The 560,881-nt window shown below is 55.6% G+C and overlaps 11 protein-coding genes across 25 annotated transcripts; 6 read left to right on the top strand and 5 right to left on the bottom strand.

Annotated features, from left to right (window-relative positions):
• The first annotated feature begins 42,827 nt into the window (after window positions 1–42,827).
• Window positions 42,828–71,785, top strand: ADGRB2 (adhesion G protein-coupled receptor B2). 7 transcript variants are annotated; one of them, XM_071576825.1, is made up of 32 exons: window positions 42,828–43,070; window positions 49,920–50,715; window positions 54,523–54,606; window positions 55,840–56,004; window positions 57,137–57,301; window positions 58,443–58,607; window positions 59,324–59,488; window positions 59,565–59,666; window positions 60,071–60,177; window positions 60,927–61,121; window positions 61,211–61,279; window positions 61,395–61,503; window positions 61,576–61,722; window positions 62,820–62,895; window positions 62,966–63,068; window positions 63,414–63,457; window positions 64,985–65,111; window positions 65,660–65,763; window positions 66,043–66,145; window positions 66,403–66,553; window positions 66,806–66,875; window positions 66,987–67,053; window positions 67,172–67,257; window positions 67,818–67,916; window positions 68,720–68,891; window positions 68,961–69,056; window positions 69,231–69,270; window positions 69,398–70,056; window positions 70,356–70,391; window positions 70,706–70,810; window positions 70,953–71,006; window positions 71,125–71,785. In XM_071576825.1, exons 2-32 carry the CDS (start codon window positions 49,935–49,937, stop codon window positions 71,317–71,319), a joined length of 4,641 nt encoding a protein of 1,546 aa, XP_071432926.1. In that variant the 5' UTR covers window positions 42,828–43,070; window positions 49,920–49,934; the 3' UTR covers window positions 71,320–71,785. The 7 variants fall into 7 exon arrangements, with proteins under 7 accessions (XP_071432926.1, XP_071432923.1, XP_071432925.1 ...); XM_071576822.1 differs by lacking the exon at window positions 57,137–57,301; XM_071576824.1 differs by lacking the exon at window positions 58,443–58,607 and having other exon boundaries at window positions 59,327–59,488.
• Window positions 71,786–74,670: 2,885 nt separating this feature from the next.
• Window positions 74,671–96,949, top strand: COL16A1 (collagen type XVI alpha 1 chain). 5 transcript variants are annotated; one of them, XM_071576792.1, is made up of 71 exons: window positions 74,671–74,768; window positions 75,775–75,887; window positions 78,145–78,207; window positions 78,345–78,462; window positions 79,872–79,995; window positions 80,087–80,362; window positions 80,443–80,523; window positions 80,781–80,912; window positions 81,452–81,505; window positions 82,303–82,338; window positions 82,758–82,784; window positions 82,952–83,014; window positions 83,181–83,222; window positions 83,308–83,352; window positions 83,635–83,670; window positions 83,825–83,887; window positions 84,007–84,051; window positions 84,136–84,231; window positions 84,344–84,382; window positions 84,646–84,690; window positions 84,951–84,986; window positions 85,130–85,246; window positions 85,338–85,373; window positions 85,478–85,513; window positions 85,592–85,681; window positions 85,786–85,830; window positions 86,023–86,058; window positions 86,182–86,235; window positions 86,415–86,531; window positions 86,607–86,642; window positions 86,758–86,865; window positions 86,952–87,074; window positions 87,146–87,199; window positions 87,267–87,308; window positions 87,387–87,422; window positions 87,621–87,674; window positions 87,742–87,810; window positions 87,927–87,971; window positions 88,112–88,138; window positions 88,216–88,281; window positions 88,404–88,457; window positions 88,542–88,595; window positions 88,683–88,736; window positions 89,049–89,093; window positions 89,175–89,291; window positions 89,685–89,720; window positions 89,966–90,046; window positions 90,200–90,244; window positions 90,557–90,601; window positions 91,777–91,830; window positions 91,941–91,994; window positions 92,314–92,367; window positions 92,493–92,537; window positions 92,641–92,694; window positions 92,786–92,821; window positions 93,056–93,118; window positions 93,242–93,313; window positions 93,511–93,564; window positions 93,658–93,702; window positions 93,909–93,953; window positions 94,056–94,109; window positions 94,226–94,279; window positions 94,413–94,463; window positions 94,600–94,689; window positions 94,831–94,866; window positions 95,004–95,048; window positions 95,639–95,827; window positions 95,932–95,998; window positions 96,080–96,256; window positions 96,392–96,469; window positions 96,569–96,949. In XM_071576792.1, exons 2-71 carry the CDS (start codon window positions 75,812–75,814, stop codon window positions 96,769–96,771), a joined length of 4,839 nt encoding a protein of 1,612 aa, XP_071432893.1. In that variant the 5' UTR covers window positions 74,671–74,768; window positions 75,775–75,811; the 3' UTR covers window positions 96,772–96,949. The 5 variants fall into 5 exon arrangements, with proteins under 5 accessions (XP_071432893.1, XP_071432889.1, XP_071432891.1 ...); XM_071576788.1 differs by having other exon boundaries at window positions 85,783–85,830; XM_071576790.1 differs by lacking the exon at window positions 74,671–74,768 and adding an exon at window positions 74,853–74,923 and having other exon boundaries at window positions 85,783–85,830.
• Window positions 96,950–97,862: 913 nt separating this feature from the next.
• PEF1 (penta-EF-hand domain containing 1) lies at window positions 97,863–102,744 on the top strand. Of its 2 annotated transcripts, XM_071576882.1 has the most exons (5): window positions 97,863–97,909; window positions 98,272–98,452; window positions 99,042–99,197; window positions 99,698–99,841; window positions 101,602–102,744. In XM_071576882.1, the coding sequence occupies exons 1-5, from the start codon at window positions 97,892–97,894 to the stop codon at window positions 101,829–101,831; spliced, it is 729 nt and encodes a 242-aa protein (XP_071432983.1). In that variant the 5' UTR covers window positions 97,863–97,891; the 3' UTR covers window positions 101,832–102,744. The 2 variants fall into 2 exon arrangements, with proteins under 2 accessions (XP_071432983.1, XP_071432984.1); XM_071576883.1 differs by lacking the exon at window positions 99,698–99,841.
• A 2,619-nt stretch (window positions 102,745–105,363) lies between these two features.
• Window positions 105,364–114,247, bottom strand: TINAGL1 (tubulointerstitial nephritis antigen like 1). Its single transcript, XM_071576926.1, has 12 exons — window positions 114,182–114,247; window positions 113,469–113,800; window positions 112,654–112,717; window positions 110,786–110,878; window positions 110,577–110,691; window positions 109,515–109,638; window positions 109,243–109,393; window positions 108,095–108,278; window positions 107,776–107,821; window positions 107,190–107,313; window positions 106,722–106,767; window positions 105,364–106,579 (listed from the first exon to the last, which is right to left on the bottom strand). Exons 2-12 carry the CDS (start codon window positions 113,779–113,781, stop codon window positions 106,439–106,441), a joined length of 1,401 nt encoding a protein of 466 aa, XP_071433027.1. The 5' UTR covers window positions 113,782–113,800; window positions 114,182–114,247; the 3' UTR covers window positions 105,364–106,438.
• A 3,299-nt stretch (window positions 114,248–117,546) lies between these two features.
• On the bottom strand, window positions 117,547–135,325 carry KCNQ4 (potassium voltage-gated channel subfamily Q member 4). The gene is made up of 15 exons (XM_071576468.1): window positions 135,066–135,325; window positions 126,044–126,134; window positions 125,264–125,390; window positions 125,012–125,187; window positions 124,818–124,943; window positions 124,597–124,707; window positions 124,384–124,479; window positions 124,057–124,145; window positions 122,772–122,927; window positions 121,845–121,889; window positions 120,116–120,333; window positions 119,900–120,002; window positions 119,670–119,801; window positions 119,371–119,506; window positions 117,547–119,244 (listed from the first exon to the last, which is right to left on the bottom strand). The coding sequence occupies exons 1-15, from the start codon at window positions 135,323–135,325 to the stop codon at window positions 119,026–119,028; spliced, it is 2,085 nt and encodes a 694-aa protein (XP_071432569.1). The 3' UTR covers window positions 117,547–119,025.
• A 6,691-nt stretch (window positions 135,326–142,016) lies between these two features.
• On the bottom strand, window positions 142,017–271,500 carry NFYC (nuclear transcription factor Y subunit gamma). Of its 4 annotated transcripts, XM_071576486.1 has the most exons (11): window positions 271,496–271,500; window positions 168,403–168,467; window positions 160,217–160,329; window positions 156,475–156,546; window positions 154,415–154,528; window positions 153,378–153,473; window positions 148,681–148,854; window positions 147,626–147,784; window positions 144,257–144,364; window positions 143,549–143,608; window positions 142,017–142,880 (listed from the first exon to the last, which is right to left on the bottom strand). In XM_071576486.1, the coding sequence occupies exons 3-11, from the start codon at window positions 160,319–160,321 to the stop codon at window positions 142,761–142,763; spliced, it is 1,008 nt and encodes a 335-aa protein (XP_071432587.1). In that variant the 5' UTR covers window positions 160,322–160,329; window positions 168,403–168,467; window positions 271,496–271,500; the 3' UTR covers window positions 142,017–142,760. The 4 variants fall into 4 exon arrangements, with proteins under 4 accessions (XP_071432587.1, XP_071432586.1, XP_071432585.1 ...); XM_071576485.1 differs by lacking the exons at window positions 168,403–168,467; window positions 271,496–271,500 and adding an exon at window positions 176,354–176,519; XM_071576484.1 differs by lacking the exon at window positions 271,496–271,500 and having other exon boundaries at window positions 168,403–168,519.
• RIMS3 (regulating synaptic membrane exocytosis 3) lies at window positions 181,361–195,056 on the top strand. Its single transcript, XM_071576872.1, has 7 exons — window positions 181,361–181,444; window positions 191,160–191,510; window positions 193,348–193,489; window positions 193,594–193,706; window positions 193,820–193,921; window positions 194,016–194,155; window positions 194,525–195,056. The coding sequence occupies exons 2-7, from the start codon at window positions 191,207–191,209 to the stop codon at window positions 194,735–194,737; spliced, it is 1,014 nt and encodes a 337-aa protein (XP_071432973.1). The 5' UTR covers window positions 181,361–181,444; window positions 191,160–191,206; the 3' UTR covers window positions 194,738–195,056.
• On the bottom strand, window positions 206,155–224,768 carry SMAP2 (small ArfGAP2). The gene is made up of 10 exons (XM_071576482.1): window positions 224,602–224,768; window positions 213,060–213,193; window positions 212,404–212,489; window positions 211,307–211,385; window positions 210,610–210,696; window positions 210,034–210,112; window positions 209,507–209,607; window positions 208,991–209,156; window positions 208,168–208,487; window positions 206,155–207,232 (listed from the first exon to the last, which is right to left on the bottom strand). Exons 1-10 carry the CDS (start codon window positions 224,702–224,704, stop codon window positions 207,107–207,109), a joined length of 1,281 nt encoding a protein of 426 aa, XP_071432583.1. The 5' UTR covers window positions 224,705–224,768; the 3' UTR covers window positions 206,155–207,106.
• COL9A2 (collagen type IX alpha 2 chain) lies at window positions 225,806–242,281 on the top strand. The gene is made up of 32 exons (XM_071576481.1): window positions 225,806–225,945; window positions 227,980–228,054; window positions 228,856–228,891; window positions 228,986–229,048; window positions 230,250–230,303; window positions 230,813–230,848; window positions 230,981–231,004; window positions 231,150–231,203; window positions 231,481–231,534; window positions 231,679–231,726; window positions 231,840–231,896; window positions 232,907–232,960; window positions 233,247–233,300; window positions 233,935–233,988; window positions 234,157–234,210; window positions 234,291–234,344; window positions 234,541–234,594; window positions 234,806–234,859; window positions 235,085–235,138; window positions 235,254–235,298; window positions 235,419–235,472; window positions 235,771–235,824; window positions 235,895–235,948; window positions 236,887–236,958; window positions 237,039–237,074; window positions 237,229–237,273; window positions 237,423–237,455; window positions 237,712–237,858; window positions 238,382–238,436; window positions 238,790–238,978; window positions 239,139–239,216; window positions 240,895–242,281. Exons 1-32 carry the CDS (start codon window positions 225,874–225,876, stop codon window positions 241,098–241,100), a joined length of 2,073 nt encoding a protein of 690 aa, XP_071432582.1. The 5' UTR covers window positions 225,806–225,873; the 3' UTR covers window positions 241,101–242,281.
• On the bottom strand, window positions 266,941–559,935 carry CSMD2 (CUB and Sushi multiple domains 2). The gene is made up of 71 exons (XM_071576489.1): window positions 559,764–559,935; window positions 533,821–534,037; window positions 517,589–517,701; window positions 485,911–486,105; window positions 478,102–478,309; window positions 444,545–444,657; window positions 437,909–437,986; window positions 429,488–429,575; window positions 427,364–427,488; window positions 424,428–424,549; window positions 417,111–417,214; window positions 411,424–411,536; window positions 402,519–402,701; window positions 390,674–391,000; window positions 386,747–386,941; window positions 383,766–383,904; window positions 382,945–383,132; window positions 382,156–382,344; window positions 381,856–381,972; window positions 377,662–377,877; window positions 375,118–375,306; window positions 371,946–372,115; window positions 369,766–369,922; window positions 368,947–369,138; window positions 367,681–367,807; window positions 363,045–363,247; window positions 361,799–361,990; window positions 356,455–356,593; window positions 355,569–355,756; window positions 354,205–354,399; window positions 353,543–353,659; window positions 352,721–352,834; window positions 352,517–352,612; window positions 350,461–350,664; window positions 348,286–348,410; window positions 344,753–344,849; window positions 342,385–342,489; window positions 338,524–338,642; window positions 338,370–338,439; window positions 335,166–335,282; window positions 334,002–334,211; window positions 331,610–331,798; window positions 328,525–328,702; window positions 326,843–326,988; window positions 323,632–323,712; window positions 321,775–321,888; window positions 319,802–319,990; window positions 318,751–318,897; window positions 316,319–316,507; window positions 308,925–309,110; window positions 307,608–307,802; window positions 306,078–306,251; window positions 304,398–304,571; window positions 301,187–301,360; window positions 298,969–299,157; window positions 294,874–295,047; window positions 292,295–292,477; window positions 288,543–288,719; window positions 287,064–287,243; window positions 284,426–284,599; window positions 282,358–282,531; window positions 280,786–280,859; window positions 280,001–280,112; window positions 277,969–278,148; window positions 276,813–276,878; window positions 276,179–276,340; window positions 274,706–274,818; window positions 274,003–274,090; window positions 273,111–273,249; window positions 271,456–271,682; window positions 266,941–270,403 (listed from the first exon to the last, which is right to left on the bottom strand). Exons 1-70 carry the CDS (start codon window positions 559,918–559,920, stop codon window positions 271,523–271,525), a joined length of 10,794 nt encoding a protein of 3,597 aa, XP_071432590.1. The 5' UTR covers window positions 559,921–559,935; the 3' UTR covers window positions 266,941–270,403; window positions 271,456–271,522.
• Window positions 455,330–475,236, top strand: LOC139682496 (golgin subfamily A member 6-like protein 22). The gene is made up of 2 exons (XM_071576901.1): window positions 455,330–455,707; window positions 474,274–475,236. The coding sequence occupies exons 1-2, from the start codon at window positions 455,330–455,332 to the stop codon at window positions 475,234–475,236; spliced, it is 1,341 nt and encodes a 446-aa protein (XP_071433002.1).
• Window positions 559,936–560,881: the final 946 nt, after the last annotated feature.

Raw genomic sequence — 560,881 nt, 5'->3', positions numbered from 1 at the left:
CTGTACCAGGGTCCAGCATCACCTGTGCCAAGGTCTGGAGTCACCTGTGCCAGGGTCTGGAGTCACCCTTGCCAGGGTCCAGCATCACCTGCACCAGGGTCCAGCATCACCCACCCTCCCTCCAAGCCTTTTCAGGGTGTGGGTGCTCCAGCTGACCCGGGTGCTAGGGTTGCCCTTCTGCTGCTGGCTCAGGGCTCCCGGTGGGTTTTGGGGAGCAGAGAGTGGGATGTGACACCCCCCCTTTCCCCCCCCACTGCTCTGCATCCCACCAGTTCCCCAGTGGGAGCATCAGGCTGGTTTCCCTGGCACTGCCAGCCCCTGCACCGTTATTGTAGCAGCAATTACTGCTCTGTGCTGCCATCCAGATCACAGGGGCTTTGATCCGCCGTGTTTTCCTTTTTGCTGCCATTTCACATTCATTAACTGCACCATTTACTTACTTAAAACTTTGAAAAACACGCCAAAAGCTCCGGGTGTCGTTCAAAGGGTGGTTTCCCTAAAGGGACGGGTGGTGATGCCCTCCTGTGCCCTGGGAGATGGAGGGCAGAGGGGATGCAAACAGCTCCGGGCTGGGGGCAGAGAGGGCCGGGTGGTGTGTGATCCCTGCTGGCCCCGGGCTTGGGGATGCACTCACTGATCCCTTAATTAAGGCAGGAAGGAAGATGTGAGGATTCAGCCACCAGTCCCTAAATAACCCCCAGCAGAACTGCAGCCTCTGCCCCCCCGTGGGTGCCCAGGGTGGGGGCTCAGCCCTCTGCTCCCCCCTCTGCTCCCCCTCGTGATCCCCCCGCCCGCTGCCGCCGCTGGAAAAGGTTCCTTTAATCAGGGGTAATTTTATGCATCATTAATATCAGGCCTGATTATAAGGAGTGGAAGTTCAGCCGAGGGAAAGATGAAAGCAGGAGGTGGTCGCCCCTTCAGCCCTCGCCACGCTTGGGGAGGGGGCACGGGGGGTCTTTGGGGGGTCTCTGGTTGGTGTGGGTGCTTTGTGCTCAGCACCTCAGTGCCCCTCTGCCCGCTGTGCCCCCTGGCCAAGGGGTGCAGGATACCCCACCCTTTGGAACCCTTTGGCTGTGGGTGTTCACCGGGAGGTTGGGGACAAAGGGAGGCTCCTGATGCCAGAGGTGCCAGGGCTGGGGAGGGGATTTTGGGGAGCTCTGCAGAGCCCTGAGCAGCACAGACAGAGGGGATTATTCACTTCCTTCCTTAAGACTATTTTATGCATTAATGTGGAGCATCTCCTGCATCAAAGGAATCTCTTCCACAGGCGATGGATCAAACAGGGCCTGAAATCCCCAAATCCCTGTGGGTGTGGGGAGGAGCCAGCCATGCTCATCCCAGGATTTCCCGTGTCCCACACTGGCTCTTCCACAGGTGATTTGGGGCTGGATTTGGGGCTGGATTTGGGGCTGGACACTGAGCTGGGGCTTGGTCAGACCCCTGGGACCTGCCCTGGGGTGGGGGCTGTGACAGGGTGGGATTTCACCCCAATTTCATGTGGCTGCTCCACTCCCTGGGAGCGAATGCAAATGATTCCTTGGAGGATTCCTGACTCCTCTTCCTCTTCCTGACCTTCTCCTGCTTGTTTTCCCTTGGAGTGTGGGTACAGCTGTAAATTAGAGCCTCCATGAGGAAAACAACATCTGTTTACCCTCCTTGGATGTGCAGCTCATGAGGGGAGAAGGAGGAAAAGGCATCCAAATGCTGCCTCAATGGGTTATTTTTTATTTATCCCCTGGACAAAATTATCCCCAGCAACTCCTTGTGAGACTTCCCCTCTCCATCCCACCCTCTCGTTGCAGGAGACAGAGATGGAGAGGGAGAATTCTCATCATCTGAGGCTCTGAAGGAAAAACCCACCTCAGTTTTATCCCTTGGAAAGCACAGCATATAAAACCTGAATGCCAAAAGCACCTTTCATAGAATCATAGAATGGATTGGGTTGGAAGAGACCTCTGAGATCACCAAGTCCAACCCTTGATCCAACCCTACTGTGATCACCATGACTTGATCCAACCATGACTTGATCCAACCCTACTGTGATCACCAGCCCAGGGCACAGAGTGCCCTGGGCTGGTGATCACAGTGGGGTTGGATCAAGACATGTTGGATTCTCTGTCCCTGCTCACAGTGGGGTTGGATCAAGACATGTTGGATTCTCTGTCCCTGCTCACAGTGGGGTTGGATCAAGACATGTTGGATTCTCTGTCCCTGCTCACAGTGGGGTTGGATCAAGACATGTTGGATTCTCTGTCCCTGCTCACAGTGGGATTGGATCAAGACATGTTGGATTCTCTGTCCCTGCTCACAGTGGGGTTGGATCAAGACATGTTGGATTCTCTGTCCCTGGAGGTGTTTCAGAGGACACTCAGAGCCACATCCAGTCCCTTCTCCAGCCTCGTTGCTCTTCTCTGGCCCCGCTCCAGCCCCTCAATCTCTTGCCTGAACTGAGGGGCCCAGAACTGAACACAACACTCAAGGTGTGGCCTCCCCAATGCAGAGTCCAGGGGAAGGGTCACTGCCCTGGGCCTGCTGGCCACGCTGGTTTGGATCCAGGCCAGGATCCCATTGGCCTTCTTGGCCACCTGGGCACACTGGTGGCTCCTGTTGAGCTTCCTGTCCCTCAGTCCCCCCAGGTCCCTCTGCCTGGCTGCTCTCCAGCCACTCTGTGCCCAGCCTGGAGCGCTGCAGGGCTTGGGGTGGCCAAAGGGCAGGACCTGCACTTGGCCTTGTTGAACTTCATCCCATTGGGATCAGCCCATCCCTCAAGTCTCTCCAGATCCCTCTGCAGAGCCCTCCTGCCTGTCCAGGTCCTTCTCCACATCCCTCCAGCCTGTCCAGGTCCCTCTCCAGGTCCCTCCTTCCTTCCAGCAGGTCGACACTCCCTCCCAACTTGGTGTCAGCAGCAAATTTGCTGCTGATGGACTCAATCCCCTCATCTAAATCATCAGTAAAGGTGTTAAACAGGACTGGACCCAACACAGACCCCTGGGGACACCATTGGGGACTGATGGGCTGTGAATTTATGAGGGTTCACCCCAATAAAACGTGCCAGGAGAGGCTGCTGGGAGAGATCCCTGAATCCCGAGGGGGTGGATCCTGATGGAGAAGCAGGAAAGGTTCCTGCTGTGGGATCTCCCAGCGGAGCTCCCACATCCCAGCACAGCCGCGAGTCCCCTGGCGGGGAAGTGCTGATGAGCAGGAAATAAATTAGGGCTAATTGGATCAAAACATCTCAGTGGTTTTGTTTCCTCTCTGCCAGTCGGGGGGGGGGGGGGAGCTGCACAGCTGCTGCCTCCAGCTGTGGGGCAGGGGTGGCACGGGGGGACAAGGGTGGCACCAGAGGGACAGGGGTGGCACCAGGGGGGACAGGGTTGACACTGGGGGGAGAAGGGTGGCACCAGGGGCACAGGGGTGGCACCAGAGGGACAGGGGTGGCACCAGGGGGGACAGGGTTGACACTGGGGGGAGAAGGGTGGCACCAGGGGCACAGGGGTGGCACCAGGGGGGACAGGCATGGCACCAGGGGGACAGGGGTGGCACCAGGGGGGACAGCAGTGGCACCAGGGGGACAGGGGTGGCACCAGAGGGACAGGGGTGGCACCAGGGGGGACAAGGTTGACACTGGGGGGAGAAGGGTGGCACCAGGGGCACAGGAGTGACACCAGGGGGGACAGGGATGGCACCAGGGGGACAGGGGTGACACCAGGGGGGACAGAGATGGCACCAGGGGGACAGGGGTGGCACCAGGGGGGACAGCAGTGGCACCAGGGGGGACAGGGGTGGCACCAGAGGGACAGGGGTGGCACCAGGGGGACAGGGGTGGCATCAGAGGGACAGGGGTGGAACCAGGGAGGACAGGGGTGGCACCAGGGGAACAGGGGTGGCACCGGGGGGACAGGGGTGGCACCAGGGGGGACAGGGGTAGCACCAGGGGGACAGGGGTGGTACCAGGTGGGGACAGGACTGTGCCCACCATCACCAGGATGTGCCACAGCCATTGGTCCCACCCCGTGTAAGAGCCACGAGCTGCACAAGCTGCTCTGTAATGTCACATTAACCAACATTAATAGGTGCATGTTTAATTAAATCCCATCCCCTCCATCCCCCTCCCCATCCCCTTCCCTCGCCCTTTCCCCAGGATCCAACTCCGCTGCTCTTTAACTGCCAGCTCCAAACTTTGAGTAAAATGTAAGAAGCCCAAAGTTCCCCTCTAATATTGACTGTAATGAGATAAACTTAATTGAACAATTTTACGATGTCATACTCATTTCCCTTTTTAATTAGGTCCTTCTTCCATAACAACATGAATCCACAGGACTGTGAACTTCCATGAGTGGTTCGTTACCGGGAGCTGGAATGAACAGGAGGGTTTGGAGATGCTGAAGCAGCTCCTGGTCGGGGCTTTGAGGGAGGGAGTGATGCTTGGGGGGGTGAAATTCCAGTCTCCTGGTGCTGGGGGGGTGGCAGGAGGAGGGGAGGGACACCGAGCCCCTCATCTCTTGCTGCTGGATGCTCTCCCATGGCCACTGTTTCCCAATCAGGAATTAATTGCACTTAGCAACACAAACAACCTAATAAAATGGAAATAAAAATAAAATAAAGAGCAGGACAGATGGGCTGTGGCTTTGAGCAGCCTGGGAGTCTCCTGGCACTGGGATGGTGTGGATGGAGGGTCTGACAGCCCTGGGACAAGACCCCAGGTGAGAGGGGGGCTGTGCCCAGCCCCTTCCTGGCACCGTGAGGGTCGGGATGTCCAGAGCATCCCTTCACTGGGTGGTCCTGAATCCATGCTGGGAGTCACTGCCAGTGGGACCTGCTCAGGCACAGCCACTCTGTCAGGGACAGTATCAAAGCCACCGTTGGATGAGCCCTGTCTCAACCCTGCTGCAAAATTCCAGGGATTCAGCTTATTTTTCCAAGCCAGCATTTCAAAGGATTGACCAAAAGGGAGGAGAGAATGGCTGGGAATGGGGGGAAAGGAATCACAGCCTGACTGGGCACTGCCTGGGGGTCTGCTGTGGATCCTTGTGCTTCCCACGGGCTCTGGGTGGGGTGGGAGCCTCACCCACCACCCCCTGCAAGCCCCAAATTGGGGCATCCCAAACTCCGTGTGCCCTCCTTGCCCCGCGGTTGCTGCTTCGCTCCCTCGGGGTGTTTTGAAGGGAGAGCGAGCACTTAGTGCATTAACAGCGGCTGCTCCGCGCCCGCGGCCGGGCTGTAATTAATCATTTATACAGCTCTGGGACCCCTGGCAGCGGCGGGAGGCGCTAATTACACCTCGCCCGCTCCTCTCGCTCCCCGCCCGGCCGGCAGGGAAGGCTTGACAAGGTGATCAATGAGGGCTGCGGAGGGGGATGCGCCGAGGGCGGAGGGAATTAGAGCAGAAAAAGGGGCCTGGAGGAGGCAGCCCTACCTAATGGAGCAGGTTGGGGAAAAAAAGGGAATAAAAGCAGCGCCGTGGCCGCTGACCCCTCGCTGAGGGCACCCTCGGAGAGCAGGGTGGGAACAGCTTCACCTCGAGATGATCCAGGAACGCCAGAGCTGCATCTGCTGCCGGCCCCAAAGATGCTCCATGGACTCAGTTTGCCTTCCCAAAGCTTCCCTGCAGCTGGGGAGAGGGGGGAATAGCCAAAAAAACCCACTATGTGGGATTAGATTTACTGTCCAAGCAGTGTGAGGACTCCTGGGATGGGTTTGGGGGTTCTGGGGAGAGAGGGAGAGGAGCCACACAGGGGGCAGGTCCACATGGATGAGGTTTGAAATCGCTCCTCAGTCCCAGCCCAAAACATCATTACACAAAATCCCGTGGAAAAAAAAATCCCTGGTCCTTAAAAATGCAAATGACATGGAATGCTGAATGTCCTTGTTTGGCTGTAATTGCAGAATTCTTAGACTCAATCAGGCAAAGATAAACTGTGTTATTTAGGAGCAATTTGAAGGCAGACAGATTGAAAACAATGGGCCACATTCGGCTCTGGCAGCTCAGGAATGAAGGCAGAGCTCTGTGGGATCAGCTGGGCCCTGGGGGATTCATCCCCCTTGGATGGTGCCTGGAATCACTTCCAGAGGCAGAGCCTGTGGGATGCCCCTGCCTGCACACACCTGGGAATCTTCTTGGAGAACATCCTGAGCTGGGAGGGACCCACAAGGATCATCAAAGTCCAACTCCTGGCCCTGCACAGACACTCCTGAGAGTTCCATGGGAGTGTTGTCCAAACATTCCCCGAGCTCTGGCAGCTTTGGGGCCGTGCCCTCTGCCCTGGGGAGCCGGTTCCAGGGAATGTTTCCCTACAGAATTCCCAGGAATCTCCACATTTCTTGAACTTACAGCCTTGAAACTCCTAAATTGCCACAAACATTCTTCTGACTTGGAGGTGGAGGCGCAGCCTGGCCCAGCACATCCTGCTCCAGCATCCCAGAGGTTATGGAATACTTAGGGAAGAGCAGGCAGAGGGACTCAGGAGCTCCAGCAGGAGAAGGGCCAGTGGCTGGTGACTTAGAAAAGACAATTTCCTTGGTTTCTGTGCTGCAGATAAATCACTTTGGGGACCATCCCTGGCTGTCTCTGCCCTGCTGAGCTCCACACCAGCCACCACATCCAGGAGGGCAGTGCCCCAGCCCTGCTGGCACCACGTCCTGGTGCTGCCAGGGGGTGACAGCTCGGGGTGGCAGTGCCCCTCCTGCCTATAAATACACGTATTTTCCACTCTGCTCTCTGGGAAATGGAAGTTTTGTCTGGGTCATCCCCACCTGCATTGCAATAACAGAGCAGGGCAGAGCCTTCTCTGGGGGCTCAAATCCAGATGGAGATGTTGTTACCTGTGCTGTGCAGACCACTCCAGTGCCAAACACGGGCTGGGCACCCACCTTTCCTGGGTGCTTTCCCCTCTCTGGAAGCTCATCCTTCGTGGGAGCTCACCTTTCCTGGGTGATTTCCCCTCCCTGGAAGCTCATCCTTCCCTGGGTATTCACCTTCCCTGGGTGCTTTTCCTCCCCTGGGTGCTCACCTTTCCTTGGTGCTTTCCTCTTCCTGGAAGCTCATCCTTCCTGGGTGCTCATCTTCCCTGGGTGTTTTCCCTCCCCTGGGTGCTCACCTTTCCTGGGTGCTTTTCCTTCCCTGGGTGCTTTCCCCTCCCTGGAAGCTGATCCTTCCCTGGGTGCTCCCCTTTCCTGGGTGTTTTCCCTCCCCTGGAAGCTCATCCTTCCTGGGTGCTCACCTTTCCTGGGTGCTCACCTTTCTTGGATGTTTTCCCTCCCCTGGGCGCTCACCTTTCCTGGGTGCTCAACTTTCCTGAGTGCTCACCTTCCCTGGGTGCTTTCCCCTCCCTGGAAGCTCATCCTTCCCTGGGTATTCACCTTCCCTGGGTGCTTTTCCTCCCCTGGGTGCTCACCTTTCCTTGGTGCTTTCCTTTTCCTGGAAGCTCATCCTTCCTGGAAGCTCATCCTTCCTGGGTGCTTTCCCTTCCCTGGGTGCTTTCCCTTCCCTGGGTGCTCCCCTTTCCCGGGTGTTTTCCCTCCCCTGGAAGCTCATCCTTCCCTGGGTGCTCCCCTTTCCCGGGTGTTTTCCCTCCCCTGGAAGCTCATCCTTCCCTGGGTGCTCCCCTTTCCCGGGTGTTTTCCCTCCCCTGGAAGCTCATCCTTCCCTGGGTGCTCCCCTTTCCTGGCTACTCTCTCTTTCCTGGGTGCTCTCCCCTCTCCCAAAATGCCTATAAATGTCCCATAAATCCCAGCAATTCCAGCCTCCAGCCTTTGCCCAGCTTTGGGAAGCAGCTGTGCCAGGTGCTCTCTGGGGACTGGGAGGGCAGAGGAGCAGGAGGGACCACACAGCAATTCAGAACATGCCAGTAATTATTTTGGAACCCTCCCATTCCCCTTTCCATGCAGACCTACAAGGATGTAAACACGATTCCCTTTAAGCACAGCCTTCCTGGCCATCCATCACCCCATCCAGACTTTATTATGCTCCACTCTATATGTTATAAATTACATTTTAATGATAAATTCCGCACTCCCAATGCCAACTGCAGCCTCCTGGGGCAGGAAAAACAATAATAGATTTGTACAAAGTGAAATTGGGAAAATGCATATTTATGAGGTTGGACAGTTTTGGGGGGGAAAAAGGCAATTGTGCTCTGAAATATTTGTACTTATGAATTACTTCCTGTTTTTAAAAGGCCTCTGTGCTTCTCGTGCTCAAAATGCCAAGTCATTCCAGGTGAGGAGGGTGGGAAGTGCTGGCTGTGACTCCTGGGTGTTGGGATCCAGATGGGACTGGAGCGAAGCTGGTCCTTAATGGGATTTAATGGGATGAGAAAATCCCAGGGAATGTTCTGGCATCCCAGGATGATGGTGGCTGTGGGGCTGGGGGGGAAACAGGGAACCCCAAAACTTCATGTGCTGCAGCTGAGGTGTGGCTGGGGAAAATACCTGGAATTTGGGGAATAATGGGACAGTGATGGGGGAATGTGGGGGGGGGGCGAGATGGGGATGAGATGGGGGATGAGATGGGGATGAGATGGGGATGAGATGGGGGATGAGATGGGGATGAGATGGGGATGAGATGGGGGATGAGATGGGGGATGAGATGGGGATGAGATGGGGGATGAGATGGGGATGAGATGGGGATGAGATGGGGGATGAGATGGGGATGAGATGGGGATGAGATGGGGATGTGATGGGGCATGAAATGGGGGATGAGATGGGGGATGAGATGGGGATGAGATGGGGATGAGATGGGGGATGAGATGGGGATGAGATGGGGGATGAGATGGGGATGAAATGGGAGGATGTGATGGGGATGAGATGGGGATGAGATGGGAGGATGGGATGAGGATGAGATGGGGATGAGATGGGGATGTGATGGGGATGAAATGGGGATGTGATGAGGGATAAGATGGGAGGATGGGATGAGGATGAGATGGGGATGAGATGGGGATGTGATGGGGCATGAAATGGGGGGTGTGATGGGGGATGTGATAGGAAATGGGATGGGGATGTGATGGGGGGATGAAATGGGGGTTGAAATGGGGGATGTGATAGGGATGTGATAGGGATGTGATGGGGATGAGATGAGGGATGAGATTGGGATGTGATGGGGGATGAGATGGGGGGATATGACAGGGAATGGGATGGGGATGAGGTGTGGGGTGATGTGCTGTTTGTGTGTTTTGGAGCAGCAGTGGCTGCTGTGCAGCGAGGAAGAGGAGGATGAGCAGGAGGAAGTGCACATGGGGGCACCTGGTTGCCAGCACGATGGTCTGGTGGTGCCAGGGGGGCCGTGGCTGCCACAGAAGCAGGAGAGAGGGGGCCCTGCCAACCCCCTGTGCTGCCAAGTCGGCGCTTTTGTCTGCACATCCATTACTGGAGCAGCTTTTGACTCGAGCAGAGATCGTGTCTCTGGCCTTCAGCAAATGGGTTTTTCAAGGTGAACAGCTTTCTGCCAGAGCCAAAGCTTTTGGGAGCTTTTAAAAGAGCATCCTTTATTAGGCAGAGGCAGCTGGAGTCCCTAAGTGGGATCAGGGCCCTGTGGTGTGAACCCCTTGGCTCCTGCCTGGCAGCACCAGGAGGAAAGGGGGAAACAGCACTGGAGGAGAAAGAGGAGAGGGGCAGGAGGCAGGGAGGGTCCTGAGGGGTGCAGGGTGTACTCATGGAACTGCCCCACCCTGGGGTGTGTGATGCTGTGCAGGGAGGAGGGAGGCTGTGCATGACCTGGCTCTGGAGAGAGGTTTTTGGAGACTGGCAGAGGGGACATTCACTCCTGAGCAGGATCCTGGAGCAGCCTGGGGACTGTCAGAGCAAGGACAGCACGACCCAGGCTGCTGCTCCATTCCGAGCCCTGGCAGCACTGGGGGTGATGGAGAGGTGAGAACGAGCAGATCAAAAGGGCAGTGAGAGAAGGGAGGAGGGGCTGACGCGGGTGGTGACGGTGCCATCGGAGCCGCTTCCCCGATGCCCTGCGGGGACAGCCCCGTCCCGTCTCCATCGGGGGCTGAGCCGCCCACCCACCCCGGGCACGGCACAGGAGGGGCTTGTGCGGGAGCACCCGGATCGTTTATGCATGAGCGGCCCTTCAGCTCACGCACAAGTGCCCGATGAGCTCCCGCATGGCCACCCAAGCGATCCGTGCATGGCTGCCCGTCAGTTCACGCGTGGGTGCCCCACGCCCACCGAGAGCCCCCCGTGAGCGGCTGAGGGGGGTGTTGGCAGCCAGAGGAGGCTGGGCTGGGGCTGCAGCATCTGCAGCAGCTCAGGTGCTCCCTTGGGAGCTTTACTGCACTATCCCCCTTGGAATTCCAGGCCCTTTCTGGCTGTTCTGTGATCCTGGGAGGGAATAAAGGCAGCCCCTGGCAGTGCTGGGTAAGGGGTCAGGAACAGCTGCAGCTGGTGAGGATCTGGGATTTCTGGAGTCCGTGGGAAGCTGGGCAGGAACATTGTCACAGAGCACCTGGAATGCCCTGGGGAGGTGGGTGCAGGGGTTTCCCCTGGCACCATCAGACCTGGGGACACAGAGCTCGGAGCAAAGCAGCTGGGAAGGAGCAAATGGGCCCTGTTTGTGCATCAGGCCCAGCTCTGCCAGCAGCAAATGGTGTCCTGCAGGCAGGAGAGAGCCCAAAATGTGCCCAGGGATCCTCTGCCTCCGCTGCAGCACTCGGCCATGCTCCCATCATCCAGTTCCTTTGCCAGCTGTTGGGCACAGGAGGCACCTGGGGCCGTGCCAGGCGGGGTGACCCTTCTGTCATCCCTCCCCACCTCCCAGTGGGCTCAGCCCTGGCACAGCCTCCGTATTCCTGGTAGTTTTGGGAGCAGAAGGAGGGAGGGAGTGTGTGTGGTGAGCTCTGCTGTGCCTTCACTCCTCCTCTGCCACCCTGCCAGTGGCACTGTGAGTGCCAATGCCAGCAAATGGGAAGCTGTTCCCCTCTGCTTCTGGTCTGGCACCCCATGGAGGGGGCAAATGCAGGGAGAGGGTCCATGTCTGTCTCTGCCCCCTGGGTGCCATCAGCCCCTTGGTCCTGCCCAGCCACCGCTGCCAGGGGTCTCACGGGCAGGATGGCTGAGGTGACACAGGATGGGGATGGTGGCGCTGGGAGTGGTGGGCTCAGCATCCTGGCACCCCGAGGCTGGACCATGCCAGGCTCTGCCAAGCCGGGGAAAGTGGCAGCACCTGGCTGGCTATATTTAGGAGGAATGTAGGGCAGGCTGGAGCATCCCAGGCCATCGCCTTCCCGCAGCCGCCTGGCACAGCATGGCATGGCACGGACCATGGCACGTGAGGGATGGACGGGGGGCTGTGCAGGCAGAGGGTGCCCAGGGGGCTGCCCTGCCCCGAGCAGAGGGGGCTGCTGCCCATCTGTGTGTGCAGGCACGCTCTGGCCCTGGCCAGCTGGCCAAGTGCTCCAGACAGTTCCTCGGAAGGATTTGTGCCATAGCTGAGGGTCTGGGGGGCACCCACGGCAGAAGAGCCCCAGCTCCTGAGGGGTGCAGGGTGCTCCCCACCCCACAGCCCCCTGCCCCTGCTCCAGGGCTCTCTATGTGGCTGCCATGGTGCTGACACTGCTGCCAGCCTGGGCACATGGATCTCCTCTCAACAGAGGCCTTTGTTCTGCTGCACCAGAGATGTTTCATTCCCATTATCATCATTAGCATAAAAGTATAAAGAAAGGTGAAGGGAGAAAAATCTCTCTTGTCCCCTCATTCCCTGGATCTCTGCAGCACGGCAAGTGCAGCAAGAGGCATGAAGGAGCTGCCAGCCCAGTGTGGGAAGAGGAAATCCCACAGCATTTTGGTGACCAGGAGGTGCTGCAGGGCATTGCTGCCTGCAGGGCATCTCCCACCCTGTTGGTATCAGTCCTGTGCACTCCATGTGGACACACTGCCCTTGGCCAGCCACAGTGGGAGCTCTCAGCTGCATTCCAGTGGCTCCCAGCTCTCTGGGAAGCTGCTCTGACCTCGGGACCAGCCTCATCTGCATCCCTGTGCTCATCCCATCCCTGTGCCCATCCCATCCCTGTGCTCATCCCATCCCTGTGCCCATCCCATCCCTGTGCCCATCCCATCCCTGTGTCCGTACCCTCCCTGTGTCCGTACCCTCCCTGTGCTCATCCCATCCCTGTGCCCATCCCATCCCTGTGCCCATCCCATCCCTGTGTCCGTACCCTCCCTGTGTCCATCCCCATCCCTGTGCTCATCCCATCTCTGCTCACCCCCATTCCTGTGTCCATCCCATTCCTGTGCTCATCCCATCCCTGTGCCCATCCCATCCCTGTGCCCATCCCCATCCCTGTGCCCATCCCATCCCTGTGCCCATCCTATCCCTGTGTCCATCCCATCCCTGTGCCCATCCCATCCCTGTGCCCATCCCATCCCTGTGTCCATCCCATCCCTGCTGCCTCCATCAGCATGTGCTTTTGGCAGCTGAGCTTGCACAGCAAGGACTGATGTGGCCTTTGCTGCAGCTCAGCCTCACAACCTCTGCAGGCTCTTCATTCCCATTGTTTTCCTTGTGTTCTGCATGGCATGAAGTCCATTGTCTCCATATTCCTTTGTCACTCTGAGGGGGTCCTGGGCATCCACTGGCTTGGAATGGGGGGCTGTGACCTGGACTGTGGGGTGGGGGTGCTGTTGGACCCTGGGGATCACTCACCCAGGTGATTTCTGGGCTTTTCATGTGGGGACAATGGGAGGGAGAGGAGGGCGGCCAGAATGGCTGGAAAGTGCTGAGACCTGAGCTGGGCTTTGGATGGGAGACCTTTGCTGGGGCTTCTGGAAGCTGCAAACAGCTTCATCCTTGAAATTCCAGCGGAGGGATTTCCCCCCTTCTCCCATCCTCCCCCTCTGCAGGACCGGCCGCTGTGGAGTGGCCGACGCAGATGCTGCCGATTGGGGCATTAAATTTAAAGAGCTGATTAAGTGCAATGAAAACCGTGTCAGCTCGTTGGCAGCGAGGAGAATGCATCAGGGCTGCGGATTAGAGGCTGAGTGACGGCTGGGGATTGCAGGCAGGCAGCTGATCCATCAGCCCAGGGCTGGGAGAGGGAAGCTTTCCCAGTCCCAGCATCCCTGGGCATCCCATGGTCTCCTTCCCTGGGTGCTCATTTCTCCCTTGTTATTCTCCCCCTCTGAGCCTGGTGTTTTGGCCCAAACCCACTGGAAAAGCTCCAGGGGTGCCCAGCTCTGGGCAACAACCTTTCTCGAGCTCAAGCAGAAGAGCTGGGGTTGAATTTGGTTGCAAACATGCAGAACTCAGCCCGTGTTGAGCTCTCCCTCCTAACCAGGGGCTCTCCCAGCGCTGTGGCTGCTGCAGCTCCCTCCCCACGGGCTGCTGCAGGCGCTGATGGATTGTCACCACTTCACACCCTCCCCAGTCCCAGTTTCTCACACATCTCCGAGGCGGGAGTGGCGGCACCGGGACTGTGTGGGGAAAGCGGGGGACGGTGTGGGGTTCAGCCCCCACCCCCACCCATCCCCTGTGCTGGATCCAGCATGGAATTGCACATTCAACCACCTCCAGCTCCTTTCCTGCTTCATTCCCCACCTGGGAAATCAGGAGAACCAGAGGCTGCAGTGCCAGTGCCGGCCCATCCCATCCCAGGGGACTCTGCTCTGTGTGGTCAGAGTGTCCTGGGGACTGACCTGCCTTTGTTTTGGGTATAAATAAATGTAAAACGATCCTCTGTTCTTCGGGGGGCATCCAGCCTTTCCTCTCCTTCCCTTGGTTAATTAATTTAATGGTTTTATGATTGCAAAGAGATTAGCTGGGAGATATATAATCTATATATAGAGGTATAGAGGGGACTATAGATAGCACATAAAAGAGAGAACAACCCCCACTCCCCTTGGATTGGGAAGTTTTGAAGTGAAGGGAAGGCCTTGCCGGAGGACATTGATGGAGTGCCTGGATCCAGCCGGCTCACCACAAATCCTGGGAGATGCTGGCTGGGATTTAGCAGGGCTGGCAAGGAGGTGAGGGAGAGGAGGGTGGGAGTCCCAGAGTGCTGAGCTGGGCTTGCAGAGGCTGAGAGTGGTGCTGGATGAGCAGAGGGAGGGGAGGGTGGCCTGTCCTGCCCTTGGGAGAGCAGGACTGGTGTGTCTGCCCTGCAGCCCAGAGCACCCTCAGCCTCGGTGCTGCAGAGCCTGCAGTGTCCTGGGAGAACTGGAGATGCTCCTGCTCCACCTCACCTGGGCTTTGGCACCTCTGCCACCATCCCCACGATGTCCCCACTGTCACAGCGGTCGCTTTCCCCTCATCTCTACAGGTCAGGGACCTGAGGGAGCACAGGCAGGTGCATGTCCTAAAGGGACTTGTGCTGCATTTTTGGGATCAGGGGGATCAGCAAGGACACCCATGATGACCCTGGTGGGGGACGAGTCCCTTTGCAAGACTGTTGGCTCTTCCTCATCTCCTTCTCCACTTCCAGCTCAGCCCAGTGCCAGTGTTCAATGTTCCTGGCAGTGCTGTGACAAGCCTCATCCTCCTCCCACCTTGCAGACAGCCCTGATCCCTCTGCCTGTGCTGTCACCTGCTCCCTGGCAGCTCCCTTTGTGCAGGGAACAAAGCCAGGCTCCCAGAGAACACAAGTCTATCGCAGGATCGGCAGCTGTCACGGAGGGAACATCCAGGAGCATCCGCTGTCCCTTCCCACGGCGCAGGGGAGGGAGGGCGAGGGGGGCTGAGCCCACCAGCTCATGACAAGCTCTGGGCTGATGCCAGAGCTGGGGGTGATGCTCCTGCATTTAAATCCCCTTGGAGCACCATCACTCACCCCAGGGATGACCCTCCTCCAGGGTGGATGTGAACACCTTATCCTTGTGGCATCCACGTGTTGGTGGCTCTTTCTTTGGCTGCCAAGAATTTGCCTCCCTGGGGTGGAGTGAAACAGGGACTGCACTGGGATGGGTGGAAGGTCCCACCACCATCCCGGCTCTGGCGGTGCCCGGAGCCGGCGCCTGGATCTGTGGGCAGCTCCAGAGCAGTCACTGTGCATGTCACTGAGCTGGATGCCACTCTCATGTTGGAGTCTCTGGAGGCAGCGAGCTGTGGATTGACTTTGACAAACACGGCCCAGAAGCTGCGTCTTGGAGGATGCAAATTATTCAGCAGCTCCTGGGAGAAACACGCTCTGACAGCGCTGGGGGAAGGGGCTGCAACACCCTGTCACATCCCCTGCCAGCAACAGCTGCGCTGCTCCCCCGCCCCTGGCACCCTCCTGGCATCCAGAGGAGGGGGGGACAGGCCTGGGGGTCCCCAAAGGCAGGTGGGTGTGGAGCTGGGAGGGGACACGGGGGGTTTGGCCAAGCGATGGAGACCCACAAGCCTTTGGAATGGGCAGAAGGGCCATGGAATGTGTGTGCACCAAGGAGTCCATGTGCACGTGTGTGCATCCCCATCCGTGCCTGGGGAGACACCCAGAGCACCCCAGTTCATCCAGGTTCATCCCAGTTCATCCAGGTTCATCCCAGTTCATGCCAGTTCATCCAGGTTCATCCTGGTTCATCCCAGTTCATCCTGGTTCATCCCAGGATTGCATCTTGCTCCACAGAGCTGGGCTAGTGTGGGCTAAATCCCCAAGAGCCATTCAAGGCTGTGTTTGGAAACTGGCCAGGAGCTGATAATGAAGACCTGGAAGATGTCTCCTGGGATCGTGTTCCTGATGTGATTTGCCAGGTGCTGGGCAGGTGGATGTGCAGAAGAGCCCGTTGTCAGCTGAGACTCAATTCACACTCAGAAAATAAGCAGAGGCAAAGCCACTCCCAGCTGTGAGTCTGGGGCAGGAGCATCCCCAGGGCTGTCCCCAAGTGGGTGACACCTGGGATTGGACACCTCAGCCTTGTCCAGGGTGTTATGGACCCAAATAGCTGCAGTTTCCATGAAGAAATGCAGGTTTTGGGGCCAACCCCCACCCTGGCCCCAGGCAGACACATTTTGCCTCACTCCCATGTCCCACAGAATCCTTTGCAAACTCCAAGGATCAAGCATGCAAATCCTTAGGAGGAGAAGGGGAAACAAATGACAAGGGGAGAAGCTGTTTGGAGCCAATCCCTTTTGGAGGTGGCATTTAAGCAGATGGAGGAGTGGAGTGGTGCTGTCTGAGGAGGATGTGATGGAAATGTGAATATGGAGAGGATGCTCTGCCTGCCTGGTGGGAGCTGCTGCCCTCCAGGATCTTAATGAAACAACAACCTGTGGCCACTGACCCACAACCAGCTCCTTGTACAAACACTGCCAGCCCTTTGGGATGGCAGGAGCTGCTTTCAAGGCTCATTAAGTGGCTCGTGGGGCTCCCTCTGTTTCCCAGGAGGTAAATGGGAGCTGGACAGTGCTGGGGCTGCATCACCAGCCAGGCCTCTGCTGCCCTCACTGTGGCTCATGCTGGGAGCAGCCAGGGCACCTGGCACATGTGGCACATGGGTGCTGCCAGCTCTGTGCCAGGAACTGCTGCTGCCTCGTGCTGGGACAGCAAAGCAGCTCCTCTGTGTCTCTCATGGCTGGCCTGCACTCAGGAGGGACTCCTGTGCCAACCCCTCCACACAGCAAAGCTGGGTTTCCATTCCTGAGGGTTTGAATTAATATTTATCTATCACTGTCTTGTAATTAGGCCTCTCAGTGACGCTCCTGTACTCGGCTGGAGCAGCAAATGCAGATGAAGTGCGAGTGGAGGAGTGGGCTGGCTCGGGGATGTGTCTCGCCTCTAGATCGATACCAGGGCTTGGTTAAAATTTTCCATGATGCTTTTCCATGTGCTGCCATTCCTGCTGCTGCCTCGGGAAGGGGACACGTGGCAGGAGTGAGGGCTAGAGGGGGAGTTTCCCCTCCAGGTGTTTCCCCATGTTTTCGTGGCTCGGTGTCCTGCGGTGCCGGGCGGGGCCGGGATGAGCCGGGCAGGAGGGAGGATTCCTCTCGGATCTCTCTCCATGCTGCTTCCCATCTGCTGTATTATTTCAGCATTTAATTATTTACCACAGGCTGTGTGGGCAGCTGTACAGAGGCAGTTATTGCTTAATTGAGCCACTTGACTCCAGCACTGCCAAAATAATAACAGGAATGTAAAAAGGATCCCCCCTTGTTGGGCAGCCCGGAAAGTGGGGCAGCACCTTCCCAGGGCCAGAGCTGGGCATCCCAGGGAGGGTTGGAGTGCTCAGCACCCACATCCCACCTCACCCCTCACTCCAGCCAGTCAGGACTCCAAACCCAGCCCCAGGGGAGAGGGATGCCCCAGGGAGCAGTGCAGGAGTGTGGGTTGGGGTGCAGGGGGTGGCTGAGCAGGGATGCCCCAGCCAGGTGGGCTCAGGTGAGGGCAGTGCCCTGCCAAGGAGATGCCACCATCCATCTGCTGAGTATCCCATGCCTGGGGCTGGTCTGTCCCCAGCCAGTGCTGCTCTTCCCCAGCCACTAATGCAGAGCTCAGGGCTTCCCCTCCAGCTGAGGCTGGAAATGAGGTTTGCAGTGTTCTCCCATTTCCCAGAGGGAATCCAGCCCTGCACTTTCCCTGCCCCTGTGACCTCCCCATCTGTCACCAGGCTTGGTGTCCCCAGGACCCCCAGCCTCTCAAGCTGGCAGTAAAGCAGCTTCATCCATCTCTATTTCCAGAGAACAGAGAGCTCCGTGGATGAAAGCTTGGGATAATTGATATTATTATCGAATCCAGCAGGATGCAGATTGTCACAGAGCAAACATCTGCCTGCTGCTCCTCAGGGAGCCTGGGGGAGAGCAGAGGGAGAGGGGCCACCACTGCTGCTCCCAACTTCCCTGGGAGTGCTGATGGGAGTGAGGACGAAGTAAGGGAGACCCGAGTGTGTGTGTTGGGGTGTGCACACGTGTGTGTGTTTGGGGGAAGCTGTGCACTGCCTGCACCCCTGGGGTGTGGGATTTGCCATGGAGTGAGGTGGGTTGTCGTGTCCAGAGGCACAGAGGGAGCTCAGGATGGGGAGCTGGAGATGGCCAGACCCAGGGCCCACCACCAGCATTCCCCCCTGACACATTGGAAGGGGTGATTTATTGTCCTCCACAGGCTGGGAGTGCCTGGAGGAAACAGCTTTGCGTGTGTAAAGGACAGGAGCCATAAATATGCTCCGGGATGCTCCTTGCCCCGGAGCAGTGACTGAGAAGTGACGAGGCCGGGACTTGTGGCTTTGCTCAGCCCCATCAATCACTCGACTCTGCTTTGCAGCCTCCTCCTGGCATTCCTGGGCTGGGGAGTGGGATGGCTGCAGTGGAGGGGACAGCAGGGACAGTGGTGAGCCCTGGCTGCCAGAGCCAAGGGGCAGCTCAGCCCTGGTGGGTGTGGTGAGCCCAGAATGGGGCACTGAGAGGGCAGCCCAGTTAGGATCACCTGTTGAGGAGTTCATGGACCCCAAGGAGAGACCCTAATGGAGCAGCTGCAGGACTATATGAGTGGGTTTACACCCCACCCACAAGCCCAGCTGTGCCTCCTGAGGAAGAGGATGGAGGTGGAGGAGGTTCCTGCCCTGTCTGGGGAAAGCTGAGCACATGATGGGGAGCTCAGAGCGGTTGGGTTCCTGTGCTGAGACCCACGAGGCTTCTGTACAGCCAAACTGGGCCACCAAGATGGGTCACTGGGCCACCAGGATCTGAGGACACGACACAGCCAGGGGAGTGAGGAGGTGTGTGCCAGGAGCCAAGCTGTGGGCTGGGGGACAGCTCGGGGTCACTGAGCTGGGCTGTGCCACCCCAGGGTATCTCCAGAGCCACCCTTGAGGGAGACACGGCCGCGTTTGCAACTGGTTGGGAAGCAGCTGGTTGTGTGTGGAGCAATAAATTAATTAAACCCATCAAATAAACCAGCACAACAGCCCCAGTGGGATCCCCGCTAATGCAGTCGCTGGTTGCATGTAGGTATTAATACCCTGACAGGAGGGCTTTAATTATCAGCCTTTCAGCCTGGTTCTCTCCGCCCCGCCCGAGCCTCTCCCGCCGCGGGTTGCGCATCCCGCGGGAGCCGCCTGTCAGCTCGCATCGCTCTCCGGGAGCATCCCCGCTCCTCTCCCGGCCCTCCTCGGCCTGTCTCCCGCAGCCACGCTCTGCCGCTCCGCCGGGACCTCGGCAAGCGAGGATCAAACCGAATTAACGTGAAGCTCTTGCATAAAGATCCAGCCGAGCAAAGCGGTCCCCGCCCGATCCGGTGGCGCTGCCGTAACCCGGGGGCGGCGGGGGAAGAGCGCGCCGGGGAAAGGGGCCGGCGTGCTGTGGGTTTTGATAAAGTGTTGATAATCTTGGCTGCTGGAGGAGCTCGTGGGATCTCTGTTCAGGAAAAGGAGGAATTCGGGAGCTTCAGCAGCTCTGGTTGTCTTGGTGTAGAGAACGGGGAGGGTTTTGCCAGGCTGGCAATGGGAGTGGTGGCATCGAACTCCTGGCAACCAGGAGGAGGTGCCAGATCAAGGTGCAACAGGATTTTGCCTCTGTTGGGTCTCTTCATCCTCCCCTGGGCCCGAGTATGTGGCTGGTTCCCTCCTGGAGGGACTGGCCCTGTCTCTCCTGCCTGGAGCTTTGAGTCCTGGCAGGATGGGATCCAGAAGGACATGCTCAATTTAATGGGCTATTACAGGCTTAATAACACAGTCATTAAGAGTTTGGAAAATAAAAGAGGAAAGATAAACCAGTGCTGTGTGTAAAGGGAGAAGTGGCAAGAAGGAGCTGGGTGGGATTTGGTTAAATTTTGAAAGGGGCAAACTTGCCCCTGGGAAGGGAAGGGAAGAGAAGGGACGTGGGGTGTGGGGTGGGGGAGCAGCTTCAGTGCTGTTTTGGTGCAGAAGTGCCAGGAGTGCAGCTGGAATTTCCCAGCCCAAGGAGCTGCTGTTCTCCAAACCTGTATCAGGAGAAGTCATCCCAGTGGGAAGGGACACGGAGTTTGTCTCCCTGCCAAATCGTGCTCATTGCTCCCACACGCCAGCTTGTGCTGCTAATTGTCTTTTAATTGTAATGGAGCTGTAGTCAGCTGTGGTTTAATTAGCAGTGTACCTAATCCATGGAGCTGTGTGTGTGGCACTCATGGGACACCCCGTGATGGGGATGGGATCATCATGTGGGGAGGAAGTGGCAGGTCTGTGAGATGGGAAGTGCCAGGAATACTTGAGGAAAAGCTTCGGGATGGGGATGGAATGAGCAGGAGGAGGAGAAGCTCCTCTGTTGGGTTCTGGGAGAGACCAGAGGGGTTTCATCCTGGGGAAAACCCACACAAATCCCGGGAGGAATCATGCTGGGGTGTGCTCTGGCCCAGACAGGTGATGGGAGCAGGGAAGGAGCCTGGGTGGATCCCTTTGCACTGCTCAGCTGCCTCAGCTCATAATTCTGGGGCAGTTCCTGAGGCCATCCCTGGGACTGCAGTGCCAGAGGGAGTGCAGCTCCCCCAGCCCAGCCCCAGCTTCTCTCCACATTTCCCATCAACAGTTCGGACAGCACAGACCTGCAGTGCTTATAAATCAGGCTCCCATCCCTCCCCTGCCACCCCCGTGCCAGGCTGGGCTATTTCTGACTCGGGCACAGCAGGGTGGCAATAACCAGCCGGGCACTGGGGCCTTGGGTGCACAAAGAGGAGCCGTGGGTGCCATGGGCTGGGAGCCACGGACTGGGAGCAGTGGTGGCATGGGCAGAGGGAGGTTGGCAGCCATGAGAAGGGCTGTCACTCTGGGCAGTGGCAGCTCTGCCATTCACTGATGCCTCTCAGGCCCTGAGATGTTGGGTTGGTGTCTGTGGTGAGCCTTGGGAAAGACAAAATCTGCCTAAGCTGGAGGGGGCAATCCCAGCTGGTGGCATTTTCTCTGGGATGCTCCAGCTCTGACCCTGCTCCTTGTGGGACAGGACCAGGGACATCTTCCAATGTCAGAGAGGGCAGCCCAAACTGCTCCTTTCCTCAAAATCATTTTCTATTCCTTTCTCTAGTCCTTCTCTCACCCTTTCTCTGGTCCTTCTCTCACCCTTTCTCTAGTCCTTCTCTCCCCTTTCTCCAGTCCTTCTCTCCCCCTTTCTCCAGTCCTTCTCTCCCCTTTCTCCAGTCCTTCTCTCCCCCTTTCTCCAGTCCTTCTCTCACCCTTTCTCCAGTCCTTCTCTCACCCTTTCTCTAGTCCTTCTCTCCCCTTTCTCCAGTCCTTCTCTCACCCTTTCTCTAGTCCTTCTCTCACCCTTTCTCCAGTCCTTCTCTCACCCTTTCTCCAGTCCTTCTCTATTCCTTTCATGTTTTATGCTGGATAGTGGGAATGGAGAGGCTGTTCCCCTTTACCTGAAGTTTTTCCAGCCCAACTTCTTTACCAGCTGCCCCTTTGGGCAGCACTTTGGTGGGTGTGGGGCTGCTCGTGGGGTGCACCTGCCTGCTCTGAACCCCCCTGGCCATGGATCACCCACCTGGGATCTCACAGTACCCCAAACTCCATGGGTGGTGGGAGCCCTGACAGCAGCAGGCCCAGCTGGAGGATGGATGGATGGATTCCCTCAGGAGGGTCTCTCCCAGCAGCACATCTGCCCACAAAATAGTTGTCAGGGCTGCTTTGTGGGAGTCCGTATTTTCCCACCAATAAACTCCTGCCACAATTACCCCATTTTTTATCTTTATGGCCTCAGACGCTGTGGGAGATATTGGATCCATATCTGAGCAAAAGAGGACATGAAAAAGGCTCCTAAAAGCAGAGCAGATCAGTCAAGCTGGAGGGTGAAATACACCATTTTGATTATCATTCTGCAGGTAACCCAGCTGTAATTTATGGCCCTCAAACAGCTGCACGCCGTGTCTGGCTCAGAGCCCCGAGCTGGTGCCTTGGAGAGTGTGGCACTGGCATCACCCACAGCTCCTCGTTGTTCTGGGGGGCAAGGACAGCCCTGGGCACCCCCAGAAAGTCTCACAGCCTGGGCATGGCTGTGGGTGAGGAGCAACTTGGTTGTGCTCACCTGGAGGAAGGTGTCGAAGAGCAAAGTGAGAGGCAGCGACAGGGATGTTTTCCAGGAGCTTGGATGGATTTGCTGGAGCAAAGGAAGCCCTGCTGAGGGCATGACCTGTGTCCTTTGCCAGGGGGAATGCTCTCATCCCCCTGAATCCACCTGGGTGCCCAGGGTGCATTTCAGAGTGCCCAGGATGGTTTTTGGGCGGTGGGGCTGATGCCCAACCCTGCCTTGTGCTGCTGGGACCCACCCGATGCTCCTGTGCCAGGGGGACATTTATCCTGGGCTGGTTTATAGTCCTCCTCCATTGGCTGTGCTGCTCCAGGCGTTTGCCATCCCCGTCCTGCCCCCAGGTGATGTGTGGGCACAGCCCTGGCTGCGGCAGCTGCTGCGCTGGGTTATGATGTGTATTAAAAAAAAAGTCAATAGGAAAGGGCCAGGAGGGATGGCAGGGCCCATCCATCAGCCCTGAGGAGCCATCAGAGTGTCCAAGGCTTATCCCAGGGAGGGGACCATGGAGCTGGCTGGCAGCTCCTGGCTGGGGGGGGTTGTGTCCCACCTGGCTCACCCCTCTCCCTCGGCCATCTGTCACCCAGGGGAGGGGATGGCAGCAGGGCTGGGGTGAGGAGACAGGGATTTATGGAAGGGCTCAGCAGCAGGGCTGGGAGGTGGCCCTGGGAGAGATGCAGGAGTGGAGGATCCAGCAGCAGCTGGGAACTGATAGGGCAGAGTTGTGGGGGCTCCTGTAACTCAAAGGGTCTTGCACCCCCCAGTGCCCCCCCTTCTGCCACTGCCATGAAGTGTCTCCAGCAGAGCAGGGCAGAGCCCGTGGGGCTGTGCAGAGGGTGTGGGTTTGTCTTGGATATTGATGGATATTTGATGGATGGGGGCACTGTGACCTGGGGACAGGCTCAGGCCAGCCCTGGGTGCTGATGGTGAGGGGCTGCTGGATCAGCTCTGGGCTGCCCAGGGAGGAACAGGGAGCATTTTCCTTAATTATCCAGCAGAAATGTGGCATTGCAAGAGCTCAGGGACCTGATGGTGCCAATAGGGATGTCCCCATCTTGGTGGCTCTCACCTTGTGACTCTCCACTTGCTTCTGGAGGGGGACAGGGTGCTGTGGGGCATCACTGGGTGTTACTCTGTGTTACAGTGAGAGGGGATGGAGTTGGGAAAATCACACCCAGCTGGACACGGTGCCAGGAGGGCCCATCCCTGAGCGGGGCTGGCAGCTTGGCACTCCTGGCTTGTCCCAGATCCCACCCTGGGGATCTTGGAAGGTGTCCCTGAGCAGGTGGGAAGGAGCAGTGGGCAGCACCCCTGCCGTGCTCTGGAGGCGGGTGCTGTCACTTGGCATCAGTTAATGAGCACTTGCAGCATTATGGAAATTCGCTCTTACCCTGAGGAATCCGACAAGAGCAGGTGCCTTTTTTTGTCCCTTTCTCTTTTAATCTCACCATGAATAATCTTTTCTTTTTTCCTCTTTTCCCTTTCATTTAGCAGCAAAGCAGCTGGAAGATCACACTTTGCTGCTGAAATCCAACTGGGGCCTGTGGATTTCATAGATGGGCATTCCCTGGGTACCTGTGCCATGGGGGAGCCATGTGAGACCCCCTGCCCAGCCTTCTCCTCAGTCATGGTGCTTCACATCCCTCCCAGACCCTTTTGCTGCTGTCAGCACATGCTCATGAGCATCACAAAATTCTGGTGAAGATTTTTGGGCCTTCAGTATTTGGAACTCCAGTAAAACTTCTGGATGTTCCATCCCTGGGAGTGTCCAAGGCTGGGATGGACAGGACTAGTGGAAGGTGTCTCTTTCCAGGGCAAGGAGTGGAACAAAATCATTCTTAGTGTCCCTTCCAAACCATCCTGTGAAGAAACTGCAGTCCTGGCACCGATGGGCTCTGCCCTGGGGGTTTGTGTTGATCTGAGTGTTGATTCAATCCTCACAAACAGGGAAGGAAGAGACACTTGGCTTTGTACACACCCACCCCCTGGAAGTACTTCTTAGCTCCTTGTCTTAGTGATTATTCCCGGGATGAGAAGGCAGCTCTAAGACCTGGGAGGAAATGTGTCAGTCATTTAATGATTTTCTTGGTGGTTTTATCCCCCTCCCTTCAAATGAAAGTTGCCTAATGGTTCGTTTCGAAAAAAAATAATTGCCGCTGATTTCTCCAAATTGCAGAAAATGTATTAATGACACTTTTCAAGACAGAAATAACACAATTTGCATTTAAATGTGCCTAATCTTTGCAAACTCCACTTGGTATTTTCTTGTAGACACATAAAATACTGAGTGTTTCAGCACATGGAGAGGGCTCCGAAGCTCCAGAGCTGTGGCAGGAGCAGGTGCCTCAGAGCTGGGAATGGGGCTGGGAGGGTGGCAGGGGATGGCTCCTTTTGGATCTGTGGCACTGCCAGCACTGTGCAAACCATGCTGGGTTTACTCCTGCCCTGCCTGTGCTGCCAGGAGGGGAGCACAGCCCTGCTGAGCTGCCTCACTCATTAATAACCTGCCCCCTGGTTTTTATTGCTCTGCCTCGTTAGGGAGAGCCCACGGGAACAGTAACAGGATTTACCCAGAGGGACACGACTCCCCTGGGATGGGCAGCCCCAGGAGGGCATTAATGCCCCATCCTGCAGGGACAGTGAGGGGTGAGGGTGGTACTGAGGGGTCCTGTGCTGCTCCCTCGGGTTTGGGTGCCCACAAAGGCTGTGGGTGAGTGGGTGGAGGGGAGTTTGGGTCATCAGGTCCTTTTGCTGCCTTATCTCCTGATGGTGCCAGGAGAATTGGATGTGCAGGGCTGTGAGATGCTGCCCTGGCAGCAGGATGGGGGCACAGAGGGGCAGCTGTGCCTCCAGCCCTCACCCACCCTCTCCCCCACCGCGGCTGCAGCGCTTTAATTCCGCATTAGGCAGAAAAGCGCGTGGGTTTAGGAGATCAGAACGGGCTCAGAACTGTGGAAATTGGACTTTTCCCTGGCCTTGGCAGGGCAGAGGAGCTGGGAGCGAAATCCCCCCTGCAGCTTCAGCAGGAGATCAAGAGGAGTCAAGAAATCATGATGAATCCTTGGTGTAATCTCCCTCTTCCTGAGCGAGGATCGTTCCCAGCTCCTCCTGCAGTGGCTGCCTGTGGAATTCTGGGCTCTCCCAGCTGAGTGGGGACACTGAGGCACAGGGCAGGGCAGCACCAGCCCAGGCTCTGTTGAGGGATTTTCCGGTGGAACAGGGTTGTTCTGGCCCCTGGGATGCTTCCCTCCCACCCCTTGTTTCAGGATAAATGCGTTTATCTGGAGAGGCAAAAAATCCCTTTCATGCATGGAGAAAGAATTCTTCCCTAAAAACAGTGGCTGGTGGTGCCACAATTTGTGTCGTGTGGAGCTGAGGCTGCTCCCCCCACAAACAGGACCCTTTCTGGGGTCTGTTTTTTGGAATTTCAATGCTCTGCTGCTGGGAAACTGAAATTCCAGGTGGTCCAGGATGGATCTGTCTGGACAGCGGGAGGGTCCTGGGAGCCCCACCCACCCCAGGTATGCTCAGTGTGGTGCTTTACCCCAGAAGGAGCAGCGTTTTGGGTCGCTGGGTGTGCCTGGAATGCCGGGAATGCCGGAGTTCCCGCTGCATTCCCAGCCCCACACCCCGCACGGCTGCTCTGGGTGCCCCTCGGGGGTTTTAACTCGCCCGGTTGTACTTTATGTGCAGCTCACTCGGATCCTCCCCGGGGCCTCCGGCTCCATAAAAAGCAAACAGCTGCCCTAAAAACTCAAATGAGGAGGAAAGCACTCTGCTTTATTCCCTGCTCCATCCCCTCTCCTGCGGCTCCATCTCTCTCCAAGTGCTTTGGCTCTTTCCCTGTCTCTTCCCGGGGCTGGACGCTTTGCAGAACCCATGGAGAGGGAGAGGGAATTCCCGGAGCATCCCGGAGAATCCCACCCCCATCCAGCCCAGCCTGTACCCCCACCCTGGGGTCAGGACTCACCCCTGGGGTCCCCGTTCCTTGGGAGTGGAAGCACATGATGCCCCATCCACAATGGACTTCCATGATGTTCCCTGGAAAGGAGGTGGGAAGATGGGACTGGGATGCAACACCAGGATTTCTTATGGAGCCCCCGTGGCCTCGGCGTGTCCCCACCAAGGCCACGGCAGTGGGGGACCCCCACCAGCCCCTCTCTCCTCCTGAAGTTCTCCCTCCCCTCTCTCCCCTTGTGTTTTCCTTGCAAACGGCTTGCCTTTGAAATTCAAATGTTGCCGTAGCCCTTTCCTAACCCTCTGCAGGAATATCTCCCTTTTCATCTGAAAATAATTAACAAATGAACAAAACTCCTGTGTGAAATTAAAATTCATGCCCAGAGGTGACCTTTGAAGCCCAGCACTGCTGCTGGCTTGGGATGGGTTTTTATATTTTCCTTTCTTTTTTCTCACGCTCTCCCCTGCTTCAGAGGGCTCTTTTACACCTCCTTTTCCCTCTCTTTTTAACTGCAATAAATTGCATTCCTCCAGGGATGCTCTTCCTCCCACCTCAGCCTCCTCTCCAGTCCTGAGTGTCCCTGTGGACTCCCAAACTGCCGCCGGAGGGGGAACAGGCTCTGTGTGATGCTCCCCACGGGCACGGGGGGCACGGCGGGTCGGGTTTCTGTCGGATCAATAAGGTGATTAAATCCCCACCATCCGGCCGTGGCCAGGCTCCATCTGGCCAGCTGGCACCCGGACACAGGTCCAGGGTCAGCTGTCAGGGGAGGATAATTGTTTGTAATTGGTAACAAAGAGCTTCACAGCCAGAGCTCTGCCCTGGTGAGGGAACTTCCCGCGGGATGCCCTTGGGGATGGAGAAGTCTCACCGCTGCTCATTTTAACCTGATGCTCAAGCATTTGCCTCTCTTGGTGCTGGGATTCCCCAGGCTTTGTCCCTCTGCTCCTTCCTCTTGCCTGGTGGGATGGACTTTTCCTACATCCACCCATGCAGACATCGACCCAAAGTCCTTTTTTCTCACTGGAAATAGAGAGCCAAGAATGGTTCCAGGTGCAGCCTGGGGTGTTCTGGGGAGGTGTGTTCAACCCTTCTGTGTGCATGGAATCCTGGTCTCCTTGGTCTGGTCTTGCTTTGCATCCCAGTTGGGATGGATGGAGGGATGGAGGGATGGTCGGTCTGTACTACCCCAGTGCCTGTGATGGGGTTTGAGGATCAGAGAGGGCAGGAGAGAGCCAAGGAAGGGCTGATGAGGCCACTGGTGCCTGGTGGCTGTGCCAAAAGCAGGAGGAAAATGTCTTTCCTGGCATAGGAACAGGTTTTGCTGGCTTTGCCCTGGCATCCAGGTGGGTTTTGTCTACCCAGCAGGGGTGAGATTCCAGGATTGTTCCATGAGGATGCTCCTTTGGGGCTGGGCAGGGCTCTGGCTCCACCAGGAGTGTGTGGGTTCCCTTTGTCTCCTGTCCTTGAGCCCTGGCTGTGGGGAGCAGGGAACAAGCAGACCCCCAACCCCCCTGCAGAGGCACAGCCAGCTCTGTAATTAAGCCAAGTGGGAAAGGTTGCCATGGTACCAAAAGCAAAGAAATGAAACTGCACCTTTATTGCTGCTCCGGAGCCTCTGGGCATTCCCAGCCCCTCTGCCAGGGTGGTGGCATCTGTGGGGCACAAGGGACTCTGACATCCCCCTGCCTGCCCCTGGGCCCTGCCCCGTGTCTGTGGAGGGGCAGAGGCATCAGGATGGGGCAGCTGGGCCTGGGGCTGTGCCTTGTGTCTTCCACAGGGCTCTGGGGTTGTCCCAACGGGCTCCATCCTGCTTTGCCCATGTCCCTGCAGTGCCACGTGGCTTTGTCCCTGCCTGTGCCCCCTGGGCTGTTCTTGGCACAGTGCAGGCGGCTCTTGGGTTCTCTGAGGGGCTCATAAGGACCCCAGCTTGGGGGGACTTCCCCAGCACCCCAAACCTGCTGGGTGGTTGTATCCCCTGCACCCCAACATCCCTTCCTGTGCCTGCCCTGAGGGAAGTGGCTCCATCACATCCCGTTGTCCTGGCAACAGGCAAGGATGCTGCTGAGCCAGCCCTGGCTGACCCCTCTGGCTGTGGGGCCTGCCCTCACCCTGGAGTGTCCCCCCTGCTCCTGGATCTGAGGATCCTGCTGCTTTTCCCTGCCAGCCAGTGAGGGAAAGTGTTTCTCTTGCCTGGGCTGGTGGGGACTGTCCCCTCCTCACACCCCAGCTGGCTCCACACAGGGGACAGAGGTGAGTGGTGGCTTTCATGTCCCTTTGTCCTGCCCAGCTCCTGGGGTTGAGGAGCAAAACAGGGGAACGTGGGCACAGCCAGAAGCTCAGAGTGCTGGGTGTGATGAGCAGGACAAGTCTCAGCCATTCCCGTGTCTGTTTGGGATTCGTTTTTCCTGCCTCTGTCCCACATTCCGAGCCTGTTCCGTGCCCTTTCTCTGGCCTTGCGCTCCCGTTTGTGTTTCTGCTGTGACAAAAATAGCCCAAGAGGTGCTGAAATAGAATTAAGGATATGTAAATGCTGTTTGTGCTCGCCCTGTTGCCTCCTTCATTTCAGCAGGAAGGATGATTTTCTGCCAACCCCAGCCCGAGGAGGCGATTTTGGATCGGGGAATGCTGAGACACGGAGCTGTGCCTGGGGGTGAGGAGCTGGGCTGCCTGGAGTTGTGAACTCCCTTTGGCACCAGTGACCCTTTTCCCAGAAGCTCCTAGAAATACTGGTTTTCCACCCAAAATCTGCAAGTGCCACCAGGAGTTCCCTTTGGCCACCCTGAGGGGGGACACTGCAGCTCATTCCAAGGGATATTTTGCAGTCAGCATCTTCCCGGGAGGAGGCTGGGGAGAACCAGGCTCGGCCCTGAGGCGGAGGGTTGGACTTCTCGTGGAGGAAGAGCTTCCCAGCTCTGCTGATGGCTCCTCATGCGGCGAGGGGGGATATTTCGGGAGCGCTGCCACGAATCTCGGCTGCTTCGCGGCTGCCGAGGGGAAGGAATTAAGCACTTTGAGAAGCTGGCAAAGATCCCTCTGGGAGCCCTGCGGCGGCTTCTTCAAACCCGGCCTTTCCCTCCCTCCCATCACAACTTACAAGACGTGGCCGCTGTCGGTGCCAACACCAATCCCTGCTCTGCTCCACGCGCTGCCCAGCCCGGGTGGGCATTGCCCCTTCCCTGCACCGACCTGGGAGACCCCTAAACCCCTGTCAACAGCCACGGGCTCCCATCCCACCCCTTCTCCCTCCTTCTCCTCCTTCTCCCGGTCTGGCTTCTCCCCGTGGATCGTGCTGGGAAGGCTGGGAGGGCTCGGGGCTGTGGGTGTGAGCTCTGCCAGCCGGCGCAGATGATGTATTTGCTCACACAACAGCTCTGCTTCCCCCTCCAGATTTTGCCCTGGAAAAGTAGGGCGCAGCCACGCTGCCCACGTCTCCTCATGCCGCCCTCCCCTGGCATCTGCTGCTCCTCGTGCTGGGGAGGGGGAGCAGGGGGGTGGTGCAGCCCCCGAGGGGCTGGAATGCTCCAGGGGGTTGGATTTGGGATGAGAGCAGGGATCTGTTCACTCAAAATGTGGGCAGAGGGGCATCCTGTGGCAATGCCATCCTCAGTGTGCCAGGGTGTCCAGCTTGGGAAGGAGCATTGAGGCATCGCTGTGACCTTGGAGGTGTTTGCTCTGGATCCTCCCTGGCTGCCTCAGGACCTTGAGGAGCAGCAGGATGAGGTCCCAGCATGGCCAAGCACCCACCCACCCTCCAGCTCCGCACCAGGCAGTGCAAGGAGGCAGCAAAATCTGCATGTAAATGGGGATATTTAAAGCCGGAGCCGGGTGGGAAGCAAAGGAATCAGTTTCCCAAGTGGGAGGGCGGGGTGTTATTTTTATATATCACTGGATACGCAGCTCAAATCTGGCCCTGGGAGATGAAGGGGAAACGGGGCGGGTGGGGAAGGCAAATCTTGTCCCGGCACTTTGGCTCTGCAGTCGCCAGATCCAGAGAGTTGCCATGGCTGCCAGTCCCAGGCCATGCCACACAGTTTCCCTCTCCTGTCTGGGCCCGGATGGGGTGCCAGGAGGGCACAGGAACCTGTGTGTGCTCTGGCTCGTGTCCCATCAGGTCTGTGCCAGGGGCTGCCCTCGGCTCTGAGCATTCCCTGCACTCCAAACATCTCCAGCTCCTTCTGTGCCACAGCTGGCCCTGGCCTGGATCTGTGGGTGTCCCCACAGAGCTGTGGATGCTTCTCCAGCAGCACCGCTGGGTTTGGAGGTGGGCAGAGCCTCCTTTTGAGCTCAGTGTTAATTAAGAGGATCATTCAGAGCCACTAGTAGTGTAGTGTGTTGTCTTATAATAGTTGTGATTCTGTCCCTGTGCCAGCTTCCATTAGCAACAAAACCCACTTATCTTGTTCTTTCCTATCTCTTCCCTTTATATTTTTATCCTCCCCTCTCCCTGCAAGTCTCTCTCTCCTCTTTTTTCAACCCCAGCACCGCAGTAATAATTCTACCAGTCGTCATCTCGGTTGACAAAACACTGTTGATGTGACAGCTCCGAGCTATGAAATCTCCGTTACCGCTCGATAATTAATTTACTAATTGCGTGCGCTGCTTTGCCACAGAGCTCGGAGCCAGCTCCGGGGCTGGTGATGCCATCCTGACCTCGGGGTGCCCGGGGTGGTGCCCTCCCTGTGCTGGGGATCAGGGAGGGTGAGGGGATCTCCGTGGGGATGGTCCCCAGGTTGGTCCCCGCAGGAGGTTGGAGTTCAGGTGTGGTTCTCCTGGGGAATGGGGGGAACAGGATGGAGGGAAGGGCATGGGACTGGTGTGGGGTGCAGTGGGGCCATGGGGGAGGCTGGTGTGCCCCATTGCCCCTTGGGTTTATGCCCAGGTGAGCTGCCAGCATTGCCAGCCAAGCTTGAATGAGTCAACGTGTCATCTCCACCCTCTGTCTCACTGGAGAGGTTTCAAATCCGGTCCATCATTTGGAAAGGAAAAGCCCTTTTCTGGCTGTCTCCTGAATGGAAATATGGATATGTGTTTCACTCCGGTCCCAGGTGTGGGATGGGACCTGCCACTGCCTCTGCACAAGGTGAGGGGCAGGAGGTGTCCCCTAAATCTCTCCAGTACACCACAGCCAGCTGGTTTCCCATCCCATGTGTCCTGCACCACAGGAAGGTGTGATGGAGGGAGGGGGAAATTCTCCCTTCCTGCCCATCCCTTTCTAAACCAATTTAGAGACTGTCCTGCCCATCCCTGTGCAGGGAAACTGGGGCTTGGCAAAGCTGGTGCTTCCCACATGAGGATTTTAGTGGCTGTAAAATGTTTTGATTTTGTCTGATTGCAGGAGTCAAAATGAACAAAGTCTGCCGGAGCCGCCGGAGCCAAGTGACATCTCTCACTTCGACATCGCCACTTGTTCCATTCCTGGAGGGAAATGTTGGGTTTTGCTTTGTTTTGCTGATTTTTGTTGGTCGTTGGGTTTTTTTCCCCCTTTGTTGTCTCAGACTCCAGACGATGCTTTGTCATGTGGAGGAAAACTCCTCCATGTCTCTACTGGGAAAAATGGGGCAGGACCTTGGCCATGTCCTTCTGGGGAGCAGCACCTGGGGTTGAATTCCTCTCTTTGGAGTTAAATTCCTCTCTTTGGGGTTAAATTCCTCTCTTTGGGGTTAAATTCCTCTGTTGGGGGTTAAACACCTCTGTTTGAGGTTAAACCTTCCTGTTTGGGGTTGTGTGGGGAGGAGAGACCCCTCTGTGCTCCCCAACCCTCAGAGACTCTGCCACGGTGCCACGGGTTGGCATCAGGGATGGATGGCTCTGTCTTGGCCTCCAGGGAGGTGACACGTGCTGGGATCATTGCAAGGAAAGGGAAACTGAAGTTTGGGCAGGTGACCTGGAGGGCTCCTTGGTGTCCTGCCCCTGGGCATGGGGGTGCCTGGCTGGGACCAGGTGTCACTGCCACAGCACAGCGTGGCCATTTGATGGGGGGTTAAATGTCCTGTCCTGGTGCCAGGAACGTTCCAGGGCTGCCACCTCCTCACTGGGTAAATAAATACCGTCTGGCCTCCGCCGCCGCGGGGCTGGTGGCGTGGTAATTGCTTTTTGGGAGATGCAATTACCAGGCAATGTTGTGGAACGTGTCGCGCCCATGGACTGGCTCAATCTCCTGCCAGGACCCAGCCTGGCCGAGGGGCACGAGCTGGTGGCAGGTGGTGACATCCCTGAGGGCTTGAAGGGCATCACTGAGCTTTGGGTGCTGCTCATGGGGACCACAGCACTGACCCTGCCTCAGCTGGGCTCCCTCTGCCACACCCTGCCAGCCCCAGGGCCACATCCAGCTTTTCCATGGCCTTTCCCTCCCTCAGCAGCCAGACCCCCCCAACCCACCCTGCTTTAAACACTCTGCCTCTCCTCTTCGGAGGGCTCTGGGCAGGGGGTGGCACCACACCGTGTCCTGCTGTGCCATGTGGGCTCTGCCTGTGCTTATCACCCTCACCTAGAGCCTGGGAAACACTGATTTGTAATTTGGGATGGGAGGGGAGGGCAGGAGCGAGGGCAGGAGCGGCTGAAAGCCGAGGCTGTTTGGGTGCATGAGTGATGGTTTGGAAGCACCAAGCTGTGGCTCTCAGCAGCTTTTGAAGCTTCGGGAAATTTGTCTTTTTGACTCTGCAAGGTGCTCAGGCGGGGAGGGAAATGCATTACAAGTTGAAATGCTTTGAGAGCAGAGGGGAAGCGTTATGTGATTCAAGCCCCGTTCCTCCCAGGCGGAGGAACCCGGGCAACACAATGTATTGAATTCTCCACGTTCCTTCCCTCCTAGTGCCGTGTGTGACAATGTGCTTGTTCCTTCCGCAGCTCCTGGAGCTGAGAGCAGGACCTGGTGGCTGCAGCACCTGCTTCCCAAGCAGTCAGACAACCAGGAGGGCTTGGAGAGGCCAAGGGAACGTTGGGATGGGGCTGGGGGACAGCCCAGACTTCGGTCAAGTCCTGAACATCCTGATGGTTTCCAGCTTCCCCCCAGGTGGGCTTTGCCCCTATCTGAGGTGGGAAGGGACTTGAGAGGGGATGAGGGGCCGCATGCTGAGCATACTGAGCATGCTGATGCTCTCCTGGGCTCTGCCATGCCCATGGCACAGGGGGCTGTGGGGCTGCCCTCAGATGGGTACCAGGCTGGTGGGCTGGAGCTCACACAGCCCCACCAGGGAGCCTGAGAGCTCAGCAGGACGTGCGGGGAGGCGAAAATAGACTCAGTGTTGGTTCATTCCTGATAATAAATGGGAGCAAATTGCAAACAGTGGGTAAGTGACTGACAAACGCTGGTGTTTTAATGTCCCCACAAAAGACCCGTGTGTAAGTGGGACTTTGCATGAGTAATTCCATACATTTTTAATGGTGGGCCCTGGGGGAGAATCAATCACGAGACGCAGTTGAGTTTCCCTAATTCAGGGGAACACGAAGCAATTTGGTTTGATAAGGCAGCGCTGCGGAGGCTGCACGGAGCCTCGGGCTCCTCTCCCTCTGCCATCGGGGCTTCTCCCTGTGAAACATCCCTTTGGCAAAGCCCAGGAGGCTCTGTCCGGGCTGGGGGCTCACCAGGAAGGTTTCTCTGGCTGTTTTGGAGGAGTTTGGGCATGGAACAAACACGCTCAGCCTGGCCTTGGCTCATCCACACAACGGAGATGGGCGTGGAGGTGTTGGCCGTGGAAGAGAGATTGGCTTTGTGGCTGTGAGGGATGAGGTCGTGCCTTGGGATGTGGGGTCTCACCTGGGCACCGGTGTCCCTGCAGAGCTCTTGGGTTTTGGGAGCATCCCAGGGCTCCCCAGTGTGTCTCTCCTCAGCCTTCCTGCAGAATCTGGCACTGGGGAGAGACTGAGTTACAGGTGTGGCCAAGAACAGCTTTTTTGGGGAAAATTATTGTTACTCTGGGTGATCCCAGCTCCATCCACCTCCAGTGGCAGGGCACTTACCACACTTCAGCAGAGTTGGGTACCACCCGCCCTCCCACAACAGGAGGGTGGCACTTGGGGACCGATTTAGGGGAATCTCAGCCATTCTCTGTGACTCTGAGGGCTCCACGTGGCCCTGCGGGTCCCTTGGCGGAGATGGCAGGAGCCTTTTCCTCACAGGCAGGAGGTTTTTGTCATGGAGATGTGGCCCTGCAGGAGCCAAAGGCTAATGTGCTCCGGGGAGGTGCTAAAACTTGTGCCAGGGATACAGAGCACCTCATTTGCAGGGGTATTTTTTGTGCTGGAATGGAAGAAAGCAGCTGCTCTCTGTACAAACAAAATTAGGCCAAAGGAGGAAAGTAATTTTGTAAAAGAAATAGGGAGATGCAGGGGGAGATGGATAGGAGACAGATGAATAAACACAATCTACATAGAAACTGATAAAAATTCAATTTCTGCTCACACACGTCCTGGTCTCACTCACTCCCTTCCTCTCCTCCTCTCCACGCGCTCTCCGGCGTTGTCTGCAGCCCTCGTGCATCCATCTGGGGTGTGGGAGGCAAACACAATGATCCTCTTCTGTCTTCAACATGCTGCAGAAAATTCCCTCAATTATGGTGCTTTAATTTCCTTAACTCCAGCTTTATATTCAATATTTTTTCTTCTGGGCATGATCCTGCTTTTACTGCGGTGATTCCACAGAGCAGGGCTATGGAGTAGCTGGATGGGGATTTGGGAATGTAACTCCCTGGGATGAAGTGGGTTGGAAGGAACTGGCAGCTCCTGCAAGTGATCCGTGGTCCCTTTTCTCTCCCTCTATCCCTGTTCTCCCTGTGACCCCCCAGCTCCTGGAGCTGCAGGAGCACATGGAGCTCTCCTGGATGTTTTTTAGTGCTGTGTGTTTTAAAGAAAATAACTCTTTCAAAGTCCTCTTGGGGCTGACCCCCCTCCCACCTTCCCCTGCCCACACTTTCCACCTTCCTCTTTTCCCTATTCCCACTGCAGTATTCCAGGTCCAGCATCCAGCTGTGGATACACTCCAGGGCACTGCAAGGCCATGCCTGAAACTCAGTACACGCACATGGGGGACTCCTGAGTGTCCCCTGTAGTTGGGGACATGGGACACAGGGCTTTGTTCCCGCGTGGTCTGTCCCCACAGAGGGAGCGACGGCTCCGGGTGAGAGGGGCCGGATCGATGGGAGCAAAGCGAGAGCACTTTCCAGTCTGTTCAGAGGGCAATGGAGCGTGGAAACGGCTGTGCCAGGGGGAGAGGGGCACAGGGACTGCTGGGGCACAGGGACAGCCAGGGCTGAGCCCTCCTCGTGCCACACCCAGAGCTCCAGCGAGGGCAGACACAATCCTGCCCGGTGCTGAGCCCTCCTCGTGCCACACCCAGAGCTCCAGGGAGGGCAGACACAATCCTGCCCGGTGCTGAGCCCTCCTCGCGCCACACCCAGAGCTCCAGGGAGGGCAGACACAATCCTGTCCGGTGCTGAGCCCTCCTCACGCCACACCCAGAGCTCCAGGGAGGGCAGACACAATCCTGTCCAGTGCTGAGCCCTCCTCCTGCCACACCCAGAGCTCCAGGGAGGGCAGACACAATCCTGCCCGGTGCTGAGCCCTCCTCCTGCCACACCCAGAGCTCCAGGGAGGGCAGACACAATCCTGCCCGGTGCTGAGCCCTCCTCGTGCCACACCCAGAGCTCCAGGGAGGGCAGACACAATCCTGCCCGGTGCTGAGCCCTCCTCGCGCCACACCCAGAGCTCCAGGGAGGGCAGACACAATCCTGTCCGGTGCTGAGCCCTCCTCACGCCACACCCAGAGCTCCAGGGAGGGCAGACACAATCCTGCCCGGTGCTGAGCATCCCCATCCAAGCTCCTTCTGGAATACTGCGGTGGGAATAGGGAAAGGAGGAAGGTGGAAAGGGTGTCAGGGGATGGTGGGAGGGGGATCAGCCCCAAGAAGACTTTGAAAGAGTTATTTTCTTTAAAACACACAGCAAAAGGCACTAAATGCACTAAAATCATCCAGGAGAGCTCCCTGTGCTCCTGCAGCTCCAGGAGCTGGGGAGTCACAGGGAGAACAGGGATAAAGGCAGAGAAAAGGGACCACAGATCACTTGCAGGAGCTGCTGATTCCTTCCAATCCACTTCATCCCATGGAGTCACATTCCCAAATCCCCATCCAGCTACTCCGTAGCCCCACTCAATGGAATCACTGCAGGGTCATGCCCAGAAGGATCCCTCCTACCTGGGGCCATCCCGCTCGCCCTGGCACCTACTGCTTGCCAGGGAAAAATATTGAATATAAAGCTGGAGTCAAGGGAATTGGAAAACCCTCAAGCATCCTCATGGATGTGGGACTTGCATCATCTCCAGGAACACCTGCTAAGGGGGCACCCAGGAGTGGGTGCTCTGCTCTAGCTCCTGTTTCGGGCATTTGGGAGGCTCCATGCTCTGCATGGAGAGCTGGGAGAAGAGATAGAGGGTGCAGGGCACCCACATCCCCCTGCACACCCACATCCCCCTGCACACCCACGGCCCCCCTGCACACCCACAGCCCCCCTGCACACCCACGGGTGCGGGGGCTGAGCTGAGCTGCAGCCTGGTTTCCCTAGGAAACCAAGCAGAGCCCAAAATCCTGTGAGGAAGAGCTGGAGGGGCTCCAAAACGTGGCTGGAATAGCTCTGCACCCAGAGAGCCTCAGTGTCCCACCCGGTGCTCTGGGGACACTGAGACAGCGCTGGCAGTAACACTGGGGTGGCACTTGGGTGGCCTGGTGTGTGAGGGGCTGTGCTCAGCTGCACTGCAGGGGTTGGAGAAGAGGTTTTGGGGTGAAACAATTTTTTTGGGTGTCCCCCAGCACTCACAGGTGGCCAAGATGGGGCAGTGTTGGGGTGTCACCAGCTCTGCACTGGCCTGTCCCTGCCAGGGCCTTGTGTGGGATCAGAGATGCTCAAAACTCACCCAGAGCATCCCCTCCTGGGGCACAGGGATTCTGAGCTGTATTCCAGAGCCCCCAGCCCAGCCCAGCCTCCAACTCTGCTGCCCCAGGGGCTTCAGGGCATCTTTCCCTGGGAAGACCCCTTGGATGAGGGGAGGAAGAAGTGCATTTTTTCAGGGTTGATCCTTGGGAACCAGGCAGGTGTGTGAGGGAAGAGCTTCTCACAGGTGGCAGGGTCACACCCTCACCCTGCGTGCCACCTTCATGCCAGCCCTTCTTCACTTCCTTCTCCTCCTCCTCCTCTTCTCCACCTCCTCCTCCTCCTCCTCCTCTCCTCCTCCTCCTCTTCCACGGGCCTTTCACACACTGCCAAGAGAAGATGCATATACTGGGCTGCACGCTCCAAAAGTTGCCATACTCCCCTCTAGGCAATTAAAAGGAAGCTATTTCTCCTCAATCAGGCGTATTTGAATATGGAAATGATTTTTAATTACTCAGAGTCAATATCATTTTATCACTGAAATGTGTTTGAACGAGGTTCGCCGTATTTGCAGGGCGTTTAATAAGCTGAATGCAAATTCACCGCAATTCACGGGTCTTACGTGTCCTGATGAGCGAGGGAAGGTGCTGCCCTTTGGAAGTTTCATTCCCAAGCTGCTGACAGGGCAGGAAATGCCAGTCAACCCCTGCCCTGCTGGGCAAAGGCAGCAGGGGAGGCATGGCAGGGGCCACCAGCCCGGTGGGGACACAGGGACAGCGCTGCCATCCCCGTCTTGCCTGGCCCTGAACATGCCCGGGGTCAGCTCCACACGGAGCTGATGACAGCGTTAGATCTCCGGCTATTGTCTCCTGATTAATTTGCTAATTATGTTCTGCTTTAATCCAAGGGCCTGGCGGCAGTGTGGAAATGTCAGGCACTTGTTTATGCCCCGGGTTGCTGGCGGAGTGACAAAGGCAGGATCCCGGAGGAGTCGTGTGTAACCTGGCCCTGCTGGCACTGGCATCGCTGCCACGGCTCCCACCGGGCCAGGGCCGAGCTGCTGCCTCTGCCACCGCCTCTGCCACTGCCCCCCCACAGCCCTGGGCCTGCCCCTTTGCCTCAGTTTCCCCCTTGGAAGCTGAAAAGCCCTGGATCCATCTCCCTGCACATTCCAGGGTGGGGAGTGCTGGCACCGTGGCCTCAATGGCAACTGTCACCAGGACTGTGGGGCTGTCACCAGTGCTGGGTGAGTCCCCCCCTTCTTGTTGTGCAGGATTGGGGCTGCTCAGGCTGACCCAGAGCATTCTCTTCTGAGCAACAGGGGGTTTGGGTTTATTCCAGAGCCCCCAGCCTGGTGCAGTCTCTATCCCCATTTCCATGGGCACATTTTCCTCTGTGGCAGGCACTGGTTGTGGTCCCTGTGCCCCTGTAGGGTTGTCATAGAGGGTGCCAAGCACACAGCACCGCAGGAAAAGGTGAGCAGGACACCTTCCCTTGTCTCCCACACCATCCTGCATCCCAGTTCACATCTTACTGGGAGGCACTGCCCTGTGGGGGAGATGCCATCCCCTTGCTGACAGGTGGTGCCCGAGTGGTTCCCAACATCCACTCCCTGGGTTTTCCAGCTGCAAAAACCCACCAGGTGTTGGGGTTGGACCCTGAGCTCCTGCAGGACTGAGCAGGCCAGACCATCCCTTTGCTGCTGCAGCCGGGCTCTCTGCAGCCCTCATGTATATTAATCGAGATGAATATTTATGCAAAGTTCCTCTCCTCTTGAGCGGCTGCTCGAGTGCAGGCGAGATCTGGCCACTGCTGCCGGGCTGGGCAGTGAGATGGCTCTGCTGGATGGAGGTGGAAGGGAGCTGGGGGTGGGAGAGCTCCTTGCCAAGCTGCTCTGGCTCAGGGAGGATCTCCCAGCGTGTTGGGATCCAGAGGGTTTTATCCTTGCTGAGCCCTGGGATGGATCAGGTCTGCTTAGTGGTGCATGGAGACCTGGAGGTGAAAATCCTGCCCTTGTCCAAGCGATGCTGTGCTCATCTCTCAGTGCTGCAGGCCCAGGAGGCAGCTCAGCACCTCGCCAGGTAGAAACTCTCCAATTTCTCCCAGAAACTCTCCCTGTTGTCCTGAGTCCTTCATGTTGCCCTGCCTCGTGCCAAGGCATCATCTCTGCATTGGCACAGATGGACACGGATCAGCCTTGACCCATTCTTCAGTGCATAAAGAGCCTGGAAACAAAGAAAGGAAGATGCTGAGCTGAAATCCCTCTCCCTGGGCACAGTGACTGCATCCATAGGCCCGGGAGTCACTCGGGATGGGCTGTTGGCTGCGCTGCCATGGCAGCATCCTCAGTCCAGAGCAAACCCCAAAGTGAAATTTATTCCAGGGCTTATTCATATCCTTCCTCTCTTTCTCATCACTTGGGCTTCCCTTGCTCTTTTTCCTTGGCTTTTCTCCCTGCCACCAGTAGAAGAAAACTCCACGTGAAGGTCCCTGGGAGGGAGCAGTGACCGCGGGCAGCCAGCACGGAGACGCTCCCTCCATCCTGGTGATGGGACCGGGGAAAGCTCCTCCGCCGGCACTCGCTGCCTCTTCCCATCACAGCGGATTATCTTACAAACCAAATTTCCCTGTTTATCACTGTTTTTGTTTTTCCACAGGAGCAATTCACAGAGAGTTTATGGGAAGCGGTTCAGACAAGCGGCCGCCGTCACCGGCTGCTCCGGGGCTGTGCCCGCTCCTGTCTCACCCCGTGGTTACAGCCAAGGTGCTTCTGCTAAATCTTTCTGAAAAGATGCTGCTCTGTGCCCTGCCCAGGGGAGATGGTCCCTGGGGATTGGGCCCATCAGGAGCCACAGGAGTTTGGGGCCTGCTTCAGCATTCCCACATCCCCTTGCCCAGGAGCTGGACTCGACTCTTCCCTGAATCTTTACCCAGGGCTGCACACAGAGCAGCTGCCACCTCAGTGACTCTCCCTGTCCCTGATTTCTGTGCCAAATGGAGGGGAAATAAGAGCTCTCTGTTGGAAAGACAGCAGTGCTGGGTGCCTGGGGAGCCTCTGGCTGTCCCGGTGTGCCCATCCCCTGGGGCAGTGGGTGTCATTCACCGTGATGGCACCACCTGCATAACGATGGTGGTGGCACTGGGGACCTTGTGTCAGCCTGGCAGGTTATTATTGCCTTAATGGACAGGTCTATTTCCCATCCAGCCATAAAGCCCTGGTGTCACCACCTCTGCACGGGCGGGTCCTGCTCTAATTGCACCCTGAGAGATGCTCTGCTTGTGCCAAGCCCTGACCCTCCCACATCCACAGGCACTGGTGAGGCTGAGAGCCCTGAGAGGTGTTTTCCCCACATCCCAGCAGCTCACAGGGGTGAGGAGGATGATGGGGCTCTGAGACCTCAGCCTGGAGATGCTTTGCTTTGCCTGGGAGGGCCTACAGCACTTTGCAAAGCTGTGGCTGGGGTGCTGAGCAGCCTCTTGCCTTGCTTGGGGCGGGGGGTACAGCGGGGAACGGAGCTCACGCTGTGCCGGGGGAGGTTTGCAGGGATGCAGCAGCAACAAGCAGCTACAGAGAGCACCCAGTTGTCCTGGTAACAGTGGGTGCCTCCAGCTCCCACTGCTCAGCCCCCCACTGTCAGAGCCTCTCAGCTCCTCCTCACCGTGAGCAGGGTCCCACCTGGGACAGAGGAGACTTGGCATGGAGGTGACATGGAGGCTGGGAAGGACTGACTGGCTGGAGAGGCAGCAGCAGGCACAGGGGATGTTGGATGAACAGCCATGAGCCATGGCCAGGCCTGGTGGCAGGGGGATCTTGTAGGACAGTGATGTAAGCCAGGATGTGCCACAGCTGGCACTTGGGGCAGGGAAGAACCCACGAGCATCATATCCCACACCACATTCCCCACTGCATCCTTTATTCCATCCCACATCAGACCCTGCGTTGCATCCAGTGTCACATCCCACATCACATCCTGCATCTCATCCTGCATCGCATCCCACCTTGCATCCTGCCTTCCTCTCAGGGCAGTGGGAGCTGGTGCAATCAATGCCTTTGGAAATCTCTAACTCCCTCAGCCATGCAGACCTATTTGGCTGCAGGAACAAATATGGGAAGCAGGGAATGACCCAGGGAGCCGAGGGTTGGGGATGGTCCACCCGCAGAGCTGTGCTGAGCTGTGTTTACAGAGCCGGGTTTGGGAATATCCTCCAGCTCTGTTGGAGCTAATGCTGATTTTCTCCCTGGGATAAAGACCAGCCTGAAAAGCTGGTGTGCTTTCCTCCAGCCTTGACCCCGAGGGGATGAGTGTCTGTCTGGGATGCTGGATCAGGCATCCAGAGGCTGCAGGGGAGGACTGGGAAAAGGGAATGCCAGGGAGGGAAGGAGCTGCACTGCACAAAGGGCTTGGGTGGATACAATCCTGCACTTCCAGCAGTGCTGGGATGGATTAGGGCTGGTGCTGAGCCACAGATTCCCAGGGTGCTGAGCTGAGATCCCAGTGGTGCCTCCTGTTCTCTCCCTCTGTCACGCTCAGTCTGGATGGAGGGCAAGAACTGTGCACCCCCTGATGAGTACAGCACCCACAGCACCGGGCAGGATGTGTCCAGCAGGGCTGGAAGGCAGCAGTGGGAATGTGCTGCATTCCCAGCTGTGCTGCTCCCGCAGCGAGGCAGCCAGGCCATGCCGCATCCTGCTGAGCTCCTCCTGCACTGCTGGGGCTCGCTGTGACCCCGTCCCCTCCAAGCCAGAGCTCCCAGTGCTCCTGGTGAGTCCTGCCCCAGGCAGGGGTTGGGCTGCAGTGCTGGCAGCTCAGTCGCCCGTGGACCATCAAGACACTCAGGTTTATCCGATCTGTGCCTCGTCTTAACATGTGAAATCACAGCTCTGCAGCACCCCAGACACTCCTGTGGCTCTGGGGGTCCAACAGGCACCGTGTCACAGGCACAGGGGGTGTGACATCCCCATCTCTCAGTCCACCTGCACCCCCCAGCCCCTGCGCCCCTGCAGAACACGCCACGCCAAGGCCTGCACGTGTGTGCAGGTGGGGAGCACATGCAGAGGGAGCTGCCTGTCCACTGGCAGGGAGCACCTGCACCCCACAGAGCCCAGGGTAACACACACATGTGTGTGCACACCACAGCTCCCCACAACGTGCAGTCCCACACCTCCCTGAGCACACACAGACCCCCCATGTGCACCCCCAAACTGTGCACACACAGCCACAAACCTCACCTGAGCCTGCACGAACTGCCTCACGTGTGTGCAGTGGGCACACACCAACCACAGGCGTGTGCAGTGGGCACACACCAACCACAGGCGTGTGCAGCGGGAACACACCAACAACACGTGTGTGCAGGGGGCACACACCAACAACACGTGTGTGCAGTGGGCACACACCAACCACAGGCGTGTGCAGGGGGCACACACCAACCACAGGTGTGTGCAACGGGCACACACCAACCACACATGTGTTCAGGGGGCACACACCAACCACACGTGTGTGCAGGGGGCACACACCAACAACACGTGTGTGCAGGGGGCACACACCAACCACAGGCGTGTGCAGTGGGCACACACCAACCACAGGTGTGTGCAACGGGCACACACCAACCACACGTGTGTTCAGGGGGCACACACCAACCACACGTGTGTGCAGGGGGCACACACCAACCACACGTATGTCCAGCAGGCACACACCAACCACACGTGTGTGCAGGGGGCACACACCAACCACAGGCGTGTGCAGGGGGCACACACCAACCACACACGTGCACCCCGCACGCATCCCCCCCCAGCCAGAGCACACCACCATGTGCGTGTGCCCCCCACATCCACGGTGTGCGTGTGTATCACCCCCCTCCCCTCCTTCCCCGCTCGCCCCCCGCCGCGCCCCCAGCGCTGCAGCATCCCGGGGGTCACCTCCCCCCCGTCCGCCGCGCTGCTCCATCCCCGCTCCGGAGGCGGGGGCGGCGCGGGGTGCGGGGGGGTCCCCGCCGTGCCCGGTGCTGTCACACCGCCCCGCGCCCGGCGCATGCAGCAAGTGCCCGAGCGGCGCGCGCCGCCGCCGCCCCCGCGCCCCGCGCTCCCCCTCCCGCTCCCTCCCCACCGCATCCGCCGCCGCCGCCGCCGCCACCGGGGCCCGGCGCGCTGCGCGCCCGCTCGCGGCCCCGCTCCCGCTCCCTTCCCCGCTCCCTTCCCCGCTCCCGTTCCCGGCCCCGCTCCCGTCGCCGTCGCCGCGCTCCCCCGGGCGCGCCCGGGCACCGGCTGCCGCCGCCGCCGCCGCCGCTCGGGGATGGCCAGCCCGCTGCTCGCCGCGCCGCGCCGGGGCTACACGCGCTGCTAACGGAGCGCAGGTAAGCGCAGCGCCGCTGACCCCCTTCGCCGGTGCACCGACACCCCCCTCGTCTCCCCCGTGTACTCCCCCAACCTCTTTCTCGGTGCGACGGCTCCGCTCCCCCCCGGCGCGGCGCAGCGGGGGCGGCAGCTCGCCGCGGATGCGGGATGCGGGATGCGGGATGCGGGATGCGGCGGCCGGTGCTGCCGGTTGGCAGAGCCCCGGTTCCGCCGTGCCCACCCCCTCAGCTCACCCCGCTCGGGCTCCAACCCCGGCCAACTTTCCTGCCCCGGCGCCGGGGCTGCGGGAACGGGAGTTGCAGCGGCGCCGCGGTACCGGACGTGCCCGGTGCCCGAGACGGGCAGTGGCATCCGCGGGGCGGCCCCGGCCCTGCCGGGAAGTTGCGCGGGGCTGCGGCGGCGCGGAGGGCTCGGCACCGGGGCTGGCTGTGAGCGACGGCGTGCCCGGAGCTGCCGGTCCTTCCCCCGGGGGACTGCCGGTCACCCCTCCCGAGACTGCCGGTTCCCCTTCCTGCGGTTGCCGGTTCTCCCTCCGGGGGCTGCCGGTTTCCCCTCTCCCGGGGTTGTCGGTGCCCCCTTCCCGGGGAGCTGCCGGTCTCCCCCTGCGGCGCTGCCGGTCTCCCGCACCCCGGTACTGCCGGTGCCCGCCGGGGTACCGGTCCCCCCTCAGGATGTTTGTGCCCCCCGCGGGGTCCCGTTTCTCTCCCGGAGTGCCGATCCCTCCCCCATAAGCAGTGCCAGGGCTCCGGCAGCCCCACGGTGAAGGGGCTGCACGCGTGTCAGTGGGCACATGTGTGTTGCTGGGCACACGTGTGGCACCGCGGTGCTGTGGTGTGTCATCCAGCAAGGCCACGGGTGGGTGCCAGGCTGCCTGCTGGCATCTCTGCCAGCCCTGGTGTGGGCACATGCATGCTGCCAGCCTGGCACGCGTGGGCGCTCAGCAGGATGGTCGGTCACCCCTGGGTAGGGCCCTGGGGATTCGGCACATACCGGGGCATGTGGGCAGGTGTGTTGGCAGAGCCCCGGCAGTGAGTGGGTGGGTGGGTGGGTGGGTTTGCAGCTCTCCCCTGCGAGGGGCTTTGTTCAGTGCCACTATGGGGGGCTGTGGGGAGCCTCCATGCCACGACACCGGGGGACTGTGGCTGTGCAGGAGGGCACACGTGGGCACCCAGCGTGTGCCACCGGGCACGTGCGGCATGCAGGTGGCAACCTGATCTGGGGGCAAGCTGGGGAGCTGCATCCCTTCCCAGGGGACCTGCGAGCCCCGGGGTTCATGCCATGAGCGGTGCCACGTGTGCACACGCGTGTGCCTACGCCGGTCACTTGTTGAGGGCAGGGAGATTTTCTGCACCGTGGCTGCCCGGCTGGCGCTGGGGGCTCGCGGCAGCGCGGCGTGTGAACAGCCCTCTGCTTTTCTAGGTCATGTCACTGCTGGCTGTGCTGGCTGGCGCCTGGCAGCCGCCGGTGACGAGGGGAGGTGGCCCCGGGGTGGTCGGGGCTGGGCTGTGGCAGAGCGTCTGGTTGCGAGTTCGGGCTGATGGCTGGGGCACACGTGGAGCCCGTGGCGTGGGGCTGGCACTGAGCTGTGGCACTGGGATTGCTCCTGGTAGGCCAGGACAGCTGTTGGGGACTGTCCTCTTCTTGTCTTGGAGGCTGTGGCTGAGCAAGGGGGACTCGTGGGGGGATGCCCAGCTCTGTGTGCTCTCATCCATGAGAGGAGTGGAATGGCATGGCTGTTGTCACCGTCACTACCACTTGGCTGCCCTCTGGCCACCCTCACCAGGGAGGGTGGGTGCCCTGTCTCCCAACGGGGTTCCTTGGTGATGGCATGGACGGCAGCGGATGCTGGAGTTGGCTGTAGGGCAGTGCCAGCCCTGCTGTGCTGGAGCCCAGAGCCTGGCAGCAGCTCCTCTTCCAGGCCTGCCCAGTTGCTTGTCAAGCCTTGTCACCAGACCTTGCTTTGATCATGGAGTTTGCAAGGAGCCAGGATCCTACAAATGTGGTCTTTGCTGGAGAGAAAAAGGACACGGAGCTGGCACAGCGGGCGGTTTGCTCTCGGACTGGCAGCCCCGTGGCAGAGGTGCTCCAGCACCATCTGGGACACACTGCTGGCTCTTCCCGGCTCCCTCTGGCTTTTCTGGACCTCCAAGGACCTCTGGCAGTGCAGCTTTTCTGCCCAAAGTGACACCTCTGCTGTGCTGGAGATGGGGTTGGGGATTCTGGGCTCTTTGTGGTGAGTTCATGGCTGGTGGAGAGCTCTGCCCTGACACCAACCTGCTGCTCAGAGCCATGGAAATAGGTGGGACTTCCTTTGCCCAGGCTGTTCCTGTCACTGCCAAGACCACGTGTTCCAGCCTGGGCACTCTCCAAGCTGGGTGGGGGCTGCAAGGTGTCCCAATTGCCTGGAAGAAGATGATGCTTGGTTGGATGGATGGATGGATGGATGGATGCATGAACCATGGGATGAGCCACCAGCCACTCTCCTGTGATGCCTCAACACTTCTCCATGGGAATTTGGCCCTGCAAACTCATTTCCTACCACGGATCTGTCCTCTGATGGGGACAGGGCTGGCTCAGGGCCACCCAGCTTGGTTGCCAAATGTCAGAAGCTTTGTAGCTCCTCGGTGCTTACGAGAGCCATCACATCCCCCCTGCTCTCCTCCTGTCTGTTCCTTCTTGATGTCCTCCAAGAGCAGGAGGGAGCCAGGCCTCCTGTCATCCCCAGAGCACCTTTGGGGCTCTCAGCAGGGCTGGGTCTGGATGAGATGGTGGGTTACAAAAATATCCTCTCCTGGATGAGCAGACCTCCTGCTGCCACCGCTGTGACTCAGACCCCGATCTGGAGTCTCCTGGGGCTTCCAGCCTTCCACCCCTTTGCAGGATGGAGCTTGTGGAAAAGAGGGAGCCACATCCCAGTGACATGGAAACTACTTGGAAGAGGCTGTGGGAGAGCAGCAGCAACAGCCATGGTTGCTGTAGCCCCTGCAGGTGCCCTGCAGAGGAGGGGGGGCTTTGCCCCCAGGGACCCCCAGAGCTGTGGAGAGAGAGGCAGCACACGCTGTTTCCTGGCAGAGCATAATCCCTAATCCCGGTGGAGGTTTCTCTGTGCTGTCTCTCGGCCTTGCTTTTGGAGTGGAGTTTTACCAACAGCAGTTAAGTAAAATAAATAAAGAGGCCTGTGCGTGCCAGTGCTCGCGAGGCCGCGCCAGGGATTGGCAAAGCAGCACCATTAATTACAGCTCGGCACCGCTGCCAGCCTGCCGGCTCCAGGAGAGGCTGTGGCAGCACACCGGGGAGCCAGAGGGGCAGGGGAGACGTGGCAGCACCGAGGGGGGCAGCGTGGTCCTGCACACCAGGGGGATTGTGCCACAGCGGGTGGGAGGGAGCAGCACGGGCACCCTTCCCTGCCCACAGCCCACATGTGCACACGCGTGTGCGGGCACACACCTCAAAGGGAGCCGTGGGTTTGGGAGGCGAGGCTGGAGGCTGGGATGGCAGGGAAGCTCTTCCCAGGGATGCTCATGGAGCTAATTCCTTGGTGAAGGGGCTGTGCTGGTGCTGTCGAGGGTCCAGGACACCCCAGCTCGGTGCTGGGGGTCCCTGCTCCGGGTGGGCTGTGTATGGAGGTGCAACAGCAGCTTTGGAGTTCCTGGATGCCTTTGAACCACTAGGGAAGACCCTGGAGATTGGAGGGTCAGGGGTTCTCGCGGTGGGAAGAGCTAATTATGGTGCTCTGTGTGTCGGTGTCACCTCTGGGCAGGCAGGGATGTGATCCCATGGGATGGAGACACATGGCCATGCTGTGCCATTGGCCAGTCTGCTCCTCCCTGGCTGCTGTTCCTTCCAACAGAGAGTGAGGCAGTTCCCACTGTGGATAAACACCCGGGACTCACCGGCCCTGCCTTACCCTCATGTCTTTGTCCTGAGCATCCCTGTGTTAGGAATTCTCATGGATCATGTATTTTTCTCATGGATTGTGTATTTTCTACAGCCTATTAAGAGAACAGTCAGGTTAAAAACCGTGTCCCTCAAACCCCAAATCTCCTTTACTCTGCCATTAATCGTTTCTCAGATTATTAATGCCGAGGGTTTAGTGCTGCCCGTTTATCACTTTTTGGGGCTGGTTGTTATTCCTGACTTTGCCTGCCTGGAGTGGCACGATGGTCAGGAATTGGGAGGATGGAGCTGGACCAGAACCCAGCCAAGATCTCCGTTCAGGCGAAGCATCTTCAGGGAAACAACCTGTTTGTGCGTCGGGAGCGGGGCTGGGCTGGAGCGGTGCTGGTGCCGCGGCGAGGGAGAGCCGAGCGCCGGTCTCGGGTCCCGCCGTCACCGGAGCCGGGAGGGATGTGGTGGCAGTGATGGAGAGGGACTGTGCTCCGGGGACGTGGAGCCCGGGCTGGCGCTTCCGCCCGGTCGCTCCCAGCTCTGTGATGGCTCTTTAAAAGCTTTAATTAAAAACCCACCCCCTTCCCTGCGCCCGGGCGGGAACAAAGGCAGATGGAAGCGGCTGGAGCGGACGCCTGCGGCGGGCGAGCGTGCCAGCCTGTGCCCGCCGTGCTCCGGGTGCCATCCCCGTCCCCGGGGAGCAGCGTCTGCTCCCCAGCCAGGCAGTGGGTGCAGCAGGTCCCTGGGGCAGTGTCAGCTGTCCCCAGGGACCCAGCAGCGGTGTCAGGATGCGGTCACCGGTGCCGGGTGGTTCGTTCCGCATGGACCGAGGTCGTTTTGGAGGCAGAGAGGTGATGCCAGCAGGGCACTCTGACCAGGCTGGGCTCCCCCATCCCAGAGCACAAGGACAGTGACACTGCAGGGTGCGAGGTCCCCACTGTGGTGCTGGTTAGGGGTGACAGTGACCCCTCCTCGTATCACTCACCAGCTCCCGCCGGGTGACTCGGTGCCCCAGGTGTTAAATATCTCCTCGGCCCAGCGTGCAGCTCAGTGAAATATTTTCACTGCAGCAGCAGCAGCAGCTCGAGCGCTGCAGGGAGCGGGGCTGGTGCCGAGCGAGCTCTCTCAGGTTTGGTAGCAGCTCGACCAGGTGCCAGACTTGGGGCAGCTGCAGCCCCAGCAGATTTTGGGATGGGATGAGGCTTCTCATAACCCAGAACACCTGGATCATGCATGTGGGGAGCTCAGGGAGGTGAGGCATGGGCTGCCCTGCTGAGTTCATCCCCACTGAGCCTTCCAGCGGTCAGGAGAGGATGGATGGATGGATAGTGGTGCTGGAGCAGTGCTGCTCTCTGCTCCGAGGCGAGGGAAGCAAGCTCCATCTTGTGTCCCTGCCAGGCTGCGGGAGCCCAGCAGCTCGCTGCAGAGCAGCAGCGTGTCCCTGCCTGACCTCCTCCTCCTCCTCTTCCTTTTCCCCCTCCTCCTCCTCCTCTTCCTCATCCTCCTTGTCCTCCCCCATCCCAGCTCCCCCCGAGCAGTGGAGGGCTGGGACTCTTTGAGAGACTCCAGGTCCTTGGTGGCTGCTTGAGGACCCTCAGTGTGGGGCTCCCACTCTGGCTGCCCCTTGGTCCCTGCTGCTGTTGCTGTTGGAGTTCACTGCCATTGGGCCTCCTGTTGAATTCCCTGGGGTCTCTTGGGGGTGGAAATGACCACGGGAAAAAAGGGTTTTCTTTTGCCCCAGATCTCCCTGCATGCACTGGAGGATCCTGCCCATATCCAGCCTGGGCTGCTTCCGCTGGCTCCATCCCAACCCCTCTCTCCCCATGCCCACGTGCCGCTGGCAGGGGCCGGATGCCGGCACCGAGCCCCCACGCTGCCGGGGCGGCAGGAGCCAGCGCCAGCCTGTTGCAGGAGAGCTGGGATATTTTTAGCTCTCTAATGTGCCCATCGTGGCTCCAGCGTGGGCTTGGCCAAGGCTCCGTCTCCCCAATGAGCTGGGGGATGCCCTGGTACCACGGCCTCAGCCAGGGGTGATGTAGGAGCAGGAGATGTTGTTTGAGGATGGATTAGAGCATCCCCGTGTCATGCCAAGCGCTCGGCATCCCCGACACATGGCTGGGCGGAGGGGAGCAGGGACTTCAGTGTGTTTGGAATCAACCTCTGCCATGGCATTGATCCCTGTGACCACCTCCTGAATGTCCCCTGCTGTCCCCAGGGCTGTCCCCGTGCCACTGCTGCCCTGGGAAAGGCTGACCTGGCTGAGCGGTGCCGACACGTGCACGGCGGCCTCAGCCTCTGTTACAGCCGCGCTCGGGTCTCACTTAATAAGGCCACCACGTGCATTATTTTATTAATGAGGTATTAAAAAGCTATTCACGGTGATGCTCTGCACACCAGGCGTGATGTCCAAGAAATATGTACTCCTACAGTGACTGCTCGCCCTGTGCCTGGCTCTCAGGACAGGTGAGGGGACACCACACTGTTGGGGTGCCTGTGCACCCCCAGCACATCCCTCTGAGCTGCACCCTGTCCCCACAGTGCTCCAGGGCACCAGAAATAGCTCCAAGGGCTTTTATAGCCCTGTCTGGGCAGAAGCTGTTTGGTGGCTCCTTGCCCAGGTTGTGCTTGGCAGGCTCTGGTGGGTGAGCTGAGGGCATGGGGTCTGTGGAGGTGGCAGCTGGGTCTCTGCTCTGATGGTTTTGGGATGAAGGCCCCAGTCTGTGCTGTAGGATCCCCAGCCTGGGGACTCCTTGGCACAGCCTGCGGGATGGGTTGAGGGTCTCTGATGGCTGTCCCTGGCCTGCAAGGTGGCAGCTGGGGATGTGGAGCAGCTGAGGTGAATTTGGTCCACTTGCTGACCTCCCAAACCAGCTCCCCACTCCACTGGCAGAGCAGGGAGCCTGCAGCAGCCTGTGCCTGTTGCTGAGCCTCTGTCTGTCTGTCTGTCTGTCTCTCTGCAGGGCAAATGCCATAGGATGACCGCTGCTGGTCCCCTCTTACTGGCTGTGATTTCGTCTCTCCTGTGGCTCACGTGGGGCTTCGACCCAGCTCCCAGCGCCTGCTCCGCTCTGGCCTCTGGTGTCCTCTACGGCTCCTTCTCCCTCAAGGACCTCTTCCCCACCATCTCCTCCGGCTGCTCCTGGACCCTGGAGAACCCCGACCCCACCAAGTACTCGCTCTACCTCCGCTTCAACCGGGAGGAGCAGGTCTGCACCCACTTCTCTCCCATGGTGCTGCCACTCGACCACTACCTGGCCAACTACACGTGTGATCCCCGGGGCGAGGCCGCCAGCCCCCCGCCCTCCCGCCAGCGGCCCGAGGAGGAGGAGGAGGAGGAAGCCGAGCTGGAGCTGTGCGAGGACGCGGGGCCCTTCACCTTCCTCCACTTCGACAAGAACTTTGTGCAGCTGTGCCTGGCGGCCGAGCCGGAGGCAGCCCCTCGCCTGCTGGAGCCCCAGGCCCTGGAATTCCGCTTTGTGGAGGTGCTGCTCATCAACAACAACAACTCCAGCCAGTTCACCTGCAGCGTGCTGTGCCGCTGGCTCGAGGAGTGCCTGCAGGCACCCGGCGCCCACCGCTGTGGCTTCACCCACGCCGGCTGCAGCTGCCAGGCGGAGAGCCCGCCGGTGCCACGGCACAACGGCACCCGGCACGCGGCACGGGCGCCCACCCCGCCGCCCACCGAGCCCGACTGCTGCCCCACCGACCTGCATTCTGCGAATGCCAACGACATCGACCTGCCCGAGGTGCCACATGGTGAGTGTGCTCATGGATGGGGGAATCCTGGCCGGGCACACCCCATGGGGCAGGGGGTGTTGGTGTAAGTGGAGGAGGGAATTTATGAAATGGATAAATTGTACTTGTACGTGCCCCCTGGGGCTGGAGGGTGCCAGCTGGGCACTGCACATGGAGCAGGGAATCCATGCAGTGGGTGGGTGCTGTCTGAGCAGACTACTGGGGCAGGATGGTGCCAACTGGGTGCTGGGCATGGAGCTGGAGGTCATGCAATAGATGAATCCTGCCCCTGAATGCTATGCAGAGCTGGAGGGTGACAACTGGACGCTGTGCATGGAGCAGGAAAGCTGGTGCTGGAACAGGCAAGCTGTGCAATGGAAGAATCCTGCCCATGCATGCCACCTGAGGCAGGAGGTGCCAAAGGGACGCTGCACATGGAGCAGGCAATCCACACAAAGTGCAAATCCTCTGCCTGGCTCCATGTGCACCTCTCCAGAGCAATGCCCAGGCTTGATGGAGCTGCAGCTTGTTCTGCCCTTGCCACGGTCCAGCAGAGCCTGTTAGTGCCACTTGCCACCATGGTGGCCCCAGCTGAAGCCACAGCTGCCCTGGCACAGCCCATGTGGCTCCATGGCCTTGCTTGCTGCCTTCCCGGCACAGGGCCACGATTCCGGAGCAGGAGCCGACTCACTCTGCTTTGGTGGAGACATGGAAAACAATTTGCAGGTAAAATGACCCTTTCCCGTGGCAAATTACCCTTGACTGCTGCAGCCTGGGCGCTTGTTATTCCAGGCAGGATGTCACGGCACGGCAGCCGGGCTATTAACCAGGCGGAATGAGGCCATTTGCTCGTTACGGGATTGTAGGAGCCTCGAGTGAGGATAAAGCAGCTGCGCTCACCCACGTGCTGGGCACCGGGATCGGGCTGCCCATGGCAGGGGCCGCCTCGCCTGGGTGCTCCCTGTGCCCGTGGTGTCAAGTGCAGAGGGGTGATACGGGGATTTTGGGACACATCTGGCCAGATGTGCCATGCAGTGGCCGTGGGTGATGTGCAGGCAGGAGCAATCCCCAACTTAGCTGCGTGGGGTCTTTATCTGGCAGATTAGGTGGCAGGGCTGGGCTGTGGGTGTGCATATAATTTCATTGGGCTTTAGCATTTATTTCAGGAGCTAAATGTCATTATGGGCAGATCCCCCGAGTAAATCCCTGGTCCGTTACAGCTGCAGGGCTCTAAATCGCCTCATCCCAGGGGAGCTGCTTGAGCTGATTTCATTTTATAGTTTTTTTTTCTTTTTTTTCCTTTTAAACGCAGCTCCACACGGGTGATTAAGAGCTCAGTGCCGGGTTCAGGTGCCATCCCCAAGGTCAGCGTGGCTGACCCTCTGCCCAAGGGCTCTCCATGGCAAGGGGCTGCAGAGGGATGCAGGATGGGGTGGATAAGCTGGATGCTACTCCAGGGGGTTTGTCACACCCCACGGGTGGTTTGGTGGGGTTAGTCACGCCGAACGTGGCTCAGAGTGCTGGAGAGGGGGGTCCCTGCAGACCTGGCAGGGCACCACATGCCGCCTCTCCAGCTGCAACAGCAGCAGCGCAAACTCCCACTCCTTCTCCAAATTACATTTGACATTCAATTAAAGGCTGGAGCGCCCGGAGGTTCGATGTTATTGCGGTGCCAGAGCCGCAGGGGTGATGCACTGCCTCAGCCACCCCTCGTGCCACGCCACTACCACCGTCCCCCCCGGGCGCCCGCCGGCGTCACCGCGCTGGGCCGTGGGGCCGGAGCACAGAGCGCCCTTCATGCAGAGAGGGGGGGTCCCGGCCCCCACCTGGCCTCCCCCCGGCCCCCCGGGGTGGAGAATGGTCCCCTTTCAGGGGGACGGTGGCAGGCAGGGCCGGGGGGCTGAATGGCGCCTGTGAGCCGAGGCTTGGCGGGCGCCCAGCGCTGATCTCACTGGTTCTGCTCCGCCGCAGCGACGTGGGCGCTGGCGCCCACCCAGACCCTCCCCATGGCGCTGACCCCGGGGTCCCCGGCCCCCCACGTCATCCCCGCTGGGGTGGGGCTCTCCCACGGGTGTGGGAGGGTCGTGTGGGTGGGGAGCATGGATGGGTGTGGGAATGGGGATGGAACTTGGGTGCAGTCAACCACTTAACCCTAATGCTGCAGGCTCTGGGTGGGGGGATCCCTACTAGAGACCCTCAAAGGGTGACCCCTCTCTTCTGAGGTCCTTGGAGAGGGTATCCCCCCCAGAACCTGCCATGTCAAAGCCAAACAGTTCCAGTTTTTGGGTTCCTCTTGCCCCAAACCCATCACCCTTCTGGGATCAACCCCCAGGGAGGTAATGCCAGGACAAGGACACAGGTGGCCTTGGGATTCATCCTGAGATCCTCAAAAGGACATCCCTGAGGTCCCCAAAAGAGCACCCTGCCCTTGCCCCCAGCAGCTGTGCCATGGTGTGGGGTGCTGGGACCCCAGCACAGGATGGGGTGCGGTGCCAGGATGGGGTGCAGTGCCAGGGTTGGCCTCAGCCTCCCCACGGTGACAGCCGAGGATTTAGTGCTCTCCAAAGGAAATTGAATTTGGTGTCTCTGTCGAACACAGCCAGCGAGAACGGCCTCGTATATCCTGGGGATTTATGGCTTTCCCGCGGCGCTCGCTGTGCCGTGTGTAATTCTGTCCTGTCGCTCCCGGGAGTGGCGGTCCCGTGGGGAGCTCAGCCCCAGACAGACCCCCTGGGTGTCCCCTTGGCCTCTCCGGGTCCCCCTCTGTCTCCCATGGAGTGGGAACCCCATGCCATGGAGTGGGATGCCCATGGAGAGGATCCGAGTGTCCCTGTCTGCGCTGGCAGTGCCAGTGAGAGGCTCCGCAGGCAAAAGCTGTAAATGTGAGTCTGTCTTACAGCACATTAAGTGTCAGAGGAGCCTGTGCTCCCTGCTGGGGCTGGGGTGTCCCCGTTCTGTGTTCCAGTGGGAGTCACCTTGTGCCCCAAGCATGGCTGGGGTCTCCCTGCCAATGCCAGGTGTCCCCATGTCACCTCCTCTCTGTGCTCTGGGGACATTGCTGTGCTTGGCTGGCACTGCTAGGCAGCTCAGTGAGGTGCTTGTGCCATGCCTGGCTGCTCTGCTGCCTGTCACAGCAGCGGGGTGTCCATGGCATTTAGGGGGTCCTGTCCCTGAGGTGGCATCAGTGGTGCCCAGGGGATGCCCTGCTGTGTCCCATGGGCAGCAGTGGCTGTGCCGTGACTGTGGTGAATCTGTGGGGACTCACCAGCATCCTGCACCCAGGTTTGGGGACAAGGGACCCTGCTGGAGGACAGGAGGTGGCCTGGGGACTGTGGGGGAGGTTGGGGAAGGCGTCCCCCTGTGCCCGCAGCCGCATCCCCCGCCGAGCCCTCCACATGCCAGTTAATTTCACGCCAAGTGCTCTTGATGGATCACTTGTTATTTTTGGTGAGCCGAGCCATAAATTTGTGCCACCTCACTGCAGCAAGCTGATAAGTGGGGATGGGAGAGCACCTCTGCCTGGCATGGTGGGGGCATGGGCACCCCAGCTGCACCAGGAACGTGGCACTCGGGGCTGTGCTCCAGCTGCAGGCCCTGTGACAGGGGGTGACACTCCTGGGGGAGCCGTGACACGTGTCTGGGGGTCTGTGAGCATGCTCAGCCATGCTCAACCATCTCTTGCCCTCAGGGATGCCATGCAGTGCTCAGCGTGGGGCCAGACGTCCCTGTATCCCCCTGCAATGTCCCTTGACCCGTGGTGGCCTGTCCCCATCCCTTTCCCCATCCCTGTCCCCTGCCTGCTCTCACTGGAGCACTTCCCTCTTCCAGGCAATGCGGTCGAGGAGAACCAGAAGGTGAAGACCCAGTGGCCACGGTCAGCAGATGAACCAGGTGTCTACATGGCCCAGACAGGTACCAGCACTGCCCAGCATGGGGATGGGCAGGGGACACTGGTGACACTGGGCTCAGATACCTGGGCAGGGATGGCGGAGATGGAGCAAATCCCTTTAACTTCCTGCCCACGGACTGACTTAATTTGCTCCATTTATATATTTTTTCCTTTGCAGCTTCCTCCGAGGGTTGTAAAGCAAACAAAAATCCATTAATTGTTTCGTTCAAATGTATTTATTTGGCAAATCCATCTGGTTAATTTGAGTGTGCTGCTCCCCCCTCTGGTCCCCCTGATTTATGGTCAGAGGGCCCAGAGGTGAGTGGGAGATGGATGGGCCCCAGCTCTGCTCTGTGTGCTTGGCATACAGATCCCTTCCTGGGTACTCACAGGGGTCCTGCCCCCCTGGGACATCCTGGGCAGAGCTCTGGGTGACCCCAGTGGTGATTCAGTCTGAGCTGGGGGTCCCCGTGTGACACGGAGCAGCCACAGCACGTTGTCACTGCCGTGGGTGACACAGACCTGTGTCCTGCCTGTCTGCAGGACAAATTGTCCCCTTTGGAGCCCTCCTCCATATATCCCTGTTTTAATTTAAACGGATGGGCTCTGCTGTTGGCCTGTCCAAGAGCCTCAGAGACATCATCAACCTTAATAAGAGCTGGTTGTTGTAAATGTCAGTGTGTGATGGGGTGGGGAGAGGGAGCCGTGGCAGGCTGCCTGTGCTGCCCACGCTGCCTGTGCTGCCCACGCTGCCTGTGCTGCCCACACTGCCTGTCCTGCCCACACTGCCTGTCCTGCCCACGCTGCCTGTCCTGCCCACGCTGCCTGTGCTGCCCACGCTGCCTGTCCTGCCCACGCTGCCTGTGCTGCCCACGCTGCCTGCCCTGCCCGTGTTGCCTGTTCTGCCCGTGTTGCCTGTTCTGCCTGTTCTACCTATGTTGCCTTCCCTGTCCTTGCTGCCTACACTGCCCACTGTCCATGCTGCCTGCAGTGCCCGCTCTGCCTGTGCTGCCCATGCTGCCTGCACCACCTGGGGTGGATCCTCTCCTTCATGCCAGGTGCAATCCTGTGCCTCAATCCCTTCTCCAGGTGCAGCTGGGCCCAGAGGGCACCGTGGTTTCCTTCACCCCGCTGACAACCTGCGTGTCATCCCTACCACCTTATCCCTGCTCTCCCCAGTGCTGCCCAGCCCCTTTCCCATCCCCGTGGCACCATCCCCGTGCCCGCCAGGCTCTCAGGGTCGCTGTCTCCCACAGGGGACCCGGCGGCAGAGGAGTGGTCGCAGTGGAGCGTGTGCTCGCTGACGTGCGGGCAGGGCTCCCAGGTGCGCACGCGCTCCTGCGTGTCCTCCCCGTACGGGACGCTGTGCAGTGGGCTGCTCCGTGAGACACGCACCTGCAACAACACGGCCACCTGCCCAGGTACGGGGGGCACAGGGGCGCTGGGGGGCTGCACTGCTGCTGGGGGTCCCTCTGCATCAGGAGCGGGCAGGTGGGTGGGGACAGAGGGGACATGTGTTGCTTGGGCATCTCCAGGGCTCTTGGAGGTGCTGGGGTGGATGAGAAGGGAGTCTTGGTGTGGTTGTGGAAGCAGGTGGTGACCTCCTCATGCTGGGCTGTTCTGAGCTCTGTTGGCATCCCTCTGGACTTCCTGGCTGCTCGTGAGAAACTCTGTGTGGAGGCATCTGGAATGGGTGCCCTGCACCCTGTGTTCTGTCACCTGTGCTGATGCCAGGGACTTGCTTTGGGAGCAGGTTGGCTGGTGGCCCCTCTCTGTCCTCCCTCCTGGCTAACACAGGGCTTCCCCTGGATGTCCCTGAGGCTTCGTGCTGGGGAGAAAGGAAAGGCTGGAACCTGTGCCAGGGGTCTTGAGGCCTGGCCTGGTCTGCTGGGGGGTCCCCACTTGTGTGGGGTAAGAGGAGGCTGAGATGCTCAGGGCATTGAGGCAGGTCACAGGCAGGATGCTGAGGGTCTCACGTTGGTCCGTGGTGGTGTCTGTGCGTCTCTTGTGGGATATTGGGAATTGGAGGATTCTCAGGGCACTGCCCTGACCAAATCTGGGGTGTTTCAAGGGATTTGCATCCCTAACACACCCAGTACCCAGCTCCCCTCTGTATCAGGGAGTGCAGCACTCTTCCGGCTCTCCAAGGACATCAAAAGTCATGGAAGAGCATCCTTTAGGATGCTCATGTGCCTCGCTGATCCCTGCTCCTTTCCCAGGTTGCTCAGCCCCTGTAGGTGTGAGGGGCAGATCATGCTCGGTGTGTTGGCATGGGGTGTGGTGAGCCAGGCTGTGTGTGGGTCGGGACTGTGTGTGCCACCGGTGCCAGGACACCAAACAGGAGGCTGGAGCAGGGCAGGGAGTGGTGGTGGCACCACTGCTGGCTCAGGGACTTGGGATGATGACAGGGCAGGCGGTGCCAGGGACCATGCCCGGCTCTACCACAGAGCCTCGGGCAGTGCACGAGGGGTCTGCCACGGCCAGGACCCCTCAGAACTGTGAGGAGGAGGAGGAGGGTGAGCCCTGCAGCGGCGGCGCTGTGCTGTGTTGCAGTTGCCAGCACGTGGGAGGAGTGGTCCCCGTGGAGCCTGTGCTCGGTGACCTGCGGGCGAGGGGCCAGGACCAGGACGCGGCGCTGTGTGGCCTCGCGGCGCGGAGGGAACGCCTGCGAGGGCCCCGAGCTGCAGGCCAAGCCCTGCAATATCGTGCTCTGCCCGGGTCAGTACCTCCCTCTCCCCACGCTCCTTCTTCCCACTGAGAATGCCAGGAGGTGGCACCGGCCGAGTGCCAGAGCTGTGCTCCTGGCACGGCGCTTCGGCGCTGTGAGGGATGGGTGGCACCACCATGTGCCTGTGGGCACAGGGATGCTGTGACATGGGATGCGCCCTCCTGTCCCTGCTGGAAATCCGGGTGGAGAGATGGCTCCATCAACTGTGCCAGGGTCTCAAGCCCCTGGTGTGGGCAGGGGTCCAGCCTGAGGGTCATGGAGGAGCTGGCTCCTTCCATTCCTATCTGCTGCAACTGGCACTGTGGTGGCACAGGAACATTGTTGGGTACTGGGAGGTGGCAAATGGAGTCGGTTGCAGGATCTGTCCATGTGTGAGTGGCAGCACCAACCATCCCTTCCTCCCATGTGCCAGGACCAGCTGTGTTGGTGGCTGTGGGGTTTCTGTGGTGGTGGTCAGGGATGCCATGTCAGGGCTGGTGTCCCCTTGGGGACCCCACGTGCATCATGAGGTGGCTAGCAGGTAGTTCAGAGCAGGAGGAAGTGTGTGAGCTTAGGGTGTGCACAAGGGGCATCACCTCTGCAACAGCTCTGGCAGGGACTTGCCACACATGGCACATGGCTTTAGCCCCATGGAGATGCTGCTGGTGTTCATGGTCTTGTCAAGGGTGCTGGGTTTGGTGGAGAGTGATGCCAGGAGTGCTGGGTTTGGTGGAAAGCAATGTCCGGAGTACTGGGTTTGGTGAAGAGCGATGCCAGGAGTGCTGGGTTTGCCAGGAGTGCTGGGTTTGGCAGGAGTGATGCCGGCTTTGGCAGGACCAATGCCAGGGATGCTGGGTTTGGTTGGAGCAGTGCCAGGTCCCTGATGTGAGTGAGGCCGGTGTGGAGGTTCAGCCCCAGTGACAGCACCCCCATGGGGGGCAGGATGCAGCACTGGCTGTTGGGGTCAGCTTGGGATGAGCCGGCACATCCGTAGGTTGGACCCGTTGCACGGAGCATCCCGGTGTGCATCCCGGTGACCATCCCAGTGACCATCCCGGTGACCATCCTGGTGACCATCCCAGCGAGTCGGGGCCATGTGGCCGAGTGGCCACAGGCCAGTGGGAGCTGACGCCGCCCTCCTTGTCCCCGCAGTGGAAGGGCAGTGGCTGGAGTGGGGCGCCTGGAGCCGCTGCTCCGTCACCTGCGCCAACGGCACGCAGCAGCGCACGCGCAAGTGCAGCGTCTCGGCCCACGGCTGGGCCGAGTGCCGGGGGGCCCACGCCGACGCCCGGGAGTGCTCCAACCCCACCTGTCCCAGTAAGGCCCCGCGCGCTGGGGGGGAGCGGGGGGACGGCCACGCGTGGCACGGCACGGCACGGCACCCAGCACGCGGCACAGCCGTCCGGCCCTGCCGTGTCACCGCCAGTGACACGAGGATGCCGCCAGCCCCCTCCGCTGCGGGGGAGCAGGAGCCAAAGAGTGATGCCAGGGATCAGCAGCCACCCCTCTGGTGCTGGTTGCTCCCACCGGGCACGTCTCAGCTGGGAGTTCACCGTGTGCTCAGCCCTGGTCACGTTGGGGCATCTGTTGGTCCTGGGTGGCTGCGGGTCCTGCCGTGTAAGCACGTGTGAGCTCTCGCGTGTGCACATGGGCACCTGGTGGGGCTGGGGACGGCTCTGGGGGTGGGAGCACCAGGCAGCAGGGCAGTCAGACCACAGGATGGACCACAAGGTCCTCATCCTGTCCTTGGAGCCCCTCCTTGTCTTGTGGAAGGAGTGGTGGCATCGGTGGCAGACACAAAGGGAGGTGGTAGCTGCGCCATGGGTGCCTGTGGATGCTGGCAGGGAATGCCAGGCATCTGCACCAGGATGCCAGTCTTGTCTGACAGAGGCTTAATCACTGATCCGTGGATTTCACGCCCCACGGGGTTTCAATCCATGGTTCATGGGGCAGCATTGGTGTCCCTGTCCCTGTCCTGGCGGTGCCACTTGCTGTGCAGAGTCAGGTGTCCCACAGTGTCCCCTTCCTCACAGCAGAGAGCAAGTGGGGTCCCTGGAATCACTGGAGCCTCTGCTCCAAGACCTGTGACACCGGCTGGCAGCGCCGCTTCCGCATGTGCGAGGGCACCGGCATGCAGGGCTACCCCTGCGAGGGCACCGGCGAGGAGGTGAAGACTTGCAACGAGAAGAAGTGCCCAGGTATGGGGTACCCCACACCCCAGTGCTCATCACCCCATGTCTGGGCTGCTCCTGACCCCCTCTGTCCAACCCCCAGCCTACCACGAGATGTGCAAGGATGAGTATGGCATGCTGATGACCTGGAAGAAAACAGCTGCAGGGGAGATCATCTACAACAAATGTCCCCCCAATGCCACAGGTGAGCAGTGTGTGCCCCCAGACACCCCCACCCTGGTGCAGGGCTGGAGAAGGTGGGTGGCATCAGGGTGGAGCACCCCCAACCCCAGGGGTGGAGGGTGGCATTGGGGTCAAGCCACCTGGAGAAGAGCAGGGGGTGGCAGGTGGCATCAGGGTTGAGCATCCCCAAAACCCAGAGCATGGAAGGGGGTGGTGGGTGGCATTGGGGTCAAGCAGCCCCAAACCCCAGGGGCAGCAGGTGGCATCAGGCAGGAGCAACCCCAAATGCCAGAGGTGGTAGGTGGCATCAGGGTCGAGCACCCCCAAACCCTCCTGGCCCTGGAGCAGGACAGGGTGTGGCAGGTGGCATTGGGGTGCCAGGAATGTGGTTCCTGTGCCAGTCCCAACCCCAAATCTCCGGAACAGGGACTGCCAGCCGCCGGTGCCTGCTGAGCCCTCTCGGGGTGGCCTACTGGGGTGTGCCCAGCTTTGCCCGCTGCATCTCCCACGAGTACCGATATTTGCATCTCTCAGTAGGTGCCCGCTCTGGCGCGGCCCCCCTGCCCTCCCCTCCCTCTCCCTGGGGGTCTGCCCCATCCCTGGGATCCCAGCAGGTGCCTCGCTCTGCCAGCTGGGCACCTCGTGGGGAAACTGAGGCAGGGCTTCCTCTGGGGGAGCTGGGAAAGGGGATCCTGTCCTAGACCTGGGACGAGTCACACTCCTGTGTCCCTTGGGAAATGGCTCTTGGGATGGGAAGGGACCCCCAGGCCTCCATGGAATCCCCCAGACCACCATGGCCTGGGAATAGGAACCCTCTCCTGGAGCTGGGGAGGGAACTCTGGTCCAAGCTGTGTTCCCATGTCCTTAGAAAACAGCTCTTTGGATGGGAAGGATGCCCCCAGACCTCTGTGGATGCCCTCACACCCCTGTGAACACTCCCAGACCCCCCTGGGCTTGGAATAAACCTCCAATCCAGAGCTGAAGGGGGTCCATCATCCAAGTTGCACTCCTGTGTCCTTGGGAAACGGCTTTTGGGATGGGAAGGACAACGCCTAGATGTCCATAATAGTCCCAGAACCCCGTGAAACCCCCCCGACCTCTGTGGAACCCTCCCAGACCCCCGTGGAACCCCCAAAGCCCCCATGGAAGCCCCCAGACCCCCATGTCCCCAGTCACTGCAGTCACCACTGTGGGCTTTGGGCATGACGAGGTACCCGGGCACACACAGCGCTGCTGGGGGCGCTGGGGGCTGAGTGACACCGTTGTCCCCTCCCTGCACAAGCTGCGGGAGCACCTGGCGAAGGGGCATCGGCTGCTGGCAGGGGAGGGGATGTCGCAGGTGGTGCGGAGCTTGCTGGAGCTCATGGCCCGCAAGACCTACTACAGTGGCGACCTGCTCTTCTCCGTGGAGATCCTGCGCAACGTCACCGACACCTTCAAGAGGGCCACCTACATCCCGTCCTCCGAGGACGTGCAGGTAGCGGCGGGGGGACAGCAAGGGACGCCCCGGGGAGGTGGCGGCGGTCGGTCCCCGGACCCCGCCCCTGCTGAGCCCCATCCCCGCAGCGCTTCTTCCAGGTGGTGAGCTACATGGTGGCTGCGGAGAACCGGGACAAGTGGGAGGATGCCCAGCAGGTGAGGGGCACCAGGGGATGGGCAGAGGGTGGGCACAGCTGGGATGTCTCCACCGTGGGGATGTCCCTACCACAGATACATCCTGGTGGCTCCAGAGCTGTTCCATGTCCTGCAGGTCTCTCCTGGCTCTGTGCACCTGATGAAGGTGGTGGAGGACTTCATCCACCTGGTTGGAGAGGCACTGAATGCCTTCCAGAGCTCCCTCATTGTCACTGACAACCTGGGTGAGTGATGGGGTGGGTGGGGGATCCCGGGGGGCGTGGGGAGCTGGCAGTGACCCCGCTGTGCCCCACCAGTGACCAGCATCCAGCGGGAGCCTGTCTCTGCCGTGTCCAGCGACATCAACTTCCCCATGAAGGGCCGGCGGGGCATGAAGGATTGGGCCCGCAGCTCCGAGGACAAGCTCTTCATCCCCAGGGAGGTGCTGAGCCTCGCCTCTGCTGGTGAGCAGGCACACGTGTGTGCACGTGTGTGCAGGGGGTGCAGGGGTGTGAGCCTGAGGAGGGGTGGGAGTGGGCACAGGTGTGAACACGCCACATGTGCTGCTGTGCCCGTATTATGAGTGTGCACATCTGGGACAGGACATGTGTGTGAGACTGCACATGCACGAGTGCACATCTGGGAGTGGGTGTGAAGTGTGTGTGTGTGTGAGGGCACATCTGGGAGTGTGCAGGTGTCTACATGTATGAGCCTGCACATCTGGGAGTGTCCATATGTGTACACATGTGAGCCTGCACATGGGAGTGCTCATCTGGTGTTGTGCACATGTATGAGCTTGCACATCTGGGAGTGTGCATATGTAAGCATGTACATGGGAGTGCACATGTGTGAGCATGTGCATGGGAGTGCACATGTGTGAGTGCACACGTGTACACACGTGTGAGCATGTACATGGGAGTGCACATGTGTGAGTGCACATGTGTACACACGTGTGAGTATGTACATGGGAGTGCACATGTGTGAGTGCACACGTGTACACATGTGTGAGCATGTACATGGGAGTGCACATGTGTGAGTGCACACGTGTACACACGTGTGAGCATGTACATGGGAGTGCACATGTGTGAGTGCACACGTGTACACATGTGTGAACATGTGCATGGGAGTGCACATGTGTGAGTGCACACGTGTACACATGTGTGAACATGTGCATGGGAGTGCACATGTGTGAGTGCACATGTGTACACATGTGTGAGCCTGCTCATGAGAGTGCACATCTGAGAGTGTGCATTAATGTACATGTGTGAGCATGTACATGTGAGTGCACGTCTGGTGCTGTGTACATGTGTGAGTGCACATGGATCACGCACATGTGGCACAGCACACATTCACACATGTGTGAGAGCACATCTGGGAGCACATCTGGGAGAACGAGCACACCTGGGAGCGCACCTGTGTGAGTGTGCGGGCGTTGTGTCCGTGTGTGCCCTGTGTGTGTTGTGGGAGTGTGTCCCCGGTGTGTCCTTCACGCGTGTGGGGCACATGTGTGTGACCTCACATGTGTGTGGTGCTGAGCACACGCGTGTGCCTCTCTCTGCAGAAGCAGACGAGTCGTCGCAGTTTGTGATCGGGGCAGTGCTGTACCGCACGCTGGGGCTCATCCTGCCCCCACCCAGGTGAGTGGGGCTGCCCGCTGTGTCCCCCACTGTCCCCCAAACTGTCACAGCCCATGTCCCCCCCCTGCAGGGCCCCTCTGGCCGTCACCTCCAAGGTGCTGACGGTGACAGTGCGCCCGCCGACCAGGCCCATGGAGCCCCTCGTCCTGGTGGAGCTCTCCCACATCATCAATGTGAGTGTCCCCCTCCCTTGTCATCAACCTGAGTGTTCCTGTCCCTCACCATCAATGTAAATGTCTCCCTTCACGTCATCCATGTGAGTGTCCCTGTCCCACATCATCATCCTGAGTCTCCTCCTCCCACATCATCAACGATGTGAGTGTTACCCTTCCTCATCATCAGCCCTCCTGAGTCACCAACATGAGTGTCCCCTTCCCGTCCCACAACATCAGTGTGAGAGTCACCCTCATGTCCCATCACTGTGTCACCTCTTGGTCCCATGTGGGTCCTACCTGGAACTGAGAGCCAGGCAGGAGCAGGGCTGGGGGTGAAGCACTAACCTGTCCCTCTGTCCACAGGGAACATCCCACCCTCAGTGTGTCACCTGGGACTACTCGAGGACGTGAGTGAGGGACAGGGGGTCAGGGACACACCCTGGCTCGGTGATGGGGCTGGGCTGGCAGTGCTGGAGGCCTGGTGGGAGTGATGGAGAGCAGGGATGGGGAGCAGGGATGGGAGAAAGGACAGGCAGCAAGGTTGGGGGAGCAGGGCTGGGGAATAGGGATGGGAGCAAGGATGGGGGAGTGCAGGGCTGGGGAATAGGGATGGGAGCAGGGTTGGGGAACAAGGATGGGAGCAAGGACAGGCAGCAAGGATGGGGAGCAGGGATGGGGAATAGGGATGGGAGGAGGGTTGGGGAACAAGGATGGGAGCAAGGACAGGCAGCAAGGATGGGGAGTAGGGATGGGGAATAGGGATGGGAGGAGGGTTGGGGAACAAGGATGGGAGCAAGGACAGGCAGCAAGGATGGGGAGTAGGGATGGGGAAGTGCAGGGATGGGGAATAGGGATGGGAGCAGGGAGGGGGGAGCAGGGATGGTGAAGCAGGGATGGGGAATAGGGATGGGAAGCAGGAGTGGTCCCTTCCCACATCCAAGCACCACTGACATGGATGAGTTGAGCTCCCACGGGATCAATGTGGCCCCGGAGCTGCAGGAATGCCCGTGCCAGCCTGCCAGATGTGATTTGTTAGCACTGGCAGGAGCGAGGGAAAGTAGGCCATGGCAGGGGAGGGGGCAGAGCTGCGGGGTGGGGGGGCAGCAGTGCCAGCCCCCCTGCCCAGGTACCCGCAGGTGCTCTGCATTTTGGGGTCACTGGTTCCAGTACCCCCATGCTGATGGGGCGGTGGTGGTTATGATGAGTGTGGCAGGTGTAAGCCTGGCCCCAGGGATAGTTCCTAGATGTCCTACAAACCCAGTTCCTGGTTTTTCTGCTTTGCTGGGAGCTGTGGCTGCTCTGCCTGTGCATAGGCAGTGTCACCGCAGGGCACCCCCTCCCTGGTCCCTCATGGGGGGGCTTCCCGTGGTGGGAGGGGTCCCTGTGACAGGAGGGGTCCCAATGGCAGGAAGGATCACCATGGCGAGAGGGGTCCTCATGGCCAGAAGGTCCCCAAGGCGGGATGGTCCCCACGATGGAAGGGGTCCCCATGGAGGGAAACGTCCCCACAATGGAGAGGTGCTCCTGGAGGAAGGGGAGCCCACCTGGGAGAGGACACAGGTGCCAGGGGGGCTCCTGGGACCATCCCTGCCTGCTGCCCTTTCCATCCCCACCACCCCTCCTCCCAGGCCTGGCCCCAGCTCTGTATTCCTCACCCCCCCCCCCCCCCCCCCCCACCAGACCTGCGTGGAATGATTAAAACCGAAGCCTTTGTGTTGCACCACCCCCAGGAGGATCAGCCCAGGGCAGGCAGGGGCAGCCGAGCAGAGATGGCTTTGCCCCCCTCCACGGGCTTGAGGGGGTCACCTGGCAGTGCCCCCCATCTGCCTCTCCCCAGGAAGGGGCCAGCAAGGGGTTAACTCGGGAGAGGCGTGAGGGGCTGCGTGTGTTTGATTATTTCAAACTGCTCTCCCTCGCTCTCTGCCATTAATCAGGGATGCTGGCTTGGGAAACTGGGACACGGAGAGCTGCCAAACCCTGGAGACCCTCCCGGCACACACCAAATGCCGGTGCCGCCAGCTCGCCACCTTTGCCATCCTCGCCCAGCTGCCCAGAGACCTGGTAGGCGACACGATGGGGACAGGGATGAACCTGCTGGGGACACGAGATGTGGATGGGGGGTGATCCCCGGGCTGGGGTGCCTGACTGAGGTGGGGTGCTGAGGGAGGGTGGGGATGGGCAGGGACCATTGTCTGTACCCTGCTAGGATGGGGTGGGTGCTGCAGGGTGGGGGGTGTCTCCCACCACCCAGGGGGAGGGTTCTCCACACTCCAGGACCTCCCAGCACCCCGAGGGTGGGTTTGTGTGGGCAGGGGGCTGCTGTGGTTGATAGAGCTCGATATGGGGCATTGCTGTGAGCCAGGAGGGGAGGGGGCAGCCCTGGCCCCTGGCATCCCCACATCCCATTGCTATTCTGCCCATGTGCCCCGTCGGCATGGAGATGGGCACAAGTCCCCAGGAAGGCGCCTTGGCTGTGCCACCACTGTCACTGACCCCCTGTGACACCCGGGGGTCCCCAGCTGAGGGGTGTGGAGGGCCCAGCAGGGGTGAAGTAGTAGCCTGGGGGATGAGGGGCTGAGCTCTGCCACTCCCCCCTGGTTCCCCACCAGGCTATGGACCCCTCGGGCACCCCGTCGGTGCCACTGATGATCGGCTGCGCCGTGTCCTGCATGGCCTTGCTGACCCTGCTGGTGATCTACGCTGCCTTCTGGAGGTGACCCGGGGGCACCTGGGGACCTGAGGGGCACCTGGGGCTCGAGGCTATGTGGGGAGGGGGCAGCACAGGGAGGGCATGGCACCAGTAAAGGCTCAGCTTTGATGGGATTGAATGAAGCGTGGTGGGACAGGAATAACCCAGGTGGGAGAAGGTGCCTGGGCTGCCTGGTACTGTCCCTGCCCCAAAGATAGTGCCCACCCACTGGCAGCATGGGGGGATAAGGGACAGGGACAGGGGACAGGCTGGCACTCCTGTCCCACGCTGCTCTTGCTGCAGGTTCATCAAGTCGGAGCGTTCCATCATCCTGCTCAACTTCTGTGTCTCCATCCTGGCTTCCAACATCCTCATCCTTGTGGGCCAGTCTCAGATGCTCAGCAAGGTGGGTGTCACCACCCTGCCACCCTTGGGAGGTCCCCAGATGGGCATGGGGGCTGCGGTGGGGTCCGAGGCCAGTTGTCTCAGCCCTGCTGGCTCCCAGCAGCAGATTGGATTTGGATTAACTTGATCACAGGATTAAATCCTCTGCGCTGGTGGCTTTGTCACAAACCTCGTCGGGCATGGGAGTTTAACTGCCACGATGCCAGGCACGTGGCCATGTCCCCCTGACGTCCCCCTGATGTCCCCATGTCCCCACAGGGTGTGTGCACCATGACAGCTGCCTTCCTCCACTTCTTCTTCCTCTCATCCTTCTGCTGGGTGCTGACGGAGGCCTGGCAGTCCTACCTGGCGGTGATCGGCCGGATCCGGACACGCCTGGTCAGGAAGCGCTTCCTGTGCTTGGGATGGGGTAAGAGCCTGGGATGGGGTGGTGAGAGGCACCATGTGCCCCCTCCCTGGCATCCCCCAGGGTGATCAGAGGGGGAAACTGAGGCACAGTGGAGGAAAACAGGCCAAGCTGTCTTGGTGAGGCACCTCAGCCCACAGGGAGTGCCAGAAGGGCCCCATTGCTGTCCCCATGCTTGGGGGCTGGCACAGGGGTGATGCTGGGGGGACAGCAATGCCACCTCCCTGCAGCTCCAGCCTCGTGTGCCCTTTCCAGGGTTGCCAGCCCTCGTGGTCGCGGTCTCTGTTGGCTTCACACGGACCAAAGGCTACGGGACAGCGACCTAGTACGTGGGGACAGGGGGACCCGGGGCTGGGCACACGCTCTGGGCTGGCTCGGTGCTGGGAGCAGGGCACGGGGACAGGGCTGTCCCCTGACACGCCACGGTCCCCTGCAGCTGCTGGCTCTCCCTGGAGGGCGGTTTGCTCTACGCCTTCGTGGGACCTGCCGCTGTCATCGTGCTGGTGAGCTGCCCCCGAGCCTTGGACCCCCCCCAAAGGCCACCTGGGTGGGTGTGTGGCAGCCCCTGCTGCTTGGGGAGGGCTCCGTGCCAGCCCTGACCCCACACCACTCTCACCCAAGGTGAACATGCTGGTTGGTATCATCGTGTTCAACAAGCTCATGTCCCGCGATGGCATTTCAGATAAGTCCAAAAAGCAGCGAGCTGGGTAAGTGCCCTGAGCCCTGCACGGGTGTCCCTGGGGGCTGTGCCCCTCACCCTGCACCCTGCCCTGCCATGCCAGGGGCATGGCATGGGGGTCCTCTGGCATCAGGCTGAGGACGGGGCAGACTCATCACATCAGTGGGTGGTGGGGGCCAAGTCCGGGGTGACCACAGCCCCTTGTTAGGGGCTGCTGGAGGGGCAGTTGGGGGGCAACCACCCCCACTCTTTCCTGCCCGCCCCATCCCCTGCTGCTTGGCCACCCCCTCATCATTAACAACTGCTGCTGCCCTCGACTAACCCGGCGCTCTCTCTCTCTCTCTCTCTTGCTCTCTCTCTCTTTCTCTTTTCCTTCTCCCATTTGCTTTTTGCCTGTGTCTGTCCGTCCATCCATCCATCCATCCATCCATCCATCCATCCATCCATCCATCCATCCATCCATCCATCTGTCCACCCCCATGCTGCCATCCCCGCCATCCTGCCTTGCTCCCCGTGCCACCCCCGCCTGCATCCCCCCCGCGTGGCCCGGTCCTGGCCGCGGGGGCGCCGGGGGGGTGGTGGGCACAGCTCCAAGCCCCCCCCGTGTGGGAGCCTGCTGCTGAAATGCACCAAGTGCGGCGTGGTGTCCAGCGCGGCCATGACCTCCGCCACCGCCAGCAGTGCCATGTTAGTGCCCACCGCGCGCCCGCCGGGCCCCCCGCCCCGAGCACAGCCTGGGCACTGTGGGGGTGGGCTCTGGGCATCGGGTTGGGGGTCTCCCATGGGTTAAGGGTGAGGCTGTGTGCTCGGGGCGGCTCCGGCGTGGGGTGTGTGTCCCATCACGTCTGCATGGCATGGCTTCTGCAGGTCACGTCATTGCCAGGGTTGGGGCATGGGGGTGCTCTTCCCTGGGAGTGGGAAGGGCGTGAGGGGCACTGTGCTGTGGGGCATGGGCTCAGGAGTGTCCTCAGGACCCTCATCGTGGCACAGGAGCCCCCAAGGGGGCTGGGTGGGATGTGCTGGTGGGCTGGGCTGTGCCTGCTGCCACCCTGGCTGGCTGCAGTCCCCACTCCCAGGGGGTTTAGTCACAATAGAAGCAGCCCCAAAATTCACTGCTGAAAAAGAAAGAAATCCCTTTTCTGCTGTTCTGGTGGCTGTGGGAGGGTGATGGTGCCCCGTGTGTGCCCTCAGCACCCTCGCTGTGGCTGCGCTGCCTGTGTAGGGATAGGGACACAAATGGTGATGCTAATGGCTCAGCGTGGGGGGCTGGAGACCACAGACCCCTCACTCCTCAGTGCCCTGGGCACCCAGCCAGCACTGGGCTGGGGACACTGAGAAACAGGGGACAGCTGGGTCAGCCCCGGCCATGCTTGTGGGGCACGGGGCAAAGCTTGGGGGGCTGCTGTGGGGCAGGGGGGCAATGCCTGGGGGGCTGTCACAGGGCAGCCCAGCCCAGGGGGCTCACCCCGGCCCCTCTCTCCCTGCCCCAGGGCATCGCTGTGGAGCTCCTGCGTGGTCCTGCCTCTGCTGGCGCTGACCTGGATGTCGGCCGTGCTCGCCATGACCGACCGGCGCTCCATCCTCTTCCAGGTCCTCTTCGCAGTCTTCAACTCCGTCCAGGGCTTCGTCATCATCACCGTGCACGGGTTCCTGCGCCGAGAGGTGGGGCGGCCCCCAGGGGTGCCGGGGGACCCCCTGGCCACGGGGCCGTGACCGGCTCTGTCCCCGCAGGTCCAGGACGTGGTGAAGTGTCAGATGGGGGGGTGCAGGAGCGAGGAGAATGAAAACTCGCCCGACTCCTGCAAAAATGGGCAGGTGCAGATCCTGGTGAGTGCGGCTGAGCCGGCACCAGCACCGGCAGGGCTGTCACCCTGCTGGGGCAGGGACTCCTTGAGACCCCACTGCACCCTGTGCTGGCCAAGATGCTTCATTTCCCCTTCTCTCTCCCTCTCTTTCTCTCCTCTCTCTCTCGCTCTTTCCCCTCTTTCTGTATTTTTATAGACAGACTTTGAAAAGGACGTTGACCTGGCGTGCCAGACAGGTGAGGTGTCCCCTGTGCCCTGTGCTGGGGACAGGGATGTCACTGGGTCACACCTGGGACAGGCTGCATGTGCTTCCTCACCCTCTGGGGCTCCTGGAGCTGGCACTGACTCTCTCCATTCCCACAGTGCTGTTCAAGGAGGTGAACACCTGCAACCCTGCCACCATCACGGGCACCTTGTCCCGCATCTCCCTGGATGGGGACGAAGACCCCAAGCTCAACACCACCTCAGAGGGTGGCCTGGGCTTCTCCAGCCTGCCAGGGAACATCCCTCCTACCAGCATCCTGGTCCAGGTCCCCAAGATGACGCCCAACGTGGTGGCGGGTTTGGGTGAGCTCGGCGATGCGCCGGCACAGCAGCTCAGCCTGGAGGCGCCGGGTCCCGTGTACCTGTGCACGGAGAGCAGCCTGCGGCCCCTGGAGTACGGCTGGATCCGGGCCCCCGAGCCCCCCCGGGAGAGCGACTACATGATGCTGCCCCGCCGCACCAGCAGCCTCAAGCCCTTCCCGCGGGACGAGGGGACCCTCGGTCCCGGCGCCGACGAGGGGGTGCCCAGCGGGACAGGGCGCCCGGCGGCTGAAGGTGACACCTACCCCGGCTTCGTGGCCGTGGACCACGTCAATGTGAACTTGAACCAGCCCTACGGGACGGTGAAGGCTCCCTACGGCCTCCAGTTCAAGCAGCATCCCACGGTGCGGCAGATCCTGGCCTCGGAGCTGTCGGAGCGCAGCCGCACCATGCCCCGCACCGTCCCCGGCTCTGCCATGAAAGTGGGGTCCCTGGAGGTGAGCAGGGGGCTGGCATGGCCCGTGGACACGTGTGTGGGGAGGGACACGTGTGCAAGTGCATGTGAATGGCAGCATGAGTTACCCCTGTGCCCACTCCTTGGAATCCCACCCTCGGCTTGGGGTTGTGTGGTGGATGAGCTCCATGTCCCCCTCAGCTGAGAGCGACGTCTCCCCAGCTGGGCATGGTTTGGGGCTGGCATGAGCCCCTGACATTGCTCCCCCTCATCCTGGTCCTTAAAAGACCTTTCCCTTTTCTCCTCCTTCTCCTCCCCCTGCTCCTGCCTGTCCCCTGTCAGAGGAAGAGGTTGCGGTACTCTGACCTGGACTTTGAGGTAAGTCCCACCACGGCTACAGGTGTCACTGGTGCCCACTGTGGGGTCAGATGCCATCAGGGGGACTGGACCACCTTGTCCCTGTTCCTTTGGCCCCACTGGCAGCACCCAAGCTTGGAGGGGTTTTATACCACACAATAATGAGTGTTGGCTCTTGATTAAAACACCAGTGATGAACGTGGAGTGGGCTCTGCTGCTCATCCAGGATGCCCCAGGAAGGCAGGGTTGGGTGGCAGGAGAGGAGCAGGGGTGTGGGCTGTGCCAAGGGGTGCAGGGCCGTGCCGATGGCCGCAGGCTCTGCTCTCCCCCCGCAGAAGGTGATGCACACACGGAAGCGCCACTCTGAGCTCTACCACGAGCTCAACCAGAAGTTCCACACGCTGGACAGGTACCGGGCTCCGTCTGCCGGCTCCTCCAAGGTGAGGTCCTGGGGGTGCCCTCCTGCCCTGGTCTGCCCTTCTGCAACCTCTCCCTGCATGGATTTGGGCATCCCAGTGAGGATGGGGGAGACAGAGCATCCAGGGATGATGCAGGAGCTGAGCTCTCTGGGTTTTTCCACAGCGAGAAAAGCGGTGGAGCGTCTCATCGGGCGGGGGGGAGAAGAGCACAGCCAATGTAAGTGCCTTGAGCCCCTCCAGGGGGTCACCCCACCCCATCCTGGACAGGGCCAGAGGGTGGAGCGGGTGGCTGTGAATGTCCCTGGCCGCTTCCCACCGCTCTCCCTCGCCCCCAGGATGTGACCAGCCCCGAGAAGCAGCGGCCGCAGGCACCGGCCGCTCCGCCCAAGCCATGGAGCACGTTCAAGGCGATGACACTGGGCGCCCTGCCCAGCGCCCAGCGGGACCGGCTGGAGCTGTGCCGGGCGGACTGGGAGAGCCACTGCGCCGGCCTGGACGCGGCCGACGGCGACTTCCAGACGGAGGTGTGAGCCCTGTGCCCATCGCCGCCGCCTCCGGCCCGCGCGGGGCTGGATGTGCCGAGAACGCTGGATTTGCTCCGTCCTCCTCGGCGGCCGGGGGGTCCCTGCCCGGCCGGAGCCGTGTCCCCCCCGGGAGCGCCGCCGCCTCCCGCCCGTCCTCGCGCGGTTCCTCCTCCTGCCACCCCCGGCCGCGGGTGTGGAGGGGCTCCGCGCCCCCCGCCATGCTCCCCCACGATCACACCTGCACCCCCCGGCGCAGGACCGGCCGTCGAGGCCCTCAGACCTTCGTTCTTTTCTACCGGGATGTTTCTTCACGCCGTGCACCGTGTGCACGCGAGCGGCCGCCCCCCACCCCGGGCCCTCCCTCCCCGGGGCCCCGCGGCCGTCCCCTCCCAGCCCTCCCCACCGGCCCCACCCCACGGGGCAGGTGCTGTCGTTGTTGGAAATAAAAGTTCACTCTCTGTGGTGCCGTGGGGCCGCGGCCGCCGCCTCGTGCTTCGTGTCGGGGTCTGGCCGGGGAGGGTGATGCCATGGTCAGGGGCACTGTGCCCTCCCGGGGGTGTTCTTCCTGACTTTGCCAATAATTGCAGCCACATCCTCTTGCTCCGTTTTTTGGGAGCCACCACGCTCTGGGATCCCCCCACCCACCTCTGCTTGAGGGATGCAGGGCCTGCTCCAGCTCCCCTCCTCTCCTTCCCAGCCAAACACAGCCGCAAGAGGCAGCGTCAGGGTTTCCTGGGGCATCTGTTGGAAATTAGCAGCTTTTATTACTCATGGAGATGCCATATGCGGTGAGGGAACAGAGCCCGGGAGAGAGGCACAGGCTCGTGGTGTGTCCCAGCACAGGGGACGTGGGGACAGCCCCCAGTCCTGCCGGTCTGGGCAGTGACAGGGGACACTGGGGGAGTGGGAACACGACGGAGAGCTCTGGAGCCATTTTCCATCTGCAGTTCCATGTGAGCCAGGCTGTGTCCCCCCAGTGCCAAAAATGTGCAGTTTGGGGGGCGGAAATGATGGAGAAGGAGCTCCGAGGCTGCGCAGCCGCGGGGGTGGACAGAAGCTCTCGGGTGCTTCGCCCTTCACTTTTTGGGAAAGAAATCCCTCCAAAAGAGGAAAAACTGCAGCTTAAGCGCAGCAGAAACGAACGGCCCTGTGAGGCTGGAAAGAATGCCCGCAGGCACTTTCCTTCCCGGCTGGAACTCGGGGGGGTTGTGCCTGGATTGGTGCAGAAATTAATGCTGAAGCGCTGAAATCCTCACCGCAGGAATTCCCTCCTGTGTGTTGTCCAGCTGCCTGCGAGCCAGCGGGGTCCGGCCGGCGTCACCCCAACCCTCAGCCCCCGGTTTTGGGGGGCTCTCGGGGGACATGGGAAGCGGGGGAGCCCCACGGTAACACACCCGCCGCAGCTGCCGCGTGACGTTCGGGCTCGGAGGCAAATTGTCTCCAGCCCGAAAATTGTCGGGCTCTGCTCCGGCTCGTGTTTCTTGGCAGCCAGCGCGGCAGTTTCTTGGAAGCGCGGCGTGCCTCTGCTTTTTCCATGCTGGGTTGGTGGGCAGGGGCTACAGGATCCTGCTTTCCATCCCCCAGCTCGGCACCGCTCCAAGGGATGCCGGCGCAGAATGCTGGGGAGGCAGGATCCAGCCTCCTTCCCTCTGGAGATGCCGATCCCGTGCGCTGGAACAGCGATGGGAAGCAGGAGCTGCACAGAACAGTTCTCCACGCTGCTGCCACCCCTGTGCTTTTGGGGCTTTTGAGGTCCCTTCATGCCACTGGATTGGGGACAACCAACCCAGGGAAGCAGCCTGGGAAATGAGGGAACTGGGGCATGGGAAGGGCAGAGGGAAGGATGTGGCCCTCCCATATTCATTCACAGCCAAATCGAGGGGCCTGGGAGCTGCTGGTTGTGCAAGGGGTCTGGCTGGAGAAGAGGGGATGGGGCTGCCCTCCATCCCTGCTCCGCTGTGGGGCAGGATGTGGCTTTGGGGAGGGCTGTGGGGCCAGTTTTGGGGCCTTGCCCCCCACCCACAAGACACACAAACCCCACCAGTGCTCCCTGCACTGCTGGGTGGCCACAAACAAGGAACAGCTCGAGGTGAATAATCATCCAAAAACCAGGAATTGTAAAAGTTTTGTTGTATTTCGTTCCCACTTGCTTTAATTACCCTTAATTACCTCAGTAGGCATCTCGGGGGAGCGTGGAGTGCTCTGTCACCACGTCTGGGGCTGGCGGGTGAGTGACTGGCAGAGTCGAGCTGCTGGGTTTGCCCACGACAGCTTATTTACTGTCTCTGCCTAAACAGCAGTTGTTAATTAGCTGGTTTATGGAGATACATGTGTCCCTCACGCATTTGTAAAGCTGCAGCCTAAATAGATTCATCACAATTTGGGAGGAAAGCAGCTGAGCCAGGGCCTGGTGCCATGGTGGGCATCACTGGGAGCAGGGAGGCAGGGATGGGAGCCTGGGGATGCCAGTGGATGCTTGGAGTCCCCCTGACCCAAATTTTGTGTGGTATGGGCTTGTTCCTTGCTTCCCTCCCTGCCTTTTGGGGACCAGGGTGGCCTGGCATGCGTGGGCAGGGGATGATGGAGCAGAGCTGGGCAGCCAGGCCCTGGGGCAGCATTCCAGGCTGGCACATCCCAGCGGCGCAGAGCTGGATGCTGTGCAGTGGTGCTGGGAGCTGGGATGGGTGCCGGATCCCTCCAGGGCTTGGCGGGGCTCTGGGAAGTCAGCAGCTCTGCTGCCGGGGCCATGGGAGCAGCGGGAGGGATGGTGGCAGGGATCCCATCTCAGGGCTCTCACCCCAGGGACCTGGTGCTGAGCCAGACTGTCCCCAAGCCACCCCAGGGCACAGGGGATGGGCCACCAGCTCTGTGTCACAGTGGGGTCTGGCTGCCCCGATGCCTCAGGGTCTGCCCAGAGCTGCTCCATCGGGAGCCTGTGGAGGAGCATCCCTGAGAACCATTCCCAGAGGGGCACCTTCCTCCCACAGGCACAGACATTCTGGCCAGCCGTGCCACCACCGGTGCCAGCACCCAGGTCCCCTCCGGTCCCCGTGGGGAAGGAGAGCTGCTCCACTGAGCTGTCAGCCAAGGAACGGGCTTCATTCCCACCCCTGGGATTGGGGTGGCCCGCAGAGGGGTTCCCCTGCTCGGGGCGGGGGTCCAGCCCCCGGAGGGGCGGAAGGCGGGTGGGAGGGGGAAGGAGGCGCTGCCGGGGGAGGCACCCGGGGCGGAGGGGGAGGATGATGAGGAGGGCGGGGATGTAAAGGCGGGCGGCGGCGCGGGCCCCCCCGGCTTGGGGGGGTCGGGGGGCGGGCAGCGCTGGGGGGCGGCTCGGGCCCCCCCGAGGGAGGCGGGGAAGGCGGCGGGGGCGGCGCGGCGGCTCCCGGTGTCCCGCGGCGGAGTTCCCGGTGTCCCGCACCGTCCGGGCAGGCCCGTCCCCGCCGAGCCCCGCGCAGGTGAGCCCCGGCCAGCCCCGCACCGGCGGCGGGCAGAGCCCGACGGAGCCCGGCCCCGCAGCGGGGCGGGACGACGGGACGGGACGGGACGAACGGGGGATTCCCCATTAATTACCGGAGTTAATCCACCGCCCCGGGGCCGCGGGGACCCACCGGTGCGGAGGGTGCGGGGTAGGGAAGGCGGAGAGCGGGCGGGGGAAATGGGGAGCAGGGCGTGGAGTATTGGGGGGTTACAGGAGGGGGTGCAGGGGTGGGTGGGAGCAGAGGTGGGTGGGTGGGTGGGTGCAGGCTGTGTCAGACCGGGAAAGCCTGGAGGTGTAGAGTTTGTGGTTAGGGACAGCGGGGCAGGGTCGCAGGCAGGGATGAGAAGGGGGTGTGAGAGAGCCCAGTGCAGGCAGGACAGAGACGGGTCCCTGCTCACAAGGGTGCTGTGCATGGGATGAAGTTTTCAGGGATGCACGTCCCGCTCTGGCAGCAGCCGGGGGAGCCGCGTGTGTCTGTCTGTCTGTCTGTCCCGACTCCGTCTGTCTCCTCGCAGCCCGGCCTTGCCTCGTGGCAGGAAGCAGGAGGGAGGCCAGGTCGGGGTGACCTGCAGGGCCTGGGACACCCTGGGATCCGCTTGGGACTGGGAGATAAAACAGGAGGGAGCGAGACCTTCCTGCGGGGGGTTCATGCAGTAGGTGCCCAGTTCCACTCTGGGGAGCCTCAGTCTTCACGTCTCCGGATGTTTGGAGTGAATCCAGGTGCTGTGATTGGCCTGAAGCCCTGGATGCTGGGATGCTGGGGCTTGCCCTGTGTGCTTGGAGTGGGCGTGGAGCAGAGGGTGATCCAGCAGTGGATGGAGGGAGTCCACAATGACCCCCAAAATTTAACTGAGCCATGGGCAAGATGGTCAGCACCAACTCCATGCTGGTGGCTTTGCTGGCAGTATCCCAGTGTTGGCAACTGATGGGCTTGTGCCCACCATGTGCCCATCCCACTGCTGCCTAATGTCTCTCCCTTGCAGGCAGCTGTGTTGGCCCTGATCTGCTGCCACGGGCACCATGAGGGGTCTCTGGGCCCTCGTGCTCGCAGGGCTTGTCAGTGCCTGTGAGGGGAAGGAGCTGCCACCAGCAGAAGGTAAGGGGCACTGGGAGAGAGGGCTCGGGGTCCGTACAGGAGTGGCCACCTGGGCAGAGGAGAGAAGGGCTAGGTCAGATCTAGGAATGGCAGGGCAGAGGTGGCCAGAGACACCGTGGTCCCCACGTGCCAGCCCTGCAGTGGTGGCTGCAGACATGGGCTGAGCGCCACTGCCCGGGCTGTGGGGCTTTGCTCAGCCTCCTGTGTGGGCAGAGGGCCAGGCAGAGCTGAGAGAGCCTGGCCGTGGGGAGCCAGCCCAGGGACACCCCACCATCGCCCACACAGCCCTGGCCACACTTGTGGAGGGAAGGGCTTGGCCACACTCCGGCCACAGGACGCTTGGTGCCAGCTGGCAGCGACGGCAGCGGCGTCCGGCAGCACGTGGGGAGCCGGGGCTGGGCGGGAGTGAGTGGGGCAGGTGAGCCAGGAGCACTCAGGGCTGCTGTGATGGGGATGCACAGAACTCCCAGGGGAGCTTTGGCCTCCAGCTCTAAGTTGGGAAGAGGTTTGGCCATAACCCACTCCATGCTGGGAACTGGGACTGTCCATGTGCAGCAGGGGACAGAGGGACAGTGACCGAGCCCATGGGGGTCTCTGCTGGGGTATCCCTGGCCACGGGGTCACTGTGCCTGGGGACAATGACTGAGGCCATGGGGGTCTCTGCTGGGGTATCCCTGGCCATGGGATTGCTGTGCCTGGGAATGATGACCGAGCCCATGGGGGTCTCTGCCAGGGTATTCCTGGCCATGGGGTCACTGTGCCTGGGGATGATGACCGAGCCCATGGGGGTCTCTGCTGGGGTATCCCTGGCCACGGGGTCACTGTGCCTGGGGATGATGACCGAGCCCATGGGGGTCTCTGCTGGGGTATCCCTGGCCTCGGGGTTGCTGTTCCTGGGGATGATGACCGAGCCCATGGGGGTCTCTGCTGGGGTATCCTTGGCCACAGGGTCGCTGTGCCTGGGTCCGGTGTGGGATGAGCTTGAGGCGGATGCCGGGGAGGAGCTGCTGGCAGTGACGCTGTGGTTGCATCAGGCTTTGTGGGGGTGGAGCAGTGGCTCGTCTTGGGGGCCTGGGTTTGCCCATGGAAGGGACTCCGTAACTGGCACCAGCTCCTGCTGCCCAGCACAGCATGGCCTCCCATCTGCTGGCCTTTTCTTAGGGATATGAGGCTTGGACAGATGAGATTTTCCTTTAGGATCAGCACCAGGGCTGGGAGAAGCTTCAAAGGGATTGGACTGGGGTGATTTATGCTCTGCTTTCCATCTCTTGGCCTGCTGAGGATGATCTCAGTGCCAGCAGGAGGGAACTCTGCCCCTGGCCATGACATGCACAGCCCCTGCTGCTGCTGCTGCTGTCGGGGGTCCTCAGGGGGCAAGGGCACCTCCCCACACCACTGCTGACCCCATGGAGTGGCCAGCCTGGGGCAAAAGTGCTGTGGTGGTGCCTGAGGGCTCCTGGGCAGAGTTGGAGGTGGACAGTGGCATGGGGGATCAGAGATCCCCCCAGGGACAGTCAAGGAGTGAATTGTTGGTGGCCATCTCTGCTCCAGGGCTGGTGTGCATGGAGACAAAACAAACTCCTCTTTCTCTACCCCCTTGTTTACTCCTTTATCTCACACCTCCCAACATCTGGTGCATCCAGTGGAGGTGGATTGATGCTGCTAAAGCAGTAATTTATCAGAGCAAACAGCAAAACAGCAGCAGCATCCCCGTGATCGTGACTGACATGGCATTTCCTGTGGCTCAGCCTCTTTCTGTCCCCTGGCTGGACCCTCACACCTGTCCCCTGGGGCCCCCAGGGCTGAGCTGTCACCAGGATGGGACAGGAAGGCCAGAGGGCAGCTCTGGGTGCCATCTCCCCACTGTGGGTGTCCGTGGCACTCATCCAAGTTTCCTGATGCTGATTCCAGCTGTGGGACTGTTTGGAGGCAGAACACACAGGAACTGGAAAAAGCATTTCACCTGGTGAACTTGCTGTGGGAGGGGAAGGGGCTGGCTCTGAACTCACTGACTATCCCTTCCAAACTGCTCCTGGAAGGCTCCGGCTTCTCTCCTCGGGGCTCCCAGGAGCCAGCACTGTGTGGGAGTGGATCCCTGCTGGATCTGTGCTGCCCCATGGCTGCCAACAGCCTCGGGGGGCTGGGGCAAGCTCCTGGCAACACTCTGAGACCCTCTTGGGCTTGTGGAGCTCTGTGTGTTCCCACCCTGTGCCCCAGGGACGCTGCAGTGACAGGGACATGCTGATTTACCTTGCAGGGGAGCTGTGCCCGCAGCTCTGGGACGAGGATCTGGTTGGGGACAAGTATGAGAACATAACGGGTAAGGAAAGCCCCATTCTCCCTGCAGAGAGGGGTCCCTGAGCAGCCCTGACACCCTGGGGATGGGCTCTGTGCCCTGTCTGGGGGGCATCACCCCCTGCCAGGGCCGGGTCTCTCCTCGTCTGCTCTGCCTTGCAGGTTTTAACCTGATTAAAAGGTTCGAGCTGCTGAAGATCTCGTCCATCAAGAAGGTCCGGAGCCCTCGGGGGCTGGCGGTGCTGAGGCTGGGGGCAGTGCCCCTGGTCCAGCCCACACAGTGAGTGTGGGGGCTCGTGGGGTGGCCTTGGGTGACCCACGGGGTGGCTCCAGCTGACCAAAGCTTCTGCAGGCACCATCCCCGTGTGTTGTAAGGATGTTGAAGCTGGGTGGGCTTTGCCCTCAGCTCGTGCTGGGCACACCAGGCAGCTCCACGGTGCCCAGGGGGACACAGGGAGCCCTGGGGCTGCCCAAACACCTTCCTCCTAGAAAGTAAATCACGGGTTGTCGCAGCTCAGCTGGGTGGTGGCCAAACCTTACGCAACCAGGGCTCTGTGGCTGCTCTGTGGTTGTGCTTGGCAGGAGCTTGCGGGGTCTAGACAAGCTCAAAATGCTGCACAGCTCTGAGCAGGCATTGCTGTGTTTGGGGGGTCTCCTGGGGGAGGCACACGGGGACTGGCCCTCGTTCTCTCCATCTCTGGTGCTTCCTACCCAGCTGTGCCCGTGGCTGTGCCGCCCCACGGTGCCAGGGCTGGCAGGGATGCTGCAGCGTGGCAAGGTGGGCTCAGATCCACATCCCTGGGAGCTGTTCCTGGAGGAAGCTGCTGTGGTTTGCATGCCTGCCTCCTCCAGCCTGTCCCCATATTGCCCCAGGGCTGGCATGTAGCTATGCCGGGCACGGGGCTCTCCCAAGGAAGAAACCCAGCCTTGGCTCCTGAGCTGGGCAGCCAAATCCTTAGATGGCTTCAGAATGGCTCCAGGCTGATGTTGCTCTTGGCTGGGTGCCTGTGGCATCCCAGATCCAGGCCTGGGGAGTGCTGAGTGTGGGAATGGCCCTGGTACCCGCATTGTTAGCTCCAGGTGGGCACCTATGGGTGCCCATCTACCTCAGTGCCCAGCGAGGGTGTCTGCGTGTCCCCTGGAGAACAGAGGGGACCACCAGCTCTGTCCTGCTCCCCATCCCTTGGTCCAGCTCCAGAATGGTGGCTTGGAAAATTGCTGGCATGGAGCTGAGGCCGGAGCGGAGCAGAACCAGGAGCAAATATTTCCAGTGGTTTAGTGGGCTGTGGGTGAACTGGGCACAGTCTCACTGGGGAACTGCTGCTGCCATGGCTGCCATCCAGCCCACAGAGCACTGGGGGTTAGGGATGTATTTCCTGGCTTCCCAGGGGAAAATTTGACCTTGTGGGGATAAGTGCATGGCCCTGGGTGCTGGAGCCACCCCAGGAGGGCTGTGTTTGGGGGGCACAGTGTGGGGCAGGGATGGAGATGCTGCAGCTGGGGCAGAATCCACCACACTGGCATCTGGAATGCCACTGGTGGGGACAGACCCTGGCAGGATTCACAGGGGGCTCTTGGGGTGATGCTGCCACTGGCTGCCATATGGAGGGTGCTGCCACCAGCCTTGGTGCAAACTCCAGCACCAGAGCCCCGAGCAGGGCCTCGCCACCCTGATGTCTGTCCCCACAGGAAGGTGTTTCCCCACGGACTGCCCCCCACCTTCACCCTCATCTTCACCTTGCTGCTGAAGAAAAACAGCACTGGGGAGCACTGGTACCTCTTCCAGGTCACCGACCGGCAGGGATACCCACAGGTACAGCGCCAGGAATGCAGCGGGATGTGCCAGCAGCCCAGGCACGGCCAGAAGCTGTCCCTGAGCATGGTGTTGTCCCCTCTGTGCCCAGCTCTCCCTGTCTGTGCACGGCCCTGAGAAGAGCCTGGAGTTTCAGGCCAGGGCGCCGGGGGCCGCGTTCGTCAGCGCCGTGTTCACGGGCAAGGCCGTGGCATCGCTCTTCGACGGGCGGTGGCACAAGGTGGTGGTGGCCGTGCAGGGCCACGCTGTCTCCGTCCACCTTGACTGCTCCTCCATCTCCTCCAAGCCTCTGGCACCTCGGCAGGCACTGGCCCTGGAGGGAAACACCTTCCTGGGGCTGGATGCCGTACGTGGCACCCCGATCCGGGTGAGTGCCCGTGGGGTGAGGGCACCTCTGTCTGCAGTGCTGGAGCCACCCCTGACCTGCCACCCCCTGTCCTGCTGCAGTTTGACATCCAGCAAGCCCAGATCTACTGTGATGCCGAGCTGGCCAGGCAGGAGGGCTGCTGTGAGATCTCGGCCAGTGGGGTGAGTGCCCCCACCCCAGTCCCAGCTGGACCCTGGAATTGCCCTGTGCATGGTCAGGGTTATGCCCAGAGAGGAAACTGAGGCACAGTGAGGACATGTCTCTGTCCTGTGTGTCACCTCGTGGTGCCTGTCCCCATGGCCAGCACAGGGCACAGCGTGGGGTACATCCCCCTCCTGAGTCACATGAGGTACTCGGGCAGGGCTGGGGCTCCCAGCTCTGCCCTTGGCAGCTCCCCAAAATCTCTCCCTCCTTTTAGTGCCAGACAGAAGTGCCCAAGACCCGTCGGCAGGCGGAGCTGATGCAGAGCAGCAACCTCATCGAGATGGTGCCACAGCCCGAGGGCCGGGTGTACACCCGCTGCTTCTGCCTGGAGGAGCCGCTGGGCACCGTGAGCTCCAGTGTCCCCATCCCTGTCCTGGTCCCCATCCCTGTCCCCATCCCTGTCCTGGTCCCCATCCCGGTCCCCATCCTGGTCCCCGTCCCAGTCCCCATCCCTGTCCCTACTCCTGTCCCCATCCAGGTCCTCATCCCCATCCCAGTCTCCATCCCGGTCCCCATCCCAGTTCCCGTCCCAGCACAGGGTGCCCCCAGCCCCACGGTTGGGCAGTGGCACAGAAGCCATGCCGGGTTCCTGGTGCTGCTGACCTGGCAGCCACACAGATCCAGCCCCTGGAAAATCCCTGGCTCGTTTTTTCCACTGTGCCAGGCGAGGGAGGGAGCTGGTGGTGACCAGAGGCCTGGGAATGATGGAGGGGAGGGCTCCTGTGGTCCCACCACTGTCTGCTCTGGCTGAGATGGGTCTCATCCATGGGTGCCTCGGGCAGAATAACCCAGGATTCATGGAGAGAGAGCACCCAGGGGCGCACAGGTGGGGTAACCCAGGGGTGCAAGGGCAGGTAACCCCCAGGGGTGCTCTTCTCTCCACAGGAGCCAGCAAGAACCTCAGGGAGGACCAGCCTGAAGGAAGATGACAAGGGAAAGGTAAGGGGGAGTGGAAAGGGTGTCCCAGCCCGGCTATCCCAGTCCTGGCATGCTCAGCTCCACTCCCAGTGGTTCCATCCCATCCGCCCCCCAGGCTGTGTCTGCCCTGCAGCACTTGGGAACTTCCCGCTGCTGCCAGAGCTGCAGGGATGGAAGGGCAGAGCAGAAGTGGCTGCTCTGCTCCCCCGAGCAGGAATTGAGGCCCCACTTGCTCTCTGCTGCTGCTGCTGGAGTGATCCCAGCTATGGCCAAGGGCCTCTTTGTTCCCTGCGAGCGTCTCCGGAGCGCTGCCAGAGCTGGGAAGTGTCTCCTGTGCCTCATCCCTGCGTGTCTGTGTGATCCCTGTCCCACCACGGGCATTCAGCGCTGCTGATCCCAGTGGTGGCATCCTGCCAGGGAGCCCTGGGCTGGAGATCAGGTCCAGCAGGGTGGGCAGGGGCCCATGGGAGCACAGGGTCCTGCAGCCCCCTCCTGCTCATCCCTGATCCCATGGGAACAGGCTGGAGTGGCTGCGTTGGCATGGAGGAGCCGTGGACAAGCCACAAAGCCACGGGGAGGGCTGAGTTCCAGGCGGGCACCTCTTCCCCTCCCCGGGGAGGAAACACTCTGGGCTTTCCCTTCTCCATCCAGGGCATTCCCTGTGCCCATGGGCACTCCTGTGCAGCCCCTTGGGTTTAGGGTGCCCAGGGGAGCAGGGCAGTGGCCACAAGAGTGTGGGTGCCATGGGGAGGTGGGTGCTGTGGGGTTTGAGGTGCCAGTGTGGAGCTGGTCCAAGCCACCATCCCTCTCTCTTCCAGTGCCCACCCTGCTCGGCACAGATGGCATCAGCAAATGTAAGTGTGGCACTGGGCTGTTCTGGCAGAAGGTGGGGACCCCCACCCAGCCTGGCTGGGCTGTGAGCTGGGAATGGCAAAAGCCACCAGGGTGCTGGTTCAGGGGTGCCCCCCACCTCTCTACCATTGCCACCAGCCCCCCATGACCAACTGCTCCTCCTGGCCTGGGGCCCTGCAACATCTGGCTGTGGGGAAGGTCTCTGATCCCTTCCAGATGTGGCCCCACTCCTACAGCAACTGCTGGCTGGAGGTGTGGGGGGGGGTGGCAGGGGGATGGTGGGTGTTTGGGACCCCTTGTGCCTCATGGGGCTCCCGAGGTGGCACTTGGGGACAGGGTGTTGGGAGGTTGGAGGCTGTGCTGGGGTCTGGGCTCCCCTGACCTTGGAGGCCTCTGGGACACTTTTCTCCTCTTTCCCCAGGTCACACTTGGTCCCCCAGGTCCAAAGGTAAGTTTGTCACCCCTCAGTACACCCAGGGCCCACCCCCAGCAGGAATGTGACCATTTTGTACCTGGAGCATCCCTGCCTGGAGCCGTGGGGCCCTCTGAGGGCACACTGATGGCCATGGGGACACCTGTGCCCATTTTGTCACCCACTCCTCCCCTCTCTTGCAGGGCACCAAGGGCGAGCGTGGCTTCCCTGGCACCTCTGGCATCAAGGGGGAGAAGGGCGAGCATGTGAGTGCCCTGACCATGTCCTATGTGGGGACCCTCTTGTGGGGCTGCTCCCTGTGGGGTCCCTGGCACCCCCACTGCCCAGGGGGTGTTTCTGCCCCCCATGGCCCCCGACCCTTGGCCATGGTGGCTCAGGAAGAGCCCCTGAGCCGCCTCCCCCCCTCCACAGGGCGCTGACTGTGTGCGCACCCACCCTGGTGCCCCCGTGCAGGTGAGACCCCCCTGGTCCCTTGGGAAACCCCTCCCCATCTCTGCTGCCCCCCTTCATCCCACTCCCTCCTCCTCCTCCTCCCCAGTGCGCCGAGGGGCCGAGGGGTGAGAAGGGGCAGCGTGGAGAGGTGGTAAGTGATGCTTGGCCATGGGGACACGGCATGGGGACACTGTGGTGGTCCCCTAGAGTGGCATGTGTGCCCTGGGCTGGAATGTGGGGGGGTCCAGCCGAGGGTCCAGCTCTGTGGGTGGGTGATGGGGGCATGAAAGGAGCATTGGTAAGAGCAGGAGGGGACAAACCCACCCATGGGCACCTGCACGAGCCCATCAGTGGGTACCTGCACAAGCCCACCTTTGGGTGCCTGCTCAAGCCCACCCATGGGCACCCACTTTTTCCTGCTGTTCCCACACAGGGTCTCCCGGGGGCAGCTGGCACTGATGGGCAGAAGGTGAGTCCAGCCCACCTGTTGGTCCTGGTGCTGTAGCAGAGGCACCTGAACTGTACAGGATGGCAGCAGCGGTGCCAGGACCTGCTGGTGCCAAACTGGATAGTGTGGGTGATGGCAGGGGTGATGGCAGGGGTGACATTCATTTGTCCCACAGGGCCAGAAGGGCGAGAAGGGTGACGGGGGACTGCAGGGCAAGCCAGGGCGCCCAGGACGTGATGTGAGTAGTGCCAGGTGGTACCTGGGCACACCTTGGGCACCCCCTGGGCAGTGGGGTCCAGCTGCAGGACCCATGGGGTGCACACACAGGGCCTTCACACCCTGCTCCCCTCCTGGCAGGGCCGGCCCGGGGAGATCTGTGTGGTGGGCCCCAAGGGCCAGAAGGTAGGTGGGAGTTTGGGGGTGGGGAGGTGGGAGATGGGGCACCCGCTGGCAGCACCAGCAGTGACACCCAGCCTTGTCTTCCAGGGTGACCCTGGCCTTGTGGGACCCGAGGGGCTGGCTGGTGAGCCAGGACCCCCAGGGATGCCAGGCTCTCCCGGGATTGGCTTTCCAGGGAAGCCGGTAAGGTCCCTGTGCCAAGGGGCTGTGCCTGGATGGCATCCCCAGGTTGGCTCATGGGCAGTCAGAAAGGGTGAGGTGTTCCAAAGCTAACACTACCCTCTGTCCCTTACAGGGTGACCCTGGTGGCCCCCCAGGTCCGAAGGGAGAGAAGGTGAGTGGAGGGAAAGGGGTCCCCAGCTGCCCCTCACCACCCACGGGCAGCCCAGGGGGCAGGTGGGGACTGAGATGCCCATCTAAAGCTGGGTCTGCCACGGCTGAGCCAGTGCTGGCTGATGGAGCTGCCCCAAACTGGGTGGCCCAAGGACCTGGCCTGGGGGGCAGGAAACCCCCAAACAGGAGAAGGGTGTCCCAGGGGTGCCAAGGGCTGTGGTGTTTTCCTTTGCTGGGCTCAGGCTCTCCCATTTCTGGCTCCAGGGCATCTCAGGAGCTCCTGGACCCGGAGGAGCGCCGGGGACACCCGTGAGTAGCCACAGCCTGGAGCCAAATCCGGGGTCAGACACGGGTTTCTTGGCTCGAGGTCGGGGCTGTTTGGCCAGAGCAGTGGTGGGATCTGAGCCCAGGCACCAAAAGGGGTGTGGGAAAAGCAGTGGCCTCACTTGGGGCTGGGATCACCCAGTGCCACAGCTGGTGACCAGTTGGGGGTGCTGGGTGGCATTGCTGGGGCACACCTTGGCTTTGGGGCTCCCTGAAGCAGCCCTGTCCCCTCCTTCCTTCTGCAGGGTCCCCCTGGTGTTGTGGGGCTGAAAGGAGACAAGGTGGGTGCAGTGACAGGGTGGCCTGAGGGGGCCGTGCCATGGGCTGATGCTGGCACAGCCCCACCGTGGTGCCCATCCCTCACCTGGGGGCCACACTGAGGGCCCCCCAGCCTGGGCTGTGTCTCACTGTCCCCACCGGGCAGGGTGAGCCGTGTGAGGTGTGTCCCACTGTCACCGAGGGGGTGCTCAGTGCCATCGGGGTGCCCGGCAAACCAGGACCCAGGGGAGAGCCCGGAGCACCCGGCAAGGACGGGGTGTCGGTGAGTCCAAACCTGGGGGCTTGTGGGCTGGGGGGCAGAGCAGGGGCTCATCTCAGCATCCCTGATGTTCCCGCTGATTTCCCCTTCCCAGGACAGACCCGGCCCTTCAGGACCCAAAGGGGACAGGGTAGGTGACAAGGGGTGAACTGGCATGTTCTCACTCTGGGGACACCAAGCACATGCCAGCCCATGGTGGCAGCACCCGGCCCAGCTCCTGTGTTTCCTTCCCAGGGAGATCGTGGCATCCAGGGGATGAAAGGAGAGAAGGTGAGTGTCCAACCCTCTGTGTCACCCCCTGCTTGGCCCCTGCAGCCCCCTGAGCTGTGCCCTCTCCCACTCTGCCAGGGGGACTCGTGCCTCTCCTGTGATGCCCGTGTCCTCGCCGCGCTGCGCCAGCGTCCCACCGAGGGGTTTGAGGGTGAGCCGGGGCCGCCGGTGAGTGCCAGGGCTGAGCCCCCCATCCCATGCCAGGGGCACACCCTGGTCACCCCGGCGCTGAGGTGGGTGCCAGGGGTGTGACCGTGGTGGGTGTTCAGCAGAGTGACCTGGGGCTCCCCGGGCTGGCTGGGATCAAGGGGGAGAAGGTGAGTAACTCCCACATCCACCCCCTTTCCACATTGCTGGAAGGAGTGGGAATGGCTGGATCATCCCATCCCATCCCAGCCTTGGCTGCCCCTGCCCCTGCCCCTGCCCCTGCCCCTGCCCCTGCCCCTGGCCCTGTCCATGTCCCTGGCCCTGCCCCTGCCCATCCCTGCCCCTTCCCTTCTCTGTTTCAGGGGGACAGTGGCCAGCTGGGACCCACGGGCAGACCGGTGAGTGGGGGCACAGGTGGGCAGGGGGGTTTGGGGGCTCCAGGTTGGTGCTGGGAGCCCAGGGGGGCAGGAGCTGGGTGTTGGGGGCCATGGTGCCACCTCTGCTGTGGCTTTTTTCTGCAGGGCCTCCCAGGAGAGAAGGGTGATCCAGGTGTGCAGGGACTCAAAGGAGAGAAGGTGAGCCCTGCAATGGGGACCCCCAGGACCCCTCTCCCTCCCCTGTCCATGCCACCTGCCCAGCTGAGACCTGTGCAGCTCATTGCATGGGGCAGCCCTGAGATGGGCACAGCAGGGGGGGTGTGTGCCCCCCACTCTGGTCCCCAAAGCCACATTCCCAGCGGGATGTCCCTGTGCAGGGTGAGCCGTGCGGGCAGTGCCCTCCCACCCCACAGGCCCTCCAGGGGACAGGGACAGTGGTGGCTGTGCCAGGACCACCAGGAGAAAGGGGCCAGGGTGGCCCCCCGGGCAGAGCGGTGAGTGCCCCCCATGCCCACAGTACCCAGTCTGGGGGGGATGCTCCAGCCTGATCCATTCCTCCGTTTTCCCAGGGCAGACCAGGCGACACTGGACAGAAGGGACAGAAGGTGAGAGGGCCTGGGAGGGGGTCCCAGCAGGGCTGGTGGTGACAGAGGGCGCTGTGACCTCTGTGTGCCGTGTCCCTTCCCTCCCCATGCCAGCCCTGTCCCCTCTCTTTGCCAGGGGGACGCTGGCAGCCCCGGGGACCCGGGCACGCCGGGCATGGCTGGTGTGCCAGGGCTGTCGGGTGAGCCTGGAATCAGGGGTCCAGCTGGCCCTAAGGGCGAGAAGGTGAGTCCCCCACATTTTGGGGACCTGTGCCCTGTCACCATGGTGCCACCCACCCCTCCATCCCTCTGCCATCCCGTCCTCCACAGGGAGATGCCTGTGAGCCCGGTCCTGCTCCGCTTGGGGACATCTCAGGCATGGCTGGCATCCCAGGAAAACCCGGGGCCAAAGGGGACCAGGGCCCCCCGGGCATCGGCCAGCCAGGCAGACCCGTGAGTGCCCCTCCCCACGGCCACAGTGCCCCGTGGCATCGTGCCCTCGGGGTGACCCTGGTGTGTTTTAGGGCAAGCCGGGGCTGCCAGGGGTGCAGGGCCCCGCTGGGCCGAAGGGGCTGCAGGTGAGTGGGGTGCAGGGACTTGGGTTGGGGGTCCTGAGGGCACCTCACTGCCCCTCCATCTCCCCAGGGTGAGCCAGGACCGCGGGGGATCGGCCAGCCAGGACCACAGGTGGGTTTTGGGGTGCCTGTGCCATGCTGTGCCGTGCCAGGTTGCTCTGCCAGATCTCACAGTCTGTGTTTTTCCCAGGGAGACCCCGGGAGTACCGGACCCCCCGGGAGACCTGTGAGTAGCATTTTAGGGTGCCCAGTCCTGGGAGGTGGGGCAGCCACCAGCCCCCCATGTCCTGCAAGGGGGCGATCACCAGCTCTCTGTGTGGGCAGAGCCAGCTGGGTTGTGGCTGGACCTCCCTGGGGACAGTTGGTGTCCCCTCAGCTCACTGGGGAGCTGTCTGGCAGGACTAACACCCCCTCCTGCCTGCAGGGCCCCCCTGGACCTCAGGGACCCCCAGGGATGGCAGCAGAGAAAGGTGCCAAGGTAAGGGAGCATCCCCCAGCCCTCGGTGTCCTCCCTACCCCCTACTCCTCCTGTCCTTCCTCTGCAGGGATCTCCAGGGCCCAAAGGTGCCATGGGACCTCCTGGACCACCAGGGACCAGTGTCACAGGGCCACCGGTATGTCCTGCCCTCTGGGGTGGGCATTGCCACCACCCTGGCCCCTCAACCCTGGCTAAAAGCTGCTGTGCCACGGGTCGAGCCAGGGAGCTTCCTCACCTTCCTCTTCCTCACAGGGCCCCGAAGGGCAGCAGGGCCCCCCTGGGTCCAGTGGGCAGCCGGTACGTGCAGAGGGTGCCAGGGAGGGTCCATGCCCAGAGTGTGGGCAGTGCAGTGCTGAGTTGGTGCCCCCGTGCTCACTGTGGGTGGGGGGCACTGGGGGCCATGTGCTAATGCCCATCTCCATCTTTCCCCCTGGCAGGGGGAGAAGGGTGCCCGGGGAGAGAAGGTGAGTTGGGGTCCGGGTCGAGCTGTACCCCCTATGCCACCCCCTGCCCTCCCTGCCCTCACCTCCTCTCTCTGCAGGGAGACCCCGGGGAGTGCTCCTGCCCCCCCAGCCCCCGCCAGGACCCCAACTACACCGGGATGCCAGTAAGTGTTGTGAGTGCCCATGGGCACCACTGGCTCAGCTTCACTCCCAAGGGCACCCCCAACCTCCCTCAGTGCCCCCTGACTGGACGCTCTTCTGCTCCTTCCCCTTCTCTCATTCCCAGGGAGCCCCAGGACTGTGGACTGGCATGTCCTGGCAGCCACAGCCAGGCCCACAGGTGGGTGCTGCCCCTGCTGTGCTGCAGCCCCAGCCACCCCCACCTCACCCCCTGGCACTCTGACTGTGTTTTGGGGTCTTGCAGGGTCCCCCTGGAGCTCCCGGTCCCCCCGGCCCTCCCGGTGCCCCCGGTCGCCAGGTGGGTAATGGGAGACAGGAGATGGCAGCGAGACTGACCCTGCCCAGCTTTTAGCACAGGGTTTAAATACCATCTTCTTGGATTTAGGGAATGCCAGGACACAATGGTTTGCCAGGACTGCCTGGGCCAGCTGGAGACCTGGTAGGTGGTGACCATGCCCATGGCAGTGCCACCTGTGTCCAGAGTCCTGCTGCCCCATTGTGAGGACAGTCCCTCCCTCCCTCCCTCCCTCCTTCCATCCCTCCATCCTTCCCTCCCTCCCTTCCTCCCTCCTTCCATCCCTCCCTCCTTCCTTCCCTCCCTCTCTCCCTTCCTCCTGCCATCCCTCCTTCCATCCCTCCCTCCCTCCTTCCTTCCCTCCCTCCCTTTCTCCTGCCATCCTGCCATCCCTCCTGCCATCCCGCCATCCATCCCTCCATCTCTTCCCTCCCTCCATCCCTCCCTCTCTTCCAGGGGCCACTGGCCGTTGTGGCTGAGAGGAACATCGAGGTGCTGAAGGTGAGGGTGGGGATGGGTCACCCTCCTGCCCTGTGGGCCCCAAACACCTCAGGACACCCCTGACTTCCCTTTTCCTCCCAGACCCTCTGTGGGGACTGTGCCCAGCTCCAGGCAGCCTTGGAATCTCCCAGGGGTGTCGAGGGGGAGAAGGGCAATGGGGGCATGCCAGGTGCCCCCGGCAGTGAGAACTGTGCCCGCGTGAGTATTTCCACATCTTTGGGTGGGAATCTTGGGGCCCAAAATCCCCTGGTCTTGGAGGGGTGAGGTGAAGAGATGCTCCCAAGTCCCTGAGCATCGGATTGTGTGGCAGGAATGGGAAGCAACACGCTTTGGACATGCTCTGGGCATGCTTTGGGCACACTATGGCACACTGGGCACACTGGTTGTACTGGGAATGCTTGGCAGGCTCCCAGATACAACCCCACCTTCCCTAGAGGGGTTCCTGGGAGGATGACAGGTTGGTCCCATGCCAGTGTGGGCTGGAGCAGTGGGTGCTGAGCCCCTGAGGGATTGGGGTGTGGGGCTCTGAGTCCTGCTGTGCCCCCCAGCCCCTCAGGGTGATCTCTGGGTGACTCCTGGGTTTTCTTGCAGTGCTTTGCCCAGTTCCAGAGAGCGGAGGAGGCTCGGGTGAGTGAAGAGAGTGCCCCCCACCCTCTCCCTGCTCCTGGGCATGAGCTGGTATCCCAATCCAACCCCCTGGTTCCCAGGGTGCTGCAGGGATGGTCCCCACTGGGGACCTTGGACTGTACCCCCACTGTGGGAGCAGATGGGGCTTTGGGGAGCAGCGGCTGCTTTGGGGGGCTTGGCAGGGCTCAGCAGTGGGCTGTTGGCAGTGCCAGCCTGCAGTCCTGACCTGTCCCCACTCCCTGCAGGGTGACAGCCCTGACAGTGACTGTCCTGGTGATCCTGGGCTGCCAGGTGCCCCGGGCATCCCTGGTGAGAGAGGCGAGCAGGTGGGTGAGCCCAAATCCATCCATGGACCCCTCTGCCATCCCAGCCCTTCCCAGGGGCCATGGCTGGTCCCTCAGTGCCCCTTGGAGATGGCATGGGTCCAGGTCCCTGTGCCCCCTGCTGTGGTCACCCCTGACACTCCTGTGTCTCCCCAGGGCTCACCAGGACTGCGGGGACCCCCAGGACCACCCGGGCCCATCGTAAGTACCCCTGCCCGGGGTGAGGGGCTGCCAGGCTGCGTGGGCATCATGGTGTGGTCCTGGGGGGCTTGGAGGCCCTAAATGCAGGTTGCCAAGGGGGCTGACACCGTGCCCTGAGGCCGTGGTGATGGGCAGAGGGACGTGGCCGTGGCGAGGTGGAGGCAAGGCATGGCCTGGATGTCCCAGTCTGGAGGTGGAGGTGAAGGTGCTGCCATCCTGCAGATGGGGCAGGAGCTCTGGGGCACCCCGAGGGCTCAGCCCAGGCTCCTCCAGGCCTTTTCCAGGCTGTGACCCCCCTGTTTCTCCCCTCAGGGCCCCCCAGGCTTTCCTGGAACGCCGGGTGCCCCCGGACTGCCCGTAAGCACCCAGCACGGCTCTGCTCTGTGCCCTGTGTCGCTGCTGCTTGGGTTGGCTGTGCCCCTTGTCCCTGTCCCCACCAGAAGCAGCTGCAGCACAGCTGCCCCATTTCTCTTTCATGCCATCTCCATCCTTCCATCTCCATCTCCTCCATCCCAAAGCAGGGGGGTCTCGGTGGACCCAGATCTGGGTATGACCTTCCTGAGCGCAGGGATCTGGTGCTGGCACTCCCCAGATGTGGGGTCTCTTCATCACCATGGGACCTGGTTCAGCTCAGCGGTTCCTGGTGTGCCAGAGACCTGACACATGGCTTGGTGCCCCATCACAACTCCCACAGGATGGCCTGGGTGGCACCTGATGGCAGCTGCCCCCAGGGAAACCCCTCATGGGGACCAGGAGGATCCTCTTTGCAGCCAGTGCTGCCTCAGCTCATCCTCCTCTTCCTCCTTTGGTCCTTCCTCTGTGGTCATGAGACCTCCACAACCATCTCCATTTTGATCTTCATCTCCATTTTCATCCTCATCTCCATCTTCATCCCATGCTCGCTCCAGGCAGGAGCTGGTGGTGGGGCTGTGCTGGTGGCTCTCGGAGGATCTGACCCTCCTGCTCGTGTCCCCTCGTCCACTAATGTCACCATAACACCACGGTCTGTGTGGGGCTCTCTGGGGCTCTGTGGGTCGTTGCTCTGCCATGTGTCAGTGTGTCCTGTCCAGCCTGTGCCACCTTGGCACCACATCACCCCACTAACCCACCCCAGAGGTCCCATGGCACGGAGCCCAGGGGCTCTTAGGTGTTCCCTGGGAGGACGGGGGGCACCAGGCTGGAGCATGTCTTGGGTGCCAGGAATTGGGCACTCCACACAGCCCCACCAGGGCTGAGCTTTCCTTGGCCCCAGGGCTGCCTGTGAGTCCTGCTCACGTGTCACAGTGTGGGGGGCACAAGCAGCAGTGCCAGTGTCTGGGTCTGAGTGTACCCCCATGCTTGGGCACTGGAACAGATGCCCATAGCTGTGCCATGGGCAGAGGAAGCACAGCCAGATGCCAAATGGGGGTCCTGGCAGGCTGGTGGAGATCACAAACCCCATGGGCTGTGTCCAGGTCCTGCTGCCAGGTGGGCAAAGCCCTGGGCAGGGGTTGTAGGAGACCCCTGAAGCTCCTTTATTCTCCTCCCTGAAGGGTCTCCAAGGGGAACGTGGCCCTGCTGGGCTCGCTGGAGCCAAAGGGGAGCCGGTGAGTGGTGTGGGAGGAGGGGACAGGGAGGTCACTGGTGCCCTGTGGGCCTTGGGCACCTGGCTGGGGCATTGCAGGTGGCTCAACATCCTCCTCCTCCTCCTGCACAGGGACCTCCAGGACAGCCTGGCTATCCCGGTGCAACAGGGCCCCCTGGCCTTCCTGTGAGTACAGTGGGTTGCCAGGCAGCCTGTGCCAGCCCCCAGCCCCCTTGGGGGCCTCCATGTCCCTCCTGGTGCTCACTGGGGACCCCCTGTTGCTACTGGGGGGTCCCCAGTGGGCACCGAGCACCGTGTCCCTGCAGGGCTCATCCCTGTCCCATCCATCCAGTCCCATCCCACACATTCCCACTGCCCATTGTTCCTCCATGCCCCATTCATCTGTGCCCCATGCATGCCCTGTCTGTGCCCTCATCTCTCCTCTTCCATCTGCCATCCCTGCCCAATGCCCCACTTTGTCCCCTCCATCTCCTTCCTTGCCCAGGGCATCAAAGGCGAGCGAGGCTACGTGGGCCCCCCCGGGGAGAAAGGGGAGCTGGTGAGTTCCTGGGGGCTGCTCCAGGGGCAGAGGGGCTGGGGGCTCTCCCAGCTGCTCCCTCTCCTGGGCACAGGGGCTGAGCTCCCTCCAGCCACATCCATCTCACCCCATTCCTCCCTTCCCAGGGACCCCCTGGCGTGGATGGGCTCCCTGGTCCCACCGGGCCCGCGGTAGGTGCCCACCCTGACGGCTCCGGGGGGGCTGTGGGGACAGAGAGGGGACATTCTGGGTGCACTGGGGTGCTCCTCACCCCCTCATCCCATCATTCCACAGGGACCAAGGGGAGAGCGGGGGCTCCCGGGCAGCGCTGGCGAGAAGGGGGACCAGGTGAGCACCCCTGGGGGGCACAGGGACCCCCGGGACCCCCAGTGGGCAGGAGTGGCTGTCGGGGTCTGGCTCAGCTCTTGTCTCTCTGCAGGGTTTCCAGGGCCAGCCTGGCTTCCCAGGACCACCGGTGAGTACATCCCTCCAGCACAGCAGGATGGCCCTGGGAGGTGATGCCCAGCCCTGGCTGTGTGTCCCCATGTCCCCACGGGCTCAGGGAGGAGGATGGGGCATTCTGCCAGGGTATAAAGTGCAGGGAGCAGCCCAAGAGCAAACCTGTTCAACTGGGTTTGGGGACAGCAGGATGGGTGGGCTGGGCTCTGCTGCTGGGACCCCCCTCACTCAACACCCCTTTGCTCTTTAGGGTCCCCCTGGCTTCCCAGGCAAGGCTGGTCCAGCTGGGCCACCAGGGCCCATGGCTGAGAAGGTGAGTGTCATGGGTCAGTGCCACCAGGACGTGGCTGTGTGGTGGTACCAGTTGTCCCTTGGGCTGTGACTGGGTTTGGTGCCCAGCCCCAGCTGTGCCCATGACCACCTATGGCTCTCGCAGGGCAGCGAGGGCATGCGAGGCCCCACGGGGATGCCAGGACCCCCTGGACCCCCAGGACCTCCAGGAATCCAGGTAAGACCCTCCCTACATGTCACCCTTGGGGGCAGAGGGGCAGGATCACCCATATGATTCTCCTGGGAGTGCCACTGGCTGTTGCCATTCCACAGGGACCTGTTGCCGTGGCCTGGGGGCCCAGAGCAGGTCCCTCAGGGACCCCCAGAGCTCCTCAGTACAAACCACCCTCTGACACCACCACCTTGTCCCCACAGGGCCCTGCTGGATTGGAAGGACTGGATGGCAAGGATGGCAAGCCAGGACTACGGGTGAGGCTCTGGAGCTCTCCCAGGTGTTGAGGGGGAACAGCCACCCTGCAGCCCCCCCCAGGACACCCCCAACCCGTGTCTCTGTCTCTGCAGGGTGATCCAGGCCCCCCTGGGCCACCAGGGATGATGGGTCCTCCGGTGAGTGACAGCTTTCCTTGTCACCCCTCCCCAGTGCTCAGTGTCCCTGCAGCCAGGTCTGGGGGCTCCCCTGAGCTGGGACTGTCCCACTGTGTGTTCCTGGGGACACTGAGCCCCGGGGGCAGGATGGAGTCCCTGGTCAGGGTCACCTGCCTTGCTCTGCTGGTGGGAGCTGGGACTCCCACCCAGCTCTTTTCTTTCTCCAGGGCTTCAAGGGAAAGACGGGACATCCAGGTCTCCCAGGACCAAAGGTGAGCGATGGTGGCACTGGATGGTGTCATCCCCAGGGACCTGTGTCCTGGGCCTGGGGATCCAAGCACGGATCTGCCCACAATGTCTCTTCCTCCTTTTAGGGTGACTGTGGCAAACCTGGTCCCCCGGGGAGCACAGGTAGACCCGGAGCAGAGGTGAGTGAGGGGTGGGTGGGCATAGGACCCCTGAGCTGGCTGGGCACCAAGCAGCCACTCCTCACCCTGCCTTCATCCTCACCACCCTGCCTTCCTCATCACCCCATCTTCCTCAGGGTGATCCCGGGCCCATGGGACCCCAAGGCCGGCAGGGACCCCCAGGGCTCATCGTAAGTTGGACCTGCCCACCGTGGTGCACCAGGAGGGTGCCCATGGGGGCATCACAGCGGGGAATCCTTCCAGTGCAGGGAGTGGGGTCATCACCCATGACCCCCCAGCTGACACCCCTCTCTCTGCCCCCAGGGGCCCCCTGGCAGCCCAGGACAGCCGGGTCCTGCTGGCCTCGCTGGAGTGGTGAGTCCTGCAGCCCCAACCATGGCCCCAGCTGTGGCATTTGGGGCCGGGATGGGACTGGGTGGGTGCCATGGAAAGCTGATTTGAGGGTCCCCATCCTGCCCTGATTCCCATGTTCCCGGGTCTGTCCATGCAGGGGCAGAAGGGTGAGCGTGGATCCGTGGGGGAGCGAGGTCTGCCAGGGATGCCAGGGCAGCCGGGACCCCCAGGACACCCCGGACCACCGGTGAGTGCAGCGGGGCACAGGGGTGGCACAGACCTCTGTACCCCAGTGCAGGGGGGACCTCGAGGAGTGGGGACTGGTGGTCACTCTGTGGTCATCTCTGTGATGGTCACTGTCTCACACTGCCCCACTTTGGTCTCACAGGGGGAGCAAGGACCAGATGGACCTGTTGGGAAAGAGGTAGGAATGTGGACTTGGGCTTTCCTGGCCAGCTGGAACCACAGTTGGACCATGACATCCTCTAGCTTGGCCATGGTGTCCCCAGGGTGCCCATGGTGGGGACATGTCTGCCACCCTGCTCTTTTCTGTGTCCTCAGGGGCCTCCAGGAAAGCAGGGCATTGCAGGACCAGCTGGACAGAAGGTGAGGAGAGCCTGGCTGTGGCACCGTGCCCATCCTGACATCCCACAGCCACCCCAGAACCCCACAGCCATCCGGGCATCCCCCAGCCGCCCCAGAACCCCACAGCCATCCTGACACCCCACAGCCATCCTGGCACCCCACAACCATCGTAGAACCTCACAGCCATCCTGACATCCCAAAGCCATCCTGGCATCCCACAGCCACCCCAGAACCCCACAGCCACCCCAGAACCCCACAGCCACCCCAAAACCCCACAGCCACCCCAGAACCCCACAGCCATCCTGGCACCCCACAGCCATCCTGGCACCCCACAGCCACCCCGGCATCTCACAGCCACCCCAGAACCCCACAGCCACCCTGACATCCCACAGCCACCCCAGAACCCCACAGCCACCCTGACATCCCACAGCCACCCTGACATCCCACAGCCACCCTGGCATCCCACAGCCACCCCAGAACCCCTCAGCCACCCTGGCATCCCACAGCCACCCTGGCACCCCACAGCCACCCTGACACCCCACAGCCATCCCAGAGCCCCCCAGCCCAGCTGAGGTTCCCCGGGCTGAGCCCTGCCTCTCCCACCTCCGCAGGGAGATGCTGGATCCCCTGGCGAGAGAGGGTACCCCGGCGAGAAGGGCAGAGCCGGAATGCCCGGGGGGCCCGGGAAGAGCGGCTCCATGGGCCTCGTGGGGCCACGGGGACCCGCGGGAGAGAGGGGACCCCCTGGTTCTCCGGGCCCTGCGGGCACCCCCGGGCTGCCAGGACCCCCGGGGATGATGGTAAGGAGGGGTGGCCATGGTGGGGTGCAGGACCCCGTCCCCCATGGGGCGCGGTGGGCACGGCCCCTCGTGTGTCCCCTCGTGTGTCCCCTCTGTCCCCCTAGGGAGACGTGGTGAATTACGACGAGATCAAGAGGTTCATCCGGCAGGAGCTGAACAAGATGTTTGACGGTAACGGGGGGCGGTGGGCACGGTGAGACCCCCCTGGCACCTCGCCCTGCCCGTGGCACTGAGCTCGCCCTATGCCCGCAGAGCGCATGGCGTACTACACCTCCCGGCTGCACTTCCCGGTGGAGATGGTGGCATCGCCGGGCAGACCCGGACCCCCCGGGAAGGACGGGCTGCCCGGCCGGCCGGGACCCCCCGGCTCCCCGGGGTTGCCAGGGCAGATCGGCAGAGAGGGGCGGCAGGGCGTGCCAGGCATGCGGGGTAGGTGCTGTTCCCCAGGGCATTCCCGGGGTCCCCAGTTCATTCCCGGTGTCCCCAGGGTGTTCCGAACGTCCCCGGGTGTTGGGATGTTGCACTTGTGAGGGTCACACCCCTCTCCATCCCCGTCTCTTCCAGGTGAGCCAGGTGCCAAAGGAGAGAAGGGAGAGAAGGGTGTTGGGGTGATGGGGGACAGCGGCCCCCCTGGACCCCCAGGTGAGCCCCCTCCCTCCGCGTGGCCACCAGCCCCATGCCAGGGCTTGCTGCCACCCCTGCACTCTGCGCCACCTCCCTCTTTGTCTCCATCTCTCCCAGGTCCCCAAGGACCACCGGGCTACGGGAAGATGGGCCCCCCGGGCCCCGTGGGGCAGCAGGGCATCCCCGGCATTCCCGGCCCGCCCGGTGCCACGGGGCAGCCGGGCAAGACGGGGCACTGCAGCCCGGCGGAGTGCCTGGGGGCCGTGCCCATGGAGCAGCCCCTCTTCCAGCCCAAGAACGTCAAGGGGCCCTTCGGCTGAGGGTCCCCGCGCCCCCCGTGCCCCCGCCTTTGCTGTTAATATTGTTTTCTCCCCGCTGTGCCGGGGCCGTGCCCGTCCCGGGGGGCGGGAGCTGGGATTGGGATCGGGGATTGTACAGCTCCGTGGCCATCGGAGGGCAGGTGGATCCTGCCCCCACAAATACACCCGTTCTGGTGCCCCCGCGCCTCCTGCTGCCTCCGTGATGGGCCACTGATGGATCTCCGCCCTGTCCCCATCGCTGTCCCCATCCCTGTCCCCGTGGGATGCTGCTCTGTCAGACCTGAGGCCACCCCAGCTGGGGACATGGGTGAGCTCTCTGTGACCCTGGCACAGATGGATGAGGGGATCGGATCCTGCAGGAATCCCAACCCTGATCCCAGGAGATCCTGGCCCTGGCTGGGGGAAGTCCAGCTCAGCTTCTGAGCAATCCCAGGCGTGATCTGGGGGGATCCCAGCCCAGCTCCTGGCGAGACTCCAGCCCAGTTCCTGGGAATATCCCAGCTCTCATCCTAGCAGATCCCAGCCCTGATCCCAGGAGATGCCAGCTGTGATCTGGGGGGATTCCAGCACAGCTCCTGGAGGGATCCCAGCCCAGCTCCTGGGGATATCCCAGCCCTGATCCCAGGAGATGCCAGCTGTGATCTGGAGGGATTCCAGCACAGCTCCCAGGGAGATCTCTGCTATATTGGGATTCTCGCCTTGCTCTCAGGCTGCTCACAGCCCTGCTATTGGGCTGGTCCTGACCACGGCTGGAATCTCTGGGAATCCCAGGATGATCCCAGTCCTGCTCCTAGAGGGATCTCCGTCCTGCTCCCAGGGGAATCCCAACCCTGATATTGGCGGGTTGCCAGTACCACTCCCAGATGGATCCTGGCCCCAATCTCAGGCTAATCCCGGAGTCGCTCCCGCGGAACTCCAGCCTTGCTCCCGTGCAGCTCCCGATGCAATTTATCGGGACACGGTGGGCCCCACCACTCCCGGTCGGCGTTGCCGCCTTAAGGCTGTCCCCGCGCCCGCCCTTTCCCGCGCGTTCCGCTTTCCCTCTGCGCCGCGTCGCAGCCAATGGGCGCGGGGTCCGCCCCTGACGTCATCAGGGCGGGGCCGGGGCGGAGGGTTCGCTATGGCGTACCCGGGGCAGGTGGGACCGGGATCGGGACCGGGAACGGGATCGGAGACCGGGAACGGGATCGGGATCGGAATTGGGATCAGGATCAGGGATCGGGATCGGGGTCCGGGGTCGGGATCAGGGAGCGGCAGCGGGAGCGGCGACCAGGAACGGGACCGGAGACCGGAGCGGCATCAGGATTGGGAGCGGGATCGGGGACCGGAATCGGTGACCGGGAACGGGACCGGGACCGGCGCCAGACACCGGGGACCGGGGACGGGAGTCGGACCAGGGGCTGGTCCGGGACAGGGGGCAGGGCCAGCGGGGCGGGAGGAGCGGAGGGGATGCGGGGTCCGCCCGGTGCCCGCATCACACCGATTCTGTCCCCTCCCCAGGGCTTCCCCGGCGCAGGACCGGCCCCTCCGGGCGGCCCCTACCCCGGGGGTCCCTACGGCGGAGGCCCCTACGGGCAGCCCCCACCTGGTGGTCCCTACGGGCAGCCCCCGCCCGGGGGTCCCTATGGCAGCCCCTATGGTGGCCCCCAGCCCGGACCCTACGGAGGGGCGGCCCCGGGAGGTGAGTCCGAGGGTCTCGGGGGGGTCGGTGGGGTGCAGGGGACTCCCCAGCCCGGTCCCCACCGTGTGCCAGTCCCACTCCGTGCCAGGAGGGGTTGTCCCATCTGCCCCTTGCCCAGCTCAGCAAATTCAACAGTGTGAGTGAAATACAAAGTCCCAGTTTATTGTTTTAAAATCCCGGAGGAGGAGGAGGAGAAGGAGGTGAGAAGAGGAGGAGGAGAAAAAAGAGAAGGAAGAGGAGGAGGAGGAAGTGCCAGGAGGCCACAGCCCCAAACCAATAAAACTTTACACCCCACATCCGTCTCCTGGCACTGCCAGGTTTATGGGGCAGCACTGGAGGGAGTTCCTTGTCCCTCCCAGATCCCCACGAGGGTCAGATTTACAGCCCTTTCTCATCCCTCCGATGCTGTTTGCCAATCCCAGCCCTCCCTGCCCTGTTTTCCCAGGATCCTGCAGCTGTAAAACCCGCTTGGAGCAGAAGTGCTGACTGGCCCTGGCTGTTGGCACGTCCCTGTGAGCCACCCTTGGGCACAGAGCAGCCCGTGGCCTCTCCAAGGGGGTGCCACCACTGATGGCCTCTCCCCACGCAGGGAATGCCCCCCCAGGGGTGGACCCCGAGGCCTTCTCCTGGTTCCAGACGGTGGATTCCGATCACAGCGGGTTCATCTCCGTGAAGGAGCTGAAGCAGGCGCTGGTCAACAACAACTGGTCATCCTTCAACGATGACACCTGCCTGCTGATGATCAGTGAGTGTGGGATCCCCTTCCCCTCTCCCTGGTTTTAAGCTGGTTTCTTTGGGTCTGGGTGAAGCCCAGCCCTGTGGCATCCCCCTGTTCCCTGGGCATTGCTGCCCTGGGCAGCTGGAGACAGAGGTGGGCAAACCCAGTGGAGGAAACGAGTCAGGGACCCAAAATCCTACTTGGGAAAGGGAACCCCAGCTCTGCACAAGGCCAAGTGAGCCCCAGACCCCAGAGAGGCAGGGAAGAAAGAGAAGGAGAGCCCCAGTAATGTGGAGACACCCAGAGCTCACCCCACCATTGGGCTTTGGTGCCGTTTCTTACCAGCCTTGGGGGTGGACTGGTCCCAGTTGATCTCAGTCCCGGTGAGGGAGGGATTTTGGGGCTGGGGAGCTGTGGCACAGCTCCTGGGAGCTTCTGCAGCATTTCCACTCCTCACTGCCCTGCTCCTGCTCCTGCTCCTGCTCCTGCTCCTGCTCCTGCTCCTGCTCCTGCTCCCTCCTGCCCAGACATGTTCGACAAGACGCGGTCGGGCCGCATCGACGTGTACGGTTTCTCCGCCCTGCTGCGCTTCATCCAGCAGTGGAAGAGCCTCTTCCAGCAGTATGACAGGGACCAGTCAGGCTCCATCAGCTTCAGCGAGCTCCAGCAAGGTGGGCAAGGGGCAGGGATGCCAGCCTGGCCCATCCCCAGCATCCTCCATCTGCTCCAGGTTTATTTTCAGCCAGTCTTGGTGATTCCTCCTGGTGTGGTCCCTGCAGTTGGGCTGGGGGGGTCTGTGAGCTCCTGAGGTGCCTCCTGTGCATCCTGGGAATGCTGGGCTGGGGGTCTCTGAGCTCCTGGGGTGCCTCCTGTGCATCCTGGGAATGCTGGGCTGGGGGTGCATCCTGGGAATGCTGGGCTGGGGGGATCTGTGAGCTCCTGGGGTGCCTCCTGTGCATCCTGGGAATGCTGGGCTGGGGGTGCCTCCTGGGAATGCTGGGCTGGGGGTCTCTGAGCTCCTGGGGTGCCTCCTGTGCATCCTGGGAATGCTGTGCTGGGGGTACCTCCTGGGAATGCTGGGCTGGGGGTCTCTGAGCTCCTGGGGTGCCTCCTGTGCATCCTGGGAATGCTGTGCTGGGGGTACCTCCTGGGAATGCTGGGCTGGGGGTCTCTCAGCTCCTGGAGTGCCTCCTGTGCATCCTGGGAATGCTGTGCTGGGGGTCTCTCAGCTCCTGGAGTGCCTCCTGTGCATCCTGGCAATGCTGGGCTCTGGGTGCCTCCCGGGAATGCTGGGCTGGAGGGGTCTCTCAGCTCCTGGGGTGCCTCCTTTGCATTTCGGGAATGCTGGGCTGGGGGTGCCTCCTGGGAATGCTGGGCTGGGGGTCTCTCAGCTCCTGGGGTGCCTCCTTTGCATCCTGGGAATGCTGGGCTGGGGGTGCCTCCTGTGCATCTCGGGAATGCTGGGCTGGGGGTGCCTCCTGGGAATGCTGGGCTGGAGGGTCTCTGAGCTCCTGGGGTGCCTCCTGTGCATCCTGGGAATGCTGGGCTGGCTAAACTGGCTGTGGCAGAGCTGGCACTGAGCTTCCCACGGGACAGGAAGTGATGAGCTGCAGCAGGGCTGTGGCACAGACTTCCTTCCTTAAGGAAGCCCAGAATTCCTCCCCCAAAATGGTATGTGGCTCAAACCTGTTTTCTGGGAGGAGCTCTTGGGTGTGTGTGAGGGGAAAAATGTGTGGAATTTTTTCCCTGGTTTGATTCCTCCCTCTGGAGAGCCCTGCCCGTGCACACCCTCGATGGGAAGTGTGGGAAGTGGTGATGGGAATGAGAGATGGAGTGATAATGGGACCTACAGGCCCCATAGACCCCATAGAATCATAGAATGGATTGGGTTGGAAAAGACCTCCGAGGTCATCAAGTCCAACCCTTGATCCAATCCCACAGAATGCCCTGGACTGGTGATCACAGTAGGGTTGGATCAAGACCTGGTGGATTCTCACAGTGGGGTTGGATCAGGACATGGTGGATTCTCACAGTAGGGTTGGATCAAGACATGGTGGATTCTCACTCAGTGCCACATCCATAGAATCATAGAATGGATTGGGTTGGAAAAGACCTCTGAGATCATCAAGTCCAACCCTTGGTCCAACTCCAGTCCCTTTACAGATCATGGCACTCAGTGCCACGGCCAAGCTCAGCTGAAAAACCTCCAGGGATGGGGAATCCACCCCCTCTCTGGGCAGCCCATTCCAATGCTTGAGCACTCTCTCTGGGAAGGATTTTTTCTGCTCTCCAACTTAAATTTCCCCTGGCAGAGCTTAAGCTGAGCCCCACAGGGTGTGTGGGACGTGGGGTGTGTGCCAGCGGGCGAGGAGGACACAGCTGCTGTTTCTCCCATTGGGAAAGCTTTAATCCCTGTATTTCTTGCTCCCAGCTTTCTCCCAGATGGGCTACAACCTGAGTCCCCAGTTCAGCCAGCTGCTGCTGGCCCGGTATGCCCAGAGATCCCCCAATCCCAGCATCCAGCTGGACCGGTTCATCCACATCTGCATGCAGCTGCAGAGCCTCACCGACGCCTTCCGCGAGAAGGACACGGCGCTGGCGGGACACGTCCGGCTCGGCTACGAGGATTTCCTCACCATGGTGGTGACTCGGATGCTGTGACACCCCCTCCCTGAGGGCTGGGACATGGTTGAGCCCCCCCCGAGAGTTCCCCCAGAGCCAAATTTCCAGCCTGTTCCACCCGAGGAGCTCCAAGTCCTGTTGGGGCTCTCCTGGCTTTGATTCCTTGTCCCCACTCCTTGGCAGTGGGTGTCGCCACGCCAGACTGGACGTGGTGGGACAGCCAAACCAGGAGCCTGTGCCATGATGCCCAGGGAGCACTTAGATCCCTTGCCAGACCCAAATTCCAGCCTCATCCCTCTGCCTGGTGGGGTGTCTGCAGCAGAACATCCCATTTTGGGTATGAAATGCTGAGCCTTGGATTGGAAGCAGCAGGGAGGGGACAGGTGGGGACAAAGCTTGTCCCTCCTTCCCTCACAGGCTGCTCTGGAAGCACATCCAGCCCCTTGGCCATGCTGGGAATGCTTTCCTGGAGGGGCCTGAGCTGGAATGGGATGTGCTGCTGCAGCAGAACAGGATCATCCCCCCCACAACCCCTTCCAGCTGCCAATTTGTCTCTGCTCAAGCCAAATTCAGACCCAGTTTTGAGGTTATTTTTCCAGCTTTGGAATAAAAGGCAACATGCTCTGGTGCCACGTGGTCTGTGTGTGCAGGGGGCTCCAGGGGACACTGGGTGGCTCGTGTCACCCGCGGGGACAGGGGACACTCCTGTGCCTGTGTCCTGCTCCCAGCACTGGGTGAGATTTCCAGTCACTCCTTGGAAATTTCCTGGCAATCCACAGAAAATGAGAGGTTGGGATTTCTGAGCTGCAGGAAGATTCCACCGACGCCAAAGTTTTCTTCCCTGTGGTTCTCAATCGATATCCAGAGGATGAAGCTGGAATTTTTGCCATGAGGAATTTTGGAGATTTTTGAGATTGGAAGGAATTTTTCTGAAATAAATGGTTAAAAGGCTGAGGGTGGTGTGATCTGCTGCTTTCAGGAGGAAAGAGCCCCACCTGGGTGTTTTCCTTGACCTCGGTGTTTTCCAGCCCCGGGGCAGGACAGGCTGTTCTGGAGCATCCCTGGGCATTCCAGAAATATTTCTCCTGTGAGCATTCCAATGTTTTCTGCTGTCTCCTGTTGAGTCAGAGCTGCCCTTCCCTTTGGGGGGGGCAGAGGGAGTGGGGCTGTCCCCCTTCCCCCTGCATTGCCACATATATATTTATTTCTATATATTAATATATATTTCTATACATAACATATAAAAATATTTCTGTTATATAGGCTTGATATATGTTATGTGAAACATTTATATTTCTCTGTATTTCCATATAAAAAATACAAAGCACACCTGTATATAAAAAACATATAAATATTATGGTAAATTTCTTTATTTTTATATATATATAGAAATATATATAAAATGTCCAGAGGGGTCTGATACACAAACCCCACACTGTGCACACACACTGACATCCCTCTGTGGGACTGTACATGGATAATATACACATATAAATAATAATTTTAAAATTGTATACAGGAGGATGTTTACATTTATATATACACTTATATATACCCACAAGGGGGAGGTTTGGTCATGTGTGCACGGGCAGACACACAGACACCTGTGGATACATAAATACACAGCTATAAATTGATATATTTTATACATATTCAATATATATTCTCTATATTAAATATATATATTTTTATATATTAAATGTATTTTAAATACATCTATTAATTGTATGTTATACCTATTTAATATATATGAAAATTTATACATTATACGTTATATATTATATATTTTATATATACACATTATATATTATTATATTATATATATATTATATATACATTATATATTTATTATAAATATTTATTATATATACATTATATATAATATACATTATATATAATATATATTATATATAATATATTTTATATATAATATATATAATATAATATAATATATATAAATAATATATAATATATAAATATAAATATATATAATATATAAATATAAATATATGTAATATAATATATAAATATAAATATATATAATATAATATAATATAATGTAATATATATAAATAATATAATATATATTGTATATAATATATATTGTGTATATATATATAATACATATATAATACATATTATATAATATATAATGTATAATATATATAATATATGAATATAAATATAATATAATGTAATATAATATAAATATAAATATATATAATATATAATATAAATAATATAATATTATATAAAATATATAATGTAAATATATAATATATAATATAAATAATATAATATATAACATATATAATATATAACGTATAATATATATTATATATAAAAGTATATTTAATGTATAATTATTTACTTAAATAGATCTTTATATATGTTTTAAATATATATTAAATATATATCAAATATGCGTCTAAAATAGATATAAAATATATATTAAAGAGATATATATTAAATGTTTTGAAATATATATATTTAAAATATGTATAATAAATATGTATTTAAATATGTATATTTAAAATATACATATTTTATATGTATATTTTGTATATTTAAAATATACATATTTTAAATATGTATGTATTAAAATATATATTAAATATGTTTTGGATATATATGTTTAAACATATATTGAATAGATATCTAATATATTTTAATATATATTAAATATGTATATAAATATATAGTGTGTAACCGTGGGGTGTCGGTGCGCCTGCAGTTGCAGGAATCCACCACCAGGTGGGGCCGCACTCCACACTGTATATGTACACAGCGTAACAGGCATTTCTGTGTGTATATTTATATTCTATGAATTTCTATTTCTGTTTATTTATATTTATATTGTGGGGGGGGGTATCTCTGCATAGATATGTGCACACAAACTGAAATACACACACACACTCTCACACACTCACTGATGCCTCTGTGTGGTGGCACATCTCACTCTGGTGGCACACCTGGCCCTGGTGGCTGATGTGATTTCTGTGGTACCCATGGATGTGGTGGCATTCCTGGCCTTGGTGGCATTTCTGGCCCTGGTGGCAGCTGCAGTGACACACCTGGCTGTGGTGCTACACTTGCCCTGGGTGGCAGAGCTGGCCCTGGTGGCACAGCTAGCCCTGGTGACACCCCTGGCCGTGGTGGCACAGCTGGCCCTGGTGACACCCCTGGCCCTGGAGGCACAGCTGGCCTTGGTGATGCTCCTGGCCATGGTCACACAGCTGGCCCTGGTGACGCTCCTGGCCGTGGTGGCACAGCCGGCCCTGGTGGCACACCTGCCCCTGGTGACACCCCTGCCCCTGGTGACACAGCTGTCCCTGGTGACACCCCTGGCCGTGGTGGCAGCTCGGTGGCCGGAGCGGCTGCGCGTGCCCGTGGCGTGTCCAGTGCTGGCCGCGGCCACCGGAGCCGCAGGGGCGGAAGGAGCACAATGAGCGGAGCCTTATCTGACCCCCCCAGCCCTTCCCGAGGCCACCCTGGGCCCCCTTGCCCGGGGCCACTGCGGGTGAGCAGGGCCACGTGTCCCCTTCCCCGAGCACCAAGTCCACACCCCGGCTCTGAGGCGTCCATGAGTTTATTTACAAATAATAAAAAGCAAAATAAATACAAAAAGTCTTTAAAAGTACAGCCCTTGTGTTGGGGGTGCAGGGGGGGTTTGGGCTGTGCTGCTGCGGGGCCCCCAATTGTGGCCCCACCGGGACGGGGACACCACGGGGTTGAGCCTTCCCTTGCCCCCACTATCCCCAGGGGGGTGGCAGGGGCCATAGCACCATAGGGACAGGCTGGGGGGACGGTGGGGACCCCACCCTGGCAACAACACCCAGCCCTGGGGGCTCAGAGGACCCCCCAAAGGCTCCACTGGGTTATTCTACCCCTCCCTCCCACCCCACCCCGTGGCTCCAGGGCCGCCTGTCTGAGCCCGAACAAGGGGGAGAGATGGGTGGGCAGGAGTGTGGGGGTCCCACTGCGGGGAGGGGGCCCAGCCGCGGGTGGGGGCGCAGCTGCCTTTGAAGACCCTCCCGCCGCCACCGCAGCCCAGCCGAGCCCGGGCTGGGGGGATTAGCGGGAAAATCCCACGGGATACGGGAGCAGCCCCCGGGGGCACCCCCAGGCACGCCCCACTGCGCCCAGTCGCTGTGTCAGCACAGCGGGGTCACAGCCCCCGGCAAGGGGACCAGGGACAGCGCCAGCCCCCTGCCCGGCCCGGGGAGGGGAGTCCCACCCCACCAGGAGGGCATGGAGGGGATGGGGGTCCCACCCCACTGGGATGGCACGGAGGGGATGGGGGACCCACCCCACTGGGATGGCACGGAGGGGATGGGGGTCCCACCCCACTGGGAGGGCACGGAGGGGATGGGGGTCCCACCCCACTGGGAGGGCACGGAGGGGATGGGGGTCCCACCCCACTGGGAGGGCACAGAGGGGATGGGGGTCCCACCCCACCGAGAGGGCACAGAGGGGATGGGGGTCCCACCCCACCGAGAGGGCACAGAGGGGATGGGGGTCCCACCCCACTGGGAGGGCACGGGAGGGACGGAGGGGCTGTGGCGCCGGGCAGGGCCATGGTGGGCACAAGGACATGGACGGGGCTGGGGGGCCCCGGGGCAGGAGGGCCGTGGGCAGCAGGGGGCTCACTTGTGGGGCATGTCCTCCATGCTGACCCGGCCCCAGACCCCCACCACGAACGTCTCCACCTCGCACTCGTTGACGCCGCGGGCGATGCGGAAGTGGCCGTCCTCGCCCCACGCCGTGCCCCACGAGTTGGCCGCCGTCTGGAGGGGGGCACAGGACAGGGCTCAGCGCTGGGCACCCCACTGAAGCCCCCATTCATTCCCAAGGTGGATCCCACCCATGGACAGGGAAGCAGCAGCACCTCCATGACTGAGCCCCCCCAGACCCACACCGAACACTCACCCAGTATTTTTGGGTCTGGCCGTCAGGCAGCTGCTCTTCTCCCCACCTGCAGCAGGAGAGGACAGTGAGGGGGCACCCCCAGGCTGTGGGATCCCCCTCCCAGCCCCGTGGTGGGGGGATGCTGTGCTGACCCCTCTCATTTCCTGACCCCGACAGGTCCCCAGGGCCAGGCTGAGGGATTTACATCCGCTCTGGGGATGCAGGCAGGTATATTTAGCCATGGGAAGAGGAAGGAAGCAGCAGCCCAGGGCAGCCAGCCCTGCTCCCCTCCTCAGGGTCTGCCCCTCCAACCCTCCTCGCTCCCCTGAGGCTGCTGAGCACCTCAAACTCGTGTCACTTGTGGCACCCTCCTTCCCCTCTCCTGCTTCCTCTCTCTGTCCCAGGAAAGAGGACACTTCTCCCACCCAGACTGAACCTCTCTGCACCCCTCTAGCCCCCCCTGAGCCCCCCATGCCAACCCCCACCTACCCAGTGATTTTGACTGAGTGGGTTCCGTGTCTTTGGTGCTTTGGCCCCTTCCCCTCTGCCACTGGTGTGTGCCGATAGATCCCACTCTTGTACATGAAGAAATCCTCGTGCACCTCCAGGATGGCTGTGGGAAGGGGGAGAGGGTCTGGGGACACTGTCTCTGTCCCAAGGGATGATCTCCCCCTGCTCCACATCCCCCAGAGTGAAGGATGGAGGCGCCGGGGGCACAGGGCATCGCTCAGTGGGAGGGAAGGTGGCAGCCAGATCCTCCCCAGGGCAACGGAACAGCTCAGAGGAGGTTTAAAACAAAAAACAAAGTTAAACAAAACCAAGGTGCCGAGATGATGATTAAATCTCATGAGTTAATGAGCAACCAGTGCCTGCTGGAGTGGGCACTGTGAGGGGCACCAGGGCTGGGAGAGCATGGCACTACTTGGGCACACAGCTGAGCAGGGGGAGCAGGTGAGGGGGGTCCTGGCTCCCACCCCAGCCCCTCACCACAGGCAGAGTGGCTTTTCCTCCCACCTCACCCCCCCAGGTGTCTCAGCTCCCAGTTTTGGGGTGCACAGGTGGGGTATCCCCTTACCTTGCACGGGGCCATTCTCCAGCAGCTCCTTCATGATCTCCTTCTCCTGCAAGCACAGAGTGGGTGGTACCAGGGCTGGGACCCCCGGCCCTGCCCTCCCCACCCCTGGGGGATGCAGGCACAGGCGTTCCAGCACCCACACCGGTGCTGCCATGGAGATGCCGGGTGGAGGAGCCACTGCCCCGGGCGCTCAGCACTGGGATTTTCCCAGCTTCATTTCCAAACTTGGCTTTCCCAGGAAAACCACCTCGAGCTGAGCCCCTTCCCGCTGCCCCCACAGCAGAGGGCTGCTGCCTCGCCCAGGGCCCCGGGCACTCACGCTGGAGGAGAGGCGGTAGGGGGGGGTGGACTGGTAGATGTCGTTGGCGTGGGCACGTGGGTTGGGGCAGTGAGCCGTCGCCTGGCGCTTGCCCCGGCCCGTGGAGCGGCTGTGCATCATGCAGGGCTGCCCGCCCGGCCCGCTCGCCTGCCCCGTGAACGGGTAGCACTCGTCTGTCACCACCCTGCCACAGGGACGAGGGCATGAGGAGGGCAAGGGCTCCTCATGAACCCTCACCCTGACCCTCACTCCCATCCACATCCTAAACCCCACTCCCATCTCTATAGCAAACCATAATCCCATCCTCATCCCAACCCCAATCCCATCCTCATCCCAAACCTCAATCCCATCCTTGTCCCAAAACCCACTCCTATCCCCGTCCCAAATTCCAATCCCATTCTCATCCTAAATCCCACTCCTATCCCTGTCCCAAATCCCAATTCCATTCCCACCCTAAATTCCATTCCTATCCCAAACCCCAATCTCATCCCCACTCTGATCCCCACTCCCATCCCCACCACAGTCTCCACTTTCCATCCCCATCCCAAACCCCACTCTCCATTTAGCTGGGCTGGCAGCACTCAGTTCCCACTTGCCCCATCCAACCCCATCCCATCCCATCACATTGCATCCCATTCCATCCCATCCCACCCCATCCCATTGATCCCATTCCATCCCATCCCATCCCACCCCATCCCATTGATCCCATTCCATCCCATTGATCCCACCCCATCCCATTGATCCCACCCCACTCCACCCCATCCCATCCCACTTCATCCCATCCCATCCCATCCCACCCCATCCCATCCCATCCCACCCCATCCCATCCCATCTCATCCCATCTCATCCCATCCCATCTCACCCCATCCCATCCCATCCCATCTCACCCCATCCCATCCCATCTCATCCTATCCCATCCCATTCCATCCCATCCCATTCCATCCCATCCCACCCCATCCCATTGATCCCATTCCATCCCATCCCATCCCACCCCATCCCATTGATCCCATTCCATCCCATTGATCCCATCCCATCCCATCCCATCCCATCCCATCCCATCCCATCTCACCCCATCCCATCTCACCCCATGCCATCCCATCCCATCCCATCCCATCCCACCCCATCCCATCGATCCCACCCCACCTCACCCTCTCCTGCGGAGGTACCACCAGGCCCCGTCCAGCCTCCCTCCGCTGCAGCCGCGCTGGTTGCGGGTGTCACAGGACAGCAGGTTTTGGGGGGACAGGGCAGGGGTCATGTGTCCCATGGAGTGGATGGAGATGCGATCCGAGGCCACGGCTGGGAGCGAGATGGGGGACAGGGTGAGGCAGCCGCTCTGCCAGGCCCTGCCCTGCTCCCCAGCAGCAGGTTCAGTCTCTGTGCCCCCCGTTCCTCCCCATCCCTCCCTGTGCCCCCTCACCCGCCGTGGAGAAGGCCCAGGACCCAGCACAGTTCCCCTGGTCCAGCGGCCCGTGGATCATCCCGGGCCATTTCGCGGCGGCATCGAAGTGACGTGGCAGCACCTCGTTGGAGTCCATGTTCATCTGTGGAGCAGAGCCGAGGGGGGCTCAGCCCAGAGGGACCCCCACACCTCCCCCTGCCCCCCAGCCACCCCAGCACCTCCCAGGGCATCCTCTGAGCCGGGATCCCCAACCAGCATTAGTATCCCTGCGGGACACTCAGGAGAGGGACATCACCCTGCCCAAGGATGACCAGGATTTGGATGCCCTCTTGCCCACAGGAGCCAGACCCTCCAGTTTCCCCCAAATTTGGGCTCCACAGCCCCAGCAGCTCCTCATACAACAACAGCACCGAGTGGCCTGCCCCAGACCCCAGGGAGGGCCTCGGTGCCCACCCCAAGTGCACAGCTCTGGGTGACTCAGCCCCTCATTGTGGCCTCTGGCCGCTGCCTCCTGCCCAGCCTTTCCGCTCCGGAGGGGGCCGAGCGCGGCTCAGCCTTCCTGGGGAGGACACGCCACAACACCCGCCTTGTCCCGGGGCAGGAAGCGCCTCTAAAATTAAACCTCAGGCTCAAGACGGCAGTGCTGGGTGTGCACAGCGTGCGACTCGCGCTCCACCAGCACCCGCGGGACCCCCGGGTGATGCCCACCCCGAGTGGGGGCCGGGTTTGGGCGCAGGCAGGGGCACCCCACTCGCACAGCGCTGGCGCAGCCGGCTCTGCCGACTCAGCAGCTCCAGGGCCGGCTTTCCGATGGGAAACCAGCACGGAGGAGAGGGGGAAAAAACAACACTGGCAGCCCGGGGATTGTCCGGGGGAATTTGCTGAGCCGCTGTCTCCAAACACAAGGGCTGCCTGCGGCACGGCCCCTTCCCTGCCTGCCCCCGGGGGCAGAGCCCCTTCCCAGGGACGGGGACACTGCGGGGACATCACCAGCCAAGCGGATGGGGAATCACCGGGCCCAGCCGCGGGCCAGGCAGGGACAGCCCCTGGAGTGGCTCAGTGTCCTGTCCGTGGACTCACGTGCATCTCGTTCATGTTCATGACGGTGGGAGAGGGTCGGAAGGTGCCCAGGCGGTGCCGGATCCCGTCCTCCAGGGTCATGCCCCAGAACTGGCTGTAGTTGGTGGCTCTCCAGCTGCGTGGGAGGAGGGGGCACAGGTCAAGGGTACTCCAAAAAGCACTGAGGCGTGAAGCGTCCCTCTCCCATCCCCCCAGGGCCAGCTCCTTACCCATAATTGCCCCTGTTGACAGCGTCGATCAGCTCCCCATCCATCAGGCAGGCGTGGTCCTCGCACTGCCACTGCCCGCCGGGGCCGCAGGTGCTGCAGAGGGGACAGTCAGCATGTGAGGGACAGTGTCCCCAAGATGACCAGGGGTCCCTGGGTGGGAGCTGCCCCTGCCAAGCTGGGGTCCCGCTGCCATCATGGGCAGACAGTGAGGGGCCAGGGCTACTTCAGCACCAAGGTCTGGGGTCCCCACAGCTTGGCACCACAGAACAGGGTGAGACTGGGCCAGCAGCCATGGACAGCCCTCTGGGTGGCCCTGGGGGCTGTTCCTGCCTCCCCACCCCCACTGGAGCCCAGAGGGCAGACAGGCCACTGGACGGAAAATCAGCTGAAAAGCTGCCAGGGCTCCAGACACCAGAGAGGGGCTTGGATACCAGCCCAGGGAGGGGGGTCGGGGCTGGATGTCCCCCTGAGTGAGACACTCTGGCCAGGTTTGCCCTGCAGCACCACGGGGAGACCCTGGGCAGAGGGGGCCGGGGGGTGTGCCGGGTCCCCTGGGGAGCCCCGGGCTGTGCCCCCCCCCGTCCAGTGAGCAATGCTTGGCATGCTCCCTCCTGCCCAGATCTCCTGCACACTCTTCCCTTTTATGGAGCTGTGCGAGGCCGGAGCCCTGTCCTGCCAGACACCCCAATCCCAATCCCTCCTGCAGCACCTGTAACTCAGCTCTGCCTCCATCCCCATCCCCGAGCTCTCCCGGTGCTGCGTGGGGTCCCTTGGGAATTCCCATGGGAGCACCTCAGGGTGCCACCAGCTGGGTGCCCACAGCAGCACTCTCTGCTTCACCCCAGCATGAGCTTTGCCATCTGCCAGCCCCCCCAGGTCCCCCAGGATCCCCGCAGGGACAGGGCCTGGGGTGAAGTGCTGCAGGAATTCCTGTTCTCCAAGCACCAACTGCAGGGGAAGAGGGTTTGGAAGAACAGCCTCAACTCCCCCAAGCACTGGTGCGTCAGAGATGCCCCCCAGCAGCAGGGACCGGCCATCCAAGTGCATGGATTGGGGACCACCTTGACCTTCCCCGGGGCTCAGGGACACACTCCAGCCCCACGTGCCGCCACCCCGTGATGCCAAAGAAACCCCAGGCAGCGCCGGAGCTTCGGGGAGGGTCGGGCTGGCTTTTCACCTGCAGTGCGGCGCACACGCCTGCACACACATGTTCACACACGTGCTCCTGCCCTCGCACACGCCCCAGACGCAGCCTTTGATTTCCCTTATCTACCGCATCTCCCCGCCGGGTTCCCTCCTTGTCTCGGGCAGCTCTGCGCCTGCAGGTTCCCCTCTCCCCCCCACCTCCGGATGCCAGCAATTCCAGCGCTCCCAGATAAACCCCGCGATGCTCAAACAGCGAGCTCCGAGGAGGCAGCGGAGCCGGACTGTGGCCGCTCACACGGAGCCACCGCTGCCGCCAACATGTTCCATCAGGCTTGGGCGAGCTGGGCTCGGACCAGCGTGGCCAAACAGCACCCTGGCAGCAACCGGCCCGGCTGTGCCTTACCCCGCCAGAGGGAGGGCTCCCACGCAGGCATGCGCTGCAGCTTGGGAGCGGCTCAAGGCCCTCGGCTCTTGGCTCCGAGAATGCCACAGCAAAAGCATCTGGCAACAGGTTCCACCACCCAGCTCGGGCCCCGCACTTTGCCCAGCCCTGGTGATTGCAGGACCCCACAGGACCCCAGTGCCTTCCTCGGAGAAGGAAGCATGCCCGTGCCGTGCCAGTGGTACCCACAGGATCCCGACACCTTCCTCCAGGTGGGTGGCATGGCAGTGCCATGCAACAGGTGCCCACGTGACACGGGAAGAGGGAGCCACTCACTCACCACAGGTTGCAGTTCTCCCGGTACGTGGCTCCGGTGGGGTAGTTGAGTCCGGCACGGGCACAGCCTGGATGGGAGAGGGGAGAGCCCCACTGAGTGCCTGGCTGTGCCAGGGCTCCTGCCAGCACCCCAATTATCCAGAGGGTACATACCAAGGGGAAAATAAATGTGGTTCTTAAAGCCAGGCAGGTGCCCTGCTGCACCTTGGCACCCCCAAATCTGTGATGGGGGTCAGCTCGTGCCCCATGGCACAGGGTGGGAGCAGGGCTGGCTTGGTGCCCAGAGGGTTGACTGTGCACAGCCTGGTGGGACAGGGATAAAGGGGCTGGTTGTACCCGGGAGCTGGCTCTGCTCTGCAGGGACTTCTGAGAGAGAGCCTTGTGCTGTGTGGCGGGGGCTGCCCATTCCCCCTTCTTGTCCCGGGCTGCCCTGCCCACCGCAGCTGCCGGGAGGGTTAAGTCAGGGCCAGCATCTGCCTGCCCCAGACATGACCGAGCAAGCTGGGATAGAGTCCCCCTCACATCCCAGCTCTGCCCCACAGGCATGTGCTGCTGGAGCTGCCCCTCCGGGAACAGGCTGAGGGGTCACAGGCTGCTCCCATCCCTGTTTTTCTCAGAGTCCATCCCCACTCCGGACACTTTGTGTGAGTTCCTGCAGCCTCGAGGGGTCTGGAGGGGCTCTGCAGTAGGAGCAGGGCCATGAGGTGCCACATCCATCACCCCAAGGAGCACCAGCAGCATCACACAGCACATGGGGCACCCCAGAGCCATCCCCTGGCACCCACAGACCCCTACCCGGCTGGGCTGGGAGTGCCTCACCTTGGGCTTTGGGGAAGGGGGCCGGGATGCCCAGGCAGTATTCCCAGAAGTCGGGGCAGCAGTCAGAGACGGTGCGATTGCAGAAGAGGTCGCAGTAGCAGAGGGTGTCGTGATAGGGCACGGTGCAGGCGTCGTCGCGCCCGCGGCAACACACGTCCCCGCGCTGGCAGTAGGAGCCCCCGGCATCGTAGACCCCGTTCTCGTACAAGCCGGGGCCCAGCTCCCGGCGGGTGCGCACCCGGGAGCCCAGGGCTGCCAGGGCCACCAGCCAGAGGCACAGCAGCGCCCGCAGCGGGCTCATGTCCCCCGTCATGTCCCCACACCGGCAGCCACTGCAGAGGGAGGGCAGTGAGGGCACGGGGGTCCTGCGCTCTGCACCCTCCCCCAGGACGCTCAAAACATTCAGGTTTTATAACTCCACTTCTGGCCACAGAGTTGAGAGTCGCCACAGTCCCCGAAACACCATCTTCCCTCAAGTGCCCTCTCCTGGGCATCTCCTGGACCCCCGCCTTCCTTCCCTCCCTCCCTCCTGGTCCCGGTCCCGTTCACTTCTGCCCCGGCCATACCTGCCGCACCCGCCGCCAGCGGATCCCGAGGGAGGTGTGGGGGATCAGATCCGAGGGTCTCACGTGGAACTTAAGGGGCAGAACCCTCTCTGCTCTCCCCACTCCTTCCCTCCCACCCCGGTCCCCACCGCCCAGCCGGTCCCGTACCTGCCGCGCCCTCCTCTCCGTCTCCGCCGCCGCCGCGGCCCCGCCGCTCCTTTTAACCGCGCCCCGGCCGGGGGGGCGCCGGGGGAGGCGCCGGGGCAGCCGCGACCGGCCGGGGCGGAGCGGAGCGGGGCGGGGGTCGGGCCCGGGGCTGCCGGTGGGACGGACGGCAGAGCCCCGAACTCGTGCCCCCTCGCCCGGGGTCCCCGACGACACCTCCGTCCCCGCCGCGCCGGGGTCTCCCCGGATCCCGATCCCTTCCCTGTGCCCCCCGCCACTGCTCTCGCAAAATGGGGGGGCCCGGCTGTCCTGCCAGCACTCCCTGCTCCATCCAGGGGGTTCCCGGGGATCCATCCTGGGGGATTTCCCCACTCCGGGGCAAGGGATGTGGAGAGAAGGGGGAGAGAAGGGAGGGGGCTACGTGTCTCCCCTTTCCAGCAGTGTCAGCAGCGGGATACAAGCCAGACGGGGACACCCCATCACAGCCCAGGTCACAGAGTGGGTGGCACTTGGAGCCAGCTCCGTGTCCCCGCTGCCAGCACCCAGGCAGGTGCTCAGGGACCAGGGACGGGCAGGTCTTGGCCACCCCCCAGGCTTTGGTCCCCTCCGCAGCACCAGCACCTGCTGCGGGGCTTCAGCCGCCCGCCGCTGTCCCTGCCCCGCCAGCAGCATCTCCCGGCGCTGCCAAGGGATTCCTCGAAGATGCCTCACGGCAGCCAGGACGGGAGCACCGCGGGGGGAGCAGGGTTGCCTGGGTGGCTGCGGGAGACAGGCCAGAGCCCACGGGTGGAAGGCTCCTGGCTGAGCACACGGGAGGATGCTGCGGTCAAGGTGGGCTTCACCTCGTGTGTCCGTGCACCGGGAGCACCCAATCCCAGTGTCTGCCTGCTCCCTGGGACCCCAGGGTGCTCTGGGTGCTTTGAACGAGGGTCCTGCAGGAGCCCCATCTATGACCATCCTCTCCCTGGCTGCGTGGCCAGAGCTCTTGGAAGGGCCTTATCCTGTGAGCGTGTCCTTGGGCAGCCCCGAGGCCGGAGCGCCGCAGGAAGGAACTGCGTCCAGCCCAGAGCCCGACTGTCTCCAGGCACACTTGCTGTATGACTGGACTGAGAGGAATCCACAGTGAGTCACGAATTCCCCAAGACCCTCGGGAACAAAGCAAAGCCACTGGCACAAAGGACATCCCTGACCACTGCTGCCTGTCCTTGTTCCCCTGCCAGCTCAGAGGGCACTGTGAGGTGCTGTGTGAACAGCTGGCCCCTTCCCATCCCTGTGACCACCCTGTCCCCCCACCAGCTGATAAGAGCTGGTGTGTGGAGGCGGCAGCGGCGACAATCCAAGTGTTTGGAGCACCCCCTCACCCCTCCCTGGGCTGTGCTGTTCCTGCCAAGAGGGACACAGCCAGCTGGCACTGCGAGGTCACAGCTCCCTGTGTCCCTCTGACGCTGGCATCTCCCCTCACGTGTGTCCCCTTTCCGGGGAGGGGCATCCCCTGCACACGTGGGGCAGACGAGGTGGAGGGGGACAAAGTCCTGCCAGGGCACCTTGGGCCCGCGTGACTGCAGGAAGCAGAGCCAAGTGCCAGGGGCTGGCACACACACCTGCCCTGCCTTTGCCACCACCTCCAGCCACACTGGGGGAGGGAGCAGGTCCCAGGACCCCATCCCCACTGCACAGAACCATGGAAAGGTCCCACACCCAGGTGGGTTGTCCCCACAGAGCAGCATGACATGCACAGGCTCTGCTGAGCTGTGCCCTGTGCACCAAAGTGCCATCCCTGCAGGGTGCAGGGGGAGCACTGAGCCATGGCAGAGTGAAGACCCCACTGTTACATTCCTCCAAATGCACCCAGAAAACCACCCTTCTGGCTGGGAATGAAGGGAGAGGCTGGTGAAATGCCACTATGGTTTTCAGGGTGCTGTTGTGTCCTGGGTACTCTTCAAAACCAAAGCCCAGGGATTGTACCCCACACACCAGGCACTCTGTGGAATTGGGGTACTGGAGTCACCCCTAGACCCCTGTCCCAGCAGGCTGGGGCAGCTCTGGGGGCAACAGGACTGGCGTGGCTGGGACAGGGAGGTGCTGGTCCCTGCAGTGTTCCAAGAAGATCCAGGAGTGAATTTCTTGGCAAGAGGCAGCCAGGAAAGGCAGGACCGACCTGCAGCCAGCCCCGGCTTCCTCCCCAGGCAGCAGCACGGGAAGGGGCCAGCCCAGCCCCCTGACACTGCAGGCTGGGGGACATGTTTTCTGCAGGGTGCCAGCACACAAGGACGGGGTCATGGCTCTGCTGTCCCTGGATTATTTGGGTCTTCTGGGGAAGGAGGCTTGGAGTGGCCTCGGGGACACCACAGTGTCGTCCCTTTTGGGGGTGGGGGACACAATGTGATACTTCCAAAGATGCAGACAGGGCACAGCCCTTCCTGGGGCAGCAACCCTCCCCACAAGGTGCCAAAAGCAGGACACGGGGCCCTCTGCAGTGGCATCAGGCCCGCACCCCCCGGGCACGTGGCGTGATGGAGCTGGGGAGGGTGATGGAGGTGGAGCTGAGGCCGTGATCCCCTTTTGTGGGGGCTGCTGCAGCTCACGGGGAGCTCAGGGGGGTCAGGGAGGTGACCAGATGCCTCTGTCCCCTGGCTGGGCACTCGTGTCCCTTGGCCAGACACTGCCAGCCCCTGGCCGGACCCTCCCAGCCCCTAACAGGACACTGTCAGCCCCTGGCCAGACCCTCCCAGCCCCTGGCCGGACCCTCCCAGCCCCTGGCCGGACACTGCCGGCCCCTGACAGGACACTGCCAGTCCCTGGCCGGACCCTTCCAGCCCCGGCTGGACACTGCTGGCCCCTGACAGGACACTGCCAGTCCCTGGCTGGACCCTCCCAGCCCCTGGCCAGACACTGCCAGCCCCTGGCCGGACTCTCCCAGCCCCTGGCTGGACACTGCTGGCCCCTGACAGGACCCTTCCAGCCTCTGACAGGACCCCCCCCAGCCCCTGGCTGGACACTGCCAGCCCCTGGCCGGACCCTCCCAGTCCCTGGCCGGACACTGCCAGCCCCTGGCCGGACACTGCCAGCCCCTGGCCGCGGCTCAGCAGCAGGGCTGGAGTGCCACCTCTCGGGAGAGCCGGGAGACAGTCGGCAGCAGGCAGGCAGCCTCTACTCCAAATTTTAATGAAACAAATAAGTTAATAAGTTAATCAAGTGAGGTAACTACCGCTGGCTCGGGAGGTCTGCGGGGACCAGCCAGCCCCGGGGAGGGTCCTATGAGTTAGTTCCTGTGTGCGGCTGAGGGCAAAGCTGACACATGCACCCTCACCCCACGGCCGGGCACCCCTGGCACCCTCCCACCTCCTGCCCACCCACAGCACCCCACTGTTCCCACAGCCCGGGCTCCCCCGGGGCGAGGGAAGGGGATCAGGACGCTGCAGGAGCAAGGTGGGGGGCTTCAAGCAGCCCTGGCACAGCCCGTGCTGGCCACATGCACTAACGAGGCAAGGAAACGAGCAGGGTTGGGGTCCCCAATGCCCGGAGAGCAGGCACAGGGAGTTTGGGAAAACAGGATGCAAATCCCACACTCCAAAGCCCAAAGAGGGGCCACACTGCCAGCCCAGGACAGATCCTGGCACCGTGGGTGTCACCCCCCAGGACCCTCAGCTGTGCAGGATCAGCCACCAGCTCCAGCCTGGCAAACTTTGGCACAACCACAATCGCTTCCAGCCTGGCACAGCCAGACTGGAAACCAGTGCTGGGACTGGGATTTGGAACAGCACAAGGGCTGCCATGGCTCTGCTACAGGTGACATGCAAGGAGATCCCCCTGCCCCTACCAGGCAGTCCACCCCCATGCCCAGTCCATGCTGCCCAGGCCATGGGGAGGGCACAGGGCCACAGGGAGGGACAAACTGAGCACCGCAGGACCCTGAAGGGAGGGAATCCTCTAAGCAAGAGCAGGGGCTTGGACACAGAGGGAGGGATGCTCCTTGGGAACAGCTCCTGTGCCTGCATCCCTGCCTCCTCCACAGCCCCTGCCCAGCTTCACGGCTTCAGGGCCACCCTTGGGTGAAGGTTTTCCACCTGGCCCTGAGCCCCCAGGACACCCAGAGCCCCCACAGGCAGCAGGATCCAGCCCTGTGAGTTGGCAGGGGGGTTGCTTATTGCCTATGTCCCCTCAGGTTGCTCTTCCCGGGGGTGTTGCATATTAAGACATTATTGCATAAATATATATATATATCTTCTATATATATATTGCCCTGGGAGCATGCACGGGCAGGCAGAAGGCTCTGCTGTGCTTCTAGAGTGGTGCAGCCTGGTGAGGAGGGACAGAGCCCCACTCCCCAAACTGGGGGGTCCCCACTGCTGCCCTGACCCCGAGCAACAGGGGTAAAACCACACTGGGTTGTGCCCCCACCCCTCTGCTCAGCACTGGCAGCAGGAGGGAGGTGGGACCTTGCATAGCTGGTGGTGACCCCAGTTCAGTTCTGAGGGACCAGGCAGGACCCCCCTGGGGAGCTGGACATGTCCTGAGAGCTGGGACGGGGTACAAGCCAAACCCCAGGAGGCAGGGCCAGTTTGGAGCACTCCCCACCGTGGCTGGGGGTCACTCCAAGCCCCAGGAGCTGGGGGGTCCCATCCCCCAGGAAGGGCAGGAGCATCCCAGGAGTGTGGCCTGGCCATGCCACAGTGCCACGGGCTCCCACTGCACCCCCAGAGTGGGCACCCCGCTGCAGCCTTGCCCTTGCAGAGGAAGACTTGGTTCAAGTAACACGGCCAGGGACGTGGCTCGACAGGGCTGGCGATGCCACAGTGCTCCGGGATGCCATCCCACGTGGCACGATCCATCCCGCTGCCTCCCGCTCAGTCCATGTTGGCGCTGGCCGACCTGGAGATGTTGAGGGTCTGGGCAGAGGCCGAGATGTCCTCGTGGTCCACGGGGCTGTGGTAGTCGGAGGTGATGTCGGGCTCGCAGGGTGGCACCCGCACGGCAGCCAGGCTGAAGGAGTTCGTGGAGCCCTTGCGGAGGCACTGGGAGTAGAGGCCGAGCAGCAGGTCCAGCTTGTGCTCGATGGATTGCACCTGCAAGGTGGGCAGGGCAGAGCTGAGCTGGTGTTCCCTGCAGGAGGGGACATGAGAGTCCCGGTCCCCCCATCCCACAGTGCCAAAGGGACAGTGGCACATTCCCTGGGGGTGTCACCTCCTGACCTGCCGCTCCACTTTGACCACACGCCCCATCATGCTGAGCTCATCCACCAGCTCCATCTCCAGCGCCGGCTTCTCCCCCTTCTCTCGCACCTTCTTGTCCACTGTGAGGGCCCCTTTGCCCATGATCTGGTCCACACTGGCAGGGAGGGAAGAGACAGAGCCCGTCACTCCCGAGGGCATGTGAGACCACAACGCATGGGAATGGAGGTCTGGGAATGTGTCCCACCCATCAGGATGGGCCAGCACCTCATCTCACTGGGGGAGACCCAGAGAACCCCATCACCTCCAGGGCACCTCACCGTGTCTGCAGGCTCTTGATCCTGCCCAGCATGTCCAGGTGCCCGGCCGAGTACTGCTCGATGACATCCTTGACATCGTAGGGACGCAACGTCTCCTTGAACTTCCTTTTGGCCACCAGGAACTTCAGGATCCTGCAGGGACACCCGGGCTGACTGTGGGACACTGGGAGGGACAGGTGGTGCCTGGGGGCTCTGCACATGTTGGGGTCTGTGGGAGGGGATGGTCTCACCTGACAGCCCGGATCAGGGTCTTCACTGCTGGCATGATGTCCTCGAAAGTCAGGTCGCAGTGGGAGCCCTTCTCCTCGCCGCTGTCCTCTGGCGGGCAGTCAGCTGCGGGTGCCAAGGGCAGGTGGATGGCAGTGCCCCATGGCTGTCCCCTTGTGCCCCTCAAAGTGCCTGCAGCCCCCCAGTGTGTCCCAGACACCCCCAGTCCCAGCGCTCACCCTCAACGGGCGTGCGCGGCTTGAGCCTCAGCGACGCTCGGAAGCGCGTCCGGTCGTTGAAGCTCCAGCTCTTCTGCACCTTGGTGGGGCTGGAGGCCTCGGCCACGTCCTCGGTGCTGGGGGAGCGGTGCAGGGGCGGCCCCAGGTGGTGGCGGCCGCGGCTGCCCTGGCGCTGCGAGCTGCTCAGCCAGATGCGCTCCTTGAGCCCCATCTTGTTGCTGCGGGGGGACAGCGGGTGGGCACCAGGGGCGTGGGGATGGGGACGGTGGGCTCACACTGTGCCCACCGTGGTGGGGGTGGCCGTGCTGGGCTCATGGGGAGCCCGTGGCTCGAGATGGGCACGAGCCATGCCAGGAGCAGGCAGTACCACAGCAGGGGCAGCTCTGGGGTTTAACTCCTTTAAACACCACCTTTTTTTTACCCAGGAAGAGAAAAAGGAGGCGACAGACAGACAGGGGGAGCGGGGACAGACAGGTCTGGCACTGGGGGACATGTGGCAGAGCTACCGACAGAGCCCGGTGGGAACAGCCCTGGTCCTGCTCCACCCCCTCAGGTACAGGGTGTCCCGGGGTACCCGCCCAAGTCCCTTCATCCTCCTCCTCCTCCTCCTCCTCCTCCTCCTCCTCCAGGCTGCACCACCTAATCCAGGCTCTGCTCCCCAAACCAACCACTCCATTGGAATGGGGGGAAACACCAGGCATCCTTTATGTAGGACCTACACAAAACCACCACCTGATGCTGCCTTTTGCATGATCTGGGACCCGAAGCACAAGCTTGAGCCTCAGGAGCTCAGTGGAGGATTCCAAAGCCAGGGAGAACAAGGAGCAAATCCCACACATGCTGCAGGACAGACTCCATGGAACCCCAGCGTTTGGGGAGAGCCCTGGATTTCCTGGGCCAGGAGTCACAGGGCAAGGCAGGGGTACAGGCAGGGCAGAGGCAGGGGTAGAGCCCTTCCCCATGCAGGCTGCTGGTCTGGAGAAGGGGAATGGCTGTGTCCTGAGGGACCAGGACAGGGGTGGGATGGGGTCAGTCCAGGTGCATCAGTACGTTGGATTTGGCATCCCCACCCATGATGCATGATGGGGAAACTGAGGCAGGGCTGCTGTGGGAGTCAGGGGGGGACAGTGGGGAGAGACAGCGCAGCCCAAGCCATGCACAGACCCCCTGCCCTGCAGAAGGACGTCCCCTTCAGCCTCTCCCCCCTCTGCCTCAGTCCCCAACCCTCTCCACGCTGCAGTCCGCAGGCCCCCAGGCACGGAGCACCAGGCATGCATCCCGCTCTTCCCCGTCCCCTTCTCCGTCGGGACGGGCAGGCAGCCAGGGCAGGCAGGCAGCAAGGACACGGTACCTCCGTCTCCACGTGCCCCACGTCTGCAAGAGCCTCCTCTTACCACTAAAGATGGGGCTGGAGGGTCAGGGCAGAGACACAGGAGAGAAGAGAGTCAGCCATGGCCGGGGGGGAGCGGAGCATCCCGGGCCACATCCCCGACCCCCCGGGCACGTGGGCACAGGGGCCCGGAGTGCCACCTGAGCATCTCCCGCTGCTCCAGACCCGCAGTACCGCCCCTGCTGGGGAGGCAGGCTGTTTGTGTAGGTCCTGCATAAACACAGCGCCTGTCCGGGGCCGCGGCTCTGCCGAAAGGATTTGGTGCCGGGATGGTGGAGACCCCACAACCCCCGCGGGGGCTCTGCGGCCCCGGCCCCGCCCGCGCCGGGGCAGCGTTACCTGAGCCGTAAACACCTGTGCGGCTGCACGTCCTCCTCCTTCCAGCTTGGGTGGGGGGAACGGGGGCGCAGGAGGGTTGGGGGGAGGTGGGAGGGATGGAGAGGAGGAGGGTGAGCAGGACAGGGGAGGAGAGAGAGAAGATGAGATGTTATGAGAGGTGATGCTCGTGGAGGAGATGGGGGGCTCGGGCCCCCAGGGGGGTGCAGTCCTTGCCCTCCTCACCAGGACACTGAGCCCAGGCTGGTGCTGCCCCCGAGCCCACACTCACCTGGGGGCTGGTGGGGGCAGCAGGTGCCCCTCAGCCCTCCCTGGTTCATCCCCACCCTGTGCCAGATCTGGCAGCACAGGAGAAACTGAGGCACGGGGCCTCTGCCCACCTAACCCTGATGCTGGCCCAGGGCCCTGTGCCATGTCACTGTTCTGGGTGGTCTGCCAGCAGCCAGGGGGGCAGCTCAGCAGGGCTGCTCCCACTGCCATGGGCATGGGCAGTCCTTCTTACACTGTAGGCTCTGGGTTTTGCTGCTTGCCTGGCTCTGCAGCGAGGCCACGTGGCCCCATCCCGATGTCATGGCAGCGCTGCCTCTGCCAGGATATTTTCTGCCATGGTTTGTACCTCCATGCCAGTCCCAGTGCCATGACCACATAAAATAGGGGCAGTGAGGTGGAGGCTTCACGAAGACACAACAGTCCAGCCTGTCCCTGAGGACCAAAGGTGTCCCCTCTGGAGCTGCCAGCAGGGATCAGTGCTGGAAGCAGTGCCAGGAGCAGGAGGATGCCCAGAGGGGAGCAAGGCCAGTTTGTGGTGACGGGCACCACTGGGGTCCTGTCTGGCAGTGATGGGCACTGCAGTGGCATCACAGGAGGACACAGAGGAGCAGAGGAGACAGAGCAGAGATGGGGGAGAGCATGGGGGCTGCCCCCTCCTACCTTTCCCCTGCACACACATCCAGCCCGACGCCTTTCTGGGCAGGGGTGAAGGGGTGATAAGACCAAGGGGCTCTGTCGGGCAACCTTTTCACCTCTGAGTTCCTAAATCCTCCGTTGCGAACTCGGTGCAAATGCTCAAACATAAGGACCAGCTCTCTGAGGTTGGGGTGAAATAAAAACAAGGGTAAATTAAATTTTCCGAAGCAAATGGGATAAGCAAACAAAGGCTGAGCTGTGCCGGGTCCTCCTGAGTGCAAAACAAACCAAAACCAGGGCAGAACAGAAGAAAATGAAGTTTCTTAACAGCAGGATGAGGCATTTGGGGGTATTGGGGATGGGGAGCTGGGACTGAGTCCCACAAAGACCAGAGGTTGGACCTGTGCAGAGAGGAATGGGTCAGGCAGGGACAGGGGAACCTGCCACCACCAGATCCAGGAGTCTGGGCAGTGCTGGAATAGCCAGGAGGGGAAAGCTCAGATCCCACAGGGATTGAGTCTGGCCCCATCTCAACTTCCCACCGCGGGGGAAATGGCTCCTGGCACAGCAGGAGTGTCAGTGGAGCCCCCCAGGATCCCAGGGTCCATAGTGGTGCTTGAGAAGCTGGATCTCCTCAGTCAGGGACCTGAGAGACTTGCTGTTGAGGCTGTTAAGAGCCCTGTCTTTGGAAAAGTAAAAAATTGAACAGAAATAAAATGACTTTGTCCCTGCAAAGGAACACACAGGTGGAGCTGGGCAGGATGCACAGGCAGGGAAGGCAGAAGGGCAGGGATGAGGCACAGGGATGGCAGAACCTGGTGGGCTTGGGGTGCTGGGGACACACAGAGAGTCTGCAAAAGCTTTGGAGAATCTTTGATCCACCCAACAACACCCCAGGGGCCACGGGAGGGAGAAATCTGCAGGGGTGGGACGTGGGGCTCCCACTGGATCCCGCTGTGTCCATCTGGTCTGCACTCGGAGCCAGCTCCCTGCTGGCTGCAGCTCCACCACCCCAGCCACGGCTCCCTGTGGCCAGTGGCACCTTCCTGTTCCCCACGGTGCTGCTGGAGGAAGGCCATGGATGGGGTGAGAGGGCACGGGGTGGGATGAGTGCTGGGTGCTGTGAGGATGATGAGGATGGAGGAGGGTGTTGGACACTGCAGCAGGTGCTGCGCTCTGGCGATCCAGGGCTGAGGAAAGTGTCTGTGCTTCTCCACCCCACCAAGCCCTCAGGGGCTCCACATGGTCCCTCTTGGCTTCTCAGGCTGCTCATCCCTCAGAGACCCCCCTTGCCCCCTGCCCTGCCTACCTGAAGGCGGGCAGGAGGCTGTCATAGTAACACCACGTGGCCGTCAGGTATGCCCGGCTGACGTCGGTGGAGTAGAGGCGCCAGGCAGCCTGCAGGGAGAGAGAACCCGTGGGAAGGGGCATCACTGGGGAGCTGAGAGCCCCCTGCCAACCCCTCCATCCATCCTGGCCACCACAGGCAGAGTCCAGCCCAAAGGAGCCAGGTGTTGGACACAGGGTCAGGTGTTTGGGTGGTCCCTGCATCAGGCAGGGATGGGCAGAGGAGGTGAGGGGGACAGCAGAGCGTTCCTGGGAGGGGATGGGGCAGGACACACCAGCCCAGAGCTACCTGGATCAGGTTTGCTGCCGGAGTCCGTCTCTTCTCAAAGTGCTTCTGCCGATGCTGCTCCTGCACTTTGAGGGCGAAGCCGGAGCCCAGAATGCCCTGGGGACGGGAGGGGACGGCGCTGTGGGCGCTGGCAGAGGTTGGGACACACACAGGGGTGGGTTTGTCCCTTTTCTCCCCGATTTGTGCAGGGCAGGAGGAGCAGGGGCTACTCACGGCGGGCAGGGCGAAGAAGGAGATGCCGAGCAGGGCAAAGCCGGCCGCCAGCATCCGGCCCAGCCACGTCTGCGGCGCCTTGTCCCCGTAGCCGATGGTGGTGAGGGTGACCTGCCCGGGGGCACAGCAGGGGGAGGCCTGGAGGGAGCTCCCCCTCGGAGGCCCCTCCTCACCCTCCTCGTCCCCTCCCGGGGCTGGGGGGCCACAGAGGCCCAGCTTACCGTGCCCCACCACAGGGAGTCAGCGTAGGTGGCAAACTGCATGTTGGCATCTTTCTCAGCCAGGTAGACAAGGAAGGAGGCGAAGATGAGCACAAGGAAGCCGATGTACCAGGCGGTGATGAGCTCCTGCGGGGCAGGAGGGGTGAGAGGGGCTCGGGGGGGAGTGGGGGCTGTGCCAGGATGCTTCTCCTCACCTTGCTGTGGGCATAGACGACAGAGCCCAGCAGCTTCCAGGTGCCCCCGCGGCGGTCCATGCGCACCATGCGCAGGATCTGCAGGAAGCGCATGCTCCGCAGCGCCGACGTGGCGAAGATGTTGCCCTGGGTGCCGGCGGCGATGATGGCCACAGAGGCCACGAAGACAATGAAGTCTGGGAGAGGGCAGTGAGTCGGGTCAGGGGCGTGGGGCTGTCCCCAAATGCTGCCATCCCCAACCCCTCCCTGTACCTATAACGCAGAAGGGTTTCCTGGCGAAGCGGAAGCGTCCGCGCCAGCCCCGGTAGCGGCAGCAGCAGCCGGCGGCCCACACCCGGATGATGTACTCCATGCCAAACACCACGATCATGACGAACTCCTGATGGGGGAAAGGAGGGCCAGAAGAGTGAGGTGGGCATGGGGCACTCAGCTTTGGGGGGCACAAACTGAACCGGCGCCGAGGGCAGTGAGTGATGTCCCCCAAGGCCACCGGAGCCGCCCCAGGGGAATCAGGGCAGTGAGACGGGAGCCGCAGCCGTCGGGGCTGTCGGAGCATCCAGGCTCTCTGCCCTGCTCTGAGCTGGGTCCTTTTCCTCCACCGTCAGCATTGTCCTCCTACCTCTCGCACAAACAAGCCCCCGTTCTGCTTACTCGCAGGAAAGTCACAAGGACCTTCCCAATTTAGTCTCCATCACTCGGGAGAAGTCCTGTGTCAGCTCTTTCTGACAGTTTGGGGAAAAGTTGCCTTTTTTAGCCCCTCCTGCCCTGCCTTTTCCAGCCGTTGATGCCTCTCTGAAGCACAGAGGGATGGACCACCCTGAGCCATGGGGACACCCTCGGCGGGGACACCATCGGCAACGCCACCCTCAGCTTTGCCCCAGCGTGCCAGAGAGGCTGCCATCCTTGGATCATCAGTGACATCCAGGCTGGGAAAGGGTTGGAGGAGTCTTGTCCATGATCTCCTCTGAGTCTTACAGGGTGTAATGTGGGGAGGGGGAATTCAAGCACCAACCCTGCTTCTGTTTCACTTACCAGGATGAACAGGCACTCGTTGGCCAGTTTCTGGTGCTCCTGGATGGTGGAGAAGACAGACAGCACCAAGCAGCTGAAGACAAGGAGGAATCTGGAAAGAGAGTGTCAGTGAGGGCATCAGAGTGGTCAAGGGACCTCAGCCCATCACTCACTGTGTTCCCCACTCACAGCCTGAACCCCCCAGCCAAGACCTCCACAGCCGTGGCTGAGCCACTGGGGACACAGTTTGCCCCTAGATGGTGGCATGGAGCCACTGGAGAGCCTGGGAACAGCCATGGGGCTCAGTGCCAGGCTCCACCATGTCCCTGTAGGCTCTTAATTAAAGGCAGGGAGGGAGATGAGGAGTCCCACACCATGGAGGGTCCTGCTGCTGCAGAAAGGGGACTGGAGATTCTCTGGCCTGTCCCCAGCATCGCTGTCACTGTGGGACCTGCCAGGGACAGAGGGACCACTTGGGAACAGCCAACCCAGGGGAAGAGTCCCCAGGGAGCTGCTCTGGGGCTGCTCCTCCCTGAGCACTGGACTCAGGCAAAAGGGGCTTTGGCCCATTTAAAATAAGGAGGGGAGGGGGAAAGAAGGTAGACTCTGAAGCTGAAGCAAATGAAACTCCAAAAATACATTTTTTTCCCCTGATCCAGCTATTCTAAAAAAGGAAAGTGGAGGGCTTGTGCCACCGGCCCACGTGACAACAAAGGGCCACTGCTCTGCCAGAGCCGGCTCTGGGAACCCATGTCCCACTGGGCAGCACTGGGATGGCTTGGCTGGGGCTGGCAGTGGCTGGCAGTGGCCCTGGCACGCTGTCCCCAAGCTGGGGACAGCACTGTGTCCCCACAGTGGGGCTGGGGAGCAGCACCAAACTCGATGCCCAGCTTAGAAGGGACAGGCTGGTCCCCTTCCCCCAAAATGCTGCTGTAGATGGGACCAACAGCAAAAACACCCCAGGGGATGGGAAAAGTGCTGGATGCAGAGCGTGGAGGAGGGAGAGCTGGAGCCAGACACCAACAGGGACAAAGGGGCTGAGGGTGCCACAGTCTTGCCATCACTCTGCCCTCACTGCAGAGGACGATGCTCCTCTCCTGGGCACTCCCCATCCGCAAGGCAGAAGGTTGGAGCCAGTTCCTTGTTCCTCTGAATTATTAATTGGGGCTCTTTCCTCAGGCACAGCAGTTCTGGAATTAACCCCTCCTGGCACAGAAGTACCCCCGGGCTGTGTGCAGGGAGCACTGGGCACCAGGATGAGGAGGAAAACATGGCACCGAGTGGAGCCCTTGGCTTTGAGCATCATCAGCAATAAAGATTATCCAAGCAGGATTTAGCAGGGGCAGTTGCTATGGGGAGGACCTTTGCTAGGGCTGTTGCTATGGGGAGAGCCGTTGCTAGGGGGGACCGTTGCTAAGGCATTGTTATGGGGAGGGCCCATTGCTACAGCTGTTGCTATAAGGGGGCTGTTGCTAGGGCAGTTGCCATGGGGGGTGGTTGCTAGGGCGGTTGTTATGAGAGGGCGTTGCTAGGGTGGTTGCTATGAGAGGGCGTTGCTAGGGCGGTTGCTATCAGGGGGCCGTTGCTAGGACGGTTGCTAAGGCAGTTGCTATGGGGGGCCGTTGTTAGGGCCGTTGCTAAGGTAGTTGCTATGGGGGGCCCATTGCTAGGGCGGTTGCTAAGGTGGTTGCTATGGGGGGCCGTTGTTAGGGCCGTTGTTAAGGTGGTTGCTATGGGGGGGTCGTTGTTGGGGCCGTTGCTATGGGGGGTCGTTGTTAGGGCGGTTGCTAAGGTGGTTGCTATGGGGGGCCGTTGTTAGGGCCGTTGCTAAGGTGGTTGCTATGGGGGGTCGTTGTTGGGGCCGTTGCTATGGGGGGCACAGGCAATTCCACTGCCAGCAGAGCACAAAGCAGAGAAGGCAGAACTCTCCCAGCCTGCAAAGATTTGTGCCTCCTGCCTCACCCACGGGGCAGGGCGGGGGTCTCTGGGCACACGCTGAGCCCGCGGGCACCTGCTGTGGGTGGTCCTGACTCTGACACCGAGCCAGAGCCCCACGTGGCACTGCACTGGAAACCTGCCCCGCCAGGGAGGGGATTCCTCCCACTCTGCCCCCTCAGCATCCCACGGGGTTTGGTGAAGGATACAGGCATGAGAGGCCCCACGGGGCTGGCTGGGAAAGAAACTTCCTGGGAACACATCACCTGCTAGGAATTAACTTGCAAAGCCTGGGCAAACGCCCCGGCCCGGCTGCCGGCAGTGCCTAAGCGGCTTAGAGAAGGGTCAGATGCCTGAAGGCAGCGCGGGGAGCCAGGAACCGGCATTCCCGCGTTCCTCGGGGGCAGGAATGCTGCCCTCAGCAGCTCTGCCCCCCACCAAAGAGAGTACCCCACACTCTGTCAAACACCACGGGGTGCCCACAGTGCCAGGCTCACACCCCAATTCACTGCTCTTCCCACTCACCAAGTAAGGCTAAAAAACAAGGAACGCTGCCAGGGAAGTGGGGAGGGGGCAGAGGGAGTGGGATAGCACCGGGCAGGATCCTGCTCCAGGATCCCAGGGAATGGAGGATGAGGATTTTGAGCCTCTCCCCAGTAAACTTCCCATCTCCAGCCCTCTCCAGTCCCACACACCTCCCTGCCAGCCCATCCCACACAGGAGGGGATGTGCCACCAGCAGCGTGGGCACAGGACCCTCTGGCTGCTCCCCCCTGGCAGGAGCAGAGCCCGCCCACAGCAACGCTGCTCCCCAAAATGATAATTAAAACGCGGCAGGGGCCCAGCCCGGAGCAGGTGAATCTCCTCCCATTAATCTTCATTAGGGTGGATTTTGCCATATGCTGCTGCACGATCCCGAGGAACAGGTGAGCTGGGAAAGCTGCTGAGCTCAGGGGAAGCAGAGCCAAGTTGGGCCCTGGATGGTGAAGAGCAGCTCTGGGCACCAGTTGGCACCCACTGCCCACCCAAACACCCCAGTGTGGCCTGGGACAAGCTGTGCTGTGGCACCCGGTGCCAATGGACTGTGATCCTCGGAGCCTGGGCAGCAGGATGGGGATGGAACAGTCAGCCCAGCCGTGTCCCCCAGCACCCAGCCTTGGAAGGGGGTGACACCAGGTGCCCCGTGCCCCCGCAAGGACCCTGCTTTGCCCTCCCCTGAAGGGAAGCCCCGAGCAGGGGGCACAGGCAGTGCCCGGCGCTGACAGCCTGGCAATAACTCAGCGGAAGGAAAACACCACGTGCTGTAGGATAAACAGCTCAGCCATGGGATGAGCGAGCACACAGGCTCTGGGAATGGCACAGCTCCCTTCTCCAACCAAGCCTGGTCCCATCACGGTGCCCAGGCTGTGCCCTCCAGCTGTGCCACCTCTGGAAAGGGCTGTTCAGACCAAAACTGCCTGAGCCTGGCTCTGGTGGGAATGGGGCTGGTGTTTCACCCTCCAGGCTCCCCGTCCTGCGAGGTGCAGCTCCCCGAGCACCCTGTGCAGTTGTATAAACAGCGTGTCCCATAAATCCCCAGCCCTGGGCCCAGCAGCCCTTCAGCAGAGGTGGAGCAGGAGGCCTGGCTGCTCCCCGGGATATAAATAACCGGGGTGTAGCGGCCCTGTTTGTGCCCGTAACCATGGCAGGGTCCGTCCCACGCCGCGCAGAAGAGAAGCAGAAAAGCTCCAAGTGATTCCCCACGGTCAAGGAAACCGGAGCTGGAGCCAGGAGTCATCCAGCCCTGCTGCAGAACTGACACCACAGACCCCAGCACACACTCAGAGCCCTGGTTATCAGCACCAGGACCCAAAGGGTGATGCCCTCCTCACCCCCAGACCCAGAGGTGAGGCAGGACGGGCTGTTTCCAGTGCCCTGACAGGGGCTGGAAGCGGAGCTGGGATGCAGAGCTTGTCTTCAGGCTGCACCCCATGGCAGTGACCTGGCAGCACCCACAGCAGCAGGGTGATGTCCCCGTGACACCCCACAGCACACATGACCCCGTACCCCAAACACCTTTGGGAGCCAAATCCTGTCAATGGCACCATCCATCAGCCTGGCACGGCATGTGTTCTGTACCCCAGTGCCACCCACCCAGCACCCCCCAGGCCGCTGGCCCCGCAGTCCCCACGGGGAGCACGGTCACAAGGCTCCTGTGGACGGTGCCAAGACGCTCACACGGAGCAGCTGAGATAGTTTTGCTCTTGAATCATCTGGCAAGGAGCTGGGTTGGAGGGGGGAGAAGAAAGCAGAGTGTTTTCCAATGCACCTCTCGTGCCCTCTGGGCCTGGCACCCCAGAAGAGGGATCAGGGCTGGCACCCTCCTCTAGCACTTGGGGGGTCTGATGGGGCATTTGGGGCACAGGGGCATGAGTGGCCCCAAGAAGCTGAGGGAGGCTGGAGGGAGGGCAGCAGCACCATGGGCAGAGGGCACAGGTTTGGGTGCTCACACAGCCCAGTCTGACCCTCCCTCCAGGGATTGCTGCCAGGGGGCAAAGATCCAAAAGCTCTCCAGGGTGACAAAGTGCCCCTGCACCCCTTGGCAGTGATGCACAGCCTGGCAATGGGGGTCCCCCCATCCTCACCATTGGGGCACCCAAACTGGCACCTCCTGTGCTGAGGGGTCTGACAGGAGCAGCAAGAGGGAGAAAACCAAGAAGGAAAATCAATGCAGAGTTTCATGTTGCGCCGAAGCCGCTTAATTTTATGCGCCGGTGACACCACGTCGGGCTGGGGAAAAACGCTGTGCCGGCTCCTCTGCCCGCTGGCAGTGCCCCCACACCAGCTCCCCTTTCAAACCCGGGCAAGGTGAGTGGGGCTGGGCCTGGGGGCAGCGCCTCTGCTCGAAGGGCACGGGGGGCACAGCCCCCAGACTCCCTGGTGGTGTCCGTGGCACTGGGAGGGACACCAGTGACAGGAAGTTAAAACTCCGGAGTTTGAAATGAGGATTTTCTGAGCAGGCAGTGGAGAGTCAGGGCTGAGCTGGGATGGAGCAGTTTCCCTGCAAACCAGCCAGGGCTCAGCCCTCTGAGTGGTCCTGGGTGGGATGACACGGGCAGGGGTTCGGGCTGCTGTGGGCAGTGGCCCTGGTGGCATTCCCAGCATGGCAGGGAAGTGCTTTCCTGGTCTCCAAGGGATGTGACAAGGTAAGGGACACAACAGCAGGGGTGACAGACCCACAGTGCCCATCTCGACCCTCTGGAACAGACAAGGTGCCAGCACCCTGGGCCATGGCCAGCAGCTGGCCAGAGCACAGGGGACCCATCCCAGTCCCCTGTCCTGCTGTCCTGAGCCAGCTGGGATTTCCCACGGCCCCAAGGCACCCAGCCAGCCCTGAGCCAAGGAGAGCCTGTGCCTGGCATCACTCATCCAGTGCCAGCATTGCCCCGAGGCTCTGACAGGAGCTGCCACCCTTCTGTCCCCACAGCATCCATGGGGATCCAATGGCACCAAACACACAGCAAGGATGAGGATGGAGTTGCCAGCCCTCTCTGAGCTCTGTGCTCCTGTCCCCTCCGTGCCCCAGGCACAGGGTGACACTTCCACAAGGCAAATAAAACCCAGGCAAGGTGCCACCAACAGCACCAGGCAGGGGATGGGGCCTGGCAGGGGGGACACTGTTCTAGGTAGGGGATTGCAGTTGTTACTGGTGCTGCTGGCTCAGTCTTCCCTAATTTGCTCCAGGTTAAACTGTTCTGTATGAAAATGTTCCTCCAGGAATGGGAAAAGTGCTGAGCTGAGCTCCTGGTGCACCCAGCACTGGTTTCATAACCATCAGCACGAGCTCCCAGACCCCGGTTGGCACCGAGAGCCACTGGGGGGGGGGGGGGCCTGGTGGGTGAGGGGGACTTGCTGCAGGGATGAGCCACAATGGGCAGCAGGAAGAGCTGGAACTGGGCACCTGGAGAGCTGGTGGTGCAGCTTCAGGCTGCAGGACACCCCTTGGCAGGGCAGTGCCCGTTGCTGGGACAAGCAGTGGTGCCCGTGCCAAGGGCAGAAGCCACAGCAGGGAACAGCCTTCCCTTTTGCTAAAGAGGAGGAGATTGGAAAAAGAAGTTGATATTTTGCCTTCTGGTTCTAAAGCCTTTCATTTAATGCTCTGGGCTCACTCCTGGATTTGCTCCATAAGCTCCAGGGCTAGAAAGTCTCATTCCAAGCGGGCCAAGTGCAGCTTTGTGAGCCCGGCGAGCGCGTGGCTCTGGCTGTGCCATGGTGGTCAGCGAGGGGCTGGAGGGGCTGGGGGTGTCCAGCCACCACCACACACCTCAGAACCTTGGCTTGGCACCTGCCAGGCATCTGTGTCCACACCAGCCCCTCCCTGGAGCACGGGAGGGTACGGGAGCACCAGCACAGGGGCTCGGAGGGGCTGAGGGAGCCCAACAGTGTCCCCAAGCCCCCCCCAGCTCACCAGGCAGAGCTTTCAGCAGGCTCGGGGGCTGCAGAGATGGCGCAGCCACCAAATCGCCCACCCCGAGCAGGAGCCGGGACAAGAAGTTATTTGGGATCGATTTGCCGACAGAAAGAGGCTGAAGTTGGTCAATAAGCGGGATCGGCTCCGCCCGGCTCCGGGCTCCCAGCGCCGAAGCTGCTCCGGGGAGGGAAACGCGTCACTTCTCAGCGGGTATTTCCATTTTAGCAGTTTTCAGCCCTGTCTCGGAGCCAGCGAGGGGGGAGCAGCGCAGCCGGGACGCAGGGACAGCTCTGCCCCTATCACAGCCCCGACCTCGGGCCGGGGGCTCCATCCCCCCGCGCCTCAGTTACCCCCTAAGTGGGGGTAACACCTTCTTTCTCTTTTGTAAAAAAAAAAAAAAAAAAGGTATCGAGGCACACAAATCATCGCTGAGAACTTCAACACCACTGCAACAGCTTAGCAGCTCCCATCTGCTGTGGGAAAGGAGAAAAAAACCCACCACTTGGAAGAAGCCAGAAATGAGCAACACTACAGGAAAGGCTTCACAGAACAGATGTCCACACCTTGCACCCACTGCGGCGTCTTCCCACAGCCTTGGGGGGTCCCTGGCAGGGCTCTGCCCTGCAGCTGCCTCAGCCCGAAAATTAAGTCAGCAAGTGAACACAAACCCTCCCCAGCAAGGGCTGAAATCGTTTTGCTCCTGCTCTCGATGGCTGCTCATCTTGTGGGACAAAACCCATCACTCAAGGGCTGGAGCCAGGCCCGGCAGGGTGGCAGAGGAGGGTCTGGAGGGGCTTGGTGGGCTCTGCAAGAGGAGCTGTTTGGTCCCATGTGGTTATTCCTGGGGCAAAACGCTCAAATCACGAGGGTGATGTGGCGAAGGACACTGAGACATGCACATCCCAGCTGAGAGAGGGACAGGAGCATCTCTGTGCCACAGACGGCAGAAAGTCTGATTCCCTCCCCTGGCAGGGGCTTTGGCTGCCATCGCTGACTCCTTGCAGGAAAAGCTCTTCCAAGGGTGGTATTTTCCACGCCGGAACTCTGGCGGGAGCCCATTGCGGAGGTGTCGCAGGCGTTACAAATGGGCCCCAGGCTCCTCTCCCGGCTCCCCGGGGAGCTCAGGTGCCCTTTTATCCAGTGACAAATTCATCCTGCCAGCTCAATGTGCTAACTTAGGCAAGACCCATTTTCCTGCCTCTTAACGAGCTCCAGCTCACGCTCCCCGGGAACGACGCAGCGCCGCTCGGGAGGGGAGAGGGAAGGAGAAATGCTTTGGCTCCTGCTCACAGAGAGGGTCTGTGCCCACCCTGAACACACCTGGCACGCACGAGGCAAAGAGGGAAAGCAGCTCCTTTCGCCATGGCTGCAGCTGGGCAGGAGCAGTGATGTCCTGGCAGTGTCCTGGTGCTGTCCCAGCAGTGCCACCGGAGCACAGAGGGGATCATGGGTTGGAAAATCCAATTCAAGCCCCCAGCTCGGAGCCTCCCTCTCTCCCCGCAGCCTCTGAGTGGGTCATGGACACCCCAACTCTGCAGCCCCATTGCAGCCCCCTGAGCAAACAATCTCGAGGGGGTGAAGCTGCTCCCCAGCCCTGAGCTGAGCCTGCTTGTCTTGGAGAAGCTTCTGCTTGGCAAGAGCCATTGGATGCTCCAATCCAGCAAGGAAAGCTGGAGCAGCACCACAGTGCCTGGGAAAACACACCGAGCAGGGCAGGGAGCAGGTGGAGCATCCCGGGCTCCAGCCCTGGAGAGGGATGTTCCAGTGCTGGGGATCAGCAGTGACCCAGGAACGGGCACAGTTCTGGGGGTACAGTGGGACAAGAAACCCCCTGGGCCCCCATCCCACCCGGACACGGCTCCAGGGATGCTGGGCTGGCATTTCTGCCTTGTCCAAACTCTGCTACAGGTACACGACAGGACAGGGTTCCTGGTTCCACCCAGACCTGCTGGTCACCCCTCGGGGGTCTCCTCCCTTTCAGGATCTTCACAACCTTAGAGACCCCGGCCTGGGACAGCAGCAGAGAGGGACAGTGACCCGGGTCCCTGCGGTGCCACCGGGAAGGGGCTCCGGGCCACGGCGGGAACGGATCCATTCCCGGGGACAGGCTCAGCTCCTCACAACGGACCCGCTGCCACGACCCCGCCGAGGGGTTTGTCCCCGCGGTGGAGGATCCCCCATCGCGCTGCTCCCGTCGCACCGGGAGCGGCGGCAGGAGCAGGACCGGGAGCGGGAGTGGTGTCAGGAAAGGGATCGGGATCGGGAGCGGTGGCAGGAACGGGACCGAGAGCGGCGACAGGAACGGGATTGGGAGCGGGACCGGGAGTGGGACCGGGATAGGGACCGGGATCGGCAGCAGGACCGGGATCGGCAGCGGCAGCAGAAACGGGATCGGCAGCGGGACCGGGAGCGACCGGGAGCGGGATCGGGAGCGGCGGTGGGACCGGGACCCGGCGCGTCCCCTGCGCCGAACGCTCACGGTGGAGAAACTTCTTCAGTGGAGCCCGAGGGGACTTGCCGGGAGCGGCGGCTGCCCCGTGATGCTCTCGGCGCTTCTTCCCCCGGCAGCGCCCGGTCCCCGCCGCCCCACCGGCACCGGCCACCCCGGGGACCCCCAGCACGCCCCTCGGGGCGCACGGGACGCCCTCCCGGTACTCACATGAAGACGTGGTAGATGAAAGCCCAGCCGCGGGGCCGCTCCAGCACGTTGTAGAGGCAGTTCTGGAGGCGGCGGCGGCAGCAGCGCGGGGCCCCGGCGGGGCGGGGGGCGGCCCCGGGGCGCGGCCCCGCCAGCAGCCCCCGGCGGCGGGGCGGGGGCGGCGCAGGGGGGGTCCCGCTGCCGGCGCCGGGGCCGCCCGCGGGGGTCTCCGCGCCCTCGGTCCGCACCGCCGTCAGCGCCGCCCGCCGCTCCCCGGCCATGGCCGCCCCGCTCAGGCCGCCGCCCGCCGCATGGCCCCTCTGCCGCCGCGGGACCCCCGAGCCAGCCCGGGGCCGCTCCCGGGGCCACCTGCCTTTAGCTGCCCGCCGCCGCCGCCGGGCCCTCCCCCGCCGCCTCCCCCGCCGGCCCGGCCCGCCCCGCCGTACCTGGCCCCCGCCCCCGGGGCTCGGCGGGACGGGGCGGGCGGGCAAAGGGGAATGCGGCGCTCCCGGCGGTGGAGGGTCTGGGGGGTGACGGAGGAGTCGCTGTCACCCCCGGCACGGTGAGGGGACCCCACGGGCTCCCTGGGGACGGGGGGTGTCCTGCTGCCTGCTGGGCACGGCGTGTGGAGCATCCCGCGAGTGAGCGACGCACACGGCATTCCAACTGCTTCCCAAAGTGCATCCCAAAGTGCATCCCAGCTGCTTCCCAAAGTGCATCCCAAACTCTATCCCAGCTGCTTCCCAAAGTGCATCCCACACGGCATCCCAGCTGCTTCCCAAACTGCATCCCAGCTGCTTCCCAACCTGCATCCCAAACTGCATCCCAGCTGCTTCCCAAACTGCATTCCAAACTGCATCCCAGCTGCTTCCCAACCTGCTTCCCAAACTGCATCCCAAACTGCATCCCAGCTGCTTCCCAACCTGCATTCCAAACTGCATCCCAGCAGCTTCCCAAAGTGCATCCCAACCTGCATCCCAACCTGCATCCCAACCTGCATCACATCCCAAACCCCATCCTGACCAGCGGGCTGTGGAGAATCCCAGAGCGAGAGGGAGCCTCCCAACCCACACGGGATGGAGCATCTCTGGAGGAGATGGAGCATCCCACATCCTCACCCATCCATCCTCCACGGACTCAAGCCAGGCTCCAGGTTTTTCCCAGCCAACACCCACAGCCTTTGGCTCTCCCACCTCATTCCCCTCAGCTCCACACAACCTCCCAGCCCAGCAGGAAACTGAGTCAGGCTGCAGGGAACCCCCTTTCCAAGCAAGCCAGAGGTGAATGCCCCATCCTGGCTGCATCCATATGCTCTCACACCTTTGGAGACCCCTGATGCCCCCATCCCACCCTTCTGAGAGCCCAGGGCCTGTCCTGCTGGAGCAGAGAGCAGGTTGAGGGCTTTGGGCAGTGAATTATTTAACGTGGCAGTCAGAGATCCTGGCACAGTGTGGGCCCTGGTGAGCACTGCAGTACTTGGGAGGTCTCGGAATCACACACAATAAATAGACACTTGTATTTACTCAGCCATGGAGGAAATGGTGCTGTTAAATCCACCCTGAGCCAGCCCACAACCCCCTTCCCAGAATGCCATGAAAAGCCCACAAAGTGAGGAGGGATGAGAGTGGTGTCTGTGGAGGCTGAAATCCTTAAATCCAAACCAAATTCTCCCCGAGGTGTCACCTCCATGCTCCCCTCCCCTCCGAGTGCTCTCCAAGGGGGGACTCATCCCCCTGAGCACCCCCCAGCTCGTGTCACCCTCCTGGCAGAAGCTCCAGTGGGAGCACACCCTGACCTTCATCCTGCTGCGTTTTGTTCAGCGTATTCCCCTGCTCGGAGGTTTCGGTTTCACCTGGGATTGATTAAAGCCTCGGGGCTGTGCAGGGGGCAGGATTAAGGTGACCTGCGAAGGACTCGGACCAGGGTGGGCACTTTGCTTGGGGTGACCTGGGCCAGGTGGGAGTTGGGTTATTGCTGGGCTGGTGGGTCACTGCATGCAGTGGGCAGGTCCCATCCACACCTTATCACCTGCCCAAACCCTGGGAACTTCCATGGAGCCTGAAGCCAGGAGGTTTGGGAATGGAGCCAGGGAGTCTGAATCAACACAGCACCAACCCATCCATCAGAGCCCGTGGAGGTTTTGGGAAGCCCTGCAGGATTTGCTGCCTTTGCCCCCCACCTGCCCAGCTGTGGGGGTCCCACAGAGCCACTCGTGTTCCTCGCTCTGGTGAGATTTTAAGGAGGATTCTGGAGGTCAGGGGATGGTGAGGGGGAGGTCTGAGTGCTCAGAGCCTGCTGGCCCCCTTGGGATTGCAGCTCAAGTTCCTGGCACGGATTGGAGGGCAGGATTTGCATCTACAGGATTTCCAGTAAGTTTTGCAGGCCTGGAATGCAGCTGCAGAGCTGCGGGGTGGGGATTGGGGCCAGTGGGATGGGGGCAGTTCAGTCCCCTCACTGGGGCACAGGGATGGCAGCAAAGCCCCTGCCTGGCTCCCCAGACTGGGGGGATTTGGGTGTCCTGGGGGTGACATGGCAGAAGGGAGGATGTACCCAGCCCTTGTGTGCCAGGGAGTTTGGCTTGGGGGACCAGGGTGGGCAGAGCTGGGGGGCTACAGGGATCCCAGGGATGGCATTGGCCATGGGGTGAGCACTGGGGACAAACAGCAGTGGGGACAGCACAGGGGGAGCAGGAAGGGCTGCAAAGCACCTTCTTCTGCTGGAGGCTTGGCTTCATCCCAGGGCAATTAGCTCCTGGCTAATTGGGTGCTCACAGGCTCTGACAGAGTGGCTGGGACACCCTGGCCTGGTTGGGCTCCCTCCTTCCTCCTGCCCACCACGGGATGGGGAACCCTCCTGGCTCTGCTCTGCCCCAAACCAGGGTGAGCCCCTGGCTCTGCCCCTGCCCCAAGCTCTGCACCTCTGGGCTCTCCAGTTCACAGCCAGTTCCCTCCAGTGGCAGCAGGTCCCTGTGGAGATGGATCAGTCCCACAGAGGAGAAGAGCCAGAGCTGATCCCCAAGGGAACAGGGTTTGTCAGCACTGGCTGCAGGTGGTGAGCCCAGAGCCCGTGACAGGACAGTGCCTGTCCCTCCGTGCCCAGTGGCTCTCACACCTGGTGGCCCTCTGGGATCCTGGTCCCCATGGTGGCAGGGTGACCTTCACTGCAGTGAGTTTTCCTTGGAATAGGGTGGCCAGAGGCAGCAGCCCTGGGGAAGGACAGCTGTCAGCAGCCAACCCTGCAGTAAACCGAGCAGGGCAGTGCCCGGGTGCCAGTGCTTGCCCACATGAGGTTGTGCTGAGCTCATCACCCCGAGGAGAAACGGGATCTCAGAGCACTCCCAGGAAGGGAAGTGCTGCCTCCTCCTCAGCCTTCATCCCCCAGGTCCCTGGAGGTGTGACCAGCTCTGCCACCTTTGCACACCCACGTGTGGCACTCGTGTCACACACAGGTCTGGTGTCCCTCCCATGGGTGTCACAGCTCACTCAGCCTCTTGGGAAACTCATGTTTCCTTCTGCCACCCCACAGCCCCCTTACTGTGGGAGGCATCCACAGCCCTCCCAGCTCCCCAGCTCTGGGATAACAACCAAGGAGCCTGGCAGGGGCCAAGGCTCACCCTCTCCAAAGGTTCTGGGCCACCTTTGGGTTTGGAGACCTGCAGAGGTGACAGCAGGGAAGGTTCAGAGGGTCCTGTGGATGGAGGATGGTCCTGGTTTGGTGCTGAAGAATGAAATAAAATCATAGGACTGAAACTTTGAAGGACATCATGACCAAAAGGTAAATTTTGCCTGATTGAGGGTGATTTCAACAGCAAAAAAACCCTTGCATATGCTAATGAGCTTAATGAAGTAGATGCTACTACATACATGATTCTACTATTCAAGTCTTCCTCTAGACTGTGCTATATGTAAAGAGGAGGAGGAGGAGAGGATGAGGCTGTTCTAAATCCGTGGGTTTGTTCTTTAGGAGGAGAGGATTGGGCCATTCTGAATCCGTGGGTTTGTTCTTTAGCAGGAGAGGATTGGGCCATTCTGAATCCGTGGGTTTGTTCCTTAGGAGAGGATTGGGCCATTCTGAATCCATGGGTTTGTTCTTTAGGAGGGAGAGGATTGGGCCATTCTGAATCCATGGGTTTGTTCCTTAGGAGGGAGAGGATTGGGCCATTCTGAATCCATGGGTTTGTTCCTTAGGAGGGAGAGGATTGGGCCATTCTGAATCCATGGGTTTGTTCCTTAGGAGGGAGAGGATTGGGCCATTCTGAATCCATGGGTTTGTTCCTTAGGAGGGAGAGGATTGGGCCATTCTGAATCCATGGGTTTGTTCCTTAGGAGGAGAGGATTGGGCCATTCTGAATCCGTGGGTTTGTTCTTTAGGAGGGAGAGGATTGGGCCATTCTGAATCCATGGGTTTGTTCCTTAGGAGGGAGAGGATTGGGCCATTCTGAATCCGTGGGTTTGTTCTTTAGGAGAGGATTGGGCCATTCTGAATCCATGGGTTTGTTCTTTAGGAGAGGATTGGGCCATTCTGAATCCATGGGTTTGTTCCTTAGGAGGAGAGGATGAGGCTGTTCTAAATCCATGGGTTTGTTCCTTAGGAGGGAGAGGATTGGGCCATTCTGAATCCATGGGTTTGTTCTTTAGGAGGAGAGGATTGGGCCATTCTGAATCCATGGGTTTGTTCTTTAGGAGGAGAGGATTGGGCCATTCTGAATCTGTGGGTTTTGTTCCTTAGGAGAGGATTGGGCCATTCTGAATCCGTGGGTTTGTTCCTTAGGAGGGAGAGGATTGGGCCATTCTGAATCCATGGGTTAGTTCCTTAGGAGGAGAGGATTGGGCCATTCTGAATCCATGGGTTTTGTTCCTTAGGAGGGGATTGGGCCATTCTGAATCCATGGGTTTGTTCTTTAGGAGGGAGAGGATTGGGCCATTCTGAATCCATGGGTTTGTTCCTTAGGAGGAGAGGATTGGGCCATTCTGAATCCGTGGGTTTGTTCCTTAGGAGGGAGAGGATTGGGCCATTCTGAATCTGTGGGTTTGTTCTTTAGGAGGGAGAGGATTGGGCCATTCTGAATCCGTGGGTTTTGTTCCTTCAATAAACTCCATATTTGTAAAGCTGTGATCAAGAAGGAAAGTTCCTATTGAATATGACCAGACTTATTGTGCCTAATTAGATACAACATGGAATTCAGCCCAGCCACCCCCAGTTCTTCTGATCCCTTGGGACACAACAGGGTTTATTTTCAGCCAAATTTCATTCACTTAATGCAACAGCTGGAAACTCCTTTCAGGAGCAGCATCTCCCTCCCATTTTCTGTCCCTTAAGCAATTTATTCCCATTCAAATTTAACCTATTTCAGGCAAACCCAACTACTTTGTGTAAAGAGCTTTCCTTCAGCAGAGCCTCAGCAGCCACCTCTGCCTGGGGCTGATAAGGCAGTGCCTGTTCCAGCTGTCCGGCTCTTCCAGGTCTCTCTGCATCCTGACAAGCAGATTCCCGGCTCTTCTCCCAGGTGAGAGCCAAAAGGATGCTTTGCCAGAGATGTTTGGGAGGCGGTGGAGGGTGGTGGGGCAGGATGAGCTGCTGGGATCGGTGACAGTTTGGAGAGGAGCCAGAGGATGTGGCTGTTGGGAGAAGGGACCCCCAAGTCCCCAACTCCGGGGAAAGGCCCCTCCGAGCTCCATCCCGCTCCAGCCCTTCCCACGGGGGCCCTCTCGTGGCCGATCCCACGAACGGAGCTTTCCCGCAAGGTGCTTTCCCTCCCAGTCGCATCTTTTCCGTGCTCAGGGGATGCTCCTCCGCCCGGGCACAGCCCGGCCCTGCCCGCCCGCGGCTGCGGGACCGGCGGGGCGATGCTCCGGCCGCATCCCTCGCTCCGCCGGCTCCGGGAACGGCGGCATCGGGAAAACTTGGAAATAATCAGCAAACTGACGTTTCCAAAGCCCAGGAGGTGCCGGGAATGCTGCCGGGCTGGAACAACGAGGCCCAGATTCTGCAGCTGGCGGCAGCCAAATGCTGAGCTGGAGTTTTCCTTCCTCGGCAGCAGCTGCCCCCCCGTAGCTCCTGGCAAGGGGGGCACCTGTGCCAGGGGGAGCTTCTCACCCTGCACTTCTGGGCTTGGCACTGCCAGGGGAGCACCCAGAGGGGCCAGGCTGCCTTCAGCTGGGCACAGGTTACACCCCACGTGTCACAGCCTCATCTCCTCACTGTGAAACCACAGCAAACTGGGTGCTTGTGCCAGTGCTGGTGCTGTCCCTGCACAGCACCACTGAGCCTCACCTGGGCAAGGTGCCAACCGTGTCAGAGTGCTGGTGTTGGACTCACCCCCCACTCTGAGCCAAGACCCAAACTGGCAGCATTAACCCAGCAAACCTGGTCCCTGGAGACCCTCAGACCTGCCCCAAACTCCTCCTTGATTCTTCAGGGGCACACAGGACACAGAGCCTGCCTTGGACTCCATGGAATTAATCCCTGTAGGACATGGGCATGGAGCCCCCCTGGCTGTGGGAGGCACCCACAGCCCTCCCACCTCCCCACCTGTGGGATAACAACAGGGGCCAAGGCTCACCCTCCCCAGCACCTGCTCTGGTGACCTTTGGGGATGGAGACCTGCAGAGGTGACAGCAGGGAAGGCTCAGAGGGTCCTGTGGATGGAGGATGGCCCTGGTTTGGTGAAGAATGAAGACCCCAAAGGACCTTGGAGACAACTGGCAGGTGACTCTCCTGTCCCTGCTCCCAATGGGGGACACCTTCTTGGTGAGGTTTTGAGCCCCCCAAACCTTCTGGTCTCTGGGAACCAGCAGGAACAGAGGGAGGCACTTCCTGCCTGATTTCATGCACTTCACCCAACACCACTCCCTTGTCCAGGCAACCCTTGGCTTGTTTCACCACTCCAGGGGAATATTTCCAGGGATTCAGGCTGTCCCTGCTGGGCAGGTGCCTCCTGGGCTCTGGGTCCCACAAACAGCACACACAGGATCTGATAAAAGCAATTTATTTCCTTTTATGAAGCTTATATTACATGCATTGACCAAAGCCAGTACAACAGGTAACAGCAGGGCTGGGGTTTGTCCACATTCCATCAGTTTTTTCTGGAATAAAGAGGCCAAATTCAAGAATGTTTTGCCCTTAGAAAATACAATCATAATACAAGGAATGTTTTTTTGTTGTTTTCATTTTAATCACTCCTCCCCTACTCCCTGTATACAGACAATGCTCCAAAAGAGGAGGCAGGAGAGGAAAATCTACCACCCACACACTCCCCCCAAACACCCCTAAACCCACTGAGATGGGAGGACCAAAACTAGCTCTATCCAGAGGAAAAAAAATACAAACAGAACAGCAGGAATAGAGCTCTGACACAAACCAGGAGCAGTACTCTCAAAATCTTCCTAGAAACAGAAACATTTTACATGTTGTTCGATGAGATGCTACAAATTCCTTCTGCTCAGTTCTGTCTCAAGTTCTCTGGGTTTGAACAAGCAGCTGGATACACTGAAATATTGGTTTAAAAATAAAAATATTGCATTCTTGTCAGAGTCTGTTGGATATTTCCATACCCACCAGAGGAAGGTGTAGAGTGCACTGGAGACTGCAGCCTACTATAGGCTTACTACCAAGTGCAGGTCCACAGAGCAGGTGTAGTCACCAGACCAGGTGGTTTGGCAAATGTTAAGGTGGTTTGTGTTGGTTTCCACACAGAGAGGACTCCTGTGTCCCTGCTCAGTCCCCTGTCACCTGCGTGGCCTGGGCCTCCGAGCTCTGGTTGGTGGACTGGATGAACATGGGCTGGGTGATGTCCTGGCCTGCTGGCATTGTCACCTGCTGGATCTGGTACAGCTGCTGCAGAGACAGGATTTGGGAAAGGAGCCACTGTCAGTGCTCATCACACCCACAACAGCTCTGGAGGGCTGGGAACAGCATCTCTCAGGTGGCCCAAAAAAGCAAAATCAGACCAGAAGGTGCCACCAGAAATTTGCTGCTAAATTATAAAGTGATTCTGTGGATTCCTGAGGCCCAGACTGAGATCAGGCCAATTCTGCCCTGGCACAGCTGCCCAGAGAAGCTGTGGCTGCTCCATCCCTGGGAGTGTCCAAGGCCAGACTGGAACAACCAGGGATAGTGGAAGGTGTCCCTGACCATGGCAAGGGGTGGAACTGGATGGCCTTTAATATTCATTCCAACCCAACCCTTCCATGATTCCCTATTTTTTATGCAACAGGCAACAGCTTGATGTTGGGCATCCTAAACTGGTTAAGACTAAAATGGATCCCAGACAGAGTGTGAGGGACTGGATTAATTAACTGGGAGCAAAGGCAGCAGAATATGGAGAATCCACACAAATTAAGACAGGCACAACATTCCCTTATCCTGCTCCAGCTCAGGGCTTGGGAGCAGCAGCAGTGGGGCTTTATGTGGAGGAGCTGATTTGCAGGAACATGCAGATTTAGGACAGTGTTTCTGCCCCTGCACCTCTGAGGGTGCAGCACCAGCCAACCCCAAGCTCTTACCTGTCCATCTGTGAACTGGCTGAACTGCTGCTGCCCTTGCTGGACTTCTGTCTGCGTTATCTACGGGGACAAGAGCAGAGTGATCACTGACAGCCCTTCCCAGAGGGTCACAGCCCCACCACCAACACTCTGCTGCTGCCTCTGGAGAGCTTGTCAGGCTCTTCCACACTCCATCACCCCACCACGGGCACCACACGGCTCGTGCCCCTGACCACAGCCAGGCTGCTGCTCAAGAACCAGGGCACAGCATTCAGTGCTTCCAAACCAAACACAGCCATGTCCTCTCTGCCCTTCCCGAGGAGAACGTGCCCTCCAGGATCCCGAAAAGCAGCAGGAAGGCAGAGAAGGATCCCTCAGCCTCAACAAGGACAGGAGCCAACCTGCTGGTCCACGAGTTGCACCTTTCCTGAGAGGCTGCTCAGCTCCTCCCTCACCCAGGCAGAAGGAGCAGAAGTGAAGAGAAGGTTGATGAGCCCAAGTGTTACCTGCAACCAGCCCAGGGGCAGCGGGAGCTTTGTCCAGACACACACACACACTTGGCATGCACCTGGCACAGGTGGCACCTCCTTGCTTTTTAATTCTGACGAAGGAACAGGGAGGGATAGAAAGGCAGGAATCCTCCTAGCCCAAGAGTGGGTAACTCCCCTGGAACTGGCAGTGGAACACCAACACTTTACCATCAGGTGAGCCCTGCTGTGGAGTGCATACCTGCTGTGCATTGGCTGCAAGCGTCTGGATCTGCCCCTGGACTACCTGGGTGCCTGACACGGGTTGGGCTAAGCGGATATACTGCAGCTGGCCAGCATTCAACTGAACCTGGAGACAAGTGGAGGGGGCAGGGAAAGAAAATTAAACAGATAACTGTGTAACCTGAACACACACAAACTTGTCTTCTCGTTTCCACAACAGAAGTTGGAGTAATGGATGAGCCCCGGGAGCCTCAGGTGATTAACAGGTCCCGAGAGGAACCAGCAGAGACCCTGCCAAGGCAAGGACCAAGGGCACAGAACTCCTGGAGCACAACATTCCTGGTTTTTCCAGGATGGGAGGGGGCATCAGGGGCTAACACACACTAACTGCTCCATTTCTCAGAGCTCTGACAACACTTGTTTTGTGTTTTGGTTACAGGGACTGAGTTACTCCTTTGATGCCTCATTTCACATACAGAAACTCTTATGAGTTGGCTGCTCATGACACTCCCTTCATAGCCTGCCAAAAATGGCACAGAATATATGGGATTTTTTCACAAAATAAAGACAGCAGAGATGACAAAACCCTTTGGAAGCTTCTAATGCAACTCTCTGCCAATGTGTGTCAGCCCCCACCTGGCAAAGGCTGAGCCTCTCTGGGTCATGTGTGAGATTCCACCCCAAATTTATTCCCCACATCCCTGATCTCACAAGGCTGCATGTCTGGGGGTGTGGGATATGAAGGCAACATTATCATAACTGCTGATACAAACAGGTAACACTGTTAATTCACACCTGAGAGCAACAAAAAGGTCACAGTGTGACTGTTCCTACTGCTGGAATTTTCATTTTGTGTTATTTATCTTTACATTTAGATTCACAACCTTAATTACATCCAAAAAGTGTTTTGAGTTTTCTTCCTTTTAAGAAAGGCAAAGAAGAACAGAGGGAACACTTTAAAAACTGCTGACTGATAAAGGCTCAAGTGCCTGGAACGTGGTCTTGGCATTTGCACAAATGCCACTGACTTCACCAGCTGTGTCTAAAAGTTCCAATATTATTTCCAGAGCAAATAAACTCCCCACGAGCAACATTTCAATAAAGAATTTGTTTCTGCACTGAGATCTGAGATCATGTTTTCCATCCTGGGGCTTAGATTTTAACTACACAACTGGATGGGTGAGAGAGATTTGGGAAAAGTTCTTCCAGAAATGAGAGGCCTGATGAGGTCTGGCAAAGACACAGATTAAATTAAACACCAAGTTAATGTGGACAAACAAGGGCTTATCATTTAATTGATGGGTTAACTGAGAAAAACTGGAAGGAAGTGCATTGAAAAATAAAAAGTCACCTTTCCACAGGCAAACTGTGGTGGAAAAGCAGCAGAGTCCATGAGTAAGAGTCTCCCAACACTCCTGCAATGACACTTCCAGTTTGATGAGAGTTTCAAACTGTCGTATTTGGGTGATGAAAAGATTCTTTGCTGAACCTTCACAGATCAGGATCTATCAGAAGATGGTACTTACTATGCCAAGAGAGAAAGGAAACAAGGGGGAAATAAGAAAAGCACAGCAGGAAGAGCAGAACAGACAGGAGAGCAAGGACTGGAATTGTGTGAAACCAAAGTGATTTCCAGGCTGGGGAAAAAAACCTCTCCCATGTGGCTCCATGTTGTATTTTATTTCACTTGCTGGAAGCTCCTTCAGCACCAACTGTGGCTCTTCAAGTGGTCATGATTAAGAAGAATCCTCTTAATTACAGTCAAAGCAGTACCTCCCACAGGACAGAGCTGTGAACTGTGTCCCTGCTCCTCTGTTGATGTTCTGCAGCTTTGCAGTTGTCACAGATCCAGGTGCTCCCAAAGATGCCACACTGGCCCTTGGCAGCTTCTGTCTCACATCTGCAGCACAAGCAGCTTCTGAGGACAGTCACAGCTCCCTGTTCTTCCATAATTCCAGGAAAAAGGGAAGTGGAAGGATATTCTTGGTCAAAATCAGACCCTTATTACGACACCTCCAGTGTCTGTCTGAAAACATGGGGAAATTCCCACAGGATCCACCTGCAGAAGATTTTGGCCCCCTCAATTCTATTATACAAAGAATTCCTTCTCCTAACAGAGGTCCAGGCTCCTTCTTGTACTTCCAGCATTCCCTGGAGACAACTGGAAACAAGTCTGAGCTGTTTTACTGCTGCTGATCCAACATCCAGAGCTGGTGGAATGGATTCCCTCAGGCTGGAGATCTTCCCAGTGCTCTGAGGAACAAGTGTCTTGGAGAGACTTGCAGAAGGAAATGAAGAAGAAAAGAATGCAAAAGAGAGTTGTGGGGAATGCAGAGGAGATAAAAGGCTTCTTGGAGTAAAACAGCCCATTTGGCAACTTCTTTCTGCCCAACACCTTATGGCAGCAGGAACCAGCTGGAGATTCCAGAGATGAAAAGGATGCCTAAGCTGGAAAAATGTGGCAACTCCCCCAAGGCAAACCCTTTTCAAGATGCTCTGGCACAGCACCAGCGTTTGCCAGACACGCAGAGGGAAGTGCAGCCAATCCTGAAAGGCAAAACCTGTGTGAAAATCCAGTTTTGCCACAGCTGTGGGGACACAGCAGCAGAAATCAAAGTGAAATGTTTGGCTCTGTCACTGGGGTGACCTTTGGGTTCTGTAAACACAGAACTACGCTGGGTTTTCTCTTTTTTCTGTAAGAGGTGTGAAATTTTCCAGATGGGAACCAAAAGACCAGCTTTGTTGTGATTGTAAGTTACAAAGAGAAGGGAAAAGGACTTTTGTTGACTCATGTTGTTTCCCTAGGACACGTCAGGATGTTCCTGCTGATACTGGGTGCCCAAAATCCCATTTTTAAGCCACAGCAGGTCTGTGCTGATGGGAAAGTCAAGAGATTTCTTCTGGTTGTGCAAAGCCATTCCTCCAACCATCTCTAAGCACTTGCAGAAATGTTTCTTATAACATCAAAGTTTATTAATAACTCCCAGATGGCCCCTTTCCCACTCAGCCTGCCAGGTCATGACTTCAGATTGCAGAGGCAGAACCAAGTAAAGGCAAAAGAAATGAATTCTGCTTTATTGAAACCACACTGTAGCAAAGAACTAGGGTTTAGCCAGGAAATATTTTATTTATTGCTTCCTAATCATAACTATTTCACTCAGGGGAAGGTGTTTGGGGTGGGCAGTGAGTCTACACTGGATGGGTTGGATTTATATCCCCCTTCATGGCACACCTGGTTAGTTTTTCCTCTCCTAAGTGCAGGAAACACACCACTCAATCCAAACTTCCTCTCCCAGTTAAAAAAGCAAACATATCCAGCCTCATGCCAGAACACCAGCTCACAGTTTGCTCACAGGACTCTTGCACATTCCTGCTGGCCAAACCTTACCGGGATTTGCTGGATCTCCCCCGTGTTGGTGATGATCTGCTGCATGACTTGCATGGTCTGCCCAGTGCTGCTCTGAGCCTGCTGGCCCTGGCCCTGGGGCTGGGCCTGCACGATCTGCACCTGCTGCCCCTCTCCCACCTGCATGGTCACCGGGGTGGTCTGCAGGAAAAGCAGGCATGAGCACCCAGCCAGGGCTGGCACGGCTGGCACAGCCCCGAGACAGCCAGGCTGTGACAGACAGACCGGCCCCTACACCCCCTGCTGCTTGTCCTGGCTCAAACCACCACGGGGGGAGCTCAGAACATGAGGATGTGGATTTCTGGGCATGGCCAAAAACCACAATTGGGCCAGAGAAGGTGTGGCTGCCCCCCCTGAAGTGTTCCAGGCCAGGCTGGAGTAACCTGGTCTAGTGGAAGGTCACAGAATCCCAGACTGTTCTGAGTTGGGAGGGACCCACAAGGATCATCGAGTCCAACTCTTCAGTCAAGGGCCCACACTGGGGATTGAACCCATGACCTTGGCATTATTGCAACCAAGTTTTAACCAACTGTGGTGTCCCTGTCCATGGCACGGGGTGGCACTGGATGAGCTTTAAGGTTCACAGACTGAACAGTTAAGAATCACAGACCATTCTGAGTTGGGAGGGACCCACAAGGATCATCGAGTCCAACTCTTCAGTCAAAGGCCCACAGAGGGGATTGAACCCATGACCTTGGGCATTATTGCAACCAAGTTTTAACCAACTGTGGTGTCCCTGTCCATGGCAGGGGGTGGCACTGGATGAGTTTTAAGGTTCCTCCCAACCCAACCCATTCACAGAATCCCAGACTATTCTGAGTTGGAAGGGACCAAAAGGATCATCGAGTCCAACTCTTGGCCCACAGAGGGGATTGAACCCATGACCTTGGGCATTATTACAACCAAGTTTTAACCAACTGAGCTCATCTCACAGTTCCTCCCAACCCAACCCATTCCATGATCTCCATGTTGTCACTGCCAGTTCTGAGCAGTCCCTCACCCAGCGAGCCCAGGCCTTGCCAGAGCTCCCAACTCACCTGTCCTTGCTGAGGCTGGGCAATGATGATCTGCCCTGGCTGGATGGTGGTGGTGGACGTGGTGGTCTGCTGGCCCTGCTGCTGGCCCTGCACCTGCACTGCTGCAGGCTGTTGGGCCAGGGTGAAGTAATACTGCACAGGCTCAGCTGGGGTGACAGCCTGGCGAACCTCCTCCTGCAGCACAGGGAGACACCGGGCAGTGGGCAGGGAATGGCAGCACCCAGCCCTGAACACCCCCCTGAGCAACCCCCTGAACAGCCCCCCAAACATCCCCCCCAAGCATCCCCCCCAAACATTCCCCTGAACACCCTTCTGAACACCCCTCTGAACATCCCCCTGAGCACCCCCCTGAGCAACCCCCTGAACAGCCCCTTTGAACAGCCCTCTGAACATCCCCCTCAACAACCCCCTGAACATCCCTCTGAACACTCCTCTGAACATCCCTCTGAACAACACCCTGAACACCCCTCTGAACATCCCCCTGAACACCCCTCTGAACATCCCCCTGAACACCCCTCTGAACACCCCCCTGAACGACCCCCTGAACATCCCTCTGAACATCCCCCTGAACAGCCTCCTTGAACACCCCTCTGAACATCCCCCTGAACATCCCCCTGAACACCCCTCAGAACACCCCTCTGAACATCCCCCTGAACAACACCCTGAACAACACCCTGAACATCCCTCTGAACATCCCCCTGAACATCCTCTCTGACCATCCCCCTGAACACTCCCCGAACACGCCCCTGAACATCCCCCTGAACAACCCCCTTGAACATCCCTCTGAACACCCCCCCATGGGAAACCATCCTTAATGCCCTGTTTGGAACAGTCCAACCAAATAAACCTGATAAATCCCAACAGTATCCTCATTTATTCAGCTGTATGGAAATCAAAGCCATTCCCAATAAACTATGGCTAATAAAGGAGTCACCAATGAGATGTTGTCGTCAGTGTGAGAAGGAAATGAATTAAATTACCATAGTTGAAATCCATGCAATTCCTCATCAGTAAATTCCATCATTGCCTGTGTTATCTCAACACAGGAAGAATTGCAAATGCAGCAGGAAGATTTGCAGAGCCTCATCTACCACCAAACCCCTCCTTAGCTCCCAACACACACCCTCAGCCCAGCTCTCATGTTAAACCCTGGGAATAACAGTCATGGACTTGATGTAACTGTCAAGCCTTTAGTCAGTTATTTAAATCCAGCTTTTCCAGACTGAGAAGAATTTCCTGCTGGGTGTTTCCAGCTGATTCTGCTGGTGTGAAGAACCAAAGGCTCTGCTCTAACTCATTGTCACAGCACAGGCTGTGATCCTGCTGCTTTGTTTTATCTCAGGAGAGAAAAATCACTTATATTTCAGGCAGAGCAGTGGATTTTCAGAGATTAGGGTAAGTGGTGAGTCGTTAACAGTGGAGAAGCAGAATTCCTAAGCTCCCCAGAGCAGCTGGATGTGGCCCTGAGGGAAGGGCAGCTCCCAGACGTTCACTCCATGGCAGAAGGCGTAAACAATCCTCTCCCAGCCACCTCGAGTTCACAGCTGAGAGTGTAGGATGTTTACACGTGCTACAACATGGCACAGTCCCACTTCCCCCAGCCTGTTCCACTCAGCCTTGCTCCTGGATTCCCACTGGGCAGGAAAAGCAAAACTCACATTAAACCAGATGTCTAGATGGGCAGTGGCCTTGAGTGAAGAGCCTGGTCACTTAGATGCTGTTTTTTCAGCATCTCAAGACTTGTTACTGGGAGGTTTCTCACCAGAAAATCACCCCCCAAGGACTAAACTGATCCCACTGGCTGTGAACAACAAGAGCTTCTCAGCCTGGCTCTCACCACCACGATCCCACAGCCAAACACTGAGAACACTTCCTGCTCCTGCAGCTCCCTGGTTACTCCTACTCACTTCACCAGTTCCTTTGGGGGAGGGATTAATACCAAATTTAAATATATTTTCACCAGGGCATGTCTCCAGTGAGCCACAAAACCACAGGCACTGAAGAGCTGTGGCTGTTCTAAGCCCAGTCCTCAGGCTGGTTATTTCTGAAGTGCTCCAATCCTCAATTCCTGCCTGAATCCTGAAATAATTATGGCAACTGAGTATTTCTTTAGGTATCTATTCCAGGTTCAGTTGCATTTGCTACAGGCAGGAATGGCTTTAAGTCCAAATCTGCTTGAACTATTCTCTATCCCATCGTTTTCCATCTTTTATTTCCCAGCCCCAGCTGTAGTTACCAGAGCAACTCAATTGCAGGGAACCAACACGATTGCAGGGAACCAACACGATTCCAGGGAACCAACACGACTGCAGGGAACCAACACGACTGCAGGGAACCAACACAACTGCAGGGAATCAACACGACTGCAGGGAACCAACACGATTGCAGGGAACCAACACAACTGCAGGGAACCAACACGATTCCAGGGAACCAACACGACTGCAGGGAGCCAACACGACTGCAGGGAACCAACACGACTGCAGGGAACCAACACGATTCCAGGGAACCAACACGATTCCAGGGAACCAACACGACTGCAGGGAACCAACACGACTGCAGGGAACCAACACGACTGCAGGGAACCAACACGACTGCAGGGAACCAACACGATTGCAGGGAACCAACACGTTTCCAGGGAACCAACACAACTGCAGGGAACCAACACGATTCCAGGGAACCAACACGACTGCAGGGAACCAACACGACTGCAGGGAACCAACACGATTCCAGGGAACCAACACGATTCCAGGGAACCAACACGATTCCAGGGAACCAACACGACTGCAGGGAACCAACACGATTCCAGGGAACCAACACGATTGCAGGGAACCAACACGACTGCAGGGAACCAACACGACTGCAGGGAACCAACACGACTGCAGGGAACCAACACGATTCCAGGGAACCAACACGATTCCAGGGAACCAACACTGACTTGTCAAACAGTCTTTTCTGTGGCAGAGATAAAACACAGATTGTACCCCCAGCCAAAAAACCAGCACAGGCAGCACTTCTCAGCACAGGATGATTTTCCCCTGCAAAGCCCTGACCTACATTCCAAGGGGGCAGCTCCTTCTCCATTAAAGTGCTCCTGCTGGAAGAGCCATTCCTGGTGATCCAGCAGAGCTCACAGAGCAGTGAGAGACAGATCCCTCCAACCTCTTTCCAACCAAACCCCAACAGGATTTTATGGCTGATGCTTTGCCATCCAACAGCTCTGCAGGACACACTATCCCAGATGAAGGGAACACTCTTGCTGAAATACTTCAGGAATTCATTTCTTACAGAACTTGGATGTTCTGTAATCATCTTGATGTGCATCAAAAGGCTCCAGCAAGGAGAAGACACGGGCAATGTTCTCCCTCCCAAACAAGGAGTACTTCTAAAAACAGCAAAGTGAAAGAGGCACCTCGAGGAAAGAGAAGGGAATTTACAGTGCCAGGATGAACCTGTCACTTATTGCAGCCCAAAAAGCAACTTCAGTTTGCCTTCCCCCACCAAGCACAGCACCAAGAGCAGCTGTACAGGCTGCTCTGCCTTTTATTTAGTACCAGACTGATGAGTTTTGGACAAATCAGAGTGCAGAGCTCCCAGCACACTGCACTGGAGCCTTGGGGTGCTGCTGGTTTCACTCACAGTTTCCTGAAGCAGCAAGAAGGGCTGTCCTTATTTACCAGACAATTATCCTGCTTTTGGAAAGCACAAAATGAGGTTAAACTCGACTCAGGAGCCCATCCCAAAGGGGGAGGTGGGAATTCCCTTCCTTTGCCCACCACTTCAGTAGCACCACAAGAACCTTGAGGGGAAAGGTAAAAACCAGCAGGCTCCAAAATGCAGGGGTACAATGGAAATGCTGCTCTCTACACTCAGCAGATGCAATTCTGCATGTTGTCCAAGATTTATATTGAATAGAAAATAAATAAACATGTCAAAGACAAACCTCCAAGTCAAACACTTGCCAGAAGGTGTTTCACATTATCCCAAACTCCCCAGTGAAGCTGCTTTAAGGACCATCTTGGATTTTTTCAAAGGACAACACCCTGAAAACCTTCAGAAGTATCAGAAAAGCAGCTGAAGGAGTTGCTGGAACGTTGTTTTAACTTTTTTAATTGCTGGACAATGTTCAAGGAGCAGCACTATCCAGGCAGAGCTGCTCCCTGGAAGAGATGCCCTGATGGAATCCCAGGTTTTTTATCAACCAACTTGCAAGGAAAAGGGAAGAGCCATCACTGCCCAGGCCCCCCAGCTGAGAGCAGCAGCCTGCTGCTGTAAACATCCGACTGAAAGCTCCTGCCAGCACCTTCCAGCTTCCAGTCAAGGATGTTTACAGGAGCCCTGGCTGCCCCAAGGGAGGCAGGAGGGGCATTTCTAACCCAGGAAACCTGTTTCTCCCTTTACAAGCACAAGGATGGGACTCAACACACTTTTTAAAGTTAATTTTTTATCATTTGGTATCAGAACTATTCAGTGGTTTGGTTGGTTGGTTGGTTTTGTTGAGTAACCCCCAAGTTAGGTTTGTGGAAATCTCCATTCAAACTCTATTTCCATAAAAAAACAATTTAAGAACTTGGAAATTAAAGCAAATAAAAGAGAGGCACAAAGCTCATGTTTAAAGCTGATTCTGCACTGCTCTGATTTAACCAGAGACTGGAATCACACCGAGGGAAGGACAAGGACTGAACCACCCTGTGTCTCACCTGGCGCTTCGGAGGCTTCAGCTCGTCCCTCGGAACGATATCGATCAGGAAATCAAACTGATCAAACTTTGTGATTGCCATGGCAATGTCATTCCTCTGCAACAACAGGGAGAAAAAGAAAACCCCTCCTCAGCTTCAGGACTCTGCTTTGTCACTGAAGTTAGAGCTGTTTGTAGCTCAGTCAAGAGGGGATGTCTTCGCCACCTCCCAGGTTTTGGTACCAACAACACCTTCTTGTGCTGAGCCTCCAAAATGTGCAATAAGAGGATCTTACAGTCATTTATTCACCCACCACAGAAACCCCTGCAAACCACTGCACAGGGCTCATGGCAACCACCACAAGGTTAAAAAAGAGGGAATTCTTCTAAAAATTACTGAAAAATCCCAAATGTATCTGAGAAACAGCTTTGCACAAAGAAAGACCAGGATGCCTGTCCCTCTATTCCCTGTGATCATAATCAGTATATGCACAATCTGAGGTGGGGATGGGACAAAAGAATGAACTGAAGGATCACAGGGTTTTGTTCAGGGCAAGGGAATCCCAAGGGATGACAGAACAAGCTCCAGCACGTGGAGAGGAAAGAAAAAAGAAAAAGCCTTTCAGCTGCAGTGGTAAACACAGGGGCTCAAGTTGCTGTGTCCAAAACATGCCTCGTGTTGTGGAAACAAAGGGCTGGGGCAGGTTTGGGAGCAGGTTGGGAACAGGGGTGGGAGAAGCAAGGGCTGGAAGAGGGGAAAGGCCGGGAGGAGAAGCAAGGGCTGGGAGGAGAAGGGCTGGGGGGAGCAGGGCTGGGAGGAGAAGGGCTGGGAGGAGAAGCAAGGGCCGGGGGGAGAAGGACTGGGGGGAGAAGGGCTGGGGGGAGAAGGGCTGGGGGGAGAAGGGCTGGGGGGAGAAGGGCTGGGGGGAGAAGGGCCGGGGGGGCAGAAGGGCCGGGGGGGCAGAAGGGCTGGGAGGAGCAGGGCTGGGAGGAGCAGGGCTGGGAGGAGCAGGGCTGGGAGTGGGTTGGAAGCAGCTGGGGCAGGAGCAGCTCCGTTACCTGCAGAGTCCTGCGCTTGTTGTCCTCGGTGTGGATCCAGGCTCGCAGGGTGAGCTCCGTGATGAAGATCTGAGCAGCCTTGGCAAACAGCACAGGGGCCTCTGCACTGATCATCTGCAACCAAACACAGCTCAGTGCAAGGGTTTCCATCAGGGTGCAAAGGGGAACTTTGCCATTTGGGTGAAGTCTGAGTGTTGTCTGTGGATTTGGGGGTTTATCAGCCACTGAACTGGGCCCTCATCCTTTTCCAGGGATTATCAACACAACTCATTTCTCAGGAGCTCATTGAAATGTTAAAGGTTGCCCTGACAGTTTAACACTGAGAAAAACAACAGGAAAAAGAACAGACCATTCTCTTTTCTCTCTGCAACAGGACAAGGGGGCACAACAGGCTCAAGCTCTGCCAGTGGAAATTGAAGTTGGAGATCAGGAAAAAATTCTTTGCAGAGAGAGTGCTCAGGGATTGGAATGGGCTGCCCAGAGAGGGGGTGGATTCCCCATCCCTGGAGGTTTTTCAACTGAGCTTGGCCGTGGCACTGAGTGCCATGATCTGGTAAAGGGACTGGAGTTGGACTTGATGATCTCAGAGGTCTTTTCCAACCCAATCCATTCTATGATTCTGTGGATGTGGCACTGAGTGAGAATCCACCATGTCTTGATCCAACCCTACTGTGATCACCAGCCCAGGGTACTCTGTGCCCTGGGCTGGTGATCACAGTGGGGTTGGATCAAGGGTTGATGATCTCAGAGGTCTCTTCCAACCCAACCGAGAAGAGCAACGAGACTGGAGAAGGGACTGGAGCACAAGTGCTGTGGGGAGAGGCTGAGGGAGCTGGGGGTGTTCAGCCTGGAGAAGAGGAGGCTCAGAGGTGACCTCAGCACTGTCTGGAACTCCCTGAAGGGAAGTTCTGGCCAGCTGGGGGTTGGTCTCTTCTCCCAGGCACTCAGCAATAGGACAAGGGGGCACGATGGGCTCAAGCTCTGCCAGGGGAAATTGAAGTTGGAGAGCAGAAAAAAATTCTTTGCAGAGAGAGTGCTCAGGGATTGGAATGGGCTGCCCAGAGAGGGGGTGGATTCCCCATCCCTGGAGGTTTTTCAGCTGAGCTTGGCCGTGGCACTGAGTGCCATGATCTGGTAAAGGGACTGGAGTTGGACCAAGGGTTGGACTTGATGATCTCAGAGGGCTTTTCCAACCCAATCCATTCTATGATTCTGTGGATGTGGCACTGAGTGAGAATCCACCATGTCTTGATCCAACCCCACTGGGAGAATCCACCATGTCTTGATCCAACCCTACTGTGATCACCAGCCCAGGGCACTCCGTGCCCTGGGCTGGTGATCACAGTGGGGTTGGATCAAGGGTTGGACTTGCTGATCTCAGAGGTCTTTTCCAACCCAATCCATTCTATGATTCTGTAAATTAAGTGACAGTTTTCCAGCTTAAAAACCAGGGAAGTTTGGAGCAGCCCAAGGGGCAAACCCTGCAGGTTCCTCCTTTTCTTTCCCTCTGTACCAGGGAGTTTTCATCAGGCAGTTCCTGTGTCATGGCTCAAATACTGGTATCAAAATTACCCACCTCAATTAGTGGTTATTTATCCATAAATGTGTGTTATTTCAATTTTTAAGTGATGCCAATCTACTGGTATCAAAGGCAGGTTAATCCACCTCAATTAGTGCTTATTTTTCCATAAAAACTGGCACTAAACACTCTAAAGATTTGTGAAGGGAAGAACAGAGGAAAACAAGGAGGAAACTTGAGAAAAGACAGTTAAAAAACAGGAAATACCCAGAATTATTTCTGCATTTATTATACCATTAGAGTGGTGTTAACACAAGCAAACAAACCTGCAAAAGTCTTCATGAAAATCCCAAATGTTTTTGCTTTCCCAGCTTTAATTAGACAAGGGCAGGGAACTTTGCATTCAGTACAACTGCTAAGAAATGCTTTAAAAATAATATTAATGTTGATAAGAATAATGAATTTCAAGGAATTGCAGCTGCACCATCCATCAAAAGGATCAGAAATACTTTAGGAAAAAAAAAAAAAACCCTGAGTGTACCTTCACATCTTCATCCAACTTCATGATCTTCTTGATGCGAGCCAAGGGCAGCTCTTGGACTCTGAAGTCTTTCTGCAAAGAGATTCACATTTGAGAGACTCTTTACTGATATTTAATTGAAAATAAAGGTAAAAAACAATGGTCAGGCAGGTCTGTATTTTCTGGAATTCAATTGGATAAAATGCATTTATTTTTCTCTCAGCTATGGCAGCTTCTCCTCCTGTCTGTGGTTTATACTGATTTAATTCTACTCAAACCTTCTGTCAGACATTTGGATTTCCTATTTCACCCCCAAACTGAAGTGGGTTTTGCAGCACAGAATGTTTCTAATATTTCCCATTTCTCCATCTATTTATATTGGAAGTGACCAAGTCAATGAAGTTTCCTGGGCCCTGGAAAAAACTGGAATTCACCAAAAATCAGAAGAGAAAATGAAACCAAACAAGGACTGGAGGAAAACTTTGTTTTATTTTTACTTCCCTGTTGCCCCATCCTAATTTTGGGTTTAAAAACCTTGCAAGAACCTTGTTTAAAAAGATCTTAATTTTTTAGGTGGATTTCTTGCTATTTTGGTGGTTTAGGAGCCAAAATGTGCATGAGAGGAAGAACCAAAGTGTTCCTTGGAGAGAGTTCCAGGGTCAGGAAAACCACCAAACTTCACTGAAGCTTCTCCCATTCCTGAAGATAAAATTGGAATTAAAATAAATATATCAATCCAAAGTGGTGCTTACAAAGGGAGAGAGGCTGAGGCTGCAATCCCACCCCACAGGAATGCAGAATTCCTGCTCACAAAGGGCTGCTAAAAAAAAAATCATCTTCTTTCCTAACAAAAATGTCATAGAAAAATAATAGGAAAAGTCATTTCTCCAGGGGAAAAACACTGCAGGACGTGCTGGGGAAACAAAAGGGGGGGAAATGCTGAAAATGCTCTTTTCTAGTCTAAATTTCTGTCCTAAAATTCTTCCTAGTGAAGAAAAATAGGGATGTTGTGTGTGGGCCAGGCAGGGCTCCAGCAGGGGCATCTCATTTAATTCATATACAGCACATTCAGTAGGTTTATATTTATTATTTTTATGTGTATATATATGAAAAAAAAGCTTTCTGTGCTAAATTCTACAGAGAAATAGGAATATGGTGCTCCTGATTAACTTGGGGTGGGGATGGCCTTGCAAGGAGTGCTCAGGGTTGTGCCATCCTGAGAGAAAAGTGGGAATTTTGGGGCAGGTTTGGGGCAGGTTTGGGGCAGGAAGAGGGTTGGGATCTGCTCTTGAACACACAACACACTCTGGGTGGCCTTTGCAACCAGCACATAAACAAGTTAAGGGGTTGTTGAGACATGGGAAAAAAATCCCAAAGGGTTTTCTGAGAGGGGTTTTATTGTTGTTTTGGGGGAGGTTTTACTGGTTTTCCTTTTTAAAGGGTCTCGTCAGCTTTGACTGAGACACAGAAAGGAGAAAATGCCTCATTTGTGGCACTGAATGGTTCTAATATCAAATTCAGTTTTAATATCAACAGTTTTAGTATCAAATTCAGGTTTAGTATCAGCTTCAGTTTCAGTATCAACTTCAGGTTTAGCATCAGCTTCAGGTTTAGCATCAGCTTCAGGTTTAGGATCAGCTTCAGGTTTAGGATCAGCTTCAGGTTTAGGATCAGCTTCAGGTTTAGCATCAGCTTCAGGTTTAGCATCAGCTTCAGGTTTAGCATCAGCTTCAGGTTTAGGATCAGCTGAACAGGCAAACCTCAGAAATTTCCTCCACTAAAAAGAGATTTAGAAGAGAAATGTAGAACAGAAACCACCATTTTCCCCTGGTTTTCTTTCCCCACCACATCCTGCAGGGTTTTTTCCCTGGAGAAATGACTGTGCACAGGTGGAACACTGAAAATCTTTAGATTTAGAGAGAGAGAATGGGGAAAATTGTGAGAAATGAAGCTGCTTTATTGCTTTAAGGCCATGCCACATAACTCAAACCAACAGCACGAGCAGGACTGGCCCCCACCCAGCAGGACAAGCCTCACACACCAATTTCTCCTCTTTTCTTTTCTCCAAATTAGGTCTGGATGTTTCCACAAACTCCTTGTGTGGCTGCAAAGCTTAAACTCAGCCTAGGCCTGGGTTTTGTTTCTCCAAGTTTGGGCTCCACTTCTCCCCATTCTCCAGAAACTCTGGGTTGCTCCCTTGGGATTCTCCCTGAATTTCTGCTCCTGGTGGCACTTTGCAAAAGCCCCAAACCAGGCAGGAACAGCCCCAAAAAGCAGGTGACCAACTCCTTTCACCCCCTGGCAGTTTATTGACACCCACACAAGAAATTCCAGGGTTTGGTTGGGGGGTCACAGCACTGGAATGTTTTCCCATGATCCCTTTTTTTCCTCCCCAACTCCACTGCCCTCAGTTCCATTCCCATCCAATGAATTCCTAACTTGCAAAGCAATAAATAGATCCCACAACAGTTAAAAATTAAGCTGCCCATACTTGAGAAGCTGCACAATAAACCCCTTTGATGTGGAGATGAAGCCAAACCACAGCTCCTGAACACAAGAATTGACTGTGCTGAAAGAGGAAAGCAATTAATTCTAGTTATGCATACAAATTTCTACATCTGTTTCTTTAATCAACTATCTGCACACAGGCTGAAAAAAGCAGTTTATCTTTGGACTGGTGGATTGGGGGGTTTTACTTTGAAGAGCCTGTCGTGGACTGGAGTTCTTTTGTTTTCACATTAAAAGCACAGGAGGGTCATTTCAGGCCCAGTGGATCACAGGAATGTATCAATCTCCCCTGAAAAGTCATTTTTATTACATGCCCTTGTTCCCACATCTCTTCTGGGGATGGAAAAAAATAGAAGCTCCTTAGTCCAGTTCTTATTCTCAGCCCAGCCAGGATTTTTTTAATCAAGCATCTCTAAATTAATAAAGCACCTGATAATGACACACTTGGCATTCAGGATTCTCAACAAAGGAGATGCTTCTGGAACAGGGCACAGAAGTTCTGGACAGCAGTTTAAGCCCAAAAATTCATTCACAAAATTGGAATTACGAGGTAATTGTGCAGGAGAGGAGGCACCAAAGTGTTCCTGGTCAGGAAAAAGATTAAGTTGGATTTTGAACAGTGAATTCCCAAGGCCTGTCCCTTTGGTGAGGACAAGGGAGGCCTCACATGCTGGTCATAGAATTATAGAATTCACATTTATGGTTCAGAATATGAAGAGTGGGAGGTGTGTCCTCAAATCCCTCAATCCTGTGCCAGCTGAAACAGCCTCTGGCAGCTCCACCTGTACCTGTGGCTATTTTAGGCCCCCTTCTCTTTTCCCTCACTACCAGAATTCCTGTGATCCTCCAGGATGCAGCCACAGCCACCACTGAGCCTCTTAAAACAACCTTTAAACCACTTTTGTCTCCTGTTCAGCCCAGAAGGAGCTGAAGGTTTCACTGTTCACTCTGATGCCCAGAGAGGTTGTGGATTCCCCATCCCTGGAGTGTCCAAGGCCAGGCTGGAGCATCCTGGAGCTCTCAAAGGTGTCCCTGCCCATGGCAGGGGTGGAATGAGATGAGCTTTAAGGTCCCTCCAACCCAAACTGTTCCATGATTGTGTTTCTATCTCCAGTTTTTTGGCCAACAGCCCATCTGGGTGATTCTCAGCTCCTCAGCCCACCTTGCCCAGGGCAAACAGCCACTTTTCCCAGATCCCAGCAGGAATTCTGTTCAGGCAGAGGTTCCTTTGGCTCCCCCAGCCTGGCACACTCACCATGGCAAGGCTGCGAATCTCCTCCATCACCCGGGGCCAGAAGGACTGCAGGCTCTGCTGGGCATCGCTGCTCCCGGCCGTGCCAAAGCCGCCATCCGTGGACATCCTGCCAGCTGGAGACACCAAACCACCAGTGAGACACCAGGGAGGGCACCAGGCAGGGCAGCCCATGCTCAGGGCAAGGGGGAATGGCTTCGGACTGACAGGGAACAGGATTGGATGGGATGGTGGGAAGGAATCCTTCCCTGGGAGGATTCCCAGAGAATCTGTGGCTGCTCCATCCCTGGAAGTGTCCAAGGATAGAATCATAGAATGGATTAGGTTGGAAAAGACCTCCAAGATCAGCAAGTTCAACTCTTGATCCAACCCTACTGTCATCACCAGCCCAGGGCACCTGCCCCCCAACCCAATGGGACACACCTGCCCCCAACAGCCACCCCAACCCACCTATGGGACACACCTGCCCCCCAACAGCCACCCCAACCCACCTATGGGACACACCTGCCCCAGACAGCCAACACACCTATGGGACACACCTGCCCCCCAACCCACCTATGGGACACACCTGCCCCAAACAGCCAACACACCTATGGGACACACCTGCCCCAAACAGCCAACACACCTATGGGACACACCTGCCCCAAACAGCCAACACACCTATGGGATACACCTGGTCCCAACAGCCAACACACCTATGGGATACACCTGCCCCCAACAGCCAACACACCTATGGGACACACCTGCCCCCCAATAGCCACCCCAACCCACCTATGGGACACACCTGCCCCCAACAGCCAACCCAACCCACCCATGGGACACACCTGCCCCCAACAGCCAACCCAACCCACCCATGGGACACACCTGCCCCCAACAGCCAACCCAACCCACCCATGGGACACACCTGCCCCCAACAGCCACCCCAACCCATCTATGGGACACACCTGCCCTCAACAGCCACCCCAACCCACCTATGGGACACACCTGCCCCAAACAGCCAAAACACCTATGGGATACACCTGGTCCCAACAGCCAACACACCTATGGGACACACCTGGTCCCAACAGCCAACCCAACCCACCTATGGGACACACCTGCCCCCCAACAGCCACTCCAACCCACCTATGGGACACACCTGCCCCCCAACCCACCTATGGGACACACCTGCTCCCAACAGCCACCCCAACCCACCTATGGGACACACCTGCCCCCAACAGCCAACCCATCCATGGGACACACCTGCCCCCAAGAGCCAACACACCTATGGGACACACCTGCCCCAAACAGCCAACACACCTATGGGATACACCTGCCCCAAACAGCCAACACACCTATGGGATACACCTGGTCCCAACAGCCACCCCAACCCACCTATGGGACACACCTGGTCCCCAACAGCCACCCCAACCCACCTATGGGACACACCTGCCCCCCAACCCACCTATAGGACACACCTGCCCCCCAACAGCCACCCCAACCCACCTATGGGATACACCTGCCCCCAACAGCCACCCCAACCCACCTATGGGACACACCTGCCCCCAACAGCCACCCCAACCCACCTATGGGATACACCTGCCCCCAACAGCCACCCCAACCCACCTATGGGACACACCTGCCCCCCAACAGCCACCCCAACCCACCTATGGGATACACCTGCCCCCAACAGCCAACCCAACCCACCTATGGGACACACCTGCCCCCAACAGCCACCCCAACCCACCTATGGGACACACCTGCCCTCAACAGCCACCCCAACCCACCTATGGGATACACCTGGTCCCAACAGCCACCCCAACCCACCTATGGGACACACCTGCCCCCAACAGCCAACCCAACCCACCTATGGGATACATCTGGTCCCAACAGCCACCCCAACCCACCTATGGCACACACCTGGTCCCAACAGCCACCCCAACCCACCTATGGCACACACCTGCCCCCCAACAGCCACCCCAACCCACCTATGGGACACACCTGCCCCAAACAGCCAAAACACCTATGGGATACACCTGGTCCCAACAGCCAACACACCTATGGGACACACCTGGTCCCACCAGCCAACACACCTATGGGACACACCTGGTCCCAACAGCCACCCCAACCCACCTATGGGACACACCTGTCCCCCAACAGCCACCCCAACCCACCTATGGGACACACCTGCCCCCAACAGCCACCCCACCTCCCCAGCCTGGAATACACCCAGGAACACAAACATCTTGTTTCCAGACCGAGGGGAAGAGAAACTAAAGGCCAAAACCAGCTGAGAAGTGGGCAGAAAATGCCCAGAGGTGATTACAGAGCACATTAACAGGCACATCCCAACAGCTTCACCAGCAGCACCGGCAATTAGAGCTTTTCTGCTCACCCGAGCACGACACCTTGGCCAAACATTAAACTTCCCAAATCCTGGGGCAGCTGACAAATGTGCAACAGCTTCACTTCACAGGAGAGCAAAGGGAGCATGAAGACACCTCTGGTGCCTGTGGCTGGGGCTTTGCTGGGACTGTTTTCCTGAACAGATGCTCTTTCCTGGGTGTCCTGGGAAGGGGGAAGCAGCCAAATGGAGCAGCCTCCCCCCGGACAATCCGCCATTTCAGCAGGAACTGAGATGGAAAACACAAACTGCAGGAAAATCACAAATAAACCCAAGATCTCTGAGCTTGCAATTCCACCCAGAGCAGGTATCCAGGGCTGTTTGTCTGGAAAAACACCAGCCAGGAGCAGCCCAGCAGCCCCAGCCACAGCCACGGGACAGTCCCAGCCATCCCCAAGTGAGTTTGGGAATGGGAACACAAGGACAACGTCCCCATCCAGGGAGGGTCATGGCACAGCTTCTCCCAAGCTGGACCTGACTTAGGGAGTCACCCAAACAGGGTGGGGAGCAGATCTAAATGGGATTTATCCAAATATCCAAAGGGATATGCAAACAGCCAGAGGGAAGGAATGAAGAGCCTCAGGGCTCTCAACAACTCGGCAGCACCATCACCTACCACAGGTCCTGGTGCTGGCAGAAATGGCAGGTCCTTTGCCCACAAACCAGCCCCATTTTCCCAGGATTTAGGGCATGGCAAAGAGCCTGTTGTGTTACATGGCAAAAGCAGCACATTCCATCCAAGAGTCTCAAAAAATGGCTAAAACTGAAGTAGAACAGAAGCTGGAAAGAGACAGAAGCTCAAACGTTCTGCCCTAAATTACAGCTACAAACAAGGAGAACACACAAATATTTCTGGAAACAAATCCCTCCAACCACGAGACAAACACACATTCACCACCTCCATGTTTAGAAGGTTCTTACCCCTCAAAAAAAAAACCCACACAAAACTCTTCTGAAGTGGTTTTACAACCACCACCATCCCCCAAAACTCACGAGTTAATTATTAGGAAACAGCATTAAAGAGGAAATTCATTGTTTGTTCTGTTTGGTGTTTTAAATACATCATTTTTACCAAAAAAAAAACCCCAAACCCAAAAAAAACCCACCCCAAACCCCCCAAAAAAACCCCCTGGAAGTCTGAAGAATAAAAGCAGAGCCAAAAAGTGAGTATTTAGACAACACTAATCCCAGCATTCCATGATCCTTCCTTGCAGCAGGAACTGCCCACACGACACGTTTCGGGAGCCCGTCCTTGATTTAAAAGTAAAATGTATTTGAATGTCTGAAAAAGGAGCTTTGTGTGGCAAGAAGTGCCAGACACCTGATCCTGGCAGGTCAGGAGGAACAATCCAGCAACCCACAACTGGTTTCCCAAGAAGAATAAAGAGAGTTTGACACCAGTTCAGCAACACGTTCCTTTAAACAGGAGCAAAGGAGGAAGAACCTTCACCAGCTGCTCTTGCTCAACTCAGAGCAATTTCCAGCACCAAAATATCAACTGGAGAAAAAATCCAGAGTTTGAAGTGGACTCTGAGAGCAAATTGCAGCCCCACAGCACCTGTTTTTGCAAGATATCCTGCCCAAATATATTTGATTTTAATGTTGGGTGGTGATGGGCTAAAATTGCTCCAGAATAAAATTCCCTGTGAATTCTCTCTGGTTTGGGATCTCCTCAAACCAACAGACACAATTCCTTTCATGAAATAACGTCCAATTTATTTCCATTCCAGTTCCACAGAGGCTGAGCATGGCTGGGAACTCCAAAGGGCCAGAAAAAACACCATAAAATTACTTTTGGTTGCTCTGGGAGGTGCCAAGAGCAGGAAAAATAATTAATTTTGTTTGTTATCAATGGGTTTTTTTCCTTCTACCTCCACACTGAGGCCTTGCCTGCTCAATTATAGATAATTAATAATCAATAATGAGCACCCTGAGCCAGGCTGGCACCACCAACTGGGATCTGCTGAACAAACCAAGCCTGAAATCTTGGAAAAAAAGGACCAGTGTTTGGAGCAGCTTTGAACAAACCCAACACCACCAACCCTGGACAGTTTGGGGCTCAAGGACCTCCCAGTTCCAGCCCTTTCCAAGGGTTCCACTACCCCAGGTTGTTCCAGCCTGGCCTTGGACACTCTGGGAATTCCATCTCAGCTCCTCAACACTCCCACAGGGAAGAATTTCTCCCAATACCCCAATTTCTCCCAATTTCCCAATTCCTCCCAATATCTCCCAATTTCTCCCAATATCTCCCAATTTCCCCCAATTTCTCCCAACATCCCAATTTCTCCCAAAACCCCAATTTCTCCCAATATCTCCCAATTTCTCCCAATATCTCCCAATTTCCCCCAATTTCTCCCAACATCCCAATTTCTCCCAATATCTTCCAATTTCTCCCAATATCCCCAATTTCTCCCAATATCCCCAATTTCTTCCAACATCCCAATTTCTTCCAACATCCCAATTTCTCCCAATATCCCCAATTTCTCCATTTCTCCCAATATCCCAATTTCTCCCAATCTCTCCCAACATCCCAATTTCTCCCAATATCCCCAATTTCTCCCAATATCCCCAATTTCTCCATTTCCACCAATATCCCAATTTCTCCCAATATCTCCCAATTTCTCCCAATATCTCCCAATTTCCCCCAACATCCCAATTTCCCCCAACATCCCAATTTCCCCCAACATCCCAATTTCCCCCAACATCTCCCAATTTCTCCCAACATCTCCCAATTTCTCCCAACATCTCCCAATATCCCAATTTCTCCCAATATCCCAATTTCTCCCAATATCTCCCAATCTCTCCCAACATCCCAATTTCTCCCAATATCCCCAATACCCCAATTTCTCCATTTCCACCAATATCCCAATTTCTCCCAATATCTCCCAATTTCTCCCAATATCTCCCAATTTCTCCCAACATCCCAATTTCCCCCAGTATCCCAATTTCCCCCCAATATCCCAATTTCTCCCAACATCTCCCAATTTCTCCCAACATCCCAATTTCCCCCAATATCTCCCAATTTCTCCCAACATCTCCCAATATCCCAATTCCTCCCAATTTTTCCCAATATCCCAATTTTTCCCAACATCCCAATTCCTCCCAATATCCCAATTTCTCCCAATATCTCCCAATTTCTCCCAACATCTCCCAATATCCCAATTTCTCCCAATATCCCAATTCCTCCCAATTTTTCCCAATATCCCAATTTTTCCCAACATCCCAATTCCTCCCAATATCCAGCCCTGCCCTCTGGCCCTGGGAGACCCTTCCCCCTTTTCCTGTCCCTCCAGACCCTTTCCCAAGGTCCCTCTCCAGCTTCCAAGCCCATCCTAACAAAGAGGAAGCAGAAACACTTCCAAATAAATGAAATATAATTAACTGTATAACCCCCCACTCACCCACAATCAGTTCAGCACTAATTGCCTGGGGATAATCAAGGCATAAAAACTTCCATCATTATGGACAGGCAACAAATTAAGAGTTAATTGCCCCAAACCAGGCCCAGAACAGAACAGGAGATTTAACACTGGATTTATTCCTCTGAATTTGCAGGAATTCCCTTCCAGTTCCAGAAAATCCAACCCGGCCCCTCAGGCAGTGGGAAAAGGGATCAACACAAACTCAGGGAATTCTCTTGATACAAACATCAAATCCCGAGTTTTTTAGGAATTTAAAACAAGTTTTTATAGAAGGTTATTTCAAGAGTTAAAAATATCTGTGAGTTTTGTTATTTTGGGGAAAAAACCTGAATAAAAGGGATGATTTTAAGGGACTGAAGGGATAATTTTCTGCACTTACAGATGTTTATATTTCTTTTTTTCTGTATAAAAATATCCAGTTCTGTTGGTTTGTGATGAATGTTCTTTACCTGGGTAAGTTCAATTATCAAATTATCAAAGTTCAAATTAATTATTTTCCCACCAACAGCCTCAAGTTTTCCCCTCCTGAGCTCAGCAAATCTCACAACCTGAACTGCACCACGGGTGGTTCAATCAGGGGTTTATCTCTTTTATTTTAGTTTTTTTTACTTTAAAAAATGGATTCTTTATTAGAAACACCCCTCTTCTCTTCCTCTTCTTCCTCCTCCTCCTCTCCTTCTCCTCCTCCTCCTCCTCTTCCTCCTCCTCCTCTTCTTCTCCTCCTCCTCCTCTTCCTCCTCCTCCTCCTCCTCTTCTCCTCCTCCTCCTCCTCCTCTTCTTCCTCCTCCTCCTCCTCTCCTCCTCCTCCTCTCCCTCCTCCTCCTCCTCTCCCTCCTCCTCCTCCTCTTCTTCTCCTCCTCCTCCTCTTCCTCCTCCTCCTCTCCTTCTCCTCCTCTTCCTCCTCTCCTTCTCCTCCTCTTCTTCCTCCTCCTCCTCTCCTCCTCTCCTTCTCCTCCTCCTCCTCTTCCTCCTCCTCCTCTTCTTCCTCCTCCTCCTCTTCTTCCTCCTCCTCCTCTCCTCCTCTTCCTCCTCCTCCTCTTCCTCCTCCTCCTCTTCCTCCTCCTCCTCCTCCTCCTCCTCCTCCTCCTCCTCCTGGGGATGGGATAACCCCAAGGATGGCTCAGGATGAAGCCCAAGCCCTGGGAATCCTGACAGGAGGCAGAGCAGGTTCCTGGGCCGTTATAAAACTCCATAAAACCAACAATGGAACCACCAATTATTTTCCAAAATAACACTTTTAAAACCAATAATGAAGCACCAGGAGGGGGGAAAGGCTGAGGGGAGGGCAGTGCCACCCCCAAATGACACTCTGGGGATGGAATAACCAAGGGATGGCTCAGGATGAAGCCCAAGCCCTGGAATCCTGACAGAAGGAGCTGAGCAGCAACCTGAGCCTGGACCTGCTTGATAAAACCCTCCAGAACCAACTTACACAATGGAATCACCACTTATTTTCCAAAATAGCACTTTTAAAACCAATAATGAAGCACCAGGAGGGGGGAAAGGCTGAGGGGAGGGCAGTGCCACCCCCAAATGACACTCTGGGACCTCCATTCAAATTAAACCTCCCCAAATGACACTCTGGGGATGGAATAACCCCAAGGATGGCTCAGGATGAAGCCCAAGCCCTGGAATCCTGACAGGAGGCAGAGCAGGTTCTTCAGCTTTTATAAAACCAACTTACACAATGGAATCACTCCTTATTTTCCAAAATAACACTTTTAAGGACAACAACGAGGCACCAGGAGGGGGGAAAGGGTGAGGGGAGGGCAGTGCCACCCCGAGAGGGCACAACCAGAGGACCTCCCCACCGAAACCCAACTCTCCAACCCTTCTCCCCCGACTCTCCGCCGTGTCCTCGGTGCCCTCCGTTTCTCCGCCCGGTTTCGCTCCACTTTGTGGGTTTTATTCGGTCCAAAGTGCCGCGCACAAACTTTGTCCTTCGCGGGGCCGCTCCGAGCGCGGGGATCTCAAGGTCACTCGTGCAGGCCCAGCTGCTCCGAGTTGTGCGGCGGCACGGCGGGCCCGGGGGGGCTCCCGGGGGGCCCCGCACCGCCGGTAAGGCCGGACCCCACCGGGACTCGCCGTGCCCGTCCCCGGTAAACGCGAGCACAAAGCGCCGCCGGGCCCCGCTGCCATCGCCGCCGGGCCGGGGCAGTCCCCAGAGCACCGCGGGGAGTGGGACCCGCCGCTCCCACCGCCCTCCCGCGCCCCCCACCCAACCCACCACCGGCCGCGGGGGCAGCACCGGGGGCGGAATCTCCGTTTGGACGCCCGGGCCTTACGCGGGCAGCTCCTCCCGCGGCTCCCACCGCGCTGGGCGAGCATCCCCCGGCCCTGGGCCTGTCCCTGCGCCCTCCCCCGAGCCCTCTGCCCCCCGCACTCACCCCGGGCGGGGGGTCCGGGCCGTGCCCATGGCGGGTCCCCCCTCGGGCCGGGCCGGGCCGGGCCGTGCCCGCGGCCCCTTTAACGGCGGCGGCTCCGCGCGCCCCGCTGCGCGCGCCCGGCCCGCCCCCCGCCCGCGCCCATTGGCTGAGCGCCCCGCGGCCCCCCGCGCCCATTGGCTGAGCGCCCCGCGGCCCCCCGCGCCCATTGGCTGCGCCTCCTCCTCCGCCCCGCGCCCATTGGCGCAGCCTCGCCGGGCCGCTTCCTGCTTTTAAAGTTACCTTGAGCGGCGGCCGCAGGGGTCAGGCCTGGCCCCGCCCCCCGAGCGATCCCATTGGCTGAGCCGCTCACGAGGGAAGGGGCGGCACGGCCGCTGATTGGCCCGCCCGCCTGTCAGTCCCGGGGCCGTGCCATGGGATCCTTCCAGAGGAGCTGGAAGGGCCTCTGGAGACCCCCCTGTCCAACCCCCTGCCCGGGCAGGGGCACAGGAATGGCCCCGGACAGGGACACTCCACCCCCTCCCTGGGCAGCTGCTCCAGGCTCTGCCACCGCCATGGAACAAAGTTGTGCCTCCTGTTGGGGTGGAACTTGGGGTGTTTTAATTTATGGCCTTTGCTCCTTGTGCCGTCACTGACAGCACTGAAGGGAGTGTGGGACCACCCCGTGAGAGCCCCGGGGGTGTTTGTGGGGAGTGGGGTTTGTGGGGAGTGGGGTTTGTGGGGATTGGTGTTTGTGGGGATTGGTGTTTGTGGGGATTGGTGTTTGTGGGGAGTGGGGTTTGTGGGGATTGGGGTTTGTGTGGATTGATATTTGATGGATTGATGTTTGTGGGGATTGGTGTTTGTGGGGATTGGTGTTTGTGGGGATTGGAGTTTGTGTGGATTGGTGTTTGTGGGGATTGGTGTTTGTGGGGATTGGTGTTTGTGGGGATTGGTGTTTGTGGGGATTGATATTTGGATTGGTGTTTGTGGGGATTGGTGTTTGTGGGGATTGGTGTTTGTGGGGAGTGGGGTTTGTGGGGATTGGTGTTTGTATGGATTGGTGTTTATAGGGATTGGGGTTTGTGGGGATTGGTGTTTGTGTGGATTGGTGTTTGTGTGGATTGGTGTTTGTGTGGATTGGTGTTTGTAGGGATTGGTGTTTGTGTGGATTGGTGTTTGTAGGGATTGGTGTTTGTGGGGATTGGGGTTTGTGGGGATTGGGGTTTGTGGGGATTGGGGTTTGTGGGGATTGATATTTGTATGGATTGGTGTTTGTGGGGATTGGAGTTTGTGTGGATTGGTGTTTGTGTGGATTGGGGTTTGTGTGGATTGGGGTTTGTGGGGATTGGGGTTTGTGGGGATTGGAGTTTGTGTGGATTGGTGTTTGTGTGGATTGGTGTTTGTAGGGATTGGTGTTTGTGGGGATTGGTGTTTGTAGGGATTGGTGTTTGTGTGGATTGATGGGATGTTTGATGTCTCCCTCTCTCTACAGAGTGCTCAGGGATTGGAATGGGCTGCCCAGAGAGGGGGTGGATTCCCCATCCCTGGAGGTGTTTAAGGTGACATTGGACGTGGCACTGAGTGCCATGATCTGGTAACCAAACTGGGGTTGGACTTGGTGATCCCAGAGGTCTCTTCCAGCCCAGCTGATTCCATGATTGATGGATCCCCTCTCAGCCTTCCCTCCTCCACCCTGCCCAGCCCCAGCTCCCGCAGTGTCTCCTCACCACAGAGATGCCCCAGATGCCCCTCGTGCCCCTCCCCAGCAGCTCCTGCTCCTCCTGGTGAGGAGGGGCCAGACCTGGGCACAGCTCTGGATGTGCCTCCCAGGCTCGAGCTCCCTCCCTGCCCTGGCCACGCTGGCCCAGGTGGGTGTTTCCTGGTGGGAACAGGCACCTTGTTCCCTCCTGGCTGAATTCCCATGGGAAGGACTCCCCATGGAGATCCAGGAATCATCCAGAGCTGGGCCATCCATTCCCACTCCCACGTGTCTGCAGAGACCAACAAATAACCCATAAAATGAGAAAAAACCCACAGGTCGTTTTTGCAGCTCCCTGATCAGCACCTGCTGCCCTGGGCAGGCCGATCCCTCTGCCATTCCCAGATCCCTCTGCCATTCCCAGATCCCTCTGCCATTCCCAGATCCCTCTGCCATTCCCAGATCCCACTGCCATTCCCAGCGATCCCTCTGCCATTCCCAGATCCCTCTGCCATTCCCAGCCGATCCCTCTGCCATTCCCAGCCGATCCCTCTGCCATTCCCAGATCCCTCTGCCATTCCCAGATCCCTCTGCCATTCCCAGATCCCTCTGCCATTCCCAGATCCCTCTGCCATTCCCAGCGATCCCTCTGCCATTCCCAGCTGATCCCTCTGCCATTCCCAGCCGATCCCTCTGCCATTCCCAGCCAATCCCTCTGCCATTCCCAGATCCCTCTGCCATTCCCACATCCCACTGCCATTCCCAGATCCCTCTGCCATTCCCAGCCGATCCCTCTGCCATTCCCAGCCGATCCCTCTGCCATTCCCAGCCGATCCCTCTGCCATTCCCAGCCGATCCCTCTGCCATTCCCAGCGATCCCTCTGCCATTCCCAGCTGATCCCTCTGCCATTCCCAGCTGATCCCTCTGCCATTCCCAGCGATCCCTCTGCCATTCCCAGCCGATCCCTCTGCCCTTTCCAGCTGATCCCTCTGCCATTCCCAGCGATCCCTCTGCCATTCCCAGCGATCCCTCTGCCATTCCCAGCCGATCCCTCTGCCATTCCCAGCCTATCCCTCTGCCATTCCCAGCCGATCCCTCTGCCATTCCCAGCGATCCCTCTGCCATTCCCAGCCTATCCCTCTGCCATTCCCAGCCGATCCCTCTGCCATTCCCAGATCCCTCTGCCATTCCCAGCTGATCCCTCTGCCATTCCCAGCTGATCCCTCTGCCATTCCCAGCTGATCCCTCTGCCATTCCCAGCTGATCCCTCTGCCATTCCCAGCTGATCCCTCTGCCATTCCCAGCTGATCCCTCTGCCATTCCCAGCTGATCCCTCTGCCATTCCCTGATCCCTCTGCCATTCCCAGCGATCCCTCTGCCATTCCCAGCGGGAATTGCTGGATTGTTCACCTCCCACCCACAAACCCTTCACAGCTTTAACCCCCTCCAGCCTCACCCTCTCCAAGCCTCCAGCACCCCTTTGGATGGGATGGAAAGCTGGGAATGTGTTGTCCAAGCATTTTATCCCATGGAAAAGCAATTCCCAGCAGATCATCAACAACACCCCGACAGGTTTTCCAGCTGCAATCCAAGATATAATTTACTGCTTGGAAAGAACATGCTGATGGGATTATCCAGAGGGAAAAAAATGGGAAGCAGAGCTAAGGCTTGACTAGTCCTGCAGATTAAATCAGTTAGATAGAGAGGAGAGATTAATTCAAAAATAGACCTTCCTGGTGGCTCAGGCAATACAAGTGGTTAAAATATGTCTTTAAAATAAATAAATAAACTCTATTCCCTTCCTGTGTCATTCCTCAGATAAAAGCTGGGGCCTGGAAGCCACGGAATTCTGACTATTGGAGGTATGTGAGGTACTTCTGGTGGTATGAAACCAAACCCAAGCAGTCCCAGCACCTTTCCTGAGGAATAGGGGAATGCCTGGCTGGAATTCCCACTGCCCAAGCACATTCCCATGTGCTTTGTCACATCCCAAGGGATCCCCTGTCACCCCCAGACCACCTTCCTGTCACCCCCAGACCACCTTCCTGCCACCCCCCAGACCACCTTCCTGCACCCTCCAGACCACCTTCCTGCCACCCCCAGACCACCTTCCTGCTACCCCCAGACCACTTCCCTGCACCCTCCAGACCACCTTCCTGCCACCCCCAGACCACCTCCCTGCCACCCCCAGACCACCTCCCTGCCACCCCCCAGACCACCTTCCTGCCACCCCCAGACCACCTCCCTGTCACCCCCAGACCACCTTCCTGCCACCCCCAGACCACCTTCCTGCATCCCCCAGACCACCTTCCTGCCACCCCCCAGACCACCTTCCTGCCACCCCCAGACCACCTTCCTGCACCCAATTTCAGGAACAGCCACGGGAACAACCCACTGAGCTGCTGCTTTTAGTAAGTTATTTAAGTATTTAATAATTCCTCATGACACCAAAACTGAGCAATTTTGGCAATCCCTGAAATAAAGGGTTTATTTGGGGGGGAAACCCCACCCCAATTAATTTGGGGAAGTTCTAAAATAAAGGGTTTATTTGTGAGGGAAAAACCAACCAAATTACCTTTGGGAAGGCCTAAAGTAAAGGGTTTATTTAGGGAAAAATCCCCACTAAGTTGATTTGGGAAGCCCTGCAGGAATGGGTCTGTTTCAATCATTGCTGCTGTTCGTGCTCTGAAATCACCAAGGGTTGAGGAACACTCAGGAATTGCTGAAATCCCACTTGGAAGATTTAACAGGACCTGAAGGGAGTGGATGAAAGAGATGGAGAGAGAGATTTCCAAGGGCCTGGAGGGGCAGGACACAAGGAATGGCTTCCCAGTGCCAGAGGGCAGGTTAGGTGGGATAGTGGGAAGGAATTCCTGGCTGGGAGGGTGGGCAGGCCCTGGCACAGCTTGGGCAGAGCAGCTGTGGCTGTTCCAGCCCTGGGAGTGTCCCAGGCCAGGCTGGAGCAATCTGGGACAGTGGGAGGTGTCCCTGCCCATGGAATGGGATGAGCTTTGGGGAGGTGTCCCTGCCCATGGAATGGGATGAGCTTTGAGGAGGTGTCCCTGCCCATGGAATGGGATGAGCTTTGAGGAGGTGTCCCTGACCATGGAATGGGATGAGCTTTGGGGAGGTGTCCCTGCCCATGGAATGGGATGAGCTTTGAGGAGGTGTCCCTGCCCATGGAATGGGATGAGCTTTGAGGAGGTGTCCCTGCCCATGGAATGGGATGAGCTTTGAGGTGCCTCCAACCCAAACCATCCTGGGACTTAAAGCAACTGGAAGAGGGAATTCTCTCCCAGGGAAGGAGATGGATGTTGAGATGGATCTGGAGAGAGGCAGGAAGAGACAGGCTGGGGGTTCAGCCTGGAAAGGACAAGGCTCCAGGGACAGCTGAGACCTTGCAGGACCTGGAGGGGCTCCAGGAGAGCTGGGAAGGGACTGGGGACAAGGGATGGAGGGACAGGACACAGGGAATGGCTTCCCATGGACAGAGGGAGGGATAGGGGGGATATTGGGAAGGAATTCCTGGCTGGGAGGGTGGGGAGGGGCTGGAATGGAATTCCCAGAGCAGCTGTGGCTGCCCCATCCCTGGGAGTGTCCCAGGCCAGGCTGGAGCAACCTGGGACAGTGGGAGGTGTCCCTGCCCATGGCAGGGGGTGGGACTGGATCAGCTTTAAGGTCCTTTCCAGCCCAAACCATTCTGGGATTCTCTGAACTACAGAACTACTGGGAAAACCAGGAGAAAGGAACATCCTGAACTCCCTCCCCTGTGGCTGCACTTTGCAGGTTGTGGCTTTCCAAGGAATCCCTGAACGTTATTCCTGTGGGGCAGGAGAATGTGCATGGACAAAGAGTGCTTGTCTTTGGGAAGTGCAGAGCAAGGAGGGCCAGAGCAGCCAGGCAGGAGTGCCCAGGACAAGGTCACAGCCAAGGGGAGCCACCGGAGACCCCGCAGGGCCAGCCCCAATTCCCACCTGGAGCCAGGAATTCACAGATTTGGGCCATGACTGGAAACTCTAAAACTACCCCAAAATGGAGAATCATGGAATGTCCTGAGCTGGAAGGATCATCCAGTGCAACTCCTGGCCCTGCACAGACACCCCAACACCCCAACAATCCCACCCTGTGCCCTGCACAGACACCCCAACAATCCCACCCTGACCCTGCACAGACACCCCAACAATCCCATCCTGTGTCCTGCACAGACACCCCAACAATCCCACCCTGGCCCTGCACAGACACCCCAACAATCCCATCCTGTCTCTGCACAGACACCCCAACAATCCCACCCTGTGCCCTGCACAGACACCCCAACAATCCCACCCTGTGCCCTGCACAGACACCCCAACAATCCCACCCTGACCCTGCACAGACACCCCAACAATCCCACCCTGACCCTGCACAGACACCCCAACAATCCCACCCAGAGCATCATCCAAACCCTCCTGGAGCTCTGGCAGCCTCGGGGCCGTGCCCACTGCCCTGGGGAGCCTGGTCAGTGCCCACCACCCTCTGGGGGAAGAACCTTTCCCTGAGATGCCACCTGACCCTCCCTGGCACAGCTCCAGCCCTTCCCTGGGTGCTGTCCCTGGTTAGGATGGAGCCAGGCATGACATCCCTGGGCCCATGACAGTCCCTGGGCCCAGCCAGTCGAGGCTGTCACAGATCCCAGATCACCTGAGGACAAACAGACCCAGCAGGAATAGCCCAGTCCAAAAACAGAACCTAATTTAAGGAGGGCAGGGATAAACCTAAGAAAAGACAGGGATGTTGCCAAGGGCAACAGCAGCCAAGGATGCTGGAGGGCCCAGGAGGTCTGTTTTGTAGGACTGGAGGGAAAGGTAACCACAAAGTGTTTGCTGAGCCAGGTTTGAATCAGAGACAGCCAAGAGTTATTCCTAAATATAAGACAAAGGTCTCCAAAGATGCTCTGGAGAGTCACACTCCAAAAGACAGAACTATTGTTTTTCCTGTGAAACCCCAGAGCCTGCCAGAGCTCCAGGTGCTGGAGCTGCCCTGGGACACAGCTGAAAATCGAATGGAAACCTGAACATCCGACTCTTTACCCCCTTTTCTTTGCAATGGGGCAGCCGTGAGGCTGCGGGGGGGCCGGGACGGGGGGGCCCGAGCTCCGCCAGCCCCGAGGCCCTTCCGGTTCGATCCCTCTCCAGTTTGGGTTCCCCCCGGGTCAGTCTCTCCAGTTCAGGCCCTCCCGGTTTGGGTCCCCCTGACCGAGTCCCCTCCCTGCTCGAGTCCCCCTGGCCGAGCTTCCCCGGATTCGGGTCCACCGAGCCGAGGCCCCCCCCTCGGTTCGGGTCCCCCTGGCCGAGTCCCCCCCCGGTTCGGACTCTCCAGGTTCGGGTCCCCTCAGGTTCGGGTCCCCCCGGCCGAGTCCCCCTCAGGTTCGGGTCCCTCCCCGTTCAGCCCCCCCGGTTCGGGTCCCCTCAGGTTCGGGTCCCCCCGGCCGGGTCCCCCTCGGGTCCGGGTCCCTCCCGGTTCAGTCCCCCCGGTTCAGGTCCCCCTGGCCGAGTCCCCTCCCGGTTCGGGTCCCCCCGGCCGGGTCCCCCCCGGTTCAGTCCCCCCGGTTCGAGTCCCCTCCGGCCGAGTCCCCCTCGGGTTCGGGTCCCCCCCGGTTCAGTGTCCCCGGTTCGGGTCCCCCTCAGGTTCGGGTCCCCCTGGCCGAGTCCCCTCCCGGTTCGGGTCCCGCTCGGGTCCGGGTCCCTCCCGGTTCAGTCCCCCCGGTTCGGGTCCCGCTCGGGTCCGGGTCCCCCCCGGTTCGGGTCCCCCCCTGTCCGGGTCCCCCCCGGCCGGGTCCCTCCCGGTTCAGTCCCCCCGGTCCGGGTCCCCCCCGGTTCGGGTCCCGCTCGGGTCCGGGTCCCCCCCGGTTCAGCCCCCTGGTTCGGGTCCCGCTCGGGTCCGGGTCCCCCCCGGTCCGGGTCCCCCCCGGTTCAGCCCCCCCGGTCCGAGCCCCCCCGCCGGGGCGCGCGCGCCACAACGGTCCTTCGCCGCCGCCGCCGCCACCACCGCCTGTCCCCACCACGGTCCGCCCGCCCGCCCGCGCCGCCCAATCAACGCGCCGCTCCGCTCTCCCGCCTCCCCCACGCCGCCCAATCAGCGCGCGCGCCGCGGCTCGGCCAATCACCGCGCGGCCCTTGGGCCGTGGGGGGGGAAGGGGGGGGGGAGACCCCGTACCGGCCCCTCGCGCCGCCCCCGCCCCGCGGCCCCTCACGGGGCTCCGCCGCCCTCCGTCCCCCCCCGCGCCCCGCACTCACCGGGGCGGCCCGCGCCGCGACCTCTGCCTGAGGGACACCCGCTCTGCCTCCGGCGCGGCTGGGCGAGAGGCAGGAAAAACGGGGGTGTGGGGTGGGGGGGAAAAGGGGGGCGGCCGGAGCGGAGTGAGCGCCCGGCGGCCGAGAAACAAGATGGCGGCGGCGCCGTGAGGGGAAAGCTCCGCCCCCTTCCCCCTCCCGCCACTTCCCTCCGCGGGGCCGCGGCGGGCGCGTGACCCGGCGGAGATATCGCGAGATCTCCGGGGAGGGGCTCATGGCGGGCGAGGGGACGGACCGGGACGAACTGGGAGGGATTGGGAGGAACTGGGATGGACCGAGAGGGACTGGGAGGGACTGGGAGGCACCGGGAGCGGCCCCGCCTCCAGGGGTAGCCAAACTCTGGCTCCGGTGCAGTTCTGGCCTGTCTCGCTCCAGCAGGGCCGTTGTGGGGCCCAACTTCCCATTTTTTCCCTCACAAAACGAGCAGGAATTCTGTGGCGTTTCCCAATCATCATGTTTTCTTCCCTGTGGAGCGTTAAATGGGGGGATGGATAAATCAATTAGTGGTGGGTTTCAGGACCAGAATTTGGCATATTCTGGGGGATTTGAGAGGGTTTGGTTTGAAATGGTATTTCAGTAATAATAATGCCATTAAATAGGGAATAACTGAGCTGGCTCAATCCTGTTGTGTTCCCTGAGCCTGGGGCACATCCAGGGACATTCCCTGAGTCTGTGGCACATCAAGGACAGTTCCCTGAGCCTGTGGCACATCCAGGGACACTCCCTGAGCCTGTGGCACATCCAGGGACATTCCCTGAGCCTGTGGCACATCCAGGGACAGTTCCCTGAGCCTGTGGCACATCCAGGGACACTCCCTGAGCCGGTGGGCACATCCAGGGACACTCCCTGAGCCTGTGGCACATCCAGAGACACTCCCTGAGCCTGGGGCACATCCAGGGACACTCCCTGAGCCTGTGGCACATCCAGGGACCCTCCCTGAGCCTGTGGCACATCCAGGGACAGTTCCCTGAGCCTGTGGCACATCCAGGGACAGTTCCCTGAGCCTGGGGCACATCCAGGGACACTCCCTGTGAGCCTGTGGCACATCAAGGGACAGTTCCCTGAGCCTGTGGCACATCCAGGGGCAGTTCCCTGAGCCTGTGGCACATCCAGGGACACTCCCTGAGCCTGTGGCACATCAAGGGACAGTTCCCTGAGCCTGTGGGCACATCCAGGGGCAGTTCCAGCCCTGCTGTCACAGCCTGAGAGCTGTCCCAGCCAGACCTGACCGAGCTGTCCCAGCCAGACCTGGCTGAGCTGTCCCAGCCAGACCTGACCGAGCTGTCCCAGCCAGACCTGACTGGGCTGTCCCAGCCAGACCTGACTGAGCTGTCCCAGCCAAACCTGGCTGGGCTGTCCCAGCCAAACCTGGCTGAGCTGTCCAAGGGCTCAGGCAGGCTGGGATCCATCAGCACAGGATGACTTTGTCCTGCCACCCTGGAGCCAGTTCAAGCACAAGTCTGTGCTCTGCCTCAGCCAGCTCTGCCATTCCCAGGGCCAGGCAGCTCCCCCATTCCCAGGGATGGCTTTGCTGGCTCCAGGACATGGCACACTGAGGTGTGACTCATCCTGCTTCAGGATTTTTCCCAGGAGTTTTCCTTAGAAGCAACTCCATCTTTGCCTTGTTATTGTCTTTCTTGTGCCCAAATTCTCGCTTAGAAAGGTTTCTCTTTTTTATGTACCATTTTAAAATATGATTTTTCATGATATAAAATCATCATTTATCACTTTAAATACCATTTGAGATGGGAAAGGAACGTCGGGTCCCACCTGGCTGCTGCACTTCCAGTCACCCTTCCCCAAACTGGGGCAGGGGTTTGCTGTGTCTGCTCTGCTCCCTGTGCAGGAGGACAGAATCCTCCTGCAATCCTGAATCCCTGAATCCACAGGGAACTGGAGTCTGTGCTTTCTGTCCCCTGATTTTTGCCCAAATGCAGGAAATGGGACACGTTCTGTGCCCGCTGCGGGTTTGGCTGCCCCGGAGGCTCCGTGTTGGCACCAGAGTGGGAAATATCTTGCAGCAAATTCCTGCAGTTTTATTGGAAGTCTTGAGACTCAGGGCACTTGCAAGGCAGCCAAGAGAAATAAAAGTCACAGAATCATGGAGTGGTTTGGGTTGGAAGGGACATTGAGGGTCATCCTGTTCCACCCCACACCATGGGCAGGGACACCTTCCATTAGCCCAAGTTGCTCCAAGCCCCATCCAACCTGACCTTGGACAGTTCCAGGGATGGAACAGCCACAGCTTCTCTGGGAATTCCATTCCAGCTCCTCACCACCCTTGGGGCTGCTACAGTTTGGGATTTTTTTAATTCCCTAATTTCTGAGCCACCCTCCTATTGCAGCATCAGGGTGATGATCCCAACACCCCCCTTCAAAATGCCTCATTTATAAACTAATTAACCAGCATTCTGCTGATGGTGCTGCCAGGCCCAGCTGCCAATCCACCCAGCTGTTCTCCCTGCCAGGATCCAGCCCCTCTCCAGGGATTTCTGGACAATCCTCCTCCTCCCTCTGGATCCTTTGGTGCCTGTGAGGCTCCGTTTCCTCCCCACCTGCTCCCTGGGCAGCAATGGATCCATTGTCTGGAGCTGCTCAGCTTCCCCAGCAGGATCAGAGCAAACAGAGCTCCCTGTCAGCCTGCCCAGAATGTGGAGAAGCCAAGGAAAACAAAAAAGAGGAAAAAAAAGAAGCAAAGAAGAAAGTGCTTTTCCACTCAGCTTTATCGGCGCTTGCATAAATGTTGGTGGTGGTTTGTTGAGCTTGCACTTCCCCAGCCCCTGCCACCTGCTCAGCTGAGCCTCCCACGCTCCCTGAGGGCTGTGCTGCTCCAACTGCACCCCAGGAACGGATCTGGGAGGGCTGCATTTGTTGGACACTGAGGAAATCCATCTCTCAGAGCAGCAGGGACGAGCCTGGCCCTTCCCAGCTCAGCCCCTGCCATCCCTCAGCACTCCCATCCCAGCAAGGCTCTGGACCCATCCCAAACAAGCTGTTGCTTTGGGACAACAATCCACAGGCAAAGGAAAACCTGGATTTAAATTGTTTGTGGATATGGACACTCTGACTTGTAGATTTGGGGGGAAAGGAGGGTATTTAGGGCCAGATTTTGGGGCCCATTTGTCCTGTCCCCTTATGCCACGTCTCGATTCACCCCCAGCTGGAAGTGCCACGTCCCACCTGGTGCCTCTCCTGGTTGGGGACCATCCATATGACAAATTTAAGGATATTTAGTGAAAGGATTTATCTGCCTGGACACAGATTTTTGGAGCCCCTGTAGAAACCTTGTCTCTGCTTTGAAATTAAATCCCAGGAAGATAATTTGACCTGGGAGATCCAATATTTGGTTATTGCCAAAGGATTCCTTGGGAGACCAAAAGGCCTGAGGGGTGATGGGGATGGTCCAGAGTCAGCCCTGGGGCTGTGAGTCACCTTTTGTACCCAGTTTGGGGTTTGAACAGAGATGCTTTTACCTTTTCTGATCCAGATGGGAGCAGCCAAACAAATCCTGCTCTCCCAGCCACAGAGTCCCCTGGGAAGCTCCAGGACCCCCCAGAGCAGCCCCAGGACCCCCAACATTCCTTCCCTTTCTCCGTGTTTCTGCTGCCCATTCCACCCAGCTCTGCAGGACGAGCAGGATCCACAGCACAGGCAGGGAAAGGCAGCACGTGGCACCCAAGGGGCACATCCCAGGGTCACCTCACAGGGACACCACGGTTTGGCTCAGCTTACAAAGCCTCTCCTGGGCTTCCTGCTGTCCCTCATCCCATCCACATGCTGCCCACAGCCCCTGCAGAGCTGTGGAGCCGAGCCCTGGCAATCCTCTTACGGGGGGTTTATCGCAATAATCGCATTAAACCACCCCCTTTTCGCCGGCTCAGACCCAAAAGGTAAAGGAGAAGGTGGTGAGGAGCTGGCAAAGCCTGGAAAGCTGAGCTCCTTAAGGAATCAAGAGACATCAGAGATGGGAGAGCTCTAATGGGATCCCAGCATGGCCAAGTCTGGGGGGTTTGTCCACCCCACTCCAAGGAAGCAATTCCCAAGGGATTGGTGCCAGCACAGCCCTGGGCTGGAACCTGCAGGAACAAACCACCATGTCCCTCTCAGGGTGAGGTTGGTGATCCCAGAACAACCTGCCAAGGGAAGCAGAATACCAGAGTCAGGCAAAAAACTTCCAATGGAACTGAAAACTTTGTCATTATTTTGTCATTGTTGCCACGAAGCTTCCTGTTTTATCATGGAAATGTGGCAGTTGGATAAAAACTAAGGAGAATCTTTTCCCTGGCTGAGGTGTGTGTGTTCACTATCTCTTCCTCCCAGACTGTGTGTTCCTGGGGCTGACACTTTCTCCACAACGCTGGAAATCTGCTTTGATGGAATAGGCTCCCCTCCTGAGAGATTTTCAGCTGGTTTTCCTGACTATTCCTCACAAAGGCCCCTCTGGACAACCTCTTTCCTCCCTGAGTTTGTTTATATGCTTTGAACCCTGTTAGGAAACCATCTCCCTACTTCAGCGCTGTTTTATCCAAGTTTCCATATTTAGTTCTTTCAGCTATTCCTGTTCCTTACCAGCTTTCCCGTGCACAGCACCAGGACCCGCCACATCCCAGTTTGCCCTGTCCTTCCCCTCCAGCTGCTGCCACAGGGGGGATTTCGCCCCATCCTCCCTGCACCGATGGATGCACACATTGAGCACCCCCCGGGACACGATCCCAAACCACTCCCCAGCCCCTGATCCCAATATCCCAGCGAGGGTTGGGTGGTTTCCCACAGCCCGAGGTGCCCGTGGTGCCCCCCGGACCCCTGGCATGGTGCAGATGGGGAGCCTTCCCTGTGGAAAACCCAAGCCTGGCAGTGTTTTAGGGAGGGACAGAGTTAAAGCCGGTGAAGGAGGGTTTCCTCCTGGCACGTGGCTCCATGTCAGCCGCGGTGCGCAGCCGGCAGAGGCAACGCAGGGAGAGCACTGGAGGAATTCACCAGGAGCGCAGAGACGCTGCTTAGAGGGAAATTAGTGTTTGTATCCAGGGAGCCAAGGTGAGTCCAAGGGCAGCGCGGGAATCGCTGCCTCCCCGCTCAGAATCCCCCCTTTGGAGGGCAGCGGGGCAGCAGCAGTGCCCCCTCGGTCCCTGTCCCTCTGGGAAGGCCACGCTCGGGCTCCAGCGGCAGCCAAGGCAGCCGAGCCGGGAGATTTATGCACTCCCAGAGGAGCCCCGTGGCCACCCAGGCTGAGCGGGACCGGCTGGCAGCACTTCAGGTGTGCCCGGGGCCTCCCGGGGGTCCTGGGGGCAGTGCCAGGGGCTGGCTCACAGCTCTGGGGTCTGGCTGGGGACACTCGGGGTCCTGGTGACAGCAGGGGGGTCTGGGCAGCAGCATTTGGGGTCCAGCTGGGAGAGAAGGCTCAGGTGGCTGCTCTGGAGTCCAACTGGTGGGTGCAGGATTTTGGGATTCTGGTGGGTGTAGGATTTTGGTGGGTGTAGGGTCCATTTAATGGGCATAGGGTCAAGCTGGAGGCTCTTGGGTTTTGGTTAATGAGTGTATGGTCCATCTGGAGGCTCTTGGGGTTCGTTTGATGGGTGTATGGTCCGACTGCTGGGTGCAGGTTCCATCTGGTGTCTCCCGGGGTTCAGCTGATGGGCGTAGGATCCAGCTGGTGGCTCTTGAGCTCTGGTGAATGGGTCTGGAGTCCAGTTAATGGGTGCAGGGTCCAGCTGGAGACTCTTGGGGTCTAATTAATGTATGCAGGGTCCAGTTAATGGGTCTAGAGTGCAGTTGATGGGAGAAGGGTCCAGCTGGAGCCTCCTGGGGTCCAGCTGACAGGTGCAGGATGCTCCCAGCAGCCCTCAAGCTCCACCTGATGGATGCAGGTCCCACCTCCGCCTTTTGGGGTCCAGCTGACACCTCTCACCGCGGAGCTTTCGGGGGCCCCTCCGTGGGTCCCGGCCCCTCTCCGCGCCGCCCGGGCCGTCGGGGCCGGGCCCGGGGCTCCCCCGCCCGCCGCTCCCAGCAGCCCGCCGGGGCCGAGGGGAGGAGCGGGCACGGGCGGCGGCGGCGGCGGCGGCAGCGGTGAGTGCCCGCGGCGGCAGCGCGGGGTGCGGCGCTCCGGGGCACGGCGACAGCGCCGGTACCCGCGGCCAGCGGGGCGAGCGGGGCCGCGCCTGCCCCGCAGCATCCCGCGGAGAGCGGGCGATGGGGTTTTTTTGGGGAGGGGGATGCCCATCGCGGATGCGGTGCCGGCTGGCGAGCAGCGGGATGGGGAGCGCCGGGAGCGAGGGGAGAAGATGGAAAGAGGGATCCTGACCGCCGTGGGGAGAGCCCCGGTGCTTCCCCGCTCAGGAAGGCGCCCCTAAAACATTCCCCAGGTTCCAGTCGGGGATGTGAACACCCCAAACCCATCGCTGCGCCCGAAGCGGGGGCGCTGCGGCCGCGTTTCCCCCCCGGTCCCCGGGGGCTCCCCGGGGCCGGTTCACCGGAGCCCTCCCCGGTGCGGGGCGGGCGGGCAGCGCTGCCCGGCCAGCGGCTCGGCAACGGGAGCGCTTTCCCGTGCCATCCATCATCCCCGCTGAGAGCCCGTTGACGTCAACCCCGTCCCGGGCACGCCGGTCCCCACGGCCGGGAAAACGGGGAGCAGGACCCGGGGAAGCCGGGGGGGTCCTGCGGAGGGGCTGCCCCCGGGCACCGGCGGGCACCGAGCAGCTCGTGAGCGGCTCAGCTCGTCCCAGGGCTTCCCGACAGCTCCAGCCTGGGCTTCTTGTCTTGATGTGCCTCTTGCTTGGTCCAGAGACTCCGTTCTGCCCTCCGTGGTGTTTTTGGGCAGCTGCTGTGGTTGGTTCTGTAGGGAAATACGTTCAGAACGGGTGAGGGAGAGTGAAACGGTGCCCCGGGATGGGCAGAGGCCCCTGCTCTGCTCCCTCTTACTGTAACCAGGGTGACAATGAGTGGGGAGAAGTCCGAGGGCAGCGTGGGCATCACTTATCCCCTGACACCCCAATGGGCACAGACAGGTCTGGCCAGCGGTGTCCTCACCACGTCCCCCTTCTGCTCCGTGCCACAAAACTGTCCCCAGGGCCACTGTGTGGGAGCTCACGGGTGGCCCCACGAGAGGTGGTGGCCGTGATGGGCTCTGTGGTGGCCAGTGCCCACTTCCAGGGGTCTGGGAAGCACATCAAGGGGCTCCCTGATTAATCACATCCCTTGGTGCCCAGGGAACATCCCCTGGGCTGCCCTGCTTGTTTCAATAGTGTGCTGAGGGCTGGAGGCTGCAGATCTCCCCTGGCCAGAGGCTCAGGCTTAGGCTTGACTGGCCAAAGCCAGGCTTGGCTGCCAGGCCCAGCAGCCTGGGGACCTCCCTGTGCTGCAGGACGTGGGACCACCTGCCCAAACCAGTGGCTGCTCTGCACCTCTCACCTCCAGCCCCAGTCTGACGTGTGCCCATTTCTCCCTGCACCAACACCTCCCCAAAGCCTCTCCTGCTGTTCTCACACTTCTCTCCCAATGCAGCTTCTCCGACATCCCTTTGTGAGGGCAAATTTCTGCCACCTCCCACGTCCCAGCACTCTGAGCTCTTGCTTCGTCCCCATTCCAGCCCCGTCCTTGCAGCACCAGTCACAAACAACAGCCTTTGTGGGACAGGGACAGACTGTGGCATCTCAGTCTGGTCCTTGCTTGGCCCCTTTCACCCCAATCCAGGGGGCAAATCCCCTCCAGCTTCGCCCCCAGTCCATCCCCCTGGAGCTCAGCCCTCCGTGGGCTCTCCCTGCAGCTCAGCCCTCTGGGAAACATCACATGGATACAAGATGCAGTTTAAGGGAATGAAAATCCCTGATTTTCCTGCTTATTAAAACCCAAGCCATGTGGCACCAGCTCTTTGCCTCCCTGTCAACGCACTTAAAATGTTTTGTCACAGCATCTCAAAGAGCAGGAAAACAGCCTTGCTTGGGAGTTCCTGTGAGTGGTTTAGTTCTGACTGACAGCCCTGCTGGCTCTCTGTGTTCACTCCCTGCCATCCTCAGCAGCTCCTTTCCTGCCCTGGGATGCTGTGCTGGGTCATGGTGGGAGCCTCTCCAAGCTCCTCATCCTTCCCACAGACAAAGGGCTTCCTGGAGAGAGATCTCAGCCTGAAAACAGGGAATGGCACCGATTTTAGTGGTGGAGCAACACAAGAGCTTTTGGCCTCATCTTGCTGTGATGCATCTCCCTTGTCCCAGCCGTGGCACGTGTGTTCCAGGGAGCAGCCCCTTGCTGGGATCAGCTGCTCCATCATCCCATCCTCCAGGGGTGCAGGTGCTGTTGGCACACCGGGTGTCCTGCCCCAGCTCCCCGTGCCAGGTTGGGCACAGAGTGATGGGTGTTTGCCGCAGGCTCCCGCTGCCTCCTGGCTTGGCTCCGGCTCACCCAACTCTTCCTACAGCAAGCAAGTTTTCTGCTGATCCCCAAAGAAGCTTTGCAATAATAGTGCAGCCTTAGCATTTAAAAAAGCAACTTTTTCTGCAAACAAACCTGCTCCCCCCCGGCTCCTGCTGGGCTCTGGAGCCAGCTGGGACCTGCGGGGTGGATGCGGTTGGGCAGGGAAAGTCGGATCCTGCCAGGCATGGTCTGGGCTCTTGGCACCTCCTGCTGCTCAGCATGGAGTTGGGGGGCACTGGAGGCTGTGGGTGGGTTTAGTCACCCACCCTGGAGCTGCTGGCTTGGCCTGGGGACACGTTGGCCATCGCTGCTGTGAGAGGGCTCGAGTAACCAGGGGTGGAATCTGGTCAGCACTTTGAGGGGACTTCAAAGCTCTTGGCCTGTGTGGGATATGAAGCCCCTGGAAGGCAAAGGGATGTTTGTCAGTGCAGAACAGGGAGGAAAGGGAGGGCTGCTGGGTGCTGGCCACCGGTGGAAGGAAATCAGATGTTCTGTGTGAGCAGCAAAGCGCTGGTAGGAGCAGCAGAAAGGCAGAGCTGATAGCAGCCCTTCCCCTGGAGGAAGCAGCTCCATGAAATATTGATGGATTCACACACAGCAGACGAGCTGTGTGAGCTGCATTGCAGAGCTGGGAGCAGGGCAGCCGGAAAGGCAGCGGGAGCTGGGAATGGGAAAGGCTCCTTTCCATTCCCACATCCCCTCCTTCCCACATCCCCTCCTTCCCATGTAACGGGAAAAGCTCCTTTCCATGTCCCCTCCTTCCCATGTAACGGGAAAAGCTCCTTTCCATGTCCCCTCCTTCCCATGTAACGGGAAAAGCTCCTTTCCATGTCCCCTCCTTTCCACATCCCCTCCTTTCCATGTAACAGGAAAAGCTCCTTTCCACATCCCCTTCTTCCCATGTCCCTTCCTTTCCACATTCCCTCCTTCCCATGTAACGGAAAAAGCTCCTTTCCCCATCCCCTCCTTCCCACATCCCCTCCTTTCCATGTAACGGGAAAAGCTCCTTTCCATGTCCCTTCCTTTCCACATTCCCTTCTTCCCATGTCCCCTCCGTGCCAGAGGGGATCAGTCCCGGCCCCAGCTGGCAGTGCCAGCCCTCGGTGTCCGAGCACCAGGGGAGGGATTGGGATCTGAGCAAGGTGATCCCATTCCCGACCCATCCCCGGAGGCCATCAAAGACCCCGGGCTGGTTTCTCGCGTCCCTCTGGAACCGTCCCAGATTTTGGGGCCACGTGGCTGCTGGTGGTGGCCACGCGCTGGTTCGTGCGTGTCCCCAGCGGGGTCCTGAGCTGCCCAGCGTGGCCACAACCAGCGCCAGGGTGATGCCAGTGCAGGGGCTCCGAGCTCAGCCTTGGCATCCTGCTCCATCTGTGGGATGAGCCCGGCCCGTCAGGGATGCCCGGTGCCCTCTGCAGTGCCACGAGCCCCCCATGGCTGTCGTGGCCAGTTGGGCTCGGCAGGACCTGGCTGTGCCACAGCCTTGCCGGGTGGCTTCTGCTCCTCTCTGCTTCCTTCCTGTTGCCTGGGAAACGCTGGGAATCTGCACGGCTCTGATTTGCCCGGACAGCGACGTCATGCAGGGACACGGGGGAGAGGGACGGACACGGGGGAGAGGGACGGGCAGGGAGGGCGCAGCCCCCGGGAGGGGCTCAGCCCAAAATCAGGCCACCAGGCAGGGGTGGGCATGGCTGACCCCGGGTGCCACACCTGTCCTACCCCTCAGGAAAAGGTGGCATGAGGTAGTTCTGGGAAGATGCTGAGTTCCTGCCTGTGCCACTGGAAAACACTTGGCTCCCTGTGCTGGTGCTCCTGGTGGATCCCTCCTCCAGGAGCGTTGGCATCCGGGCTGGCTGGAGATGGGCACGCACTTTGGGGGAGTAAATTACTGCGGCCAAGGTGCATCTGGACCTGCTGGGACAGAGGAAGACTCCCAGCATGGGCCAGTGGGTTCTCCTGTGTCATTCCTGCTTGGAGACCCCCACGCAGGGCTGGGGTCCCGGTGGTGTTCCCAGTCCATCCCTGTACAGGAGCAGAACACCTGGAGCAGAGCCAGCTCCTTCCACACTGCAGGAATACCATCCCACTGTCCATCCCAGAAGAGATGAGAGGCATTCCTGGGTCCTGGCAGAGCTGCTCTCCACAAAACCACCTCTCAGCCCAGAGGAACATCCCTGGCTCCCTTTTTCCTACAACTGCAGCACATTTGGACCCATCCTTGAATTTCAGGTTTTCTGTTTTCCATGGAGCTGGAGCTGGAGGATTAACCTGCAGCAAGTGCCAGCCAGGATGTAACTTTTATAACCTACCTGAGCCATGAGATGATTAATTCCAGTACCTGGAGTTACTCCCAAGTTCTCAGCTCACGTGCACCCAGTTATACCCCTCGTTGGGCAATTAAATTTATATGAGCAACTGCTGAAGCAATTAATTAGAAGGAAGTACTTTTAGGGGAAATAAGCCCTTGCCTCATTCCCAAACACAAGGAGGAGCGTGGCCATGTGAGCTGTGCTGCTGGGGCTTGTCCTGGTGTGTTGTGCCTGCTCAGGACTGGCAGGGCCTCAAAGTGGCAGCTCTAGCAAGCTTTTTTTTTTCCCCAAAAAATGCTGATTTTAGGACCTACGTGCTCCAGACATCAGCAGTTTTCAGTGTTCTCCCTCCAGGCTTGAGGCAGCCCCAGCACAGGAATCCAGGGGGCGAGAAGAACCTGCTGCCCCCGTGCTGGGGGTTGCCAAGCCCGAATCTCCCTGGGAACACCCACCCTGAGGGTGCCAAGGGAGCAGACAGCCCCCCAAATCCCTCTGCCTCCTTCCCTGGCACAGCAGCTTCCCAGCCACCCCCACTGAGCTCATTTATCACCTTCCTCTTCTTCCTCCTCCTCCTCTCCCCACCCACTGCCAGGGCCCCTTTCCCACCTGTGTGGGGGCACCTGTTGGGCTCCTCCCTCTTTCTCCAGAGCCTTTTCCAAAGCCCCAGTTTTTCTTACCAATATTTTGCCCCTTGTTTCTATAACTGTGCAATATCTGGGACCAGGGCTGCCCCCAGCTCCAGGCTGTTCCTTGGCACACCTGCAGGTCCTGGCACTGCTGGATCCCTGGGATCCCTCTGCTCTTCCTGTGCCCACCTGTGCCCCCCAACCTGCTGTGCTGCTTCGATCCCCATTTTCCCAGCCCTGCCATCCCCAGCAGCTCCCTGGCATCTGCCTTCAGGGATTCAGAGGGATCATCAGACCCCCCCAAAGCTGGCACAGGGATGCCCCCAGCCCCACCGAGGCACTTCCCACCCCACTGGACCTCTCTGCCCCTGCTTGGGGCTGGCAGGAGAACTGGGTCAGCGGTGTAACCATGGAGATGCTGAGGGAGATGCTGAGGCAGCGCCAGCACAGCCCCGCTCTCCAGAACCCTGGCAAGATTGCCCAGCCCTGGCACCGTCGGGCTCGGGCCGGGATGGGGTTGGGAAGCTGAGCCGAGCCCCCTCCGCGGCGCAGGGCGGGGTAAGATGCCTCCGGCTCCTCTTTTTCCCTTTGCGGTGCCATGCGCGGGGAGGGCAGAGCCTCGCCGGGGTTCCTGCGCCGCAAGCACGAGCCAAACGCCAACAGGGAGCCGCTTTTCCTGCTGGTTGTGCTTCTCCCTGCCTTGTGCTGCGTGCCCAGGGGATGCTCCAGCCATGCCACCTCTGCCGGTGCCCGGGGGCTCCGGGCATCCCGCACCACCCCAAGCGCGGGGGGAGCGGGGCTGGTTCTCCGGAGAACCCCCCGGCGCTGGCAGGGGTGGTGGTTTCCCGCAAGGACGGTGCGGGGTGGTGGGAAGGGCTGCGCCCACCCCGGGGGCTCGGGAATGTGGGAATGTGTTCCATGGCAGGGGAGGAGGAGGAGGAGGAGGAGGAAGAAGAGGAGGAGGGGGCTCGGATGCGGCGTCCCGGTTGTTTGCTCTGAGAATCCTGGTGGTTTGGGATACAGGAAATAAATTGTGGGGTGTGGGGGGAAGTGTGTGAAGGGAAATCTGGAGCCATTCCCTGAATCCCTGCACGTTTCCGGGGAAAGGGAACCGGAACAGAGGCAGCATCAGGGGTGCGTGTTCATCAGCAGGCTGAGGGTGCTGTGGTGGTGCCAGGGATGCTGTGGCCACACTGGGGATGCTGGGGTGGTACCAAGGATGCTGTGGTGGTACCAAGGATGCTGGGGTGGTACTGAGGATGCTGTGGCCATGCTGAGGATGCTGTAGCCATGCCAAGGATGCTGTGGTGGTACTGAGATGCAGTGGCCATGCTGAGGATAGTGTGGTGGTGCCAAGGATGCTGTGGTGGTGCCAAGGATGCTGTGGTGGTGCCAAGGATACTGTGGCCACGCTGAGGATGCTGTGGTGGTACCAAGGACACTGTGGCCACGCTGAGGATGCTGTAGCCATGCCAAGGATGCTGTGGCCATGCTGAGGATAGTGTGGTGGTGCCAAGGATTCCGTGGTCATGCCAAGACCAGCTCAGCAGTGGGAGCCGCTGGCACAGAGAACCAGGCACCCCCTCACCCCCCTGGCACCTACTCTGTGCAGAAGCAGCTCATGCAAAGAGATAAGGGGTAAAGGGAGGGGCAGGGGAAAGGAAACCCCTCCCGCGGGCTGCGCGTCCCTGGCGGCGGATTAGCCCGGGGTGTGTTGCACTGGAGCTGATCCCATTAGCGCTCTGCTCTCCTGATCTAATTCGCTCCCGGCAGAGCCGGCGCCCTCCGGGTGGCTGGAGCAGGAAGCAGAACCAGGAGCCTTTTCTGCTCTCCTGGCCCTGCGGATCTCGGGGATCGCTCGTGGATTTGTCACCCGGAACAGCCGGGGCTGGGCTCGTGCCCAGGGACCTGTGTTTGTTTAGGCACAGCCCAATGCCAGGTTTCCCAGTGGGGAAACTGAGACACAGGGAAGTGGCAAACCAGGCTGTGGCTGGGGAAGTGGTTGGGATCCATTCCCTGGAGCAGCTGCTTCCTAAGACAAAGCTCAGTGGTTGCAGCGAGTTTGGAGCTGGAGACTGGGGGGTGGTGGTGGGAAATGCTCATCCCAAGTGTCCCAAAGGTGGTGGCTCAGCCCTGACTCCTGCTGGGACAGGAGCTGCTGGCTGCTCTCTCCTGGCTTGGCTGCCCATGGATGTGCCAGGGCGGCTCCAGAGCTGGGTCTCACCCCATGCCAATGGCTTTATCCAAGGGAATCCAGGCCTCTGGAGCTGGAACCTCCCCCACACCAATGGCTTTATCTGAGGGGCTCCAGCCCTCAGGAAGGTGCCTGTTCAGTGGCAAGGACAGCAAATCCCCCTTCCCCGTGTGTACATGAGGGGAAGGCTCTGCTGTGCTGACCCCAAATCTTGCCCAGTGCAGGTGGCCATGCCAGGGCCCTGCTCAGTGATGACCCCACTGGGCACAAGGTGTGTGGGGTGAAGGCTGTGGGTCAGTGCCTTGTGCTCACCCAAGGGAGCCCAGGCAGGAAAACACCAGTCAGAAGGGAGCTCTGGGAGCTCATTAATGATGCTAATAACTAATTGCCCACTTGCCCCTGTAATTGATAAATCCATGAGTTCAGCAGTGCTGGACCAAGCCCTGAGTCCCTGAATCCCAACTCTGTTCCCTTTGAAACCCTTTTCCAAAGGCAGTGGCAGCAGAACCCCCACCTGCCCCACTCCCCCTCCCCAGCAGAACTTCTCTGTCCTCGTGGCCATTTCTCTCACTCTTGAAAGAGAAACATTTTTCCAGGCACTGCCTCCATCCATTATCATAAAGTGGCTCTGCTTGGCCTGCAGTTAATAATTCACCTTTCCTTGGAAGATGGATGCTCCAACCCGCTGGAGTTTAAATATTCATGGGAAGGGAAGGCAGCAGGGCCATGCTGGAGGTCTGGCACCCATGGCATGTGCTCATCCACATCTCTTCTGGGTATTGGGAGTGTCCAGGTGCTGTGGGATTCTGGGGAAGGGCTGGTGTGGTCCCCCTGTGACCTGCACCCCTTCCTGTGCCAGCCCCTGCTCTGTGGGTGAGGAAAAGTCACGGGATACACTGAGGTGAAAGGAACCCACAGGGAGCTCCAGTTCAATTCCTGGTTCTGCACAGACACCCCAACAATCCCACTCTGTCCAAACCCTCCTGGAGCTCTGGCAGCCTTGGGGCTGTGCCCACTGCCCTGGGCAGCCTGGTCAGTGCCCACCACCCTCTGTGGGAAGCACCTTTCCCTGAGATCCCCCCTAACCCTCAGTTGGCTGTGCCACCTGAACTCCAGGGATTATAAGTGCCTCATGGGGATGCTCTGAGTGCCAACACACCCAGTGCCAACACACCCAGCTCTGCTGTCCCTGACACGTGCCCTGCCTCTCCCCGCAGCTGATCCCACGGAGCGGAGCCGGTGCCGGCGGGCGCAGCGGCCGACCATGTTCAACGGGGATGCCAGCTCCATCAGCAGCTCCATCTCCAGCTCCATCAGCAGCTCCATCTCCGGCTCCATCTCCGGCTCCATCTCCGGCTCCATCGCCAGCTCCTCGGCGGCCAGGAATGTGGTGCGCAGCTCCAGCATCAGCGGCGAGATGTACAGCCTGGAGAAGAGCTCACGCGGCAGCGCCGACTCCGTCGCCGGCTCCGCCAGCAAGAAACGGCGCTCCAGCCTGGGCGCCAAGATGGTGGCCATTGTGGGGCTGTCCCAGTGGAGCAAGAGCACCCTCCAGCTCAACCAGACTGGTGAGCAGCTCTGCACCCCGGGCACACCTTTAGGTGTCCAGCCCCAGCACCCTGGCTAGATAAATGGATGGATGGATGGATGGATGGATGGATGGATGGATGGATGGATGGATGGATGGATGGATGGAGGGAGGGAGGGAGGGAGGGATGGATGGATGGATGGATGGATGGATGGAGGGAGGGAGGGAGGGAGGGAGGGAGGGAGGGAGGGATGGATGGATGGATGGATGGATGGATGAATGGAGGGATGGATGAGATAGATGGATGGATGGATAGATGGATAGATAGATAGATGGATGGATGGATAGATGATAGATTGATAGATAGATGGATAGATAGATAGATGGATGGATAGATAGATAGATAGACAGATAGACAGATGGATGGATGGATAGATAGATATATGGATAGATGGATGGATGGATAGATAGATGGATAGATAAATGGATGGATGGATAGATGGATAGATGGATAGACAGATGGATGGATAGATGGATAGACAGATGGATGGATAGATGGATGGATAGATAGATAGATAGATAGATAGATAGATAGATAGATAGATAGATAGACAGATGGATGGATGGATAGATAGATATATGGATAGATAGATGGATGGATAGATAGATGGATAGATAGATGGATGGATGGATAGATAGATAGATAGATGGATAGATAAATGGATGGATGGATAGATAGATGGATAGACAGATGGATGGATAGATGGATAGACAGATGGATGGATAGATGGATGGATAGATGGATGGATGGATAGATAGATAGATAGATGATAGACAGGAATGATGTGTGATGAAGATGCCTAAAAAGATGCCTTAAAAAGTCCATTTTACCCCCCCCCCAGGCATTTTCCCAGTGCCAAATCCCTCTGGAAACCTGAGGTGGGGATGTTGCTGGAGCTCTGCCCATGTGGGGTCCAGCCTGAGTGTCCCCCCTCCCAGTTCCAGCCAGTGCTGGTTGTGGGCAGGGATGGAGCTCAGAGACAGGACTTGTCAAATGCTCTGGCTCTGGGAAATATTTAAATGCTTAAAATAACTGTTTAAGGGGCGGGGGAAGCACAAAGCTCAGTTTAGTGCAGGCTTTTCCTCTGGTTGCTGCTTCTTTATTCTGTTTCTTGTTGGCATTCCATGAGCTGGGAAAGGCTCTGTAAGGAGGAATTAATGCAGGGCATTCCAGCCATCTGAAGGGGTTCGGAAGGGGTTGAATTTTCCCCAAAAGCCAAGAAAAAAGTGTGGGAGTCACAGAACTGGGGGTGGCAGGATGGGGACCCTCCGGCTGCCACTTCCCTGGGGAGCTGCCAGGGCCGGGCAAACCCTTCCATGGGGACAGCCCGGAATCAGCAGGACAAACCTGGCTCCCCCAGGGCAGTGCCAGTGCACACATGGTCACACAGCAGGTGCCAGGGGCAGTGCCAGGAGTGGCTGCTCGTGCCACCCTCCTCCTCCTGCCATCTGCCACCGCCTGGGACTCGTAGCATGGGGAGGGTGGAGAAAAGGGGACATCGATGTCAGGGCTGTGCCTGCTTGTGGCATTGGGGGGTACTGTCCCCTCTGGCACGGGGACATGGGCACATGGGGATGCAGGGGGGGTGTCTGGGGCACAGGGGGGACTTTCAACCACACACAGCCACGATGGCATCGATGCTGAGCGAGGCCTGTGGAAGGTGGATCTGGGACCATGGGCAGCCTGTGGCTCTCCAGGATGGCACACGTGGCACCAGGATGTGCGGGGTCCTGCGGGAATTCACCCCCAGGGAAGGGCACGGAACTCCCGCAGGGAGGGGCAGGTGCCAGGGCTCACCTCCCGCCTCCCCTTCCAGAGGGGGGCCCCAAAAAGCTGCGCAGCACCATCCGGAGGAGCACCGAGACTGGCATCGCAGTGGAGATGAGGACCAGGGTGACCCGGCAGGGCAGCCGGGAATCCACCGACGGCAGCACCAACAGCAACAGCTCCGACGGAACGTAAGGCACGGGGAGGGCGCTGGGAGCGGGGCTGGCACCTTCCCGGGCCGCAGGGGGCACCGCTGGGCACCATCCAGCGGGTGCTCCATCCCAGCCCTTTGCAGGTTCATCTTCCCCACGACCCGGTTTGGCGCCGAGAGCCAGTTCAGCGATTTCCTGGACGGGCTGGGGCCGGGGCAGCTGGTGGGGCGGCAGACGCTGGCGACGCCCCCCATGGGTGAGTGAGGGCAGGGCGGGGTGCCCACCAAGGAGCACGTGGCGCTGGGGCTGCCCCCGGGGCCAGGGTGGCCACTGGGGACGGTGCCGAGCTCGGCTCATCCCTCCATCCAGGTGATGTCCACGTTGGCATGACCGACCGCAACGGGCAGCTGGAGGTGGAGGTGATCCAGGCAAGGGGACTTATCCCGAAGATGGGCTCCAAGTGCATCCCTGGTAGGTGGCTGGGGAGGGATGGGCATGGGGTGGGATGGGCACCATGCCAGGATCCTGCTCTGGGTCACTGTTTCTCTCCTGTTTTCCATGGCAGCCACCTATGTCAAGGTTTACCTGCTGGAGAACGGCGTCTGCCTGGCCAAGAAGAAGACCAAGGTGGTGAAGAAAACCTGTGACCCATCGTACCAGCAGCCTCTGCTCTTCGAGGAGAGTCCCCAAGGCAAAGTCCTGCAGGTGACAATTCCATGGCATTTGGCACAGGGAGGGATCACAGAATCACAGAATGGGTTGGGAGGGATCTTAAAGTTCACCCAATTCCACCCCCTGCCATGGGCAGGGACACCTCCCACTGTCCCAGGGTGCTCCAACCTGGCCTTGGGCACTTCCAGGGATGGACCAACCACAGATTCTCTGCCCAAGCTGTGCCAGGGCCTGCCCACCCTCCCAGGGTGAGGGGAGCAAGGACAGGGCACAGAACCTGCTGTCCTTCAGACCTTCCCCACCCCGAGCACAGCAGGTCCTCTCCATCCAGGCCCGCTGAGTTTGCCAAGTCTTCCCCCGAATTCCCACCTGGCACCTCCACAAGCCCTTCTGTGCCCACAGGTGATCGTCTGGGGCGATTACGGGCGCATGGACCACAAGTGCTTCATGGGGATGGCCCAGATCATCCTGGAGGAGCTGGACCTCTCCAGCACCGTGGCAGGCTGGTACAAACTCTTCCCCACCTCCTCCCTGGCCGACTCCAGCATCGGACCTCTGACCCGGCGCCTCTCCCAGTCCTCCCTGGAGAGCTCCACCAGCCCCTCCTGCCCGTAGGAGACATCCTGACCTGCCAGAACTGATCGTGGAGAGCTGTAAATATCCTTCTTTTTTTTTTTTTTTTGGTGTTTTTTTTTAATTTTTAACTCTCCTTCCCCAACCAAACCTGCCCTGGACATGCTCCCCCCTCGCACGTGAGGGGATGTCAGAGAGGAGCGAGGGGAAGGAGGAGCAAAAACCCCCCTGAGGGCTGTGACTGCCGATGATCCCAGACTGTTCCCACACCTTGGAGTGTCCTGGGAGGCCTTGAGGTGCCCAGTCCTGGAAGGCCTTGAGGTGCCCAGTCCTGGAAGGCTTTGAGGTGCCCAGTCCTGGAAAGCCTCGGGGTGCCCAGTCCTGGAAGGCTTTGAGGTGCCCAGTCCTGGAAGGCCTCAGGGTGCCCAGTCCTGGAAAGCCTCGAGGTGCCCAGTCCTGGAAGGCCTTGAGGTGCCCAGTCCTGGAAGGCCTCAGGGTGCCCAGTCCTGGAAAGCCTCAGGGTGCCCAGTCCTGGAAGGCCTTGAGGTGCCCAGTCCTGGAAGGCCTCAAGGTGCCCAGTCCTGGAAGGCTTTGAGGTGCCCAGTCCTGGAAAGCCTCGGGGTGCCCAGTCCTGGAAGGCCTTGAGGTGCCCAGTCCTGGAAAGCCTCAGGGTGCCCAGTCCTGGAAGGCTTTGAGGTGCCCAGTCCTGGAAGGCCTCGGGGTGCCCAGTCCTGGAAGGCCTCGGGGTGCCCAGTCCTGGAAGGCTTTGAGGTGCCCAGTCCTGGAAGGCCTTGAGGTGCCCAGTCCTGGAAGGCCTCGGGGTGCCCAGTCCTGGAAGGCCTCGAGGTGCCCAGTCCTGGAAGGCCTCGAGGTGTCCAGTCCTGGAAGGCCTCGGGGTGCCCAGTCCTGGAAAGCCTCGGGGTGCCCAGTCCTGGAAAGCCTCGGGGTGCCCAGTCCTGGAAAGCCTCGGGGTGCCCAGTCCTGGAAAGCCTCGGGGTGCCCAGTCCTGGAAGGCCTTGAGGTGCCCAGTCCTGGAAAGCCTCGAGCTGCCCAGTCCTGGAAGGCTTTGAGGTGCCCAGTCCTGGAAGGCTTTGAGGTGCCCAGTCCTGGAAGGCTTTGAGGTGCCCAGTCCTCTCCTGACCTGGCTCGGTCTGGTTCAACAGCGAGACGACGACGTTCCTTTCCTTCGCTTTCCTTCCTTTGCCTCCAAGGAAAAAGGGAAAAAAAAAAACCAAAACCAAACTCAGCAAAAGATCCAACTCAGCACTACTTTTGTTCTCCAAGGAATGTAGCATCTTCTCTTATGTAGCTTGCCACGTGCTAACGACACACTCACTGCAATATCCCAGAGACTCCGGATGGACCGGGAACATCTGCCAGTCACGTCTCGTCCGTGTTTGCCGAGCGCTTCTGGTGGCCGCTCTCCTTGCTCCTTTCCCACCAGTGTCCCGGTCCATGTAGCCCGTGCCCAGTGCCGTTGCCAAAGCAGGAGGGGACAGGGAAGGTGCCCTCGCCTCACCTCAGCGCTCGCTGCTCTTCTCCTCGTGTCTCACCACTGACCGTGGGCTTGTCCGGCCAAAACGAGACCCAAACCCAAACTCTGTGATGCCCCACGTGGAAATTCCAGTCGGGAGAAGGTGACCCAACGGAGCAGGAATACCGGGATGCTGGTTGGTCATCTGCCTCCCAGCCCCTTCCCCCCAGGAGGGCTGGGTTGTCCTTCTTAAGGTCTGGATGCCTCCTTGGGGCTCGTCAGGTTGGGATGCTCGCCTTGAGGACTGGGATGCCTCCTCGAGGTCTGGAATGCTCACCCTGATGTTGGGACACCCTCCTCGAGGTCTGGAATGCTCACCTGGACGTTGGGACACCCTCCTCGAGATCTGGAATGCTCACCCTGATGTTGGGACACCCTCCTCAAGGTCTGGAATGCTCTTCTTGAGGTCCAGGAGTGCCCACCTTGAAGGTGGGATTCCCTCCTTGAGGTCTGGGAGTGCCCACCTTGATGTTGGGATGCTTTTGTTGAGATTTGGGATGGCCTCCTTGGGGAATGCTGTCCTTGAGGTCTGGGCTTCCCTTCTCAAGGTCTGGGGTGCCCTCCTTGGGGCCAGGATGTTCTCTCCAGGCAGGGGTGCCCTCCCTGAGGCCTGGGCTGTCCTTCTCAGGGGTTGGGATGCCCTCCCTGAGATCTGGGATGACCTCCTCAGGGATTGGGAGGCTCTGCTCAAGGTCTGGGATGCCCTTTTTGGGGACAGGATGTCCTCGGGGTTGGGATGTCCTCCTCGGGGGTTGGGATGTCCTCCTCAGGGGTTGGGATGTCCTCCTCAGGGGTTGGGATGTCCTCCTGCAGGGTGGGATGTCCTGCTCCAGTGTGGGATGTCCTTCTCCAGTGTGGGATGTCCTCCTGCAGGGTGGGATGTCCTCCTCAGGGGTTGGGATGTCCTTCTCCAGGGTGGGATGTCCTTCTGCAGGGTGGGATGTCCTCCTGCAGGGTGGGATGTCCTCCTCAGGGGTTGGGATGTCCTTCTCCAGGGTAGGATGTCCTCCTGCAGGGTGGGATGTCCTCCTCAGGGGTTGGGATGTCCTCCTGCAGGGTGGGATGTCTTTCTCCAGGGTGGGATGTCCTCCTCAGGGGGTGGGATGCTCTCCTCAAGCTCTGGGATGTCCCCCTCGGGGTCAGGGTGCCCTTCTCAAGAGCTGGAATGCCCTCCTTGGGGTCAGGATGCTCTCCCTGAGGTCTGGGATGCCCTCCTGGATACTTGAATTCCAAGCAGGAGCGGAGGGTTTGCCCAACCCTGTTCTCCAACCCTGGACTTGCTGGTTTGCTACAGGGGAACATCTCAACAGCAGCTTGGGCTGCTCTGGAATTCGGGTGCCAGGGAGGGCACGGGCAAGGGACTCATGTGTTGAGTTTCTCATCAGGATGAGTGTTTGGGGTTTTTGTTTGTATGTTTTGTTTGTTTTTAAAGCAGCATTTGGGTTCCCTCCGAGGGACCCAGTTCTTGTAGCAAACCCGAGAATCACGGAAGCTTTTTTTGAAGGTGCCTAATGAAATTTGCTGAAAATACTCAGGGGAGACACCACTAGAAACTCTGGTTTCTTCATAAAATAAACTAATCCAATGACTGTCCTGAAGGATCAGTTCCCAAAAGAGAAGGGGGGAAAAAAAAACTCCAACACACCAAAAGATGAGCAGTTTGGAGACTGGAAGAGGACAAGAGGTTAATGGGGAATTTCTGCCTTCCAGCTGGCTCTGACCTTCAGTTTTCACCACAAACCAACCCACAGCACAGTTGGGATTGTTATACAATTATTTCGTGGCAAAACACAGGATTCCACACTGCACAGAGCACAACAAACCAGCTGGGATTCAACTGGGGACACCCAGGAACGACAAACCAGCTCAGCCACAACGGAACAAACCCAAACCTGAAGGAAAAGACTGTTGGGATGAAGCTGTTCCCTCCACAAACCCCAACCTGGAGGTCCCCAAAGTTGGGAGGGGGCCCAAAGCCAAACCTTGGAGTTCAAAACCCAAACCTGAGGGTTCACAAACTCAAAGGGTTCTCAACCCCAAATCTGGGCTCCAAAAACCCACATCTGGGGGTTCCCAAACCCAAACCTTGGAGTTCAGAAACCCCAAACCTGGTAGTTCACAAACCCAAACCTTGGGGTCCACAAACCTTGGGGTCCACAAACCCAAACCTTGGGGGTCCCAAACCCAAACCTTGGGGTTCAAAAACCCCAAAGCTGGTAGTTCACAAACCCAAACCTTTGGATTCCCAAACCTTGGGGTCCACAAACCCAAACTTGGGGTCCACAAACCCAAACCTTGGGGGTCCCAAACCCAACCCTGGGGGTCCCAAACCCAAACCTTGGGGTTCCCAAACCCAACCCTGGGGGTCCCAAACCCCACCCTGGGGGTCAGCAGGACTCCAGTGTGGTGGCTGCTTTCCCCACCACCACCAAATCTGAGTGACATCGTGACAAGGACTTTCAGCTGCTGTCGTGACTTTGCCCCCTCAGAGTCCCTGTGGAGCTCTGAGAGAAGAGCAGGTCTGGTGCTGCTGGGCTGGGACGGTGCAAAGCTCATCCTTTCACTTCAGGAAGGGTGAAATCCTCTGCTGGAGCAGCAACTTGGAGCACTTGCTCCCATTCCTGAGCTCGTGCCGGATGACAAGGGATGGGAATGTGGGATGTGCTGCCCTTGGGGGAGCAAACCTGACCCTGAAACAGGAACAAGCCTTGCTTGGAACACGAGGATGAGGATGAGGATGAGCTTCCTCTGCCCCTCCTTTGGCTGCACATGGGGGAAAACATCCCAAGAGGAAAAGCTTCCTGCTCCTCCAGGCTGACACGACTTTTGCTTTCCCACCTCTGTTTCAAGGGGGAAATGCCCCCCTGGCCGTGGTGGGACCAGCCAGTGGTGTGGGCAGAGCAGGGAGCTGTGCAGGGCCGGTGTGGGCACAGCACCCGCCCCCTCCCTGCGTTCCCGCGGAGCTCCTGCTGCTCTGCCTGCCAGAACATCACACGCCCCTGCTCTGACAGGGAGCAGAGGCGGCTCAGCAGCAGCAGCAGCAGCAGCAGCACAACATCACGAGCCTGAGGGCCAGCCAGAGCCTCGCTGCTTCTGCCCCAGATGGAAAAACCCTGCTGGAAAAATCCATGGGAAGAACTATCCCCTGGAAGGCACCCCTGGCTGCTCCAAGGAACAAGGAGAACACAAAGACTTTGGCTTCATTTTGGCCCCTGACAGGCTGAGGATGCACTGGGGGTGACTGGACAAACTGCACCCCAGTTCCTGCTCAGTGCTGGGTCAGTGTTTGCTGCTCCTTGGGGCTGATTCCTCCTGCTCCTTCAGCCTGGCAAGGTGGAGCCTCCATGCAGTGACTTCCAACGACCATCACTTCTCACCAGACTGACCAGAATCCAGCAAGACCTTCCCTTCTTCCCCTCCAGTCCCCCCAGGAGCTGCCACTCCCTTCCCTGGGGCAGGACCCACCTTGGACTGGTGTGGGAGTCGAGCCTGGAATGTGCCACTTTTCCATTGCAACATCAGCCCCTTCTCCTTTCCCAGCCCCAGACACCACGTGCCAGATGTTTGCCCTTTTCCAACAAGAACAAAGCCAAGACACCCCCCTTGCTTTCTACAGGACACACCAGGAATCCCAAACTCAGCCCTGTGGCAGCCACTGGGAAAATTAACCCTATCCCAGGACAAACCAGGAGCTTCTGCACTCCAGGAATTTTTTTTTTCTGGGGGAATATTTTGTTGCCAAGGGCATTTTTTATGTCCAGTATGATGTGGCTGCCTCGGTATTATATTACAGATTATTTCCTCTGCCTTCTGTCAGGAAAGGAAAGTCGAAGCACTTGATCTGGCAGATTTTTTTTCCCCTAGAAAGAGTAAGTGCTGTGGAGTGAAATCAGCTTTGCAGGCTGTTTGACACCCACCCCCAGCAGGGAGGAGCAGCCCCCACCTGACAAAGCACTGACTGTGCTGCAATCAAAACCCCCAGCCTGAGTCACAAGGATGGATTTGACCAAAATAGCCTTCAAATGATACTTAAACATGCCATCAATGCTAATAAAAGTCCCAGCCAGGCAGCAAAGCACAGAAAACACCCCATGATTCCAGGCCCAAGTTATCCCTGGGTTTGCCACCAGCCTGGAATGGGCTGAATTTGCCAAAGTTGGGTGAAAATTCTTCAGGGCAGCAGGAGTTGGGCATGGTGAGAAATCAGCTCCTGTCTCATCATGGCACGTTGGAAACATGGGAGAGGATTCCTAAGGGTGGTTTTCCTGATACCCAGTGAGATACAGAAACAATTCCCAGGAAACTGCCCCTACTCCCACAGAGCACCTGAGAGGGTGGGAAGAATTCCCTCCACATCCACCTTTTCCAGCTCTTACAGCCTTTTCTCCAGAACCAGTTACAGCTGTAGCTTTTGGTTACAAATCCAAGAATTCCTCAGGAGTGGGCTCAGGATTCCCTTTGCTGACAGGGCATCTCTTCAGTGCCAGGAGGGCTCCAGCAGAGATGGGACTTGGGAAGTCCAGCCTGGACCTGTGTGTGAGAGGAGAAGCCACACTGCACACCTGGGCTCACAAAGCCCCAGCCAGAACACTCTGAGGGGCTTTTCTGATACAAAACAATTTCTAAAATCTGCACCAGGGCTGTTTCTCCAGGCAGAAAGAATCCACCTTCTCTTTTCTTCCAGTTGACGCCTCTGATGGGAAACGCTGGAATGATGCAGGTCTGGGAAGGTCCCAAAGGTGTGAATTGGTCACTGAGCTGGAAAATAACAGCATTGCCCAGGCCAGGGAACTGTTGCAGCCCCACAGGTCTCTCTGCCTGGGTGGGATTTGCATCATGGATGGCAGGAGATGTGAACAGCTCTCCCTGCTTTCCCTGGGGATTTCGTGCCTGCAGATGGATCTGGAGAGTCACCTGCAGGAACAGCAGGGTTGGCATCCCAGTGTGCCAAAGGCATGATGCCCTTCCAGGGCTCCTCTAGCAAAGCTGTTCCAACTGGAAAACTTCCTTTTCTGCTCCACAGAATCCCCAAATGGTTTGGTTTGGAAGGGACCTTGAAGGTCATCCCGTTTTCCCCCCTGCCAGTGGTCCAGGTTATTCCAAGCCCCATCCAATGTGGCCTTGGACACTTCCAAGGATGGGACAGGATTTCTTTTTCACAGAGATAACCCACCAACACTTGGCTTGTTGTTAGAGGTGCAAGAATCATGTTTAGGAGCTAAAGAGAAGGTTGAAAAGCTGCAGGAGAGACTTAGAAAAACACCAACATCTGCAATAGCATGGTGGGAATTTTGGGGTGAAGACACTCCTGCCCACCTGAACCCACCTGGTCTGTACCTGGGGAAGAAATCAGGGGTTCAAATAGACTTGGAAAAATGTTCAGCAAAGGGACAAGTGTTTGTCTTGCTGTCTGAGGAGCAGCCACAGCTGGAGCCCGACCACCCACCTTGGACATGGACACCAGGATGGGGGACAGACACCAGGATGGGACACAGACACCAGGATGGGGGACAGACACCAGGATGGGACACAGACACCAGGATGGGACACAGACACCAGGATGGGACACAGACACCAGGAATGCAGGAGGAACCAGCGTGGTCCCACAGCTGCCCCCCTGGGCAGGAGCTGCTGTGCCCCCCGTGCCTGCTGCAGCTCCAGTTGTTGCTATACCTCATTCTTTTCATTTCTCCCCCCTCCTTTCCCACTCTTTTCTCCTTTAAGACCCAGAGCTTGTGCACTCGACCACATTCAGGTTCTTTTTTGTTGTACCTGTGCAATGAAGAGCAATCCATGACCCAGGCTGTGCATCCTCCTGCTCCCAACCTCTGCTTCCTTTGGCACCTGCACTATGGATTGCTGAGCTCAAGGTGAGGGAAGCACGAGCCCAGGGGGGAGGGATGGTTTGGAGGGGCACCCTCTGTGCCCCCCTTTCATCCCTCCTGTTAAACAGCCCCCCCAGGGCTTCCCTGAGCCCCCCAACCCCCTCCCAGGGGCTCGATGCCACAAGCCAAGGCCAGCCCTGCTCCCAAATCCCTCCTGAAGCTCCTGCCTGAGGCACGGATGGAGAGGGAGCCTGGGGAGCAGGGAGGGAGGGAGGTGTGGGGCCCTGATCCCTGGCAGGATGGAGAGGGAGCCTGTGGGGCAGGCAGGGAGGGAAGTGCAGGGTGCTGATCCCTGAGAGGATGGAGAGGGAGCCTGTGGGGCAGGCAGGGAGGGAAGTGCAGGGTGCTGATCCCTGAGAGGATGGAGAGGGAGCCTGTGGAGCCCTGATCCCATTCCCTGAGAGGATGGAGAGGGAGGTGTGGAGCCCTGATCCCACTCCCTGATAGGATGGAGAGGGAGGTGTGGGGCAGGCAGGGAGGGAAGTGCAGGGTGCTGATCCCTGAGAGGATGGAGAGGGAGCCTGTGGAGCCCTGATCCCATTCCCTGACAGGATGGAGAGGGAGGTGTGGGGCAGGCAGGGAGGGAAGTGCAGGGTGCTGATCCCTGAGAGGATGGAGAGGGAGATGTGGAGCCCTGATCCCATTCCCTGACAGGATGGAGAGGGAGGTGTGGAGCCCTGATCCCATTCCCTGACAGGATGGAGAGGGAGGTGTGGAGCCCTGACCCCACTCCCTGGGAGGATGGAGAGGGAGCCTGTGGGGCCCTGATCCCTCTCTCTGGCAGGATGGAGCCTGTGGGGCCCTGATCCCACTCCCTGAGAGGATGGAGAGGGAGCCTGTGGGGCCCTGATCCCTCTCCCTGGCAGGATGGAGAGGGAGGTGTGGAGCCCTGATCCCTCTCCCTGACAGGATGGAGCCTGTGGAGCCCTGATCCCATTCCCTGAGAGGATGGAGAGGGAGATGTGGAGCCCTGACCCCACTCCCTGACAGGATGGAGCCTGTGGAGCCCTGATCCCACTCCCTGAGAGGATGGAGAGGGAGATGTGGAGCTCTGATCCCTGGCAGGATGGAGAGGGAGCCTGTGGGGCCCTGATCCCTCTCCCTGGCAGGATGGAGAGGGAGCCTGTGGGTCCCTGATCCCTCTCCCTGGCAGGATGGAGCCTGTGGGTCCCTGATCCCTCTCCCTGGCAGGATGGCCCTGTGTAAATACCCCAATATCCCTAAAGGAAGGGAATTTTGGAGAACGTGAAGCAATTCCTGAGGTCTGGCAGGAGCAGCTCCCCCTCCCCGTGCCCACCCACCTGCCCAGGGCCCCTGGCAGAGGGGGCCTCGTGAATGTTAAGAGCACTTTGAAGTTGGTGGCCTTGTTTTCTTAAAGGGCTTGATTTTTTTCATGCAGTTCAATGAATAATCTCCCCCATCACACGGTCCCACCCCCACCTCCAGATCAACCCCAGGAATGAGCACCTGGATCGGGTAAGGAATTATCCAGGACTCAAGGATCTGTCATTAATCTCCAAAGTTTACACCTCAGACAGGAAAACATGGCTTAGGAATAGCTCTGGGGGAAGCAAGAGCTGGGAGTTTATCCTTGGATTTGGTTCTGGGAGTTTATCCTTGAATTTGGTTCTGGGAGTTTATCCTTGAATTTGGTTCTGGGAGTTTATCCTTGGATTTGGTTCTGGGAGTTTATCCTTGGATTTGGTTCTGAGAGTTTATCCTTGGATTTGGTTCTGGGAGTTTATCCTTGGATTTGGTTCTGGGAGTTTATCCTTGAATTTGGTTTTGGGAGTTTATCCTTGGATTTGGTTCTGGGAGTTTATCCTTGAATTTGGTTCTGGGAGTTTATCCCTGAATTTGGTTCTGGGAGTTTATCCTTGAATTTGGTTCTGGGAGTTTATCCCTGAATTTGGTTCTGGGAGTTTATCCCTGAATTTGGTTCTGGGAGCTTATCCTTGAATTTGGTTTTGGGTTTTGGGAGTTTATCCTTGGATTTGGTTCTGGGAGTTTATCCTTGGATTTGGTTCTGGGATTTTATCCTTGAATTTGGTTCTTAAACAGCACCAGGGAAATAAACCCCAAACAAGCACATGGAGAAAAGCACCAATGAGGTTTTTAGAAGCACCCAAAGTGAAGTTTGGAAATGCTCATCCTATTAAACAATCCTGACTTTGGTATCTCTAATTAAACAATCTCTGCCTTTAAACTCTGTCAACCCCCCTGAAAAGTTTGGGGGGGGCCATAAAGGAATCCAAAATTGCTCCAGGTGGGATGAGATGATTAAAGGGAAGGAGATGCCCCCAGAGCTCAGGCAGTTGTTCCAACCCCAGCCCTTCCCTGGGGCTAAAAGGAGTTACAACTCCAAGGGATACAACCACACAAGGACAATTCCACACAATTCTTCCCATTTTCCAGCCCAAAGTCCCCCAAAAATTACATTTAAGGGTTACCTGAACCAAGAGAGCCCCATGAGGCTGGGAAGGTGTCAGAGCCCAATTAGCCACGAGTTAATTGCTATTGGATGAGGTGACAGGTAATGTCACCATCAAACCTGAGCATCCCTTACCTGAGGGAAGAGTCAGGAGAATTCCCAGGACTGACACACTCACCTTGGATACCTTTGGATTTCAGGAGCCAGGATGGAACCACAGAACCCCCCTGGCTCCTTCCCCACCCCGTCCTATGTCGTGATAAACTTGGTTTGATGACAGATTCCTCCTATTGAACAACTCCACCTTCAAAAATCACCCCAGAGGGGGGAACTGGAGGGTCCTTTGAGCCCCAGTTCCACAGCCAAGAGAAGGGGATGGGCTTGTGATGGATCCTTGAGAGAGGGAATAGGTTTCAACCAAGCAAATGGCAATTTTCTACCTGTGTTCTGTAACGTTTTCTATGTGTGTGGTCTTTCTTAATGTCCAACTCTTGTATTTTTGTGGTTTCTATCTGCAGCAGGACTGATGGCTGTGAGGTGCACGCTGTTTTGTAAAATATTCCCAGCCAGTTTTCCCCCCCAAAAAATGGGGAAAACCTGAATTACTCACATTTTCATTGGCTTGTACCTGCATGTACAGTATTGGGGCAGCAAGTGAAGATGATTAAAACCAGCTTGAAAACTTTCTTCTGTGTTTGAGTCCAGCTTTGCAAAACATCCAGCCCCAAAGTCACCCAACAGATACACTGGGGAGGAGGGGAAAGGAGGAAACTCTTCCTTTTTTTTTCCTGGAAAAAGCAGGTTTTGACTCGAGGCAAGAAATGCCATAATTAATATGCAGAGGATGATGAGCTCAAGGCTCCCAGGAAGAGCTGAGCTCTCCCTGCAGCTGCACAGCCACCCACAAGCCTCCCAGGTTGGGCTTCAGGTGACTCCCAAATCCCACCCAACCTTCCCCAGTGATGGGCAGGGACTTCAGACAAGGGATGGAGGGACAGGACACAGGGAATGGCTTCCCACTGCCAGAGGGCAGGGATAGGTGGGATACAGGGAAGGAATTCCTGGCTGGGAGGGTGGGGAGGAGCTGGGATGGGTTTCCCAGAGAAGCTGTGGCTGCTCCATCCCTGGGAGTGTTCCAGGCCAGGCTAGAGCCACCTGGAATAGTGGAAGGTGTCCCTGCCCATGGCAGGGGGTGGAATGAGATGATCTTCAAGGTCCCTTTCCCACCCAAACCTTTCTATCCCAGAGTTTTAGGACTGTTAACTCTTGGTATAAGCTTAAAATGTACCTTTTGGCTGAGCCTTGGTTGGGTTTTGTTGAACATCAAGTTCAAAGCTGAACAATTTAATTCCTGCTGAAAAATTTAATCCTCCCAGCCCAAAGCAGAGTCTCTTTTTCTCCAGAGTCTCAACTGACCTGGGTGTGCCTGGGCTGAGCCCAGTGCTCAGAGTGCTGCCAGCCCTCACCCCCTGACATTGGGGACCCTGGAATTGGGCTGACTGGGGGGTGAAACACCCCAAATCCCCACGCCTGGAGTGAACAACTCCCCCTGAGAGCAGCAGGGAACAGAGCCTGGCACGTGCTGCTCAAAAACCTGAGGCAGCCAGTGGAGATTTCACTGCAGTTTTTATTTGGGAATTTCCATATCCACAGGAGAAAGCAGACCACGAGTCTGACCTGTTGCTCACGCTGATGACTTGAAGCAGTTTGTGTTCTACTGGAGATGAGAAAAAAGAAACCTGCCTAAGATTAAAATGTCCAAAGCGAGCCAGGAAAGGGTACCAGGATTACACAGGAACAACAACAACAACAACAACAAAAAATATGAAAAAAGTATAAATTAGGATGTCATAGTCATTTTAAAAGTGTAAGAAAACTTGCAGTGGGCTCTCAGCCCTGGATAAGTTAACTCTCAGTTAGATTGTTAAAAGTTAAATACATCAAATACCAACATCAGCCAGAAAAGCCTCTCTGAAGTGCAAGTTTCACATTCCATGGGCTTTGCCCCGGGCGAGAATCCGGCTTGCTCAGGGGGGAGGGACGGGCTCTTCCCAAGGACTTTGGTTCCAGTGAGGGCCACAGAGCCTCAGCTCTGGAGAACTCCACTCGAGGGAGGAGGTAGCAAGGCTTGCTTGCCCCTGGGCTTGGGTTAAATCCAGTTCCTCAGCACCAGACAAGGTTTCCCACCCCTCTACTAACCCGAATCTACTAACACTGGAGTTGAAGTGACAAGGCCTGACTTTAGCAGGCAGAACAAAGGAGATTTCCCAGTCCCACCTCTGCCCAGGTGCCCAGCAGGACATCAAGTGCTACCCAGAAGCATCGGTGGAGGTTTGTGCAAGGAGGGGGATCCACCCCAAAATGTGCATTGACTGTGCTAAGGACAGGGGAGCTCATGTTCTGGTCACTGAGGTGTCACCGTGTGTGACAGTGAGAAGGCAGAGATGGGTCTCAGATATGGAAGGGTCCGGGCTGGGCAGCCCCAAAGAAAAACCCTGAATGTCTCATGGAGCAGGTTTGAAGAACAGAACAGAAGGCAGAAATGGTCACAACGCGAGGGCTCATTTCCACAGGGGAGAGCTGAGGGACTGATTGCTGCCCTGGGCTCCTCCTCCACCCAGGGACTGTCCATAGCCCAGCACCCCGTTGGCTCCGTAGAAGTTCATCCCAGCCATCTGCTGGGTCATCTGCAAAGGGGACAGGACACAGGTCAGGGGAGTGTCCTGGGCACTGCCAGCCCAGGGCAGCCAAAGGGCAAACTCTGGACCCACCACACACTTCAGGCTTAAGCACAAGGTCTTCTAAAGAGTTAAGGTGAGCAGGTCTGAGGCTGCCAGGTGTGACAGGACCTGGTCTTTAGTTGTGCCAAGGGAAGTTTAGGTGGACATCAGGAATTTCTGCATGGAAAGGGTTGCTAAACACTGAAGGGGCTGCTCAGGGAGATGGTGGATCCCCATCCCTGGAAGTGTCCAAGGAATGACTGGACATGGCTGGGCTGGGGCACAGGGTGGGGATGGGGGCACAGGGTGGGGATGGGGCACAGGGTGGGGATGGGGACACAGGGTGGGGATGGGGACACAGGGTGGGGATGGGGACACAGGGTGGGGATGGGGACACAGGGTGGGGATGGGGACACAGGGTGGGGATGGGGACACAGGGTGGGGATGGGGACACAGGGTGGGGATGGGGACACAGGGTGGGGATGGGGACACAGGGTGGACTCTCATTTTGGAGGTTCTTAAACATTAGAAGGGGCTGCTCAGGGAGATGGTGGATCCCCATCCCTGGAGGTGTCCAAGGCATGACTGGACATGGCTGGGCTGGTGACAAGGTGGGGATGGGCACAAGGTGGGCTCTGATTTTGGAGGATTTTCCCAGCCTCAGTGATCCTGGCATTCCCAGGTGTGCACAAGCCCTTGCTCTCCCAGCTATGCCACCCTCTACCACCCTCTACCAGTTCAGCTGAACTGATGTCACCCTGCTCTTTGCCCTCCCCCAATCCCAGCCCCCTAAACTTGCCCCTCCTCAGTGGTCCCTCCATCCCTGCAGCACCATCCCCTGCCCACCCCCCGAGGGGCAGGGCTGGGCACCCCCCCATTCCCCAGGTGCCCCCCAGGCTCACCTGGGCGATGTTCCACTGCAGCTGCTGTGCCGGCTGCACACCGTACACGGGCTGGGGCACGGCGGCCACGTACCCGCCCTGCTGGGTGCCCATCATGCCGTTGGGCACCCCGAGCACCGCCGCCGCCTGCACGTTGCCCACGTACCCCGCCGGGATGGCCACGGGTGCCACCATGCCCGCTGCGGTGCCCGGCTGGGCCACCATGCCCACCGGGGGGGCCACCAGGCTGCCCAGCATGCTGCTGGCAGCGGGCACGGCGGGGAAGCTGGGATAGGCTGCTGTGGGATATGCCATGGGAGCGGGTGCCATGAACATGGTGCCTGTGGAGAGAGGGGCAGGAGGAGCTGCTGGGCACTGTCCCGGTGGGAATGGAGACCCTCCTGTCACAGCTCACACAGGTGGCAGTGCCATCCACCTCAGCTGCTCCCTGTGCTGCTCACAGAGCCCAGGGGAGCTGGAGGGGGGCTTTGGAAAGGGACATGCAGTGATAGGATACAGGGAATGGCTTCCCACTGCCAGAGGGCAGGTAGGTGGGATATTGGCAAGGAATTCCTCCCTGGGAGGGTGGGCAGGCCCTGGCACAGGGTGCCCAGAGAAGCTGTGGCTGCCCCATCCCTGGGAGTGTCCAAGGCCAGGCTGAAGCAACCTGGGACAGTGGGAGGTGTCCCTGCCCATGGCAGGGGGTGGAACTGGGTGAGCTTTAAGGTCCCTCCCAACCCAAACCATTCCAGGAGTCTCAAGGACATTCCCACATCACTGTCAGCTACCAGGACACCTCCCACCCCAAGGGCTGGTCCCCAGGACCAGCTCAGCTCTGTGGTACCTTGGGCAGGCAGCTGAGGGGTTTGGGAGCCATACAAGGAGAGGATGGAGTCCTTGGAGAGCTGTTTCTTCGCCACCTCCTCCCCTTTGCCTCCCGGCTCAGGGAAGAGGTTCAGGTTTTCAGGAACAGAACCAGCACTTCCAGAGGTTGGCATGGAGCCAATGACCTGAGACAGAGACAGGATTAGTGCCACATCTGCATCCAGCACCAGGGAGGGCACCAGGGATCATCATCCCAGCCTGGCATCTCCCTACAGGGACACTGGTAGGACAAGGGGTCATGGCTTTAACATGACAGAGGGCAAATTTAGATTAAGGAGGATATTTTAGGAATTAATTCCCATCCCTGGAAGTGTTCAAGGTCAGGCTGAACAGGGTCTGGAGCAGCCTGGTCTGCTGGAAGGTGTCCTTGCTCACTGCAAGGACTAGATGACCTTTAAGGCCCCTTCCAACCCAAATTATCCCATGGTTCTATGACCCACCCAGGCTTTGCCAAGCCCCACCATCCCCTGCTCACCTTCCTGGAGTCTGAGCTGGATCCCACTGATGCAAAGAGGTCCAGGTCCTTCTCCAGGCTGCTGGGCCTGCCATTTGTGACAGGGGTTGTCACAGGAGCATCTGGGAGAGATGGAGCTGTGCTGGGTGTGCCACACGGGGCTGGGGGCACCTTCTTGCCAACGTGGCACCCAACCCACGGACCTGCCCCACGTTGCCAGAGCCTCCCTCGTCCTTCTGGGGCACAGGAGGAACTGGGGCAGGACTCAGAAGTGGCCTGTGTGCCCCATCAACCTGGAGCAGCCCAGAGTGTGCAGCCCACAGAGCTGCTCCTGGAACACTCCAGGCACAAAACTGCCCCAACCCAAAGGAAAAGTCAAGGAAAACTCTCCCTGGTGCTTGGGCTGCACCAGAGCACTTCAAGCAGAACATTCCAGTACTCCCATTGTTCACCTGACATGGAAAATAAGCACTCAAAGCTCATCAGATTCACAAGATGGTCTCTAAAGTCACTAAAACTGAGGGCAGAAGGGCTGGAAAGGCTCTTACCAAGTCCCAGCAAGTCCATAACTGGCTCAGATTTAGGAGAACTTTTTCTAGACTGCTGCATTTCTTCTTTCTTTTGAGGCTGGGGGGAAAAGAACACCACAGGTCTAGATCACATTTGGGTTTACTGTTATGTCAGAGGCTTTTGTGAGATTAACCCTTAAAATCCTTTTCTTTTTCCAGTGGACTTAAGTGAAAGAAGTAGAAAATGACAGTGAAGTTCTCTTTGCTCATCCAAAAAGAATTTCAGAGTGAATATTACAGAGTTGTCTTATTGTCCCAATAGTTTGGAGCCCACTGTCAGATTCAGGCAGGCTCTAAACGAGGGACAAGGAGCTGCTCAGGCTGGAAAACTCAGCAGGGAATAGCTGGATTCCAATCTGCTCTGCAGGGCAAGGCAGAGCACGTCTGCTTAATATCTGGGTGAGCAGAGGAAAACAAGCTCCCACCTCCAGAGTGACTCAAAGCACCCACTGCTGTGACTGAGGCAGCAAAAAGGCTCCCAGAGCAGGCTGGGTTCCCTCTGCCCTGCCTGAGGTGTCTCCACAGCTGGGCCACCACCATTCCCTCTGCTCTTACCATCTTCACCTTCTCAAAGATGATGGGCTCCAGTTTTCTTTCAGATACAGGCTCGTTACTCCTTTTCCACTTGTCATCCTTTTCTTTCTGGAAGGGAAAACATCCTGATGAGGGTCAAAGCTCCTCATCACACCAAGAGAAGGTTCATATTATTGGTTAAAGCCCCTCAGATGCAGCTGAAGAGCTGTGTTTGAGCTAAAGATTTGCATTTGTTATTGATGCTGTTATTGATCTAAAAAATCTGTGGCTCCAATCTGAGGGTTTTTATTTGTCCTGCTCTGAGCAGGGAACTGCACCAGACCCTTCCCAGTCTCCTCCAGTTTGAATCCTCCCTCCATGACTGACTCCAGCCAACCCTGCAGGAGGGATTAGTCACTAATCCAGGAAACATTTCTCCTGGTTTTTCATGACTAAACTGACCATCACACCAAGACAAAGTTCACACACGATGCTGTTATTGATCCAAAAACTCTGGAGCTCCAATCTGAGGGTTTTTATTTATCCTGCTCTGAGTAAGGAACTGAACAAGACCCCTCAAAGGTCTCCAATTTCAATTCTCCCTCCACCACTGACTGCAAACAGCCCCGGGGAAGGGATTAGTCACTAATCCAGGAAACATTTAAACAGTGTTGTCACAAAGGCTCTACTTACTCCCAAGACAGACACACTGACACCCTCCCACCCCCCAGAGACTGACCCTGAACGCGTTGATGTCGATGCTTCTGTCCATGTATTTCTTCTTCTCGTATTTATCTCTGATGAAACTCTCCACGGCTCTGCAGCAGCTCGTTAAAGACAAATGAGGCCAGAATAGAAGCCTTACATAGTATTATTTGACATGTAGGTACAAGGTACAGGCTGTAACTAAACTAATGACTGTTTAAAGAGCATTTCCAGCAGTAACTTTCTTAAAATAATTTAGTGCTGGTTCCAAACTCCTTTTGCTGCTCGATTTTTGCCCTTGGGTTATTTCAAGCATGACAGTGCTATAAAAGGTACATTAAATCAGGGCTTGGATCCTCAGTGTGTTTTCTTCACTGTTTGATGTTTACTCCATGTCATTAGCACAGATTACAGTGGCCAGAGCTCGATCCTGCACATAAAAAAGCACCTCTGGCACCAGCTTAGGATAAAAAAATGATGGTGGAGAGCTGCTCCTGTGGGGTTTTTTTAGGGAAGTTTCCAGAATCATTAAACCTTTTTATCACAGAACTCCAGAATGGTTTGGGTTGGAAGGGACCTTAAAGCCCACCCAGTTCCACCCTCTGCCATGGGCAGGGACACCTTCCACTGTCCCAGGTTGCTCCAACATGGCCTTGGGCACTTCCAGGGCTGGGACAGCCACAGCTTCTCTGCCCAACCTGTGCCAGGGCCTGCCCACCCTCCCAGGGAGGAATTTCTCCCTAATACCCCCCCTAACCTGCCATTCCTTGTGTCCTGGCACTCCAAGCCCTTGTCCAAAGTCCCTTCCCATCTTTTTGTAGATCCTTCAAGCACTGAAGGCCACAATTAGGTCTCCCCTGAGCCTTTCAAACACTCAGCACTTTTGAAAGCCAACCTTCCCACTTCCCACAGCTCTGAAGTCTGGAATAGCTTCATGTGGTGACATTGGTGTCCCAGTTCTCCACCCCCAGAGCTCAGCACCAATCCTGCCCCCTCCCAGCTCCATGGCCAGGCTCAGAGGGAGCTCAGGGGGCTCATCCTGAGCCAACCCTCCTGTTCAGCTCTGCCAGGAGTGCAGCTCCACAGCTCCAGGATGAACAGGCTCCATGTGAGTCCCTGCAGAAAGGATGCTGGTCTGTTTGAGGTCTCCTGAAGTTCTCAGGCAGGAAGGCTTCATAGAGACGGTTTGCTTTGCCATTTCCCATCTCCTGCACACACTGGAAACCAAAAGAGTCCTTTGAAGTGGTGCCTGCACAGACACCAAAGCTCTCACACACAGCCCAGGCACTGCCAGCCCTCAGAACTCCAGGCAGGAGTGGAATCCTGAGCTCTGTCTGCACCCAAAGCCACTCATCACCTGCCAGGGGGGTCCTGAAGCAGCTGCCACAACCCCCTCCTCCTGCACAACTCCCCAATTCTGAGCCCCACAGCACAATATTTAGTGAAAGACTAAAGGTAAATGCCACATTAGCAACCTGGAGTCCCTCTGGAGGGGCAGGTTCTGACTCCTGCAAACCTCAGGGGGAGGTGGGCAGAGCTCCACAGCAGCAGCTCCACAGCAGCAGCTCCACAGCAGCAGCCTCTGGCAACTGAGCACAACCTGCAGCTCATTTGCCCTTCCCTCTGATGTTTGCAGAGCCTGAAATGGTGACATTTGCCCTCCCAACACAACCAAGCTGGGGATCATCCTCTTCCTGCTGCACTTCCCACGTCCTTGGGCTACTCAAGCTCCCAATTTCTGCAGCCCCACTACCAAACCCCCCCTGAATTTACTGCCCCCTCTTTACCTGGATCTGTTCTTGTGTCCACTGGTCCAGGTTGACAGATTTGACCCTGGATATGTGCACTCCCAGGTTCCTGTGGATCCCAGCACAGCGGATGCAGATGAACACCCCGATGTTCCACGAGGCCCATCGTGGCCCTGCAAAGACACCCCAGGGGTTGCCACCAGCTCAGCCCAAGGTTGCCTCGAGCAGCTCAGAAACTGTTCCAAGTGAACTGGGACTGCTGAGGGGTTTGCATTCCCAGCCAGATTGGAAATTGGAATTGGACAGCAGCAGGATGTTGAAATCATTATACTTGGAGATTTATTTCCTCCCTCTTCCATCTACACAAAACAAACAACTCCAAGAGGAAGAGGGAAGACAACACCACAACCCCCTGAGTTCTGCTTAGACAAATATAACAACACATCATTTCAACATAAGCCTGTGCTCCTGCTTTCCCCCTTTCTCAACCTCATTCCAGTGGAATCAGCTCCAGAACATTCCCTGCTGCTGTAGGAAAAGCAGCAAGAAATCCTCAGCCTGGGAACTGCACCATCAAATCTCTTTATCCTCATGCAGGAAGGCCCAGCTGGGCCAGGAGAGCAGCCCCAAGCCCAGGATTTGACCCCCCAGGAACGTGGAGCCCCAGGGTGCAACCCCAGCACGAGACACTTGATCAGTTCACTCCACAGTTTCCCACAGCTCCAAGATTGGAATTGCCATTCCAATGGGATTCCCGGTTTGCATGCGGCTCAGGCAGGCAGGGGAGCTCCAAGGAGTGGATGGGACATCATGCCAGGGGAAAAAAACCACAAGGGAGAGATTATCAAGCTTAGATTTCCTCCCTGCACCCAGAACAGCCAGCAGGGCAGCACCCAGGGGTGGGCAGGGGGTGGGCAGGGGGTGGCAGGGGGGGCCACAGCCCCTCTCCCAGCCAGGACCAGACCCTCAGTCCTGGAGAAGGAAGATCAGCTTTGGAAGGAGTGTTTGGAAACTCATTTTTCCAAAACTAACCCCCCTCAGCCAGTCCCAGCTTGGGTGTCCAGCTCCCACATCCAGCTGGGTGTCACCCTGCCCAGGGAAGTGGCCACAGCCTGAATTAGGGCTCCACTAAACTGTGCCAGCCCTTTGCCCAGACATCACTGCAGATGAACAGTTATCCTGCCTGGTCTTGGGCTGCTAAAATAGCAAAGCCTGAAGCTAATGAGAGTGAGGTGGGAGGGGGAAGAGGGGGAGAGTGTAATTTCAAAGCCCTAAAAAAGCAGTGCTGCATTTGAGTCTCTAGATATGCTGTTAACAGTTTAATTCCTATTTATGGGCAAAGTCTGGAGTATCCTGAGGGATTTGGTGCTCTTAATGCAATCTGTGGCTCATAGACCTTGCCAGGACATCCAACTTACCTCCAGTACCTGTTCCAGGGAACTCAGGATTTTAAAAAAGCTTTTATTAAGTCTTCTGGCCTTCCCTGCCATTACTTGCTTCTTTTTCCCTCAGAAGTGGCCCTTGAGAACAATATTAATTTAATGGAGCTGATGAATTCACTTCCCAGTTTAGGAACAGATCTTGGTGAAGACCTGATTAAAAGCACACCCTTGTTCATTTATTACACCCACCAAAATCTAGGACTGACTCAAGCAAAGCAGAATCCTTAATTTGAGCATGTTAAAAAGGAAGGGACTGCAGTACAAGCCCTGGGCAGTGAGAGCCAGGAGCCCTCACTTGGAATTCTCTGCCAGCTCCACCTCGAGGGCTCTAACGTGAGACTGTGGGCAGGATTAAGCATGAGACTCAAGGTTAGATTTAAACTCTGGATATATTTAGCCTTTATAGGACTAAAAGGATTAATAGGCAGATACTACAGCCAGGCTGGAGTAATCAGCTCACTGCTGTCACATGGACCAGCTCAAGCCACCACAACCTCCCACCCCACGATGCCACTACGAGAATGACTCAGGGGGACAGTGTCACCCTCCCACTTCAGTGTCACTTCAATGCTGGAACAGCAAGGACTGAGCTCAGGACTAACAGCTGCACTCCTAAACCCCAGCTCTGGGTGAGCCCAGAGTGGAGGAGCCTCGTTATGCCAGGGAATATTTCCAAAAAATTAAGACTTGGGCTTTCAAAAATCCTCCAAGCAGGTGCTCTGGCAATAAACACATTACACAACCAGGGGTGAGCTCCTCACTGCTGCTGTCCCAGCCTTGGCTGGGTGTCCTTGCAGGGCCAGCAGGGGCTACAAGAAAGGTCTCACATCTGTGGATTGCAGGAACCAGCAGAAAGCTGGGGCTGGGGGGCTGTTTATACCCAGAGCCAGGAGTGACTGTGAGCCCTGAGTGTCCTCTGCCCACACAGCCACACAAGGGGGGTGTTTCTGGGGGGTTTAAAGCACTGCCCAAGTTTGCAGGCAGGGCTCTGATGCCACAGCTCAAACACACTATTACTGCACCTCCAGCTTAAGCTAAACCAACGTTTTAACCTTTAAATTTCCCCCAAAGCCTTTTTTTCGTGTTCCAGAGGGAGGGTTTGATGCAATGTCAACACCCTCCCACTTCCCTCCTGGGAGGCTGCACTGGAGGAGCTGCCACTAAACCCCCTCCTGGGGAAGGGCCAGGCTGGGATGGGGCTGGGCAGGGCTTGGGGAGGGATTTCCCCACGGTTTCACTTCTGCTTTCAAGGTGACACACTGGAGAAAGCCCCGTGGTATTTCCAGATGTGAGTTCCATCACATGCTGCAGCATTAACTCCCCAAAACCAGAACCAAGCCACAGAAACTTGGGTGACTTCAGGCTGAACTTCAGGGGAAAGTTGCTCAGAGAATGGTTTGTACCAGTCAACATTATCATTAATAAGCACTAATCAGCACTGCTGGAGCTGCCCTGCAGCACTATCAGCCCCTGCAGCCCTTGGGCACACCCTGGCACCCACCAATTGCTCCCAGGGACCCTCCAGGGTCAGGGAATCATGGACTGATCTCCAGGAGGTTTGAGGACACAGTAACACAAAGTTTTTGCTCATTAAAGACGTTGCTCCTCACGTGAATATTCTGATTAATGTAAAAATAGTTGCACTGAGGCTGAGCATCCTCAAAGCTTAAGGGTGAAATGAAAAGCCCCTTCCCATTGGAAAACTGGGAGTTTGCTCCAGTGCCAACCAGTATCAGCCATTCCTGGTGCTGCCACCACTCGTGTTTCAGCATCAGGGCTGATTTTACCATTCATGGAAAGCAACTCTTGGCACCAGCCCAGCTGGGCAACGCTTGTTGTGCTGTCTGTGCCCCTGTGCCTCCCCTCACACCTGCCCAAACCCTGCCTGAATTCAAGAAACCCCCAGTTTGGAGTCAGAATCCAGAGAGATTTAAGAGCCCAGCCACCCCCTGAGTGCTGGCACAGTATTTAGGTGAGCTCAGACCACCCTGGCACACAATCCCAGCCTGGCAGGGGCTGCAGGGAGATCACGAGCTTAAAAGCATCCACTGCTCAGCCAGTTCTGACTTCCCAAAGCTGCACTGAATACTTGAGTGGATTCCTGAGGGAGGATGCACCATCCAGAGGCTCAGCCAGTGCTCCAGGAGACACTTCCACAGCCTGTTTTATATCCCAGCCTGTCAAAACTAACACCACATACCAGCTCCCAGCCAAGCCATTAATGCCACAAGGGCTGCTGAAGGATCTGAATTATTGAAAAGGCTCCCAAATTCCCTCTAAAACCCCAGCACAGCCTGAGGAGTCCACTCTAAATGAGTCACTTTGCTCTGAGTTCACAGCCCTGAGTGTTTTTAATTGAGAAATCCTAAGGGGCTTCACTCCTCACCCCTTTATTCAGGCCCTAAATTTTGGCTCGAGCTCCTCCTGCAACTTTCTGGAGTAATAACCCTCCAGAAGGCAGTTAAAAATAAACCAGATTTGGCTGCAGAAGAGGGTTGGGGGGGTCAGGAAAAAAATAGCTGCTTTCATGGGCAGGAAGGGGAGAGCATCACTATTCAGGACCTAATTAAATAGTCCAAGGGCAAACAACCCCTGCCTGGGGGGAGCACCTGCTGTGCCAGGGCAAGGGGATGCCACCACCACCACTGCTCCATGTGCTGGGATGCAGCACCACCCCAAGCATCCCCTGGGCATCTCCTGGGCAAAGGGATGTGGGAAATTCTCCTTAGAGGAGGATAAACCTCCCACAGCAGCTCTCACTGGGATGGGGAGAATCCAAGCTGAAAAGCCCCACTTCTTGCAGGGCCAAAAGAGGAAATAACCCAAGATCCTGGAGCTTCCTTTGCCCTGTGGTTTCCTTGTTCTGGAAGGAGTTGCTTAAGGACTGACTGACTGTGCTGCCCAGGAGGGTGGCAGAGCCTTGTCTTGCAAAACAACTTCCTCTGCTCTTGGCTGGGAGTGTCTCCTCCAGCGTCCCAGCAGTTTGGGGAAGGAGGTGAGCTCTAAAACCCAGCAAAACATCCTCAAGATCTCTAAATGATGCTGTTTCACAGGATAGTCTGGGTTGGAAGGGACCCACAAGGACCATCAAGTGCAACTCTTCAGTGAATGGCTCACCCAGGGACCAAACCTGTGGGTCCCAACCAACTGAGCTTTCATTATTAGCACAGGTTAATTCCAGGTTAATCACTGACCTGAGATGGCTCCAGTTTGCCCCCAAATTCCTGATATTTGAGGGCTCTGAAGGCAGAATTTGTGCAGCTTTCAGGGCAGAGCTTATCACTGGTACCATCTCGTGCTCTGAAGGGCTGTGGTGAGCCCAGCACGGAATGAGGGAGGTGGAGGAAGTGAAAAGAGATGCTGAGAACAGCAGGGTGGGTCCTTCCTGCTGCTGGGCAAAGGGATGTTCATGCCTTGAGAAAATCAGCTGTGAAAGGGACAATTTCAAGCAGTGAGATGACAGGAATCCATGGGAGAAGACTGGGTGACATCACCAACAGTGATGTGTTGGGTCTAGTCCTGTTTAACACCTTTATTGATGATTTAGATGAGGGGATTGAGTCCCTCAGCAGCAAATTTGCTGCTGACACCACGTTGGGAGGGAGTGTCGACCTGCTGGAAGGAAGGAGGGACCTGGAGAGGGACCTGGACAGGCTGGAGGGATCTGGAGAAGGACCTGGACAGGCAGCAGGGCTCTGCAGAGGGATCTGGAGAAACTTGAGAGCTGGGCTGATTCCAATGGGATGGAGTTCACCAAGGCCAAGTGCAGGTCTTGCCCTTTGGCCACCCCAAGCCCTGCAGCGCTCCAGGCTGGGCACAGAGTGGCTGGAGAGCAGCCAGGCAGAGGGACCTGGGGGGACTGAGGGACAGGAAGCTCAACAGGAGCCACCAGTGTGCCCAGGTGGCCAAGAAGGCCAATGGGATCCTGGCCTGGATCAGGAATAGCATGGCCAGCAGGCCCAGGGCAGTGACCCTTCCCCTGGACTCTGCCTTGGGGAGGCCACACCTTGAGTGTTGTGTTCAGTTCTGGGCCCCTCAGTTGAGGAAAGAGATTGAGGGGCTGGAGCGGGGCCAGAGAAGAGCAACGAGGCTGGAGAAGGGACTGGATGTGGCACTGAGTGTCCTCTGAAACACCTCCAGGGACAGAGAATCCAACATGTCTTGATCCAACCCCACTGTGAGCAGGGACAGAGAATCCAACATGTCTTGATCCAACCCCACTGTGAGCAGGGACAGAGAATCCAACATGTCTTGATCCAACCCCACTGTGAGCAGGAACAGAGAATCCAACATGTCTTGATCCAACCCTACTGTGAGCAGGGACAGAGAATCCAACATGTCTTGATCCAACCCCACTGTGATCACCAGCCCAGGGCACTCTGTGCCCTGGGCTGGTGATCACAGTAGGGTTGGATCAAGTTGTGGTTGGATCAAGTCATGGTGATCACAGTGGAGTTGGATCAAGGGTTGGACTTGGTGATCTCAGAGGTCTCTTCCAACCCAACTGAGAAGAGCAACGAGGCTGGAGAAGGGACTGGAGCACAAGTGCTGTGGGGAGAGGCTGAGGGAGCTGGGGGTGTTCAGCCTGGAGAAGCTTGGTGTTTTTGGAGCTTTATTTGCCACCCTCCTGTCCCCAGGTGGGTCAGTGCAGCTGGCACAGACCCAGGACATCAGAGCCAGTGCCTGTGCTTGGAGGATTATCCCTGTTACCTATTTCTGGCAGCAGTGGGGACACAAATCCAGGAGTGACTCAGAGCTCTGGGTGGCTGTTCCTAAAGGGGATCTTCCCACAACTCTCCCAAGCACACTCTGATCCCACAGTGAGGCCTCACTGGTGCTTTTTTTCTTGCTTGAATGGGAAGTTACAACCCCAGGCAGGTGGACAGGGCTGTGATCCCTCTGATGCCAAAGGGGTTTCTGTTCTGATTTTCACATTTTGTAGATTTTAGGAACACAGCAGTTGTAGATTTTTAGAGGGTTAATATTTCTAACAGTTTAAGTTTAATGCCTTTCTATCACTACCCCTGTCCCAGAACAGGGAGCTCAAATTCCTTTAGTTAATTAATCTTGTTTAGACTCCTTTCCAAGGTAGAGCTGAAGGATATCAGAAGGCCCACAGAATGAAACATAAACACAGGTCAGAGTGACCCAAAAGCCCACTGGTGATCACAGTGGGGTTGGATCAAGACATGTTGGATTCTCTGTCCCTGCTCACAGTGGGGTTGGATCAAGACATGTTGGATTCCCTGTCCCTGCTCACAGTGGGGTTGGATCAAGACATGTTGGATTCTCTGTCCCTGGAGGTGTTTCAGAGGACACTCAGTGCCACATCCAGTCCCTTCTCCAGCCTCGTTGCTCTTCTCTGGCCCCGCTCCAGCCCCTCAATCTCTTTCCTCAACTGAGGGGCCCAGAACTGAACACAACACTCAAGGTGTGGCCTCCCCAAGGCAGAGTCCAGGGGAAGGGTCACTGCCCTGGGCCTGCTGGCCACGCTAGTTTGGATCCAGGCCAGGATCCCATTGGCCTTCTTGGCCACCTGGGCACACTGGTGGCTCCTGTTGAGCTTCCTGTCCCTCAGTCCCCCCAGGTCCCTCTGCCTGGCTGCTCTCCAGCCACTCTGTGCCCAGCCTGGAGCGCTGCAGGGGTTGGGGTGGCCAAAGGGCAGGACCTGCACTTGGCCTTGTTGAACTGGATGAGCTCCAAGAGACCTTTGTGTGCCTGAGGAAGAGGAGCTGATGAAGACAGAGGATTTTGACGACCCCAGACCCAATTCCAGGGGGTTGGACCAGGGGTGGGACTGGGGCTGGACTGAGAAATGTGTAAAGCAATGATTGGAGGGATCTTATTATAAAAACCATGGAAACAAGAACTGGGACACATGGATGTCATCCTGTATTCCTGTGGGCTGTAGGGCCTGGGATATTAAAGGACCTTTACTTTTTATCTTACCCTGCACTAACGTGGCTCCAAGTCCTGTTTTTGGGGAGAAGGGTCATTCATGGCATCACCTCCCACAGCCTGACACTTGGAAGCAGCTCTCAGCTCAAGCTCTCTAAAGGATAAAGCTCATTCCTGAACATTTACACTCAAACTGAAATCAATACTCTCTTTATGCCCAAGACTCTCCTCTCAGACCTGCCTTTAGAAGAGCAGAACAGCTCAAAAGCAGCATCATGGAAGATCACAGAGAATATTGTGGCTCAGAATCCAAATGAAAGCACAAGCCCACGTGCCTCCCTCTGGCAAGTTTCCCTTACATAAGGCTGAGCTTTCTCCTCACACAAGATTCCCTAAGCCAAGCTGAGCACTTTCAGTCCCACCACTGTGGTTTTTGGAGCACTCCCCATAATGATCATCCCCCTCCCATGCAGCTGTTCCAACAGCTATTTAAAAAGTTACTCTTTGAACTGCTTTGACTGAAAAGGAAATTCAGCTGCCACTCAAGAGGCTGCTGATGCAGGAGTTGAGTCACACACACTTTTGGGGAATATTTGCAACGTGGTTTAGATTAATATTGGTCTGGCTGGACTAAGCCAACGCCCCCATTCCACTGGAAGCCATCCTTCCTCAACCACCTGCTCTTCATCCTGCTTTTCCTCCTTCCCATCCAGTATTTAACCACCTCTGGACAGGTATTTTCACAGCTCTACCTGTATGGAGAATTGATCTGAGCTTGGGTTGTGCTCAGTGACACTTTTCCCATCTGATCACTCGAGGTTGAAGGGGCTGATTTGGGCACAGAACCCTCAGGTCTCACAAGACAAGGGATGGAGGGAAGGGTCAGACAAACCAGGAGGAGCACAGGGCAACCTGAACCTGTGGGCACAGAGAAATCCTCGCTGGTGCTCCCTGGGGAGGACCCGCCGCTCCAGCGCCGGCCCAACGGATCCAAGGAGCCTGTGGGATGGATGGATGGGCTGGAGAGCAGAGGGGAGAGGTTGGGAGAGGAGAGAATCAAACACAATTAGCTGTAGGGCACACAAGATCAGCTTTAGAGTCAGAAATGAAGAATCCTGTTAGTGCTACTCAACACAGGCTGTTCATAGTCTGGGATTCTGTGATTCCAGCTCCTGGAAGGACATGGGGACACTGAGGGCGAGGTCAGGTCACAGGACACCCCACAGCCCCATCTCCTCTGCCATCCCAACCTCCACACTCTGCTGTCCAGCAGGGGATGTGCTGACAGATGCTCAGCACAGGCTGTTCCACAGCCCTGTTATCTCCCAGACTCACACACGGAGCCACAGCACCCTGGGAAGGGCCTTGGGAAAGGAGAGGGAGGAGAGATCCCACCTGGGAGAGCAGCAGCTCCTCTTTTAAGGCACTTGGTTCAGGTGACTCAAACAGCAAAGGCCTTCAAGGAGAGGATTATGGCAACTCATCACCCCTGGCATGGGGTGTAACCCACCCTGGGCACAAAGGAAAGAGGAAGCAGCAGAGGGAGATCCCACCCAACTTCCTCCTACACAAGGGCCTGTGAGCACTGCAGGGTTTGTTGGGCAGAAACAAAAACACACTGAGATGTCACAGAATGGTTTGGCTTGGGAGGGACCTTAAAGCTCATCCAGTCCCACCCCCTGCCATGGGCAGGGACACCTTCCACTGTCCCAGGTTGCTCCAACCTGGCCTTGAGCCCTTCAGGCACCTGTACAGATGAGCAGCTTTGCTTCCAGGTATCCCTGGAAGTGCTGAGAGGGACCATCTGGAGCCAGCAAGTACCACGTGGCCTCCCATCAGCACAGCTTTCCTTATTAAGGAGCCACATATCAAATAAAATGCTCTCTTTGCTCTCCACAGGTCCACCTGGGGCTCATTCCATCATTTCCATCTCCAAAGTGGAACTCTGCAGTTATTCCAGGAGGAACATCAGGACGTTCTTGCCATCACTACCCAGAGCAACACACTCACCACAATAACCAAAACTGCCCCAAAAGATGCTTTGACTGGCAGGAACTACCCAGAGAGCTCATGGCAGAGACACCTCCTGTGGCCACACACGCCCTCGAGGAGGAGATTTCCCACCTCCAGGAATCTCATTAGTGTAGTGGGTAATTACGGGATCAGATAAGTCAGTGGATAATTATTGTTATCAGATAACTGAGTACAACACCAGCCTGCTCTCCAGGACTGATGCAATCCTTCCTCCCAGCCAGGAGCTGCTTTAGTGGCAGGGCTGAACTCTAACCCTTAATTACAGTAATTACCATAACAATTAGCTACAATTCTGCACTTCCAGGATGTCCCGTGAACAGGAGAAGCTGCTCCATCACATCCCAACAGGTAACCTGGAGCTGGGGGAGAATCTGTGCCCAGTTTGGGGCTGTTGCTGTCTCGTGCCTCAGAAGACAAGATAAAGCTGCTATTTTTGCCCTCAGTGCTGGCTCCAGGTGCCAAGAGATAAAGGACTGGCACGTGAGGGGGCACATCCTGCCCTCTGCCAACCCACGTGGCCCAAGGCCAGGGGTGGACCAGGAAACCACCTGCAAGATCAAACAGGTTCTTGGGCTGAGGTCACTGTGGGGTTGGGGTTTTGAAGAGCAGAACTGGAAACAAACCCCAGGGTTATAACTTGAAATGTTCTCAGAACCTGCAGTTCTCAGGGGCCACACTGAGGTCACCAAGGGTCCTGTTTACAGATGGATACAAAGACAGTCCCTCCTCCAAGTTCATTTCCAGCAGCTCTTGGGAAACAAGGCTCAAGTCCAGATCTCCAAGTGATTAGAATGGCTCATTAAAACAGGATTTGAGGCAACTTTAACTCTTTTGCTGCAGGAAAACAAACATTTCCCAGCAGTAACTCCAGAGCAGCGTCTGCACCACCAGGGGACAAGTTCCATTCCTTTGTTTTGTCTTCTGGAACTCAAACATTGAGATACCAGTTCCTCTGTACCCCCTCCCACTCCTTTCTCAGACAGCTCAGGGTCACAACAGGCCTTGGAAATCACAGAAACATGGAATGGTTTGGGTTGGAAAGGACCTCAAAGCTCAGCCAGTGCCACCCCTGCCATGGGCAGGGACACCTTCCATTGTCCCCGGGTGCTCCAGCCTGGCCTTGGGCACTTCCAGGGATGGGGTTTCTTTGGGCAACTTGTGCCAGGGCCTTTCCAGGCTCACAGGGAGGAATCCAGTGGAAAAGGAAGCAGGGGACAAACCCCTGGAATGGTCCATCTCTCCAGGGTGTTGTTACACCTTCTTCCTTCTCCCTACTCAGTGTCCCCTCCAATCCTGGTCACATCAGGGGCAGCCCCGGGTGACAGGATGTGACTCCCCAGCTGGAATTCCCTCCCAATGACACAACAGGAGCTTTTCCAGCTCCCTCCTCACCCCGAGGAGCGGCTCCCACTCCCGATGGAGCATCTCCCACATCCCGGGAGCCGCTGGATTCCCTCCCCATGTGCCCCCGAGCACCGGCGGGTTCCAGAGGCACCGGAGCCGCTTCCAGAGGCACCGGGAGCTGCTTCCAGAGGCACCGGGAGCCGCTTCCAGAGGCACCGGCACATCCCGTGGGACCCACAGCGAGCCCGACCCCGCTGCGGCCAAACCTGCCTCTGTTTGGGGTTTTTCTACCCCAAAACTACCGGGGTTCTCCCTGCCCAAAACCATCGTGTTCGGTCCCCCAAAACCACCGAGGTCTGCCCCCAAAACTCTCGTGTTCCATCCCCAAAAACCACCCTGTTCTGACCCCCAAACCACCCTGTTCTGTCCCCAAAACCACACGGTCTGCCCCCCAAACCTGACTCTGTTCTGCCCCCCAAACCTCTCCGTGTTCTGTGCCCAAACCACCCTGTTCTGCCCCCAAACCACCCTGTTCTACCCCCAAAAGCCACCCTGTTCTGCGCCCAAACCCCCCCGTGTCCTGCCCCCCAAACCCCCCCGTGTCCTGCCCCCCAAACCCCCCCCGTGTCCTGCCCCCCAAACCCCCCGAACCGTCCGGGCCCCCACCGAGGCACGGCCGTTGTGCCACCCCCAAGCCCCCGAGCGCGGGGCCGACCCCCCGAAGGCCAAGCCTGGGGTACCCCCGAGCGGCCCCGACCCTCCGTGAGGGGACAACCCCGGCGGGGCCCGCCGGACACCGCGGGGGCGACACCGGGGGTGGGGGGGACACCCATGCGGGGACACCGGGGGGGACAGCGCGGTACCTTTGGCCTGGCAGTCGGCGCAGAACTTGTTCTCGTCCTCGGCCAGCAGCCCGGCCAGCACCGCCTGGTACCGCTCCACGTCCCGCACCGACTTGCCCGTCATGGCGCGGCCGGCGCTGCCCGCCCGCGGGTCACGGCGCGGCCCGGCCGCTTCCGGCTTCCGCCGGGGGCGGGGCTTACAGGGGGCGGGGCCAACAGCAGCAGGCCACGCCCCCAAGTGCGGTAACCCCCCCTCGAAAATCATCGTCGTATCATTATCATTGTCATCATCGTCATCATCATTATCATTGTCATCATCATCATCTTCATCTTCATCATCATCATCATCATCGTTATCATCATCGTGCCAACCCCTCTGTCACCATCGTGACAACCCCTCTGCCACCACTGTGCCAAACCCTGCCACCATCGTGCCAAACCCTGCCACCGTCGTGCCAAACTGTCACCATCGTGCCAAACCCTGCCACCATCGTGCCAAACTGTCACCATTGTCCCAAATGCTCGTGACTATCTTGCCAACCCCGCTGTCACCATTGTGCCAACCTCTTTGTCACCATCGTGCCAACCTCTTTGTCACCATCATGCCAAACCCTGTCACCATCACGCAAAATCCTTGCCAACCCCTCTGTCACCATCATGCCAACCCCTCTGTCACCATCGTGCCAAACCCTGTCACCATCGTGCCAAACCCTGTCACCATTGTGCCAAATCCTTGAGACTATCTTGCCAACCCCGCTGTCACCATCGTGCCAGCCCCTCTGTCACCATCGTGCCAACCCCTCTGCCACCATCGTGCCAAACCCTGCCAGCATCGTGCCAGCCCCTCTGCCACCATCGTGCCAGCCCCTCTGTCACCATCGTGCCAACCCCTCTGCCACCATCGTGCCAAACCCTGCCAGCATCGTGCCAACCCCTCTGCCACCATCGTGCCAACTCCTCTGCCACCATCGTGCCAAACCCTGCCAGCATCGTGCCAACCCCTCTGCCACCATCGTGCCAAACCCATCCAGCCCTGGAGCCCAAAATAGCCACGGGCTCACCTGAAGGGGGGCGTGGGGTTGGAGCTGCCGCCTGCCCCCATCCCACTACTCCATATTAATGAGCCCTTCCTCCTCCTCCTCCTCCTCCTCCTCCTCCTCCTCCTCCTCCTCCTCCTCCTCCTCCTCCTCCTCCTCCCTCCTCCTCCTCCTGCCCGGCCCTCCCGGTGTCCGGCGGTGCCGCACCGAGCGCACCGACACGAGCCCACCCGCGCCGGGTCCAGCCGCGCTCGCCATGGCCAAGGGTCCCTCCCTGCCCCAGCTCTGGCTCCTGCTCCAAACCTGCTGCCTCTGCCTGGCCCAGCTCGTAAGTTCTGTGCTCGATCCCGCTCGATTCCCGGGCTGGAACGGGCTGGAGAGGGGCTGGAGAGGGAATGGAGAGGGAATGGAGAGGGAATGGAGAGGGAATGGAGAGGGAATGGAGAGGGGATGGAGAGGGAATGGAGAGGGAATGGAGAGGGGATGGAGAGGGAATGGAGAGGGGATGGACAGGGGATGGAGAGGGAATGGAGAGGGAATGCAGAGGGAATGGAGAGGGAATGGAGAGGGGCTGGAGAGGGAATGGAGAGGGGATGCAGAGGGGATGGAGAGGGAATGGAGAGGGGATGCAGAGGGGATGGAGAGGGAATGCAGAGGGGATGGAGAGGGAATGGACAAGGGACAATCCCCATCTCCCCCATGGCAGTGCTGGGCACCCCCGCGACTTTGGGCTCCTTTTCCCAGCACTTTTCCCTTGCTTTTCCCAGGAATGCCCCAGTGAGGGGGGGTTGGGAATAGCCCCCAGCCGGGATCCACAGCCCCGACCCACTCGGGAACTCTCCAAAAGGCCCACGGGAATTGGGGAGTTGGAAGTCTGGGACTCGTTGGCTGAACAAGTTTAGTTTTGTTTTCCCTTTGGAGCAGCAACGCGGGACCCCCTGTGGGTTCCCTCCCCAGCAATCGCCGGCTCTGCTGCTTCCCCTCGCCTGGGAAAATTTGCCTCTGCCTTCCTGGGATGTGCTGCGGCTCCAGACGGAGGGGAATGAGCAGGGCTGAGGGGGCCAGAGGCAGGGAAAAATGCATCGGGAAGAAGGGAAGGTGTCCCTCTGCTCCTCGGGGTGAGCAGTGGAGAGGAGGAGGCAGAATTCCTCCTGGGATCCCACCTGGAAAAAAACTCTCCCTTGCCTTGCGACTGCGAAAATCAGATTTTTAGAAAAGATTTTGGAAAATCTTTCCATGTGGTTCCTGAAAGGAAGGGGGAGCAGCTCCCTCCTAAAACAGCCCCCCGGGATCCCCGCGGGCTCGTGGTGGCGGGTCTGGCCAGGGGGATGTGGCAGCTCCGGGAACAAGGAACCCTTTGGAAATCACCGGGACAGGACAAAGATGCCTTTCAGGGGGTTTGCCAGGGATGGGGATTCGCTCCCTCTCCGATCCAAGGTGAAGCCGAGGTTCTCCTGTGCACAAACCGGCGGCTCCTCTCACCCCTGGATATTAATATTTATATTTATTATTTAAAACTCCCCTGCCTGGGAGGCCGGAGTTGCCCCAGAAGTGCAGCCCAGGCACTCAGGTGACTCCCGTGCCCAGGAACGCCGCGGGTTCGGTCTCCACGCCTGGAATACCTTCCCCCCAAACTCCCGGTCAGGATAACAGAGGTTTCTTTGCAGATTTCTGTGCAAACCTCCAAGCCGGGGCCGCGCTCCGGGCGCTTCCCTGCGGCGCTGAAAGGAGCTTTTGTGCGGAGCCGGGAGCGGGGCTGCGGGACGTGGGCACCGAGCCAGCCCTGCCCAGGGGCGGCTCAAACCCAGGGCTGGGGGTCCCCACCTCACACCGGGGCTGCAGGACCCCAATCCTGTCAGCGCTCCCAGAAATCCCACTCTGAGCCAAGGGGGGGCCTTTGCAAGCGCTGCCATCGCCCCGCGGAGACCCCGCAGGAATCGCAGGGAAGGAGGGGGCAGAAATGGGGTAGAAATGATGCCATCAACCCTTGGACACCCTGATCTGTTGGGGCAGGAGCTCTGGGGGTGCCAGGGAAGGAAGGGGCAGAGATGGGGTAGAAATGATGCCATCAACCCTTGGACACCCTGATCTGTTGGGGCAGGAGCTCCGGAGGTCCCGGGAAAGGAGGGGGAAGAAAAGGAGGTGAAGCTGAGCAGGGGATGAGGAGCTGGTGGTGCCAGTGTGGGGGAGATGCCCCTGGGTACCCCCATCCATGGGGAGGGGCAGAGCTGGGGTGCCTTGGGGTGCTCCCTCCATCCCGGCTGTCCCCCCAGCACACACCAGCGGCTCCCACTGTCCCCCAGCATGTCTTGGGGAGCATCTGCTCCTTCCTGACGTGGATTCCATCCCTTTTCCCCCTTAGCGAGGCCCGCCGGGAGAGCCCGGCCCGCGAGGGCCCCCCGGTCCCCCAGGAGTGCCGGGAGTGGACGGGATTGACGTGAGTGCCCGGGAACCTGTGCGGGCTGCGGGCAAGGAGGGAGGGAGGGACGGAGGGAGGGAGGGGACCCGAGGCACAAAGAGCCGCATTGTGTGGGGCAGAGGCTCGCCCAGGGCAGGGGATGTGGTGCCGTGGGATTCCCTCTCTGTGCTGCTCCTGGACAGACGGAGCATCCCCGGCTTTTCCCATAGCTCCGGGCAGCAAAGGTGGCACAGGGGAGCACAGCTCCTGCAGAGGCTCCATCTCCACCCACAGCTGCCCATGGCAACTGGAGCCCCTTGGAAACTGGGGGCTGAGGGGGTTTTTGGGGATCAGAGGACAGGGAGGTTTGGGAGCACCCCTGTGTGGGCAGCAGAAGATGCTTGGAGGGGCTGGTGCAGGGTCAGCCAAGATGTGCCCAGTGAGGGGGGGACCTGGAGGGACCAGTGGGGAGCAGAACACCCCAGTGGGGTGCCTTCAGAGTGAGATGTGGCCCAGGGCTGTGGTGAGGGGCTTTGGCTCTGGATCCTCCACGAGCTGTGCCTTGGGGCCTGGACAGAGGGGACATCTGAGCCAGCAGAAAGTGCCCTTTCTGTGGGATGTGCCCCCAGGTGTTATTTTAGTGCTATTTATACCCAGAACAGCCACAGTCCCCCTCAGCCCCAGCACAACCCACTCCTCCCAACACCAGCCCCATCCTGATTCCCCACCTGGCTGTGGAATCCAGCAGCACACTTGAGGAGGTGGGGAGGGGACAGAGATCCTGATCACCCCACCCTGTGGGGTGGCAGGTCCCTTTACAACCTTCTCCCCTTTTCCCAGGGTGACAAAGGCCCTGCTGGAGCCCCTGGTTCTCCGGTGAGTACCCACCATCCCTCCCTGCATCTCCCTGGTGCTCCCGATGCTTCCAGAGCAGCTCCTTCCATCCTGCCCTTCCTCTGCTCTTTTAAAGGGTGTCAAGGGGGACCCCGGAGCTCCTGGCCCAGATGGACCCCCAGGGAAGCCGGGCATCGACGTGAGTACCCACTCCCTGCCCCACCATGGGGTCTCTGCCTGCTCAGCAAACCCCTCTTACCCCCAGTGCAGGAATCCGTGTCTGTCCCATGTTAGAATGGACCAAAATCCCTCCATGCAGGAGGTGGAGGCACCTTTGGAATGACAGCAGAGCTCAGGCAGGGCTGCTGCCACCTCCTCCCACAGTGAGAGCTGTCCCAGGAGAGCATGGACACTCTTGGACAGGGAAAAGCTTGTCCTTGTCCTTGTCCTCGTCCTCGTCCTCATCCTCGTCCTTGTCCTTGTCCTTGTCCTTGTCCTCATCCTCATCCTTGTCCTCACCCTTGTCCTTGTCCTCATCCTCGTCCTCGTCCTCGTCCTTGTCCTTGTCCTTGTCCTTGTCCTTGTCCTTGTCCTTGTCCTTGTCCTTGTCCTCGTCCTCATCCTCATCCTTGTCCTCACCCTTGTCCTTGTCCTCGTCCTCGTCCTCGTCCTCGTCCTTGTCCTTGTCCTTGTCCTTGTCCTTGTCCTTGTCCTTGTCCTTGTCCTTGTCCTCATCCTTGTCCTCGTCCTTGTCCTCGTCCTTTTCCTTGTCCTCGTCCTCATCCTTGTCCTCATCCTTGTCCTTGTCCTTGTCCTCATCCTTGTCCTTGTCCTTGCTGTTGCTTCCCTGTGCCCTCGTTGAGCTCCTGTTTCCTCCAGAACAAATCTGCAGCAATCCCAAATCCCCTCCTGGAGCCACCCCCTTGGCATCCATAAGTTGGCAGGGGTGACTTCCCCACTGTCCCCTCCCTGGCAGAGGCAGAGTCACCACAGAAGAGGTGGCAGAAAGGGGATGGAGCTGCCACCTCACCCTGCCTGGACGCTCTGATGGGTTGGTGCCCACCCCATGTCCCCTGGTTTGGGTCTCAGGGGTGTGTGTGGTGGGTGCCCAGGGAGATTTGGGTGGGTTCCTGCCCCATCGCCAGGTGAGCACCTGCCAGTGCCAGGTATTTACCTGCTGATCAGAGGGAAACTCAACCTACAGGGTCCTCTTTTGTGGGTTTAGTTCTTTTTCAACATTAAATGAATAGCAAAGAACTGTCACTACGAGCATGAATTATTCACCCAGACTGATCTGCCTGCAAAGGGTTCGGCTCCTTTGATGGGAACAACCCCAACAAAAATTCCTGGCTGGAGAGCAGGAAGGTTGGGAATGACCTGTGGGGTCTCTCCTCTTGCAGGGCCTGACAGGAGCCAAAGGGGAGCCGGGCCCCGTGGGTGCCCCAGGAGCTAAAGTGAGTGAGGGGCTGCTCTGGGGCAGCTTCTCCAGGGCTCCCACCTCCCTGGGCTGCCACCTTCCCCTCCTGGTGCCAGCAGAGCCTGGCAAGGCAGGGAGCAGGAACTGGGGGATGGAGGATTTGGCAAAGAGGGCACTGAGGGTGGGAGAGGGAGGGACCAGTAACTGGGGGATGGAGGATTTGGCAAAGAGGGCACTGAGGGTGGGCGAGGGAGGGACCAGGAATTGGGGGATGGAGGTTTTGGCAAGGAGGGCACTGAGGGTGGGTGAGGGAGGGACCAGGAATTGGGGGATGGAGGATTTGGCAAAGAGGGCACTGAGGGAGGGTGAGGGAGGGACCAGGAATTGGGGGATGGAGGATTTGGCAAGGAGGGGGCACTGAGGGTGGGTGAGGGAGGGACCAGGAATTGGAGGATGGAGGATTTGGCACTAAGGGTGGGTGAGGGAGGGGGTGACAGAGCAGACCCACCTGGTTCGGCTCTTGACTCTTCTCTTCTGGCTTGGCAGGGCCAGCCTGGACTTCCAGGGCCACCAGGGCTCCCTGTGAGTATCTGCTGCTCCCATGGGTGCAGGTGATGCTGGTGGTGGTGTGGGCATGGCCCTGCTCAGGACAGGGATCCTGGTGGGTTTGGGGTTGGAGAATTCAGACCAACTCTGTCTTTCTTCCTGTTACAGGGTCCTTCTCTGCCAGGACCACCCGTGAGTGCCACACTGGGGGGTTGGGGTGGGGCTGGGCAGGGATCCTGCCTGGAATTGTGCTGGTGGAGCTCCAATCCCAGCACCCTCAAAGGGAGCTCTTGGGATGTGACCTCTCCCACCTAATGAATGTTTGTCTTCTCCTTAGGGGCTTCCAGGCCAAGTGGGGCTTCCTGGAGAGATTGGAGTGCTGGGACCCAAGGTGAGGAGGCAGGAGGGGCACGGGAAGACCTCCCCTCCTTCCCCCAGCACCTGCTCCTCTCCCTTCAGGGCTCCTGGGGGAATCAGGGATGATCCTGCAGTGTGGGAGAGAGGGACGGTGGGCATGGAGGGGTGCCAGGCTCTGTGCCACCCATCCTGGGGAAGTCCCCATTCCTGCTGTGACATCCTGGCTCCCCAGGTCTCCATCCCCCCAGCTCTGGAAGCACCTGGCACCTGCCCACCCTGACACCTCCTGTCCTGGGTTTGTTCTTTCCTAGGGTGACCCTGGACCTGATGGCCCGAGGGGCCCCCCAGGACCCCCAGGGAAACCTGTGAGTATCCCCCCAGCCACCACCACCTTCTGGAGCAGGGAAAAGCTTCCTCCAGGCTCAGCCCTGGGCTCTGGCACACACCTCCCTCCTGTGGACTCATCCTGATATCCAACCATGGATGTTGATGTTCTTCCTTCCCTGCAGGGCCTCCCAGGACACCTCCAAGGCCTGGAAGGCAGTGCTGATTTCATGGTGAGAGCTGCCACTGCCTTGTCCTTCAGCAGGCTCTGGCTGCCTGGAGAACAGTCCCCCATGGAATTTGGAGTCCTTTCCCAACTGATCCTGTACTTCTTCTTTCCCCCCAGTGCCCCACCAGCTGCCCCCCAGGTCCCAAGGGCCCCCAGGGACTGCAGGGACTGAAGGTAAGGGAGCCCTGGAGCTGCTGGGGGGGAACAGGGACTGTCACCTCCAGCAACCTGTGCCAGAGCAGAGGACCCATCCATGGTCTGGAGGCGCAGGGAGGTCAGGAGCTGCTCTGCTGCCCTGGGGGCACAAGGACACACATGCCCGGGTGCCCTGCACTCAAAGGTGTTGTGGGGGGAGGCCTCGTGTGACTGCCCAGCTCCCACCAACCCTTTCTTGGGTGTGGGACCCTGTGCCAAAGCCCCACACCCAGCTGTGCCATCACTCCAACCAACCCCAGCTGTGCCATCATGCCAACCCCAGCTGTGCCATCACCCCAACCCCAACTGTGCCATCACCCCAACCCCAGCTGTGCCATCACCCCAACCCCAGCTGTGCCACTGCTCCAACCCCAGCTGTGCCATCACGCCAACCCCGGCTGTGTCACCACCCCAACCCCAGCTGTGCCATCACGCCAACCCCAGCTGTGCCACTGCTCCAACCCCAACGGTGTCACCACCCCAACCCCAGCTGTGCCATCACCTCAACCCCAACTGTGCCATCGCCCCAACCCCAGCTGTGCCATCACCCCAACCTTGGCTGTGTCATCACCCCAACCCCAGCTGTGCCATCACCCCAACCCCGGCTGTGCCACTGCCCCAACCCCAGCTGTGTTACCGACCCAACCCCAGCTGTGGCACTGCTCCAACCCCAGCTGTGCCATCGCCCCAGCCCCAGCTGTGTCACCACCCCAACCAACCCCAGCTATGCCATCATGCCAACCCCAGCTGTGCCATCACCCCAACCTCAACTGTGTCACCACCCCAACCCCAACTGTGCCATCACCCCAACCCCAGCTGTGCCATTACCCCAACCAACCCCAGCTGTGCCACTGCCTCGGGGTGTCCCCAGTGGTCACCCCGGGGTGGGATGTGGTGGGCAGGTTGGCTCTGGGGGACGTGGCCACCAGGATGCTGCCACAGCTCTGCTGCTTTGCCAGGGGTGCTCACGATTTTTCTCTTCCCCGCAGGGACACAGAGGCCGCCCCGGTGCCCTCGGGGAGCCTGGCAGGCAGGGTGGGCAGGTGAGTGTCCCAGCAGGATCCAGGGGTCCTCTGGGGGACCAGGGGATGGACCCAGGGAAGGGCTTTGGGGGAGAAATGGGGAAAGAAGAAGAAAAGAGGTGGGAGAGGAAGGTGGGAAATCCAGGGCTGGGAGGTGGAGGTGCACAGGGTGGTCTTCTCACAGTGGCTTCCTGGGCAGGGACACCTGTCCCCATGCCCTGCCAGGTCACAGGTGAGGGGTCTTGTGTCCCCAGGGTGGTTTGTACCCCCACTCCACCCAACATTCACTTCTCTCCCCCCTTCCCAGGGCCCCAAGGGTGATGTTGGTGTCTCTGGAGAACAAGGAGTGCCAGGCCCTCCGGTAACACACTCATTTCTCTTTCCTTCTCTGCCCCACGACCTGGGGGTGGTCAGTTTGTCCCAGACACCAGGGAGGTGACACCAGTGTGTCCCTGCTCCTGGGCACACAGCTCTGGGACTGAAGCAAAGCCTTCATCCCCTCCATCCCCCTCCTCCCAGCCATGGGTGTCACCATCTCTCCCAGTGGAGACCTCCATGGGCACCTCAGCTGTCAATGGGTAACTCCTGGGCCAGGCCAGGTGTCTCCTGTACCCTGAGCCCCCCTGAGCCCACCTGGACGGGGGTGCAGCCCCAGCTCGGGGCAGGGCTGGGGGGATTAAACCTGCTGGAGCTCTCTGAGCACTTTGAAGATGAAAAGCAATTAATGGGCTGAGCCCTCAATTCAGGAAAGGGCAGAACTGCTTTGAAGCCAAGAGCTTTGGCATGGGCAGTGACCTCACTTTGGGCCCGTGGGGGTTATGGAAGTGACAGCTGGAAAGGCCCCTGTGGGGCTGCAGAGTGAGCAGGGACTGGAGTACTTTGTGCTCGGCAGAACCTGCTGGTTCCCAGCATGGTCTGGCTGGAATTGCAGCCTCCCCCTGGGCTGCTCTGGGGGCCCTTCCCGGCCAAACCGGTTGTGCTTTCCCTCCCTGCAGGGGCCTCAGGGCCTGAGGGGGTACCCCGGGATGGCAGGACCCAAGGGCGAGACGGTGAGTCTGGGGATGCTCAGGGGGGGCAGATCCTGGGCAGCCACTCCCAGGCTGCAGGGAGGCTGCAAACATGGCACTGTGCCCACCTCAGGGGGCTGGATGTGCCTCTTGCAGCGGGGCTGGAGTTGGGGGGCAGGACTGACTGACCCCCCTGTGCTCTCCTTGCAGGGCCCTGCCGGGTACAAGGGCATGGTGGGCACCGTGGGAGCGGCCGGGCGGCCGGTGAGTGAGTGCCCTCCCTCTGCCCCGGGGCTCGGGCACCACACAGCTCTGTGCTCACCCCGTGCCCTTCTCCCCTCCAGGGCAGGGAAGGCCCCAAGGGACCACCCGGGGACCCCGGTGAGAAGGGAGAGCTGGTAAGTGACCCACCCCACAGGGGAGGGTGGCTCTGTGCCTGGGCAATGCCAGGGCACCCTCTGCCCCAGCTTGGCACCATTCCCAGCACGGAGAGGGGCTGTGCCCGGGGGACCCTCGATGGGCATCTCCTGCCTCTCCCAGCTCCATCCCCTGCCCCAGGAGGACACTGACCTAACACTTGTCATTCTGCTCCAGGGTGGCCGTGGCATCAGGGGACCCCAGGGGGACATCGGCTCCAAGGGGGAGAATGTAAGTACAGCTGGTGGCACCTGTGCCCACATCTGGCAACGAGCCCCTGGCAAGGAATGACCCCCTGTCCATTCAGGGCCACTCTGTGTCCTTGCACCTGGCTCAGTGCAGGGCTGGAGCTTTCCCTTCCCTTCCCTTCCCACCTTTTTGTCCCCACCACGAGCCTTCCAGTCCCTGCTGGAGGTGACAGTGACTGTTCCCCCTGTCACAGGGTCTCCCGGGCATAGATGGCAAGGATGGCACCCCAGGTATCCCAGGTGTGAAGGTGAGCAGGGGCAGGTGATGCCTGAGCTGGCACAGGGCAGGGGCACACCCTGTTCCTCGTGCCAGGGCTTGCTGGGAATGGCAGGGATGGCACTGGAATGAGCCCCCAGCCCTTGGCTCCACTCCTGGCCCATGGGGTGTGGCTGTCCCCATGGAGCAAAGGGCAGTGCCCCCTTTGGGCAGGAGTCCCTTGTCCCACCTGTGCCATCCTCTCTGCCCCTCACAGGGCAGTGTGGGACAGGCTGGACGCCCAGGAGTGCCAGGACACCGGGGACAAGCTGTGAGTACTGTGGGGACCCCATCACCTCCACCCTGGCAGTGTCAGGGCCAGCACCCCACAGGGACACTGCCCCCAGTGCTGTGCCCAGGGTTTGATCCCAGCTGTGTCCCCCCAGGGCTTGCCAGGCCAGCCAGGAAGCAAAGGTGGCCCAGGAGACAAGGTGGGTACCCCCCTGGGCAGCCACCCCATGGCCCCAGAGCTCCTGTGCCCTCAGTGGTGCCCTGTGATGCCCCCTGCTCTGTCCTCACTGTCCCTGAACCACCTCTGGTTCTGTTCACAGGGTGAAGTGGGTGCCCGTGGCCAGCCTGGTGTCACTGGTGCCCCAGGGCAGCTTGTAAGTACAGAGATGGCACCGTGTTCCTCCTGGGCACAGCCTGAGGGTTGTTCTCTCTCTCTCTCTCTCTCTCTCTCTCTCTCTCTCTGTTCCTTTTCCCTCTTTCCTGTCAAACCAAAAGCACAATTTGGCAGTTTAACACCCTCTCCCCTCTGCCCCTCACGGGGTCACTGCTCCAGCCCTACACCCACCACCTCCTTGGGCACCAGTGGGTGCAGGGGGGCAGGACATGAAGGGCACACGATGCCCATGAATGCAGGACCAGCAGCTACTCTGGGTGTTCCTTTCTCTGTTTCAGGGTGAGCCCGGCCCTCGGGGTGAGCAGGGCCCTCAGGGGGTCCCGGGGCTGAAGGTGAGTTGGGGGCACTGGGGGGGTTATGGCCGTGCCAGGAGCTGCCCCTGACTGTGCCCTTTGCCCACAGGGTGACCGTGGCGAGCGTGGCCCCGTGGGTGCCCCCGGGGAGCAGGGCAGAGTGGTGAGTTGTGCCCAAAGCTGGGCTGGGGGCTCTGCCCTGGGGTGCTGAGCCCAGGCAGGGGCTGAGGGGCCACAGCTGGACCTCTCCCTGTGACCCAGCCTGGGGTCAATCCCGTGCCCATCCCGCTGGGCACGACTGCCCAGGGGGGAGGATTAACCTGGGGCAAATAGCTCAGGGATTAGTGGTGCTGGCACCACGCTGGGTTTGCAGCCCCAGCTGGGAGAGGAATTTCCTCCCAGCCCAGGGAGGGGGGGAGGCTGCCTGGTCCCTCTGGAGGCTAAAAAAATGAACTTTGTCCCTTTTCCTGGGGACAGGATCCCACCCCTGGAAAATTCCCCCTCCTGGCACAGCTTGGGGGAGGTTCCTCCATCAATCTCTGCCCTCAGATGCAGAGAAGGTTGGGCTGCAGGAGGGGACTGGGAGAAGCTGGAAGGGACTGGGAGCTGCTGGAAGGGACTGGGAGCTGCTGGAGGGGACTGGGAGCTGCTGGAGGGGACTGGGAGTTGCTGGAAAGGGACTGGGAGCTGCTGGAAAGGGACTGGGAGCTGCTAGTGGGGACTGGGAGCGGCTGGAAGGGACTGGGAGCTGCTGGAGAGGACTGGGAACTGCTGGAGCAGACTGGGAGCTGCTGGAAGGGACTGGGAGCTGCTGGAGGGGACTGGGAGCTGCTGGAAAGGGACTGGGAGCTGCTAGAGGGGACTGGGAGCTGCTGGAGGTGTCTGGGAGCTGCTGGAGGGGACTGGGAGCTGCTGGAAGGGACTGGGAGCTGCTGGAGGTGTCTGGGAGCTGCTGGAGCAGACTGGGAGCGGCTGGAGGGAACTGGGAGCTGCTGGTGCATCCCATGGCCTTGGGGAGGATGCTCTGATGGGTGAGGAGGGTCTTTCCTTCACCTCTCCTCACTCATTTTTCCTCTTTTCCCACGTGACCTCCATTTCCAGGGGCCAAAGGGCGAGCAGGGCCCCCCGGGCATCCCAGGACCTCAAGGCTTGCCAGGAGTCAAAGGAGACAAGGTGGCTGCTCTGGTCTGCTCGGGGTCCAGCCCAGGGAAAGGTGCCCTGAGCTGGGCTGATTCCATCTCTCCTCCCTCCAGGGCTCCCCAGGGAAAACTGGCCCCAAAGGCAGCACTGTGAGTACAGCCCCCTGCCCAGGCTGCCCCCCAGGGCTGGCACCAGGCACCTTCTCCATCCCAGTGGAGCACAGCGTGGCAAAAGGGGGGTTCTCCTGCAGGGGAGGTGGGTCCTGGTGCTGAGGGTTCATCTCTCTTGTTCCTTTTCCTCTAGGGAGACCCGGGTGTCCATGGCCTGGCAGGGCTGAAGGGAGAGAAGGTGGGTCCTTGCAGGTGGTTCCTGGGTGGGTTGGAGGGACATGGGGGTCCCTGACCATGCTGGGGTGTCCTGCCCAGCGTGGCCCTGAGCAGGTCCCTGTGCCCCCCCAAGCTGCAGCTCTGAATTCTTGCTGTGTCCTCTGTCCCCAGGGTGAATCAGGAGAGCCAGGGCCAAAGGGACAGGTGAGTGACTGGGGGGTCTGGGGGGCTCAGAGGGACCCTCAGCCAGACTCCTCCTCCCTGGGGCTGGTGTGTGCTGCACTCTGGTGGCCTGGCAGGCTGTTTGCCCTGCAGATGGGCTGCAGTGCCCATGCTCAGCCTGGCAGGGGTTCAGCCCTGCCCACAGTGCTCAGTATGGGGGGTCTCTGGGGCCTGGGGGTGCAGCCCCTGTGCCAGGACAGGGCTCAGCTCCTGCTGCCTCTCTCCCTCCCTCCTGCAGCAAGGCATCCAGGGCGACCTGGGCTTCCCTGGCCCCTCGGGGGATGCAGGAGCTCCAGGTGTGAGGGGCTACCCGGGACCCCCCGGCCCTCGGGGGCTCGTTGGAGAGCGTGGAGTGCCAGGGATGCCCGGCCAGAGGGGCCTGGCGGTGAGTACCCCCCTCCCACGTGCCCCCTCCCCTCCTGCTGTGCCATCAGCTCTCCCAGCTCTGCAGGGGAATTGCCTCTGACCTTTTCTTCCCCACTAATTCCTCTGGGAAGCGGCTGCTGTTCCACTCAGGGGCTGCCAAGAGGTCAGGGCAGGGATCCTGCCTTCCTAGGAGAGAATAATTCCATATTTCTCACTGAACATACCACCAGCACCCCTAAACCATAAACCATAAACCATCCAGCAGCAGGTTCAGCTCCAACATGGCCTTTGCAGCCTGCCTGGGGTGGGGATTTTTCCATCCAAACCTCATTTTAGACTCCAAAATGTGGCTGTGGAAAATTAATGCTGTGAGTGGGACTCACAGTCAGCTGAGGCTGGAGCAGGATGGGAAAGAGAAGGGTGGGAAGGTGCTGGTGGGTGCAGGGGGGTGGTCTGGACCAGGGATTGGGGTGGCAGTGGCTCTGTGGGACAGGAGGAGTGGTGATGTCCCTTCATGGTGTGTCCCTCTTGTCACCGGGCAGGGCCGTGATGCCGGGGACCAGCACATCGTTGATGTGGTCCTGAAGATGCTGCAAGGTGAGCAGGGCACTGCCAGGCAGGTGGCAGCCATCCCATCATCCCATCCCATCATCTCATCCCGTCCCATCCCATCCCATCATCCCATCCCATCCCATCATCCCATCTCATCCCATCCCACCCCATCCCATCATCCCATCCCATCCCATCCCATCCCATCCCATCCCACCCCATCCCATCATCCCATCCCATCCCATCCCACCCCACCCCATCCCATCCCACCCCATCCCATCCCATCCCATCCCATCCCATCCCATCCCATCCCATCCCATCCCATCCCATCCCATCCCATCATCCCATCCCATCCCATCCCATCCCATCCCACCCCACACTGGCCTCTCTCTGCCCCACAGAGCAGCTGGCAGAGGTCGCAGTCAGTGCCAAGAGAGCTGCCCTAGGGGGAGTTGGTGCCATGGGCCCCCCTGGGCCCCCTGGACCTCCAGGGCCACCCGGTGAGCAGGGCCCACACGGCCCCATGGGACCCCGAGGTGCCCCCGGAATCCTGGGCGCTGCTGGGCAGATTGGCAACGTAGGACCCAAAGGTAGGTGGTGGGTGGCAAAACTCCTCCTCAGGGCTGGTCCTGCCTCCTCCTCCCACCTCCCTCCCCGAGCAGGGGCAGCCCCTTCCCCTCCCCTCCCATCCAGTCTCCATTTTTCTTCCTGTGGCTCCACCAATTCCTCCCCTCCCTGTTTCTTCCCCAGGGAAACGAGGAGAGAAGGGCGAGCGGGGCGAGGTTGGCCGTGGGCACCCAGGCATGCCAGGACCCCCAGGGATCCCAGGTAAGCCCCTCTGTCCCTGCACAGACAGGGCTGGATGCCCCTTGCTGCTACAAGGACGAGCCCAGGGGTGGCTCAGGAGCTTCTGGTCCATCCTGCAAGACCTGCAGAGGTTCATCCTATAAAACCTGGACAGGTCCATCCTGCAAAACCTACACAGGTTCCTCCTATAAAACCTGGACAGGTCCATCCTGCAGAACCTACACAGGTTTATCCCACAAACCTTCCAGCTGTAGCCCTTTGTTGGTGCAAGGATGAGCCCAGTGGTGGCTCAGGACCTTCTGGTCCATCCTGCAAAACCTACACAGGTTCAACCTCCAAAACCTGCACTGGTCCATTCTGCAAAACCTACAAAGGTTCATCCCACAAACCCTCCACCTGTAGCCCTTTGTTGGTGCAAGGATGAGCCCACTGGTGGCTCAGGACCTTCTGGTCCATCCTGCAAGACCTGCAGAGGTTCATCCTGTTAAAGCTGGACAGGTCCAACCTACAAAACCTACGCAGGTTCATCCTGCAAAAACATCTCAGGTCCATCCTATAAACCCCTCACAAGTCCATCCTACAAACCCTGCCCGGGTCCATCCTGCAAAGCTCCTCCCTGTGCCACCCTTTGCTGCCTCCTCCCTCCCTGCCTGTGGCACTGCCCACCCCTTCCCTGCCCCTGCCCTTTCCCTCTGGCCCTGCTGCTGTGCCAGCCTCTCCTGAGAGCCCAAGCCCCCTGTGCCCAGGCTCAGCACCCCAAACTCCCCAGCCAGACCTCCCGTGCCCGGACTCAGCACCCCAAACCTCCAGCCAGACCCCCCATGCCCAGGCTCAGCACCTCAGAACCCCCTGTGCCCAGGCTCAGCACCCCAGACCCCCCCGTGCCCTGGCTCAGCACCCCAGACCCCCCGTGCCCAGGCTCAGCACCCCAAACCCCCAGCCAGACCCCCCATGCCCAGGCTCAGCACCTCAGACCCCCCTGTGCCCAGGCTCAGCACCCCAAACCCTCAGTCAGACCCCCCCGTGCCCAGGCTCAGCACCCCAGACCCCCCTGTGCCCAGGCTCAGCACCCCAAACCCCCCGTACCCAGCGTCAGCACCCCAGATCCCCCTGCCCGGGCTCAGCACCCCAACCCCTCCAGCCACACCCCCTGTGCCCAGGCTCAGCACCCCCCAGAGCCCAAACTCCCCATGCCCAGGCTCAGCACCCCCCAGAGCCCAAGCCCCCCATGCCCAGGCTCAGCACCCCAGACCCCCCATGCCCAGGCTCAGCACCCCCCAGAGCCCAAGCCCCCCATGCCCAGGCTCAGCACCCCAGAACCCCCATGCCCAGGCTCAGCACCCCAAACCCCCCATGCCCACGCTCAGCACCCCAAACCCCCCAACCAGACCCTCCATGCCCAGGCTCAGCACTCCAAACCCCCCGTGCCCGGGTTCAGCACCCCAGACCCCCCAGCCAGACCCCCTGTGCCCGGGCTCAGTGCCCCAAACCCCCCATGCCCAGGCTCAGCACCCCAAACCCCCCATGCCCACACTCAGCACCCCAGACCCCCCAGCCAGACCCCCTGTGCCCAGGCTCAGTGCCCCAAGCCCCCCATGCCCAGGCTCAGCACCCCAGACCCCCATGCCCACGCTCAGCACCCCACCCTCCCCAGCCAGACCCCCTGAGAGCCCATGCCCATCATTCCCACCCACTGCAGGTCTCCCTGGCATTCCCGGGCAGGCGCTGGATGGCAAGGCGGGCGAGCGGGGTGTGCCAGGCTCGCCAGGACAGGCTGGCCGGCCGGGCCTGCCCGGTGCCCCGGGACTGGCAGGTTTCTGTGAACCAGCTGCCTGCCTGGCAGCCTCGGCATACGCGGCCGCGCGGCTGCCCGAGCCGGGCACCGTCAAGGGCCCCCTGTACTGAGGGGCACAGCGGGCACCAAAGCCACACGGAGAGGAGACCACGACACTGCAACCCCCAGGGAGCCTCTGCCCCCCTCCCAGGGCAGCCCCGGGGGCAACACAGCCCTGGGAATTCCATTGGGGGGGAACAACCCAGTGCCACAGCTTGGGAATGGTCAGAGGGAAGGGGCACCTCAAGTGCCAACCTCATTGCTGGGGTTCGTTCCCTGCCCGCTGTGCCCCTTCCCAAAGAAATTAATTGTTCTGAGTCCCTTCCCAAAGAAATTAATTGTCTTGTGCCACTTCCCAAAAAGTAAATTGTCCTGTTCCCCTTCCCAAAGAAATGAATTTTCTTGTTCCTGTTCCCAAAGCAATGAATTTTCTTGTGCCCCTTCCCAAAAAATGAATATTCTTTTTCCTGTTCCCAAAGAAATGAATTTTGTGCCCCTTCCCAAAAAATGAATTTTCTTTTTCCTGTTCCCAAAAAATGAATTTTCTTTTTCCCATTCCCAAAAAATGAATTTTCTTGTTCCTGTTCCCAAAAAATGAATTTTCTTCTTCCCATTCCCCAAGAAATTAATTTTCTTGTTCCCTTTCCAAAAGAAATGAATTTTATGCCCCTTCCCAAGAAATGAATTTTCTTTTTCCTCTTCCCAAAAAATGAATTTTCTTGTTCCAGTTCCCAAAAAATGAATTTTCTTGTTCCTGTTCCCCAAGAAATGAATTTTGTGCCCCTTCCCAAAGAAATAAATTTTCTTGTGCCCCTTCCCAAAAAATAAATTTTCTTGTTCCTGTTCCCAAAAAATGCATTTTCTTGTTCCCTTTCCCCAAGAAATGAATTTTCTTGTTCCCTTTCCCAAAGAAATTAATTTTGTGACCCTTCCCAAAAAATGAATTTTCTTTTTCCTGTTCCCAAAGAAATGAATTTTGTGCCCCTTCCCAATGAAATAAATTGTCTTTTATACAAACCCTCTTATGTCCCATTTGGTGCTGAATCAACTCGTTGAAATTTCCTTTTTTTTCCCTCTCCTTTCTTTTTTAAATTTCAATTTCAACCCCTCCCTCCCCCAAATTTGTGCTTTGATTATTTAAGAACCTTCCCAAGGTTCAGTGCTGGGCACTCCCAGAGCTGGAAATCTTTGTAAAACAGGATTATTTTATAACCACGAGTAGAAAACCACCAACTTTGGAAAAAACAAAAAAAACCAGACAATAAAAATGAGATGAATTTTTAACAACTGAAATGATGTGTTGAATTCTTTGCACCGAATCAAAGCAGCAGGAGGGGCTGGAGATGGTTTGAAGGCTGAGGTTGGTGGACAGGGAGAGGGAGCTGAATAGCCCTCCTGTATTCCAGGAGGAAATAGTGACCGACTTACTGAGCCAGCTGGATCCTCACAAGTCTATGGGACCAGATGGGATCCATCCCAGGGGGATGAAGGAGCTGGCAGAAGAGCTTGCCAAGCCACTCTCCATCATCTTCCAACAGTCCTGGCTCTCTGGGGAGGTCCCAGATGATTGGAGGTTGGTGAATGTCACCCCAATCCACAAGAAGGGCTGCAAGGATGACCCTGGAAACTCCAGGCCTGTCAGCCTGACCTCGGTGCCTGGCAGGGTTATGGAGCAGTTCATCCTGAGTGCAATCACACAGCACCTTCAGGGTGGACAAGGGATTAGACACAGCCATCAGGGGTTTAGGAGGGGCAGGTCCTGTCTGACCAACCTGATCTCTTTCTACGATCAGGTGACCCACCTGGTGGATGAGGGGAAGGCTGTGGGTGTGTCTATCTGGACTTCAGCAAGGCCTTTGACACTGTCTCCCATAATATACTCCTGGAAAAGCTGGTAGCCCATGGCCTGGATAAGTGTACCCTCTGCTGGATTAGGAGCTGGCTGGAGGGTCGGGCCCAGAGAGTGCTGGTGAATGGAGCTGCATCCAGCTGGTCACCAGTGGTGTTCCCCAGGGGTCTGTGGTGGGTCCAGTCCTGTTTAACATCTTTATTGATGATTTAGATGTGGGGATTGAGTCCATCATCAGCAAATTTGCTGATGACACCAAGTTGGGAGGGAGTGTTGACCTGCTGGAAGGCAGGAGGGCTCTGCAGAGGGATCTGGAGAGACTGGAGAGATGGGCTGATTCCAATGGGATGGAGTTCAACAAGGCCAAGTGCAGGTCCTGCCCTTTGGCCACCCCAACCCCCTGCAGCGCTCCAGGCTGGGCACAGAGTGGCTGGAGAGCAGCCAGGCAGAGGGACCTGGGGGGACTGAGGGACAGGAAGCTCAACAGGAGTCAACAGTGTGCCCAGGTGGCCAAGAAGGCCAATGGGATCCTGTCCTGTATCAAAAATAGCGTGGCCAGCAGGCCCAGGGCAGTGACCCTTCCCCTGGACTCTGCATTGGTGAGGCCACACCTTGAGTGTTGTGTTCAGTTCTGGGCCCCTCAGGTCAGAAAGGATATTGAGGTGCTGGAGCGGGTCCAGAGAAGAGCAACGAGGCTGGAGAAGGGACTGGATGTGGCTCTGAGTGTCCTCTGAAACACCTCCAGGGACAGAGAATCCAACATGTCTTGATCCAACCCCACTGTGATCACCAGCCCAGGGCACGGAGTGCCCTGGGCTGGTGATCACAGTAGGGTTGGATCAAGTCGTGGTTGGATCAAGTCATGGTGATCACAGTGGGGTTGGATCAAGGGTTGATGATCTCAGAGGTCTCTTCCAACCCAACTGAGAAGAGCAACGAGGCTGGAGAAGGGACTGGAGCACAAGTGCTGTGGGGAGAGGCTGAGGGAGCTGGGGGTGTTCAGCCTGGAGAAGAGGAGGCTCAGAGGTGACCTCAGCACTGTCTGGAACTGCCTGAAGGGAAGTTCTGGCCAGCTGGGGGTTGGTCTCTTCTCCCAGGCACTCAGCAATAGGACAAGGGGGCACGATGGGCTCAAGCTCTGCCAGGGGAAATTGAAGCTGGAGAGCAGAGAGAAATCCTTCCCAGAGAGAGTGCTCAGGGATTGGAATGGGCTGCCCAGAGAGGGGGTGGATTCCCCATCCCTGGAGGTTTTTCAGCTGAGCTTGGCCGTGGCGCTGAGTGCCATGATCTGGTAAAGGGACTGGAGTTGGACCAAGGGTTGGACTCGATGATCTTGGAGGTCTTTTCCAACCCAATCGATTCTATGATTCTGTGATTCTATGATTCTATGATTCTGCTGTGTCTCAGCAGCAAATTCACATCCCTGGGGACAATTTCAGCCTCTCAAGAAGTTTGCTGGGCAAAAAATTCTCTTTTTATTCCCTCTGGAACGTGCAGGGGAATTTCCTCCCCCCGTGTGGGAGATGAGAAAATTCCCAAGGGATCCACCAGGCACCTGCCAATGAGGCCACATCAAAGCACATCCCCTGGCCCTCAGATGGGCCAGAAAACAATTAGCAAAGTGCTTATTGGGCCTTTAATTGTTGCCCAGGAGGCTCCAGGAGGATCTGCAGGAAAGATTCTGCTGGGGCTGAGCTGTGCAAGAGGAATAAAAATCAAGTTGTTTATTGGCAAAGGTTGTTGGGCTTGGCAGGGGAACAGATCCCAGGGGAACAGATCCCAGGGGAACAGATCCCAGGGGAACAGATCCCGGACAGGGGAACAGATCCCAGGGGAACAAATCCCAGGGGAACAGATCCCAGGCAGGGGAACAGATCCCAGGGGAGCAGATCCCAGGGGAACAAATCCCAGGGGGAAAAATCCCAGGGAAACAAATCCCAGACAGGGGAACAGATCCCAGACAGGGGAACAGATCCCAGGGGAACAGATCCCAGGGGAACAAATCCCAGGTAGAGGAACAGATCCCAGGGGAACAAATCCCAGGTAGGGGAACAAATCCCAGGTAAAAGAACAAATCCCAGACAGGGGAACAGATCCCAGGGGAAAAAATTCCAGGGGAAAAAATCCCAGGTAGGAGAACAAATCCCAGGGGAAAAAAATCACAGGTGGAGGAACAGATCCCAGGGAAACAAATCCCAGGCAGGGGAACAAATCCCAGGGGAAAAAATCCCAGTCAGGAGAACAAATCCCAGGGGAAAAAATCCCAGGCAGGGGAATGAATCCCAGGGGAAAAAATCCCAGGCAGGAGAACAAATCCCAGGCAGGGGAATGAATCCCAGGAAGGAGAACAAATCCCAGGTGGGGGAACAGATCCCAGGGAAACAGATCCCAGGGGAACAAATCCCAGGGGAACAAATCCCAGGCAGGGGAACAGATCCCAGGGGAAAAAAATCACAGGTGGAGGAACAGATCCCAGGGAAACAAACCCCAGGCAGGAGAACAAATCCCAGGCAGGAGAACGAATCTCTGCTGGGAATGGCTGGGGGATCTTTCCAGAGGGGTTGGAGTGTCACTGTCACCAGCACAGGGACCACCAGGAGCCACAGCAGGGCTGGAGGGAGGGGGGGGGGGTTCATCCTGGCAGGGGCCAAATCCCACCCCAGGGACACCCAACATCGAGTTCTCTTCCCTCCCCTTTGCTGTGGAGCATTTTTTCCATATGGATTCTTATCTGGATCTCCTTGACAGGATTCAAACTAAAAACTAATTAGGTTTAGGTGGGATATTGGGGAAAAATCCTTCTCTGGGAGGGTGGGCACAGGTGGCACAGAGAAGCTGTGGCTGCCCCACCCCCGGGAGTGTCCAAGGCCAGGCTGGAGCAACCTGGAATAGTGGGAGGTGTCCCTGTCCATGGGATGGGATGAGCTTTAAGCCCCTTCCCACCCACCCAGTCTGGAATTCTGGGATTCTCCAAGTGTCCTGTCCTCATTCCCCACTTAAATTCCCTTCCCTGTGCCCCTTTCCAAACTCACTTGAAGGGAATTGCCTTTTATATGTTAAAAAAAAAAGTAAGTGAATTGTAAATGTTTTATTTGTAAGTTGGAATTTAATCAAGGAATTAAAGAGGCTGCATATTAATTAGGGGCCAGGCTGGTTGTTTCCTACGAGTGGCAAATTCAAATCCGCCTCTTCATCAGAGCCCTCATAAATATTCATCCAATAAAGAGCAGATTTGGTGCCATTACAGAGACAAGAGAGACTGGAAATGAAGCAGCTGGAAAACATCCAACCCTGTCCCAAATCCCAGAAAAACGCTCTTGGGAGAGGGGAAGGAATAGCCAGGCTGAGCGTTTGTCTCCATTTCTGGGGAGTTTCATCCCGGTTTTGTTCCCGGAGGAATCCGCGCTGTCCGAGCCCCTCGGGACACCCCGAGGATGGGCTGCCCTCGCTCCAGCTGTGCCAGCACATCTGGGGCCGCCGCCTGCCCGCGGAGCCCATCCCGGCTCTTCGGAGCCGCTTTGCCCACGAGAGGGAGCTGCCAGCCCGCGGAATTCCCTCTGCCAGCCAGACATTCCCAATAAATCCGGTATTCCCCCCTGGAAAGGGCGGTGGGATCCACCAGGGCTGCGCTCCCCTCGCTGCTTTGGAGGGGAAAGGGTGAACCCCCTTTGTTCGCCCCCTGCCCACCTGTGGGGTGGGCACGGCAGGGCAGGAGGGCACCAGGAGGAGGGAACCAGGGGCAGAGCATCCCTGCAGTGGGAATGTGGTCCTGGAGCAGGGAAAAGCCACTTCCAGGAGGGACTGAGGGTCGAAGCTGAGCTGTGGTCCTGGAAAACACCAATTCCCAGGACAAACCAAGGGCTGTGCCAGTGGAGTGTCCTGGGGGTCCTCAGTGTGGCACATGCCAGGCAGGGGTGGGCAGGATGGCACGGAGCAGGTGCTGATCCTGCTGATCCCACACCCTCAGGTTCCCTTTTTGGGAAAGGTGACCAAGCTCTGCCTTGGCAAGAGGCAGCTCTGACCTTCCAGACACTCCCCAGCAGGTGCCAGGAGGTGCCACGGCACCAGCACAGCCACAACTGGGGCTGAGCCACCAGAGCCTGGCCAAGGTGGTGTCTGGGAAGATTAACAAGAGTTGGATTTAATTAAAATGCCCAGGAAGAGCTGTCTGGAGCTGCTGCTCTTTCCCATCTGCCTCGTGGGTTCTCCTGAACCTGCTGGGAGCCAGCCCAGGTCCTTGTCACCTTGTCCCTGTTCCAACCTCAGGGACCTGCCCATGGCCAGTCCTGACTTATTTTCAAAGCCCAAACTTGTGGAATCTTTAAAAATCCTCTCAAGGGCTTTAGGAACCTGTTCCCACACTCGTCCCTGCAGCTCCAAAGCTCTGGAACACCGAGGTGTGAGCCCAACACCATCACTGGTTTCAGGGGATGGGAAAGGCAGAAGGGAAAAACGAAAGGGATTGAAGGCACAAAGTGCCCTGTGAGACCTGCTGAGGTCCTGCCAGAGCTTTCCTGCCCCTCCATCTCCTTTGGAAGTCCTGGAAACAGAGAAAAGCAAGAAGTTTTGCATTTCTGTTGTGTGGAGTATTTAAATTCCATCTTCCACCAGCCCAGGTTGCTCCAAGTCCCATCCAACCTGTCCTTGGGCACCTCCAGGGATGGAGCAGCCACAGCTTCTCTGCCCAAGCTGTGCCAGGGCCTGCCCACCCTCCCAGGGAAGGATTCCATCCCAATATCTGAACTAAACCACCCTCAGGGCACCGTCTCCTCCTTGCTTGTCCATGGTCACCTCACATCCCACCCCAGTGACATTCCCCTGGCACAGGGGCCACCGAATGTGCCCGGGGCAAAGCTGGCACATGAATAATTCAGGAATGACATAAAAGTTTCCTTGAGCTGATGCATTGATTAGACCAAATTGCCTCCCTCACCCTCAAGGAGGCAAAGATGAGCTAATCACCGTTTGTTCTCTCTTGATAGATGATTACCCACAAATTAGAATATTAAACAGAGGACTCTGGGTACGTAAATGAACAGCTGAGAACTAAGTTAATTATTGGAGGAGCCGTAAAACTGCTAATTTTTATTCCTGCATTATTGTTTGATGGGTTTTTTTGCCTCTTTGGAGAGGGAGTTACTTCTCAAGGGGCTTGTTGAGTTGCAGGGGCTGGGTCAGCTGGGACACAGGGGGGAAGTGCCACCAAGGTGAGGGCACAACCCACTTTGCCCTTTCCAACCCCCAGAAACAACTTTCAGAATCCCAGAATATTCTGAGTTGGATGGGACCCCTCAAGGATCATCAAATCCAGCTCGTAAGTGAAGGGCCCATGGAGGGGTTGAACCCACAATTAATCTCCTTCTCCATCAAAACACAGGAATGGGAGGGACCTTCAACTCTCCCATGGGCAGGGGCACCTCCCACTGTGCCAGGTTGCCCCAAGCCCCTCCAGCCTGGCCTTGGGCACTCCCAGGGCTGGGGCAGCTCCTCTGGGAATGGCCCTGAGCCAGACGCTGTGCCAGGAGCTCCTTGCAAACAACCCCCTTCCTCTCTGCTCCCAATTAGCGGTGCCAGCCGTGCCAGTGGTGCCACCAGCACAGCGAGTCCTGTCCCCTCCTGCCAGGGGTCCTGCCAGGGGTCCTGCGAGTCCTGTCCCCTCCTGCCAGGGGTCCTGCCAGGGGTCCTGCCAGGGGTCCTGCGAGTCCTGTCCCCTCCTGCCAGGGGTCCTGCCAGGGGTCCTGCCAGGGGTCCTGCCCTGGTGCTCCCACACCCGGCAAAGGGGAAGGACCTGCCGACAAAAGGCTGCTTTAATTACTGGAATTGTTCTGATTCCAGCCTGCAAACACTGTTATCTTGTAATTATTGCCAAGAACATGCCATTAGTACATGATTAAACACAACGTCTTGTGGGCTGCTGCTGATTGTCTGATGCCTTATGAACTTAATTACTTCCTGCTGATAGAAAGAAACTGGAAGGCTGGAATGGGGCAGGGGCTTCAGGGGGGCTCCTGCTCCAGCTCTTGGGCTTAGCCAGGGCACAAAGAGGGGCAGGACCAGCACCTCAGTCCTTCTCTTGCCCTGTTGGTGCCACTTGTCCTGTTTCAAACTCACCCCCTGGAGCAGCCAACACACACACAGGGCCCCAGATCCAGCTGGAAGTTCAGGAGTCTCCGCTCGGCAGAGATAAATCCAAAGCTGGCTCAGCATGTGCAGATGGGAAGGTGGGTTGGGATGTCTGGGGGTCACAGGACAGCCCATGGAGGGTGGGTGGGGTTGGGATGTGATCCTGCCCCTCACACACAGCCCCAGGACGTGGTTGGGTCCTGGCAGGCAAAGTGAGGGAGTCCCTGCCATTGGTGGGTGAAGGTCCTGCATTCCCAGTCTTCGTTCCCAACCTGCATTCCCACATTTCATTCCCACCTGCATTCCCAGCCTGCATTCCCACCTTCGTGCCCACCTCCATTCCCACTTCATTCCCAGCTTCATTCCCACCTTCATTCCCAACCCACATTCCCACCTTCATTCCCAACCTGCATTCCCACCTTCATTCCCAACCTGCATTCCCAGCCTGTCTTCTCAAGGAGCTCCAGGAGCTGCAGCCCCAGGGACCCTCAGCCCCTCTCACTGTCCCCCTGCCCTGGTGACAAGGACACACAAACCAATCCTGACATCTCATTAGCAGGATTAATTTTCAACCTCATTCTCCTCCCTGATGAGAACTTGGCACTTCCACTTCCCTGGCCCCTGAACTGCTGAGGCTCCAACTGAGCCCAGAGCAGGAAAACAACCCCTTGTCCTGCTCTCCCTTCCCTCCCCTCCTGCCCTGCTCTCCCTCCTGCCCTGCTCTCCCTCCTGCTTTCCCTGCTCTCCCTCCTGCTTTCCCTGCTCTCCCTCCTCTCCCTCCTGCTTTCCCTGCTCTCCCTCCTGCTTTCCCTGCTCTCCCTCCTGCTCTCCCTTCCCTTCCCTCCTGCCCTGCTCTCCCTCCCCTCCTGCCCTGCTCTCCCTCCTGCCCTGCCTTCCCTCCTGCTTTCCCTGCTCTCCCTCCCCTCCCCTCCCCTCCTGCCCTGCCTTCCCTCCTGCTCTCCCTCCCCTCCTGCCCTGCTCTCCCTCCTGCTTTCCCTTCCCTCCCCTCCTGCTCTCCCTTCCCTCCCCTCCTGCCCTGCTCTCCCTCCTGCTTTCCCTGCCTTCCCTCCTGCTCTCCCTTCCCTCCCCTCCTGCCCTGCTCTCCCTCCTGCTTTCCCTGCTCTCCCTTCCCTCCCCTCCTGTCCTGCTCTCCCACCCAGCCTGGCCATACCCAGAGGGCAGAGAGAGCCAGACCCAGGAGGAGGGAAGGAGGAAGGGGCATCACCTGCTCCATCCCCCTCAGTCCTTCAGCAGCCCCAAAGATCTGCCAGAAAAGTGTCATTTTATCCAGAGAATTTCTCAGGGGGTGTTTGGCCACCACTCAGTCCCTTCCACACCCTGGGAATTGTCCATGGGCAGTGAGGAGACCCCACTGAGCCCCACCCAGGGCTGGTTGATCCTCCAAATTCCATCCGGGAGGGAATTGATTCTGTGCAATCTCCACTTCAGATACAATTCTATCCCATGATCTGGGCACTTTTCCTTCCCAAAATTCCTTATGTGGGCATCTCCCCTCCCCAAAATTCCCTCCCTGGGCATCTCCCCTCCCCAAAATTCCCTACCTGGGCATCTCCCCTCCCCAAAATTCCTTACATGGGCATCTCCCCTCCCCAAAATTCCTTATGTGGGCATCTCCCCTCCCCAGAATTCCTTATCTGGGTATCTCCCCTCCCCAAAACTCCCTGCCTGGGCATCTCCCCTCCCCAAAATTCCTTACATGGGCATCTCCCCTCCCCAAAATTCCTTACATGGGCATCTCCCCTCCCCAAAATTCCTTATGTGGGCACTTCCCCTCCCCAGAATTCCTTATGTGGGCATCTCCCCTCCCCAAAATTCCTTATGTGGACATCTCCCCTCCCCAAAATTCCTTATGTGGGCAACTCCCCTCCCCCAAATTCCCTCCCTGGGCACTTCCCCTCCCCAAAATTCCTTATGTGGGCACTTCCCCTCCCCAGAATTCCTTATCTGGGCATCTCCCCTCCCCCAAATTCCCTGCCTGGGCATTTTTCTTCCCCAAAATCCCAACCTGGGCACTTTTCCTGGTCCAAATTCCCTGCCTGGGCATGTCCATGTTGTGGCTCAGAGAGCCCCTTTGGGTACCAATCCTGGTAAATGCCAGGCCTGATCCCCTGTTTGATGAGGAGCCTTTTCCTTCCTCTGGTGTTTAACCTTCACTCCCTCTCATTGCATTTTATCACCACTCAAACAGTTGGGGGGAGAAGGGTATTTAAAATGCTGAATTAATGTCACAAATGTAAAAAAAACCCAAAAAAACAACCACCCCAACAACCCAAACCCAAGCCCTGCAAGAGCAGCATAAATGTGGAGCCAAATAATTGTGCATTAATGCTAATTGAAACAGTGAGGGCCCCACTTAGAGCCTTTGAATATGCATCAATTGAGCAAAGTATTAATGCAGCTAAAGCAAAAAAATGCTGAGAAAAGAGCCACTGGTTCCTTCCCACCATTAATATCGTGGAAGTGTTTTACATCCTGGGAATAATTGTTTGCTTGTGGGTGTGAATGAGCCCAGAACTCACCCAGTCATTGGGTGTTGGTTCCTTTAATGGTTGTTCTTATTATTTGGATGTTTCTCAGGGTGGTGCTGAACACCCCCAGACCCAAAGCAGAGGCAGCACTTGGGGGTCTCCAGGGGGAAATATGAGTCACAGCAGGGATTTTGTGGTGGGCTGCTCTGAGGGGCTTCCTTGCCCCATTCCCACAGGTCACTCCCTCCAATGTCCCTCCTTGGCCAGGATCTGCCTCATCCTGGTCCTTCCTGACCCACCTGGGGGCCTTTCTCCTTCCCAGACCCTCAGCATCCTCCTTGGATGGAATTCCCCCCTGTGATGGCCCAGCTCAGCATCTCCAGGGGTTGAAGTTCTCCCAGTCCCTCCTTCCCAAACCCTCAGCATCCTCCTTGATGGAATTCTTCCCATCATGGCCCAGCTCAGCATTTCCAGGGGCTGAGGGGTCCCAGTCCCTCCTTCCCCCAACCCTCACCATCCCCCTTGGATGGAATTCTTCCCATCATGGCCCAGCTCAGCATCTCCAGGGGCTGAGGGTCCCAGTCCCTCCTTCCCAGACCATCAGCATCCTCCTTGGATGAAATTCCCCCCTGTGATGGCCCAGCTCAGCATCTCCAGGGACTGAGGGGTCCCAGTCCCTCCTTCCCCCAACCCTCACCATCCCCCTTGGATGGAATTCCTCCTATCATGGCCCAGCTCAGCATCTCCAGGGCTTGAGGTTCTCCCAGTCCCACCTTCCCTCCATCCTTTCCTCCTCTTTGTCCAGCTACTTCCTCTCCCTCCTGACCACTGAGGTTGGGCTATAAATGTGGGATGAAGCCACTTTCCCCCTGCTGAAGGCACAGGCTGTGGAAAATCAGGCTCTGAGGAGGCTGGAGAAGCTTTGGAGATGGAAGAAACCCATCCATTCCCTTCCTTCAGGAGGCCAAATGCCCCGTTCCAGCCTCCTCCTCCCCTGCAGGTCTCACCGTCCCTGCCCTCGGGGAGCTGCTGGCTCTGAAGAGGAGGATGGTTGAACCTTCTCCAGGTGGCACCTGGATGCAAAGTCTCCATCCAGGCTGCTCCAGGGCTGCTCCCAGGGCATCCAGGTGGGCTCTGGGCAGCACCACCGCAGAGGGTTCCCCCTCTGAGGGCAGCACAGCCCAACCCGATGCCCAGGCGGGCAAGGCAAAGCTGCATCTCTGCCCTGCTGGGTGCCTGGCAGGTGATGGCAGGTTTGTTCCTGATGTCCTCTGAGGCTGGCAGGTGGCAGCAGCACGTGGGCTGGGGCTCAGGGAGCTCAGGGACACAGGGCTGTGACAGCTCTGAGCGTGGCACAAATTGCTGGGGACAGTGATGGATGGCCTGGCTGTGCCTCTGAGTTAACTCCAGGCTGGCACCAGGGCAGGGGCAGCCACTTCTCCTCTGACCCAGCTGCAAAATCCATTATCCTTCCCCTCCAGGGCCTTCATCCCGGGGAATTTGTGTCCAGAGGGTCTCTCTGAGCCACAACACGGAGATATCAGGAAAAAAATTCTTTGCAGAGAGAGTGCTCAGGGATTGGAATGGGCTGCCCAGAGAGGGGGTGGATTCCCCATCCCTGGAGGTTTTTCAGCTGAGCTTGGCCGTGGCACTGAGTGCCATGATCTGGTAAAGGGACTGGAGTTGGACCAAGAGTTGGACTTGATGATCTCAGAGGTCTTTTCCAACCCAATCCATTCTGTGATTCTGTGATTCTATGGATGTGGCACTGAGTGAGAATCCACCATGTCTTGATCCAACCCTGCTGTGATCACCAGCCCAGGGCACAGAGTGGGGTTGGATCAAGGGTTGATGATCTCAGAGGTCTCTTCCAACCCAACTGAGGAGAGAAGAGCAACGAGGCTGGAGAAGGGACTGGAGCACAAGTGCTGTGGGGAGAGGCTGAGGGAGCTGGGGGTGTTCAGCCTGGAGAAGAGGAGGCTCAGAGGTGACCTCAGCACTGTCTGGAACTGCCTGAAGGGAAGTTCTGGCCAGCTGGGGGTTGGTCTCTTCTCCCAGGCACTCAGCAATAGGACAAGGGGGCACGATGGGCTCAAGCTCTGCCAGGGGAAATTGAAGTTGGAGAGCAGGAAAAAATTCTTCCCAGAGAGAGTGCTCAGGGATTGGAATGGGCTGCCCAGAGAGGGGGTGGATTCCCCATCCCTGGAGGTTTTTCAGCTGAGCTTGGCCGTGGCACTGAGTGCCATGATCTGGTAAAGGGACTGGAGTTGGACCAAGGGTTGGACTTGATGATCTGGGAGGTCTTTTCCAACCCAATCCATTCTATGATTCTGTGGATGTGGCACTGAGTGAGAATCCACCATGTCTTGATCCAACCCCACTGGGAGAATCCACCATGTCTTGATCCAACCCCACTGGGAGAATCCACCATGTCTGTCTTGATCCAACCCTACTGTGATCACCAGCCCAGGGCACTCCGTGCCCTGGGCTGGTGATCACAGTGGGGTTGGATCAAGGGTTGGACTTGCTGATCTCGGAGGTCTTTTCCAACCCAATCCATTCTGTGATTCTGTGATTGTGGGGGCTTGGGAAGCCCCTCTCAGCCTCTCCCATGTCCAGGTTAAAGCCCCTCCATCCCTCCTGCCCTGGCACAGCACCAAACAGAGGGTGGTGCTGAGCCCTTTTCTGGGGGGGTGTGAGCACAGATTTGAAAAAACTCCTTCCCAGTTTTGTGAGGAATTTGCTGCAGGAGCCTCAGGTGACACGCAGGGACTTTGTCTGCTGAGCTCCTGCAATTCCCAGCCTGCCCCAGAGTGACTCTCAGTTGCTCCTACAATGTTTTCCAGTGGTAGAAGGTGGCAAAAATCAATAGCTACAATCCCGTTGGTTCCATCGTGCTGGAAAAACACGGAATTACTCCCTGGAGCAGCAGCTTTGCAATTGGCCAGAAACAATTTGGTGTCTGAGAAAGGAGAAGGGTCGATGTGGAAAAGCTTCAGTGAATTTCTGAGGCTTTAAAAAGCAAATCTGGGGAAAAAAAAATAAAAAAAAAAAAAGAAAAGAGATCAGATTCAAAGTGTGGGGCTGGAGAAATTCCTGCCACCACAAAAAGCACTTTTTAGACACTCTTTGGGGCAGAGTGGAATTTAAAGTGGAGTTTCCAGCTCCCAGCATGGGCAGGGTGGGATGGAGGGAGCAGCAGGAAGGGCAGGAAAGCTGGAGATTTACCAACTGACAGGGACATTGGGGTCTGAATCTTCAGCAGAGCTGCAGCAGATGGGGGTGCCTCGATCCTCCAGCAATTATGGAACCACAGAGACATTCAGGTTGGAAAAACCCTCCAGTACCATCCCTGGTGGCTCCTTAGAGGGTGATGGTTTCACTCCTGGCTGGACAACCCCTCCAATACCATCCCTGGTGGCTCCTTAGAGGGTGATGGTTTCACTCCTGGCTGGAAAAATCCTCCAATACCATCCCTGGTGGTTCCTTACCAGGTGATGGTTTCACTCCTGGCTGGACAATCCCTCCAGTATCATCCTTGGTGTTTTCACTCCTGGCTGGAAAAGCCTTCCAATATTGTCCCTGCTGGTTCCTTACCAGGTGATGGTTTCACTCCTGGCTGGACAACCCCTCCAATACCATCCCTGGTGGATCCTTGCATGGTGATGGTTTCACTCCTGCCTGGAAAAACCCTCCAATATTATCCCTGCTGGTGCCTTACAGGGTGATGGTTTCACCCCTTGCTGGAAAAATCCTCCAATACCATCCCTGCTGGTTTCTTAAAGGGTGATGGTTTCACTCCTGGTTGGACAATCCCTCCAATATCATCCCTGGTGGTTTCTCTCCTGGCTGGAAAAGCCTTCCAATATTGTCCCTGGTGGTTTCTTAGAGGGTGATGGTTTCACTCCTGGCTGGAAAAATCCTCCAATATCATCCCTGGTGGTTCCTTACCAGGTGATGGTTTCACTCCTGGCTGGACAATCCCTCCAGTATCATCCTTGGTGTTTTCACTCCTGGCTGGAAAAGCCTTCCAATATTGTCCCTGCTGGTTCCTTACAGGGTGATGGTTTCACTCCTGGCTGGACAATCCCTCCAATATCATCCCTGATGGATCCTTGCATGGTGATGGTTTCACTCCTGCCTGGAAAAACCCTCCAATATTATCCCTGCTGGTGCCTTACAGGGTGATGGTTTCACCCCTTGCTGGAAAAATCCTCCAATATCATCCCTGATGGTTTCTTAAAGGGTGATGGTTTCACTCCTGGCTGGACAATCCCTCCAATATCATCCCTGGTGGTTGTTTACAGGGTGATGGTTTCACTCCTGGCTGGAAAAGTCTTCCAATATTGTCCCTGGTGGTTCCTTAGAGGGTGATGGTTTCACTCCTGCCTGGAAAAATCCTCCAATATCATCCCTGATGGATCCTTGCATGGTGATGGTTTCACTCCTGCCTGGAAAAGCCTTCCAATATTGTTCCTGCTGGTTCCTTAGAGGGTGATGGTTTCACTCCTGCCTGGACAATCCCTCCAGTATCATCCTTACTGGTTCCTTACCAGGTGATGGTTTCACTCCTGCCTGGACAATCCCTCCAATACCATCCCTGGTGGTTCCTTACAGGGTGATGGTTTCACTCCTGGCTGGACAATCCCTCCAATACCATCCCTGGTGGTTCCTTACAGGGTGATGGTTTCACTCCTGCCTGGACACCCCTCTGGCTGCTGCCCCAACACACACAGAGGGTGCCTAAAGTGGGCAGCTCTGGAGAGCCAGGAAAGGTGCCCTGGTTCCAGTTGCCATGAGGGTGTTCCGGGAATGGAGCAGAGCCCACCCATCCCCCAAACCACCTCCCTCCCCGCGCCAGAGCCGAGGGAGCAGCAGAAGGGCAGGGGGTGGGGATGTCACGGGGTTTGTCGCTCTTCCTTTTGCCAAATAAAACCTGCGGCAAACGAGGCAGCTCCGGGGAAAACATCGGGATCTGCTCAGACGAGGCTGCAGGACTCCCAACCCCTGGAAAAGAGAGGGAACAGATTTCTGGGGATCTGAGACTGCAGGACTCCCAACCCCTGGAAAAGGGGGAATAGGAGATTTCTGGGGATCTGAGACTGCAGGACTCCCAACCCCTGGAAAAGGGAGAACAGGAGATTTCTGGGGATCTGAGCAGTGCAGGACTCCCAACCCCGGGAAAAGAGGGGGGGAACAGGAGATTTCTGAGGATCTGGGCACTGCAGGACTCCCAACCCCGGGAAAAGAGGGGGGGAACAGGAGATTTCTGGGGATCTGAGACTGCAGGACTCCCAACCCCTGGAAAAAAGGGGGAACAGGAGATTTCTGGGGATTTCAGCACTGCAGGACTCCCAACCCTGGGAAAAGAGGAGGGGAACAGGAGATTTCTGGGGATCTGAGACTGCAGGACTCTCAATCCCTGGAAAAATAGGGGGAACAGGAGATTTCTGGGGATCTGAGACTGCAGGACTCCCAATCCCTGGAAAAGGGGGGGAACAGGAGATTTCTGAGGATCTGGGCACTGCAGGACTCCCAACCCCTGGAAAAAAGGGGGGAGGGGAACAGGAGATTTCTGGGGATCTGAGACTGCAGGACTCCCAACCCCTGGAAAAGGGGGAATAGGAGATTTCTGGGGATCTGAGACTGCAGGACTCCCAACCCCTGGAAAAGGGGGAACAGGAGATTTCTGGGGATCTGAGACTGCAGGACTCCCAACCCCTGGAAAAGAGAAGGAACAGGAGATTTCTGGGGATCTGAGACTGCAGGACTCCCAACCCCTGGAAAAAAGGGGGGGGGGGGAACAGGAGATTTCTGGGGATCTGAGACTGCAGGACTCCCAACCCTTGGAAAAGAGGGGGGGAACAGGAGATTTCTGGGGATCTGAGACTGCAGGACTCCCAACCCTGGAAAAGAGAGGGAACAGATTTCTGGGGATCTGAGACTGCAGGACTCCCAACCCCTGGAAAAAAGGGGGGGGGGGGGACAGGAGATTTCTGGGGATCTGGGCACTGCAGGACTCCCAACTCCTGGAAAAGAGGGGGAAAAGGAGATTTCTGGGGATCTGAGCACTGCCAGGACTCCCAACCCCTGGAAAAAGAGGGGGAACAGGAGATTTCTGGGGATCTGAGACTGCAGGACTCCCAACCCTTGGAAAAGAGGGGGGGAACAGGAGATTTCTGGGGATCTGAGACTGCAGGACTCCCAACCCCTGGAAAAATAGGGGCAATAGGAGATTTCTGGGGATCTGAGACTGCAGGACTCCCAACCCCTGGAAAAGAGAGGGAACAGGAGATTTCTGGGGATCTGAGACTGCAGGACTCCCAATCCTTGGAAAAGAGGGAACAGGAGATTTCTGGGGATCTGAGACTGCAGGACTCCCAACCCTTGGAAAAGAGGGAACAGGAGATTTCTGGGGATCTGAGACTGCAGGACTCCCAACCCTTGGAAAAGAGGGAACAGGAGATTTCTGGGGATCTGAAACTGCAGGACTCCCAACCCTTGGAAAAGAGGGAACAGGAGATTTCTGGGGATCTGAAACTGCAGGACTCCCAACCCTTGGAAAAGAGGGGGGGAGAACAGGAGATTTCTGGGAATCTGAGCACTGCAGGACTCCCAACCCCTGGAAAAATAGGGGAAAAATGAGATTTCTGGGGATCTGAGAACTGCAGGACTCCCAACTCCTGGAGAAAAGGGGGGGGGGGGGGGGGGAACAGGAGATTTCTGGGGATCTGAGACTGCAGGACTCCCAACCCCTGGAAAAAAGGGGGAACAGGAGATTTCTGGGGATCTGAGACTGCAGGACTCCCAACCCCTGGAAAAGGGGGGGAACAGGAGATTTCTGGGGATCTGAGCAGTGCCAGGTGATGCTTCTTGAGCTGTCCCAGGGGAGGGGTGTCTCTCCTGAGCCCCCCCAGTGCCCTCTGCTGCCTCTTCCACTTAACCTTCCCCAACCTTATTTCTCTGGGCGAGGTACAAACACGCCCCTCCAATTTGTGGCTTAATTAACCAGCCCTGGTGCTGTGCCCTGAGCGCTGTAATGGGAGAGAGGCCAAGGATTGCGGCAGAGGTGAAGGATTCGCAGCCTCCCCCGAGCCGCGTCCCTAACGAGCTGCAATAACGTTCAAACAAAGGGCAGATGGAGCAACATTTCCCGAGAGGAATTCCTGGCCACTTCCAGCTCACCTTCACCTCTCCACCTTCAAGCTGCAGAGCCAACTTGGGGTTATATTTAATTTATAACAGGTGTGGGGGTAAATCACAGGTGGGAGAAAGCACCGAGGGGGTGCAATAAATACCCAGGGAGTTTTCCAGCGCTCGGTTTTCCCGGAGTTTGGATTCTTTGAGGATGGCAGATGGTGGTTTTCTGAGTAAGTTGTAGCTCGGGGCAATGGGGGATTTAGTTTAAAATACGAGAATTTTAATTAAAAATACCTCACGAAGTTTTGGGAGGAGGCAGATGCTGACAGTGGGTACGAACCCTCCCAGTGCCTCTTCCTGGGGGCACTGCCCGAGTCTGGGCAGGGCTGGGCATCCCTTGGGATGCTCGTGGTGCACCCTCGGATCTCCTTCGTTGCTTCTTGTCCTCTTTAAACCCCACTCTGGCCTAAAGAGCGTCTAAAAAAGGCGCTTTTTGTGGCTTCAGGGATCCCTCCCGAGCTCCTGCTGAGCTCCAGCAGGTCCGGCCGTGACGGGACCGGGGGATTTGGGGCTGGGGGATGTGGGGCTTGGACATTTGGAGCCCCCAAGGAATAAATCCCTGTTTTATCTGATTTCCCCTGCCCTGCCCGTCCCGGGGCTGTGCCCGCTCCCTCCGCTCCCGATCCGAGCCAGGCACGGGCACAGCTTTTAAACTGCCCTGGCACTGGCTCGGCCACAGACTTAATGAAGTGTTAATAGATGGCAATCTCTCATTAAGAAGCCAAACTGCGGAGGCTGGTGCTGACTGGCTGGTTGGACTCTGAAGTGGGACTGATCAGAGATGCCAAATTTACGCGGAGTGTTGTGCCAGCTGAGGGCTCTCCTTGCCCTCCTGCCCTGCAGAAGGTGCTGGGTGGGCTCTCCAGCTCCAGCTCAGCCAAGAGGTCCCTCCTGCTCCTCCTTCCCGTGGCAGCAGCGGCGTCTTTGCCCCTCCCGAGGCGTTCACGGATCTCTTTGTGCCAACCCCTTTGCTGTTTCCGAGGGCTCGGCAGCCAAACAGCTCCTGCCCAGCGGTGCCCACGAGGAGCTCCCGCTCGTCCCGAGCCGTGCCAAAGCCTCCCAGAGGAGATCAGACCTCGGGAACGGGGTGGCAGGAGCTGCCAAACTGCTGATTTCTGCCCTGGGAGTCACATGCCCCTTCCCACGTGTGAGTTACTGTGAGAACTGCGGCTTAGAAAGGCAATATTGGTGCTGCTGAGCTCCCATTTGCTGTCCAGAAACCTCCACCCCATTGCAACGACTGAAGGCTGAACATCCCCCTGAGAGCCCCCTGGATATTTGGATATTATCCCATCTAACTATGGAGAACACGGATCTGAAGGGATTTGTTTTGGATTTCCCGCAGGCAACTTTGAAACCAGATAAATAATAATGAGAAAATCTCCTGCAAGGGCGAAGGGCTGGAAGAACCTTGGCTGTCCCTTGGGATGTGGGATCTGATGGGAAGGGCTGGAAGAACCTTGGCTGTCCCTTGGGATGTGGGATCTGATGGGAAGGGCTGGAAGAACCTTGGCTGTTCTTTGGGATGTGGGATCTGATGGGAAGGGTTGGAAAAACATTGGCTCTCCCTGGGATGTGGGATCTGATGAGAAGGGCTGGAAAAACCTTGGCTGTTCTTTGGGATGTGGGATCTGATGAGAAGGGTTGGAAGAACCTTGGCTGTCCCTTGGAATGTGGGATCTGATGGGAAGGGCTGGAAGAATCTTGGCTCTCTTTTGGGATGTGGGATCTCAGAGAGAAGGGTTGGAAAAACCTTGGCTGTCCCTTGGGATGTGGGATCTGATGAGAAGGGCTGGAAGAACCTTGGCTGTCCCTTGGGATGTGGGATCTGATGGGAAGAGTTGGAAGAACCTTGGCTGTCCCTTGGGATGTGGGATCTGATGAGAAGGGCTGGAAGAACCTTGGCTGTCCTTTGGAGTGCGGGATCTGATGAGAAGGTTGGAAGAACCTTCTCTTCTTGGAGTGTGGGATCTGATGAGAAGGGCTGGAAGAACCTTGGCTGTCCCTTGGGATGTGGGATCTGATGAGAAGGGCTGGAAGAACCTTGGCTGTCCCTTGGGATGTGTGAGCTCAGAGGAGAAGGGTTGGAAAAACCTTGGCTGTCACTTGGGATGTGGGATCTGATGGGAAGGGTTGGAAGAACCTTGTCTGTCCTTTGGGATGTGGGATCTCATAGGAAGGGTTGGAAGAACCTTGGCTGTCCCTTGGGATGTGGGATCTCATGGGAAGGGTTGGAAGAACCTCGGCTGTTCTTTGGGATGTGGGATCTGATGGGAAAGGTTGGAAGAACCTTCTCTTCTTGGGATGTGGGATCTGATGGGAAGGGTTGGAAAAACGTTGGCTCTCCCTGGGATGTGGGATCTGATGAGAAGGGCTGGAAAAACCTTGGCTGTCCCTTGGGATGTGGGATCTGATGAGAAGGGTTGGAAGAACCTTGGCTGTCCCTTGGGATGTGGGATCTGATGAGAAGGGTTGGAAGAACCTTGGCTGTCCCTTGGGATGTGGGATCTCATGGGAAAGGTTGGAAGAACCTTCTCTTCTTGGAATGTGGGATGTGATGAGAAGGGTTGGAAGAACCTTCACTCTTCTTGGGATGTGGGATCTGATGAGAAGGTTTGGAAGAACCTCGGCTGTTCTTTGGGATGTGGGATCTGATGAGAAAGGCTGGAGAAACGTTGGCTCTCCCTGGGATGTGGGATCTGATGAGAAGGGCTGGAAGGACCTTTGCTCTCCCCTGGGATGTGGGAACCAGCAGGATGAGGGAGACCATCCTGGAGTCCCTGGACCCTTCTGGATGCTCCTGGAGCTCCCTGGGCAGGGCTGAGCATCACTCAGCATCCTCAGCTCTCCCAAACTCCCTTTTTTTCCCCCCTTAAATTAACGAAGATAAAAAAGGTGAGTTGTGAAGAGGAAAGGAATTAATTCACTGCTCCCCGTGGCCGGTTTGGGCAAGACAAGCAGCGTCAGGTTAAACTGCAGCAAGGGAGCCTTGGAGCAGATGCAGGGCAAGGCTTGGACCTCACCAGGCTCTTCAGTCTCCTCCTCTCTCTGTGTTCCAATTAGTCCTAACGAGATCTTAAAGCCCCCAAAGTCCCAGGAGGTCCTTGGAGCAAGGGAACCTTGGAGCAGATGCAGGGCAAGGCTTGGACCTCACCAGGCTCTTCAGTCTCCTCCTCTCTCTGTGTTCCAATTAGTCCTAACGAGATCTTTAAGCCCCCAAAGTCCCAGGAGGTCCTTGGAGCAGATGCAGGGCAAGGCTTGGACCTCACCAGGCTCTTCAGTCTCCTCCTCTCTCTGTGTTCCAATTAGTCCTAACGAGATCTTAAAGTCCCAGGAGGTTCCCTGAGTGCTCATTTTCCGTGGCACCCTCTGGCACCAGGAACATTTTGGACCTGAGTCCCTCTGGAAATGGGGGAAAACTCAGCCCAAACTCTCCCTGCCTTGTGGGGCTTTCAGTTTGCAACTGAAAAATAAATTAAAAAAATTAAATAAATAAAGGACTCAAACCCAACAGCAAAACCCCTTAAACAAATCCAACAAAAAAAGAGACAATTCCTCATCATTTCCTCTATGCAAAAAAAAAAAGTTTTTAGGGGAAAAGTCTCATGATGGACACGTGGCTGGACCAGTGTTGACAAGGAAACATTCCAGTGGGTGGATTAGAACTGGCATCCTGTCAAACTGGCAGCTCCTGAGTGATTGTGCTCCCCTTCAAGGACATGGAAAATTCCTCTTCTCCTCCACTGGAGACCCAACAGGTGTAATTAGGAGCAGATCTGCTGGGCCAGGGGGGGTCAGTGTAATTCCAGGGCATAATTAAAGCCCTGGATGTCTCCAGCAGGAAGCAGCAGCTTCTCATTAAACCAGAATTTGCAGAGTTTTCCTGCCCCATCCAGACAGGGCGGGGAAAATCCTGCCAGGGGTCCCTGCCTGTTAAAAGCAAATTAAACCCCAAAGGGAATGTTGCAATAAAAATAAATGCCCTGTTTGGCCTGTCCTGCAGCAGTAGCAGAGGTGCCCTCAAATCTGGAAATATCTCTTGAAAAAAAGTGAAAAAATGGTGTTTAAAAAGTTAGAAATAAGAGGTGAAAATAAATCAAGTTATTTTTCCAACCTCGAGTTAATTGTTTTGCTGTTGATGGGGCAGGTTTGGCCAACCCAGGGCATGGAAAAGGATATTTGTGAGGGAGAACCACATCCCCAGGCACCAAACCTGCACATTTTTGAACACTTCCAGCCCATTCCAACCCCTGACAACCCTTCCCTGAAGGGATTTCCCTGCTGTCCAACTCAAACCTCCCTTGGTGTAACTCGAGGCTGTTTCTCCTTGTCCTGTCCCTTGTTCCTTGACCCCCTCCTGGCTCCAACCTCCTCTCAAGTCATTTTAGAGAGTCAGAAGGTCCCTCCTGAGTCCAATTTTCCCAGTGAGCCCCCCCAGCTCCCTCAGCCTTGTCCCAGAACCCCAAACCAGCTCCTCAACCTTCATTAATTCCCACAGACTTTTAAACAACTTCTTTCCCCCCTTCCAAAAGCTGCTGGAGCTTATCAAGAGATGAAAGATTGAATAATTGATGCATAATTAATGGTCTGGTTTTATTTAAATAATTCAATTTTGCCATCACATCTGCATTCTCCAGGTCTGGCTTTAATTCTTTAATTAAAGCTCGTGCCATGGTGCCTGATTAACAGGGGAAAGTGAAGGCTGGAGAAGGGTTGGCAAAACAGAAAGGAGAATATCAGGTGGGTGGAGGGAAAATAAAGTGTCTTCAGCTCAGCAAACCAATTCCAGTCTAACAGTCCCAGATCCCAGGGCATTCCCAGGGGGATTTGGGGCTGTTTTGAGGGGTCTCAGGGAATTTAGGCTGGGCTCACTCTGGGCATTTGTGCTGCTTTAGTTTGAATTCCTGATGATGTTGAGCCACAAACCCCAATTTCCAGGGGTGGATTTGTTCCTTTGGGGGTGGGATGATCCCCTCATAATTCAGGATGGGAGATTCATTCCTAACAACAATCCAATGTCCTTTTCCAACCAGGAATTCATTTCCTGTGAAGTTCAACCCCAGACTTGGATTAAAAGGGGCACCAACTCCAGCTGGGCTCACTTTTTTTTTTTAATTCCTGATGATGTTGAGCCACAAACCCCAATTTCCAGGGCTGGGTTTGTTCCTCTGGGGTTGGGTGAGTTTGTTCCTTTGGGGTGGGATGATCCCCTCCTAATTCAGGATGGGAGATTCATTCCTAACAACAATCCAATGTCCTTTTTCCAACCAGGAATTCATTTCCTGTGTGAATTGAGCCCCAGACTTGGATTGAAAGGGGCACCAACCCCAGCTGGGCTCACTCTTTTAATTCCTGATGATGTTGAGCCACAAACCTCAATTTCCAGGAGTGGATTTGTTCCTTTGGGGTTGGGTTTGTTCCTTTGGGGGTGGGTTTGTTCCTTTGGGGATGGGATGATCCCCTCCTAATTCAGGATGGGAGATTCATTCCTAACAACAATCCAATGTCCTTTTCCAACCAGGAATTCATTTCCTGTGTGAACTGACCCCCAGATCTGGATTGAAAGGGGCACCAACCCCAGCTGGGCTCACTCTGGGCATTTGTGCTCCTTTAGTTTGAATTCCTGATGATGTTGAGACACAAACCCCAATTTCCAGGGCTGGGTTTGTTCCTTTGGGGATGGGATGATCCCCTCCTAATTCAGGATGGGAGATTCATTCTAACAACAATCCAATGTCCTTTTCCAACCAGGAATTCATTTCCTGTGTGAATTGACCCCCAGACCTGGATTGAAAGGGGCACCAACCCCAGCTGGGCTCACTCTTTTAATTCCTGATGATGTTGAGCCACAAACCCCAATTTCCAGGAGTGGATTTGTTCCTCTGGGGTTGGGTTTGTTCCTTTGGGGGTGGGATGATCCCCTCCTAATTCAGGATGGGAGATTCATTCTAACAACAATCCAATGTCCTTTTCCAACCAGGAATTCATTTCCTGTGTGAACTGACCCCCAGATCTGGATTAAAAGGGGCACCAACCCCAGCTGGGCTCACTCTGGGCATTTGTGCTCTTTAATTCCTGATGATGTTGAGACACAAACCCCAATTTCCAGGCCTGGGTTTGTTCCTTTGGGGATGGGATGATCCCCTCCTAATTCAGGATGGGAGATTCATTCCTAACAACAATCCAATGTCATTTTCCAACCAGGAATTAATTTGATGTGTGAACTGACCCCCAGATCTGGATTGAAAGGGGCACCAACCCCAGCTGGGCTCACTCTTTTAATTCCTGATGATGTTGAGACACAAACCCCAATTTCCAGGGGTGGGTTTGTTCCTTTGGGGTTGGGTTTGTTCCTCTGGGGTTGGGTGGGTTTGTTCCTTTGGGGGTGGGTTTGTTCCTTTGGGGATGGGATGATCCCCTCCTGATTCAGGATGGGAGATTCATTCCTAACAACAATCCAATGTCATTTTCCAACCAGGAATTAATTTTCTGTGTGAACTGACCCCCAGACCTGGATTGAAAGGGGCACCAACCCCAGCTGGGCTCACTCTGGGCATTTGTGCTCCTTTAGTTTGAATTCAAGATGATGTTGAGCCACAAACCCCAATTTCCAGGGCTGGGTTTGTTCCTCTGGGGTTGGGTGGGTTTGTTCCTTTGGGGTGGGATGATCCCCTCCTGATTCAGGATGGGAGATTCATTCCTAACAACAATCCAATGTCCTTTTCCAACCAGGAATTCATTTCCTGTGTGAATTGACCCCCAGACTTGGATTGAAAGGGGCACCAATCCCAGCTGGGCTCACTCTGGGCATTTGTGCTCTTTAATTCCTGATGATGTTGAGCTACAACCCCCAATTTCCAGGGCTGGGTTTGTTCCTTTGGGTTTGGGTTTGTTCCTTTGGGGATGGGATGATCCCCTCCTGATTCAGGATGGGAGATTCATTCCTAACAACAATCCAATGTCCTTTTCCAACCAGGAATTCATTTCCTGTGTGAATTGAGCCCCAGACCTGGATTGAAAGGGGCACCAACCCCAGCTGGGCTCACTCTTTTTTATTGAATTCCTGATGATGTTGAGCCACAAACCCCAATTTCCAGGGCTGGGTTTGTTCCTTTGGGTTTGGGTTTGTTCCTTTGGGGTGGGATGATCCCCTCCTAATTCAGGATGGGAGATTCATTCCTAACAACAATCCAATGTCCTTTTCCAACCGGGAATTCATTTCCTGTGAAGTTCAACCCCAGATCTGGATTAAAAGGGGCACCAACCCCAGCTGGGCTCACTCTTTTAATTCCTGATGATGTTGAGACACAAACCCCAATTTCCAGGGCTGGGTTTGTTCCTTTGGGGTTGGGTTTGTTCCTTTGGGGGTGGGTGGGTTTGTTCCTTTGGGGATGGGATGATCCCCTCATAATTCAGGGTGGGAAACACATTCCTAACAACAATCCAATGCCCTTTTCCAACCAGGAGTTCATTTCCTGTGAAGTTCAACCCCAGATCTGGATTGAAAGGGGCACCAACCCCAGCTGGGCTCACTCTGGGCATTTTTGCTCCTTTAGTTTGAATTCCTGATGATGTTGAGACACAAATCCCAATTTCCAGGAGTGGATTTGTTCCTTGGGGGGTGGGTTTGTTCCTTTGGGGGTGGGTTTGTTCCTTTGGGGTGGGATGATCCCCTCCTAATTCAGGATGGGAAACACATTCCTAACAACAATCCAATGTCCTTTTCCAACCAGGAATTCATTTCCTGTGAAGTTCAACCCCAGACTTGGATTGAAAGGGGCACCAACCCCAGCTGGGCTCACTCTTTTTTTTTTTTTAATTCCTGATGATGTTGAGCCACAAAGCCCAATTTCCAGGGCTGGGTTTGTTCCTCTGGGGTTGGGTGAGTTTGTTCCTTTGGGGTGGGATGATCCCCTCCTAATTCAGGATGGGAGACTCATTCCTAACAACAATCCAATGTCCTTTTCCAACCAGGAATTGAGCCCCAGACCTGGATTGAAAGGGGCACCAACCCCAGCTGGGCTCACTCTGGGCATTTGTGCTCTTTAATTCCTGATGATGTTGAGACACAAACCCCAATTTCCAGGGCTGGGTTTGTTCCTTTGGAGATGGGGAAAAAAGGGTTGGTTTTGCCTCAATCTTCCAGATTTCCCTCCTCCCTGATCACAGGAATGTGTGTGAAAATCCTGGGTTAAAACAAACCCCTTTGGCAGCTCATGAAAAAGGCAGCAGGAAATGTAAGAAAAGCAATGCAAAAATTTATATTTTATTTTAAGTCAAAAATTTAAAATAGCTTTCAAAAGCAGCAAAGGATGCCTGAACACAAGGAAAAGCCTCATATACAGAGACAGATAAATTAAACTGGATATACTGCAGACAAGCCAGGTGTGTGTATAGATTACATATGTACACTTTTATGTAAACCAGATTTATACATTTTTTATTACATTTACAAAAAAAAAGCTGATCTTCCACTACTCTTTACTACAATAATGAAAAAAAACCATTTACATTGTGTTCTTTTTTAACTGTACAAACTCTTGATTCATAAAAATATATCTCTGTACAAAAGAGTTTTTTTCCTTTTTTTTTTGGTAATTTTTTCTTCCTTTTTTATTTCTTTTTTTTTTCTTATTTTAATATATTTTTATATCTTTTTATTCCTTTTTTTTTTACCATAATGCAAGTCCTCTGGGCACAGGGATGGAAAATGCCACGCAGCAGGTGCCAACCAGCCTGCAAAAAAATGGGATTAACCCCCTCCCACCTCCTCTGCTACAGCAGGAAAAGGTTCTTGAGGGCTCCAAAGCTGCAGAACTTCCCCTCTCCTTCCCTGGGGGGGTCTCAGGAATTTGGGTTTATTCTACACCCCTTGACAGGAGTTTTTCCTGGTTGCTCCAGGGATGGGGTGGGATGCCCAAGGGGGTGTGGGTGTCCCTGCCCTCCTCCCAGGGCACCTTCCCTGCCAGGAGAGGCTTCTCTGCAGCTCAGGGGCAGAGCCTGGAGGGACTGGGGCTCCTCTGCCCCCGAGGGGGTGGGATTTGGGCACTGGGAGAGGAGCTGGAGCAGCAGGGGCAGGGCATGGGGTGGGTGTGCCCAGGGGCACAGGGAATGGCACAGTTCAGCCTGGGGGCAGGGATGGGGCAGCAGAGCCCACCTGAGGGCAGGAGGCAGCAGGGAATCCAAGGGAATATTCCAGAGGGGTCTCCCTGGGCACAGGGATGGGGCAGCAGAGCCCACCTGAGGGCAAGAGGCAGCAGGGAATCCAAGGGAATATTCCAGAGGAGTCCCTCTGGGGACAGGGATGTACCCACAGAGCCCACCTGAGGGCAGGAGGGAGCTGCTCCCTGCAGGAGCCAGCAGGGAATCCAAGGGAATATTCCAGAGGGGTCCCCCTGGGCACAGGGATGGGCCAGCAGAGCCCACCTGAGGGCAGGAGCCAGGAGGGAATCCAAGGGAATATCTCAGGGGTGTTCCCCTGGGCACAGGGATGGGCCAGCAGAATCCAAGGGAATATCTCAGGGGTGTTCCCCTGGGCACAGGGATGGGGCAGCAGAGCCCACCTGAGGGCAGGAGCCAGGAGGGAATCCAAGGGAATATCTCAGGGGTGTTCCCCTGGGCACAGGGATGGGCCAGCAGAATCCAAGGGAATATTCCAGGGGTGTTCCCCTGGGCACAGGGATGGGGCAGCAGAGCCCACCTGAGGGCAGGAGGCAGCAGGGAATCCAAGGGAATATTCCAGAGGGGTCCCCCTGGGCACAGGGATGGGCCAGCAGAGCCCACTTGAGGGCAGGAGCCAGCAGGGAATCCAAGGGAATATTCCAGGGGTGTTCCCTCTGGGCACAGGGAGGCAGCTCCTGCCCTCACTGGGGCTGCCCAGCTGGAGAACTGGAGGGGGCACAGCCTTGGCTGCACCCCTGAGTGTGCCCAGAGCCCAACTGGGTGCCCTTTGCCACTGATCCTTCCTGGCACCCCTCTGGGATCCGTGTCCTGCCAGCTGGAGGAGCCCCAAGAGGGACAGACCCAGCCCAGCCCAAGGGAATGCCCAAGGATTCCTTGGATGCCCAGGGAATTCCATCCTGGAACCCTCCCCACCACCCCCTGGCCCAGCTGGGAGCTCTCCCTGCTGCAGGACCCGGCCCAGCAGTGCCCTGAGCTCCCTGTGTGCCCAACCCCACGTGGGCACCACCCCACTGAGTCCTGCCCACCTTGGATCAGGGCTCTGGCTCCTGCTCCCACCTCTCAGGGATCAATCCCAGCACCTTTTCCTGCTTTGGGGATTTTTTGGGTGGCATTTTTTGGCAGGCTGGCAGTTCAGCCACGAGGCTGGAGAAGCTGCTTGACTCTAAGAGCACTGACTGACAGACAGAAGTAAAAAAAATAATATATATTTATATATATATTTACACACACACACAGAGTAAAAGAACAAACAAACCAGGAAAACTCCCCAGCCTGTGGTTTTCAGCAGGCAGAACCCTCAGCTGACACCAGAGAGGAGAAAACCAGGGCTGGGATGTGAGCAAGGATGGAAAACACCCCCCAGAGGTTTGATGCTGATTCCCCTTCCAGTTTTGGGTAAGAAGAAGCTGCCTCAGTGACCCAGCTGGATTCACTCACTTGGGGAAATGCCACTGATGCTTCCCTGGCCTCCAAAAAATGACTCAAACCAAACAGACTCCAAGGCTGGATCAACAAGAGCAGCTCTGCCCCTTATTAGAGGAGGACAAAGTCACCAAAGCATCGCTCTCTTCTAAGGCAGGACAAATGTCAAGCTGCCTCCTCCTTTTCTGCTCCCATGAAAGCCAAGGCAAGCTCTGAGCCCCTGGGAAATAAAGGGAGCAGCTTTGGAGAGAAATTAAAACTCTTATTGCATTGCCATTTGGAGGATCAGTGTGGAAAGGGCAAAGGCTTTTGGGGGGGAAATCAGGATTTGTTCAGAGCTCTTTTTGAAGAGGTTTTTGTCCCTTTGTGTCTGTCAGAGCTTTCCTGGTCAGGGTGTTTGGACTCAGCTGAGGGGGGTGTTTCCTCCCAGCCCTGAGAGCTGCAGGAACCAACACAGCAGGAATGCCCAAAGGAAAAGGACACAGGGAAGAGGGGAAAAGCTTCCAAAGTTCTGCTTTTCCCAGGGGAAGGTCCCGTTTGAAAACTCTTCCTCTGCAAAAGCCCCAGGGTAGAAAAAAAACACCAAAGAAACATCCCAGAAACCCAAACACAGACAAAAGAAGAGCTCACCCTGTCCCAGAGTGGTGTTTTCCATAAATCCAGTCAGCACCTTGTGCACAACCTGCTTTGGCCTCTTTGTTGCCCAAGCTCTTCTCCAAATCCTGAGGCAGCTGGTGGGACCCCACACACCCCACGGCTCCCTCCAGGAACACACCACCAGCAGCAGGTTGGAAAAGCCTTCCCAGGTCCTCCCCTTCTCCAGGGAAGTTGGGCTGGGCCCCCCTGGCAGGGTGGGAAGGAGGAGCTGAGCAGGAGCAGACCTTTGGTTGGCTTCGTGATCCACGGCAGGATGGAGAGGGTGGATCCAGGTGGGGAAGGACCACAGAGGACAACCCAGCAGTCCCTCAGGAGGTCACCCAAAGTCCAACGAGGTGCAGCAGCTTCTCCACAGCCTCAGCAAGGTTGGCAGGAGGGAGATGGGGAGGGGATGGATGGAGACTAGTGAGGTGAATCACAATCATCCACTCGACACCGACCCCGGAGGAATCTGGGACAGGGCAAAGGAAAGCAAACGGTTTGTTACCACAGCCAGAGATGTTGGGAGAGCTTGAGGTGGCTTCTTATCCTCAGCTGAGAACATTCCAGGCTGGAAGGGCTCTACAGGCCACTTTGGATTATGACATGAAGGGATTTCTCTCTGCAGTGAAACTCCTGAACTCCTGACCACTGTGCAAAGCCCCAGGGTTAGACTGCTGGGTTTGGGGGTTAAACCCAATTTCTCTTTGTGCCATTGCATTGATTGTAATATTGTTATTAATTTGTAACTCTGATTTATAATCTCTTTTGTGTTGGGTTCAACTCTCCTGCTGGTTTACCTTTAAAAAAGCACAATCCCTGTTATAGAAAATATTAACTAATTGTACAACCCAACCTAAACTTGTCTAATCCCTTAATTAACAGGGGTTACCATAACCCATCCTCCTTATTAACATATCCTGGCATCAAGTCCTCTAAATTCAATAAACACTCCAGACTGGGATCAGTCGCTGTATAGACTCTCACACCTTCTGATCCCTTCCCAGCCCCACCAGGGCACGATGCCACGACTGGCACTGCCTGAGGCTGTGCCAGCACTCACCATGACAGAAACCAGCACAATCCCTTAATTAACACAGATTACCATAACCCATCCTCATTAACATATCCTGGCCCCAAGTCCTCTAAATTCAATAAACACTCCAGACAGGGATCAGTCCCTTTATGGACTCTCACACCTTCTGATCCCCCCAGCAGCACCTGATGCCACGGTTGGCACTGCCAGAGGCTGTGCCAGCACTCACCATTATAGAAACCAGCACAATCCCTGTTACAGAAAATATTAACTAATTGTACAACCCAACCAAAACTTGTCTAATCCCTTAATTAACACAGGTTACCATAATCCATCCTCCTCATTAACATATCCTGGCCCCAATTCCTCTGAATTCAATAAACACTCCAGACAGGGATCAGTCCCTTTATAGACTCCCACACCTTCTGATCCCCCCAGCAGCGCCTGATGCCACGGTTGGCCCTGGCAGAGGCGGCGCCGGCGCTCACCGTGCCCGCCGGCGCTCACCGTGCCCGCCGGGCGCTCCATGGCCGTGCCCGGGGTGCCAGCTGGGCGCTATACGGCCGTGCACACCGTGCTGACGGTGAACTCGGCCTCGCTGCCCAGGATGTCCGAGGGCTGCAGGTTCCGGTCGTACATGGGGTTCTCGAAGGTGCCCCGCACGTTGGTGTTCTCGTGCCCGGCGTAGCCGTTGAACGGGACTTTGGGTCTTCTCCTGCAGCGTGGGGGGAAAGCCACAGTGGTCACAGGGGGTGCTGAGCTGGGAGGGACCCCCAAGGATCATCCAGTTCAACACTCAGCCCTGCACAGGAACATCCCTGTGCCCCAGAGCATCATCCAAACCCTCCTGGAGCTCTGGCAGCCTTGGGGCAGTGCCCACCACCCTCTGGGGGAAGAACGTGGTTCATGACTCTGCTGGAGGCAGCTGGATAACCTGACAAGACATCAGGGGGAAGGGAAGGTTTGGGAAGGGAAGAGAAGGTTTGGGAAGGGAAGGGAAGGTTTGGGAAGGGAAGGGAAGGTTCGGGAAGGGTAGGGAAGGTTCGGGAAGGGTAGGGAAGGTTCAGGAAGGGAAGGGAAGGTTTGGGAAGGGAAGGTTTGGGAAGGGAAGGTTTGGGAAGGGAAGGTTTGGGAAGGGAAGGTAAGGGAAGGTAAGGGAAGGGAAGGGAAGGGAAGGGAAGGGAAGGGAAGGGAAGGGAAGGGAAGGGAAGGGAAGGGAAGGGAAGGGAAGGGAAGGGAAGGGAAGGGAAGGGAAGGGAAGGGAAGGGAAGGGAAGGGAAGGGAAGGGAAGGGAAGGGAAGGGAAGGGAAGGGAAGGGAAGGGAAGGGAAGGGAAGGGAAGGGAAGGGAAGGGAAGAAGGTTTGGGAAGGAAAGGGAAGGTTTGGGAAATGACGGGAAGGTTTGGGAAGTGAAGGGAAGGTTTGGGAAGGGAAGAGAAGGTTTGGGAAGGGAAGAGAAGGTCTGGGAAGGGAAGAGAAGGTTTGGGAAGGGAAGAGAAGGTTTGGGAAGGGAAGAGAAGATTTGGGAAGGGAAGAGAAGATTTGGGAAGGGAAGAGAAGGTTTGGGAAGGGAAGAGAAGGTTTTAGAAGGGAAGAGAAGGTTTGGGAATGGAAGAGAAGGTTTGGGAATGGAAGAGAAGGTTTTAGAAGGGAAGAGAAGGTTTGGGAATGGAAGAGAAGGTTTGGGAAGGGAAGAGAAGGTTTGGAAAGGGAAAAGCTGATTTTAAGGAAGATAAACCCCTGAGGATGAGGCAGAGAAATCCACCTGTGCATTTGCAGCACAACAGCTCGTGGGTGCTGCTACAACCCTGGGCACCCTCCCTCTGCAGAGCTCCCACAGCAATGCCCTGGGGAGGAGAAAATCCTCATTTACAACACAAGCAGAGCCAGCTTGAACCCTGGAGGATGGAATTTACTTTGCTTTGTCCTCCCTAACGTGGCCACAACTCTTGTTCCTGGCCAGAAAACCTCTCCCTGCTCTCTCCTCCCAAACCCTCACCCCTCCACTCAGCTTTGCTTTGTTGTCTTTTCCCCTGAATTCCAAGAGAAACCAGGTCTAAGGGGGTGGGATTTGAAGGCCAGCTCAGTATTTGTGAGAGCCCCCAGAATTCTGTTTGGCTCTTGGCATCGTTGCCCAAACCCACCTGTGTTTGTAGAGATAAAGCACAAACCCTGCAATAATCAGGGCGATGAAAGGCACAAGAATTGCAGCTGCCACGGAACTGCTGTTGGATGCAAAGTGGTGTCCTATGGATTCAGGGTCGGTTTCCATCATGCTGATGTCTGGAAGGCAGCAGAGAGAAACACTTTGGAAAGCAGCACAGCAGGGAATGGGCTTTGCTGGAGTTCCAGGTGACACCAGCAGCAAAATGAGGAGGTTGGAAGTGCTGCTGGAAAAGCTGCTGAGCTGCAGATGAAGGATGGGCTGGAGATCCAGCCTAGCTTAGACATCATCATTTATTTAGAACTGCAATTAAGGAGAGACGTAGATGAGATTTATCTTGCCAAAATGTTCAAACTTGGATGCATAGAGGTGGTTTTAAGGGAGGCTGAAATGCAATAATGAGCATCTAATTCTCCATAAAGGTGAGAAGATTCCAAAAATCCAAAGGGATTAAAAGCTCAAACCACATTTTAAAAGATATTTAGGACTTAAACTTTGGGTGATTTAAGCCCTCAGGTGCCTCTGGGATTTCTGAGGGGGTGATGGAGACACTTTCTGTGGTAGAAATGGGACTTGGGCTTGTCAGAAACCTGGCAACGTGGAGAAAAAAGAGTGTCCAGGTGTTATTTGTGGCTCCAGAATCTTCTTGTGTCCAAACAAGAGCCTGTTTATGCCTCACCTTGTTCCCAAATCATGAATTTTGTTGTCGTGCTGTTTGTCCCTCCCAGTCTCACACCCAGGGCGGGTTCAACAGAATGGCCACAAGTGCCAAAAATTAGAACAGGAGAAACATTCCCTGTTTGGAACCTTCCCCTCCCACCCAAACAGAACTTCCAGAATCCAGAGGGGAAGCAAAATCTGAGGGGTTTTACCGAGTCTCTGGAGGCCAAACTGCCCGAAGCCTTTGCCACGCACAAAGCCCTGGTACACGAAGGTGCCACTCGAGGCCTCTGAGGAGACCTGTGGGGCAGGAGAGAGGAGTCAACACCCTCAGCCAGCACTGAACACCCACCTTGCCACAGCCCCTTTCAAGTTCAGGCACAGCATTAATTGGATTTAATTCCCCAGAAAATCCTGGTGCTTTTAAAGGCCCAACAGCTGAAGATTCTCATGGTTCAAAGGGAGGAAAACAAACCCAAAGCTGGTTGGGATAAACTCCAGAAGACTTTGCTGATCCCAGAGGGAGAACTAAAGCTCTGGCCATGGATCAACCAGATGCACATTTGTTCCAAGCTCCAGTGGATCTCTTCAGGCCATGGGAAGCTCCCAGACACACAGTGGGGGGAGGAATTGACTCCATTAGGGAAGATCAGCTTGATGTTCAGCAGATAGAAAATGTTAAAATGCAATTTAATCGTGTTGGTTTCTCCTTTAGTGTCACAGAGTTCAACCCACAGGGCAATAAAACCCCCAGGGAGCTGCAGGGCAGCACGAGGAGCTGTCATGCCACGTTACATCATGTGCCCTGTGCCCCTTCAAGGACTGGGCACTGGAGCAGCCTCTTTGTGCCACCAGCTCTGGCTGTGACAGCAGCAGCAGGAGGGGGTGGGTGGCTCTTGTGCCCCCTGCACTTACGTGTCCATCCAGAGCCCATTTATCATTTCTGAACTTGTTGACAAAGGTCTCCACTGGCCCCATGATCTGGTACACCTGGAGGAGCAGGTGCACGTCCTCCTTCTTGTAGATGCCTGGAAAATTAAGGGCTTGTGAACTCTACATCATAATGACTTGATTTGTAATTAACTTTGGGCCTGAGAGGGCAGAGAAACCACCTCCCCATCTCAGAGTGGGACCAACCAACCCAGTCAGTGGGACACGCTGGGAATGCACAGACACACAATCCCATGTCCAATCCCAGGATATTAAAGATATTTTTCACATGGGAAAGGACTCGACTGTTAATATTTAGGTGATGCTGCTGGATCAGAAACAACCTGGTGCTCCATGGAGGGCAGGACAAGGAGCACTCAGAACCACAGAATATCCTGAGCTGGAAGGGACTCACAAGGATCATCAAAGTCCAACTTATATAATTTAGTAGTTTTTTATCAAAAACTACAAGCCCACTGTCCCAGCACACAGAATGAGGGTCTGGGCTGAGCTGCCTTTCAGGGCAGTCAAAGCAAACTCAGGCACAGGATTTTGTTTGTCTTGGTCCAATCAAAGGTTCAAGACTCCAAGGCTGGTGGTTCTGTGGGGTCTGTCAGAGCATCAGCATCACTCAGGGAGCAGAGTTGGCTGCCCCACGCTCTGGGATGCAGAATCAGAGTCATTCAGGTTGGCAGAGCCCTTCCAGCCCATGGAGCCCACCCTGAGCCCGATGCCCACTTTGGCAAAGCCCTCCCAGCTCACGGAGTCCACACTGAGCCCCATGCCCACCTTGGCAAAGCCCTCCCAGCCCATGGAGCCCACCCTGTGCCCCATCCCACCTTGGCAAAGCCCTCCCAGCCCATGGAGCCCACCCTGTGCCCGATGCCCCCCTTGGAAAAGTCCTCCCAGCCCATGGAGCCCACCCTGTGCCCGATGCCCACCTTGGAAAAGCCCTCCCAGCCCATGGAGCCCACCCTGTGCCCGATGCCCACCTTATCCTCCAGCACTGAGTGCCATGGCCAGTCCTTCCTTGGGCACCTCCAGGGCTGGGCACTCCAAACCTCCCTGGGCAGCCCCTTCCAATGTTTAGTCCCCCTTTCCATGGAGAAATTCCTCCTGGTGTCCCCCCTGCCCTTCCCTGGCCCAGCCTGAGGCCGTTCCCTCTCCTCCTGTCCCTGTTCCTGGAGCAGAGCCCAAATCCCCTCCTTGGATCCATCAGAGAGTCACACAGAGCCAGAAGGTCCCTCCTGAGCCTCCTTTTCTCCAGGCTGAGCCCCCCCCAGCTCCCTAAGCTTCTCCTGCTGCTCCAACCCCTTCCCTGGACACCTCCAGCCCCTCCATGTCCTCCCTGCCTGAGTGTCCCTGAGCTGCCACCGCAGTGCTGGGACAGAGGGACAATCCCTGCCCTGGTCCAAGGACAAGGGCAAATCCCCACAAAAGGCCCCTCCGTGCCCTTACCAGACACCTGGAGCTCCACCCCACTGTGGTCTATGAGGGTGGCATTGACCTTGCTGGTGGCAGGGTCGAAGCTGGTGACAGACAGCATGGCCGGCTGCTTCTTGCCCAGGTACTCGTAGGAGCCTTTCCACAGGGAATTCCGAGCGAACACGTCGGGAGGCACTGCAGGACACACAGACAGGATCACTGCCATGGATTGCCACCTTCCAGAAGTCCAAATAAAGAAGGATTTCTTCCCTTTTTTTCGTTCCCAGCCCCAGAATTGAGTGTCTGCCCCACCCTCTGAGTGCAAAGCCAAGGGCGGGAGAACAAACGAGCCGATGATTTTAATTTGGGGTTTTGACAAAGAGTTTTAAAAACAAACCAACTTCCCAAATAATTTACTAGGAAAAGATCACAAAACCTATTTTCTTGTTTCAGAAGGGGCAGATGTACAACACCCCAGAGGGCTGGAGCCTCTGGAATGCCCTGGGGAGGGCGGTGGATGGTGATGCCCAACTTCTCCAGGGAAGCACTGACAGGATGGGACACATGGGCTGCTCCAACCAGCCCTGCAGAAGGGGTGGGAAAGGGTGGATGTGACCAGGTCCAGGCCTGGCACTGGTGTGCCCCACGGGAATGCCCCCCTGTGTACCTGAGACCTTGGCGAGCGGCGGGTCCCGCGCGGTGCCCACGGGCCTCCCGCTGGGACGGACGTCGGCTGCAAGAGAGGGAAACCCCCAGCTGGTGAGCTCTGGGGTGGCTGACCCTGCTGGCACACCTGTGGTGCCCACACAGGACACTGCTGGCACCAGGGATGCAGCTGCACCTCCCTGTGCACCCATCCCTTGTCCTGCCCTTCCACCTGCTCCCACCCAAAGTGTCCAGGGTGTTTCCCCACTCCATGTCAAGGTTGGACCTTTCTGTGTTCCTCACCTGAGGCTCTGGGGCAGGGAGAAGTTGGGTGAGGCAGAGAACAATCCCTGCCATGTGCCAGTCCCCTCTTCCTGGGCTGCCAATCCTGGGCTGCCAACCCCTCTTCCTGGGCTGCCAATCCCCTCTTCCTGGGCTGCCAATCCCTTCTTCCTGGGCTGCCAATCCCTTCTTCCTGGGCTGCCAATCCCTTCTTCCCGAGCTACCAATCCCTTCTTCCTGGGCTGCCAATCCCCTCTTCCTGGGCTGCCAATCCCTTCTTCCTGAGCTACCAATCCCCTCTTCCTGGGCTGCCAATCCCTTCTTCCTGAGCTACCAATCCCCTCTTCCTGGGCTGCCAATCTCCTCTTCCTGGGCTGCCAATCCCTTCTTCCTGAGCTACCAATCCCTTCTTCCTGGGCTGCCAGTCCCTTCTTCCTGGGCTGCCAATCCCCTCTTCCTGGGCTGCCAATCTCCTCTTCCTGGGCTGCCAATCCCCTCTTCCTGAGCTACCAATCCCTTGTTCCTGGGCTGCCAATCCCCTCTTCCTGGGCTGCCAATCCTGGACTGCCAATCCCCTCTTCCTGGGCTGCCAATCCCTTCTTCCTGGGCTGCCAATCCTGGGCTGCCAATCTCCTCTTCCTGGGCTGCCAATCCTGGGCTGCCAATCCCTTCTTTTCCTGGGCTGCCAATCCTTTCTTCCTGAGGGGGAATCCTGAGGGGATTGCCAATCCCCTCTTCCTGGGCTGCCAATCCTGGGCTGCCAATCTCCTCTTCCTGGGCTGCCAATCCTGGGCTGCCAATCCTGAGCTGCCAATGCCCTCTTCCTGGGCTGCCAATCCCCTCTGCAGAGCTGCAGGCACCCAGCCCCAGTGCCACCCCGTGCCCAGGGCCCTCACCCAGGCAGATGGGAGGCTTCCCTGTCCAGCTGCCATCAGCTTTGCAGGTCCTGTGCTCGGAGCCCCCGGTGAGGTAGAACCCGCTCTGGCAGGAGTAGATCAAGGTGTAGCCCAAGGATGGCAGATCCAGAGCTCCCACGTTGGCATGGGAAGGGGTCTCTGGCTGCTTGCAGTGGTGAGCTGGAGGGGACAAGGAACACAGAGATGAGGGACACCATCCAAGGGACACAGGAAGGCCAAAGGGTGACACTGTGACAGCAGCAGCGACACAAACCTCCTGGAAGAGCTTTGACCCAACAGCTTTCTCTGCTCACTGAGGGAGTCAATGCCATGCCTGGGTTTTTCCCAGCCAGGTGAATGAATGAGGAGATTCCCATGGCTGGGAAAAAGCTCTCAGAGGACCCTTCACTCAGCTCCATGAACTGAAAATCAGGCTCTGCCATCCCCCACTTTTAAGGGAAAAAGCCAAACCCAAATGATGCTGAAGCATCTTCCTCTTTCCTGTGAGCTCTGAGGCCAGAACTGAGTTCCAGGTGCATCTGCAGGTGGGAAACTGCCCTTGCAGGACACCAAGAGCTGGCAAATTAAGGCAGTGACTCCAGTGAGGACATCACAGCTCTGGTTTGAGACCATCTCTCTCCATCATTTGCACCCGGCTGCCCACAGGGTCCCACAGCACGTCCTCAGGGGGGTGCAATGGTCAGAAATCCCTGTAATTGCTCAGTAACTCCCAGGATTTGGCCACAGAAGGTGAATCAGAGCTTGTCCAGCTCCCTGTCACCAGAGATGTGCCAACACTGCTCCATCAGGTCCTGCTGTAAACGTGTCACCCCTTCCACTGAGACATTAATGACTCCAAACCAATAAACCCCCAAGCAGAGAAGCTCCCTCTGCCCACACTGTGCATTTATAGAATCCCAGAATGCTTTGGTTGGAAGGGACCTTAAAGATCATCTCATTCCAATCCCCAAATTTTTGCTGATTTTGCCCTTTCTGGAGCTCTCAAACTGCTCATAATTGAGAACAAACCCTTGTTGGCCTTCACAAGGTATCAGCATCATCTTCCCTTTGCAGAGGATGAAATCTAAAACCCAGAGAGCTGGAAGAGTGACCTGAACCCACCTGATTTGGGAGCCCCAGCACTAATTAGCTCCTTCCAGAGCAACCACCACCTCTCCCCTGCTGCTCCATGTCAGAGCATTTAAAGTGGAGCTTCCCAGTTGTTCTGTTCACAAAATGAGCACCCACAGGGCTTGTTAGTGGAAAAAGATCTCCCCAATAAACCACCTCGCAAGGGAGAGGAAAAAGCTTTTTAATCCTTGTGATCCAGGGGCCAGGATGGATATCACCACTTAAAGACATGAACTGCAACTCCCTCAGCTGCAGCAGGGAGATGATGGACAGCTTAAAAGGAAGAGCAACAGGTTCCTGAAGAGGAGGAGCAGCCTCTGCTCTGCTGGAGAGCCCTCCTGGCTAAATGTTCCCCTGCTCCCTGGGGCCAGCTCACAGCTCAGCCATCCCCTGGGCTCTCAGGAGCACAGAACAACCTTTCCCCTGGAACTGAGTCTGTGAGGGAGGGACAAGGAAAGAAAATCTCAGCTGAGATCCCGAGTGGTGCAATGGCAGCAGAGAAGAGCCTGTGGGAGCTGCCTTTGATTGTCAGAGAGTCACAGAGTGCTTTGGGTTGGAGCTTAAAAATCAGCCAGTTCCAGCCCCTGCCATGGGCAGGGACACATCCCATGAGCCCAGGGAGCTCCAGCCTGGCCTTGGACACCTCCAGGGATGGGGCAGCCACAGCTTCTCTGTGCCACCTGTGCCAGGGCCTGCCCACCCTCCCAGGGAAGGATTTTTCTTCCTGATACCTCAATCTCCCTAAAATCTAACACATTTTCTCCAGGGGTCTGTTTTCTCTCACACTTCCAGCTCTCCTGGACAGGCAGTTTGCAGGGTGAGGCACAGCACAAGGGCTGGCACCAGGCTGGCACCAGGTTGCCCCCAGGCTGCAGCTCCCTGTGCCACCCCCAGGACTTACGGACACAGTCGGGCTGGATGCCACTCCAGGTGAGGTTGGGCAGGCAGGTCCTGGTGGTGGAGCCCTGCAGCAGGTACCCCTTCTGGCACTTGAAAAAGATGATGCTTCCCACCTGTGCCAAGGGGAGACACCCACTGAGCTCCCCAGTACAAGGAAAAGGTCCTTCTAGAATTTTCCATGGTTGCCATTCCCCCTCATCCTGCCAGGCCAGTGCCCAAAGTTCCTCTCCAGCCTTTCTGGAGCCCTTCGAGGGCACCACTTCCCTCTCAGCTCTGCCCCAGCCCCCCCAGGAGCTCCAGGGGCAGCTCCCAACTCAGACAAAAGTCACACCTATGGTGTCTCAGTATTAATTAAAACCTAAAATTAGTTCCTTAACCCCCAGGATTAAGATAACTAATTAGCAGCAAAACTGAAGGATCCACTTGGCAGGGGCAAGCACATGCCAACTATGCCATCCCTGTGGCCAGCAGGGAATGGGCACTGCAGGGGCACCCCCAGGGCAGCATTTGGGATTTTTCCCTCCATCCCACACATTTCCCACCGTATGGGAGCTGAGATTAAAAAAAAACACCTACAGAAACTGGCCTGGAAATTAATGGAAATTATGTCACCGATGCGAAGAGTAATTACACCCCTAACTGCTAATTAGCACTGTAATTAATATCACTGCCGGTTAATCCTGTGCAAACACAGCCCGAGGTCTGACACTGGGATCACCCAACCCAGGGGGACACCCAATCCGTGCCAGGGTGGGGCTGGGGGGGCACAGCCCTGGCAGTGCCTACCTGGTATCCCTGGGAGTTGTTCTGCATCCCAAAGAGGGGCACGCCGGGGTCGGCACACGTGGTCAGGCTCGGGTCTGAAACACAGGGCACACTCAGGGGGTGTGGAGCCACCCCAGAGCCCCCCACCGTGCCAGCTGTGCCACAGCACAGGCAGGATTCACCCACAGGGCATATTCCCACCGACAGGAATGTGGGAGACAAGGAGTGCCCACAGGGCATATTCTCCTGGCAGGAATGGGGAGGACAAGGAGTGCCCACAGGGCATATTCCCAGTGATAGGAATGGGGAGACAAGGAGTGCCCACAGGGCATATTCCCACTGACAGGAATGGGGAGGACCAGGAGTGCCCACAGGACATATTCCCACTGACAGGAATGTGGAGTGCCCACAGGGCATTTTCCCACCAGGAATGGGCAGGACAAGGAGTGCCCACAGGCCATATTCCCAGTGACAGGAATGGGCAGGACAAGGAGTGCCCACAGGGCATATTCCCCTGGCAGGAATGGGGAGGACAAGGAGTACCCACAGGGCATATTCCCCTGGCAGGAATTGGGGGGGACAAGGAGTGCCCACAGGGCATATTCCCATTGACAGGAATGTGGAGTGCCCACAGGGCATATTCCCACCAGGAATGGGCAGGACAAGGAGTGCCCACAGGCCATATTCCCACCGACAGGAATGGGCAGGACAAGGAGTGCCCACAGGGCATATTCCCTCTGACAGGAATGGGGAGGACAAGGAGTGCCCACAGGGCTTATTCCCCTGGCAGGAATGGGGAGGACAAGGAGTGCCCACAGGGCATATTCCCATTGACAGGAATGGGGAGGACAAGGAGTGCCCACAGGGCATATTCCCTCTGACAGGAATGGGCAGGACAAGGAGTGCCCACAGGGCATATTCCCATTGACAGGAATGGGGAGGACAAGGAGTGCCCACAGGGCATATTCCCACTGACAGGAATGGGCAGGACAAGGAGTGCCCACAGGGCATATTCCCACTGACAGGAATGGGCAGGACAAGGAGTGCCCACAGGCCATATTCCCACCGACAGGAATGGGCAGGACAAGGAGTGCCCACAGGGCATATTCCCAGTGACAGGGAGTGCCCACAGGGCATATTCCCTCTGACAGGAATGGGTAGGACAAGGAGTGCCCACAGGATATATTCCCAGTGACAGGAATGGGCAGGACAAGGAGTGCCCACAGGGCATATTCCCAGTGACAGGAATGGGCAGGACAAGGAGCAGACCAAGGTCCCCTCCCCAGCACTGAATCTCAGCATGGTTTGGGTTGGAAGGGAGCTTAAAAATCCTCCAGTGCCACCCCCTGCCATGGGCAGGGACACCTCCCACCAGCCCAGGTTGCTCCATGCCAGGGATGGGCATCCAAGGAGCCAGGAGAAGCAGGGGGGTTGTTGATAAACCAGTAGGCACAAACCAGCAGCATCATCTCTCACATTTTCAGGGCAACAAAGTGCTAATTCCTGCCAACTCAGCACAGAAACCCCCCAGGAAAGGCAGGTGAGCACCCAGAGCTCTCCACCTGCAGCTGGAACCAGGAGCCTTGCCCTTACCTATGCAGCTGGGCTGGGTGCCACTCCAGGTGCCATCAGACTGGCAGAACCTCCGGGCTGAGCCCACCAGCACGAGCGGCGCCAGGCAGGAGAAGGACACGGAGGAGCGGTAGGTGAAGCCTCTGTCCTCCCTCCTGCCCTGGGCAGGTGTCCCTGGGTCACCACAGAACACAGCTGGAACAGGCAGAGGGACAACAGGGTGGCCATGAACCTCCTGGAGAGCAGGGACAGGTCTGGGAGCAGCCCAAGCCCTGCCACCACCTCCAGAGCTGAGCTGACCATTAGTGGGGGCCGATTCCTTTGTCATTCTCTCTTTTTTTGGCAATTGTTGGTAATTAAAAGCATTTAAAGTTGGGCTTCCCAGTTGTTCTGTTCACAAAATGAGCACCCACAGGGTTTGTGAGTGGAAAAGGATCTCCCCAATAAACCACCTCACAAGGGAGAGGAAAAAGCTTTTTAATCCTTGTGATCCAGGGGCCAGGATGGATATCACGACTTAAATGCATTAAATGCATTGCCCCTTCTCCTCCATTTTTCCTTTTTTCCCTCTCTTTTCCCCCCCTAACAGCAGGCTCAGCTTCCAAACCTGTCCCGAATTGCACAGGGTCACTTTGCTACGTGGGTGTGTGTCACACACAAAGCCCATTAATTATCCAGGATCCAGGGAAAGGTTCAAGGAACACGGGGAGGGGTTTGTGGGATTTAACAGGAAAATGGCTCTTGTGCAGCTGCCAACCCCTGGCAAAGGAGCTCCAGGCTGCCTTCGGCATTAGGAGACATTTCCCTCTTTTTTTTTTGGCATCATTTACTGGATCAAGCACAGAGGTTTCCACCCACCCCTCTCTGCCCTCACTGAACATTCCCAACTTCTGCTGCAACACAGAGCTCTGGGCCAAAAAGGCTTTTTCCCACGGCCCTTGGCAGTGCCAGGAGCTCTGACTGCAGCACATCCAGCCCTGGGGAGGGACTGGGCAACCCCCCAGTTTGGGGAGTGACTGGTGGGCAGGAACAGGCAGAACACTCAGAGTTATTCCCAGTGGGGAATAATTATTTCATTATTCTCACAACTCTGTTGCAGAGGGGGAGTGACCAACTGCACCCCCAGGGGCACCCCCTCAGAGGTGGCAAAGCAGAGCCCCCAGTGGCAAAGCAGAGCTCCCAGTGGCAAAGCAGAGCCCCCAGGTGGCAAAGCAGAGCCCCCAGGTGGCAAAGCAGAGCTCCCAGTGGCAAAGCAGAGTCCCCAGGTGGCAAAGCAGAGCCCCCAGGTGGCAAAGCAGAGCCCCCAGTGGCAAAGCAGAGTCCCCAGGTGGCAAAGCAGAGCCCCCAGTGGCAAAGCAGAGTCCCCAGGGTGGCAAAGCAGAGCCCCCAGTGGCAAAGCAGAGCCCGCAGGTGGCAAAGCAGAGCCCCCAGGGTGGCAAAGCACAGCCCCCAGATGGCAAAGCAGAGCTCCCAGGTGGCAAAGCAGAGCTCTCAGGTGGCAAAGCACAGCCCCCAGATGGCAAAGCAGAGCCCCCAGTGGCAAAGCAGAGCCCCCAGGTGGCAAAGCAGAGCCCCCAGTGGCAAAGCAGAGCCCCCAGGTGGCAAAGCAGAGCTCCCAGGTGGCAAAGCAGAGCTCCCAGGTGGCAAAGCAGTGCCCCCAGGTGGCAAAGCAGAGCCCTCAGGTGGCAAAGCAGAGCCCCCAGGTGGCAAGCCCCTGCTCCCAGGTGGCAAAGCAGAGGTCCCAGTGACAAACCAGTGCTCCCAGGTGGCAAACCAGTGCCCCCAGGTGGCAAACCGGTGCCCCCAGGTGGCAAACCAGCGCTCCCAGCAGTCTGGCTGCTGTGGGAGGGCACTCAGAGTTGGAGGCAGAGCCACTCCAAGCATCACCATGGCATCAAAACTCCCCCTGACCAGCTAAAGCCACACAGCCCCTGGGCTCGGGGCAGGGCTGCCCCTCCACCCCCTGGCACTGCCAAAGCAGAGCTCCTAAAAGAGCCACTAAACCAGCCACAGAGAGGCCAGAGATGATGGAAAGGGCACCAAAGAGCCGAGGGGGATGCAGAATGCCCATCCCAGGGCTGGTACTCACGGAAACACTGCGGGATGTCCCCGCGCCACGTGCCGTTGCCCTCGCAGGTGAGCACGGCGGGCAGAGACAGCTGGTACCCCTCCAGGCAGGCATAGCTCACACTGGCACCCCAGCTGAAATCCGAGCCCACCACCTTCCCGTTGGGAATGGCCTGGGGAGCTTTGCAGGTGATGGCTGTGGGAGAGACAAGGGCAGGCTCAGTTCCAGGGAAGGAGGAACTCACTGAGGGTCAAAGCTCTGCCCTCCTGGAGCATCCCCTGGGAATGGCCCAGCAGGGGCTGCACAAACTGGGAAAAATCCAGGATTTACCCTGAAGGTTGGAGGTAACCAAATCAGGGAATATCCTGAGCTGGGAGGGACCCCAAGGACCATCCAGTCCGACCCCTGGCCCTGCACAGACACCCCAACAATCCCACCCTGTGTCCTGCACAGACACCCCAACAATCCCACCCTGACCCTGCACAGACACCCCAACAATCCCACCCTGGCCCTGCACAGACACCCCAACAATCCCACCCTGTCTCTGCACAGACACCCCAACAATCCCACCCTGTCTCTGCACAGACACCCCAACAATCCCACCCTGTTCCTGCACAGACACCCCAACAATCCCACCCAGAGCATCATCCAAACCCTCCTGGAGCTCTGGCAGCCTCGGGGCTGTGCCCACTGCCCTGGGGAGCCTGCTCAGTGCCCACCACCCTCTGAGGGGGGAAAGAACCTTTCCCTAATCTCCCTCCCAGTCGGATTTCTGAGTCGATGTTCATTTCCAGAAGATGAGAATCTGCCCTGACTGAGTGTAAAAACTCATCTCAGACCCCCTGAAAGATTGATCCATTTTGGACAACCTGCCTGAGCTTCAGATCAGCAGCTCCAGCAACAACCTGTGGGTATTTCATCCCCTCTGGGGTGTTCTAATAGGACATTTTTGCAGTGCTTTGCTTTTCAGCTCAGAGGAGCATTGGGAGAGATGCTAAACCTGCACAAATCAGCCTGGCCTCCAAATGAGACTCTTGGCCACGTTGTGGATTATTCCTGCAACATGAGCTCAGTGCAGAGAATGAAAGAGGAGGGTAAGAATTGCTCTTTACAGCCTCTGAAGGAGCTGCAGAGCACTTGAAAGTTTCTCTGTGGTCTGGATTTATATCAGCTTCATGACAGGTGAGTTTTCCAGATTGCTAAAGAAGGGCACAGATGCTGCTACAAGTCTTATCTGCACTTGGTGGGGGAGTAAAACACTCACAGAGGAGACACAGCCTGCCCAGCAACTGCTTTATTATTCCCCTTTTCTATCTCTGAACTCCAGGAGCAATCTCAGAAAAGAGGAATAATGAAAAGACTCCCAGGAAACATTTTTTCAGATTATTTCTGGTGATGTCAAGAAGTGTTTGCTTGAAAAAAACACAACATTTCATTCGAGTTTGATCTGAGCTTTTGGGAAGGGAAAAATCTCTTTGCTCTTTGTGCTTCACTGTTCCCTCTGTGCCCCACGGATGGCACCAAGTGCCTCCCTCCCAGTGACTGACAGACCCACAGACAGCAAAGTGGCAGAATCCCAGAATTCCAGACTGTTCTGAGCTGGGAGGGACCAAAAGGATCAGGGAGTCCCAACTCACACAGGGGATTGAACCCCTGACCTTGGGCATTGTTATAATCATGTTTTAACCAACTGAGCTGATCTCAGGTTCACTCTATAAAATGTGATCAATGGTGTAAGTGCCACAAACAAGGGAACAGGAGGAATGGCAGAGCCAAGGAGTGCCCAGTGGGCTCTGGGCACCAGGCAGAGCTCTCTGCTTTTCCCCTTGGGTGTAAGTGCCATGAACACAGGGAATGGCAGAGCCAAGGAATGCCCAGGTGGGCTCTGGGCACCAGGCAGAGCTCTTTGCTTTTCCCCTTGGGTGTAAGTGCCATGAACAGGGGACAGAGGGAATGGCAGAGCCAAGGAATGCCCAGGTGGGCTCTGGGCACCAGGCAAAGCTCTTTGCTTTTCCCTTGGGTGTGCCATGAACAGGGGACAGAGGGAATGGCAGAGCCAAGGAGTGCCCAGGTGGGCTCTGGGCATCAGACAGAGCTCTTTGCTTTTCCCCTTGGGTGTAAGTGCCATAAATAGGGGAAAAGGAGGAATGGCAGAGCCAAGGAATGCCCAGGTGGGCTCCTGGCACCGGGCAGAGCTCTTTGCTTTTCCCTTGGGTGTAAGTGCCATGAACAGGGGACAGAGGGAATGGCAGAGCCAAGGAGTGCCCAGGTGGGCTCTGGGCATCAGACAGAGCTCTTTGCTTTTCCCTTGGGTGTAAGTGCCATAAATAGGGGAAAAGGAGGAATAGAAGAGCCAAGGAATGCCCAGGTGGGCTCTGGGCACCAGGCAGAGCTCTTTGCTTTTCCCTTGGGTGTAAGTGCCATGAACAGGGGACAGAGGGAATGGCAGAGCCAAGGAATGCCCAGGTGGGCTCTGGGCACCAGGCAAAGCTCTTTGCTTTTCCCTTGGGTGTGCCATGAACAGGGGACAGAGGGAATGGCAGAGCCAAGGAGTGCCCAGGTGGGCTCCTGGCACCGGGCAGAGCTCTCTGTTTTTCCCCTTGCCCAAACCCCTCCTGTGCCCCGCAGAACTCGTGCCCGCTGCCCGCAGCCCCCTTACCCTTGCAGACAGGCTTGGTGCCATTCCAGGTGCGGTCCTTGGTGCAGGTGAGGGCAGAAGCCCTGGCAGACTCCATCATGTAGCCAGGGGTGCACTGGAACACCACGGACTTGTTGTAGGTGAAGTCGGTGCCCAGGCGGACGCCGTTGGCTGGCACACCCGGGTCGCCACAGTTGATCACTGCCAAGGCAAGGGAAGGAGCACTCCTGGCTGCCCAGGGCTGCCACCTGGCAGTCCTGAGCACTGTGCCAGGCAGGATGGGCTCAGCTAACCGAGGAGGAGGGAGGGTTTGGGGCACAGAGCGTGGCAGGAGGAGCTGGAGGTGCAGAAAGCTTTGCTTGTCCTCAGTGCAGCGAGCAGGGATTTGATGGCACATTCAAACCTTGCAAGGAGCTGAATTAACACACATGAACCACTAAAGCCAAGCTGGGTCAGGGCTGGGTTGGGGAGGGCAGTTCTCTCCTCTTTACCCCACTTATCTCCTCTTATCTAAGCCCACCAGGGTTGGCCCCACGCCTGTTCCTCTGCAGGACACCCAACCCTTCCTCCAGCCCTTCTGAGCCTGCCCATCCTCACCCCAGGAGCTCCCACATCCAGGAGCAGCCCCAGAGAGCCCCTCTGGGCTGGCTGACACCTACCCCTGGAATTACTCCAGAGCTCCCTTCATCCAACTGGAAGAAAACAAACCTGGAGCAAGACTTTTCCATTAGGCACTGGCAGAGACCTCGGGCTGAGGCTCTGCCAGGAGAGCTCAGCAGAGCTGAGTGGGGCATCTACAGTGGGCACCCAGCCCAGTCCCCAGGGGGGAAAAGAGACCAAAAAAACCTCCCTAATTTTGTGAAATTTCTACTTCTGCTCTGCAAAATGTTGTTTGCACAGCAAGGCCACTGAAGGGAATGAATTTCTGGAGTCCTTTTGTTCAGGTACAAACTGTCCAGTAATTATAAATACGAGTGTCCCATGATTAGAAGTGACACATTAAACTAAGCTGGACATTTCAATGGGATGAAATGGTAAAGAGCCAAAATTTTGGAGAGTTGAAGCCAAGGTTTGACAGGTTTGACAGGTCATGTCACTGAACAAAGAAAAGGCAGAACTCCAGCAGGGATGAAGATGCTTCAAAACCACCCCGAAGGATGAAGTCAGGAGAGCACCACCCAACTTTGAAGCCAAAAGAAAAGCTCTGCCCAAGATTCCACCTAATCATAAATATGGAAATTAGAAGGTGTTAACTACGGACTTAAAACAATAAAATAACTCATTTTCCACAAACAAGTCAGGCAAGTTTTTGCCCAGTATGAACTGGCTTTGCCTCCAACATTACCAATAAATACCTTACTGGTAATAGAGACAAATTTTTCTCTTGGAGGTTTTTTTGTTTGGTTGGTTGGGTTTTTTTTCCTTTTTTTTGGGGGGTGTTTTTGCTTCTCACAGGGCCTGGCAGCACCTCCTGCCCCAGGAAGCCCCCCCAGTGCTGACCTGTGCACTCTGGGCTGGTGCCAGTCCAGGTCCCGTTGACGGTGCAGTGTCTGCTCAGGACTCCTGTGGAATAATAACCCTCCCTGCACTGGTAGATGATGGAGCTGGAGAAGACCAGACCATCGTTGAAGATGACCTTGGCATTGCTGGGGGTTCCTGGGTTTCCACAGGATATCACTGGAAAGCAAAAGGACCAAGTTAAAAAAAACCCAACACCCCAAAACACAAATTATGTCCCTCCAAAATGAGGTTTTCCTCCTGCAATTGGCTGTTAATAAAAGCAAGATTGGCTGTAAAGCCTCTGGATCAGCTCAGAGGGAAGGGGCTTTTCCATGGAAAATCAGCTGTCTTGGTCCACTGAATATTGGGGAAAGGGGTATTCAAATTTTGGGAAAAGGGCACTCAAAAATTGGAGAGGGGCACTCAAAAAATTGGGGAAAGGAGCACTCGAAAATTGGGGAAAGGGGCACTCAAAATTTGGGGGCAAAAATTGGGGGAAAAGATACTCAAAAAATTGGAGAGGGGCACTCAAAAATTGGGGAAAGGGGCACTCAAATTTTGGGGGCAAAAACTGGGGAAAGGGGCACTAAAAATTGGAGAGGGGCACTCAAATTTTGGGAAAAGGGCACTCGAAAATTGGGGAAAGGGGCACTCAAAAAATTGGGGAAAGGGGCACTCAAAATTTGGGGAAAAAATACTCAAAAATTTGGAGGGGGCACTCAAAAATTGGGGAAAGGAGCACTCAAAATTTGGGGGCAAAAACTGGGGAAAGGGGCACTAAAAATTGGAGAGGGGCACTCAAATTTTGGGAAAAGGGCACTCAAAAATTGGGGAAAGGGGCACTCAAAAATTATGGGAGGGGCACTCAAAAATTGGGGAAAGGGGCACTCAAATTTTGGGGTGGGGCATTCAAAAATTGGGGAAAGGGGCACTGAAAATTTGGGAGCCAAAATTGGGGGAAAAGATACTCAAAAATTTGGAGAGAGGCACTCAAAAATTGGGGAAAGGGGCACTCAAAAAATTGTGGAAAGGGGCACTCAAATTTTGGGCAAAGGGCACTCAAATTTTGGGCAAAGGGCACTCAAATTTTGGGCAAAGGGCACTCAAATTTTGGGCAAAGGGCACTCCAACCCAGGCTCCTCAAAGCCAGCCCTCAGCTCAGCTCAGGGCAGGACCTGCACCCCTGGCAGGGCACTGGAAAACTCCCTGTCCCTGCACCCAGCAAGTCCCTGAAGCTGCAGCCCTGCCCCTGTGCCAGGCACATCCTGGGGGCATCCTGTGCTCAGACTGAGCCTCTCTGTGCCCCTCCAGCAGCAGAGCTGGGGAGCAATTCCAGGAATTCCCTGGGCAAGCAGGTGCTGGTGGCCTGGGAAGCAGCAGCAGCCTGGATTGGGCTCCATTTGGGCACTCTGGAGTAGGCAGAGTTAATGCCCCACTGAGGTGCCAACCCTGCCAAGGACCTGCCTGGGCATTCAGCCTTCATGCCAGGAATTCAGCCCAAATTCTGCCCCCCTCTCCCTGTTCCACAGGGCTGGGTACAAATGCCAGGGAGCAGCTGATCACTGGCAATCACTGCCCCACGTTGGCCACTCAGCACTTCACATTAAGTGACTAAATTAGAGGAATAATGTTATTATTATTCAAAAAGTATGAAAAAAAATCCTGCCAGGGCTGTGGATTTTGGTGCCTCTGGAGCCTGATGGGTTATTTATCCTGAGATTAATGACTGGAGCCTTCCCACTGACAGAAAAAAACACAGAGTGTAAAAAAAAACCCCTGAGAACTGAGTGTATTAATAACACAATTCGGTGTCTTTTCAATCAAGAGCTTCATCAATTTGGAATAAATTTCCAATTCATTTGCAAACCCTCTCTAAGCTTTTGGCTTTTGAACCAGCTGGAGAGAAACTTGCCCAGGTCTCCTTGCACTTGGTCTCCTGCCTCATTTTTGGGGGGCATGGAGGGGGCAGTGCCTTCATTTGGGGGGCATGGAGGGGGCAGTGCCTTCATTTTAGGGAGGGGGCAGTGCCTTCATTTTGGGGGGCATGGAGGGGGCAGTGCCTTCATTTGGGGGGCATGGAGGGGGCAGTGCCTTCATTTGGGGGGCATGGAGGGGGCAGTGCCTTCATTTGGGGGGCATGGAGGGGGCAGTGCCTTCATTTGGGGGGGCATGGAGGGGGCAGTGCCTTCATTTGGGGGGCATGGAGGGGGCAGTGCCTTCATTTGGGGGGCATGGAGGGGGCAGTACCTACATTTTGGGGGGGGCATGGAGGGGGCAGTGCCTTCATTTGGGGGACATGGAGGGGGCAGTGCCTTCCTTTGGGGGGGCATGGAGGGGGCAGTACCTTCCTTTGGGGGGGCATGGAGGGGGCAGTGCCTTCATTTGGGGGGGCATGGAGGGGGCAGTGCCTTCCTTTGGGGGGGCATGGAGGGGGCAGTACCTTCATTTGGGGGGCATGGAGGGGGCAATACCTTCATTTGGGGGGGCATGGAGGGGGCAGTACCTTCATTTTGGGGGGCATGGAGGGGGCAGTGCCTTCATTGGGGGGGCGTGGAGGGGGCAGTGCCTTCATTTGTGGGGGCATGGAGGGGGCAGTTCCTTCATTTGTGGGGGCATGGAGGGGGCAGTGCCTTCATTTGTGGGGGCATGGAGGGGGCAGTGCCTTCATTTGGGGGGCATGGAGGGGGCAGTGCCTTCATTTTGGGGGGCATGGAGGGGCCAATACCCTCACTTTGGGGGGCATGGAGGGGGCAGTACCTTCATTTTAGGGAGGGGGCAGTGCCTTCCTTTGGGGGGCATGGAGGGGGCAGTGCCTTCATTTGGGGGACATGGAGGGGGCAGTACCTTCATTTGGGGGGCATGGGAGGGGGCAGTGCCTTCATTTTGGGGGGCATGGAGGGGGCAGTGCCTTCATTTGGGGGGGCATGGAGGGGGCAATGCCTTCATTTTGGGGGGCATGGAGGGGGCAATACCTTCATTTGGGGGGGCATGGAGGGGGCAGTGCCTTCATTTGGGGGGCATGGAGGGGGCAGTGCCTTCATTTGGGGGGCATGGAGGGGGCAGTGCCTTCATTTGTGGGGGCATGGAGGGGGCAGTGCCTTCCTTTGGGGGGCATGGAGGGGGCAATACCTTCATTTGGGGGGGCATGGAGGGGGCAATACCCTCATTTTGGCGGGCATGGAGGGGGCAGTGCCTTCATTTGGGGAGCATGGGAGGGGGCAGTGCCTTCATTTTGGGGGACATGGAGGGGGCAGTACCTTCATTTTGGGGGGCATGGAGGGGGCAGTGCCTTCATTTGGGGGGGCATGGAGGGGGCAATACCCTCATTTTGGGGGGCATGGGAGGGGGCAGTGCCTTCATTTTGGGGGACATGGAGGGGGCAGTACCTTCACACTCCATCTGGATGCCACTCCAGGTTGGGTTGGCAGGTTCGCTTGGAGGAACCATGCAGGGCAGTGCCCGCTGGGGGGGTTTGGGGTACCCGCAGCAGGCTGGGAAGGGTTTGGGGCACCCACAGAAGACTGAGGGGAGCATGGGAGGGGGCAGTACCTTCATTTTGGGGGGCATGGGAGGAGGCAGTACCTTCACACTCTGACTGGGTGCCACTCCAGGAGCCGTTGGGTTGGCACGTTCGCTCCAAGGAGCCACGCAGGGCAGTGCCCACTGGGGGGGCTTGGGGTGCCAACAGAAGGCTAAGGGGGGCATGGAGGGGACAGAACCTTCATTTTGGGGGGCATGGGAGGGGGCAGTACCTTCACACTCCGGCTGGGTGCCACTCCAGGAGCCGTTGGGTTGGCACGTTCGCTCCGAGGAGCCGCGCAGGGAGTAGCCGGGCTCGCAGCTGAACCGCACCACGCTGCCCACGCCGAAGGTGGTGCCCAGCCCGATGCCATGCGACGGGATCCCCGGGTCCCCACACACGCCCTGGCTGCCCCCTGGCACAGAGAGAAGCATGAGATGGATCAGGTCCTTGTTCCCCCTCACTGGGGGATGTCCCTGCCAGCAGAGCAGCAAAACCCCAACTGGAACACCCCCTGACTCCAGACCCCACTGGGCTGGAGGTGCCATAACTCCTGGATGCCAAGGTGGAGCTTGGCAGCTGCTCCTGCATCAGCCATGTGGGCACCCTCAGGCACGTGGGGTGGCTCCTGGGCATGGGCCTGTGCAGGGCACTCAAAATTTGGGGGCAAAAACTGGGGAAAGGGGCACTCAAAAACTGGGGAAAGGGGCACTGGAATTTTGGGGGAAAGGGGCACTCAAAAACTGGGGAAAGGAGCACTCAAGTTTTGGGGAGGGGCACTCAAAAATCAGGAAAAAGGGCACTCCAATGTTGGGGTGGGGCACTCAAAAATTGGGGAAAAGGGCACTCAAATTTTGGGGAAATGGGCACTGAAAAATTTGGGGAGGGGTTCTCGAATTTTGGGGGAAAGGGCACTCAAAAATTGGGGGCAAAAATTGGGAAAGGGGCACTCAAAAATTGGGAAAAAGGGGCACTCAAATTTTGGGAAAGGGGCACTCAAAAATTGGGGAGAGGTTAAAAGGTGCCAGGACACAAAGGGGTTGCTGCTTTTATAGTGTCAATGGAGCCCCATCATTGGCACCTGAGAGCCCAAGGCTGCCACCTTTGACGTTGGCACAAAGCTCAGTCGTGCCTTCCACTCACAACCTTTGGCAGGAGACAACCTGAGTCTTGCTCTGCTTCTTCCCTGCTTTTGTGGCTGCTCCACCTGGGTTTGGTGGGGAAGAGGAGCCTTTCCCCAAGCCCTTGGGTGGAAAGGATGGTTCTGGAATCCTGGGCATTCACCCAGACATCCCCCAGGACCATCAGCCTTAGTCTACAGAACCCCTCCTGGCCCCAGGTGTCAGCAGGAACCAGGCAGAGGAAAGCTGAGTGGTCCCAAAAATCCACCCCCAGAGATGACAGGGGACAGGGAGAAGGAACCACTTGGGGGAAAGGCAGGAATTGGAGCAGAAAACCTCCTGAGCAGCTCCAGAGCAAGAACTCCTCAGCCACAGCTCCTGAACACCAGGATGACTCCACTTCATTTCCCTTCCCCTTCCAAATCAGAGGTTAAACTTGGTCAAGTGGAGCTGCTGAATCTAAGTGGCATAATTAAAGATTAACACTTGTCCCAAATGCTTTGCTCCAGTTGAGTTGTTATGTCACCTCCTGTGTGTTCTCCAAGGAACAAGAGGTGGGATGGCCTGGGCAGGGCTTTGCAGAGCATCCCACCAGTCACCCAGCACCCTCCCCTCTGCTGGAGACCCCCAGACCCAACTCCAGCAGGGCCTGGCCACCCCATCTCACTGCATCCCCCAGGATTTGGACCCGAATCTCTTCCATCAGGAGCTTTTATTTGCTAATTAGGATGTTCTCAGTGCAGGACCTTTCTCACCCATGAGTGGGGAAGGATTTCTGCAGCCAAAGTGCTCTCTGTGGAGATGCTGCTGATGTGGAAACTCATCGTACCAACTTCCACTTGCCCTGTGCAGGGCTGGGACTGGCTGTCCCAGTAGATGTGAGGCCTTGGAAAGGGGCCAGGGGGGCTCCTTTGGTTGGAATCCATGAGAAGGAGGGTCAGGAGAGGCAGAGAGGGCACAAGAACCCGAGTTTGAGTCTGACACATTCAGGCTCTGCAGGGAGAGCTCCCAGGCAGCAGCTGCACCCCCTCCCAGCACAGCCCTTTGCTGCAGAGATTTATTTCTCTCCTGCCAGCCCAGGGCTTCTCTGTGCCAGTGTTTGAGCCAAGCTGCAGGAGGTTGGATGGCAGAGCTGCAGTGACTTCCAGCCCCCACAACCTCCCTGCCAGGAGGAAAGCAGGGAAGGATCATCACAGAATGTGCTGGGTGGGAAGGGACACACAAGGACCATCCAGTCCAGCCCTCAGCCCTGCACAGGAACATCCCCAAGAGTCACCCCCTGTGCCCCAGAGCATCATCCAAACCCTCCTGGAGCTCTGGTAGCCTCGGGGCTGTGCCAGCTGCCCTGGGGAGCCTGGTCAGTGCCCACCACCCTCTGAGGGAAGAACCTTTTCCTGAGATCCCACCTAACCCTGCCCTGTCACAGCCCCAGCCCTTCCCTGGGTGCTGTCCCTGGTGCCCACAGGGCAGAGCTCAGTGCCAGCTCTTCCTCTGCCCCTCCCAAGGAAGTTGTACCTGCCATGAGGTCTCCCCTCAGTCTCCTCTTCTCCACCTGGACATCCCAAGTGCCCTCAGTGCCCTCACACGCTGCCCCCTCCAGTCCCTTCCCCATCCCTCTGCCCTCCTTTGGACACTGCAATGGCTGAGTGCCCTTGCCCTCCTGTGCTGCTGGCAGTGCCCAGCCCCTCACCTGAGCAGTGGGGCAGGGAGCCGCTCCAGCGCCCGTCCAGCTGGCACATCCGCGTGGCATTGCCCACCAGCGTCCGCCTGCCCAGGCAGCTGTACCTCACCACGGAGCCCACCGTGTGCTTGTCCCCCGAGAGCTGGGCATGGGGGGGAGCCCCGGGGTGGCCACAGGACACCACTGCAAGAGACACAGCAACAGCTCCAGCCACGTGGGCACCACACAACAGGCTGGGTTGGCAGGAACCTTAAAGGTCATCTCATTCCACCACCTCCCACTAGACCAGGATGATCCAAGCCCTGCCCAACCTGGCCTTGGACACTTCAGGGATGATGCTCCTTCAAAGACAGAGGCAGCAGGTACAAGTGCTGCATGTCTGAGGTCACTGCAGGGCATTTGGGCAGCTTAAACCCACCCATCTAGTTGAGGTGACATCTGATTGACCAGGTGGAGATCAGTCAAAGGCTGGACTTGATCTCTGAGGTCTTTCCAACCTGAGACAGGGAGAATCAGATTAGATATTAGAAGAATATTTTTTCCCTGTTAGGGTGGTCAGGCATTGGAAGGGGCTGCCCAGGGAGGTGGTGGAGTCCCCACTCCTGGAGGTGTTTAAAAGGGGTCTGGATCTGGTGTGGGGTGAAGTGGTTTGGAGGTTCAGGGGTTACAGTGACACTGCTGGGGTTGATGGTTGAACTTGAGGATCTTGAAGGTCTCTTCCAACCTTGGTGATTCTGTGATTCTGTTCTGTGGTTCTAAATGTTTCTGGCATCTACCCCAGCACCCACCAAGCCCCCAGTGGCTCAACCATGAGCACAGCAGACCTGGCATCAGTCTCTGCATGGGAGACATGAGCTCATCCCTGCAAGAGCTGCCAAGGTTTGTGCAGAAAAGCCTCGTCTTGACAGTGCCAGGCACTTGGCAGGTTCCTTGGGAAACTCATCCCTTGTTCACATGAACATTCCCCTGCACACCCTCAGCCTGTTCCTGGCTGTGATCGATGCCATGTCACACCTGGGCACACCTTGGCACTGCTCACCCAACCAGAGCCACCACTAACCAGAATAAATAGCTTTGCTTTAGCTGAGCAGTGGGAGAGGAGCCAGGGGAGCTGCTGGCAGGAGCAGTGCCAGCTCCAGGGGTTGGCAGAGAGGGTGGGCTGAGGGTGCTTGATGTAAGCCCCCCACACTGCTCATGTTGGGGGGAACATCCATGGGGGAGAACTTCCCTCCCTCTGCTGGAGGCCAAACCCCCCCCAGCTGGCACCAGGCAGCCAACAGGATGTGCTGCAATAACGAGCAGGGCACCAGGGGGGGTGGGCACGTGGGGATTGGCATCCTCTGGTGCAGAGCTGTGACCAAACCCAAGGAAAGGGGCTGAGAGCTCCTGCTGGAACCAACAGTTCAATAACACCCTGCAGCACACTCAGCTGGGCTGCAAAGCCCCAGGGACAGGGAGGGTGGCAGAGGGTTTCTGTACCCAGAGCTGTGCTGGGCTCTGCTCCCATGGACTTGACTCTCCCACCCCAGAGGGGATCAGCTCTGGGTTGTTCTCCCCTCCAAAAGAGGTGTGAGAGAACATTCCCAGTCCTAAGGGATGTTTTAGGAAGTGTTTTGAGGTGTTCAGCTACACCCACTTGAAAGGGGTTTAAGTTTCAGCACTGAGAACAACTTAATTCCATGGAGTTATGGAATGGTTTGGGTTGGAAGGGACCTTGTGGATCAACCAGTTCCAACCCCTGCCATGGGCAGGGACACCTTCCACAGGCAGGGACACCTTCCACCAGTCCAGGGTGCTCCAACCTGGCCTTGGGCACTTCCAGGGATGGGGCAGCCACAGCTTCTCTGGGCACCTGTGCCAGGGCCTTGCCCCTCTAAGAATAAAATTCAATACACAGAAAACAAAGACATGCAAAGATGTTGTTTTAACTCTTAACCCCACAAATCCACAAAATCAGTTGTAAAAGTGACCTGAGCCTCCAAAGCTTTGAGAATGCCCACAAATCCTCCAAGCCACCTCATTTCAAGGAAGGAGATCCCTTGCACTCAGCTGGAAAGGATCTCAGGCTTCAAGTTTGACAGAGAACACCCCCTGGAGCCCCCCAGCTTTGGTAACAGGGGGTGTCACTGGTCAGTCCCCAGGAACTGTGCAGGGTGTGCAAGGTGAGGGTGGGACATGCTGCTCATGAAAGGAAAGGAAAAGGTGCCCCAAACTACTTTACATGGCTGGGAGTGGAGGAATAATACAAAGGGGAAGAAAAGAATCAGCTGTGGCTTTGAAACAGCTTCAGCCAGGCCAGAGTTCTGGAGCACTGAGGCCATTCCTTAGCCAGGGAATGGGATTGCAGCTGAGTTTGGGTCCAGTAAGGCCAACTGGGCTGTGCTGGGGGTGGGTTTGCCAAGGGGCTGGTCCTGCCTGCACCACCAGCTCACTGGGCAGCACTAAGGCAACTAAAATACACTCTGGATCTTGATTTCTCCCAGTGTAGGACTGGGGACACTGGGACAGCACCACTGACACCTTCCCCAGTCCACAGAGACCTCCTGGCCTGGGTGTTACATGAGGCCAGCAGGAGGATTTGGTGTCTTCCCACACTATTCCAAACACTCCTTAAGCCAAACCATCACCCAGAACATCCCAGTTCCAATCCCAGTGGCAGAAAGAGGGAGGATACTGGGGGAAAAATGGGATAGAAACAAAGCAAGGGGAGGAAGCAAATCCTCTTTGGCACTTGGGCTGCAGCAAAATGAATTTAGTCTGTATTTACACCCCAAATCCCTGGGGATAGAATCACAGAATCACTTGGGTTGGAAGAGACCTCTGAGATCATCAAGTCCAACCCTTGATCCAACCCCACTTTGATCACCATATCAAGGCACTCAGTGCCATGTCCAGTCTCATTTTAAACACCTCCAGGGATGGAGAATCCACCCCCTCTCTGGGCAGCCCATTCCAATCCCTGAGCACTCTCTCTGCAAAGAATATTTTTCTGATCTCCAACTTCAATTTCCCCTGGCAGAGCTTGAGCCCATCGTGCCCCCTTGTCCTATTGCTGAGTGCCTGGGAGAAGAGACCAACCCCCAGCTGGCCAGAACTTTCCTTCAGGGAGTTCCAGACAGTGCTGAGGTCACCTCTGAGCCTCCTCTTCTCCAGGCTGAACACCCCCAGCTCCCTCAGCCTCTCCCTACAGCACTTGTGCTCCAGTCCCTTCTCCAGCCTCGTTGCTCTTCTCAGTTGGGTTGGAAGAGACCTCTGAGATCATCAACCCTTGATCCAACCCTACTGTGATCACCAGCCCAGGGCACTCTGTGCCCTGGGCTGGTGATCACAGTAGGGTTGGATCAAGACATGATGGATTCTCACTCAGTGCCACATCCACAGAATCACAGAATGGATTGGGTTGAAAAAGACCTCCAAGATCATCAAGTCCAACCCTTGGTCCAACTCCAGTCCCTTTACCAGATCATGGCACTCAGTGCCACGTCCATTCTCAGTTTAAACACCTCCAGGGATGGGGAATCCACCCCCTCTCTGGGCAGCCCATTCCAATCCCTGAGCACTCTCTCTGCAAAGAATTTCTTTCTGATATCCAACCTTAACCTCCCCTGGCAGAGCTTGAGCTGTGCCTTTTTGTCCTGAGAGAAGAGACCAATCCCCACCTGGCTATAACATCTTTTCAGGGAATTGTAGAAAATTAGAAGGTCTTCCCTGAGCCTCCTCTTCTCCAGACTGAACACCCCCAGCTCCCTCAGCCTCTCCCCACAGCACTTGTGCTCCAGTCCCTTCTCCAGCCTCGTTGCTCTTCTCAATTGGGTTGGAAGAGACCTCTGAGATCATCAACCCTTGATCCAACCCCACTGTGATCACCAGCCCAGGGCACAGAGTGCCCTGGGCTGGTGATCACAGTAGGGTTGGATCAAGACATGGTGGATTCTCACAGTGGGGTTGGATCAACACATGGTGGATTCTCACAGTGGGGTTGGATCAACACATGGTGGATTCTCACTCAGTGCCACATCCACAGAATGGATTCCTGACAGGATTTGTGCTCCAGCCCTCTGAGCTGAACCACCAGAACGCCCCTGGGTGGGTGGGAGCACTTACAGAGACACTGTGGGAGGGCACGGTCCCACGTGCCATCGCCCTGGCAGGTGAGGACGTGTGTGCCCAGCAGGTAGTACCCGTGGCTGCACTGGTAGGACACGGTGGTGCCAAAGCTGAACCTGTGGGCGCCGCTGGGCTGCACCTGCCGCACGCTGTTCTCCAGGTGCCCGGGGTCAGAACAGTTCACAACTGCAAACAGACAACAGCACAGTCACCCCACGGAGCAGGGGGGGCTGCAGGGCAAGGAAAGGGGGGCTGCAAATCACACGGGCCACGGGGGCAGGGAGGTTTGCAAGGAGGGGGTGGGGGGAGTTAGGGTTTGTTTTGAGGGTGGAAATAGGAAAAAAATCGTTCTTTAAAGGGAAAGGAGAGTCAAGGTAATGCTGCAGGGGCTGAGCTGCCATGCAGGGCTCAGCAGCACAGCAGGGACCCCTGGGCACAAACTGGGACACACATTAACCAGCTGGGAACAACTGGGACACACATTAACCAGCTGGGCACAAACTGGGACACACATTAACCAGCTGGGAACAACTGGGACACACATTAACCAGCTGGGCACAAACTGGGACACACATTAACCAGCTGGGAACAAACTGGGACACACATTAACCAGCTGGGCACAAACTGGTGCCAAACTGGGATGTACTTAACCAGCTGGGAACATCTGGGCACAAACTGGGATGTACATTAACCAGCTGGGCACAAACTGGGACACACATTAACCAGCTGGGAACAACTGGGCCCAAACGGGATGTACTTAAACAGCTGGGAACAACTGGTGCCAAACTGGGATAGACATTAACCAGCTGGGAACAACTGGTGCCAAACTGGGATGTACTTAACCAGCTGGGAACAACTGGTGCCAAACTGGGATAGACATTAACCAGCTGGGAACAACTGGGCCCAAACTGGGATGTACTTAAACAGCTGGGAACAACTGGTGCCAAACTGGGATGTACATTAACCAGCTGGGAACAACTGGGCCCAAACTGGGATGTACATTAAACAGCTGGGAATAATTGGTGCCAAACTGGGATACACATAAACCAGCTGGGAACAACTGGGCCAAAACTGGGATGTACTTAACCAGCTGGGAATAACTGGTCCCAAACTGGGATGTACATGGACCAAATCAGAATAAGTGATCCCAAACTGGGACATACATTATCCATTTAGTAATAAGTGATCCCAAACTGGGATATTCATTAACTAGTTAAGAATAAGTGATCCCAAAGTGGGACTTGTGTTATCCAGTTCAGAATAAGTGATCCCAAACTGGGATATTCATTAACTAATTAGGCATAAGTGATCCCAAACTGGGACATACATTTTCCAGTTTGGAATAACAAATCCTTTGACTGGCACAGCAACAGCAGCAACAGAGCTATTGGATTAAGGGAGCACAGAGGGAGGGAGTGCAGGGATTTGGTGAGTGACCCTCAGTGCTGATCCCAGTGGAAGTTGGGCAGCCCAGGAGGAAAAGGGGCTCTGGACAGAGCTATTGGATTAAGGGAGCACAGAGGGAGGGAGTGCAGGGATTTGGTGAGTGACCCTCAGTGCTGATCCCAGTGGAAGTTGGGCAGCCCAGGAGGAAAAGGGGCTCTGGACAGAGCTGTTGGATTAAGGGAGCACAGAGGGAGAGAGTGCAGGGATTTGGTGAGTGACCCTCAGTGCTGATCCCAGGGGAAGTTGAGCAGCCCAGGAGGAAAAGGGGCTCTGGAGATATTGGATTAAGGGAGCACAGAGGGAGGGAGTGAAGGGATTTGGTGAGTGACCCTCAGTGCTGATCCCAGTGGAAGTTGGGCAGCCCAGGAGGAAAAGGGGCTCTGGAGATATTGGATTAAGGGAGCACAGAGGGAGGGAGTGCAGGGATTTGGTGAGTGACCCTCAGTGCTGATCCCAGTGGAAGTTGGGCAGCCCAGGAGGAAAAGGGGCTCTGCATAAAACTTTGGGCTTTGAGTAAAACTGCTCTGGGGCTCCCAGGCCTGAGCTGGTATTTTCTTACAACACACACTTCAGTGTCTTGGAGGATGCAGGGCTGAGAAAAGCCCAAAGGCAAACCCAGCCTCGTTCCATGAGATTCACACCAACCCTCGGAGCTCAACCATCGCTTGGCCATTCCTGAGGTTTGGCTGACACGGATTTATGGGGTTTAGGGACTCACAGAGAGCACCTTGGATGGCACAGACCCCCCCAGTGTGCCCGGGGGACTCACCACGGCAGGAGGGCAGGGTGCTGCTCCACTGGCCGTTGGGCAGGCACTGAGACTGTGATGCCCCTTCCAGGAGGAAGCCGGGATTGCACACGAACTTGGCCACGTCGTTGAGGTTGAACTGAGTGCCCTGGGTCAGGCCGTTGGGAGGGTTGCCAGGGTGGCCACAAGTGATGGCTACAAGCAGAAAGTGCAGAGATTATCTTTTTTTTTTTCTCCTGGAGGAAAGTGGATCATCCGTAGGAAAAAATCCTCGAGGTAGGAGAGCATGAAAAAACCCCACATCAATCCTGAAACCCACAGTGACTTGAAAGATTTGGGAGCAGCTCTGTTGAAACAGGGACTCGAGTTGGGAACGCTGGGACTTTGCTCATTCTGCTGGCAGAAGGAATTCTCTGCTTCACTCTCTGAGCAGCTGAGTGCCAGTATCCTCCTGACTGACACAGTAAATCCCCAGAGCTCCTCTTCACAAACCTCAGCTCCTGCTATTAATCTCCTGCCTCCCACCCCCTGGGCATCAAAACCTGCTGCTCTCCCTCTCCCTGCTGCCACTCAGGTTTCTGCTCACTGCAGGAAAAAGTTCCACCTGGAGGGAGAGTTAAAAGAGAGGAAAAATATGAGAAAGAGCAGGTTTCTAGCATAGCTTAAATCTGCCTGCTTTTAGTGGGAGAATCTGGGGGGGGACCTTTACTCCCAAAGCCCTGAAATGTGGGTTGTTGTGCAGTTCTTGTTCCTGGGCTGGTGTTGGTTTGAGGTAAAAGGGTACAGGGTCCTGTCTGAGCTGCTCTGATGACACCCAGGGAAGGGGAGAGGCAAAGGCTGGGGCTGCAGGAAGCAAAGACAAGTCCCAAATTCTGTCCCACTCTGCAGGTGCCACAGGGAGGACACAGCCCTTGATTCCAGCCCAGCAGTGAGTTCCACTGCACAAAAAAGAAGTCAAGATAAACCCTGAAGAGATTTTTGGCTGCTTAAGGAATGTGACACCCTGTGACAGCCGAGGACAAAGCCATAAGGATTATTGTCCTGCTGAAAAGGGGTAATGGCCCATCAGTAGAAGAGCAGCAGTTCTGCTGTACAGCTGCCAATGCCAGGAGAAGCTTGAGGGGAAGATGAAATCCCCACAAAAGATCCATAACACATTTGACTGCCAAGGCTGGACTGTACCACAGGGATGGGAATTTATTCCTTATTCAAGCAGATGACAGGACAGGGCTAGAAAATATGAAGGCAGAGAGGCTTGCAGAGCTGCAGGTGTCAGGTGCTCTGAGCTGCTTCTGAATATGGTTGTACATGTTTGGAAACAGGTGATGGATTCTGAACCAGAAAGAAAAGGCTTCCCACAGCTGCATGGAACAAACAGACCCATTCCCACAGAGGAGGCAAGTGCAAAAGGTTTAGAGAGAAAATACCAGGCTAACAGGAGGTGAGAATGTGCTGCCACGCGCCGTGCCCTGAGCTGTGTGAGCAGCAATAAAGCAGCTCCTTCCAGAGCCCACCAGAGCTCTGATCAACAACCTGAAATTAATGTTATCCACAAGGTCTGACACTGTGGAATGACTCAGGTCATGGAATGGCCCGAGTTGGAAGAGACATTAAAGCTCATCTCATTCCAACACCTTCCAAGCCCATCTCACTCCAACACCTTCCAAGCCCATCTCATTCCAACAACTTCCAAGCTCATCCCATTCCAACAACTTCCAAGCCCATCTCATTCCAACGTCTTCCAAGGCCATCTCATTCCAACACCTTCCAAGGCCCTCTCATTCCAACACCTTCCAAGCTCATCCCATTCCAACACCTTCCAAACTCATCCCATTCCAACACCTTCCAAACTCATCCCATTCCAACACCTTCCAAGCTCATCCCATTCCAACAACTTCCAAGCCCATCTCATTCCATCACTTTCCAAGCTCATCTCATTCCAACACCTTCCAAGCCCATCTCATTCCAACGTCTTCCAAGCCCATCTCATTCCAACACCTTCCAAGCCCATCTCATTCCAACATCTTCCACCAGCCCAGGTCGCTCCAGCCTGGCCTTGGACACCCCCAGGGCTGGGGCAGCCACAGCTTCTCTGCCCAAGCTGTGCCAGGGCCTGCCCACCCTCCCAGGGAAGGATTTCCCCCCAATACACAGATTGCACTGCCCACCCATAAGAAGATGCTTAAACTTAGAGCTCCAGTGACTTGGTTAATTAGCTAATTTACTGGAGAGACAAACGAGCAGGTTGTACAAGGTGACTTATGGATGTGGAGCAGAGGAGTGAGAGTGTTGTCCAGCACAGGGGGTGGGTCTTGGCAGGGCTGTGACAAACAGACACCCAAAAAGAGCCCTCTGACCCCACACCCTCAGTTGGGCTCAGCCAGCAGAAATCCAGGACCACAGAGGGAACTGAGGTCACCCTTTGTAGGGTTAGGGGGGTGCTAATGATGGTCAGAGAGCTCAGGCACAGCAGCATCACAAGGCTTGGAGCTTGCAACTACTTTACTTTTAGTTGCAGCTTCACCTTTTATCTCCTCCTGCATCCAACAAACCATCACACCATTGGCTGGTCAGCCCACCAGGCACACATGGAAACATTCCATGGGCTCCAAGGGATCCCACATTCCAGAGGTGTCTCTCTGCTCCTTCAGGGTGCACTCCAAAGTGCTTTCCTTCAAGGGTACACCCAGATCTAAGGCAGTTAAATGCCTCCCTGACATCCGATCCCGTCAGATCTCGGAAGCTCAGCAGGGTCAGCCCCGGATTAGTACTTGGATGGGAGACCTCCTGGGAAGTGCTGGGTGCTGTAGGTTCTAGTCCTGAGGACTTCACTGGCACTGTCCAAGCTCGCTCGGCCGTGGCAGATGAACCTCAGGACTGAAACGGTGGGGCCAGTTCTGTGCATGCTGAGCCTCACCTAAAATCCACTGCACAGGCTGGAAAGGCACAGCCACGTGGGGACAGCCCTGCCCAAATCTTCGTTCAGCGAAGCTGAGCCACACACACCCAGATCTGCTCCACAGCAACCTCTTCATCAATCCCCTCAGACACCAGGGGGTCACAAACACAGTCACCATTCACAGTGGAACATTTCCAAGGGGAGGGAAGCTCAAAACAGCAGCTCTGGCACACCCCAACCCCCTCGTGCTGCCAGCCCTGCCCACCCCGGTGCCCTGTGGGCCCCCCCAGGGCTGTGCCCACACAGGAGGGTGGCACAGGAGCACATACTTACGCACACAGACAGGGGTCCTGCCCGACCAGCGATGGTCCTGCTGGCAGATGCGCACGGACATGCCGATGAGGCGGAACCCGGCGCGGCACTGGTACACCACACTGCCCCGGTAGTTGTAGTTCTCCCCGTTGATGTGCCCGTTCACGATGGGGCTGGGAACGCCACAGTGCCCAGCTGCGGGAGGGAAGCACTGGGAGTCACTGGGAGCAACTGGGAAGCACTGGGAATCACTGGGAATCACTGGGAAACACTGAGAACCACTGGGAGTCACTGGGAGGAACTGGGAAGCACTGGGAACCACTGGGAGTCACTGGGAACAACTGGGAGTCACTGGGAATCACTGGGAACAACTGGGAGTCACTGGGAACAACTGGGAACAACTGGGAGTCACTGGGAACCACTGGGAGTCCCTAAGAACCACTGGGAGTCACTGAGAACCACTAGGAGTCACCAAGAATAACTGGGAGTCACTGGGAACCACCGGGAACCACTGGGAGTCACTGAGAATCACCGGGAACCACTGGGAACAACTGGGAGTCACTGAGAATCTCTGGGAGTCACTGGGAACCACTGGGAGTCACTGGGAGTCACCGGGAACCACTGGGAGTCACTGGGAGTCACCAGGAACCACTGGGAGTCACTGGGAGGTCCCACCACCACCCGCCAAGGCCATCACCCACCCCTGACTCTCTGGGACAGCTGAATTCATAGAAACCCAGACTGGTTTGGGTTGGAAAGGACCTTAAAGATCATCTCATTTCCAGCCCCATGCCATGGGCAGGGACACCTTCCACTAACCTGGCCATGGACACCTCCAGGGCTGGGGCAGCCACAGCTTCTCTGGGCACCCTGTGCCAGGGCCTGCCCACTCTCCCAGGGAAGGATTTCTTCCCATTATTCCACTCAAATCTCTCCCTTTCCAGCTTAAAGCCATTCCCCATTGCCCTGTCCCTCCAGGCCCTTGCAAACAGTCCCTTTCCAGCTTTCCTGTCCAGCTCCCTTCAGGTACTGGAAGGCCACAATTCAGTCACCCCAAAGCCTTCTCTTGTCCAAACTGAACAATCCCAACTCTCTCAGCCTTTCCTTGTAGCAACCTGTGCCAAGGCTTTACCACCCCTTACAGTAAAAAATTTCTTCCCAATATCCCACTTAAACCCCTCCTCCTTCAGCTTAAGGCCATTGATTCCAGACTCTGCTGCCATAAATAAACCCAAGCAGAGGGATGATAAATAAACTCTTCAATCTCCCAGCACTTTGTGTCTGCTGAGCAGCCAGAAACCAAAGTCTGCTTCCCTTTCAGATCTGCTTAAACCCCACATCTTCAGCAGCATCCCAGGCTGTGCTGGGCTGCAAGGGACCCCCAGGGATCAGCCAGTCCAACCCTCAGCCCTGCACAGGAACAGCCACAAGATCCTGTGCCCCAGAGCATCATCCAAACCCTCCTGGAGCTCTGGCAGCCTTGGGGTTGTGCCCAAACCCTGGGGAGCCTCAGTGCCCACCACCCTCTGTGGGAAGAACCTTTCCCTGAGATCCAACCCAACCCTGCCCTGAGTCATCTCCTGGAGCAGGATCTAAACCCCCTATTCCCTCCCCAAACAACACTCAGGACTCTTTCTAACCATCAGGGATGCTGCAGTGAGGGCTCTTTGCCACCACCCTCCGTGGGTGCTGCCCACCTACCCAGACACCTGACCTCTGTGCCGCTCCAGAGCCCGTTGGCCATGCACTCCCTGACCCTGGAGCCCACCAGGGTGTAGCCAGTGTTGCAGGAGAAGATGGCTGTGGCCCCATAGCTGGTCAGGGTGCCAATCTTGTTCCCGTTGGGTGGCGTTGGCAGGTCCCCACAGGAGATAACTAGGAGAGATCCCAAAGCTCCATAAGCAAAGCCAGGCTGGGAGGGATGGGATGGGCTTGGGAGGAACTCCCTCAGTCCCACCACCAGGAGTTATTAGTGGAGTGAGGAATGAGTGGGAAGGATTAATGAACAGTTAGAGGAATAACAGCAATGCAGAGCTGTGGCAGCTGAGATGACAGAGAGAAGTGCCATCAATATTTATGTTTGGGATGCACACGAGGGAAGTACCAAAGACAGGAACTAAAGGAGTTTTCCACGCAGGAATATCTCTGTTGTTACATGCAGTGGGAAACTTGGCTTCTAGAAAATCCACAAGAACATACAATTCCAGACTGGTTTGGGTTGGAAGGGACCTTAAAGCCCATCCAGTCCCACCCCTGCCATGGGAAGGGACACCTTCCCCATCCAGCATTGCCTTGAAATGGCCCAAGATTTCCAATTAAAAGTGACACCTGTTTTTTCCCCCCACTGTGACCTCCAGGGCAGAGCTGACACCTGAGGGTAAGAACCCCAAGGGACAGCCAGGTGGGTTTGCAGCTGGAGCCTGGCAGGAGCCCCTCCCTGCAGCCACAGCTCCCAGAAACAAACTTCAGCTCTTCCTTTCTTCTTTATTTTCTCTGCCTTAAAGATCTGCAAACCCTGTGGAGCTTCTGCCCCCCGTGAGGAGCCAGGAGACTCCTGCTGGGTGCTCCTGACCTCGGGGCACTGCCCAGAGCTGCCATTTGAATTGAGGAGGCAACAAGGCTGAGGCAACAAAAGGAGGTCGGGCTCCTGCTCCCAGGTCTGGCTTTAGAGCTGGCACAGGAAAAGTACATCTGTCACCCACACCCACAGTGGCATCTCCACAAACAAAGGCAGGCAGGAGGCAAGGAGAGATTTTTCTGTCTGTGTCTGCACTTAGAGAGGAACAAACCTCCTCCACCTCTGACAAAAGGGAAGATCCAAAGCACAGCAGTCGTGTCAAAACAACTGAGAGCTGCTTGTTTGCCCAGAGCAGGTTTGATTTGCAGGTGACACTGCCACCCTTGCCAGCTTGGTGTTTGCATAAAGCAGCAAGAGGGGAGCTTTTACACCAGCAGTTTTTATTTTTCCCTTCTTAAAAGTCAACCTCAGAGCACCGGTGACAGCAAAGCTGCTGGGACCAGACAGGCAGAGATGAGCTGCAGTGCTTGAGCTCTCCCAGAACAGCTGAGATTAAACCAAGAATCACATCAAGAGGTGACCTCTCCTTCATCCAAACCCAGAGTTCTGGTGCACCCACCAAAGAGCAGCAAATGCCAAACCCACCAAACGCAAACCAGCCCCCGGTGGAGCCGCCCGGCCCTGGCACCGCTCCCCAGTGCCCCCGCTCTTACTTTTACAGGTGGGCATGGGCTCTCCAATGCTCCACTTGCCGTTGGCCTGGCACCTGATGACCCTCTGGCCCGTGTAGTAGTAGCCAGGGTCGCAGATGAGCATGAGCTGGGCGTTGTAGTGGTGCTGCATCTCGTAGGTGAGGCGCCAGCGGCCGTGCTCCACCGCGATGCTGCCGATGTCGGGGCACGTCACAGCTGGGCACGGCGTGGGCACAGCCAGGGGAGCAACAGGGCAGGAGAGGGGGTTAGTGGGGGTTTCACTGCTAGGGAGGGTCCAGAGCAGGACAGCTTGAGTGGGGAAGGGCCTGGAGGGGAAGGTGTGAGGACACTGAGGGCACTTGGGGTGTCCAGTTGGGGAAGAGGAGACTGAGGGGAGACCTCATGGCAGGTCCAGCTTCCTCAGGAGGGGCAGGGACTGATCTCTGCTCTGTGGGGACCAGGGACAGCACCCAGGGAAGGGCAGGATCCAGGTACAGTGCCAGCAGCTGGGGACACTCAGGAGAGTCCTCAGGGCAGGTCCAACTTCCTCAGGAGGGGCAGGGACTGATCTCTGCTCTGTGGGGACCAGGGACAGCACCCAGGGAAGGGCAGGATAAGGTGCCAGCAGCTGGGGACACTCAGGAGAGTCCTCAGGGCAGGTCCAACTTCCTCAGGAGTGGCAGGGACTGATCTCTGCTCTGTGGGGACCAGGGACAGCACCCAGGGCATGGCAGGATCCAGGTGCAGTGCCAGCAGCTGGGGCACTCACAGAGGGCACTTGTTAGAAAGTCACTGCTCCTCCCAGCAAAGAGATGGGTTCACTGTGGAATTCTCTGGAATTGGGTGTTTGTTCATTTACACTGAACTGGCAAAGTGGGCAGGGACTGGTGTGTGCCCTGTGGGGCAGGGACAGCACCCAGGGAGTGGCTTGGGGTTGTGTTAGGGCAGGGTTGGGTTGGATACCAGGGAAAGGCTCTTCCCCCAGAGGGTGGTGGGCACTGACCAGGCTCCCCAGGGCAGTGGGCACGGCCCCAAGGCTGCCAGAGCTGCAGGAAGGTTTGGATGATGCTCTGGGGCACAGGGGGTGACTCTGGGGGATGTTCCTGTGCAGGGCTGAGGGTTGGACTGGATGGTCCTTGTGGGTCCTTTCCCACTCAGCACATGCTGTGACCCCATGGATGTGGTGCCTTTGCAAAGGGCAGACAGCCCTGGCACCTCTGGGGCACAGCTGGGACACCAGCCCTGAGGCAGAGCTGTCCATGCCATGGGTGGGGGACATGTTGAACTCCCCCTGCCCCCCTTCAGATTCCTGGGGGGATCCTGCTGGCCCCCACTCACCCACACACTGGGGGGGCTGGTTCCCGTTGCTCCACTGCCCCGACTGCAGGCACTCGGTGCTGGGCACTGCCCCAGGCTGCAGCTGGAAGCCCTGGTTGCACTGGTACACGGCCTTTGTGCCCACTGTGTACTCCTTGCCAAAGACAACACCGTTCCTGGGCGCTCTGGGAACTCCACAGGACAGAGCTGGGGAAAAAGCACAGCCAAAAATTCCGTCAGATTCCCGTTTGTCGTGAATTTGTGGGAGCCCAAAGTGCAGCTCCCAAACTTTGCTGTTCTCAGAGTCACAGGACAGGCTGAGCTGGAAGGGATCCACAAAGATCATCGAGTCCACTCCTCAGCCCTGCACAAGGTTGTCCCCAAAGTCACACCATGTGCCCAAGAGGATTATCCAAACCCTTCTCCAACTCTTACAACAACTCCAGCCCTGCTGGAGCCCAGAAGCTGCAGGGAATGTCCAGTTTCACTGAGGATCATATTTCCAACCCTATCAGTGTGGCAACAGCAAAGCCAACACTGAATTCCAATTTCTCCTGGAAGACACTCTGGCTGTGCTTTCCATAATATCTGTAACAGCAAATGCATCAACACAGCACTCCAAAGTTTTCACACAGAGATAAAGGATCTGATGGCAACAACACTTTGTATTTACATCCCACAGCAGCAACAACCCCAAACCCCTCTCCAAGAGCACTTCTGGATTGCATAAGGCAGCAAATTGTGGAATTATGTTGTGGCAGAAGGAAGGCTAAATTTAGCATGATGGCTGAGGAGGTAAAGGGGGGGAATTCAGGGGGAAAATGGATAAACAGGCCCTGAGCCAAGAGGCAGCTCGAGCTGGAGCACATGGAGAGGAGGCTCTGCAGCATTCCTGCTGAAACCCTCAGCTCTGAGCCAGGGCAGGGAGGGGACAGGCAGGTCACACAGAGAGAGAGACACAGAAGAACCGTGTTCTTCATGCAGCAAAACATGCCCAGCCTGTCACCCTCCTGCCCACCCCTGGGAATGCCAGCGCTGCCAGCCTGTCACTCAGATCAGCTTTTCTCTCTCAGCATTCAAAGGAGCTGGGAAACCAAACCCAGCCCTGCCTCCAAAACCACCCCGTGGGTCCCCAGCCCTCTCCAAGCCTTGGCTCTGGGGATACCCCTCTCTCTGGGGATGCCCATCTCTCTGGGGATGCCCATTTCTCTGGGGCTGGGGATGCCCCTCTCTCTGGAGATGCCCCTCTCTCTGGGGCTGGAGATTCCCCTCTCTCTGGGGCTGGGGATGCCCCTCTCTCTGGGGATGCCCATCTCTCTGGCGCTGGGGCTGCCCATCTCTCTGGGGCTGGGGCTGCCCATCTCTCTGGGGCTGGGGATGCCCCTCTCTCTGGGGCTGGGGATGCCCCTCTCTCTGGGGCTGGGGATGCCCCTCTCTCTGGGGCTGGAGATGCCCCTCTCTCTGGGGCTGGAGATGCCCCTCTCTCTGGCGCTGGGGCTGCCCATCTCTGTGGGGCTGGGGATGCCCCTCTCTGTGGGGCTGGGGATGCCCATCTCTCTGGGGCTGGAGATGCCCCTCTCTCTGGGGCTGGAGATGCCCCTCTCTCTGGGGCTGGAGATGCCACTCTCTCTGGGGCTGGGGATTCCCATCTCTCTGGGGATGGGCAGGATGGGATGGCCAAGGGGAAGAGCAGCTGGCACCTGGACAGCTCCATCAGCAGCCAGTGGTCTGCCAAAGCCTCTGTGGGGCTCTGAGAGCAGCAGGACCTGCCACAAAGCACAGCCCTGCAGCCCAACACAAAGCCAAGCCCTGTCTGCATTTCCAAAGTGCCCAGAAGAACCTCCATTCCCTCCTGGAGCAGCTCCAGTTGCTCCTGCTCAGCTCATGCACGAGCTGGAGGCTGAGCCTGTGTCTCCTGAGCCACGAGCTGACACCCAAACACCTTCCCCTTCCTGTTACTCCCTGTGGGGCTGGAAACCAGCACCCTCAGAAAAGCCACCCTGTGGTGACACAGACCCCAGTGGGTGCTGAGAAGGAGCCCCCAAACTGAGTGTGGCAGCACCAGCACAGCCCTGGAGTTTCCCACCACACCAAGTCCCAGAAGCTTTTATGCCACTCCTGCCCCTCCTGGGATGCTGGGGCAGCTCCCCCAAGCCTGGCAGGGCTGGTGTTGCCCACAGGGGTGGGCAGTTCCCCAGGGGTGTGTTAGCAGGGCAGACACATCCCTGGCTGGCTGATAATCACAGGGATGTCACTGCAGGGAGCTCAGGAGGCTCTGTCCAAGGCTGGTGTCTAGACAAGCAGCCACACTGAATACCAATGGCATTCCCAGGGAAAAGAGGGGACCTGGGAAGGCCAAACTCTTCCCTTCCACCCAGCACTTTCTGCTGAATCCAGCCCAGAGGCTGAGGGGGAAGCTGAGCCCTTCCCATGGCACCACCCCCAGCAGAGCCTTGTCCTTTCTCCCTTCCATTCTCTTCTGCAGCCAGAGGCTTTCCCAAAATCCATCCTTCTGTTTGCCCCCAGGAAACTGAGGCACAGGGAGGGGATGGGAGGGAGCCCAGGGCCAGCTCTGGGCCAGGGCAGAGGCTGAGCTCCCTCTTGCCTTCATTTCACAGAATTCCAGAATGATTTGGGTTGGCAGGAACCTTAAAGATCATCCAGTCCCACTCCCTGCCATGGGCAGGGACACCTCCCACTAGCCCAGGTTGCTCCAGCCTGGCCTTGGACGCTCCCAGGGCTGAGGCAGCCACAACTTCTCTGCCCAAGCTGTGCCAGGGCCTGCCCACCCTCCCAGGGAGGAGCTTCTTCCCAATATCCAAGCCAAGCCTACTCTCTGTCAGTTTGAAAACATCAGCAAGCTTTGTTTACAGAGCCCTACATGAAGCAGAGATGTTTGGGGTTTGGGTGGCAATAAACCTGCCATCTGCTCCAGAGAGCATTTCTGAGGCTCAGGCTGTGGGCAGTGCCATCCACCAGAGCCAGGGATGGCAGAGGGTGTTCCAGGGGAAACCAAACCAGTGTTTGGCTCGGAGAGACCCACGGAGAGCACGGGCCAGGGAAAGAGGAGAAGGAGCAGTTCTGGGGGCTCAGAGTCACAGAAACTCTGTCTGCAGGAAGATGTGAGCTGGGAGAAGAGACAGAGGCTGGGAAAGCAAAGCTGCAGCTGGGATTGCAAACCCAAAGCTGCTTAAAAACAGGCAGCAGAGACAGAAAAGGCGTGTTAGACCATGGAGTGTTCCCTCTGTGCCAACGCAGGGTGGTTCCTGCAGAACATCCTCTGCTGCCTCCAGAAACATCAGTGAAGTGGAGATCACTCAGAGGGGCTGGGAAGGGGAGGAGGGTTAGGAGTTGGCAGAAAGGAGCCTTGGGCAATGGCACTGGTTAACCAGCCCATGTGTTTGTGGGCACTCCAGTTCTGCTCCTCCTGGCACGGGGAGTGATTCGTGCAGTGCTGGGCACAGAGTTCCCAAACCTCTGCCATGAGGTCCTGGGCACAGTTCCCAACCCTCTGCCATGAGGTCCTGGGCACAGAGTTCCCAAAACTCTGCCATGAGGTCCTGGGCACAGTTCCCAACCCTCTGCCATGAGGTCCTGGGCACAGAGTTCCCAAACCTCTGCCATGAGGTCCTGGGCACAGTTCCCAACCCTCTGCCATGAGGTCCTGGGCACAGAGTTCCCAAACCTCTGCCATGAGGTCCTGGGCACAGTTCCCAACCCTCTGCCATGAGGTCCTGGGCACAGAGTTTCCAAACCTCTGCCATGGGGTCCTGGGCACAGTTCCCAAACCTCTGCCATGAGGTCCTGGGCACAGTTCCCAACCCTCTGCCATGAGGTCCTGGGCACAGAGTTTCCAAACCTCTGCCATGGGGTCCTGGGCACAGTTCCCAAACCTCTGCCATGAGGTCCTGGGAACAGAGTTTCCAAACCTCTGCCATGGGGTCCTGGGCACAGTTCCCAAACCTCTGTCATGAGGTCCTGGGCACAGAGTTTCCAAACCTCTGCCATGAGGTCCTGGGCACAGAGTTCCCAAAACTCTGCCATGAGGTCCTGGGCACAGTTCCCAAACCTCTGCCATGGGATCCTGGGCACAGTTTCCAAACCTCTGCCATGAGGTCCTGGGCACAGTTCCCAACCCTCTGCCATGAGCTCCTGGGCACAGAGTTCCCAAACCTCTGCCATGAGGTCCTGGGCAGTTCCCAACCCTCTGCCATGAGGTCCTGGGCAGTTCCCAAACCTCTGCCATGAGGTCCTGGGCACCTGAAAGGAGGAGAATTTGATTACAGCCCAAAATAAGAGAGTGCCCGTTGGCTTTGATAGACCAGTGTAGGGGGGAAAAGGGTGATGGATTTCCTGCAGCTGCAGTGAAAGTGGAGCCAGCCCTGGCAGGGGCTGCTCCAGGCCTGGGGGGGGAGCTGCTCCTCCACAAATTCTCTCGCAGCTCTGGCTCTCTCTGCTCACTCTCCTCCTGCATCCTGCACGCAGCCCAAGGCACTGCACAGCCACGGGGCAGTTTTAAGATTCCTGAGAGAAATGGGAGCAAACAGAAAAGGACTTGCCCCAGGGAGCTTTTCCAAGCTCAGGATCTGTATGACCAGCAGGTTCTCCTTGCTGTAGGGTGGGACAGGCTCTTCCAGAGGGACATCCAGCACCAGGATGCTGCCCAAGCTGCTCTTTGCATGGTCAGTGGGGACACCCACCCCTCCAAAGGGGAGACTGAACCCAGAGCCTCCCTGAAATGCTGCGAATTAGCCCCCAAATTCCTTCTCTGCCACGGAGTGGCCCCATGGGCTGTGCCCATCAGGCTCCTGCCAGGTCACACCTTCTGCTGAACCTCAGTGGGGCAGGATGGGTTTAGTGCTCCTCCTGCAGCTCCTGTGGGAAATCCCTTCCCATGGGGATGATCTGGGGGGCTCAGCAACACCTGGCAGCTTCCCAACATTCCCAGGCCAGGTAGTGACAAGCTCTGATGATGATGGCCCAGCTCTGAGTCCCTCCCTGGGGATGCCCTGGCACCGAGTTCCTCCCTGGGGATGCCCTGGCACCCAGCCCCTCCCTGGGGGTGTCCTGGCACCGAGTCCCTCCGTGGGGGTGCCCTGGCTCTGAGTCCCTCCCTGGGGGTGCCCTGGCTCTCAGTCCCTCCGTGGGGGTGCCCTGGCTCTGAGTCCCTCCCTGGGGGTGCCCTGGCTCTGAGTCCCTCCGTGGGGGTGCCCTGGCTCTGAGTCCCTCCCTGGGGGTGTCCTGGCTCTGAGTCCCTCCCTGGGGGTGCCCTGGCTCTGAGCCCCTCCCTGGGGGTGTCCTGGCTCTGAGCCCCTCCCTGGGGGTGCCCTGGCACCGAGTCCCTCCCTGGGGGTGCCCTGGCACCGAGTCCCTCCCTGGGGGTGTCCTGGCTCTGAGTCCCTCCCTGGGGGTGCCCTGGCACCGAGTTCCTCCCTGGGGGTGCCCTGGCTCTGAGTCCCTCCCTGGGGATGTCCTGGCTCTGAGTCCCTCCCTGGGGGTGCCCTGGCTCTGAGCCCCTCCCTGGGGGTGTCCTGGCTCTCAGTCCCTCCGTGGGGGTGCCCTGGCTCTCAGTCCCTCCCTGGGGGTGCCCTGGCTCTCAGTCCCTCCCTGGGGATGTGGGAATTGCTGCTCAGGGACTTGGAGTCATGGCTGTCATTGTCACCCCCTGCCAGCACATCCTCTCCCAACCCCCCCACACCCCCTCCCTGCATCTCCTGCCCTCCTTCCCACTTCAAATCCAGTCCCCACCCACCACTCCACCTCCTGGATGTGAATGCAGCCCTTGGAGCTGAACACGAGGCTCAGGTGGCACTGCAGCACTCCAGGGCAGTAAAGGCTGAGCAGCTCTTGTACCTGTTCTGGATTACATGATTTGCCTTCAAAAAGCTGCAGTAACTCAGAGGGATCCCTCGCCCTGGGCTGAGGATTCAGGAGGCACAGTTGCCATGACAGCCTCACTCTGCTCTTCAGCTGCTCATTCCAGCACTTGGCTTTGCCCCATCCTGTTTCCAGGGAGGATAAATCCCTACCTGAGCTTGTGCCCAGCTTCCCACCTGCCCCCTGCCCTCGGGATGGGTGGCAGGGTGTTGATTTACTGCTTTCCATTAATTTAAATCAGCTCCAAAGGGAAAACAAGGAAAACAAGCACCCACAGCACAAAGCCACCTTCAGGGGACTGTGCAATTCCCAAAGAGCCCAAGTGGTTCAGGAGCACAGGAAGGATTTTTTTTCAGGGTTTTTTGCTACCTCCCACACTAAACAAAGCCACTTTTCCTTCCAGCTTGGCCTGGCCAGCAGTGCAGACACTGCAGTGGCTGCTGCCTGTGCTGGCTGTTCCCTGGCTGGTTTCCAGGGAAGGCAATGCAATATTAATCCCCTTGGAACATGGAGGAATGTTCAAAGACACTGAAAGGCTTCATCAGAATAAAGATGGGCATTTGAGCAACACAAAGGAATGGGATGATTGGCAGGTGGAGAGAAAGGTGCAAGCAGAAAATGAACAGAGAGAAGGGGACAGAAGAGAAGCAAAACCCTCCCTGGGCACAGTGCCCTGTCCCCCATCCCTTCCCTGCCTGGAATTTGCTCCATGCTGGGTGTGACATGTCACAGAGATTATGGATAATTAGGAGGAAATGTGGAAAGAGCAACCACATGCCTAAATCTTATATGAAGCCAACAGGAACCACGTGAATCCTTGGAAATTCCTCATCCCCCACTGACACACTGAGAGGGCACTTCAGAGTTACTGAAGGAAATTCCAGCCACTACAACAGGGCAAGACCCTCGCTCCTGGATTCTTCCCAGGTTCTCCCAGGCCTTCCCAGGTTCTTCCAGGCCCTCCCAGGTTCTTCCAGGCCCTCCCAGGCCCTCCCAAGCCTTTCCAAGTTTTCCCAAGTTTTCCCAAGCCTTTCCAAGTTTTCCCAAGACTTCCAAGGTTCTCCCAAGCCTTTCCAAGGTTCTCCCAAGCCTTTCCAAGGTTCTCCCAAGCCTTTCCAAGGTTCTCCCAAGACTTTCCAAGGTTCTCCCAAGACTTTCCAAGGTTCTCCCAAGACTTTCCAAGGTTCTCCCAGGCCTCCCCAGGCCCTCTCAAGCCTTCCCAGGCTCTCCCAAGCCTTTCCAAGTTTTCCCAAGCCTTCCAAGGTTCTCCCAAGCCTTCCAAAGTTCTCCCAAGCCTTCCAAGGTTCTCCCAAGCCTTCTCAGGTTCTCCCAAGCCTTCCCAGGTTCTCCCAAGCCTTCCAAGGTTCTCCCAAGCCTTCCAAAGTTCTCCCAAGACTTCCAAAGTTCTCCCAGGACTTCCAAAGTTCTCCCAAGCCTTCCAAGGTTCTCCCAAGCCTTTTAACTAACTGAGCTCATCTCAGGGTTACCCATTCTCCCTGTGCCCCCTGGATCTCCCCACCATCCCGCAGCGCTCTCACCTTGGCACAGAGGGGTGGCCTCTCTCCAGTGGAAGTAGCCCTGGGGGTGCTGGGTGCAGGTGGTGCTGCCGTGCCCGGCCAGGCGGTACCCGGCGTCGCAGGCGAAGCGCAGGGAGCTGCCCGGGCTGAGCCCCGAGTGGCTGAGGATCATGCCATGGGCAGGGGGCTGGGGCAGGCTGCAGTAGGGAGCTGTAGGGGGGCACAGCACAGCAAGTCAAGCCCTGGGTGGGCACAGCAAGGAAATGCCCCCCCCATAGAATCATAGAATGGATTGGGTTGGAAAAGACCTCCAAGATCATCAAATCCAACCCTTGGTCCAACTCCAGTCCCTTTACCAGATCATGGCACTCAGTGCCACGGCCAAGCTCAGCTGAAAAACCTCCAGGGATGGGGAATCCACCCCCTCTCTGGGCAGCCCATTCCAATCCCTGAGCACTCTCTCTGCAAAGAATTTTTTTCTGATCTCCAACTTCAATTTCCCCTGGCAGAGCTTGAGCCCATCGTGCCCCCTTGTCCTATTGCTGAGTGCCTGGGAGAAGAGACCAACCCCCACCTGGCCAGAACTTCCCTTCAGGCAGTTCCAGACAGTGCTGAGGTCACCTCTGAGCCTCCTCTTCTACAGGCTGGACACCCCCAGCTCCCTCAGCCTCTCCCCACAGCACTTGTGCTCCAGTCCCTTCTCCAGCCTCGTTGCTCTTCTCTTCTCAGTTGGGTTGGAAGAGACCTCTGAGATCACCAAGTCCAACCCTTGATCCAACCCCACTGTGATCACCAGCCCAGGGCACTCTGTGCCCTGGGCTGGTGATCACAGTAGGGTTGGATCAAGACATGTTGGATTCTCTGTCCCTGCTCCCAGTGGGGTTGGATCAAGACATGTTGGATTCTCTGTCCCTGCTCACAGTGGGGTTGGATCAAGACATGTTGGATTCTCTGTCCCTGCTCACAGTAGGGTTGGATCAAGACATGTTGGATTCTCTGTCCCTGGAGGTGTTTAAGAGGACACTCAGTGCCACATCCAGTCCCTTCTCCAGCCTTGTTGCTCTTCTCTGGACCTGCTCCAGCCCCTCAATTCCCAGGAATTACACCCCAACCTCCTAAGGCTGTCCTGGATCTGGGATGGATAAAGACAAAGTCAAAGGGGGAAGAGCAAAGGGCTCCGGTCCAAGTTTCACTTGGCTCTAGAAATAAAGCCTAATTTCTGATAATTAAATATTACTTAATTCATTTACTGAGTAAAGTCATTATTTATTTATGACATACTGGCAAGTTCTCAACTCAGTTTTATGACTTCCATTAATTAAGATTTGCCAAGTTTTGAGCCACAGTAACTCATTTTCAGGAATTCTCAGCAAATATTGGCTGTTCAGCAGAGGGTTTGTGCTGAGTCAGCAGCTCAGACTCCCTGGGCCTGGCCCAGGAGCTGCAGCAGAACATCTGAGCAGGAACACAACATCTCCAACACATGTGGCACCATCAGCCACAGGGAGGTTGTGCCTCGTGCCCTGAGCAGCTCCTGCCACAAGTTCTGATGGTTTGGAATGTTCATCTTCCAACATCTCAGAACAGCCTCACTGCAGGGATAGGGGAACTTGGGAAAACAGCAATCCTTGGGATGGGTCTCCTCCATCCAGATCCAGAGCCAGTTCATGGATAGAATCATGGAATCATTAAGGTTGGAGAAGACCTCAAAGAGCAACAAGTCCAACCATTAACCCACCACTACCCCATGTCCCAAAGCTCCACATGCACACAGTTATTGGACATTTCCAAGGGCTGTGATTCCACCACTTCCCTGGAGAGCCTGTTCCAATCTCTGGCCACCCTCTCATCAAGAAATCTTTCCCAATTTCAATCCAAACCTTCCCTGGCATCAATGACTACACATCCTGGTTCTATTCTGAAGAGGAGTTGAGAAACCAACCAAAGCTTCTGAATTTCTCCTAATTCTGATTCTGTAATCCTGGTTCTGATTCCTCAGAGTGGTTGAGAAACCAACCAAAGCTTCAAGGTTTCTTCTGAACTTCTCCTAATTCTGATTCTTATAATCCTGGTTCTGATTTCTCAGAGTGACTAAGAAACCAACCAAAGCTTCAAGGTTTCTTCTGAATTTCTCCTAATTCTGATTCTGTAATCCTGGTTCTGATTCCTCAGAGTGGTTGAGAAACCAACCAAAGCTTCAAGGATTCTTCTGAATTTCTCCTAATTCTGATTCTGTAATCCTGGTTCTGATTCCTCAGAGTGACTAAGAAACCAACCAAAGCTTCAAGGATTCTCCTGGACAGATCCTGCTTTTCCCATCCTCCCCAGCTCCAGCTTTGTGCCTTCCCAGCCCTGGCACCTCCTGCCCTCACAGCTGGTCTGGGTCCCTCTGCAGGAATGTCATGGAGACCCTTGGCTGGGGAGGTGCCACCCCAGCCCTGCTGGGAGCTCACCAGAGTAGCGGATTTTGAAGCCTTTCCTGTTGTAGGCGTGGTCTGAGGACCAGCGTAGGAAGACGTTGTTGGTGCTGCTGGTCACGGTCAGGGGGGCTGAGTAGTTGCCACTGAGGGACAGGAGCAGAGGGCTCTGGCCAGAGGGACCTGGAAGGAAGGAGGGAAGAGGGAATCACTCATGGTCTTTGTGCCTGAGTGATGCTGCAGAAGGACCAGGCACGGTGTGGAACCTCCATGTGGAGCTCTGGCTGTGAGCCCAGAGCAGCAGTGGCAGTGCTGGGGCTGCCTCCTGCAAACCCAGGGACAACCAAAGCCCAGGTGACCACAGGAGGACCAGGATTTGCCCCAGGAAAGGGCAACCAAACCCAGGTGACCACAGGAAGACCAGGATTTGCTCCAGAAAAGGGCAACCAAAGCCAGGTGACCACAGGAAGACCAGGATTTGCTCCAGGAAAGGGCAACCAAACCCAGGTGACCACAGGAAGACCAGGATTTGTTCCAGGCAAGATGCCCTCAGACTCAGGTCCCAAAGGGCAGCTCCAGGAGCACCAGCACTTGTTGCAGAGCTGCTTCCCTGTGAACACCCACAGATCCCCCCTCTGGTCCTGAAGATCCCCTGGAACTCATGGGCTGGGGAATCTGGGCTGCCTGACCCTTCAGGGATGAGAATTCCCACCTTCCCAGCTCAGCCCTTGCAGCAATCTCTGCTTCCATTTCTCCCAGGATTTCCCCAATCCTGTCCGTTTGAAAAGCACTTTAGATCCATCCAAAACTCAAATCATTGGTATTTTCTTGTGCAGAGCATCAATGAGCCTTAGGAGGAGCTTTAAGTTCAGCAGAAGGTTCCTCCAGGAGGTGTGATGGGAAGCTGACCCTGGAGTGCTCTGGGAACAGGGATAACAACTGACAAACCTCTGCCATTCCTCTCCTTTCCCCTCAGCTGCCTAGAAAGTCCTGGAATTCCAGAATCACAGGATGGATTGGGCTGGAAGGGACCTTAAAGACCACCCAGTTCCAACCCCCCCCAGGGTCAAAGTGGTGCATCTCTTACCATCAAAGATCTCAAACTCGTCGTACTGTTTCTCGCTGAGGAAGTACTCGATGGTGAGGGAGATGTTGTAGCCAGGCTCCACCTTCACCACCCAGGAGCAGGTCTGGAAGTGAGGGTAAGTGCCCAGGAAGCTCTGGCTGAGGATCACCCCCGTGGAGTCTGTCAGGACCTGGTTCATGGGGCAGTGCACTGCAGGGAACGTGGAGGAGACAGCACAGAGTGAACCTTCCTGGTGGTCACAGGGAGGGTGGAAGCACAAGATGCTGCGGCCAACAAGGTCTGATTTGATGAGCCAGGTCAAGGTGGAGCACAAGCTCTGCACACCTTGGCCACTGGGGCTCCTGGAGAATCCCCTGGGCCTGATGTAGAATCATAGAATGGATTGGGTTGGAAAAGCCCTCCGAGATCAGCAAGTCCAACCCTTGATCCAACCCCACTGTGATCACCAGCCCAGGGCACTCTGTGCCCTGGGCTGGTGATCACAGTAGGGTTGGATCAAGACATGGTGGATTCTCCCAGTGGGGTTGGATCAAGACATGGTGGATTCTCACAGTGGGGTTGGATCAAGACATGGTGGATTCTCACAGTGGGGTTGGATCAAGACATGGTGGATTCTCACAGTGGGGTTGGATCAAGACATGGTGGATTCTCACTCAGTGCCACATCCACGGAATCACAGAATGGATTGGGTTGGAAAAGACCTCCCAGATCATCAAGTCCAACCCTTGGGCCAACTCCAGTCCCTTTACCAGATCATGGCACTCAGTGCCATGGCCAAGCTCAGCTGAAAAACCTCCAGGGATGGGGAATCCACCTCCTCTCTGGGCAGCCCATTCCAATCCCTGAGCACTCTCTCTGCAAAGAATTTCTTTCTGCTCTCCAACTTCAATTTCCCCTGGCAGAGCTTGAGCCCATCGTGCCCCCTTGTCCTGTTGCTGAGTGCCTGGGAGAAGAGACCAACCCCCAGCTGGCCAGAACTTCCCTTCAGGGAGTTCCAGACAGTGCTGAGGTCACCTCTGAGCCTCCTCTTCTCCAGGCTAAACAACCCCAGGTTCTGTTTCCACAAATCCCAACAAGTGTCACATTTTTCTTTAAAAAGCTACAAAGCAAACAAAGCTTTTCAACAACCTGGGATGGATTTCAGAGCCCTTTCCCAATGAGCAGCACCACAACCAAACAGGGGTCCTTGAGGGGCAGAAGATTCCTCAGGAATCCCTGGAATTATTCCCTGGGTAAGAACAAAGTGTGGAACTCCAAAGTTATCCCAGTTGTTAATTGGGACATAACTCCAATTCTTTCCTCTAATCACTGCACCCCATTCAGCTTCTGGAAATAAAACCCAGAGGAGAAGACGAGAGAAAAAGGCCACCAAAAGTACCCCAGAAGAGGCACAAACACACTGAGGGCGCAGAAATCTCGAGGAAAGGGATCCTTATTAATCCATAATTGCCACTAAAGCCAAGTGCAAACATTGGACTTGTAGGAACAGGAAACAGCCAGAACTGCCCAGACAGATCAGGGGATTGTTTCCAAATCCTTAATCCCATCAGTGGTTTTTTGACCTCTATAAATTGGTGGCCAGATGTAATTTAAGCAGTGCCTTTACCCCCAGGCTGACAACCCTCAGGAAATAATTGAATGACCTCCCTTTCTCCCCTTCAGTTCCTGCTCTTTTGGAGAGAATAAAGGCACAGAAAAAGATCCCATTATATGGTAAAAATGTTCATTTAGGAGGGACTGAAGGAGATGAAAAAATCACAGCTGGAGGGAACAAAAACCCCCAGCAGGAATCCAGAGGATACATCAGGAATGTGGGAGCATGGAAAGCATCTCTGGGATCCCTCCTGGGCAGCAGCAGGTGAACAACCACAGCGGGGGGTCCTTTATGTCTCTGCCACGTCACACATTGCGTGGCACAAGGTTTGGACCAACCTCTGGGCAGGGAACCCCCCCCTGGGCACCCCCAGCTTTACCTTCACACGTGGGAGGAGGTCCCTCAAACTGGAGGTGAGTGCCAAGTTTGCAGGTCAGGATTTCATTCCCGATCAAGGTGAAGCCAGGGAGGCACCTGTACCTCACTGTGTCACCTGCAGGCAGGGACAAAACCCGTTCAGCCCAGAGAAAGGTTAATTCATTAATTAATTAATTAAGGATGGACTGGGCACGGGGAGGAGGAACCCGGGGCAGGGCAGAGACATCTTGGCTTTGGCTCTGCCACCGAGCGCTGGTGGGAACGTGTAGGGGGGAAATGGAGAAATAAAGGGGGAATAAGGAAATAAAGGGTGTGATGAGGAAATAGAGGGTGTGATGAGGAAATAAAGGGTGTGATGAGGAAATAGAGGGTGTGATGTGGAAATAAAGGGTGTGATGAGGAAATAGAGGGTGTGATGAGGAAATAGAGGGTGTGATGAGGAAATAGAGGGTGTGATGAGGAAATAAAGGGTGTGATGTGGAAATAAAGGGTGTGATGAGGAAATAAAGGGTGTGATGAGGAAATAGAGGGTGTGATGAGGAAATAAAGGGGGAATAAGGAAATAAAGAGTGTGATGAGGAAATAAAGAGTGTGATGAGGAAATAAAGGGTGTGATGAGGAAATAGAGGGTGTGATGAGGAAATAAAGGGTGTGATGAGGAAATAAAGGGTGTGATGTGGAAATAAAGGTGTAAATACAGAAATAAAGGGTGTGATGAGGAAATAAAGGGTGTGATGAGGAAATAAAGGGTGTGATGTGGAAATAAAGGGTGTGATGTGGAAATAAAGGGTGTGATACAGAAATAAAGGGTGTGATAAGGAAATAAAAATGTAAATACAGAAATAAAGGGTGTGATGAGGAAATAAAGGGTGTGATGAGGAAATAAAGGGTGTGATGTGGAAATAAAGGGTGTAAATGCAGAAATAAAGGGTGTGATGAGGAAATAGAGGGTGTGATGAGGAAATAAAGGGTGTGATGTGGAAATAAAGGGTGTGATAGAGAAGTAAAGGGTGTGATGTGGAAATAAAGGGTGTGATAGAGAAATAAAGGGTGTGATGTGGAAATAAAGGGTGTGATGTGGAAATAAAGGGTGTGATATGGAAATAAAAATGTAAATACAGAAATAAAGGGTGTGATATGGAAATAAAGGGTGTGATACAGAAATAAAGGTGTAAATACAGAAATAAAGGGTGTAATTGCAGAAGTAAAAGGTGTAAATGCAGAAATAAAAGGTGTAAATACAGAAATAAAGAGAGTAATATGGAAATAAAGGGTGTGATACGGAAATAAAGATGTAAATACAGAAATTAAGGGTGTAAATGCAGAAATAAAGAAATAAATACAGAAATAAAAGGCCCAGAAGGTCCTGCTGGAGCCACAGGGCTGTCACGACACTGTGAAGTCATTTGTGAAGTCATTTGTGAAGTCATTTCAGGGGCACTTCCCTCCAAGAGGGCACAGTAAGAAAAGCTGCTGGAAGGAAATTCTGGGCTCCCTCAGAGGCTGCAGACACTGAAACCGTGGCTGGAACCCCCAGGAACAGCAGGAAACACAAAGAGCCCTCTGGGTGTGGCTGGAAGGGTCTCAAAATGTGCAATAAAGGAACCAGGGCCTCAAAGTTTTCACTCAAAGCTTTGTGTGGAACACCTGAAAACTGGGATGGTGCCAAAGATTCCGGAGTGTTTCCCCAAAAAAAGCCAAAGCACTTGAGAGAGGAAAAGCCTCAGGACAAGGAGAGCACTTTGGCTGGTGAGGAGCAGGGTCAGGAACTGCTCCTGGAGGGAAATGCCCTCCTGGAGCCTCTCCAAGGGCATTCCCAGCAGCTGGAGGGGAGGGCAGGAGGGTGGGCAGAGGTTACCTATGTTGAACTCCTCATTCTCGGTGATGATCTCGGCGTTGGGGACCATGGTGGGAGGTTGGCACCGGAACAGCTGGAAGGCTGGAAGGGCAAAGGAAGGGCAGGAGATGCTCAGTGGGGCAGAGGCACCCACAGCCACATAATGGAAAACTCTCCCTCTCCACAAGGAGAAGGGATTGGCAAAATGCAACTGGCCCTCCAAACCCTGCAGAGGTGGGTCCAGGAATTTGTGCCCCCAGAGGTTCTTATTCCCAACAGGAAACAACTTTGGGTCAGTTCAGGAAAGGGTTTGGGGCAGGGCAGAGGAGATGGAGGTGCCTGGACAGTGCCAGCCCCTGGGGTGGCCAAGGGTGCTCATGTGAGGAAATGCCACCAGCACCTGTCGGGATATTGAGGGAAGATCTTGGAGACCTCAGTGGACTTTGGTCACTCACAGAGGAGGGAGAACCTCCCCCAGCTCCAGCACCAAGTGGGTGAAAATAATTCCTCAGAGAATTCCATCCTTCTTGTCCAACCTTCACCAGAGATCCCAAAACTCCCTGATTGCTTTTTAACTTGGAATTATTAATTTCTTCCAGGAGTGCTGATGTTTCCCAACTGCAAATCCTGCCTGGGAGTTCACAGTGCCCTGTGCAAGGTCAATGGCAGCACTCACAGAAGGTGAAACAGGGCCAGATTTGTGCAATTTGCCTAATTAAGGTTTTTTTTTTAACAAGGGTGCCATGTGAATAAAACGAAGGAAATCCAGTTGATGAGCAGAAATTATTTTTTTATGGCAAATTTGCCACCAAAAAATGCATCTCAGCTCAGGAGGAGGTGGAACCCCAAGTCTGGGGCTCACAAAAACAAACACCCCAGAGCTCTGAGCAGGAGGAAACTCAACTCATGGCACCAGCACCTAAATGAATATTAATGCCAGACATTTTCTGCTATTTGCTCAGCACTTCCCTGCATCTTTGCTCCCCCTGCACCTGACCCCAGACAAGCACAACTTCCCCTGAAATTTATATCAGCCTTTTAATTTAAGCTACTGGAGCTCAAGTTGCCCCTGAATATTAATTCTTGCAAACTCCCCAGTCAGTGCTGGACTCTTCACAGCACAGCAAGGCTGGCAGGCCTGGCAGCACCTTAATGAGGTTATGATGATGTTTAAATACATTTATAGAGGAGGAGATGCCCTGATTTCCTTACTCCATAACGTGGGGTTGGATGTTTTTCCAAAGGCTGTGGGAAAACAGGATGTTTGGAGGTGCAGGGAGCAGAGAGTTGTGTTGAAGGGGAGGATGGGCTGATGTATCCTGTGTGTGCCAGGGGAGGAAAACACAAACACAGGGTACCAAAGGGGTCTTGAGCTCCTTGGGGAGGGGGAAATGGCCCTGCCCATGGCAGGGGGTGGAACTGGGGGGGCTTTAAAGTCCTTTCCAACTCAAAGCATCCTGTGATGGTACAAATGAGACTTCCATAACAAGTCAAGCAGTTCAGAGAGCCCAGGTGACAAATGACTGTCAAACCACCCGGATTCCTTCCAATCCCAGACTTTATACGTGGATATAAAACACCCTCAGGATTAGGGAATGGCCATGTGGCTGATGGGCTGTGCCCACAGCAATGAGAGTCCCTCATGCCCACCCCAAGGGGCAGCACCCCCACCTGCAGCCCTGCCCTGCCCATCTCTGAGCCAACTACCCAGACCATCCTTTCCTGCAGATTGAGCCACTGGCTGGAATATCAATCCAGCAGCAGGAAATCAATCCCTTCTGAAGCCCAGAAATTCCTTGAACTCAACCTGGCCTGTCCCTCTTGAACTGCCCTCACCACATTCTGCAGGGGGTCAGCATGGAATTCCTGCCCCCCTTTGGTGCTGGAGCAGCACATTCCTGAGCAAGGGCCAGGAATTTGGCTCCATCTGCACTTCCCCAAATCCAGCACTGCCACAGCAACTGCCAACTAATCCGATTGCAAGTCAGGCTCTTGTTTAGTGCCACCAAGCAAATGCTCTCATTTCATGTAATACCCAAGATTTCACAGCAAAGAATCCCTGAGTAATCCAGGGATTTACAGGAATCCTCGTCCTCCCCAGGGGAATGGAGCTGTGTCTCAGCAGGATCGCTTCAAACAGCCCACCAGGATGATCCAGCTGGTTTAGCAGGGCTTTGGAAAAGGGAATATTGCACCCAGAAACGCTGAGAGCAAGGGGAGTTTCAGGCAAACACAGCCATGGAGAGGGTGGGATTCACAGGCATCCCCCTGGCACTGGGGTGGGGCTGGCAGGGATGTTATCACGGGATCATTGAGGTTGGAAAAGACCTCCAGGATCACTGAGTGCAACCAAAAGGGCTTTGCAGGTCCTTCACCTGCGCTTGAGTTATCCCAACATATCCCAATGTCCAGGTACAGGTGGATTTCCACACCTGCACAGGCTGGGACCACGTTTTGAAGAAACCTTCAATCTCAAGGCTGTGAAACTTTGTGGGAGCCTTCAGGGCAAAGTGAATATTGTACATCTTTCCCAGAGCTATTCCTGCCCCCCAAGTGCTCCATGTTCCCCCAGATCCCAAGTGATCCCCCAGATCCCAAGTGCTCCCTGCAGATCCCAACTGATCCCCCAGATTCCAAGTGATCCCCAAGACCCCAAGTGCTTCCCCCCAGATCCCAAGTGCTCCATGTTCTCCCAGATCCCAGGTGATCCCCCCCAGATCCCAAGTGCTCCATGTTCCCCCAGATCCCAGGTGATTCCTCCAGTTCCCAAGTGCTCCATGTTCCCCCAGATCCCAAGTGCTCCATGTTCTCCCAGATCCCAGGTGCTCCCCCAGATCCCAAGTGATCCCCCCAGATCCCAAATGATCCATGTTCTTCCAAATCCCAAGTGCTCCCCCCGGACCCCAAGTGATCCCCCCAGATCCCAAGCGATCCCCCCAGATCCCAAGTGCTTCATATTCTCCCAGATATCAAGTGACCCCCCAGATTCCAAGTGCTCCCCCCAGATCCCAAGTGCTCCCCCAGATCCCAAGTGCTCCCCCCAGACCCCAAGTGCTCCCCCAGATCCCAAGTGCTCCCCCCAGATCCCAAGTGCTCCCCCCAGATCCCAAGTGATCCCCCAGATTCCAAGAGCTCCCCCAGATCCCAGGTGTTCCATGTTCTCCCAGATCCCAAGTGCTCCTCCAGACCCCAAGTGCTCCCCCCAACTCCCATGGCAGACACAGATACAGACCAGAGAAATAAATGGCAAAAAGGCCTCCATTGGCAGCATCACTGTGGAACTTCAGCAGGACCTGGTTGGAGGAGCTTTGGGCGGATTTCTTGGCAGAGTTGCCAGTGAACACCCCGAGCTGGGGGGCTGTTTGTTGGGGACCATCCCTAAGGGCAGAAACACAAGAGAAGAGCATCATTCCATGTCCTTGACCTCAGAAACCAACTCTGCTCCCCCCCTGCACACACGGACTCCTCTGTGCTTGTCCTCCCTTGTCCTCCCCATCCCAGATCTCCATCCCCAGCAGCTCCCTGGGCCCTGACCTGCACTCCCAGTCCCTCTCCCTGCTCCAGAAGAACCAGACTCATCTCTTTTGGCCCACAGTGCTCACCCAGGGAATGATGAGCAACATGGACTTCACTTTCAGCCTCAGACCTCGAAGAATTAGGACCTGTTTTCCAAAGGAAACTCCCTGTTTGCACAACAGACACTGAGATTCTCTGAAGGTCAATCATGGAGTGCTACAAGCTCAAGAATTTGGCCACAAGCTCTTCAAGCAGAGCAGCTGCCTGTGCTCCCTTGGCTGCCTGGGGCTGATCATATGCATCATTATGCAGAAATCATATTTCTGTTTATTTACATTAAATGAAATAATGCAAAAATAATAATTTCCTTTCTCTGAACTGGAAAGGAAGCTCCTGGGAGGAAGGAACCAGTGTCATTGAGTCACTGCAGCTCCTGGAAGCTCCTGGGAGGAAGGAACCAGTGTCATTGAGTCACTGCAGCTCCTGGAAGCTCCTGGGAGGAAGGAACCAGTGTCATTGAGTCACTGCAGTTCCTGGAAGCTCCTGGGAGGAAGGAACCAGTGTCATTGAGTCACTGCAGCTCCTGGAAGCTCCTGGGAGGAAGGAACCAGTGTCATTGAGTCACTGCAGTTCCTGGAAGCTCCTGGGAGGAAGGAACCAGTGTCATTGAGTCACTGCAGTTCCTGGAAGCTCCTGGGAGGAAGGAACCAGTGTCATTGAGTCACTGCAGCTCCTGGAAGCTCCTGGGAGGAAGGAACCAGTGTCATTGAGTCACTGCAGCTCCTGGAAGCTCCTGGGAGGAAGGAACCAGTGTCATTGAGTCACTGCAGTTCCTGGAAGCTCCTGGGAGGAAGGAACCAGTGTCATTGAGTCACTGCAGCTCCTGGAAGCTCCTGGGAGGAAGGAACCAGTGTCATTGAGTCACTGCAGTTCCTGGAAGCTCCTGGGAGGAAGGAACCAGTGTCATTGAGTCACTGCAGCTCCTGGAAGCTCCTGGGAGGAAGGAACCAGTGTCATTGAGTCACTGCAGTTCCTGGAAGCTCCTGGGAGGAAGGAACCAGTGTCATTGAGTCACTGCAGCTCCTTGAAGCTCCAGGGAGGAAGGAACCAGTGTCATTGAGTCACTGCAGTTCCTGGAAGCTCCTGGGAGGAAGGAACCAGTGTCATTGAGTCACTGCAGTTCCTGGAAGCTCCTGGGAGGAAGGAACCAGTGTCATTGAGTCACTGCAGTTCCTGGAAGCTCCTGGGAGGAAGGAACCAGTGTCATTGAGTCACTGCAGCACAGCTGAGCCCATCTCCAGGAGATCCCAGTTCCCACCATCCTCAGGCCAAGAGCATCTTTGCAACCTGGAGCCCCTGGAGCAGATCCAGGAGGTGCCAGGGCCCAGCTGTACCCACCACACAGTGATGAAGTCGTTGTAGGGCTCAGTCTGCAGCAGGGTGAAGTTGAGGTGGATCCCGTACCCCACGGGCACCGTCAGGAGCCAAGTGCAGTCCTGGGAATTGGGGTACTGGTTGGGGAAGCCAGGAGAGTAAACTGTCCCATTTTGGGTGGTGACATTCCCCCCACAAGGCACTGCAGGAAATCAGAGAGAAACACAAACCTGAGGAAGAAATAACCCCCCAAACAGAACTCTTCAAGATCCTGTAACTCCCATTTTTCTTGCATTTTTATTTTATAACCAGATGTCAGTTCTGGATCCAGATCTTGGCCTAACTTGCCTCAAATTATCTCCACCTGTCACACCCACATCTGACATTTTTACCTTAATGTCATTACAATGAATTTATGATGTGCTTCAGAGCTTCAAGGAGCCTGCCAGGGCATCCTGTCCAGATGTGCCAGCCAGGTGTGCAAACAAACCCTCCCTCATGCCCTGCTAAGAGCCTCGGGGCTCCACCAGCTGCCTGCACCCCTGCATGGAGGGCAGAGCCCCTGCTGGCATCACCCCAGTGGGCAAAGCCATGCCCTGTGCCTGTGGCAGGGCAGGGTTGGCAGCAGGGGGAGAGCAGGGGCTGTGTGGCAGCAGCACCCGGGCCATTAATCACCACAATTCTGCTGCACGAGGCTCCTCCAGCTCCAAAGGAGCTTGGAAACCACAGAGGGGCAGTTAGAGACAGCCTGGGCAGGGACATGGGGCAGGGGGACATGGTGGGGACACGGTAGGGACATGGCAGGGACACGGCAGGGACACAGGGGCAGGGGGACATGGTGGGGACTCGGTGGGGACATGGTGGGGACACGTCGGGGACACGGCAGGGACACGGCAGGGACATGGCAGGGACACAGGGGCAGGGGGACATGGTGGGGACACGGTGGGGACATGGCAGGGACACGGCAGGGACATGGCAGGGACATGGCAGGGACATGGCAGGGACACAGGGGCAGAGGGACATGGTGGGGACACAGCAGGGACACAGGGGCAGGGGGACATGGTGGGGACATGGTGGGGACATGGCAGGGACACAGGGGCAGAGGGACATGATGGGGACATGTTGGGGACATGCTGGGGACATGTTGGGGACATGGCAGGGACATGGCAGGGACACAGGGGCAGAGGGTCATGATGGGGACATGGTGGGGACACAGCAGGGACACAGGGGCAGAAGGGTGAGCCCCTGCTGCAGGGACACGGTGGGGACATGATGGGGACACTGGTGGGGACACCGGTGGGGACACAGCAGGGCCCCAGCTCTGTTGGCTTCTCTACAAGCAGCAACCCCTGGACCCCCCTGGCATGGAAAAGCAGCTGAACCCCCTGGCAACACCTGCAGGGTGTCCCTGCCCCACCTGCAGGCACTGGCCCAGCTCTGCTCCAAAGCCAAGGGGCTGCACTAACCCAACCCTTGCCTGGGAACAGCCTGCCCAGGGCACTGGGGGAGGCACCACCCTGGGAACTGCTCAAAACCCACCGGGGTGTGGCACTGGAGGGGGTGGTTTGGTGGTGAACGTGGTGCTGGGGAGGTGGTTGGGTTTGAGAAGCTTAAAGGTCTTTTGCAACCTTAAGGATTCCCCACTTCTCCCTCCCCACACCAATTCAGGCTCAGGGGCTCACACCCAGCAACACACAGTCCTCTGTGGGCAGGAGCAGCTCCCAGAGCTCTGCCACCCTGTGCCAGCCGAGTGCCAAGTTCCAGAGACCCCCTGCCTGGCTCTGCTGCCTCTGGACCTTTCTGCAGAATTACAGCTTCTCTTTTAATTAAAAGAGCTTTCAGCACTGACCTGGCCAGGAAAGGTGAGGTGCTTTGCCTAAGGCAGCACATCCTCCCTGCCTCTGCTGCCATCAAAAAATGCACCAGTTAAGGAAAAAAAGCAAAAAAAATGCAAATTCTGCACTGCCTTTACCAGCAGGAACAGCCCAGCAAATGGGCCAAAACATCCTTAACCCTCACCCCTCTGCTCTCAAAGTGCTGCAGAGCCAGAAAACTACTGAAAACCTCAATAACAGGGGTGGTGGCAGCTGGCAGAGCTGGTACCTGAGGTGGTGAGGGCACAGCCCTGCTCCCAGCACCCTCTGGGCACAGGACAGGCTCCCCCTGCCACTCTGTGGGCTCAGGGAAAGAGCAGCTGAGGATTTGCTGCTTTATCCTCTGTGTTCTCTGGGCTTCAAGGACTTAAAAGAGGGAAAATATCACCTCTCTCTCTCTGCCCCCACTTCCTGCAGAGCAAAGGCTGGAAGAGGTTGGGAGAAAGGTCAGTGCTCCCGGGAAAGGTGGTGGGAAAGCTTCAACAAGCAGCACTGACCTTCTCAAAGGTTCATCTGCAAACCTTCTGAAGTAAATCCCACAGAATTCAGGCCATTGGCCCGAGGGGAGAGAGGCTGAGACAGCCACAGTGGGGGTGGGAAAGAGAATCTGGACATTGGAGTTTCCTTGTGTGGAATGTGGATCTCCACTGGTTCAGCCTGCAGAGCCCTCCTGGCACAAAGGGCTTCAGGAAGGAGACCATGGAAAGCTCCTGAAGGTCTCCCATCTGGATCATTTTGGAGCTGCCACCCTGAGGAGCCCAGAGAGGGACAATGTTCCCACCCTGAGGGTCCCCAGAGCTCAAGGCTCTTTTACCAGGACTGAGCTCAGTTACCAGTGCTGGATGTTGTTGGAGAAATGAAGCACAAGAGAAGCAGCTCTACAAGGACCTGGCCTGGTCCCTGCAGCTCCAGTGGCCCCAGCAGAGAGGGCAGAGCTGGAGAATCCTCACCCACAGCAGGTCACTCAACCCTCTCCAGAAGCTGCTCCTCGGTTCTCAACTGCCCCAAATACTCTCTTTGTGCTGGAACAGGCTGAACACCAACCCATGGAGAACACGCCCCAACCCCTCAGGGGGTGAGATCCCATTCCAAGGGCACATTCCCAGCCTGGCTCCAGCCAAGCTTTGCTTTCCAGAGGCACAATCCCAACACAAGGAGGCCAGCCCAGGGCTGGAGCCTTCCCCTCTGCCCAGGCACCGCTGTGCAGGTGCCCCCAGGTGCCCCCCAGGCCGTACCTTCACACCTGGGCAGGGGGTGGTCCCAGTTCCTGTTGGTGCCATGTTGGCACGTCAGCACGGGGTGCCCGATGAGGTGGTAGCCAGGGAGGCACTCGAAGGAGATGGACTGGCCAACGTTGTACCCAGCTCCTCTCACCACCCCGTTGGCAAAGGGCTCCGGGTCAGGGCACTCCTGCAGTTCGTAGGCTGGGAAAAAACAAAGCAAAGGGTTTCACATTCACCTCCCAGGGCCGTGGCACAGGAGGAGAGGGCACAGCACCAAGCTGTGCCAGGGCAGGGGCAGGCTGGACAGCAGCAGGAATTTCTGCATGGAAAAGGTTGTTAAGCATTGGAAAGGGCTGCCCAGGGAGGTTTGGAGTCCCCACTCCTGGAGGTGTCCAAGGAAAGCCTGGATGTGGCACAGGTGGGCATTGGGCACAGGGTGGACTCGATGACCTTGGAGGGCTTTGCCAACCTCAGTGGTTCTGTTTTCTCACAGGAGCAGGAGCAGCACATTCAGCTCCTCATCCAACTGCTTCACTGCAGGAGACAAACCTCACTGAGCCCCCCACATGTGCCTGGGGGCTGAGGGCACCCTCACCACAGGGTGCCCACCCCCCAGGCCCTGCAGTCTTTACCCAGAGTGCCCCACACTTCACTTCTCCCTGGCAAATCCTCCTTGTCCCTCCCCAAACGTGGCTGGTCCTGCAGCCCAACGTGAGTCAGTTGGTGACCATGTTCCACCTGGCATTAGGAATTAGTGGTCAGCCCTGCTGGAGCTCATTTGCATAGCAATTAGCAGGAGCTAATCCAGCTGCCAGGCTGGGCACGGCCCCTCCTCGGTGGCACTGCAGGAATGACACACGGCATGAACGAGCCAGGCCACAATTAATGTTCTCAATTAAGCCTGAGCAGAGGCTTTTACTGCTGCTCCTGGGGAGTCAGCCCTTGGCAGTCCTTGACTCCATCCTTCCCATTCCTTGCCTCTCCCTCCCAGCTGCTCCATTGGGCTCCCAGTTGCTCCTGATTCAGTGGGAAATGCCTGATCTGCCCTGGGCATCCTTTGCCCCCTTGTATTCCCACATGCCAAGGACAGGTGGGCAGGGAAGACCAAAAGGCTTTTAAAGATACTTATCAAGGCAGAGCTGTGGGTCAAGCAGGGCCAAAAGTTCATGTTCAGAACTGGGGAGCTGCCCAAGGATTCCAGCTGGGTTAAGAAGGCACCTCCACTCTCCCATCACCCCCAAAACTGCACTGTGGGGTCACCTTCTTATTTTAATGACTTATTTATCTCCTTTCTCTCCAAGTGTCCAAGCTTGGAGGTCTCTTCCAGGAGCCAGGTCTCTTCCAGCCCTGTTATATTATTTGGCTGTTGAATTATTTACCCAGTCCCCCACCAGCTACCTCAGCACAAGGCCAGGCTGAGCTAAGAACACATCAGGACTTCAGCTGAGACTGAAAAGCAGCTCTGACATTCCAAAGCAAACTCTGAGGACTCTTCTCCTTGAGCATGACAGTTGACAGAGCCAAGATCTAAGTGAACCTGGCTGGGATTAATTCAGAGGCATTTCAGTGTCACAGGGAGCTCCAGGAACATTCATTCTGTGCCGTGGCTGAAGTTGGAGAGAACAGTTCCCACTTATCAGGGTTAAGCTTGGCCTTCATGCAACACAGAATCACAGACAGTGAGTTGGGAGGGACCCACAAGGATCATCGAGTCCAACTCTGAGTCAATGGCCCACACAGGGGATTGAACCCATGACTTTGGCATCATTACAACCAAGTTTTAACCAACTGAGGTGTCCCTGCCCATGGCAGGGGGTGGCACTGGATGAGCTTTAAGGTTCCTCCCAACCCATTCACAGAATCCCAGACTGTTCTGAGTTGGACCCACAAGGATCATCGAGTCCAACTCTGAAGTCAATGGCCCACACAGGGGATTGAACCCACGACCTTGGGCATTATTACAACCAAGTTTTAACCAGCTGAGCTGATCTCAGAGTCTAAGCCCTTGTGAAATGACTCCAACAGCCATGACCACCTGTAGACGTGACAGTTTGTGACCCCCTGATATCTGAGGGAATGGATGAAGAGGTTGCTATGGAGCAGATTCTGGGTGTGTCCTTGAAGGAAAGCACTTTGGAATGCCCCCTTAAGGAGCAGAGAACCACCTGCAGAACGTGGGATCCCTTGGAGCCAGGGGAATGTTTCCATGTGTGCCTGGTGGGCTGACCAACCAATGGTGTGATGGTTTGTTGGATACAAGAGCAGATAAAAGGTGAACCCGTAACTAAAAATAAAGTTCAAGCCTTCTGATGCTGCTGTGCCTGATCCTCTTCCTGACCATCATTAACTCACCCCTCCAACCACCCAGGACTGTCCCAGTGCTGCTCCCCCCTGTCCTGCTGACCTTGGTACTCCAGCTTGAAGCCTGGCTTGTTCTGGGAGTGGTCACTGTGGAAGTACACGGTGGTCTCGTGGGCCGTGGAGAGCAGCGAGCCGGGCACGTCGGCGCCGCTGAACCGCCCGATGACGGCGCTGGTGTCGTAGGGGCCGTTCCGGATCTCCACAAAGTCGTGGTTGGGCTCCGTGGAGAAGTTCAGGAACTGGATGTGAGCACCTGGAGAGCAGGAAGGGACAGTGTGCTGTACCCAGAGATACACCTGAGCCTCAGCACCCACAGCAGCACCCACGGCAGCACCCCCGGCAGCACCCACGGCAGCACCCACGGCAGCACCCACGGCAGCACCCACAGCAGCACCTCCAGCAGCACCCACAGCAGCACCCACGGCAGCACCTCCAGCAGCACCCACAGCAGCATCCACAGCAGCACCCCCAGCAGCACCCACGGCAGCACCCACACCAGCACCCCCAGCAGCACCTCCAGCAGCACCCCCAGCAGCACCCACACCAGCATCCACGGCAGCACCCACGGCAGCACCCACGGCAGCACCCACGGCAGCACCCACACCAGCATCCACGGCAGCACCCACACCAGCACCCACAGCAGCACCCACACCAGCACCCACACCAGTACCCACACCAGCACCCACACCAGCACCCACACCAGCACCCACAGCAGCACCCACAGCAGCACCCACAGCAGCATCCACACCAGTACCCACACCAGCACCCACACCAGCACCCACAGCAGCACCCACAGCAGCACCCACAGCAGCACCCCCGGCAGCACCCACGGCAGCACCCACAGCAGCACCCACACCAGCACCCACAGCAGCACCCACAGCAGCACCCGGTGGTGCCCAGGGCAGCCTGGGCACTCAGCAGCACATTTACCACACTGGGGACAGAGTGGCCACAAACTGACAGAGGAGAGGTTTCCATCAGAGATTAGGAAGGAGTTGTTCCCAAAGAAGCTGTGGCTGCCCCATCCCTGGGAGTGTCCAAGGCCAGGCTGGAACAACCTGGGATAGTGGAAGGTGTCCCTGCCCATGGCAAGGGGTGGGACTGGATGGGCTTTGTGTTCCCTCCCAACCCATTCCATGATTTGATGATGTTCCCACCACCTCTCCTGTGACAGCAACAAACCAAAACCCAAGCCCAGCTGTCTCACCAAACCCCACTGGCAGCAATATCCTCCAGGTGCAGTCCAGGTTGCTGGGATAATTCCCTGGGAATCCTGGGCTCAGGAGAACTCCTTCCATCTCTTCTGCTGTCCCTCCACACTGGGCTGTAAAACCAACAGGATTAATGGTCAGGATCCCTCTAGCTCACTCTGGAGGATGGTCAGGACCAGCTGGGTGGGAAATGAAGAAACTCAACACTCAGGAGGGAAAAAGGAAACTCTGCTCTGAACTACCCCAAAGGTGGGCAAGCTCATTACCAGTGTCTGTCCTGCCCTCTGGAATGAAAGCCCAGAGATGCAGTTTGGGCAAGGCCAGAGGGACAGCCAGGTCTGAGCAGCACGAGAGGATTGGACACTGTTCTGGCCACAGACACTTCCCAGGGCATGGTGGGCACCAGCACTGGCTTGAAATTTTAACCAACTAAAAAAAGACTGTGAAGAAACAGAGTGATCCTGTTTTGACTCCAGTCACAGCTGCTCCTTTGTCTTGTTTCCTGCTCTACCTGCCAATCTCTGGGCAATTCCTGACAAATATGGAACAGAGTCTTTGCACACTGACTGCAGTGAATGCCCTGCCACCAGGAGACCCAGAGATGACAGCCCAAAACGTGTTTGCACAAGGCATCACATGAGATTTAGGCACAGAGAGCATCTTCTCATGCTTAGCTGGGTGACCTCTACCTGCTTACAGCAGCACCATCCAGCTGAATCCACCAGCTGGATGTTCTCCTAACACATTCTGACAGCAAGATACAGACTCTTTGTCCAATACCTCATTACTTGTGTACTTGCTACTAACAAGGTTTCTCCCAGAAGATTTCTCTTCCTTTTTCCTCTTAATGGCTCTTTAATAGAACTACTTCTAAATTATTTAGAAGTCGAGCATCTGGATGAAGTAGACCAGGAGAAAATCAGCACACTGGGCTGGGGAAGAGGGTTGTGCTCTGAGCAGGGGCACAGCCACAGCCAGGGCTCTGCCCAGGGCTTAGACCCTGCAGAGTGTGACAAGCCAAGGGCAAAGAGCCCCAGGATGGGGCTGAGACATCCACGGGGTGCTGAGACATCCCAGAGGAGATGAGGGTCACCCATGTGCCCAGGTGGCCAAGAAGGCCAATGGGATCCTGGCCTGGATCCAAACTAGCGTGACCAGCAGGCCCAGGGCAGTGACCCTTCCCCTGGACTCTGCCTTGGGGAGGCCACACCTTGAGTGTTGTGTTCAGTTCTGGGCCCCTCAGTTGAGGAAAGAGATTGAGGGGCTGGAGCGGGGCCAGAGAAGAGCAACGAGGCTGGAGAAGGGACTGGATGTGGCTCTGAGTGTCCTCTGAAACACCTCCAGGGACAGAGAATCCACCATGTCTTGATCCAACCCTGCTCTGATCAGGGACAGAGAATCCAACATGTCTTGATCCAACTCCACTGTGATCACCAGCCCAGGGCACTCTGTGCCCTGGGCTGGTGATCACAGTAGGGTTGGATCAAGTCGTGGTTGGATCAAGTCATGGTGATCACAGTGGGGTTGGATCAAGGGTTGATTATCTCAGAGGTCTCTTCCAACCCAAATGGGAAGAGAAGAGCAACGAGGCTGGAGAAGGGACTGGAGCACAAGTGCTGTGGGGAGAGGCTGAGGGAGCTGGGGGTGTTCAGCCTGGAGAAGAGGAGGCTCAGAGGTGACCTCAGCACTGTCTGGAACTGCCTGAAGGGAAGTTCTGGCCAGGTGGGGGTTGGTCTCTTCTCCCAGGCACTCAGCAATAGGACAAGGGGGCACGATGGGCTCAAGCTCTGCCAGGGGAAATTGAAGTTGGAGAGCAGAAAAAAATTCTTTGCAGAGAGAGTGCTCAGGGATTGGAATGGGCTGCCCAGAGAGGGGGTGGATTCCCCATCCCTGGAGGTTTTTCAACTGAGCTTGGCCGTGGCACTGAGTGCCATGATCTGGTAAAGGGACTGGAGTTGGACCAAGGGTAGGACTTGATGATCTCAGGGGTCTTTTCCAACCCAATCCATTCTATGATTCTCTGATTCTATGCTGACCCACACTTGGCTGCAGATGTTTGTGCCTCTCTGGAGCTGGATGAGCTTTCCCAGCAGAGTGAGAGGCAGCTGAGGGGTAAGAACAGGCAGGGTGGGTGCTTGTGCCCCTGCTCGTGGTCCTGGTTGGCTCTGATACCCCCCAACTCCCCCACCCTGGTGTTTGCACCCTGGCAGGGCCTGGGAGGCACAGCCCAGGCAGACTGAGCTGATTAAAAGAAGAAAACTTGTAGTTTCTCAGCCAGATGGGAATATTGGGATCCTCCCCCTTGCTGGGATCTCCCAGCTCTAGAGCTGAGCCAAAGGGCTTCTGATTTCTTTCAGAGCAGCTCCCCAGGGTGTGGGTCCTTCAGCTCAGTCATTCTCCTGTAAATGTCTCTCTATTTATTGCTGGCCTGCAGATCATCAGATAAAAGAACTGTTAGCTCTTATAATTACTTTAAAGCAAAATGATGTAAGCTAGAACAGCAGGAGCCTGAAATAACTGTTAACTAAAGCTATTAAATGCATAAATGTCTCTCTCTGAGCTGCAAAATGTGCAACATGAATATTAAACATTTCGATTTGCTAAAAGCAAAAGAGTGAAAATAATCATAAAGCTCCAGCAAGTTCCCTTTGCCTCTGTCCCTTTTCTCCTGGGGGTCACTTGTTCCATGGTGGAAAGGGACTGTCTCCCTGACAGGTGACCTGTGGCCACAAGTGGTCCCAGAGGACCTTCTGGACCCCAGAAGGGAACAAGGCACCAAAGGGGACCCTGAGAGGTAACAGGTTCCAGTGAAAGAAGCAGCTTTAGGGCTACCAAGATGTGTTTCATAAAAACAAAGTCTTCAGAAGGAAAAAAACCCACCCTCACCCCATGAAAACCAACCTGCCTCCAGCACAAAGAAATGTCAGGTTTTCCCTTTTGAACAGTTTTGTGTTGAGGAAGATTATTTTCTATTTCCATTTTCAGCCACATTTTAACCATTCAAAATAAAGCACTTCGGGCAGCCCTCGGGGACTTCTTGCTTGCAATTTCCCTGGCAACAAATGAGGCTTTTTCCACACTCTCTTTCTCCCTTCCAGAACAAACCTGAATTTCTCTAAATCAGCCCTTTAACTTGTATTTTTTTTTTAGGGAAGAGCTATAAATATCTGTCAGGTGGAGGGGGAGAGCACGAGCCGTACCGATGCAGAGCGGCGGAGGGTAATTCCAGCGGCGGACGGTGCCCGGCATGCAGGAGATGTGGGAGTGGCCCTGCAGGGATGGAAAACAAGTCAAGTTGGATTTTCCCATATTCCAGGGGTTTGTTGGCACCCTTTTCGTTGGCACTGCCCCTACCTGGAGGGCATAGCCCGGCTCACACTGGAAGGACACGACGTCGTTCACCAAGTAGCGCTCACCGATCTTGAGGCCGTTGCCAGGCACGGGGGGCTCTGGGCAGCTGGAGAGCCCCACAGCTGGGGAGGGAAGAGGGGTGAGGGGGGCAGGAGGAGTGGGAGCAAGTAAAGGTACTCTGGAGTTCGTGGCAGCTGAAGATTAATGAGGTCACAGCTTGGAGATGTCACACTCAAAGAGAATTTATTCAAAAAACTCCATGGAGAGAGCAAGGAAGAGGTAAAAGCCAAAGCTCTAACTTGCCCCTACAGAATATACCCCTTACCCTTTCCCACCCACTGTGTCTATAAAACTCGTCACAGCTTTAATTGGATGACACTTTTAGACAACTATTCACCACTGCCATGACCAGGTTATCTCTCCAACATTCCATTGCCACGAGCAGAACGACCCAAACCCCTCCTTATCTCGCTTGCTTTGCAAACTGTTGGTCTTTTGCACAGAACTATCTCTGCACCTGCCAGCAGGGCTCAGACTTGGTCTGTTATTCTAAAAACCCTTTTTCTCAACTCAAACATCTTTCTTTATTCCCACAGGAGCAACCCAGCATTTGACAGGAAGCTCAACAGGAGCCACCAGTGTGCCCAGGTGGCCAAGAAGGCCAAGGGGATCCTGGCCTGGATCCAAACTAGCGTGGCCAGCAGGCCCAGGGCAGTGACCCTTCCCCTGGACTCTGCCTTGGGGAGGCCACACCTTGAGTGTTGTGTTCAGTTCTGGGCCCCTCAGTTGAAGAAAGAGATTGAGGGGCTGGAGCGGGGCCAGAGAAGAGCAACGAGGCTGGAGAAGGGACTGGATGTGGCTCTGAGTGTCCTCTGAAACACCTCCAGGGACAGAGAATCCAACATGTCTTGATCCAACTCCACTCCTGTGCCCTGGACTGGTGATCACAGTAGGGTTGGATCAAGGGTTGGACTTGGTGATCTCAGAGGTCTCTTCCGACCCAACTGGGAAGAGAAGAGCAACAAGGCTGGTGAAGGGACTGGATGTGGCTCTGAGTGTCCTCTGAAACACCTCCAGGGACAGAGAATCCAACATTTCTTGATCCAACCCCATTGTGAGCAGGGACAGAGAATCCAACATGTCTTGTTGGATCAAGTCGTGGTTGGATCAAGTCGTGGTGATCACAGTAGGGTTGGATCAAAGGTTGGACTTGGTGATCTCAGAGGTCTGTGAGGGAGCTGGGGGTGTCCAGCCTGGAGAAGAGGAGGCTCAGAGGTGACCTCAGCACTGTCTGGAACTCCCTGAAGGGAAGTTCTGGCCAGCTGGGGGTTGGTCTCTTCTCCCAGGCACTCAGCAATAGGACAAGGGGGCACGATGGGCTCAAGTTCTGCCAGGGGAAATTTAACTTGGAGATGAGAAGAAAATTCTTCCCAGAGAGAGTGCTCAGGGATTGGAATGGGCTGCCCAGAGAGGGGGTGGATTCCCCATCCCTGGAGGTTTTTCAGCTGAGCTTGGCTGTGGCACTGAGTGCCATGATCTGGTAAAGGGACTGGAGTTGGACCAAGGGTTGGACTTGATGATCTCGGAGGGCTTTTCCAACCCAATCCATTCTGTGATCATCTCACCCCACTGCCCTGGTTACCAATCACCACCACACTGGGTGGGCAAGTCCTGTGGCCTTTGGATTCCCCATGGGCAGCCCTGAGTGTGCAGCATTGCTGAGTTAAGGGCACACCCAGGGGCCAGAGGAATTCAGGCACTGGAACACACATTGCTTTTCACATTGCCTGGCACAGCCCTGCCTGGCACAGCCCTGCCTGGCACAGCTCTCTTGCCCTCATCTCCCCTTCTCTCTGAACCACCAAATGGAGATAAAATGCAGCCTGAGGGCACCTCACACCAACTCCCATCACCTCCCTCACTCCTGTGTTGGCAGCTGCCACTACCAGAGAACCTTCTGCATCACTGCCAGGGCTGATGCTCTGCCCCAACCCCAACGAGCCACAGCAGAGGGAAAGAAAAGAGAAAGGAGGCAGGAGAGGCTGAGTCTCCTCCTGAGAGCCCAGTCACGATTTCCAGCCAGGAAACCTGTTCCCTCCCCACACATGGATGTGCTGCTTGACCTTCAGAGAGGCAGGAGGGAAAATGGCTTTAAATAACTTCTTGTTCAGATCAGTGGGCACCGAGTTCCACTCAGTCTTAAATTGTTCTTGCTCTGCTCTGACTTCAGAGCATGGAGAGAGATAAGAGCTTTGCTTGAGTAACCCAGAGAGGCAGAAGGGGGAGGCAAACCCTGGTGCTTCAGCTCATCTCTGCAAACTTCCTTGCAGCAGCTCTAACGAACACAGACAGAACCTGGGGCTCAGAGCTGGGAAATTCCAGCTGTACAAGCAAAGCCAAAAAACTCACATTATTTCCAGCTGCCCTGAAAATCAACACCTATTAATTTCCTCAGCAAAAGGAAACAACCAAGCTGATAATCCCCAGGCTCATGAAAAAGCTGCTCCTGAAGCTGCACTGGGGCAATACAGTGCTCAAAGAATTTATTGATTGGAGTGGAGATGGAGGAGACACAGAGTGGCAGCGAGAGAATTTCTATCCCCACATCCATTTGTGCAGCTCCCAGTCCCTGCCCTGCTGGTTGCTGAAAACTTGCTGGGTTCAATAATCAGCAAGGCCAGGAAAACCTGGCAGGGTTGGTACTGCAAAGCACAGAGGGCCATGGCACAGGATCCCAGACTGGTTGGGGCTGGGAGGGACCTTAAAGCTCACCCAGTGCTCACCCAGGGGCACCTTCCACTGTCCCAAGTTGCTCCCACCTGGCCCTGAACACTTCCAGGCATTGGGCACTCACTGCTTCTCTTGGCAAGATTTCTGAGCATGCTTTCCAAAATCAAATGCACTTTCAGACCTATTTGTTGCTTTAGGGAAAAAAGCCAAACCCAACAAACCCCACCAAAACCCCAACAGAACATTGGTCTGTGCCAGCTCTCCTGTGCCAAACAGGGGCTACCAGGAGCACACTGAGGGGCACCCCTGAGCCCACCCCTCCTCTCTCCTTCCCACCCCTGGGTGCAACCTGAGAGCAGGGACCCTCAGAGCCCCTTCCCCACCACCCCTGGGTGCAACTTGAGAACAGGGACCCTCCCAGCCCCTTCCCCACCACCCCTGGGTGCAGCCTAAGAGCAGGGACCCTTCCAGCCCTTCAGGGACCCTCCCAGCCCCTCAGGGACCCTCCCAGCCCCTTCCCCACCACCCCTGGGTGTAGCCTGAGAGCAGGAACTCTCACAGTCCCTCAGGGACCCTCCAAGCCCCTTCTTCACCACCCCTGGGTGCAGCCTGTGAGCAGGGACCCTCAGAGACTCTCTCAGCCCCTTCCCCACCATCCCTGGGTGCAACCTCAGAGCAGAGACCCTTCCAACCCCTCAGGGACCCTCCCAGCCCCTTCCCCACCACCCCTGGGTGCAGCATAAGAACAGGGACCCTCCCAGCCCCTTCTCCACCACCCCTGGGTGCAGCCTGAGAACAGGAACCCTCCCAGCCCCTCAGGGACCCTCCCAGCCCCTTCCCCACCACCCCTGGGTGTAGCCTGAGAGCAGGAACTCTCACAGTCCCTCAGGGACCGTCCAAACCCCTTCCCCACCACCCCTGGGTGCAGCCTGAGAACAGGGACCCTCAGAGCCCCTCAAGGACTCTCTCAAGCTCTTCCCCACCACCCCTGGGTGCAGCCTCAGAGCAGGGACCCTCCCAGCCCCTTCCCCACCGAGCAGCTCCCACTGGGATGAAGCAGCAGCTCCCCGAGCACCTCCCCATCCCTGGGAGGAACTGGGAGGAACTGGGAGGTCAGGTGTGAGCTGCTCTTACTCTTGTACTCCAGGTGGAACCCGGCAGCAGAGACGCTGATGTCGGAGTAGAAGTGCAGGTAGAGCTGGTTGGAGGTGCTGTTGAGCAGAGCAGGCACTGTGGTCCCTGCCAAAACAAGAGGAGCACAGAGACACTGAAGGGATCCCTCTCCTCCTCCTGTCCTCGGGGATTTGCTGCAGGAGAGGCTGAGGACAGAAAGTCCTTTCACTTAACAAGCTCCCTTGGTTTTGATCAGGTTCTAATGAGGTCAATTGAGGGACACCCAGGACCTCTCTGCAAGGGCCTGTTCAACATCAGCTGCCTGTGAAGCTTCACCACTGACACACAAAAAGCATCAAGAAGGGATGTGGAGATGAGAAACAGTGTGGGTGGGGCACAGATCCCCTGCACAGTCCATGTTCCTTCTCCTGCCTCATCCCCTGGAGCTGCTGCAGCACCAGGTAAGGCAGTTCTGCCCCACACTCTGCTGGTCCTTACCCACAACCCTTCTCCTCTCAACCCCAAAGCACCTGGAGCTCATTTGTACCTTAAATAAGCAGAAATTGGGGCCGTTGTTCTGCAGGGGGCTCTGAACTGAAAGCTTTGCCAAGCTCTTGGGCCACTGCTCCTCCCTGCTCTGCTGAAAGCCCCAGTTCCCACTGACAAGCCAAAAATAAAGTTGTTTTGTAGCCCTTCATGCCTTTTGATGCTCACCAGCCAGGTGAGGTCCCCCTGCCAGGTGTGGTGGGCTGAGCTGTGCCCTTTGGTGCCCACCAGCCAGGTGAGGTCCCCCTGCCATGTATGGTGGTCTGAGCTGTGCCTTTTGGTACCCACCAGCCAGGTGAGGTCTCCCTGCCAGGTGTGGTGGGCTGAGCTCTGCCCTTTGGTGCCCACCAGCCAGGTGAGGTCCCCCTGCCAGGTGTGGTGGTCTGAGCTGTGCCCTTTGGTGCCCACCAGCCAGGTGAGCTCACCCTGCCAGGTGTGGTGGGCTGAGCTCTGCCCTTTGGTGCCCACCAGCCAGGTGAGGTCCCCCTGCCATGTATGGTGGGCTGAGCCCTGCCCTTTGGTGCCCACCAGCCAGGTGAGGTCCCCCTGCCAGGTGTGGTGGTCTGAGCTCTGCCCTTTGTGCTCACCAGCCAGGTGAGGTACCCCTGCCAGGTGTGGTGGTCTGAGCTGTGCCCTTTGGTGCCCACCAGCCAGGTGAGGTCCCCCTGCCATGTATGGTGGGCTGAGCTGTGCCTTTTGGTACCCACCAGCCAGGTGAGGTCTCCCTGCCAGGTGTGGTGGTCTGAGCTGTGCCCTTTGGTGCCCACCAGCCAGGTGAGCTCACCCTGCCAGGTGTGGTGGGCTGAGCCCTGCCCTTTGTGCCCACCAGCCAGGTGAGGTCCCCCTGCCAGGTGTGGTGGGCTGAGCTCACCCCACCCAACCCACCAGCACTGTGGGAATTCCCAATTCCAGGCTGTGGATCAAAACCCACCGGGTTTGTGCCTGAAACTCCCTATCCATGTTTTCCTCAGGAAGACAGAGTTCAAATTCCCAGTCCAACAAAACTCCTGATTCCCTTTGAGCACAGCCTTAAATCTCTGCTGAGTTTTTGAAGCATGTCCCAGTTCAGCAGGTGGGACCAGTTTCTCCCAGTGTGGGTGTGACCAAAGCTGTGGATTCTCCACCCTCTGGGCCATTGCCCAGCAACTGTTCCCAAGGGCCCATTGGCAGCAGCTGCCCAGGGCACAGCTGAGCCCTCAGGCTGGGAGCTGGCTGGGAAAGAAGCCTGGCAGAGGAGCTGGGAGAACTGCCCTGCAGGGACTCCTTGGCACCTCCACACCCACCTGAGGGCTCAGCTCTGCTCATGGGCCAGCAACGAGCCCAAACTCCCCCCTGACTGCCAGAGTCAGATCCCCCAGTGTGGAACTCCCTGCCCTGGGGGAGGCACTGGGGGCTCCCACCCAAACCTGAGGGGAGACAATCTGGGGGCTTGGGGACCTCTGGGACCACTGATTGGATCCAGAGGAGGATCAGACCCTGGCCAGGAGGAGCCACCACTCTTGCCCAGACTGTGCCATCATCTGCACCAACAGGTTTGTCCCTTCCTTTTCCTTTGGCCTCGGAGGAACCACGTGGGGCTCAGCACAGGGGCCACCAAACCCCCCTGTGTTTGTGCCCCAGGGGGCTGGGTTAGACTGCTGGGTTGGGGGTTAAACCCAATTTCTCTTTGTGCCATTGCATTGATTGTAACCTTGGTATTAAATTGTGACTCTGTTTTACAATCTCTTCTGTGGTGGGTTCGTTTCTCCTGCAGGTTTCCCTTTAAACCAGCACAAAGCACTTAAGCTCAAGCTCAGTTTTATGCCCTGAGGAGGATGAGCTGTGCCCCTGTGGCAGCACCTACCAGAGAAGCTGCCCAGCATGGTGGCCGTGTTGTCCCCTCCATCAAACACCTCCAGGGAATCCCAGTTCTGCTCAGTGACAAAGCTGATCACCTGAATCTGCAGGGAAAGGAAAGGAAACAGAGTGACAGGACAAGCCCTGCAATAATGGTGACAAATTCAATTAATGGCAGTTAAAGGGGCACTAATTGAGTTACCACACACTCTGGAGTGTTAAATTATTTCTCTGTGCTGCTGCACAGGCAACACTTGGAGACTTGGCCTTTGGCCACCACCACTGGGTTTATCCAGCCCTTTTCCATCACCCTCCAGGCTCCTGTGGCAGGAATTCTGTTTTCTGCTGCTCCTACAAAGAAAGAGCTCCTGCAACTCATTTACAGCTGCTGAGAATCCTTTTTTTCCCTCTGTTTTTAGAAGTCCCTGAAGACTTTCAACCCTTTCAACTGAAAACAACCCCCAGCAGCCCAGGAGCTAAAATAAAAACAAAAAAACTGCATTAAACAACAGGATTTAAAAGAAAAATCCAATCAAGTTTCTGCCTTTTCTTTGTTTCTCAGCTTTTAGTTGATTCACTCGAGCTGTGGTTTGGAATTTCACCTCTCCCTGCCATGGCCCACAAGGTTTGGAGGCTTTAGGAAGTCACTTGACTCCATTAGTTGGAACATCAACACAATCCCCAAATCAGCAACATCGAGAGAGCTGAAAAAAATCTGCATTTACACCAGAAAGCAGCTCAGCCCTGAGCAAAGATCTCCGTGTGATTGCACAGATTTGTTTGCCACCATTACCACTAGAATGGATTTTGGTTTTAGTCCTCAATATTGGGGGTTCAGAGCCCTCAGTGAACACCCAAACTGCTGTAAATCAACTCAGGAGAACTGGCTGAGAAGGTGAGACAGCAAAGCTGAGAGAAAGCCAAGGGGGTTGGGGGAAAAGCAGCTTTAATCTGGAAACTCTGGAGGAAATTTTCCAACACTACCTCAAATTAAACTGAGACCAACAACATAAAAAAGGCCCATGAAGACAAATCAGGAGCATAAATGAGTTGTACAAGGAGAAGGTTGGAACTTTGGTGGTTTGGGTGAGCTTTCCCTCTTCATCTTTACTGCAGAGCCTCAATTAGAGCTCTTTGGATGAAGAATTCCTGCAATCCCAAAGCTTCTGCCTTGGATCTCCCTGGGCACAACAGTGAGGGCAGCTCAGTGCCCTCAAATCTCAGCTCCACACACCTGGACATGACCCTGGCAACCCTTTTTTCCACCCCCTCTTATTCCCTGGTTTACTCACCCACCCCAAACCCCACTTGCCTCTGCCCCACTGAACCTCAAGTGCAACACAGCCCTTTAAAAGAGTGGCTGGAGAGCAGCCAGGCAGAGGGACCTGGGAGTACTAATTGACAGGGAGCTCAACAAGAGCCAAGAGTGTGCCCAGGTGGCCAAGAAGGCCAATGGGATCCTGGCCTGGATCCAAACTAGCGTGGCCAGCAGGCCCAGGGCAGTGACCCTTCCCCTGGACTCTGCCTTGGGGAGGCCACACCTTGAGTGTTGTGTTCAGTTCTGGGCCCCTCAGTTGAGGCAAGAGATTGAGGGGCTGGAGCGGGGCCAGAGAAGAGCAACGAGGCTGGAGAAGGGACTGGATGTGGCACTGAGTGTCCTCTGAAACACCTCCAGGGACAGAGAATCCAACATGTCTTGATCCAACCCCACTGTGAGCAGGGACAGAGAATCCAACATGTCTTGATCCAACCCTGCTCTGATCAGGGACAGAGAATCCAACATGTCTTGATCCAACCCTACTGTGAGCAGGGACAGAGAATCCAACATGTCTTGATCTGTGCCCTGGGCTGGTGATGACAGTGGGGTTGGATCAAGACATGGTTGGATAAAGTCATGGTGATCACAGTGGGGTTGGATCAAGGGTTGATGATCTCAGAGGTCTCTTCCAACCCAACTGAGAAGAGAAGAGCAACGAGGCTGGAGAAGGGACTGGAGCACAAGTGCTGTGGGGAGAGGCTGAGGGAGCTGGGGGTGTTCAGCCTGGAGAAGAGGAGGCTCAGAGGTGACCTCAGCACTGTCTGGAACTGCCTGAAGGGAAGTTCTGGCCAGGTGGGGGTTGGTCTCTTCTCCCAGGCACTCAGCAATAGGACAAGGGGGCACGATGGGCTCAAGCTCTGCCAGGGGAAATTGAAGTTGGAGAGCAGAAAATAATTCTTCACACAGAGAGTGCTCAGGGATTGGAATGGGCTGCCCAGAGAGGGGGTGGATTCCCCATCCTTGGAGGTTTTTCAGCTGAGCTTGGCCGTGGCACTGAGTGCCATGATCTGGTAAAGGGACTGGAGTTGGACCAAGGGTTGGACTTGATCTCAGAGGGCTTTTCCAACCCAATCACTTCTATGATTCTCTGATTCTATGAATTTAAAAAATCAGAGCCCGTTATTTTGGCCATTTTAATCTTTTTCCTCTTTGATTTCTTCTCAATAACATAAAGTTCCTCCAAAGGTTTTCCTACCAAAGGGCAAGTGGAGTTTTGTGGCAGGGATGGCAGTGCCCCCTCGGTGCCCTCCCTGCTCACACCCACCGTGCCAACCCTCCCTCCTGCCTCATTACACCCCTATAGTGATTTTCAGGATTGAAAGTGGATTGAGAACAAGCATTTTGTTTGCTCTTCCATTTCCTAAATTATTTATTCTCCCCCCCAAGTTAACGGAATAAACATTTTTAAGGTCCTAATTCTCGTCTGACATGTGGATTCACGAGGGATCTGCATCTATTTACTGCCATGTATATAAATTAATTCACTCAGGAAGGTTTGCTGTGGGCATGAATAATTCATGGCAGAAGTTCCAGCTCGCACCCTGAGTACAGAAAAATCCTGCAAGTGAGTCTGTGCTACCAACAAAGCTTTAATTTCACCTCCTCCCCTGATTTGCAGACTTTTAACCTTTAATTGTTGTACAAAATGAGGATAAAGTGATGCTTAAATTGGTATCTAATTCAGAAAAGCAGGACCAGGGAAGTGGGGCAGGTCCATCACTTTCCTCACAAGAAAATATTCCTTCCCAATATCTAATCCAAACTTTCCCTCTTTTAGGTGGACCAGGGGAAGTTGGACCTGCCCTGAGGACTCTCCTGAGTCCCCCCAGCTGCTGGCACCGTACCTGGATCCTGCCACTCCCTGGGTGCTGTCCCTGGTCCCCACAGAGCAAAGATCATTCCCTGCCCTTCCTGAGGAAGTTGGACCTGCCATGAGGACTCTCCTGAGTGTCCCCACCTGCTGGCACCGTATCCTGCCCTTCCCTGGGTGCTGTCCCTGGTCCCCACAGAGCAGAGATCAGTCCCTGCCCCTCCTGAGGAAGTTGGACCTGCCCTGAGGACTCCCCTGAGTCTCCCCAGCTGCTGGCACCGTACCTGGATCCTGCCATGCCCTGGGTGCTGTCCCTGGTCTCCACAGAGCAGAGATCAGTCCCTGCCCTTCCTGAGGAAGTTGGACCTGCCCTGAGGACTCCCCTGAGTCTCCCCAGCTGCTGGCACTGTACCTGGATCCCTGCTCCCTCGGGGACTGTGATCTTCCACACACAGTTGAGGCTGTTCAGGTAGGGCTCTGGGAACCCCGGGGACAGGATGGTGCCCTTGCGCTCCGTCAGGTTCCCCCCGCATGGCACTGCACGGGGAGAGCACAGTTGGGAGGGGAAGGAACTGGACACAAAGCAAGCACTGGCTGATTGTAGCAACAGGAAAATCACAAGGGAGCAATTCAGATCTGTATAAGATGCTGTGAGACTGAAACCAGCCTGCACAAACCCTGTGAGACTCAGCCAGAAGCAGCAAAGGAGCTCAGCTGCTGCTGGCTGGTAGGGAGGAGGTTGCTCCCCAGGAATTCACACAGGAGGTTCTCACAGGACTCTGCAGGTGTGTGGAAACAGCCAGGATAAGGTACTGTGAACACTGGACTTGTGAGATACGGGTTCTAACCAATTAAAGTTTTGAGTCTGGTGGTCTGAAACTCCTTTTAGCCAATAAGATGTAGCTTTAACCCGATATAAACCATGTGCTGTGTAATAAAGGGTCTTCACTATAAACCTCATAGGCTTGTTGTGTGAAGTCCTTTCTCTCTGTAGTTAATTGTTTACTTTAGCTGATGACCCTGAGATCAGCTCAGTTGGTTAAAACTTGGTTGTAACAATGCCAAGGTCATGGGTTCAATCCCCTGGGTGGGTCATTGACTTCAGGGTTGGACTTGATCCTTGTGGGTCCCTCCCAGCTCAGAACAGTCTGGGATTCTGTGAATGAGTTGGGAGGAACCTTAAAGCTCATCCAGTGCCACCCCCTGCCATGGACAGGGACACCTCAGTTGGTTAAAACTTGGTTGTAATGATGCCCAAGGTCTTGGGTTCAATCCCCTGTGTGGGCCACTGACTTGAGAGTTGGACTCAATTTGTGGGTCCCTCCCAACTCAGAATAGTCTGGGATTCTGTGAATGGGTTGGGTTGGGAGGAACCTTAAAGCTCATCCAGTGCCACCCCCTGCAATGGACAGGGACACCTCAGTTGGTTAAAACTTGGTTGTAATGATGCCCAAGGTCTTGGGTTCAATTCCCTGTGTGGGCCATTGACTGAAGAGTTGGGCTCAATGATCCTTGTGGGTCTGTTGAGGGGTTTCTTTCAGAAAATGGGCTCATGAATGATCCAGCCTGAATCAACCCTGTGAGACTGAAGGCAGCTGAGAATAAACAAAGTCACAGGTGCTTGGAGGAGTTACAAACTCCCCAGAGGTTTCTCCTGAGAACTGCTCAGTTTTCTCACAGGACTCCAGAGGTGCACCTGAAAACCTCGAGGATGAGATAATATAAACACTGGACTTGTGAGCTGTGGGTTATAACCAGTTGGGATTTGCAGTGTGAGGTTCAATTTAGCCCATGGTCTGTGGCTCTAACTCTATAGAAACCATGTGTAGTGTGTCATAAGTTGGCATTCACTTGATCACATTGGTCTGTGTGTGGTGTCCAGTTCCTCCGTGGTTTATTTGTTGTTTATGGGTCCCTTCCAACTCAGAATAGTCTGTGATTTAAGGACAAGGTTTGTCTAAAGATTCCTTTATTTGGTCAATCTCTCCTGTAAGGTGTGACACTGGCACTGCACAGCCCTGGGGTGTGGGGAACACACCGGCCATGAGGCTGATCCTCCAGGGCCTGCTCTGCTCCAGAGGAGGGGACAGCAGCTTTCAGACAGCTCTGAGTTACTCTGGGTGCTGTCCCAGCTCTCACAGTGACTGTTGGATCAAAAGGTCCATTCCCTGGAGTCTGAGGTTCAATTCTCCTTGCTCAGAGGCAGGTTGGGCTGTTTTTTGTGGCACAGAATCCCAGCATGGTTTGGGTTGGGAGGGACCTTGAAGTCCATCTCATTCAACTCCCCAGCCATGGGCAATGACACCTTCCACTTTTCCAGGTTGCTCCAAGCCCTGTCCAACCTGGCCTGGAGCAATTCCAGGGATGGGGCAGCCACAGCTCTCTGGGCAGGCTCCAAGAGTGGTTTTATGTTTCATCAATGGTTTGTTTTGCTGTCAATGGCAGTTTTTATTTTCTCACAGAATCACAGAACATGCTGAGCTGGAAAAGCCCCACAAGGATCATCAAAGCCAAACCCTTGACCTTTCCCAGGACAACCCCAAGCCCATCATTCCAACCCAGGAGCTGCTCTGCCAAGGTCACCTACCCACACAGGTGGGCACAGACACGTTCCACTGTGCCAGGGCTCCAGGCATGGTGAGGCACTCGATGGTGGGGGAGCCATGGAGGGCATAGCCAGGGCTGCACTCGAACCTCACCACGGCGCCCACGGCGAAGTCGGTGCCCAGGCGCCGGTCGTGCCGCGGCTCTGGCACTGAGCTGCACTGCGTGGCACTGGTCCTGGGCACGGCTTGGGGGCAGCAGGGACCAGGGAGAGAGAGAGGAAACACGGTTAGAGCCCCTGTGTTGGAACTGTCAAGCGTTGAGTTAGAGGTGACACAGAAATGTGGTGGTACCCAAACCGCAAATGGAACCCAAACAGGAGCTCTGGGAAGAGAAAGATGTAACAGAAAAACAGAATGTCCTGAGCTGGGAGGGACTCCCAAGGACCATCCAGTCCAACTCCAGACCATGCCCAGACACCCCAACAATCCCACCCTGTCCCTCAGAGTGTTGTCCAAACCCTCCTGGAGCTCTGGCAGCCTCGGGGCCGTGCCCACTGCCCTGGGCAGCCTGCTCAGTGCCCACCACCCTCTGGGGGAAGAACCTTCTCCTGAGATCCCACCCGACCCTGCCCTGGCACAGCTCCAGCCCTTCCCTGGGTCCTGTCCTTGCTCACACAGAGCAGAGATCAGCCCCTGCCCATAACACACCAAATTCTGTCAACTCAAGTGATACAAATCCAAGTGACTCAATTCCAGTGTTCAAAACCCAAGTGGACGTGGCTCTTCCTGATATGATTTACTGGGCCTGGGGGTACTTTGGTGGAAGGCTGGACTTGGTGACCTCATCTCAGAAGGTCATCTCCACCCAGGGAAACCAAAGCATTTGGCAATGGCTTCCCAAAAATTTGGGTTGCCATGTAATGCCAGAGCCTGAGTGGGAAACTCTCTGGGTTTCTCAGCTCCCTCAGCCTCATGGTTATAAAGGACAGTAATTTTAAACAATCTTCTTTGTAACAGAGAGAAAAGGGGGATTTAAGTTGTGATGTTTTCAAGCCCTGTTGGAATTTGCCAGCATTGCTGTTGAGTCCTGGAAATGACAGTCAAAGAAAGAAATGAGTCTGGCAGAGAAGTGTTGGGAAAAACTAATCAAAAAAAAAAAGGCCTATTGCAGAGGAAGAATCCAATTAATATTTTTCTCTGAGTTGCTTTACATTTATTAGTGTTTAATTAATTAGATTCTGGCCAGGCAGATCTGGACCAGGGGTGGCTCTTTCTTATCCTCTTGTTTTCCATAAATGGCTGGAGAGTGTGGAGCTCCTGCAGGAGGGAGGAGGAAATCTCTCCTGATTTCATCAGGACCTTTGCTGTGCTGAACTCTTGGAGATTACAATCAGCCCCACAGCTGGTTTACAGTAATTAGGCTGAAATTCAAGAGAACACCTCTCTAAGATACTCCAAAATCCAAACCATATTTCATTTCCCCCCCTGGGGAAGGCTCAGGTTGTGCCCTTGCCTGGCCCCACTTTGCAGAAGGAGCTTGGTAACCACAGATAACTGCAGGGAGCAGTGGGTGGGAAATATCTCCTGTTTTCCCCCTGCTTTGTGCACCACTTTCTATTTACTCCCATGAAATCCCTGAGTGGGACTTGCCCAGCACAGCACAAGCTGTTCCAGAAGGGATCAAGGGGCAAGAGTTTGACAGCAGGAGACCTGAGGCTGTGACAGGCAGAGAGGGAGGATTTCAGAGCTGCCAGACAAGATTTCAGCTGCTTACACCCAGAAATGTGCTAAAATACCACTGGGAAAAATTGCTGGGGGATAAATCTCCCAATTCCCTGTGTAGCTCCGGGCATGACTCAGTGAGATAGTCCTGATACTAATCCTGGGACGAGGCTGAGTGGGAAGGAAAGGGCTGAATACAAAGTGCCTCCAGGAGCCAGACAGCCCTGCCAGCTCCCTGCTCCCAAAATAACCCCAATCCCCTGGGACATTTCCTGTTCAGAACCCACTGGCACCAACAGCAGCTCAGGACACTTGGGGACATCCCTGTATTTGTGACTGTCACCTCAGGACACCTCCAGAACAAACTGTGCTCACCTTGGTAGACAAAGTGAAAACCTTTGGCTGTGGATTGTCCCTTGGAGCTGAATTTGATGAGGATCTCGTTGGTGGTGGCCAAGGGCAAGGATTCACCTGCATGGGGACAAACAGGACATGGAGGTGGCAGCAGATGGACCGAGCAGGGGCTCAGGGCTGTGCTTTGAAGCTGCTCCTCCCACAGCCTCAGGGCCGTGTTCCTACCTGTGTGGGAGCCCGAGAGGGAGCTGAGGAGCCGGGACTGCTGTGTGGGGCCATCGTGGACCTCCACGACGTCGTTGAGGGCCGTCTGGAAGAAGGCGAACTGCCCGAAGACCACTGGGGACAGAGGGAGGGGAGGTGGCAGGAGACACACTGCTGTCCCCCTGCTGTCCCCACTGCCATCCCCCCTGCTGTCCCACTGCCATCCCCCCTGCTGTCCCACTGCCATCCCCTCTGCTTGTCCCCCTGCTGTCCCCACTGCCATCCCCCCTGCTGTCCCCACTGCCATCCCCCCTACTGTCCCACTGCTGTCCCCCCTGCTGTCCCCCTGCTGTCCCCACTGCCATCCCCCCTGCTGTCCCCCTGCTGTCCCCACTGCCATCCCCCCTACTGTCCCACTGCCATCCCCCCTGCAGTCCCACTGCCATCCCCCCTGCAGTCCCACTGCCATCCCCCCTACTGTCCCACTGCCATCCCCCCTGATGTCCCACTGCCATCCCCCCTGCTGTCCCCCCTGCCATCCCCCCTGCTGTCCTCACTGCCATCCCCCCTGCTGTCCCCCCTACTGTCCCCCTGCTGTCCCACTGCCATCCCCCCTACTGTCCCCCTGCTGTCCTCACTGCCATCCCCCCCCCCGCCATCCCCCCTACTGTCCCCCCTGCTGTCCCCATTGAACTCTTGGGCAGGAAATGCTTCCTAAGTGCAGTAACTCCTCCCCAGGGGTCTCTGCTCTTTCACACACTCATTTCCCTGCTTTGCTCCAACCCCACAGACCAAAGCAGAGCTGCAGAGCCCAGCAGAGCCCCCCTGCCCCCTGGCACATACCATAGTCCTTGGGCACCACGATGGAGTAGAGGCAGGTCTGGCCAGAGCTGTAGTTCTGGGGGTAGTTTGGGGACAGGACGACGCCGTCAGAGCCCGTGTACTGACCCCCACAGGGCGCTGCAAGGACAGGGACAGGGTCATTCCTCAGCCTGGCACACCAGCCTGGCACACAGCCCCCCTGCCCTTCCTGTGGGCATTACCTGTGCAGGTGGGTTGGGGTTTGGTGCCAGCAAACCCTTCTCCCTCCCCTGCCATTGCCTCCCCATGGGCATTACCTGTGCAGGTGGGTCAGGGTTTGTCACAGACCCCTCTCCCTGCCCTCCCCATGGGCATTACAGGGTTTGGTGCCAGCGGACCCCTCTCCCTGCCCTCCCCATGGGCATTACAGGGTTTGGTGCCAGCAGACCCCTCTCCCTGCCCTCCCCGTGGGCATTACAGGGTTTGGTGCCAGCAGACCCTTCTCCCTCCCCTGCCATTGCCTCCCCATGGGCATTACCTGTGCAGGTGGGTCAGGGTTTGTCACAGACCCCTCTCCCTGCCCTCCCCGTGGGCATTACAGGGTTTGGTACCAGCAGACCCCTCTCCCTGTCCTGCCCTCCCCGTGGGCATTACAGGGTTTGGTGCCAGCAGACCCCTCTCCCTGCCCTCCCCGTGGGCATTACCTGTGCAGGTGGGTCGGGGCTGGTTCCAGGTGGGTTTCCCATCCCCTCCCATGGTGCAGGTGAGGGTGGGGCTGCCCTGGATGGCATAGCCCCCGTGGCAGTAGTAGGTGACAGAGGAGCCCAGCTTGAGGTCGGTGCCCACGCGGGTGCCATTCCGGACGGTGCCAGGGTCAAAGCAGGACTCCCGTGGGTTCTCTGTGGAGACAACCCCAGAGCTTGGGTGGGCTCACAGAGTGACTCACTTACATTGGTTTTTTTCAGGCTTTTTTCACCTGGGAATCCCATGGGAGGGTATCCCAAAGACAGTGCCATGTGCCAGGCTGCAGCTCTCTGGGGCTGGTCCAGACCCTGCTCTGGTGGGCAGAGTCAGCCCAGGGGCACTGGGAGAGGGAGGGTTCCAGCCCACCCATGGATTTACAGGGACCCCAAATCCAATCAACGAGGCAAAGTGTTGATTTCACAGAATCCCAGAGGTTGTAAAGACCTCTGAGATCAGAGCCCACCCTGTGCCCGATGCCCACCTTGGAAAAGCCCTCCCAGCCCATGGAGCCCACCCTGTGCCCGATGCTCACCTTGGAAAAGCCCTCCCAGCCCAAGGAGCCCACCCTGTGCCTGATGCCCACCTTGGCACCTCTGGAGCTCGGGGGGTGCCCTTTGGGGTGCCCACACCCCAAATAAACGGGGACTCAAAAAGAGTCTTAGCGAGTTATTTTGTGCCTTTTGGGCATCGCTGGGAAGGAGCAAAGGAGGAGTCCCAATGGGGGCGTGGCCATGCAAAGCAGATAATGAATATTCATCAAGTGAGACTCCTAATGAACGTGTAATTAACAGCCCTGTCCCTCTGCCCATTGGAGGAGCTTTACCCCCAATACCCAGCGTGGTGAAGAGAGGAGGATGCCCCTTTTTGAACACCTGCAAACTGCTGGTAAGGAGTTTGTTTCTGCTGCTTTACAGTCTCACAGGCCAGGTGTGCCCAGCCAGGTGTGCCCAGGCAGGTGGTGCCCATCTAGGTGTGCCCAGCTCAGGTGTGTCCAGCCCAGGTGTGCCTAGGCAGGTGTGCCCAGCCCAGGTGTGCCTAGGCAGGTGGTGCCCATCTAGCTGTGCCCAGGCAGGTGGCCCACTCAGGTGTTCCCAGCCAGGTGTGCCTGGGCAGGTGTGCCCACCCAGCTGTGCCCACCTAGCAGTGCCCACCCAGTTGTGCTCACCCAGCCAGCCATGCCCAGCCAGCCATAGCCAGGCAGGTGTGCCCAGCCAGCCATAGCCATCCAGCCACGCCCAGGCAGGTGTGCCCAGACTAGGTGTGCCCAACCAGCCCGGTGCCCATCCCGGTGCCCAGCCCGTGCCCAGCCCGTGCCCAGGCTCACCCGAGTACTGGATGGCGAAGCCGGCGTTGCTGACGGAGGCGTCGCTGCGGAAGGCCAGGAAGAGGCTGTTGCTGCTGCTCTCGATGCGCGCGGGCACGTGGGAGCCGTAGAAGCTGCCGATGAGGGGGCTCAGCGAGTCGGGCCCGTCGTAGATGTGCAGGAAGTCATAGCCAGGCTCCAGGCTGAAGCTGCAGAACCGAGAGAGCAGAGGGTGGGCAGCTCCTGCTGGGCTGGACAGCCACTGCTGCTGCCCCCAGACAGCTCCTCAGCCAAGCACAAGGGGGTCCTGCCCACATCCCATGGGAGGAACCCATCCCACATGAGGAATCCACCCCATGGGAGGAATCCATCCCACATGAGAAACCCATCCCACATGAGAAACCCATCCCACATGAGGAATCCATCCCACATGAGGAATCTACTCCATGAGAGGAATCCACCCTGTGGAAGGAATCCATTCCATTGGAGGAATCCATCCCATGGAAGGAACCCATCCCTTGGGAGGAATCAATCCCATGGAAGGAATCAATCCCATGGAAGGAACCCATCCCATGGGAGGAACCCATCCCATGGAAGGAACTCCTCCCATGGGAGGAACCCATCCCTTGGGAAGAACCCATCCCATGGAAGGAACCCATCCCTTGGGATTTATCCATGTGCTGCACCATGTCATGTTCTGACAAACCTGTGCATGTCCAAGAGCTGGAACATTAACAGCTTCCCCAAAGGAATGTTTGGGAGCAGATTGTCCTGGGATACGGGGCCATCCTACCACATCTGCTCTGGTTCCTCCCCAGAGGGTTGTGCAGCCCCAGCTCCCCTTCCCCTGGTGCCCCTCCCTGCCCCCAGGGTGGCCCCGGGGTGGCCCCACGCTCTGGGCACTCACATGTTGAACACCAGGGCGATGACGTAGTCGGGAGACACCGTCAGCTTCCAGTCGCACTCCTTGCCCGGGGGGTAGGGCTGGGGGTACTGCGGGGACAGGATCAGCCCTGCAGGGCCTGTCAGGACCCCTCCACAGGGAGCTGGGGACAACAAAGGGGAGGCTCGGGGTCAGAGGAACTCCAGGAACAGCAGATGAGATGCAGGAGAAGAAAACCAGGGAGAGATGATGGGGCAGAGGGCCAGCTGCAAGGCTGAGACTGAGATATCCCAGAATATCCCAAGCTGGAAGGGACCCACAGGATTGTCCAACAGCAGGACAAGAGGGCACAGCTCAAGCTCTGCCAGGGGAGGTTTAGGTTGGAGATCAGAAAGAAATTCTTCACACAGAGAGTGCTCAGGGATTGGAATGGGCTGCCCAGAGAGGGGGTGGATTCCCCATCCCTGGAGGTTTTTCAGCTGAGCTTGGCTGTGGCACTGAGTGCCATGATCTGGTAAAGGGACTGGAGTTGGACCAAGGGTTGGACTTGATGATCTCAGAGGTCTCTTCCAACCCAAGTGAGAAGAGAAGAGCAACGAGGCTGGAGAAGGGACTGGAGCACAAGTGCTGTGGGGAGAGGCTGAGGGAGCTGGGGGTGTTCAGCCTGGAGAAGAGGAGGCTCAGAGGTGACCTCAGCACTGTCTGGAACTGCCTGAAGGGAAGTTCTGGCCAGCTGGGGGTTGGTCTCTTCTCCCAGGCACTCAGCAATAGGACAAGGGGGCACGATGGGCTCAAGCTCTGCCAGGGGAAATTGAAGTTGGAGATGAGAAAAAAATTCTTTGCAGAGAGAGTGCTCAGGGATTGGAATGGGCTGCCCAGAGAGGGGGTGGATTCCCCATCCCTGGAGGTTTTTCAGCTGAGCTTGGCCGTGGCACTGAGTGCCATGATCTGGTAAAGGGACTGGAGCTGGACCAAGGGTTGGACTTGATAATCTCGGAGGTCTTTTCCAACCCAATCCATTCTGTGATTCTGTGGATGTGGCACTGAGTGAGAATCCACCACATCTTGATCCAACCCTACTGTGATCACCAGCCCAGGGCACTCTGTGCCCTGGGCTGGTGATCACAGTGGGGTTGGATCAAGGGTTGGACTTGATGATCTTGGAGGTCTCTTCCAACCCAACACATTCTGTGATTCTCTGATTGTGGATTTCCCATCCCTGGAGGTTTTTCAGCTGAGCTTGGCCGTGGCACTGAGTGCCATGATCTGGTAAAGGGACTGGAGTTGGACCAAGGGTTGGACTTGCTGATCTCAGAGGTCTCTTCCAACCCAACTGATTCTCTGATTCTGTGATTACTGAAGTCCAGCTCCTGTCTCAGGAGGCTGTGGTGGCTCCTACCCAGCTGAGGGCTCTGTTATCCCACACACAGAGCTGTGGGTGCCATTCCAGCCCCCCTGAGATCTCTAAGTGAGGAACCACAAGGACAGAGAGATGTTTGATGCCTTCCTGTCCTGTTTCTTTAGGCAACCCCCAGTCCCAGTCTGGTTGCCCACCAAGTCCAAACAGGTTGTCTGGGCTTAATGGCTCATCCATGTTCATTCCAGTTACCAGCAAATTAAGTGTCAAGCTGATTGAAAAGCCAATTACTACTTTTTGAAGGCTGAAAGAGCCTTCTCCTGTTCCACTCTGGCAAACAGGAGTGGTTTGTGGCTGTCAGCCCCTCTGCGGTCTCTTCAGCAGAGTCGGGGCTCTAAGATTCCCCCATGGCTCAGATCCCTCCTCCCAGATTTGGGATGGGGTGAGAGGGAGGGGAGGACAGCCTGGGTTAAACTCGGGGGTCTGACACCAGCCTACACCACAAAGAGTGGAGAATGGGCTGGGCTGGGGCAAAAATGATGAAACAAATGTAGGAAGGACCTTCCATGAAGGAGTGTGGGCTTTCATATTTGTATATTTTTATCTTGTGGGTTTTTAGAAAGCCTGTAAATGCAGAAGGGTCTCCAGACAGCAGGTAAAACACAGCAGGGTTGGTCCAAAAAGATCCCAGCAGAGATTAAACCAGAGACCTCCTTCCAAAGCCCCAGAAACAACTTCTTCAGCCAAGCCCAGTCACAGGCATGGAGAGCTGCTATTCCTTTGGGAAAGCCAAGGAAATCCCAGCACAGACATGGAGAGCTGCTATTCCTTTGGGAAAGCCAAGGAAATCCCAGCACAGACATGGAGAGCTGCTATTCCTTTGGGAAAGCCAAGGAAATCCCAGCACAGACATGGAGAGCTGCTATTCCTTTGGGAAAGCCAAGGAAATCCCAGCACAGACATGGAGAGCTGCTATTCCTTTGGGAAAGCCAAGGAAATCCCAGCACAGCCATGAAGGACTGGGCTGAAGGTCACCCAGAAACACCTTGGAAGGACCTCAAGCACCTATTCTGTGTCCCTCAACCTGCACTTGAACCCCAAGGCTGCTTTCCCCTTCCACTGGGGGAAAACTCAGAGGAAACTGCACTCTAAGGACTCATTTTTGAAAAGCCTGAAGGAGATGAGTGTTCAACACCCCCCTGATTGCTTTGAAAATCCCACCCATGGTCTCCAGAGGGTTCCAGGCAGAGCTGGGCCCTGCCACTGCTGTTTGCAGTTGGCCAGGAGACAAACTTCAAACAGCCCAAAGCTCCTGGGGCTGTTCCTGCTGAGGTTCCTGTTCAGCCCACGTTGCTCAGGGACTGAGGAAGCTGCACCAGCAAGATGTGAAAATCCATTTGAAATGCCAAACATGTCGAATCCAAGCCCTAAATTTAACACAGTTTCCCAGTTCAGCTCCAAGCAGGCAGCCTGGCCCTCAGCTACTGTGCAACTGCTGTTTGCCCACTGATTATTCCTCCAAACCCTTTGTCACTGAAGGAGCAAGATGTTGTTTTCAGCTTTTCTCACAGAGTTTATGACTCCAAGTCAAACTGGAGCTGCCCTGTGGGAATTCATCTGGCTCCAAGATTGAGGCTGCATTTCTCTGCAAAGAACTGAGTTCAGCTTCTGCTGGGAAAACTCCCCAGGAAGATGAAGAGATGGGCAGGACACCCACCAGCCTGATTGAGTTACAGCCCTGGGAAGATGGAAAGCTCTGGCTCTGGGAGGCTGCAAAGGTGCCACAATCCATCCAGACAGGGATTCAGAACCAGAGTCCTCCTGCAGCACCAACCCTGGGCATGCTGGACGTGCCAAGCTGGCATTAAATCTGAGGTTAGAAACTGAATTAATTGCTTTTTCTTGCTTGGGATAACAGTGTCTAAACAGGACTGAAGGTTGCAGGTAAGTCATCTGTGGCTGGCATTTAATTGGCCAGTAAATTTGGTGTTTAATGTGCTTGGCATGACTGGTTTTTTTTATATGTGCTGAACTCATTAGAAAGAATCACTTTTATGAGCATCCTTTATGAAATTCCTTTCTGAGCTCATAGAAAATGTCAGAAAGTCCTTTCTCGTGACAGAACTGGCTATTTCCTCATGCAGAAATTATTCAGCCCTGCCCCCAGCCCTCTGTACCAACCTGAGTGTTAAAGAAGCCTTTAATTAGGCCTTGTCAGGTTAAATATTATCCCTTGCACTGCTCTGTGTGTTGGGATCTCCAGAGGCAGCCACAGCCTCACTGTCCCAGACAGAAACTTGTCTGAGACACAAACCCTTTGATTCCTGAACCCAGGTGGGGCTCAGCCCCTCCAGATGGGCAGGGAATGCAGTGGGAGGAGGGAGGTGGGAGGATTATAAAGGTTTTTTGAATGATGAAGCTCCAGGTGATAGTGGAGTGGTACCTCCTTGTACAGCTGGGAACAGCCAAGGGTAATTAAAGCTGTGAGAAAACTGGCAAGATAAATAAAACAAAGTGAGGTAAGAGGAGACTGGACAGAAACAAACACAGGAATAGAATGTGTGTGGATAAATTTCTCATGAAACAAGAGTACATCTGGACAGTGAGTAACATCCAATTAGAAGCTGTAATAAAGTTTATAGAAACTATTATAAACCTGTGAAAACTGACCATGGGTGGGATTGAGAAAATACATTGTGTGACTTGTAGGGAGAGAGGAGGCTCCTTTTTTCTTTCTTTTTTCCTTCTTCATGTTCTTTTTGCTGTAATACAATAAACTGGGCACAGAGTGGCTGGAGAGCAGAAAGGGACCTGGGGGGACTGAGGGACAGGAAGCTCAACAGGAGCCAACAGTGTGCCCAGGTGGCCAAGAAGGCCAATGGGATCCTGGCCTGGATCAGGAATAGCAGGGCCAGCAGGCCCAGAGCAGTGACCCTTCCCCTGGACTCTGCCTTGGGGAGGCCACACCTTGAGTGTTGTGTTCAGTTCTGGGCCCCTCAGTTGAGGAAAGAGATTGAGGGGCTGGAGCGGGGCCAGAGAAGAGCAACGAGGCTGGAGAAGGGACTGGGTGTGGCACTGAGTGTCCTCTGAAACACCTCCAGGGACAGAGAATCCAACATGTCTTGATCCAACCCCACTGTGAGCAGGGACAGAGAATCCAACATGTCTTGATCCAACCCCACTGTGAGCAGGGACAGAGAATCCAACATGTCTTGATCCAACCCCACTGTGATCACCAGCCCAGGGCACTCTGTGCCCTGGGCTGGTGATCACAGTGGGGTTGGATCAAGGGTTGGTGATCTCAGAGGTCTCTTCCAACCCAAATGAGAAGAGCAACGAGGCTGGAGAAGGGACTGGAGCACAAGTGCTGTGGGGAGAGGCTGAGGGAGCTGGGGGTGTTCAGCCTGAAGAAGAGGAGGCTCAGAGGTGACCTCAGCACTGTCTGGAACTGCCTGAAGGGAAGTTCTGACCATCTGGGGGTTGGTCTCTTCTCCCAGGCACTCAGCAATAGGACAAGGGGGCACGATGGGCTCAAGCTCTGCCAGAGGAAATTGAAGTTGGAGATCAGAAGAAAATCCTTTCCAGAGAGAGTGCTCAGGGATTGGAATGGGCTGCCCAGAGAGGGGGTGGATTCCCCATCCCTGGAGGTTTTTCAGCTGAGCTTGGCCGTGGCACTGAGTGCCATGATCTGGTAAAGGGACTGGAGTTGGACCAAGGGTTGGACTTGATGATCTGGGAGGTCTTTTCCAACCCAATCCATTCTATGATTCTGTGGATGTGGCACTGAGTGAGAATCCACCACATCTTGATCCAACCCCACTGTGATCACCAGCCCAGGGCACTCTGTGCCCTGGGCTGGTGATCACAGTGAGGTTGGATCAAGGGTTGGACTTGATGATCTTGGAGGTCTCTTCCAACCTAATCCATTCTGTGATTCTGTGAACTGTGGTGTGTGGGACACCTGCAACCTGTGCCCCTTTTTGTACCCCATGATAGGAGCTGTGTCCATACCTGTGCAGGAAGGAGGGTCTGGCTGCCAGAAGAACCTGTTCTCCACCTGCACACAGGTGATTTGGGGCTCCCCTTGCAGGGCATAGCCAGGGTTGCACTGGAAGGTGATGGTGTCTCCTGCCTCTCTGCTGTCCCCACTGCGGCTCCCGTTCTGGGGGATCCCGGGGTCGTTGCAGGACGTGGCCGTGGAAACTGCAGAGTACAGAAAAAGAGATGAACTTATTCCCTATAAGGCTTGGAGTGTGTAAATGTATTTATTTACCACAAGGCTTAAAGCACCAGTTGGACTCAGACTGTCCTCACACACATATCCAAGCCATGACTTATCCCCCAGCCCTCCCCTCCTCCAGTACCAGTAAAGTTCCACACACACGAAAACTGGCTCTTCCTTTGCTCTGAGCATCTGCCACTCCAGCTGGAAAGGGCTCTGGGGAGCAGCAGGTTCAAGAGCACTCCACAGAGGGCAGGGCTGCTGTACAGTGGTGCACATCCAGGTTTACTCAGTGAGCCCAGACACCCACTGATCCTTCATGGCAGTTTTGCAGAATTCTGTGCCAGGCACAGGCTGCAAACCCCAATAATCCACCAGCACTTTTCACTTCCCCTGAGTGGCACAGGAATTTATCCTTAAAACCTGTGAAACATCAAACCTGACCTTGCAGAATTGCCTGTGTCTCCCTGCCAGACTTGTTGCTGCATCTCTGAGGTGTGAGATGTCCCTCTGAGCTCCCTCCCAGGCAGCACAACTTCCCTGCCCCCTGAGCTCAGGGTCTGGCAGCACCACAACTCCTGCCCAGCAGTCAAGAAGTTGTGCAAAGCTTATATCCCTCATTAAAGCTGCTCAGATCCAAACTGTTCACTCCTGAGCTCAGGCCTGGCTACTTAGTCACACCTGGTGAACAAAGGCTTGGAGCAGGAGCAGGCAATAAAGCCCAGCTCCATATCAGGCAGCAGAGCTGAGCTGATTTCCTGCTAAGTTGATGAGAGTCTGTTACACTCAGGCAGTTCAGAGGAAGCTGCTCCTCAAAGAGCCAGAGGAAATCCCTCTCTTTCTGTGCAGCTCAAGATAAGCAAGTCACCAGCCCAGTCTGGTCCTTCCTAGCGGGATGAGACACAAGTCTGGCAAAAAAAAAAAGAAAAAAAAAAGGGGGTGGCACAACTGTGCTGGTGGCACAAAACTCTCCTCATGTCCTGGGCATCCCAGAAGGTCTGAAATCCATCAGAAAGCCCCAGCCAAGCTGCCCACCTGAAAACTGGATGGCAAAGCCCTGCTTGCTGGTGAAGAAGTCGGTGTTGAACTGCAGGATGAGGGAGCTGAAGGTGCTGTGGATGTCCCCAGGCAGTTCTGAGCCACTGAGCTCCCTGAGCAGCAGCCCCTTCTCCACGGGCCCGTCCCAGATCCGCAGCACGTCGTGGAACTCCTCCGTGTGGAACACCATGAAGTGCAGCCTGTGGGGCACAATGACCTGCAGGTCACACCACAGGCAGCTCTGCCCCTTGGCTGGAGGGTTAGGGATGGGATGGGTACCAGTTTAGCCCACAAGGAATGTGTTCCCTCATCCACAGCTCAGCTTGGAATAAATTCTTCAGTTCTTTACCCAACTTTGTGTATAAACCCCAACTCCTCCCTAATAAATCACATCCATAAACCAAACCCAACTGTCCTCTGAGAAACTGGGTCCTTTCTGAGCAGCTCTGGAACTGGGTCCTCTCCTGAGCAAACAAAATCACTGATCCCTCCTAAAGATGAACAGGAACAAGGTCAGGGTCCAAAAGCCCATGGTGGGCAGTGAAAATGTCCCTGGCCAGAAGATCCTGTTGGTTTTACAAGCAGAGGAGTGGAAGGTGTCCCTGTCCAGGGCAGGGGTGGGATGGGATGGCCTTTAAGGTCCCTTCCCACCCAAATAATTAGTCTGTGGTTTCACTGAGCTCTGTAACAGATAAACACAGAAGTGCTGAGAAACTTCTTCTAAAAAGAGAATTAGCAGAAAATGTGCTGAGGTCCCTTCCAATCAAACACTGCCCATGTCCACCCAAGTCACACCCTGTCCCTGCACTGCTCTCAGCAACAACCTTGGCTGTCCTCTGGCCTTCTTGGTGTCCTGCAAGGCCCAGCTCCCTGCCAAGAGCCAAATCTCCTGAGAAGAGCATTGCTTGGTGTCACCCGCACTCACAGCAGAGAATTTGCTCTAATCCTTTGTATTGGGGGGGAAAGGAAAGGGAACAATCAACACCACTCTTAATTAGAGCAGCAACAGGCTGGAAACAGGTCTGACCATCCCCAAGGGTGCAGTGATGGATCAGGGATTGGTCCCTTCCACTTCTGTCCTTAAAATGCCACGTGAGGAGGAAACATTTCATTGCTCCTGTTTGTCCCTGCCCCCTGTCACGGGGGGACAGACCCTCTGACAGCACAAAATCAGGGAACTGGAGCCACCCCGCTGTGAAATGGGGACAGAAACCCATAAACTGAGCAAACCTGCCCCAGATAAACCCAGCAGGCACTGGGCTGAAACCCCTGACAGTGCACAGAGGGAACCAGGGAAGCAGCCACTTGGCTGTTCTCCCATTTATCCAGGGCAAACATAAATAAATCAGGCAGAACCATAAAAGAGGGGAGGGAAACAAGCCCCACTGCAACAGACTCAGCAACAAAACGATGCCCAGAGAACCTGGGAGGGAGGGAGCAGGAGAGCTGAGTCATAAATCTGCCAAGCAGAGACCTTGAGCAAAGAGAACTGAGGGCAGAGAGAGGGGAGGCACAGAGGGTGGTGCTGAACTGCCCTCGTCGGGCTCATCACGTTTGGGCTTGGGCAAACTGGGCTCAGGGAGCCAGAACTGGCAGAGCAACCTCAGTGCTGGAGTCCTTGGTGCCAGGGAGATGTGCCAGAGCCTGGCCTGGGGCAGGGGGACACCCTGGCACTGCCAGCAGTGCTGCCCTGAAGCCCCCAGTGCCACCCCTTGCCAGGGGGAGAGCACAGCACCATGCCAAGGGAAGCCAGGCACAAGTGGGCAGTGCCAGTCAGTCCTGGGCACTGTTAGAACAGATTTTACTGAGAAAACTGGTGTGCTTTGGGGCAAACCCTCCTCTCCTACAGCCACAGTGGGCTGAGGTTCTCCCAGCCTGACTCTGCTCCCAGCAGGGAGATCCAGAGCTGCTGGTTGAGCAGATAAAGTGGAGGGAAGAGTTTTCTCCTTGTGCTCTGACAGTCCCAATTACATGCATGAAAATGCAGCAAAAAGCAAATTAGAATTTGGGAATATATATATATATATATATATTTATGGGGTAGAGGGAAAGCTCTGCCAGCTCAGCAAGGAACAGAGAGGAGAGACCAGCTGTGCCCTGAATAGCCCTTGGGGAGCCTTTTGGCCCCAGCTCTTCCCAAAGCTCCCAGGCTTGAGATGGGGGGAATTGTTGGGGTGTCTGTGCAGGGCCAGGAGTGGGACTGGATGGTCCTTGGTGCTTTTATGGTTCTCACTCCCAGTTCTAACTGAACCTCTGGCAAGTGGAACTTGGGAAAAAAATCCCCACCCACCCAACTGGGATTTCAACTCCTGTGCCCCCGAGGTGACTGCTGGACAAGAAACCAGCTGTGCCCCCCTTGCCCCTGCTGCCAGCTGGGCAGGAAAGGCTCCAGGGCAGGCCCCACATCTTCAGCACACCCTCCTGCTCCTCTTCCTCTCCCCCAGGTCTCCCAGCCAAGCCAAGCCCCTCCACTTGGGATGTTCTGCACGTGGGGCTGTGCACATGCCCCACATTAATCCCCTCTCCAAGTGCAACCCTTTCACTTTCATGGCAATGAAGTGCAGCCTCATTTTTCTCCCTGTCTCGCCCTGCTCCCCTTCCCCTCGTGCTCTGCACATACAGCTTTATTCCAAAAGCTCTGGTGATTAATTTTCATGTAAGTTATAAATGAGAGCTTTATGCAATTGTATCAGGCGTGAAGAGGATTATTTTTCCAATGGATTACCATAAAAATGAAGTTGCTGAAAATGTTCTCTCTCCACTCCCCAGAGATCAGGAGTTCTGTCTGAGCTGGCAAAGAAAGGGGCACAAAAAGGGAGCTCTTACCCCTGGTGAAAGGAAGGGGCACCAGGTGTGTTACTGTGATACCACCCAGCATTTCCCACTGCAGTCCTGGCCCCTTCCAAGCCTTTGGTTGATCCAAAATCTCTCCCTGTTTTTAGGGCAGCAGGAAGGGATTGCACAAACAAAGTCTGAACAGCCTTTGGATGGGGGGAAAAGAGGGTCTCACATCTGTTTGTCCTATAAAAGTCTTCAGGATCTTTGATAGGAGAAGCAAAGTAAAGGAGATTGCAAGTGGAAGGTGCCTGTGCAGGGATTCAGCTGCACTGGCTGCTCACACCATCCATTACTGAGCCCTTCCGAAGGGCAGAGCTAATGGAGGGAATTTCTGCATGAAATAAAAATGAAAATACTGGACCAAATCCCTCTCCTGAAGAAATCCATCGACTAAAAGCACCACAGAGCTCAACCTGATTAACAGGCTCCACTGAAGACATGATGGGGCTGGTGCAGCCAGGAGAGCCTGGGAGATAAAATGGGATGGGCAGGGAAGGAATCAGGAGGGGACAGCAGGGCTGGGGGGGCAGAAATGGGGCTGAGAGGGGTCACAAGCCCCAGGAACCACCGTGGGAGGAGCTGGAGGAGAGGATTTTTGTTACACAGAATTTTAAGCTCCATTTCTCCCCCTCCTCATCACTTGGTAAAAGCCTGACTTGCCCAAATATTGCAGTTCTCTCTCAAAGGTGGGTTTAGCTGGGCTGCAATAGGTGGGCACACCCAGGGCAGGGCTGGCACACCCCAGTGGGGGGAAGCAGCAGAGTCACACCTGAAGGATCCCAGAGCAGGACCTGCCTGGGTTCTGCTGGGCACTGCACCACCTTTAGGAGCCCAGTGCTCTCCATGCCACCCTTACCCAGCTGCCAGACTCACATAACTCAGCAACAAATTCCATTTCCAACAGGAAAGTGGCAACAGGGTGGGGAGAGAAGTCAGAGGAGCAGGAGGGAACAGTCTTGGATCCCTGAACAGAGCAGATGTTTAGGAAGCATCTGGAGCCACCCTCCAGGAGGATCATGGCTTTGCTTGTGCTCTCTGTATTATTAAAGCCATCAACAATGCAGGGAGAAGAGGAAGGCTCAGCCCTGGGGGCTCAGGGTCCCACCTGCCACCCACACCCTCAACGTTCCCTCTCACAAACAGAATTTGTGCAGAGCTCAGCCCTTCCAGGTCTGATCTGCCAAATGGGACAGGACCCAAACTCAGAATCACCTTCCATTATCCCTTCCTGGGATGTGACATTCCCTGCAATTTTCTACATCCATCCTCATTTTAGGATTATGCCACTTGGACACACATTGTTGGGAAACTCCTCACTGGTGTGGTGGAAGAGGTTGGGCTCTGAACACCCTCATTAAGGAGAGGGTGGAAAGCTCTCCCTCCCACTGGACCTGCACCCAGAAGCTCTGGGGTGTCCTTTGAACCCAGAGACACCACAGGCAGCAGCAGCACCTGAGCTGTGTCACCACCCAGGGCAGGGTGGCTGCCACAGGACGGGCCACACAGGGCTGGAAGGAAAGGAGAGGTGATGCCACCTGGGCCTCTGGGCAACCTGGTGTGGAAGTGGGAGGTGTCCCTGCCCATGGCAGGACGTTGGAAGTGAATGATTTGAAGGTCCTTTCCAACCCAAACCACCCATGATTTGTGTCCAGCCTGACAAGGAGCTAAACCAGCACTTGTTCCTTCTCTCACAGCACCAGGACCTTCTCCTTCTTTGCTCTGCAGAATTATGGACCTGGGGAATTCAGCTGCACATGGAAAGGAAGCCAGACCACCAGGAGCTGGCCCAACTCACCCAATGGTGCATCCAGGCTCTGCCTCGATGGTCCAGATGCAGTTGAGGTTGTGGTCATAGGGGGTTGGGTAACCTGGGGACAGGATCCGTCCAGAGGCCTCTCCCTTGATGGTCCCTCCACACTCAGCTGGAACACACACATGGGATGGGGAGGACATTCAGGGCTTGTCACCCTCCTCAGCTGGCACCGGGGCAAATCTCAGCCTACAAATCCACCTGGGAGTGTTTGGTGCCATTTCCAGAGGCTCTGAAAGCCCCCAGAGCAAAGATGAAGTGAGTTAATTCAGCTGAAACGATAATTCTGCATTTCTGTGCAGACCTGAGTCCCTTCCCCTCTGTGGCTCTGCAGGACACAGGCAGAGCCTGCCAGCACCTCCTGCTCCCCAGGCCACAAATAAGGGGTGAGGGAGCTCAAACCTTGTGCTTGCACCATCAGTGTGAGCCAACAAAGATGCCAACGTGTGTGTGTGTGTGTCTGGAAATAAACTCCAAAAGACACAAAGATTTCGGATCATTTCCAGAGCACACCCATTAAAAATTCTTTTTGTTTCATTTCTTGAAGTTTTCTTTAGGTTTCCACGTGCTCTGACATGGCCTCACACACAATAAATGGAGAGCAAAGAGGGTGAAGGTTAAGAAGACACACAAATCACAGAAATTTGCCTTTTGACCTCGATAATTCAGCAGAGTTACTGCAAGGACAGTCCTGACTCAGGGGGAGATCATCCCAACCATGAGAGCAGCTGCAGGGCTGGACTGAGTGTGCAAGAACCTCCCCATGGCCTGGACAAACAGCTCATGATGGACTTGCCAAGTTCCAGCCCCACAGCACTTCATTTACACACCAAATAACCCCAGAATTCCCCAGGCAAGGAGATCTCCAGGAGAAAGGGAACTCAGGACTCAGCTGAGGAAGGACAGAGGGAATTCAAATGTCTGAGAACAGGATCAGGTGTCAAGTGGCCCTCAGAAAGTCCTGGCTTTGAGCTGCCTGGCACACATTGGTGTCTGCCATTGCCACAAGGTGCCACTCAGTTAAAGGAGAGGAAAGAAGGAAGAAATCTTGACAAAATAAAATAATGATTCATGTTAAACTGCTTGGAGGGCTCTCAGTCCAAAGATGCCTCACACAGGACTTAATTAATGCAGCTGGGGACAATTAATAGCAGAGTTAATATCATATTTCTCAGCAAAGGAGGGACAAAGGGGCCTTGTGGGTGGCAGGGGGATGCTCACAAACAGCTCCAAAAGCAGGAGGTGTCTCACCTACACAGGTTGGCAGGGGCTGGTCCCAGGCTCTCCTCTCTCCAGTGAGGCAGCCCAGCACTCTGCTGCCCCTCAGGGTGTACCCGGGGTCGCAGCTGAAGGACACGGAGCTGCCAGCAAAGTGCCCCTCGTCGTGCACCTTGTAGCCAAACTGGGGCACTCCGGGGTCCTCACACCTGATGAGCTCAAAACCTGGAGCAGGAGGGAGGGCAGAGGTTGGCATCGGGAATTCCAGGCAGCAGATGGTAAGATGGCAGCATGGCAGTGGGGTTTGTTGGATACAAAGAGCAGCGTGTTGAAAATTAGTGGGGTTTTTAATTAATGTTGGAGTGAGATCCCAGAAATCTGGTGCCTCAGCTTTAATCCAAATCTCTGTATCACCACAGGCTGGGTCCCAACAGAAAAGGTTTCATCATTTCCCAGGGCACAGGGACAGGAGAGGGAACAGCCCCAGGCTGTGCCAGGGCAGGGGCAGGCTGGGCATCAGAAGGAATTTCTGCATGGAAATGGGGATTAAACATTAGAAGGGGCTGCCCAGGGAGGTTTGGAGTCCCCACCTCAGGAGGTGCCCAAGGGACAACAGGATGTGGCACTCAGTGCTCTGGGCTGGGTGACAAGGTGGGCACCTGGCACAGGGTGGGCTCCCTGGGCTGGGAGGGCTTTTCCAACCTGACTCCTGTTATTCTGTGACCTCCCACACCCCAATTCCACTTGGGTGTAAGACCTTTATGCAAAGGGCTCTTTGCCCTGGTCATGCAACTGTAAAGCAAAGCCACCCCTTTGCCCCTGGCATTGCCACCACACAGGCTGAAAACTCACTGGAGAACTGCAGCTCGAAGCCTTTGCTGGTGTTGGCTGTGTTGGTGATGAACTCCAACCACATGGAGCTGGAGGTGCTGTTGATGCTGATGCCCAGCATGTCCGAGCGGCTGAAGGTGCCCAGCAGGCGGGCAGAGCTGTTGGTGCCATCATAGACCTGGCAGGGACAAGAAATACTGACTGAAAACGTGGTTTATGTGCTACTGCTGGCACCAAGTCATCACTGCACTGGTGAGGCCACACCTTGAGTGTCGTGGTCAGTTCTGGGCCCCTCAGGTCAGGAAAGAGATTGAGGGGCTGGAGCGGGGCCAGAGAAGAGCAACGAGGCTGGAGAAGGGACTGGATGTGGCACTGAGTGTCCTCTGAAACACCTCCAGGGACAGAGAATCCAACATGTCTTGATCCAACCCCACTGTGATCACCAGCCCAGGGCACAGAGTGCCCTGGGCTGGTGATCACAGTGGGGTTGGATCAAGTCGTGGTTGGATCAAGTCATGGTGATCACAGTGGGGTTGGATCAAGGGTTGGACTTGGTGATCTCTGAGGTCTCTTCCAACCCAAATGAGAAGAGCAACGAGGCTGGAGAAGGGACTGGAGCACAAGTGCTGTGGGGAGAGGCTGAAGGAGCTGGGGGTGTTCAGCCTGGAGAAGAGGAGGCTCAGAGGTGACCTCAGCACTGTCTGGAACTGCCTGAAGGGAAGTTCTGGCCAGGTGGGGGTTGGTCTCTTCTCCCAGGCACTCAGCAATAGGACAAGGGGGCACGATGGGCTCAAGCTCTGCCAGGGGAAACTGAAGTTGGAGATCAGGAAGAAATTCTTTGCAGAGAGAGTGCTCAGGGATTGGAATGGGCTGCCCAGAGAGGGGGTGGATTCCCCATCCCTGGAGGTTTTTCAGCTGAGCTTGGCCGTGGCACTGAGTGCCATGATCTGGTAAAGGGACTGGAGTTGGACCAAGGGTTGGACTTGATGATCTCGGAGGTCTTTTCCAACCCAACCCATTCTATGATTCCATGATTCTACTGTCCAGAGAAGCTGTGGCTGCCCCATCCCTGGAAGTGCCCAAGGCCAGGTTGGAGCACCCTGGTGGAATGGAAGGTGACCCTACCCATGACAGGAGATGGAATTAAACGATCTTTAAAGTCCCTTCTAACCCAAACCATTCCATAATCCACAAATGCAAAGAGGGACAAATCCTCTGGTCAGCTGAGAGTCCAACTTGAGGAGACCCCACAGTGCTGCTCAGCTGATTTCCACCCTGGAGGATCCACAGCCTTCTCCTCACACTGAGCTCACTCAGGCTGTGCCTCCTGAATCCATCCCTCTTTCCAAGGAATCAGCTGCTGAGAAAAACATTTTCTCCCCAGACTGACTCACAGATGAGCCTTGAACCTGCTATTATTTAAGAAAAACCCAAATGGGGGTTTTCCTTTCTTTCAGATTCTCAGGGAGGACAAAGAGCAGCTCCTCAATAGCAGAGACTGAGAGGAACTTCCCTCGGAAGCAGATGAGGAGTTGATGACAAACCTGTCGAGAGAACATAATTCCTTTGACAACGAGTATATTCCCTGCATTAACTGCAAATCTTTCTCTCTCTCCAGTCATTTGTGAACTGAAAATATGTGGATTACAACCCTCTTGGAGTGCAGGAACATGGCACTTGAATGAGGACAGAGGCGTTCCTGGAAGGTGGCTCAGCATCAGTGATATTAAAGCCTCCTCCAAAGCCTTTCTTTGTGGTTCACAGAAACCCAGCCTGCATTTATCTGCTCCTTCACAGAGTCCCAGAGCCTGTAAATGCAGATTTATTTGAGGATGGCAGTGCTGAAGAGCCTGGAGTTCTGCATTTAAATAACCCCCTTTTGGGGACAAAGCAGCTTTGATTCTTAGAAGCACTAAAATAAAAGCCAAACCCCTCAGACCTCCTCATGTTTTTCCTGTGCAGTTACACAGGTGAGAGCTGCAGTTCTGCTGCTCCATGGGAATTTTTCTTCCAAACTGCAATCCCTTCAAGTCTCAGCAGTGACTGCTGGTCAGCAGCAGGCCTGGCATGAGTCTCTACCAGAGATGATGCCCCCTGTGTGGGCCTGGGTGGCATTTTCCAGGGCAGTGCCACCTAATTCCATGAAACAGAACATCCCTCCCTTTCAGCCCTCGCTGTCATTGGCATCTTCACTGACTTACCTTGAGGACATCTCCTGCCTCCAGCTCGAAGGTCCTGGCTTTCAGCTGGATGCCCTTCCCTGGCTGGGTCTGGATGGAGTAGATGCACTCGTGGTTGTTGTTGTAGTTGAGGGGGTAGTTGGGGGACAGCAGAACTCCCTGGGTGCCAGTGACAGAAGAGCCACACTCAGCTGCAGCAAGACACAAAAGCACCTTTTAACAACCACATGGACCTTCTGGCCATGCCACACATGCAGGTGATTCCTCCAAAAGGCCACAGTTTCTCCCTCCTTCCTACACCCAGGAGGAAGGAAAGAGGCTTTGCCCTGTTGTTCTCTACAACCTGCAGTCTGTCCCTGTTCCATCACGTTTTTCTGGTCACTCTTCTCCTTCTCCAGACCTGCCTCCTCCTCTGCTCTGGGCACTGTGAACAGCACCTGACTTGGACCCAAATTTGAAGTTAGAAGATCTGTGGGACTCAAAACTTGGCAGATTGCTCCTGTTTAGTGAAGGAAGAGGTGGCAGCTTTGGAGACTCAACCTGTCCTGGATGTCAGGAGGTGACAGTTTAATGCTACTGGAAAAGAACAACAACCAGCCCTCACTTCTGTATTTCCTGTTTTAATTACAAGCTCTGGGGACAAAATCTCTGCCTCACAGGGACATGTTACAGCACATAGACAAGGACTGCTGTGGGCTTGTCTTCAGTCCATGACATAGGAGCAGATATCCTGGTCTCAGGGATGTCCTTGGAAAACCTCCCACAGCATCCCAGGGATGTCCTCCTTGGAAAACCACCCAGAGCATCCCAAGGATGTCCCCCAGCAGCTGCTGCCTCTCCCCAGTGCCTGATTCCAGCAAGGAGCTCTGCTGCTGGTTTGCTGCACAGTCTACAACCTCCACACATGTGTGACTGTGCCTGGCATAGACCATCCTGAGGCTGTTCTGCTCCTCTCTGAGGAGCTCCCACCCGAGCAGAGCCTGTTCTGCTCCTCTCTGAGGAGCTCCCACCCGAGCAGAGCCTGTTCTGCTCCTCTCTGAGGAGCTCCCACCCGAGCAGAGCCTGTTCTGCTCCTCACTGAGGAGCTCCCACCCGAGCAGGGGCTGTTCTGCTCCTCACTGAGGAGCTCCCACCCGAGCAGAGCCTGTTCTGCTCCTCACTGAGGAGCTCCCACCCGAGCAGGGGCTGTTCTGCTCCTCACTGAGGAGCTCCCACCCGAGCAGGGGCTGTTCTGCTCCTCACTGAGGAGCTCCCACCCGAGCAGAGCCTGTTCTGCTCCTCACTGAGGAGCTCCCACCCGAGCAGGGGCTGTTCTGCTCCTCACTGAGGAGCTCCCACCCGAGCAGAGCCTGTTCTGCTCCTCACTGAGGAGCTCCCACCCGAGCAGGGGCTGTTCTGCTCCTCACTGAGGAGCTCCCACCCGAGCAGGGGCTGTTCTGCTCCTCACTGAGGAGGTCCTACATGAGCAGAGCCTGTTCTGTTCCTCTCTGAGGAGCTCCCACCCGAGCAGGGGCTGTTCTGCTCCTCACTGAGGAGCTCCCACCCGAGCAGAGCCTGTTCTGCTCCTCACTGAGGAGCTCCCACCCGAGCAGAGCCTGTTCTGCTCCTCACTGAGGAGCTCCCACCCGAGCAGAGCCTGTTCTGCTCCTCACTGAGGAGCTCCCACCCGAGCAGAGCCTGTTCTGCTCCTCTCTGAGGAGCTCCCACCCTAATAGTGGCTGTTCTGCTCCTCACTGAGGAGGTCCTACATGAGCAGAGCCTGTTCTGTTCCTCACTGAGGAGCTCCCACCCGAGCAGAGCCTGTTCTGCTCCTCACTGAGGAGCTCCCACCCGAGCAGAGCCTGTTCTGCTCCTCACTGAGGAGCTCCCACCCGAGCAGAGCCTGTTCTGCTCCTCTCTGAGGAGCTCCCACCCGAGCAGAGCCTGTTCTGCTCCTCACTGAGGAGCTCCCACCCGAGCAGAGCCTGTTCTGCTCCTCACTGAGGAGCTCCCACCCGAGCAGAGCCTGTTCTGCTCCTCACTGAGGAGCTCCCACCCGAGCAGGGGCTGTTCTGCTCCTCACTGAGGAGCTCCCACCCGAGCAGGGGCTGTTCTGCTCCTCACTGAGGAGCTCCCACCCGAGCAGAGCCTGTTCTGCTCCTCACTGAGGAGCTCCCACCCGAGCAGGGGCTGTTCTGCTCCTCACTGAGGAGCTCCCACCCGAGCAGAGCCTGTTCTGCTCCTCACTGAGGAGCTCCCACCCGAGCAGGGGCTGTTGTGCTCCTCTCTGAGGAGCTCCCACACGAGCAGACTGTGAGTCACTGTTTCCTCAGCCTGTTTACCCTGTGAGACATCGTGCTGTCAAACACTGGCTGCCTGTTGCTGTGAGCCCTGTGCTCTGCAGGCACAGCTGGGGACAGGCATGGCTGGGGACAATCACAGCAGCTGGGGACAGCCACTCCAGGCGGGGACAGTCACTCCAGGCGGGGACAGTCACTCCAGGCGGGGACAGTCACTCCAGGCGGGGACAGCCACCCCAGCATGCCCTGGGAGCAGTGTGTGTGATCAACCAACTCTGCCTCATCCCACATGTCCTCCCATCTCCCAAACCCACCACGGGGCACCTGCAGCTTCTGCACCGACTCTGCTGCTCCTCCAGGGAAGGGTTGAGGACAGAAGCAGCAGCAGATGCAGCCAGAGGAGGTCCTTTTGGTGCCCCCAAGAGCAGCTTGGCTAAGTCTGGACTAGGAAGCTTTTCAGCACTTGGATTCCACGGGTAGGTGGCCCTAAAACAGGGCTGGTCACCAGAAACTGCCCCAGAAAGGTGACAGTTCTCCCCTGGCTCATGGAACAGTTGCTTGGACAACCCAGGGGCTTGGGCTGCAGAGGAGCTGCAGGGCCAGGGGGTTCTGGGGACATGTGCCACCCACCTGTGCACATTTGCCCCCAGCTTAGGGGGCACTGCAGCCCTTCTGCCCCTCCCTCCTGACCCCACACACACCTGGCAGGACTGAAAGCTCATCCCAGCCCATCCCAGTTCATCCCAGCCCATCCCAACTCCCTCTCCCCCATCCTGCACCGACCACCCTGTGAGCATGACAACACCATCCTGGGTGATGCCACCCACCCTGGGGGATGCCACCCATCCCTGCCCACCTAAACCATCCAGCACAGCGGAACCAACCAAGCAAAATGAAAGCACATGACCACCTACCAACACACCTTGGCAGAGGCGAACTCCACACTCGCCGTCTCCCGCCGAGGCAGGTGATGCGCGACGCCCCCTCCAGCCGGTACCCCGGGAAGCAGGAGAAGGTGAGGACATCGCCCACCCCGAACTGCAGCCCCTTCCTGATGCTGTAGGCTGGCACCTCTGGCTCGTCACAGGGCTCCAGGTCATATTCTAGAGGGGATAAACACACAGTTATGGAGTGGCAGGTGGTGCCTCACGTTCTGGCCTCTCCCCTGAGGGGACCATGAGGATGAGGAGGGAGCTCTAAGTGGTGATCCAGCTGCAATGAAGTTCTGCCAAGGCAGAATCCATGAGGATGGACATCCTCTTTGAGCCATGAAGACCCACTTGGATCTGGATTTCACTATCAAGAAGCTCTGGCAAGGCAGAATCCATGAGGATGGATGTCCTGTTTGAGCTGTGAAGACCCACCTGGATCTGGATTTCACCCTCCAGAAGTTCTGCCAAGGCAGAATCCATGAGGATGGACATCCTCTTTGAGCCATGAAGACCCACTTGGATCTGGATTTCACTATCAAGAAGCTCTGGCAAGGCAGAATCCATGAGGATGGACGTCCTATTTGAGCCATGAAGACCCACCTGGATTTGGATTTGGATTTCACCCTCCAGAAGCTCTGCCAAGGCAGAATCCATGAGGATGGATGTCCTGTTTGAGCCATGAAGACCCACTTGGATTTGGATTTCACCCTCCAGAAGCTCTGCCAAGGCAGAATCCATGAGGATGGGTGTCCTGTTTGAGCCACAAAGACCCACCTGGATTCCACTCTCCATATACAACCCCCTTGGGGTGTCACCAGCACCTCAATTTAAGCCACCTCAGAATGCAACAGCTTCCATTTCCTGTCCCTGTTGTCACACAACCAGCCAAGGGATACCAGTGGTGACCCAGCATGGAGAAAACCTGTCATTGTCCCTCTGCTTTAGCCAGAGGAAGGTGGACTGATCTGGGTGGGGTTTCTGCTGCCTCTCCACTCCTGATCCTGGGAAGGAACGAGTGCAGCCTCTCCTTGGGGGATGCAAGAGAACATTTGAGTTCCTGCTCAAGGAAAGAGCATGGAAAGCTTTGGCCAACAGCCAAACCCATGTCTTTGACCACAAAAACATTGAAGGAAACCTCTTCTGAGGGTTATTTTTTGAAAATTAACACTCCTGCAAAGCATAAATTCTGTACATAAATATATGTATGTATGTAAAAGGAGCTAAAAATACAACTGACTCCCATTTTTGCTTTCCAAGATAGGAGAGCAGCCTCCAAATACGCTGAAAATTAGAGTTATAATTGGAGGCAATCTTTTGAAAGGCAAAAAGCCATTTTCCCCTCATCAAAATGAAAGTTAATTGGAAATTTTCTGACTACTTTCCGTGGAGTATCACATGCAAATCGCTGCCTTCAGAGGCCAGAACAAAGGCACTGGAAAGGAGGTTTGAGCTGCATCTCTGGCATCAGCTCTGCCCCTGGGTGGGTGTGCCAGCCCCCACTCCACAGGAACAGTGGGCATTTCTCTTCCAGCCCAGCTGCTGAATGCACAGCCTGCCCTGGGCACCGAGGAGGACACAGGGAACAAAGCACCAAGGCAATAAACTCGTGTCCCTGAGCTGATTGTTTCGGGGAATGGCTTGTCAGGGCACTCAGGCAGCACAGATTGACATTCCCTGGAATGTGTGCACAGGCAAACACTGGAGAGTCCTTTGTGGCACTTCAGGTGTGAGGACACAGCTAAGCACTGTGTGCCCTTCAAGCAGAGATCACCTTCACAAGGAGCATTAACAAGGGGCTGACAGGACTCAACCCACTGGAATTAAACTCTTTCTCCCTCCTCGTTCTCACCTTTCCCTCTCTGTTTAAGGACACAGGTCCACCTCACACTTCCCTGGGCTGCCACTGTCCCCTTTCCCCCCCAGCCTTCTCTGGTTATCACAGGAAAATCACTGCAGCATTTCCACCATGGGAAGCTGGGACAGATGGGAGCCTTTGGAAGGCAACATTGACCAACGTGGACTTCTTGGATAAGGAGCAAGGCAGAGCTGGTCACCCCCATTGGCCATCTGGTCTCTCTGTGCCTTTGGTTCAGTGCTCCACTTGGATGCTCATCCAGTGACCAGCCAGTCCTGGATGTGCCTCTGCTCTGGAGCCAGGCTGGGAGAGCTGGGGGTGTCCAGCCCAGAGAAGAGAAGCTCCAGGGAGACCTCAGAGCCCATGCAGTGCCTAAAGGGGCTCCAAGAGCTGCAGACTTGACAGATTTGGGTGGGATATCGGGAAGAAATCCTTCCCTGTGATGGTGGCAAGGCCCTGGCACTGGTTGGCCAGAGAAGCTGTGGCTGCCCCATCCCTGGAAGTGTCCAAGGCCATGTCGGAGCACCCTGGGCTAGTGGAAGGTGCCCATGGCAGGGGGTGGAAGTGGATGCTCTTTAAGTTCCCTCCCAACCCAAACCACTCTGTGATTCTCTGATTGGCAGCAGAGCTGGAAGGGAAAGAACAACCCGTTTGCCCCGTGCTGCCCTTACCTGAGAAGGTGATGTTGAAGCCCTCGTAGGACATGGAGAAGTCGGAGATGAAGCGGATCTGGGCGGAGAAGTTGCCGAAGAGCCCCGCGCTGAGCGGCGCCGGCAGCCGCGAGCCCGTCAGCTGCTGCAGGGGCTGCCCAAAGCTGCTGTTCTCCGTCACCAGCAGGTAGTCGTGGCCATTCTCCAGGTGGAAGGTGTGGAAGGTGAAGAACACACCTGCAGAGGAGGAGAAATGGAGGTGTGTCCCAGTTCAGCAGCTGGGACCAGTTTCTCCCAGTGTGGGTGTGACCAAAGCTGTGGATTCTCCACCCTCTGGGCCATTGCCCAGCAACTGTTCCCAATGGCCCATTGGCAGCAGCTGCCCAGGGCACAGCTGAGCCCTCAGGCTGGGAGCTGGCTGGGAAAGAAGCCTGGCAGAGGAGCTGGGAGAACTGCCCTGCAGGGAGTCCTTGGCACCTCCACACCCACCTGAGGGCTCAGCTCTGCCCATGGGCCAGCAACCATTCCAAAATCCCCCCTGACTGCCAGAGTCAGATCCCCCAGTGTGGAACTCCCTGCCCTGGGGGAGGCACTGGGGGCTCCCACCCAAACCTGAGGGGAGACAATCTGGGGGCTTGGGGACCTCTGGGACCACTGATTGGATCCAGAGGAGGAGCAGCCCCTGGCCAGGAGGAGCCCACCACTCTGGCCCAGACTGTGCCATCATCTGCACCAACAGGTTTGTCCCTTCCTTTTCCTTTGGCCTCGGGGGAACCACGTGGGGCTCAGCACAGGGGCCACCAAACCCCCCTGTGTTTGTGCCCCAGGGGCTGGGTTAGACTGCTGGGTTGGGGATTAAACCCAATTTCTCTTTGTGTCATTGCACTGATTGTAACATTGGTATTAAATTGTGACTCTGTTTTACAATCTCTTCTGTGGTGGGTTCGTTTCTCCTGCAGGTTCCCCTTTAAACCAGCACAAGGTGCTTCACTCCACAGTGTCCCCAACAGCAGTGACAGCAGCACAGGGAGGGGCAGAGTCACTCTGGGCATAGTTGGGTTGGAAATGAAACACGTGAAAATCCCAAAGCAGGGTGTGGTCCAAGGGCAGGGCAGAGCCAGGCAGGGAAGGTGTTTGGCTGCTGTGCCTTGGGAGGACAGGACAGGGATGGCAGAGCCTCCCTCGAGGGGTGGAGCAGCAGCAGGAGGAGCAGCCTGGCAGCTCCAAGAGGTATTTCATTATAAAATTGTTGACCTTTAAATAGAGAGCAAGAGCAGCAAAAGTCGTGGCTGTGAGGCCATGAAAACAAGCACGTTCCAGGAGGAATTCATCCCTGGAAAAGCAGGACTTAAGCCAAGTACCAAGGGCAGAGAGGCTTTTCCATATGAAAGATAAAGTGTGGCAGTGGTGCAGCTGCAGGGACCTTCTCTGCCCTCCTGTGATGGGACTGAATCACAGAATCATGGAATGATTCCCTTCCCTTCCCATCATGGAATGATTCCCTTCCCACAGAATCATGGAATGCTTCCCTTCCCTTCCCACCATGGAATGATTCCCTTCCCACAGAATCATGGAATGCTTCCCTTTCCTTCCCACCATGGAATGATTCCCTTCCCACAGAATCATGGAATGCTTCCCTTCCCTTCCCACCATGGAATGATTCCCTTCCCACAGAATCATGGAATGCTTCCTTTCCCTTCATGGAATGATTCCCTTCCCACAGAATCATGGAATGCTTCCCTTCCCTTCCCATCATGGAATGATTCCCTTCCCACAGATTCATGGAATGCTTCCCTTCCCTTCATGGAGTGATTCCCTTCCTCCAGAATCATGGAATGCTTCTGTGGGAAGGGACTGTAAAGGTTGTCTAATTCCATCCCCCTGCCATGGGCAGGGACACCTCCCACTAGTCCGGGTTGCTCCAAGAAAATCCTACACTTTTACTCACATTACACTGCCAAAAATAACCCTCAAACACATCCAGCCCCTGAAAGAACAGACAAACACAGGAAAACTCCTTTGTGTCGTCTCCCAAATTCAATTTCAACTATTTGGAACATTTTGGGGGGAGGCTGTGACCTTTCTGCATTTGGAAACGAGCTAGAAAGGAGTAATGGATTACTCAGAGTATCCTTCACACCTCCACACACAGAATGGGAAGCACTTCAGGGCTTTGTAGAACCCTCCAGCGAGGTGATTTTTCATGCTGGAATTCAAACACCATTAGAAACACTTATACTCTGGAAAATAATTCCATTTTTGAACAAGAAGAAAAAAAAACCCAACAAAAACTGGTGGCAGCAGCAGCTTTGAGGGAGCCAAGGCGAGTTCTGAGCTCAGGAGCTCTGTCACAGCCCTGTCACACCGAGTTAACAAGGCAGAGCCACAAAAAGCCTCTTTGCATTTCTATGGCTTTGCTCAGCTCGATTTCTGAGTGCCCAGGGCAGGGCTCTTGAATCACAGAATCACAGAATGGATTGGGTTGGAAAAGACCTCCAAGATCATCAAGTCCAACCCTTGGTCCAACTCCAGTCCCTTTACCAGATCATGGCACTCAGTGCCATGGACAAGCTCAGCTGAAAAACCTCCAGGGATGGGGAATCCACCCCCTCTCTGGGCAGCCCATTCCAATCCCTGAGCACTCTCTCTGCAAAGAATTTCTTTCTGCTCTCCAACTTCAATTTCCCCTGGCAGAGCTTGAGCCCATCGTGCCCCCTTGTCCTATTGCTGAGTGCCTGGGAGAAGAGACCAACCCCCAGCTGGCCACAACTTCCCTTCAGGCAGTTCCAGACAGTGCTGAGGTCACCTCTGAGCCTCCTCTTCTCCAGGCTGAACACCCCCAGCTCCCTCAGCCTCTCCCCACAGCACTTGTGCTCCAGTCCCTTCTCCAGCCTTGTTGCTCTTCTCTTCTCAGTTGGGTTGGAAGAGACCTCTGAGATCGCCAAGTCCAACCCTTGATCCAACCCTACTGTGATCACCAGCCCAGGGCACAGGAGTGGGGTTGGATCAAGACATGTTGGATTCTCTGTCCCTGGAGGTGTTTCAGAGGACACTCAGTGCCACATCCAGTCCCTTCTCCAGCCTCGTTGCTCTTCTCTGGCCCCGCTCCAGCCCCTCAATATCCTTTCTGAACTGAGGGGCTCAGAACTGAACACAACACTCAAGGTGTGGCCTCCCCAAGGCAGAGTCCAGGGGAAGGGTCACTGCCCTGGTCCTGCTGGTCACGCTATTTTTGATACAGGACAGGATCCCATTGGCCTTCTTGGCCACCTGGGCACACTGTTGACTCATGTTGAGCTTCCTGTCTTGGCTGGCATTGGGCTTTGCCCTCCTCACAGCCTGTCTGCAGGGACACAGGGCTGGGGGCTGCTCTCCCTGGGGTCCCCCACCATCCCCAAACTCCAGCCCCACCTGCTCCCAAAGGAATCAGAGGACACCTGTAACAAAGCTCAGTGTCCTCCTTCCTCTCCAGTAACTTCTGGAGAGCCCAACCCAGAGCTGGGTAAGAGCTCTGGAGTGTGAGATTTAATATCCAGCCCAACAGGCTTTGGAGAGCATCAAATTATAACTGAACATTCCACTTGTCCCTACGTCTCTCCAAGTGCTTTTGGAAGGTCTTCTGGGCACAGGAAAGCATTTCCTTCCGAGAAATGAAGGTCAGAGAGGTTGGGAACCAACCCAAAGCCTTTCCCATGGAACTGGGAAGAAACAGGACTCTGAGGGGCATCCCAACTTTATCCCTTGCACCTTGGGAATGACCCAAACTTAGGGATGACCTAAGCTGGCCAAGCATGTGGGCACCATCATTGCTGAGAGAATGAAGAGTTTGGACACCAAGTCCCTCTACATCTTATCCAGATGCAATGCCTGGGTGGTGGCATGAACTGGCCAAGCATGTGGGCACCATCACTGCTGGGAGGATGAAGAGTTTGGACACCAAACCCCTCTGCATCTTACCCAGAGATGGTGCCTGGGTGGTGGCACGAGCGGGCCAAGCACATGGGCACCATCATTGCTGAGAGGATGAAGAGTTTGGACACCAAACCCCTCTGCATCTTACCCAGAGATGGTGCCTGGGTGGTGGCACGAGCGGGCCAAGCACGTGGGCACCACCATTGCTGGGAGAAACTCCTGGTTCACACAGGCAGCAGTTTCTGTGCCACCCACCCCCATCCCTCAGCCCTCCCAAAGCTCTCTCAGCCGAAGGTTCCTCACCTTTTCCGTGGGATGTCTCTATTGTCCATGTGCAGTTCAGGTTGTTGGGATAGAAGTCAGGGAATCCTGGGGACAGGATGGTACCACTGGAGCCACGGATGTAACCTCCACAGAGGGCTGCAAGCAGGAGAGCAGGCATGGCATTCAGACAAGCTGGAAGGGCACCAGCTCTTCTGGATGGCAAACCACCCCAAACCCAACCAAATGCCCGGATGAAATGCCCCTGGGAGAGCTCCAGCTGTTGCTTTTGCAGTGGATGTGCCAGAGCAGGGGCTGCCCCCCCTGCAGGTGTGTCCTTACCCTCACAGCTGGGCAGGGGGCGGCTCCACTGGAAGTTTGGCTCACACTCCAGGGCCTCGCTGTCGCTCAGGGTGTACCCTGGGTCGCAGCTGAAGGTCACCAGGGCTCCCACGTAGAAGTCATTGCCGTGGCGCTGCCCGTTCACCGGGATCCCGGGGTCCAGGCAATGGTCGGACTGGAGCTTCACCGCTGTGCCAACACACCCCGGTCACTGGGCAGCCTGGGCATGGCTCAGCCCCTCCCAGAGCCCAGCCCAAACCCTGCAGGGCATCCCCAGGGAAGGCATGGAATGGAGGGATGGACTGTGGGATTCTTGGTGCTGATGGTCCTGTGGGATCTGACTCAGGATGTTCTCTGAACTCAGCTCTGCCTCCTAAAAGCAACGATGCTCTATAGGTACTAAAATTCAAATTAAAAAACCCCTTTGCAGACACCTCAGATGGTGGATGGTTGTGGACTTCCCATCCCTGGAGGTGTTCCAGACCAGGTTGGGTGGGGCTCTGAGTAACCTGGGACAGTGAAAGGTGTCCCTGCCCATGGCAAGGGGTGGAACAAGAGGAGCCTTAAGGTGCCTTCCAACCCAAACCTCTCTGGGGCTCCAGAAACAGCAGAAACTGGCACAAAGCAGAGCAGCTTCTCACCCTGCACTTCTGGAGCAGTGAGAAGTGCCTGGCACAGGGGACAAGAGAGCTGAGAGGCCCTGGCTGAGGTCACTGTGCTGCTGGAGAACATGGAATGACCTGGAATGACCCAGAATTGCACAGAGTGGCAGCCCCAACCCGCACTCACTCTCGTAGCGGATCTGAAAGCCGACGTCAGAGTGGCTCTTGTCGGTGGTGAAGAGCAGGTAGAGGTAGTTGCTGGTGCTGATGAGGAACTGGGGCACCTGAGTGCCATCGTAGACCCCGATGAGGGGCGAGGAGTAGGAGCGCCCGTCCCGCACCTCCAGGGTGTCGTAATTCACCTCTGTCTTGAACCTGCAGGGGCACAGGGACACTGAGACCCCACAGTGCTCCTTGGGCTTCACTGCGGTCCCCAAGGGGCTGTGACAACCAGCAGAGGTCACGGGGGGAGAGGTGGGGCCTCTCTGCTGCCTGAGCATCCCCCTGGGGGCACATCAGTGCCAGCCCACCTGCTTGGGCTTCTTTCTGACCCTTCACCTCCCTCGTCTGCTGACACCAAACAGCCTTTGCAGCAAAAAGCACCTTGTGCTGCATGAAGAGCCACCTCCCAGACAGGGGAGTCAGGACAGCACAGCCATCCTGCAGCTGGGGAATGCAGGAGAAGCCAGGACTCAGCATTCCCAAGCCTGGATCGGATCCTGCCTGATGGAACACGTGGGAGCTCAGCCTCCAAAAACGTGTCCTACCCTTGCCTAAAATAACACTGCAATGGGCAGGAGTCAGTCAAAACAAGAGGGGGGAAATCACCATTTTCCACCTTTCCTGCTGGAGTGTTGGGTGGATTTAATGCCTTGGCAGTTAATAAATAAAAGAGGGAAGGAGAGAACCTCAGTGCCAGCCACACACAGAGCAGCTCATTCCTTGCTGTGGCTTCACCTCAACCCTGTGGGGACCCAAACCAGCCAAAGAGGGACTTTGGAGGAGCACCTGTCAAAGGTGATCTTGATGGGGTAGCCAGGCTGGGCCTCGATGACCCAGGCACAGCTCAGCGAGTCCTTGTAGAAGCCAGGCCAGCCAGGGGACAGGATGGTGCCACTGGGCGACGTCAGGTGGCCACCACAGGGTGCTGGGGACAAGGAAAGGACACAATTCACACAGTCACTCACCACAGAATCACTCAGTCTGGGAAAAACCCCTTCATATTATCAAGTCTAACACTGCCAAGTCCACCACTAAACCCTGTCCTTAAGTGCCATGTCTACATGTATTTAAATTTGGGTGAGGAGCACCAGGGGAGCTGCAGCACCATCAGATGTCCCCTCCCTGCCAGGCAGGGCCATCCTGCCATGCAGAGCTTTCATACATTACTGTCTCCCACACGTTAAAAATCATCAGGACAAGGCTGAAAACCAACAGTAGCTGGGAAGAAATTGCCTTTTCAGCTGAAAGTGGAGACAGAGTAATCTCTGCTGTCCCTGTGGGAACCAGCAGCTGACCTTGAGCGGTGGCTCGGAGGGGCCAGGGTGTGATAATAATTATTAGATAGAAAAGCAGAGGAAACTGCAAGGTCAGTTTGCATTTCAGCAGCTGCAGGTGCCAGAAAATCTTTGCTGTCTGTGGTAATTGAGTCATGGCTTTTCTACCACGGGGGACATCACCAGACCATGGCAGTTATTCCACACTGTGGTCCCTCGTGCCTTCAGCAGAGGCTGAAGGGCTATTGTTCCATTTTCTGCAAAAAAAGACACTGGATCTGATGAGCAAGAGGCAGAAAATCCCACAGCCCTCAATAACTGCCAGGTGTTGTGCCAAGGGACTGTGGGCACCAGCTCTGAGGAGCAGCTGCTGGAGCCCCAAGGGCCACCCAATGTCACCCTGGATGTGACCCAAAATCCATCTGAAGCCCCTGCTGATGTGAAGGGTGGCAGAGCAAAGTCATTTGATCTCAACTGGATCCAAAGCAATTACTTTGGAACCAGAGGCTCCTTTCTGCCCCAAAGCCACATCAGCTCCTGTCACTTCTGCCCATCTTTCAACCCTGTTTTTAGGTCTCTTTCTTTCCCATTCGTTTTTTTTCAAGTGCCAAACAGCACTTTAGATCTCTGCTCTTCCTCCTTGTTTCAAAAGGGTAATTAAAGTGTCCTCTTAGCCAGGGCAGACTGGAGGGTGAGTCAAAGGACTCTCCTCTGTGATCAAGAGGAAAAGGCTCCAGTTAATGGCAGAAGGTTCTCAAAGCTTCCAAAGAGAAAAGTTGATTAAAAGTGTATTAGTTAATGTATGTTTCCCTTCTATACTTAAAAATACATAAACTTAAAGGCTCATCCTTTGAAACTAATGGGAGCCCTGAATTAAATCTACATGTTGTCAGCTGAAGAAAGATTATATAAGAATATAAAAAGTCTTGTTTCCTGTTATATAAAAAACTTGTTGAGCACAATTGGCACCTTCTTCTTTCCATCTCAAAGACAATGGGCAAGATTGTGCCATTTCTGCTGCTCATCCACTTGAGCCACAAATGACAATGACTGAAATTACTCCCCAATATTCCAGGACTGTTTCTCAGGAGCACAGCACTTGTTATTTAAATTACTGAACATACCAGTGCAGGGCATCACTTCCCTCAGAACAGAGCAAGACTTTCCACTCCTAATGAGCTCTTTCTTGCCTTCTCTTTTCCAAAGTAGAAGCTTTAAAGGACTAAAAAAGCTTTGAAATCTTTATTACAGCCTTTAATTCAGCCCATCTCCCCCATGTCTGCCATGGCTGTGGTGGCCAAAGAGGTGGAAATGCAAAATTTTGGGCTCTCAACTGCCAAAGTGCATTGACAGGACTTCTTCCATTATATAAATATCATACATTTTACATGTCTCAATAATGAGGAGAGAAAAACATCAACACACTTCAACCCCCTTACCTACAAATCACAGAATCATAGAATGGATTGGGTTGGAAAAGACCTCCGAGGTCATCAAGTCCAACCCTTGGGCCAACTCCAGTCCCTTTACCAGATCATGGCACTCAGTGCCACGGCCAAGCTCAGCTGAAAAACCTCCAGGGATGGGGAATCCACCCCCTCTCTGGGCAGCCCATTCCAATCCCTGAGCACTCTCTCTGCAAAGAATTTCTACCTGATCTCCAACTTCAATTTCCCCTGGCAGAGCTTGAGCCCATCGTGCCCCCTTGTCCTATTGCTGAGTGCCTGGGAGAAGAGACCAAGCCCCACCTGGCCAGAACTTCCCTTCAGGCAGTTCCAGACAGTGCTGAGGTCACCTCTGAGCCTCCTCTTCTCCAGGCTGAACACCCCCAGCTCCCTCAGCCTCTCCCCACAGCACTTGTGCTCCAGTCCCTTCTCCAGCCTTGTTGCTCTTCTCTTCTCACTTGGGTTGGAAGAGACCTCTGAGATCATCAACCCTGGGCTGGTGATCACAGTAGGGTTGGATCAAGACATGTTGGATTCTCTGTCCCTGATCACAGTGGGGTTGGATCAAGACATGTTGGATTCTCTGTCCCTGCAGGTGTTTCAGAGGACACTCAGAGCCACATCCAGTCCCTTCTCCAGCCTCGTTGCTCTTCTCTGGTCCCGCTCCAGCCCCTCAATCTCTTTCCTGAACTGAGGGGCTCAGAACTGAACACAACACTCAAGGTGTGGCCTCCCCAAGGCAGAGTCCAGGGGAAGGGTCACTGCCCTGGGCCTGCTGGCCACGCTAGTTTGGATCCAGGACAGGATCCCATTGGCCTTCTTGGCCACCTGGGCACACTGTTGGCTCCAGTTGAGCTTCCTGTCCCTCAGTCCCCCCAGGTCCCTTTCTGCTCTCCAGCCACTCTGTGCCCAACCTGGGAGCTGCAGGGAGTTATTGTGGCCAAAGTGCAGGACCCAACACTTGACCTTGCTGAACTTCATCCCATTGGAATCAGCCCATCCCGTCACACCCTCCCACCTCCCCAGCAGCACAGGCAGCCAGGGGCACCTTCGCAGCGGAGCAGGGCGTTGTCCCACACCACGCTGCCCTCGTGCAGCACACACGTGATGGTCTCCGCGCCGTGCGTGCGCACGAAGCCCTCGTCGCACAGGAAGGACACGGAGCTGCCCAGCTGAAGGCTGTGCCCAAAGCGCTGCCCGTTCACCGGCACCCCGGGGTCGGGGCACTCGTTGTGCCGGAACGCTGAGGAGAGGGTGGGCAGGGAAGGGGGAGGGTGGGCGAGGGAAGGGGGAGGGTGGGCGAGGGAAGGGGGAGGGAGGGTGAGGGAAGGGGGAGGGTGGGCGAGGGAAGGGGGAGGGTGGGCAGGGAAGGGGGAGGGTGGGCAGGGAAGGGAGAGGGTGGGCGAGGGAAGGGAGAGGGAGGGCGAGGGAAGGGAGAGGGAGGGCAGGGAAGGGAGAGGGAGGGCAGGGCGAGGGCAAGGGAGGGCAGGGCGAGGGCAAGGGAGGGCAGGGCGAGGGGGTGGCAGGGCAGAGCGAGGGGGTGGCAGGGCAGGGCGAGGGGGGTGGCAGGGCAGGGCGAGGGGGTGGCAGGGCAGGGCGAGGGGGTGGCAGGGCAGGGGGGTGGCAGGGCAGGGCAAGGGCGGGCAAGGCAAGGGGGGGCAGGGCAAGGCAAGGCAAGGCAGGGCAAGGCAAGGCAGGGGAAGGCAAGGCAGGGCAAGGGAGGGCAGGGGAACAGAGAGAAGAGGAGTTAGCATTTTGTTTCCCTCACCTCTGTCCCCAAAAATAAACATGTTGAACCTCAGACTTATATTTTTCAGTTCCCGGTGTCTGCTTCCAATCCGCCCTTGGACACAACCAGGGATGAAACAGCCACAGCTTCCCTTCCCAACCTGTGCCAGGGCCTGCCTACCCTCCCAGGGAAGGATTTCTCCCCAGGATTCCACCCAAATCTCCCCTTTTCCATTTTGAAGCCATTCCCTGTGTCCTGTCCCTCCACTCCTTGTCCTGACCCTCCACCCCTTGTCCCAAGTCCCTCTCCAGCTCTCCTGGATCCCTCCTGATCTAAACCTCCTCTCTTTTGATTTCCTCCCCTCTGTCACCATTCCTGGGATAAAGGACACACAGCAATCACCTTTCCAGGTGTCACAAAGTCCATGTGGAATTTGCAGAACCATTTGGTCCTGTTTAAAGACCTGCCTTTCTCCAGCAATTAAAATCCACACTGGCCAACCAAGGGGAAAGTAAATCTACAGCCTTAATTCCCCATTAAGTGCATAACCATGTCCTACATCTCCTCCAGCTGGGAGGTGGGACCTGAGAGAGGAGCAGCACATTGAAGATTAAAGCCTCCAGATTAATCACACCTGAGGGCTTTGTATCTTTATGCACCTGCCCAAATTCAGCCCAGCTTGGATTTGTTCCAGAGCATCATCCCCTTACAATGTTCTGTTATTTCCATGGCTAAAGGGGAGAAGGGGCTGGACCTGAGCCCTGTGCTCTGGGATGTGTCCCCTGCAGCATCACTGTCCTCTCTCCTCCCTGAGAGGGACCTCAAGGTGCCTGAGAAAGCCCCACGAGCTCAGTTGAGAACTTCAAGCAGACAGAACAAATTAATTCTGTGCTTAAGAGTAATTTACAGCAATAAAACAATTGTTTCCAAACAGCCTTTTTACAGAGGCCAAGCCCAACTGCCCCCACGGTGGGTGATGGGTGGGAGATGCACAGACAGGGCATTCCTGGGTGGGATGTCACCCTCCTGACAGCCCTGGGGTCCCTCCTGGCTCTGGGACTCCCTCCCCAAACTCCTTGTCCTGAGGAGCCTCCAACATGCTGGACTTTGGCAAACAGTGTCTGAAGGCCTCTGATTTTTCCTTTCTTTTAACTAAAGGCTTTGCAATCATGGCTGGAAAGGCCATTAATTCAGCTGGGCCACAAAAGGCCACTCCAACAAAGCCATTTATCAGTTCTGCTGAATAGGTTTAATAATGCTCTTTGAAAAATCACAGTGCAATATGAGGATAAAATTGTGTGGCACCCACTGGGGGGTTGAGGACGTGGAGCCAAACCTATCTGTGCAAATTTCAAGGCTTTCTGTTATATAAGACAGTGCTACATATTTGCCTTGATCTTCAAAGCCTGGCATCTCTTTGGGCTGGTGCACCTGAGGGTGCTGTGGAGTGGGGAGAACAACCACCCCAGCTCCAAGGGCAGGGAGCTGCCCACAGGGCACCACCCCAACCCCCTGGGCACAAGGGAGGCTCTGAGGGGGAGGGCAGAAAGCCCAGGGAGTCACAGAATCATGGAATGGTTTGAGTTGAGAGGGATTGTCCACTTTCACCCCCTGCCATGGGCAGGGACACCTCCCACTAGCCCAGAGTGCTCCAACCTGACCTTGGGCACTCCCAGGGATGGAGCAGCCACAGCTTCTCTGTGCCAGGGCCTGCCCACCCTCACAGAGAGGGATTCCTTCCCAATATCCCACCTAACCCAGCCCTTCATCAACTTAAGACCCTTCTCCTTGTCCCAACCCTTGTCCAAGGTCCCTCTCCAGCCTTTGTGTAAGCCCTGATGGGAGAACTCAAATCTTCTGCTCCATGGACACAAAACCCAGGGCCAGATTGTTGGGTTTTTCCTGGACAACACTTAAACTTCACAGCCAGGAAGAAATTGTGCCACCAGCTCTGATCCTGCCACCAATCCCCAATCACCCAACTGCAAACCTGAAGGAATCCCCAATTTTCAGATTCACTCTGGAATTCCAATTTAGTGGGATCAACCTCTTACCCACCAGCTTCCAGCAAGAACTTAGAGCTTGAACTGCACACCAGAAGGAGGGGTGGGTGTAGGGGTGACAGTGTGTGGATCTCCTGGTGTCTGAGGGGATTGATGAAGAGGTTGCTATGGAGCAGATCTGGGTGTACCCTTGAAGGAAAGCACTTTGGAGTGCACCCTGAAGGAGCAGAGAGGCACCTGTGGAATGTGGGATCCCTTGGAGCCCATGGAATGTTTCCATGTGTGCCTGGTGGGCTGACCAGCCAATGGTGTGATGGTTTGTTGGATACAGGAGGAGATAAAAGGTGAAGCTGCAACTAAAACTAAAGTACCTAAACTAAACTAAACTAAAGTACCTAAACTAAACTAAACCAAACTCAAGTACCTGAACTAAACTAAAGGACCTAAACCAAAGTACCTAAACTAAACTAAAGTACATAAACTAAACCAAACTAAAGGACCTAAACTAAACCAAACTAAAGGACCTAAACTAAACTAAAGGACCTAAACTAAACCAAACTAAAGTACGTAAACTAAACCAAACTAAAATACCTAAACTAAACTAAAGGACCTAAACTAAACCAAACTAAAGGACCTAAACTAAACCAAACTAAAGGACCTAAACTAAACCAAACTAAAATACCTAAACTAAACTAAAGGACCTAAACTAAACCAAACTAAAATACCTAAACCAAACTAAAGGACCTAAACTAAACCAAACTAAAGGACCTAAACTAAACCAAACTAAAGGACCTAAACTAAACTAAACTAAAATACCTAAACTAAACTAAAGTACCTAAACTAAACTAAAGGACCTAAACCAAAGTACCTAAACTAAACCAAACTAAAGTACCTAAACTAAACCAAACTAAAGGACCTAAACTAAACCAAAGTACCTAAACTAAACCAAACTAAAGGACCTAAACTAAACTAAACTAAAATACGTAAACTAAACTAAACTACCTAAACTAAACTAAAGGACCTAAACCAAAGTACCTAAACTAAACCAAACTAAAGTACCTAAACTGAACCAAAGTACCTAAACTAAACTAAAGTACCTAAACCAAACTATCCTAAAGTAGTCGTTGTAAGCTCTAAGCCTTCTGATCAAGCCTTGTGATGCTGCTGTGCCTGAGCTCTCTGACCATCATTAGCACCCCCCTTCCCCCTACAAATGGTGTCCCCAGCAGATGGTGGCACTTACTGGTGAAGGTTATGTTGAAGCCTCTCTTCTCCATGGAGTGGTCGGTCTGGAACTCCAGCCTGACCACGTGGCCGCTGCTGGTCAGCGAGGAGGGGATGTGGCTCCCTGAGAAGGTGCCCAGCACGGGGGACTCGGCGGTGGCCCCATCCTTGACGGCCAAGAAGTCGAACTGGGGCTCGACGTCGAAGTCGTTGAAGGCCAGGTGGATCCTGCTCTCGGCCGTGGCCAGGATGAGCCACACACAGTGCAAGCTGCTCCCGTACTCCTCGGGGTAGTTGGGCGACAGCACCGTGCCCGACGGGCTCGTGAAGTTGAAAAAGCAGGAGACTGCAAGGGGAGATGCCCATCAGTGGGGCAGCAGAGCCCTCAAACAGCCCTGCCCCCTGGCCCCGAGCTGGGACATCCCCCAGAGGGTCACACACCAGGGCTCCCATCCCATCACTGGGGCAAGGATCCATTGGCAAAGGGTCAGTGATCCATTGGCACTGGGGCACTGATCCATTGGCACTGGGACAGTGATTTGTTGGCAAAGGGTCAGTGATCCATTGGCACTGGGGCACTGATCCATTGGCACTGGGTCAGTGATTCATTGGCACTGGGGCAGTGATTTGTTGGCAAAGGGTCAGTGATTCATTGGCACTGGGGCAAGGATCCATTGGCAAAGGGTCAGTGATCCATTGCCAATGGGGCAGTGATTTGTTGGCACTGGGGCAGTGATTCAATGGCAAAGGGTCAGTGATCCATTGGCACTGGGGCACTGATCCATTGGCACTGGGGCAGTGATTTGTTGGCAAAGGGTCAGTGATCCATTGGCACTGGGGCACTGATCCATTGGCACTGGGGCACTGATCCATTGGCAAAGGGTCAGTGATTCATTGGCACTGGGGCACTGATCCATTGGCACTGGGGCACTGATCCATTGGCACTGGGTCAGTGATTTGTTGGCACTGGGTCAGTGATCCATTGGCACTGGGCCAGTGATCCATTGGCACTGGGGCAGTGATTCAATGGCACTGGGGCAGTGATCCATTGGCACTGGGCCAGTGATCCATTGGCACTGGGGCAGTGATCCATTGGCATGGGAAGAGGTGAGTGCCAGGCACCCTCTGGGCTGCTCTGGGCTCATTCTGCCCGTGTTTTCCCTGCTGTGCCCAGCAGAGCTCAGCTTTCTGTAACTGCAGGAATTCAGCATCACTCAGGGGGGCTGTGGGATCTGGCAGGTGAATTGTCCTGCAGATCCCTGAGGGAAAGCCTTGCCCAGGAATCAAATGGGTGGCTGGAGCCAGTGCCAAACCAAACCAGCAATGAATGAGTTGGGGTTGGCAGCAACACCCTCTGTGTGGCACAAAACCTGGGGCAAGGAGCCAACCTGCCCCTTTCTCCAGGCACAGCTCCAGCCTCCTCTGCTGCTGCCCATGCCCAGGCTTTGTGGTTTGAACTGCTGGGCATCCTGCAGGCCCACTCTGAGGGCAGTGCAGGCTTTTCAGGATTTGCTTAAAAAGACCAAATCTCCACTTTCCAGCTCACCTTTTGATTGCTAAATGAATTTATCCCTCCTGCTCCTCCCCAGCTGTGCCCCCCTGCATTTACTCAGCTCCTTCCACCCAGGCCATGCCCATCCTGCACTAAATATTTGTGGGATCCAGCAATAAATTGCTGAGTCCTTTGAGAGGGAGCCAAGAGTCAATTTATCTCCTTGGGCAGCTGTTCAGACCTGTGTGAGCACTGAGAAATAAAGGCTTTGGAAGAGCAGCCCAAGAATATTCCCAAGTTTCCCCCCAGTGCCAGGGGGTTGGGACAACTCCCAGGTACCTTCAACCCAGGCAGGGAAACTCCTCTTCCCATCACAAATAAATCACTGACTTTTGGTGGCATAGCATGTTCCCAAAAAAATCATCCAACCAGGCTGCCATTCCCAGGAAAATAATTAAAGCCAGGCTTAAAAGGAAGTCAAGGGGGTGTGTGCAAAGCCTTGAGCTCTTGGGACAACTCCCAGGTACCTTCAGCCCAGGCAGGGAAACTCCTCTTCCCATCACAAATAAATCACTGACTTTTGGTGGCATAGCATGTTCCCCAAAAAAATCATCCAACCAGGCTGCCATTCCCAGGAAAATAATTAAAGCCAGGCTTAAAAGGAAGTCAAGGGGGTGTGTGCAAAGCCTTGAGCTCTGCAGGGTTTCCATATATACTGTATTGCAGCTGCCAAGGCCTGGTGAGTGGAGCAGCAAAGCTGCCTTTGCAGGGGGACCTGCCCAGGTTGGGGAGATTTCAGGCTTTGCTCATCCTTTTCCCCCCATCAGCCTTGGTAAAACCCATTACTGGGACATACATCTCACTAACTCCTGGCAAAGGGACGTGGAGCAGAGGATGAGACTGGCTTGGGGTTGGCATTTAGACGATTCTTTGGATCACTGCTCAGTCTCCCTCTGTTATTTTCCCTCTGTCTTCCTTCAACCCTTAATGGGTTTGGATCAAACAAGACGGACGTTGCCGTGACGTTATCAAGGCCACGAGCCCCACAATCTATTTCCTGCTCTCAGCAACAAAGGGAACAGATTAAAGAGAAAACAAACTGCGAAAGATCCTCAGGATTTGGGCTCTTTCCTCGCTGCTGAAATATCAGGGGATGCTGTCAAATAATTCTGTCACCATAAGCAGGGTCTAATCTGCCTAAGAAATATTGGAGAGAAATTCATTCCCACCCAGACAAACCCCTCAGTGGCAGGAAACCCTCCCAGGAACGAGGCAGCTCCTATCAATTTTTTAATCCAAAGGGGTAAATCATCATTGAGGCAACACCCAGAGCACCCCCAGCCAGGCAGGGAGAGGAGCAGCACAGCTCAGCTCACGAAATAACAACAGCAAAGAACTTGCTGACAAAGGGAAGGAAAGCAGAGTGAGGGAAGAATGTAAAATTAACCTTTGCTGGATAAACCAACGGGATGGATTAAACAGGAGCAGCTAAAAAACCTCCCGAAGTCTCCACTGCAGAGGAAATAATGAGGACTTTGATTTTCCATAAGATCAGTGAGTAGAAAGGTAAGTTGGAGCTGCAGGACAGAGGCCACTGTCCCAAGCTCTCCTTGGTGGCAAGAGCAGCTTGGCTTCACTTCCCAGTTGGGAACATCCAGCCCAGAAAGCCACAACCTGTCCAGAAGGTCCCTCAACAACATCCTGGGGCCTGTGATAAGACAATTTTCTTGATCTTTTTAGACTGAGCAGGTTTCTGTTCCCTGTGAGAGGTTTCAGGGCTGGGATCCACACCAGGACAGAGGCCACTGTCCCAAGCTCTCCTTGGTGGCAAGAGCAGCTTGGCTTCACTTCCCAGTTGGGAACATCCAGCCCAGAAAGCCACAACCTGTCCAGAAGGTCCCTCAACAACATCCTGGGGCCTGTGATAAGACAATTTTCTTGATCTTTTTAGACTGAGCAGGTTTCTGTTCCCTGTGAGAGGTTTCAGGGCTGGGATCCACACCAGGACCAAGGCCACTGTCCCAAGCTCTCCTTGGTGGCAAGAGGAGCTTGGCTTCACCTCCCAATGGGGAACATCCAGCCCAGAAAGCCACAACCTGTCCAGAAGTTCCCTCAACAACATTCTGGGGCCTGTGATAAGACAATTTTCTTGATCTTTTTAGACTGAGCAGGTTTCTGTTCCCTGTGAGAGGTTTCAGGGCTGGGATCCACACCAGGACAGAGGCCACTGTCCCAAGCTCTCCTTGGTGGCAAGAGCAGCTTGGCTTCACCTCCCAATGGGGAACATCCAGCCCAGGAAGCCACAACCTGTCCAGAAGGTCCCTCAACAACATCCTGGGGCCTGTGATAAGACAATTTTCTTGATCTTTTTAGACTGAGCAGGTTTCTGTTCCCTGTGAGAGGTTTCAGGGCTGGGATCCACACCAGGACAGAGGCCACTGTCCCAAGCTCTCCTTGGTGGCAAGAGGAGCTTGGCTTCACTTCCCAGTTGGGAACATTCAGCCCAGGAAGCCACAGCTGGTCCAGAAGGTTCCTCAACAACATTCTGGGGCCTGTGATAAGACAATTTTCTGCACCATTTTAGGCTGAGCAGGTTTCTGTTCCCTGTGAGAGGTTTCAGGGCTGGGATCCACACCAGGACAGAGGCCACTGTCCCAAGCTCTCCTTGGTGGCAAGAGGAGCTTGGCTTCACCTCCCAATGGGGAACATCCAGCCCAGAAAGCCACAACCTGTCCAGAAGGTCCCTCAACAACATTCTGGGGCCTGTGATAAGACAATTTTCTGCACCATTTTAGGCTGAGCAGGTTTTTCTTCAATGTGAGGGGTTTCAGGGCTGGGATCCACACCAGGACAGAGGCCACTGTCCCAAGCTCTCCTTGGTGGCAAGAGCAGCTTGGCTTCACTTCCCAGTTGGGAACATCCAGCCCAGAAAGCCACAACCTGTCCAGAAGGTTCCTCAACAACATTCTGGGGCCTGTGATAAGACAATTTTCTTCACCTTTTCAGACTGAGGAGGTTTCTGTTCCCTGTGAGAGGTTACAGGGCTGGGATCCCCACCAGCCCCAGTGCAGTGCTGGCCACCAGGATCCAGCAGGAGCTGGGAACATGTCCCAGGCAGGGCCAGCTGGCAGAGCTCTGATTGCAGCCAGCAGAGGTGGGAGCCAGCCCAGCCCTGTCTCCTGCTCTTTGTGCCTCTGGGACAGCGAGGAACAAAGTGCCCTGAGGGGCCAGCAGAGATGCCAACATGACAGGGGGCAGCCCTGCAGCCTGTCCATCAGATCCCTGGGCTGGGCTCCCTGACACCTCAGAGGCTGCAATTAATATTTATTACCCTTGTTCTTAAACGTTCTGAGAGGACATTTCATCCTGTGCACGGCCCGTTCCTAAGCCTGCCCTGATCTCTGTCAATAATTGTTATTGCTGATGGAGCACTGCAAAGGCAAGAAGAACAATCCCTTTATTAAATGAGCAGAATAAATCACAGCAAAGCAGCAGGAAGGGAGCACTGAGCAAAGGCAGAGAGGCCCCAGCAGGGAGGGACAGCACAAGGGCTTGGCTTGAGTCACCACAACCATCATCACGATTCTGCCTTGATTTAGAGCAGCCAAACCCTGAAGGAACAGCTCAGTGGGACACATGGATGTGGCACAGGGACACTGCCCCAGGTCCCTGTGGGAGGTGCTCAAGGCTGGGCTGAATGCAGAGGAACCCAAGAGTTCTTCACCAGCACCTTCAACAGAAGCAATTTCTGCACTTGTCTCATCCAAGTCTTCTCTTCCTGACTTGTTTCTCTTTTATTGTGCCTTCCAAAGGTCCTGCTCCTCCCAAACCCCCTCTGTGCTCCTGCCAGACCTTCTCAAGGTCCTGCTCCTCCCAACCCCCCTCTGTGCTCCTGCCAGACCTTCTCAAGGTCCTGCTCCTCCCAAACCCCCTCTGTGCTCCTGCCAGATATTCCAAAGGTCCTGCTCCTCCCAAACCCCCTCTGTGCTCCTGCCAGACCTTCTCAAGGTCCTGCTCCTCCCAAACCCCCTCTGTGCTCCTGCCAGACCTTCTCAAGGTCCTGCTCCTCCCAAACCCCCTCTGTGCTCCTGCCAGACCTTCTAATAAAGATGTTGCTCCTCCCAAACCACCTCTGTCCTCCTGCCAGACCTTCCAAAGGTCTGCTCCTCCAAAACCACCTCTGTGCTCCTGCCAGACTTTCTAAACCACCTCTGTGCTCCTGCCAAACTTTCTAAAGGTCCTCCTCACAAACCACCTCTGTGCTCCTGCCAGACCTTCCAAAGGTGCTGCTCCTTCCAAGCCACCTCTGTGCTCCTCCCAGACCTTCTCAAGGTCCTGCTCCTCCCAAACCACCTCTGTGCTCCTGTCAGACCTTCTCAAGGTCCTGCTCCTCCCAAACCACCTCTGTGCTCCTGCCAGACCTTCTAATAAAGGTCCTGCTCCTCCCAAACCACCTCTGTGCTCCTGCCAGACCTTCCAAAGGTCCTGCCAGACTTTCTAAAGGTCCTGCTCCTCCCAAACCACCTCTGTGCTCCTCCCAAACCACCCCTGTGCTCCTGCCAGATATTCTCAAGGTCCTGCTTCTCCCAAACCACCTCTGTGCTCCTGTCAGACCTTCCAAAGGTCCTGCCAGACTTTCTAAAGGTCCTGCTCCTCCCAAACCACCTCTGTGCTCCTCCCAAACCACCTCTGTGCTCCTGCCAGACCTTCTCAAGGTCCTGCTCCTCCCAGACAACCTCTGTGCTCCTGCCAGGCCATACCTGGTGCCCCCTGACCCTCCAGCCCTGCCCATCCTACACGTGAGGATCCAGGTTTGACCCCAGGAAAGAAGTCACACCGTGGGTCAGGAGCTGAAAACCAAGCAGGAAATCACTGGAATAATTTCAGTCTCCATGGAAACAATAAAAAAATCCTGACTTCTGTCTCAGTTTTATGTTTTGTTCTCACAGCCTGTGACCACTTGGGAGAGAGCTTGGAGAAAGGAGTGGATTTTCTCCCTGCTTTGCTCTTTGAGGAGATCCCTGCTCTGGGCAGAGCTGGTGATGGACTGGCAAAGCAGGAGCTCAGCAGGGCACCCCTGGCACTGGTTCAATCAGGAAAATAACAGCGTGGAGGTGACCCAAGGCAGTGCATCCTCCTGCTGAGGGCTGAGGGGGCAGCTGGGGGCACCCAGGGGAGTGTGGGCACACTGAGGTGGTGACACCACGGTGGCATCGCCTGTGGGAGGAGGAGCTGCCCTGCTGAGGACACAGAGTTGGCCACATCTGCTGGCCCTCAACCCACCTGCCACCCTTTGACCTCCTCTCTGCCCCCCTCCTGCTGCCCCAGCCTGACTGCACAAGGACCCCAAACCCTCCAGAATTCCTTATAAACCAGGAGAAGTGCCAGGCAGTCCCTCACAGGGGGAGACTTCCCTCTGGCTCTCCAATCCCAGAGAGAACTCCCTGGCAAAGGAGAAAACAGGCTGTGGTTTGTCCCAGTTTTCCTTGGATATGACACCATGGAGACTTCCCAGGCCAACTGACAAGTGGGATTCAGCTTCTCTGGGACATCCCCCAGGGAAGAGGAGCAGGGCTTGGTGCCACAGCCCTCCTACAGTCCAGGAAAGGGAGAGGGAAAATTCTCAGCCAGGTTACACCAAAAAAAAAAAAAAAGAAAAAGAAAAAAGAAAAAAAAGAAAAACAAAGAAAGAAAAAGAAAGAAAAAGAAAAAAGAAAAAGAAAAGAAAGAAAAAAAGAAAAAGAAAAGAAAGAAAAAAGAAAAAAGAAAAAAGAAAAAAGAAAAAAGAAAAAAAAGAAAAACAAAGAAAAAAGAAAAAAAGAAAAGGAAAAAAGAAAAAAAGAAAAAGGAAAAAAAGAAAAAAAGAAAAAGAAAAAATAAAAAAAAGAAAAAAGAAAGAAAGGGAAAAAAAGAAAAAAGGAAAAAAAGAAAAAAAAAGAAAAAATAAAAAGGAAAAAAGAAAAAAGAAAGAAAGGAAAAAAGAAAAAAGAAAAAAGAAAAAAGAAAAAGAAAAGAAAAACAGAAAAAAGAAAAACAGGAAAAAAGGGAAAAAAAGGAAAAAAAAGGAAAAAAGAAAAAAAGAAAAAAGAGAAAAAAGGGAAAAAAAAGGAAAAAGGCTGAGGAGCTTATGGAGGACAATTAGAACCAAATTCCTCATCACTGAGCAGGAGCTGAAGTGTTTCCTGCCCAAACATGTGAATCTCAGTCCTTTGCCAAGCAGAGCTGCAGAACAAGGGCTGGGAGAGGGAGAGAACAGTCTGCCAGGGCTAACCAGGCTGTTCCCAAGGGCTCCAAACCCCCAGGGATGCAGGAATTTGGGGAATCTGCCTTCCTTCCATTGCTCCCTCTCTGCAGGGACACCCTGGACCTCTGGCTGGATGAACAGCCTGGAGACAGGGAATGTTCCACCAGGAATCTCCTGCTCTGAACCACCCCAGGCCAAGGGCAGGGGGATTGTTGGGGGGTCCCCATGGATTTCCAGCTGAGGAACCATCTCAGCCTGGAATTGGCCTCAGCAGGTGATAAACCATGTCCTGAGGTGTTCAAAGGAACAAGAGGGGAAGAAAGCACAACATCTGCTCCAAGGCCAGGCAAGAAAACACACAATTTAACATAATTCCAATTGGAAACGCTCTGGGAAATGCCTTCTGTTGTGTTTAGAGGGATATTATGCATGAACAGGGCTGGAATACAGAGAGTTTACAGCAACACAACAGCAGGAAAATCACTGGAAACTGTTTGAGATCCTAAAGCAAGAGCAGACGGAGAGCAGAGAGCCCTGGCAGGATGGGCAGAGTGATGGATGTGAGTGTGGAGGAGTCCAGAGAGCCCTGGGGTGATGGGCAGTGCCCTGGATAAGTGTGGAGGAGTCCAGAGAGCCCTGGCATGATGGGCAGAGTGATGGATGTGAGTGTGGAGGAGTCCAGAGAGCCCTGGCATGATGGGCAGAGTGATGGATGTGAGTGTGGAGGAGTCCAGAGAGCCCTGGCGTGATGGGCAGAGTGATGGATGTGAGTGTGGAGGAGTCCAGAGAGCCCTGGCATGATGGGCAGTGCCCTGGATAAGTGTGGAGGAGTCCAGAGAGCCCTGGAGAGATGGGCAGTGCCCTGGATGAGTGTGGAGGAGTCCAGAGAGCCCTGGAGTGATGGGCAGTGCCCTGGATGAGTGTGGAGGAGTCCAGAGAGCCCTGGCATGATGGGCAGTGCCCTGGATGAGTGTGGAGGAGTCCAGAGAGCCCTGGAGTGATGGGCAGTGCCCTGGATGAGTGTAGAGGAGTCCAGAGAGTCCTGGCATGATGGGCAGTGCCCTGGATGAGTGTAGAGGAGTCCAGAGAGCCCTGGCATGATGGGCAGTGCCCTGGATGTGAGAGTGGAGGAGTCCAGAGAGCCCTGGCATGATGGGCAGTGCCCTGGATGACTGTAGAGCAGTCCAGAGAGCCCTGGCCCAGCCCAGCCCAACTCCTGCCCCTCCAGTTAAACACACACAGGCACAAACACAAGTCCAGCCCCATCCCCAGCACTGCCAACAAAGCCCCCTCAGCTGAGGAACCTCCACTCCCACCCCCACTTTTTGGACTCCTAAACCACAGTTTTATTTCCACATTTTTTTTCCCAGAAAACACGACGGGTCCAAAAACCTTCAACTCTGCAAGTCTGAGATCCACAAACCAAAGAGGCACCAGAAAACCAGATGTTTTCTGAAGTGACTCTCCCAGAGACAGTTAAAACAAGGCAAAAAACTTTGCCTTGATTCGGTGAGGTGCTTAAAAATGGCATTTATTGTCATGACAGTCATTGCCACAATTCCCCCTCCCAGAAAATGACGGCACCGCTTGGCACGAGTCACCCACTGGGCAAAGGCACAGGGTGGAAACTCAGGAGGGCAGGACATGGAGGAGGAGGAGGAGGAGGAGGAAGAAGAGGAGGAGGAGGAAGAGGAGGAGGAGGAAGAGGAGAAGGAGGAGGAGGAGGAGGAAGAGGAGGAGGAGGAAGAGGAGGAGGAGGAAGAGGAGGAAGAGGAGGAGGAGGAAGAGGAGGAGGAGGAAGAGGAGGAGGAGGAAGAGGAGGAGGAGGAAGAGGAGGAGGAGGAAGAGGAGGAGGAGGAAGAGGAGGAGGAGGAGGAGGAGGAAGAGGAGGAGGAGGAGGAGGAGGAGGAGGAGGAGGAGGAGGAGGAGGAGGAGGAGGAGGAAGAGGAGGAGGAGGAGGAGGAGGAAGAGGAGGAGGAGGAAGAGGAGGAGGAGGAAGAGGAGGAGGAGGAAGAGGAGGAGGAAGAGGAGGAAGAGGAGGAAGAGGAGGAGGAGGAAGAGGAGGAGAAGGAGGTGGAAGAGGAGGAGGAAGAGGAGGAGGAGGAGGTGGAAGAGGAGGAGAACGACGAGGAGAACGACGAGGAGAATGAGGAGAAAGAGAAGGAAGAGAAAGAGAAGGAGAAGGAGGAGAATGAGGAGGAAGAGGAGGAGAATGAGGAGGAGGAGGAGGATAAAGGAATGGAAACTGCTGGGGAAGGAGAGCAGAGAACTTTTGAAGCCTCACTGAGCTGCTGCAGAAACCCCAAGAGAATCCCACGGGCCTGCTCTCCCTTTCCTTGGCGAGGGAACAGGAAACTCATGAAACAAATTCTGGCCATAAATGTTCTGTAGCAGGACCTTCCCCTGCAACAGTGCCCATAAAATCACATGGTGAGGCTCTCCCTGCTGGACAGGAGGGTGCCCAAAGAGCCATTCCAGCCCAGACCCCCAGCACTGCACACACACAGAGCTGGAGCTGCCCATGCACCCCCAGCTCTGCTTTCCACACACACTTCATGGTCCCCAAACCTTCATGGAGGGTTGTGCCCAACCCCAACCCAGATTCCAGGCCAAGGCTTTGGTCAGGTAAGCCCTAAACAACAAAGAGATGTCTGGGATGAAGCCAGGGCAGGGAAGGGGGCTCTGGAATGCTCTTGCCATTGCCTACATGTTCCCCTACATGTTGTTGATCCACAAATAAAAAGCTGGAGAGCCACAGAGTTCCCATTTCTGAAAAGGAACATTCCTGCTTTCTCTCTCTCTCCATTTCCCCCAGCTCTGCTTTCCACACACACTTCATGGTCCCCAAACCTTCATGGAGAGTTGTGCCCAACCCCAGCCCAGATACCAGGTCAGGGGACATCTTTGGGTAAGTCCTAAACAAAGAGATGTCTGGGATGAAGCCAGGGCAGGGAAGGTGTACAGGGTGCTCTGAAATGCTCTTGCCATTGCCTACATGTTCCCCTACATGTTGTTAATCCACAAATAAAAGGCTGGAGAGCCAAAGAGTTCCCATTTCTGAAAAGGAACATTCCTGCTTTCTGTCTCTCTCTCCATTTTCCCCAGCTCTGCTTTCCACACACACTTTGTGGTCCTCAAACCTTCCCAGAGAGTTGTGCCCAACCCCAGCCCAGATACCAGGCCAAGGCTTTGGTCAGGTAAGCCCTAAACAACAAAGAGATGTCTGGGATGAAGCCAGGCCAGGGAGGGGGGCTCTGAAATGCACTTGTCATTGCCTACATGTTGTTGATCCACAAATAAAAAGCTGGAGAGCCACAGAGTTCCCATTTCTGAAAAGGAACATTCCTGCTTTCTGTCTCTCTCCATTTCCCCCCCACTTTGAGCCCCAACTGGGTTTTCCTCTCCTGTCTTTGGCTTGGCTCAGCCTCACTCCCTGCACCACAGAACCTGCTCCAAGGCCCAGATTTTAACACATCCCCTTAATTAGAGGTGAGACAAAAGGAGGGGTTTGTTTGGGACCAGCTGGGGAAAGCTGAGCCACTTCTGGGAGTTTGGGCAACATCCAAACCCAACGTTGGTTCTGCCTGAAGGTTCTGTCGGTGCAATAAAAGCAGATTGTCCCCCACACCTGCAGAGGACTCTGAGCATCAAACCCCCCCAGAGACTGGGCAGGAACTCCCATTTACCCCCCCCAAATGATGCCCCTGAGGAGGGCAGAGTGTGCCAGTGCTGCTGAGAGCAGCCAATGCCAGGCTGAGGGGCAGCAGGTGTTGCATTGGCAGACAGTGAGGGAAAAACCAAATGGCAAAAAGAGAAGGAAGGTTTAAATGATGGATTTGGTTGTGTCCAGCTCTCCTGCCCCAGACACCACAGGGACTGGCACAGGGCAGTGGGTGGGCACAGGGGCATGGCAGAGAGCACCCGGTGCCAGCCCAGCCCAGCCCCCCGTGTGCCAGCCGGCCCGTGCTCCACACCAAGAGCCACACCAAGCTCTCCCCAAGGCCTGAGCTGGGTGAAGATGCCCCTCGGTGCCACTTCTGCCCCCGCAGAGCCGCCGTGGTGCCGGGCACAGCGCAGGGCACCCCCCGTGCCCCCTGGTGCCCTGGAGATGCCTCCTCACCCACTTACACACACAGACAGGTTTCTGAGCAGACCACTGGCTGCTCTTTTGGCAGGTGATGGTCCTGTGGCCCTTGAGCTCGAAGGCAGGTTGGCACTCGAAGCGCAGGCTGTCGCCGTGGCCGAAGGAGGTGCCCACCCTGCGCCCGTGGGCAGGGACCCCCGGGTCTCCACAGCTGCCCTGCTCGATCTCTGCAAGGAAGGAAAGGTAGGTTGGCTGGGCACGGCTGGGCATCTCCTCCCCCTCCCTCCCAGTGCTCATGGCACCCCTGGGCATCCCCTCACTTCCACCCCCCGTTGTCCCACAGGCACACGGCATCCCTGGGCACCCCTGGGCATCCCCCTCCACCCAGTGCTGCCCCACAGGCACGTGGCACCCCTGGGCACCCCCCCCACACACACACACACTCAGTACTGCCCCACAGGCACATCGCACCCCTGGGCACCCCTGGGCATCCCCCCCACCCAGTACTGCCCCACAGGCACGTGGCACCCCTGGGCATCCCCCCCACCCAGTACTGCCCCACAGGCACGTGGCACCCCTGGGCATCCCTGCCCTGTGCCATCCCTGCCCCATGCCCAGTCCTGCCCCGTCCCATCCCTGCCCCATGCCCAGTCCTGCCCCCTGCCCATCCCATCCCTGTCCCATGCCCATCCCTGCCACATGCCCAGCCCTGCCCCATGCCCAGCCCTTCCCCATGTCCATCCCTGACCCGTTCCAGCCCTGACCTGTGCCAGCCCTGCCCCACACCCAGCCCTGCCCACCCTTGTCCCATGCCCAGCCCTTCCCCGTGCCAGCCCTGCCCCGTGCCTATCCCTTCCCCACACCCAGCCCTTCCCCTGGTGCCCACAGCCACTGCCCCCTCCTTGCCCAAGCCAGGCAGTCTCTGGGCTTTGTGCCATCCCATAAATCCCAGCCCAATTTGCCCTTCTCTCCAGCTCTGGCCGTTCCCTCCCTGCTCTGGCTCTCTGGGAGCTCAGCCCCTCCTTCCTCCCCAGCCTGCTCAGCGTTCCCACATTATTTATCTGCCTCCCCCTCCCCTCCTCTCCCCCGCCCTCCCGGTTTTATCCCCATCATCTCTGATCAGTCTCGCCGTCTCTTCTCCCCGTTTTCAATTTCTTGCACCAAATTGGAAATCTCTTTCATGACATTCCCTTTACAGGGGGGGGGAAACGGTGGGATCTGAGATTTCCACGACTCCATCAAATATTCCAATTTTGGGCTGAATAACAACAAGCACCTCATTAAGATTCTGACTCCAGGCAACTCCGAGCCAGGTGTACTTGGAGCAGAAGTCAAAGGCTCGTCACTTCTGCCACTGCTCTTTGCATCCTGAACTAAAAAAGTCCCTGCCAGGTAATGAAGCATCCCCAAAAATAATTTAACATAAATTAATATTAAAGTTTTCACCAAATGGGTTTCTCAGTCAAGGCACTTCCCAAGGATTTATGAACTTCCTGCAGACTCTGAAAACCCCAAGTGTTCAAGATTTGCACTTGCATGGAAGGGATGCAAAATAAACCAGTTGGGATGTTAAAGCAACATGAACTGTACATTCCTCTCCAAAAAAAAAACCCAGGATGCCAATGGTGCCCATCATGAAATGAAAACCCAGCAAATGGTGCCAAGATCAGGCGGGAACCAGCAGGTTTGAGACGTTTATCGTCGTGTCTGACAGAGGAACAACCAACCGATAACTCTGCGAGTCAGGGATTGGAAAACTCCTCTGTGTCCTCCCTCTCCTTCCCACCCTTGGAGTCCTGGAATGCAGAACCAGCAGGTCCCAGTGCTGGTTCACTGCAGGGAGCCTGTGCCAGGGTGCCCAGCTCCTGCTGGCACCATGTTGGGTGTCTGGGAGGGAGCTCTGGGGTGTCCCTGTGCCACCTTGGAGGGAGCTCTGGGGTGTCCCTGTGCCACCCTGGAGGGAGCTCTGGGGAGTCCCTGTGCCACCCTGGAGGGAGCTCTGGGGTGTCCCTGTGCCATCCTGGAGGGAGCTCTGGGGTGTCCCTGTGCCACCCTGGAGGGAGCTCTGGGGAGTCCCTGTGCCACCTTGGAGGGAGCTCTGCGGGTGTCCCTGTGCCACCCTGGAGGGAGCTCTGGGGTGTCCCTGTGCCATCCTGGAGGCAGCTCTGGGGTGTCCCTGTGCCACCCTGGAGGCAGCTCTGGGGTGTCTCTGTGCCACCCTGGAGGGAGCTCTGGGGTGTCCCTGTGCCACCCTGGAGGCAGCTCTGGGGTGTCCCTGTGCCACCCTGGAGGCAGCTCTGGGGTGTCCCTGTGCCACCCTGGATGCTGGTTTGGATCACCATGAGCTGCCCAGAGAGGTTGTGGACTCCCCAACCCTCCAAGGCCAGGCTGGATGAGGTTTGGAGCAACCTGGGCAAGTGGGAGGTGTCCCCACCCATGGCAGGGGGTGGCACTGGGTGAGGTTTAAGGTCCTTCTCAACCCAAACCAGCCTCTTGTTCTGTGACAACAACACACCTCAACCACCTCAACCACCTCAACCAACTAAATCATCTCAACCACCTCAACCACCAAAGCAGTGGGAGGTCACCCCCCAGCCAACCCTGCCCCTGAACCTGCTGGAGCTGTGGCAGCAGAAGTGCCAGAAGTGCCCAGGCTGCCCCTCCACGCTCGGGGCCCTCCACCAGCCTCCTGAGACACGAGATGTTCCTGCCCAGCCCATCCTCCTGCAGCCCAGAGGGGCTTTGCCAGCAGGTTCAGTGAGACCAAGATGCCACCAGCAGCCCAAAGCTCCTCCTCCCTGTGCCCAGGCTGAGGCTCTGCAGGGGCAGTGGGCACAGCAGGTCCAGGGTGGGCACACAAAGCAGCTCCAGGGTGGGCACACAAAGCAGCTCCAGGACACACAAAGGATCTCCAGGGGGGACACACAAAGCAGGTCCCAAGGTGGGCACACAAAGCAGGTCCCAAGGTGGGCACACAAAGGGGTTCTAAGGTGGACACACAAAGGAGCTCCCAATGTAGGCACACAAAGCAGCTCCAGGACACACAAAGGATCTCCAGGGTGGGCACACAAAGCAGCTCCAGGGTGGGCACACAAAGCAGCTCCAGGGTGGGCACACAAAGCAGGTCTCAAGGTGGACACACAAAGCAGGTCCCAAGGTGGGCACATAAAGGGGTTCTAAGGTGGACACTCAAAGGAGCTCCCAATGTAGGGACACAAATCAGCTCCAGGGGGGACACACAAAGCAGCTCCAGGGTGGAAACACAAAAGGAGCTCCCAAGGTGGACACACAAAGGAACTTCAAGGTGGACACACCAAGCAGCTCCAGTGAGGACACACCAAGCAGCTCCAGGACACTCCAAGCAGCTCCAGGACACACCAAGCAGCTCCAGTGAGGACACACCAAGCAGCTCCAGGACACACCAAGCAGCTCCAGCTCCAGCAGAAGCCAAGGGGAGCTCCAAGGGCTCAGCACATTCAGTGTTTGCACAATGGGACACGCTCAGGAAAATGCAGCCAAGCAAAGGGAACTCTGAGCCCTCTGAGCCTCTGCTGGGAGGTGCCAAAGCTGCTCTGGAGGCACCAAACCAGCATTTCCCTCTCACCCCCCTGCCTGTGGCACCTTGTTCTGCCCCACTGCACAGACCCAGCTCAGAGGGAGGGAAATCAGGGGGTTAAATGGAGGCAGAGATGAGGGATTTGGGCACATCTGCCCCCTCTGCTCTCACCACCTCCTGGGCAGCAGCTGAGAAAGGTCTTGGGTAAGGCCAACACAGCTCACACATTTTATTGTCTTCCAGGGGGCAGGGAATGGAATTTATTCAGCAATTCCATTTCCTGACCCCAAAAAAATTCTTGCATTTCTTCTCCCAGGTAGTAAAAACCATGAAATATTTAACAGGGCAGAAGTTGCAAAAATAATAATAATAAAAGAGGAGTGATCCGGAAATATCAAAAGATGTTACTTCAATAAGACTGAAACATTTCTCCTGATGAATGTTTAAAGCAAAAATCACTTCCACATTAGGATAATAAAAGTCAAAGCTAAACAAGAACAGCCAAATCAAGTGTTTTGACATTATTGAAATGAAACAAGTTGACATGAATCTTTCAAAACTTCTCCATCAAATATTATTCATACAGATAAAATTTTGACAAAACAGCAATTTTATTTTATTTTTTTTTCCTTCCAACAGCAAAAATGTTTCAGCAGGAATTTTGAGGCAGCTGTTTATGCTCTTTGTCTTCTGGGGGTGGAAATTGGGGTGAAGAGGAGGAACCAGGAATGAGGAGATCAAACCCTCCCTGCAGGCACCTCAGATTGAGGCTGCTCTTCCTGGGAAGGATTCCATGGGAATTCCTGCTCCTGCCTGGCTCAGTTCTGCAGGAAAATGAGGGATCTGGAGCTGCAAGCAAAGGAAAGCTCAGCTTCTGGAAGGAACAGCCCCCAGCTGGAGGGTTTGGGAGTGAGGGAATCACACAAATGGCACCTCCTGCCAGAAAAACCTCAAAAAACCCCTTCCCATCCCACGGGGTTTGGGCTCAGAATAACTTGGTTTAAATTAAATAAAGTGAATTGTGCCAGGTGGGGATTGGAAGGATCCAGGGCTGGGGGTTTCTGCTGCTTCATTCTTTTGGATTCCAATCATGAATGAAAAAGGGACCATCTCGTTCCAACCAAAAGGACCATCTGGTTGTGGTCCCACCTCCCTGGGGAAGGGGTTGGAATGGGATGAGCTTTGATGTCTCTTCCATCTCAAACCACTCTGGGCTTCTCTGAAGGAGGGGGAAAAACACCCAAAGAGGACACACTCAACAAGGAGGGGATCAATTTTGGCCACATCTGCCACCAGAATTGCAGAGCAGCTGAACCAGTTGGCACCTGGAGCCCTTGGGCATCACCTCAAATTGCTGCCAGGAGGTTCAGATGAGTCTCCAAGAGGAGCTGCCCAACCTGGGAGCAGCTCAGGGCAGCACAGCAGAAGCTCAAACCCTCCACACTGTTGGCTCAGCACTGACAGGGGGTTGTACCCAGGTGGGGGTTGGTGTCTCCTCCCAGGCAACCAGCAGGAGAACAAGAGGGCACAGCTTGAGCTCTGCCAGGGGAGGTTTGGGTTGGAGATCAGAAAGAAATTCTTCACAGAGAGAGTGCTCAGGCATTGGAATGTCCTGCCCAGAGAGGGGGTGGATTCCCCATCCCTGAAGGTTTTTCAACTGAGCTTGGCCGTGGCACTGAGTGCCATGATCTGGTGATCACAGTGGGGTTGGATCAAGGGTTGGACTTGATGATCTCAGAGGTCTCTTCCAACCCAATCCATTCTATGATTCTGTGATAATTCTGGGATCTCAGCAGTCCAGGCTCGTGGCTGAGGACACAGATATTTCATGGAAAAGCAGAGCAGAGGGGACAGAAACCCCTGAGGTCCCTGAGGGACCTCCAGCAGTGACAGCACAGGTGCTGCTGAGCCAAAAACTGAGCACAGCAAGGGATTTACAGACCAGAGAAATGCAGAAACAGCTGCACAAAGCAGCAGCTCCTGTGCCCCAAATCAGCAGCTCCTCTGCCCCAAACCAGCAGCTCCTCTGCCCAAACCAGCAGCTCCTCTGCCCAAACCAGCAGCTCCTCTGCCCAAACCAGCAGCTCCTCTGCCCAAACCAGCAGCTCCTTTCTCCAAACCAGCAGCTCCTGTGCCCCAAACCAGCAGCTCCTCTGCCCAAACCAGCAGCTCCTGTGCCCCAAATCAGCAGCTCCTCTGCCCCAAACCAGCAGCTCCTCTGCCCAAACCAGCAGCTCCTCTGCCCAAACCAGCAGCTCCTGTGCCTCAAACCAGCAGCTCCTGTGCCTCAAACCAGCAGCTCCTGTGCCTCAAACCAGCAGCTCCTCTGCCCCAAACCAGCAGCTCCTGTGCCCAAACCAGCAGCTCCTCTGCCCCAAACCGGCAGCTCCTGTGCCCCAAACCAGCAGCTCCTGTGCCCAAACCAGCAGCTCCTCTGCCCCAAACCAGCAGCTCCTCTGCCCCAAACCAGCAGCTCCTGTGCCCCAAACCAGCAGCTCCTCTGCCCAAACCAGCAGCTCCTGTGCCCAAACCAGCAGCTCCTGTGCCTCAAACCAGCAGCTCCTGTGCCCCAGACCAGCAGCTCCTCTTTCCAAACCAGCAGCTCCTCTGCCCCAAACCAGCAGCTCCTCTGTCCCAAACCAGCAGCTCCTGTGCCCAAACCAGCAGCTCCCGTGCCCCAAACCAGCAGCTCCTCTGCCCAAACCAGCAGCTCCTGTGCCCAAAGCAGCAGCTCCTGTGCCCAAAGCAGCAGCTCCTGTACCCAAACCAGCAGCTCCTGTGCCCCAAACCAGCAGCTCCTGTGCCCCAAACCAGCAGCTCCTGTGCCCAAACCAGCAGCTCCTGTGCCCCAAACCAGCAGGTCCTGTGCCTCAAACCAGCAGCTCCTCTGCCCAAACCAGCAGCTCCTCTGCCCCAAACCAGCAGCTCCTGTGCCCCAAACCAGCAGCTCCTCTGCCCAAACCAGCAGCTCCTCTGCCCAAACCAGCAGCTCCCGTGCCCCAGGTTGGGCAGCCCCACTTTGAGTGGACTCAGGAGGGGAGCAGAGCAAAGCTCCAAACTGCAAAGCTCCAAAGCCTCTCAGCCCCAGAGGGCTCAACTCCAGCAAGGCAGAGCCAAGCACTGACTCAGCACCTGCACACAATAAATATTGTTTAATCATCCCCTGCCTGCAGCACTCGGGGGGCTCAGAGCACAGACCTTACTCAGCTCTACCTAAATTAACCCAGTTCCAACAGGAGGCCAAATTAAATTAAATTAAGGGGGTTTTGTGTCTACAAACCTACTTTCAATTTTAAAGTCTTGTTGTTTTTGTCTTTTTTTTTTTTTTAGTTTTAATATTCCTGGGTTTTACCACTGAATTTTATGTTGTTAATTCATTTTTATACTATTGCTTGTAATAAATTTAAGTCCATCAATAGAAGAAATACAGTTTTTTGGGGGGTGAGGCCAAGCATCACCCTTGGGATAAGTCATTGGAAAAAGGCTGTGGGTGAGATTATGGGAATTGAGAGCTCTTTAATCAACCCTAAATTTCTCAAGGACTTTTGAAAAAGTTCCCTGAAGGAATTCTTTATTCCCAGGCCTACATGGGGTGGGAATTCTCCCCCACCCAGCCCAATGGCTGTGAAGGGATCAGCTCCACAGGAAGGTGCTCCCACAATAAACCACCTGAGAGTGAAGGAAAGGAGGGACAAGACAAGCCCCAGGACGCCCAGGGAGGCTTTGAGTCCTTTCCAAAACCAAGCTCTAAATTGCAGCATCAACTCTCTGAGATGAGGAGAAAGGAGAGTCTTCTCCAGCAGACTGGGACTTAAACACAAAGTCCTTCCTACAAGCCCAAACGTGGCTCTCTGCTCTGGAAGAATCTCTTTGCAGGAATAAGAGTTGAGGTGCTGCAGATGAGGAGGAATCTTGGGGAACATCCACGAGGCAGATGCTCAGACTGCCACAGCTCCTTTGCAAATCAGTGTTGTCACCCTGACTGGAACTCATCCCACCTTGATGTGCAGATTTGGAGAACCCCAGTGCACAAGTAAAGCTGCTGAGGAGGAACTGGAGAAGCACTTTTGGCACTGGAAGGTCCCCAGGACTCCAGGACATGAGTGATGATGGACTGGGGAGGTCACAGGGGCAGGAGCAGCTCGGCCTTGCCATAGATCAGGTACCAATGACAGCAGAGCAAGGCAGGGGAGGAAAACTCGAGCTCCTGATGGACCCAAAGTTCACAGAAGATGAACAGCAGTGTGAGGAAGTCCCTTCATCATGAGCTTTGCAACTTTACCCAGAAAGTAAACCCAGATTTATCACGAGTTTCCAAGGATATGTCACAGTGCCCTCAGGAGGAGGTTACCAAAGCAGGCAGGGGCTGGTTTTCTCTCTTCTCCCCAGGATTTGGCAGCAGGAACCAACCAGGACCTCCCAGCAGAGCTGCAGTGCCCTCACCAGGGGTGGTTTGGGGGCAGCAGCTCTGCCAGGCTGCCAAAAACCAGCTCCACACAAAGGTGGCAGGGTCAGAGCCCAGAACCACCAGGCTGGTGCTGCCACAGCTGCCAAGGCTGGAATGGCACCAGGAAGGTGCTCCCTGGACAACCAGGATTGGCCTTTTCCTTCTCTCAGTTCTCTTCTTTCTGTCCCTGCAGGACTTTTCTGCTGCCCTGCAATCCTGTCCATACCCCAGAGTGCCCCTGATCCCCCTGGCACTGCCCACCCTCCCTGGACACGCTGGCATTTGGTGCAGCTCAACTTTCTGGGAGCTCAGACCCCTCATTCTGCTCCCTCAGCTCCATCAGCAGCACCACCAGGGACAGGTCCTGCCCTGACACCTCCCTGAAACCCCTCCAGAAATGAACCAGTGCAGTTGGGAAGAGCCACCTTGGAAGGTTCTGCTGGACATTCACAGAGAGACTTTTCCCTCCCCATTCCCCACCTTTGCAAACACCTGGGACAAACACAGAAGTTCATGCCAGACTTCAGCACTCCCAGCCTGATGCACTGCACGAGTTTCTATGAAAAATCCCAACATTAACTTGCATTTCATTTGCAATCTCCAGACTAGTCCCAGTGGGGAGCAGTTGACACCACTGATCTCCTACAACCCTTGGTTACTCCAGCTCATTTCCTCCCACAGCCACAATCTGTCACCAGCAGCAGCTCTTTTCCACCAAAGCAGATGAAGTGGCAGCAAGACAGTCCCCACCCAGCCAGCTCTGATGGAGAAGAACCCAAGAAAGCTGCTCTTGGTGGAGCCAAACTTCAGCCTTGAGAAGAAAATCTGCAGAACTTCCATAAATAAATAGAGAAGCTTCTTTCTGCCTTTCCCCCCAACCCACTGTGCTCATCCCATCCCTGATGCTCTGAACACTGGGAAGGTCTGGGAGAGGAGCCTGTCTTACCTTCATAGGTGGCTTTGAAGCCCAGCAGGTTGCTGACACTGTCAGTCTGGAAGAGGAGCCACATCTGGTGGTGGGTGCTGACGATGAGGTCGGGGACGGTGGTGCCCGTCAGGCTGCCAAGGGAAAGAGGCATTAAAGAGCTTGTGTGACTCCCCAGCTCATCATCCCAACAGAATAAAGCCCTTGTGTATGGGCACAGGTCACTGGGGCTGGAGAATTCCAGGGAGCAGCCCCAGAGGAACTGCCAACACCCAGGAGAGCCAGGAAGGGGTGAGGAGCTGCCAACACCCAGGAGAGCCATGGAGGGGTGAGGAGCTGCCAACACCCAGGAGATCCAGGGAGGGATGAGGAGCTGCCAACACCCAGGAGATCCAGGGAGGGATGAGGGTCTGCCAACACCCAGGAGATCCACAAAGGGATGAGGAGCTGCCAACACCCAGGAGATCCAGAAAGGGGTGAGGAACTGCCAACACCCAGGAGAAACATGGAGGGATGAGGAGCTGCCAACACCCAGGAGAGCCAGGAAGGGATGAGGAACTGCCAACACCCAGGAGATCCATGGAGGGGTGAGGAGCTGCCAACATCCAGGAGATGAGGATCTGCCAACACCCAGGAGATCCATGGAGGGGTGAGGAGCTGCCAACACCCAGGAGAGCCAGGAAGGGATGAGGAACTGCCAACACCCAGGAGAGCCATGGAGGGGTGAGGAACTGCCAACACCCAGGAGAGCCAGGAAGATGTGCCCAGCACTGAGAGAACTCCCAACTCCACCCTCACCTCCCATCCCAGCCCTCTCCAGCCTGTCCAAGGCACAACCAAATGTTCAGGGATGGGACAATATCCTGATTTCCATCCCGAATTCCAGAGACTCCCAAAGGGACTGAGGGGTGATTTTCAGAGAGTTCTGGAGTTTGGTGGGACTCTTCTTGGAGTTTGATGGGACTTTTTTGCATCACTAAGGGAAGGACCCAAGGAAAGCACAACATTTCTTGGCAGTGAGGCCAAAGCATTTATTCCTCTGCAGGGGCAGAAAATAACCAGAGAAATGCCCAAGTGGTGAAGAATCCCCCCAAAGTGCCCCAAACTTGCTGTATTTTCCAGCCACATTCTGCATTCTGTGTCTCCTGGCACAGCTGAGGGCCTGCAAATTATCACCACCATCACCCCCACCATAATTACCACTTGGTGCCATTGCTACAGAAGCTCATCCAGCATCAAAAGTCATCATTTTCTTTCTCACTGAAGCAAAACACAAGCAAACAAATGGAATTCCCAGAACCCAACCCGGGGAGTGAATTCTCTGAACTGCCTTTACAGCATTTTCCAGCATTACCAATAATTATTTCCTGCACGTGCCCTGCAAAATTCTTACCCTGACAGGGAAGTTTCTGTGAGGATGTAGAGAATAAAACCGCCCTGGAAGAGGAGGCAGGAGCCCCTCCATGTGCTGAGCAGGTTGAGAACCTTGAGAGGAGCTGCTGATCTGGGCAGTGCCAGCAGCTTTGGGGACTGGCACCATCATATCCTGGCACTGAGCCATGCAAGGCTCCTTCAGCCCCTGGGATTAATCACCCCATTGTGGTTCAGCAGAGCTTTGGAGCTTCTCCCCCACCCACAGGAACCCCCTGGTTTGGAGCTCAGTCCCTCCCTCCCTTCCCTGTGAGCAGGAGCAGTGGGTGGGAAGGAGGGATGTTATTCCAGCAGGACTCTCCTGGTGCCTCTTTTAGTGTCAACCTTTAATGTTGTTGTGGTTGTGCTGCTCCTGCTAAGGCTTTGTCTGGGATAAATTCATAAATTAAGTCCAGCTGCTGCCAGAGGAGAGGTGAGGGTGGGGGTTTTACTCTGTAGAGTTTGCTGAAATCTCAGTTCATCCAGAAGGGCAGCTCTGCTTCGTGTCTGGGCCCATCCTCAGGCACAGCAGCACCCAAAGGTTCCTTGGTAAAACTGAGCCCCAAGTTCTGCAGGCAGAGCTACTGCAGACCAGGACAATCCCAGAGCTACTGCAGACCAGGACAATCCCAGAGTTATTGGAAATCAGGACAATTCCAGAGCTACTGCAGACCAGGACAATGCCAGAGCTACTGCAGACCAGGACAATCCCAGAGTTATTGGAAACCAGGACAATCCCAGAGCTCCTGCAGACCAGGACAATCCCAGAGTTACATCAATCCCAAAGCTACTGCAGACCAGGACAATCCCAGAGCTACTGCAAACCAGGACAATCCCAGAGCTACTGCAAACCAGGACAATCCCAGAGTTATTTGAAACCAGGATAATCCCAGAGTTACATCAATCCCAAAGCTACTGCAGACCAGGACAATCCCAGAGCTACTGCAGACCAGGACAATCCCAGAATTATTGGAAAACAGGACAATCCCAGAATTATTGGAAACCAGGACAATCCCAGAGCTACTGCAGACCAGGACAATCCCAGAGTTATTGAAGACCAGGACTGTCCAGGAGCAATCCCAGAGTTATTGGAAACCAGGACAATCCCAGAGTTATTGGAAACCAGGACTGCTCAGGAGCAATCCCAGAGTTCCTGCCATCCCAGAGTTATTGCAAACCAGGACAATCCCAAAGCTACTGCAGACCAGGACAATCCCAGAGTTATTGAAGACCAGGACTGTCCAGGAGCAATCCCAGAGTTATTGGAAACCAGGACAATCCCAGAGTTACATCAATTCCAGAGTTACAGCAAACCAGGACAATCCCAGAGTTCCTGCAATCCCAGAGTTATTGCAAACCAGGACTGTAGAGGACAATCCCAGAGTTACTGCAGACCAGGAGCAATCCCAGAGTTACTTCAATCCCAGAGTTAGGGCAGACCAGGACAATCCCAGAGTTATTGGAAACCAGGACTGCCCAGGAGCAATCCCAGAGTTACATCAATTCCAGAGTTACAGCAAACCAGGACAATCCCAGAGTTCCTGCAATCCCACAGTTATTGCAAACCAGGACTGCAGAGGACAATCCCAGAGTTACTGAAATCCCAAAGTTCCTGCAATTCCTGTTGCCCCCAGCTCCCAGTTCAGTACCAGCTCCCTGCTCAGTGCCAGCTCCCTGTTCAGTACCAGCTCCCTGCTCAGTGCCAGCTCCCCGCTCAGTGCCAGCTCCCCGCTCAGTGCCAGCTCCCCGCCCAGTGCCAGCTCCCCGCCCAGTGCCAGCTCCCCCAGCACAGGTACCTGAGGTGGGCAGCACCAACCTGGCCATGCACAAACTTCTCCTCCCCACCCCACGGACCTTCCCAGCCCCACAGGCACCAGGGCCCGGTGCAAGCCCTGCAAGCAGCTCCTGCTCCAGCTCTGGCCGTGGGATCCTGTGGCTGTTTTTCCCTGGAATCACAACCATCTGTCCCAAGCCCCACCTTTGCTCTGTGATTGCTTTGACCTGCATCAGGAACTTTATTGATCCCAGGCTGCTGGTAAATGAAGAAGTGATCCTGTTTTAGTGCCTGTTTTGCATGCCCAGAGCCTGCTGGAAGAGCAGGAGTGTTATTGTTGACTCTCAGGTTATTTAAGCAGCAGAGAGGGAGGAACGAGGAACACACGGAGAGAAAAACCTTCGGGAAAAAGGTGCTTCAAAGCTTTTCACATTCTCTGCTCCTCCACTTTAACAAGCTGAGTGATTGATTCGGGTGCTTGTTACTTTAGGGAATAAAACCCTCTCTGCAAGTCAGAAAGCTCAGCCTTCCAATCTGTTCTGTTCCCTGAGATGCATTTCCCAGGGATGAGGGTGAGACTGGAAACAAATGGTCCTTCACGGCTCCGTTTGGGCTCGTGGCTGCTGCTGTGCAAGCTGATTCAAGAGCTCTCCTTGATGGGAGAGGCAGCAGGACTGAGCTCCTCTCCAGCAGCCAAGAAGAAATGAGGAGCAGCAAGAAAACTGGAGCTGCTGTCTCTGACAGGATTGGGTTTCTGTGTTCTGATTCCTCAAAAAGCCCTGCAGTCTGTCTCCAATGGATGCACCTGGATTCAGGTGACAGTGGGATGTTGGGAGAAGTGGACTTTGAACCCCATGAATTACATGTGGAATTCCACATTTCATGAGTTTTCATCTTGTCCTGTATATAAATACAAATTTCCCTGCTAGGAATAGCACCTGCAATTGAGTGGAAAGTTCTGCACTGGGAAAAGATTCCAACCCCTCCACCTTTCTCAGTCCTGGATATTCCACATTTGCATCAGCAAATGCAGAGGGAGAAAAACATGGAATTATTCAAGTCAGATGTAGGAAAACCTTTCTGGGCTGTAGGCAAAGCCAAAGGGATGAAGGAGGAGTCACTGCAGAAGGTCCCTGGCAGTGGTTTGAAGGCTTTGACCAACCAGCTGGGAAATGGTCTGGGACATTTAATTACAAACTCTCTGGAAATAACCAGCCCTCCCATTCCCACACTCTGCAGGGTGGAGCTCCTGACCAAAGAAAAGAAATACGTAGGAAAAGGAACCTTTTGGACACAGAGGTTTGGGCAAGACAAGGGAACATGAAGAGAAGCAAAGATGGAATGGGAGGCTGATTGGTGTGGAAAAATAAGAGAAAAAATAAAAAAAGACTCTCCACCAGTTGGCAAGAGCACAACAGCTTTGCTGGAGAACTTTTGGAGAGGCTTGGAAGGAAAGTAGGACCATTTCTATGTTTGCAACGCTGAAGAAACCTCAGCAGAACATCCTGTTTGCAAAGTAAAGGATGCAAATTGAGGAGGACAATCCCAGCCCTGAAAAGGGTTTACCCAAGAGAACCCTGGGGGTGAAAGGCTCAGGATGTCACCCAGAGAGAGTGGATTTACACTTTGCACAGTAAAACTGAGGGCACAGGAGGGTAGAGACAGATCCAAGCAGCTCTTGGTGCTGCCTGAGCTGCAGCTCCTCTGGTGTTCCAGGTTTTATCCCGTCCCTCAGCACCCTGGACAGCCCCAGCCCCTCCCCAAGGGCCTCACTGAGGCAGCTCAAGGGAAATGAGACACAGAGGGAAGAGCTGAGAGGGAGGAACAGCCCAAACCAACCCCCAAATGAAGAGCAGCCCAAACCAACCCCCAGATGAAGAGCAGCACAAACCAACACCCAGATGAAGAGCAGCCCAAACCAACCCCCAGATGAAGAGCAGCACAAACCAACACCCAGATGAAGAGCAGCACAAACCAACCCCCAGATGAAGAGCAGCCCAAACCAACCCCCAGATGAAGAGCAGCCCAAACCAACCCCCAGATGAAGAGCAGCCCAAACCAACCCCCAGATGAAGAGCAACCCAAACCAACCCCCAAATGAAGAGCAGCACAAACCAACCCCCAGATGAAGAGCAGCCCAAACCAACCCCCAGATGAAGAGCAGCCCAAACCAGCCCCCAAATGAAGAGCAGCCCAAACCAACCCCCAGATGAAGAGCAACCCAAACCAACCCCCAAATGAAGAGCAGCACAAACCAGCCCCCAGATGAAGAGCAGCCCAAACCAACCCCCAGATGAAGAGCAGCCCAAACCAGCCCCCAGATGAAGAACAGCACAAAGAGGTAGAGGGGGCAAAGGAGCTCCTTCCCCCCAACCCAACCCAACCAACCCACCCAATCCAACACAACCCACCCAATCCAACCAAACCCAACCCAACTCAACCAACCCAACCCAACCAACCCAACCCAACCGGCAAAGCCCAGGGCTGGCTCCCCCTCCCCAGGGACTCAGCAATTGCTACTTACACATAAAGGACAGTTTTCTGGTCTCCAACTTGGCCTCCATCCCCCACTGTCAGAGTGTCATATCCTCTCTCCAGCTCAAATTCCTCAAAGGTGAGTTTGATAACCTGGCAAAGACACAGCACGTTAACAGGAACCACCCTGCAGCGGGTGCCCTCCTCCTGTCTGTCTGTCTGTCTGTCTGTCTGTCTGCCCAGGGAAGGGCATTTTCCAGAGCATTCCTATCTGCAGGACACCTCCAGAGGTGACCAGCCTTGCTTTTTATAGCCCTGGAGCCTTTCCATCCAGACAGATCGAGCTCTTCCCCAAATTGCCTCTCCCATTTCTCAGCTTTATCTATCGATTTCCCGGATGACTTTACTGATAAAAATGTGTGTGTTGGGACTTCAGCAGGAGCTTTTTTTGAGTTGTTGGGTTTTTTCACCAGGTTGTTCTGCCCTTTCCTTCCCAGCCCTGAAACCCTGGGGATGGATTTGAGTGTGCAGACAGGCAGATGTTTGGTACACTCAGTGCAAGAGGAGAGTCTTTTGCTCTGTGTTGTTCACAAAGTTCTTCCAATTTCTGCTGAGACCAAGAAAGGATTTACATGAATTACCACTGGGGTAACTCAGGGAAGTTGTCTCTGGCTGTCTGTGAACACAATCACCATCGTCGTCGTCATCATCATCTTCATCATCATCACCATCATCAATCATCGTCATCGTCATCAATCATCATCGTCATCGTCACCATCATCATCCTCATCATCACCATCATCACCATCACCATCATCAATCATCATTATCAATCATCATCACCGTCATCATCATCATCACCATCACCATCATCATCACCATCGTCATCACTATCATCACCATCATCGTCATCATCACCATCACCATCATCATCATGATCATCACCATCATCATCATCATCACCATCGTCATCACTATCATCACCATCGTCATCATCATCACCATCATCATCATCATCACCATCATCGTCATCATCACCATCACCATCATCATCATCATCGTCACCATCGTCATCACCATCACCATCATCATCACCATCACCATCGTCATCACCATCATCATCATCACCGTCACCATCGTCATCACCATCATCATCATCATCGTCACCATCGTCATCACCATCATCATCATGATCATCATCACCATCACCATCATCATCATCATCACCATCATCATCATGATCATCACCATCATCATCATCATCATCACCATCGTCATCACCATCATCATCACCATCACCATCATGATCATCATCACCATCACCATCATCATCATGATCATCCTCACCATCACCATCATCATCATCACCACCATCACCATCACCATCACCACCACCATCACATCTGACCACACTCTTTCTGTCCTGTGTTTTCTCTCCTGTTCCACCCAAATTTCACCCATTTCTGCAGCCCCCACAGATCCTTCAGGAGCACAAGTCCCATGGACACCACGAGGTTTTATCTCCCAAACCTTTGAGCTGCTTTGGAAATCTCTTCTTTTCAAACACAACATGATTTAGGGGACAAAGGTGCTTAATTCAGGCTGGGAGAGGCTGAACAGACAGAAAAGGGAGAGAATTCCATTTACAGAAATGCTTCCCAACCCTCCACCAGGAGAAATCAAGGGAGCTTTTCTTCTTGGAGCTCTTTGGGTGACCTGACCCAACACTTGGATGCGTCAGCCCTTTGTACAAGTGCCTTTGAACACACTGAATTTCCCAACTTTTAACAGATTAAAGCTCCACCTTTGGGTTCAGGCCACTTTTGGCTATTTTAGACAACACAGAATTACCCAAAGCAATGGAGGAGGAGGAGCCTCGTGTGTGCCAAGGCCCACAGACACCTGATGCCACCTGATGCTTCCTGATGCCACCTGATGCCACCTAATGCCACTGGATGACTCCTGATGTCACCTGATGCCTCCTGATGCCACCTGATGCCTCCTGATGTCACCTGATGCCACCCTGATGCCACCTGATGACTCCTGATGTCACCTGATGCCTCCTGATCCCTCCTGATGTCACCTGATGCCTCCTGATGTCACCTGATGCCACCCTGATGCCACCCTGATGCCACCTGATGCCACCTGGTGCCTCCTGATGTCACCTCATGCCTCCTGATGTCACCTCATGCCACCTGATGCCACCTGATGTCACCTGATGCCTCCTGATGTCACCTGATGCCACCTGATGCCTCCTGATGTCACCTGATGCCTCCTGATGACACCTGATGTCACCTGATGCCACCTGATGCCTCCTGATGCCTCCTGATGACACCTAATGTCACCTGATGCCTCCTGATGCCACCTGATGTCATCTGATGCCACCTGATACCACCTGATGCCACCTGATGACTCCTGATGTCACCTGATGCCTCCTGATGTCACCTGATGACTCCTGATGCCACCTGATGCCACCTGATGCCACCCAACATCTCAGCCTGGGGCACAAGAAACCCAAATCCTGGGCTTGGAGGCTCTTGCCTGGTGAAAGCAGCCCCTGCTGCCAACACCTGAACAGAGGTTCAACCACAGGGCCCCAAAGTGCTGAAATTCACCCCAAAAGCACAAAATAATGGAGTTTATTTTCCAAATGCATCGAAAGGGTGGATTTGACCCACAACATTCTGAAAACAGAGTTTGTCCCTGAGCCCCAGGACGGAGAACCAGGAGCTTGTGTGATCCCTCAGCCAACTTTGGAACACTAATTTGAGTAGTAGCACCAAAATACGAACCTGTGCAGACCATTATTAAACCATGTAATGCTGGAATAATGTAATTAATACAAAGAACACGGGGCTGGAGAGCTGCACACATCGTTAGTTCAATCACTCACTCAAGTGAGCTGCATTCTGAGCAGCCTGACCCTAATTAAACAACTAATTACATTCTAGCACACTCAAGACTCCAACCTCGTGGCACAGGAACTGGATGCTGAATACAATATTTATTTATCCATTCCCCTATTTCCTTTTTTTTTTTCTTCTTCTTCTTTCGGCTCTGAAAGCTGAAAATTATTTAATGATTCATTAACCAACAGGAGACCTCCCAGCACACACAAACACGGGGATGACACAAAAGCTCCATTTGAAGCTGCTGAAGTGACAGGGAGCAATTAGCACAGCCCCGAAAATGGGCTGGAATGTGACACCTGATTCCAGAGCTTTGTGGCATCGAGTGATGTGAAGTGCAGGCACGTTCAGAGGGGAAAAAAAAACACCCCACAATAATCCTCTCCCTGAGAACACCTCTTGCTGTTCCATCCAGATGATTCACAGGCAAATTCCTCATCTCCTCATCTCCCCAGGCTCTAAAACTCCTCTTAATTTGGGCTGAATCCTCCCCTGGAGGGGCCCATCTCCCTCCAGCACAAAAAGCTTGGCCAAAGCTCCTGAGATTCCAGGTGAGAACAACCCCAGGAGAAACATCACCCAGCGACGCCCATGATGGCCAAAAGCTCCAGAAATAGGTTTTTTATGCAAATTGCCCAATTATCATATTCATCCCTCAGTTCCCCAAGTGATTTATTTTGCTGCTGTGGTTGAAATGAATTCCCAAGGCACCAAGAAGCAGCAGGAAAACATCTTTTTATAGCCTGAATATCCCCCCAATGGGTTTGACGTCCCCACTCTGTGCAGGGACAAGTTGCCAATGGGAGTTGTGTGCCCTCAGAGCTGCTGCTGGAGGGTCTGAGCCAACCTGGGGGGGATTGTGGGGCTCAGTGGATGTGGCTCTGGGTTATTTTCCAAATGTACAACAGGTCTAGATTTGCAAATGAGGGCTCAGTGCAGCCCCCACCTCAATTAACAGCTCCATGATCCAAAGCCCACTGCAATTAAAAGGTTACAGGGAGCTCAGAGGCTCCAGCTCAGGCACATGATGCCTCATAATCCAAGGATTTTACAGCATTTTAAGGAATTCCTCCCCAGTCCCTCCCTGAGGAATGGGGGGCACTGGGACCATCCCTTGGCTGCTCCTCCTCAGCCCTCCCTGACCCAGAGGGAAGATGTTTAGATGTTTCTCCACCTGAACGTTGCACTGCCAGGATGAAACATCAAAACCCCAGAACCTCTTTATAAACTGCTGTTATTCATGAACTCTTCATCATTTCAAGGGAAAAGGCAAAGGGAGTCTCTTGACACAGCTCATAAAAGCTGCTGGTTTGACCAATCTCTCCATATTTCAGTGTTAAAACCTGTGATGGAGCCCAAACTACAGCTCTGCTGCTGTCAAGTCTCTGCTCCGAGCTGGGAAGTATCAAAACAAATGGATTTCCCCCATTTCAAGCCCCTTTATAAAGGCTGAGGATCAGGAGCTGCACGTTCTGGTTCCAAATCAATTCTTCATTTTCACTCAGGCTTAAAAGCTGAAGGAGAAACCAAAGAGGGGAAGAGGAGCTTTCCCTAAGCAGCAATTCCCAGGGGGAAAGGAGCTCCCTCCTCCTGCCCTCTGGGGGCTGAAATGCTGCTGGGCAAGGACCATCCCCTGCCAAAAGGCTGAGCATTCCTGGCACAGCCTCCCTGCCCTGCCTGGGCACTGCCAACCAGCAGCTCTGCTCAGCTGGGTGGCATTTTCCCCACCTCTCACACCAAGAGATCAAAGGGCTTTCGATTAGAAGTAATTACACTGGCTTTTAATTACATCTTTGAACAGAGAGAAGGGAAGGTGAGTGGGGTGGGACTCAGAGACAGCTCAGAAAACGTGGCACAGTCTGGAGGGGCAGAGCAGGAACAGGGAGCTGAGCTAGGCTTAACCCCTGGCACCAAAGGGGCTGAGCTGGGTGCCAGTCCTGCCCCTCCCCTGCCCATTCTCCCTCTCCCTGCTCCTGCCCCACAGCAGCTGCACCCACAGCCCCTCCAGACAGAGGGGGACACATTTCCAAGGAATTCACCCCACCCCTCCCCTTCTCTGCCCCTCTGGTGCCACCCAGAGCTGTGCTGGGCCAGGGCTGGCACCAACCTGGGAGCAGCAGCTCCCCTGGGCCTGAGCCACGGGGCTAAAGGTCTGCCCTGCCTGGACAGCCCCTCCAGATCCCAGCCAGAAACATTTGCATCCCAATCCAGAAACATTTGCATCCCAATCCAGAAATCTTTTTATCCCAGCCCAGAAATCTTTTTATCCCAATCCAGAAATCTTTTTATCCCAAATCATGAAACCTTTTTACCCCAATCCAGAAATCATCTTATCCCAGTCCTGAAATCTTCTTTTCCCAGTCCTGAAATCTTCTTATCCCAATCCAGAAATCATCTTATTCCAGTCCAGAAATCTTTTTATCCCAATCCTGAAATCTTTTTATCCCAGTCCTGAAATCTTCTCATCCCGGCCCAGAAATCTTTTTATCCAAGTTCTGAAATCATTTTATCCCAGTCCTGAATCCTTCCCTGGGAGGGTGGGCAGGCCCTGGCACAGGTTGGGCAGAGAAGCTGTGGCTGCCCCATCCCTGGCAGTGCCCAAGGCCAGGTTGGAGCAGCCTGGGCTGGTGGGAGGTGTCCCTGCCCATTCCAGGGGGTGGGACTGGCTGATCCATGAGGTTTCTTCCAATCCAAAGCACTCCATGTCTCCCTGAACTCAAGATGAGCTCAGTGCTGAAACTTAAACCCCTTCCAAGTGGTTGTAGTTGAACACCTCAAAATAAAAGGCCCTTCCTAAAGCACCAAGTAGGAATTGATGCCAGAGAAGCTTGGCCTGGCACAGGCTGCCCAGAGAGGCTGTGGCTGCCCCATCCCTGCCACTGTCCAAGGTCTCATGGAAGGTGTCACTGCCCAGGGAAGGGGGTTGGACTAAGATGATCTTTGAGGTTTCCCCCAAATCCAACTCAACCTAACACAATCCAACCCAATCCAACCCAACTCAACCTAACCCAACCCAACCCCAACCCAAATCCAACTCAATCTAACCCAACCCAACCCAGCCCCAACCCAAACCAACCCAATCCAACCTAATCCAACCCAATCTAACCCAACTCAACCCCAACTCAATCTAACCCAACCTAACCCCAACCCAAACCAACCCAAACCCAACCCAACCCAATCCAACCTAATCCAACCCAACCCCAACCCAAATCAACCCAATCCAACCCAATCCAACCTAATCCAACCCAACCCCAACCCAAATCCAACTCAATCTAACCCAGCCCAACCAAACCCAACCCAGCCCCAACCCAAACCCAAACCAATCCAACCTAATCCAACCCAACCCCAACCCAAATCCAACTCAATCTAACCCAGCCCAACCAAACCCAACCCAGCCCAGCCCCAACCCAAACCCAAACCCAACCCAATCCAACCGAATCCAACTTAATCCAACCCAACCCCAACCCAAATCCAACTCAATCTAACCCAACCCAACCAAACCCAAACCCAACCCAATCCAACCGAATCCAACCTAATCCAACCTAATCCAACCCAACCCCAACCCAAATCCAACTCAATCTAACCCAGCCCAACCAAACCCAACCCAGCCCCAACCCAAACCCAAACCCAACCCAATCCAACCGAATCCAACCTAATCCAACCTAATCCAACCCAACCCCAACCCAAATCCAACTCAATCTAACCCAGCCCAGCCAAACCCAACCCAGCCCCAACCCAAACCCAAACTCAACCCAATCCAACCGAATCCAACCTAATCCAACCTAATCCAACCCAACCCCAACCCAAATCCAACTCAATCTAACCCAGCCCAACCAAACCCAACCCAGCCCAGCCCCAATCCAAACCCAAACCCAAACCCAACCCAATCCAACTGAATCCAACCCAACCCCAACCCAAATCCAACTCAATCTAACCCAGCCCAACCAAACCCAACCCAGCCCAGCCCCAACCCAAACCCAAACCCAACCCAATCCAACCGAATCCAACCTAATCCAACCCAACCCCAACCCAAATCCAACTCAATCTAACCCAGCCCAACCAAACCCAAACCCAACCCAATCCAACCGAATCCAACCTAATCCAACCTAATCCAACCCAACCACAACCCAAATCCAACTCAATCTAACCCAGCCCAACCAAACCCAACCCAGCCCCAACCCAAACCCAAACCCAACCCAATCCAACCAAATCCAACCTAATCCAACCCAACCCCAACCCAAATCCAACTCAATCTAACCCAGCCCAACCAAACCCAACCCAGCCCAGCCCCAACCCAAACCCAAACTCAACCCAATCCAACCGAATCCAACCTAATCCAACCCAACCCAACTCAATCCAATCCACCCCACCCCACCCCACCCCACCCCAGCCTGGGCTCCAGGGAGGCTGGTTCTCCTGGAGCAGCAGAGCTGTGCCAGCCCAGGGGGCAGACCCACCTTGGCAGGGTTGAGGGCGGTGATGACCCACACGCAGTAGGCGTTGTTGTCGTACTGCACCGGATAATTGGGCGACGTGATGACCCCGCTGGGCCCTCGCAGGTACATGTCACACATCCTGGCTGGGGACACAAACACACAGCAGGGGCACTGAGGCTGGGGGGGATCCTGGGCACGGGGCAGGGGGTACAAACTCAGAGCTGCCACTCTGGGTTGTGCCCACAAAGCCAAACACGCGTTTGTTCCACTCACAGAGCAGAGTGGAGGAATCATCTGTGGGGCCACCAAACCCTTCCCAAGGGCCATCAGGGAGAGGACCATCAGCCCAGCCAACAACAACCCCCTCCCTAGTGCTGAGACTTATTTTATTCTCTTTTCTTTTTTCTACTCAATTAAAGCCTCACAAAAATAAGTTTTGTATCCAGGACAGCGAAACCAACTCCACAGAAGGTTCTGGGAAAGATGCAGCTCCCTTTTCATGTCCCCCAAAAGCCACATTTCCTTTCTTCTTGCAGATCAAAACCAAAAAAAGGACTGCACAGCAAGAATTTATTATGTAATTATTAAGTATTTATTAGGTTGGTTTCGTTTGGATACGACTGAGGGCTCAGAACCAAGATGGAAACTGAGCTTTGCATCCTAAAACCATCTCAGGTGAAGGAGAAGATGGGAAGTGCTTAAACAGGGAAATTGTGGTGTCCCCTTGATGTGAGATTTAGCTGGAATCTTCCAGCAGGAAATGTGGGGAGGACCATCCTGGCCCTGGAACTGCCCCTGCCCTCGGGATGGAGCCTCAAAATGGATTTATTTCGAATTTCAAAGATGTATTTGCACAGGTGGGACCTGCAGGGCTTTGTTCCACCCCTCCAAACTGCAGGAGAACATGGAAAAGGAGCTCCTGGCCAAGCTGGGGCACAGGTGGGTGTGAGGGAACATGTGGAATGAAGGAGCTGAGGGCACCTTTTCATGAATTCAAACCACATCCCTCCTGTTTCCAGCAGCTGAGAATGTGCCCTGTGCCATCTGGACACTGCTGGGCATTCCCTTTCCTCCACCCTCACCCCTCTGCTGCAACTCAGGAAAATTTGGTACACTCAGGTTCAATCAAAGGACAGTTTTGTTTGTGAATAAAGTGGCCACCACCAGCAAAATGAGATTAAATATTGATCCCCCAACAGGCTGGGGCACTCCTGCCCCCTGGAAAGGAACATCTGCCACTGGAAGGGAACAACTGCAGGAGAACATGGAAAAGGATCTCCTGGCCAAGCTGGGACACAGGTGGGTGTGAGGGAACATGTGGAATGAAGGAGCTGAGGGCACCTCTCCATGAAGCCAAACCACATCCCTCCTGCCTCAGCCCTGAGTTGTCCCACCTGACAGCAAATTAAAGGAAAATCCCATTATTCCCACTTTTCAGGGGTGTTCAGGAGCCAGAGGGAACCTGCTGTGGATGGGGGAGCTGCAAAAGCCCAAAGGTTGAAGACTGGGCATCAAAAGTTCTTCCAGCCCAGGGTGGGGGTTAAAGAAAATCATCTCACTGGGCCCCCTGATGTCAGAATTTGGGAGAATCTCAAAGGGAAAATGGAACAAACAGAAGGGGGGAAAAAAAGGGAAATTAAGGTAAAATAAAGAGCAAGTTGGAAACTTGTTCAAAAGGAAAAAAGCACAACAGGAAAGTCAACAGTTAAAAAAATTATGTTGATTCATAGAGACATAATAACAGAGGCAAATCCTTTCTTATCTCCTGCAAGAGGACACCATAAATTTCCTTTATAGTGTCACATATTTATGCCAAATATCCTCTTACATTGATTCAATTTATTCCAGGCTTGTTTCAGGAATTAGACAGGATTCCAAAGCCTTGAAAAAAAATCTGCAGATGAAATTAAAGGAAAAAAGAACTCGAAAAAAACCCCACCCACCTATTTATGACTTTAAGAGCTTTAAAGGGATTTCATTAAAAACATTACAAGTTGCTCATTATTAACATTACAAATATCACATTATTCATGGGAATTTTGGGGAAAGGGAATGGAAACAAAATGGCCAAGGGCAAAATGGGCACTGGTTTGTTTTGCTTTGGAAGAAAATTCCTTTCCCTGATGGCTCAAGGCACAGGGTGATGATGCTGAGGAACCACTGCCCCCAAACCCCCACATGGCTGCCCAAGAAAAGCAAATTCCAGTTAAAAAAGATCTCCCTCCATCTCTGCTTTTCCAGAGTTTATTCCAGGCTTTCACCTTTTCTCCCTGCTCCTCTTTATCCCGTGAAAGGAAATCCCTGGAATTGAGTGATGGATGATCTTCCTTAAATAATTGTCAGATCTGTTGACCATCAGAGATAATGGGAAGGAGTTGCTGCCTGGGAGGGTGGGCAGGCCCTGGCACAGGGTGCCCAGAGGAGCTGCCCCAGCCCTGGAAGTGTCCATGGCCAGGCTGGAGCTCCCTGAGCTGGTGGGAGGACCCAGGTGGGCTTTGGGTCCCACCAGGAGGGCTTTGGGTCCCACCAGGAGGGCTTTGGGTCCCACCAGGAGGGCTTTGGGTCCCACCAGGAGGGCTTTGGGTCCCACCAGGTGGGCTTTGGGTCCCACCAGGTGGGCTTTGGGTCCCACCAGGTGGGCTTTGAGTCCCACCAGGAGGGGTTTAGGTCCCACCCGGTGGGCTTTGGGTCCCACCCGGTGGGCTTTGGGTCCCACCAGGAGGGGTTTGGGTCCCACCAGGAGGGGTTTGGGTCCCACCAGGAGGGGTTTGGGTCCCACCAGGAGGGGTTTGGGTCCCACCAGGAGGGCTCTGGGTCCCAACCCAACCTATTCCAGATCCCACCACCTTCCCACGGGATTCCAAACCCAAGCACATGGTGGGTGATGCTCCAAGGGGACCCTGAGGAGATGGGATGTCCCAAAGCCCTCCTGCCCCAGGCAGAAGTTGCCCCCTCACCTCTGCAGACAGGCCTGTGGTCGCTCCAGGCCACGATGAGGTCACTCACTCTCTTGCAGGTGATGCTCTTGGAGCCCTGCAGGTCGTAGCCCTCATTGCAGGAGAACTGGATGCTGGAGCCCAGCCTGGAAGGGAGGGGATGTCAGCACTGCCCCTGTGCCCACAGCATTGCCCCTGTGCCCACAGCCTTGACCCTGTGCCCACAGCACTGCCCCTGTGCCCACAGCCTTGCCCCTGCGCCCACAGCCTTGACCCTGTGCCCACAGAATTGCCCCTGAGCCCACAGCATTGCCCTTGTGCCCACAGCCTTGCCCCTGTGCCCACAGCCTTGCCCCTGCGCCCACTCCCATGCCCAGGACAGCCCTGGCACTCACAGCAGGATGGAGCAGTGACAGGTGTGCCCCACACACCTGCTCTGCTTGCCAGGGGCTGGTGCCCACCAGGCTTTGTGCCCCTGCAGTGGGAGCTCCCCCAGGGAGGGAGCACAGGCAGCCCCAGGAGGTGGCACAGATGGCACCTCAACATTCTTACAGTGACAAAAATGTCCTTTATCTGCTGAGATTTGTCCCTTGGTCTGTGAGTTTGGGTCCAGCCCCTCTGCTGTTCTGCCTCACTCAACAGGGCCAGTTTCCAGCAGCTGAGAATGTGCCCTGTGCCATCTGGGCACTGCTGGGCATTCCCTTTCTTCCACCCTCACCCCTCTGCTGCATCTCAGGAAAATTTGGCAGACTCAGGTTCAATCAAAAGACACTTTTTTTTTTTGTGAATAAAGTGGCCACCACCAGAAAAATGAGATTAAATATTGATCCCCCAACAGGCTGGGGCACTCCTGCCCCCTGGAAAGGAACATCTGCCACTGGAAGGGAATAACAGCAGGAGAACATGGAAAAGGATCTCCTGGCCAAGCTGGGACACAGGTGGGTGTGAGGGAACATGTGGAATGAAGGAGCTGAGGGCACCTTTTCATGAATTCAAACCACATCCCTCCTGTTTCCAGCAGCTGAGAATGTGCCCTGTGCCATCTGGGCACTGCTGGGCATTCCCTTTCCTCCACCCTCACCCCTCTGCTGCATCTCAGGAAAATTTGGCAGACTCAGGTTCAATCAAAAGACACTTTTTTTTTGTGAATAAAGTGGCCACCACCAGCAAAATGAGATTAAATATTGATCCCCCAACAGGCTGGGGCACTCCTGCCCCCTGGAAAGGAACATTTGCCACTGGAAGGGAATAACAGCAGAGTTTGAAACGTGATAAAAAAACAATTATCTCCCTCCACACACACCAAGTGACATGGAACTGTATCAGTCACCTCCAGTTCTCTGGGGTAGGGCCATGCTGGGGCTTAAGCTGATTGGAAAAGGGATTTTTGGGGTTTTTTTTTTTTGCTGTTCAAGACAATTTTCCTGCAATTCACCAGACGGGGAACAGCAGCACACATGGACTGGAAAGGCACTCAGCAACAGGACAAGGGGGAACAACTCAAGCTCTGCCAGGGGAAATTCAAGTTGGAGATGAGAAAAAAATTCTTTGCAGAGAGAGTGCTCAGGGATTGGAATGGGCTGCCCAGAGAGGGGGTGGATTCCCCATCCCTGGAGGTTTTTCAGCTGAGCTTGGCCGTGGCACTGAGTGCCATGATCTGGTAAAGGGACTGGAGTTGGACCAAGGGTTGAACTTGATGATGTTGGAGGTCTTTTCCAACCCAACCCATTCTGTGATTCTGTGGATGTGGCACTGAGTGAGAATCCACCATGTCTTGATCCAACCCCACTGGGAGAATCCACCATGTCTTGATCCAACCCCACTGTGATCACCAGCCCAGGGCACTCTGTCCCATGGGCTGGTGATCACAGTGGGGTTGGATCAAGGGTTGGACTTGCTGATCTCAGAGATCTTTTCCAACCCAATCCATTCTATGGTTCAAGAGCACACCTGAATTGTGAGGGGGTAAATTCTCCCAGAAATCCTCCCAGGCCCACAATAATTCCCTCCCTCAGCACTGTGGGCAGGGCTGTCAGGGGGAACCCACTGGAGGGGCAGGGGGTCTCTGCACAGACTCCAAGGAGCACAAACAGGCACAGACAGAGCTTGGCACATGCAAGAAACACCCCCCGAAAAGGCTCTTACCGAAAATCGTCTCCTATTCTTTTGCCTCTCTCTGGAATCCCAGGGTCTGGACACATATTATGTCCCTGGGACACACCAACCTGAGTTACTACAAAGCAAAAACAGCACAGACAGAGACAGAATAGCAAAAGAAACATTCTTTCATCAGGTGTCTTGGTGGATGTGGAGAGGAAAATGGCAATTGGTAGCTCGAAAACCTGCCCGTGATCCATTTGGTTTGGAAAAAGCAGCTTTGGAAACAAACACCCTGGAATTATTTCAGCTCAGTTCACACACCAGAGGGTTTTCTAGGAAATGCCAACCAGGGACATGGTTCTCCCTCCATTCCAATGCAGAAATACCTTTGTAAATAGTTGGAATTTATTGGTTCTCCCCCCATTGCACTGCAGAAATTCCTCTGAAAAGAGTTGGGATTTAAATGTTCTCCCCCCATTCCACTGCAGAAATTCCTCTGAAAAGAGTTGGGATTTAATTGTTCTCCCCCCATTCCACTGCAGAAATTCCTCTGTAAAGAGTTGGGATTTAATTGTTCTCCCCCCATTCCACTGCAGAAATTCCTCTGTAAAGAGTTGGGATTTAATTGTTCTCCCCCCATTCCACTGCAGAAATTCCTCTGAAAAGAGTCGGGGTTTAGTTTTCCATTCTGCAAAGTGACACCAATTGAACAGCCCATCTCGGAGCCTGGCATTGAAAGAGCCACCTGTGACCCACTGAGGTGCCATCCTGACCCCACAGCCTGCCCAGTGGTGCCAGGGAAAGGGAACAACTCCATGAAAAGGCAGGTGTGTGGTACCAGGGGAAAAACCAAGCACAGAACATGAGGCAGAAAGGAGAGGGAAATGTGAGCTGAGGGTTCCAGAGAAGGTCACTGGGGCTGGAGATGGAGAATTCCATGGGCAGCCTCAGAGGAGCTGCCAACACCCAGGAGAGCCAGGAATGGGTGAGGAACTGCCAACACCCAGGAGATCCATGGAGGGATGAGGAACTGCCAACACCCAGGAGATCCATGGAGGGATGAGGAACTGCCAACACCCAGGAGAACCATGGAGGGATGAGGAACTGCCAACACCCAGGAGAACCATGGAGGGATGAGGAACTGCCAACACCCAGGAGATCCATGGAGGGATGAGGAACTGCCAACACCCAGGAGAGCCATAGAGGGATGAGGAACTGCCAACACCCAGGAGAGCCAGGAAGGGATGAGGAGCTGCCAACACCCAGGAGAGCCATGGAGGGGTGAGGAACTGCCAACACCCAGGAGAGCCAGGGAGGGGTGACCAGCAATGAGAGAACTCCCAACTCCACCCTCACCTCCCATCCCAGCCCTCTCCAGCCTGTCCAAGGCACAACCAAATGTTCAGGGATGGGACAATATCCTGATTTCCATCCCGAATTCCAGAGACTCCCAAAGGGACTGAGGGCTGATTTTCAGAGAGTTCTGGAGTTTGGTGGGACTCTTCTTGGAGTTTGATGGGAATCTTTTGCATCACTAAGGGAAGGACCCAAGGAAAGGACAACATTTCTTGGCAGTGTGGCCAAAGCAGAGTGGGAATCGTATCCAAGAGGATTTCCATCCCAGCTCTGCCTGGCACTGGGTTAAAGGGAACATCCCAATCACAATTCCAAAAATGCTGCAGTAGCACAGGGAATGGAGAACGGGGAGAGGGGACGGGGAGCGGGGAGAGGGGACGGGGAGCGGGGACGGGGAGAGGGCACGGGGCGCGGGGAGAGGGGCAGGGGGCACGGGGAGAGGGGCACGGGGCGCGGGGAGAGGGGCAGGGGGCGCGGGGAGAGGGGCACGGAGAAGCGGGGAGGGGGGCACGGAGAAGCGGGGAGGGGGGCACGGAGAAGCGGGGAGGGGGGCACGGAGAAGCGGGGAGAGGGCGCGGGGGCGCGGGGAGAGGGCGCGGGGCGCGGGGAGAGGGCGCGGGGGCGCGGGGAGAGGGCGCGGGGGCGCGGGGAGAGGGCGCGGAGAGAGGGGAGAGGGCACGGAGAGCGGGGAGAGGGCACGGAGAGCGGGGAGAGGGCGCGGAGAGCGGGGAGAGGGCGCGGAGAGCGGGGAGAGGGCGCGGAGAAGCGGGAAGAGGGCGCGGAGAAGCGGGGAGAGGGCGCGGAGAAGCGGGGAGAGGGCGCGGAGAAGCGGGGAGAGGGCGCGGAGAAGCGGGGAGAGGGCGCGGAGAAGCGGGGAGAGGGCGCGGAGAAGCGGGGAGAGGGCGCGGAGAGCGGGGAGAGGGCGCGGAGAGCGGGGAGAGGGCACGGAGAGCGGGGAGAGGGCACGGAGAGCGGGGAGAGGGCACGGAGAAGCGGGGAGAGGGCACGGAGAAGCGGGGAGAGGGCACGGAGAGCGGGGAGAGGGCGCGGAGAGCGGGGAGAGGGCGCGGAGAAGCGGGGAGAGGGCGCGGAGAAGCGGGGAGAGGGCGCGGAGAAGCGGGGAGAGGGCGCGGAGAAGCGGGGAGAGGGCGCGGAGAAGCGGGGAGAGGGCGCGGAGAAGCGGGGAGAGGGCGCGGAGAAGCGGGGAGAGGGCACGGAGAGCGGGGAGAGGACACGGAGAGCGGGGAGAGGACACGGAGAGCGGGGAGAGGACGCGGAGAGCGGGGAGAGGGCGCGGAGAAGCGGGGAGAGGGCGCGGAGAAGCGGGGAGAGGGCGCGGAGAAGCGGGGAGAGGGCGCGGAGAAGCGGGGAGAGGGCGCGGAGAAGCGGGGAGGGGGGCACGGAGAAGCAGGGAGAGGGCGCGGAGAGCGGGGAGAGGGCACGGAGCACCAGGAAAGGGGTGACATGGGAAGGCAAAGCACATGGAGAACCTGCACAGACTGCTCAGCGTGGACACACAAAGCCAAGACCATCCAATGTGGTAATTATCCAGTGGGTAATTACACCTTGAGTAGCCAGGGACTGCAGCTGGGAGGTGGAAGGGTTCCTACAAGGAGGGAAGGATCGCTGGGATGGGGCTTTCCTTGGAGCACATTCCACCTTCCCACAGCCAGGGCCAAACCACCCCCCACAGAGCCCCTTCCATGCCCACGTGGGTCACTCTGCACTGCCACAGCCAGGTATTAATTCCCATGGTGGGTGACCTCCAGTTCAAGGCTGGAGATGCCCAGCACAAACAGGCCCCAGAGGGCAGGTTGGCATTTTGTCAGTCACATTCCTGGAGGCTCAAACCAGTTAATCTCTTGTTAGCTGGAGATTTATTAACACCTACATGACACGTGTAGATAAACCAGAGAACTGATAAGATAAAGCAGAGCAAGGGGAAAGGAAAGATATCTCCAAACCCTGGGAGTTGGGGAGATTTCCTTGGGAGGGTGAGGGAAAGCAAAAGAAAAGGAGGAGATGGATTAGATGGTCACTTAGAGAAGCTTTTGTGGTTTGAATCACACCCAGGACACCCAACCCAAGGACCAGAATGCAGATTGTTGTGCTGAGGATTCACTGCCAACCCCAGGAACACCTTCCCAAAGCCTGGGCTGGGCTGTCCCATCCCACAGGAACCTCCAAATTCCTGGGAAACAACAGACCTCAACAGCTGGGATGAACTTCAATTTCTGTATTAGATGCTCAAGGATTCCCTCCCCCAAACACAGAACTCCTTTCCCACCCCTTCATTCTCCTCCCGGTTTTCTCAACAACTTTTCTCATCGTGAATTCAACAACAGCCAGTTCTGATTGTTCTTTTTGCCACAGGAATTCACTGTTAACATCTGGTCAAAGAACTGAGACCCTTCCTTAGTTCTCTGTATCTGCCCATGCTGATAAAGGTCACTTGAGAACACTCCCAAGGGACTCATTTTTTACTGGGTTTAGGAACATAAAGCAGGAACCACAAAACGAAGCAGCATCTGAAGAGATTTTACAAAGCCCCAACATTTTCTCAGCATGAGAAATGCAGTGAAAGCTCCTCCAAGTGCCCAGGAAGATCCTCCAAGCACCCAGGAAGCTCCTCCAAGCGCCCAGGAAGCTCCTCCAGCGCCCAGGAAGCTCCTCCAGCGCCCAGGAAGCTCCTCCAGCGCCCAGGAAGCTCCTCCAGCGCCCAGGAAGCTCCTCCAGCACCCAGGAAGCTCCTCCAGCACCCAGGAAGCTCCTCCAGCACCCAGGAAGCTCCTCCAGCACCCAGGAAGCTCCTCCAGCACCCAGGAAGATCCTCCAGCGCCCAGGAAGATCCTCCAGCGCCCAGGAAGATCCTCCAGCGCCCAGGAAGATCCTCCAGCGCCCAGGAAGATCCTCCAAGCGCCCAGGAAGCTCCTCCAGTGCCCAGAAAGCTCCTCCAGCGCCCAGGAAGATCCTCCAGCGCCCAGGAAGATCCTCCAGCGCCCAGGAAGCTCCTCCAAGTGCCCAGGAAGCTCCTCCAAGCACCCAGGAAGCTCCTCCAGCGCCCAGGAAGCTCCTCCAGCGCCCAGGAAGCTCCTCCAGCGCCCAGAAAACAAGGAAAGTGTTTCCAGGACCAGGAAACACTCAGGAGTTCAGCAATACCAAGTCCCAGCCTTGGGCTGGGAGGTCCTAACGCTGGGGAGGAGCAATTCCAGCTGGGAATGTTCCCCTTGGAGAACTCTGAGCCCTCATTTCCCACCCTGTGGCTCTCTCAGGACAGCCCAGAAGGTGCAGGTTCACAAACACTCCCAGACTTGCAGATTTTGGGACCATTCAGTGTTCCCTCCCCAATCCCAACCCAGGGTGCCCCAGACTGGGCTGCCAAATGCCAGCCCCAGGGTTGGCTCCCCTGGCCCTCCACAGCCACCCTGGGCTGTGCCAGCCCAGCAGAGCACACGGGCACAGCCCCACCAGCCATGCCAGGAGCAGCTTTGCTGCAAAGCTCAGGATCCACAACCTCCCCATGCTGGGCTGAGACCTTCAATTGCTCCAGAAAGACCTTCCAGTTGTACCTTTTGAACAGATTTTGACCAACCTGGACATTCCCAGAACTTTCCCTCCTCCACCCCGGGCCCCCCAGCAGTGCCTGTCCAGAGATGCCTCCCCAAAGGTCACAAAAACAACTTTGGTGCTGTTTTCCAAAACCAAAATACCACATTTTTCCCACTGTAGGACCTGGAATATCCCCATCCACACACTGGGAGCAGTAACAGAAACAATCTCCAAAATAAAACCTCAGACTGAAACCCAGTTCCTCTGTCTTGTTTTACCAGTTTGTCTCCAAAGGGACTGAATGCCCAAATAATTTCAGGGATGGTGAACAGTATGAGGCCCTTGATCACAATTCCAAACAACCACATTCCACAACAAGAAGCACCTCCCACCAAAATTCCATATTTTTATGTGGGGTTTTTTTTCCTGAAGTAGCATCACCACTTGTTCTGTGACCACATTTTACCTCCATTCACACCCCAAACCACCAGATTTCAACCTGGGCAGCCAAGCCCAGAGTCCTCCCAGCCAAGCCCAGTGACCCCCCAGCCAATCCCAGTGTCCCCCCCCAGCCAGGCAAGTCCAGTGACCCCCCAACCAACCCCAAACCCTCTGCAGGACCTGCAGAGCTGCAGAAAAGATTTTAGGGAGGATTTCAGGACAGCTGCAAAGACATTGAACATAAAGCACAGACTTGGAGGTTGGACTTGATCATCTTGGAGACCTTTTCCAGCTTTAATGGCTCTGTGATTCCATGGCAGAGCTGTTACCAAGAGAAATAGGAATTCCTGAATTCCTTTTCCAGCCTTAATGACTGTGATTCCATGGCAGAGCTGTTACCAAGAGAAAGAGGAATTCCTGAATTCCTTTTCCAGCCCCAGTGACTTTGTGATTCCAAGGCAGAGCTGTTACCAATAGAAAGAGGAATTCCTAAATTCCTCTTCCAGCCTTAATAACTCTGTGATTCCATGGCAGAGCTGTTCCCAAGAGCCACAGGAATTCCTAAATTCCTTTTCCAGCCCCAGTGACTCTGATTCCAAGGCAGAGCTGTTCCCAAGAGCCACAGGAATTCCTAAATTCCTTTTCCAGCCCCAATGACTCTGATTCCATAGCAGAGCTGTTCCCAAGAGCCACAGGAATTCCTAAATTTCTCCAGCCAACCTCAGTGACCTTCCCAGCCTGTCCCACCTGCAGAATCAGGAGCTGAGGGAAATAACAGAGCACAAGGGTCACATCCAACCACTCAAATCAAAACCTCAGGGGGGGAAAGGAGGAGATAACATTGTGGGCTCCTTTTTCTGAGCCAAAGCACCATTTTTAGTGACATCTCCCCTGGAATCAGCACTTCTGCAGTTGGCAGTTCCCTGGGGGAGCAGAGAGAGAGCAGAAGGCTGTGGGGATGGGGGTGGATCAGGACTGGGAAGGACCTGCTGGAGATGGGAAGAACTTGGACCACTCTCAACATCTCCAATATTGCGGCTGAGCTGATTTATCAGCCTGACAAGATCAGCACTGCCCAAGATGCTGAAGGGGCAGCTTTGGGGCAGCTTTGGGGCAGCTCTGGGGCAGCTCTGGGGCTGCTCTGGGGGTTGAGGAGAAACTGGGCAGAGGCAGGACTGGGGCAGAGCTGAAGTGATGGAAGGAAAGTTCATTGCTTGGCCTCAGCACCTTCCCCAGAGCCCACACAGGACATTAGAAATGGGTGAAAATGCTCCAGGGAAGCAGCTGAGCATTCCCAGGAAGGAGAAATCAGAATCCCAGATATTCTTTGGACCAAAACACTTCTACCAACTAAACACTCCAAGCCAGGCTGACATTTCTCACCCCCTTCCCCACATTTTCCACGTCCATGACATCAGACCCCCACCCCAAACACATCCCTCTGTCTCCACACAAAGCCAGTGGGATTTTCCAGCTGAATTTCATACTCAGTTAAATGGACTGAAATGTTTATTACAATTAAATTCATCCTGACAAGAACAAATCACCCAGGCAGGAACATCTTGCACACAGAGTTTTCCTTCAGAACTGAATCCATTTGCTCTAAACCCATCCTGGAGATTTGGGGCAATTTTCCAGCCTGTTATTATTTACCTTGTTGGGTCTTGTTGCTGAAAAACCAGAGCCTAAAAGAATTCTCATGTGAGCCCCTCTCATTTTAGAGGTTTCAAACCCAGCTCACCGTTTCTTAACTCAATTTTTGTATCCAAAACTCAACCAAATGAAATGTCCAAGCAGTTTCTCCTTGATGGGTGTAATGGGCTGTGAACCAACATGAGCAATTCCACAATTCCACCCTCTCCCCACTGCAAACCAGAGGAAAAAATGCTCCATTCTGCTCCCATTGGAATTCAGAGCAAGGTCATTCAAGCCCCTCCTGTTTAACCTCAGAGTCCCCCACACACACAGGAAGAAACTCCACCTGGTTTGAGAAGAACCTGATGTAGAAACGTGGCTGGACCTCCAGGATTGCCCTCCTGGCCAGAGGGAACCACAGCAGTGCCACCCTAACAGAGCCACTGCAACAGGACACCCCAAAATCAGTGCCACAACCCCACCATTGGTGTCATCAGAGCCACAAACCCAGAGATTCTGCAGGGAGGACTGAACAAAACTCCAACAGAGAAAGCAAGGGCTGCCACCACCCCTGCACAGTTTCTGGCAGGTCTTTCTGGTCTTGTTCTTTAGCCCCATTTCTGATTTCACAGCATCATTAATTCAGTTTTCCCAATTCTTCCCAGCTGGACAAAGCTCCAACAGAAAAAGCAAGGACTGCCACAACCCCTGCACAGTTTCTGGCAGGTCTTTCTGGTCTTGTTCTTTAGCCCTACTCCTGATTTCACAGCATCATTAATTCACTTTTTCCATTTTTTCCCAGCTGGACAAAACTCCACCAGAAAAAGCAAGGACTGCCACAACCCCTGCACAGTTTCTGATGGGTCTTTCTGGTGTTGTTCTTTAGCCCTATTTCTGATTTCACAGCATCATTAATTCAGTTTTCCCAGTTCTTCCCAGCTGGACAAAACTCCAACAGAAAAAGCAAGGACTGCCATGACCCCTGCACAGTTTCTAACAGGTTTTTGGTGTTGTTCTTTAGCCCTATTCCTGATTTCACAGCATCATTAGTTCAGTTTTCCCAGTTCTTCCCAGCTGGACAAAACTCCACCAGAAAAAGCAAGGACTGCCACAACCCCTGCACAGTTTCTGAGAGGTCTTTCTGTTCTTTAGCCCTACTCCTGATTTCACAGCATCATTAATTCAGTTTTCCCAAGTCTTCCCAGCTGGACAATCCCCACCCTGAAAGGTGCCCCTTGAGCAGCAGAATACAGTATATATTTGTCTATTCAATGCCCACCTTGCCCACACTCAGTGCCCCCCAGGCCCAGCTGGAGGGGTTGGTAAAGGTTGGGAGCAGAGCAGGGAGGGCTGCAGGGATGGGAAGGGAGGAGAGGGCACGGAATTCCAGCTTGGAGAGGACACAGTTCTGAGATCACTGACCATCAAATGGAATGTCCAGGAGATCATTACAAAGCACAGCAAAGGAGCAGCCAGAGAACTTACACACTGATGTCTTCTGGTTGCTGTTCTTGCTGGGCATCAACTTCACCCCTCTGGATTTGAGCTCCATTTGCTTTTTCACTGCAGGGACAGATTGGAAACAGAGGGAAGACAAGGAGAAGATTTAGTTGAGCATCAGGAATGAGTTCCAAAGAAAATGAGGCAACATTTGTACATCCCCCACCCCCCCTGTGGTGCCACAACCCCTCCCTGAGCCCTTCACACCATGAGGGAGCCTCTCACCCACCATGGTAGGGCTGGATTGGTGTCCTTGGAGAGCTTTTATTTGAAGATAGAAGTGGAGTCCAACCCCCCACCCCTCTAAAGCCACCTCTTAACACCCTGAAAATGGGACACAGACAAAAGGGAAGCTCTAAAAGTTCCTGAGAGTGAAATTCTGGCTTAGTTTCACCCAGGAGGTTATTCCATGACTACATTAGACAGCAAAGCCATTCTCTGCTTGCACAGGAACATCATCCCCTAAAAACTGTCACCATGGCCTGGGTGAGGATTGGGCTCAAAAAGGCAGGAAAATAGCAGGGAAAACAAAATTAACCCCCTATTGTTGGCAAAGAGAAGGTTAAATCCCCACTATTAAAACCCAGATCTGGATGGTGAGTCTACCCAAGGTCCAACCCTTGACCTCCCTACCCCAAAGCTCCACCTGAAGGCACGATGGGCTCAAGCTCTGCCAGGGGAAATTGAAGTTGGAGATCAGGAAAAAAATCCTTCCCAGGATTGCTCAGGGATTGGAATGGGCTGCCCAGAGAGGGGGTGGATTCCCCATCCCTGGAGGTTTTTCAGCTGAGCTTGGCCGTGGCACTGAGTGCCATGATCTGGTAAAGGGACTGGAGTTGGACCAAGGGTTGGACTTGATGATCTCAGAGGTCTTTTCCAACCCAACTGAGAAGAGCAACGAGGCTGGAGAAGGGACTGGAGCACAAGTGCTGTGGGGAGAGGCTGAGGGAGCTGGGGGTGTTCAGCCTGGAGAAGAGGAGGCTCAGAGGTGACCTCAGCACTGTCTGGAACTGCCTGAAGGGAAGTTCTGGCCAGCTGGGGGTTGGTCTCTTCTCCCAGGCACTCAGCAATAGGACAAGGGGGCACGATGGGCTCAAGCTCTGCCAGGGGAAATTGAAGTTGGAGATCAGGAAAAAATTCTTTGCAGAGAGAGTGCTCAGGGATTGGAATGGGCTGCCCAGAGAGGGGGTGGATTCCCCATCCCTGGAGGTTTTTCAGCTGAGCTTGGCCGTGGCACTGAGTGCCATGATCTGGTAAAGGGCCTGGAGTTGGACCAAGGGTTGGACTTGATGATCTCAGAGGTCTTTTCCAACCCAATCCATTCTGTGATTCTAAATCCGTGCTCAGGATTTTTCCCTCCTCTCCCTCCTTCTGCCATCCCAAAAAGGTGCCAGGTGGAAGGAAACAACCTCCAGGTGCCTTGGGCAGGGCAGGTGGCAGCACAACCAGGTGTCCCCTGTCACCCCTGGCAGCTGGGACTGCAGGGATGGAAAAGCTGCTGAGCTGAGACCCTCTGGAGGGACCCGAGGGCTGCTCTGGCTGCTGCTCCCCCTCCCTCTCTCCACATATTTCATTCCAGAAGTTGGATCCCAAATGGCTTTTTAGCTGATTGTTACCAACACATCATTGCAGCTTTTGCTGATCCCTGTGCTTGCAGTGCCCTGCAGGAGAACCTGGCACAATTCTGGCTGAGGCACAAGGAGGTTTTGGCCCCCAAAATGTGAGTTTTGGGAGCCCCATGTCCTTCCTTCAGTGCCTTGGCAGCACCTCGAGGTCAGGCTGCAAATCCCCTGCAGGAATCTGGGGGTCTTTGGGGCACCCTCAGACCTTCTGCTTTCCTCCTCCTGCACCTGCAGGTGGATTTAAAAGCAAAAAGGAACAAGTGTTTGATTTCCTTTGATAGTGGCTTGCTGTTAATTAGTTTTCTCCTCTTAAATTAAAACACAGCCAACCCCCCCAAAGAGGCTGAAGGTACCAAAGCTGCCGAGAAAGACACGAATTTTCCTCATGAATATTTTCTGAGCTGCTGCAGAGCTGGGTTTGAAGTTGGTCCTGCTTTAATTCAAGAGAAAGCAGAAAGCTGTAAGCAAATGATGAATGAAAGGCCCCAGCCAGCTCTGTCTCAAAGCAGCACCTCAGGTGAGCTTCAAGGAGCACCATCTCCTGTGGGAAGCTCCTGGGAGCAGATGTTCCTCACAGCCTGAGTCTGCAGCCCCCAAATGGCATGATTAAAAAAGCCTTGGTAGTTACAGCAGTAATTTTTCCTGACAACTTTGGCTTAGAAATGTGCTAATTTAGGGATGAAAGAATGACAAGAGAGAGAACACGAGGAGAAGGGTTTGAAGCAGGAGATGGGCTGGTTTTCTCTGTGGATAAGGATGGGCTTGTCAGGAAAAGGTTGCTGGGAAGTGGTTGGGATGTTTTGCTCTCTGCTGGGAGGCTCTTCTGTGCCCACGTCGGCTTCAGCTGTGCCAGGGAAGGTCCTGCTGGGAGTCAGTTGGAGTTCTGAGGGTGGTGCCATGGGGAGATGTCACCTCTTGCTGCCTCTGTCCTCTCCACGTGGCTCTGCCAGGGTGGAGGTGGTGGAAAACCCTCTGGTGGGGAACCCTCTGGGCCCATCGTGCCCCCTTGTCCTATTGCTGAGTGCCTGGGAGAAGAGACCAACCCCCAGCTGGCCAGAACTTCCCTTCAGGCAGTTCCAGACAGTGTTGAGGTCACCTCTGAGCCTCCTCTTCTCCAGGCTGAACACCCCCAGCTCCCTCAGCCTCTCCCCACAGCACTTGTGCTCCAGTCCCTTCTCCAGCCTCGTTGCTCTTCTCAGTTGGGTTGGAAGAGACCTCTGAGATCATCAACCCTTGATCCAACCCCACTGTGATCACCATGACTTGATCCAACCACGACTTGATCCAACCCTACTGTGATCACCAGCCCAGGGCACTCCGTGCCCTGGGCTGGTGATCACAGTGGGGTTGGATCAAGACATGTTGGATTCTCTGTCCCTGGAGGTGTTTCAGAGGACACTCAGAGCCACATCCAGTCCCTTCTCCAGCCTCGTTGCTCTTCTCTGGCCCCACTCCAGCCCCTCAATCTCTTTCCTCAACTGAGGGGCCCAGAACTGAACACAACACTCAAGGTGTGGCCTCCCCAAGGCAGAGTCCAGGGGAAGGGTCACTGCCCTGGGCCTGCTGGCCACGCTAGTTTGGATCCAGGCCAGGATCCCATTGGCCTTCTTGGCCACCTGGGCACACTGGTGGCTCCTGTTGAGCTTCCTGTCCCTCAGTCCCCCCAGGTCCCTCTGCCTGGCTGCTCTCCAGCCACTCTGTGCCCAGCCTGGAGCGCTGCAGGGGCTTGGGGTGGCCAAAGGGCAGGACCTGCACTTGGCCTTGTTGAACTTCATCCCATTGGGATCAACCCATCTCTCTCCATCCCTCTGATTTGCTTGCACAAAGTGTTGGCCAGAACACAAGATTCCCCTTCATAAAAGGGAGAAGGGGACAATGTTTAACTCTGCCAGGAAGGGAATAAATTCCCTGAATTAAGCAAAAAAAAAAACCAACCCAAACCCTCCACATTGTGATTGTATCTAACCCTGCTTTGCATTCCCCCAGTGATTTCCAGACAGGGCATGGATTAGGAGCAGCTGAAGGGAACAGCCAACAAAGGTGTTCTGCAAAACTCAGGATCAATTTAAACAAGCTGGAAGGGAAATTGTTTTCTTATAGATTATCAGCAAAGCCAGACCCAGGCTCAGAGGACACAGGGTGTTAATAAATGAGGTATTTACACCTCTTGGGAAAACAGACCACAAATGAGATTCCCCTCAGCCTTTCTCCCTTCTCCTGGACCATCCTGGGCTATGATCCATCTCTCCTGCTGCAAAATTCCTTCCATTGCTCTGCTTTTCATGGCATTCCATGCCCTGGTCTGTATTTGTTTCCCTCCATTCAGTATTTATGGCCAGGGAGGTTCTGCTCCCACGGGAAGGTCACACTGAGGTTGGTTTGAAGTTGTGTTGGCATCAAATCTTGTCCATTCAGACCCAGCAAAGATCCTGAAATCTCCTCCAGCAAAGAGAAGGGACCTGACAAACCCCACCAAGACCACCAAGAGAAGGAAAACCAGTGGCAGGTGCCCATTGAGACCCAGCAAAGATCCTGAAATCTCCTCCAGCAAAGAGAAGGGACCTGACAAACCCCACCAAGAGAAGGAAAACCAGTGGCAGGTGCCCACTGAGACCCAGCAAAGATCCTGAAATCTCCTCCAACAGAGAGAAGGGACCTGACAAACCCCACCCAGACCAGCAAGAGGAGGAAAACCAGTGGCAGGTGCCCACTGAGACCCAGCAAAGATCCTGAAATCTCCTCCAGCAGAGAGAAGGGACCTGACAAACCCCACCAGGAGGAAAACCAGTGGCAGGTGCCCATTGAGACCCAGCAAAGATCCTGAAATCTCCTCCAGCAAAGAGAAGGGACCTGACAAACCCCACCAAGACCACCTAGAGAAGGAAAACCAGTGGCAGGTGCCCACTGAGACCCAGCAAAGATCCTGAAATCTCCTCCAGCAAAGAGAAGGGACCTGACAAACCCCACCCAAACCACCAAGAGGAGGAAAACCAGTGGCAGGTGCCCATTGAGACCCAGCAAAGATCCTGAAATCTCCTCCAGCAGAAAGAAGGGACCTGACAAACCCCACCAGGAGGACGAAAACCAGTGGCAGGTGCCCACTGAGACCCAGCAAAGATCCTGAAATCTCTCCCAGCAGAGAGAAGGGACCTGACAAACCCCACCCAGACCACCAAGAGGAGGAAATCCAGTGGCAGGTGCCCCCTGGCAGCCAGAGCTGGGCCCTCCCTCGATGCCACCTCAAGAGCAGGTGAAGTTCATCCTTCAAACACTCCACACTCAAGTTCATCCTTCAAACACTCCACACTCAAGTTCATCCTCTCCAACAACCCGGTTTCCAAGGAGAGTGTGAGATTAGAACCCCCTGACATTTATCTAATCAGGGCAATTATAACATTAATCTTGACTTTTCTATTTAGGAAGAGAGGCTGAGTCAGGAGGGTGTTTTAATAGAAAGCAGAGAGGGAAAATGTCCTGTCAAAAGGCATCAACTGCACAGGAACAACAGGAACAAAAAGAGGAGGTTTTTTTCCCTTATAATTTAAAGTAATTTATGTGTTCAAGGGAAGACAGGAGAGTTGAACAACAATGGTGGGTCAGGAAGCAAAGCCCATGTTGAGGACAGGACAGCATTGCCAAGGCTGAGCAACCAGGGGGCATCCAAACTGGGCAGGTTTAGCCAAGGCAAGTCCTCTCCTGTCCCTCTGCTCTGCATTTCCCTCACCAAATGCCCCTTCCTTGGCACCAAAGGGGCTGAGCTGGGTGCCAGTCCTGCCCCTCCCCTGCCCATTCTCCCTCTCTCTGCTCCTGCCCAACAGCAGCTGCACCCACAGCCCCTCCAGACAGAGGGGGACACATTTCCAAGGAATTCACCCCACCCCTCCCCTTCTGTGCCCCTCTGGTGCCACCCAGAGCTGTGCTGGGCCAGGGCTGGCACCAACCTGGGAGCAGCAGCTCCCCTGGGCCTGAGCCACGGGGCTAAAGGTCTGCCCTGCCTGGACAGCCCCTCCAGATCCCAGCCAGAAACATTTGCATCCCAATCCAGAAACATTTTCATCCCAATCCAGAAATCTTCTTATCCCAATCCAGAAATCTCTTTATCTCAGTCCAGTTGTCTCTTTATCCCAATCCAGAACCTTTTTTTATCCCAATCCAGAACCTTTTTTTTAGCCCAATCCAGAACCTTTTTTTATCCCAATCCAGAACCTTTTTTTAGCCCAATCCAGAACCTTTTTTTATCCCAATCCAGAACCCTTTTTTAAAATCCCAATCCAGAACTTTTTTTAATCCCAATCCAGAAAACTCTTTTTCCCAGTCCAGTTGTCTCTTTATCCCAATCCAGAACCTTTTTTTTATCCCAATCCAGAACCTTTTTTTAGCCCAATCCAGAACCTTTTTTTAGCCCAATCCAGAAAACTCATTTTCCCAGTCCAGTTGTCTCTTTATCCCAATCCAGAACCTTTTTTTATCCCAATCCAGAACCTTTTTTAGCCCAATCCAGAACCTTTTTTTAGCCCAATCCAGAACTTTTTTTTTATCCCAATCCAGAAAACTCTTTTTCCCAGTCCAGAGATCTTTTGATCCCAATTCAGAAACCTTTTGATCCCAATTGAGAGATCTTTGTTATCCCAATCCAGAATCATTTTATCCCAATCCAGAAACCTCTTTATCCCAGTCCTGAAATCTTTTTCTCCCAGTCCTGAATCCTTCCCTGGGAGGGTGGGCAGCCCCTGGCACAGGTTGGGCAGAGAAGCTGTGGCTGCCCCAGCCCTGGCAGTGCCCAAGGCCAGGTTGGAGCAATCTGGGATAGTGGAAATTGTCCCTGTCCATGGAAGGGGTGGAATTAAATGGTCTTTAAGGTCTCTCCCAATTCAGGGTTTCTATGAAGTTCACACTTCTAGAGATTCCAGCTGGCAAATGAGCCCCAGCAGTGCCCAGAGAGCCCCTGCAGGTTGGCAGGGACACGGCCTGGCTGAGGGGCAGCAGGGGCAGCACTTACCCTGGTACTGGGCACTGAAGCCCTTCTGCCTGTGGTTGCCATCGGAGGTGAAGTGGAGCCGCAGCCAGTTCTTGCTGCTGATCACTGGGGCGGGCAAGGAGGTGCCAGTGAACCTGCAAGAGGGCAGAGAGGGGCACAGGTTAGTGCCTGGCATCCCCCCACACACTGCCCCTAAAGGAGTTCCTGCTCTAGAGCAGCCACAGAGCCACATCAGTGCCTGGCATACCCCACACTGCCCCTGCAGGAGTTCCTCCCGTGCCATGGGCACAGCTAAGGTGGTGCCAGTGAACCTGCAAGAGGGCAGAGAGGGGCACAGGTTAGTGCCTGACATCCCCCCCACACTGCTCCTGCAGGAGTTCCTCCCCTCCCATTGCTGGGCATAAATATTGTACCTGTGCCACCCACAGCCCAGAGCCAGCACTGCCAGGGCCACCTGTGCCACCTCCAGCCCTGCCCAGGGCCACTTCTGCCACCCACAGCCCAGAGCCAGCACTGCCAGGGCCACCTGTGCCACTTCCAGCCCTGCCCAGGGCCACCTGTGGCACCCACAGCCCAGTGCCAGCACTGCCAGGGCCACTTCTGCCACCTCCAACCCTGCCCAGGGCCATCTGTGCCATCCACAGCCCAGAGCCAGCCCTGCCAGGGCCACCTCTGTCACTTCCAGCCCTGCCCAGGGCCATCTGTGCCACCCACAGCCCTGCTAGGGCCACCCGTGCCACCCATAGCCCAGAGTCAACACTGCCAGGGCCACCTCTGCCACCTCCAGCCCTGCTAGGGCCACCTGTGCCACCTCCAGCCCTGCCAGGGCCACCTGTGCCACCCATGCCACCCACAGCCCAGAGTCAACACTGCCAGGGCCATCTCTGCCACCTCCAGCACTGCCAGGGCCACCTGTGCCACCTCCAGCCCTGCCCAGGGCCACCTGTGCCACCCCCAGCCCTGCCCACCCACTGCCTGAGCGTGCCCAGTGCCCAGCAGGGCTGGCAGAATCCTCTGCACTCTCAAAGTGCTTCTAAGATTCTCCTCAATCATTTCTCTCTCTCTCATTTCCATCCCCATCTCTCAGCCCTTCCAGAAGCACAAAATCTTCCCTAAATGGATCCTGGGTGGGTTTTTTTGCCATCCTTGGAGGACTCCAAGGCAGAAGAACCTGCTGAGTTGGAAACTTCTCCCAACCACCAAGTTCCACCAGGCACATTTGGGGCTCAGCTTGAAGAGGGGATGCCCCAACCCAACTGGGAGAAAGTTGCTCTGGTTGGTTGTTCTGACACAACGATCTTAAACTTCCTCCTCTCATCCCCCAAAGGCCTTTTGATTCCTTGGTTTGAATCAACAGGCAAAGTTCTCAGAAATAATCTCTGGGTGTGCAGAGCCAGATTTTGCTCTCAGAACTGGAGAGGGAAAAGTGATTCGATTCTGAAGGTTCCCAGAAGTGAAACATCCACGGTCTGTATATCAGAATTTCAGGGCAAGAGAGAGAGAGCAAATGTTATTAAAGAGCCACAAAAGGCAGGAAATCCAGAGTTAAACCAAACACTGGATCAAATTCAAAAGGAGCAGAATGGAGGAGCAAAAGATACAGCTCAGGATTGTCTCAACAGGGAGCATGTTTGCCTTATTAATTCCTGCTGCTCCTCTGCTCTGCTCAAGGTGCTTGGATTGGGCAGGAATGAAGCAGGAGCCAGGCAGAGTTCCCAGAAAGGCACCTGGGAGAGGTGGAGCCCCCCAGACAACCCCCAGTCAGTCTCTGCTCCACACACACCAGCCCAGAACCATCTCCAGCCTTGGGGGCATGGCCAAGGTGACCCAAGGTGACCCAAGGTGGCCCCAAGCCCTGGCTCTGCTCCATGTGCCATCTGCTCAGAAGTCTAGACACGCCTGGGGCAGAGCTTGCTCTGCAAAAGTCATCTACACTCTGGTTTATTTGTTCTTGTGCTTCCTGGGCTTTATACAGGATGGAAAATATCTCTGTCCCAGTTTTTATCCAGGTCCAGGACTATGTTTGCCCTGAGATCAGACTGGAGATTAGACCAGTGCAGAACACCCAAGCTGAGCATTCCAGGAGCTCCTCACGACTTCCCAAAGCCATCGACTTCATCAGCCCTGTCAGGTCCTCAGTGACCCATGGATGGATGAAGGAAGGTTTCCTCTCATTCTTTTACTCATCCCAGCCCTTCCTCCCTTCTCCATCAGGTCCATCAATCCCATCCCTACCCAAAGCAAGTCATTTCATGCACTCCCACTCTGGTTTGGGTTGGAAGGGACCTCCAAGCCCATCTCAATCCCTACCATGGGCAGAGACACCTTCCTGCAGCCCTAAAACCAGGAGACAACCCCAATCACACCAGTTTGTTCATTTTACAGAAATTCCTCTCCCAAACTTGATCAGTTCCAAGCCTTTCTCTTCCAATCAGTTTTCTTTCCTTAAAACAAAAATGCCTTTATTTTCTGGAGCCTTAAACAACTACAGGTGAGGGTCCTACAGAGAGGGTGGGAGTTATAAATTAATCTTGTTAATATTTGAGGGAGAATCAGCATAAGAAAAGCACTGGGGGGGGAAAAACTCTTGTTCCAGTCGTTGATCAGATGTAAAAAGTCTGAGCCACTTCCTCTCCCACCTCTCAGCCTTCATTATGATAACTCTATCAAAGTGCAGTTGAGTCACTTCACATTTGCTGTGTCACAGTTAAATTATCAACAAGTACAACCAGAAATGGATTTTTTCCAGCCAGGAGATTACGTTCCACCCCCTCCCCTGGTTCCTGTGGAGGCCTCTCTGCTGAAACTCTGGAACAGCAGCAGGTGCATCACAATAAAAACCGAGGTGATGTTTTGTCTGTTGTGCTGACAAATGTCCCCAAACACAAAGCTCGGTCCCAGCAGGCAGCACAGGGAGGTGACCTCACTATCAAGGCAGAACAGGCAGTGTTTGCAATCCCAACACAGCTGCTGTCAAGAAATGTTCCTGAGCTCAGCCCTCCTTGAACCTCCCTTATCTCCCCCACTGGCATCTTATCTGGGCACTCTCAGCGTCACCAGAAAGTGTTTCCAAGGGCTCCTCCAGAACAAACTGCTTATCAGTCCCTCTGGCCCTTCCCCTCCCTTCCAGAAGGCTCTGCAGCCTGGCCTGAATTCTTCCAGCCCACCAGAGCTGTGCCCTGTCACGACAGTGGTGAGATGATGCCCGTGGTGGCACCACCAAGAGGGTGGAACAAATGCCCTTCCTGTGAATGAACTCAGGGCAAGAAGGAGCAAGAGCTTCACAAAACCTTCCTGTGGGGATCAGCCAAACACACCCCTTTGGGGGAGAGGGTGGGTCAGGCTGGAAGGGACCACAGTGGGTCAGCCAGGCCACGTGGATTGTGTCCAGATGGTTCTGGAACATCTCAGTGAGGAGACTCCATACCCTCTGTGGTCTCTGCTCAGTGCTGGGTCACTGCACAGGAAAGAAGTTCCTCCTCATGTCCAGGTGGCACTCCCTGGGCATCAGTTCCTGCCAGTTCCTCTTGTGCCATTGCTGGGCCCCCTGAGCAGAGCCTGGTCCTGCTCTGCCCCCTCCTGCAGGCACTGCCCCCCATGGGGAGGTGCCCTCAGTGTCCCTGCTCTGCCCCCTCCTGCAGGCACTGCCAGCCATGGGGAGGTGCCCTCAGTGTCCCTGCTCTGCCCCGTCCCTGCGGGCACTGCCAGCCATGGGGAGGTGCCCTCAGTGTCCCTGCCCTGCCCGCCATGGGGAGGTGCCCTCAGTGTCCCTGCTCTGCCCCTTCCTGCGGGCACTGCCAGCCATGGGGAGGTGCCCTCAGTGTCCCTGCTCTGCCCCTTCCTGCGGGCACTGCCAGCCATGGGGAGGTGCCCTCAGTGTCCCTGCTCTGCCCCTTCCCTGCAGCCACTGCCAGCCATGGGGAGGTGCCCTCAGTGTCCCTGCTCTGCCCCTTCCCTGCAGCCACTGCCAGCCATGGGGAGGTGCCCTCAGTGTCCCTGCTCTGCCCCCTCCTGCAGGCACTGCCAGCCATGGGGAGGTGCCCTCAGTGTCCCTGCTCTGCCCCCTCCTGCAGGCACTGCCAGCCATGGGGAGGTGCCCTCAGTGTCCCTGCTCTGCCCCCTCCCTCTGAGAGGTCCCTCTCTCTGTGCCCTCTGGAGGCTCCCTCAGCCTTTCCTGGGATGCTCCAGACCCTTCAGCATCTTTGCATCCCTTGATCCTCCCCCTGGGCCAGCCCCAGGAGCTCCAGTCTCTGCATTCATCACTCCAGCTGTGCCTCCCCAGGGCTGAGAATTCTGTGTTTAACCCTCACTGAAGTCCATGTGAAGCCCCTCCCAGCCCAAACCCCAGGAATGCCTCTGGTCCCTTCTCCCAATCCCCTTTGGGATGCTCAGTAACAATCAGAGGTGCCTGCAGAGCTTTCAGCCCCAAATCCCAATTCTCCAGGCTCTTTCCTGCACTTACTCTGTAATAGCATTTTTTATTGCATGGGAGAAAGGACCTAATACTGCAATTACTTCATTTAATGCCATGTAATGGCTGAAGGGGCTTGTCAGCTCCCTGGAATACAGAGCAGGCCAAGGGTGGTGTAATTGCATTAAAAACAGGAGTAACTACTCATATTAAAGAGGGGCAGAAATAAAAGGCAACACAGTGGGAATTGGAGGGAAAGGGAACAATTCCTGACATGCACCTTCCAGCAGCATCAGCTGAGCACATGAGAGGCCATTCCCTTCCTGGGCACCTTCAGCTGGGACAATAAAGGGGGAAAAAAGGAGGGAGTTGGAAGCATCACCTTCACAGTTAGATTGGCTTTCCATGTGGGGAGCTCTTCTCATTCTAGGGGAGTCTTTGTGCAACTCAGAGCACCTTTATCTCCAAAAAATGCAAAATATCCACCCAAGTGCCACCAGATTTTAAAATTGTATTCTCTTTACCTGGTGGTTTTTACAGTCCTGTCACCACGTTGAGACCTTTTTCTGCAATCCCAAACCAGAGCAAGGAAAAGTCCAAGAGATGCAGCTTTTCAGAGTTTCTCTGGATTCACAGAGTGCAATTATGGGAACCAACAAAGACAGAAAACACTGAAGAGCTTTTCATTCCCCTCTTCCCCCTGATAGGAATGAAAAGCTCTCAGACATCTCAAACTTCTCCCTCCATGAACCTCCAGGAGATCCTCCACACTGACCCTTCAGCTCGTTCCCAAATGCCAACACTCATTTACCTTGTAATTAACATCATTAGGAGCAGTGACATTTTGCTCTCCTTCCTGTTGGTGCCTTTTTTTTTTTCTGGGTCTTGATGGGCTGTTTTCACTCTCAGGTTTTTAAAGAAATTGTAAGAACCTGTTCCTTGTGAGGAGCTGGGCTTGGTCACAGGGATCACCTGCTGGAAACTCCGGCCAGAGTTTCACCTTTCCAGGAATTGCAATTCATGGAGAGTCTTCAATGCCTTTAATTTTCCTGTGTTGCCTTTCAGGTTGTTCCTTCTGGCAGGAAATTTTTCCTTACCATGGCAAATTGGAGTCAATTTCATACCTTAATCAACACTAATTACCTAATAAGCAGAGAGGGAAGGGTTGAGCTGAGGGAGGCACTGCAAGGCCCAAGGTCTGGGAGGGCTTTGGGAGGTTTTGGGTTGGGTTTTTCTGTTGGTTTTTTTGGTTGGTTGGTTGGTTTGGGTTTGTTTTTTTTTCTTGTTTTTTTGGGTTTTTTCCTTTTTTTTTTTCCTTTTGCATATCTTTTCAAGGAAAAGTCAAATCCTAGAAATACAATACTCTGTGTCATGTACAAGCTTTACAGATCCAGCTTTCTGCTGGAAACCCAAACAGGTCCACAAACAGCTTCTTTTGCAAAAATCTTTCCCTCCCCCTCAGGTCTCTGCAGCCTCTGATGTAAAAGCCACGTTTGTCCTGATGAGATGATGGCACTGAGAAGGGATCTCAGCACAGCCAAATTGCTCAATTAGAAACAAGGAGAAAAATCCCCTTTAATGAATCATTTCAGGATGTCTTTATGTGTATTTATATGATAAAGGAAATACCAGAGAGAGGAGCAGCAGCCACAGCCAAGGGAAAGCTTTGCCCAGTCCTGGGGGTTCCAAAGCCAAGCTCTGCTCCCCACTCAGGATTTGTCCTGAAAAATGATGTGAAATCCCCTAATAAAGAGGAAGTTGGAGGAATAAAACTCTTTTCTTGTGGTTTTTCTGCCTGCAGAGGCCTCCTGGAAGTGGGAGGGTGTTACACCCTCTTACACCTCCCCGTGCTGGAGAAGAGCAGGACAAGATTGATGGTTGTGTCTCCACCTCAGCACTGACCTGTGTTTACTCCAGCACTTCTATCCCAGATTTACCTGAACCAAGTTGACCTGTTTTGATGGAATATGTGGGTAATTCAGGGACATGAGCAAACATTGTGCTGAGTTCAGATAAATGGCCTCAATTCAAAGTGAATTTTATAAATGACCCAACCCAAGTGGGACACACGTTGGCTCCGTGTGCAGTTTAACACAATGCACTCCTGGAGGCACTTGGAGTGAGTATCATCAATTCCACATTTAAATATAATTCCTGGGGAAGATCTGGAAAGAACACAGAAAAAAAATGAGGCTAAACAAACCAAATCAGAGAAAGAGCAGGAGAGTTTTATTTGTAGCTCCTGAACTCTGGGAACTGGGGAGTCTGACAAGTCTCAGAGGCTGAATTATTGAGATAATAAAGCACCTGCTGAAGAGACCTCTGACTGCTGTAATGAAATGATTTCATTGCCCCACAATAATCACCAGCAAAGGTTCTCTTTGGAGAGCAAAAGAAACAATGGAAGGGGAAGTGAGAGAGATAAATGGAATGCAAATTGTCCCCTCTGCTCGTGGGGAAAGGCAAAAGAGCCGTGACATGAGAGGAGCAGCCTGTGGGTCTGCAGGGGGTTGGGCTGCTCCACTTGTGTGGGTCTACAGAGGGCTGGGGCTGCTCCATTCTGTGGGGCTGCTCCTCTTCTATGGGGCTGCTCCACTCCATGGGGCTGCTCCACTCTATGGGGCTGCTCCATTCTGTGGGGCTGCACAGGGCTCGGGCTGCTCCACTCTATGGGGCTGCTCCATTCTGTGGGGCTGCACAGGGCTGGGGCTGCTCCATTCTGTGGGGCTGCACAGGGCTGGGGCTGCTCCATTCTGTGGGGCTGCTCCTCTTCTATGGGGCTGCTCCACTCCATGGGGCTACTCCACTCCATGGGGCTGCTCCATTCTATGGGGCTGCTCCATTCTGTGGGGCTGCTCCACTCTATGGGGCTGCTCCATTCTATGGGGCTGCTCCACTTGTTTGGGTCTACAGAGGGCTGGGCCTGCTCCATTCTGTGGGGCTGCTCCATTCTATGGGACTGCTCCATTCTATGGGGCTGCAGAGGGCTGGGGCTGCTCCATTCTGTGGGGCTGCTCCATTCTATGGGACTGCACAGGGCTAGGGCTGCTCCACTTCTATGGGGCTGCTCCATTCTGTGGGGCTGCTCCACTTCTATGGGGCTGCTCCATTCTGTGGGGCTGCTCCTCTTCTGTGGTTCTACAGAGGGCTGGGGCTGCTCCACTTCTATGGGGCTGCTCCTCTTCTATGGGGTTGCTCCATTTTATGGGGCTGCGGGGGGCTGGGGTTGCTTCATTCTGTGGGTCTGCACAGGACTGGGGCTGCTCCATTCTATGGGGCTGTTCCTCTTCTATGGGGCTGCTCCGTTCTGTGGGTCTGCAGGGGGTTGGGGCTGCTCCATTCTATGGGTCTACAAGAGCTGGGGCTGCTCCATTCTATGGGTCTTCACAGGGCTGGGGCTGCTCCATTCTCTGGGTCTGCACAGGGCTGGGGCTGCTCCATTCTCTGGGTCTACCAGAGCTGGGGCTGCTCCATTCTCTGGGTCTGCACAGAGCTGGGGCTGCTCCATTCTATGGGTCTGCACAGGGCTGGGGCTGCTCCATTCTCTGGGTCTACCAGAGCTGGGGCTGCTCCATTCTCTGGGTCTGCACAGGGCTGGGGCTGCTCCATTCTCTGGGTCTACCAGAGCTGGGGCTGCTCCATTCTCTGGGTCTGCACAGAGCTGGGGCTGCTCCATTCTATGGGTCTGCACAGGGCTGGGGCTGCTCCATTCTCTGGGTCTACCAGAGCTGGGGCTGCTCCATTCTCTGGGTCTGCAGGGGGCTGGGGCTGCTCCATTCTATGGGTCTACAAGAGCTGGGGCTGCTCCATTCTCTGGGTCTGCAAGAGCTGGGGCTGCTCCATTCTATGGTTCTGCAGGGGGCTGGGGCTGCTCCATTCTATGGGTCTACAAGAGCTGGGGCTGCTCCATTCTCTGGGTCTACCAGAGCTGGGGCTGCTCCATTCTCTGGGTCTACAAGAGCTGGGGCTGCTCCTCTTCTCTTCCCCAGAGTGAGGTCCCTGCAAAACCACCCCAGGCAAACACAGCAGGGGCAGAGGGAAGCACAGAAACCCCACCACGGTCTGTCCAGGTCTGGTGTTGCCACAAGCTCTTCCACAGCCTGACAGGTCACCTGCCCCTCTGTGCTGTAATTAGCCAGCCCAGCAATTACCCAAGTCCTAATTGCACGGGAGTCATGCAATTAAAAAGTTATCCATGTGCAATACAGGGATGACTCTCCACTTCCAAGGCTTCTCTTCCCCCCTCTTTACCTTTCAGAGAGACAAGTTCTACAGAAGCAGGGGCTGTTTCATAATTTAATACTTATGCAACCCGCTACATATGAATATTTAACACTGCTGGGAACGTCAATAAATCACCTTGTACTCAGAATGAATGGTCAAAATTTCAATTTGTCTTATTCATAGTCCTGTTCTTACTCGCAGGAATCCTGGCAGGGACAGCCAAGCTCACCTTTTCCTGGGAATAACTGATTTCACCTCTTGAAAACAAGCAAAGAAAACACGGAATTCTTTCATTCCCAGGCAAACCTGCAGAGCCCTGTTACATTTCCATCTGCTAACATGTAATTAATGAAGGCTTTTAAAGCCCCAGAACCTTTCAAATTAATGAAAAGTCCACCCAAATAAATTAGCCCTGGAGTCCAAGGGCTGTGGATTGAACTAACAGTGGTTACCCTGACAGGAACCACAAACAGCTGTCACAGACAATTATTTTTGGGGCTGCTCCTAAACCATTTTCCCATTATGAGCTGCCACCTCTCAGCGGCCAATGGTGGCTTCACAGTTTATCATGAAAAAAAAGGAGAGGCACCCAGTTGGGTGTGACACATTTGTAATGTCCCATGAGATAAATGGAGCTGAACTCCAGAGCTGGGGGAGGAGCATGGTCTGCACAGGGCTGTGACATCACCACAGCTGTGACATCATCAGAGCTGTGACATCATCAGAGCTGTGACATCATCATGCCCTTCAGGCAGCAGAGTTGGAGCAAGCAGATGTGGCTCACAGTGCCTGGCTCTGGGAGCTCTGTCATCATGACACAGTGAAAGGACCACCAGTGCCCATTTCAGTGCTCCACCTGGCATGATGTTCCCAAGTCAAAGAGCTGCTCCAACCCCAAGGGTGTGACACCATCACAACCCTTCAGCCAAGGGAGCAGATGTGGCTCACCGTGCCTGGCTCTGGGAGCTGTGTCATCATGACACAGTGACATCACCGACACACACCTCAGAGCTCCACCTGGCACCTCATTCCCAAGTCAAAGAGCTGCTCCAACCCCAAGGGTGTGACACCATCACAACCCTTTAGCCAAGAATGTTACAGGAAGAAAATTTGGCTCACAGTGCCTGGCTCTGGGAGCTGTGTCATGATGGCACAGAGACATGACCACTCGGGCAGGTCCCAGTGCTCCACCTGGAATGATGTTCCCAAGTCAAAGAGCTGCTCCAACCCCAAGGGTGTGACACCATCACAACCCTTCAGCCAAGGGAGCAGATGTGGCTCACCGTGCCTGGCTCTGGGAGCTGTGTCATCATGACACAGTGACATGACCACCAGTGCACATCTCAATACTCCACCTGGCACCTCATTCCCAAGTCAAAGAGCTGCTCCATCCCCACAGTTGTGACACCATCACAACCCTTCAGCCAAGGGAGCAGATGTGGCTCACTGTGCCTGGCTCTGGGAGCTGTGTCATGATGACACAGTGACATCACCAGCACACACCTCAGAGCTCCACCTGGCACCTCATTCCCAAGTCAAAGAGCTGCTCCATCCCCAAGGGTGTGACACCATCACAACCCATCAGCCAAGAGAGTTACAGGAATAAAATTTGCACATTTGGCCCCTACTGGTGGGCTCTGGGAGTTGTGCCATGGTGGCACAAAGACATGGCCACCACCACACACCCCAGTGCTCCACCTGGCACGATGTTCCCAAGTGAAAGAGCTGCTCCATCCCCATCACTGTGACACCATCCCAACCCTTCAGCCAATGGCATTTCAGGAGGCAGCTCTGCTTGCCCTGACTGGCACAGTGACATCACCCCCACGCTGGCATTCCATGTGGAACCGTGTCCATCCAGCTCCATGTCCCCAAGTCAACTCAACCTCGTTCCACCTCCACTGCTGTGACATCGCACAGCCCTTCAGCCAATAGCATTTCAGGAGGCAGCTCTGGCCTGCCCTGATTGGCCCAGGGCACCGCATGTCACAGTGGCTGCCGGTGCCAACCTCAGTGTCACCCCTGGTGCCACCCCAGTACATTCTGGCACCCCTCGAGGACACAGGGCACAGCCTCCTGCCACCCCAGCGCAGCGAGGAGGCTCAAGAGGGAGCAGGACTGAGCCCAGCTGAGCCCAGCCTGGCACAGCAGTCCAGCCTGGCACAGCAGCCATGGCGCGCCTGGGCGGCCGGCGCGGGCGCAAAGCCCTCAGCACTCAGCTCTTATTCCACATCTCAATCCTGAGGGCAGGGCCCGGCGGGCGCCTCATGGCTGTGGCACAGTCCAAGAGGAGGGGCAAGGCGCGTTTCGCCCCCCGGCGTGGCACCAAGAGCGTGCGTTTCTCCGGCCGGAGCCGCCCCCTGCCCGCCTTCTTCATCTTCATGGCACAGCACCGCGGGGAGCTCCGGTCCGCCCACCCCGACTGGACCGTGGTGCAAATGGCCAAAAAGTTGGGCAAGATGTGGCACAAGCTGCCCAGAGGAGAGAAGGAGCGGTACATGGAGCAGGCGGAGCGGCTGAAGGGCCAGCGTGGGGCATCCCGGGGCAGGGTGAGGCGTGTGCCAGCGCGCCCGCTAAACAAGAGGAACATGGTGGTCTGCTTCACCACCAAGGCTGAAAGTCTGCGCAAATTCCTCCTCTCCTACCTGTAACTGCAGCTCCAGAAGCTTCCATGTCCCCAGTTCACCCTGTTGTGCCTCTCCAAATATTGTGTGACTCCTACAGTTCATCCGGAAGCTTCCACATTCCCAGTTCTCCCAGTTGTGCATCTCCAAACCCTGCGTGACTCCTGCAGTTCATTCAGAACCTTCGACGTTCCCAGTTCTCCCAGTTGTGCATCTCCAAACCCTGCGTGACTCCTGCAGTTCATTCAGAACCTTCGACGTTCCCAGTTCTCCCAGTTGTGCATCTCCAAACCCTGCGTGACTCCTGCAGTTCATTCAGAACCTTCGACGTTCCCAGTTCTCCCAGTTGTGCATCTCCAAATATTGTGTGACTCCTACAGTTCATCTGGAAGCTTCCACGTTCCCAGTTCTCCCAGTTGTGCATCTCCAAACCCTCTGTGGTTGCTGCAGTTACTCCAGAGGTTTCAATAAAAGTTTCCCCAATGTGCATCTGCAAACGTTGGGTCACTGTGGTTTCTTAGGTGGGGCAATAATTCAGGTTTGGTGTTGGGTGCAGGCTGGGCTTGGGTGTCTCCTTCACACTCACAATGAGTCTTCTCTGCCTCCTCTCCACAGCACAAGTTAAAACGTGCTCCTTCTGCAAGGGAGGAATTCTGGTGCTCCAGCAGCAGGTCCTGGGGCTGGAGAGGTCACAGGGAAGGCAGACGTGCCTTGAGGGGGACAGGGGGAGTTCCAGCTCTGCCAGGGCTCTTTAGCTGTGACCTGCTTGGCCTGATGTGCCACTGAGGAGACAGGGAAGGTGGGACAGACCTGCCCCTGCTGCTGCCCTGCCCCAGAGGGCAGCTCCAGCTCCAAATCCTCTGGTCTGCTCCAACCAGGAGGGTGCAGGAAAGCCTTGGGAAGGTGCCCATCCAACCCACCACAGGTACCTGCACCTGCTGGAGGACCCAGACTTCCTACCAGAGAGGTTTCTCCTCTTGCCCACGGCCTTTCCACAGGGGCCCTTTCACACCCAGTCACACATCCCAGTGCCCCAGGGCAATGCCACCTTCTCTCCACGCACCAAGGGTGACACAGCACCTCAACAAGGCCAAGTGCAGGTCCTGCACTTTGGCCACAACAACCCCCTGCAGCGCTCCAGGCTGGGCACAGAGTGGCTGGAGAGCAGCCAGGCAGAGGGACCTGGGGGGACTGAGGGACAGGAAGCTCAACATGAGTCAACAGTGTGCCCAGGTGGCCAAGAAGGCCAATGGGATCCTGTCCTGGATCAAAAATAGCGTGACCAGCAGGACCAGGGCAGTGACCCTTCCCCTGGACTCTGCCTTGGGGAGGCCACACCTTGAGTGTTGTGTTCAGTTCTGGGCCCCTCAGGTCAGGAAAGAGATTGAGGGGCTGGAGCGGGTCCAGAGAAGAGCAACAAGGCTGGAGAAGGGACTGGAGCACAAGTGCTGTGGGGAGAGGCTGAGGGAGCTGGGGGTGTTCAGCCTGGAGAAGAGGAGGCTCAGAGGTGACCTCAGCACTGTCTGGAACTCCCTGAAGGGAAGTTCTGGCCAGGTGGGGGTTGGTCTCTTCTCCCAGGCACTCAGCAATAGGACAAGGGGCCATGATGGGCTCAAGCTCTGCCAGGGGAAATTGAAGTTGGAGATCAGGTAGAAATTCTTTGCAGAGAGAGTGCTCAGGGATTGGAATGGGCTGCCCAGAGAGAGGGTGGATTCCCCATCCCTGGAGGTTTTTCAGCTGAGCTTGGCCGTGGCACTGAGTGCCATGAACTGGTAAAGGGACTGGAGTTGGACCAAGGGTTGGACTCGATGATCTGGGAGGTCTTTTCCAACCCAATCCATTCTGTGATTCTATGATTCAAAAAGTCTCCATAAACTGGACTCCAAAGCTGGGCTTGACACAGCACCTCAAAAAGTCTCCGTAAACTGGACTCCAAAGCTGAGCTTATCCCTTATCCCAGCATGGGACTTTATCAGGCTGAGCACCACCTCCATGAAGCCAGTTGTCACTGCTGGAAACCCCCAAATCCTGGGATGTGGCCCTAGGAAGCCACTGCTACAAATGCTGATGATCTTGAGTTAAAAATAAGGCTGAGCTCTGCCTTGGCAGCAGAGTGTTTAAGTGAGCAGGGACACGAAATCTCCCTTTAATGGCTCTCCTGCCTGCATGGCCTGACAGGAGCCATCAATTAAAATCCATTCCCAGCTGCACAGCCACGGCCACAGCAGACTGCACAGCTATTTTTGGCACATTACAAATATGAAGTGGTTAAAGAGGCATCAAAAAGGCCCGAGATATTACCCATCCAATTAGGCTTTTAACAGAATCTTTGTGTCTTCCACTGCTTGACTTGCAAACTTCCCAAACAAGCAGCGTGGTGGCAGAATCGTGTCCTGGGAAGCTGCACCGCGAGTTCCACTCGACTGAGCCCATCCCAACGTGCTCAGGAGCGATGAGGGATTTCCCCAAAGCAGCTCTGCCTCCAAACACACCCCCCTGAACTCCCAGTGTGCCCATTCCCACCAACCCCTCCAGCTGAAAGGCTCTGCCAGCTCGGAATGTGCAATAAAATTCCAGTGATCTGCCGCAGGAAATGTTTCAGTGAGAGGAGACAGGAGGGGTGGAAAGCAGAGCACTTGAAATTGGGAGTTATCCCCCCCTATCTGTGTTCCCACTAATGGTACACGGACTAGAGATGAAAATAACTGTTAGAGATAAACATTATCAGTGAAAAATAACAGTTTGGGACGTGCCTTCCAGCAGCAGTGAGGAAACAATGACCTCTGGAGAGCTGGGGGAGAGGGATGGTGAGGGAGGTCAGGGATAAATATGGATATTATGGGGGGAAGGTGTCCTGGGGCTCTGGGGTTGGTTCTTTCCTCTGTTCTCCATCCTGTATTAAAGAGTGCAATAAGCTGAGCTGCAGAACAGGGTTTGTCTGAGGGCTGGAGCAATTTCAGCTCTCTGGAGCCTCTGCAGCTTTTTCATGTACTCAAAACTGATATCACTGACATTGCTACGGATCCAGTAACACCATTTTTAGTGGAATGCACTGCCAAGGGAAAGAGGGGTAAGGAATCCCTTGTAAATCAGCTGCACAACCTTCCCTTTGAGTCACCTCCTGGAGAGCTGTCAGAGCTGGGCTTTGCTGTCCCTGCCCTCCCAGTGGGGACTTCAGAGGGGATGAGAACAGCCAGCAGGGACAGAACTTCACCCAAAGCCTTCAGAAAGCCACTTCTCCTGGGCTCTGCCACACACCTGGGGCACCACAGGGAAGTCACACACCTGGGGAAGACTTCAAAGTCTGCATAAACAACCCAAAATTTCGTGTACTCCCCCAGCCCCCAAATAACACACACAATCTGAGCACCAAGGCGTGAAGGGCCAGGGAGGGGATGTGGATGTGACACCCACACTCCTCCTGGTACCAAGAGAGCTGCACCTCTGCAGACATTTCCTCCTGTGAAACAGGAGCAATGGCTCTCCATCCCACCTCCCTCCCTCAGCTCCACTCTGCTCAGCCCAGCAATGTTCAGCTGGATGTGCAGAAGGTGCTCCTGTGGTGGCAGCAGCAGCAGAGGAAGGCCTGGAGTGCTCCTGAACAGCAGATTTATCGAGCAGATGTTCTCTACAGTGATGCCCCTACACGTGGCCTCGTGTTCACAGGTCCTGACCCAGCAGGTGGGTCACACAGGCTGGGACTGAACCAAACCAAACCCACAATTCTGTCTGGTTGCTGCAGTTGAATCACAGAATCATAGAATGGATTGGGTTGGAAAAGACCTCCGAGACCAGCAAGTCCAACCCTTGATCCAATCCCACTGTGATCACCAGCCCAGGGCACGGAGTGCCGTGGGCTGGTGATCACAGTAGGGTTGGATCAAGACATGGTGGATTCTCCCAGTGGGGTTGGATCAAGACATGGTGGATTCTCACTCAGTGCCACATCCATAGAATCATATAATGGATTGGGTTGGAAAAGCCCTCAGAGATCATCAAGTCCAACCCTTGGTCCAACTCCAGTCCCTTTACCAGATCATGGCACTCAGTGCCACATCCAATCTCAGGTTAAAACCCTCCAGGGATGGGGAATCCACCCCCTCTCTGGGCAGCCCATTCCAATCCCTGAGCACTCTCTCTGCAAAGAATTTCTACCTGATCTCCAACTTCAATTTCCCCTGGCAGAGCTTGAGCCCATCGTGCCCCCTTGTCCTATTGCTGAGTGCCTGGGAGAAGAGACCAACCCCCAGCTGGCCAGAACTTCCCTTCAGGCAGTTCCAGACAGTGCTGAGGTCACCTCTGAGCCTCCTCTTCTCCAGGCTGAACACCCCCAGCTCCCTCAGCCTCTCCCCACAGCACTCGTGCTCCAGTCCCTTCTCCAGCCTCGTTGCTCTTCTCTGGCCCCGCTCCAGCCCCTCAATCTCTTTCCTGAGCTGAAGGGCCCAGAACTGAACACAACACTCAGAATCACAGACTGGTCTGGGTTGGAAGGACCCACAAGGATCATCGAGTCCAACTCTTAAGTCAATGGCCCACACAGGGGGATTGAATCATAGAATGGATTGGGTTGGAAAAGACCTCTGAGATCATCAAGTCCAACCCTTGGTCCAACTCCAGTCCCTTTACCAGATCATGGCACTCAGTGCCACAGCCAAGCTCAGCTGAAAAACCTCCAGGGATGGGGAATCCACCCCCTCTCTGGGCAGCCCATTCCAATCCCTGAGCACTCTCTCTGCAAAGAATTTCTTTCTGATCTCCAATTTCCCCTGGCAGAGCTTGAGCCCTCCTTGTCCTGTTGCTGAGTGCCTTTGGAGGGGCTGCTTTGGGGGTGACGAGAGTCCCCCCAGCAACACTCCCCACCCCAACCCCAGGAAATGTCTGCTGGAGGGAGACCCTTCTCTCTCCTCCCTCCCAGCAGCTTTTGGCCACTCCAGAAGGTTTGGGGGCAGCCTGAGCCAGCCAAGCCTGGCAGGGACCTCACCCAAGCCCTACTTAGCCAGGCACAGATTAATCCTTGAGGACTCTGAGGCTTTGCAGGCTCCCTGTCATGTGTTAACTGAGATGTTACAACTTCAACACACTTCGAAAAATCAGAAACTGGAAGTGTTCTGAGCTCATTAACTGCTGCCAAAGGATCCTTCTGTTTCAGAGAATCAATAACCTGCTTTTGTTCACAGCTTGATTTTAATGGGACCAAAAAGACACTCCACTACAGACACTAAAAGCCACCAGGGCTGTGCTGGGGAGAGCAACAGCTTGATGCTTTTAAGGCCCTCTTGTAGGAAGGCACAGACTGGGCATCACAGAGCACATGCCCATCTGCACAGATTGGAGAGGGGCAGCCCCTCCTGCCACCCTGGTTAGCTCTGATTGAGCTCCCAAATCATCAGGGACAGACTCAGAGCCCTGGCACGGGGGTGCTGCAACACACCCCAGAGCTGCCCCCTGACCCCCCTGCCCAGGACTGGCACACTCGGCACAGATGATGCTCCAACACACACCCCGGAGCTGCCCCCTGTCCAGGACTGGCACACTCAGCACAGACAATGGTCCCTGTCCCCTCTGCCCAGGACTGGCACACTCAGCACAGACAATGTCCCCTGTCCCCCTGCCCAGGACTGGCACACTCAGCGCAGACAATGCTCCCTGTCCCCTCTGCCCAGGACTGGCACACTCAGTGCAGACAATGCTCCCTGTCCCCTCTGCCCAGGACTGGCACACTCAGCACAGATGATGCTCCAACACACACCCCAGAGCTGCCCCCTGTCCAGGGTGGGCACACTCAGCACAGACAATGCCCCCTGTCCCCTCTGCCCAGCACAGACAATGCCCCCTGTCCCCCCTGCCCAGCACTGGCACACTCAGCACACACGATGCCCCCTGACATTGCAGCCCCTGGTCACAGCTGATCTCCAGCCCAAAGCTGAGGGAACACAGAGATCTTCCAAGGTGTGCCACCCCCACCCACCTCCCAACCCAGCTGTTTTCTTCTGGTTACCCCCCAAAAAGGTGGTGCCAAGTTGTGGGAAGTGCAGTTGGAGCAGCAGTTTGGCAGCCCCACTTCTGTCTGTCCCAGAATTCATAATTTACTTTGATAAATCCTGTATTTTCTTGTGAACTTGCCCCCCTCACTGAAGGCCAGCAGGACTGTGGGACTGGGCAGAGGTTCCTGCAGCTCTCTGGGGAGGGGACACTGTGTGAAAACTCCCCAGAACAAGAACATGCACTCTGTGATTGGAGTTGCAACTTGATGAGCTTTAAGATCCCTTCCAACCCAAACCATTCTATGGCTCAAAAATACTCATTTCTTCTCCACGTGGAAACCAAAAACTTCATCACACAACAACTCAGGAGACCCCCAACCACCAGGTAAAATAATATTAAATATGCTTAATGTATTCCAGACCCAACTAACACAGCAATGCTCCCTGTGCCCCCCACAGCAGCTCTGAGGGCTTGGCAGGGGCTGGCACCACCAGGGCTGGCACCACCTGGGCTCTGCCACCAGTGCCCAGGTGGATTTCTCAGGAAGATGAAGAGCCCCCCAACCCCTGAGTGCACAGCAGAGTCACCAAGACAGCAGAACAAGGACTGCACCAAGGCAGAATGTCCCTTTTAAGGAGCCTCTCTGAGTGACCTTAACACAACGTGAAGTCCTTCCAGCTGCAGGAACTCTTGACTACCTGAAAGTGCTGCCAGTAGGACTGACTTTATTATTTCCTGCCTTTCAAACCTTCTGCCTGCTCTTTGCTGCTCTCACTTTCTCTCCCAGATCCTCAGAGATCAATCTGATCCTTCTCTGCCCAGCCTGCTCAGCTGATGGGATGGTGCCACCAGAGCCAACTGCTCCTCTCTGCCCTGTCATTCCATGTTCCCCAGGGCTGGATCAGACAGGAAACTCTGGAATACTCTGATTTTAGTCTGAAATGGAGCTGTGACAGAACTCTGGGAAAGGCAGCAGAAACGGAGCCCACCTGATGTTGGGGAGAAAAAATCCACCTCAAGGTGGGGCCAACAGTGTTTGACACATTCATTAATGGTCTGGAAGAAGGGATGGGGCTCTGTAGGCAACACAGAACTCTGGGAGCAGCTCCTGGGCAGGTGGGCACAGCTGCCACCCTGAGGGACCTTGGCAGGCTGGAGAAATGGGCAATGCCACCAAGGTCAGGAGGAAACACCAAGTCCTGCCCCAGGGGAGGAGGAACCCCAGGCAGGACCTGAGCCAGCAGTGCCACCTCAGAGCACACACAGACACACCCCAGGCTGCAGCCTGGAATTCCATGAAATGTGGCCCAGAGGGGTCTGAGCACCATCTCTGAAGGATCTCAGGGCTGAGGTGGAGCCAAGGCATGGGAGAACCTGCCCCCAGAGGGGATCCTGCAGCTCCACCACCCAGAGCAGCCACACACCAACAGAAAAGATCTTGAGGGGCTGGAGCGGGGCCAGAGAAGAGCAACGAGGCTGGAGAAGGGACTGGATGTGGCTCTGAGTGTCCTCTGAAACACCTCCAGGGACAGAGAATCCAACATGTCTTGATCCAACCCCACTGTGATCACCAGCCCAGGGCACAAAGTGCCCTGGGCTGGTGATCACAGTGGGGTTGGATCAAGTCGGGGTTGGATCAAGTCATGTTTGGATCAAGTCATGGTGATCACAGTAGGTTTGGATCAAGGGTTGATGATCTCAGAGGTCTCTTCCAACCCAAGTGAGAAGAGCAACGAGGCTGGAGAAGGGACTGGAGCACAAGTGCTGTGGGGAGAGGCTGAGGGAGCTGGGGGTGTTCAGCCTGGAGAAGAGGAGGCTCAGAGGTGACCTCAGCACTGTCTGGAACTGCCTGAAGGGAAGTTCTGGCCAGCTGGGGGTTGGTCTCTTCTCCCAGGCACTCAGCAATAGGACAAGGGGGCACGATGGGCTCAAGCTCTGCCAGGGGAAATTGAAGTTGGAGATCAGGTAGAAATTCTTTGCAGAGAGAGTGCTCAGGGATTGGAATGGGCTGCCCAGAGAGGGGGTGGATTTCCCATCCCTGCAGGTTTTTCAGCTGAGCTTGGCCGTGGCGCTGAGTGCCATGATCTGGTAAAGGGACTGGAGTTGGACCAAGGGTTGGACTTGATGATCTCAGAGGTCTCTTCCAACCCAACTGATTCTGTGATTCTCTGATTCTGTGACTCTATCAGTGCTGCTGCTTCTGCCAGGCCTTGGGGCAGCAGCTCCACCCTCCCAGCAGCCACATCTGCAGAGACATGACCAGAATTATCCCCAGTTTGGATGAACTTTCCACCCCTTCAATCAATAAAGGGCCATTAAGAAGCCACTCCGAGCTCTGCCTTGCTCAGAACATCAGAGGGTCAGGGCAGCCTCTTCCAGCAATTCTCCTGTGCTGGGATTCAACTTTGCTTCAATAAAGCTTTGCTGGGAAGAGTCTTGCAAAGCTCTAACTCTGCAAACGTGGACATGGCACTGAGTGCCATGATCTGGTAAAGGGACTGGAGTTGGCCCAAGGGTTGGACTTGATTATCTCAGAGGTCTTTTCCAACCCAATCCATTCTATGATTCTAAACTCTGCCACCTCCCACCCTGCAGGTCCAAGGCAGTTTTAAAGCTCTGCCAAGGTCAGGTTGTGATCTGGGAAATATTTCCCACTGCTTTTGTTGTTCTAAGGATCCCAGGGAATGTATTTAAGGAGAGGAAGAAACATGAAATACACAATTCCAAACCTTTCAGACTGAAACCTGAGAACCTCCAGGAACAACCTCCACTCCAGCCAAGGCTTTTATGCACCAGAGCAGCTCGAGTTGACTTCACCTTAGGAGGAGAATTAAATATTCCAGGTTGAAAGCTCCCAGCAAAGCCCTCAGAGTGAGTGGAGAGGAGCAGCAAACCTTGCCCAGGGACTTTGTGCATCCTCCCAAAGACCTGGGAAAAAACATTCCTGGGAATTTGGCATCCAAAGCAAAAGAGTTACTTTCTTGGCAACACCCTGAAATCAGAACTTGAATAAAGAAAGAGGGAAAATGCCAAAAGCAGAGCCAGCCCTGGCACCCCCAGCAACTGCAGAATGAATTATTCTGTCCCTTTGGACTCAATTAGCTCAAATTAACAAAGAGTGACACCCATGAACATGTTAAACATGAAGGAAACTTCTGCTGACTTGCTTCAAAATGAATTTTAATTGCAAGCTGTTTTTTAGGCATCTTCCAGGGCTGCAAAATTTAATGAGGATTTCATTCTTCCCACAAAAACTCTGATCTATTAATTTCAGGCTAAAAATCCATAGTTCCTGAGGAAAAAAAATAATCAATATGTTCTAAATGCCAATCACTGGAGGCTTCTGGGCTTTGGAGAGTTCCTTGTTGGGGGCAGCAGGGACAGACCAGACATTGAGCAGCAATTTCCAGACCTTCAACATTCCCTGCTTTTAAACTGCTTTTGATTTTGGAGAAAATATCACAATAGAGATCACAGAAAAGGCCTTTGAGGTCACAGAAAAGGCCTTTACAATCACCAAGTCCAACCAACAAACCTGATGAGCTTTTCCTCTTTTAAACCAGAGACGAGGCTCAAATCAGAGGGTGAATTTTCTCAGTTTAAAAAGTCCAAAAGTTTTTTATCTGTGAAATTCCCTCGACCTGCAAGGTCTGTGCCCACCTCACCCAGGTGGAATGGAGGTGCCCAATCCATCTGACCTGCAGGGTCTGTGCCCACCTCACCCAGGTGGGATGGAGGTGCCCAATCCATCTGACCTGCAGGGTCTGTGCCCACCTCACCCAGGTGGGATGGAGGTGCCCAGTCCATCCAACCTGCAGGGTCTGTGCCCACCTCACTCAGGTGGAATGGAGGTGCCCAATCCATCTGACCTGCAGGGTCTGTGCCCACCTCACCCAGGTGGGATGGAGGTGCCCAATCCATCCTGGGTGAACTGGCACCCAGGAGCACCTCCCAGAGCAGAGCCAGGAACCACACAAGGGTCACTCCGCCTCTTAAACCCTGGGACAAGAAGGTCCAGGCACTGCTGGCAGCACTGAAAGCCCAAGGCAGAGCCAGCACCAGGGTTTGCCCCAGGAACTGGCAGCACCTTTATGGATGGTGGGCACCCACTGGCCCAGCAGCTCAGGTGCCACTGTGGAGGCACAGCCAGAGGCCACAGTGCCCTGGCACAGTTCAGGTGCCAGTGTGGAGGCACAGATAGAGGGGACAGTGCCCTGGCACAGCTCAGGTGCCAGTGTGGAGGCACAGACAGGGGGGACAGTGCCCTGGCACAGCTCAGGTGCCAGTGTGGAGGCACAGACAGAGGGGACAGTGCCCTGGCACAGCTCAGGTGCCAGTGTGGAGGCACAGAGACAGGGGATAGTGCCTTGGCAGTTCAGGTGCCAGTGTGGAGGCACAGAGAGGGGGGACAGTGCCCTGGCACAGCTCAGGTGTCACTGTGGAGGCACAGAGAGAGGGGACAGTGCCCTGACAGTTCAGGTGCCAGTGTGGAGGCACAGCCAGAGGGGACAGTGCCCTGGCACAGCTCAGGTGCTACTGTGGAGGCACAGACAGGGGGGACAGTGCCCTGGCACAGCTCAGGTGCCAGTGTGGAGGCACAGAGAGAGGGGACAGTGCCCTGGCACAGCTCAGGTGCCAGTGTGCAGGCACAGCCAGAGGGGACAGTGCCCTGGCACAGCAGCAGGAAGGCCAAAGGACCAGAAGAGCAGAGCACAGAGACCTGAGCACCACCTGAGTCTCCTCCCCACCCAGCCCAGCCTGGGAGGACTTCCCTGGTGGAGCAGCCCCAGCCCATGGTGGGAAGGGTTTCTGCAGCACTGGGTGACCTGTGCCCACTCCTGCCACCCCTCTGGAGGCTCCAGCTCTGCCACAGAGGGCTCTGCCCATCCACCACCCCTTTGAAACCCCTCTCAAGGTTTGCCTTCAGCTTCCCCCTCCCTTTGATTTTCCTCCAGGCTCCAGAAATTCTGAGCAAACATCCCTTGGGATTTAAATTCCTCCAAAGCAGCTGTGACAGGGCAGGAAAACCCTCCTGTCTGAGCACTCCCCTTCCCATCAGGTGTTTGGAGCTCCAGGATCAATGGTGGCAATTTATTCTCCAACAGAAAACAACCTGACTCCAAACTCCCTTCATGCCAACTCTGAGCCTCAAGCTCTTCTATTTTTCCCCCCTTTTAAAAACAGCTGACTTACCCAAACCAGGTTTTTCTGACAGAAAACCACAAGCTAAGCCACATTATAATAATTGAAGCAATTAATTACTTTTATGCCTTTCTTTTTTCTAAAAAAAAGGGAGATCTTTAATGCAGGTAATTCTGCCTCAAAGAGCTAATTTGAACTGCTCCAGCATTTAAAAGATGATTATAAAATTAATTTAGAGAGTGCAGGAGGAAGACAAAGGGATAAAGGGAAGCAGGAGGAGATGGATATTTCCCCTGTGCTCCAGCTGGGAATTGCCAACCCAAAGTGCCTGTTTGAAAAGCAGGGAGAGGGCTGGTCATGATTTCAGGATTTCTGGTTGCTGATCCATCCCTGGGAGTGTCCAAGGACAGGGCTTGGAACAATCTGGGTTGGTGGAACTGGATGATTTTAAGGATCCTTCCAATCCAAACCATTCCCATTATTCCATGGAAATTCCAGCTTATTGTGGCCAGAAAAACAGACATTAGGTAGGAACTGTCAACATCTAATCCAATATTTATGGTGCCCTGAGCTCCTTCCTGATCTCCACCATAAATCCAACCCCAGGAAAGGTCCCTGTGAGGGGAAAAATCAGCCAAAACTTGTCAAACTCAAACCCATCATGAGCTAAAGAGATCAGGACCTGCCAGGACACACCAAAACATGGGCAAGAAGAGGCAGCAAACCCCAGAACTCCAGAGCAGGAGCTCCTTCCCCCCAGGCTTTGGGAAGGTTGGTTGGGTCTGGGGGCAGGAGATGTTGAGATGAAGTGTCTGCATCAATAAGTGAAGCTCCCAGATGATGCCATGAATGACCCTTCTCCCCAAAAACAGGACTTGGAGCCACGTTAGTGCAGGGTAAGATAAAAAGTAAAGGTCCTTTAATATCCCAGGCCCTACAGCCCACAGGAATACAGGATGACATCCATGTGTCCCAGTTCTTGTTTCCATGGCTTTTATAATAAGATCCCTCCAATCATTGCTTTACACATTTCTCAGTCCAGCCCCAGTCCCACCCCTGGTCCAACCCCCTGGAATTGGGTCTGGGGTCGTCAAGACCCTCTGTCTTCATCAGCTCTTCTTCCTCAGGCACACAAAGATCTCTTGGAGCTCATCCAGTTCTGGCTTTTGGGTCACTCTGACCTGTGTTTATGTTTCATCCTGTGGGCCTTCTGATATCCTTCAGCTCTACCTTGGAAAGGAGTCTAAACAAGATTAATTAACTAAAGGAATTTGAGCTCCCTGTTCTGGGACAGGGGTAGTGATAGAAAGGCATTAAACTTAAAATGTTAGAAATATTAACCCTCTAAAAATCTACAACTGCTGTGTTCCTAAAATCTACAAAATGTGAAAATCAGAACAAAAACCCCTTTTGGCATCACAGATTTGCAGCCTGTGCTTGGGAGGAGCAGAGTGGGACACTCAGAGGTGTCTGTGCCAAACCAGCAGTGGCAGCAGCTCCACAGGAGGAGAAACTCTGGGGTTTGGAGCTGGTGGAGTTTCTCACCACCCTCCTGTGCCCTCCAGCAGAAATCACTCCCAGTTTGTGCCTGGCAGCCTGTCCTGATGCCCTGAGCTCAGAACCAGGGGTTGGACAAACTCCTGAGGGAAACCTGGAGCCCTGGCAAGGCAAACCTGCCCCTGGGGATGCTCAGTTTGGGTTTCACTGTCCCAGATCTGACACAGCCTGGGCAGGGCAGAGTCTGAAATGACAATTCCCTGCCTGGTTTGAAGCAGGAGCTCCCCTGGGCACAGCTCACCCCCAGGAGCATCTCCAGAATGGAGAACTCTCTGCCCTTCCCTGTCCATCCCCTGAGCCACTGCCAGGGCTTCTTTAGGTTTGAAAGCAGCAGCAGCAACAAGAAAAACAGGGAAAAAACCCCAGTTTTTCCCACATTAACTGAAAGGTTGTTACTCAAGGACAAGAGGCCTCCAGGACTGAATTCCAGCTGGAAAATTGAGGAGTTTGCCAATCTAAATAAATATATTTCTGTGTGGGTTTGTGCTCCATCCCATCTGCCAAGACCCTGGGCATGGCAAGATTAACAAATCCCACGGCACAGCTTTGAAAACACAACTCTAATCTTGACCTGGAGAGCTCTCGATGGCAACAAAGTGTGGCAACACTTTATTCCCTTCTTCTGCTGAGAGGAACTGCAGGAACAACATCAGGGAAACACTGAGATTTCCCTCTGCTGCTGCCCAGGCACCCTGAAAAGCATTTTAACACCAGGATTCAGCAGCAAAGGGCAGCTCTGAGCTGTGGCTTCCAACCCTGGCACCTCGAGGGGAGCTGTGGAGACCCAGCACAGGGTGGCACATGGAGAGCAGAGGACACAGGCAAGAAAACCAGCAGGAAAAGAACATTTAGAACAAGTCTTGAAGCAGTTGACAGGTGGAAAGGAAGGGCTCCCACTCCTTAAAGAGGAGAAAACACCCCTGGATGAGCCCCCAGAGAAAGCTCTGGCAGACACACCTGCCATGCAGAGGCAGCTCCCTGGGCATGGGCAGCTCCTGTGCCAGGGGAGGGCTCTCTGCATGGGCACAAGTTGGCACATGGAGAGCAGAGGACACAGGCAAGAAAACCAGCAGGAAAAGAGCATTTAGAACACGTTTTGAAGAAGTTGACAGGTGGAAAGGAAGGGCTCCCACTCCTTAAAGAGGAGAAAACACCCCTGGATGAGACCCCAAAGAAAGCCCAGCAGAGAGAGGTCTTTGGAAGCTCCAGAGGTGTCTCTGCTGCTCATTTTGAAGCTTCAGAGAAGGGTGAGATGACTTTGATCAGCTCTGGCAGCCACACCTGCCATGCAGAGGCAGTTCCCTGGGCATGGGCAGCTCCTGTGCCAATGGGAGGGCTCTCTGCACGGGCACAGGGTGGCACATGGAGAGCAGAGGACCCAGGCAAGAAAACCAGCAGGAAAAGAACATTTAGAACAGGTCTTGAAGCAGTTGACAGGTGGAAACAAAGGGCTCTCACTCCTTAAAGAGGAGAAAACACCCCTGGATGAGCCCCCAGAGAAAGCTCTGGCAGACACACCTGCCATGCAGAGGCAGCTCCCTGGGCATGGGCAGCTCCTGTGCCAGGGCAGGGCTCTCTGCATGGGCACAAGTTGGCACATGGAGAGCAGAGGACACAGCCAAGAAAACCAGCAGGAAAAGAGCATTTAGAACATGGAAACAAAGGGCTCCCACTCCTTAAAGAGGAGAAAACACCCCTGGATGAGCCCCCAAAGAAAGCCCAGCAGAGAGAGGTCTTTGGAAGCTCCAGAGGTGTCTCTGCTGCCCATTTTGAAGCTTCAGAGAAGGGTGAGATGACTTTGATCAGCTCTGGCAGCCACACCTGCCATGCAGAGGCAGCTCCCTGGGCATGGGCAGCTCCTGTGCCAATGGGAGGGCTCTCTGCATGGGCACAAGTTGGCACATGGAGAGCAGAGGACACAAACAAGAAAACCAGCAGGAAAAGAACATTTAGAACACGTTTTGAAGCAGTTGACAGGTGGAAAGGAAGGGCTCCTACTCCTTAAAGAGGAGACAACACCCCTGGATGAGCCCCCAGAGAAAGCCCAGCAGAGAGAGGTCTTTGGAAGCTCCAGAGGTGTCTCTGCTGCTCACTTTGAAGCTGCAGAGAAAGGTGAGATGACTTTGATCAGCTCTGGCAGCCACACCTGCCATGCAGAGGCAGCTCCCTGGGCATGGGCAGCTCCTGTGCCAGGGGAGGGCTCTCTGCACAGGCACAGGGTGGCACATGGAGAGCAGAGGACACAGGCAAGAAAACCAGCAGGAAAAGAACATTTAGAACATGGAAACAAAGGGCTCTCACTCCTTAAAGTGGAGAAAACACCCCTGGATGAGACCCCAAAGAAAGCCCAGCAGAGAGAGGTCTTTGGAAGCTCCAGAGGTGTCTCTGCTGCTCATTTTGAAGCTTCAGAGAAGGGTGAGATGACTTTGATCAGCTCTGGCAGCCACACCTGCCATGCAGAGGCAGCTCCCTGGGCATGGGCAGCTCCTGTGCCAGGGGAGGGCTCTCTGCATGGGCACAAGTTGGCACATGGAGAGCAGAGGACACAGCCAAGAAAACCAGCAGGAAAAGAGCATTTAGAACATGGAAACAAAGGGCTCCCACTCCTTAAAGAGGAGAAAACACCCCTGGATGAGCCCCCAAAGAAAGCCCAGCAGAGAGAGGTCTTTGGAAGCTCCAGAGGTGTCTCTGCTGCCCATTTTGAAGCTTCAGAGAAGGGTGAGATGACTTTGATCAGCTCTGGCAGCCACACCTGCCATGCAGAGGCAGCTCCCTGGGCATGGGCAGCTCCTGTGCCAATGGGAGGGCTCTCTGCATGGGCACAAGTTGGCACATGGAGAGCAGAGGACACAAACAAGAAAACCAGCAGGAAAAGAACATTTAGAACACGTTTTGAAGCAGTTGACAGGTGGAAAGGAAGGGCTCCTACTCCTTAAAGAGGAGACAACACCCCTGGATGAGCCCCCAGAGAAAGCCCAGCAGAGAGAGGTCTTTGGAAGCTCCAGAGGTGTCTCTGCTGCTCACTTTGAAGCTGCAGAGAAAGGTGAGATGACTTTGATCAGCTCTGGCAGCCACACCTGCCATGCAGAGGCAGCTCCCTGGGCATGGGCAGCTCCTGTGCCAGGGGAGGGCTCTCTGCACAGGCACAGGGTGGCACATGGAGAGCAGAGGACACAGGCAAGAAAACCAGCAGGAAAAGAACATTTAGAACATGGAAACAAAGGGCTCTCACTCCTTAAAGTGGAGAAAACACCCCTGGATGAGACCCCAAAGAAAGCCCAGCAGAGAGAGGTCTTTGGAAGCTCCAGAGGTGTCTCTGCTGCTCATTTTGAAGCTTCAGAGAAGGGTGAGATGACTTTGATCAGCTCTGGCAGCCACACCTGCCATGCAGAGGCAGCTCCCTGGGCATGGGCAGCTCCTGTGCCAGGGGAGGGCTCTCTGCACAGGCACACAGTGCCAGGGGTGGGTTCTGAGCACCAGGAAACACTGTGGGAAGGTAGAGACTCCTCCTGGAGCACCTTGAAGTGAAGTCACTCATCTTTCCACCAACATTTGTCCAAATCCTTCTTTAATTTGAGAAAAATCAGTGTCCTCAGGAGGAAGACTAAGAGTGATTTAAAGAGGACCCCAAATGTCCCACTTTCCCCAGCTGTAGCTTACACAAAGTCTCCTTCCTGTGCCAAAGGATGGCACCATTCACCCTCTGCCAACCTCCCTGGGCACCTGCATTGTGGGGCACACCCTGAAGGGACTCCTGAACTCCCAGCTCTTTGCTCAGCTCCTGCCACTTGTTTTATACTCATTTGCACAAGCTCAGTCTCCCAGAAATCCCTCTCCAGATTACAGGTATTGAGTGTTCTTGCAAACAAACCTGTCTTTTATTCCTCCAACAAGTGTTTGCAGGACAAACACAATTAGAAATTAATATTTCCAGGGGTTTTATCCCCCCACACCACAGAGCTCCCTGCACCTCATCCCCTGCACAAAACAGGGCCCTTCATGGGGGATTCTCTTCAACAAAGAAGGACAAACAGAGAGAGAGAAAAAAAAGACAATTAAACCATGATCAGGGTAATTTTCAGCCCAAGAGCAGCTTCTTCCCTGCCTTGCAAAGCCAGCCTGAATATTCATGAACTGCTCTCCACTGTGCAGCAAATAGAATTAATCATATTAATGCACGGAACAATGAGATTAAGGCAGAGAGAAGGAAAGGAAATCTAATCATGTTTTCCTGACTGAAACATGAGGGGGAGAGGTCAGGGGGCCCTTGCACTGGATGTTGCCACATTGTCTCTCCCCTCCATGTTCCAGGGCAGGATTTCAGGAGCTGAGGATTCCCAGGAGAAGGCTGGGCAGGAAAAGTGGGCTCTGCTGCCTCCACCTTCAGCTGGGGCTTTGGGAAGGAGCTGAAACCTTCCAGTCCCAGCAGAAAGAGATGATAAACTAAGGGAAAAACCTTCATGGGGTAGAATTCTTTATAATCACAGAATCCTAGAATGGATTGGGTTGGAAAAGACCTCTGAGATCATCAAGTCCAACCCTTGGTCCAACTCCAGTCCCTTTACCAGATCATGGCACTCAGTGCCACGGCCAAGCTCAGCTGAAAAACCTCCAGGGATGGGGAATCCACCCCCTCTCTGGGCAGCCCATTCCAATGCCTGAGCACTCTCTCTGCAAAGAATTTTTTTCTGCTCTCCAACTTCAATCTCCCCTGGCAGAGCTTGAGCCCATCGTGCCCCCTTGTCCTATTGCTGAGTGCCTGGGAGAAGAGACCAACCCCCAGCTGGGGGGCTTTTCAGTTCTTTTAGAGCTTGTGTTGTGTTTTCCCACTGCCTGTGGTGGATTTGGAGACTCCAAACAGGGCTGGGATTTCAGCTGGGAAGTTGCTGCTGCTGTTGCTGCTGTGTTGAGTCTCGTGGTTTCAGATCAAAAAAGACTCAGAGCCTTTTTGGGTTGTGTATTTTAAGGGGTTGCATCATCTGTCACATTATCCCGACTGGCCTCCCACTCTCTGAGCCTTCCCCTGTCATTTCCCCTGGGAACCATCTCTTTTTCCCCTTGATTTTGGGTTAATAATCCCCTGCTGAGGGAATGCAGTGGGAGAAGTGGAGCTGCAGGTGGGGGGACCTGCCAAACCCAGGGAGTTTATTCCTGTCTGACTTCAGTTCCTCCTCTTCAGTGTCTCATCTCCCTTTTGCCTTTCCAGCCTTCTTGCTGTATTTTCCTCCCTTGCACAAATGCCTTTTTCTCCTCCTGAGGACTATTTTTCCTCTCAGTTTGTGTAGAATCCAGTTTGGTTTTGTCCCTGTGATCACAGTGAGGTTGGATCAAGGGTTGGACTTGCTGATCTCAGAGGTCTTTTCCAACCCAATCCATTCTATGATTCTATGGATGTGGCACTGAGTGAGAATCCACCATGTCTTGATCCAACCCCACTGTGAGAATCCACCATGTCTTGATCCAACCCCACTGGGAGAATCCACCATGTCTTGATCCAACCCCACTGTGAGAATCCACCGTGTCTTGATCCAACCCCACTGTGAGAATCCACCATGTCTTGATCCAACCATGTCTTGATCCAACCCTACTGTGATCACCAGCCCAGAGCACTCTGTGCCCTGGGCTGGTGATCACAGTGGGGTTGGATCAAGGGTTGGACCTGATGATCTCAGAGGTCTCTTCCAACCCAATCCATTCTATGATTCTCTGGATGTGGCACTGAGTGAGAATCCACCATGTCTTGATCCAACCCCACTGTGATGGGGTAAAAGAGCTGTAAATGTGTCATTTTATTAATCTGGCCCCAGGACCTCCTCAGCCTCCACTGCTCTGCTCAGACCTGGAACACACAGGGCAGGATTCCCACCCAGCAGGCTGGGGAGCAAAGGAAGCTCCAGGAGGAGCAAAGGGAGATCCAGGAGGAGCAAAGGAAGCTCCAGGAGGAGCAAAGGGAGATCCAGGAGGAGCAAAGGAAGATCCAGGAGCAAAGAAAGCTCCAGGAGGAGCAAAGGAAGCTCCAGGAGGATCAAAGGAAGATCCAGGAGGAGCAAAGGGAGATCCAAGAGGAGCAAAGGAATCTCCAGAAGGAGCAAAGGAAGCTCCAGGAGGAGCAAAGAAAGCTCCAGGAGGAGCAAAGGAAGCTCCAGAAGGAGCAAAGGAAGATCCAGGAGGAGCAAAGGAAGATCCAGGAGGAGCAAAGGAAGATCCAGGAGGAGCAAAGAAAGCTCCAGGAGGAGCAAAGGAAGCTCCAGGAGGAGCAAAGGAAGATCCAGGAGGAGCAAAGAAAGCTCCAGGAGGAGCAAAGGAAGCTCCAGGAGGAGCAAAGGAAGATCCAGGAGGAGCAAAGGAAGATCCAGGAGGAGCAAAGAAAGCTCCAGGAGGAGCAAAGGAAGCTCCAGGAGGAGCAAAGGAAGATCCAGGAGGAGCAAAGGGAGATCCAGGAGGAGCAAAGAAAGCTCCAGGAGGAGCAAAGGAAGCTCCAGGAGGAGCAAAGGAAGATCCAGGAGGAGCAAAGGGAGATCCAAGAGGAGCAAAGGAAGATCCAGGAGGAGCAAAGAAAGATCCTGGAGGAGCAAAGGAAGATCCAGGAGGAGCAAAGGGAGATCCAGGAGGAGCAAAGGAAGCTCCAGGAGGAGCAAAGGAAGATCCAGGAGCAAAGAAAGCTCCAGGAGGAGCAAAGGAAGATCCAGGAGGAGCAAAGGAAGATCCAGGAGGAGCAAAGGAAGCTCCAGGAGGATTCTCCAGGGAGAGGGATCAACACGTGGCACTGAGGGCAGTTAAACCAACCTGGCACACAAAACCCACCACAGCATCTATTTTGAACCAAGGGAAGGTGAAAGAATTCAGATTTTTCTAAGCGCAGGTCAAGTCAAGGCTACTTAAATGCAGAGTTAATGGTCTCATAACCCTCATTAGATCCCATTCCATAGCTTGGAAATAGAGAGGAATTCTCCCCCAGATGAGATTTAATGCTGTTTATTCGTGCCCAGCTCCGGACATGACTAAAGCTCCTCATAATGCTCAGGAAATGACAGATTTGGCTGGGAGAGGCTTCAATAGTGGGGCTGATTTGGCTGCAAGTCTCTCTCTGCCATATTACCAATAATTAAAACCAGGTTTCCATAGACAGAAGGGGGGGGAAAAAAAGGGTTTCAGCTCTATTTTCATGCTGAATCATATCAACATGTTTAAAGAGGAGATAGGAGTGCCAGGTTTCCTTCCCCCTACGGGCAAAAATTATTGAGAAATGAGTCATCTGAATTTAATTATCAGGCTGTGAGTTGTGAAGGCCAACTTTGAAAAATGAGCCTCCAAATCAGGCTCCTGGTGGTGCTGCTGTGGGACTGCAAAGGTTCCTTCAGGAATGTTGGGTGAGAGCCCTCTGGATGGACTGGTGGGTTCGTGGTGCTCCTGAGAATTCCCTGGAAGAACCAAGGGATGAACCTCAAAAAGCAGGAGCAGCTTCTTGTGCCAGCCCTGGGTGGGATTGCTGGGGGGGTGGCCCCTGTTTCACTCCTTGGCATGGCTCATGCCACCTGGGCATTCCAACAGGAATTCATCCCACCTGGGCATTCCAACAGGAGCCCATCCTACATGGACATTCCAACAGGAGTTCATGCCACCCATCCCACCTGGGCATCCCAGCTGGGCATTCCAACAGGAGCTCATCCCACCTGGGCACTCCAACAGAACCTCATCCCACCTGGGCACTCCAACAGGAGACCATCCCACATGGACATTCCAACAGGAGTTCATGCCACCCATCCCACCTGGGCACTCCAACTGGGCACTCCAACAGGAGCTCATCCCACCTGGGCACTCCAACAGGAGCCCATCCTACCTGGGCACTCCAACAAGAGCTCATGCCACCCATCCCACCTGGGCATCCCACCTGGGCACTACAACAGGAGCCCATCCCACCTGGACATTCCAACTGGGCACTCCAACAGGAGCCCATCCCATCTGGGCACTCCAACAGAACCTCATCCCACCTGGGCACTCCAACAGGAGCCCATCCCACCTGGACATTCCAACAGGAGTTCATGCCACCCATCCCACCTGGACATCCCAACAGGAGGCCATTCCACCTGGAAACTTCAACAGGAGCCCATCCCACATGGACATTCCAACAGGAGCCCATCCCCCCTGGGCATTCCAACAGGAGCTCATGCCACCCATCCCACCTGGGCACTCCAACAGGAGCTCATGCCACCCATCCCACCTGGGCACTCCAACAGGAGTTCATGCCACCCATCCCACCTGGGCACTCCAACAGGAGCCCATCCAGCTCCCACCAAGGCACTGGGAGGGAGGGCAGTGCTGGACATGCAGCCCAAGGCCACTGGAGGGGAATTTGGGGAGCAAACACCTCCTTGTTGCCTCCACCAAGCCCCACAGTGACCTCTGTAGAACACCCCACCCTTCACCAACCACCAGCACAACCTCTCCAAGTCCCAGAGTTCCATTTGCCAAGCCATTTTTATTAAAGTCTTCCCCAGAGTTTATTCATTTAATTATTTTTTTTCCAGCAGGTTCCCTCTGCCAGGCTTTGTTTTCCTTCTGACATGACAAGACCCAGCATTGCACTGGCAACACCTCCAGGCTGAATAATGTTTCTTAAGCAGCTCCATCCATCTCTCCCACCCCTCCAGCTGCCTGAGCCTCCCTGAACCAACAGGGCCCTCAAATATTAATGCATGTCCATCAGCCCAGGGTTGGGGTTTGCTCATGGAACAGCAACATCTCATTTTCCAAAGGGTCCTGGCAATGGCAAACTGTTGGTTTGTGGTAAATGGCAACTTCTCTCCCATCAATCCATCCTCAACATTCAAATCCCATTTTCCCCCATGATTCCAGCAAGTGTAAATCCCTCAAATAAACGGGATTGGTGGCAGAGCCCTGTAAATAATCACCATTTACCTTCCTGATAATCCCAGGCAACACTGAAGGATTTCAAACACCAAATTCTTTCCCTTCCAGAGGGACTGTGGGTTTAAGACCAACATCCAAGACCTTCCACTTGCTAATCCAAGACCTTCCACATTATTCAGTCAGGACTTTGATCTCTTTGCTGAGTGCAGTTGATCACCAGGTGTGGGTCAGCCAAAGACAGAGTTGTCCTTTGCCACAAAACCAACCCAAGGACCACATCAAGTTCCTTCTGCAGTTCCTGCTCCCTCCCGACCTCATGGCCCTCCTGCCAAACATCCCTGTGGCCTTTGCTCTGAATAAAAGCAACATTTCTGAGAGCATTGCCCATGGCAGGAGAGGGCACTGGAATTCCATCCACAGGGACAGACCCAGATGGGCCAACACTTGCCAGAAGTTCAGGAACAGCAAAGCAACAGATTGACCAACAAGCAGAGAACTATTGAGCCAAACCAAGGCTTGAACAGCACAATGAGGAGGTTTCCAAGTTGGTTTGGTTGGGCTTTGATTCCTTTTCTGCCCAGCTACAAACCTGACTGCAGAGAACAGGATTTCAAGCACCAACAACCACTGCAAAGTTTGCCAAGCAAATCAAAAGCATCCCAGACCTGGGAATAACTGGGAATTGCCCTCCCTGAGGCACAAACTCTGAGCACACAAGACATCAGTGGGCACCACACCATGGAGTAAGGGCAGCAGGAACCTACCAGAGTGAAGATCCCTCCGTGCCAGCGACCTCCAACACATCATATCCATCTTCCAGCTGGAAATCCATGAAAACCAGAGCAATGGTGTCCCCAGGCTCAGCCAGGATGGTCCAGGTGCAGTCAGCATTGTTGCCATACTCCAGAGGGAAGTGGGGGCTGGAGATGATGCCACTCTGCCCTCTCAGGGTGCCCCCACAGGCGTCATCAGCTGCAGAGAGCAGGAGACAGCAGGGTTGGGAATTCACAGAGGAACAAAAACCAGCCCAAACTCCAAGCCAAGCCCTGCAGGGTTTGCCCAGGGGGGGTTGGAGCCATGAAGAGACAGAGATGCTGAAGGGCTGGGGCTGCCCTGGGGGCAGCCAGACTGTCCTGGTGGGTCCCTGCTCCTTCCCCTCCTCACCCTTTGTTAACTCTCATTTAAACCCCCCAAGTGCCAGAGCTGCTGCCACCCCTCCTGGTGAGCCCAGCCCAGCCCAGCTCTCTGCCAGGACACCCTTTCCTCACTTACTCTTGCCCAGGAATTTTCTGTTCCATCCCAGAATCACTGGGAGGCTGGAAAAGCCCTCCCAGCCCCTGGAGCCCACCCTGTGCCCGTTGCCCATCTTGGCAAAGCCCTCCCAGCCCATGGAGCCCACCCTGTGCCCGATGCCCACCTTGGCAAAGCCCTCCCAGCCCATGGAACCCACCCTGTGCCCAATGCCCACCTTGGAAAAGCCCTCCCAGCTCACAGAGCCCACCCTGTGCCCAATGCCCACCTTGGTAAAGCCCTCCCAGCCCATGGAGCCCACCCTGTGCCCGATGCCCCCCTTAGCAAAGCCCTCCCAGCCCCTGGAGCCCACCCTGTGCCCAATGCCCACCTTGGAAAAGCCCTCCCAGCCCCTGGAGCCCACCCTGTGCCTGATGCCCCCCTTAGCAAAGCCCTCCCAGCCCCTGGAGCCCACCCTGTGCCCAATGCCCACCTTGGAAAAGCCCTCCCAGCCCATGGAGCCCACCCTGTGCCCAATGCCCCCCTTAGCAAAGCCCTCCCAGCCCATGGAGCCCACCCTGTGCCCAATGCCCACCTTGGAAAAGCCCTCCCAGCCCCTGGAGCCCACCCTGTGCCCAATGCCCACCTTGGAAAAGCCCTCCCAGCCCCTGGAGCCCACCCTGTGCCCAATGCCCACCTTGGTAAAGCCCTCCCAGCCCATGGAGCCCACTCTGTGCCCAATGCCCACCTTGGAAAAGCCCTCCCAGCCCATGGAGCCCACCCTGTGCCCGATGCCCACCTTGTCCCCCAGCACTGAGTGCCACAGCCAGTCCTGCCTTGGGCACCTGCAGGCCTGGGCACTCCAAACCTCCACCCTTCCAATGCCTGCCCACCCTTTCCATGCAGAAACCCCCTGATGTCCAACCATCCCTCATTCCTGATTAGGATCCTCTGTTTTTCCCGCCCCTTCCATCCCATCCCTGGAGCCTGGACTGGGAATGGGAGCACAGAAGGAGCACAGGGAGGGATAGAGAAGATGCTGAAGAATTTGGACTCAATGCTGGATTAAAATCCTTAAACAAGGGGACTGTTTTTATAGGACTGGGCAAAGTCACAGCGGCTGAAGATCCAGCCCAAGGCCTGGTGGTGGTTTGGCTTTTTTATAACTATTAACATTATTATTAAAAGCAGAGTCTTTAATTCAAATTCCTTGAAAAAACTTTGCTGCAAATGGAGGAGAAAACCCTCCAGGAATGTGGTGGCTGGGAGGGGTTTCAGACCTGGGAAAACTCTCCCATCACAGTGGGCAGAGGTTGGTTTCCTGCTCCCACAGATCTCAGAACCACCCCAAGGGTTGGGACAGCAGGACTTGGGAGGACAAATAATGGGTTTAATAGAAATCCAAAGGAAAAAAGGATTGGAACATCCCCCACACTTTGCTTGCTCTGATTTCTCAAGGAAATTCATGTGGTTACCAAAATCCAAGTGGTACAAACTGAACCCTTTGTTCCAAACCCAGCAGTGCCAATCCCAGCTGGAGCCCCTGCTCAGCCTGAATTCCAGGAGGAGCTCAGAGCAATGGGAGGCTCCAAAGGGCACGGGCAGGAGGGCAAAGGGAAGCAGGGGAGGAGCAGAGGGAGCTCAGAGGAGCAGCTCACACAGCCTGGAAACTGCAACACCAGCAGAGCAGCATTTCAGCTGCTTTAATCGAGCACCTCGAGGCTTTACATGACAAACACTTCTCTCCATTACAAACTATTTTCAGGCCAGCCCTTCCAGGCTGCAGTTTAACCCAGCTGAGAACGTGTGGCAGACACAGCAGAAAGGGCACTGCCAGTCCACGGGGCTGCCCAGGAACCAGCTCAGCTCTCAGACCTTTCCAGAACTCCTGTCCTGTGCCATCAGCAGGGCTCAGACTCCTGCAGCCTCCAACTAATGCAAGTTGAAAGCCAAAGGATGGCACAGAAGCTCTGCCAGCTCCGTGCCCAGCACCATCTGCTCTGCCAGTGAGCAGGAGGCTCCCGGGCACGGATGGCACGGATGGCAAGGGACAGGGAGGGACCCCCCAGGCCATGGCACTCTGTGCAGTGTGGCAACACCTCACACAGGCTGTGCTGGCACCTCCCAGCCCCTGGGCAGAGCAGACCCCTTGCCAATGCTTCCCCCAGCCCTGGAAGGGTTCAAGGCCAGGTGGGATGGGCACTGAGCCAGCCTGGGTGGGTGGAAGGTGCCCCTTCTGGAACTGCATGAGCTTTAAGGGCCCTGCCAACTCTGAGCCATCCTGGCATTCTGTGCCCGGCCAGGGGTGGCACATGGTGGGCACTGCAGAGCTCACCCATCCTGGGGTTCTGTGCTCAGCCAGGGCTGGCACATGGTGGGCACTGCAGAGCTCACCCATCCTGGCATTCTGTGCCCGGCCAGGAGTGGCACATGGTGGGCACTGCAGAGCTCACCCATCCTGGGGTTCTGTGCTGAGCCAGGGCTGGCACATGGTGGGCACTGCAGAGCTCACAGCAAGGGGAAAGGCAGGAGAAATGGGATTGGAAAAGCAGCCATGGAAATGCCTGGGCCAGCCCAGCAGCCAAAATTAGGGCTGTGAAGGGTCACTGATGTCCCAACTGGGATTGTCTGGGTTGGAATTCCAGTCCCGGGATGGTCTTGATTGGAAGGGACTTTAAAGTCCATCCCATTCCATGGGCAGGGACACCTCCCACTATCCCAGGCTGCTCCAACTGCCCTTGGGCACTCCCAGGGCTGTGGCAGCCACAGCTTCTCTGGGCACCAGTGCCAGGGCCTGCCCACCCTCCCAGCCCAGAATTCCTTCCCAACATCCCATCCAACCTGCCCTCTGGCAGTGAAAGCCATTCCCAAGTCCCTCTCCAGCTCTCCTGGAGCCTCTTCAGACACTGGAAGGGGCTCCAGGATCTCTCACTGCCTTTTCCTCTCCGGGCTGAACATTCCCAGCTCTCCCAGCCTGTCTGACACCAGAGCTCTCTAAGTTACTTTTTTTGCTGCTTTGCCAGTGAATTAAAGTTACTCACAGAGCCTGAAGTGCAGCTCAAACCACCAATAAATTCAGGCTGAAAGGTCCCTCCTCCAGCCCAAGCCCAAAAAGCCCCTTCAGACACCCAAAGACCCCCCAAAAAGGGCTGATTCCAACCCATGCCCTTGTCCTGGAAGGAGCTCAGGAAGAAATGGAGAAGATACTGGAGAGTTTTGACTCAGTGCTGGATTAGAATTGTTAAATAAAGGGCCTATTATTTTATTTATTGGACTATGCAAACTCACAGCAGCTGAAGATCCAGCCCAAGGTGTGCTGGTGGTTTGGAGTTTTTATAACTTATTATCATTAGAAGGGAAGTTCTTAATTTAAACTCCTTGAAAAAAACTTCCTTGCAAAAGGTATTTAATGGAAAATATATTCCCTTCCCATGGCCTGTAAATCCACATTGCCTGAGTTTGTAGAGGCTGTTATTGCTTAAACACATCCTACAATCCTCTGAAATCTTCCTCAACAGCCCTCCAATTATTTTGGGCACAGCACAGCCCAAGCAGCTGCCTGAGTTATAGTAAGACAGAGCACTTTTAATGAGATTATGCATATTTGATAGGCTTAAAATGGAGCTCCACAAATGTTCCCAACTTCTCCACTGCCTGCCTGGGTTTTCACTCCCAGAATGAGAAACCATCAGTTGTACTTAAATCAGCAAACAATCTGGGCCAGGCTGCTCTGCCTGCAGGGATTGGAAATGCTTTGCACACACTCAGATGGTTTGGGGTGAGCTCTTGGTGCTTCAAACAATCAGAGAATCATGGAATGGATTGGGTTGGAAAAGACCTCTGAGATCAGCAAGTCCAACTCTTGATCCAACCCCACTGTGATCACCAGCCCAGGGCACGGAGTGCCCTGGGCTGGTGATCACAGTAGGGTTGGATCAAGACATGGTGGATTCTCCCAGTAGGGTTGGATCAAGACATGTTGGATTCTCCCAGTAGGGTTGGATCAAGACATGTTGGATTCTCACAGTGGGGTTGGATCAAGACATGGTGGATTCTCCCAGTGGGGTTGGATCAAGACATGGTGGATTCTCCCAGTAGGGTTGGATCAAGACATGGTGGATTCTCCCAGTGGGGTTGGATCAAGACATGGTGGATTCTCCCAGTGGGGTTGGATCAAGACATGGTGGATTCTCACAGTGGGGTTGGATCAAGGCATGTTGGATTCTCACAGTGGGGTTGGATCAAGACATGTTGGATTCTCCCAGTAGGGTTGGATCACGACGTGGTGGATTCTCACTCAGTGCCACATCCACAGAATCACAGAATGGATTGGGTTGGAAAAGACCTCTGAGATCATCAAGTCCAACCCTTGGTCCAACTCCAGTCCCTTTACCAGATCATGGCACTCAGTGCCACGGCCAAGCTCAGCTGAAAAACCTCCAGGGATGGGGAATCCACCCCCTCTCTGGGCAGCCCATTCCAATCCCTGAGCACTCTCTCTGCAAAGAATTTTTTTCTGCTCTCCAACTTCAATTTCCCCTGGCAGAGCTTGAGCCCATCGTGCCCCCTTGTCCTATTGCTGAGTGCCTGGGAGAAGAGACCAACCCCCACCTGGCCAGAACTTCCCTTCAGGCAGTTCCAGACAGTGCTGAGGTCACCTCTGAGCCTCCTCTTCTCCAGGCTAAACACCTCCAGCTCCCTCAGCCTCTCCCCACAGCACTTGTGCTCCAGTCCCTTCTCCAGCCTCGTTGCTCTTCTCAGTTGGGTTGGAAGAGACCTCTGAGATCACCAAGTCCAACCCTTGATCCAACCCCACTGTGATCACCAGCCCATGGCACAGGAGTGGGCTGAGTGGGGGCTCCTACACGGATGTCTGAAGAACAGAAGGAGAAGACACAGGGAAGGTGCTGTGAGAGCAAAGGAACACTGGGCCTCTCCTGCAGATAATCCTTCCTCCCCACAGGGGTCTTGCTTTGCCCACTCAAGGTGGAATTGCAGTGAATTGGAGCTATTGGAGTGTCCACAGGGGGCTGAGAAGGTGGTGAAGGGCCTGGAGGGGCCACCTGAGGAGCAGCTGAGGACACCTGGTCTGTTGGAACTTGTGATGCTGGTGGGTCCCAACTCTGGATGTTCTGAGTCTATGAATGATTTCTCTGTACACATTCCCAGGGAAATTATAAAAATAAAATCAAACGATACTATCAAAGTCACAATGAAGTCCTAATTTGAAGGAAAAGCAAAACAAAGGATCAGATTTAATCACAAAAAATGTCCCTCTCCAGTTCAGTTTGGCTGCTTGAACTCCCCCCCCCCTCCAATGCTCTGAATGCCCTTGGCCTCAAACCAGCAGGGAAGTGCCCCAAAAAATCCACTGAGCAGCATCACCCACATCTCAGTGCTGTGTAACCAACCCAGGCAAGCATTGAAAACATCCCAAGCAAACAAAATTTGCTCCTTTTAAATTGCAGCTTTACACTCCAGCCCCCAAGTGCTGATTGATTGCACAGGCAGAGTCAATAAAAGGGATCAATAGAAGATGCTCTGCTGAAGTACACAAGGAATTGAGGGGAAAAGACTTCAAAAGCAGCAGCAAATGTTTCTGGTAGAACAACACAGACGTTTGTGTATTTACAGACTCTCCAGTCCCTCCTGGGACTCGGATTTAACCAACCCTGAGGAAGGAGTTGAAGGTTCTCTGCCCCAAACTCCAGGGAGGTGGGAGCTGCTCCCAGGGAAGGGCACATTCCACCCCATCCCACAGGACGTGCCCACCTGGCTGGGCAACAAAACACCACAACCACCAGGGCAGGGGCACAGGAAAAGCCAACCCAAGAGAAAGCAGAAAATCCACTCTCATCTCCCAGGGTTTGATCTGGAAAACCTGCGTGGCCCTGGCTAGAATCACAGAATGGATTGGGTTGGGAAAGACCTCCGAGATCAGCAAGTCCAATCCTTGATCCAACCCCACTGTGATCACCAGCCCAGGGCACTGAGTGCCCTGGGCTGGTGATCACAGTAGGGTTGGATCAAGACATGGTTGGATCAAGACATGGTGGATTCTCACAGTAGGGTTGGATCAAGACATGGTGGATTCTCACTCAGTGCCACATCCACAGAATCACAGAATGGATTGGGTTGGAAAAGACCCCTGAGATCATCAAGTCCAACCCTTGGTCCAACTCCAGTCCCTTTACCAGATCATGGCACTCAGTGCCACGGCCAAGCTCAGCTGAAAAACCTCCAGGGATGGGGAATCCACCCCCTCTCTGGGCAGCCCATTCCAATCCCTGAGCACTCTCTCTGCAAAGAATTTCTGATCTCCAACTTCAGTTTCCCCTGGCAGAGCTTGAGCCCATCGTGCCCCCTTGTCCTATTGCTGAGTGCCTGGGAGAAGAGACCAACCCCCACCTGGCCACAACTTCCCTCCAGGGAGCTTCCCCAACCCCAGAGAGGTTCCCCAAACACAGAGAGATTCCCCAACCCCAGAGAGATTCCCAAACCCCAGAGATTCCCCGACCCCAGAGAGATTCCCTGACCCCAGGGAGCTTCTCCTACCCCAGGGAGCTTCTCCTACCCCAGGGATCCTCCCCAACTCCAGGAGCTTCTCCAACCCCAGGTAGCTCCTCCCATCCCAGGAAATTCCCCAGGGAGCTTCTCCCATCCCCAGAGAGCTTCCCCAAACCCAGGTTGCTTTTCCCAATCCCAGGGAGCTTCTCCCAACCCCAGGGAGCTTCTCCCAAATGCAGGGAGCTTCTCCTAAACCCAGGGACCTTCCCTGACCCCAGGGAGCTTCTCCAACCCCAGGGATCCTCCCCAGCTCCGGGAGCTTCCCCAACCCAGGGAGCTTCTCCAACTCCAGGGATCCTCCCCAACCCCAGGGATCCTCTCCAACCCCAGGGATCCTCCCCAACCCCAGGGATCCTCTCCAACTCCAGGGATCCTCTCCAAACCCAGGGATCCTCCCCAGCCCCAGGAGCTTCTCCAACCCCAGGGATCCTCCCCAACTCTGGGACCTTCACCAACCCAGAGAGCTTCTCCAACCCCATGGATCCTCCCCAACACCAGGGAGCTTCTCCAACCCCAGGGATCCTCCCCAACCCCAGAAGCTTCTCCAACCCCAGGGATCCTCCCCAACCCCAGGGATCCTCCCCAACTCCAGGAGCTTCCCCAACCCCAGGGAGCTTCTCCAACCCCAGGGATCCTCTCCAACCCCAGGGATCCTCCCCAACTCCAGGAGCTTCCCCAACCCCAGGATCCTCCCCAACTCCAGGAGCTTCCCCAACCCCTGGCATCCCGTTCTCCCTGTTCTCCCATGCCAGGCTGGGGGGCAGGGGGGGCAGTACCTCTGCAGACAGGGAGAGGGAAGTCCCAGGTGGCACTGTGCTCAGAGCTGGCCTGGCACGTCAGCAGGGCATGGCCCTCCAGGAAGAAGCCAGGGTTGCAGCTGTACCTCACTCTGTCCCCGATGCTGAAGGTGGTGCCCTGCTGGATGCCATTCTGGAGCCTTCCTGGGTTCCCACACGTGTGGCTGGGCAGAGCTGCCAAGGAAAGGGCACAGGGTTAGGGCAGTGGCACCAGGGAGGGCACAGAGCCCCCAGGAAGGGCTGTCCTTGCTTCAAACACAACAGCCAAGGGAAAGAGGCACAAAACTCCCCCCTGCATTTCCCCAGAACTCAGAGAGCCACTTGGAGGCAACATTTAAATAATATTTAAATATTTTTTAATATTTAAATGTCATTTCTCCTCAATACATACACAAAGAAGCAAAAGCAGAGGATTTACAGGATATTCTGGTTGGAAGAATCAGGATGACCCACCAGGATCATCCCTCCTAAGGGAATGGCCCATACGGGGCATTAATACCAAGTTTTAACCAACTGAGCTCATCTCAGGGTCAAAAATCACCCCCCAGGTTGTTCAGTCAACAAATCCTCTGTTTGCTGACCAGTTTTACCCAGTTCTAAACCAAAAAAAAAAAATCCCACTTTTCCCCCCAGTTGTATTTAACTTGATTAAAACCCAGAGATCCCTTTTCACAGCACCCCAAAGGCTCCTGCAAGAGTTGTGTTAAACCCACCCAAAACTCAGCAAAATCCACAGTCTGGGCAAAAAAAAAAAAGGACCATTTGAGCCCAGCAGGGTTTACATTTCATTGTGTCAATCCAGATTTCACCAAACCAGGCTCTGAAACAAGGCTGGGCTCAGCTCCACCACTGGAAAATCAGGGAGAATTTGGGAGAGTTGAACACGAGATGGCAAAAAAAAAACCCCACCAGTAAATCCTCAGTCGATGTCTCTGTGCAGCATTTAAATTTAAATAAAATCCAGGGGTTCCCACAAGCCAGTCCAGATAAAATCGACTCCAATCATGTTTTAGAGGCCAATATAAAAGGCAGGGAAGACAACCAAGCCCAGGGATGGTTTAATCAAATTTGAGCCAGGCCCTTGTGCAGCATCTTGTGCTGTGCTTGGGGTTTCATTAGGGAGGGACCAGGGAGGGTTTAACTCTGCAAACCCCAAAAAAGCAGAGGAATTTCTAAGAGCAAAGGGAAGTTTCAGCTGCACTTCTGTCAAGGAAAAGAGGAAGATTAAAAGGCAAATGATCCTCTGGCAGAGATGGAGTGGAGTGAAACACAACCAGGGCTGGGGGGAGCTTGGGGAGGAGAGAAATCCCAGAGCTGAGGAGAAGGACACGGAGTGAGGAGGGAGTTTGGGGTGGAATTCCCTGCTCAGGGACAGGGACACACACAGGGAGGGACCCAGAGGGCACCTCCAGCCCTGCCAGCCCTGCCAGCTGCCCTGGCAGGAGGGCAATGAACCCATAAATTCAGCTCTGGGCTTCCTGCATTCCAGGGAACCCCCAGACCTACCCCAAGCTCACCACCCAAACTGGAGTCACTTCAGTGGCACACACAGCCCAGCCCTGCCCTGCCTGAACAGCTCGGGGGGCTCTGCTGGGACTGGCAGCTCTGCTGGGTGTGCCCACAGCCCTGGCAGCCCCCAGGACACAGCCCTTCCCTGGCAGCTCTGCTGGGTGTGCCCACAGCCCTGGCAGCCCCCAGGACACAGCCCTTCCCTGGCAGCTCTGCTGGGTGTGCCCACAGCCCTGGCAGCCCCCAGGACACAGCCCTTCCCTGGCAGCTCTGCTGGGTGTGCCCACAGCCCTGGCAGCCCCCAGGACACAGCCCTTCCCTGGCAGCTCTGCCCACACTGCTGGGTGTCACCCCGTGCCCAGCCCCTGCCTGGCAGCTCTGCTGGGTGCCCCCCAGCCCAGAAAGCCCCCCAGCACCCAGTCCTTCCCTGGCAGCTCTGGGCACATTTCTAAGTGCCCCCAGTGCCCAGCCCTTGCCTGGCAGCTCTGCCCACACTGTTGGGTGTCCCCTCAGTGCCCAGCCCTTGCCTGGCAGCTCTGCCCACACTGTTGGGTGTCCCCTCAGTGCCCACCCCTTGCCTGGTAGCTCTGGGCACACTTCTAAGAGCCCCCAGTGCCCAGTCCCTGCCTGGCAGCTCTGGGTAGACTCCTAAGTGCCCCCAGTGCCCAGCCCCTCCCTGGGAGCTCTGCCCACACTGTTGGGTGTCCTCTCAGTGCCCAGCCCTTGCCTGGCAGCTCTGGGCACACTTCTAAGTGCCCCCAGTGCCCAGCCCCTGCCTGGGAGCTCTGCCCACACTGTTGGGTGTCCTCCCAGTGTCCTCCCAGTGTCCAGCCCTTGCCTGGCAGCTCTGCCCACACTTCTGAGTGTCCCCCCAGTGCCCAGCCCTTGCCTGGCAGCTCTGCTGGGTGCCCCCCAGCCCTGGCAGCCCCTCTGTGCCCCAGCCCTCCCTGAGCACCAAGGAGGGGCAGGTCCCAGTGCCCCCACACCCCATTTCCCCACCCCAAAACTCTCCTCACACCCTCCCACAAAGAAGGAGTTGGGAAGTTCATCATCACCTTCCACACAGGAACATCTGCCCAGGTTTGGGGACACGTCAGAGGGGTGGAAATCCAGCCCAGAACTAATATTTCATTTTCTGCAATGATACTCAAACCCCCAATTTAATTAAATTACCAAAGTCACTTTAAAAAAAAACGAACCCATTGCTGCTTTTCTGCTTCCATCCTTTAAAATTAATGAGTAGAACTTTGCTATAAATAAAATCTATCATTTTTAAAAGTCAATCTCCACCATGAGCTGCTCTCTACTTAATGAACTGTGAAGAATCAGACAACCCTGACCTGCTTGGTGTCTTAAAACAGGAGCTCAGATTAAAATTCTGCTTCATTTGGTTGCCTTCACTAATCTCCTGCTCCAGGAGGGAGCTCTGGGGAGGAGCTTTAACTTCTCCAGTGCTCTGGGGTCCTGCAGGGAACCAGGAGAGGGGGTTGGTCTGCCCAAAACACCTGGTGGGTTGGTTCCACCAGGAGAGGGGACTGGTGTTCCCAAAACATCTGGTGGATTGGTCTTCCCAAAACACCTGGTGGGTTGGTTGCACCAGGAGAAGGGATTGGTGTTCCCAAAGCAACTGGGGATTGGTTCCACCAGGAGAGGGAACTGGTGTTCCCAAACATCTGGTGGATTGGTCTTCCCAAAACACCTGGTGGGTTGGTTCCACGAGGAGAAGGGATTGGTGTTCCCAAAACATCTGGTGGATTGGTTGCACCAGGAGAGGGAATTGGTGTTCCCAAAGCAACTGATGGATTGGTTCCACCAGGAGAAGGGACTGGTGTTCCCAAACATCTGGTGGATTGGTTCCACCAGGAGAAGGGATTGGTGTTCCCAAACATCTGGTGGATTGGTCTTCCCAAAACACCTGGTGGGTTGGTTGCACCAGGAGAAGGGATTGGTGTTCACCAAACAACTGGTGGATTGGTTGCACCAGGAAAGGGGATTGGTCTTCCCAAAGCAACTGGTGGGTTGGTTCCACCAGGAGAAGGGATTGGTGTTCCCAAAGCAACTGGTGGATTGGTTGCACCAGGAGAGGGAATTGGTGTTCCCAAAACACCCCAGTGCAGAAGACAAGCAGTTCTTCACATCACTGTCCCCTGGAGAGACAGAACTGCCTCTCAAGGTGGGGCTGCCCATGTGTGGAGTCCCCCAACATCACCTGCTGGACCATCCCCTGCCCTCCAGATGGAGGGAGAAGAGTCCAAGGACACAACTGTGGTGCTTCATGGAATCACAGGCTCCTCAAGATCCCCAAGTCCCACTCAGCATCACCACCATGTCCACCACAATGGCCTGAACTGCCACATCCACTCATGGTTTTGGTGTTTCCAGGGTTGGTGACTCCACCCCTGCCCTGGGCAACCCATTCCAGGGTTTGACAACTCTTCCAGTGAAGAGATTTTCCCTAAAATCATCCCCTGGAACAACCTGAGGCCACCTCCCATCGTGCTGTCACTTGTTGGCTGGGAGAAGAGCCTGGCACCTCCTGCCAGGGAGTTGTGGAGAGGGAGAAGGTTCCTGGGCAGCCCCAGGTGCTCCTCAGGAGACTCATGTTGCAGAACCTTCCCCAGCAGGACAAGGTGGGCTCTGAGATGTCCCTGGAAGGTCCTGCCCATCTCCAGGACTCCTGTGCTTTGGTTCAGAGCTGAGGAACTCCCTGAGTTGCTGCTGCTTTGCCAGCCCTGCCTTGGGGATTTTGGGATTCTGCTCCACCATCCCCGAGCAGAGACAACATCATTGCTCATCCTTGGCTGCCTCCACCAGCCACACTCCCTGATGGCCTCAGAGATTGATACAACTGGATTGTTTCCATCAGATGTGGCACAGAATAATGTTATTAAACCTTTGTCTTACCCATTTGCCAATTCCACTCTAGGTTAGTGCCATGGCTTGGGGTTTTTTTCCTTCCCCTTCCCATAAAAGTTTTATTCCCAACAATCAACATCAGATTTTCCAGGGATTGGATGGAAATGGATGCAGCCAGAGAGCAGATTTGTATGAATGGAAGGTCCTGTTGGCCATTTTGAAGCTAATTCTGTTTCTTCCCATGATGAATTCAGAGCAGTTTATTTTATTTGCCTTGATTTGAGCAACTGCCAAGGCCTTATCTTGGTTTCTGACAGAAGAAAGGAAATAGGTTTGTTCTGTTGCAGTTACACCTGGAGGGCTCCTCAACAAAGCTCAAATGTCCCTGTCCCTGTTGGGCCCTGGGGATCTTCTCCCCAAGGTGACACAGCAGAGGAACCACAATCTGGGTGTTCATGGCCAGCTCAGACACAAACAGAACCTCTGGAGGGGAGGGGAGATAAGAACTACGACTGTCACAGGAGGGAACACGAGCCAGGAGGGTCTGGTGCAGAATTGGCACCTTTCCAGCAAGAAACATGAAGTGTCAGGACATGGAAAACAGTCAGGAATGAACCCACCAAACCCTGGAACTCTCCCACTTCCTGCAGTTTTCAATCAAATCCAGTTCTTCATTACAAAGAAACGTGGAAGGCACAAGAGCAACCTCTGCCCACCTGAACTCTCCTGTTCTCCAAACTCTGCTTTTGTTGTTTTCTTTTCCCTTTCAGTTTGGGCCCTTCAGTCCCATCCCTTGGAACCTGCAAGTGCTCCAACCATCCCCCTCCCACCTTCGTTCTGGTGGAAGGTGTCCCTGCCCACTGGGGTTGGAACAAGAAGAGCTGGAAGGTCCTTCCCAACCCAACCCATGCTGTGCTTTCCCCCTGGGACCACCATCCAAGACCTTCCCTCCTACACAACTTCCATCCCTGATGGAGCCAAATCCGACAGGACAAGCCCAGGGCTGACTCCCAGATTTCAGTGTGCTGAAAATGAACTGAACAAACTGGCAATGGCAAGCCCAGATCTGAGAACTTCCCTTCATCCAGTCCCTGGAGCTGCTCCAGAGCTCCCAGCACTGCTGATCTGCTCCACAACCTTCACCCCATTCACCAACTTCAGTTTTTACTTCCAGTTCTTTCTGCTTTTCTCCCTGTGAGCTGCACCAGAACTTCCACCACTGCTGATCTGCACCACAACCTTCATCCTGTTCACCAGCTTCAGTTTTAACCCCCATTTTTTCTGCTTTTTTCCCTGTGAGCTGCTCCAGAGCTCCCAGAACTGCTGATCTGCACCACAACCTTCACCCCATGCACTGACTAATTTTTAACCCAAAATCTTTCTCCTTTTTTCCCTGTGAGCTGCTCCAGAGCTCCCAGACCTGCTGATCTGCACCACAACCTTCGCCCCATTCACCAACTTCAGTTTTTACTTCCATTTTTTCTGCTTTTTCCCCCTTGAGCTGCTCCAGAACTTCCACCACTGCTGATCTGCACCACAACCTTCATCTCATGCACTTACTTCAAGTTTTAACCCAAATTCTTTCTCCTTTTCTCCCTGTGAGCTTCTGCAGAGCTCCCAGACCTGCTGATCTGCACCACAACCTTCATCCCATGCACTGACTTTAATTTTCAACCCCCTTTCTTTCTGCTTTTCTCACTGATCTGCACCACAACCTTCATCCTGTTCACCAGCTTCAGTTTTTACTTCCATTTTTTAGTCCTTTTCTCCCTGTGAGCTGCTCCAGAACTTCCACCACTGCTGATCTGCACCACAACCTTCATCTCATGCACTGACTTCAAGTTTTAACCCAAATTCTTTATGCTTCTTTCCTTGTGAGCTGCTCCAGAGCTCCCAGACCTGCTGATTTGCTCCACAACCTTCACCCCATGCACTGACTAACTTTTAACCCAAATTCTTTCTCCTTTTCTCCCTGTGAGCTGCTCCAGAGCTCCCAGACCTGCTGATCTGCACCACAACCTTCATCCTGTTCACCCACTTCAATTTTCACCCCCCAGCTCTTCCTGCTCTTTCCAACACTCGCACCAGGCTGCTCCCAACTTTCCTCACCCCCTTGCCCACCATCTCTCCACCTCGAGCCTTCCCAAGCAGGAGCTCCCCAAACCCTGTGCCCGTCAGGCTGTGGCGCCTCGTTCCAGTTCATTCGCAATTAATTAGCGGGTTTGAAGTCATTAGATGTGACTCAACGGCTGCCTTGGCCACAGTCCCACCATCAGAACACATTCAGCCTAATTACATCAACCTCTCCCAAGCCCCCCCAAGCTCTGATTGTCAGGAGGAAAAGAAAAAGAAAAAAAAAAGAATAAAAAAAAGAAGAGCAGAGACGCTTCTCCTCCTGCTTGTCCCATCTGAGCTGCTTCTCCTCCTGCTTGTCCCATCTGAGCTACTTCTCCCAAACTTGGAGACAAATCCACCCTGTTTGCCTTTCAAATGAATCTCCAGCTCCATTTGCTCTGCTGAGATTGCCAAGAAGGCCAATGGGATCCTGTCCTGTATCAAAAATAGCGTGGCCAGCAGGCCCAGGGCAGTGACCCTTCCCCTGGACTCTGCATTGGGGAGGCCACACCTTGAGTGTTGTGTTCAGTTCTGGGCCCCTCAGTTCAGAAAGGATATTGAGATGCTGGAGCGGGTCCAGAGAAGAGCAACGAGGCTGGAGAAGGGACTGGAGCACAAGTGCTGTGGGGAGAGGCTGAGGGAGCTGGGGGTGTTCAGCCTGGAGAAGAGGAGGCTCAGAGGTGACCTCAGCACTGTCTGGAACTCCCTGAAGGGAAGTTCTGGCCAGGTGGGGGTTGGTCTCTTCTCCCAGGCACTCAGCAATAGGACAAGGGGGCACGATGGGCTCAAGCTCTGCCAGGGGAAATTTAAGTTGGAGAGCAGAAAAAAATTTTTTACAGAGAGAGTAATCAGGCATTGGAATGGGCTGCCCAGAGAGGTGGTGGATTCACCATCCCTGGAGATCTTTAAATGCAGATTGGCCGTGGCATTGAGTGCCATGATCTAGTAAATGAACTAGAGTTGGACCAAGGGTTGGACTCGATGATCTTGGAGGTCTTTTCCAACCCAATCGATTCTATGATTCTATGATTCTATGATTGTTGGCATATAAAACAGCCCCAGTGTTTAATGCAAGCAGCTCCTTCCCTCCGTTCTATTACCCTGTTTACAGAGCTAAAAGAGGCCTTTTTATTGCTGGAATTATCCAGGCTGGTTTATGAGAGAGATTTCCACACTCTCATTGTTCTAACCTTGAAATCTTATCAGGGAGTGCAACTTTTATGATATGAGGCTGTACATTCTATCTCTTCATCCCCAACTCGTTGGCATTCCTAATAAAGGAAAAAAAAAAAAGGAAGACAAGCAAGAGAAGCCCCTCCCAGCTCCTCCTGCAGCAGCAAAAATTCCCAAATCCCAGGAAATGATGCCACACAGACCAAGCAAAACAACAAAATCATGGACCTGAACTCCTTGGCTCAGTCACCTCTGCACACACTTTTCCAAATCCATCTCCACTCTAATGGATTTTAACCCTTTTTGGAGTTTTCCTGCATTTCCTGCGGGTGAGAAAGTCAAGAGAGCCAAAGGAATGACAGGAAGGTCTCCCCTGGTTTGGATTTCAGGAGGAATTTCCTCATGGAAAGGGTGGGCAGACACTGGAACTGCCCAGGGAGGGTTGGAGTGCCCAGCCCTGCAGCTGCCCAAGGCAGGACTGGCCATGGCACTCAGTGCTGGGGGTCAAGGTGGGCATCGGGCACAGGGTGGGCTCTGTGAGCTGGAAGGGCTTTGCCAAGGTGGGCATCGGGCAGAGGGTGGGCTCCATGGGCTGGAAGGGCTTTGCCAAGGTGGGCATCGGGCACAGGGTGGGCTCCATGGGCTGGGAGGGCTTTGCCAAGGTGGGCATCGGGCAGAGGGTGGGCTCCATGGGCTGGAAGGGCTTTGCCAAGGTGGGCATCGGGCACAGGGTGGGCTCCATGGGCTGGGAGGGCTTTGCCAAGGTGGGCACTGGGCACAGGGTGGGCTCCATGGGCTGGGAGGGCTTTGCCAAGGTGGGCACTGGGCACAGGGTGGGCTCTGTGAGCTGGAAGGGCTTTGCCAAGGTGGGCATTGGGCACAGGGTGGGTTCCAGGGGCTGGGAGGCCTTTTCCAAGGTGGGCATCAGGCACAGGGTGGGCTCCATGGGCTGGGAGGCCTTTTCCAAGGTGGGCATCGGGCACAGGGTGGGCTCCAGGGGCTGGGAGGCCTTTTCCAAGGTGGGCATCAGGCACAGGGTGGGCTTCACTGCCTGGCAGGGCTTTGCCAACCTCTCTGTGGTTCTGCTGCATGGCCAGGCTGGGCAGAGGGACACGACCTGCCCTGCAGTGTTACCTTCCCAAAAATCCAAGGGGAAACCTAGACTTTTTCAGGAGAATATCCCTAAAATTCTCATGCCAGCTTTAAAATTCCCTGAGCCAGACAGATGCCATGGGCAGTGCCCCTTGGGGCAGCTCAGAGGGGACTCAGCTGGAAGGGCACCCACACAAACCATTCCCTCTCTTCCCTCTCATCTCCATCCATAACTTTTCCACCAAGCACCAACAGGGAACCTCCAAAACTCCTGACCATCATTCACCAGAAATCTGCTTCAGTTCAGAGGAGTTTTAATCTTCCCAAGGACTGCCCAGAGTGTGTTACAGCAAAGGAAATAAATGGCATCTTTTTCATTTCATTTTATCCTTCCTTTATGCCGTGATTTGTTTCCAGTACAGCCAGAGATAAAGTTAAATGGGCACTATTTTTTCTCCCCTAATATTTCTTTGTTCACTAAAACCCAGGCAGGTCATTACTTTGGGATAATAACAGACCCAAATGCTTCACCATCCATCCTCTTTGTGGGGGTAGTTCTGGGGCTGGTGGTTTGGTTTTTTCTTTTCTTTTTCTTTTTTTTTTTTTTTGGTTTTTTTGGGGCTTTTTTTTGTTTGTTTTTTTGTTTTTTGGGGTTTTTTTGTTTGTTTTAGTTTTTTTTGTTTTTTGGTTTTTTGGGGTTTTTTTGGTTGTTTTTTTGGTGTTTTTTGTGTTTTTTTGTTGTTTGTTTTTTGGGGTTTTTTGTTTTAGTTTTTTGGGGTTTTTTTTGTTTTTTTTGGGTTTTTTTTGGTTGTTTTTTTGGTGTTTTTTTGTGGTTTTTTTGGTTTTTTGGGGAGTTTTTTTGGTTTGGTTTTTTTTTGTTTTTTTTTTTTGTTTGTTTGTTTGTTTGTTTTTAAATCCATTTCCAGTTCTCCATTTACCTTTCTGGAATGTGCTGTAGCTACTTCGGAGCAACTTCAGTGCAACTTCCCAGAGCATCACAAGGGATGGGAGAGGAGAAGTTTAGATTGGATTTAGTCACCAGGTTACAGAAATAGCACAAAATTCAGAGAAGGAAAAGCAGGGGAGACCCAGAAACTTCTGGAACTGCATGAGCTTTAAGGCCCTGAACCATCCTGGCATTCTGTGCCCAGCCAGGAATGGCACATGGTGGGTATTGCAGAGCTCACCCATCCTGGGGTTCTGTGCCCAGCCAGGAGTGGCACATGGTGGGCACTGCAGAGCTCACCCATCCTGGGGCTCTGTGCTCAGCCAGGGGTGGCACACGGTGGGCACTGCAGGGCTCAGCCAGGGGTGGCACATGGTGGGCACTGCAGAGCTCACCCATCCTGGGGTTCTGTGCTCAGCCAGGGCTGGCACATGGTGGGCACTGCAGAGCTCACCCATCCTGGGGTTCTGTGCTCAGCCAGGGGTGGCACATGGTGGGTATTGCAGAGCTCACCCATCCTGGGGTTCTGTGCTCAGCCAGGGGTGGCACATGGTGGGCACTGCAGAGCTCACCCATCCTGGGGTTCTGTGCTCAGCCAGGGCTGGCACATGGTGGGCACTGCAGAGCTCACCCATCCTGGGGTTCTGTGCTCAGCCAGGGCTGGCACATGGTGGGCACTGCAGGGCTCACCCATCCTGGGGTTCTGTGCTCAGCCAGGGCTGGCACATGGTGGGCACTGCAGAGCTCACCCATCCTGGGGTTCTGTGCTCAGCCAGGGCTGGCACATGGTGGGCACTGCAGAGCTCACAGCAAGGGGAAAGGCAGGAGAAATGGGATTGGAAAAGCAGCCATGGAAATGCCTGGGCCAGCCCAGCAGCCAAAATTAGGGCTGTGAAGGGTCACTGATGTCCCAACTCAGTCTCTGCTCCCTGGGATTGTCTGGGTTGGAATTCCAGTCCCAGGATTGTCTGGATTGGAAGGGCCTTTAAAGTCCATCCCATTCCATGGGCAGGGACACCTCCCACTATCCCAGATTGCTCCAACCTGGCCTTGGGCACTCCCAGGGCTGGGGCAGCCACAGCTTCTCTGGGCACCAGTGCCAGGGCCTGCCCACCCTCCTAGCCCAGAATTCCTTCCCCATATCCCATCTAACCCTCTCCTCCTTCCCATTGAGGTCATTCCCTGCTTCCATCCCTCCATGCTGCTGTGAAAGGCCCCTGAGATCTGGCTACAGAAACCTCTGGCTGGGTCCTGAAGAACAAGGTCCCACTGGCAGCTGCATCCGTGCCAGTGTCAGGACCCTCAGCCCCATCCCAGGAGATGCTCTGGGAGCCCCACCCTTGTCCTTGTCCCCTGGACCTGCTCCAGCTCTGCTGCTTCCCAGAGCCACAGCCCTCCAGCAGCAGCTTCACTTCAAGGCCCTGCTGGAGTGTTTTGCTTTGCAGGAATGGATTTAAGGGTGTGTTTAAAGGCTTCATTGAACTGGCATTTACCAGCTCCAAACACTCCCCCAGAGAGAAGGTGGGTTTGCATTCCCTGCCTCTCCCTGTCCCTGAACTCACCTTAACCATTCCAGGGCAAACAACACCTTTTTGGAGCACAGAAGACAAGGCAAGGAAAGCAGTTCTAGGGAGTTCTCAGCACAGAGACAACTGCAGGGACCAAAGGAAGGCAGAGCTCAAAGTGCAGCCCTGGAGGGTTGAGCTGCCAGGGCACATTTGTGCCCACCAGGACTGACAGCCAAGGCTCAGGGCTGAGAAGGGAGCTCTGAGCTGATCCCATGTAGACACTGGGTGCCAGTGTTGGTCTGCTCTGAGTTTTGCTGAGTGTCCCTGCACTGGGAATGCTCTTTGTTCAGTTAAAAAAAGCCCCTTCCAACTTTAGAGCCCACATTGTTTGTCTCTTATTGATCTGCTCTGGCTGTTGGCTCCTCACCCAGCACAGACTCTGTGCCCAATCCAGCTGTTCTGATAAACACTGCCCAGCAGAGGAGGGACACCCACCCCAACACAGCACTGCTGGTGTTCTCAGCCCTCCCTGGGGAGAGCAGGGATGGACCTGGGGCTGGTGGGGCTCCGGCACAACCTGTGAGCATCCACCCACACCTGCACAGACACAGCTCTCCTTCTCCTTGTGGCTCCCCCACACCCTTCCCAGCCCTGGGTGACACCAGCCCAGACCTGCAGAGCCCCCACACTTGCACAGACACAGCTCTCCTTCTCCCTGTGACCCCAGCCCAGACCTGCAGAGCCTCCACACCTGCACAGACACAGCTCTCCTTCTCCCTGTGACCCCAGCCCAGACCTGCAGAGCCTCCACACCTGCACAGACACAGCTCTCCTTCTCCCTGTGACCCCAGCCCAGACCTGCTGAGCCTCCATCCCTGCTCAGACACAGCTCTCCTTCTCCCTGGTGACCCCAGCACAACCTGCTGAGCCTCCATCCCTGCACAGACACAGCTCTCCTTCTCCCTGGTGACCCCAGTCCAGACCTGCTGAGCCTCCATCCCTGCACAGACACAGCTCTCCTTCTCCTTGTGACCCCAGCCCAGACCTGCAGAGCCTCCACACCTGCACAGACACAGCTCTCCCTCTCCCTGTAACCCCAGCCCAGACCTGCTGAGCCTCCATCCCTGCACAGACACAGCTCTCCTTTCCCCCTGTGACCCCAGCACCACCTGCTGAGACCCCACACCTGCACAGCTGAGCTCTCCTTCCCCACCATTCCCAGCCCCATTCCTGCCTATCAGGAGCCTTTGGAGGGCAGGAGGGGATCCCCCAGCACGTTGTAGCTCTCAGGAGAGGCAGACTGAGCTCAGCAAGGTCACACCATGAATAATCCCTGTGAGGGGCCAGAAAGGCTGGAATTCCCAGCTCTCAGTTGCTTCAGCTTCCTCTCACACTGCAGAAGGTCTGGCTCCCACCCACAGACAACATGGAGACACTTGTTTTGTTTTCATTTTACAACTGCCTTCATAATTTATTCCTTCTCATCTATTCCCTCTAAACATTCCTCTTTAGGAGTCTGGCTGCCCACTGGAAGGGGCAGTGTTGGAGGGGGCATGACCCTTCCACATTAACAGTGAGATCACAGTGCCCTGGAGAGCAGCAGAAGGGAAATAGTAACCCCTGAGCAGAGCAGTTGGTGGGAAAAGCCACAAGGAGCCACCTCAGCCCACCCCCAGCAGCCAAACCCACCCCAAGGAGCTGCCACAGCAATTGGATCATCATCTGCTCAGGCACCACATTCATTATTAATTTGTGGTCATAACTGATCAAAACCAAAAACAAACAAAAAAAAATCCAGATGGTGGTTTTATCCTCTTCAATGAAAACAAAGCTGGAGTGATCCAATTGTGCCAAAAACCCACACTCAGCTCCACCCTCAACTCTGCTCTCAGGGGCTGATCTGCAGAACCTGCCCCCAAGCAGCACTTGGGAAGTGATGCAGGAACAGGAGCTCACCTGGAGAACAAGGGCTTGGCCCCACATGGCACCTCCCCAGTGCCTGGAAACTCAGAACCAAGAGCTTGTTCTGGTTCCAACAACTCCCCTCTGGTTCCAACACCCTCCCTCTGGTTCCAACAACCTCCCTCTGGTTCCAACAACCTCCCTCTGGTTCCAACAACCCCCCTCTGGTTCCAACAACCCCCCTCTGGTTCCAACAACCTCCCTCTGGTTCCAACAACCTCCCTCTGGTTCCAACAACCCCCCTCTGGTTCCAACAACCCCCCTCCGGTTCCAACAACCCCCCTCTGGTTCCAACAACCTCCCTCTGGTTCCAACACCCTCCCTCTGGTTTCAACAACCCCCCTCTGGTTCCAACAACCTCCCTCTGGTTCCAACACCCTCCCTCTGGTTCCAACAACCTCCCTCTGGTTCCAACAACCCCCCTCTGGTTTCAACAACCCCCCTCTGGTTCCAACACCCTCCCTCTGGTTCCAACACCCTCCCTCTGGTTCCAACAACCTCCCTCTGGTTCCAACAACCCCCCTCTGGTTCCAACAACCCCCCTCTGGTTCCAACAACCTGCCTCTGGTTCCAACAACCTCCCTCTGGTTCCAACAACCTCCCTCTGGTTCCAACACCCTCCCTCTGGTTCCAACAACCCCCCTCTGGTTCCAACACCCTCCCTCTGGTTCCAACAACCTCCCTCTGGTTCCAACAACCTCCCTCTGGTTCCAACAACCCCCCTCTGGTTCCAACACCCTCCCTCTGGTTCCAACAACCTCCCTCTGGTTCCAACAACCCCCCTCTGGTTCCAACACTCTCCCTCTGGTTCCAACAACCTCCCTCTGGTTCCAACAACCCCCCTCTGGTTCCAACACCCTCCCTCTGGTTCCAACACTCTCCCTCTGGTTCCAACACCCTCCCTCTGGTTCCAACAACCCCCTCTGGTTCCAACACCCTCCCTCTGGTTCCAACAACCCCCCTCTGGTTGCAACAACCTCCCTCTGGTTCCAACAACCTCCCTCTGGTTCCAACAACCCCCCTCTGGTTCCAACAACCTCCCTCTGGTTCCAACAACCCCCCTCTGGTTCCAACAACCCCCCTCTGGTTCCAACAACCTCTCTCTGGTTGCAACAACCTCCCTCTGGTTCCAACAACCCCCCTCTGGTTCCAACAACCTCCCTCTGGTTCCAACAACCTCCCTCTGGTTCCAACAACCCCCCTCTGGTTCCAACAACCCCCCTCTGGTTGCAACAACCTCCCTCTGGTTCCAACAACCCCCCTCTGGTTCCAACACCCTCCCTCTGGTTCCAACAACCTCCCTCTGGTTCCAACACCCTCCCTCTGGTTCCAACAACCTCCCTCTGGTTCCAACAACCTCTCTCTGGTTTCCCTTCCACAGGTAGATGTGGATTTGGGTGCTCAGACCTCAGCTTGGCTTTCCTCCATCCCAACCTATTTGATGGACATTAAAGGGGTGTTTATACAAGATTAAAGCAGGCAGGGTGGAGAGAGACCCACCACACAAGGGGTCCTCCCACCCTTCCATTTAACTCACCAGCACAATGGGGACAAATCCCCTCATTCCCTCTCCCCTCCCCAGAGCATGGGAAAAGCTCCACTCAAATATTAGGGCTGTGTCTATCCAAAAACACTCATTTAAAATAATGTGATGGTCCAACTGGCTCAAGGAGACCTTAAACACACCAGGAATTTATGCAGGGACATGAGACAACTGAAAAATCCATATTCACACCCACCACGAGGCACCTGCTGGGCAAACATTGTCATGGAAACAGGAGGGATCTGCTGGAGAGGACACAGAGCAAGGGGAAGGGCTGGGAAATGATTCCTCAAGGTCTCCCAGCCTGTTCCTGAGGAGCTCCCACTGCAGAGATTCTTCTGTGACCTCCACTAGAGCATCCCTGAAGTGCTTTGTCCGCTGAAGCTTCTTCCCAGGCAGCTCCAGCAGCTCCTCAGCTGAGCTGGAATGGGACATTCCCTCTGGTTGGGACCACAGGAGAGTCTGGGCCATCCCCAGCACTCACTGGGGGGAAACTGGGGATTCCTCACTTGTGTCAGAAATGCCATCAAATGGGGCTGGGAGGGGCTGCAGAGCCCAGAAATGGCATAAAAATGGGGCTGGGAGGGGAAATACAATAAAAATAAAGCTGGGAGAGGCTGCAGAGTCCAGAAATGGCATAAAAATAGGGCTGGGAGAACCTGCAGAGCCCAGAAATTCCATAAAAGTAGGACTGGGAGAAACTGCAGAGCCCAGAAATGGCATAAAAATGGGGCTGGGAGGGGAAATACAATAAAAATAGGGCTGGGAGAGGCTGCAGAGCCCAGAAATGGCATAAAAATAGGGCTGGGGGGGGAAATACAATAAAAATAGGTCTGTGAGGGGCTGCAGAGCGCAGAAATGGCATAAAAATAAGGCTGGGAGAACCTGCAGAGCCCTGAAATACAATAAAAAAGGGCTGGGAAGGGAAATACACTAAAAATGGGGCTGGGAGGGGCTGCAGAGGCCAGAAATGGCATAAAAATAGGGCTGGGAGGGGAAATACAATAAAAATAAAGCTGGGAGAGGCTGCAGAGCCCAGAAATGGCATAAAAATAGGGTTGGGAGAAACTGCAGAGCCCAAAAATGCAATTATAAAAGGGCTGGGAAGGGAAATACACTAAAAATGGGGCTGGAGGGGCTGCAGAGCCCAGAAATGGCATAAAAATAGGGCTGGGAGGGGAAATACAATAAAAATGGGGCTGGAGGGGCTGCAGAGCCCAGAAATACAATAAAAATAGGGCTGGGAGAGCCTTTCAGAGCCCAGAAATGCCATGAAAATAGGGCTGGGAGGGGAAATACAATAAAAATAGGGCTGGGAGGGGCTGCAGAGCCCCAAAATATAATAAAAATAGGGCTGGGAGAGCTTTTCAAAGCCCAGAAATGCCATAAAAACAGGGCTGGGAGAACCTGCAGAGCCCTGAAATACAATAAAAAAGGGCTGGGAAGGGAAATACACTAAAAATGGGGCTGGGAGGGGCTGCAGAGCCCAGAAATGCAATTAAAAAAGGGTTGGGAAGGGAAATACACTAAAAATGGGGCTGGGAGAGCCTTTCAGAGCCCAGAAATTCCATAAAAGTAGGACTGGGAGAACCTGCAGAGCCCAGAAATTTCATAAAAGTAGGACTGGGAGAAACTGCAGAGCCCTGAAATGCCATAAAAAAAGGGCTGGGAAGGGAAATACACTAAAAATGGGGCTGGGAGAGCCTTTCAGAGCCCAGAAATGCCACGAAAATGGGACTGGGAGGGGCTGCAGAGCCCAGAAATGCCATAAAAACAGGGCTGGGAAGGGAAATACACTAAAAATGGGGCTGGGAGAGCCTTTGGATCAAGGGTTGGACTTGATGATCTCAGAGCTCTTTTCCAACCCAATCCATTCTATGATTCTGTGGATGTGGCACTGAGTGAGAATCCACCATGTCTTGATCCAACCCCACTGTGAGAATCCACCATGTCTTGATCCAACCCCACTGGGAGAATCCACCATGTCTTGATCCAACCCCACTGTGAGAATCCACCATGTCTTGATCCAACCCCACTGTGAGAATCCACCGTGTCTTGATCCAACCCCACTGGGAGAATCCACCATGTCTTGATCCAACCCCACTGGGAGAATCCACCATGTCTTGATCCAACCCCACTGTGAGAATCCACCGTGTCTTGATCCAACCCCACTGGGAGAATCCACCATGTCTGTCTTGATCCAACCCTACTATGAGAATCCACCATGTCTTGATCCAACCCCACTGTGAGAATCCACCATGTCTTGATCCAACCCCACTGTGAGAATCCATCATGTCTTGATCCAACCCCACTGTGAGAATCCACCATGTCTTGATCCAACCCCACTGGGAGAATCCACCATGTCTGTCTTGATCCAACCCTACTGTGATCACCAGCCCAGGGCACTCCGTGCCCTGGGCTGGTGATCACAGTGGGGTTGGATCAAGGGGTTGGACTTGCTGATCTCAGACCTCTTTTCCAACCCAATCCATTCTATGATTCTGTGAGTCCTCCAAACGAGGAGATCTTATTTTCACAAACTCACCTCAACCCAGAGCAAAGTTCTGAACCCTGAGACAAACCCACCAGTTTTATTTCAGATGCTCCACAGCACAAAAATAAATGTTTTAGAGACTAATTCCTCTCCAAACCCAGAAACAACGAGGGGAAACTGCTCAGAAATCAGCCACTTCTGCTCTCAAATGGGGGAGTTGGAGCCCAGTTTTGAGGCTTTTTATACCCACCCTCTTTCTTCTCCGCAGCTTTTGTGCTAAGCTGAAAATATCCAGCCCTCCCTTCCCTGAATGTTTGTGGAATAACAACCCCGGAGCCAAATTCCCCACCCTCCATTCTCAACGGCTTTGAGCAGCAGTGGAGGCCACACTGTGGAAGCAGAAATGGGTATTTATATCCTTTTTTTGGCACCAAGAGCTCTTGGGAATGAACCAGCTCATCTTTTCCCTGATTTCTCATCCTGGGATTTGTCCTCTGGATCCAGCAATTCCAGGCCCAGAAACACCTGGATGGGAAAGGCTGGGCAGGAACATCTGGATTTCCAGCAATGCTACAGAACTTCTCAGAGGGAAAACTGTGGGACCTTTTGGGGCATGTCCAGGGAAGGAGAACAGAGCTGGGGGGGTCCTTTCCAACCTAAAGGAGTCTGTGCCTGGAGCTCAGCACATCTGGAGACTGGAAATGTCAGAAACAACATCTGGATAGATCCTGGGGCAACTGATGGGTGGATTTAGGGATGGTTGGTGGGATTTGCTTCCTGTTTTTCCAGCCTGGAGCAGCCTCATGGATATGGAGCTGTGGGCAGGTGGCATCTCCCTGGGCTTTTTGGGTGGGTCAGAGGAGTCACTTGACAGGCACTGAACTCCTTCTCTGTTCATCTTCAGTGCTGGTTCCCCCCCTAGAAATTCTGGTTCTCTCTCCCTAATCTTACAACCAATTCCAAGGCCAAAACAGTTCCATGCACAGCTTAAAATCAGGGAAAAACTTGGGAAAGGTCTCTAAGATCCCCAAATCCACCCAAGCAATTCCAGGCCCAGAAGCACCTGGATGGGAAAGGCTGGGCAGGAACATCTGGATTTCCAGCAATGCTACAGAACTTCTCAGAGGGAAAACTGTGGGACCTTTTGGAGCATGTCCAGGGAAGGAGAACAGAGCTGGGGGGGTCCTTTTCAACCTAAAGGAGTCTGTGCCTGGAGATCAGCACATCTGGAGCCTGGAAATGTCAGAAACAACATCTGGATAGATCCTGGGGCAACTTGGGAACAGAACCTCCCTGGAGACAGCCTGGGAACAACTTCCCTGGAGACAGCTTGGGAACAGAACCTCCCTGGGGACAACCTGGGAACAACTTCCCTGGAGACAACCTGGGAACAGAACCTCCCTGGGGACAACCTGGGAACAGAACTTCCCTGGAGACAACCTGGGAACAGAACTTCCCTGGGGACAGCCTGGGAACAGAACCTCCCTGGGGACAACCTGGGAACAACTTCCCTGGAGACAACCTGGGAACAGAACCTCCCTGGGGACAACCTGGGAACAGAACCTCCCTGGGGACAACTTGGGAACAACTTCCCTGGAGACAACCTGGGAACAGAACCTCCCTGGGGACAACCTGGGAACAGAACCTCCCTGGGGACAGCCTGGGAACAACTTCCCTGGGGACAACCTGGGAACAGAACCTCCCTGGGGACAGCCTGGGAACAGAACCTCCCTGGGGACAACCACCTGAGAATGTTCCGAACCAGAATAACCAAGTGGCTCTCCCAGCCTGGAGAAAACTCCATCCAGAAACTGGTCAAAGCCAACAGGGACCTCCTGGGAAGAACCTCTGGGATGTCCTTCCTCCTTCTGCAGCTCCTTGGCTTGGGTGGGAGAGAAGCACGTTCCAAAAAAACCCCTCTGAGGTAGCTCAGACCCACCACCCACCTGCAGGAGGTCACAGCATTGCCCTGCTCAGGGTTCCAGAGCTCACAGGAAGGTCCATCCACCCCATCCTGGCTCAGTTTGTGCCCAGGAACACCCAAAGAAACTGATTTTGCTCTCCCTGGAGGGGAAGCACCAGGTGAGTTTGTGTGTGAGGGAACAGAAGAAGCTCTTGAACAAACAGCAAAAAGATCAAATAATCCCTGAGAGCTTCTCAGTGGGTTTTGGTGTTTGCTTGGAGGTGGTTTTTTTTTTGTTGTTGTTTTCTTTTCTTCCAAAGCAGAGCAGGTTTCTTATCTCTTCTGACTGACAAACCTCAGGATGGAATCAGGTGGAGATGAGACATTTTGGTTTCAAAAGGTTCATTTTGCACCCTGACTGGAGAGGTTTTGTTGTTTGAATGCAAAACTCACAGGACAGGATTAATCTTTCCCACCCCCTGATCCCTTTAAAATTTAGCTGGAATATTATAAATGAAATGGAGTGGGATTTGAAAGGCTCAGTCCACACACAGAGGGTGGAATTCCAGCCCTCAAACCTTTTAGAGCCCAACCCCAAACCAACAGGATGAATTTTATGACAGGGCCACTCAGACAGAGCTAATAAAAATTTACACTTAAGGAAATTAATGCCTGAAGTCCCACATTTTGCTTCCCATCTCTTGCATAAATTAAAGGTCAGGCACTTAAATCTCCCAAACTAAATGATGTCTCTGTTAATGAAGTTTATGCTGAGCCTGTCAGGAGCCAAATTTCCACTGAAATCATCCCTTCTGAGCAGCTGGAGTTGAGTAATTACCCTCATTGCCCAGAAAATAAACCTGTTTCCTCCAATCCTCCTCTTCCCTGAGAGCTGCCTGGGCAGTAATTGGGTGGGGAAAGGTTCAGGATGCAGATACTTCATGTGAGAACCTGATTTAATTCTCTTCCAGGAGAGGTTCAGGTTTGTGCCCTTCAAGTGGCCGTCGGTCCTATCAGAGCTCCAGCTCAGTAATTAAGCACTCTCAGGTAATTAAAGTTCTTGCAGGAAAAATGATGAATTAGGAGGTAAACACCAGGGATTACCCACTCCCAGGACAAAAGAGAAGCCAATTTTCAGGAACAACTTGGAACAACCCCCACCAGCAGAACCTCCTGGAGGGCAGAGGGAAAACCCAGCGAGGAGCCTGAGCAGGGGCACAGGAACTGGGCTGGGTGGGCACTGAGGGCACTGGAAATGCCACTACCAGGCATGGGATGGGCAAGGATTGAGGGGCAGAGCCTGGACCAAGGTCAGGGCACTTCCCACAACACAAAGAGGGAAGTGGGAGCTCAGAATTCAGATTTTTAGAGGCCACAGGATTTCAGTGGTGGTTGATCTGGAAGCCAAACTGACCCCAAACCTCCTCACCCCTGACTCTGATTGGAAGGCAAATCAGGGAGTTCTAAATATGGAAAGAAACTCTGTCATTTTTGGGAATTCATCCTCATAACTTTGATTTGTTGCTGAGATTTAACTGGGAAAGCAACGGATGGAGATTAAAAAATACCAAACAAAGAGCAGCAGCTGCATTAAGAGCAGGAAGGATTTTTGCCCAGAGGTGAGAGCCCACCCTCAGCATCTCCCCCCCTCCTCTCAGAGCTGCCCTGGCTGGGCTGGGCGAGGATGGAGTGGCAGTGAAGGACAAGCCTTTCAGCCCAACTGCCTTGGCACTCACTTGGCAGTTGGCACCCAGCTCATTAGTGGTGACTTTTTCTGGAATTGGGGCTGGAAACAAAGCCAAAGGCATCCAACCACTGTGAGTGCTGCAAATAGAGCCCTGAGTGGAAAGAAATGTCTCTCTGTTAGGTGGGGGTTGGTATCTTCTCTCAGGCAACCAACAGCAGGACAAGAGGGCACAGCTTGAGCTCTGCCAGGGGAGGTTTAGGTTGGATATCAGGAAAAAATTCTTCACGGAGAGAGTGGTCAGGGATTGGAATGGGCTGCCCAGAGAGGGGGTGGATTCCCCATCCCTGGAGGTTTTTAAGGTGAGACTGGATGTGGCACTGAGTGCCTTGATCTGGTAATCACAGTGGGGTTGGATCAAGGGTTGGATCTGATGATCTCAGAGGTTTCTTCCAACCCAACTGATTCTATAATTCTAAAACAAAAAAAAAAAAAAAGAAGGGGGGGGAAAGAAGGGGTGAAATGAAGGGGTCAGGAAAGAATGACCATGAGGAGACCCTTCCTGAGGTGCCTCCTCACTGCTGTGCTGGGACAGATCCCAGGGAGGGATTGTCCAACCCCTCTCAGGTGTCCAGGTCAAGAGCTGTCCAAGCAGGGTCTGGAAAACACTCTAAGGGGTTGTTGGATGTCTCTGCAGGGTCAGGGGATGGACTTTGATGTTCTTGTGGTCCATCCCAGCTCAGGATATTCCACAACTCTATGACCTCATCACTGTCTGGAACTGCCTGAAGGGAAGTTCTGGCCAGGTGGGGGTTGGTCTCTTCTCCCAGGCACTCAGCAATAGGACAAGGGGGCACGATGGGCTCAAGCTCTGCCAGGGAAGGTTTAGGTTGGATATCAGGAAGAAGTTCTTTATAGAGTGCTCAGGGATTGGAATGGGCTGCCCAGAGAGGGGGTGGATTCCCCATCCCTGGAGGTTTTTAACCTGAGCTTGGCCGTGGCACTGAGTGCCATGATCTGGTAAAGGAACTGGAGTTGGACCAAGGGTTGGACTTGATGATCTTGGAGGTCTTTTCCAACCCAATCCATTCTGTGATTCTGTGATTCTATGGATGTGGCACTGAGTGAGAATCCACCATGTCTTGATCCAACCCTACTGTGAGAATCCACCATGTCTTGATCCAACCCCACTGGGAGAATCCACCATGTCTTGATCCAACCCTACTGTGATCACCAGCCCAGGGCACTCTGTGCCCTGGGCTGGTGATCACAGTGGGGTTGGATCAAGGGTTGGACTTGCTGATCTCGGAGGTCTTTTCCAACCCAATCCATTCTAAGATTCTATGACCCCGAGCACAGAGAGCCCTCCAGTGCCAAGTGCCACCAAACCAGAGGCAGAACTCAAGTCTCATGAATTCCTCAGTGTTTCCTGCACTCCTTTTCCTCCCTCTTCTCCACGCTGTGCTGGGCAGGGGCAGCGGTGGCACCTCCTTGGCACCCAAGTGCCCCCAAAATGCTGCAGCCCAGCAAGTGTCACTTGATGTTTGCTGAAATTCTTAATACCAGCTCCTATTTGCAAACCATTAACATTCCTGCTCTCCAGCGGCTGCTCTGATTGATCTCATTTGCATATGCAAATCAAACGCCAATATGAGCCACTTAATATTCCCTCGCCTTCATTTAGTGCTGTGGGTCCAGCTCTGTCTCCATCCCCCTCCTGCAGGAAGGGGGGGGCTGGGGCTGACTCAGCACATGCTAATTAGCTGTGCTGCTTTCAAGCCTTAAAATCAATTAGTAGTATATTAAGGCAGACTTGCCGGGAGCTCTTTTAAGTAATAAAAACCTTTTGTGTTGCTAAAAGAGCAGAAGAGCAGGCAGGTGACTCTGCCTTCCCCAGGGAGTTGGTGGAAGCTGAAATCCTGACCCAGAGACAGGGACACGGCTGGATTTGGAGGGAGAGCAGAAACACGGCCAAAAATACCCAATTTTAGGGATTTTTTCCCTCTGTCCTTGTTTGAACAGTGTCAGCAGCCACAGAGAGCAGGAGGGATTGGAGCACCCACAGCCATGGGGTACCCAGGCCACAAACCCCTCCCTGCAGCATTCCCAGAGCTGCAATTCCAGGCTGTCCCAGCTCCAAACGTGCCCCTGGGCAGCCCAGTTGCCCAGTGCCAGCCCCAAAAATCTCTGGGCATGAGGAGCTGCACCACCAGCCCTGTCCATCCTACAGCCTGGGCATCCCCTCCCACAGCAGATCCATTGGATTCCCCCCAAATCCAGTGCAAAATAGGGTTTGAAATTGAGATTTCTCAAGGTGGCTTTTTGTGTTTTCAAAACTGCTCATAAAACAATCACTCTGATCTAACCCACTAATGAGCTCTGAAGTAGTTTGGGGTTTTTTTTGACAAGCACAAGGTGTGGATTTCCATCTCTCCCAGCAAAGAGCAGCAGGAGCTCAGGATAATTTGGGCTATAAAGTCCACTATTCCTTTCCCCAGTTTACATCCCCCACTCCACATTGATTGTGCAAACTCCTCCTTTCCCAACGTGCCCCTGGAGCAGGAAACAAAGCAGGAGCTTTTATTTTCCACCATGGAAAACCCCCCAAAGATCCATGAGACACCTGAAACCACACGACAGGCAAACCTGTTGCCAACCAAAGACTTGACATTAGGTAGAAAACACTTAATTGGAGACTGAATCAATCCCAGGCTAAGCTTGAAATCTAATTATAAATCTTCTTCTCTCCCAGACACTTTCCTGTGTAAAACAACCCTGTCACTCAATAATATTGGCAGCCCTGCCCTGCCTTTCTGCTGCTCCACGTCCTGCTGCTCCATGGAGCCCAAACCTCACAGACAAGAGGCAGATCAAAGGCTCTGCTGCCTCAACAGCTCCCTGCACACATCCCTGAGAGCAGTGGGGTGTTCCCAGAGGAGAGGGGACCATTCCTGCTCCTCCCCTCCCTCCCTCCCACATGTTCCAGCACAACTTTACCTGTTTGCATCAGTGCCTTCCTTTCCAGAAAAGCTCCAGCTCTTTTTTTCCCCCCCTCCAGGTTTCCCAGAACTCCTGAGGCTGGAAAAGCCCTTGCAGGTCCCCAGTCCAACCTGTGCCCTGTGCCCACCTTGTCACATTCAGTGATTTCCTGGGGGAGAACAGCCCAAGGTGGAGCCAAATCTCCCTATTCCCAACCCAGAGCCAAATCTCCCTATTCCCATCCCAGAGCCAAATCTCCCTATTCCCAACCCAAAGCCCAATCTCCCTATTCCCAACCCAGAGTCAAATCTCCCTATTCCCAACCCAGAGCCAACACTCTCTATTCCCAACCCAGAACCAAATCTTCCTATTCCCAACCTTGAGCCAAATCTCCCTGTCCCAATCCAGAGCCAAATCTCCCTATTCCCAACCCAGAGCCCAATCTCCCTATTCCCAACCCAAAGCCAAATCTCCCTGTTCCCAACCTAATCTCCCTATTCCCAACCCAGAGCCAACTCTCCCTATTCCCAACCCAGAGCCAACTCTCCCTATTCCCAACCCAGAGCCAAATCTCCCTATTCCCAACCCAGAGCCCAATCTCCCTGTTCCCATCCCAGAGCCCAATCTCCCTGTTCCCATCCCAGAGCCCAATCTCCCTATTCCCAACCCAGAGCCAAATCTCCCTATTCCCAACCCAGAACCACCTCAGTTCTCCCAAAAGGACCACCCCAACCCTCCAGGCCTTCCACCATCACCTGCTGGGGAGGAGCTGAACTCATGAACAGCTCAGAGCTCTGGAGTCAAAGCCTCTCAGAGCAAAGGGCCACCTGAACCCACCACATTCCCAAATCCATGGGTTTGTGGCTTCCCAAGCTCCTCTCCATGGCTTTAGCACTTGTTTTTTAATTAAAACTTGAATTCCTGAGCACAGCTCCCTGTTAGCAGACACTGAGAGGGTGGATTCACAGCCCTCTGGTGTTTCCAGACATCATTTCAGCAGCTCCAAGGAAAGCAGAGTGTCAGCCAGTCCACCCTAACAAAGCTGCAGCCCAGGAAAGGCAGAGCCTCCCCCTGAAACTCAGCAGAAATTTCAGAGCAAGAAATCCCTTTTTTATATCAATTCCTATCCCCCTTCTTTTATAGATATATTGATACATCATCTCCTTGGCAGGACACAAACACTCTGAATGAAAACACAAACCCCTGGAAGTGGCTGACAAAGTCAAAGGCTGGGCTTGATGATCTTTTCCAACCTCAATTATCCAGTTTTTTCCTTAGATCCCTTCTTCTTTCTCACACCCTCTGCACTACCCCAAAGCAGCCAAGAGGTAACAGCTCCAAAATAACACCCTAATCTTATTTTCTCCCTCCATTAGTAAACTGAAAAAGCAGCTGCTCTTCATCAGGAGCCTTTATTAGCATTATTGAGGGAATGATGTGGAATTTAGATCACTTTTCCTCTTATTGGAAAAGACTTGCCCAATTTATTTCCAGCCTCAGCTTGCTGTGCATTCATCAGGTGTGAGGAGCAGGGAGAGGAATTAATTCCCCATTGTAGTCCAGGCATGTGCCTGAATATTAAACTCCAAACATCTTGCAGGGGAAGCAATCAAAGGAAACATTGGGCATTTTTGGTCATTAAATCTTTAGGCAGATTTTTCACAAGATGAGCCTGTCCTGCTGAAATTCAAACTGTCTTTATTTATAGCTGGGGCTGCCTGGACATTTTTTCCTGCAGCTGAAATGCAAAACTCCACAGCTGGTTTGGAGTTTGGAGTTTGGGGAATGATTTAATCATAAAAGGAGGAAAAAACCCTCCAGTCTGAGGGTGACCAGGGCTAATTGGGAAATCATGTTGAATTCAAGGGACACTTAACAGGGGGAAAAAAAAACCAAATTGAAGGATGTTAAAGCCATGAAAACACTCAATTGAAATATTTCCTAAATGAGACATTCTGAAATTGAGCTTTCTAAGAACAGCTTCTGTTTCATGAAAGAATCTCTTCAGTGCAAATATTGCCTTCATATCAAAGTATTAGATTTAAATGCAAATAAAGTCTCTGTTCTCCCAGCTCTGCTGGGGAAAGCCTCAATTCTTCATCCCAAACCCTCCTGCCTTTGCTGCCCTTGGTTCCTTTTCCACTCCATGCAGCGATTTCTGTGTCTCCTCCCTCAAACAGGGATCTTGGGATGGCGTTTCCATAATTCCCAAGCTGTGTGTGCACACTCAGGAACACAAATTCCTGTGAAAAGCAGCATCCTGACCTCATTTGGCCACTTGGAAATGGGGAATTCCTCCACCTGAGTGATGTGGGGCTGTGGAGATCCAGCTGGGCCACATCTGGCAGGAGGAGCCAAACCTCAGAAGCTGCAACTTGGTGCCTTAAACCCCCAAATTTGCACTTTCAGAGCATCATCTCAGGTCCAACCATGCCCAAACCTCAAAGGGTGGGTGGGCTGGGCAAGGGGAAGCCTTTGCTTCCTTTGCCTCCTTTCTGCCTCCTTTGCCTCCTTTCTGCCTCCTTTGCCTCCTTTCTGCCTCCTTTGCCTCCTTTTTCCCTCCTTTGCCTCCTTTCAGCCTTCTTTGCCTCCTTTCTGCCTCCTTCACCTCCTTTCTGCCTCCTTTGCCTCCTTTCTGCCTCCTTCACCTCCTTTCTGCCTCCTTCACCTCCTTTCTGCCTCCTTTGCCTCCTTTCTGCCTCCTTCACCTCCTTTCTGCCTCCTTCACCTCCTTTCTGCCTCCTTTCTGCCTCCTTTGCCTCCTTTCTGCCTCCTTCACCTCCTTTCTGCCTCCTTCACCTCCTTTCTGCCTCCTTCACCTCCTTTCTGCCTCCTTTGTCTCCTTTTTCACTCCTTTGCCTCCTTTTTGCCTCCTCTTTGCCTCCTTTCTGCCTCCTTCACCTCCTTTCTGCCTCCTTTGCCTCCTTTTTGCCTCCTTCACCTCCCTGCTTTTCCCCAGCCCAGGAATGGAGGGAAAATCTCTCCTATTTACTGAGCTCCGAAATTATATTTGGCATCTGGAGCAAAATCAGAGCAGACAGGGAGAGATGGGGGAACATGAGGAGGCAGGGAATGAGAGCAGACAGGAACAAGCTGGCAACACACAGCCACTAAATGAAGAAAGATGAGGGAGTCAGACAATGAGGGAAGGAGGATTAAGGGAGAACTACCAGCACAGTCATGTAATAAAGTCAAACCCACGAGGACAGGAAGAAAGTGGAGTGGCAGAGAAACCCCAGAGCTGCTGCTCCTCAAATCCCACTGTCACCTCTGGCTCCTGGGGATGGAAAAACAGCCCTGCAGAATGTGGGCAGCTCCCTCTGCCCTTCTGGTCCAACTGCTCTCCACAACTCCCTGCCAGGAGGGGAGAGCTGGGAGGGTCGGGCTCTGCCCCAGGGCACAGGGATGGGAGGAGATGGCACGGCCTCAGGCTGGGCCAGGGCAGGGACAGGGGGGACACCAGAAGGAATTTCTCCATGGAAAAGGGGATTAAACATTGGAAAGGGCTGCCCAGGGAGGTTTGGAGTGCCCAGGCCTGGAGGTGTCCAAGGAAGGATTGACCGTGGCACTCAGGGCTGGGGGACAAGGTGGGCACCGGGCACAGGGTGGGCTCCATGGGCTGGGAGGGCTTTGACAACTTCAGTGACCCTGGAATAACTTCTCCAACCTCAGAGATCCTGGGAGGGCTTTTCCAACCTCATGGGTTGGCTTTTCCAACCTCAGTGATGCTGGGATAGCATTTCCAACCTCAGTGATGCTGGGATGGCTTTTCCAACCTCATGGGTTGGCTTTTCCAACCTCAATGATCCTGGTATGGCTTCTCCAACCTCAGTGATGCTGGGATGGCTTTTCCAATCTCATGGGTTGGCTTTTCCAACTTCAGTGATCCTGGGAGGACTTTTCCAACCTCAGGGGTTGGCTTTTCCAACCTCAGTGATGCTGGGATGGCTTTTCCAACCTCAGTGATCCTGGAAGGGCTTCTCCAACCTCAGTGACTGGGATGGTTTTTCCAACCTCATGGGATGGCTTTTCCAACCTCATGGGATGGCTTTTCCAACCTCAGTGATGCTGGGATGGCTTTTCCAACCTCATGGAGTGGTTTTTCCAACCTCAATGATCCTGGGATGGCTTTTCCAACCTCAGTGATGCTGGGATGGTTTTTCCAACCTCAGTGATGCTGGGATGGCTTTTCCAACCTCAATGATCCTGGGATGGCTTTTCCAACCTCAGTGATCCTGGGATGGCTTTGCCAACCTCAGTGATGCTGGGATGGTTTTTCCAACCTCAGTGATGCTGGGATGGTTTTTCCAACCTCAGTGATGCTGGGATGGCTTTTCCAACCTCAGTGATCCTGGGATGGCTTTGCCAACCTCAGTGATGCTGGGATGGCTTTTCCAACCTCAATGATCCTGGGATGACTTTTCCAACCTCAGTGCTCCTGGGATTCTCCCAGTGCCAATGCCATTTGGGAGATCTTTTCCCCCTTCACACAAACCCTGAGGCAGCCCCAGGCACAGCTGAGCTGGGGGTGCTCCAACAGCCAGAAACGGGAACTCTCCAGGCACGAGCAGGAAACTCCCTTTGGTCCTCAAGTGCTTCCAGAGATCTCCTCGTGCAGGATCCCACCCAGCAGCCAAGCCTGGCAGATGTGAAGGCAGGAACACCACCCTCAAGTGCTGCATTCCCAGAGGGCCAGGGCAGAGCAGACAGCACTGCAAGCACAACCTTCTTGTGTCACTTTGATTTCTCCAACCGCCCTTTCTTCCTGTTCCTCCTTTTTCAAAAGTTCCTGAGAGCGTTTTGTTCCAATTTGAAAATTCTGTTTCCTTTGGTGCCTTTCCCAGCGATGGCTCCGAGGGAGGAGGAGAATAACGAGCAGCTTTGATGGGGGATCAGAACGGAGCCATTTACTGCGGGACTCGGGGCATTGTCTGCCTTTACACGTGAATTAGCGAATCTCAAGCCGTTCACGGAGCCGCAGATCGCAATTCCAGGGGCAGCACAGCCCTTGGATCAACCCCCCACTCATCTCCTCCTTTAGTCTCACTTACCATCCCCAATAGTCTGCTTGGGGACAGGCTGGGGTGGCACTGCCAGCTGGGGAGCCCCTGCCCCTCCCAAACCCAAAGCTCTGATGCCCGTGTCGCTCTGGCAAAGGTTAAGTTTTAAATATATTTATTTTCCCTCTCTGTGAACTCCTTTAAAGCCTCTTAATCACCAGTCAAATAAACTGCAGATAGTTTAAAATATGTGTGAGTAAAGGGCAGCCCCAGAATGAGCCTTTGTATGGAATTACCCGCTGAGTGGAGGCAAAAAAACCATTTCAAAGTGTACAGTAAATGTGTGTAAATGCCAAAAAATGAACTCCAAATGTCAGGAAAGTGCAAGAACAGCCTCGTGTCCTGTGCTGAACACGGGCACGGACAGAGGCTCTGGCAGAGGCTGCAATGGGAAACAGGAGTTGGCTCTTCTACCATGGGGAGATCTGTCCCGACATCCTCACCTGTCCTGACATCCTCACCTGTTCCAACATCCTCACCTGTCCTGAATCCTCACCCATCCCAACATCCTCATCTCTTCTGAATCCTCACCTGTCCCGACATCATCACCTGTCCCGACATCATCACCTGTCCTGACATCCTCATCTGTTCTGAATCCTCACCTATCCCAACATCCTCACCTGTCCCAATGTCCTCACCCATCCCAACATCCTCATCTGTCCCGACATCCTCACCTGTCCCGACATCCTCACCTGTCCCGACATCATCACCTGTCCTGACATCCTCATCTGTTCTGAATCCTCACCTGTCCCGACATCCTCACCTGTCCCGATGTCCTCACCTGTCCCGACATCCTCACCTGTCCCGACATCATCACCTGTCCTGACATCCTCATCTGTTCTGAATCCTCACCTGTCCCGACATCCTCACCTGTCCCGATGTCCTCACCTGTCCCGACATCCTCACCTGTCCCGACATCATCACCTGTCCTGACATCCTCATCTGTTCTGAATCCTCACCTATCCCGACATCCTCACCTGTCCCAATGTCCTCACCTGTCCTGACATCATCACCTGTCCTGACATCCTCACTTGTCCCAACACTCTCACCTATCCTGAATCCTCACCCATCCCAACATCCTCATCTGTCCCAACATCCTCACCTGTTCCAACATCCTCACCTGTCCTGAATCCTCACCCATCCCAACATCCTCAACCTCCTCACCTGTCTCAACGTCCTCACCTGTCCTGAATCCTCACCCATCCCAACATCCTCAACATCCTCACCTGTCCCAACATCCTCACCTGTCCCAACATCCCCACCTGCCTCAACATCCTCACCTGTCCCAACATCCTCAACATCCTCACCTGTCCCAACACCTTCACCTGTCCCAACATCCTCACCTGTCCCAATACCCTCACCTGTCCCAACACTCTCACCTGTCCCAATACCCTCACCTGTTCCAACATCTTCACGTGTCCCAACATCTTCATCTGTCTGAATCCTCACCTGTCCTTCCTGACATCCTCACCTGTCCTGACATCCTCACCTGTCCTGACATCCTCACCTGTCCCAACATCCTCATCTGTCCTGAGATCCTCACCAATCCTGACAATCCTCACCTGTCCCAACATCCTCACCTGTCCCGACATCCTCACCTGTCCCGACACCCTCACCTGTCCCGACACCCTCACCTGTCCCGACATCCTCACCTGCCTCCAGCCAGAGCAAAGGTTTTAACCAGAAATCAGAGGGTACTTTAACACAATTTAATTACCAGCTGCACAAAATGCTGAGACTCCACGATCATGTCAGTGAAAGCCTCTGCTTGGCTTAATGTCCTGGGTAATTGGCCCACTGGACTCATTAGCAACAAGTTCTCAACCTTAATGATGATTTTAAGGACTCCAAAGAAAAACATTTGTGGGGAGATGAACAGCACTGGCAGTTCAATAATCAACATCACCGTAACTTCAGTTGGAACGTGGTTAATCTGCCATTTCCCCAGGAGAAGGTGACCTGCCTTCTCCTCCTGCAGATGGTTCTGTCACCTCTCTGGTGACTGTCCAAGGCCATGTGAACCTCTCAAACCTTCACATGCAACTCTTCACCCCCACAACCACCACACTCAGTGATGCTGGGATAGCTTTTCCAACCTCATGGGTTGGCTTTTCCAACCTCAATGATCCTGGTATGGCTTCTCCAACCTCAGTGATGCTGGGATAGCTTTTCCAACCTCATGGGTTGGCTTTTCCAACCTCAATGATCCTGGTATGGCTTCTCCAACCTCAGTGATGCTGGGATAGCTTTTCCAACCTCATGGGTTGGCTTTTCCAACCTCAATGATCCTGGTATGGCTTCTCCAACCTCAGTGATGCTGGGATAGCTTTTCCAACCTCATGGGTTGGCTTTTCCAACCTCAATGATCCTGGTATGGCTTCTCCAACCTCAGTGATGCTGGGATAGCTTTTCCAGCCTCATGGGATGCCATTTATGACAATAAACACGGGAGGGGAATTCAAGGGCTTGGAAGGTGCAGGAAGAGCAAAAAAACCAAACAGAAGAGAATGTAAAACCAAAGGCACTGAGCCACATACCCCAGACCCCCCCTGCTCCTCTGCAGCCCTGCAGAGCCCACCACACTGCCCACACTGCCCAGCCCTGCTGGCATGGCAGGGATGTTTGGGCACAGATGGTGAGAGGGAAAAGCACATCCCACTTGGAAGGAACCAGCAATTCTCATTCTGGAGAAAAGCACTGAATGATACAAGAACCAGAGGCTGCTGTTGGGGGGCAAATGTGTGCAGATGGAGAGACCCTGGCACAGATTTGGCATCCCCAGGAGCCCAGTTTGGGCAGACACAACTGCAGCCTCTGGGCTGGGCACACTCACCTTCATAGCTGGCCTGGAAGCCCTGGGCACTCACGGCATAGTCGCTGACGAGCCACAGGGACAGGACTGTGCCCGTGCTGACGATGGGCGCGGGCAGCTGGAACCCTGTGAGCCTGCAAGAGAAGAACAGCAGTGTCACCCTCCCTGTGCCAGGCAGCTGGAACCCTGTGAGCCTGCAAGAGAAGAACAGCAGTGTCACCCTCCCTGTGCCAGGCACCTGGAACCCTGTGAGTCTGCAGGAAAACAAGAGCAGTGTCACCCTCCCTGTGCCAGGCACCTGGAACCCTGTGAGTCTGCAGGAGAACAAGAGCAGTGTCACCCTCCCTGTGCCAGGCACCTGGAACCCTGTGAGTCTGCAGGAAAACAAGAGCAGTGTCACCCTCCCTGTGCCAGGCAGATGGAACCTGAGCCTGCAAGATACCAAGGGCAGAGTCACCCTCCCTGTGCCAGGCACCTGGAACCCTGTGAGTCTGCAGGAAAACAAGAGCAGTGTCACTCTCCTTGTGCCAGGCAGCTGCAACCCCCTGAGCCTGCAAGACAACAGGAGGAATGTCACCCTCCCTGTGCCAGGCAGCTGGAACCTCAGCCAGCAAGACACCAAGAGCAGAGTCAACCTCCCTGTGCCAGGCAGCTGTAATCCTGTGAGTCTGCAGAGAAACCACAGCAACATCACCCTCCCTGTGCCAGGCACCTGGAACCCTGTGAGTCTGTAGAGAAATCACAGCAACATCACCCTCCCTGTGCCAGGCAGCTGGTGGAACTCTGTGAGCCTGCAAGACAACAGGAGGAATGCCACTCTCCCTGTGCCAGGCACCTGGAACCCTGTGAGTCTGCAGGAGAACAAGAGCAGAGTCACCCTCCCTGTGCCAGGCAGCTGGAACTCTGTGAGTCTGCAAGACAATCAGAGGAATGTCACCCTCCCTGTGTCAGGCAGCTGGAACCCCCTGAGCCAGCAAGACAACAGGAGGAATGTCACCCTCCCTGTGCCAGGCAGCTGGAACCCCCTGATCCTGCAAGACAACCAGGGAAGTGTCACCCTCCCTGTGCCAGGCAGCTGCAAACCTGCCAGCCTGCAGGGACACCACAGGAAGGTCACGCTGCCCATCCCTGCCCTGGATCTGGGGCAAAATGCCAGGGTGGGCAAAGGAGCCCTTCAAAACTGCCCGTAAGTGTGTGTGTAATTCAGGGCATTTCCTCTCCTCCTGTGAATCATAAAAGCACCCACAGAACAAGGTCAGATCTCTCATTTGGGGCCCTCACCCTCTCCCTGCCATTGCCAGCCCAAGAAATTCCTCCTTAAACTCCTCACCAGCCCCTGAGACAGTGAGGGGACTTCCCAACTCGCCTTACTCTGGCCCTAATTTAGCAAATCTAACTATTATTTCACCCTGACTGATGAAATCTGATGGGCTCTGCCTGAGAACAAGATTAAAGCAGATTTCCCAGTAACTGGCAGAGTTCACACAGTTGATGCCCACGATGCCAGGCCAGTTCTGATGTCAGGAAAGCAGCACTGACCCACTCTGGGCATCAAACCCACTGTCTGGGCAAGCTGGAAGAGCAATTCCTCCTGTTTATTACCAATAAAAATTCCAGACTTAAAGATTCAGTTTTCAGCAAGCACAGAACTGAGGAAGTGCCAACCCTTTTGTTAATTAATTAAAGTGGCCTCCTGAAACATCCATGCACTCCAAAAATCCAGGAGATTTAATAAAAGCACCCAGTGGAGAGCAGAACCTGCCCATTTCTCACCCCAGATCAGCACCAGGACGTCGTTCCTGTGCTTTTCTCTCCATCCCAAGCAGCTCTGGGCTCTTTTTTGCCTCGTGGATTCTGCTCCCAGCCCATTTCTGAGAGGATCCCACTTTGCAGATGCTGCTTTTCATTCAGGGCTACACCAACAAACCCTTTCCCTGGCAGGAAGTGCTCCTGTCCCCCAGGAGTGCTGGGAATGAAGTGGGACCTGAACCAACCGTGCCCTGAAGGGTTTGGACGAGTCCAATTCGTGTTTTCTGCTTACAGCTCTTTCAAAGCAAAGTGCCTGTGCACAAGGGCATGAAATTGTACCAGGGTTTGTTCTACACATCCCACACTGCCTGAAGAGACAATTTGCAGGGGAACCTCCGGGCTTGTTGAACCTCCTGAAATTAATAACCCCAACCACATCTCCAGGCACTGAACTCCAGAGGCTCGGTGGGGTCTGCCCAGCAGCAGAAAAGGCAGCACAAAAGGTGAGTAAATATTGTGTTACACCAGAGACCAAACAGCCCCCAGGAGATGAAAAGGACCTGCCTGAGTGCTAAAACTCAACTTATTGAGAAGGAAGCAGGAAATGTTGCTTCAATATGAAAAATATCTGGGCAGCAGCTCCTCCCCTGCTCTGCCCTGAGCTCTCTGGCTGCTCCTGCAGTGAAAACCTGCACTGGAAATGAGAGGAAATTACAGAATCCCAGACTGTTCTGAGTTGGAAGGGACCCACAAATCACAGAATCCCAGACTGTTCTGAGTTGGAAGGACCCACAAGGATCATAGAATCCAACTCAAGTCAATGGCCCACACAGGGAATTGAACCCATGACCTTGGGCATTGTTACAACCAAATTTTAACCAACTGAGGTGTCCCTGCCCATGGCAGGGGGTGGCACTGGATGAGCTTTAAGGTTCCTCCCAACCCATTCACAGAATCCCAGATTATTCTGAGTTGGGAGGGACCAAAAGGATCATCGAGTCCAACTCTTCAGTCAATGCCCCACACAGGGGATTGAACCCATGACCCTGGGCATTGTTACAACCAAGTTTTAACCAACTGAGGTGTCCCTGCCCATGGCAGGGAGTGGCACTGGATGAGCTTTAAGGTTCCTCCCAACCCATTCACAGAATCCCAGACTATTCTGAGTTGGAAGGACCCACAAGGATCATCAAGTCCAACTCTCAAGTCAGTGGCCCACACAGGGGATTGAACCCCTGACCCTGGGCATTGTTACACCCAAGTTTTAACCAACTGAGGTGTCCCTGCCCATGGCAGGGGGTGGCACTGGATGAGCTTTAAGGTTCCTCCCAACCCATTCACAGAATCCCAGACTGTTCTGAGTTGGGAGGGACCCACAAGGATCATCAAGTCCAACTCTTGACCCACCCAGGGGATTGAACCCATGACCTTGGGCATTGTTACAACCAAGTTTTAACCAACTGAGCTGATCTCAGTCAAATTCCTCCTGTCTCTCACTGAAGTCAAAATAAAAGTTATTCCTCCTTTTAAGCCTCCAACCAACACACACAACTGATTTTTTTTTCCTTCTTTGATGTCCTCATCCTCTCCAAACAAGAGCCCAGACAACATCCTCTTGTAGGAACAGCAATTTCCCAATGTCCACGTTCAAAGCACTCCAGGAACAGCTCAGCTCTCCTGTCCCAAAGCCCCAGGACAGCCAGGCTTGGCAGGACACTCCTGCCTTCCTTCCTAAACCCACAGTCCAGGCAAAATTACAGCATGGGAACCAACCTGGTGGCAGCCAGAACAGGAGATCCTTCCCCACTGGCTTCGTGCCTTAAACAGCAACTCTGACAGCTCTTATTTAGGGCAGCAATAAAACAAAATGCACATTAATGAGGGGGGAAAAGCAGCAAAGTCTGTTCCTTGTTTTTATGAAGGGCCAGAACAAGAAGGTGAGGGCAGTAACAACAGCACAAATAATCATTCCAGTTCTCCTGAACCTCTGGCCAAATGGATTATTGAGTGATTATCCCCTTAACGTGCTTGGAGCCAGCCCTGATTGTGGGAGATTTTCAATGTGTTTTTCATTGGCTTAATTCTGCTCCTGCTGTGAGGAACTGAAGGAACTCCGTGCCAGAAATGCCACTTCAGAAGCTGCCCTTGCAAAAATCAATAGACCCAAACAAACCAGCACAGAAATCCTCTCCTCTCCTCAATCTTTCCTTGTGCTTCTCCTCAGCTTTGCCACTGCCCAGGTTGCTGTTGGGGTGCCCCTTGAGCAGCAGAACCTGTGCCAGGGCAGGTCTGGGAGGGCTGATGGGAGGAACCTCCAGTGCCTCAAGGCTGGACCAGGCTCCAGGTGGGATCTGCACTCCCAGAGTCATGGAATCAGTGAGGGTGGAAAAGCTCTGCCAGCCCATGGAGTCCAAGCTGTGCCTGACCCAGCCCAGAGCACTCAGTGCCATGGCCAGTCCTTCCTTGGGCACCTCCAGGGCTGGGCACTCCAAACCTCCCTGGGCAGCCCCTTCCAATGTTTAATCCCCCGTTCTATGCACAAATTTCTCCTGCTGTGCCACCTGCCCCTCCCTGGCCCAGCCTGAGGCTGTGCCCTCTCCTCCTGTCCCTGTGCCCTGGGGCAGAGCCCAAATCCCCTCCTTGGATCCATCAGGGATTGCAGAGCCAGAAGGTCCCCCCTGAGCCTCCTTTTCTCCAGACTGAGCCCCGCCCCCCCCATCCTCCCCCAGCTCCCTCAGCCCCTCCTGCTGCTCCAGCCCCTTCCCAGCTCCATTTCCTTCTCTGGACACCTCCAGCCCCTCCATGGACCTTTCCTGTTGCCCCTCTGTGATGTTACACCATCCTCCCCAGTGCCACCATCCTCCCCAGTGCCACCATCCTCCCAGTCCCACCATCCTCCCAGTCCCACCATCCTCTCCAGCCCCACCATCCTCTCCAGTGCCACCATTCTCCCAATCCCACCATCCTCCCAATCCCACCATCCTCCTCAGTCCCACCATCCTCCCAATCCCACCATCCTCCCAGTCCCACCATCCTCTCCAGCCCCACCATCCTCCTCAGTCCCACCATCCCCTCCAGTCCCACCATCCTCTCCAGTGCCACCATTCTCCCAATCCCACCATCCTCCCCAGTCCCACCATCTTCCTCAGTGCCACCATCCTCCCAATCCCACCATCCTCCCAGTCCCACCATCCTCTCCAGCCCCACCATCCTCTCCAGCCCCACCATCCTCCCCAGTCCCACCATCCTCCCAGTCCCACCATCCTCTCCAGCCCCACCATCCTCCCAATCCCACCATATTTCCCAGTGCCACAGAGTCCCTCCCCAGTGGGACACTGTCCCATCCACCTGCCAAAGGAGCTGATCACCACCCAAACACCCCCTGCCCACTCTGCTCAGCAGGTTCAACCCACAACTCAGCCCTTCTTGTGCCCCAAACCAGAAGATTCTCTCCTCTCCCCCCCCCATCTGTTGCCCATCCTGCCACCCCACTGGCACCAGTCCAGCTGTGCCACCCACCCCCCCCCCAGTGGCTCAGGCTCCCACTCTGGAGTGCAGGTGCCATAATTAAAGCCCAGCCCATTATTTTTCTGGGAGGTTGCCCACCATCAGCTCAGCCTGCAATCAAAATAGTTATTGCAGCTGGCAAACCAGCAGCCTTTAAAGCTCAAACGCTGGAGAAGTGTCTCAGAACATCTAATGAAAATGCACTGGGTTGTGTCATTTAACCCAGCATTAAATTACACCACCCCATCCCTCAGTGAGCTCTTCCTGCTTGTAATTTAAAGGCACCTATTCAGGAAAATTTCCCACCAAATGAACCTCTCCCTTAAATGGCACAGCTCCCTCAGTGCCAGCCTGGCACCTCTGCCCCAGCCCAGGAAAGGTTGGAGGGGGGATCCTGACCCTCTGCCCAGCCCTGGGGAGGCACAGCTGGAGTGCTGTGGCCAGACTGGAACTCCTGGAGAGGGTCCATTGGGAGGATTAAGGGATGCAAAGATGCTAAAATGGGAATATTTGGAGTGATTTATGGATGGAAGGTTGTGGTGGGATTTGGGACTCTCTGCACCTTTAGTGTCACTCTGCACCTTTAGTGTCACTCTTGTCTCATGACACAACCAGAGAGTTGTTGGCAAGAAAACCACGTGACTTCTCTGAGCTTTTTCCTCTCCTGATAATTTTCAGGACATTTTTAATGTGAGACTCTTAAATGAGTTGGAAGTGTCTTAATTGAAGTTTCAGGCTTGGGCTCAGCTCCAGGGAAAACACAAGTACAGGGCCTGGAGCATCTCTGTGAGCAGCAAAGGCTGAAGGATCTGGAGATGTTCAGCCTCCAGAGAAGTTAAATATCACCCCAGCTGAGGGGCCAAAGCCCAGGAGAACCTTCAGGTGTCCACACAGCACCTCAGAGAGCAGAGCAGGGCAGAGAAGGCACCAGACTGAGCTCCTGCAGCAAACTGGGCTTTGCTTCTCTCCTGTCCTTCTTTGCAAAGCTCAGCCCAGTCTCCAGGAGGTCTCTTCATGCCACCACTGGCCTGCCCAGCCCAGAACCTCCTCCATCCTCCTCCTCCACCCTCCTGCCTCTCCCCACCAGGCTGTTCTCCCAGGTTGGACCCCAGGCTGCTGCTGCCCACCCATCTGCTCCCTCTGCTCTCAGCAGGGACAGCTCTGCAGACCTTTCCACCCTGGCAGTAACTGTGGAATAAAAGCCACCCCTGGGGCCCCAGCTGGCTCTGCTGCCATTTCCTCAGGCTTGGCTTTTTCTGTTAGTTTTTTCCTCCCTTTTTCTCTGCATTTGTTAAAGAAAAACACAATTACAATGAGATGTCAGCCTTTTTTTTCAAACCATATTAATGTGGTGCCGTGAAGGTTCTCATTAATCACCAATCAAACAAGCAGAGCATGATCTGAGAGCTCTCCCAGCTCCCACACTGCAGACACTCAAAAGCCAGTCCTGGCCTCAAGGCAGAACTCACTGGTGTCACTGAGACACTTGTCCTTTAATCTGGAGCCCAGTAAGGCTGAAATGATGCTCTGGACTGGGAAAAAAATTAAATAAAAAATATCTCAACCAGCTTAAAAGAAAACTGCAGTGACACAGGAACAGCAGGAACACATTCATAGAATCATAGAATAGAATCATAGAATCGATTGGGTTGGAAAAGACCTCCAAGATCATCGAGTCCAACCCTTGATCCAACTCCAGTCCCTTTACCAGATCATGGCACTCAGTGCCACATCCAATCTGTGTTTAAAAACCTCCAGGGATGGGGAATCCACCCCCTCTCTGGGCAGCCCATCCCAATCCCTGAGCACTCTCTCTGCAAAGAATTTCTACCTGATCTCCAACTTCAGTTTCCCCTGGCAGAGCTTGAGCCCATCGTGCCCCCTTGTCCTATTGCTGAGTGCCTGGGAGAAGAGACCAACCCCCACCTGGCCAGAACTTCCCTTCAGGCAGTTCCAGACAGTGCTGAGGTCACCTCTGAGCCTCCTCTTCTCCAGGCTGAACACCCCCAGCTCCCTCAGCCTCTCCCCACAGCACTTGTGCTCCAGTCCCTTCTCCAGCCTCGTTGCTCTTCTCTGGCCCCGCTCCAGCCCCTCAATCTCTTTCCTCAACTGAGGGGCCCAGAACTGAACACAACACTCAAGGTGTGGCCTCCCCAAGGCAGAGTCCAGGGGAAGGGTCACTGCCCTGGTCCTGCTGGCCACGCTGGTTTGGATCCAGGCCAGGATCCCATTTGCCTTCTTGGCCACCTGGGCACACTGTTGACTCATGTTGAGCTTCCTGTCCCTCAGTCCCCCCAGGTCCCTCTGCCTGGCTGCTCTCCAGCCACTCTGTGCCCAGCCTGGAGCGCTGCAGGGGGTTGTTGTGGCCAAAGGGCAGGACCTGCACTTGGCCTTGTTGAACTCCATCCCATTGGAATCAGCCCATCCCTCCAGTCTCTCCAGATCCCTCTGCAGAGCCCTCCTGCCTTCCAGCAGGTTGACACTCCCTCCCAACTTGGTGTCATCAGCAAATTTGCTGCTGATGGACTCAATCCCCACATCTAAATCATCAATAAAGATGTTAAACAGGACTGGACCCAACACAGACCCCTGGGGACACCACTGGGGACCAGCTGGATGCAGCTCCGTTCACCAGCACTCTCTGCTCAACTTCTGGGACTGATTTATGCCCAAGCCCAAACTGCTTTTGTTTTGGAGTTAAGCTCCAAGCAGGTATTGAACAAATCCCTGCAGAGCCTTGTAAGAAACTCCTCGGATATTCCCTGCTCATATTTCACCAGCCAACAGCATGTGGCCCATTTCAGCCCATCCCAAGCAGCCCCTGCTCAGCTGCTGGATAATTAAGTTGCACCTAAATAATCCAATCCATTGGCTCTGCCAGAGGTTATTATATATTTCTTATCAAGGCAGTAACAAGCATAAGGGAATATAAATAAATCAGCATCTTCCCCTGTCCCTCAGCCTCTCCCCATGACAAACACACCTCCAGATTTCCATGAATTTTATCCAGCACTCTGCAAACAGCTCCGAGTCCCAGAGTTCAGGAATCAGCTGCACTTCCCTCCCTTTTCCAAGCCAACAATCCATCAAGCCCCAAGAGCCCTTTGCTCCCCTCTGTCCCTGACAAAGCTTCATGAACCAACATGGGCTGGAGGGACAGTGACAGAGCCCATAAATCCCAGCCTGGATGGGTTTCTTTCCTCCTTTAAAACGGGGTTTGGGTCAATTCCCACTAGAAAAGGGTTATTTATGGAGCCCAAAGACAGCACAGGCTGCTCAAATATATGAGGCCTTCATGGCTCAAGCTGGAGCAGGTGCTAAGCATCAAATTTCAATAAATTTGATTTTCCATATAGTGGAATAGAGTTGGAGGTCCATGAAGTGGGATGGAATTTATTAGTTTGATCATGGCCCTTCCATGCTCCTTTTTGCAGGATGTTCTCACGTAGCAGTGGGAGGTGGAATGAGATGATCTTTAAGGTCCCTTCCAACCCAACCCAAACCCCTTCCACAATTCCAGGATATCCAACCAACTCTGGCATCTCCGTTCTCAGACTTGTTATGACAAACCAAAAAAGAAAAGCAGCAATTCACAGAAAAGTTCATAAAATTTCAGTAACCCCCTGGCAAATCTGAGCTGACATTGGGAGTAAACAAAGGCAGGTTTGGAGCCAACCCAAGAACAGCTCAGAGGCTTCAATTCAGAACTTGGCAGATTTGGGTTATTTCTGTCTTTCTTCAAAAAAAAAAAGTCATCAGGGGTGTGAAATCAAGTAAATGGGGAAAATAAGTCCTCGGAACCCCCTGGAAATCACACAAGGCTTATTTATTGCTCAACAGAGTGCAAGTGGTGAACAGCAACAAGTGCTGCCCCAGTGGGGGTGTTGGGAATCCCTCAGTTCTCACCAGCCCTGCAGAGCAGACCCAGGTCCTGCAGCCTCAGAACACACAGAGCTGTTTCAACAAACTTCAAATGTGGGAAAAGCAGAATAAATACACAAATTCTCAGGTCAGGAGTGTCCTGTTGTTGGGGTTGTGTCATTTTACAGCTGGGAGAGATGGAAGAAGGGTTTGGCCAGGGAGCTGCTCTGAGCAGGACCTTCTACCTGACAGGGGGTTGTGCCCAGGTGGGGGCTGGTCTCTTCTCTCAGGCAACCAACAGCAAGACAAGAGGGCAGAGCTTGAGCTCTGCCAGGGGAGGTTTGGGTTGGATATCAGAAAAAAATTCTTCACAGAGAGAGTGCTCAGGGATTGGAATGTCCTGCCCAGAGAGGGGGTGGATTCCCCATTCCTGGAGGTTTTTAAGGTGAGACTGAACGTGGTGCTGAGTGCCTTGATATGGTGATCCCAGTGGGGTTGGATCAAGGGTTGATGATCTCAGAGGTCTCTTCCAACCCACCTGAGAAGAGAAGAGCAATGAGGCTGGAGAAGGGACTGGAGCACAAGTGCTGTGGGGAGAGGCTGAGGGAGCTGGGGGTGTTCAGCCTGGAGAAGAGGAGGCTCAGAGGGGACCTCAGCACTGTCTGGAACTGCCTGAAGGGAAGTTCTGGCCAGCTGGGGGTTGGTCTCTTCTCCCAGGCACTCAGCAATAGGACAAGGGGGCACGATGGGCTCAAGCTCTGCCAGGGGAAATTGAAGTTGGAGATCAGAAGGAAATTCTTTGCAGAGAGAATGCTCAGGGATTGGAATGGGCTGCCCAGAGAGGGGGTGGATTCCCCATCCCTGGAGGTTTTTCAGCTGAGCTTGGCCGTGGCCCTGAGTGCCATGATCTGGTAAGGGGACTGCAGTTGGACCAAGGGTTGGACTTGATGATCTCAGAGGTCTCTTCCAACCCAAGTGATTCTCTGATTCTGCTCCTGGGAGGGGTCACCACAACCTGCTCCTCCTCACTGTCCTCTGCAAAGCCTCAGAGGAATGTGGTGAAAAAGCAGGTCCTTCAACCCCTAAATCCCCTCTCCATCTCTCCACAGGCTGCCAAAACACCAGTGCCAACCTCCTCCCTCGTGGTGCCAGGGAAAAAGTGCCCACTTGGATTCCATCAGCCGCTTTTTCTTCCCTCCTCCTGCTGCACCCTCTGCTAATGAATATGGAATAATGGAATTGAGCCTCTGGAAGCTGCAAAGCTCTGCTGCAGTTGCATTAACTCCACTCCTCTCCCAGACTTTCAGATCTAGTTCCATCAATTATCTCGCAGATGAAGTTTAAACACTCGGCACTTCCTCGGCACAAAACAACAGGCAAAAGGTCCTGACGCTGCTGGAGCAGCTCAAACAAGTCCCTTCCCAGGAAAAGAAAGGAAAAAAAGAAGTGGGTTTTATTCTACAAAGGAGAGAACATAAATTTAAGTGGGGTTTTGTGGTGGTTTTTTTTCCCAGGGAGTTAATGGGAAGCCACAAAAGGCTCTGCTAAGGGGGAAGGGAGGTGACAAAAGGATTTGAGGAGCCCTGGAATTTATTTACCTTTATCCTTAGCAAAAGGAACTGTGCTCAGCTTGGAGACACGAGGCAGCAACACAGGAATATGTCCCAGGCCCAGAGGGGACTCAGCAGAAAATCCTAACACAAGTTCAGTGTGTTCCCATGGGGAAAAATGTTGGTTTTCCAGGAATTTCTGTAAGAGCCTTGAGCCCCAAGCAAAGCCAGAACCCCAGAAGGTTCTTCCACCCCAAGTTTGCATCTCTGCAAGGGAGAGACACGTTGAGAGGGGAAGTTTTGCCTTCTCTGTCTCTCCCTCTCCTCCTCCCTTTTGTGCTCTTGATTGGTAATTAACTACAAGTCACCCAGTGGATTTTTCAATGAGTAATTAAAAGGTTATCGAGGAGGAGCAGGCAAGGCCCAGGTATTGCATTCCTGGGGGAGCTACAAATGGGTCACCCCAGCAGATTATCCCTCCCTTATCAAGGACCTCATCAGCTGAAGTTCAGCCCAAACACTTCATCTTTCAGTCACTTAAATAAGGCCAAATATCTGGGTTGAACTTCACACAACATAATGGTGGAAAAGCCAAGGAAGGAAGGACCAGGACCTGGAATATGAACCAGCACCTGGAGCAGGAGCCACTGCGGGCTGAGAGCTGGGGGATGAGGTGAGCCCATGCCAGCAGCAGGGATTGCTTTGCTTTGGGTCTAAAGCTGTTGCAGGGATTATTTGCAAACCTTTCCCCCGAGCTGGACACTCTGCAGGCACGGGAATGTCTGGAGGATCATCCCCAGGATGGACAGGATCTTCCCAGCTGGGCAAACACATCTGCTGGAAGGGCTGTGGGAACACCAAGGGCACTGCCAGGCTCTGCTGCAATAAAGACTTGCTTGGGCTAAACCAAACATTGCCTTATGCAAATGAGTTCAGGAGCACTGAAACATTTTGTTTGAACAGCAAAGACACCAGAGCACAACACGATTCCCTCCCCACAACACGGGAAGGGTGGAAGAGCCTGAGTCACTCCAACATTGCTGAGCAGGTTCCAAGGGAGTAAAAACAGCCCAAATTCTGTACCTGGGGGTCTCAATTGTAATTAGAATCATAGAATCATAGAATGGATTGGGTTGGAAAAGACCCCTGAGATCATTGAGTCCAACCCTTGGGCCAACTCCAGTCTCTTTACCAGATCATGGCACTCAGTGCCACGGCCAAGCTCAGCTGAAAAACCTCCAGGGATGGGGAATCCACCCCCTCTCTGGGCAGCCCATTCCAATCCCTGAGCACTCTCCCTGCAAAGAATTTCCTTCTGCTCTCCAACTTCAATTTCCCCTGGCAGAGCTTGAGCCCATCGTGCCCCCTTGTCCTATTGCTGAGTGCCTGGGAGAAGAGACCAACCCCCAGCTGGCCAGAACTTCCCTTCAGGGAGTTCCAGACAGTGCTGAGGTCACCTCTGAGCCTCCTCTTCTCCAGGCTGAACACCACCAGCGTGGTGGGAACTTGGGGGATGAGCTTTTGGGAGAGTTGGGTCTGGTGGAACGAGCACAAACTCTGCTGGAGGAGAATGGGAAGTCATTGAAGGGACCTTCCAAACCTCCTCTCCCTGTTCCAGGGAAAGACAAACCTGCCCTCTGTGCTCTCAGGCTTCAGAAATTGGGAAAATTGTGGTGATGGGGCAAAGGAGTGATGGATTCAAGCTGTAAGAGGGGAAATGTAGGTTCCCAGGGAAACTCTTCCCTGGGAGGGTGGGCAGGCCCTGGCACAGGTGGCACAGAGAAGCCGTGGCTGCCCCAGCCCTGGGAATGTCCAAGGGCTGGTTGGAGCAACCTGGGAGAGTGGGAGGTGTCTCTGCCTGTGGCAGGGGTGGAATTAAATGATCTATAAGGTCCCTTCCAACCCAAATCAATCTGGGATTCTAAAAACCAAACTATCTGAGAGAAGCTGAAGTAGGAAGGACTTGGAACACGCTCTGATTTTACAAGCAAAGCAAAGTCACGGCACTGGAAAGCACCAGCAGCTCTGGATGTCCAAATGAAGGCACTGCAGCCCATTTAATGTCCACAAACTCATCACAAACACGCCATGCAAATTCCCTGCTATACAGCAAAGCTGTTTAGTAGCAAATGCCTCATTGCACCAGGTCTGCTCTTATTCTATTAGGGAGCCTTCACACCACATTACACTGCAGGACAACGGGGGGTTTGCCAGCGCGGGAGGAACGTGACCATTAACCCTTCCCAGCAAGCCAGGATGGTTTGGGCTGGGAGGGACCTTAAAGCTCATCTCATCCCACCCCCTGCATGGCAGGGACACCTCCCACTAGCCCAAGTTGCTCGGTGGCACATCAGGCCAAGGAAGTTCTGACAAATCCAAGTCTTAAGTGGAAGAGCAGGTACTGAGACAACTGAAGTGTCACCAACACCAACATCACTCCCTTCTCCCAACAGGCAACCAGGAACTGCTGAAGAACATCAGTGCTGCTCCAAAACATGAGTCCAAAAGAGGAAGAAACAAAGCCCTGCAGCTCTGCCTTGTTCTGCCCTTGCTCACAGCTCATTTGGGGGCTCCTCCTGGCAGTGTGAGCTGTGAGGAACGACACGTGGCCATCCATCTCCGAGCGCCGCGCTCCGATGATGGATGGGGGACATTTGGAAAGCAGGCAGGAAAAAAGCAAAACTGATATCCATGGGAGGAGAGAGAGAGAGAGAGAAGGGGGAAAGGGAAAAAAAAGGGGAAAAAATATCAGTGTTAGGCAACAGTTTCAGAGTTTAATGAGGTGAAACTGTTGTACCAAAAATAATATGGCAGAGTCACAGAATAGCTGAGCTGGAAGGGACCCACCAGGACCATGGAGTGCAGCTCCTGGCCCTGCACAGACACCCCAAGAGTTCCACCACATGCCCCAGAGTGCTGTCCAGACACCAATTTTAGCTGAACAAAGAAGTGAGACACGAAACTGCACAGAGGAGCAGACTCCTGGTTTTGAGGTCACTGATGTGGAAATATCCAGGGAAAGACAACAAGAGTCCACCATGCAAGAGTCCACCATGAAAGAATCCACCATGAAAGAGCCCACCATGCAAGAGCCCACCATGAAAGAATCCACCATGCAAGAGCCCACCATGCAAGAACCCACCATGAAAGAATCCACCATGCAAGAGCCCACCATGAAAGAGCCCACCATGCAAGAGCCCACCATGAAAGAGCCCACCATGAAAGAGCCCACCATGAAAGAATCCACCATGCAAGAGCCCACCATGAAAGAGCCCACCATGCAAGAGTCCACCATGCAAGAGTCCACCATGAAAGAGCCCACCATGAAAGAGCCCACCATGAAAGAGCCCACCACGCAAGAGCCCACCACGCAAGAGCCCACCACGCAAGAGCCCACCATGAAAGAATCCACTATGAAAGAGCCCACCATGAAAGAGCCCACCATGCAAGAGCCCACCATGAAAGAGCCCACCATGCAAGAGTCCACCATGCAAGAGTCCACCATGAAAGAGCCCACCATGAAAGAGCCCACCATGAAAGAGCCCACCACGCAAGAGCCCACCATGAAAGAGCCCACCATGCAAGAGCCCACCATGAAAGAGCCCACCACGCAAGAGCCCACCATGAAAGAGCCCACCATGCAAGAGCCCACCATGAAAGAGCCCACCATGAAAGAATCCACCATGCAAGAGCCCACCATGAAAGAGCCCACCATGCAAGAGTCCACCATGCAAGAGCCCACCATGAAAGAATCCACCATGCAAGAGCCCACCATGAAAGAGCCCACCATGCAAGAGTCCACCATGCAAGAGTCCACCATGCAAGAGTCCACCATGAAAGAGCCCACCATGAAAGAGCCCACCACGCAAGAGCCCACCATGAAAGAATCCACTATGAAAGAGCCCACCATGAAAGAGCCCACCATGAAAGAGCCCACCATGCAGGAGTCCACCATGCAAGACCCCACCATGCAGGAGCCCACCATGCAAGAGCCCACCATGCAGGAGCCCACCATGCAGGAGTCCACCATGAAAGAGCCCACCATGCAGGAGTCCACCATGCAGGAGTCCACCATGCAGGAGTCCACCATGCAGGAGTCCACCATGCAAGAGTCCATATCTGTCTTGTCTAAGTCCCCTCTAAGTGTTCTCAAAAGCTTCCTGAGGACCTTTCTCTCTTCCCCCTTTATTTCTCTTTCCTGTATTATATTCAAACACCTTTTTCCTGAACATCTCAGCTCCTCCTTACACATGAAACGTTCTCATGTGGCTTTTGCTCCTGGTTTCACCGCCCAATCCACCTCCACCTCCCCAGGCTGCACATGAAGTTTCCCCAGGGATGCAGAGGAAGGACCTTGTCTGTCTCCTCACCTTCCCCCTGTGCAGAGCCACAAATCACGAGGGCAGAACCTGGACCTGAGAGTTTTGTGGCCCCTTTTCTGCCCTATGACCACACCATGCCCATGAGTAGCTCAGAGCAGCCCAAACTTCTCACCATACAAAGTTCCCTGAGCCCAGTTTTATACCAGATTTTATCCCTTTCCATCATACCCAAAGCAAAGCCCTTTGCTGCCTCCTGATTAAATGATGAGGGCCCATAATTAACATGATTCTCAAGCACAGTTGCAAGATGCAGATATGATTTATTTGCATAACTGAAATCATTATATAAAGAGCTGATTTTCACCAGTGTGTAACTCAGATTTTCCACTCGGGTTAGGCCAAGCACTGAGGTCAAGGGATTTGTCCTAAACTCAAGTGGTTTGAAGCTCAGTTGATTTGCAGGACTCCAGAACTCCTGTCAGGATTCTAAGCCTGGATGCTGTCCCTGTTTCTGGGAGGTTTGGGGTGTCTCACTGTCAGACCAGCTGCAGTCAGACCCCACATCAGACAACAGCCTTGTCACTGAGCTGATTCCAGCTGTGCCCCAGCTGTGGAGACCTGAGACCACGACTCCTCCACATGCACAAGTCTGAGGTGTCCCAAAACATCCCCCCCCCACAGCAACAACCCAAGGTTTGTTCTCAAAATCAGCCTCTCAGAGAACTCTCCATTAATATCAAGATGGTCCCTGAAAGCTTCATGTGAGAATCCACCAAGAGTTTTCCTCCTAAACCACGTTATTCCAGAACTTCTTACCCCTCAAGACCCAACAGTTTGGGAGGATGTGAGAGAATATCCCACCCTGTGCAGCTGCTGAACAGGCTGAGTGCAGGAAGAGCCCAAATTTTGGGGGAAAACCCTCCAAGCATTTGGCAGAGCTGCCACTGAGCCCCATCACCCACCCTCCCACTCGGAGACTCCCCCTGGGATCCAGGGAAAGCTGCACATTAGCTCTGCTTCCCTCCTGCTCCAGTTCCTAATTGACTCCTCTGGATGTCTCCAATGGCTCTGGATAAATCATTCCTGTCAGGCATTCCCAGAAACATTTCAGGCCTTATCAGAGTTAAGAAATCAAAACAACTGTAAGAACTGCTCATGGGGAAACCCTCCCAGTTTCCTGCAGCACAAACATCCAGCCCAGAGTGAGTCCCAGGGGCAGCAATGGGGGTGTTTCTGACCCTCAGAGGGAGGGAGAGACACATACCTGGTCCTCAGGTTGCCCTGTTGGGGCAGCCCATCGAAGATGGACAGCACATCAAAGTCTTCCTCCAGTGCAAAGGACTGGAACACCAGCTGGATCCTGTTCTGCTCCTCAGCACTGATTGTCCACGTGCAGTTGGCATAGTTGGGGTATCCATATGGGAATCCTGGGCTCTGGATTGTGCCATTGGGGCCCTGCAGGACGTGGCTGCAGTTCTGGGCTGCAGAGAGACAACACAGAGCACGAGTCAAACAGTGGCAGATCCACACTGAACACCCCCACACACCACGAGGGTTCTCCCACCCCATTTCTCCCCAGTTCAAGGGCCCAGGAAATGCATAAAGGTAAAATCTAAAGATGCATCTTTGTCTTCCCTGCAGGCACGTGGGGCCCAGACCCCAATTCCTTGAGCACTGGAGCTGGGCTGGGAGCACAGTGGGATGCCCTGCCTGGTCCTGGGAGCAGAGGCTTCCTCAGCCCCTGGCACTGCCCACAACCACATCCAGCCTGTTCCTTTCTGGGAGAGATCTGGTGTCCACACAGAATCCCAGAATATTCTGAGTTGGGAGGGACCCACAAGGATCATCGAGCCCAACTCTTCAGTCAGTGACCCACACGGGGGATTGAACCCCTGACCTTGGGCATTGTTACAACCAAGTTTTAACCAACTGAGGTGTCCCTGCCCATGGCAGGGGGTGGCACTGGATGAGCTTTAAGGTTCCTCCCAACTCAACCCATTCACAGAATCCCAGACTGAGTTGGGAAGGACCCACAAGGATCATCGAGTCCAACTCTCAAGTCAATGACCCACCCAGGGGATTGAACCCCTAACCTTGGCATCATTGCAACCAAGTTTTAACCACCTGAGCTCATCTCAGGGTCTTGCATCACCCTGTTGTGGTTCCACAGAGCTTTGGAGCTTCTCCCCCACCCACAGGACCCATTTCCTCATCACGCTCAGGGTATTTGGGGATTTACCACGAGCCTGGCCAGGCTGGGGAACCTCAAACAGGACCCAGAGAGCAGCTCAATGACAAAGCCAAAGCTGGAGTCTCCTTCACCCTTCATCACACCTCGCCCAGAGACACGAGCCCAGTGTGCAGACAATGAGACACCCACCCCTCACCTTGAAAATCCACAATGGCCCTAATACATAATGAGCAGCTGAGTCACCAGGTGAGCCTGTCTGGGCAAGGCTGCAGGAAAACTGGATGGCAAAAAATCAGGAATTAAACTTGTCCTGACTCCAAAAAGAGCCTGACCAAAAGAACCAGCCACTAAAGTTGTTCCAACCCCAACCATTCCATGGCTCTGTCAATAGTTATTTGGAGGAAAAGCCACCACCAGTACCACCCCACACCCCTGTCAGACCTGATGGGGCACAGAGGAAAGAAACCCTTGGCCAGACCAGCCTTCTGGGGCTGCTGATTCCTCTCAGCCACTTGTGAGAGGTCTCTGCTCCTCCTGCAGGCTCAGCACAGAGCAAATGGGTTCCAGTCAGTATTTCTGAAGAGTCACATCTTGTGAGAACAAGAGGCCACTCCTGCACCACCAGCTAAACATTGAACACCTCCCTCAAATGCCTTTTCCTTCCCCAAGGCAGTGCCTGAGAACACTCCATCCCAAAGACAAACATCGACTGCCACCATGGACAGCTCTGGAGAGATGAGATTTTCTTCTCTCTGGGGAAACAGGGACACAAATCCATGTTGGGAAGAGCCTGAAAGGGAAATTCTCCTCAGTGTTTTCCTCTTCCTCCACAGATACACAGAATGTCTTTAGAGGCACAAGGAGTTCACTCCAAACTGGTTTAACCCTCGCTGGTTTTACTGGGATTAACACCAAGTTGCAGCCACTTTGTGGGACCCAGAGCAGAGTCCCATCTCCCACCCTCTGGCTTTTCCCTCTGCTGCTGGACTGTTCATCCCTCCTGCTGCTTCTGGGGAGAGCCGAGGCTTTCAAGCTGCAACGAATTAGAGTAGAAATGACTCCTTTGATTCCTCCTTGCCCAAAGACAAACATCGACTGCCACCATGGACAGCTCTGGAGAGATGAGATTTTCTTCTCTCTGGGGAAACAGGGACACAAATCCATGTTGGGAAGAGCCTGAAAGGCAAATTCTCCTCAGTGTTTTCCTCTTCCTCCACAGATACACAGAATGTCTTTAGAGGCACAAGGAGTTCACTCCAAACTGGTTTAACCCTCGCTGGTTTTACTGGGATTAACACCAAGTTGCAGCCACTTTGTGGGACCCAGAGCAGAGTCCCATCCCACCCTCTGGCTTTTCCCTCTGCTGCTGGACTGTTTATCCCTCCTGCTGCTTCTGGGGAGAGCCGAGGCTTTCAAGCTGCAAGGAATTAGAGTAGAAATGACTCCTTTGATTCCTCCTTGCCTTTTTCAAAGGCAGCAAAGGCATTTGCACTTCTGAGTGCCAACCAGCTACAGGTAAAGAACTGCAGAGCAGTGCTCATTAAAGCCAATTATAATGAGATTGACCTACTTTGGTGCAAAACCTCTTGGTGGAACTTCTCCCTGCCAGATGAAGTTCACAGCTCTGTGAATCTAAAACGGTCCATCCTATTTACTGCCCTGGGAATCTTTTTGCAGTGTTTTATTACATCAGTGAGAGCCAGGACAGCCCCATAATCCACCTGGGATTAGCACAGGATTCCTTAACAAGGGCAGAGGGAGTAATTTGCATTTCTGCAGCACGTGGCACCTGCTTCTCTCTCTCTCTCAGTGCCTTTACACACACGACACACACGGGAGGGAATCCACCACCTCTCCCACCTCAGCTCCACTTACTTGTGGAGTCCACTGGAGAGAATCTTAATTAACTCAGTGCCAGGAAGATGCACAAGATTGAGGATGTTGATCACAGAGGGGTTAATGAACCCCAGTTTGGTTTAATAATGTGGCAACTGCTAAAAATCCACAAGCCCAGTTGCCTCAAACTCCATCAAAGCAGCTTTGCTCCAACCAGAGTGACACTCAAGACCCCTCAGGGGACATCGAAACTGCCTCTCCTGCACCTTTTTTATTGGAATCATAAGTAAAGTTCATCAGAACAACTTGAGGAAATAGGGAAATTAAAGAGGTTCTGTCTCCCCTGATGGTATCAAAGCCACCGAGGCTGAGTGAAGTCCACAAAGGAAATTCGAGGTCAGAGGTACCACATTCCAAACCCTTCCAAGGTCACGGGGAAGGCACAAAGCTCCAGGATCCACAAAAACTCACACCATCCTTGCACAGTTGGGGCCTGTGCCAGAAGGCCAGAAATATGGACATAAATCCAACTGAAGGGGGAAAAGAACTAACAGGAGAACAGGTCCCAGTTTCATTAGGTGGCAAATCAATCCACTGAAATATCTGCATGTTCCCAATGTTGGCCCAGAGGAGCTCTGGACACAGGCAAAAGAAAATTGCTGACAAAGTAGGAAATAACCTGTTCTGCATCAGCTCTAATAAGAGGGAACTTCATTTATAGTGGGCACTGCTGGAAAAAGTCAGCAGGCACAGAGAGAAATCTGGGAATTTCTGCCATTTATGATTTGCTGCCAGCTTTGAGTGGGTTCAGCTCAGGCCTGAGTGACAAAACCTTATCTCCAATTTCACCAACATGACGGGCAGACACTCAGCTCTGCTCTGCAGATTGCAAAAACAATTCTCTTTATCCCTCTGGCCCAGGAGCAGGAATAAGTGGGAAGATATGAAAGGGCAATGCCAGAGCCAGGGCTATAAAGTTCCAGGTGGATTTTTATTTGACAGACAACAACATTCTCCCCGAATTTCTGGCACGTTCTCTCCAGCCCTGGAGTGTGACAGGAGGCACCTCCTACACCTCATTCAGCAAAGGAGAACTCTGCAGTTTCCCTCCCAGCAGCCACCACCAGCCTTGCACTTGATCTCAGCTCTGGGAGGTTTTTCCAGGGGTATTTATGTAGATATTCCACCTTCTACTCCTGTCCTACCTGTCCATATCTCACCTGTCCATGTCTCACCTGTCCATGTCCCACCTGTCCACGTCCCACCTGTCCATATCTCACCTGTCCCATGTCTCACCTGTCCGTGTCCCACCTGTCCGTGTCTCACATGTCCCATGTCCCACCTGTCTGTGTCTCACCTCTCCCATGTCCCACCTGTCCCATGTCTCACCTCTCCCATGTCTCACCTGCCTGGGTCTCACCTGTCCATGTCCCACCTGTCCATGTCTCACCTGTCCCATGTCCCACCTGTCCATGTCTCACCTCTCCATGTCTCACCTCTCCATGTCCCACCTCTCCATGTCCCACTTGTCCATATCTCACCTGTCCCATGTCTCACCTGTCCATATCCCACCTGTCCCATGTCCCACTTGTCCATAACTCACCTGTCCCATATCCCACCTGCCCATATCTCACCTGTCCCATGTCTCACCTGTCCATGTCTCACCTGTCCATGTCCCACCTGCCCATATCTCACCTGTCCCATGTCTCACCTGTCCCATGTCCCACCTCTCCCATGTCCCACCTGTCCATTTCTCACCTGTCCATGTCCCACCTGCCCATATCTCACCTGTCCATATCTCACCTGTCCCATGTCTCACCTGTCCATGTCTCACCTGTCCATGTCCCACCTGCCCATATCTCACCTGTCCCATGTCTCACCTGTTCCATGTCCCACCTCTCCCATGTCCCACCTGCCCATATCTCACCTGTCCATATCTCACCTGTCCCATGTCTCACCTGTCCATGTCCCACCTGTCCATGTCCCACCTGTCCATGTCCCACCTGTCCATATCTCACCTGTCCCATGTCTCACCTGTCCCATGTCTCACCTGTCCCATGTCTCACCTGTCCGTGTCTCACATGTCCCATGTCCCACCTGTCCGTGTCTCACCTCTCCCATGTCCCACCTGTCCCATGTCTCACCTCTCCCATGTCTCACCTGCCTGGGTCTCGCCTGCCCGTGTCTCGCCTGTCCATATCTCACCTGTCCATGTCCCACCTGTCCATGTCCCACCTGTCCCATGTTCCACCTGTCCCATGTTCCACCTGTCCATGTTCCACCTGTCCATGTTCCACCTGTCCATGTCCCACCTGTCCATGTCTCACCTCTCCCATGTCTCACCTCTCCCATGTCCCACCTGTCCATATCCCACCTGTCCCATATCTCACCTGTCCCATGTCTCACCTGTCCCATATCTCACCTGTCCCATGTCTCACCTGTCCCATGTCTCACCTGTCCCATGTCCCACCTGTCCCATATCCCACCTGTCCCATGTCCCACCTGTCCCATATCCCACCCGTCCCATGTCCCACCTGTCCCATGTCCCACCTGGTCCATGTCCCACCTCTCCCATGTCTCACCTGTCCATGTCTCACACATCCCTATCACTGGCTGCTGCACCCCCGGGCACTGCTGGCACTGGGTGGCACCACCTGAGCTGGGATTTCTGCAGCTCCAGCCTCAGAGAAACTGGCACATCCAAACTGTGCCACTACAAACCTCGAATCTCTCCGTGGTCAGCTGGTAAATAACAAACCAAGGCCTTGTCTGACACTACAAGTGCAAAAGGGAAATGAGCACAAAAAAGCATCTCCCACCTCCTTTGAACTCCTTCAAGTCCCCGGGTCAGAGCAGGTGGTGGAGCGAAAGGAAGAGCTTTAACTGCTGATTTAACTGAGAGCTTTAACTGTCTAAGGAAGCAGCTCTTGAGAGAGAGACAAACTGAATTTATTCCTGAAGTGCTTCGGAAATATAAGTCGATGCACTTTGTTCCTGGGCAGAAATGAAATCTAATTGAGCAAATGCTGCTGCACGGTCAGTGCACAGCTCAGGAGGAGAGAACAGCACATCCAACCCTGCTCTCAGCAGTGCCATTTTCTGAGAATCCAGCCCTGTCTCCTCCCTAATGCAGCACTTTGGGGTATTGCCATTTGCTTTAGTTATTGGAGCTTCGGCAGAAATGTTGTTATTTCGTGTTGCTCTCGCCTGCTCCGTGAAAAGGATGAACATCAAAAGGTTTTCCCCGAGAAACCTGCGATCCATAACGTGCAGCCGCACGGACACAACCCCACCCCGGCCTGAAACACCGGGAGTAAATCCTGCTTTGGGCAGCAGCAAACTCTCGATTTTCCCTCCTTTCCCCTCTGCCCAGAGCCATTCACCTTCACTGCCGCAAGTCTTTCAAACCCACACGCTCCGAGTTTTATAAACACTGTTTGATCTGCCATCTAAATACTCCTTTTTCCAAGTGTTTACCGCTTTGAATCATTTACCAGCCGCTAATTGGGCTTTAGCCGCTCATTAGAGCCAACCCAAACATTGAGTGGGGGACTCCCAGCCCAGCTCTGACTTCTCACAGAATTCCAGTGGACAAACAGGGAAAGCGCCTCCACTCTTGGGATATTTAACTCTTGTTCCACCTGCTCAGAGTTTGAATTCAACCTCCAGACTCCATCAAAGCCTTCTGGGTAATCAATAACGCAGAGTCATCCCACGGCCTGGAACTTCAACTTCATCAAAGTCTGTGCCCAAGAACATCACCCAGGGGATGGTTTGCATCTCACACAGCCTGGGACTGCTCTCTGGGAACAGAGTGGAGGATGGAAGGGCAAAAAAAAAAGGGCATTTGCTCCAAATTCAGCCCATGCCACCCGTGCCAAGGCAGGGGGAGGCACAGCCCCAGCTCAGCACTCCGGAGTTTGCAGCAGGATGGGAAAATCCACAGATCAAACAACCTTCCTGAAACCAAACACTTCTCTGGGGACAAACATTCCTTCCCTTCCCTTCCATTCCAGCCTTTCCCTCCCGCTGTGTCATCACCTTGGCCCTGTTAGTGCTGCTTTCAGACCTACTGCAGAACTCTCCTCCACTCAGGCTTTGCTCCAGCAATAGGAAAACAATTCCATTTGAAGGGCTTCCCAAGAAGAAGGAAGAGAGGAACAAAAGATGCTGTAAGACTGTATTTAGTTTTCCCCATGTGTTCTCCCTTCCTTTCCCCATCAAAAATGATTTATTGGAAAATTGTGCTGATTTCCTCTGCATGTTTGGGATTCCTGGTCACATTGCTGAGCTCGGAGCTCCCCAGCAGAAGCACCAACTGAGCCACCACCCGGCAGAAAACTGGGAATATCTGCACAGAAAAGGGAAGCTTGGACATTCCAGGGGTCACTGCCCCATCCTCACACATCCCCACACTGCTCTGCCACCACTAAACATTTCCAGGGTGTCCTAGAAATGACACTTTCATTTTTCAGATCAGGAAAAACCTGCACAGGAACTTCACATTTCTCCATTTCCACATCAGGTCCATCCTGTTGGGACTTTATCCCACGGCATTTTCCCCTCCCCACGCTGGGCTCAAAGGGCTATTCCTCCTCCCCAGCCCCTCCTGAGACATTTCCAACCTGCAGCTCACAATGTGGGCACCTGGGGAAGGGCAGGGAAGGGAAACAGCTTTGTGTCTGTTCCTTCTCAAGTCTCTGGGAATGCAACGAGCACCTATCCAGAAATAAAGGCACCTCCCTTGGGAATGCTGAGGTTTACAGAGCAAGAACTGGTGGAAAGCACTGGGATAGAAATGATTCCACAGTGTCCAGCAATGTTTCTGAATGCCTGGTGAGGTTCTGGACTCTGCCCAGCTGTTCCACATCTGTCCTGAAGGGTCAAGTTTAAACTGGACAGAGCTGTAGTTCAGTCCAAGCCTAGTTGGGCTCTGCCTTATCCACATGGAATCACAGAATCAGTTGGGTTGGAAGAGACCTCTGAGATCATCAAGTCCAACCCTTGATCCACCCCCACTCTGATTACCAGATCATGATTTGGATGCCACAGGACACCCCCACTGGGACATTCCCTCTTTTCCTCCAAGTTCTCCTTCTCCTTTGGACAAAGTCTTCCCTGCTGTGACATCCTTTGGGCTGCTATTTCAGTGCTGAGCACATCCCTCCAAGCTCAAAGAGCTCTGACAGGAGGCAGCAGAGACATCCAGTTCCAGGTGACACCAAAAGCCATTAGAGGACAAACTGTGACATGCCAAGAGCATGACAGGGCACACGTGTCCTGTCACCCAACTACGCTGCAGTCCCCTGACGTGGGAGAGCCCAGAGAATGGAGCTGCTGGCAAGGAATGTCTCACTGGGCTGTGCTGGGCATCACCTCAACGTGAGGGCACAGCTGCCCCATCTTCCCCTGGGGCTGAAACCCTTCTGAGCAGAGGGAGGGTGGCATGGGCTGCTGGCAAGGAATGTCTCACTGGGCTGTGCTGGGCATCACCTCAACGTGAGGGCACAGCTGCCCCATCTTCCCCTGGGGCTGAAACCCTTCTGAGCAGAGGGAGGGTGGCATGGGCTGCTGGCCTGGCACAGGCTGTGCTGGGCAACATCTAAAACTGAGGGCAGAGCTGCCCCATTTCCCCTGGGGCTGAAACCCTTCTGAGCAGTGGGAGGGTGGCATGGGCTGCTGGCCTGGCACGGGCTGTGCTTGGCATCACCTCAAAGTGAGGGCAGAGCTGCCCATTTCCCCTGGGGCTGAAACCCTTCTGAGCAGAGGGAGGGTGGCATGGGCTGCTGGCCTGGCACGGGCTGTGCTTGGCATCACCTAAAAGTGAGGGCAGAGCTGCCCCATCTTCCCCTGGGGCTGAAACCCTTCTGAGCAGAGGGAGGGTGGCATGGGCTGCTGGCAAGGAATGTCTCACTGGGCTGTGCTGGGCATCACCTCAAAGTGAGGGCAGAGCTGCCCCATCTTCCCCTGGGGCTGAAACCCTTCTGAGCAGAGGGAGGGTGGCATGGGCTGCTGGCCTGGCACAGGCTGTGCTGGGCAACATCTAAAAGTGAGGGCAGAGCTGCCCCATCTTCCCCTGGGGCTGAAACCCTTCTGAGCAGAGGGAGGGTGGCATGGGCTGCTGGCCTGGCACAGGCTGTGCCATCCTCACCCTGGGAACAGAGGGGGCTGCAGCCTTCAAGGCCCTGCCCAGGCTGGCTTCAAACTGCCCAGGGGACGCTGTTGAGTGTCCCTGCTGTCCCTCTGTCCCCTTCCCCACGTGCTCCTGGTCCTTCCAGCACTGCTGCAGATTGAGGTGCCATCTGGGAGCTCAGCACAACCAAAGGCAGACAACGGGCCATGTGTTTGGGAGTGAAGACTCCCAGGTGGGGAGGAGAAGGGGAGGTGGAGCCCCTCCTGTTGTGCTGGCAGAAGCTGAGGCAGGAGGGCTCAAGGACTAATAATAGGAGAGAGGAAAAAACCTCCTTTGGAGTTGTTATAAAAAGCATGTAGGAAATCCCTCCTAACACATTATTTTTAATATAAGCAGCAGCAAGTATTAGAGAAGCCAGAGCTCATGAAGACACATTAATGACATATTTTCCTGACTATTTATAGGCAGTGATCTTTAAAAATAGTGTGTTTGATTTGCACTGACTGGAGCTGGAGAGACACAGGCACAGCAACTGCTTCACACAGCACCTGATCCCACACCCAGGGCTGGCACTGGGCTTGGCATCACAGAACATTCCCACACACCCAAAAAAACCCAAAACAAAACAAAAAACCAACCAAACAAACAAAAAAAAACAAACAAAAAAACCCCACCCAAACCCAAACCAAACTAAACAAAAAAAAACCACACAAAAAACACACACAAAAAAACCCACCAAAAAAAAACACCAAAAAAAAGCCACACAAAAAAAACACCAAAAAAAAGCCACACAAAAAACACACACAAAAAAAACCACCAAAAAAACCCCCACCAAAATAAACACACAAAAAACACACACAAAAAAACCCACCAAAAAAACCGCCAAAAAAAAAGCCACACAAAAAACACACACAAAAAAAACACCAAAAAAACCCACCAAAAAAAAGCCACAAAAAAACACACACTAAAAAACCCACAAAAAAAAACAACCAAAAAAACCCACACAAAAAACACACACAAAAAAACCACCAGAAAAAAAGCCACACAAAAAACACACACAAAAAACTCACCAAAAAAAAAGCCACACGAAAAACCACTAAAAAAACCCCCACCAAAATAAACACACAAAAAACACACACAAAAAAACACCAAAAAAACCACCAAAAAAAAGCCACACAAAAAGACACACAAAAAAACCCACCAAAAAAAAAAACACCAAAAAACCACACAAAAAACACACACAAAAAAAACCACAAAAAAAAACAACAAAAAAACCCACACAAAAAACACACACAAAAAAAACACTAAAAAAAGCCACACAAAAAGACACAGATAAAAACCCACTAAAAAAAAAAGCCACACAAAAAACGCACACCAAAAAACCCACAAAAAAAAAACAACAAAAAAGCCACACAAAAACACACACAAAAAAACCCACAAAAAAAAAACCACCAAAAAAACCACACAAAAAACACACACAAAAAAAACCACAAAAAAACCACCAAAAAAACCCCACACACAAAAAAACACACACAAAAAAACCACCAAAAAAAAACCCCACACAAAAAACACACACAAAAAAAACCCACCAAAAAAAAAAAAAAGCCAAAGAAAACTTTGCTTGGCCAACACTAAGGAGGAATTTCGGAGACTAATGACACCCCAAACCTCAGCTCTCCTGGTGACAACATCGACTGCTCATCTAGAAGGTTCCCCAAACACACAAGAGTCCAAACCAGGGCCATGGGCTCTGCCTGCTCCAACTGCACCTCCAGAGAAGGAAAGCACAGGAAGTCTCCTTTTGGTCGTGTCAAGGAGGTCCCTTTTTAGCACTCAGAGCTCAGAGAAGTTCTGGATAAAATGACACATTAAAAATTACTTCAGTTCATTCCCAACACCAGAATCTCACAACTTCAGACACAAAGCAAATTAAAAGCACCACTGAGAACAAGCAGAGACTCCACTTATTAAAAGCTCTTCACTCCTGCACCACAATTCTCATTTCCCCACCCAGTGAAATGTTCTGTGTGTTTACAAGTGCTTCGAGATCTTCCAACCAAACCCTCTGCCAGGCATTTGTGTCACAACAGCTCACACTTGTAATGCTCTATTTGAATTCCAAAAAGGAGCCCAACAGGAAACAATCTCTCCTGGGAATTTTTCTTAGGATATAAATCCAATTTGGACTTGTTATGGGTTTAGCCAGGTGGGCCTAAATTTAGGTTTTAAAGTTCAGCTAGGCCTGGGAATTGTCAGCTGACTTGAGCTGGGCTGAGCTAGCTAACAGCTGACTTCTTCTGGCCAATAATATTGTATTCCATCCCATATTGCATCATCTCAAAAGGGGTAAGAGCTGGTGTGTGGGTGTGACTTGGGCAGTTGTTTCACAGCTGTGGTGCCAGCAGGACACTCTGCTGTCCCAGGAGGGGTGGGGAGCCCCAAGCCCAGAGCACCGGCTTAACATCATGTTATCTGAGGGAAGTAAAATATTTGTTCTTAGCTTTTCTCTCTGCTTAAGTCTGTCTCTGAAGAACCAACTTCTCTAGAATGATTTGTAGTTAAAATGGTAGAATTTGTGTTTACTGGGAAGTGGGAAGTTATTTCTCGTTATACATGACTTGTGTAAGTGTGTGTTACATTGTAGTTTCCTCTTAATTTTCTCTTTTCTGTATAAATACATGTAGTTAGTTCAGCATAGACCTGGTGTCTCGGTTTGAGATAAGCAACTGCCAACCCCCCCAAGCACAGAGAGAAAAGCCTCCCTCCTAACACCAGGGAAAGGGAGGAAAAGAGAGGGGAAAGGAAAAAAAACCACTTCTGTTATGGGTTCACCCAGGTGGGCCTAGATTTGGGCTCTGGAGTTCGGACTAGGCCAAAGCTGTCAGCTGACCTGAGCTGGGCTGAGCCAACAGCTGACCTCTTCTAGCCAGTAATTTTGTATTCCATCCCACATTATGACATCATCTCCAGGGCAGTAGGAACCAGTGTGGGAGTGGTTAAGGTAGTCGCTTCTCAGCCTCCTCTTGGGAGGACGCACGATGCTGTCCCAGGGGGGATGGAGAGGACCAGGCCCACCACTGGCTCACAGGGTATCTCAGGAAAGTAAAATGTGTTGTTCTGGGTCTCTCCTTTCTGCTTGGGTTTGTCTCCCTGGGGAATAAGCTTCTTCTTAAGTGATGTGTAGTTAGGACAGTAGAATTTGTGTGTTCGTTAAGAAGTTGAGGTGGGGAACTTGTTGTTGCAGACTTGTGTGAGTGTGTATTTGTACTCTCTTCTAATTGTCTCTAATTGCAGTTTGAAGTGGTTTTTTTCTTTCCCCTCTCTTTTCCTCCCTTTCCCTGGTGTTAGGAGGGAGGCTTTTCTCTCTGTGCTTGGGAGGGTTGGCAGTTGCTTATCTCAAACCAAGACAACTTCAAACTGCATTTATACTAAATCTACATATATTTTTCACAGAAAGAAAGAGACAATTAGAAGAGAGTACAAATATTCACTCACACAAGTCTGCAACAACAAGTTCCCCACCTCAACTTCTGAACGAACACACAAATTCTACTGTCCTAACTACACATTACTTAAGAAGAAGCTTATTCCCCAGGGAGACAAACCCAAGCAGAAAGGAGAGACCCAGAACAACACATTTTACTTTCCTGAGGTACCCTGTGAGCCAGTGGTGGGCCTGGTCCTCTCCATCCCCCCTGGGACAGCATCGTGCGTCCTCCCAAGAGGAGGCTGAGAAGCGACTGCCTTAACCACTCCCACACTGGTTCCTACTGCCCTGGAGATGATGTCATAGTGTGGTATGGAATACAAAGTTACTGGCTAGAAGAGGTCAGCTGTCAGCTCAGCCCAGCTCAGGTCAGCTGTTAGCCCAGCCCAGCTCAGGTCAGCTGTCAGCTCAGCCCAGCTCAAGTCAGCTGACAGCTTCAGCCTAGTCCGAACTCCAGAGCCCAAATTTAGGCCCACCTGGGTGAACCCATAACACTTGGCTTTGGAAGTTTTTTTTTCCTCTCTCCCTCTTCTTTTTCCCTTGGCTGGTTGGGGGGAGGAGGAACCCTTTTCACTCTGTCCTGGACAGTTGGCACTTTTCCAGCTCAGCCCAGGACAGGACTCCATTCCGTTAACAGCACTTTGATGTTCACTTCCTTTAAGTGTTGCAGCACTTGATATTTATTACCTAATGCCTCCTTGTCACCTTGAGCAATCAAGGAAAGTCACCTGAAGTTGACAGTGCAGAGAAAAGTTAATAATTCCCTGCACCCAACGAGACAAAAACACCCAGGGCAGTCACATGTCCCAAACAAGAAACAGCTCCAAAAGGTTTCTCAGGATTATCTGGACAAACAGTGAAACTTGGCCATCAGATTGATATTTTTTTTGGTCTCTCCACACATGAATTTCACACACTCAACAGCAAAACATAAATTATTATTTCAGAGAAACACGGAATGGGTTGGAAGGGACCTGAAAGGTCATTCAGTTCCAAGCCCTTCATGGGCACTGAAATCTGAGCTCTTTTCAACAATGAATGTCCTTCTATCCAAAGAGAACCTTAACTCCAATCTTGGCGACTGATGGATGCTCTGCTTCTACAAAACCACACTTAGTTTTGGCCTGTTCTGATCCAATTTAGTCCCAAGCATGAGATTTTCTCTAATCTTCCATGATTTGTACCCAAACATTCCCACTCCCTTCACAAGATCAATGTCCAAAGTCATTTCCACAGAGTTTCTGTATCCTGGACCTCCATCCTACACAGAACTAGAAACTCACTCCTATTAACATCAGATTTCCTGGTTTATTTTTTTTTTCTTTCCCCTCCTCCACTCATTTAAAAACTCATTTTCACCCCCAGACATATTCCACTTAATCTTAGTTTTCAATCCCCAAAGCAGATCAATAACTTTCCTCTTCAATCTCCAGAGCTCTCAATCAAGGAGTTAACGGGGGGTGAATGGAATCGACTTGGAGGTTCAAATTGGGTATTTTTTTGTCAAAACTCTCATTTGGTAACTGCCCTCATGGCAAAGAAGGGAGAAAACTCTCCCTGAAGAGCCCTCGGGATGGAGATTCCTGGGCAAAAAAAAAAAAAAAAAGGTTGTTTGTTTATAAAATCCATTTGTATTAAAGCAACAAACCGCAGTACAGCAACACCAAGACAGGGGGTTTGGGACCATTTGAGGAGCTGCAGGATTGGCAGGACAGGACAGCAGAGCCTGGAGAAAGGGAGCTGGAATGATCCTCAGAAAGGGTCAGATTGTCCCTGTCATCAGCCCAGGACTGGGGGCCTCAGAGGTTGGTTAAACCCAACTGGGAAGAACGTCCTGATAGTGGGAAGAACATTCCCCCAGTGGGAAGAACATCCCCACACTCTCAGGGACAAAGTCCCCACAGTGGGAAGAACATCCTTGCAGTGAGAACATCCCCACATTGAGAAGAACATCCCTACAGTGGGAAGAACGCCCCAAAAGTGGGAAGAACATTCCTGCAGAGGAAAGAATGTCCTCACAGTGGGGAGAATGTCCCTAAAGTGGGAAGAACATCCCTACAGTGGGAAGAAAGTCCCAAAAGTGGGAAGAACATTCCTGCAGAGGAAAGAATGTCCCCAAAATGGGAAGAATGTCCCCAAAATGGGAAGAATGTCCCTAAAGTGGGAAGAACATCCCCTCACTCTCAGGAACAAAGTCCCCACACTGAGAAGAACATCCCTACAGTGGGAAGAACATTCCTTCAGTGGGAAGAACATCCCTCCAGTGGGAAGAACATCCCTCCAGTGGGAAGAACATCCCTACAGTGGGAAGAACGTCCCCAAAGTGGGAAGAACGTCCCCAAAGTGGGAAGAACGTCCCCAAAGTGGGAAGAACGTCCCCTCACTCTCAGGAACAAAGTCCCCACCCTGAGAAGAACATCCCTACAGTGAGGAGAACATCCCTACAGTGGGAAGAACATCCCCACAGTGGGAAGAACGTTCCCACAGTGGGAAGAACGTTCCCACAGTGGGAAGAAGGTCCCCACAGTGGAAAAAATGTTCCCACAGTGGGAAGAACATCCCCACACTCTCAGGAACAAAGTCCCCACACTGAGAACATTCCTCCAGTGGGAAGAACATCCCTACAGTGGGAAGAACATCCCTACAGTGGGAAGAACATCCCTACAGTGGGAAGAACACTCCCACAGTGGGAAGAACGTCCCAGAAGTGGGAAGAACACTTCTACAGTGGGAAGAGTGTTCCTACAGTGGGAAGAAGGTCCCCACAGTGGAAAGAAGGTCCCCACACTCTCAGGGACAAAGTCCCCACATTGAGAAGAACATCCCTACAGTGGGAAGAACATCCCTACAGTGGGAAGAACATCCCTACAGTGGGAAGAACATCCCCACAGTGGGAAGAACATCCCAAAAGTGGGAAGAAGGTCCCCACACTTCCAGGGACAAAGTCCCCACCCTTCAACCACTTCCTTATTTCAGCAGGTGAACCTGATTTTCATACTAACAGGCCAACCCCTTCTCCAAGTGGTGCTTCACTTTAATGGGACACCTCGGGATGGTTCCTGACAGATGTCCAGTGCCTGACCTTTCCCTGATGGAGACAAAACAACACTAGAGGGACATAAACAATATGCTGCAGGATGGAAAAGGCAACTTTAAACACAGCAACGACTTTGGAAAAGCACCAGCTCCATTATCCTCTGGAAGGAGAGTTCCCTCCTGGGAGGAAAGACACTTCCCTTGGTGGCTCCAAGGGGAAAGGAAGGAGTTGTGCCTTTGTTGCAGCACCTTCTGCTCTCCACTGCTGAGCCTCGAGAGGTCCTGCAGCAGTGAGAGGAGGGCAGATTCCTGCAGCCAGAGGTGGAGTTAGACATGGAGGAGGCAGGAATGGGGAGCAGGGTGAGACCCAGGACATGCTGTGGGAGCCAGTCCATCCCAACACAACATTCCCTGCTGGGAAACTCCTCAGGAACCTTTCTGTGAATAAAAATCCATCTCAGATTTGAAGAGAACCCAACTCAGGCTGCTCTTTCAGGCACAAAGCTCCACCTCAGGCTGTCTGACTCCAACAGCAGTGACAGAAATGCCATAAAAAACTTATTTCTAACCCTGCTCTTACTGCATTAACTGAAAAAATATTGATAAACTGCTGATAAATAACAGGAACCATAATGAGGAAACAAATTCTCCATTTGATCTCTGCCATCCTGGAGGCATTCATCTCCATAATTAATTAGATAATACTCTTAGTACAGAACTATTTTTCCCCTCTATAGACAAGAAGCTGAAGGTCACATAATTTAAAGAGCTGCTTCAAAGGCAGAGTCTGGGGCAGGTTAAAATCAGAAGGGGCAGAACAATAACCTGCTTTTCTAAAGAGCTGGATCCAAACCCTGATGCTTCTGGCAGATTCTTAGTATGAATCTCCCACTTTCCCATCTCTATTGGGCTTTTAACATCTGGATAAATGTGGATATAAACAAATAAAAACTGGGAAGGCAGTTCCATGTGAATTGCAAGAGGAGCAGAACAACCTGTGCAAATCCTGCACTGGGTTTTATTCCCGACTTCTTTTGACAAGAACACTCGTGGAAGTTCAGCCACCACACAGACAACTTTCACCTCAAAATGTCATTTCACAATTAATCTCAAATTGGACATGAAATGGTTGAATTGCCTCCATGCAATCAAGGGAGAGAACCAAGAGCAGAAAAGCTGCAGCTCCTCAACGTGGTGCAATTTGTGTCTGCTCAAAGCTCCTCACGAACATCCCAAGATCTGTCTGTGCAGAATAAATCTGGAAATCAGTTTAGGATTTGGCCAGTTCTATGGATCCCATGGAAGGGAAAAAGGGACTCACACCCTGATGGCTTTCCAAGTGCCAACAGCCACAGAGAGCAGCAAGAACTGGGCTCTAATGACTTCTGCAAGTCAAGAGACTGTGCAAACAGCAGGAGGGCACTGGAGCAGAAAATCCCCATCTCTGGCTGGGATTAACTCATCTTTCCTGGCTCTTCCACTCCCCCTGGCACCTCCTGATGCCACTGGCTGTGGGCAAGGGGATTAGCAGGCTGTGACCATGGCTGGGTCAGCCTGGTGGTCACTGAAGTGACAGCTGAGGGACAGGGAAAACCTCTGCAGTGCCAGAACTGAGAAACCCAAACAGAGCCATTTCAGCAGCACAGAACAGGCTTCACATTCCAGAAAGCTCCTGCAAGCCAGAGGCCAAAGGAACAAATCTTCCCTTCCTTTGGTTTGAAAATGTTCCAGATAAAGACACTTTTATTTGCTATTCATTGTTGGTTTATCTGCCTTGAAATGGGAACTGCAGACATTTTGATAAATGGATTGAGAAATTGTTCTGTTTCGGTGTAACCACTGTAAAAACACCTTCCCTTCTGTCAGCACAGACAGAGCCCAGAGCTCATCTCAGCCAGACCTCGTCTCCAAACCCATCTCAGGAGCAGCACTGGGGCCTCTCTGGGCTGAGGATTGGTGTGGAATGACCCTCAGGAGGGACATCTGGCCTGTTCTGGCTCTGCTGGGTAACCCTGGCCAAGCCTTTCTGCTCCAGGCTCTGCCTCCCACCTTCCCTTCTCTGGGCACAAAGTGCTGCTGCCCAGCAATGAAACAGGGGGAGAAATTCCTTCTGTTGGGAGGGGAAGGGGGAAAACTGCCCAACAGGATCCAGGATGCTGTAGATTCCTTCTTGTTTGCTGGAGAGAAAGAGCTGCCTCCTGGAGACACCAGGAATCCCAAAGGGAAAGGGAAAGGCCAGCAAAAATTGAAACTCTGGTGAGAACTTGGCTGGAGCTTCAGCCCACGAGTCCTGCTTGAAGGGGCAAACACAAAGCTCTGTCCTGGTGACACTGGTGGCCTTTTTCTCTGTTGTCCTTGGCCAGGCCTGGCTTGAGAAGCCAAATTCCAGCAGTGTGGGCAGAAAGTCACTCTGGGTTTGGGGTTCCACCTCCTTCATGGTCCTCCAACGCTCAAGAGTCACATCCAAGTCTTGTGGAGAGTTTAGATTGTTCACTCTGCCAGGCAAGGGCTGAATCCAGGTGTACTCAGCAGGAATTTCTCCATGGAAAGGGTGGTCAGGCATTGGAAGGGGCTGCCCAGGGAGGTTTGGAGTGCCCACCTTGGAGATGCCCAAGGAAGGGCTGGTTGTGGCACTCAGTGCTGGGGGGCAAGGTGGGCATCGGGCACAGGGTGGGCTCCATGGGCTGGCAGGGCTTTGCCAAGGTGGGCATTGGACACAGGGTGGGCTCCATGGGCTGGGAGGGCTTTTCCAAGGTGGGCATCGGGCACAGGATGGGCTCCATGGGCTGGGAGGGCTTTTGCAAGGTGGGCATTGGGCACAGGGTGGGCTCCATGGGCTGGGAGGGCTTTGCCAAGCTCAGTGATCCCAGGAATGTGGGTGTTTTCTCCTCACTCCACAGGTCAAGCCCAGTGCTGCTGGAGCTGCTGGAGATGCAGAAGCTGCTGGAGATGATGCTGGGGCTGCTGGAGATGCTGGAGATGCAGAAACTGCTGGGGCTGCTGGGACTGCTGGGGCTGCTGGAGATGCAGAACCTGCTGGGGCTGCTGGAGATGCAGAACCTGCTGGGGCTGCTGGAGATGCAGAAGCTGCTGGGGCTGCAAGGGCTGCAGGGACTCCAGGGACTGCTGGAGCTGCTGGGGCTGCTGGGGATGCAGAACCTGCTGGGGATGCTGGAGATGCAGAACCTGCTGGAGCTGCTGGAGATGCAGAACCTGCTGGAGCTGCTGACTGTGCCACACCATCAACACTCTGTGCCACGTCCTGCCCGGGTGTTTCTGCAAGTCATGTTCCATCTCCTTCAGCTCCCCCAAATGTGGGCCACCAGTTCATTTTCCAGCTGATTTTTGCAGTCGATAATGGGGAAGGATTTAATTTTTTAATTACTCCCCTATCACACATCTCCCTGGCAACCACAGCTGCTCCAGCCCTCGCAGTTGGGAGAGCCTTCTCCTCTCCCAGGGAAAGTCACAGAGCACCAGCTCTCCCCTCTCTGTGATTGTTCTGACCTCTGAGAAATCACCAGCAGGACTCAGACACAGCCCCCAGGGCCTTCCCACCCAGCAAACCTCGGTGGGCACACAGAACCAGGCAGGTGGTGACTCCAGGGTGATGCCTGTGCCTTGGGAGGACAGACAATCACTGCAGGGAGGTGAATCAGGGAATGTATCTGACCCAGGGAAGAAAGGAGAACCCCCACACTGTCCACTGTGAAATCCCACTGAAAAAAAAGAAGGACAAAACCCCAAAGAGCCTTCCCCTTCCATGCAAGAGAGGTACTTGCAAGGTATACATGTATATATGTGTCATTCCCATCCCTGCTCCCTGCAGGCTCCATGCCTGGCTGTGTCCAGGGCTGCAAAGACACTGAGACAGAGATAATTTGATTTCTTCAATCGATGGGATTGTCCCAGTCCCACATCAGGCACCACCTGCCCCTCCTGGCCCTGCAGAGGGGGCAGCACAGATACCCTGCCCATTCCTGCACTGCATCAGCTTCAGTGCCAGCCAAGAGCCTTGGATTCCATAACTGACTGCACCTCCCTCCTCCAGCCATGCTGGGGGTGTTGCTCTTGCCACTCCACAGCCCCCTGGGAGGCAGGGAAGTGTCTTCTCCTCAGGGCAGGTGCTCACACACCACGGGAGGCCCCACAGAAAACCTCAGAGTGCCACTGAAATCATCCCCCAACCAGGAGCTTCACATTCCTCAGTGGAGAATGAAGGGATAGAACAGGGAGAGCAACGCTGTGGTTAAGGCTGAGTTGGCAGAGTTGGCAGCTCTGCCACAAACCCCCGCAGTGACCTTGTACAGGTCCCTCAGGAAAGGTGTTTTCCAGAGGAGAAGCAGCTCCTTGGGCATCCCTAAGAGGGATCCAATGCACAGGGCAGAGGGTGGCAGAGCTATGGAATTGCTGAGGTTGGAAAAGCCCTCCCAGCCCATGGAGCCCACCCTGTGCCTGATGCCCACCTTGGAAAAGCCCTGCCAGCCCATGGAGCCCACCCAGTGCCCGATGCCCACCTTGGCAAAGCCCTGCCAGCCCATGGAGCCCTCCCTGTGCCTGATGCCCACCTTGGAAAAGCCCTCCCAGCCCATGGAGCCCACCCTGTGCCTGATGCCCACCTTGGAAAAGCCCTCCCAGCCCATGGAGCCCTCCCTGTGCCTGATGCCCACCTTGGAAAAGCCCTCCCAGCCCATGGAGCCCACCCTGTGCCTGATGCCCACCTTGGAAAAGCCCTCCCAGCCCATGGAGCCCACCCTGTGCCCGATGTCCACCTTGGAAAAGCCCTCCCAGCCCATGGAGCCCACCCTGTGCCTGATGCCCACCTTGTCCCCCAGCACTGAGTGCCATGGCCAGTCCTGCCTTGGGCACCTCCAGGGCTGGACACTCCAAACCTCCCTGGGCAGCCCTTTACAATGCCTGACCACCACCCTTTCCATGGAGAAATTCCTGCTGCTGTGCCACCTGTCCCTCCCCTGGCCCAGCCTGAGGCTGTGCCCTCTCCTCCTGTCCCTGTTCCTGGAGCAGAGCCCAAATGTCCTCCTTGGATCCATCAGGGATTGCAGAGCCAGAAGGTCCCCCCTGAGCCTCCTTTTCTCCAGCTGAGCCCCCCCCCAGCTCCGTCAGCTGCTCCTCACAGGACTGACATGACTTATAACATGGATTGTTTTGTGCTGGAAGAAACCTCTGGCATCAGGTGCAGAATTCCTTAGGAAAGCCCAACTACCAGCAGGGTGGTTGAGCCACCTCTGCTCCCATGGCCAGTTCTCCTGGGAGGAGCAAAAAGCCTTACCTGGTTTCAACTCCCATTAGAGTCTGACTCCCTCAACCTTCCCATCTGGAGATTAGAGCCAATAAAGGGGATTACACGGGCACTTTTGGCTGTTGTGCACATCAAATAGACAACTCAGTGCTGGCCTGAGCAATTCAAGCAGCACAGAATCGTTGCTACTTAATCATTGCTTTTTTACAGCCCTTAAAGTCTCATCTTTCCCCTTCCACTTGAATGTGCCGAATTTTCTGTTGGGAAAAAGGCTAATTTAAATCTAGGCCTATTCATGGGGTTTCTGAACCTCCCAGTGCCTGAAAAACATGGGGGAGAGTAAAGAAGTCTTATTTAAAATCCACTCAGCTAAGCACAGCTTTGTTAGAATTTCACTAAAGCCAAGGAAAAATTGCTCCAGCCTTTTGTCTCAGGACACTCTTGGATACAAATGGAGTTAGTAGGAATTTTCTTGCAGTATTATGGACACAAAAAGAGTTAAGGCTGCCTGACCTTCCCTCAAACCAACCCTCCCCATCAGCATAACAATTCCCTCTGGTCAAGATCCAAGCAGGGCTTGGGGGGGGCACCAGCAGGAACACAAGCACAGCTGGGAAATTTGGCATCTCCCAACCAAGTGGCCTCTCAGGAACCAGAGCAAGGCAACAAGCAGCACTCAGTCCTTCCATGGCAGGAGATCCTTGGAGCACTGGTGGGAGTGGTCAGCAGTCAGTGGTGGGGCAGGAATTAATCCACTTGCAGGCACAAGGGAAGAATAATGAGGCAGAGTCACTTGTGCAGGGGAAACTGCCTTGTCTGGGGCATAGACACCTCCTGAGCCAGAATTCCACCACAGCCTGAGCCCCTGGCAAAAGGCAGAGCCACTGGGATGCAGGGCAGATCATCTGGATGGTATTCCCCACACCCACACCCTGCCAGAAGCTCCTGAGAAGCGGAGGCAGCACCGAGGGGCAGAGGGGCACCAGGTGCCACTGCAGGGATCCTGCAGCAGCTGAGGGCACAATGGCCCTGGCAGGGACAGAGGGACAGGGACCAAGCTCAGGGGGGAGAAAAGCTTGAGCTTGGGTGTTCTGCAGCAGCCACAACAATAAAACCAGTCAGAGGGACAGGCAAGAGCCAAGGGAGGTCTCTGCCCTGCCCCATGAACTTGGGCAACACAGGGAGTGAGAGGAAGGGAAGTCCCTTGGTGGACTTGGCAGTGCTGGGTTAGTGGTTGGACTGGATGATCTCACAAGGTCTTCTCCAGCCTAAATGGTTCTGGGAATTGTGATCAAACATCCCAAGCTTGAAGTGGAGTCCTGGCAACTGCTCAGCAGCCTCCTCCTCTTCCCCCATCGTTATGGGCACTCATTGCCACAGGGAAAACAGGTTCCATGTGGGTGCTCCTCACTGAGAACTCACAAGTGGAGACTAAAGAACAGAATAAAGGGATGAGTGACACCAGGAATACACACTGAGAGGGGGCAGTCCCCTCCCTGGGTCTCCCCATGGGCTCAGAAATGCTCCTTAGGCCTTGGGTTTATTATTGGTACCTTGGCAGAGCTTACCAGAGACCTTCTCTGCTCCCAGAGCTCCTGGTCTTTCCCAAGCTCCTCTTTCCTCACAAACAGCCACAGAACTATTTCAGAGCAACAACCCAAGCAGAACCATATTGTAGTTAAAGGACAATTTGAGCAGAACTGCCCTAACTCCCAGCTGGCATTGGTGCCCATGTGCCCTCCCACATACCTGTGCTTCTCCTCCAGGTGTCTGCAGCACAACCACACAACAGCTCCTTTCACAAGCAAGAACAGACCATGGAAGAGGAAAATCACAATCAACAAATCCCATCCTCAAAGGGAAAGGGGAGATGATGTTGATTGGATTGTCATTGAGAGCCACAGTAAGTAATTTACTCCCTGTTGCAAACTCTGGTGAAGGAACAGACACCAAGGCTGTTGTTTGAAGCAGGAATGCTGGAGAGTTTTACTGCATCCCATCCAGGGTCCACAGGGTGTCTTTGGACAGACCCCACACCTCATTCCAGCTCAGGCCTTTAATTGATGTTTGGTATCAAACCCTCATATTTACCAACTCCACCTCCTACTGAACCATCTCCTCTCATTTATCCCACTGGTTCTTACATAACCAAACCCACAGGGCAACCCTGAGTGTTATTCAACCCCTCAGGTCCCCCCAGCTGAGTGGGATTATCAGTGCAGGTTCAATCTCTGCAACCAAACCCACCTGCCCACTGCTCCTGACCAAACTGAATCCCAAACAAAGCTCCCAACCAGCCTCCTGCTCCCCCATTCCTCACGGGAAGAGTGTGCCAAACTTTCCATCAAGCACAAGAATTACAAAGGGTTTCAATGGCTCAGGTGATGTTTCCAGCTGGTACATTCTCGTTTAACCCAGTACAAAACAAGGAGTAAAGCCCAGAGCATCAATAATGGTATTGAGTCCCTTTTATAACAGGCCTTTCAAATACATCCTGTACATTTATATCCATTCCCATGGGTCCAATACCTGCCCCAAATGCTCCTCCTGCTGCTGCTGCTGCTGCTGCACAGCTGATTGCCCAGAAGGGACAGAAAGCAGCAAATACCATTGCTGTGCCCACCTGATTGCCAGGCAGTAACTGGAATTTCAGGATCATCATCCACACTGTGTTTCTGAGAGGCCACTCACTGATCACACCAACTCTCTGCCAAAGTGCCCTCAGGTTCAGTGCCCTCTGCACATGGGAGTGCTGTGGACTCATCCCTGCAGCCCTAAAGCTGAGAGGGCACTGCCCGACCCACTGCTGTGCCCACCTCCCCAGACACACCAAACCACCCCCAGACACACCAAACCTCTGCCCACCACCCCCAGACACACCAAACCTCTGCCCACCTCCCCAGGCACATCAAACCTCTGCCCACCTCCCCAGACACACCAAACCACCCCCAGACACGCCAAACCTCTGCCCACCAAACCCAGACACACCAAACCTCTGCCCACCAGCCCCAGACACATCAAACCTCTGCCCACCAGCCCCAGACACACCAAACCACCCCCAGGCACACCAAACCTCTGCCCACCAGCCCCAGACACACCAAACCTCTGCCCACCAACCCCAGACACACCAAACCTCTGCCCACCAGCCCCAGACACACCAAACCTCTGCCCACTTCCCCAGGCCACACCAAATCTCTGCCCACCAGCCCCAGACACACCAAATCTCTGCCCACCACCCCCACCTCCCCTCCAGCACCGTCCCCTCCGCCCCAGCACAGCTCCCTTTTCCTGCCCTCGGGCACAGCAGCACCCCAGGGAAGCACACTTGCTGTGCCAGGTTTTAGGGCATTTCTGGGCAGCAGGACTGGCCTCAGGGCACAGCCGGTGCCACAGGAGTGGCAGTTCTGCCCCTTTTTCTCTTTCAGACGGCCAGCAGTGCCCATGGCTGGCTCTCCAGGCACGGCTCTGCTGCCACTCCCCGGGAGCTCGGGGTTACTGCTCCCTGCCCACACCGAGGCAGTGCCAGCGCCAGGAGCTCAATGAAACCTCTGGCAACTTTGTTCCTGAGGTTCAGCATTCCCTCAGCGAAGGTGCTGGAAGTGCCAGCCCGGACTGAACTGATTCTCAGCCATTACACCCCAAAAGCCACCCCAGCCCATGCCAAAGGAGGTGCCCCCACTGCGGGTACATCAGGGCATACCCAGCACCAAGTGGTTTCGAAGTTGGCATCTTGCTCAGGCAAAAAATCATTGCTGGGATGGCAGAATGGAAAAAGAAGAGCTATTGATCAATGCCTCTGGCTCTGATGCAGAGAAAAAAAACCTGTCTGAAGTCTAAAAAGCTTTTGCTGATCTGCTCACAAAGGAAAACAACACAGAGCATCAAGCCCTGGGTGAAGGATCCAGAACAGAGAGCTCCAAAAGCACAGGGAAGAGAGCAGGGCCTGAGAAGGAAGGATTATAAACTCTGCAAGGTCCAGAGTGGAAGATCCACTGTGAATAAGCTCCAGACAGCTCAGAAGAAAAGAACTTCTAAAGCCCTGACAGAGGAAATCGTGTCTTTAGGTATCTCTGTATCAGTTTAGTTGTGTGGGGAAAGCCCAGCAGAAGCTGCTGGAATGGTTTTCCTCAGTGTACAGGCTCAGTGTTCATGGTAGACAGGAAAAATAGTCACCAAAATAAACACTCATCCTTAATTAGGACTTGCAGGTTGTTTGGGTGGGTTTATCCCCTTTCCTAATACACTTCCAGCCAGCAAAACTGTTCAGCTCCGCTGCAAGAGTGCTCAGGAGGAGCAGTTAATCCTCATTCTCCATCCCCTTAGAGGAGATCTGCCTTACATAATAAAATCAGTGTTACGTTCCAGATAAAGTTTAACAAAAAAAAAAAAACACATAAAAACCCCCCAAACTGAAGCAGCTTTTCTCCACCTCCCCAGCCAGACACACATTCCTGCAGGCTCGGATACAACAGACCAGACAACGCTCCTTGGACGTTCCTGGAAATCGGGACACTGCTCAGTGTGGAGAGAAGGCACTGCCAAACACTCGGCTCTCCCACTCTTCCCTCTCCTACACACACACAAGGACAGTCCCGAAATATTTGCTGTTTGCACCAGTAATAAACTTGAGTCCTCCCATATGCTTTTGCTACCGGGGCAGCTGCGGGAAGGAGGTGGGAGAAACACGAGAAACTGCCCCGGAATTCGAGGCTTCTTCTGCTCTCCCTCAAACCAAAAGGTGCGTTTTTCATAAAAACCACCAAGCCGAGGCCAAAAAAGCTCCTATGGAAGAGACAACCAACTCGGAAGACAGGAGGAAAGTGCTTCCATCTTCATGCAAGGCATCCAAAATCTGTGTTATCAGCCCAGGGTAGTGAAATAGCGAATTCAGATGCAAGGGAAAGGCAGAGGGGGAAAACCGTGCTGGCATTTTCAGAGTCATCTCGCACATCACACAGAGCAACTGTGCCCAAATGTGACCCCCGGAGAAAGGCAATGAGATCATACAAAGCCACCTTTTATCACCCCGGCGCTGAAATCCCAAAGGATGCACAAGGGAACTACACAAGGTCCAAAGCTCTGGAGGAAAACACACTCCGTGCTGAACCCGCCAGAGAAACGTGTGCCCACACCCCGGGGTGTGCTGGCAGTGCCACACACCCCAAACCCCCTTTCCCCCTCTGCCCAAAACAACGATCCTTTCGTTTAAAGAGCCGGAGGGAAAATAACGCTCCTGAAGTTGCCAGGTTTGTGCCTGGCACTCACCGGTCACGGATGCAGCCAGGAGCCCCACGGAGAGCAGCAGTACCAGGCTCCAGGCGCTCCCCTCCCGCGGCAGCAGAGCCACGAGTGCCAGCGTGCCCCGGTGCCACCCGGAGCTGCAGCTGCATCCCGGCTGCTCCCATCCCAAGGCAGGTTGCATGTCAAAGGGCAGCAGCAATGGGGCGTGCTGGGGGGTTGGTGGATCTTGGTGGGTTTTCCCCCTTTTTCCTTCCCCTCGGCGATTGGGATAGTCCTCGGTTTGGCTGGATGAAGAGGAGGGGAAAAAGAATAAAAAAAAAAAAAGGCAAAAAAAAAAAAAAAGCAGGTCAGGCTTGTGATTTTCCTTTTTTTTTTTTTTTTAATTTTTTCAGCCCAGGAAAAAAAAAATCCCACCGCATGGAAGGCTCTGAGCTTCTGCAGCTGGAATGAACCAAGTGTGGCAGCAGCTCGGGGAGAGGAGAGGCGAGGAAAGGAGAGAGGAGAAGAGAGAGAGGAGGGCTGGGGCTGGCGCGTCCCTCCCGGTGGCTGTCTCAGAGCCAGCTCCTCGGCAGCAGCACCACACGCTCCTCAGGGATTTATACTTCTTTATTAGCCACTTGATTAATCATTCCCACAGCTCTGGCCTCTTCTAAAGGCTGGGGAGGGCAGAAGGGGCTCGGGGGTCTTGTGGTGAGGGGCACCCAAATAGATGCGCCGGGGGGTTGTGCTGCCCCCAAACCCGTCACCATCCTCCCCCCCCAGAGCCGAATCCCCCGGCTCAGGCTTTGGCAGAGTGTTTATTTTTATCTAGCACAGGTTTCTCGGTAAGCAACGAGTCCCCCCAGCCCCCTGTTTGGCAGCAAGTCTGGCACACACAGACACACACACACTCCCAGCATCGCCGTACCGAGACATCTGCGGGCACAGCCCCCGCCGCTCTGCTGTAAACAACTTGATGATATTGCCACAAATTTGGGGATGAAGCGAATTTTGTTACGAGCACATCACAGAAGAGCCATCCCCACCCCCCCCTCTCCAGCCCCTTCCCCCAAGTCTGTGGCTTGTCCTCCCCCCAGGTCTGTGGCTTGTCCTCCCCCCAAGTCTGTGGTTCGTCCTCCCCCCAAGTCTGTGGCTTGTCCTCC

Source organism: Pithys albifrons, chromosome 24 (assembly GCF_047495875.1).
Source record: "Pithys albifrons albifrons isolate INPA30051 chromosome 24, PitAlb_v1, whole genome shotgun sequence".
Classification (NCBI taxonomy): Eukaryota; Metazoa; Chordata; class Aves; order Passeriformes; family Thamnophilidae; genus Pithys; species Pithys albifrons.
This window is presented reverse-complemented; position numbering and strand designations above follow the sequence as displayed.

Bases quoted from the DNA above. Each gene is read 5' to 3' on its own strand.
- SMAP2 (XM_071576482.1), bottom strand. From the start codon at position 224,704: ATGACGGGCAAGTCGGTGCGGGACGTGGAGCGGTACCAGGCGGTGCTG. The intron at 211,386-212,403 runs GCATCCTTTCTG...GAGCTGCTGCAG, and splicing joins AGGAGACCTCAAACAGACCA to AGCCGTGGAGAGTTTCATCA. The intron at 209,157-209,506 runs GTGAGCAGGGGA...TCTCTGTCTCAG, and splicing joins CCAGCTCAGACTCCAGGAAG to GTCATTGGCTCCATGCCAAC.
- LOC139682496 (XM_071576901.1), top strand. From the start codon at position 455,330: ATGGCGCGCCTGGGCGGCCGGCGCGGGCGCAAAGCCCTCAGCACTCAG. The intron at 455,708-474,273 runs GTGAGGCGTGTG...ATCTGGCCCCAG, and splicing joins GTGGGGCATCCCGGGGCAGG to GACCTCCTCAGCCTCCACTG.
- COL16A1 (XM_071576788.1), top strand. From the start codon at position 75,812: ATGAGGGGTCTCTGGGCCCTCGTGCTCGCAGGGCTTGTCAGTGCCTGT. The intron at 78,208-78,344 runs GTAAGGAAAGCC...TCTGCCTTGCAG, and splicing joins CAAGTATGAGAACATAACGG to GTTTTAACCTGATTAAAAGG. The intron at 95,049-95,638 runs GTGAGGAGAGCC...CCACCTCCGCAG, and splicing joins CAGGACCAGCTGGACAGAAG to GGAGATGCTGGATCCCCTGG.
- PEF1 (XM_071576882.1), top strand. The intron at 99,198-99,697 runs GTGAGTGTGGGA...CCTCCTGCCCAG, and splicing joins CACCTGCCTGCTGATGATCA to ACATGTTCGACAAGACGCGG. The intron at 99,842-101,601 runs GTGGGCAAGGGG...TCTTGCTCCCAG, and splicing joins CTTCAGCGAGCTCCAGCAAG to CTTTCTCCCAGATGGGCTAC.
- CSMD2 (XM_071576489.1), bottom strand. From the start codon at position 559,920: ATGCAACCTGCCTTGGGATGGGAGCAGCCGGGATGCAGCTGCAGCTCC. The intron at 383,133-383,765 runs GTGCTCCTCCAA...GTGCCCCTGCAG, and splicing joins ATCAAGATCACCTTTGACAG to GTTCAAGACAGAGGTGAATT. The intron at 352,613-352,720 runs GTAGGAACACGG...GTCCCCATGCAG, and splicing joins CCTCTCGGGCTCCCACACAG to GTGAATCCTTGCCCTTGGCC.
- KCNQ4 (XM_071576468.1), bottom strand. From the start codon at position 135,325: ATGGCCGGGGAGCGGCGGGCGGCGCTGACGGCGGTGCGGACCGAGGGC. The intron at 121,890-122,771 runs GTAGGAGGGGGC...CCCCCACCCAAG, and splicing joins GATGTGTGTGCAGGGGAAAG to CTGGAAGGAGGAGGACGTGC. The intron at 120,334-121,844 runs GTAACGCTGCCC...GTCCCCCCGCAG, and splicing joins CACAGGTGTTTACGGCTCAG to CAACAAGATGGGGCTCAAGG.
- COL9A2 (XM_071576481.1), top strand. From the start codon at position 225,874: ATGGCCAAGGGTCCCTCCCTGCCCCAGCTCTGGCTCCTGCTCCAAACC. The intron at 229,049-230,249 runs GTGAGTACCCAC...CTCCTCTTGCAG, and splicing joins CAGGGAAGCCGGGCATCGAC to GGCCTGACAGGAGCCAAAGG. The intron at 234,860-235,084 runs GTGAGCAGGGGC...TGCCCCTCACAG, and splicing joins CAGGTATCCCAGGTGTGAAG to GGCAGTGTGGGACAGGCTGG.
- NFYC (XM_071576486.1), bottom strand. From the start codon at position 160,321: ATGTCCACGGATGGCGGCTTTGGCACGGCCGGGAGCAGCGATGCCCAG. The intron at 154,529-156,474 runs GTACACTCAGGG...GTTTGGTTGCAG, and splicing joins AGTTGGATGAAGATGTGAAG to ATGATCAGTGCAGAGGCCCC. The intron at 148,855-153,377 runs GTGAGACACAGG...CCTGTGCTGCAG, and splicing joins TGAAGCCTCCGAAGCGCCAG to GAGGAGGTTCGCCAGGCTGT.
- TINAGL1 (XM_071576926.1), bottom strand. From the start codon at position 113,781: ATGACGGGGGACATGAGCCCGCTGCGGGCGCTGCTGTGCCTCTGGCTG. The intron at 110,692-110,785 runs GTAAGGAGCTGG...CCTCCCACGCAG, and splicing joins GTCAACAGGGGCAATTATGG to CTGGAGAGCCACCAACTACA. The intron at 107,314-107,775 runs GTAAGGGGATAC...CCCTTCCCACAG, and splicing joins GGAGAATGGCCCCGTGCAAG to CCATCCTGGAGGTGCACGAG.
- RIMS3 (XM_071576872.1), top strand. From the start codon at position 191,207: ATGTTCAACGGGGATGCCAGCTCCATCAGCAGCTCCATCTCCAGCTCC. The intron at 193,490-193,593 runs GTAAGGCACGGG...AGCCCTTTGCAG, and splicing joins AGCAACAGCTCCGACGGAAC to GTTCATCTTCCCCACGACCC. The intron at 193,707-193,819 runs GTGAGTGAGGGC...CCCTCCATCCAG, and splicing joins GCTGGCGACGCCCCCCATGG to GTGATGTCCACGTTGGCATG.
- ADGRB2 (XM_071576825.1), top strand. From the start codon at position 49,935: ATGACCGCTGCTGGTCCCCTCTTACTGGCTGTGATTTCGTCTCTCCTG. The intron at 56,005-57,136 runs GTACGGGGGGCA...GCTGTGTTGCAG, and splicing joins CAACACGGCCACCTGCCCAG to TTGCCAGCACGTGGGAGGAG. The intron at 61,504-61,575 runs GTGAGTGATGGG...GTGCCCCACCAG, and splicing joins CATTGTCACTGACAACCTGG to TGACCAGCATCCAGCGGGAG.